General features: G+C 33.6%; 10 protein-coding genes, 1 long non-coding RNA gene and 1 other non-coding gene across 19 annotated transcripts; 7 read left to right on the forward strand and 5 right to left on the reverse strand.

Annotated features, from left to right (window-relative positions):
• Nucleotides 1-6138: 6138 nt before the first annotated feature.
• On the forward strand, nucleotides 6139-97672 carry mmm (missing minor mitochondria). The gene is made up of 16 exons (XM_072525715.1): nucleotides 6139-6303; nucleotides 13860-14014; nucleotides 16959-17109; nucleotides 17220-17409; nucleotides 19844-20050; nucleotides 20514-20759; nucleotides 27938-28099; nucleotides 34819-35005; nucleotides 37657-37868; nucleotides 44012-44261; nucleotides 45211-45470; nucleotides 87406-87577; nucleotides 87675-87974; nucleotides 93173-93344; nucleotides 93409-93635; nucleotides 97251-97672. The coding sequence occupies exons 1-16, from the start codon at nucleotides 6146-6148 to the stop codon at nucleotides 97433-97435; spliced, it is 3234 nt and encodes a 1077-aa protein (XP_072381816.1). The 5' UTR covers nucleotides 6139-6145; the 3' UTR covers nucleotides 97436-97672.
• Nucleotides 97673-97709: 37 nt separating this feature from the next.
• On the reverse strand, nucleotides 97710-140780 carry LOC140436679 (tetratricopeptide repeat protein 28). 3 transcript variants are annotated; one of them, XM_072525713.1, is made up of 36 exons: nucleotides 140229-140779; nucleotides 121747-121806; nucleotides 121001-121209; nucleotides 120718-120937; nucleotides 119997-120148; nucleotides 119634-119793; nucleotides 119271-119516; nucleotides 119081-119199; nucleotides 118848-119020; nucleotides 118512-118793; nucleotides 118176-118352; nucleotides 117907-118119; nucleotides 117604-117792; nucleotides 117336-117543; nucleotides 116630-116868; nucleotides 116375-116575; nucleotides 115964-116122; nucleotides 115491-115901; nucleotides 115094-115342; nucleotides 114585-114890; nucleotides 112803-112937; nucleotides 112177-112373; nucleotides 111772-112017; nucleotides 111548-111712; nucleotides 111193-111383; nucleotides 110783-111053; nucleotides 109854-110007; nucleotides 109645-109795; nucleotides 108077-108228; nucleotides 107022-107202; nucleotides 106763-106946; nucleotides 106050-106226; nucleotides 105386-105818; nucleotides 102481-102672; nucleotides 101682-101892; nucleotides 97710-98370 (listed from the first exon to the last, which is right to left on the reverse strand). In XM_072525713.1, the coding sequence occupies exons 1-36, from the start codon at nucleotides 140250-140252 to the stop codon at nucleotides 98151-98153; spliced, it is 7257 nt and encodes a 2418-aa protein (XP_072381814.1). In that variant the 5' UTR covers nucleotides 140253-140779; the 3' UTR covers nucleotides 97710-98150. The 3 variants fall into 3 exon arrangements, with proteins under 3 accessions (XP_072381814.1, XP_072381813.1, XP_072381815.1); XM_072525712.1 differs by having other exon boundaries at nucleotides 106763-106949; XM_072525714.1 differs by lacking the exon at nucleotides 106050-106226 and having other exon boundaries at nucleotides 106763-106949; nucleotides 140229-140780.
• A 13525-nt stretch (nucleotides 140781-154305) lies between these two features.
• On the reverse strand, nucleotides 154306-155308 carry LOC140436684 (cytochrome b-c1 complex subunit 6, mitochondrial-like). The gene is made up of 2 exons (XM_072525720.1): nucleotides 155132-155308; nucleotides 154306-154559 (listed from the first exon to the last, which is right to left on the reverse strand). Exons 1-2 carry the CDS (start codon nucleotides 155225-155227, stop codon nucleotides 154386-154388), a joined length of 270 nt encoding a protein of 89 aa, XP_072381821.1. The 5' UTR covers nucleotides 155228-155308; the 3' UTR covers nucleotides 154306-154385.
• Nucleotides 155309-155765: 457 nt separating this feature from the next.
• Set1 (SET domain containing 1) lies at nucleotides 155766-205015 on the forward strand. Its single transcript, XM_072525719.1, has 18 exons — nucleotides 155766-156197; nucleotides 156262-156501; nucleotides 165823-166108; nucleotides 166483-166856; nucleotides 166906-167266; nucleotides 169097-169453; nucleotides 169766-169954; nucleotides 175515-175695; nucleotides 180025-180358; nucleotides 180853-181146; nucleotides 186121-186562; nucleotides 186622-186924; nucleotides 187766-188026; nucleotides 191316-191664; nucleotides 193131-193421; nucleotides 197793-197974; nucleotides 198103-198273; nucleotides 202809-205015. Exons 2-18 carry the CDS (start codon nucleotides 156266-156268, stop codon nucleotides 202980-202982), a joined length of 4785 nt encoding a protein of 1594 aa, XP_072381820.1. The 5' UTR covers nucleotides 155766-156197; nucleotides 156262-156265; the 3' UTR covers nucleotides 202983-205015.
• An 11013-nt stretch (nucleotides 205016-216028) lies between these two features.
• Nucleotides 216029-217337, reverse strand: MED21 (mediator complex subunit 21). Its single transcript, XM_072524301.1, has 3 exons — nucleotides 217156-217337; nucleotides 216886-217104; nucleotides 216029-216292 (listed from the first exon to the last, which is right to left on the reverse strand). The coding sequence occupies exons 1-3, from the start codon at nucleotides 217195-217197 to the stop codon at nucleotides 216107-216109; spliced, it is 447 nt and encodes a 148-aa protein (XP_072380402.1). The 5' UTR covers nucleotides 217198-217337; the 3' UTR covers nucleotides 216029-216106.
• Nucleotides 217338-217527: 190 nt separating this feature from the next.
• Nucleotides 217528-217599, forward strand: TRNAT-UGU (transfer RNA threonine (anticodon UGU)). Its single transcript has one exon. It is a non-coding gene; the product is annotated as a tRNA-Thr (tRNA).
• An 8533-nt stretch (nucleotides 217600-226132) lies between these two features.
• Nucleotides 226133-247502, forward strand: LOC140436685 (uncharacterized). Of its 3 annotated transcripts, XM_072525722.1 has the most exons (3): nucleotides 226133-226668; nucleotides 241069-241128; nucleotides 245940-247502. In XM_072525722.1, the coding sequence occupies exons 1-3, from the start codon at nucleotides 226470-226472 to the stop codon at nucleotides 247070-247072; spliced, it is 1392 nt and encodes a 463-aa protein (XP_072381823.1). In that variant the 5' UTR covers nucleotides 226133-226469; the 3' UTR covers nucleotides 247073-247502. The 3 variants fall into 3 exon arrangements, with proteins under 3 accessions (XP_072381823.1, XP_072381822.1, XP_072381824.1); XM_072525721.1 differs by lacking the exon at nucleotides 245940-247502 and having other exon boundaries at nucleotides 241069-243149; XM_072525723.1 differs by lacking the exons at nucleotides 226133-226668; nucleotides 241069-241128 and adding an exon at nucleotides 242987-243281.
• Nucleotides 247503-274881: 27379 nt separating this feature from the next.
• MFS16 (major facilitator superfamily transporter 16) lies at nucleotides 274882-327758 on the forward strand. 3 transcript variants are annotated; one of them, XM_072525724.1, is made up of 12 exons: nucleotides 274882-275107; nucleotides 275864-276013; nucleotides 276945-277108; nucleotides 289328-289548; nucleotides 294343-294475; nucleotides 297497-297660; nucleotides 299595-299693; nucleotides 308883-308927; nucleotides 313855-314047; nucleotides 320286-320434; nucleotides 322126-322327; nucleotides 327436-327758. In XM_072525724.1, the coding sequence occupies exons 2-12, from the start codon at nucleotides 275868-275870 to the stop codon at nucleotides 327606-327608; spliced, it is 1689 nt and encodes a 562-aa protein (XP_072381825.1). In that variant the 5' UTR covers nucleotides 274882-275107; nucleotides 275864-275867; the 3' UTR covers nucleotides 327609-327758. The 3 variants fall into 3 exon arrangements, with proteins under 3 accessions (XP_072381825.1, XP_072381827.1, XP_072381826.1); XM_072525725.1 differs by lacking the exon at nucleotides 274882-275107 and adding an exon at nucleotides 275523-275706; XM_072525726.1 differs by lacking the exon at nucleotides 308883-308927 and having other exon boundaries at nucleotides 274887-275107.
• Nucleotides 327759-334120: 6362 nt separating this feature from the next.
• LOC140435742 (uncharacterized) lies at nucleotides 334121-380657 on the reverse strand. Its single transcript, XM_072524461.1, has 5 exons — nucleotides 379952-380657; nucleotides 367160-368427; nucleotides 365850-366075; nucleotides 349659-351680; nucleotides 334121-336477 (listed from the first exon to the last, which is right to left on the reverse strand). The coding sequence occupies exons 1-5, from the start codon at nucleotides 380160-380162 to the stop codon at nucleotides 334928-334930; spliced, it is 5277 nt and encodes a 1758-aa protein (XP_072380562.1). The 5' UTR covers nucleotides 380163-380657; the 3' UTR covers nucleotides 334121-334927.
• Nucleotides 380658-382025: 1368 nt separating this feature from the next.
• Nucleotides 382026-383868, forward strand: LOC140436689 (uncharacterized). Its single transcript, XR_011950300.1, has 2 exons — nucleotides 382026-382102; nucleotides 383559-383868. It is a non-coding gene; the product is annotated as an uncharacterized lncRNA (long non-coding RNA).
• A 135-nt stretch (nucleotides 383869-384003) lies between these two features.
• On the reverse strand, nucleotides 384004-385745 carry pen-2 (presenilin enhancer, gamma-secretase subunit). Its single transcript, XM_072525727.1, has 3 exons — nucleotides 385589-385745; nucleotides 385428-385532; nucleotides 384004-385071 (listed from the first exon to the last, which is right to left on the reverse strand). Exons 1-3 carry the CDS (start codon nucleotides 385647-385649, stop codon nucleotides 384932-384934), a joined length of 306 nt encoding a protein of 101 aa, XP_072381828.1. The 5' UTR covers nucleotides 385650-385745; the 3' UTR covers nucleotides 384004-384931.
• A 1162-nt stretch (nucleotides 385746-386907) lies between these two features.
• pyd3 (beta-ureidopropionase pyd3) lies at nucleotides 386908-423140 on the forward strand. 2 transcript variants are annotated; one of them, XM_072525730.1, is made up of 8 exons: nucleotides 386908-387055; nucleotides 408828-409087; nucleotides 409145-409239; nucleotides 418595-418801; nucleotides 418898-419008; nucleotides 419067-419273; nucleotides 419513-419599; nucleotides 422904-423140. In XM_072525730.1, exons 1-8 carry the CDS (start codon nucleotides 387039-387041, stop codon nucleotides 422988-422990), a joined length of 1071 nt encoding a protein of 356 aa, XP_072381831.1. In that variant the 5' UTR covers nucleotides 386908-387038; the 3' UTR covers nucleotides 422991-423140. The 2 variants fall into 2 exon arrangements, with proteins under 2 accessions (XP_072381831.1, XP_072381829.1); XM_072525728.1 differs by lacking the exon at nucleotides 386908-387055 and adding an exon at nucleotides 396535-396744 and having other exon boundaries at nucleotides 422904-423138.
• The last annotated feature ends 3708 nt before the right edge of the window (nucleotides 423141-426848 follow it).

The following is a 426848-nucleotide window of genomic DNA, read 5'->3' on the forward strand; positions in this document are numbered from 1 at the left end:
TGCCTTATTTCTGCGTTTTTACTTACCTGCATATATTTTGTTTTGCTAGTATTTGCACACTTTTAATAATTATTGTTCCTCGTGTATTGACTGTTGTGTCCCTCAGTATTTTCTCGAGTACGATGTTGAACAAGATGCTTGATAGAGCGTCTCCCTGGCGTAATCCCTTTTTCACATCTATTGTTTTCGTTAATTCATTTTGTATCTGGATTCTACTTTCTAGTTTTAGAGATTCTCTTATCAGTTCTATTAGTTGTGTTGGTATATTAAATTCTTTCATTGCTTTTATTAAGAATTCTCGGTTTATATTGTCATATGCGCTTTCAAATTCTATGAAGAGATGATGTGTGTCGATGTTATATTCACTTGTTTTTTCGAGGATCTGTCGCAGAACAAATATCTGGTCTATTGTTGACTTCTGTTTACAGAAGCCACTTTGGTATTTGCCAACTATTTTTTCAGCGTGTGGTCTAAGTCTTTCATAAATGACGTTGGACATTATTTTGTATGCTGCATTCAGCAGCGTGATTCCACGGTAGTTTCCACATTCTAACTGATTTCCTTTTTTTATGTAATGGTAAAATAATATACTCATTCCCTAATATACTCATTCTTATTTTATCCGTTTTCGCCATTTCACTAATCTATCTAAGCATTATCATTTATGCCACATGCATTCGTTGTTCCGCTTTCTTTTTATGTGACCAACGTCCAGTTCCTTACATCATAGCTGATCTTATGGCTGTTTTATAGCATTTTCCTTTCAGTTGTATTGGAATTTTTCTGCCACACAATACACCACTCACTTCCTTTTACTTTTTTTTCATTACTCTGTTACACCGATCCTAGGCACTTAAAACTATTACTTTTTAAAAGTTTTAAAAAAGTTTTAAACCTTTTTTCTCAACAGTTGCAGTTTTTTTTCTAAGTCGCTTCCACTATTTCCTACTAACACCATCATCAACATACATTAAGCACAACGAAAGTTTACCCTGTAGGTTCACTGTTATTTGATCTAAAAATAATGAGAATAAATAAGAACTAAGCACCGAGCCTTGGAACAATCTTACTTTCACATGAAATTTATCAGTTTCTCCCATACCTCTGTTAACACCAGCTGTTACTATTTAATATATTTATATAATAATAATAATAATTATATCAGGTTATACCAACCAAAAATTACCTGAAATATATCGTGAAAGACCCTCAGGTCCAAAACGACAAATGCCGATATGAGATACACCGACGTACCAAGTCACCTAGGATTCGATAGCATGGAAAGAGTCCCACTAGAGCTGAATCCTTTTGATACCGTAGGTATCTGGGATGAGTGAATTTTTCCCTTAGAGGGAGTGTGAGCCGTATGGCTAATAATAATAATTTATATAAGGAGGTAACTCCTTTTTTATTGAATGCCCACCACAGAATATCTCGAGGAATTCTATCATATGCTTTCTTAAGATCAATGAATACCATATGCGCGTTTTTGTTTTTTTATTTTTATATTTTTCGACTAACTACCTTATAATGAAAATTGCATCTGTCGTTGGCGGCCCGTGAGGAAATGCCCTAGAGCCATGGCACTACCTTATTTGTTACTTAATTTTTTTGTGTGTATTTCTTTTTATCTACATAAATTATATAAAATATAGCAACTGTATGCGTAATACAATCACCGCAACCCACAGCAGAGGTTATTCGACGGAATAATCTTGTGCCAATATCATACAGGCGCGTATGAAAATAAAAAGATTTTACGAGCATTCTATTTAGGTGACACAAATAAAGATATTGGACTTTTAATAATACTTTAAATAAGACTCTTCATACCAGGCTCAAGAAGGAAGATCTACTAGTATGCTGTATACTGACTTATGCAACAAATTAACAAAAATAACTTTACAAACCAACATCCATTTTAAAAGATGTTCTTTACTTGTTCTTAAAATTGTGTCACTTTTCCATATAATTTACTGGGCTTCTCTTTTAGTATTTAAAATCAAATAGCTATGTCAACACTGCGTGACCTTGAGCATACCTTGTCACCGAAGTGTATGCACTAAGGCATGCCTGTTTATAGTCCTGGATCCGGTTTTTCATAGCGGACAGCGCAGCGCACGTAGGTCCATCACAGTTGTATTTCTTTGCGCTCCAACGTGTCAGCGAACTACAAGTACTCAGACTAACAGAGTACATAACAGCTGGATTCAACGACAACCAGTATACAGGAGTGGCCTTCCTGTGCTTAAGCAAAGCCTTCAAGAGAGTCTGACGTGAAGGACTGACATAAAAAATGAGAAGCTATGGATACAGCGAAGCCATGACAGGACTAATCTCATCGCACTTGAGCGGCTGGAGCTTTAGGGTTTGGATAGGACAAGTCTTGCCCGAGCACTGAGCTCTGGAGGCCGGAGTGCCACGGGGGCAGTCCTGTCACCTCTACTGTATACAATATACACCGCCGATGTTCCAAGAACACCAGGAACACTGCTCAGTTTTATGCAGATGACACAGCAATTGCGGCTCAACATAGAACCATTGATGTAGCTGTAAACAACTTATAGACATCATTGAATAACATAGAAGAATAGAGTATTTAATGGAAAAAGCTATTAACTCAGAAAAACGCAAGTAGTCATGTTCAAAAAGAGAAGAGAAACCCCAGAAGAACAGCTTACAGTGCAAAACAATCCCATCGAATGAAAAAGAAAAGCAAAATACCTAGGAGTCACAATGGATCAAGAACTAACCTTCACGCAATATGTGGACCAAAGCATCCAAAAAACAACCACAGCCAGAGCGGCAATAAGGAAACTCATAGGTAGAAGAAGCAAATTAAGACTAAAAACGAAAATTACACTGATTAACAGCATCATACTTCCAATAATATCATATGCATCTCGCGCATGGAGACGATTCGTTCCATCGATGGGAGCACAAAAGACCAAAACAGCAAATCGTGGCCAATATATAAAGTCTAGAAAATCTTAGCTCTATCAACAAAAGACAACCCAGCACATAGTACTGGCAATTTTAATTACTACTAATATTAATTGTCAGATATCTCCCAAAAAAAATTACAAAAAACTTAAAAAAACGGCTTCGGCAAAAAAAAAATTACAAAACTACTAAGAAAAAGGCGAAAGTCTCAAAACAAATTAACAATAAACCATAAACCCGGACACGACAGGCTCACATTCTCGAGCGCCAAGTCTCCGAACACGGGCTTCGAGACTTAGGGCCCGAGCAAGCAATTTCAGATTCGATGATAACTCACTAGCAGGAAAAGAGCCCCTTACGCTAACCTGCTTTGATCGGGATAGGATATCGTGTTGGAGTTCTTCTACCCAGGATTTCCATACGACAAGCACTTTGCGGAAAGAGAGCTCCTATCGTGCATCAGAGTGTTATAGGGGGGAAAGAGATAGTCTGGTGCATTGGGGCGAAGTGGTGTGACTAATAAATTAAATTAAATTGCTTACTTGCTTGCTCAACGTGCCTTTTATATTTACTATTTTTCTTTTTGTTATAAAATTCATATGTTATATAAGCATGTTATAAAATTCATAAAATATTGTTATTAACTATGAACCTACTTATATTTGGTATTAATATGCTCACAAGGAAGTAGACTACCATTTAAAATGCAACATCAACAGAAATAAAAATTGGCATTCCTATTTTTCCATTGATACTAACCGTCTTAATACCAGTTTTTTTGTAACACGTAATACCATTGATTGTATGTACCATTATTGACCTTGTATGTACGAGTAGAAGCTTCATCTGCACTTGTTTCAGTAGAAACTAACTCTTTTCCTAACTGCTTAAGAAACATTTTTTTTTATTTTCCACTTTTCGTTTAGATGAATCTTGTGATTTATAATATGTCAATCATATTACAAAAAACTGTCACAGGACATCTTTTTATTTTCCTTTTGACTATGTACGTTTGGACCAGCTTGTCCATGGTATCTACACCTGACTTTGTTTTATTGCAATCAAGAATTCTTTGCGGCTTTTGTTTTTCATCTTTAGAAATTTGATTACTATTATGCATAGTTGATACCAAAGTCACAATTTTCGCTTTTTTTGGGCAGTAGGAGGCTAACATAGCTTTACGTTTGTAACCAAATTTTGTTGAAAATTGCTTTCACACTCTAAAAAGGTATATTAACAATAAATAGCTGTCTTTAGTTGCCAAGAACCGCAATTATCGCCAATATTGCATCAGCAGGTATTGCTTTTCCAAAGTTGCTGTCACATTTTTCTCTTAATGGCCTAGCCTAACCATATACAGAAGATTACGAGTTTTAAAATAACTCTTCATTCAAGTTGTTAGGTTCAATATTTTACGTTTTTCAACTTTCTTTAACACGAAATATGGAGTACTAGCAAAATAGCGTTACTTTTATCCATCGTGAATAGACTGAAAGGCACTATGTGGACAGAGGAAATGCATGCGCCTAAGCGCACACGCGAAGGCATGCGTTGACGCATGTTGAATTGAATATTAAAAGGAACGTTGAAACGCATGTTGAAAGTGGAAGCCCACCAGTGTGGACATACCCAATAGCGATCTTACATTGTTTATATATTTTTAATAATTATAAGTCAAACATGTCGTTTAATTTTTGCATATTTTGTTTATTTCATATTGTTATCACCAAATTTATCAAAAGGAATTGTTCTTCTTCTTCAGGTTCCTTCTCCTATCGGAGGTTGGAAATCATCATCGCTATCTTAATTTTATTTTCCGCGCTTCTGAATAATTCTAATGAGCTGCAACCGAACCACTCTCTCAAATTTCTTAGCCAGGATATTTTGCGTCGTCCTGGGTTTCTTTTCCCTTGTATCTTCCCTTGCATAATTAATCTAAGTAATACGTACTTCTCGCCCCTCATTATATGACCCAGATATTGAATCTTTCTTATTTTAACAGTTTTTATGACTTCACATTCTTTCTTCATTCTTTGTAACACCTCTATATTAGTTACTTTTTCTGTCCACGATATTCTGTGGATTCTCCTGTAGCACCACATCTCAAAGGAGTTTAATTTTTTGATTTCAGACTGTTTTATTGTCCACGCTTCCATGCCGTATAGTACAGTAGAAAAAACGTAACAACGTAGCATTCTTGTGCGGATCTCTGGATTAAGGTTACGGTTGCAAAGTAAGTTCTTCAATTTTATGAACGCGTTTCTTGCCATTTCTATTCTAGATCTGATTTCTTTTGTTTGATCTCCATCTCCGGTTAGCCACGTTCCTAAATATTTATATGTTGTTACTCTTTCGATCGTTGTATTATTGATGATCAGGTTATCTATATTTTGTGGTTTTTTTGAGAATATCATTGATCTCGTTTTCTTGAGATTCATTTGCAGTCCGTACCTTTCACATGCATTGTATACATGTTGTATTATGTACTGTAGATCTTCCATATCACTTGCAAATATGACCGCATCGTCCGCATATCTAATATTATTAATGCTATTTCCGTTGACCAAAATACCTTCCACAATATCCAATAAAGCTTCTTGAAATATCACTTCACTGTAGACGTTGAATAAGAGTGGTGAAAGTATGCACCCTTGTCGAACTCCTCTAAGTATACTTACTTCCTCTGTCAGTTCTCCTTCGACCCTTACTCTTGGAGTTGTTAGATACTTGTAAAGAGTGTCACGAAAAAGGATTCTTTTTTGCTAATTTCTCTAGTGTACGGGACGGGGTAATAATATTACTTTTTCTATATCCATATTCTTTGTAAATCAGTCGTACAGCTTTACTTCTTTTTATATGATCGGACCAGCTTTGTCACTCGGTACAATCATTTTGTAAATTTTCTTTAGAGTGTTGATGAATTTTAAAATTCCCTCACTTTCCACATTCTTCGTGATCTAAAGTTACAAAAGATATTTAACTTTTGTACTATTGAGCGGTATAAATGATACGAACATAATATTTTAGGATTCTTCATTTGAAAATCGCCAAAAATATCTTTTGTTTATTATGTCTATTATGTTTATTATTTATTATTTTATGTGTAAAAAAATTTGTCTCTTGTTCAGCAGTGTATATTTAATAAACTATTTATCTTAAAGTCATATTCTGACTTTGACATTGACCAATAACATTTTGAAAAATGTCGAGCAGGAACGTTGCTGCTCAATATGTGTCAACCGAAAACCTCAAATCTAGCCCCAAGAGAAAAAAGAAAAAGAGGAGGAGGCATCGAGATGTCTTCGATATACCAGGAGTGAGAAAAATCGTGCTCAGTGAACTGGCCCAAAAGATTATAGGGTAAGTTGACATATTAATACAATATTTACAAAATCTTTAATCTTTGATTATTTTATAAACCTAATCAAAATATCCAATAATGTATGTTCTAAAAGTTTTGGCACAAAATATTTATCGAATTGTTTTTTACTGAAAAAATTAATTTAAACACTAACTAGTTAACATAAACTGGAGCTAGTAGACACACCTCTATGAAGGAAGTGTGATCGAGAAGATGAAACTGTAGAGCATGTCCTATGTGAATGCCCGGAGTTATCGTTAATACGAGAGTACGCGTTCTGCGAGTCCTGGGCCAAACCTGCCAACATAAGGGAGATGTTCCCTGGTCAGTTGTCCACCTTCCTAGAAATGGCAGGATGGACAATGAGCTAAGCACGACAGCTCCCTGGAAGGACGCACAATAGGTCAATTGTAGCCTAAGTGCTGTGGAACTTAACTCACCCTCCCTACTCTTCAGATACAGATAGTTAACATAAAATTATAACTTAATATTTAACTAAACTATACTATCCAATTATGTGGAGTTGCCCATGCTCTATCAGACGCAAATTTCTTTAAATGTTACTTACATTACTTTTTCGTAAATTTTCCGTCTTAATTGTTCTTCATCTTGGGCTTCCGAGACTCCTTGATAAAGCTTCTAGACAGAAAAACGCAAGAATTCCCTATTAGAGTTTCTTGAGAGGATTATCGTTTGGAAAAGGTATGTGGTGTTGACGAAGCCAGTTTTGGTTATATTTTGAGTAATGGCATTATAGTAGGTCCGACCTGAACATGATGTCGTCATTAGCATAATGTTCGTGGACACACTGAAGCAATTTGGAAATGCAGTTATCAATACAGCTCTGACTATTCAAAGCTTTACTCCTCATCTTCCCACGAAAGGTCGGGATACACCTCTGTTAGAAACTGCGCACCACACAAGGATTTTATCTGCAAATTTCGCTTTATGTTGGTATCTAACATTGTCAGGGCATTCTTTTACGTTATCTGTATAAAATCCATCGTTTCCCTTCATTTCAGAATTACTCAAAGTGAAATACTTTTCGTCATCTAAAATAATATTTTTTTCATTGGCAAAGTGTACTCCTCAGTTGACGACATCATCTTGGTATAGGAAGGATCCACTTGAGAGGATTTGGGACACTAGATCGCTTTCGAACTCTATCTTTAATTCCAACGATATCGTACTCTTAGAAGAACTACATTGATAAGCCAGTCTCCTCGTTGACCTTCCAGCCTAGTTTTTTGCTCTTCTCACCAATCTTAATGTTACGCAGGCAGGACAGTTGCTTTCTTCCTACCCAGCGTTTCCCTTCGATTTTGCCCTGAATGGCTAACCGGAGTAAGTGATATTTTGGTCCTCTCATTATATGGACCTTTCTTATTTTGATGATGTTGATCAATTCTCGCTCTTTGTGCACGTCCGTTAGATACGTGTGCTGCCACGCTATTTTGATCATGCGACGGTGACACCACAACCCGAAAGCTTCTAATTTAATAAGATTTTTTATTTTTGTTGACCAGGTTTCACATCCATATAACAAAACGGACCAGACGTAGCACTTCAATACTCCTAGACGTATGGTCAATGACAGACTTCTACTGCACAATACAGAACGCCAGTTAATAAAGCTTTTTCGTGCAATTTCTATTCTGGTCGAAATTTCCTCGTCACTTTCAACCCTGCAGTTAATACAACTACCCAGGTATCTAAAGTGTTCCACCCTTTCCAGGATTTCGTTATCTAATTTTAGTATTGAGTATTCGATATTAATTTTTCCGACCACCATCCTTTTTGATTTCTTTGCGTTGATTGTTAAGCCTTTTTAGCGCATTCGTTGTTTAACACGTTTAATAGGGTTTGAAGGTCTTTTAGGTTCTCTGTTATTATGGCGGTGTCATCAGCGTATCTGATGTTATTAATAATTTAACAATCAACCGATTTTAACACCTTCGCGACGATTATTTAATAAATCTTAAAAACTGGTTCAGTGTAGGCATTAAACAATATGTGACCTAACACATCCCTGTCTGACATAACCCATAACGTTTCAGAAACCAAACTAATCATTACCAGTTCCCCCTCACAAAGTTTATATATCCGACAATGCAATATTTTTATAAAAAATTTTAATGTGTTACTCATTAAACTGATAAGTCGATAGTCGCTACACTGTCTGGCGTTCCTTTTCTTAGGAATACTTATAAATATTGATTCTAACCATCTTCTTTCTTCTTTAAATGCCATCTTCGGGACGAAGGTTGGCAATCATCATGGCTATTCTGACCTTCGAGGCAGCTGCTCTGAACAATTGCCTTGAGCTGCAACCAAACCACTCTCTCAGGTTCTTCAACCAGGAAACGCATCTTCATCCTACACTTCTCCTACCCTCTACTTTTCCTTTAATTATGAGTCTCAAGATGTTGTATCTTTCGCCTCTCATCACACGTCTGAGATTTTGCAATTTCCTTTCTTTTATTGTATTTTTCATTTCCCTCTCTCTACCTATTCTCCTTAACACTTCTGTATTCGTGACTCTATCTACCTATGCAATCCTTAACAATCTTCTAAGTGTCCACATTTCAAACGCCTTAAGTCGATTTATTGTATTCCAGTTTAATATCTTTGCTATGCTATGTACACTGTGTGTACATAGCTTTGCTGCATAAAATCTTTTTTATTTTCACGAAGTTGGCACGTGCTTTTTCAATTCTGACTCTTATTTTTGCAGTATAATCGTTATTTTCTGTGATTATCGTTTCCAAGTAAGTATATATATTTACTCTCTCAATCTGCTGGCCGCCTATCGTTAATATTTCGTTTATATTGTTGTTCTTGCTTCTATTATTCTTGCTTCTTGCTTCTATTCTTGTTGCTATTCTAACCATGTGTGACTATATTTAGTGGAAAACTACTTTTTTAGTAGACATGTCCAAGTTAAATTTTATGTTTTATGGGATTAAGCTACAATTATTGATTGAGATTTTGATGAGTGGAAATCGAAACGTTAAACTCACATGTATAAAATTTGATGCATCCGGCTATTGTTGTTTTGTGGTACTGATACTTTGTTGCCACACTTAATAAATTATCTGTCATCGCTTTGAAATTTGTATATATATATCTTTAAATATAAAAATCTCGTGGAATGGTGTTTGTCCAAGCTAATATTCAAAAACCACTGTATTAATTGCAATAAAATTTTGAGAAAATGTTTTGTATGACTTCACCCCTACAGGTTTAGTTTATTTGATCCATGTAGTTATAAAATATCATAAAATGACGTTTAACAAACATTATTTATTTTTTTATAACTTTTTTATAATAAATCGAGAACGACTAAATCGATTTGGCCAATTTTGGTTTTGAAATATTTGAAATCTTAGAAAGGTCTAATATGTGAGAAAATCTATGATGAAATTATAAGGAAAATAGTAAAAGCAACGGCTTTATCTTCCCATACAAACAGTTACATTATACCTACTCTTATACAAAATGTTTTATACGATGTACCTCTTCAGTATATATACCTCATACAAACAGTTATATATACTGATTTATACCATATACCATCAAATATCAACTTATATTAGTTGAACATGAAAATATTTAGTGTTTTAAAACATGTGATTTTTACTCGACGTAAAATAGTTTTGTTTATAAGTAATAATTTTAAAATGTTCTTCTTCTTCTTAACGTGCCCCATCCCTAAGGACATTGACGATCATCATGGCCCATTTGACTCTATCTGCAGCCATTCTGAAAAGTTCTATTGACGTTTTCCCACTCCATTGTCTCAGATATTTCAGCCAGGACGTACGTCTTCTCCCCGTTCCTCTTTTGCCTTTCACCTTCCCTTGTATGACCAGCCGCATAAATTCGTATTTCTCGTTTCTTAGTATGTGGCCAAAGTAGCTCATTTTTCTTTTCTTTATAGTGTTGAATATTTCTTTATCTTTTTTCATTCTTCGTGGCGTTTCCGCATTTGTTATGTGTTGTGTCCAAGATATTTTCCACATTCTTCGATAACACCACATTTAAAAGTTAATGCGGTTTTCCTCTTCCTCTCCTCTGTAATTGTCCGGGCCTCAATTCCATACAACAGGACAGAGAACACGTAGCATCTCAATACTTTAGTTCTGATTTCGATGTTGAGTTTTCCATTGCATAATATTGCTTTCATATTATTAAAAGCACTTCTAACTATCTCAATACGCCGTTTTATTTCCGTACTTCTATCCCATTCTTCATTTAGTTCGCAACCTAAGTACTTACTGATATCTGTGCACCCTGCCTAAAAGTTTTCCTTTAGCATAAACACTGGCTTCCTCAATCTTGTTCTTGCTTACCACCATAATTTTTGTTTTATTTGTATTCAGTGCCATTCCATACCTTTCGCAGTATTGGGTAATGCGATCAACCAAGATCTGTAGTCCTTCTCTGCTGTCCGCAAGGAGTATTGTGTCATCTGCGTATCTAAGATTATTCAGAAGAGCTCCGTTAATAAATATGCCTTCATTAAAATGTTCATTATTGTTTATTTACAATAAAAAAACTATTTTTTAACTTTTTCTCTGCAATAAAGTTAAACATTTAGGTTTGTGCATCAATTCAATATTAAAATTGAAAATTAAAAATATCAAAATCTACTGAAATGATCATAATTAGCAGTCGTTGAGTTGTGCCAAATGTGGGCAACTTACAATTTATTGTAAGGAACGCTGAGAAATCATTTCACTTAATATTTCCTTAATGTAACGAATAAAATTCAATATTATTCAATATTAACATCTCAAATTCAAATTAATCATTAGAAATGAATTTCATTGTTTATTTGAAAATATTAAAAATCGACTTTTTTGTGAATTTATTATTTGTTCATTTGATCAATACATTATATGGTGTAAATAAATAAATTTTGATTGGCGATAATTAGTATTACTATATACCAAACAAATGGTGATGTCCCAAAAGCTACTTTGTAAATAGTGATATTTCTATTTGTAAATTCAAATATATAGACGAATATATAATTTTAAAAATGTAAACATTAAACCTTTGATTTATAGTTTCACGCTGTTATAGAAGTACAAACGCATATTTTCCATAGCAAAAGATCGTGAAGCTTTCGCTGGTAAAAGCCACTTTCGGATACCTCCGATATGGCATATAAAGAAGAATCGGAAAAGAGATTCTTTAAAATTTTATCAAAATCTAGTTAATTACCATAAATCTGTTTAAATGTGATCACTAAAGCTCGGATTTATAGGCAACAAAAATTGAAGAAAAAGGCGCCTATATAGGCAAAGATTTTTATTAAAAAAGGCAGGAATATTAACATTTAGGCAAAATATAGGCAATAAAGGAATATAACTTATTATTTATTGTACAAAGTGAATTAACATAATATTAACTTAAGGCAGTTATATTTACACATCATAATCATAACATTAGTATAAATAAACTAGTAACTAAATAACTGTAAATTAATAATTAAACATTGTAACCGCTTAAAATTTTATCATTAATAGAAACAACTAAATGTTTTTCAATATTTTCGGTCTTAAAACTATGTCTTCGATCACTTAAAATTAATTTGTACATTGAAAACGAACGTTCGACATCGACAGATGTAATTGGAGCATATTTCAGAGCGGATAATAAATCTGGCATAATTTGAAATTCCTCGGAAAATGTCCCATTCAAAACTGTAGCAACATTAGATAAAAACGAAAAACCTTCATCCTTGTCGAAAACATATTTCATTTTTTTTTTTTTTTTTTAATTGATCGTTACTTCCAGGTGCCGATTTAATTTTCGTCTTTAAATTATCTATTAATTTTACTGACTCACATAAATTTATCTCTTGTTTTTCTAATAAGGTAATTGTGGTAACTATTAATTTATAATTGTCATGTTCCTGTTTCAATTTGGGATTTTTTAATATTTTTTTTTGCTTCTCGAATGGCTTCGGAAATATCATCATCAAATTCTGACATAACTAATTCTATTTCATTGCAGTGTTCAAAGTAAAAAAAACTGCTTCAAGCCAGGTTCCCCACCTTGTAATTACTGGTTTAGGTGGCAAAGGGACACCAGAAAGTCTTTCTTTATATATTTGCACCCTCAACGGAGCCTTTACAAAAACTTTTTTCATAAAATTTATAAAATTATTTACCAACGGAAACAGATTTCTTATTTCTTCAGCAATTCTATTTACGCCGTGGGCTACACAAGTGCAATGAATTAAATTAGGATAAAAAATCTTTAAATTAACAGCAGCTTTTAACACATATGCCGCAGCATCTGAAAGCATTTTATTCACTGGTATAGCGTTGGGTAAAAAGAGGTTTGTTAAACTATCTTGTATAAATCGACTTATTGTTAAATTGTTTGTTTTTTCCAATTCTTTAACGGCAACTAAATAAGGTTTTCTCGCAAAGTTTTCGTTCAAAATTCCAATCATTAAATTAGCTATATACCTGCCGCATACATCTGTCGTTTCATCCACGATAATATACAAAAAATTGCCCTCTAACTCCCGCTTAATTTTTGAAATACATTCCACATAACATTTTTCCACAGTATGTTTTCTCAATGTACTCTCGTCCGGTTAGGATTTATTAAGATATTTTTCGAAAAAGCATTTAAAACTAGGGTTATTAACTTTATATAGAGGAATGTTGGATGCAATCATCATCTGGCATAAATCAAATTTAAATGCGTTTTCCCTTTTTTTTTAACTGCTTAAACTATCCCGCAGAGATATTTGGGCTAACGTAGAGGAATTTAATTTTTCCAAATTATGTTTATTCAGTGGGGTTCCACAATGCTGGTCAATAAAGTACTTTTTTCTACTTGAAATCTGAGAATTAAAAAAAAATAATTAGAATTCTAAAACCGCTTTAGAATTTAGTTATGTTGTGGGACGAGAAAAAATAAAACTTACCGATTTGCCGCATGGTTTACAAAATGCTCCATCTCCTTCTAGAGAAAAATCCGAATAAGGTGCGATCCATAGCCTTAATTTAGATGTCATCTTTTCACACAAATGTCTAAAACGTTTTAAAACGTGTTCTTTGCTTTTCGGTATACGCAACAAAACTAAACTAGGATATAGCAATTTGTGACTAAACTCTGATACAGTAACCGACTGTACAACTGATAATAAACTAATAAAGCTTAGGGATTTCCAAATAGTTAACCCTCAAGTCTCGATCAGGTACATTTTCCTAGAAATCTGTTATATAACCAAACCATTTATATTTTATTATTGACCCAAAATTTTATTATAGAATGGTTTAGTAATAGAATAATATTATGGGTAGTACCATGAAATTTTAAAAAAGGCACAAATAGGCGGAATTTACGAAAGAAGGCACAAAGTGCAAAAAACAGTTATACTAGGCAAAATAGGCAAAAAAATTTTGCCTATAATCCGAGCTTTAGTGATCACTGATTACAATTTTGGATAAAGGCTTTTTTACCTTTTATGTGCATGTCTTGTTCATTAGTTTAAGATTTAAAATATACAGTTGAGATTTCTTTTAAGATGTGTTGCTGGAGAAGATGTAACAGCTGAAAATCCATGGATATTTGTGCCAAAAGAACCGATAACAGATAATCTAGAATTACACGAAGATAGTTCAGAATTTTTGGCAATGAAACAGGAAATTTTGTTATATCCGGGAAGCAAATTTTTAATTGGTAAGTTCAAGCTCGGCTAATTGTTTTTTTTTTGTTAAACTATGGTTAGTAGTCTACATTTATATTGTACTTTTTTATGAACAACCTTTGTGCAACCTGATTGACTTTTTTATTGCAAAAAAAGTGTCAATAAACTTTATACAAATTTTAGAAGCTGGTGGTCCAAACTCTTATTACTCTCCAATATTGCTAGCAATAAGTCCAGGGCCGAACTAGTAAAAGAACATTTTTTGCAAAAGTTGTTCTTTATTTATTAAAATAATTTTCTTTAGTGGTGATACAATAATTTCAACGTTTTTATAATTTTTCGATGCCGCTCTTGTAAAACGATTTATCTTTGCTGTCAAAATAGTCTTCAGTTTCGGAGATTACTTTCTCATCAGAGCGATATCTCTTGCCATTGAGCATTGTTTTTAGATCGGAAAAAGGTGGTAATCGCTAGGGCTGATCTGGACTAAATGATAAGTTCAGAAGCAATTTAAAGTCCAATTTTTGCATTTTTGCTATCGTTTTCATCGACTTGTGACACTGTGGATTGTCTTGGTGAAACAACAATTTTTGTTTCTTAAATAAATGGGGTCTTTCTTTGCGATTTCGTCTTTAAAACGCTCCAATAAACCAATATGGTAGTTCATATTGGTTTCATTGTTTCTCCATGTTTTAAATCTTCTTCTTCTTATTGCGCCGTGTCCTTTCGAAGGTTGGCGATCCAAATGGTAATTGTGGCTTTAGAAACTACTGCACGAAAGATTTCTGTGGATGAGGTGTCAAACCATCTCCTCAGGTCTTTCAGCCACCCATGTTTCAAATAATCAGTGAGAATAATTCCTTCCGTCGGTCCCAAAATCGGAGGTTTGTTGCGTCTTTGGTCACTTTGAACGGTTTTTTCGGGTGCTGTCCACCCAGCTGATTGCTGATTTGATTCCAGACTGAAGTAATAGATCCATGTTTCATCCATTGTGACATCCCGATGCAAAAGTTTTAACTTATTCCGATTAAACATTTTCAAATAGTGCCAAGATTCATCAATTCGTTGTTGTGATTGCTCTGGTGTGAGAAAACGACAGCAATTTGGAAAACAACTTTCTCATACCCAAATATTCTTGTATGATAGTCAAAATGCTATTCTTTGTTAACCTTATGGTGTCAGCTATCTCTTGTAACTTCAGTTTGTGATTTTTCCCAATAATTCTTAGCATTTTTTGTAAGTTTTCGAGAACAACTGCATCATTTGGCCTTCCGGAGTGCTCAACATCATTCTTGTCAGTACGACCGCGTTTGAATTCAAAAAAACCATCGTTTAATGATTATAACCAATAGAGCAGAATCCTGGTAACACTTTTGAGACATTGCTCAGTTTGGACGGTATTTTTTCCCATTAAATAACAGGAATAAATCAACACACGAAATTGCTTTGAATCCATTGTTTACAGACATCACGAAAGTAGCGACACTTAAAACCCTAGAGAGAAATGGAGGTGTAGGGTACTTCTTTAAAATCTAACCTAGCAATAATGACCTCATGTAGTACAGACATGCGGTCTATCAAGACCTCATTATCTAATACCTCACTATCTAATGAATGTATCAGCTTCACTGGTACATTTATTAGATAAAAAGCCGAACTTACTTTATGATAAAATGTTGTTTTTAATGAGAAATGACATAAGTCGGGCTTTTATAAGACTCTTAATAATTTCGGATAGGACCGGTAGTAAAGCAATAGCTCTATAATTGCAGATATTCGATTTTTCACCACCCTTATAAAGAGAAATAATAATGGATGTCTTTTGGCACTCTTTTTCAAAGGAATCATTAATTAGTGAGACCAAGACCTCCAACACATTTTTTGGGAGATTTAACAAAAAATTTTTATGGATAATCCATCAGTACTACAGGAAGATTTGCTTTTGATACCACTTTTTGTTTAGATCAGTTCAGATTTATCAACTGGTCTTATACAGAATAAATTCGAGACCTTTTTTAAATTGGGGAGATAGGAAATAGGACCTTGTTGTGGCAAAATTGTTGATGTTATATTTTTACTCACATGAACGAAGAATTTTTTTAGATTTTCCAGGTTTGGAAGAGAAAATGTTTGAGCTGTATTAGTTTTATTTAGAAGACCGTTTATTATATACTACATTTTTTTAGCTGTTTTTATAAGTTTGGATAGGTTTCTCTTTACTTGAAGACATATTCAGTAACAAAGACTTTGGTAGTGAATTTCTTTACTACCACTTCTTTACTACTAAAAAATCACTAAAATTATAGTCCACGTCCATAGAGGGAAAGTTCCACCCATAAGTCAAGCACAAATTTTGAAATTTACGAAAGTTCTGAGCCGAAAAATCCTACCTAAACGTTGAGTTTTCGAGGATGGTTTGTTAAGAGTGTTACACTTGGTATATGTTTGTAACTTTTGTTTGTAACGTTGTAACTTTTAATTTGGTATATTTATTTGATGATTATTGGTCAGATGGGTCTCTGATATTAACATTAAATCTACCTTTGGTGCAATTTTATGAAAGATTTCTGTTCCAGAATGTTGATAAAGACCGTTTTCATTTCATATATTGTATAATTAGTTTGTGCTACCATTAAGCTAACTTATTAGTCACTGTAGTTAGGAGACTGACCATAGTGCTGATTTGCTCCGTAAGTTTTCATATGCAACTCTTGTAAAAGGTGTTTATTGTATAAAGGTGTTTATTGTATTGTATATTATACTCGACGTGTTGTCCGACTTGACCTGACAGCCCCGTTAAAAATTTCCTGTCGCGTCCAATAAACACTAAATTGGCACTTGTTTCATAAAGAATTATTAAATTTCGTACTTGAAAGTCCACATTACTGTGAAAACAGATATAAGATACGCAAGAAAAATTGTTAGAAAAATCTTGTTTTACTTGCTTACTAACAACCACCTGTTAAAATGTTTCAGGCTATATTCCCGATGAATCAAAAGATACAGATGAATTTTATATCTGCGTTACGGAAGAAGCCACCCAAACCGTCAAAGATATTATCGAAAGAATGAAAGAACAACAAGAAGAGAGACTGTATAATACACTTAATAAAACGGTTAGGGAGTGGTAAGATCCTTTCAATTGATTTTTAATAATTAATATTTGCCTGTGATACCTTAAAGACACCCTTCTTTAAAAACCTGTGTTTAATGCATTCCTGAACTGATTTTTTTTAGGTTACCAATGGGAACTGAAGAAGAAGTCGATGAAAATTTAATAAAAAATAATCGGCCATTGATCGAAGTCGAGATAGAATCTCAATATCCAATTTTTTCCCAAAAAGCTGAATTCGAACTAGTCAGAGCTGAAAAAAGAAGGGATGGCTACGTAGAATTGCGATGGACATCTGAAGAAAGAATTAACAATGTAAGCAACTCTATTTTAGTTGATAATAGCACATTAATTACTTCATCTTGTATATATATATATATATATATATATATATATATATACATATACAGTGAAGTCCTAAAGTAACGGATAAATTTTCCCAATGACATTATTTAAATGTATCTTGAACTCCCTAGGGGTAATAGTTCCTCTGAAAAAATTTGAAATGAAAAGGGCTAGCGTGTGGTACAGCGTTTAAAAAGGTTTTCAATGCTGTATTCAGCAATGAATATATTTTTCTTTTTTGTACAGGGATAGTTAAGGAAAAAATCATTTCACTTCATTTCATCAAAAAGCCATCGAGTCGAATATCTTTCAAGATTGACTGGTCTATTGATTGTTTTGTTGTCAAAAAAGTAGCATCGGATCTTTTTATGACATTTACATATCACAAAAAGGTAAGACGTATTTAAAATAAATATTAGTTCGCTGGACGAATAATCTATGGCTAGGCCTCCTTAGACTGGGGATTCACGTTCCGACTTGCGGTCCCCCTTAGTAGGACTACTAGTTGGATATTCGTCTCCACTCACGCTCTGACTTGCTATCCAACTAGCGGTCCAACTTCAGTTCTAGTTTGTTTTCAGGATGGTGTAAGTCGCTTAACCAAGAAATGTATCGACTAAACACTACGCAAAATACAATTAGGAGGAGGAAAATTGCAGCATTGCGCATGTTATCCTTATCATTTGAAAAAAAGAAGAAAAAATGTTGGATAAAGAAATTATTTGTTGATCGTGTGAACTATTGTGATACGAAATTGCTCAATGTCATTGATGAGGATGATTACAAAAACTACCTCAGAATGGACAACTTCACTTTTCGCTGTTGCTGGAAAAAGTTGGTCTACTCATTTCCAAAAAAGATACCGTCATGCGTGAATGTGTCAGTACTGAACAACGCCTTGTAGCAACTTTACGCTTTCTTGCCAATGGAAGGTCATTTGAGGATCTGAAGTTCAGCTGTAAAATATCTCCACAACTATTGGGAAAGGTGATACCAGAAACTTGCAGGGCTATTTATCAAGTTCTTCAATCTGAATATATGAAGGTGTATGGGCCTATTACAAATTCTAATATTAATGCAATGGTGGTAATAATAACAGGAATAATATTAATTCAGATGAGTGATAATTTTAATAGCAGTATATTATGTACACGTTTTAACGGTAGTATTGACATAATATTATATACACTTCATTTTTTTTTAAAACTACATACTCGTCCTGTGGGTGTGTTGGTCCACCCACTATATAATAATTTTTCGTGCAATTAAAAAGTATTTTGTATTATTTATTTGCGAACTAAGTATCTTTGCTTAGCGATGTCGGACAGACTGCACCAATTGAGATTTTGTTTGGAGCTGATGTAAGCAAATTGTATACAGGGAGGAAATATCAGTAACAAAGGGATCTTGTAGTAAATTTACTATTTTAATTGGGAATAAGCCAAAAAATGAGTTAGAAATTAAATTTATTTGACGTTTGGACTTTCACTTCGGAAATTGTTATCAAAATATTCTGAAGTTGAAATCGAAACGTCAAATAAATTTACTTTCTAACTAATTTTCAGGCTTATTTCCAATTAAAATAGTAAATTTTGGTCAACTATGATTTAATTTTCGTTGTTTGTTGATAATTCTTCTGTAGCCAATCTGGAGTGTTGGAAATTGTACCTGTGTGGGAGTGTCCGTAATAAATCTACAGAAAGGAAAATGATTTGCTCTAACAAAAAGTAGATGATGACGAAGAATCGTGTATTTTAATAGGGGTAATTTTCGTGCAATTGAAAGTTTATTTTCTATTAAATATTTGCGAACAAGGGATCTTTGCATAAAGTAATTCATAGAAATCTCATACATAGCAGGTGCCGAAGGTCAACTGACTGAAGAAATTTTCAATCCGACCTGTGATATGTGATCCGACTTCCAACTTCACCATTCACGCTCCCACTTCGTCGCCAGTCGGAAGTCGTACTTTCAAGTCGTCCTCTAGACGTTCCGACTCGTACCACTAGGTGTCCAATTAATCCAACCAGCCCACTCACGCCACTTACGGTCCGATTTCAGATCAAACTGTTTAAGTTGGACCACTAGTCCGACTAAAAATCGGAACGTGACATTACTGACGACATTACGTGAACATTATTCTAAATTATTTTAAAATGAGCTTAACTGAATCCTAGAGAATTGATATATTAATATTTAGTGGCTTCAAATATGTAAATCCAGATAGCACTTATGATGGAATAGTTATTCCGAAAACGTTTTGTGATGTAGCCCGATAGGTGATTTTTATTAATATGCCTTGTATAAAGTAAATTTTTTAATTAAAAATTTTTATTATAAACTTCTCCTCTGGTAGTCCACACGAGTTCGACTATTATATTTTTTTAATGATGTCCTTTTGTAGATATATAAGAAGAGGATAAGCCAATACGTCCAAGTTGCTCCCCAGTTTGTGACCACAGAAGTGCAGACCACCTGCACGTATCCTAGAAATTCAGCAACACAGTATTTGTACGAAATTGAGGATACTTCGCATCTACTGGAAGAATATTCCAAGTCTATACAAACCTACGTTGATGACAATATGGAAAACTTATCAGATTTATTAAAGGTACTTTATTTAAATAAAAATTTACCTTGTTTTCATGACAATGACGTAATTTGTCAATATATCTGTATTGAACATGAATATCTCCATTGATCTCCAAAACATACCTATCCTACACTATCCCAATTAAAGATCATGTGAGAGTCATTTTTATAGATCTTTTTCTAGATATCCTACCTGCCACCACTTTGATATCCTAGTTCTCTTAGTGTTGTTAACTTTAAGTTCCCTTAGATCTTGTAGCTCATACGTATTTTACCCTTAATAATTTTCCGATTATTGATCTTTTTATTCTCGTCAATTATCTTTTTAATTGACACATATCTCTTATATACTCTGGTGTATACACAAGGTGACTCTTGTTCTCTTCTATATTCCCCCATGTTTGTTTTCACTACTAATTTTGTATTCTGTTTATCTTCCTTCTGTGTGTTTCATATGCATTGTATTTATTTAACGTTTTCAGGTGAATGCCGTTTTGAACCTCTATTCCGACGACTACGCTGACTTGATAAACAAAGACTGTAGTTTTCTGACAGGAACTACAGTTGAAGAAGTGAAGGAGTACATGTCGTTCATGGACGTCAATCTGTGCAAAGACAAAATGATAGCTGATGTCTCGTGGCATCCTATGTGGTCTGGTACCGTGGCTTTGGCGTACACCGATGAAGCACCTTTCATCTTTCATTACGGGCCCAATACTGAAGACAGTGTATGTATTTTTTCGAATTAGTTTTTATTATTTTTACTATAGCTGGACCGTTGATTTTGCTAAAAATATGCTTTAATTTTTACTAACCCATTTTTAAATAAAGTTTTTATATAAAACGTACTAAATATTGATATATTATATTGCATTCCACGACACAGGAGTTTCATACACGAATTATATAAATTACTGAGTTTAACAATTGTATACAGGGTGAATCACTACGGACAGGACAGTGGTTTATCGCAAAACGGTAAAAGTTTTAACACACTAGGATTATTAGAGAGGTAACATACACAATGATTTATCTACATTAAATACATACTGGCGTTGATAGCCCTTAGACGAGGAGTCTATGAGGACGTGTTGATAGCAACTGAGAGTTGCTATCAACTTCCAAAGCAAATAATCTATAACATACGCTGTGTTATCTGAGTGTTTTATCGGTTTGTGCATTTTCAATAAAAACCTTTATTCTTCACAACAGTAACAAGTTTTTTCAAAAGAAATAAATATTGATTTGAAATACATAGTGATTCCTTATAAGTTTGTGTGTGTAGTTATTATTTGGGACCAAGTTTGAAAATTTTTTAGTTTTGAAAATTTATGCATTAAAAAATAGGTGTTGAATAAATTTGGCAAATTTATTTTTTTATTATCGTGTTCTGCAGATGTGTTTGGAGTTTGCAATGGAAAATTCTAGTTCTTGAAGAGTAATGGCTACATTTTGAACGATTATATTTGTCTAAAACAGTTGGTACCTTTAAGTTTACGAATTTTAGACCAAATAACACGTGAGGGAGTTGATGAATTTATAGATGATACGTATTTCATCCAAGTATCTCCTTTGCTTTTTTTCATAATATATCTTGATATAGCTTATATAAGTTTTTTAAAGTTAAGTAAGTTTTCGTTGATATTATGTTTTTTAAGTTTATTAAAGGCATGTTTACGAGATAATAGTGCAATTTTACTATTTTACCAAGGTACAGGTTGTGTTTTGCAATTTTAGTCTTTTCTTTACTTTTTAACGCTGCTTCTATAATAAAGTTAGAGGTAATGTCGTAGTTTAAATCATTACTTAAATGTTAAAAATTTGGCTAAAGAGTTTTTTAAATATGAACTTTCGATTGCCGAATCCCAAATAAGAATCCAGCCGAGTACAGATTTTACCATCTTATTCCGGTATAGCCTTTACGTTCCACAATAATGGTTTATTAAATAGTGTTAACGGTTGGACAGGAATTATCTTATTTTTCTTTTTGTGTAGACATGACTCTGTCTGTTTGTCAGTGTGCGTCCAGTAAGTTGTGGTTCCATTATTTTCGTCTTCCTACAGATCTATGGTCTTCCTATTGGGGAACCGTCTTTTGCCTTCTTTATTACTCTATTTGTTGTCATTCGGCTTATACGATCGTTCCATTCTACACTTCTATTTCTTAAACAGTCCTTGATGTTCTTTACCTTGCATCTACGTTGTATATCTGTACTTCTAGCTCTGTCCCATAGTATCTTACCATAAATTTTTCGTCTTTGCTGTTTCTAACATACCTTTTGTCCTCTCTGTACCAGGTCGTGTTTTTGCCGCGTATGTCATTATTGGTCTGATGATGGTTTTGTAAATTCTGCCTTTCATTTCTTTCCTGATATTTTTACTTCTCCATATTGTATCAGTCAGACAACCTGTGGCTCTGTTTGCTCTATTCACTTGATCTTCCACTTCTGTTTCGAGCTTTCCATAGTTAGATAACATGATGCCTAGATATTTAAACTCCATCACTTGTTCTATTATCTGACCTTCCAGCTCCAGTTTGTAGTAGAGTAGTATTGTGTCGTCTGCATAGCAGATTATTTTAAGTTGTTTTTCTCCCATTTGGTATCCTTTTGTAGTTCTTACTTTTTTTATTATTTCAATTATAATCAGGTTGAACAATAGAGGACTCAGAGAATCTCCCTCTCTTATCCCATTGCCAGCTTCAATAGGGTCGGTTAGTTCTTCTTCTACTTTTACTTTTATTGTGTTGTTTTGATAGATATTTTTGATCGTTTCGATTATTCCTAGAGGTACTCTCTTGCGTAATGAGAAAGTGCAGAGGAATGGGCATTGACCTGGGAGAAACTTGCCTATATACCTTACAGTTTGCAGACGATCAAGTCCTTATAGCCAACGATAAAGAAGACCTGACATATATGGCCAGAAAACTACAGGAAGAATACAAAAAGTGGGGTTTAGAACTCAATACACAAAAAACAAAATATCTCCCAATAGGCGCAGAACTATCCAAAATTCAGATGGACACAACCGAAATTGCATTCTGCACTGAATATACCTACCTAGGAATTGATTTCGACACCACAGGCACAGACAATAGGGAAATTAGAAAACGAATAACCCAGGCCCGTAGAACAATTGGATACCTTAACGGAGTTCTTTGGAGCTCAGAAATTGGTAAAAGACGCAAATACAATATATATGAATCTCTCATAAAAACCAGCTTAACCTATGGTACAGAGACATGGAGACTAACAGAAAGATAAAAGAAAACTCGAAGCAACAGAAATGGATGTATTTAGACGATCACTTCGAATATCTAGGGCAGACAGAATTAGAAACGATGAAATAAGGAATCGGATGGGGGTAGATGGATCACTGGCAACAGACATAGAAAGGAAACAACTTATATGGTATGGCCATGTTCAAAGAATGCCAGAAACAAGACTACCAAAAATCGCCATGAAATGGTTACCACCAAATCGTAAGAAACGAGGAAGACCAAAAAGAACATGGAAGGAGGGAATAACAAAGGCAATGAGCTCCCGAGACTTGACCGAAGAACAATGGAATGATAGAAATTCGTGGAAATTAGGCATCGGACAACGACGCAAGAAGTTTTGAAACCGATATATATATATATATATATATATATATATATATATATATATATATATATATATATATATATACTCTCTTGCGTACAATAAGTGGTTAACGTTCTTTAATTTATCTGTGGACTGTGGATCTGTGGACCCTTAAGGTCCACAAAACAAAGATATACCGGTTTGTTGTATTCTAATGATTTCTCTTGCACTTATCTCATTATAAATATGGCGTCGGTGCATGATCTTCCTGACCTAAAACCTTGTTGTTCTTGGTAGTGTTATAATCTCATTCAGTTTATTTGTTATCACTTTGGTTGTTAATTTTAGTTTTGTATTTAATAAATTAATTCCTCTGTAATTTTTCGGGTCCGAATTGTCTTCCTGTTTGAAAAGAGGTATTAGGATGCTTGATCTCTATTCTTGAGGAATTCTGTTTTGTTCTATTATTTTTTGGATTAGTTTTAATAGTTGTTTAGTCAGATCTGGTTCTCCGTACTTTAGGAGTTCGTTCGGTATTCTGTCCTCTCCTGGTGATTGTCTATTTTTTAATTTGTTTAATGCTTCCTTTATTTCTTCCTCCTCAATATTTATTTCTTCGTTTGTCGTCACCTCTGGTGTTGGTCGTTCATTATCGTCACCGATTGAAAGTAGTCTACCCATGTTTCCTTCTGAATGTGTTTCGTTTTTATTAGTTCATTCATCTCTTTTCTTTGTCCTCTGATCATTCTCCATATTTCTTTTTGTGTTCCATCTGTTTTGGGAATCTCTGCCATTGTCTAACTAAAATATTCGTTTCATTTCTGATTCGTTTATATGCGTGTTGTGTTTATTGTATTCTGTATTGTAAAAACACTTTCTTCTTTTCTTCACATTTTGTCTTCACTTCCTCTTTAAACCATGGTGTTTTCTTTTTTGATATGTTAGTTTTCGTTACTTTCCTCTTTCCAAGTAATTCTGTTGCTGCGTTAATTATGTTTATATTTTTTCTAATATTTTCTAATATTTTATTCCTAGCGATCTTCTCTGATATTCTTTTTCTATATAAGTATTCCATGGATTCCGTATTTAGTCCTTCGACTTTGATTTTTGTTTGTGTTGGCGCCGCTCTCTTGGGTGTGAATTATTTCAGGGTAATTCTTATTTTACTTAATATAGGTTATGATTGCTACCTACATCTGCTGAGTTGAGGTATCTTACGTCGATTATTTTCGATAGATCTCTGTTGGTTGTAACATAATAGATCTTTGTCCACGGGTGTTATTAAATGTATCTTTGTGTTGGTCTTTGTGGCCAAAAAATGTGTTGTTGATTCTAAGTTCGATATTCGTGCAGAAGTTGATTATCAGTTCTCGATTTCCGTTTTTAACATTCTTGTTATGTTTTGTTTAATTACGGTATTACTTGATTGCCTATTCGAGAGTTAAAATCCCCCAATATTATCATTTTCCCTCTGACTTGATAACTTGCTACTCTGCTACTTGTTGTAATTGGTCGTAAAACGTTTCCCTTGTTATTTGAGGCTTGATATTTTTTGGTGAATATACTCCGATGATGTTCAAGTCTTCCGTCTCCATTCTTATCTTTGTTGTTACAATTCTTTCTGATATGTATTGACACTCTTTGATGTGATTTTGGTATCTTTGGTGTATTAACAAGGCTACACTTTCTTTGGCCCTCTTTTGCTACTCCACTGTATGGATTCACCCAATTTTGATTGTCCTTTCCCATTCTTTTTTGTTTCCTGTAGAGCACAAATGTCTATTTCTTTCTCTTTCAGCACTTGGGTTATTTCTTGGTCCCATGAGTTGAGCGATCTGACACTCCAAGTAGTAATTCTCATCTGGGTTTTGGATATTTTCGCTTGTCCTTATTTCTTGCCGTGGTGGTCTTCATAGTATCAATCCGGTTCCGATACTATACATTGTTTATTTGAGCAGTCAGTATTTGTTTTAACGATTGGTAGGTTGCTAACCTTGCCAATCACCCTCCATATCTAATCAGTACTTGGGACAAGCTGTGGTAATCGCAGAGCTACTCAATCTACCCCGCAATCGCCCCAGGCAGTTATTAATTATCGACTCGCATTTTTGTCGCTTTCGCATTTAATTGGAATGCCAAAAGTGGTAAAAATTGTAACGTTATAAACTTACCGTTTCTTTGAAAACCTCTGACACGTTTTTGGCAGTGATTCACCCCGTATAATGATAATTTTAAAAATATGTATAAATTATAAAAAATGCGAACAATATGCAAGTCGATACAGGTGACAGACCAGAGCATTGTGTGTTAACTAAAGTATGACGTCACGGTTAGTGATTGGCATTTAGGATTACGTGACAATCATAACAATAATTACAACTCCAAATAATTAAATAATTAAAGAACTACCAACACCTACTTATTTTAACTATGTATTTTAATTAACCTAAATATAAACAACTTTTTAATTATTTCAAAACTGATTGAGTTAATTGGCGATTATATTAACGAAGACGATACATAATTAAGGAGAAAAAAGAAAAGGCGCTTATTCATGTACTAAAAGCATCATACCATACATATATAAATAGTTAGTAATCTGTGGACGATGCTGGTTCAAATGCGTTCTCATCCTCATCATCATCAACCAACTTGAGTCGATTGTTGGACATGTCATTCGTCAATAGCTTTTAATTTTCCCTTAGTTGCGTTGTTTATAAGTAGTTTCTTGACTAAATGAGTATTTTGTCTAAAAAGCGGTGATAGTCTGGCAATAATTGACTTCTAACATTTATTGAATAACCCAAATTGCGTTATCCGCCCCTATCCGTTATTAACCGCCCCTATCCGATGGGGCTCTCTCCGTTGGAGGTGTGGATGACCACCCGGAGAACTATATTGTTATTTTTCATCCTGCTTCTTGTATTTTCGCCTTTTGTTGTTTTTGCATGTGCCAGGATGCTAAAGCCTGATGCCAAAACCCCCACTTTGGAGGACCTGCACTTTCAGCCGCCCATTCTGGATCCGACGCTGTTTGCAGCCGCCCACTCTGGATCAGACGCTGCGTGATTCTATACAAACCCTAAAATCCGGGGCCGCCACTTCCGCCATCCTCGCCGTACCGAAGGGACCCTAAGCAGGTACTAATTTCCCGGGTCAGCAAAACACCTGAAATCTGTGGGGGGCAGGAAATGATTCATTTTTTCCTGATAGGCATATCCAAGGAATTCCAAGGAGTTCCTACCCACTACCCACAGTCTAATCTATTTCACGATAACTTAACCTTACATCAGCTAAAGTAATTGCCTGTACGCATTTCACCTCGTTTCAGATTCAAATTTCTTAAAATACGGTCCATGTCAACTAACTTACATTCATACCTAAGCAAAACAGCAAAACAATTTATTGAATCTAAAACAATATTGGCAATCTAAATCTGTCCTGTCAAACTGTTTGATTTTTAATAGCCAACTAACTGCTTCATTAATGAGTATTACAATTCAATAAAATCACGTTATGCTTTGAACGTAATTTTCTTTTTTGATAATAAAGATATCGATGATTTTTTTTACAAAAACGTTGAAAGCAATGAATTTATTTTAAAATATTGATGTAGAGTTTGCTTTTAATAAATTCCACAGGGTGTTGCAAAATAAGATGAAAAAACAACTTTATTTTTATACCCCTTACATGTCCAGAAAACATTAATGCAGTAATTACTAAAAAATAGATCTGCAATGCAAAAAAAAATCATCGAAATCCAATTAAGGATTCAAAAGAAAAATAGCTTACAAATGGTACAGTTGGAGTGGTGAGGTAATTTTGTAGATTAGAAAATCACGTAATGCGTTGAACGTACTTTTATTTTTTGAAAATAGAGATATCGAAATGATTTTTTTACGAAAATGTTGAGAAATTATGAAGCTATCCCGAAATCTTAATAAGATGTAGCGTTTGTATCTAATATATTCCACAGGGTGTTGCAAAATTAGATAAAAAAAAACACAACTTTATTTTTACACCCTTATATAGACAAAACGTTCACATTTCTCAAAAAACATTAATATAGTAATTAATTAAAAATATTCCTACAATTTGAAAAAAAATCATGAAAATCCAATTAAGGGTTCAGAAGAAATATAGTTTTAAAATCATGGTCCATTTAAGAAAGTACGTTAATTTTGGAGAGTAGTATATATACAAACTAACTTAGGAGTTAATGTAGACTTAATATCTACATGGTGACCGAAAGTGTTAAAGATTTTCTGGTTAATCTATTTAATTCAGTTTTAGAGAGTTTGCTTATTATTCTAATTTAACAGGTTCTAAAGGCTGTCCATGGAGACAATCCAACCTTAATATGGAGTTGTTTGGACGTTCTTAAGCCGAAACTTATATTAGAATCACCAAGAGAAGTCACAAAGCTATCTTTCTGCGAATTTGATGAAAACGTCCTAGTGGGTGGCTTGAAAAATGGACAAATTGTAAGTAATATATTTTAAAAAAAATTTACAGTAGGTATGTCTCAGTAAGTGAGGTCAATTTTTTAGTCATTTTCTTATTTGTTTATCCATCTTTCCAACCTGATATCCAGGAAAATTACCTTTTCCTTGAATTCTAAATGTTATTTTCTTAAATTACATATTTCATCTTAGTTAGTGGCAGTCGAAAACTTAAACTTATTGAATGACGGCAGAGCGACTAGAATGGATATCCATACAGGAAAAACTTTAGTCATTGATCTTACCCTATGTGAACCAATCTTATCTTCAACATTTATCTGGGATGTAACTCCTCACTTATTTGGTAGGGATCATTTCCCTATAAAAATATCTTTTCCATCACCCTATAAAAAATTGATAGTATAAATATTCCTAAATGGAACATCAAAAATGCCAACTGGAACAGTTTTCAAATTTCAATAAAACCCAAAATACAATCTATAAGAAAAAAGGAAATTACAGACATAAATGAAACTGTATATATTTTCTGTTCTACATTAATTGACGTAGCCAATAAACATATCGGAGTAATAAAAATAAACAATAAACATATCCCACTCCCATGGTGTAATGAAAAGTGTCAACAAGCTATAAAAGCGTACAAATCTGCCTTCATTAGGTTCAAAAGGAATAAGTCAAACGTCAATCTGATAAATTACAAAAAACTTGGAGCAGAAGCTAGATATATTATGAAAAATAGTAGAAAAGAATCGTGGAAAAAGTTTGTTAGTTCAATAAATAGTTCAACACCAACATCTTTTGTTTTGGAAATATGTCAGACAAGTTACAGGAAGGAAATATACTCCCAAAATTCCATTCTTAACACAAAATGGAAAAATAATAACAAATACAGCAGAAATTACGGAAATATTAGCAAACCAATATGAAAATAATTCAGGTGACAACAATTATAGTGATGCCTTCCTGGAAACAAAATACACCAAAGAAAAAGAATTAATGGATAACGATGATTATACACACAACTCAATAAATAACCTCTTTACAAAAACAGAGTTAGACGACACACTTAAAGAATTTAAGAAATCTGCACCAGGTCCTGACAACATACTCATTTTTTTTTCAGAATTTGCCCGAGAGTGCCAAAGAGTTTACTATACTATACTCCGACAAAAATTTGAAGACGATGACACATATATTTGCAGCTGCTGATAATGGTTAAATTTGAGAAGTGTCAGTAGCGTACTGTAGTGCACAGTGAACGTGAGTGAATTTTGATACATTACAGCGGAAAGTTTTCACTGCAAACTCGTAGATTATTATTGTTATTTTAGACTATTATTATTGTTAGAATATTATTATTGTTAACAACTACCTATATTTCGTTATTTCGAGGTAAATTTAAATCTATTGATTTGCCGTGTTTGTCTTAAATGAAATCATGAAACGACAAGTAAACGCATTGTAAGATTTAAAACAAAACGATTAAGGCTTGGATTTGTAATAAAAAAATCAAGAATTAATTATTATATTGTAATGAAGTAAAACCATTAATACTTAGATTAGTTAAAGTTAAATTGATAGTTGATAGTTAAAATTACAGCAACTTTAAGTGCGCCAAAAACTCGCCAGCGTGGACGAAAACCTCTAGATCTAGATGAAACACAACTGAATTTAATCAGGAGGACTGTACATACATTCTTTTTAGAAAATAAGCCCCCAACGATCAAAACAGTTAGGACCAAGTTACTGGAAAACAATATGATTCCTCAAATGAGCGCCGAAACGCTAAGAAAAGTTCTACACAAGTTAAATTTTCGTTACATGAAACGATCTCGAAAATCAATTTTAATAGATAAAGAGGAAATAGTAGCATGGCGACGAAGATATTTGCGCTCTATTAGAGATTATCGTCTTTCCAAAAGAAAAATTTATTATCTTGATGAAACTTGGATTAATGCCGGTCATACAGTTTCCAAAATTTGGCATAATACGACTGTAACAACTCCTCGTCAAGCATTTATAGAAGGCTTATCAACAGGATTACGAGCACCATCAGGCAAAGGTCAGCGTCTTATTGTAGCTCATATCGGTAGTGATACAGGTTTTCTGCAAAATAGTGCTCTCATTTTTGTATCAAAGAAAACAGGCGACTATCATGAGGACATGGACGCCACATGCTTTGAAAGATGGTTCGAAAACGTTCTTCAGCGTATTGAACCTAATTCAGTGGTAGTATTAGACAATGCATCCTATCATAGCCGACTTGTTGAACGAATTCCTAATATGAGTGACAGAAAAGCAGTTTTACAAAATTGGTTAAAAGAAAAATCCATTCCATACGGCGAGGATATGGTTAAAATGGAGCTAATGAATATTATTAGACAACATCGTAGTACATATCGTCAGTATGCTGTGGATACAATGGCTAGACTTCATGGCATTACCGTCTTAAGACTACCACCTTATCATTGTGAACTAAACCCAATAGAATTAATTTGGGCACAAATGAAAGGATATGTAGCTCGAGAAAATGTCACTTTTAAAATTATTGATGTCCAGAGCCTCTTGCAAGCTAGTTTGGACAATATACATTCAACTGATTGGAGCAATGCGATAAGCCATGTTATTAAAGTAGAAGACGATATGTGGAGATTGGACGGCATGGTGGATACTGTTATTGAGCCTGTGACAATACAATTAGGATCAAATGATTCAGACAGTTCAACAGACAGTTCTGCAGAATCAATGGAGTAAAATAATTTGGAAAATTATGAGGTACATATTTTCTTCTTCTTTTTGTGTTAATATGACTATCTGTTTTTTCAATGTGCCTCCAGTAAGTTGTCATTCCATTGTTCTCGTGATCTTTACACTGATCCTCTTCAAATTGGAGAACCGTCTCTCGCCGTGCTTACTACTCTATTTGTTGTCATTCGGCTTATGTAGCCATTCCATTATACCTGTTTTTTACGCAGTTATTAATGCCGCCCACCTTGTCTTGTCATCTTTTTTTCAAAGGGTTGTCATATCTGCTATTTCTAACATTTTTTTGTCCTTTTTGTATCCGGTCGTGTTTCTGCCGCGCATTTATTGGTCTGATGACTGTTTTGTAAATTCTACGTTTCATTTCTTTTCCGATATTTTTATTTCTCCATATTGTTTCATTCAGGCAACCTGCGGCTCGTTTGCTTTATTCACTTGATCCTCCACTTCCGTTTCGAGTTTTCCATAGCTAGATAGATGAGGTACATATGTGCTTTTAAAATTAATTGAAACAGTCACATTTACCAGTGTTGTGAAAAAATTGATTACTCTTATAATAAAACAATCTCATTTAAATTCATCTCAGTCAGAAACAGACTCTGAATGAATATTGCATTGTGGATTAGGTCTATTGGGGACACCACGTACAAATAAAACGCACCGAAAACTTTACCCCATGGGTGGTGTGGAAACAAGTTAATTGGAGAGGTTATAACTCCACCTCTTAAGATTATTAAAAATTTGGTTCAGTTGTGATTAGTTTATTGTATATTAGCTTATTTATATCACCATAAATTGAATAGTTTATAGAAACACTAAAGATTTTATTGTATAAATTCATGAAACAAAATAAAATACCTGAAAGTTAAAACCTATTTATTTTAAGATTTTATTTCAGTTAATTGATACGCAACAAATCAAAACACGCATTCTGTAATTGACACTACAGTTGGCTAACTTTAGGTACTCAATGTCACTCTTTAATAAGAAGAGCCCTTAGAACATTCTCAAGCGATTAAAATCGGTTTTTAAGTCTTGTAAACCACATAATATAAACTGTACCTAGTACACTAGTTTGACCAAAATAGTTTTTCCAATTCAAAACAATTTTATTTAGAACAATATTATTTAAGATTTACAAATTCTAAAATCTTAATACCTCAGTACAGAGCCTTTACGATTAAAAATCATAACATAAATACGTATAAATACAAACGTTTTTACTAACAATTGTTATATTTGTTATTTGGCAATAAATTATCTAAACATTTTATTAAAAAAAACGTAGTCTAACTGTTTTTATTTTATTCAATAAATTCTCAAATAAATTCAAATTTTAATACAAGACTTTAAACACGCTTTCATGAAACGCCACTGATAAGGAGTGAGTAATTACGAATTCGGATTATTTGTGGTGACCAAATATTATTTGCTAAAACGTATCGTGAATGCATTTGTTGTTACAGCTGGCTCACTGTAAAAGACCGCATATCATCGAGTAAAATGTACGGAGATCAATAAAAATGTTGTGAACTGATATTGTGTTGATTTTCTTATTAGTAAACGGCGTATTTGATTTAGACCTCGTACAATTCGGCTGTTATATTAAATGTATTAGTCACCTTTTTGAATATCTTGGAGGACTATACAAATATATAATCACATATGGTCTAAAAATGTATTTCTTTCAAGTTGTCATAAAGCCATAATTATTCCATTACTAAAAACTGACAATGACCGAACTAACCCAGAATCATATAGACCAATATCGTTGACAAATGTTATGTGCAAAGTGTTAGAAAAAGTAGTAAACAAAATATTAATTTGGTACCTATAAATAGAACATCACAATAAACTTATTAGTGAACGGAGTGGTTTCCGTCAAAATAGGTGTACAGCTCACAACTTGAATGACCTAGAGTCAGAAATTCATGAAGCTTTTGCAAACAAACAGGAATGTATCGCAGTATTTATAGATATAACAAAAGCATATGATACTAGGTATATGGCGACGCAACATTATAGGAAAACTCGACAAGTGGAACCTAAAAGGAAATATTTTATACTTTATTGGTAACTTCTTTAAATTTGGAAACTTTTAAGTTAGAGTTGCTAATGTCTTAGCTTCAAAGAAAATACAAACAAACGGCATCCCGCAGGCTCTACAATAAGCACGACCATTTTTTTAATTGCTATAAATGATATAGATCACTGCTCCCCACTAGTGGGGCTTCCCTCTAGTGAAAGGAAGACTTTATGCTGATTATCTGCATATCTTCAAAAACATATTCAAATTTCACTAAATAGCTCAGGTTGCTCGTCAGGATCCATACGATTGAAGTTTTCTACATCTAAAACAAAATGTGTGTTTTTTTCGAAAAAACATTTGCAAGTAAATCCATCATTATACCTCCAAGGGCAATTGTTAGAATTTAAAAATGGCATTCGCTTCCTAGGTATGACTTTTGATAAAAAACTAACCTGGGAAGATCATATTGTAAACTTAAAGAAAACATGTCAAAACCGAATAAATTTATTAAGAACCATCGCCGCTCATAATTGGGGAGCTGACTTCTCTAGCCTCATGTATTTATACAAATGTCTAATTAGGTCTAAAATTAATTATGGTTCTATTGTTTATTCTTATTTTAAAAAATCTCTATTACAGCAACTAGATACAGTACAAAGCAGTGCATTACGAATTGCCACAGGAGCTTTCCGAACATCGTCTGTCTTAAGCCTTCAATTCCTAACGGGAGAACCACCTTTCGAATATAGGAGAATGTACTTAAGTTTATCGTATGCATCAGCTGCTCTTGCAAATGATAATAACCCAGCCAACTATAATTTCAAAACAAGCAGTTTCCCTAATACATACTTTAATAAGAAACAAGATCAACCTTTTTACGAAAGAATTAGACAATATACAAATAACCTTCCAGATTTGTTTGCATCAAACATCAAAACACCTCCTCCCTGAAAAATTTCCCCATTTCAAATCAATGCTGACCTAAGTAAATACAACAAAACTGAAATAAACCATAATTACATTAAACAAGCTTTTCTTGAGATAATGAACAAGCATAACGATTATCTTCCTATATATACCGACGGACGCATCAAAAACAGACAACATCTTGGAGCATCAGTAATATCTCCTAACGCTGCTAAAACTTTTCAATTATCTTCGTTCAATAGCATCCTTACAGCCGAACTGTACGCCATCTTGTTAGCAGTAAAATGTAAGTAATACTTCTTCACCAATTAGAAATTAAATTATTATAGGTTCCATCACACGTAGGCATCTACGGAAATGAAAGAGCAGATTTGTATGCTAAAGAAGCAATAACCCGCACCGAAGCAACACTAGTGCGCGAAGTAGTAGCGAATGATATGAAAGCGGTTATTAAAAATAAAATAATGTGTATGTGGCAAAACAAGTGGAATACGACTGCAGAGAAACTTAAAACAATAAAACCGAGTGTGAAACCATGGAAAAGACTGGATCATACAAGACTAACTCTAGATCTTAGTAGTTAATACGAATAAATAAAACAAAAAAAAATATTTTATCTCAAATATGTTTTTGACCTTTTTGGATTGCTTTAAGTTCGGTCATAAATTCTACTATATATATATGTATATATATATATATATATATATATATATATATATATATATATATATATATATATATTTAATTCTTGATTGTCACCACACTCTTTCTTAATTGGGGACCTAAATAGTTTTTTATTTCTTATCAAAGTATTATCAGAAAAATAACCTAATTTTTTTTTTCTTTTTTGATGGCCTTGGCCGAGCCAATTAGCCAGACAAATTTAAAGACAAACAAAAATAACCTAAAACTCCTAAAATTAATAATGAAACAGTTTTTGATATGGTTGCAACATACTGAGACGTACCTGCTGTAAAATGGAATCTTACAGATTATTCTACAATACCCCATGTTTTTATAGATTATTTGGGATATACGAAACAAACTTCATAAAGTCGAAGAACTTGAAGTGCTAACTACTGCACAACAAAAATACCGAGCTTATATGCATTCTTTAATGTCATGGATGAAGAATATTTACGATTTGGCCATCGTAAGACCTACGGCGTTATCAGATCATCGGTATTCACATAAAGGACCAGTCACAGGTATTTGTAGCTATTTTATAACTGCTAGAAAATAAATACAGACATTTATTACTGTATTTATTGTCGAGCAGATAAAAAAATGCATAACTTTCCATTATAAAGTAGTAGTAAGTCATGAGGTGATCTATGGGGTAGAAATTATACTATTGATAATAGAAGTGAAAATCAGCGAGATACATGAGAAAGGAAAATTTTAAGAAAGGTCTACAACCATTCAAACTGCTCTAGTCATTTTTTTGGTAGTCCAGTTTCAAGCCGATCCTGGATCATTTTCTCTGCACCTTAAGCTGGTACTGATGATTGCTGCTGCCCTTTCCGATTAAGGGAGAGGAAATAGGTAACTAAATTTTAGGAGAATAAAGGGATGACATATGGTTTCTCTTAGTAAAGAATTGAGAGCAAAACATGGCTCTCGTGGGGAGGGTAGTTTCACTGAAGAAGGTTTATTCTCCACCGGGATTGTAGAAAAGTGTTTACTCGCTACCCCACACAATATATTACCACTATAGTAACTAAAGGTCCACGGACTATATTACAAAATGTATAGTCTGCAACCTAAAATGATTTCTTAGTCATATATACCACTGTCTATACTTTCTTCTATAGATGAAACCAATCTATTCAGTGGAGGTTGGCGATTACTTCTGCAAATTCTTCTTTTTTTGGACTATTCTTATTAATTCTTGAATGTCTAATCATGACCAGTCTTTAATGCTATGTATAATTTGTCTTCTGCCTTTCTTTAAACGTTTGAGGAATATACACTTTTCATTTTTGAATATGTATCAGAGGAAGAATTATGCGTTTTTTTATAATGTGTATAAGTTTACGACCGCTATTCATATGCCTTAAAGGTTTTTAACTTATAACATGGTCGGCTAGGATTTCTAACATAAGACGAAATATCCAGATCTCAAAGTTCTCTAAATAATGTGACATCAACCATATTCTTTTTAAGTGCGATAAACATAGGTATGAAACAGATCAGCTGTATTCAAAACTATCAGAACTTAAAATTCAGACTCCCATAAACATCACCCATTTACTCTCCTTAGATAGTAGAGAAGTATACGAACTAATATGTAACTTTTTATTTAAAGTTGGTTACATTATTTAAAAACTAATATCTTACATTACAATTCTGTGGCTAAAGGACTAGTTTCCAAGCCAACTCACCAAACACACACACACACACATTGTAACATGCTTTCATACGGTACAGCAAAACTCTACATTTCTCTTTATACATTTTTCTACACAGTACCCTAAACTCGTATCAATATTTCGGGAAGTAAATCGTCACATGAAGTAAAAAGGTGAAGAAGAAGGTGGTTAGATCCATAATTAGTCATGCTGCCAGGGTCTGGTGAAATAAAATAACGCAACAAAAGGCAATAAATAACAAAGATACAAAAAATGTAAAGACTCGCTCAGGTAGGAATCATGATTGCAATGAGATCGTGTTCCATTAGAGAGAGATAATGCTAGACTTCCTCCTCTGCATAAATAGATAAGAAAGATGGCTCTAGAAAGGGCATTAAGTCCAATACCAGCTCCGTATTTCGGCAACCCGAGTAGACGTCTGAAAAGTAAGGTATGGAACAACGCAATCCATGAAGTTTTTCACAGATGTTATGTCTCTAAAATGTATTTCGAACTTACGTTAAAGAGCATCTTAAACAAACAAGTTATTATATCATGGGATAAAAACGTAGAAAGGAGTACGAATAGCGGTTGCTGGTTCTAATACCAGACTCTCAATAGCACTCACAAGCACTCCTATAATATGCCATGCAGATCTGCTAGCAAAAGGTTTTTGTGCAAAGGAATGCCTGTGAGTAAAGTTCCTGAATTCACCATTAACACTTACTGTATTAGACACCCAAGTTTCACTGAAGACTCTTAAGTTTACAACTTATGAAACCATAATAGCTTTGAACTATAAGCAGTCCTTAAAGCATTTGTATTATAACAAAAAGCTACATAGTGGAAGATATCGGAAAATGGACAAATAATTTAATACAGCCTACTGAATATATATGTCAGGACAAAGGCAAGTAAGATTATTAAAATATTTTCCTCTCCACGCAAAAATACTTTTAGAACTTTAAAAATCTAACTCAGAGTCATCAAAGGTGTTCTTACTAGATACTACCCACCCATTAATCATCTCTATCAAATTATCAATGGATAAGAAACTACCAAGCATATTTTCTGGAAATGTGGGGTGATTTTCCGCCAACGCCATAAATACCTGTAACGTCATTTTAGAATCTGACCAGGTACCTCCGAAACTGATAATAAGCTTTTTTAGAAGACTGACCATCTTGTTGGAGGACGTCCTCGATTACAATAAGCATCGTGTCTAGGTTACTATTCTAAAATTTTCTTCTTCCATCTTTTATCTCTGACTCTGGAAACATGACCTTTCCAGATTTATTTCAGCATTTTAATTCGTTTGGTTATCTCTTTCTAATTGAATCTCGTGTCCCAGATACTAATAGGTATATACTTGTTCAATTTGCGCTCCATACGTTGAAATGTTTTTGACCAGTACATGGTTGGTCAAAACCTTATTGGGTATACCCTCATAAGCTCAAAGTAAACGAGATAAATTGTATTCTTTTTTAAATATCATTTACCATTTTTAGGCATAACTTGGTTATCTCCTTTCTACGAATATTCAAAGCTAGGAGCTCTCTCTGAAAAACCTGAAGATACCGATCATTCCATGCAGTTTTTAACTTCCAGTGAGGACGGAACCATCATGATTTGGGACCTTCTGAAGAAACCAACTGTACAGCCAGGTGGTTTCAAACCAAGAAAACTCAGGAGACTGAAGCAAAGACCTAGTGCATTGATGGTAAATTTAGTTCTAGAAAATTTATATACAAGAATTCATTGATTTAACGTTCATAGAAAGCAAATCGTTGCAATAAAAAAATCGCAGTTGGTCACTGCGAAAAATTTAAAAGAAAATTTATCTGTTGAAGAATAATCCTAGTAATTTTAGAAATAAATACGAAAAGTATAGTAGCAAAATAGGGAGATGCCTACATTTTCAAACATCCTCTTTCAACCCAAAATAGAGTAGAATAATAAAGTTTAAATAGGTGTAACATTTTTTTAATTAATATATTAAATTAATTTTAATTCCTTTTACCCATGTGGATGATACGCCGATGGTCGTGTTTACGATCAGAAATTTTTATTGGGAAACTACCGAAATATGACTGAAGAATCTACCTACGTATTTATTTAAAGACGCCGGTTTGGCTAATCCTTAGTTAATCCTTTTCCGGGTTCTTTTTCATAAATTCGGTAATTGTCGTCGAACGCCCGTTGTAATGTTTTTCGGGAAAAACCTAATCTAGGAGATTTTATATTTCATCACGTTTGTAGCTAGAAGGGTACCGTTATGTTCGATGTTAGAACTTTTTACCTTCTCAGAAATACATACAACTGGCCTATGATTTTTGAGTGGGAGATATCCCTTCTTCCTTTTTTTGTAGTTGGGTAAATTTTTGCAAGAAAGTTTTACTTTTGGTGGGACAGTCCTTGCGTAAGGACTAGATCTTACTGTATCTCTATTATCGTACCGTTCTCTGTGCATTTTCTTTATAAGTGTGTATACACTTGTTTATTTGAGTTTTTTTATCTTATACTATATTAGATTAAATATAGTTATAAAGTACCTTTAATGTTAATTAAATTCAGTGTTTAATACAAGTATAGTATTAACTTCAGTGACTTAATGCAGCAGTCGTCAGGAATTACCGTAAGTTAGCATAATCTTAGTTCTCCACTTATCTGGGCGAGTAATATGGTATGGTATCATATCATCTTCCATTATCTGGACGTATCTAAAGTTCATACATGTCTTCAAATGTAGTTGAGAGTAACTACTGAATTTTGCATTAAATTTAAAGAACAGTCAGTATTTTGTTACGAACCAAACTCAGTGTATCATTAAATAATAGTGCGAGATAGCTAATCGACTTAACCAAATGCGGTTTGGTTAAATTTTTATGTTTTCACTTCAGTAACCTTTTTGTATTTTTGTAAATTTAGATTTTATTAATTTTTGTTATCTTTTGTGTTTGTTATAATTTGTATTTAATTTTTTTTGCTGTAATATCTCGAGATACGCCAAAACTTTATTTGCGCATGAGTGTATTATATATCTTTGTAAAGGTATTTTCTAATTATATTTCTGCTTATTTTTATATGTATACCACCATTTCATAGTTGTTGGTGTATTTTTATTACTTGTGTTGCATTCAGCAGCGTCATAATCTTGTTGTTGAATATATTGTTATTGTTGTACGTATGTATTTTATTTGTCGACTCCTAACAAAGTTCCCTGATATAACCATAACTCTGAATATTTACTTTTTACCTTTAAATATAACTATACCTTTGACCAGTAGAAAGATCAGGCTGATTAAGTTTCGTAGGTAAGTAAGTGTAATACCTGATATATTTATTTTTTTGTTTATGTAGAGTATCCGACACCCTGTTAGGGTAAAAGGAAGGGGAAAAAGAAAGTTTATGTAGAGTGTTGACCAAATTTATGTAGTAATTAACTGTGATATCTTTTCTTGGGTTTGATCTCTGAACCTAAATATCTTTCCTTATCTCTTTTCTTTTCTAAGGTTTCTTAATTTTCTCCTTAAACCCCAAAAAATTAAGTGGCGCCCTGTTCCCTATCTTATCTTATCTTTGGTAATTTTACCCATCTATCTTTTTGTTTATTTCTATATCTTTTCCAATATCTCTTATCGTATCTTTACTTATTTCGTCCGTTGGACCCATTCCTGGTTCCAAAAGCTAGTTTTGAACCCACGACTCGCTCTATAGGTACTGTTTAAAATGTATCATTAAGGTTAAATATTGCGAAAGTGGAGAATATTAAGGTGTTCCATCTTCTTCTTATCATGTATTAAGCATTTTTGTCCTTTAAGGTACATATCGTTTTCTTGGGCCTCCTACGCACTTCTTGGACAACTTTGTATAAAAGCTTTTAGAAAAAATCTTCCTTAAATAAAATTTTTGAATACATTCCGACTATTTCTATACTTGCTTATTTCCTCATTTAGGTGATTATATATTTGGCTCAGCGCTTATTAATTAACTATCTATCTATTTATCTATCGGATCTTGTAAAACTTTAAACTTAGCAATTTCATGTTTTGTACTTTATTCCGCTTTCTGGTATTTTTATCGTGGTTCAGATCTCGTTTTTGTATGTCAGATTTGATACAAAAATTGCTTTATAAAATTTGATCTGTATCTTTCTTGCTTTATTTCTTAAGCTTCTGTTGATAACTCCTCATACATTAATGAATTTTATTCGACACGGTTACTGTAATCATATGTCAGTAATAAAATATAACTACATCGTTAGCCATTTGTACGCTGAGGACTATAGAAAAACTGCTAGAAACATTAGAGATGACGTATTGGCTGAAAATCCGAGTTGCAAATGCTTGGACAAACCTAAATCTAGTAAGTAAAATAAAGCATCTTGGATTAAATTAATGTACAAAAGGAATGATACCACGATACCACAATTTTAACATCGACATTCATTTGTATGTCTAAAAAAGCAAAAACAAAATATTGTGGAGATGGAATAATGGAGATATTGATGGGCAAACTATTAGAATAGAGTGAGGAGTACGGATTTTAAACAGGAGTAAAAACAAAAATGATAAAGAATCTTTAAGCATTGGAAACAAACTGATAGAAAGATTAAAAGAGTATGTTTATATTAGAACACTAATAACTGTCCAGCTATGAAGACCTAGACAAAAAAGTGGAAGATCATTTATAGAAAGTAAATAGTCTGGCAGGATGTCTTAATAACACTATATAGCGAAACGAAAATGTTAACACTGAGATGAAGTCAAGAATTTATAAAGCCAGTGTAAAAGCAATGACGACGTATGTATCGGAAACAAGACCCGATACAGCCACAATACAAAGACTACCGGAAACAGCAGAGATGAGAGTATAATTACAGGAAATACGGTGAGAGATCGAAAGAGAAGTGAAGACATTGGAAGAAAATGTAAAGTACAGTGTATAACAAATGGATACTAAACAGAAAAAAAAGAATGGAATAACCACATAAGCAGAATGGGGAGACCCTAATAATCAAACTAACAAGAGATAGGTAAAAAAAGTGTCAGAAGACCACGCAAAAGATGGAGTGGCAACCTTCCATAAAAAAATCAATAAACCAATAAACAAGCAGAATATATGCAGAATTGCTTATAAAGAAAAATAGGAAGAAGAAGAAGACTAATAACGGAAAATAACGACTACTCTGCAGAGACCAGAGCAATAGAGAAATTACGAGCAAGCCTTTGTAAGATTGAAGGTACGTAGTAGAAACTTATCACTAAATCTGAATACTCGTTTAATTATATATTAAGTGTTCAGTGTACTTTACACATATAATTAAACATTAAACTCTTTTGAAATGTGGGTGTATAGTCGAAAATATTATGGATATCAACAGCTGTCAAAGAAAAACAACTGCAATACTTGGGGCACAACCTGCATGGTGACAGATACAGCATCGTACTACTTATCATGCAAGGAAAAATAGTGGGCAAAAGAAGTATCACGAGAAGACGTATATCCTGGCTCATGAAGTGGGAATAACGAGAAGAATACACGGCAATAAAAGAGCTAATGAACTTGCTACAATTTTATCGGCTACAAAATAGTTCGGTTCGAAGTCGGTCTTAGAAGTGCCAAAAAGCACCGTCCGCGGCCGGAAAAAGCCTGGATCCGAACACAACATAATTCTCACTGGAAAAGTATACAAGTATACATGGAAAGTATACATGCAAAATATATATTGAACTGACCGCTATAGGGCTGAAGTCTGAAGTACGCAGGAATCAGAGTAATAACAGGCTTCCTTACTTGATATGCGCCAGTCAAGGGACAACTACATACAATAAATCTATTTTATGGAGAATTAAGCAGCAGACTCTATAGCACATAACGTAAAACAGTTAACCATGTCTTGCATGACTGTAAGGCATTAAATCCCAGGCGGTAATCATTTTTTAGAGATTACAAAGTGGCTAAAAACACATGATAGTTATCTACTAGACATCTACAAGCTGGTACAATGTTCAAGTCCTCGAGTGAATAGCATGAAAGAATAAAAAATTTACAATAAGTCAATTGGCTGAAATATCGGTTTATAACAGATGGCTTTCGAACAAAAAATGTTATATCTAATATCCTAATTAATTAAAATTTCTTATTTATTGTCTATTAAACGATAATTAACGAGAATTTTTTATTCCGCTGGGGTTATGCTAATAAAAGTTACTTATTTTATTTTGTTTGCGGACGAATTCACTTCGTACACCCTCTCTGTATTGTTGGCTCATAACCCCCTGACATGCCAAGTTGCACAGCGAGGATCCCAGGATCGACCCATGTAGCACACCATCCGTCACTTCGACCGCCATTTCTTGTGCTTCCGTCATTTTCCTCTATGACAGATAGTCCGGACAGATTCTTTCTCGTAAAGCCGTCAATATTTGTTTGCATGTTCTTTTCTTTTACAGATTTGATTGGTTTTGTTAGCATCATCTCGTACAGTTTATCTATGCACGACAGAAGGCAAATAGATCGATATTTGTCCTACTCATGTAGAAATAGCACGAGCTTCGAGATCTTCCAATTCGCCGGAAATCGCTGTGTACCAAGCATAGGTACATTAACGTGATTCAAAATATACGCAGGCATAAGGTTCCAATGCTCGTAAATACTAGATTTACTAACTTATGTTGTACTGGCATATGTTGAGACTATTTTTAACAGTGGCAAATGATATTGATATATTTTGATGTACAAGGATGAATTGTTATCTATTGGCATAAGGTTCAATATACAGTAAGTTAAGTTTTAAATTAGATATACACGGTATAAATGGCAACACTGCGCGCTGTCGACTTTCCACGAACCTCCGTTGTTAAAAATTTTGAGAGTTATTATTGCCTCAAAAATTGCAGAAAATGTCACGCTCAAAAAATGTCACCAGAAAAATTTGAGGAAAGAGAATACCGAGATACACAAATTTTCCGCTATTCTCAATCTTCCTGATGTAAATCTGGAGAATGATTGATTTCATCAAGATGGCTGTTCAGTTCACAACGCTGAATAATTAAGAAGTACTTAAACAATACTTTCTCGAATAGAGTTATCAGTGGAACAGGCGATATTAAATGGCCTGCGCGATCTCCAGATCTTACACCCATGGACTTCTTTTTTGGGAACATTTAAAAAGCATCATCTACGATCATGCTTAAACTAGAGTCCAAAATTTGAATGAATTAAAAAACCGAATAAGAAAAGTCTGCTATTCTATTATAGCAGAAACTCTTTTATCTGTCCACAGAAGTTTTTATGACAGATTGGGATACTGTTCAGAAGGTCAAATATTTGAATTATTTTTGTAGGGCATAAATAATTATTTCTTATTTGGTTAGGAATTATTTTTTATTTTCAATAAGAGTATATTTTTTGTTTTATCTTTTTATAGAAATGCGCTTTTATTTTTAATTTAACCACAAAAAATTGTTCACATTATTAAAAACCGATACAAGTGCACCGCCTTATAAAAGTCAGTGTATTTTTATCGAGTTTAGATTATAAGAAATGAACCAGGCATATGTAATGAAAACAAAAATCGACGGACGGATGTGTATATCCCATGCATTGTTATGTGTTACTAAATACTCTTCTCGTTTTCTCTCTAGATATCGGACGGAATCGGAGATATACAATTAAGTAGATCGGAGAGGCAAACTTAACGTACTGTATAATAAAATGTATTGAGTAAACGTTGACTGATTTTTCACAACACAGTTATAATACAGTGTTGATTAACTTGTTCAAACTCTTGTAGTTCTTGTAGATTTTGTAGTCTATGAACTTTTTTCAATAAAGCTTTTGAAGGTTTCTGTTTTTTAGGTAGATGTATCTCCATATAGAATCTACCACCTAAATCTCAAACCTATATACAAAATTGTTATACCAAGATTAAGGAAACTTCCTCTGGCTATATCGAGTTGTCATGAAAATTACTGCAAAGTTGACTATGTAGAGATTAATTTATCAAAAAGTAAAAAGTCTATTAATGAACGGATTGTTTATAAGCCAATTTTGGATAGAAGTCGTCAACATGAAGTGGAAGCAAACATTTTTATAGGATCGATGGAAGGTAATATTAATTACTGATTTAAAATTATTTCTATTACAATGTTTCCAATAAATAATTAATAATGACAGCTCTTCCTCCAGTTCCATCATCTCCTATGGGGCGGCAAATGTTGGGAGTCTCTCTGAAAGACCGAATCCCAAACGAAGAAATACGTTGTAGAACAAGAACAACAGACGCCATCGAAAAAATCGCGTCGTTAAAATGGAATTGGGCAGGACACGTCGTCAGATTATCAGACAACCGATGGAAAAAACGTATTGTTGAGTGAAGACCAAGACAAGCTGAGGGAGACCTATGTCCAACAGTGGACGCATACAGGTTGATGATAATGATTAATAAGGACCGTAGCTGCGAAGCATTGGACTAATCTCTCAGAAAAATTGAAAAACTAAGAGAAATCTATTTTTTTACACAGCCATGTGTGTTTTAATTAAAATAAAACCATGTTATATCAGGTTTTCCTTTGTCTTCCTCTGCTACTACTTGCAACTCAGCAACTCAGCAATTCTTAATATTGGGTGATTATCATTTCGATATTAAATAATATGCACAGACTATCTTAATCTCTGTTCTCCCATTTTGGCGTCGATTGATGCCACCCCTAGACTTCTTAAAGTATATTATTCTTAACTTAATTAATGTTCTTTCTTCTCAACTGTCCAACATTCAATTCCATACATCAGAACAGATCTTATGGCAGTTTTATAAAATGTTCCTTTCAGTTTCATTGGAATCATTTTATCAAACAACATACTACTTCCATATTTCCATTTAATCCATCCCTTTCTAACTCTACTACATACTGTATTTCCTAGCTACTCTATAATGCCGATCTTAGATACTTAAAACTAATACTTTTTACACGCGTTTCTCCATACAAACCTTCATATTATTTGTAGTAGTAATTTCATCTTTATTCTCGTATTTACATATTACAATTCCCTTCTAGGTGATTACATACGAGTCAGTTGGGAAGGCCAAGACTTTGATTCGGGAGAAGTGGTTAACAGCGAGAGTGGTGTCATTATGACAAGAGCAAACTACCATGACGGACCCATCAATTCCATCCAGAAAAACCCTGTACACGATATGATTTTGACCGTCGGTGGAAGAGTGTTTGCAATATGGACTCCAGAACTTCCTGAGCAGCCTCTTCTTTGGAGGAAACGGAAGAATCTTTATACATCAGGAGAGTGGAATATATATGAGGTAATAAAACTAAATTTGAATTTGAAACGACAAAGACAAAAATTTTTGCAACTTTGCATGTAAGTACAATGATACATAACGTATATAATGTCATATTTTTTGTTAATACTCTACTCCCAGTTTCACTGGAAATACAGTCAACTTATTTAATTTAAATAGAACACTCTGTATATTCAGATATATCAAGTGTGGTAGAAGAAATTTGTTAATACGAGACACAAATCACTTTCCGTTTAAAGAATAGATACATTTATTTCCAAATAATTTTTTTTATTAAAACAATGTAGTAAAATATAAACAAGTACTATCAATCTAGTAGATAACTGTTGACAAATTTAATAATTCACAGTAATAAGTTGTATTTAAATGACTCATTTAAGTGAAAAGATCGTATCGAAATATATATTAATAATGATTGCTTATGATGATCGTGTTAGAACAGCATCCAAAAAAGTTGAATGTTTGAATGCAAGTTATCCAAAATAGAATTAAATTTACTAAATAGCCAACATTCCTGCACTTCAACAAAATAGCCAGTTACCACAAAATTTTTGGTTTTAACTAGTTGGAGCGCTTCCCCACTGTTTTCGACTGGTTAGAAATTTATTTGAATTCATAGAGTGGCCTGCTCTTTCTCCGGACCTTTTTCCGTGAGATCTTTGGGTATCTAAATTATGAATTTACATCAGGCGATCGATATGTTTGCAAAATGATTTGAAACAAAGAAATATTGAAGAATGTGAACTCATACGTGGAGACGTCTTGGAAAGAGTGACTCACGAATTTAATAATAAGTTTGCACATTGTCAGGAGGTGAACTTTTGCGAGCACTTTGAACATTTCTAAATTATATTTCTCACTGGTCTTAGTAAATAAATTTACCTATTCTCTAACTGTAAAGTGATTTATCTCCTGTTTGAACAATTTTTTTCTACCAAACTTGATATATATATATATATATATATATATATATATATATATATATATATATATATATATATATATATATATATATATATATTATATATATATATATATATATATATATATATATATATATTATATATTGGAACAATGCCTACAAGACCGTGGGAAGACATCGCCCCCAGACAATACGAAGAAGTGATCGAGTTGGTTCAAAGAAGATTGAGACGAAGTGGAGAGAAATATCTCCAAAGACAAGAGAGAACCCGAAGAAGAAGGCCGATCAAATTCCAGAAAGGAGATAAAGTCTTAGTGAAGGCACTGAGGGTGTCGAATTTACAAAATGGTATTTGTGCTAAATTGATGCCGATATTTGAAGGTCCATATAGGGTCAAAACGGAAAATGGGGTAAATAGTTATGAATTAGCGCACATAGAGACAGGAAATATACGGGGTATTTTTAACATTCACGACATCTATCAATATCATGAATAGATTTTAATAACATAGTGAAATAATTTGATCCTAGAAAACTTTTGTCATTTTTAAAATTTAACAAAGAGTTTTCGGCAGATCAAATGGCGGGGATTTGTTATGATATGTAAACTCGAGAAAAATATTGGTTTGTTTAAAAATATTTCAAAATTCAATAACATTAAAATAATTCAGATAAGTAGGATAATATCCAACAAACATTTCGAAGAAGGAGAGTTATTAATTTCTTGAATTACCTGTACCAAACAAAAAGTAAGCTTTGCATAAATTATTTCTTTGTTATACTTGAGTGACCCGCATAATTTTAAGTGAAAACAAAAAGACAATTGAACGGGGTTTTCCAAAATACATTAATGCAGTGATTAGGGACAAATAGAAGAGATTTTAGATAGAGGTTTTTGTTAGTTTTTAAGAATTATAGAAAATATTATTTGTAAATAAGTTTTAGGAAATTTTATAATTATAGGTAAAAATTTGTTTGTTATCGAAATGAAAAAATGGGGGAATTGTGACGAGTTTTGATTGGCGGAGATTGAAAAAGGTGGGATAAGTATGTAGGAAAAAGTTTAGCGAGATTGAGGAGAGAGAAAAGAGAATCAGTCGGTTTTCCAAATTTGTAAGAGGAACGGTGATTGTTCTTTGGCAGTTCCTGAGAAGTAGCAAGCAGTAGTGTTGAATGTTAGTGAGTTTTTGTGGAGTTAGTGTATCTGACAGAAGCTGGAGCAGCAAAATATTGTAAGTCATATTTTCCTACTTATATTCCAAGAGTCACTGTTCAGGCCAACGAGAGATTCAGTTTATCGTAAAGAGAAGATATTCCAAGAGTCATTTTTCACTCGGGCCAACGAGAGATTCAGTTTATCAAGAGGAGAAAGGCTATCATAATTTGAATGATTGTTGCTTTTGAAGGAGATCATTAAGGACGATATACTTGCAACAATCTGTTGTAAGATTGCTGATTACATAGGGAGCGGTTGAGAGGAGATAATATAGTCTACAAGGAACAAGGATTTGGACCACTCATCATCAGAGAGAGATATTTTGTTTTCTGCAGTTTTTTTCTTTTATTGATAACACAATTTTTACACTTAATTTAGAAAGGATATAAATATTTTGATTAGGAGAGTTAGAATAGTTCGGAATTTTGAGATTTCAATTAATATTGTTGGTACCATTAATTTTGATTGTTCACGTACGTAGAACAAAATTTTTGAGAATCATTATATGAGATTTGTTTATTGAAAACTTTTGAGTGTGAATTATTTCATTATTTTTATTTCAATATATAGTGTTAGATCATATGTGTTTTTTATTATTCCGGTATTCTCTGGACCTTTACCTTTCACATGTAATAGCATAGATATTGAAGCACGAATTTAACCCTGAGATAAAAGAATTAAAAATTGTGATAGAGTCATAATCATATCATCTAGATAATTTTAATTAATCAAAAAAATTAATTAGCTAATTATTGCTTGGCGCACCAAGACTTTAAATATCACAATAACTGGCTTCCAAAACGTGGGGCTTGAAAATATCGCAGCTTTACATTTGAAGGAAGGGAAAGAGATCTGGAATAAGTACAGGTGATCCAGAGATAAAAACATTTAACATTGAGGGAATTTGAATTTGAAAGTATTTTGACAATTTTTCCAGGGAATATAAATTTGATTTATTGATTGATCGTAGTTAGTGGATATTTACTGCTATTGAATTATTTGTTTTTATTTGCTTTACCAATCGTACATTTGATATTTATTTTGAATTATTTGAATTTTACTGATTGCATATTTGATATTTGTCGTGAAAATTTAATACATTTGGGGAGAAATATTGTCGTGTTCTGAAACATATAGAGTGTTGTAAAATTTCACATTTGGCGGGGACAAAAACAGTAACGAAAAGAAACAACATGTCGACCACAAGGAGTCAAAGTAAAACGCAAGAAAGGAAAGAGGATAAGATAGAAGAGGAAACAATTATTGATGAAGGATCGGATAATGAAGGAGTAGATAGATAGGGTTCCTTCTGGAGCGGAAGTGACGTCACACGTCGATCGTCAAGCGTACGTATCCTCATGGGTCAAGGCCACGCCCCCCTCGTGACGTAGGAACGAGTCTAGGGTCTCGAGGCCACGCCCCTCGACCAATGGTGACGTAGGAACGTACCTCGTGTCTCTAGACCACGCCCCTCGGCCAATGGTGGCGTAGGAACGTCCCCCCATGTCTTGCTGACCAATGGTGGACGTCCTCGTGACGTCGGAACGTGTCGTCGACCAATGGCAGCATAGCAGCGTCAGTGGTGGGAATAGCAACACCCCCAGCGACCAATGACAGCTCAGAATTTGAATAAACATCATAGAAATGGCGGTATAGCGATGAGGGGAAAATGGTGACATAGTAACGCCCTCCTCGTGACGTCGGAACGTGTCGTCGACCAATGACAGCATAGCAGCGTCAGTGGTGGGAATATCAGGCCAATGGTGGCATAGTAACGCCCTCCTCGTGACGTCGGAACGTGTCGTCGGCCAATGACAGCATAGCAGCGTCAGTGGTGGGAATAGCAGGCCAATGGTGGCATAGGAACGTCCCCCAATGTCTTGCTGACCAATGGAGGACGTCCTCGTGACGTCGGAACGTGTCGTCGACCAATGACAGCATAGCAGCGTCAGTGGTGGGAATAGCAGGCCAATGGTGGCATAGGAACGTCCCCCAATGTCTTGCTGACCAATGGTGGACGTCCTCGTGACGTCGGAACGTGTCGTTGACCAATGACAGCATAGCAGCGTCAGTGGTGGGAATAGCAACACCCCCAGCGACCAATGACAGCTTAGAATTTGAATAAACAACATAGAAATGGCGGTATAGCGATGAGGGACCAATGGTGACATAGTAACACCCTCCTCGTGACGTTAGAACGTTTTCCTCGACCAATGATGCCACAGAAACGTGTCCTCGACCAATGGTGGACATCCTCGTGACGTTGGAGGCCAATGGTGTGCATCAACGGCCATGAGAAAGACGTGCATCGACTAATGGTGGAGTCGTACCACAATATTAACGAAAAGACGCCCCCAGTCCCCCCATTCCCCCGAAAAGACGTTCCCAGTCCCCCCATTCCTCCCGAAAAGACGCCCCCCCAATAATAACGAAGCTACACGTCAACGTAACCAATGAGAACGATGTTCAATCGCTGGTCGGTGACTGCGTTCTATGAATTGACAAAGAGAAGAAGACGAATGACAGACAAAGAGAGCCATTTTTCCTCGTATTTTTTTGTAATTAAAACCTACAACCATTAGCGTAAAACTAAATTTTTTCAATTTATATTTTACGAGTTACCTCGTATATATTTTATCGATTACCATAATAACAAAAATTCGTTTATTTTTCAATTTATACTTTACATGATCAGTTGAAATCTTTATAAAATAGATCTTGCTACTGAGAATAATGACATCATCGGATACGCCGGCTATTAAAAATGTCTCACGCGATCACGATATATAGCCGGAAACACGTGCACATTCCAATTCGATTATTTAATGTAAGATAAAATATATTCTCTCATGGAGGCAGGAAGTTAATAATTAAGCCCGGCATGTGATGCATAAATGAATAGTCTTACGAAATATTGCGCAACATAGTTTTAGCGTGGGAGAGGCAGTTAGATAAAGAGCAGATGCACTACATATCGTCAGTTCAATTCTGATCATCCTTCAGACAAGTTGTGTGTTTTGTGCAGCGTCAGCAATTATACAAAGTACCGTTCGGAGAAGTTCTGTGTTTGTGAAGTGCCGGCAATTATATATACAAAAGTAAGTTTTATAATACTTAACCTTTTTTATATCATTTAGAATTCATCATTATCTTTACTAATTTCCAATTCTTAATAATTTTTCTGATTTAAACATTTTATTCAAATTACTTGGTTATATTCTCCGTTCTAAAAAAAAAAAAAAGTTTGTAAATAGTGCGGTATTTGTAATTTTTTGTTTCTATGAAAGTTTTGTTAGTTAAAACTATTTCATTGTTAAATTAAAAAATATACATATTATAATAGATAGAATTTTTGTAAAATAATATTGCTACTCAAAGATATTTCACTGTTAAATTAAGAAATTGCTAGTCAAAGATATGTTACTGTTAAATTAAGAAAATATATATTGTTGCAGATGGACCTAAAAAAGATTAATGCATCCTCTCTGCTTACAGAGAAGACAATCAAGCCAATTAGAAAGCTAAACAGCCTACCCGTAGGAGTACCCCAGAAGATAATTGCGGCAAGAGAAGTCGATACGAAATTTGGGAAATCCATCCTTATTCAATTAGAAAAGGAGGTGACGTTCTTGCCGCAAAGGGTGGTTGAACTCTACAGGCCGCATTTGGAACATTTCAGCGAGGGAAAGTACAGCTTGGTGTTCCGAGGAAACGTTGCCACTGGAAAGGTGCAGCCAGCCGCCTCGTTTGAAATAATAGAAAATTAGAGGATAAAAAAAAATATTGGTGAGTTTTTCATTTATTGATTTATTGCTTTTTACTTAATCATGAGTAACATTGGTGATCTTAGTAGTGACATTGTACAACATTTAATTCAAGCGCGTGATGTTTTGTTTCGAAATTATACACCGCGAGAAGCGAATATTTGGTTAAATCACATTAAAAGGCATTTGACTTTGTTTACTAAAGCGATTCGGTGTGGGGACTTGGAATTAGCTAAATTACGGCAACTACAGACAAACGCGGGGCATTTAAAGACAATTAAATCGGAAATTCAAAATTTCGGTCTTCGCGTGGGTGGTGGAATTACTAAACATCGTCGGGTTAAATGGGAAGATGTAAATTCCGCATTCAAGAGTAGAATCAGAACAGGTATAATTATTAATCTAGGACACAAAGATTTAATGCAATTTTTCGGGGATTGTTTTAAGTTATTTAGAATTCGAATTAAAAACATTTTAAAAAAATTAAATATGATAAAATGTAATATGACATTATGTGGAGAATTTATTAGAAAATCAAATCAAGGAGGTGATATTAACCAATTTAAATATTTTAATACCAAAAACGAAGCCATAGACGCAGGAACGGACTTGGTTTTATGGTTTCACACAAACATAGTCGATAAATTAATGTCTAAGCTATCGGATTTTGAAGAAACGGGATCAGGGTGGGCTTTGAAAAAAATAGTTTCTTTAGAAGTCAATATAAATAAATATGAAGTGGGAAATGGAGCTTCGTCGTTCATTAGACTACCAGAACAAATCCAAAAGAAGCACGCATGTATTAATATCAAAAACGATGATGAAGCATGCTTTTTTTGGAGCATAGTTTCAGCGATTTATCCAGCTAAATGCAGTTCAGATCGTACATCTTCATATCCACATTATGCGACTGTCTTAAATATCGATGCGCTAGAGACACCTATGACTATAAAGGGTATTTCAAAATTTGAAAAGTTAAATAATATTTCTGTAAACGTGTACGGGTTAGAAATGAATGTTGCTAAAGAGAGAACATTTTATGTAACAACGCCGGTAAGGCTATGCAAAACCAAATTAACTAAACATGTAAATTTATTGATTGTACAAGATAAATATTTTCCAAAATTGAATGACTACGAAGCACCTATGGCTCACGATGAATCTGTAGAAATTAAGTATCATTATTGCATGATTAAAGATATGTCTCGACTTATGTCCAGGCAGTTAAGTAAGAACCGTAATAAAAAATTTTTATGTGATAGGTGTTTGAATTATTTTAGTAGTTTTGACAGATTAAATGATCATGCAAAATACTGTGAGAAAATTAATGAATGTAAAGTTTCTTTTCCATCATATCAGAATGTTGAATTTAAAAATCATATTTATAAACAAACAACTCCTTTTGTAGTCTATGCCGATTTTGAGTCAATGTTGAACAAAGTTAAAAACAGTCCATTAAAATGCAAAACAATTAAGTATCAGCAGCATAAAGCCTTTAGTGCAGGTTATTACGTAAAATGCTCTTACGATGAATCTCTGTCGTTTTACCGAAGTTACGCAGGTGAAGATTGCATGGAGTGGTTTGCCAAGGAAATGACGTTGTTGGCGGCATTTGTGCAAGGAAAAATTAAAGATATTGTACCTATGAATGTCACACCCAGTTTTAATGCATCTAATTGTCACATTTGCGAAAAAACGTTTTCAGATAAGGATGTAATTGTTCGTGATCATGACCATTTTACCGGAGATTTTCGAGGACTCGCACACCAAGTGTGTAACTTAAATTTCAAAAAACTTTTCGTTGTCCCAATTTTTTTTCATAATCTTAGCGGTTACGATTCGCATATGATGATTAGAGATCTTGCGAAAAATGGTAGTATCAGCTTACTACCAATAAATAAGGAAAAGTATATTTCATTTACAATATACGATTCTGAGGTCAGTATTAAGTTGAGGTTCGTTGATTCACTGAGATTTTTAAATTCATCATTGGACAAGTTGGCTGCCACATTGCAACCTGAGGATTTAAGATATTTAGCTAGCGAATTTCCAAATACCACTCCCGAACAAATGGAATTATTGAAACGAAAAGCCATATTCCCATACGAATATATTGAGTCTTTCAATAAATTGAATGAAACGCAACTACCATCAATTGATAAATTTTACAGCTCATTATCGGGTGAACACATCTCCAAAAATATGTATCATCATGCTCAGAATGTTTGGCAGTCATTCGGTATTAAAAATATTTTGGAATATAGTATGTTGTACATGAAAACTGATATTATGTTACTGACTTGCATTTTTGAAAATTTTCGACAAAAATGTCGAAGTACATACAGTCTTGATCCTGCATGGTACTATACCATGCCTGGATTTTCTTGGGATGCAATGCTTAAATATACTGGATGTAAACTTGAACTGCTGAATGATATCGATAAAATCATGTTTATTGAGAAAGCTATCCGAGGTGGTATAAGTCAAGTAAGTAATCGGTATTCTGAGGCAAATAACAAATACATGCATAATTATGATCCATCAAAGCCTAGTAAATATGTGCTATATTTAGATGTCAACAATTTGTATGGTTGGGCAATGTCTCAATTCTTACCATATGGGGGTTTCGAGTGGGTCGATACCAATATTGATGTCTTGTCTATTCCTGACGATGGAGATACAGGATACATACTACAAGTGGATTTGGAATACCCAGAACACTTGCATGACTTACATCGAGATTTACCGTTTTGTTGCGAACATCGTGTGCCACCAAGAAGTAAGCTTCCAAAACTTATGACCACCTTGTACCATAAAAAAGAGTACACTTTGCATTATCGCAATCTAAAACAAGCTCTGAATGCAGGACTCAAACTAACAAAAATCCATAAAGTGTTGAAATTCAAACAGAGCGCTTGGCTTAAGCCATATATCGATCTTAATACAAAATTGCGAACTGCAGCAACTACAGCATTTGAAAAAGACTTGTACAAGTTAGCCAACAACGCCATATTTGGTAAAACGATGGAAAACATTAGGAAACATCGCATTGTAAAACTTGTATCAAAATGGGATGGAAGATATGGAGCGAAAAATTTGATTGCTAGTCCAAGATTTCATAATAGAACTGTGTTTAATGAAAATTTAATGGCAATCGAACTTAACAAAACAGAGCTCATTTTCAACAAACCATTGTACATCGGCATGTCAATTTTAGATATATCCAAAGTGTGTATGTACGATTTTCATTATAACTTTATGCTGCCATATATGGGAGTTGAAAATTGTAAGCTAATGTATGGGGACACTGATAGTTTTATCTATGAATTAAAATGTGATGACGTTTACAGAGATGTTATTAAAGCAAATTTATCCAAATTCGATACATCAGACTATTCTGAGAATAATATTTATGGAATACCTCAAGTCAACAAAAAAGTTCTCGGAATGATGAAAGATGAGGCAAACGGTCGCATTATGACTCATTTTGTCGGACTTAGATCTAAAATGTATTCGTTTAAGATTAGTAGGACGGATGAGGATCGAAATGCATTGTGGGATAAATACAAGAATAATATGGATGATGCAAATATTGAAAGACTTGCAAATAATTTAGGCGTCACAAAAAAATCTAAGGGTGTAAAATATTCAACGGTAAAAAATGACATTACTTTCGATGATTATGTTAAGTGTTTAAACGAATTTACAACTAAAAGTGTTTCCCAATCAACGTTTCGTTCCTACGCCCATGATCTTTTTACAATAACACAAGAAAAAATTGCATTAAGTCCGTATGACGATAAACGTTACTTGCAACAAAATTCTCATGACACTTTACCTTGGGGTCATTATGAAACCACAATGATTGAGTAAAAACAAAAATTAATAAATGAAAACATAACCAATTTTTTTATAGCTTTATCAATCTACACACGAAAATGGATTGGCTATTTGTTAAATGAATATGTAGAATGATAATTGTAATTTAGTGAAAATCAACATTTGTAATTATTATAAGTAGAAAATAAAAACTCTAAAAAATATACATTGTTTTCCTGTAATTTTAAGTCTCAGCTTATCTTTTCCAGCGTTGTGAGACATTCAACGTGAAAATAAAAAAGACATGTTTGCATAAATAGCATTTATTTTGATTATTACATAAAATCATTTACAACTTTAATTTTATAATAATATAAATATTCTCTTAAAGCATTACTTAACAAAGTGTCTGTGGAAATTTCGCAAAACGCAGTTAAAGCTTCAAGTGGTCCATATAAACTGCTTCTGCTGCAAAAGTTTGATTGTATCAAATCGATAACATTTCTATAATAAGCATGAAAGTGTAAATTATCCAATAACGATACACGATGACACACCAGACTGCTGTTTACTTCTAGGATTTGGTTGACATCCCTTTCATCTAGATAGTATTCCAGACCATGCTTTTCAATAACAAGGAACTTGGTTGAATCATACACTATTTGTTTAATTTTACAATAGTCTCCACACTGAAACTCAATAGGATTGTAATCATCTTGAGAGGTGCTGTTAAAGAAATCGCAAATCTTCTGCTTAAAAATTCCGATTATATCATCCCACTCGAACGTGTTTAAACTAATTCTTGCATTCTTGTTGTGCTGACACAAAATAATGGCTGATGAGAAATGACGAGCTGGAGAAAGGCCAACTTTGATTATACACTTGTCAAGCGGAAAGGATGCTTCTAGTAAATAATATGGTTCATTTTTGGCTGCTTCTTCGAATGTCGCCAAAACTCCATCTAATTCAGCATCATAATCGATATCATCTGATGGTGAAGCAGCAGCTACCACCATATCGTCTGATGAACTATAACCACTATCTTGAGAACTCATATTGATGAACTGGCAGGAACAACTGGGCATGAGCTTGCAGCATTTATGAAATTTATACTTTTTGTCACTCCCCACTCGTTTAGTGTATATCGACGCGGTGTATGTAAAAGTAGATCCTAAATGATATCTTTAACGTTAATCCAACTATTATGGCTACTATCGAATCCCAACCATTGAACATACATCTTATTTCCACGTCTGCGCAGTACTTTCTCTACTAAATATATGTCTTTATTTTTTGTTTTCTGTAATTCTTCTTCGTAGAATGCTCCTTTGATAGGCGCTCCAGTCATATCTTCAATCAAGTATGTTGTGGGATTCGTTATTTTAATTTCAGTAATTTTAAACAGTTCTGTTGTCCAATTCGGTTTATATCCCTTATCGAAAATGTGTTTATTTTTACTAATGCGAACCACGTCACCAACTTTCAATTTTCTTGGACCGGCAATTTTCAAGTGAGTATAATATTTTCGTAAAATTTCATTTTCGTTAGATTTATTAACATCAATAGGTCTAAGTCGAATTTTGCTGTGTTTCGTGTTGTTGTACTCTTTTGTAATTTGAGGCAAGATATCAATCCATTTGTAAGTTCCATTAAGACTGAAATACTTGTAAAGTTTTTCCTTCAATGTTCGAATAACTCGTTCACATATGGCTGCTTTTTTAACACTAAAGGTATTATAGTGATTAATACTATGCTGTTTCATGAGATTTTGAAACTTGGAATTAAAAAATTCTGTGCCTTGGTCTGTTTGTAAATTTTTCGGACATCGTCGAGTATGAGCGAGAATATCCGAAAATGTTCGAGTAATTTCCTCACCTGTTTTCGTCTTTAATGGTCGAGTCCACACAAACTTTGAAAAACAATCAATTACAACAAGAATGAGCTTGTAAGATTTATTTTGACTGGCATAAGGCCTCATCTCAGCAAGGTCCATTTGCCACAAATCGTCTAGTCCTTTAATGATTGTTCGTCGACGAGGATAATTTTTTTGTGCAGGCTTGTGTAGCTCGTTAACTAGTTGTATCTTCTCCTCGGTAAATGCCATGTCTAGCTTCCAACGATTCGATTCTTTGAACTAACGCTAATTCGTTGTTCCGTTAGCTTTATAATGTAAGAGGTAATCTTCCATTACATTAAGACGCTCATCTAAATCATGTGATTTAAGATCCGCCGTTTTAATCTTTTTTTCTATTTCCAACGTTTTTATCATAATTTGTGCATTTTGGTTGGCGGCATCTGTAATATTCTTCGTCATTTCTTGTTTAAATATATCAAGATCATTTTTAAATTCATGCATTTGTTTTGATAAATCAGATATTTTCGAAGCAGTCATTTTATTCTCATCAGACAACTCGTTAACTTTTTTACTTAAATTAACTTCTATTTTACTAATGGAGTTTGAGATTTTTTGTTCGAGTTGAGTATCTTTTTGAATTCTATTTTTTTGTATCAAATTAATCTCTTTTCTTAGAAAAGTTTTCGCACGAACAATGCTGTCATCTACATATTTCTTATTGGAAAGATGATTACCTGCTACAGGAGGATCTCGTGTAATGTCTTTATGTACTTCATGTATCTGGTTTTGTAAATCCAAAATGGATTGCTTTAAGCCTTCACGTAGCTTTTTAACAACTTGTTCATTAGAACGGTAATGATGACGACCAAACTTGTCAACACTCATGTTGGAAATGATGTTCCAATAATCCAAACATTAATATATAATATCTGCTTCACGTAATTCGTTGATAATGGCAACAATTTCATTACTGTGAGATGTGTTTCCTGCTTCTTGGGAAGCAACCAGCAATTTGAGTCTGTCGCATAGTTCGTTTGGATCATCCCAATATACATATTCAATAGGATTATCGTTGTAGATCAAATGAGAATTATCGACGAGCCCTGACCCTTTGGAGCTAGATGGTGAAGATAACGATGTTCGAGGAGACGTTGTCATCGATGATGAACGAGTCGTTTTTGCTAAACGAACAAGACCTTCGAAAGGTTGTCTCTTTAATGCAGTAGATCGAGTTTTCGGTGGCGATTTCTTTGTTGTTTCATCGGTAGGTTTAAATAGCGGTTTGATAATATGATGATATTTTTTCCCAGTTGCACCTTTAAGACGACCTTTGGAATCCAGATGAACTTCTGTACTATTTAATAAACTTTTATAGTGCTTTAAATCTGTATCATTATAATCTTCAGGGTTATCATAGAAAATTAGTTGGTATAGACCTGGCGTTCCCGGCACCCATCCTCCTTCCCCACTACCATCACTGATGACTTGTATACTACCTTTGTTTTTGTTAAAGTTTATTCGTCGTTTACCCAACATCCAGCCAATTTCATCATTGTAAATAGGTCCGTAGTTTTTATCAATTTTATTATCTTTCATCCAAAATTCTTTTATATACTTATGGCTCATTGGAGGATATTGCTCGATATATTCATCAATAGCCTCTTTCGAAACATTATTAGGATCAAATATATCATGTTCGTTAACTTGATCGATTGATACTGCATCGGAAAATACATCGTCATCTCTGGCTTCTTTTTTTATCTCTTCCTCCGTTTTTACCTCTTCTTTTTTAACGTGTCTAAGCTTGTTATTAATAGCATGATGCAACGTTTTTGACGATTGCGCAATATCTGTTAGAGGTTTAGCTATGGGCTTAAAGAGTTTATTTAGCGACTCATCTTGTTCTGTTTTACCTAACTTTAATGCCAAATACTTTTTGCGAATGACACGAGCTAGTTCGGCAACTTTACGCGTGCGCGCAGCTACCTCTTTGTCTGACATATTGTTATACAATGCGTGTTTTTCGATCATACCTACAGTTTTATAAACTTGTCGAAACCTTTACGATATCGTCCGTTAGAAATATCGAAATCCTTAACAATGACGAATGTACCGTATTTGTCCTTCCAACATTCGGAACAAAATTGTTTAAATTGCTCAAATGTCATATCAGGTGATACGTGGTCATCAAAGACGTGTTTCAAATTGAGCTCATCTTGCTTAAACAATACAATAAGATTCGCATTATCACGTAAAAGTTGTTTGCCTGCTCGACTGTATGATTGACATAGGTATGCACAATCAATGTCTTTATGTCTACCCATACAGTAATATTCACGTATTGTTTGTTGTGGATCCGTTGATACGTCATCAAATATGAATATTGAGTTTGGTTTAGCTTTACTTGGGCTTATAACATCATCATTATCTTTAAATGGAAAATAACCTACTTCTTTCACAGACTCCAACACTTCCTTCAAAAATTGATACTTGGGCTGAAACAACGACTTTGAATAAACGTAAACATTTTTGAATTTAGCGCCATTCAGGTCAAAAAGTAATGCCAACATAACATTAGTTTTTCCACATCCGCTTGGACCACATATGATAGCACGAAATGAATGTGGTAGCAATGCACCATGTTTGCTGGTTCTTGTCACGTTGTCGACAAAATCCAAGTTTTCCACTGCTAGTGTCTTGTCTTGTTGAATGACCTTCATCTTGTGATTGAGATGTATTTTGTACACATGGTTATATAAAGACATTTTTCAAAAAGCGATTCATTTCAATGTTGATCGTTCAAGGTGAAGGAGTGTTGAATTCTCTGATCAATAGTCTACCGTTTGAATTGCATGCTCCTGGTTACCAATATCTAGGACCTGGAACTAAATTACAGAAACGTCTAGCTCGTGGAGATCCGGGGATAAATCCGTTAGATCGAGCTGCGAGAGATCACGATCTCGCATATTCCCAAAGTAATTCATTGAAAGATCGACATAAAGCAGATTGGGTGTTGGAAAATAAAGCGTGGGAACGAGTTAAAGCAAAAGACGCATCTTTGGGTGAAAAAACCGCTGCCTGGTTAACTACTACAGCAATGAAAGCTAAACGAAAACTGGGTATGGGTATGAAACGTGGTAAAGGTGTTGGTTCATTTAAGCGACATGTGTTACAGCCAATTATCAAAACATTGAAACGTGCTCCTCCGTCACCAAATCTGCGTAAATCCGCTCTACTTGCACTTGCAGCAGCTAGAACAGCCGTTAAGAATGTAGGTGGGAAGAAAAATGTACGTGTTCCAAGAATTATTCCATTTGAACCAAAATCTGGTGGGATTTTACCTTTAATCCCAATCTTTGCAGGCCTATCAGCTCTCGGAAGCCTCGCTGGGGGCGCAAGCGCGATAGCGAAAACTGTTATCGATTCAAAGAATGCTCAAAAGAAACTAGAAGAAGATAAACGTCACAACAATGCAATGGAACATCTAGGCAAAGGATTATACCTGCGAAAAAACGCTAAAGGTGGCTTTGGATTATATTTAAAAAAGACAAAAAACTTCCGCTGAAGCTACCTAATAGGCCTTTAACCAATGTGGATTTAAATAGATTTGTTAAACTACTTAAAATTTCAAATTTCCGCGGCGTGTTCATGCGAGATAATTTACCACGTAGCCCTCGTAAACATGAATGTGCTATTATTAATCTCGACATTTCCACAAACCCCGGTACACATTGGGTAGCTTACAGAAAGATAAACAACGATATAGAGTACTTTGATTCATATGGTTGCTTGAAACCACCGCGAGAACTAGTATCCTACTTGAACGGTGGAAGAATTTTCTACAATAACGACCAATATCAAAGTTATAACCAAATTAACTGTGGACATCTTTGTTTAAAGTTTCTCTACAATGGAACCATCTAACGATATATTGAGAAGTGCCATTTGCATTTTTATGAAAAATATAACGAGCGTTGTTTGGTATGAACTACCTCAAGATATTCGTCGCGCACTAGAAGATTATTTACCCTGCAAGAAAGACTATGATAGACATGAATGGAGTGATGTTTGCGGCATGTATATGGAAAGTAGATGTGTATTTTGTAATGTGTCATATTATGAGAAAAATTTGTAACAGTATAAGAATAAATAAAGGAATTTTTAACATATTTTGCTATTTAATTTCATACACCTATTCAAATGTATCAGTCATGTCTCGATTGTTGACCTTGACAAGTACTTCCAACGAGTTTTCGTTTACTCCTCAAGTACCTCTTGTGCTTGACCCTAACCGACAGTATTATGTAGCAGTGTTGGGATTTCATACATTTAATTCGATTCCAAACATCGATGGCGAAAAGTTTTACTACTACGAGAAAAATGATCGAAAAAAGTTGTGTAGCATCGATATTCCGTCTGGATCTTATGAAATTACCGATATCGAAACGTATATTTATAACGCATTAATCGATAAATATAATTCGATTCGAGATAATGAGTTCATCTTAAGACCCAACAACAATACGCTCAAGTGTGAAATCTTTAGTCAAGATCATGCTGTTACTTTCGAGAAAGATGACAGTCTCGGCAAAATATTGGGTTTCTCATCAAACAGAATATTGGTGCCAGGAAAAATGCATTCTTCGGACCAACCTGTAAACATTATAAAAGTATCGAGCCTACTTTTTGAATGCAACATTACCGAAGGAGCCTTTTACGAGGACAGACCTGCGCACACCGTTCTACATTTTCCGATAAGTGTTGATCCTGGTTTCTCTATTGACGAACGTCCTCATAATCCTATATACATACCAGTAAGCAATAGCATACGTGAAATTGCCAACATTACCGTTAGCGTACTCGATCAAGATTTAAGACCAGTCAACTTTAGAGGAGAGAAAAGTACACTTCATTTGGATTTTAAGGAAACGATATAGATGGGTTTAATTATAAAACAAAGCTCTACGCATCAATATCCATTAGTCTCACGCAAATCTTACAAGCGACGTGACGTGTCTGCTGTCAATAAAGCCTTTCTCGTTTCCATTGGATTACAGCTAAAAGATGTCAAAACGTCAATACATTCGACGACAGGTTCAGGAACCTCAACCACCTATTTTAGATCTGTACCAGAAACCTCAGTTCGACGATACTATTAGAAAAGAAGAATTTCGTACATATACACCTTACATCAAGTCATTCAATAATAGCGACGTTGTCGAGTTTATCATCAATCAATCAGATGCATTTTTTGCCATACACGAAACACTTTTGGAAATTAAAGGAAGTATAAAGAAAGTGGGTACTGGAACTGTTTCTCTTGCACCGAATGCTGGAGCCTTCTTGTTTGATACATGTACATACATCCAAAGTTCACACGACATGGAAATAGTTCGAGATCCTGGTGTAGTTAGCACTATTCGCAGTTTGTTGTGTTACACTCCTGACGATTCCAAGTATCTCAGTACTGCAGGATGGAACTATCCCAATAATCCACATTTATCGGGAGACAGCTTTAGTTTACTGATTCCGATAAAACATATTTTCAACATTTTCAACGATTACAATAAATTAACCTATGGTCGTCAAGTGTTTCGATTTGTTCGAGCACGTAATGATAGAGACAGTATTTTAGTGGAAGAACCTAATGCCACAACAACAACAACAGTGTCTTTAACTGTTACCAGCATGGAACTGAAGGTCAAACATGTCTTTCCGAATGACGATGTGAAAATTGACCTAATGACTCCGATTAAGAATAATACGCCGATAACCATACCTTTCCGTAAATGGGAACTTAATGAACTACCTTCACTTACGGCTGGATCCCGACGTGAGATATGGAGTGTAAAGACAACTTCAGCTGTTGAACGTCCACGCTATGTCATTGTAGCTTTTCAAACTTCTAAACGAGATGACATTCACGCCAATCCAACGTTATTCGATAACATTAAGGTGTCCAGCGTACGAGTGGTTATTAATGGTGAATATTGGCCTAACGAGAGAATGCAATTGGATTTTGCGAAAAATGATTATGCTATAGCTCACTACAACTATACCCAATTCTTTCCCAGTTATACTCATTCGTCAACAAAACATCCAATCTTGGATTATAATGCTTTTAAAAAATATGCTTTGTTTACTTTCGACTGCTCCAAACAGGATGATACGTCATTTAGATCGGGAACCGTTGATATTAAGTTGGAAATCGAAGCAGATGAAGGTTTTCCTACAGGCACTCGAGCGTACTGTTTAATTGTCCACGACAGTCTACTCGAATACTTTCCTCTAACTGAAGTTATCAAAAATATCATTTAACTTGACTTATTCAATCATATCCAATTCAGTATACTATCAGCCATCATGAGGATCGCATTAGTTGACATTCAAGGATTCACCGTAGATGGGTGGTTTGTTCCCAAAGAACTTAGCATTGAAATTGGCTTTAAACATTGCCATTATATATTTAAACCTCCACAACCGTTTGCTACATTAAGTAATCAAGATAAGAAGACTGCTGTGTACTTGGAGAAAAACGTGCATGGTCTTCGGTATTCTAATGGAGATGTTAAATATTCAAAAATAAATAAAATACTGGAATCTAAGTTGTTGTATGCAGCTGACTACATCTACGTTCGCGGAGAACAACAAGCAGAATTTTTAAGATACAAATGTTATATGCTTGACGTCTGTCCCATAATTATTGATGTTTGCAAGTTTGATGATTCTCCATACTCCACTGGAGGCTTTGCTCCACATGAATACAACTGCCACGCTACTGGACTATTTTCCTGCTCCTCGATAAATGTGGATCACCTCCGTCAATGGCTGTGTAACAAAATATTACCTATATAAATTGGATTTTTTTAAATAAAAGATTAAAAGTTTTATTTTAGTTTTATTTTAACAGTTTTACATATTTATTTTAATGCAAGATGATTCGCATTTACGATTTACAAGAAATTTTTTAATGATATTAATCGCTATAAAGGCATTTATTACGAATATAATACTTAAGAGTATAATCGATAAACCATATTGATCGATGTCATCATTATTAGTTTTGTACCATTTTGAATCACTTTCGGTGTTATTTGGGGATATTAGCTTGATCTTATAGAATGCTCCTCCTGATTTTGGTATCGCTTTGAAAAATACTGGAAGCTGTCCATAATTCACCACTTCATGATCCATTAGAGTCCAGTTCGGTCGATTACAATCAGTTTTTTCATCATTAAAACATATCGCCTGGTTCTTAACGTTGTTTGGAACGTTTGTATAAAGGACATTGTTAACAATAGCTGTAAGGATGATGAATGAGGTTGTTAGTGGAGGCATCTTGTCGGTTGAATTCTTTTTAACGGGTATTGTGTTGTTTTTGGTAACTTTCTTTCTGACAAATTAAACTCTGCAAATCGTTTTTCAATTGCAGTTCTATCTTCGTACCACTGTATATCGGCTTTTAACTTTTGTATTTTTTCGTACAACTCTTCTAATCTACACCGTATGGAAGTCATCGATGAAATAAATGTCTTTCGCTCCAAAAGCCAATATAAATAATATTCTTAGTCACCCCCACTACCCTGGTATAATAAATAGAAATAAATGTTTTAATTCTTTATTCAAAAATACTGCTATTTAATTCACTAATTGTATCTTCCTTATAATAATACAAATATTCCCTTAATGCTAAACTTACAATACTAGTATCACAAGAAGCCTCACAAAATGAATATAAAATGTCTATTGGTTGTAAATCGTTTTTGAATGAAGTAGCAATTTTTAACGCATTACAATAGTAATCTAAAAATCTCAGTCCTTCGAGAAAACGAATGCGTGGTAAAATTAACTTTTCATTTCCTTCAATAAGATTTTTAACATCTTTTTCAAATATCTGCAAAGTAACACCAAGTTTCTTAACATTGAGCCATTTAAGTTGATCTGTCGCTTGAGTTTCAATTGCTAACAATTCACAACATTCTGGAGGTTCATCTTCACAATAGCATTGCAGAGGCATCAGGAAAAACTGATTATATTTACGATTAAGTTCATCGATGAATTGGATCCAATCACATATACCGAACGATATCTCATTATTCTCGCTGCTTAATTTAACACCCGGTCCAAATGATCGAGCTGAACTTAATCCAACTAATACTTTTAAATGCTCAAAATTATACAAAGTATTAAGCAGCATCATTTCACTTTTGGCTCTTACTTCCACACTGTTCATGTTGTAATGACTACGTTTTACGAAATAACGCTGTGAACATGAACACGTTTAATTATATCTTCTTACCTCTCCCACGCTAAAACTATGTTGCGCAATATTTCGTAAGACTATTCATTTATGCATCACATGCCGGGCTTAATTATTAACTTCCTGCCTCCATGAGAGAATATATTTTATCTTACATTAAATAATCGAATTGGAATGTGCACGTGTTTCCGGCTATATATCGTGATCGCGTGAGACATTTTTAATAGCCGGCGTATCCGATGATGTCATTATTCTCAGTAGCAAGATCTATTTTATAAAGATTTCAACTGATCATGTAAAGTATAAATTGAAAAATAAACGAATTTTTGTTATTATGGTAATCGATAAAATATATACGAGGTAACTCGTAAAATATAAATTGAAAAAATTTAGTTTTACGCTAATGGTTGTAGGTTTTAATTACAAAAAAATACGAGGAAAAATGGCTCTCTTTGTCTGTCATTCGTCTTCTTCTCTTTGTCAATTCATAGAACGCAGTCACCGACCAGCGATTGAACATCGTTCTCATTGGTTACGTTGACGTGTAGCTTCGTTATTATTGGGGGGGCGTCTTTTCGGGAGGAATGGGGGGACTGGGAACGTCTTTTCGGGGGAATGGGGGGGACTGGGGGCGTCTTTTCGTTAATATTGTGGTACGACTCCACCATTAGTCGATGCACGTCTTTCTCATTGGCCGTTGATGCACACCATTGGCCTCCAACGTCACGAGGATGTCCACCATTGGTCGAGGACACGTTTCTGTGGCATCATTGGTCGAGGAAAACGTTCTAACGTCACGAGGAGGGTGTTACTATGTCACCATTGGTCCCTCATCGCTATACCGCCATTTCTATGTTGTTTATTCAAATTCTAAGCTGTCATTGGTCGCTGGGGGTGTTGCTATTCCCACCACTGACGCTGCTATGCTGTCATTGGTCAACGACACGTTCCGACGTCACGAGGACGTCCACCATTGGTCAGCAAGACATTGGGGGACGTTCCTATGCCACCATTGGCCTGCTATTTCCACCACTGACGCTGCTATGCTGTCATTGGTCGACGACACGTTCCGACGTCACGAGGACGTCCTCCACTGGTCAGCAAGACATTGGGGGACGTTCCTATGCCACCATTGGCCTGCTATTCCCACCACTGACGCTGCTATGCTGTCATTGGCCGACGACACGTTCCGACGTCACGAGGAGGGCGTTACTATGCCACCATTGGCCTGATATTCCCACCACTGACGCTGCTATGCTGTCATTGGTCGACGACACGTTCCGACGTCACGAGGAGGGCGTTACTATGTCACCATTTTCCCCTCATCGCTATACCGCCATTTCTATGATGTTTATTCAAATTCTGAGCTGTCATTGGTCGCTGGGGGTGTTGCTATTCCCACCACTGACGCTGCTATGCTGCCATTGGTCGACGACACGTTCCGACGTCACGAGGACGTCCACCATTGGTCAGCAAGACATGGGGGGACGTTCCTACGCCACCATTGGCCGAGGGGCGTGGTCTAGAGACACGAGGTACGTTCCTACGTCACCATTGGTCGAGGGGCGTGGCCTCGAGACCCTAGACTCGTTCCTACGTCACGAGGGGGGCGTGGCCTTGACCCATGAGGATACGTACGCTTGACGATCGACGTGTGACGTCACTTCCGCTCCAGAAGGAACCCTATCTATCTACTTGAAGGAAATGCCACAATAATGGAGGAAAGAAAAGAAACAGGGATGCTGGAAAAATTATTAGCAATGATGCAAATACAGACACAAACAATAGAGAAAAACCAAATTGAAACATCAAAGAAAATTGATAGAAACCAACAAGAAACATCACTAAAAATGGATAGAAATCAACAAGAAACAAAACAAACAATAGAACTAAATAACAGAAATATAGAGCAGCGTTTGGAAAACTATGAACAAAAATTAGAAGAAAATGATAGAAAAATGGAAAAGCGTTTGGACAAATATGAAAATGAGGTAAAAGTCTGTTTAGAAAAAGTCAGAGAAGAAACAGAGAGGAAACTAGAGATGCAGAGAGAAGAAATAGAAACTAAAATGAAAGATATTAAGACTGTACAGAAAAAGGAATTAGAACAGTTAGAAACAAAATTTGAAATGGCTTTACAAGAAGACAAGAAAGAAATAGAAAAACAAATTGAGGATATCAGAAAACAACGAGATATGGGAGACAGGAGAGAAGTACTCATCCAAAGTCCGGGTGACATAAAAATACAGTTTGACGGGGATATTCGGAAAACACACCCAGTACCGTTTGTTAAAAATTTGAAAACCAAATTACAACATATTAGATATTTTGACGATTGCAAAGAAACAATTAGAAACCATTTGAAAGAAGGAGCAGCGTTATGGTATGAAAGCAAGGAAGATGAGTTTGAAAATTGGACAGATTTTGAAAATAAATTTCTCAACTATTTCTGGGGGAAAAATAAACAGAGAGAAATCAACCAAGAGCTACAGAATGGAAAATATCACGAAAAAATGGGAATATCTGAAGAAAGATATGCTTTGCAGATATATAACAATTCAAAATATCTAGAATACAAATATTCTACCGAACAGCTGGTAGAAATGATCAGCAGACATTTTGAGGAAACGTTGGAAGATCACGTGATTTTGAGAAACTATCAAGATATTGATAGTTTGTGCCAATTCCTTCAATTAAAAGAAGCGAAAAGAAAAGAAATGAGAAATAGAAGACAACATGACCAATATAATGGACCGGAAAGAAGGTATTCATCAAATTATGACCAGAGAAACCGACATCCCAGATCAACAAACGAATATAGGCCGAGAAATTACAATAATTACAATAGACAACAAAATTACGATAACCGGAATGATACACAAAATAGAACAAATGAAAATCACAACAGGAATAGAGATGCACAAAATCCTCCGAATAGGAATACGAACGAACAAAGGGACGATAGAAATAATCAGAGATTCCTACGACAAAACGGAAGAGAGATGAATCATGTGGCAATAGAAAAGGAGGAAGAAGAAGTATTCAATGAATCCAGACAGGATTTTCAATAAGGCATCCACTAAACAAAAGTAAAAAACTCTCCGGTATATTTTGTCACCCGAGAGAGTTTATACAGTTGGCGGGAAACGAAAAACAGAATTCTAATTCCAGTCTAATTTTTTTAGATGCATTTATAAAACATAAAGCGATTAAAATTCTGATTGATTCTGGATCGGAAATTTCGTTAATCAATAAAAAACTAGTAAAAGAATTAAATATGGACAGATTTGTGTATAAGATTCCGAGGGTTGCTTTAGTGGGTGCAAATAATAAAAAATTGACGACAGTAAACGAAGGTTTAGGAGTACGGATCAGAGTGGGAGACCAATTCTATATTATGCAATGTGTGGTGATCGAAGATCTAAATCATGATATGATAGCGGGAATTGATGAATTGAGTGAAAAACATATCACCATCAATTTTTCGGAAAATCAACTGGAAATCAGAGCAGAACCAGACAACATAGAAGAAGAAAAGGAAACAGATAGGAGAAAATTTTCTGAAAGGATAAATGGACAAGAAAAACATAAAGAAATCAATATGACGGTAGAGGATAAATCGAAAGCTCAAGAAAAAAATCAATCCGAAGAGGAAAAGAGAATAAAAAAAAGAAGAAGAGTTCGAAAAGAAAGCAGGAAAAAAAAGAAGTTATAAGCAGAAAAATGGAAGGAGCCGAAACATGGTGCTCGGAATACCAGATAGAAATTAAAGATAAAGAAAAAATAGAAGAAGAAATAACGGAAGAGGACAGAGAAGAAATGGCAATTATGGACGAGCATCCAGAATTTTGTGAAGAAGTAATACGGACAGTGAACACATGTGAACAAACTGAGGATGAAAGAAAAATAATATGTGGAGAAAACATGGAGAAGGAAATAGAGAAGATTTTAGAAAATTATGGAGATCTTATTAATGAAGAAAGCCGAGTGGCTAAAAATTATGAACATTCTTTTAAAGTTAAAAACTTAGAAAATTTTAAATCGAAAACATATCCAATCCCGTATAAATACAGGCAAAGCGTCGGACAGGAAATTGAAAATATGATCAAAGACAAGGTGATCGAAAGATGTGACTCTCCATATGTCAACCCGATAGTATGCGTAAAAAAATCAAATGGTGATTTGCGATTATGTTTAGATGCAAGAAACATTAATTCGCACACAATCGCGCAATACGAAGCGCCTTTGAACATAGAAGCCATTTTTGGACGAATCACAGGATCACACATTTTCTCCAAAATCGATTTGAAACACAGTTTTTGGTTAATACCTTTGGCAGAAAAGTGTCGAAATTATACCGCTTTTTCTATCGACGGAGTGGTGTACCGATTTAGGGTAGTACCATTTGGACTACAAAGTGCATGCGCTGCTTTGGTTCGCGCATTACACACAATTTTAAATAGGCATGGAGAATTTGTTGTACATTACATAGATGATTTATTAATTTTCTCACCGGATATAACAAGCCATCTACGACATATTCATACTGTTCTCGAAGAACTTGATCAAGCCGGATTAAAATTAAATATTCAAAAGTGTCAGTTTTTCCAAAAAGAGGTATTGTATTTAGGATTCAAATTAGACACAAAAGGGATTTGTCTTGCAGAAGATAGAATTGAAGTCATAAACAACTACCCTAGGCCAACCAATTTAAAAACTTTGCGGGGATTTTTAGGAATGGTAAACTATTTCAAAAAGTTAATACCAGACCTCAGTACAAAAGAAATACCGCTAACAGCATTACTTAAGAAAAATGTCAGATGGAAATGGGGAACGGAACAAGAAATCGCTTTCAAAAATTTAAAAGGAGCGTTTTCCACAGCTGTAAGAGTGCACCACCCAAGATATGAGCAACCTTTCATTCTCAGGACCGATGCTTCCATAAAAAAATTTGCAGGGGTGTTATCACAGATACAAGACGATTTAGAGGTGCCAATATGTTTTGTTTCCCGTGTAACCAAAACGTATGAGAGAACATACAGCGTTACTGAATTAGAGTTTGCCAGTGTGTTATTTTGTGTAAACAAATTACGTTTTTACCTACTTGGGGCAAGATTCACCATTGAAACGGACCACGCAGCGTTGATACACATAATGAAAAATAGGTTGGTAAATAATAGAATTCATAGGGGCATTCTTTTACTCCAAGAATATGATTTTGAATTTAAATATATCAAAGGAACGGACAATATTTTGGCTGATGCGTTGACGAGAGATGAACAATTCCGCAAAGAGGATCACAAAACTCTCCACGTAGGCATGAACATAATGAGAGAAGAAGCAGGCTTATTTTCGTTGGCCAAAATCAGGGAAAATCAGGAAGAATTGAATGAAAGAGAAAAGCAAAGGGCTGAACAAGAAAATAACCTATATTTTAAGAGGGTCGATGGTAAAGAACTCTATGTAATCACGGAGCAAATGGCAAAAGAAGTTTTTTTAAAGTTACACTGTGACAACGGACATATTGGAAGTAGAAAGGTGTGGCTTATGTTCAGGGAGAACTACATTTGTCGACAGGATTATACAATAGCCAAAGAGGTGACTCGAAATTGTGTGACATGCCAAAAGTGTAAAAGTAGGAACTTTAAAAATGAAAACGTCACAAAAAACGTCGTAGCTCGGAAGAAACTGGATATTGTTGCTATTGATATGTTGAGCGATTTGATACCAACAAATCAAAGGAATAAACACATATTAGTTATGGTGGATCTTTTCTCAAAATATGTTAAATTGTACGCATGCAGAACCACAAAAGGAATTGAAATACTTAGGAAGATAGACAATTTTATAGAAACGGTGGGAAGACCAGACAATATTTTATTGGACAATGCGACATATTTTAGGAACGAACGTTTTAAAAGGGAATTAAGAGAGAGGGGCATCGATACAAAATTTATAAGCATCCGTCATCCACAGAGCAACCCATCGGAGCGTTTTATACAAGAAGTCACAAAATTTCTACGAATTGCCGCGGAAGAACATCATCGACATTGGGACAGAAAAGTGTTTGAGATCGAGACCTATTTGAATTGTGCTCCAAATACGGTTACCAAAGAGACGCCTTTATATATAATGAAAGGAACAATGCCTACAAGACCGTGGGAAGACACCGCCCCCAGACAATACGAAGAAGTGATCGAGTTGGTTCAAAGAAGATTGAGACGAAGTGGAGAGAAATATCTCCAAAGACAAGAGAGAACCCGAAGAAGAAGGCCGATCAAATTCCAGAAAGGAGATAAAGTCTTAGTGAAGGCACTGAGGGTGTCGAATTTACAAAATGGTATTTGTGCTAAATTGATGCCGATATTTGAAGGTCCATATAGGGTCAAAACGGAAAATGGGGTAAATAGTTATGAATTAGCGCACATAGAGACAGGAAATATACGGGGTATTTTTAACATTCACGACATCTATCAATATCATGAATAGATTTTAATAACATAGTGAAATAATTTGATCCTAGAAAACTTTTGTCATTTTTAAAATTTAACAAAGAGTTTTCGGCAGATCAAATGGCGGGGATTTGTTATGATATGTAAACTCGAGAAAAATATTGGTTTGTTTAAAAATATTTCAAAATTCAATAACATTAAAATAATTCAGATAAGTAGGATAATATCCAACAAACATTTCGAAGAAGGAGAGTTATTAATTTCTTGAATTACCTGTACCAAACAAAAAGTAAGCTTTGCATAAATTATTTCTTTGTTATACTTGAGTGACCCGCATAATTTTAAGTGAAAACAAAAAGACAATTGAACGGGGTTTTCCAAAATACATTAATGCAGTGATTAGGGACAAATAGAAGAGATTTTAGATAGAGGTTTTTGTTAGTTTTTAAGAATTATAGAAAATATTATTTGTAAATAAGTTTTAGGAAATTTTATAATTATAGGTAAAAATTTGTTTGTTATCGAAATGAAAAAATGGGGGAATTGTGACGAGTTTTGATTGGCGGAGATTGAAAAAGGTGGGATAAGTATGTAGGAAAAAGTTTAGCGAGATTGAGGAGAGAGAAAAGAGAATCAGTCGGTTTTCCAAATTTGTAAGAGGAACGGTGATTGTTCTCTGGCAGTTCCTGAGAAGTAGCAAGCAGTAGTGTTGAATGTTAGTGAGTTTTTGTGGAGTTAGTGTATCTGACAGAAGCTGGAGCAGCAAAATATTGTAAGTCATATTTTCCTACTTATATTCCAAGAGTCACTGTTCAGGCCAACGAGAGATTCAGTTTATCGTAAAGAGAAGATATTCCAAGAGTCATTTTTCACTCGGGCCAACGAGAGATTCAGTTTATCAAGAGGAGAAAGGCTATCATAATTTGAATGATTGTTGCTTTTGACGGAGATCATTAAGGACGATATACTTGCAACAATCTGTTGTAAGATTGCTGATTACATAGGGAGCGGTTGAGAGGAGATAATATAGTCTACAAGGAACAAGGATTTGGACCACTCATCATCAGAGAGAGATATTTTTTTTTTCTGCAGTTTTTTTCTTTTATTGATAACACAATTTTTACACTTAATTTAGAAAGGATATAAATATTTTGATTAGGAGAGTTAGAATAGTTCGGAATTTTGAGATTTCAATTAATATTGTTGGTACCATTAATTTTGATTGTTCACGTACGTAGAACAAAATTTTTGAGAATCATTATATGAGATTTGTTTATTGAAAACTTTTGAGTGTGAATTATTTCATTATTTTTATTTCAAAATATAGTGTTAGATCATATGTGTTTTTTATTATTCCGGTATTCTCTGGACCTTTACCTTTCACATGTAATAGCATAGATATTGAAGCACGAATTTAACCCTGAGATAAAAGAATTAAAAATTGTGATAGAGTCATAATCATATCATCTAGATAATTTTAATTAATCAAAAAAATTAATTAGCTAATTATTGCTTGGCGCACCAAGACTTTAAATATCACAATAATATATATATATATATATATATATATATATATATATATATATATATATATATATATATATATATATATATATATATATATATATATATATAAATTAGAAATAACCAGTTTTTTTAAATCTGCAAAACCATATAGGGTGTTCCATTTCCATGATGGTATTTCATTATATAACAAAAAATATGGCGTCATATCCTTTATGTATACATACAACAATGGTATTCTTTCAATATATCATGAATTCAAATGTAATCGATCATCATCATCATCATTCTGGCTTTTCAACCCTGTGTGGGTCCTAGCCTCCTCAAGAATTTCTCTCCAGTCGTCCCTATTGATCGCCTTTCTCCGCCAAGCACGTATTCCCATATTTCTCATGTTTTCATCGATTTATCAAGAAACCTTTTTCTGTGTCTTCCTCTTGTTCTCTGGCTAATGGGTCTATTAAGGAACGTTTTTCTAGATTGGATTTTGTTCCATGCGCATTACATGTCCTATCCACCTCAGACGTCCTATCTTTTTCTTTATTTCGATATATTTTAACCATTGGTTTTAATGTGCCTTAAAAGATATATTGGATTCATTTTTAACAAACAGAATTCTGAATAAAATGGCATAAATAATATTGGTATACATAGGTACATCAATATTCTTATATCTATTATATATACAAAACATTCTATTATATAAAAAATTTCGCAAAAAACCGAATAGAAGATTGACTTGGATAAGCCCGGATGCCAAAAAAAAAAATAACACAGACTTTATCATTGCCCACAAAAAATCGACTGTCAGCGACGTCACAGTACTGAACCAAATATCTATCTGCCATGTAGCGACCATAGGATGGTGAACGCCTTAGTGGGTGTAAACATCAAGAAGAATGATCAAAAACCGACAAGGAAAAGGCGGCAAGGTCCAGAAAACTCACAAAAGTTCGAAAAACTGTAACTGAAGAACTAGACAATGCTGAGACAACAGACATTAACAAATTAAATAAGACAATAACAGAAACACTAATAACTAAAGCTCGGATTATAGGCAAAATGCCTTTTTTGCCTATTTTGCCTATTATAATTGTTTTTTGCACTTTTTACCTTTTTTCGTATATTCCGCCTATTTGTGCCTTTTTTTAAATTTCATGGTACTGCCCATGATATTATTCTATTACTAAACCATTCTATAATCAAATTTTGGGTCAATAATAAAATATCAATGGTTTGTTTATATAAGAGATTTCTAGAAAAATGTACCTGATCGAGACTTGAGGGTTAACTATTTGGAAATCCCTAAGCTTTATTAGTTTATTGTCAGTTGTACAGTCGGTTACTATATCAGAGTTTAGTCACAAATTGCTATATCCTAGTTTAGTTTTGTTGCGTATACCGAAAAGCAAAGAACACGTTTTAAAACGTTTTAGACATTTGTGTGAAAAGATGACATCTAAATGAAGGCTATGGATCGCACCTTATTCGGAACTTTCTCTAGAAAGAGATGGAGCATTTTGTAAACCATGCGGCAAATCGGTAAGTTTTATTTTTTCTCGTCCCACAACTAAATTCTAAAGCGGTTTTAGAATTCTAATTATTTTTTTTTAATTCTCAGATTTCAAGTAGAAAAAAGTGCTTTATTGACCAGCATTGTGGAACCCCACTTCATAAACGTAATTTGGAAAAATTAAATTCCTCTAAGTTAGCCCAAATATCTCTGCCGGATAGTTTAAGCAGTTCAAAAAAAAAGGTGGAAGACGCATTTAAATTTGATTTATGCCAGATGATGATTGCATCCAACATTCCTCTATATAAAGTTAATAGCCCTAGTTTTAAATGCTTTTTCGAAAAATATCTTAATAAATCCTTACCGGACGAGAGTACATTGAGAAAACATACTGTGGAAAAATGATATGTGGAATGTATTTCAAAAATTAAGCGGGAGTTAGAGTGCAATTTTTTGTATATTATCGTGGATGAAACGACAGATGTATGCGGCAGGTATATAGCTAATTTAATGATTGAAATTTTGAACGAAAACTTTGCGAGAAAACCTTATTTAGTTGCCGTTAAAAATTGGAAAAAACAAACAATTTAACAATAAGTCGATTTATACAAGATAGTTTAACAAACCTCTTTTTACCCAACGCTATACCAGTGAATAAAATAGTTTTAATGCTTTCAGATGCTGCGGCATATATGTTAAAAGCTGCTGTTAATTTAAAGATTTTTTATCCTAATTTAATTCATTGCACTTGTGTAGCCCACGGGGTAAATAGAATTGGTAAATAATTTTATAAATTTTATGAAAAAAGTTTTTGTAAAGGCTCCGTTGAGGGTGCAAATATATAAAGAAAGACTTCCCGGTGCCCCTTTGCCACCTAAACCAGTAATTACAAGGTGGGGAACCTGGCTCGAAGCAGTTTTTTTTACTTTGAACACTGCAATGAAATAAATTAATTAGTTATGTCAGAATTTGATGATGATATTTCCGGAGCCATTCGAGAAGCAAAAAAAATTAAAAAATCCCAAATTGAAACAGGAACTTGCTTATATCAATGACAATTATAAATTAATAGTTACCACAATTACCTTATTAGAAAAACCAGAGATAAATTTGTGTGAGTCAGTAAAATTAATAGATAATTTAAAGACGAAAATTAAATCGGCACCTGGAAGTAACAGTCAATTAATTTTAAAACAAATGAAATATGTTTTCGACAAGAATAAAGGTTTTTCGTTTTTATCTAATGTTGCTAAAGTTTTGAATGGGACATTTTTCGAGGAATTTCAAATTATGCCAGATTTATTATCCGCTCATAATTATGAGTAATTTTGTAATTATTTTTCGGTATAATATGAGACATTTCTATCTATATATATATATATATATATATATATATATATATATATATATATATATATATATATATATATATATATATATAGTAAACTCTTAACTAACTCATATATATATATATATATATATATATATATATATATATATATATATATATATATATATATTGATACGATTAGGGTTTATAGAAAATAATTTATAAGTTATATACTACATAATATTAGATATTTGGTTGTTTTAAATAAGTTATGTACTAGAGAATTTAATAAAAATATATTTATGTGAGGGCATTTTTAATAAATTAACATATAATAATTGTAAAAATATAATAGAAAAATATAATAAATTGTAAAATAATAGATTTAAGTGAGCCATGTGCCTAGGCAACCAACTATACATACTCCAAGTGTCAAATTAAGAATCATAATACGAATATAAGTGGGGTTATTATAATAATATATTGTTTGAAATGTGTATTTTATTAAATTAGAGTGTTAGTTACTAATTTAATTATATATTCTGATCTGAAAAGCCTAAATGTAAACAAAATTATTAATAGAAAAGAATGGAATTCTCTGGATCTCCGGAGATGGCCATGTTTGCGAAATGGTTTGTTCCAGAAAATTCAGACAAGTATTTGATAGAACAAATTGGAACATGATATCTTACGAGATGGTTCTAGAATGTCCAAAAGATATAAATACCCGTGATTTGGATTCAAGATGGCAGTTTTTGGCAGTTTATGGCAGTTTTTGAAAGTTTTTAGTCAGAAAAGTTGTAGATAGTGCAGTCAGAAGAGTTTTTGGAAGTTTTTAGTCAGAAGTCAGGCCAGTTTATTATGAAAGTTATTAGACACATTTAGTGAAGTAAATTGTTCAGAATTTTCAAGAAGTCAGTCAGAAAAGTTTAGTAAGAAATATGAAAGATTATTTGGAGTCAGAGAATCAGGTACAAATAGTCAAATTGTTTAATATAGTGAGTTAAATGAAGATTAAAAATTATGCATATAATTAATGCACATTTATAATTATACACAAATAATTATTGAAGATTATAAAAGTATATTGGAAGAAATTAAATTATATTGTGGTGGAGATTAGTATAAATCAACTTATAATAATTGGATATTGGTATATTGAAAAGAAGAATAAATATAAATGCTGTTTGCTGGTTTGGTTGGTGGTGTATAAATGATGGTGAAGAAAACTATATCTTAAATTGGTAGAAGCTGATAATTGGAAAAAGTAATTTCACAAAAAAAACAAGGATAACTGAAGTACGAAGACATTCAGTGGTGATTAGAATCTATATACTTAGTGGAAAATAGTTCATTTAGGCATTCAGTGAAAGAAAGGTACAAAATTTTGTTAATATAATTTAGTTAGTGTCATAACAATTTCAATTTTGAAGATAGTTTGTTTAAATTTTAGATTGTCTATAGAATTTAATTAGTTTTATAAGAATATCAGTTTAAAGATAGTTTATTTTAAATTTACATTGACTAGGTTAGATATATATGTGTGTTTCATAATAGTTATAATAAAGATAATTTAAAAAAGTACTTACAAGCTAATTCTTTGAGAACCGCGATAAAAACCCTATATATTATATTATTAAAAATACTCATTGCTCATCATTCAAACAAAAAACACATCATAACAATTTGGCACCCAACGCGGTGGCTCTCTATTTAAAAGAATTAGTTTGGGAAGATAAGTGCTCTCATATAATTAAATTAATTATCAGTAGAAAGGAAAAATTATAGATTTTATTTTTAATTATATTTGAACAAGTAAAGTCTCAAAATGTCTCAAGGAAAGAAAGGTACAAGAAGCAAAAAGAATGAAGAAGATGTGGAAGTAGAAACACAACCTATACAAGAGGAGAGTTTAGTTCAAGTTCCACAAGATACTGCAGAAATGAATCCAGAAAGAGAGGAAAATGTCAATATGGCAGCTTTGATGTCATTAATGATGCAGATGAACAAGACAATGGAAGAGAATTCAAAAGAAATCAAAGAAGACATGAAAAAAATTGAACAGAAAATGGAAGAGAATTCAAAAGAAATCAAAGAAGACATAAAAAAATTGGAAGAGAATTCAAAAGAAGTCAAAGAAGACATGAAAAAAATGGAACAGAAATTGGAAGAGAATTATAGAAAATTAGAAAAGAAAATAGAAGATAATAATAATAAAATTGTAAAACAAATGGATAAAAAACTTGAAGCTGCAGAGAAAAAAGTTGCAAATGAAATAAAAAGTATACGGAATGACTACAAGAAAAGGATAGACAATGAGAGGACAGAAGTAAAGAGGATTATTCAAGATAATAAAATAGATATAGAACAGAAAATAGAGTTACAGAAATGTAACTTAGAAGTAAAAATTAACGAAGACAGGAGAAACACAGAAGAAAAATTAGACGATATACAACAAAATATCCAAATAAATAGTAATCAAATAAGAAATGTGGAACAGAGAATAGATGATATTTCACAAATGAGAGACATAGGGAGACCTTACTTAAATTTAACAAATGAGACTGGGATTAAATTCTCTGGTAATATAAAAATTTTGCATCCTAGAGTATACATAAATAGTTTAAAACATAAATTAAGATTTGTGAATAATATTAATGATATTAAAGATTATATTAGAGTGACATTAAATGACAATGCAGCAACTTGGTTTGCTAGTATTGAGAATGATTTAGATAATTTTCAAACATTTGAAAATAAATTTTTAAATTATTATTGGGGTGAACTAGAGCAAGCCAAGTTTAGAGAAATTCTATATTTTGGAAAGTATAATCAAAATTTAAAATCAAATATGGTAGATTATGCATTGAAATTGATAACAGTTGCAAAATATTTAGAACCACCACTTAGAGAGGATGAAACAGTCTTAAATGTATCTAGACATTTTGATGCTGATGTTGTGCAAACCGTAACTGTACAAAATATTCAAACAATAGATAGTTTTATTAATTTTATTCAAAGAATACAAAGAGGCAATATGACAAGTAATAATAACAACAGAAAAAACAACAATAACTTTCAATATAATAAAATTGATAATCAACAATATAGACAATCATATAACAATAATAATAGTAATCAAAATAGACAGAATTTTAATAATAATACTAGTTATAATAGACAACATTTTAATAACAGCACTAATAATAATAGACAAGATTTTAATAATAGAAGAAATACAGAGCGACCTAACTATAACAGACAGGTAAATTGTGTTCGAAGGAATAGAAGCTGCGAAGACAGGGAACAAAATAGTACAAGGCAGGAAAATGTGAGTAGAAGTCATAGTAGGGAAAGACATAGTACATCAGATCCAAGTGGTCAGATACAATCTGACAATTCTAATAATCAAAATTTTGTGCAGTAAACTTTCTGAATTACAAGTTAGGCCATTGCTATTATGAAAAACCTTCTGAATTTATTTCTCTAGATGAAGATAAAATTATTGAATCTATTAATTTAATTTATATAAATGCTTTGGCCAAAAATAAAATGATTAAGATTATGATAGATACTGGTTCAGAAAGTACATTAGTCTCGGAGAATTTTATTTTTAATACATTAAAACTATCAGATATAATAAAGATTCCAAAAATTAAAATTATTGGTGCAAATAATAAGAAGTTGGGTGAAATTGATAAACTAGCCAATTTTAAAATTAATATTCTTAATAAAGAAATTAATATGCAAGGATTTATTGTCAAGGATTTATGTGTTGATATATTAATGGGAAATGATGAATTGGAAAAGAAGAAAGTAAAGATAGATTTTGAAGAAAGAATGGTAACTTTGGAAGGGCAAATAATTAAATTTATGCAGAAAAATGAGGTAGAAGAAGGAATAAGAGTTGATAGGATATTATTAAAAGAAAATAATGATGTTTATGAAGAAGAAATGTATTTTGATGATAGGGAAATGTCCCAAAAGAATGTAAAGAATAATTATTGTAGTGAATATTTAAGGAATGGAAATTTTAAGCAGATGGATGCCTACGAGGCGGAGTGCGTAAAATTGGAAGCAAGGAATAATGAGTACATAATGAAGAATAATTTTATTTGTAAAGAAGAAGATATGATAAAAGTTTTAAATTGCCCTGAAGAATATAAATCAATAGTCATTTCCATATTGCAGCAACACAAGGGATTTGTCAATAAAGAAAATAGAATTGCACAAAATTATATCCATAGTATAAAAGTTAAAGAAGAAAAAGATTTTAAAACAAAATCATACCCAATACCATATAAATACAGAGAAGAAGTAAACAAAACAATTAATAATATGTTAGAAGATGGAATCATTGAGAAGGCAGACACACGTTTTATTAACCCCATAGTAGTAGTACGAAAAAGATCAGGTGAAATCAGGTTATGTTTGGATGCAAGGAATATTAACAAGATTACTGAAAAGCAATTTGAAGCACCAATGAGTATAGATGGAATATTAGGAAGAATTACAGGAATGTCATTTTTCACTAAAATCGATTTACAGCATAGTTTCTGGTTAATACCTCTAGAAAGAAAAAGTAGACAGTATACAGGATTTCAGATAGATGGAGTAGTATATCAATTCAAAGTAGTACCATTTGGACTTCAATCATCTTGCAGTGCTCTATGTAGATGTCTTCATGATATTTTGGATCAATATGAACATTTTGTAATTCACTACATTGATGATATATTAATTTTTTCTAAAACGGCTGAAGATCATGAGAAACACCTAAAAATTATAATAAATAGATTAGACAAAGTTGGACTAAAAATAAATCAAGAAAAATGTACATTTTTTCAAAAAGAAGTCATATATCTAGGTTATAAACTTAACACTAAGGGAATCGAAATGGATCCAGAACGGACACAAGTCATTCAGGAATATAAAACACCACACAATTTAAGAACTTTAAGAGGATTTATTGGAATAATTAATTATTATAAAAGGATGATACCAGATCTAAGTATAAAAGAAATTCCATTACTTGAACTACTGAGAAAAGGTGTAAAATGGAGATGGGATCAGAGAAGAGAACTAGCATTCCAAGAAATTAAAAACATTTTTCTGTCAAATTTGAAAATATACTATCCTGACTACACACAGCCATTCATATTAAGAACAGATGCATCAATAGAGAGATTATCAGGGGTATTATTACAAATACATGATGGGGTCGAATACCCAATACAATTCATTTCAAGAATTACAAAGCCACATGAAAAGGGTTACTCAGTTTCAGAATTAGAACTAGCAAGTATAATACACTGTGTCACAAAATTAAGATTTTATTTGTTGGGTAATGAATTTACAATAGAAACAGATCACCAAGCTTTAACGTCTATATTAAATAACAAATATGGAAACAGTAGAATACATCGGTGGAGTCTAATACTTAGTGAATACTGCTTTGAAATCAAATACATTTCTGGAAAATCCAATATAGTGGCAGATGCTTTATCAAGGTTAGAAAATACACCACAAAAAGGGCAGCGAACAATAAAAATTGGATTAAATCAATTAGTAGAAAGTACTGGATTATATTCTAAAGAAGAAATTATAAGAGATCAGATCAATTTGAGTGAAAAACAAAAAGTCCTTAGGAAAGATGGGGTATATTATAAAATAATAAATGGCATAGAAGTATATGTAATAACTAGAACTTTAGCAAAGAAAATATTGAAAAATTTACATAACAATTATATGCATATTGGTTCAAGAAAGCTATGGATGCTATTTAGGGACAATTATTTTGCAAAGAATGACATAAGTATAGCAAAGGAAATTACTACCCAATGCCCAATATGTCAACTAAACAAAGAAAAAAAAAAAAAAAACTTACTGATAGATCCATTTCATAGGTAGATGGTAGATTTCTTTGTTGTGAATAAATTTGACATCATACTTGTTGAATTTTGTATATATGGAAATTAATTTGTACCCTAAAAATCATAATTTGGGGTTAGACACAAAATTGATACTATAATTGCTATAAAAATGTCTTTCTGATATAATAAAGTAAAAAAAAAAACTTACCAATTTATATTGATGAAGTTATTGTGGAATGGAAATAATTCCTAGATTTTGTCTATAAATAAACAGAACACCATATCGATTATATTTTTAATTAAGGTTATATTTTATTCTCTGATATCGCATCCATTGCTCCATTTGACATGACAGTTTGACCATAGAATAGCCGAACTGTGCTCCGTTGTTCTCTGTTTTGACATAGCCAGCGAACAGGGATGTATTTAACACATTTTAAATAATAAAAAAAAAATTGAATTAGTAATTTATTAAATTTAATAAGGTATGAGAAAATTAATATTTAAAAAAATAATAAGTAAATTATTTATTTTAAATATTATTTTGGGGTATTGATACGATTAGGGTTTATAGAAAATAATTTATAAGTTATATACTACATAATATTAGATATTTGGTTGTTTTAAATAAGTTATGTACTAGAGAATTTAATAAAAATATATTTATGTGAGGGCATTTTTAATAAATTAACATATAATAATTGTAAAAATATAATAGAAAAATATAATAAATTGTAAAATAATAGATTTAAGTGAGCCATGTGCCTAGGCAACCAACTATACATACTCCAAGTGTCAAATTAAGAATCATAATACGAATATAAGTGGGGTTATTATAATAATATATTGTTTGAAATGTGTATTTTATTAAATTAGAGTGTTAGTTACTAATTTAATTATATATTCTGATCTGAAAAGCCTAAATGTAAACAAAATTATTAATAGAAAAGAATGGAATTCTCTGGATCTCCGGAGATGGCCATGTTTGCGAAATGGTTTGTTCCAGAAAATTCAGACAAGTATTTGATAGAACAAATTGGAACATGATATCTTACGAGATGGTTCTAGAATGTCCAAAAGATATAAATACCCGTGATTTGGATTCAAGATGGCAGTTTTTGGCAGTTTATGGCAGTTTTTGAAAGTTTTTAGTCAGAAAAGTTGTAGATAGTGCAGTCAGAAGAGTTTTTGGAAGTTTTTAGTCAGAAGTCAGGCCAGTTTATTATGAAAGTTATTAGACACATTTAGTGAAGTAAATTGTTCAGAATTTTCAAGAAGTCAGTCAGAAAAGTTTAGTAAGAAATATGAAAGATTATTTGGAGTCAGAGAATCAGGTACAAATAGTCAAATTGTTTAATATAGTGAGTTAAATGAAGATTAAAAATTATGCATATAATTAATGCACATTTATAATTATACACAAATAATTATTGAAGATTATAAAAGTATATTGGAAGAAATTAAATTATATTGTGGTGGAGATTAGTATAAATCAACTTATAATAATTGGATATTGGTATATTGAAAAGAAGAATAAATATAAATGCTGTTTGCTGGTTTGGTTGGTGGTGTATAAATGATGGTGAAGAAAACTATATCTTAAATTGGTAGAAGCTGATAATTGGAAAAAGTAATTTCACAAAAAAAACAAGGATAACTGAAGTACGAAGACATTCAGTGGTGATTAGAATCTATATACTTAGTGGAAAATAGTTCATTTAGGCATTCAGTGAAAGAAAGGTACAAAATTTTGTTAATATAATTTAGTTAGTGTCATAACAATTTCAATTTTGAAGATAGTTTGTTTAAATTTTAGATTGTCTATAGAATTTAATTAGTTTTATAAGAATATCAGTTTAAAGATAGTTTATTTTAAATTTACATTGACTAGGTTAGATATATATGTGTGTTTCATAATAGTTATAATAAAGATAATTTAAAAAAGTACTTACAAGCTAATTCTTTGAGAACCGCGATAAAAACCCTATATATTATATTATTAAAAATACTCATTGCTCATCATTCAAACAAAAAACACATCATAACAATATATATATATATATATATATATATATATATAAGGATTTCCACAGTTTTCACTGTATTCCTTCACTCAACCGTTTTCTCCAATTTTTCCTGTTTAGCCAGTCCCCTTCCTGTAGGTTTCTTCTACTCATTGCTTCGTCCACTTCATCTCTGAAAGATCTTCGGGGTCTGCCTCTCTTTCTTCTTCCTATCGGGCTCCACTCTGTTATTCTATTTATCCACCGATTTTGGTCTGCTCTTCTGACATGTCCATACCAGGTTAACCTCTTCTGTTCGATGTAGTCTATTATGTCGGAGTTCATTCCCATTCTCCTCTTAATCTCCATGTTATTTATTCTATCTCTTCTTGTTACTCTGCAGCTTCTCCTTAGGAATTCCATCTCTGTTGCTCTTATTTTGTTTTTGGTTTTCATATTTATTGTCCAATTTTCACACCCATAAGTGAGGATACTTCTTGTCATGGTATTATATATTTTTTTCTTTGTTTTCATGCTGATGTTCTTATCCCATAGTACCGGGTTCAATTTTCGTATGCAGTCTCTTGTTTGTTTCTTGTTTGGTATGCATTTCTATCTCCATAGACATATTAAAGTTATCAAAAAAATTATTTAATATTTCTTCATTTACTTAAGCCTTCCTTCTCGAAATATTCGTTTAAAACCGTTAAGTAAGTTCTGTATGCTTTCTCTCCAAGAATAATTGGCACCAATCTCATCCTGGCAAATTTCCCTTAAACTGTGACACTTTTCTACCTTGAGAATTTAAGTAATGCAATGCATCTTACACCAAACAAAGATATTGGAATCCCATTATCACTTAAAGAACTAATATTCTTGGCGATCGATTTTTCTTCTTCTTGAGAAAATACTATAGGTCTTCCTACGTTTTTTGAGTGATTTCGTTTTAATTTCTTTCTAATTGTATTACGCAGGATATCGTATTATTTTGAGGTCTGCCTTTCACTCAGCATTCCACTTTTAACCTGTTCTAGTAGTGTTTGTAGGTGTTGCTCTGTATATCGGCTTTTAGTTCCATACCGACCGACTCCATTATGTAGACTCTGTATCTGTTTTCTCCGCATTTCAGAAAACCCTGTAAATACAAAATTATATTATATTTCCCGCATTTTTAAATCGTCAGGCTAATTTTGAACCAGTTTCAATGTGGTGCATAGTTAGCCTGAAATCATATAAATTCTCAGCCCGGCCAGTTTTTGTTGCAATTCGGAGTTCTTTTAATGAAACTTTGAAGCTCTGATATACCAAAAGTGATCCAAAATTATTAATATAATAATTAAAACCCTCTGCATACTTACTTTTTTGACAGAATCACTATAAGTAATCACTTTAAATTATTGTTTACAATACAGAACTTTACAGACCGTATACAAACTTAAGTTTGACACAATGCAGCGTATCAGAAGCCTCCAAACTCAACGGAAATGTCAATGAAATAGTATTGCAGTTTATCCAAATTAAACAATTTTAATAGCAAGAATATTACTTAAAAGGTACACTAACATTAATAAAACTAAATAGTGCAAAGTTAGACCCTGTGGATTAAAGTTACCCTGATTGACAGTAATGAAACAACGAAGAGATTTAAACCGCACCACGTCAAGAAAAGTTCTATAAACAGAAAGATCTCCAGAAGTATCCGAAATGACATTAGACACTACATCAAAGAGCAGATACAACAAACAACGGAACAAAATATAATCATAAGAGTTCTGAGATGAGAGCTAGATAGCGACAAAAACTAAATTATAAAATTGAAAAACATATTCGTACAGTCGAAGAATTCTATCGAAAACTTAGCATACTATTAAGACTGCGAAAAACCATCAATTAAAATTGATATATATTATGTGTCATCATTTTCATGTATTTCTTTCATGTAAACTATTTTTGGATATATCATCATCAATCAGCCAATCGCGTCCACTGCTGGACATAGGCCTCCCTCAGTTGTTTCCAGTGTTCTCTACACTGGACAGCTTGTAGCCAGTTTCCCGCTACACGTTTTTATCATCGGTCCATCTAGTCGGTGGTCGTCCTCAGCTTATTTTATAGTTTCTTCATTCCATAATACGTCTTGTCCATCATCCATCTTGTGTTCTGGCCAAGTGCCTTGCCCAGTCGTGGTTCTTTAGATGACGTCTTGAACTCCTGATTTTTGCCTGATTTGTTGGTTTGGTATGTGGTCTTGAAGGCTCACGTTCAGCATTGCACGTTCGGCGTGCAATTCGGCGTTCGAGTTTATTCGCATGAGTGTTCATTATTCGCATATTTTTGCGTGAGTGTTAAACTCTCTGCTCCATAAGTTTGTACAAGCAAAACACATCAGTTATAAACCTTTCGCTTGAGACACATTGGAATTGAACTTTTTAGAATATGGCTTAATTATTGGCCAAATGCTGCCCATGTCAGGCCTATTCGCTATGTGTTTGATTGTCTCAAATGTCTCTATGGCTTATTTTGATCTCGTGTCCCAGATATTTGTAAGTATCTGTTTGTTGTATTCTTCTTCTTACTTTTGTTCTATTACGAATGTTTTCAATGGTTTGGAACAAAAGTAAAAGATGCTGTCGAACTGGCAGCTAAACTGAAATGGGCTGGACATAACGAACGTTTTACGGATGACCGATGGAATAAAGAAATCAAGAATTGGCGGCCATATGAAGCCAAAAGACCACGAGGAAGACCACAAATGCGACGAAGCGACGATATTAAAAGAACTGCAGAGCCAATGTCGAAACTACTTACAAACAACAGAGATGAATGGCGAGAATTAGGAGAGGCCTATATTCGGCAATCCGAATAGAGAAGAGGGCTTAAAAAAATTCTTCTTCTTCTTCTTCTAATAGCGCTACAACCCTTTGTGAGTCTTGGTCTGCTTAACAATGTTCTTCCATTCTGCCCTGTCGGATACTTTCCTTCGCCACTGCCTAATGTTCATGGTTTTAAGATCCCTCTCTAGGTCGTCTATCCATCTTTTACGGGGCCTTCCTCTTGTTTTGTTTCCTTGGAGCTTCTATCTCTAGACTATTTTTACAGCTCGATTATCTGGCATTCTTTCTAGAGGACCAAGCCAGTTTAGTCTTTGTAACTTTACAAATCTAACAATATCTGCGCTCTGCATTAGTTTATCTAGCTCGTGGTTGTTGTATGGTATTATTGTCTATAGTTATATTTCCACTTATTACGAGATTTGTCATAAGTTTAGTTTTCTCAAAGTTTATCTTTAATCCTGCTCTTTCAGACAGACTTTTAAGCGAATGTATCATAAGTAACTGTTTTTTTATTTATATTTTTATTTTTGGATATATACATATAACATAATAAGTGTATTGTTATTTTAGCCCCATTTATTCACCATTAAAGTCTCAAATGGAGACGTCGAGAGTTGGGCTGTGGTATACGACACCAAGTTACCTGCCTTTTCTTTGCCATTTTCTAGCGGATTTTTGACAGCTTCAGCTTTTCACCCGCTGAAATTAAAGAAACAGATTTACGGAGCGGGAGATAAGTTAGGTAACGGACATTTTCTTTTCACAATACTTTTCCTTTAAGCTTTCTTTGTATTATAATAAAAGTTTTATATCCAAAAATAATTTAATATTATTTTTAGGTTCCTTTCGTCTCTTTTACATTCCTGAAGACACAGCTCCGGGTTCCGTCGAAACAAAATGTGAAAAGTTTAAATCGTTCATGGAAAGAGAACTTAACAGGAAAAAAAAGTTCATAAGATGGCAAACGCAGTGGCTGGAAAGGAACAGAGAAATTTTAAAGGAGAGGGGAACCGAGGAACAGGATTTAAATGAAAAAGAAGAGGAAGTGAAAAAAATTGAACAAGCTGAGACTTTGGAAAAGAAAAGTGCTGAGGATGCTGCTAAGGCAGCAGAAGCAAGCAAAAAACGGCCACAACCAGGTAAAGGTTTTTTATAACTGTTTTGTATACGAATGCCAATACATAATTATTTATGACATGTGGAAACGGTAGTGTAAATCTCTCAGATCCGTCATCGTAAAGTTTAACGTTCAAAAATGTGTGAATATAGACTGAGTCAACTTTTGAAAATTTTTATGTCGTGCTTTTTTATAAGTTTGGGCTTGATTTGCACCTCAGATCAGCTACACTACTTTTCCATCCATCCAATGGCGCTACAGCCCAAATCGGGCCTTGGCCTCTTTCAACAGGCTTCTCCAATCATCTCGATTTACCGCTGTTCTTTTCCATGAACGCGTTTCCAGGCAGTTTCTGGCATCCTCATCGACTTCGTCTTCCCATCTCTTTTTAGGTCTTCCAACAGGTCTTTTTCCCTGCATTCTTGCATTTAATAATTTTACACTACTTTTACGATGCTGTATTAAAAAAATTTAAACCAGAGCAAGAAAACGCATTCACGTTAAAGATGGCATTAAGACAATTTCGGACAAAATTCCATGCGTTCTTTTTCTGAAATGAAATTCTAATCTAAACGAAAGTCGCAGCCGCAATCTTAGCCGCAATAGGTTACGACAATGGACCACAGGAGTGATGACATAGATTTTATTGACATCTGTCCGTTTCACTTTCCAAACAAACCTTGTTTAGTGTGGATAATTTGTATTTTTCGTTATTTTTTCATTTTTTTACAGAACCTTTCCGCTTTTTGCAATATCTAAGTATTCTGATAGTTACTACAACAATTTTACAAGGTTGTGTAAATAATAAAGCATGTTGTTTTATAAAAATAGCAATAAAATACATGTATCAATAAAGTAAGGTTAGAATGTCTTTAATTTAAACTTTTAAAACTGTATTTCATAGAAATAGAACACTGAATTATGATGGTATTATCGTAAAAAACACTATACTTAAAAGAAAAAGCAGCAGAGGAAGCAAAATGTTAACTTTATAGAAATTAAAAAGTCTTGAGATTGGGAATTTCAACTTTTGTTTGGAAAGTAATAATAACAATATGACAGCTGTGACGTCACACTCCGGCGGTCCATTTGATACCCACAATATCAGAACGTGTTGTATTGTGAACATAATGGTATGAAAAGAGCCGTATTATTATAGAATGAGAAGATATTATTTTGTAGCGAAGATATTACCTGAAAAAAGAGACAAGACTATCTTCATGAAGGAAGAAAAATCTAGTATTTAGATGGAACTTCACTGAATCAAGGTCATACTGTCTCAAATGTGTGGTAAGATTTTGAAGTTAGAAATCGTTGACAAGCCTTTATTGAAGAGTTGTGCTCAGGTAAGAACAATACGTAGGCAGTGATTCGGGTTATTGGATAACCGCTTGTTACTCTTCGAATCCAAGAAAATCAATGATTGTCATGAAGAAATGGACGCCCAAAAATTTGAAAGTTGGTTTTTAAAGATTTATTTTAAAATTTTTTGTCTCAAATTAAACGAAGAGTTTCAAAATTATTCCAAATCTGTGCTACTTGACGAAGTTGATCTTTTTTTATTTCTTTTAGCTGGTTTTGATAGTGTTGATTTTTTACTGTTTTCTTTTAGTCGACTTACTGCCCTTTTGAGGTGAATATTACAGAACCAGGACATATTCATGACTTTTTTGTTGTCTCCGGCTTAGGTGCTTGATAAACTACTGACAATAACAAGTTCTCAAATGATACGTTAACACTAGATTCTTTTGTAGCACTTCCTTCTTTTGATGTAAAAGCCATTGCAGTGTTATCTGCTGATGTAGAAGCCACTGTAGTGTCATCTGCTATCGAATTCCCGTTAATACGGATAGTACTTTGATAATCGTTCCATCTTTTTAGTGCTTCTGGTTTAAAAGCTTCATCTGTTATAACATTTTTGTTAATTGGAAAAATTCAACCTTTTCGGAATCCATCCTTTATAACTTCTGTTGAAATATCTTTTCAGGTTTGCAGAGAAACTGCGAAAACATTTTCTTTGGCAGTTTTTAACCCACATGCCAAAGAATATATGCAAGAATTATTCGAAGATACATCACGAAGTCCGACTGAAATACAGTCCATCTAATTTACAAACCGTTGCACGTCATCGGCGTCATAGCCCGTGACGTCACATGATACCAACACGAAATATTTAGGCGGTAGGTGTGTTCTTTTTTAGAATCACTTTGCCGAGTACACTGGCATTACAGCCACCAGACATATTTTATTATATACGCGTAGAACTAATATTTAAAGATTTCTATTAATGTTAACTTAAAGAAATAGACAACAATATGTTTCATTTAATTTGTGTAAATGCATTATAAAGCGTTTTTATGAAGAACATTTGTTCGGGACACACTGTAACTGTAATCGAACGAAGGTAAAATTTTGGCATAAATTGGTAACACTTATTTGACAATTGCGGTGTTGACACTCTTTGTACTTTATTATTTTAAATTTTAAAGTGAATACCTCTTGTTTTATATTTCTACCTATTTAATAAAATCTGTTCTTTTTAGAACAAAATTAGTGTGTTTTATTTCAAAAATGTCACGAAAGAATTTAAATAGTCGTTGTAAAGAGTATAATAATAATTTGATTTAAAATGGATTCAGGACTTTTTTATACTTTGGCAACTAAGTCAACTTCGATCTCTGACGTAGATAATGACGTGCAACAGTTTGTAAATTAGATGGACTGTAAACAATCCCTACGGCCCATAAATAACAAACGAAGAAGTAACTATGGCCACTAAGCATATTAAAGATGGGAAATCACCAGGACCTGATGAGGTGCATGGTGAAATTTTAAAGCTATTAGAGGCACGCCAAATCACAGCTCTTACGAAGCTATTTAATAACACCTACGAGACTGGTTACTTACCAAAAGACTGGCTACTATCAATATTCATTCCACTTCCTAAAAAGCCAACGCTAGAAAATGTGAAGAACATTGATTAATTAGTTTAATGAACCATGTACTTAAATTACTACTTACTATCATTCACTCGCGCTTATACACCAAATTAAAAGAACACCTGAGTGAAGTTCAATTTGGTATCAGAGAAGGACTCGTGACGAAGCACTTTTTAGTTTGCAAGTTCTAATAGAGAGAGCCAGGGATGTCAACTGCGATGTATATGCATGTTTCATTGATTTTGAGAAGGCATTTGATAAAGTTCCACATGGGATCGATATCCTAAAAACATCAGGACTCGATGGTAAGGATATAAGACTGATCTCAAACTTATATCTCCAACAAAAAGCAACAATACGATTAGAAAATGAACTCTCCGAGATCTTCTCAGTCGAAAAAGGAGTTAGACAGGGTTGCATATTGTCACTGGCATTATTTAACATATACTCTGAAAACATCTTTAGAAAGGCCTTGGACGAATCAGAAGATGGGATTGTTTTAAACGGTCAACAATATTAGATATGCAGACGATACAGTGTTGCTGGCAGATAGTGCGCAAGGGCTTCAAAGGATAAAGGATAACGTTGTAGAAGCATGTAACAAATACGTTATATCATATATACGATTAAATATATCATTAGTAAGAACACCAACATAAACGCCCAAATTACAAGAGGCGATACACCGTTAGAAAGAGTGGAAAAAATCTGCTATTTGGGCTGCAATATTAAGGATACTTGGGATCACAGCTACGAAATTAGTTAGCAGTTAGCAAAGAAGAAGAAAACTGCTTATCAGAAATGGATGTTAACGAGAAAAGAGGAAGATTACAAGATATATAAAATATTAAATCGAGATGTAAAAAGAGAAGTAGTGAAAAGTAAAAATGAGATGTGGAATCGAAGATGTGCCGAGGTGGATAGGTATATGGGTGGAACAAGAGTTGGGCAAGCGTGGAAGGTGATAAAGTCTCTCGGGAGGGAAGGAAAGAAAACTTACAGTTAATAGATCTAAAACAGTGGAAACACCAGTATGATGTTTTACTGACAGAGGATAGATGTAAATTCCAAGAGATCGAAATGGAAGAAATATCCGAACATACACAAATAACTGGAGAGTTAGGCGATGTCCTCAAAAGATCGAAAAACGGTAAAGTAGCAGGACCTGGAGACATCCCAATTGAGTTGGTAAAGTATTGACCAAAAATGTTACATGAGACGTTGGTTCAACTATTTAACAAATGCTTAAAAAGACAAAATATCCCTCATGATTGGAATGATGGATACATCAGCTGAATATTCAAGAAAGGGGATAAACGCAAATGCTCTAATTATAGGGGAATAACTATTGTCAGCTCAGTGGGGAGGTTGTACGGTAGAATAATAAAAGAAAGAATAGAATCAGAATACGAAGACATAGAAGAACAAAATGGATTCCGTGTAGGAAGATCCTGCACTGATGGTATATTAGTTTTGCAGCAGGTAATCGAAAAACGGAAGGCGGGGAATCTATCTACCCACCTATTTTTTGTAGATTTAGAGAAGGCATACGATACGGTACCTTTGAAAAATCTGTTTCAAACATTGACGAAAGTAGTTGTCAGTAGAGAGTATGTGTTTCATTTGTTGCTGTGCTAATTCTGTTAATTTGTAAACTATACCTATAATAGAAAATTTCCTTTTTTCTAATGGTGGGTGGATTTGTACGCAAACTTTAATTGTTGTAATGTAGATGGCAGTACTATATTTTAATTTGTGCTAAATCTGTAAGTCATTGTCACATTTGCCCTATTATCATTATTACTCCTCTTCACCTAATTAGAATTTATTTTTTTACATTTTTTGGAATTTGAGAACTACCTTTTACATACTTAATAAAACATCCTACCACTTTGTTTCCTAGTATTTAATTATTCCTTTACTTTTTTATACATTCCATCGGTAGAAAGGTTATCTCCAGCTCGATTAAAACTTTTATGTTCTTATTATTTTTTCATAACATCAAGCACATTTCTGAAAACTACTTTTACAGACCGAGCACTATTTTTGTTCTTTCTGCTCTTTATTAACATTTTTACAATTTCTACAGGTTCATTAGTCACCTCCCTAATAACTGCCTTCACTTTATTCAAATCATTTTTATAGGTTTTTTTAGTTGACGCGTACTGTAAAAAACTTAAGAATCATAGATCGTAACTTCAGAAACACTTCAACCTTATTTTTTTTTTTTTTTTTTCATTATTCGTACCATTTTACCATAATTCTGTTCACACCTTTGTAGGAAAGTACGTAGAATGGGTGATTGCGCAACGTCAAGCTCAAGAAGAAGCACGAATTAAGGCAACAATAATAAGCAAGAAACAACTCGATACGAAAGAACTCGAGGTACGACGAGGCCCCCTACAGATACTTGAAGAGGAAAATGAACGTAAAAAGAGAAAACAGAAGCAGAGGTAAAAAACTGGTTTATTTATCATTTTGCACCGTCTTTTTATTTTTATCTATGTATATTTTTAGATTGAAAGAAGGAGATACGATTTTTAAAGATACGGTAGCTTCTTTATTTCCTGATATAGTTAAAGAAAAGCCTGTACCACCCTCTGATCCCTATTCAAGCCTTGATCTCGCTATAGAAGATATAGAATATGAGTATAATGAGTTCAATGAATTAGGATCTGATGCTGAAAAGTTCGTATATGATCATCCGTACGATTACAGATTTTACTGGAAACAAGTTATTGCCCGTAAGTATTTTTTTAGTAATAAAAATTGAATTATAATGGGGGAAAATTGTTTTTGCTCTTTTTTCGTTCTGTTATTTATGTTTTTTTATATTTATTTTATCTTGATCAATTACACCTTGTAATTATTACCTTGTACTTGTTACCTGATAGGTAATCAAACTTTGCTCCATCTTTTTAAATGGCGTTCCATAGTTCTTCGTTTCATTTATGACGTATATATGCTGTTTGGCCTTTATACTGTATTATTTTATTTTCTTAGTGATCGAGTAGATATTCAGTTGGTGTCGTATGTCTTCATGTCTCTATCTATTTAGTATTGTAATGACTTTTACTTTTCTGGGAAATGTCATTTCGTTGGCTTGGAGTCTAGAATTGTCTCGTTGCGTCATTTCCCAGCTTTCATATCCGTATAAGAGAGTAATTAAGCCGTTGTTTTATACAGTTGTACCATTGTATTAGCAAATATCCAATCTTAATATGTGCTGATTTTAAGACAAGACTCGACAACACTACACATGATAACAACCTAAAGAATGTACTGGGAAAGTTCGGCATAGATCAGAGAAACGAAAGAGGAGACAGCTTAAACGAGTTTGTTATCACAAATAACTTCAAAAGAAATAGGCGTACCACAACACTTATAACTGAATGAACACGTATAACTGAACTATACGAATACTATCTTATTATTTCTGAACCCAGATTGTTTTTCAAGTAGTTTGTCTTTAATGCCTACTACTGGGCGTCGTAAAATTTTGGAATATAATCTGCCTATTTTTGGTAATACCCGGATCAGTTTTTGTACCTTTCTGGGGTATTGAAGAGATGTAGCACTACCTCTATTCTTCTGGGACTTTTTTGCCGTTTAAATACATTTCAAATATAATCGGCTAACCATTTTAAACAGTTTCTGTGAACTATATTTTATTAGCTCTAAGTGTACTCCACCTGGGCCTGGTAATTTTTTTAATATCATCCCCGTAACTACATATCTCACAGGTGCTATCAAAAGTCTGTATCAAAATAACAAGAGTTATGTACGTAATGATAACTTCTAATCAGAGATGTTTGCAATAAACGAGGGTCTAAGACAAGGAGGTGTTATGAGCCCCACACTGTTCATATTGATTATTGACGACATAATTAAGGAAACAAAAGCAAGTATACACAAAGTACATATCGGATATAGTAAACTACGACCGGTTGGTATAGCTGAGTGTGCATTCGCAGATGATCTCATGTTATGCGCTTCCAACGAAAGGGACCTCCAGAAAAATATAGATAGCTGGAATAATGAGCTAATTAGAAACATGAAGATTAATATTAAGAAAACCAAGGTGATGCTAATAGCGAAAACTAACCGAAATGTTAACATAGAAATTAACCAATAACTCATAGAACAAGTAGATGCATTCAAATACCTTAGGGTTACAATAGACAGAGAAGGTACCATGCAGAATGAACTCACAGAATGGACTCGTGCACAGAATAGAATAAAAAAAATTCTGTATTTTCATTGGATTTGAGATGTAATGTATATCTGTAACCTGTATTTGTATTTACCTCACACCTTAGGGTAGAGAGGTGTTCGATTATATATACTCGTATAACTACATATCTCACCTATTTTATTTTTAGCACTATTTTTCCTTCAGCTTGTACTAACTTTTCTTTTTTTTTTCGTCAGCAGATTCTCAAAGTGCTTTATCCATATTTCGTCAGATGCAATATTTAATGTAACGTTTTTTTATTAGTTGTTCTAATATTTTTTTTATTTTTTAAAACCTCTCTGTTAACATAAAATAATATCTTATTCCTCGTAAAAAGTCTTCCAGAACACCGCGAATACATGGCCTACCCAAAATTCACAAACCCGATATTCACCTACGTCCCATTGTCGGTGCAGACAACTGCCTACCCTACACAACAATTGGCCAAGTACTTGACCAAAACTCTACAAATTCTCGCCGAAAATGCTTCATCCTTCGTCAAAAATTTATATTCATTATTATAAATATCGATATCATTGTACTCTTTACAAACATTTCTATAGAATAGACGAAACTTTAAACATTCTGAAAACTAAATATAGTATCCAGCAAGACCGCTTATTTCTAATTAAACTAAGCGATGATGCAAGTAGACTAGACCGCTGAGCTCTCTAGTTTAAAACAAGCCCTCATCCAAAACGGTTACCGCGAAAATCACATCAATAGGAACAACCACAGACATCAATCTTCAACGTCCCAACCCAAAGACTCAGACCCTCATCATACAAAAGCTTTTCTTCCTTACATCAAAGGTGTCACTGACAAAATCAAAAAAATTCTTAAATCAAGAGGAATAAAGACAATATTAACCCTCCAACAAAAACTTTCATCTCTTGTCCGATCAATCAAATACATTTCAAATGGAATGGAGTTTGGAACAACACGGTTTTTATGAAATTCCTTGTGCAGACTGTCCTTGATCTTATATAGGCCAAACAAATCGTAGAATCCAAAAGGATTTATGAACATCTGTTTCTGTTCGCAATTCCGATTCAATTCAGCCCTAAGTCAACACCATCTTCATATAGGTCACAAAATTGATTTTGACAAAATCCTTCTATAAACCAAGAATTATCCGAGAAGCCCTAGAAATTGAAAAAAGGCCAAATTGTCTCAAGATGTCGGCATCCGGCTACCTTCAACAAGGAGACCTCTCATAAAGAAAATATCGTCGACCCTCCAATCAACATCCCGCACCATCCCCCTCGCCAACTCCCACGCCAATCACCACACAAACCTCTACCCAAACCACGTCACCATCGACGGTATAAATGAACCGTCCGCTGTTCCAACTAGCAGTGATTATGAATGATCAGTGTAGTAGTATCTGGGGCTCAGGAGACTGAGACATCGGAAGCCCTGAAGAAGACATCAAAGAGGATGTCGAAAGCTTAGCCTAGTTATAATCGACGCGGTTCATCCCGGAAGCCTGTTGAGTTTAGTATTAATTCTTGTTATACTGTTAATCTTAGTGAATGATCTAAAACCTAGAATAAAATCATCAGACATTAAATTTTTTTAGTCGTATACGCGGTTTTTCAAAAAATATGAGTAAGAATTAACAATTTCCAGGTTTGACTCCGCGTTAAATAATTTTAGTTTTTAGAAAACCATTACTTTGAGGACTTTTCGTTAAAATCACACTTGACATTATCAAGTCAGATTAGTTCTGCTTCTTCCTGATGTTTGAGGATAACTGATTTCTAGGGAGCTCTGTGCTGTGATTCGCGTCTATCCATCTGTCTGTCTGTATATAAATACTTGACGTGTAAAATTTAAATTCTAAGGATACAGAATATGCCAAATTACGTATCTCATATGGTCGAATTACATCAGATCCAAGTGTAAATTAATAATACTCTGCAGGTCAAAACAAGGTGGTTCGTTCTTGAATGTTGGTTCCATCACTTGCATGTTAGAGAGAAAAACAATTATAAGTCTTGTCTCTTTAAGAAATCGCCGAAGACTGCTAGAATATAATACCAATTTCTTGTTAGAAAACTTTTTAAGACTTTTTCTTTAACTGTATGCGAGATTATTAGAATTAGAATATTTTTACTTTTAGGTGGTAAAAAAAGAAGACAATTTTTAGCAGATCTGACCAGAAAATCAAGTAAAAGAGTCAGAGCAACTTTGGCATCTGATACTACCTTTTTAGGATACGAAACGTCTCCTGAAGAACCTCCATATGCAAGATCTGACGTGGTAATAGGAGAGATGAATAATATTGAAGAACTGCCAGAAGATTAGCTGAAATATTGCTCTCGCGCTCTTTATTTGTTCTTTTAATTAATTTTAATATATTTATTTGAAGTTTTGGTCGACAGGTCAGAAGCCGTTTTCAGAATACAGTACTTTGAAAAGAGTTTATGACTTGGACGTCAAACGTCAAATAATAAACAATATATTTTACATTTTGTAGTATATTTCTAAAAACATATAAAAAACATAGCAGAATAGCAGTCACATAAACCATATATACAATGTATTTTTCTTCTGTTAGGTTATTAAAAATAAAAAAATATTAAATATAAAATGGCTGAATTTATTAAAGCTCTCTTCGTTGTACAGAATATAAAATAATTCTAAATATCCCGTTAAATATGTATAAAAATAAATATATACAAAACACAAATATAGTGTGTACAAAAAATTATTTAACTCGCGAATATTCGGATTATTATATTCGGAAGATTCCTAATTGGCTAGAAATAAGTTTTTTACTAAATTTTTAGAATAAATGAAGTTATCGGTAAAAACTAATGATAAATATACCGCATTCACTATCGCTTTATTATTCTCATTAATTTATACAGCGATTTTGATATATTCAAACTGTTTTGAAATCTTTTTATAGACTTTTAGACACCTACATCTGAATTACTTTACTTTTTGTACACACTGTAAAAAATATTAGACTATTCTGATACTACAGCAATAAATCTTCAGTCTCTTCGATCAAACGTCAACTTGGCAAATTTCTTCTGTGTAAAGAAATCGTCCTTAGCTTCGTCGCTGGTTTGGGGGCTTTCTTGTCAGCGGATTGGTAAGTTAAAAACTGATTTTTATAACTAGAACAATTGGAATCCGCGATGCTACGACCATCACCTTCGTCTCTACGTGACATTTCCGAAAAAGGGGATAGGCGCTTTGGTTCCACGTCGTCCTTTGCTTTGATTTCGGACCTAAACAAATAATTAAATAAAACATATTCTAAGACAATAAAATTGGAGTAATGATAATATGTGATAATGGCGAATTTTTTAATGTGTTCTACATTAGGCCGGGCTAAAAAAAGGCAAAAAATTTTTTTTGGGTTGGTAAAAAAAGTTGTATATCGTCATCCTAATACTGTGTACCAAACATATGCCGAAATAAATTATTTTTGACCAGGCCCCTGGGTTCTAAAACAATTTTTTGCATTATTTTGGGGCAGGCTTGTGACTAAAATATTATTATTGATGCTATGATTTCGTGAAACAATTTTCATCATGATTTAAAAAAATTTAATCGGCGCCCAGGCCTAAAAATGTAAAAGATTGGTAAACAATGCATATTTACTATTTATGTGCTGTAAACTGGGTCTTTGCTTGAATCAATAAAGGTTCTTTACATTGAAATATTACGTAAAAATTTAACAGTATTCGGTATAAACATTTAACCCAGAACTCACCACGAGGAGGTAGCGAGTTCCCTCCCACCCACACTCCTTTGCTCAACATTTTTACTTACTCACTTCTTGAACCATAGTATTGACATATACTTTCAAATATCGGCAAATTCTTTCTGGCAGCAAGTTTAGTTCGTATGTAACCATCTCTAGATTCTTCATCACACACTTTTATTAACGACTCAGTAATTACCTTAACACATCTCTCCACCGCTTGAGTATGCCAAGGATGACTGTCAAAATTTAGAACTTGTTTCACCATATCCCACAATTCCTCTCGCCAAATGTTGTGTTAGAGGAGGCTCTGTTATAGTACTATTCATCCAGTCTGTGAGATTTAAGTAATCTTCTGCATCGAACTTCATTTGGGATACTTAATGCGATTTTTTATGTCAGCTTTCCTAAATTTTAAAATTCTTCTGAGAAGTAACCTCTCTAATATGTTGTCGTGAATCTGTTAAAATAGAAATTAGAATGTTTTCCGAATGCGTAATATAAGCATTGTCTCGAGTAACTTTTGATAATAATTGATGACACATTTTTCGGAAAATCTCTCGAGACCTGGATTAATTTTCATAGATGCCTGGCACCATTTTCCAATATTTTCTGTCTTTTTATTAAAAATTACATCCGAGAATATCTTTTATTACAAACTCAGCTAAGTTTTTTAAGTTTTCACAAGGATCAGTTACATAAACTCCAAGAATGCGGTAGCTGTCGTGAACGTGAGTGTGCCATCTACCCTTAACTTCTCTCTGCCAAACTTTGAAAACATACATATTTCATCTCCAATTGCTTTAGAAAGTTCGTACAAATACTGTTGATTTGTATTAGACCATTTTCATTTGCAAGAGGCAGGACATCTATGTCCTGCCTCTTGCAAATGAGTTTCTAATGGTTCTATGTGTTTAAATTTAATTAAGGGCATTTTTTCGCAATTAGGAAGAGGGGATCCAATCGGCCCAGAATATGAATAGGGACCTTTTGTGTGGCCATCTAGTTTTTGCAGCAAATGTCGTAAGGAAAGTTCATTATCGTGCAACAGGCATACATTCCACTGTAATGGTTTATTTGCTCGCGTTTCTATAATTCGAATGAGTCCACCTTTCCAGCCCGTATTTGTACCGTCACATTTTATAACACGTAATTTGCTTAGATCTATATTATAGCTTTGTAAGTAAATCTAATATTCCTTCGGCAATATCTATGGCACGAGACTGGCTAAGAGTTAAGTGCCCAAAATATAAACTACCTGGTTCTTCAATTAAAGCTATATGCTCTTCAGTTTTCATGATTAGTCTCGCGTATTCGAAGACCATGGTTTGATCTTTTTTTCCATCAAAGTATAGACCTCCTATTGACTTGTTTAATTTTTTGTTCTGATGCTGGAGTTGCTGTCTGTTTTCCTTAACTCCTCTCTGGATTTTATTTTTGTCGATGACCAGCGCTGTATTATCTTTAGAAATTAAGTTTAGATCTTCTAAAACGGCATTTGTAATTTTTGCAGCAGCTCTATTGGACACCTGTCAAATCGTCAGCTTTAGAAGTCTGAGAAAACTTAAGTATTTTTTTCCTGTGGACTGTATTATTTTTCTTTTGCTTAACAATATAATACGACAACAAAAATTCTGCGTCGTTTGAGTCATCTCCTGAACTTTCACTATTTTGCTATTACTGTTTGTCTTTGTTGTTATAATTGACGGTAAGTTTACAACACAACAAAGACCAATTGGACCAGCTATAGGCTCTTCTAAGGATGCAGTTGAATTAATACATTGCCTTTGAGCCTCATACAATTTTCTGTCATTTTTATTTATAGCTACAAAATATTTGTAGCTTGCCTGTCAGTATTACCGCCATTTTTCTTAAATTTCTCTGGTCTTGCACAAAATCCCATTCTAGATTTGGTATTTTTTAGTCTCGTTACACTTACACAATTGTGTTTTTTACACAAACCGACTGGCTTCATTTTTAAATTTTTTAATTTTTTCTGTGAAAAAGGTAGTTTTTCTGCCTTTAAAAAGTTTGATGATGGTCTAATATTTATTGTAATATTGCAGTGATAACGGCACCCGGTCTAAGTTACACACACATATGGACTATTTTTTGCAGAATAATAAGGCAGTTTACTAACAGTTTTTTACTTAGCCCCAAACATTTTTTTTTAACAAAAAAAAAATTTTTAAGGGTCGTCCGGCTAATTATTTTTTAAACACGCCAAAATTTGTAGAAAAGTAAAAAAAAATCACCAAAAAGCTCCCATTTGGTCGTCTATTTAGATGAACAATTGTGCACATCACACGTATTCTATATCACACGTATTCAATATCACACGTGATATTTTGTGGCAGTGAGTGATTTTATCGAATATAGAACCATCTTATTATCAACCAGTTAAAATATTAAAGATGGACCGTTTATGAATAACGAAAAGAGTATTATATTAAATATCTACAATTTTTTTCAGCAACAGAATCTCTCTAATACCGTTGACAGTCAAATCGTAGTTGAAAATTAACTAAGCATATATCAAGTTTTAAAAGATAAAAAAAGGGGGACCGAAATGTATAAATTCCATTTGTAGGACAGTCCATTCGTTTTTTTTTTTTTTTTTTTTAACAAGCAACTACCGACTTTTGATAAAGTTTTACAACCTATTACCGATAATCCTAATTTGCCCACGAGAAGTAGAACCAAACTTTAGAAAGTTAACTTCAAATATGAAAAATTTGGCAGACTCTTAATGTTAATCGAATAGGAAGAAATTGTGGAGATGTGTACGAGTGTACAGATTAATATCCTTTTAATATTCTGATTTAAGTTTACCTTAACATGCTTTTCTTATTCTTGACTTCCCTCTCTAAGATATCAGCAGTTGTAAGATCCGAACTCCGGATTTGTTGGAGAGCACTAGCATTTTCCGAGAGCCACGGTTTATGAGACTTCGATAACTTACAGTGGCATTTTTCTGATTTGCATCTCTGACAAACCACTGATTTTAATTCGTTATTGGGGTCTTCCTCGTCGTCAACTATAGCTGTAAAACATAAATATAAGGAATATATAAAAAATAAGATAAAGACAGTGGTTGATTGAGAAAGCACGTTTCTTATACATAATATGTCCTCAAGACTTTTTAGAATAAGATAAAGACAGTGGTTTTTTCCATTTTTAATCATTATTTAATTCAATCCAGGACGAAGCCCGAACTGCTGTGCAAAAAAAACATTGATGCTGTGATTGTATTAATTAAAACTAAAGAAGACATTTCAAATATTTTTTATTACGCCTTACCCTAACTTACAATTCTTCTTTTCTAAGTGAATTCTACGTCCATTTTGACTGACAAATAACTGTGTCCCGGAGATTATGGCATAAATACAAAATAAAAAATCTTGGCATGTGTATGTAATTGATTTACAATATTATATAAGGTGTATCAGCTATGAGTTGTTTTGTCGGCATATGGTATATTCGAAATATTTATCCTTTTTTGTTAACTTTTAATTATTGCTCTAAAATTTCTTTATTTTATTCTTAATGGCGATTTATTTAGTTCCCCTTATAACATTTTATTCTTATTATTATAAATTCTACTAAAGATAAACATTTACTAGTTACTCACCTAAATTAATTTTCTCCAAGGCTGCTGTTTCTGTCTTAAAGGTAGCTTGTGACGGTTGATTAAGTAACAGTTTTGACAACGGCGGAGCCAAGCCTAAGCCTATATTTCTCTCGTGGTAGACTTCAGAGATTGTGGGGGTCAATTCTCTGTTGATATGCCTCAATTGAGTAGCCAAAATGGTGTCATGGATTGCTAAAAGAATCAAGACAAAAATAATAAAGATTACTATAATTGAAATATTATTTAACTCAAGATTAAGTTAAGTAAGAAGATAAGAAAAACTGTCCAAAAAAACTGCCTCTCAGTCTGTCCCACAGATGACATTCTGTTGCAAAAAATACTGTGTCTCTCATTACATGTCCTAAGTACTCCAGCTTTTTCTTCTTGATGCTTTTTATAATCTCAGTAATCTTGCTGAGACGTTTTAGTGCTGTGGAGTTTCGAACCTTTTCCAGCCAAAGAACTTTTAAAATTCTTTCCTATCCCTCGGCAGAAGGACATACCTTCTGCCGAGGGATAGAATTTTATCCTTAATCGGTGTTAGATGAGCTACCTGATGTATGAGTGTTGACGGATAGTATCAGCTGTTCCTCGTGCAGAATCTAAGAATTTTCCTTTCAGTGGCCATGATGCTGTTAATAATTATCGGTCTTATGAAGATTTTATAGGTGTGCAATAGTGTTTTAGTTGAGGTCTTGCCCATTTTACGGACAGCGCTACCAGGAATTTAGACCTCTTTCTTACCCTGTCTAGGGTGTTTTGTATGTCAGTTTTCCAGTTGAGAGATCCTGCTAAAATGAACTCCCAAATAGGAAACCGAGTTTCTGAGAATAAAGTCCTCTCCTAGCAAGGTTATCCAGCCATGGACATCACGGCAGGGGGAAGATTTAAATAGTATGAGTTGGGTTTTGGAGGAGTTTATAGTCACTTTCCATTTATTGCACCACCTAATAACTCGGTCTAGGTAGTTTTGAGCTCTTTCGAATACAGACATTTATCCACGCACTCTATGTGGTCCTGACGTGAGGAGCGCAGTGTCGTCAGCATACAGAAGTAGGGTTTTCGATCTATACTGAGGGCGGAGGATGTCACTATTGTAGACTGTGTATAATATTTAAAGAATTGAGCCCTGGTGTACTCCAGCTTGTGGAGTGAATGGTGAGGATAAAGAGTTCCCAACTTAGATCTGGATCGTCCGATTAGAGAGATAGGAATTTAATAGTTTAACGAAAGATGTGGGCAGTCCAGCAAGGTAGAGTGTTTCGACCAGGCCTGTGTGCCAAACCTTGCCGTCGAATGCCTTCTGGGTATCTAGGAATATGCCTATGACGTGTTTTTTTTTTTCGTTAATTGATTGTGAAATGAAAGTTGTTGTTTCAACCAATGCATTTTGTGTGGAATTTCCAGCCCTGAATCCGAATTGATAATTTGGAATGGCGAAGTAAGCGTCTCCGAATTCTACGAGTCTCTCCTTGAGGATCCTCTCGTAGACTTTACCTAGGGTGCTCAGTAGTGAAATGGGTCTGTACGATTCAGGGTTGGTTAGGGGTTTCCCTTGTTTGGGAATCATAATTGTGCTGGCCACCTTCCATGAGATTGGAAAGTAGCTCAGCGTAAGACATGCATTGATTATGTTGGTGAGCAATGGGATTATATTCTCTGGAAGATTTTTGGAGCATCTTCTGTGGATGCCATCTGGGCCAGGAGATGTGTTTTTACCAATGTTACACATCTCCATCGGCTTTATGTATTTTCCATTTCGAAGAAAAACGGGTTGTGTGGTTATGTTGATTGTTTTCTATAATTAAAGGACAGTGGTAACTATGACGATCAAATTTATAAGAGATAAATGCGTATAACTGAAAAAGTTATAATATAATATAAGCAGTATATTTCACACAAAGACTGCAGTAGGTTTGCGAGACATTTCAGATTCCAAAACTCTCTTCAAAAATTTCAAGAGACTCTGTGGCACTTTAGTCTGTAATATTTCATAACTTGGAATATTTCAGATGCTTATGGATGACTTAGGGCTCACAAATATTTCGAAACTGTTCTGAAATAATTCAGAGGGTTCTGAAAGCTTTAAGGTAAGACTGTGATTGCTCTAGGTTTTCAGGAGGTTTTTCTGAACAGCTTGGAATGTTAAGTAAGATGAAAGAGTATCCTGAAACTATTTATTCTGACTATATTTTTGAGGCGTCCTGAAGTATTTAAGTACTGTTATGTTAATGAATGTTTTATGGGTCCTTGGAAAACTAAGAGATTAATAAAGGGAACAAAATATTTAAGGAAATCCTGAAATATTCATTCGGAAGATTCAGACAACCTCGAATGTTAAGGAACTGTCGTAGTATGGTTCACTGCACTCTGGGACACGTTAATCCATCCTAGAATGTTTTAGGATGGTCCGGAAAATAATCTAGCATGTTTCAGGGTTGACTTAAATAGGTTATAGAGAAAATTGTTAACAATGTACTAATCTAAAACAGGACTACATGAAGAAATAAAGATATTTTTAAATAAGAAATGCATGTTTGTTTGTGTGCGTGTCGAATAACTTCATTGCTTCTCCGAATGAGCGTTTCTCTCTATGCGACCACAGTATACTTTCGGGGTTAGTCGTTTTTATACACAACTATTTATTATTTTAACATTCTTATTGTTAACATCTCATTATACTTTTTAAATATTTTGCATTGTGAAGTTTTTTCAATAACCATCAATTTCAATATTTTATCTATCGGGATCCCGTGCAGATCACATTTTTTTTACTGCTAAGTACACAACTTTTTTCTTGTCCTCCTAATGTACCAAAAAAGAAATAGAGAAAGATAGCAATGTAAGAAACGTTATAAATTTACAATATATGCTTTAGTTTAGGATTTAGAATGAGTTAACTTACTTAAAGAAGAACTTCCAGACTTTCCCTCGTTTTTATTTACATCCTGATCAGTCTCGTCTTTGTCGCCCTGTGGAATCAGAGCTGCAGTAGTAGTTTCAGTTTCCGTCTCAGTGGGCGAAAAATACAATAGTCTTTCATTAGCAGGAAGAGTTTCCTCACTCGGCAAAGTAATGGGCTTCCTATTGGGATTCTGAGGCGGATGTACTACCTGCGCAGGCGTCACTTCTGACCTCACACTTAACCTATCAAAAGCGCTGGGTAGATTTCTTGGTTTCTTGTAAGAAATCTTATTTTTTAGAGTCGTAGTAAAGAATTTAGCTTCCATTTTTTCTAACTCGCTGTCTGAGCTGTTCTCCAGCATCCCAATCGGAAGATTGTTGTACATAGGAAGCTCTGTTAACGGTTGTATTCGTGGAGGAGGTATGGGTGGGACCTTTAAGAAATACATTACTTACATACTTAATACATACTTAAGGCAAAAAAGATATAGATGCATGCAATATTTCACTGGTAAGAGTTGTTATATATGGGTCACATATTGTGCATATGTGATGAAATTCCATTCTTGCTGTTAGTAAAAATGTTCATTGAAGCTATTACATGCAACAATAACTGTTGTTTCTTATTTCACTTGTATCAACGAAAAATGTGTGTCGAATATTACCTGGTTTTGTGTTTGCCTTCTCAGAATTGTAGCTTGTCCATTATCCCAGTCTGTAGCTGAACTAGCTGAGCTGGAACTATCAGGTCGGAGGTGATCGTTTTTACCTTCGTTCTGGGAATAGAGATGACGTATCCTGGATTGATGGGCCAAAGTTAAGGCCATGTTTTGACTCTCCGACTGAAACATATTGAATATTTACCTAATTCGGTAGAATATTAACAAAAATGTTTTTCATATATAAATATTAGAACATGTTTTGACATGTAAATGTGAGTACCTGATGTTCAAAAGTCTTTTCACTTCTCTATGAAGACTTTTTTTGCTCTCCTTTTACCCAATTAAAGCTTAATTTCAGTCTTTTTGTTTAGTCTGGACATGTCAGTAGCTAGTAGACTCAATATCGATGTTCAAATATTATCAGAGTTACATAGTATGCTCCCTATAATATTATAGAAACTTTTTTTTTCGTGGCAGTCCTGATACCAAAATATCTATACATATATCAGTTGTTTATGTTCCATAATATGTTTGCTGTATCTTAATATCTTATTTTTAATAAACTTAATGCAGTTTCTGTTCAGGAACCAAATAATATTTCTTAAACCTATGTGTTCAGCCGGTAGATTCGTCTAAGATGTCCCATACCAGTGTTATATCAAAAGCGGCACTTAGATTAAATAATTATATGCATTTATATATACGATATACTTTACCTGCAAAACTACTGGTGGACTAGGTGTAAACGCAGCATCTGATTCCCCACCACCAGGACGAGCGAGAGCCATATTTTTTCGAACTTTACTATCTAATGTTGACTTTCCATCCCCGGGATTTGCTGTTCTTCCATCCGGTTCGCCTCTTCGTCTCACGTAAGAAGTAAATGCGCCTCCCAATCGTCTGCTAACGAAAAAAATGGCAATAAAAAGAAGCTCAGGGGAAAAAAGAAACTTTTACTAACTGTTATTAACTTACCTTGGAAGAACTGTTCGAGAAAACGGTGGTGGTACTCGAGGCAATGATTTAACAGTTGGTGTAGATGAAGTACAAACGTCCAACTCATTATCGGAATGAGAAAAATCGTTATCTATTGATGCCAGCGATTCAAGACTACTAGACGAATCTATTGTCAAGCTTTTTGGAGCTTCTTGTGTATCTGAAATATTGTAACATACAAAACAAGTTTTTTACAATCTGGGGATTTGCGTAAATTTATTATATACAATATTAGTAGTATAGTAACAGTAAGTGCCAGTTCTAAGATCCAGAGCAGATCCTTATTTTCGTACCGATTCGAAACACTAATCAAAAAATGGACCTTATCGCTAAATATGATTTTTCGATGAAAATTAGGGTCAGATTCTAATCGCTTCCGAATCCATGCAACGAACACATGCCGTTGTATGTAGTCGTTTACATTTAGCTCCTCGGTAAATTGAATTTTGTAAGGGTGCAGGCCCAAGTTACGACGCAAAATTCGCGAAGTTGTAGTATGTGGAAGGCCGAGTTCTAGTGAGCGACGTGAAATCGACTGCCTCGGATTCTCCTGCACAGTTCACGGATAGCGGCGATATTTTCGGCAGATCTTGCGATTCATCGACGTACGGATATTGGTTGATTATCCACCAGACTGCTAATAGTCCTCTCGGTAGGAAGATTATGGCGACCGTAAAATTGGCTAAGCGTCCGGAACGTTGCCCGAACAGAACACTCAGTTTGATGAGTTTTATTATTTGTACGTATTGTTGTTCGCTATATCCATCCACGGTAATTTAGAAAAATAGACTGAGTAAATGACAGCCAATTTGACAGATGTAGATTCAGCAATATGACCGCTACCAACTGTCAATTTCGGAAGACCCTATTGAAAGACCCATAGAAGGCTTACGTATCGCGTAAATTCCAAGAAAAAAGCAGCTACGCTACTGAATATGCCCCAAAATCAAAGGCATCGGTAGTTTTACGTTATATAGTTAAATTAATTAGAAATACATAATTCTATAGTTAAATTATAAAATGGAATGACTCACCAAATAGAGCTAGAAGTGCTTGCATAGTAAACTGTATATTTCGTCTATTCGCCTGTTTTCCTGTTCTTAAAGTGACTTTATCTTGACCAACATCTATTAAATCGAAGCCTAGAGAAGCGAATAACTCGTGACAACCTGGAACTCTCCATAACCTACAAAATAACAATAAGAAACAATAAAAAATATATACTTTGCTATAAATAATACGGTGGCTTTTGGTAAATTAGAATGTATATTGAAAACACCTCCATTCCTATAAACTTAAAGAAAATGTGTGTAACACATGCCTACTTCTTTTTCCTCTTCTTCTACGGCACTACAGCCCAAATTGAGCCTTGGCCTCCTTTATTTTTTGCCTCCACCCTTGCTTGTCTGCGGGCGATCTTCTCCATACACGGACTCCTAAAAGGGCTTATGCGTCGCTGTTTACTGTGTCTTCCCAGCGCTTTCTTGGCTTTCCAACCGGTCTCTTTTTCTGCAATCTAGCATTCAGTGCTCTTTTTGGTATCCTATCCTCTCCCATTCTTATCACATATCCGGCCCATTGCAATCTTTGTATTCTAATGAAGTCTGACAGTGGTGCTTTCTTATAAAGTTGATAAAGCTCGTTGTTGTATCGACTTCTGAAGATATCGTTTTCCCTCACAGGTCCTAGTATTCTCCTCTGTAGTTTTCTTTCGAATGTGTCAAGTTTGCTTTTGGATGTTTCTTTCAGGGTCCATAGCATGCTATTGGTCGAATTAAGGTTTTAAACCTTAAAACCTTAACACATGCCTACTACCAGTTTGTATCTACGGGTTGGAGAACGTAGCCCTTACCAGGAAATTTGCTAAAAAATTTGAAACAACGCAAAGGCCAATGGAACAAAACAGGCTTCGAATAACATTATGAGATAATATTAGAAATACTGAGATAAAGCGTCCATCGAAGATCAGGGATATCGTAGAAGAAATTACAAGAATAAGTGGCACTGGGCCGGTCAAACAGCCAGATATGATAATAACAGGTGGACATGGAAAATCTTGGCTCAACACACTCGCGATTGGATAGGAATACGCAGTGCTGAACAACTATTTCAATTAGCTGAAGATTTCGAAGATCGCGAACAACTCAAATGTAATTGCTAACGTTAAGGGGACCTAATATGGCACCGAAAGAAGAAGATGGCATAAGAGCAGTGGCAGGTAAACAATTGGTTAGATTGACGCAAAATAGAGAAAGATGGAAGCAATTGTGAGAGATCTACATTCAGGACTGGATGGAAAATGGTTGACGAAGAGAGAGAATACAGAGAGTATACCTCGGCGGTTGAATACTGAGAGAATACCTCCCAAACCCCAGAAAATTTTAAATTTCTAATTTAATTTAGCCGTCACCCTACTTCGGAAGGCATGTAGATCTGTCGATCGGGGCTACTGAAGTAGTCTTTAACACTAAAATACCTGATCCAGTGTAGATTTGCTATCAGTGTGATGGAAACGAACTCTAGATGTACTATGCACTAGTTGACACTTTTTAGTTCTTTGTGGTATTTATTTGACGAAAATACTAGTAAAGAGTATGCTTACCTTACGTGGAGTGCTACATCAATACTATCACTTTCAACTCCTTTAGATGAGAACTGGCTTAAAGCAGCTTGTATTACAGCAATAATATCGTCGGCAACGTCAGCGTTTGATGTTAATTTGGACAAAGCATGAATGGAAGTACTCGTCAAACCTAAAATTATATATAAAAAAAAACTATATATACAGCAAAATCAATTTTTCTAACTTACCTAAAAGAGCCTGAAGACTAGCTGAACACTGTGTGAGTCTTTCGTCGAGATCTGACTGTGGGAAGAACACACTACTAGGAATGCCATTGGAAGCAGGCTCAAATCTAAATCCAACTGACATCAGCAGCTCTTTCCAACCGCCTACTGAACCAACCTTTAAACAAATGCCAAATTATTTGAATGTGTTAATAAAAAATTCAAAATAAAGCACAAGTCTTGAAAAAATAGATTAAAACAAGTAAGCTAACTATCATCAACAAGGTATCAACCTATGAATAGCAGCCGATGAAATGCTACGATCATAATATTAGTTCTCCCAAGGATTGAAAGCTATACTGAGAGATACATGCAGTTTAATTGCCCTTTTAACTTCTTCCTTCGTTGGCGATTTTGTTGTCCTATTCCTCTCATTTTCTGCTTCTCCCAATTGATGTGCTTTTCGTGTTTTGTTTGGGTAGCACCACATTTCAAATACTTCGAGTCTCTTCAGTGATGCTTAAGGTAATTTCCATGACTCAACTCTACAAAAGAACGGAGAATATGTAACATTTTAGTAAAAGCACTTTAGTTTATTTCGTGTTTATAAATGCGGTTCCTGAGGGCTGCTATTCAGGACTGCAGTGCCAAAAGTAGTCATAATGATTATCAGCACCCTTAATGAAACGGTGCTTAAAAACTAGACTATCTATGAGAGTAGGCCACCTTGACATAGCGGACTTACAACTGTAGAATTAAAGTAGCTATATGAAACTTCTTCTTGCGTAGCTTAATAATTCATACAAAATAAACATACAGACTTTATAAATGACAAAATTGAATGTATCATTCAATCAAAATTGCTTAATGAGTGCTTGACTATCAAACCTATCAATTTTTTTATTTTAACACAGTCATTGACTTAGCTAATTATTGATGTCCATAAATCTTACCTTATTTTCTATTGATTTTTGCGTGGTGTACATCGCATTCTTCTGACCTCTGTGAATTCTTTGTAAACTCTTCTCCACCAAATGAAGAGTCACTCGTAATGCATCTCTACACTTTTCAGGATATTGCAGCAGCTCACAAAGAGCTTGACCCATCAAAGCTACTTTACTCGACAGTCTTACATTGGATCCAATTAGGACAAAACCTGCCCAGTTGGCTGGATGAGCGAAGTGTTTGGTGTGTTGGACCGTTTGCATAGCTTCAGCTAAAGCTCTTCAAAAGAAACATTAATAAGCACTATTGTAAAGTCTATACGAAAATAAATACAAGCCAAAAAATATTTAATATTTGAAAAACAAAATTAAGTATTTAACAGCAATAAGGAATGAACGAAATTTTTGTATATATTTACCTTGCAGCTCTGGTACCTTGAAGTAGAGCGGAATAGAAAGCTCTTAGAAGTATTTTGGTTGCTGTATCAGGAACCGGCCACAAAGAAACAAGCACAGACTGAGCTCCAGCTGCTAATAATGATCTCACCAAAGCTACTAAACCATCTGATGTTGCCCAACCTTGCGGTTCTCTTGTATGAGAAGAACTTATCTAAAATAATTTGTAGATATTCTATTTTTTTTCCAAAAATTTTACAAAAACAGTATAGATACAAGGAGAAGGTGTGAAGATTTATAAACTATAGATGAACCATATAGGTATGTGTTAATCGAAGAACTTTTCACCTTGTCCTCATACATTTTAACTGTGCTTACCACTACAAGTCTTGCGGAGAGTTTTAGAGATAAGATATCAGCTGCACTAAGAAGAAACTCAGAAATTGGAGGCAATTCAGCGGACACCGATAGCTCATTATGCTCAGCTTCCTCAATGTTGCTGTCAGACAAATATAATCTCTTCGATTGGGTTTGGTCTAGTACCTGTTAAAAAATAAAAGCGTAAACAATAATGTATTACTCCTATAGTTGTAGCAATTTACCTCCCCAGGACTTAGAACTAAAGACGAAAGCTTCCAAGAAACGTGAGTAGCAAAATGGATGCATTCCGCCTCTTGAATCTGGCTGAGAACCTGTTCTTTAGTAGCCGTAGAACCAACCAGAGCTTGTGTTTGTAGTAATTCTGACACCATTGTCGCCTCTTGCTCTGATTGAGGTATATCTTTCCATCCCCAATGGTCTGTTACTGCTGTTGGAAGTCTCGGATTGCCTATCACCACGCTTCTAACCTATAATTTTAATTAACAATGAGTTTATATTAATTAACTATAAAAAAGCAATCGTCAAGGTTAAGTATAAAAAATATATCTAAAAATACAAGTAAAAAACTTTCTAATTATTAACATTTTTTACCAATTTATTGCCTAACTACATATATTATAGCTTACCGATTCGTCTTGTTTCCTCATTCTTCCCGATCTTAGAGTGCTTAAGTTAGGAACCACAAATAAGGAAAATCGTTCACATAGGTATTCAGATGTTTCACTAGATGAACGAAGTAGGGGAAACGGTACAAGATACAAATCTCCCTCTAACACTAAGATGAGTTCTCTGCGATTGCTGCCATCTTTCGAAGGAGGTGAACCTGAGAATTGTTGTGGATGTTGTAGTTGTTATGGGTATTCAAATACAGTTGCTACTTAAATTTTGAAGCAGGCAAGTAAAAGTAAATGTGCCAACAAATCAGTAAATGTATCCAAATAATCTTGTCTCAATATAACAGTAAATCATTTGGCGACTTTATAATATAAGTCACCTGATTTGTTTTTTTGACGATCTTCACGAAATTTGTCCTGGAGCGAACTGCAATCGAAATTAAATTCGAGAATTTACAAAAACATAGTAGATCAGAATGGTAATTCCATACCAAACATCGTAGCTAATTGACGGATACACTGTTGTTTTGTAAATCCACTTCGAAAATTATGAAAACCACCATTGCTATTGCCATATTTCAAAACCTATGTAGCGACTCTCGTATAGTATGATTTTAAATAAAATTAAATATTCTTACCTTTGGTTGTTAGAAATTCTTCAAAAGGTTGAAGAAGCATTGTGTAAAGCGTGTGCAAACAACTTGGACCCTTCCAGTTCTGTCGAATACCTACTCTAGTAGACCCCTGTGTACTTGCACTAGATCTGGTACTTCCTAAAACATATAGAGTTAATGTATAATAATACATACATGCAATAACTTTGTAGGAGATCTTCATTTTGGCATAGTCGAAAGATGTTTTTGAAAAGAGAGAAAAAATATAAAAAACTATGGAGGTTTGCTAGCAATCTTCGATCGCTAAAAGATTTTTGATGACCTTGTAAGTTCTTATCTAACATAGTCATGTCGCCGGATAATCGTTTATGAGCGGTATGGTCTTCAGCAGAGTCAAATCTTACTAATATGAAGATGTACCAAAGAAAAATTGTAAAGCATTTGAGGGTCGAGGTTAGGTAGATGTAGAGGCTATACCGATTTCTCCGAAAAATTTGATCTACGGTCTTGTGCTTTAATTTCCCATCTTTGTATCCCTATCCTAGACAAATCGTCATCCTTCCTGCATGTTCTACTTGGGCATTATCCTTCCATCTTTTCCTGGAACGGCCTACTGATCTTCTACCAGCTGGTCTCTCAAAAAATACTGTTTTTAATATTTTGGTTTCCTCTGATTTTACCACATGACCTGCACAACTGGGCAAATAGTTGACTTGACAGTGTTAGCAGAGGCGTAGCTACCACCGTATCAGCCGTATCAATTATACGGGCCCCCGATATATAGAGGCCCCCCATATGCAGAGGCCCCCGATATACGGGGGCGCCCAACCTACAGGGTTCCCCGATATACAGGGGCTCCCGACATACAGGGTTCCTCGATATACATGGGCCGCTGAGATACAGTGGCCACCGACATGTTGAAACAAAAATTCAATTTAAAAAAATTATTTTACAATTACTATTAGGTCGTATAGTCAATCTTCTAAAGGTTTTACAACAGCAATAAAATTGTTGGCCGCTTTTGTGAGGCGCTTAATTCCAATTCAAAGACTAATACTTACTGCTGCCATAATATTCTTACTCGATTTGATTTGGACGACTATACCGAGAAATGAGAACGCCTTATACAATATATTTATTACAGAAGATGTCTAAATCCTGGCAATGAACTCTACCTTCTTCTTCTTAGGGTGCCTGTCCGTTCCGAACGTTGGCGATCATCTTGGCTATGATGACTTTGTTGGTTGCTATACGAAATAGCTGTGTTGAGGTCTTTCTATACCATGCTCTCAGGTTAGCAAGCCAGGATATTCTTCTTCGTCCTGGGCCCCTTTTTCCTTCAATTTTACCTTGCAAAATGCATTGAAGTAGCTCGTATCTACCTTGTCTCAATTCTATCTACCTGTACCCTGTATCTACACCAAAAATAATGCCAGTGAGTTACTAACGTTTCAACTTCTTTGGACAAAGCATATTCGGAGGTAGTGAAATTATGTGAGTTAGTACTGACCATTCCAGCTACTAGTGCCTCTGTAGAACGTAGTTTTTCAACACAAAAACGAATAAAGACTTACTTAAGAAACTCGACAGGACAAATTCGACTCTCTAATGTTTCCCTTTTTGCAGTTGAAAATAATCTGCTTAAAGAAATGTCACAATATCCAAGTTTTTACAATGAAGTTATAGATGAGTTTGCGAAAAATAGTAGAATTGAATTACATTATAAATAGGTGAGTTTTTACATTTTTTTTATAAATTGCTTCCCTTGTTTTAAATTTCACCGCACGCCCCTGATCTCTAGCTTACCTTGAAGAGATGCAACGGATCCTCCCACGCTCCCAAGGGAAAACAACGAGCTGAGGGAATAATTACTGGTGTTCAAAAGATGCTGCCGGTTCACCATCCTCAGAAAACCAGTTCTTTCTGAAAGAGTATCCTCTACGTGGTCCTCAGCGATGGTTGGACACGAAGATGCTTCTAATCCAAGACTATCTCTGACTGAGTTGACTAGTTTCTCCAAAAGACCTGTACCAGATGGTACTGGGTCTATATGTTCGCAAACAGCATTGTCTGTTGTTTCTGTTAGGGGAACGAAGTGAAACTTCACAATACCTAAAATGAAGATTCAGTCTTTAACTTTCTAGGGATTAAATAGGACGAAAAATTATCAACAATATATTGTTTAAAAAAAAACGAGCATAAACAAACTGTGAAAACAGATAAAAAATGATAAATAGGGATAAAAAATAAGAAAAATATGAACAATGATGGAAAACTTAAATAATTATAAATTGTAAAATATATTTAATAAATACCCTTTGTTGGCAAGATTAACCACGAATAGAGAAATCCAGCGGCAATACTATAATACAAAACAGATGCTCTTTGTCTGTTAACGATATCTTTAATATGGTCCAAATTGTTCATTCCAAATTCTTCCAGCCTGCTATTTCTCGATTTCATTTTTAGATCTGAATGTCCTTGCCGTTCTAGGAGCAAGTCCACGAACGCTCTGTTTCTACCTCTCTCTGCCATAAGTAAAGCTTCTTCGTGTCGATTTAAACCTAAAAACAAAAAAAAAACAATGTTCGGTTTCCATTTTACAGTACAACTTAAATATATTTGTATAAACATATATATTTTATATTTACAGTATGTTAAGACACTCATGTTTTACTAATTTAGTTATTATTTTTCTTTAAAGATACTCACATACTAACACTCGCTGCAACACCTGATAACTAGAAGACTGTAAGTCAAACAGTGACAATTTGTAGTCTTGCGAATTCTTAGTTTCTCTTCTGATATTTTCTAAGAGATGCGTAGTTATTTCCAACTGCTTTTGAGCTCCTTCCAGATCGCCATTGGTCCATAGTGCTAAACCCAGTCTGTTCCTTATTTTGGCCTCTTCATCTCTACGGCCCAAAGACTCAGCTATAGCTAACCCTTGTGTTAAGTATGTAACAGCTTGTGTGCTATTTCCTAAAAGTTGATGGACTCTTCCTAGAGAGCTGTACGCTATTGTTTTTGCTAACTGATCGTTCGTGGTCGACGCTATAGATAGATGTTGCTGCTGGTATGTTACTGCCTCTTCCAGTTTTCCCAAAGCTTCATAGACAGCACCTGAAAGAAATATTGTTATAGGAATATTTACTAAAGAAGACATGTCTTCTTTAGTAATGTACCTAAGTTTCCACATGCTCTAGATTGTAGATTAGGCATCCCTAGCTGCTCTGTGATCTCTAGTTCATTCATATGGTACCTTAAAGCTGTAGAGTATTCTCCCATTTGGTAGCACACCATTCCTAATCCGCATATGGCATCAGACTCCATTACTTTATCATCTAAAAAGAAAAATTCTATCGAGTTCGAGATACTAGAGAGTTGCTAAATATTTTGGATACTATTCCTTACGTATCCTTAATTCCTATTGTTGCCTATCCTAGCGACAACCCTTCATATCAAGGCTGATAGGACGAGTTGAATAAACTGCAACATAAAAGCACATACTTCGTGCGAACTATCGCGTGATTTCGGTCTTTATGAGAGCTATTTGCAAATTAAGTTAAAAAATAATTAAGAATATTATAAATTACCTAGTTCTAATGCAATATTCCTTTGTTGTTCTTGACAAGAAACAGCTTGTTCTAGATTGCCCAAAGTGGCATGAAGCTGTCCCAGCTCTCCATAAGCAGCTGCCTTTGCTTCCAAATTGCCTAGTTCATGAGAAACAACCAATCTCTTTTCCAGACATACTAAAGCTTGTTGCAAGTGTCCTAACGAACGCTGTGATTGTCCTTAAAATAAAATCTACTGAGTATACAAACATAAAAATCTAAAATATGTGTTACCTAGTCCACGATATGCTCTTTCTTGATCCCTCGAACTTTTCAATTTAAGTGAAATCGCTAGATACTGTTCATGGCACTTAACAGCTTCATCTGGATCGCCTAACGCATCGTAACAGTCTCCTAAACTTCCAAATGCCCTTCCTTTATCTAGCTGAGCTGTAGGACTACTAAGTCGCTCCAAAGTTGCTAACTGTTGCTCAAAATTACCGATCGCATCCTCATAATGCCCCATATTCAATCTAAAAATAAGAAAAAAATATGAGCCTTAATTTATTTTTTTAAAATGTTATTCAAATTTTGTTGCAACAGAAATTTAATTCTATTAAAACTAGTTTCAAATTAATTTTTTACAGCGTCAAAACATTAGGTCCAGCGCCAACGGCGCAACTGTTTAAAAACTACTAAAAGTAATTTTTTAAATTGGTCGTTCTTATACCCACCATTTTGCCATATTTAACATTGTATTATAACCCAACTGATCCAAAACCAGTAGCTTCGTGGGCGGACACAGGTTTTATTTAGGTTGTAAAATGGTTTTAAACCGATTGCAGATGAAACTAGGTTTCAACCGTTTCAAAACAGTTGCGTCATGGCCCCTGACCTTTTACTGTTTAAAAATTTGTTATAGAAAGTAGTTTTTTATAGAAAAGATATAGCGAGATTCAATTGCTATATTGAAATGAGTTGCTATATATAAAACACTCACCTAGCAATTCCTAAATTTCCATAGGCTTGTGCTTCTACAGCACAGTCTTGTAACTCTTGTGCTCTTTCGAGTTGTTCTTGATAACATTTTACAGCATGTGTATAGTTTCCTAACGCCATATGGACTGCACCAAGATGACCATGAGCCCTACATTCTCCAGGCAGATCGGATATTTCTTGTCTGAGTGTAAGCTCTTGTGTGTGATAACCTACGAAGAAAGAATAATATATTACTCATATATTTAAGTCGGTTGGTCAAATGCGCTTACCTAATGCTTTATCAAATTTCTTAATCAATCTATGAGCTATTCCCAGAGCTCCGCAAGCTGCTGCTTCCATGCTGATATCTCTACTACTTCTTGCTAAAGCTAACTGTCTATGGTACATCTTTATGGCCTCTTCAGGCTCTTCTAGCTTAATTAAAACATCCCCAATGTTGCCTAGGGCTCTAAATTTGCCTAAAACAAAATAAAGAACGCATGAACTATTTTCTAAAAAGTTTTCAGGATGAAATCTCATAATTTTACCCGACTTCTAAAATTATATCATAGCCCAAAATATAATGTAGGTACCTGCTAAGTTATTTGTCATGTGAGCTATTGCTAGAAAATATTTCTGGCATTCCAACGACGTATCGAGTTGCCCAAGAGCTAGATGAGCTAATCCTAGATTACAATAAGCTCGACCCATATTCATTTTATCTTGCAAATCTTTGGCTAAGGCTAAATCCTGGTCGTAATACCGGACTGCTTCTTTATAATGGCCTATACAGTAATGGGCATAACCTAAAAAGAAAGAAGTGTGATTAAATATTATTGGATTAAAAAATCAAAGGTGTTACCTAAAAAATGACATGCTTTGGCTTCTCCTTCAACATCTGACAGTTCTTGGGATATCATTAAATACTGTTCGTAATATGGAATGGCTTCAGTAAATTCAGATCTAGAACTTAAGCAATTCGCTAAATTCAGTAAGGCACAAGCCTCACCTGCTGCATCTTTTAAATCTCTTGCAATTCCTAAAATAAAAAATACCTTTGTACAATATAGCATTAGATAATATTAAGTATTTATATCCTAAATAAATATCATAATTTCACATCACAGTAAAAATCGTCAAGTGACTTTGGTATTATCCTAAAATATACATAAATCAAATAAAAGTAATTCGAACATACCTAAATGTGCTCTATAATGGAGTAGTGCCATGTCGTGAGCGCCTAAAGCTTGATAGGCAACAGCCAAATTTCCATGCGTACTAGCTTCCGAACTTCTATCATGTACCTCTTTACTTATAGTCAGTTCTTGTTTGTGGTACTTAATAGCAGACTCATAGAAGCCAGCAGCTGAATAAGCGTTTCCGATATTGCCATATGCCCGACCCATACCAGCCCGATCTTGAAGATTTCTCGCCATGGCCAGATGAGCTTGGTGTAACTTCAAAGCAGCGTCATATTCTCCTAAAAGTTGAATGGAGTTTATAAGAGTGACAGTTATTCTTTTTCTTTATTTACCTAGTAACTGGTACACTATTCCTAAATTTGAGCAAGCTCTTCCTTCGCCGATTTTATCTCTAGTAGCTAATGCCACGTCCAGCTGTCTTTCATGCCATTGTTTTGCTTGGACATAGTCGCCAGCACATCTTGCAGCATGTCCCAAACCCGCATAGGCTCTTGCCTCTACAGATCTAAAAAGTATATATAAAATTATTTAAAATACAAAGTATTAAAGACAAAGTTGCACTTACTTATCTCCTATAGCTTGAGCAAGGTATAAAACTTTTTCGTGATATACTATAGCCTGAGTAAAATTCCTTTTGTAATGGTGACTGGAACCTAAATTGCTATAAGCTCGCGCTTCTTCGACCTATCAATAAACAGAAGAAAAAGTTGATATTTAGATACAAGATCGTAAAACAAGACAAAATTATACTTTACCTGATTTCCTAACCTCCTAGCAATCCTCAAATGCTGCGTGTGACAATCTACAGCAGAATCAAAATCACCCATTGCTAAATACACGGCTCCAACATTTCCTATCTCTCTAGCTTCTTGCAACTTATCACCCATCTGTTTCACTAACTGGACACACTGTTTGTGAGAAGCTAAGGCATTAGGATAGTCTCCAATAGCAGTATAAACGTGACCTAAAGATGTTAAAGCAGCAGCCGCAGCTTGTGTATCCTAGATTGACAGTTTTTTTATGTTAAATTGTCTTTAAGTCAGTTTGAGGTAAGTCTATTAGTCTTTAAATTATAATACAGTATCGTAACAACTATTAGTAAATGAAAAAGTACTTACTTTGCATTTCATGGCTAGTACCAGCTGATATCTATGAGCTGTCAAAGCTTCCTTATAGGATCCTTGACTGAAATACGCCGAACCTAAGTTTCCGTGAGCCCTACACTCGCCAGAAGTATCGCCTAAGCTTTTTGCTATTGCAAGATCTTGCTGCATATACCTAGAAAAAATTCAAATCTTGAACTAATTCAAACATTTTAATTTTATTGAGCACAAAGAGATAACAACGTATAAAACGTATAAGATAATATAAAAAAAATTAAATAAATCAAATACTATCGAAACTAGACCATTTTAAATACCTTCTTGTGGTCAATAGTTTAAATTTTTATTACAAAACTCACAGATTAAAATAAAACATACCCTATTGCCTGATCCAGTTGATTCAAAGCCCAATGTGCCGAGCTTAATGCGCTGAATACAGAACCACGTAGTTTTAGTGAGCACGATCCGATTCTTAGAGCTGACTCCAAAACAGTTACTGCCGAATGGTATAAACCAGCTGCCAAGAGTTCCTAAAATAGCAAAATAAAATTTTAAAGCCATTTGACTACTGTAAAATGTTTTCAGTTGCCTTCCTACAAATATCTGTCAGGCACATTTTAAGTGTACATTTTCGCTCCATCTGTTTAATTGGGTTCTACTTCTTGAGTTCTTCTTTTTAACTGGGACTCTTCTTAGTTTTATTTTCACCTTTTCCTCCTTCCACTTCATAATACAATTTCATTTTTCTGAGGATAATTTCTCCCGTTCACCTCTTTCTGAATATCAATCATATGATATCTTTGTTTGCAACTTAATACTTTTTCGCGTCCTTAGTTAATCTCTTCTCTATTTATTTTCTTAATTCCTTTTTGATCCGTTTTGGTTACAGTATTTGTTTTGCTACAAGTACTATCTGCCATTTTGTTGATAACTTCTTAATATATGTACAACGAACATTATCCAATGCAAATAAATAAAACAAAAATATAATTTCTTCTTAGAAAATCTGCTAATTCTTTGCTGCCTATAGTGTAAATGTTATTGGTGTCTCCAGATTAATATTTGAGATATTGTAATACCAAATTCAAAGTACACTTACCTGTCCAACTACCGAAATGAGTACAAATGGACTTTGATCTAGTTTCATCACCTCCAGCTGCTCCAAGGTGGGCTCCAGATTGTGCCTAAGTGGAGATTTAATAGAAGCCTCTACTAAACCGGAAAGAAGTTGTTGGGACGTAGGATCCTGCGCCAATCCTTGGCTAAAAGCTGCCAAAGCATCGCCATGCCTACCAAGACATTGTAAAGCGACTCCTTGCCTATAATTTGAAGAATTATTAGTACAAAATATTAATATTTCATCAATAAAAAAAGAGTACTACCTGTAGTAGGCTTTTGGCCACGTTGGACATAAATCTCTGGCAGTGATAGCATCTTGCAGAGCTTGTGCAAATAGACCTTGTTTTAATTTTGCTGCTGATCTATTAGAATATAGAATGTGGTTGGTAGGGTCTAGCTGAAGAGCGTCGGTGTAGAGGGCAACGGCTGTTGCAAAATCTCCGTTCTGGCACGCAGCGTTTGACTGGCGAACCTAACACAAATATACGTCAAAATTTAATTTAAATATTTACGTAATTGTATCAGACCTAACATGACTTGAAGATAATAAGTATAAATATAAATTCGACATTCTTTTCAATATTGCAGATACTAGCTGTTTGGGAAAGTATTTAGTATTTATTTTCATATTTTACATTTAATATTTTTCTTTTACTATACTATAATATGATCTTATTTAACGGTCTATTATAGTCTAGTACATTTCTCTTTGTTATTTTTGGAAATTACGTCGCAAACACAGAAACCGCTGTAAAGTATCATATTTCTGTGACCATTTAGTTCAATTATCGCCATTCAAAAACGCCGTACAATAGTCGATTTATGGGTGTGCACTTTTTTCTGACCATCTCAATACTTCCTCTCGAGACAGCGTACTAAGTCTTTTTCTTTGTACAGATAACAGCAATGAGTTAAGCTAGCTAATTATCGTGATTTATTGACAATTAATATTTGCCATTTTCGCTAATTTATTTACTAAAGAAAAAGAAAAAGTGTTACAAATGCTTACCTTTTCAAGAAACAACGATCTATTGGCTGCTGGTAATTCAGTGGTTCCTTCTGGTTCAACCTGAAATCAACAAAGAATTACTAACTATATATAAGGAGATAACATCAAGAGTTCTTAGCCTAGTTATAGAAAGTTCAGTTTTTGATTAAAAAAATACGTTCTCAATGTAAACTCGATATTCAATACACTTGTCCAATGTTGATTCAATGACATTGTATCACAATGTATAGTCAAATTCAAATCGATTGGCGAATAATTTATAAGGTAGACAATCGGATGGCCATAGTAACAGACATTTCAGTGATATACGGAATAATTCTTTGATTTTAATTCAATTTGTTGAAAATAAAGAGACATAAAAAACAATGGTATACAGCGTTTCACGAAAAGCTTCACGGGTTACACTATCTATACATCGGAAACTACTTACACCATATTTATCAAAATTTGTTTCTGGGGATTAAAAGTTATGAAAAACTTACATAAAATATTTTGACAGATACGCCACTTCCGGTTATATCGGAAATGAACAACAACTTTAGTATTTTAAATAGAACACCCTGTATATTATTGCATTTTTAAATTCTACGTAAAATTCTAGATAAAATTTGTATGTTTCATAGGTTAAAATTTTATATTTTTTGAGTTATTCATCTTATTTCAAACATTTTTACAGGTAGAGACAAGTTAATAGCTCATTCATTTACGAACACATCTTGAAAAAAATTGGCAGGCAAAGAGTAGGTAACGATCTTTCAGGAAATTACATAAAAATCTAATTTCTAAATACAGGGTGTTCACAAAAAATTATAATGATAATTTTAAATGAAACACCCTATATTTTATAATTTTAATGAAAAAAGTCAACTGTCATTGAAGATTTCATAATTGTCATAATTTCTGGTTACTAGCACCTTTGCAAAGTGACAGAAATGGCTCGTTTAGAAATTATTATTAATAAATTATACAAATTTTTAATGACACGAATATTCTTGTGTGTGATATTCGTGTCATTAAAAATTTGTACTGGAATCAAACTGCTATCGTAAAAATTGGAAATAACTACACCGATGAAATCTCCATACAACGAGGAGTCAAACAGATTGCATTTTGTCGCCAACATTGTTCAATGTTTACTCGGACGAGTTATTTAAAAAGGTACTTGAGAGACAACCATATGGAATAAAAATCAACGGGGAACTACTTAATGTGATTAGATATGCAGACTATGCAGTAATTCTGTCAGGTAATATTGAAGGTCTCCAAATTCTGCTTGATCGTATTCACGAGGTAGGAGAGGAAATGAACATTAAAATAAACTCAAACAAAACCAAATTTTTAGTGTTTGGTCGTGACCCACATCCCGATGCAAAGATTCAATTAAATGGAGTCATTTGGGAACTGTGATAACGGACCAACTAGATCCAGACATAGAAATAAAACGTAGAATAGCAATGACTAGAACTATTTATACACGATCTTTCGATTTAGGTGCCACGCCCTTCCGGTAGGGATTGGAGGAGTATCACCGAGCCGCAAGCCCTTATCTCTTGCCGTACTGCTCCACCATAGGCCGAGCAGACACCAGCATATTCTAGTCTAAGCCGCAGATTCATATAGAATTTTAAACTGCTGCGTTAGCCTTTTTTATTTTTCTGTACACCGAGCTGGGGCTCGAACCCACATCCACTGAACCATTCGAGAGTGAAGCAAATGAGAATCGGCCGCCTAGCCCGCTTGGCTATCTGACCGACATGAAGTCATTTCTTTGCAATAATCATCTCAGTTTAGATTTAAGACAAAGAATGGTTAAGTGCTATGTTTGGTCCGTACTTATGTACAGTGCAGAAGTGTGGACGCTAAAAGTATCGATCATGAACAAAATTGAAGCATTGGAAATGTGGGTTCATAGACGAATGCTAAAGATACCTTGGACAGCAAGGAAAACTAATGAAGAAGTACTAAGGAGCGTCAACAAAGATAGAGAACTGCTAAAGACTGATAAACATCGAAAAATGTCTTATCTGGGACATATAATAAGGGAAAGTCGATATAAAATATTACAACTGATCCTTAAAGGCAAAATAAAGGGCCGTAGAGGTGAAGGAAGAAAACAAGTTTCTTGGTTAAAATGCAGGACAATTATTCCATATTGCAGAAGATCGAGAAGCCTTCGCAATGGTGATCGCCAACGTCGGATAATTCTGATATGGCACGCGAAGATTTTTACATCTTGAATTATTATTTTCAAAATGGCCTAACATAAAATAGTTTAAAACTTTAACACTATAAATGTTTTTATTAACATATTTTTTTGTTGGCCGTTCACGAGTGAATTGAAAGAAAAAATAATTATTCAGTACTGTCAGAAGATTATTAATTGTTTGATGATCGCTGGGAAAAAGAATCAAATAATGAAAGTATTAGGCAGATATTTGTAAAGGATTATTGTTCTTAACTGTTGTTATGTAAATACAAAAGGAAAATGTATTTATGATAATTCACCGAATGGGCAAAATATGGCAAACCCGCTTGCAATTTACAACCACACTGATTCTAAAGAGTGTTAGTCCGCCCCTGGCTAGAAAGAGTAAATGTTAAACGTTTTGTTTTATGTATAGTATAAATTAAATTTGTATCGACCTAATATACACACAGATACAAGATTTATCTGAAAAAGAGGTTTGTTTTATGCATCATATTGAATATTTATTTTTTTGAAGGATTTTTTCCTAATTAAAAATTGAAAGATTGAAACTTAAACAGAGAACTTGTTTTGACCGAGAGATGTTTTTTTATGAAATAACAATATTTAATTCATTTAGGCTGGCCTAGATATTAACCTCGCGAAAACAGAGTACCTATCTACAAGTAAAGAAGACATAGAAGATCTACAGATTGATGACAACGTAACAATCAAAGGAAAGGATAAATTCAAATACCTGGGGTTTATAATCACGAAAAAGGCAACAACAGAGGAAGAAATTACACAAAGATTAGGACAAACAAGAACAGCAATCAGTATGGTGGGATAGACACCTAAATATGAAGACAAAAACGCAGATTTATAAAACATTAGTGCGAAGTATTATGACATATGGGGCCGAAAATTGGATCATAAACAAGAAAAACAGCAGTAAGATAATAGCAACAGAGATGGAATGCCTGCGAAGATGCTGCAGAGTAACAAGAATGGATAGGAGAAGTAATGACGAAATAAAGCAAAGAACATCAATAGAAACAGACATACTAACATATATAGAACAAAAAAGACTAAAGTGGTATGGACATGTAAGAAGAGCTAGCGACAGCAGATGGATAAAGAGAATAACCGAATGGAGCCCCATAGGAAGGAGGAAAAGAGGACGACCCCGAAAATCCTGGAGGAACGAAGTAGACGACGCCATGAGTAAGAGAGGACTAAACGATGGAGAATGGAACAACAGAGAGAGATGGAAACGGTTGAGCGAGGGAAGGCAGTGAATACTGTAGAATCCCTAAATATATATATATATATATATAATTCATTTACTAGATCAAGATACGATCATAACAATTTCGTTTTTTAATAATTACAAATCATACATTTAAAATATTTAATATCCGTTCATTAAAATAATGTTTCCAAATATGTTTTGCGTGTTTTCTAAACCCACCTGCCGCTTGAGAACACTTTTGTTTTTTAATATAATCATTTCACCAATTTACATAATTGTTTTCCTATGACCGAGGTAGAAATTAGCAACCGGATGTACCCTCAAGGGTATTGAAATTTTGTGCGGGGCTGGTTTAAGTGCACAATTTAACACAAATTAGAAAATACTTAATTCAGAGTTTGAGAATTTGAAGATTAGCTGAAAGGTATAGGCAGGTGCAAATAATCGTGGTCGCCCTAGGTTTAATTTAGACGGGAGGTTTTGATTTTTTGGTTCGTTTAATAAGATTGATTCGTCCATCTTAAGTTCTTGCTATCCATCAATATTTTTTTTATTATTTTAGTTTTCTACGTTCATTTTTGTACTCCTTTTTCTTGTAGTGTAGCATGCAAATCCGCTACTTTAGAAAATTTATTTTCAAAGATCCACTCTGAATTTAGAGGTCCTCTCATAAATCCTCGTTTAGCTGTTTTGGTTTTCATTTTAGTAAATATTTGTTATTCGGTCCATTTATATTTTCTTTGTTCACCCAGTATATCAATTTTCAATTTTATAATTTAAATAGTGATGGCCGATTCAATTTTCAAAAGCTATTTCCATTATCTCGAATATTATTAATTGTGAAAATATTATTTTAGTTTGTTATTTTCATTTTTATTGTTAAATTATTTCCAATAAAATAGTCATTCTTCGTAGATTTTGTATTACGAAACAAATTCATCAAGTTGTTAACTTTAAACATTCAAAGTTAGTTTGTTTCAATTAAAAGTTCTACTTAGTTATCTGATGGTATTGACCTTCTTGTAATTTGTTTTCTCATATAGATATTCTGGCTTTACCGTTCAGATTTTTTTGTATAGACTCTGCCAAGTAGGTGTGATCTGTAAATCCTAGTTGACACCCAGGAGAAGGGTAAGGCCCTAACCTGCAAATGGGCAATCACTGATAGAAAAGCAGTCCCCGGGCACCAAATGGATCCGTTTGTCGTTAACGAGAGAATGTTATCATAAGCAAGGGTTACTTTTGCCTGACCGTAATTTTGTGGAGTCCTCAACCTTTGTTTGCAGACCTGCCGTCTCACGCCTCTTAAAGAAGATCTTGGGGTGTAAATAATCCAGGGCAGCGCCTAAAGAAGCCTTCAGACCACCAGCTAAGTTACTTTATAAAATTTATTACTTTCCTGTAAACAGACAGATTACTTTTATATAAAGTAACTTCCTAAATTCTAAAATGTAGATCTTGAATTGCGACCTTAATAAGATATGAGAATAAAGCAGTTTGTCTCCTTCAGACTTCTATGGTAGGTTTGTTAAAAAAATCATTTAATAAATTTAGTAAACAATATTTTTTGTGTTAAATACACTGCGCTCCAAAATTAACGCATAATTTTAAAAACCCTGGTAAATCAAATGATTTTAATGTTTCGATTTTTGTGCTAATATATTATTGTTACCTCCGGTATATTGTAAAATTTATCGAAAGAACGGTAAAAAATGCTGATTTTTTTACCATTTTTTGCAAAAAAAAATTATTGTAATAGCAAATAAGTTAAGCGCAAATTTATGTCAGATATGTGGCATATGTGGCGCCCTCTATGAGCTATATCCAAATGTGCATCAAATTATAATTTCTCATGCTCAAGACACCCAGTTGTAAATTACCTACGTTAATGTTTACAAACATAAAAGTTATAGAGAAAAATAAAATTTTAAATTTCCACTTTAACACCCTGCATCTGCCTTAATATCCATATTTTATTAAAGCAAATTGGCTTAAATCGTAATATTTTAAAATGTAGAATCTACTGTTTCTTTTTGTACAATTACTTAAGGACCACCCCGTATAGTTAGCTAAAAGAGTGCTGTGTGCTAAATAGAGTAAAACGTAGTAAGCAATAGCTACATATTAATATTAATGGACGTAAATTATGATTAAAAAGGATATCTCCTTAACTTCAAGTATTCCCGTCTCTTACATCTCATAACCATAACTAACTTGTAGTTGAGAATATAAAAAGCCATCGGAAAACTTTAATATACACGCTATTCCTTCCGCACAGGAAGTTGCGGTGAGAATCCGTACTCCAATGCAGGCCAAGGTATCATTATCTACCTACTCTGACCAGTACCTCTCCACAAAAAACTTGAGAAATTAAAATTAGAAAGAGGGATGGGTGCACCAGCGGCTTCCTTTGAACTTTTAGTGAACGTATTATCCAATACAACGTGACTATAGGGCGGAAGTCTTTCGGAGGATGGGTACTGGTTACTAGCTCGTAAAAAATATATTATTGTGGTCTGGTCTATATGGATATTCCGACGAAAGGTTATTAAATTATTGATGAATGCTTATAAGCCGATTAATGTTCTACAAGTATTAAATAGTCGGAGAATTGTCCAAAAATTAAGAACGAGATTGGAGAAAAGAATTGATTATAGTTTTTACAGTCTAAAGTATATAAAGGAATTACGTAGAGCAATAAATCAATCACGTGATAACTGATACAGAAATCAAGTGATAGAAAAGAGAGGTTGCGTAGACGAGCTTACATAAAACACAAAAAAAAAACTTAAGTCGAGAGCTTAGCAAATACAGTACAGAAGCAATTCTTGTCAAATAAATCCACTCAACCCAAATAAATAAATATATGAAAAATATCAAAAGAATATCTCCCCATCCAACCACTGTGCGAAAAAATCTCGATAGTATACGGGATAGTATACAAGACCGAAGAAAAAGCTGAAGCGATGAAAAACTCCCTAAAATTATTTTCAGACTAAATAATCATCGAGACGAAGATATTAGCTTCATAGAAGAAGTAGACTATAGCCACAGACGGTTATCTAGAGACTTACGCAAAAGATTAATAAAACGCAATAAAGCAAAAAAGGCTGAACCAGATAGTATCACAAACAGGACACTAAAGAATCAACAAAAGCGATTTTGTTTATAACATAAATGAGTGGCTCAGAGGCAAAGGTGCCTAACCCCAAAAATTTCATTTAATGGATTAGGCTTATAACAAAGAATATAGACGCTTAAGCGTCTAAAAAAATATATTCTTTGCTTATAATTTCTGTAAAAATCGTGTGCAGAATCAGCCTAAACTAAATTTTTGTTGGTATGGTGTCTCCATCTATAAACTGGTTTCCGCACTAAAATATCGTAGGAATCTTGCGGCAAAACTACCTAACCAACAGAAACATGAGCAGTGACGCATCGGATCCTTTTGGATCCAATTTCAACGATTTAGATAGCGGTTATAGTTCAGGTTATATCCAGGTTCTTCAAATGTCGAGTCTTCATGTAAGACAGTTACAATATTATTAATATAGAAATATGAAGCAAGCAGGATATTCCTTAATATAAATTTATAAAAAAATCACAGAATGACGGTATTAGTCATTCGCTTCGGTTTCGCTAAGTAGAAATCGTTTGATTTCTCTTTTTGTTATAAAAAAATGTGGCTTAGACTGTTCTGCCGCAAACATATTTGTAATATATTTTTTTATTGTTCTAGATGAAAATAATGGTGATTTGAGTGAAAAAAGCTCAAAAAATGAGTTGCCGAACACTAAGAATAAAGAAAATGATGAACCAGAAGGCAAATTGCTCCAAAATTCCAGGGAATAAGAAATCTTGAAAATCGTTTAAGGTATAAAAGGAAGTTGGCCAGGGAGAAAGGAAAAGAATATGTCACGGAAGAAGGAAAGCATTAAAAGTGGTAAAGAACTCGTAATTGGACCATGTTCGTTCATTAGTTTTAGCACGAAAACAAGAACATGGGACTCCTTTTCAAGATGAAAGGGGCAAATATCCACCCCATAATAAAACTAATATTGAAGACGAGCAGTATTTATGTGGCTTCATTGAACTGTTACCAGCATACGGATCACATTACTCCCGACGAGATAACATAAAAAGAAAATATCTTTAACCAACTTTGGACATGTCGATCATGTATCGGGAGTATGAAAAAGAATGCACAGAAGATTTAAGAAAACCCCTCTCGCTGGTTATGTTTCGCAAAATTTTTAACATTAAGTTTCATTTGCATTTCCATGCATTACATAAAGATATGTCAAAACTGTGGCAATCTTAATACTGAAATAAAATCACCTGATATTTCAGAAGATCGTAAACAGGATGCAAAAGTTGAATTGTAATTACACCAATTCAATCACAGCAAAGAATATCAGATTTAGTCTTTGATCTTCACAAAACGCTTCCTACTCCTAAGTTAAGTACAGGTATAGTTTATTTGAAGAGACATCTGTGGACTTATAATTTGGGCATCCTTGATGAATTCACAGAAACAGGACACATGTATGTCTGGCCCGAAAATAAGACATCCTGAGGAGCTCAAGAGATCATGTTTAATAAACCAACTTGAGACGCACTTACCTGACCTAACTGAATATCTCATCTTGTATAGCGATGCTTGCAGGGGCCAGAATCGGAACATACAGGTGGCTTTAATGTTAAGCAATTACGTGATGGATTCGACCGTTTATGGAAATTTATTTTATATAACAACAAAATACTAATAACTTTTGTTTTTAAAACTTCCACAAAATTTATTATAATGGCTTATCACTACAGTTGTTTCGACAAAGTCTTGAGAAATGCTTCAAGCGAACTAACACCTCCCATAGGGAGAAAAAGCAAACTAAGTTTAAAAATAAAAGTAAAAATGGCAAACAGTACAATCTTACGAAAAATTACATGTTTCAGCAGCATGAGACCCAACCATCAATAGCAATATAAAGAAAATACAATTGGCCTAAAATTATATAATAAGACAAGCGGTTAACGTCTCTAACTACATGTAAAAATTTATTTCCTTCTCTATCCTTTATCCTTCGTAAGGATGTGGTGACGTTATGGTATTTGATGAATGGTTGCTATCCAATCTTCTCTCTCCTGGGCGCGGTGTACTGCCTCAGACAGAGAGTAACCGGTAGCGTACTTTATTTGGTCTGACCATCGGAGTGGCGATCTTCCTCGGGTTTTTTCACCATCTACTTTGCCTTCAACCACCAACCTCTCCATGCCTTCCATTCCTCTGGTAATATGTACAAAGTACCTCAATATATTTTGGTTGATGATTCTGGTCAGCCTAGTATTAATGTCGAGTTCTGTCATATTGAGACATTTGTGCGATGTGCTGTCCAGGGTATGCGCATCATTCTACGATATACCCACATTTCAAATGCCATTATACGTCGTGAGTCGGACTTTTTAATGGCGCATAGGTAGCGATAGGAAAGATAAGCGTCCGTACTAGGCGCAGTTTCGTGTTCCTGGTTATGTCCGTATCTTTCCAGATTTTAGTAAGTTTGAGCGTTGCTGATCTGGCCATTGTAAGGCGTCGACGTATCTCTTCTTCGCATCCACCATTGTTTGTGATAACAGAAGTAATTGAAACGGCTTACCACTTCAAACCCCGTTACGTTTAGTATTTCCGGCTGGTTATTTCTAATTCGATCGATTAATTCGTAAATAATATAATAAGTAAATTTCCGCCACGTTAAAGTGGAAGGGAGAACCTTCCGAGCTCCGTTTTTTTTAAATGAAACTTCAAATTTAAAGTGGATGATAAAATTTGGTCTTCGTTTATAATCTGTTTATTTTTATCTGTGCGTCTCCAAGGATGCGTCATCAGCTACCCCTCATATACCTTTTAGAACCTATAAAAACCTGTATACCATTTTTTCAGCTTTTTTTCTTTACTGGCCTCTGGACGACCTGCTGGCTGCTGGCGAGGAAAACAAAATTTAATTTGCCAAATCAAAATCGTTGGCCAGGTATACATACCGAGAGGAAGCAAATCATGCGGTTTAAGGAAAGTAACGACAAATACGAAGAATGGCGCTTAACGCTACCACTAACATTAAGCGGCTTCACAGCAGCAAAGGCCTCTTATTTACTTATTCCGTGGCGTTACAACCCTTCGTGGGTTTTAGCCGATTCAACAACATGGCTCCACTGTTTTCTGTCTTGAGCAACCTCCATCCAATTCTCCACGCCCATAGTGCTTAGGTCTCCTGCTATATTATCTCGCCACCGGAGACGAGGGTGTCCGCGTGGTCTCCTTCCAGTTGGAACTTCCTCCCACACCAGTCTTACTGTTCGTTCGTCAGAATGTCTTCTGAGGTGTCCTGCCCATTGGAGTCTTCTGGACGTTATTTCTTTTGTGATGTTGGCCTCTGGGTAAAGTTCTTCGAGCTCTTTGTTAGTTCTTATCCTATATTGTCCTGATGCTTCATCCAGCACAGGGCCAAAGATCTTCCTTAGGATTTTTCTTTCCCAAACACATAGTCTCTCTTTGTTTGCCTTTGCTCTTTGTACGTCTTGTTAGTTGTTTCGATTTTATAAGGTTTTGGAGGACAAAAAGACATCTGTTGCCGGCCTGGATCCTGTTGTTTATTTCTTGTGATCTGTTATTGTCTTCAGTTATTGTTGTTCCAAGATACTTGAATTCTCTAACGCGCTCAAAGTTAAAGTCATCGATGGTGATGTTCTGACCGATTCTGTCTCTGCTTTGGTTATTGCGGCTCATATACAAAGGCCTCTTGCATACCCCATTTTTCAGAGCATTCAAGATCAAACTAGTAAGTCTCCTCACTATTATGTCATACCACTTCTAATGGGACGTAACCTGTTGGACCTTTGTACATCAGAATTTCTTACTCCAGGGAGTCTCATATTACTAGGAGTTGGGAATTACTAAATTTGTACTCTGATCATTCTTCACATTTCTTTTTGTGTTCCGTAGAAGTCGTGTTCCATCTGTTTTGAGAAGCTCTGCTGCTGTTTCTTTTCACTTGTTTGACTAAAGTATTCGTTTCATTTCGGAGTCGCTTATAGTGGTTGTACGCTTGTTGCGTTTGTTGTGTTCTGTATTGTAGTATAAGTATTCCGTGGATTCCGTATTTAGTCCTTCCACTCTGATTTTTGTTTGTTGGTATCGTATCGTGCTACCCATCTCTTGGGTGTGAAGTATTTTATGATGATTCCTATTTTACATAATACTAGGGTATTGTCGCTACCTACATCTGCTGAGTTAAGGCATCTGACGTCGATTATTTTTGATGGATGCATATCTCTGTTGGTTTTAACAGAATCTATTATAGATCTTTGTCCGCAGATGTTATTGAATATATTTTTTTGTTGGTCTTTGTGGCCAAAAAATGTGTTGTTTATTTTAAGTTCGTTATTCGTGCAGAAATTTATCATCAGTTCTCCATTTTCGTTTTTAACATTCTCGTTATGTTTTTGCTTAATTCCGGGCATTACTTGGTTGCCTACTCAAGCGTTAAAATCCCCCAGTATTATCATCTTCCCTCTGAATTGATCTACTACCTTGTAATTAGTCATAAAACGCTTCCCTTGTTGTTTGAAGCCTGTTATTTCCGGGCCATATACTCCGATGATGTTCAGGTCTTCCTTCTCCATTCTTATCTTTGTTGTTACAATCCTTTCTGTATCGACACTCTTTGCTGTTATTTAATTAAGGAATGAAATTCCAACATTTGATAAAATTATGACTTGATAATGAATCAAAAACAGATTGATAAACATAAATTCTAAAAGACGCGCGAAGTAGATAAAATGGTGCAAAAGATACGCTCATAAATAGAAAAGTAATGAAGTAATTTAAAAAATATATGAAACTGACTATGGTTCGCTAAAATAGATAAAGTGCATCGATTTGAGTATTAAAATTTTATTTTCTTATGAGCACTACGGTGCAATGAATTTACTGGGAAATAAAACACATACCTCGTATCTCTTGAACCAGAAAAATAATAATAAATGTTGATTGTTTTATGTACGAAGTATAATCCATTAATAAAAACAATAAACTGTTCATTCTATACTTGTGGGAACTTAGCAAAAATATTGTTCGTAACCTGTTTTATTGATCTTAATACACACATTTTACATTATTTTAAGATTTTATAGAATCGGTGGTTTCAAGGCAACAACACGAGATTGTAGTTGAGTTGTCATTGTCAAATAAAACAAAGTGCTATTGTGCTATTGCATGACTCACAGATAATGGCTTATAACTGTTGAAATGACAATACTACAAAAAGGATTGTCTTTATCTCTAATAACTGTAATATAATTGTCTGTTCAAAATTACGATTATATCTCACAAAATATCATACTTGATGAATATTTTGCAACTTTTGGAGGTGTTTTTCTTTCTCGTGGAAGGGGTGTTCGGTAGCCTTCCTGACTTATTTCTTGTCAAGTGTATAGATACTTTTCTAGAGGGTTAAAGCTGTTGTACGCCATCAGTGTTAGTAGTAAAATTTTATTAAGTTGGGTAATTTATACAATAATAAAAATTCCAACACAACTTCGTTAGACCACCCCATACTAAAATTACCACGACACTGACCGTACCTCTCCAATACCCGCGTCCGAAGGGTTTGACATGCGGTGTATCAGCTTTCCGTTGTTTTGAACGTCGATTTACCGACAAAGGGATAGCACGCGCCGGCCATAAATAGACAGTTTTGCCCTATCACAGGATCGTAAACCTCAAATATTGAGAAGAAAAATACGGTATTTCACGTTGTGTTGGTTCCTGCCTTTATATTTTGTCTTTTTTTATATATTTTCTATTTCTCTTCGCCTACGAAGAACGTCACTCCACGTTCTGTGAGATTGCTCTTTAGGTCGGTAAATCAACCCGCTTCAAAAAAAATTGGAAACTGATGCACCGCAAGTCCAAGCCTTTTGACGCGGCTAGGACAGGTAAGGTCAGTGTCGTGGTAATTTTACTATGTCTAACGAAGTTGTGTTGGAATTTTTACCTCTAACCCTGATGTCGTACATCAGACTTAAGCCTTAATACTGACCATCAGAATGGTACGACTACATTTTGGGGTAGGTCGAGTGTATTTATCAAAGAGCAAATATTTACTAATTTCATAGTAACGTGGGATGCCAACTGTTGTCTCTTTTCTGATCGTTAATATCGATTTTCTGTTTCTCTTTGTCGACGTGAACTAGCGAAGAGAGCCATTCCACGAGCTGTCTGATTCCGGCTTTAGTTATTTGATACACAAACTTAGATAAAATACAAAACAGTATTTGTTATTAGTTTTAAGTCGAGTTTTAAAGAAACACACATATTTACCAATGTTTATAAATTTCTTGCAAAAACCCTAATTTTCGCGCGTTTTAAGACCTAAATTGTTTTTACATAATTTAAAAACGATATATTTAAGAGAAAAGTTACTAAGAACATTTTTTTGCTCAAAGTGAGCCAATTAACCTAAAAAAACTTGTTAAGTACGGACAAAAAAATTTAATTTTACAATTTGTTGAAAAAAAATATTTAAACATTTTTTTTCTCTTGATAACATGCCCTATTGTTATAAGAACTACCAGGATTATAATAATTATGTGAGGCAAATTCAATTAATTAATGAATTTAAACTTTAAGAATTTTAAGAATTATTTTTTATAATGTTATATCATGTATACGATTTTTGGTTCTAAAAATAATTTTTTAATATTAAAAAATGGATTTGTTTAAATTTAATAAGAGTATAGGGAAAAATTGTATATAAATAACAATTTAATATTTATAAATAACATATATGTAATATAATTATATTTTAAATAAATAAATACAAAATAACAATAAAAAGGCGAGTTTGTAGAAGTAGAAGAAAAGATTTGTACATCCTGTAGTCATTAGCTGCTTGGTTTTATATAATTTTGCAATGAAAATATGATGAATGTTATTATTTTAAAGTTCTTAAAATTATTAAACCCCAGTTTAAAAAACGAAATAGCAAATTTGGTGTGTACACTAGAATAACTTGTGAGTACATTCCGTAATTAAATTTCTAACTTCTTTAAAACTTTTGTTGTCTGCGGCAATATATCTTTTCACTTCGCTCGATACGAACTCTATAGGGTTGCGCTCACAGTGATACGGTGGAAGGCGAAGAATTTTCAAATTGTGTTGTGCAATATCTTCAATTACATATCGATCGTAATTTGCCCTATAACTGTTGACAACTTAAAACAGTTCTGTTTTTAAATAATTGTCTTCAAAAAATATATCTTTCGATAGAAGCCATGTTTTTATTTCTTCCTTATTGGAAGCAGTGTTAGAACCTTTCCCAAATTTCCTGCTATGATAAGGAGCATTATCTATAACCACCCAATGGATTTTTTAAACATAGAGATGTGCACAAGTACACCTGGACCCAAACTACAAGAAATCTAAAATCAATTATAGACTATGTCATCATAAAACAAAATACTAATATGCAAGTACAGGACACAAGAGCATACAGAGGAATAACATGTGGTTCAGATCATTATATCGTAAAATCAAAAGTAACCTGTCCATTTAGATATAAAATAACACATAATCAAAAAAAATTGTCAACCCCAACAAGAAGAAACTTTGGAATAAAGAAGTTATAATTTGGATAGTTTGACCCAAGAGAGTACAAGAGTACTATATCAACAAAGACTGGATGGCAAACTAATGAATATAACTGAAACATCAACAGTAGAGGAGGTATATAAAAACGTAGTCGTTAGTGTTAAAAAAGCTGCAGAAGAAGCACTCAGCTCTAACACTCAAAGACAAAGTGAAAAACTATGGTGGAACAAAGAAATAGAAGCACTCGTAGAAGAGAAAAAGCAAGCGTATATCAGATGGCTGAGCAGAGCAGTAAACAACAAAAAGATAGAGATGAATACCTGGAACTCAAAAGAATAACAAGAAGAACAACAGTAAAAGCAAAAAGAGAAATGTGGGATAAGAAGTGCTAGGAAATTAATACCTATCTGGGAGGCAGAAAATGTACAGAAACATGGAAGTTCCTCAGTAAAATAAGAACTAACGAAAGGAAGAGCACAAACATTCAATTAATATCCACACAAAAATGGGAAAAGTACTATGGGGAACTACTGACAGAAAATAGGGACGAATACTTAACTCAATCACCAACAGAGGTTAATATTGAAGGAGAAGATATAACAATACAAGTGACAGAAATTAGAAAAGCTATAAAAGAACTGAAAACGGTAGGTCTCCAGGACCAGGGGATATCCCAGCCGAACTAATAAAATGTGGATCACAAAAATTGTTTAAAACCGTCACTTGGTGCATAAATCAATTTATATATGGTTCTCCCGTACTCGACGAGTGGAAAATTGCTTATATTTCGTCGATCCATAAGAAAGGAGATAAGCTTAAATGTGAAAACTATAGAGGGATATCAGTCACTAGTACATTCAGCCGTTTGTATGGACGAATAATTAGAGACCGCATTGAGAAGGAATACAAAGACCAAGAGGAAGAAGAACAATCCGGTTTTCGAACAAGAAGAAGCTGTACTGATAATATCTTCTGCCTCAAACAACTAATAGAAAAAAAATTAAGCACAAATCAAGAAACCCACCTCATGTTTATTGACTTGCAGAAGGCGTACGATACAGGTCCTGTAAACAAACTCTGGAACGTGTTACGACAGACGAATATTAGTGTCACCTTAATAAAAGCCTTAAGAAATTTGTATGAAGGGTCAACATCACAAATAAAAAATGGAAACAGACTATCGCAAAGCTTAATAAAGGTCTACGTCAGGGGTGTTGTGTATCACCGACCTTGTTTAAAATATATGTTTCAAAAGCATTGAAAGAGTAGAAACGAAAATGCAGAGGCATGGGCGTAGACCTTGGAGAGATTTGCTTGTATACATTGCAGTTTGCTGATGACCAGGTTGTTATAGCAAACGATAAAGATGATCTGGAGTACATGACAAGGAAATTACAAGAAGAATATAGAAAGTGGGGACTAGAAATTAATACAGAAAAAACAAAATACCTACCAATAGGTACCGAACTATCGAACATCACATTAGAAAATAACGAAATCATCATGCCCTGCGACCATTACACACCTAGAAATCGTTTTTGACACAACGGGGAAAGATGAAGAAATAAAGAAAAGAATAACACAATCCAGAAAAACAATAGGTTGTCTAAACAGCGTACTGTGGAGTCATGAAATAGGAAAAAGAAGAAAACACAATATCTACGAATCTCTTATTAAAAGCAGTCTATTGTACGGAGCGGAAACTTGGCGAATAACCGAAGAAAACTGGAAGCAGTAGAAATGGACGCTTTTAGAAGATCAGTAGGAGTGTCACGCAGAGAGAGAATACGTAATGATGAGATAAGACTGCGAATGGGGGTTGACGGCTCTCTAACAACAGACATAGAAAGAAAACAGCTGATATGGTACGGACACGTCCAGAGGATGGATAACTCAAGACTCCCAAAAATAATTATACAATGGATACCACCAAACCGCAGAAAAAGAGGAAGACCCAAGAAATCTTGGAGAGAGGGAGTAACGAAGGCGATGAACGCAAGAGATCTTAGAGGGGCCAATGGGATGATAGAGTGTCATGGAAATTAGGCATCGTATAACGTCGCAAGACGTTTTAAAACCGATTAATATATATCTATAACCACAACTGTTTTTTTTTTCTGGTAAATTAGGAATTAGATATTGTTTGATTGAACCAATTTTCAAAGAGTGGACCATCCATTTCGTCATGCTAATCTTGGGTGTTTTTCTTTGCCAGAAAAGTCAGTTCTGCTCTATTAACAAAACCATTTTCCCATCCTGCATGTAGGAGGACAAAACGAGGACCACGAGCTGCAGGAGCTTTTAAGCCTGTAGTCAGGAGACGAACAAATGCATCCAGGGCGATTTAATGCACGTTTCTACCTATTATGTTGATTCGCTGTGGTCTAAGTTTACCCATGACTTTATAAATAGAGGATATTGTAGCCTTCTTCGCGGTATCGACGAATGAATCGTAGATAACGACGACGCCATGTCCTGTTTCTCAATTAAAATCGACTTTCTACACCTTTTTTCAATTCTATTCTAGGAATACCGCTTTTTTCTGCCTCAACATATTTATTTTCAGGAAATGATAAAATTTTTCCTGATAACCCGCTATTTCGTGACGCTACCCGTGACGAATTGGCCCCGTGGCGGTAGTTCCGTGACGCTCGTCTCAGCATTTTACTATACAGAAAAAGAAAAAGTAATACAACACCAGTATAGAAACTTCGGTTCAATAATGAAATTTACTTTCAAATGATATTTACTTACATTTTATTATTAATTTAATATTTCTTCTGAATTTGACAACGTCAAAATGTGTGTCAAAAGAAAACAACATATATGCGTCTTTCCGCGTCTTTTCCAACAGCGTTTTCTGAATTTAATTTAAACTTATAGTTACCGAGATATAATATTTGTTTATAAGCCAAAAATTGTTTAAAATTTTAAAAATATCCTGAGACCGCCCAAATAATTGATTTGAATTATATAAAGTGCGTTGGATCAGACATTGGACCTTCTAGTGGAGTGCCCGTTACACAGTGGGGAAAGATGTAAATTCGGAATCCCGGAGAATTTGAGAGGACTATTCTTAAAGTGCGGTGCCAAAGCGATTATCCAATATCTAAAAGCAATAAACTACTTATACAAAATTTAATTGTTATGCTATTCAATTATTGTTAATACTTTTTCTTTTTTCGTTAATAGTCTTACAGGCTGATGCGAGTTTGTAAATAAAAAAAAGTGCGTTAAATAGGCGGAGTGCGCTTTTATAAAATATGTTAAAAAATTGGCAAAATTATATATTTTAGTTTCTGATATACCTACAGGATTTTAAAGAATTTCAATTTGTTTTATTTAAATTGCAAAATTATTATACGAAATCGATTGAATCAATTTTAAAGAAATTTGGTAGACTTTTTTTATTATTATGTTATAAAGATTTTATAGGCGAATTATGAAGGTGCAATCTAAGTGGTTGAAGAACATTGAATATGGAATTGCTTGTTTTCCCCCCTTTTTTTTTAATTTATTACAATTTTGCAGCAAGGGTAATGAATTAAATATCTTACAGTAAATTTAGTTATTGCTGTTTTATTTCATTACGACTTTACTCAAAAATAAATGGATTTAAAGTTATACTATGTTATGCACAAGGAAAGTAGAAAAAAACCGATATTTTTAATCATTTAAATATTTTGCTTTTTCACATTTACCACACAACTTTTTCTGCAAAAATCAGAATGCCGCCTCTCACATCCACATCAAAACCGATCCGCCCTGGTCTAAAATTGTTTGTTACTACTCCAAAGAACTCATCTTTAGTAGAACAGCATAAAGCCCTGTAGCACTAATTTAAATACACCAGAAAAAAATACAAAATTAAACTAAAAGAAGAACAATTCGATAAAAGTGTTAAGGATGAAATCATTAAATTAAAAACCAAAAAGATGTATAAATGCATCCAGAATTTCCATTTTTCTTTTTCTTTCACAAAAAGATTCATTGCATTTTTATAAAAATGAAAACAATTTAATTGCTTTAAAATAATACCTAGATCAACTTAAGAGATAAAAAAATATCAAGATTCCGAAAGTACAGAAAAAGGTACAGATGGTACCGAACTAAGCAGAAAAATATGAAATATCTGTAAATTGCAATGAATCCTACGATTTATTGTAATTTTGTAAATATGAAAACAATTTGATGACTTTAAAAGAATGGACCCGACTAGAAATAGAAAATCTCCAGCATTGGAAATTCCAAAAGTAAAAAAAGAAAGTAGATTGTAACGAAGATGGGAATATGTGATAAAAGAGAATCCGACGGTCCAGAGAAAATCTTGATTTTTTTTAAACTGCTTTACATGTTTTAGCATACCTAATCTAACTCTCTGATATCTATTTCGTACATACCTCTGTAAAATCTCGGTGTGACATGTTCGAAGCTGGAAATTTTTTTCGAAAATCATATTAGCCCACAACAATGTTTTCGAAGATAACTACTTATTCCGCAGAAAAAAGTTCTCACAATGGTCACTTTACTAGACACCGTCCATAACTGCATTATTTAAATAAATGTTCCACGAAAATCACGACTTCATCCCGACTTTAATATAAAAAACGCACATTCCAACAGCGAGAAAAAGAAACAAAACAGTCAACAAAGTTCTTAATTACGTTCCACATAAACACAATTAAAAACCATCCTAGTTAAATCCTCCAAACGTCAAATATGAAGAGTTTCTTGAACTCATGAATTTTTCGCCGATTTATCAAGTCGACAGATCACAAACAAGTGCACATCTCCTGGCTCTAACAGTAATTTCAATGCTCGTTTCGATATTTACTCTTTGCACGCATTCTTTAGCACTTCACGGCCATCTTTGAGATAGGAATGCAGGTAATGCCTTCGCAGGTGATTTGATTTAGTCAGTACGAGATCGGCTTTTGTCTTTTACCTGGGAGAAGAAAGAGACATGATGACGTGGTAAGCGTAAAACAGGTAGAGGTACCGCTACCAGGGGCATACCATCAATAATTGGTTATAGTACCAAATTCTGCTGGTAACGAACAGTACCGGGGTTGTGTGTAAAGTCGGTACTACCTATCATCGATTTAATTGTTTACATAATAGAATTAAATGAACAGGCACACCATTAAAAACAAGTTAAAATTATTTTTTTCTTTTTATTTTAAACAATATTGCATGTTTTTCTTTAATTCTTTGTTAGTTAATTGATATTATCACTCCGTTAGTTTGTCTTGTGTCACGTGTCCTTATATCGTTATTTTCCTGATAAGCGAATATTTCCTATTCATTTATGTTTTCGACTTTACATGTTTTATTACAACGGTATTTCCATCTATATTCAATTACGATTTTCAGCTACTCTACATAGTACCCTCATTTCTCTTTTCTCCAGCATTTAAATATTCAGTTCTAGATATTTTGGGTTATGTTTTTATGTATTTGTTTTACAATTTTGCACTGTTTAGCAAAACAAACGTATATATACACACCGGTATTTAGGCGCCACGCTCTTCCGGTAGGGATCTATGGAGGAGTATCACCAAGCCGCAAGCCCTTATATCTTGCCGTACTGCTCCACCATAGGCCGATCAGACACCAGCATATTCTAGTCTAAGCCGCAGATTCATCTAGAATTTTAAACTGCTGCGTTAGCCTTTTTATTTTTCTGTACACCGAGCTGGGGCTCGATCTCACATCACATCAATGTACCATTCGACAGTGAAGCGAATGAGAATCGGCCGTCTAGCCCGCTTGGCTATCTGACCGACAATCGTGATTTTGAAAAAACTAGTAGAGGAGTTTCTATTTATGTTAATAACTCATTGGAATCTAGACAAATGCCTTTAAAGACCAACCTTGAAGCTGTACCAGTAACCATAAAAACTCCCAAAATTATAAACATATGTAACATTTATTTTTCACCGGATACTGATATAAGTATACAAGAGATAACTCATATTATAGATCAAATTCAATCGCCTAAGATTATAATAGGAGATTTAAATGGATACAATCTACTTTGGGGATATAATAGATATAACAATATAGGACAAATAATAGAAACTGTCATTAATAATACCAATATTAATTTGCTTGACGATGGATCTTTACAAGATTTTATTCTTTCACTGGAAACACTAGTTGTATTGACTTTTCTATTGCAGACCCTTCTTTAGTACAAAACATAACTTGGAAAGTTACTACACAATTGTATGGAAGCGATCATTTTCCCACTGTAATACATTTCGAAGACAAAAAAGAAATTTAACCTTACACTAGATGGAATACAGAAATAGAGGATTGGTCACCGTATACACAATTTGTGGAGAATCAATTGAATTCTTTTTCAGATGCATCTCCGAATGACAACATAAACGACTTAGTAAATAAATTTTCCTCCGCCATACTCAGCAGATCATTTCATCGGAAAAAAGAAAATAGTAATAAATCGTGTAGGAGTACCGTGGTGGAACAATCACTGTCAAGATGCTATAAAGAAGATTTACAGAGCTTTCAATAGATACAAAAAACAAGAAAATCTTCTGGAATATAAGAAGTTAAGAGCTGTTAGTAGAAAAGTGGTAAAAGAAGCAAAAAAGGAATCGTGGAGCAAAAATTGTATAAACAATAAACAGTTCTACCTCAGCAGTAATAGTGTGGAAACAAATTAACACAATTTCGGGTCGCCACACAAACTCTTCGATAAGATATTTAGAATACGTGCAATGAGCAAAGTGCTTGAAAAATTAATCAACCAACGCTTTATTTGGATACTCGAGCAACGATCTGTACTATTTAACAACAAAGTGGATTTCGTAAAGATAGATCAACTCTAGACATTTAGTTGACAAATACATGAAGCGCTAGCAAATAGTCAAAGCTGCATAGCGGTATTTTTTAATATAACCAGAGCATTTGATACAGTTTGGCGCCATGGAATAATTAAAACTTTACAGAAATTAGGTATACAAGGAAATATTCTAAACTCCATCACTAACTTTTTAAAAAACCGAAGTTTCCAAGTAAAAGTAGACGATTTCAGTTCTAAAACAGGAATACAGGGAATTGGTACCCCTTAAGGATCATCGATTAGTGTTACTCTTTTTCTTATAGCTATTAACATTATTATGAAAAATGATACTCAACCAGTAAAGAGTAGGCTATACGCAGATGATCTCATAATTTATTGTAAAGAAAGAAACATGGAACTAATTAAACGAACTTTCTTCTTCTCATGGCGTCGTCTCCTTTCGAAGGTTGGCGATCCAAATGGCAATTGTAGTTTTGGAAACTGCTGCACGAAAGATTTCTGCGGATGAGCGGTCGAATCATCTCCTCAGGTCTTTCAGCCACAAGTTCTAGCGTCTTCCTACTGATCTTTTGCCCTGTACTTTTCGTTCCAGTATAACTTGAAGTAATTCGTATCATTCGCCCCTCAACATATGACCCAAGTATTGCATTTTCCTCTCTTTGATTATTCTTAGTAATTCTTTTTGTTTACACATGCGACGAAGTACCTCAACATTAGTAACTCTTTGTACCCATGGAATTCTCAACATTCGTCTGTATATATACATCTCAAAGGCATCTATTCTTTTTTCTATTTCAGAGTCCATTGTCCAACTTTCACAGCCATAGAGTAAGACAGAAAAAACGTAACATCTGATCATTCGGATTCTAAGCTATAGACTAAGGTCTGATCTTGTAAAAAATGTATTCATGTTCAAGAAATGCTTTCCTTGCTTGTTCGATTCTTGATAGGATTTCTTTTTTTGGATTATAGTGACTATTGATATTTGCTCCCAAATAATTTATGGAATTTACCTGTTCTATTATTTGACCCTTGTCATACACATGTACGTTTATTGGTGTCTTTGAAAATACTAAAGTTTTAGTTTTGGAAACGTTTAGATGTAAACCGAACATTTCGCTGTGGTGAACTACCGCATTTATTATATTTTGTAGTTCTTGTGCGTTGCTTGCTATTAAGACGGTATCATCAGCATATCTGATGTTGTCTATGCTGATTCCGTTAATCTTAATTCCGCCTTGGACCTCGTCTAATGCTACTCTGAATATAGACTCCGAATACAAATTAAACAGTAGCGGTGATAAGACGCAACCCTGTCTCACTCCTCGTCGGATTTGTATGTCTTCGGATGTTGTGTGCTCTATTTCAATTGTTGCCGTTTGGTGCCAGTATAGTTCTGAGATAATTCGCAAGTCTTGTTCGTCAACTCCAGTTGTTGTTCTCAGAATTTCGATCATCTTTTGATGGTTAACGCAGTCAAATGCTTTTCGATAGTCAATAAAACATGCATATATATATATATATATATATATATATATATATATATATATATATAGATTCTGCATCGTTGCGTTAACACATTTAAAGTAAAAACAGCCTCTCGTGTTCCCAATCCGTTTCGAAATCCGAATTGAGTGTCACTCATCTGGAACTCGCACTTCTTGTAAATTCGTGTATGGATAATTCTGAGAAAAGTTTTAAGGACATGAGACATCAAACTTAATATTCGATAATCATCGCATTGTGAGGAATTCGATTTTTTTGGTAATGCTACGAATGTTGATTTTAGCCAGTCTGTTGGTATTTTACCTGTGTCATATATCTTATTGAATAGTGTTGTTATTAAGTCTAGGCTTTTACTTTCGTTATCTGCAATTAGTTTTAGTATTTCGACATTAATATTGTCTGAACAGGTGACTTTTCCATCTTTCTGAGATTTTACTGCGTGAATCACTTCTTCTTTGGTTATTTCTGGGCCTTTTTCATTTATTCGATTATCTGTGGATGGTAGAAAACAAGGTCTATCGTCGTCAAAAAGAGTTTGTTTGTATTCTTTCCATCTCTCTAGTTTGTCTTTTGTACCCATAATTATTTCGTTATTATCATTTTTTAATATTGTTGCTTGTCTCTTTTTGTGTCTACCTGTCATTTCTTTTACTTTTTTATGAATATTAAAGGTGTCGTATTTTTCCTGAAGTTGTTCGATTTCTAGGCATTTTGTTGACATCCAGTTTTCTTTCTCCTCCCTGCACTTTTTTCTAATGATTTTGTTGATTCGCTTGTATTCTATTGGGCTTGTTTTATGTTTTCGTCTTTCGTCCATGAGGTCCATGATCTCTTGAGTTATCCATTCTTGTTTTTTGTTGTGTTTTATGAACCCGATGTCTTCTTCTTGTATCATGGTTATTTTTGTTTTTAGAGCAGTCCATGTTATTTCAATGTCTGTATGTACCAAGTTTTCGATCGTTTTTATTTCTTCCTCAAGCTTGATACTTTTCTGTTCAGGGTTCTTCAGTTGTGAGATGTCTATTTTTCTTGTCACTGTTTTCTTTTTGACTTTGAGAAATCTTTTTAATATAAAATCAATTATAACTGGATTGTGATCGCTATGTATATCAGCTCCAAGGTATGTTTTCGTAGATTGTATGTACTTCTTAAATTGAGCAAAATAAAGTCAATTTGATTTCTAATAATTCTGTCTTTTCTGTCTTCAGGTGATTTCCATGTGTATAGCCTTCTAGGATGTTGTTAGAAGAAGGTATTGGCTATTTACAGATTGTTTTCTACGAAGAATTATACAAGTCTATCTCCTCTCTTATTCCTGGTACCTAGACCGTATGCTCCTATGTGGTCTCCTTCATGTAAACAAACTTTACAAGATACTATTTCTGCATTAGAAAAATGGTCAATGAAATCGGAAATGAAATTTTGTTCCAGCAAAAGTAAATATATCCATTTCACCAGAAAACGTAATGTTAGTAGTCCAGAACTTACAATTTTTAATAAAAAAATATTGTTGATTGTATCAAATTCCTTCGAATTAATTTTGACAAATATATACCCAACTCATCCTTTGTTGCGATTGACAAAGAACCATTTGTACCAACTTCAGCAAAGGAATGCCATTGTAAAATGTATGTGAATTCCGTTACATATAGGTATACATGGTAATGAAAGAGTAGATGCTGCCGCCAAATCTTCAGTAAACAACTAAGAGTTAACAGAAACTACATATAAGAAATTTCAAATAGAGCTCTGAAGTATCTACCAGCAAAAGCAATAGTATTTTTAACCAACATAACGAACGTAATCCTTAGAAACAGGATCTTCCCAAATCGATGGAAGGAAGCCCATGTTATCATGATTCCGAAGCCAGGAAAGAATACTATGTTTCCACAAAACTACAGGCCGATAAGCTTACTGCCAGCAGTCAGCAAGATCATAGAAAGAGTAATACTAAGCAGACTACAAGCTAAAACATACGAAATAGGACTAATCGCAGAAGTTCATTTCGGATTTAAAGCAGAACACTCTAGCGAATTACAAGTACTTAGACTGACATAATACATAACAGCTGGATTTAACGACAAACAGTACACAGGAACAGCGTTCCTGGATGTAAGCAAAGTCTTCAACAGAGTCTGGCATAAAGGCCTAATACACCAAATTAGAGGTTACGGATACAATGAAGCCATAACAAGACGGATCTCTTCATACTTGAGCTACCGAAGCTTCAGGGTACGAATACGATAAGTACTATCCGAGCACGGTGCTCCGGAGGGTGGAGTACCACAGGGAGCAGTCCTGTCACCTCTACTGTACACAATATACACCGCAGATGTTCCAAGAACACGTAGAACACTACTCAGCCTTTATGCAGACGACACATGCGGAACACAGAAACACAGAAACTTAAAAGTATCGGTCAAAAATCTAAGGCAGGATTGGATAACAGTGAATAATGGTGTATCCAATGGAAAAAAGCAATCTATTCAGAGAAGACACAAGCAAATCATATTCAAAAAGAAAAGAGAAACCTCAGAGAATAGGTGTTGGTGCAAGATAATCCCATCGAATGAAAAAGAGAAGCGAAATACCTAGAAGTCATTACAACTATACAACATTACAGCATATACAACATACAACTATCCAGAAAACAGTAGCAGCGAGAGCAGCAATAAGAGAACTCACAGGTAGAAAAAGCAAACTGCGCATAAAGACGAAAATGAGACTGATAAACAGCATCATACTTCCAATAATCAAATATTTATATCTCACATGGTGACATATAAGCAATATCTCACATGGTGACACATAAGCCCACAATAACATCTTCAGAGAAGCGGTAAATGTACCCAGATATGTAGCTGAACGCTTTCTGTTTAGAGAACTGCAACAAGTAAGGGTGATAGATAAAATGACAGAAAAAGCTAGAATTAGGTTTGCACAATCAGAGAATCACCCAAGCCCGATCCTGCGAGAGATAATAAGATATGATGCTTTCTATCGGTGGAAGCACAAAAGACCAAAACAGCAAATCCTGGCAAACACATTAAGTCTAGATAATTCGTAGCACTACCAACACAAGAAGTCCCAGCACGCAGCACTGGAAATTTTAATAAATGATGTTTATTTTCAGGACACCTTCAAAAAATAATAATAATAAATAAATAAAGGCTTTGGCCACCAAAAAAAATCAAAAAAACACTAACATAAAGGCGACAGCCATCCAAAAAAATTAACAAAACCGCAAAACCTGGACACGAAGAACCACATGCTCGGACACCGAGTCGCCGAACTGGGCGCAGCCCGGAGTGGAGATTCGAGGCCCGAGCAAGCAATTTCAGTTCGATGATACGTCACTAGACAAAGCAGGAAAAGAGCGCATCACGCTAGCCTGCATTGATCGGATTAGAATATCGTGTTGGAGATCTTGTACCCAGGACTTCCACACGAAAAGCATTTGGCTGATAGACAGCCCCTATCGCGCATCAGAGAGCTATAGGGGGAAAGGGATGGCCTAGAGCATTGAAGCGCGTTGGAGTGGTTCCTGATACACTTCGCTCCAATGAATTGTAACACCCGACCCGAATGTCATTTTAAGGGGTGTGCAAGTCTCTCAGACTGGGTTGGTCAAATTACTTAAGATTTACATCACTGGATTAACTCGACATTGAAAGAACGGTGGCTTCGAGAATGGAATCAATCTCCACAAAAACTACGAGACATAAATACAACAGTTACAAGATGGAAGAATAAGTGTAGCAACAGGAAAGAGAAAACTATAATAAACAGACTGAGATTAAGATATACACGCCTAACACATGAATACCATATTACTGGAAGTGTTGATCCAATGGACGGTAAGTGTACAACATATCTTAATAGAATGCCCGGCATATTCAAATGAGAGGAAAAATTGTAAACTACCGACAACGCTACGTGAGTGTTTAGAAGAGAACTGTGTCTATTGGTTAGTTTTAATAAGTTTTCGTAAACCAATAGGAACATATAAACATCAGTGCGTGTAAAAATAAATGTAAGTCAATGCTTAACTTAATTGGTAAAAACCAATATAATTAGAAATCTATATATGTAAAAATCTGTCTAGGTAATAATCCATGTATGCCAAATCAGTTTTTGTCATGTATCCAGAAATATAAAAAAATCTTTGTAATACCGAGCAGCGCTAATAAGCACATAGGTTGATGCGCCTTAAATGTAAATAAAAAAACACATCAATGCTACCTTGTTGTTATCAATGGATTTCTTGTCATATTACAAAGAAATGCATTACAAAGACTTTGTCATCAGGAATAGATAGGATACTGTTTATTCTCTTTATGATTACTTGCATGCGATCATCTACAAATTTGTGGTAGTAATTTTCATTTATCTGAGATTACATTTTGTTGAAAAACTTTTTGTTAAATTTAGTTAGATCTTTTCCAATAAGGGTTAAAATGGAGTAGTGATGCGCAATAAAGGAGAGGAGACGATATCCTTCTAGTGTCACTGCCTCTTATACTCTTCCAAGTTTTAACTCCAAGCCGGTGAGTGTTTCGTTCAGGTTCTTGCAAAGAGCACCCTCCTTATTGATAATGGATAACCACCAAACTACCAAATTTATTGAAGCAATAGATCTCTGTAAAGACAATGTGGTTGTAATACTTACTGTTCTACCTCATTACACAAACAGACTACATCCCTTTAATGTGGGCCATCTGAACCCTTCCCAAATATTTTATAGATCCGCTGTGGATTCCTGGATGATGAACCATCCAGGTCAGACATTTGGTAGGAGAAATGTGACTATGATGAACCCCTTAAGAAAATAGTTTCATAACAATTTTAATTATTTACTTAGCAGGCTTTAAATATGACCACATAACATCTTGTTATTTGTACAATATGCAAATGTTTCAAATTTTGCAGAAGTGATGATAAAAATGTATTTTCATAATTTACTAAAATCCTGTTAAGAGTCCATCATTTTGTATAAAATAAGTAAATATTAAATTATTTTATTAAACCAAGACATTATAAACGATAAAAATTATTACAAATAGGTATTTTTAACCCTAGAACCACACGGTGATGATTGGGACATATCTAGTACCGTGACGTCGGATACGACATCATTTTAATTTTACCGCTATTTTATATCGAAAACTTACTTTAATGTACAAAACAGACAATTGTAAACTAAATAACCAAACTCATAATAGATTTAAGTGAAAAATATGTTTATTTGATATATAAAATAATTTATAAAATACATTAGAAGTACATAAACGATTAATCAAAAGTAATACAATTCTTCATATTCCAAGTTATAATATGGAACAAAAAAACAACAAAAACGGTTAAACAAAATAAAAAATTTCAAATTTTTATTAATTAATTATAATACTGGGGGCAAACAATTCGTTTGTGCTCACCACACACACTTTTATTACAATGGCCACAACTGTAATTTCCTCTCCTTCTCTTTCTCCGATCATAGAAGGCACACAATCCTGGTCTTTTTGAGCTTCCTTGTTGAGCGTCAGCAGCTATATTTGTAGCAGAAGGGACATCTTTATCCAGCAATATAGATATTTGCGTCTTTAGGTCAACTGGAATTCTCGAATTTTGAATTCTTCGCTCCATGTGAGTAGTCGATAACGTGAGCGATAAGTTTTTTAAAAATTGAGATCTCGAAACAGGTGTATCTACATTCAGTTTGTAAATTACAAAAGCATTCACAGTGGCAGCGTCAAGAACTCCAAATAAGTACCTCATAGGCCATCGGTTGGATTTTCTTTTGGTGGTCTTTGAATGACAGAGCTGATCAAAGACGTCGACTCCCCCCTTCGTCATATTGTAGAATTCTATTATATCAGGTTTATTGGAAATTTGATTTACGTCTCCAGTAGAATGCATTGACGAGATCAGAACTACATTTTTATTTTTCTTAGGTACATAGGATACCAACATTTTATCTGGACTGTACAAAAATCGTGATGACTCAGTAGAAATCCCTTTTATGTCAATAAAGGATTTAGGAATATCCCTCTTATTTTTTCGAAGGGTGCCTACTAAAGTTAGATTATTCTTCCCAAGTTCCTCAGACAGTTGACAAGACGAAAACCAGTTGTCGGTGGTAACGTTTCTGTTTGAGTTCTTGATGGGTTCTACCAGTTAGAGAACATATTGAGTTGGTAACAGCAGGTCACTTTGTGGTCCGTTCTCTTTGCCAACGTAAGGAATTCCTCCATAGAAATAGAAAGTTCTTGCATCACAAAGAGAAATAATTTTTGAGTCCATACTTATCTGGTTTACTTGGTATATACATTTTAAACGGGCATCTTCCCCTAAAGCTTAACAAAGTCTCATCCACGGTTATATACTCCGATGGAGTGTAATTTTGTCTGCAATTACTTTCGAATAAACTCCAGAGTTCTCTGAATGGAGCAAATTTATCTGTTCTCCTTCGTTGTTCCTTCGTGATCTTAGAATCGAAGCGGAGCACTCTCAACAAAAACTCAAAAAGATTTTTGCTCATGACGCAACGAAATAAATTGGGACCAAAAACTGGAGAAAACACATCCAGTAATGTCAAGCCTGAATTTTTTAGTGCACCAAGCAAATATAGCAAGCCAATAAAGGACTTTATTTCTGTAACATCTGTTGGAAGATATGTAAGACTGTTCTGAATTATATGACGATGATTTTCTCTCAATTTCTTCATTAGTATATTGAAGAATCAGTTCAATCATCTCTTTGGCTTTACCCTTTGCTCCTGGAAGGTGGGTAATAATATTTCTCGAAGGAGTTCGAGAGTGTATACTACTCAAAGGAATGTCAGTCCAAATTGTTTCATTATCTGTACCCAAAAAAGAGTTTCTCTCATCTAGTGGTTCATTTGCTAAAGGCACGTCCATACCTCCGTCATTTTCGTCACAGTCAGAGGGTACATACTCGATATCCTCATAGTTATGATCCGATAAAATGTTGTCCTCAATTTACACTGCCATCTATGGATGAATCGCTTTCTTTATCTTCTATTTTAGAAATTTCTTCCAAAATCTCCTTTTTAGATAAATATCTTCGATTAAATTCAATTTTCTAAAAAAAAAATATTACGTAAACCACACGGTAACGTCGTATCCGACATCAACTGCGTAATAAAATCCGAACGAAAAACGTTTGACTCACCTTACTTCGTGGGCATCAAGAGAACGACTACTTAGGAGGGTACTAGACGGCAGTAGACGCCGAACCCCACCCCACTACCTTATACGCATAAAATGTCAGACTCGATGTCGGATCCGACATAACCGTGTGGTTCTAGGGTTAAGAATAAAAAATTTACGTGCACAACTCACACACAAATTGTTTTTGTCGAGGATTTACGTCTGCACATTCAGTGTGACACCAATTCTTACACACTTGACAACGAATCCATTTTTCTTCGGATCGTGAATGCGAAAATAGTTCATTGCAGTAAACGCAAGCTGCATAGTCCGAGTCGTCTTCTTCAAAAGAGCATACACAACCGTCTTCAGAACTATTTGTAGTTGAAACACGAACTCGCCTTTTAACTTTTCTGGCGTCTTGTTTCCTTTTTTTGCTTCTTTTTCTGCAATTTTTTGTTTTATATCTTCAATTTCTGGAGTTGAATTTAAATATCCTGTTTTACCCCATTTTCTACTCCTTTTCTGCGTTAATTCAGATACTCCAGCTAAAGGAGGAGGAGGACAAATATCTTCTGCCGAAAAGTTTAGGACTGACAATGATGTTGATTTCTGATCAGTGGGTCTTTTTGATAAACTTTTAATAGAAGAAAAATTTTTGTTCCAATGTTCTGGTGATGAGTTCTGGTCAGAACATCCTGGCAGTGGGTTTTGTTCAGAATTGTCTCCATCTGTTGTTATAGACGGCAAAAATTGCCAATCCTCAAAAACATCTGGATTGAACGGTTGTATTCTTGTCTTTTTAAATGCATTAAGTTGATTTCATTTGATGGTAGAGCACTTTTTAAATATGCTCTATTACTTTAAATTGGCCCATTGTTTTACCTGGATTCTGTCACAGCCATAATTGAATTTCTTGGCTATAGTAAGTTTGAAGTTATCTAAAAAATCCTACGTCCAAAGGTTGAACGTGATGAGAACAGTGAGCAGGAAAACAAAACATAATACGGTTTTCCTTTGCAAACTGGAGAGCTTCAAAACTTTTATGACTACCATGGCCATCAAGTAACAACAAAACTTTGTTGGTTTTAGAAGCCTTTGTATACCTTAAAAAATGTTGCAGCCACAGATAGAAAATGCAGGAAGGCATTCATCCTTTTTCTTGAGCGAAGGCTGTACTTCCAGTAGGTACATTGATCATAAGTTCATCTTTCTTTCTCTGTCAAAGAAAAAGCAAAGCAGGAGGAACATGTGTTCCAATTGCATTCATTGCACATACATAGAATATATATGAACCCAGATTCATAAAAGTTCGAATATTTTCTAGGTTTTAGTCTAGTTGAAGATCTGATTAGGGGCTACTACTGTACCTGTCAATCTGGTACTAGAACTGTGAGTACTTGTGTTCAAATAATCAGTGTGTTGTGGTTTTTAAGCCTTGTAAGACATCCACCCAATGTTAAGTATCCTGATAGGTCGTTATTTAATACGACTTATGATGCATCTAACAGAAATCAGCAGAATCTTATCATACAGATAGTTGAAGATAACTTAAACCCGAATTTGCCATAAAGATTGAAATTTAGCATAGCATGATCTCAACTGCTGGCTATTGAATGAATTTTTTTTCTAAAAAAATCTTAAAGATATTCTGTAATAACATGAAATTTTAGGTATTATCTATGTAGTAAGTGGTGTCACTGAGGTGATTTTTTTAATAACGATTTAGCGTTTTTTTTTTAATGAAATGGTGCTGTTGCCATCCTGAGGTCAGGTTTTTTTAATTCTACATGTGTGAAAACGTGAGATGCCTTGTGCCGCTTTAGCAGCACTTGTCCTTTGTTCTTCAGTTTTTTCAAAGCGCTTTAGTAGTTTTCTGAAAATAAAGGCGGAACTGCAGCATGGTGGTATTTGATAAGTGTGCAGCATTAGTGAAAACATGATAATTCTTATGTCGCTCTAGCAGCATGTTTTCTATTAATGTTCCTCAGTTTTTCGAAGACTTTTTGGCAGTTTTCTGAAGACTAAAATACAATGCGTCTATTTTTGAACACTGATTCATATTCACTGTTCAAATATGCATCAAGTAAATATGTCTCTATTCTTTCAAAAATCAATATTTTTGTTCACTTGACTGTGAATAAGCGCGCTTAACATACACTGAGCACCTGAATCCAATAACTTTAGAAGGCTGTGGCTTGGACTTTGAACTTGAACTACTATGGACTTTTTGAATCTATGCACTGAGAACTATCATTGACCAAAGTTTTGTTAAATTTGACAGAGGCCAGTTTTCCATAAGGATAGTTGCGGAGTCCTTTCTTACTTGTGATTATTTAGTTTTTTCTGGTTGCTCTCTATTGTTTTCTTTCCTAATATTTTATTTCTTGAGCTAGTAGGCCATTGTGATTCAACACTCTTTTTTGTTCTGTTATTATTTCTTTCCTGCTTTGAACAATGATGGCTTGTTGCTTTTATTAATACTTCCAAATTTTGATTAAAGTACCAACTGAAACACTAATACTTGAATAGCCCAGGCCCAACAGAAAACCCTGTTGAAATGTTGGTACAAAGTTAACATTTTATCTGCATATTGAAATGTATATAAATCTAACCTGGGTAACATGGAACAATTTTCACTGTTCTAATATAAGTTGTAGTTTGCAGATTGTAAAAATTGGAGAAAACTACTACATCTGTGGTGTTTTATAATGTCTGGAGCACATAAGACAAAACAATAGGAAAGTATAAATTCAAATCAATGTCTATACAGTCCAGAGAAGGCATCATCCGTCTTAGGGTTCAAAGTGTATTTATATGTTCAAAATATGTAGATACTGTGTTTTTAATGTTAGTTTCTTTACAGTGTTACGTTTTAAACACAAAAATTTTTTTGGTAACCATTTTTGAAACCCATTTATAACAAATCGAATACAAATTTACCACAGGTTTGCAAATATTGACAAAAAATCACACTATGTAATAATGTTTATTTCTTCTAAATTATCTACTTACTCCATAACATCAATAATTTACAAAATAATATCAACTTATTTTAATTTACTGAAGAGGTCTTTGGTCACACAATGGTCTACAGCATGCAGTAAATCAAAAAGTTCTTCAACACAGGTTTCTGTTGTACGTGATCTAGAATTAACTCTGTCATTACATGCTTGGTACTTCTCAGCTAGTTTTTGGCAGTGTTCTGTGTCTCTACACTTCTCCTGAAAGGAAAAAATACAACGATTAAATAAATATCAGTATGTAATAAAAAGTACATACAACAAATAAATATATTTTAATTTAAACACTTCGATCTTTAAAAAATATAAGAAAAACCACTAGAATGTTTAACCATATTTGCTATAGTTTCTGAAACCATTTTCGAAATTATATCCTCTTTATAGTCTTCTCTTAAATCAAATTATTTCATTATTTTATATATGTTAATTATAGTTATTTTAAATATTATATTAGTCATTACCCTAGCAATCCAGCACTCACAGAGTTACCAACTTTCTTTATTTTTCTAAGATTACTTTTTCATTTTGTTTATAACTTTGAACAGATTACATACTACTTATCCTATTTCTCTAGCGTTTTCATTGCCTCTTGATGCTCCTCTAGAGGGTATGTGTTGTTCATAATTCAAAATAATATTTTTGTTTTATCTTTTACTGTTATAAACTGTTCTTACCATTGTATAAACATTTTTTTAATGTTCCTACTTTTGGACAAATTCTATAACTTTCATAACCAATTTAAGAGGGTTATTTTTAGGTTATATCATATTTACCCTTAAAGTTTCCTGTGGATCCACTAATTCTTCATCGTCGTCTTGAGCCTTTACTGAAAATATTTTAGGGAATTTCAAGAACCTTTCGAATACCATTTTGGTTAAAGGAATTATAAAATTGATAAAACTTTAGAAAAATTGACTTACGTAATGAAATGTCAACAAGAGGTGACATGTGACATTCGCCAGAGGCCAGAGCAGTTGTAACAATTGTATTTTCGATTTAATAGATTACCATGACTACCAACATTTGTGCATTTGTGGTCATACTTTTTATTTATATGAGAATTTTTAATAGAACGTAATAGTAGCAACGTATAGTTATACAATTTAATTTAAATTAAAGTCTGATCTTATTATCTCCTTTACCTTCATTCATTTGCTGACGCCGACCGGACATTCAGACAGATGCTCTTTAGATCAACAAAACCAGGTTTATATAGTAAAATTATTCCGTATAAAAAGGGAATAATTGTGTATTTACACATAAATAAATTTTATTATATTATTTTGATGTACTTTTTTTGTAGACTTACATTAATATTATAAAAATTTAATAAAACTATTCACCCGTACATGGGCGTATTAGCCATGCCTTACTTTCAATAAAGACCTACTTAACAACGAAAACAAACTGTTATACATACATATTTTTTATGTATTTACAAAAAGTACAAATAATTTATTATATTAGTTAAAGGAAATATTAAAGTTTTACTTATATATTAGTTTTACAATATATTTTTACTTAAGGTTAGCTGTCCAATGTCCCAGTCTCAGTCCTCATTTTATGACTTTTGCTTGCTACAATGATGACATTTAACGAGGTTAGGTAGTACAACATAGTGCTTCTCGCTGGGTTTTTTATTTAAAAATATCGTTGTCTAGTCCGTTCAAAAAATCTTAGATTATTAAACTTATTGCTAGTTATTGTAAATAAAATCAAAGATTAAAATTATTGTGTCAGTAATATGCCCGCGTATTTCATATTCGAACCAAGTTGAGTTGTAATTATTGTTTACTTTTTATTTTGTTATTAAATTGCGAATTAGAAACACTGCGATAGGTAAGATAAAATTATAAAACTGAATATTTTAATTCATAAACAAAATAATTTACTTTTTTCATAGAGGTATGAATGGGACTACCATGGAAAGACATGGACATGGTCAGGCAAACCAGAAGCTTCCTAGAAACTACAAATTAATAGTTGACCCATTAATAAAAAAGGGAGCTACGGCGAAGATATATAGGTACGATGGAGTTATACCAAATGACACTTCTTACCCTCCTGTTATACCAAGAGATCCTAGATCCAACTTGACAAGAATATGGGCTAGATTGGAAACACTAGACCTGCCAGTTCCTAGGTAATATTACTTAAATTATTAATCATTAAAAAATATATAAGGAATACATTGGGAAGGTTCTGAAGTACACACATATGTTTTGACAAATAATATTTTTCACAAAACTTGACATTTGTACTTTTATAGCATTGTAACTTTTTATTTGATTTACAAAGGTTGGAAAACATTACAATGAGAATATTTTTATTCTTTGAGTTGACAAAACTCATCATTTTCAAAAGTTATTATTGTTATATTATTAAGTTATATTAGTGAAGAAAAGGTTCACAATTTAGGTTATATTCTCAAAGAAATTGAGATTAGAAATGTTACATTATTTTTCACAAAAACCAACACTAATTTTGGAAATATAATTACTTTTGAGTTAAGTCTAATAGTAGTAATAAGTTTCTGTTAAGTATAAAAAATATACATTAAAGTCGAATTTAACTTTTTGATCAACTTTACTCATTCAATTAAGCTTACCTCATGAAGATACAGCCTTAATCTAAAACAAAGCTTTTTGATTAGATTTTCTTTCTAAAGAATTATTTATTTAAGAAAAATGTGTAATATTTTAATAAAGATAAATTACAACTAAGGTGGTATAGAAAAGTTTCCTAGTATTAATTTGGTATTACACATACAAAGTTATTACACAGATAATAATAATTAATGTTTTTGCTCAAGTAAACATATACTCAAAAAGTGAGGTTATGATGCCCTATAATTACTATCAAAGAATATAGATATGCCTGTATATTCTTTGTTACTATGATCCAAAATTATATGGTAAATAATCATAATGTTTCAAAGTTTATGTTTAACAAAAACTAGACTTAATGCTATTGCTGATCACCATTTTCTATTTATTCAAAACTAAGTTCTTAATGATTTGTTTCTGCAAATAATTATGTTTTGTTAATCTGTTAACAATCATATTTTAATAAAGAAATAATACGCAGTAGCATTTACAAGTATTTTCTTACATTTAAAACCTATTATATTGAATCAAAATGGTTTTATGAAAATATATTTAAAAAGTGAGGTTATAATATACTTATTTTTAATAGTACATTATTTTAAACTAGTATTATTAGGTAAATAATGATTACATTTTGTATTTTAAGTTTATATTAGTAAAAAGAACACTATTTCTTAACCATTTTATATATATATATTTAAGAAACACTAGTGGTTAATGAAGTAATAGTGTGTACATTGTACACTAGCTAATATGTCAAGGGAATATCGGAAATATTGAGTAATACAATGGCAAAGAATATATATAATAAAATAAATTAGACAACCAAGGGACTATACAATATTTTATCCAAAATTTTACCAAGAGAAATTGATTGTTATTGACAATCATACAATTTTAATAGTCACTGTCATAATGCTATTATGGGATTCAATAAAAAAGCTGTTTTGACGTTAAAACTGTACAGGCTACATGATTATGTTTGTAATAAATACAAAAATATTCATTTTTACATTTTCTGGTATAAAATGTTGAGGTTATGTTTTATGTTAAAGCAAAGAATTTGGTTAAACTATTAAATACTAAACTTTTTTACAAGTAGATAATTACAAAACATTTGTAGATTTTACCATTGATATTTTATGACTCCTATAGAATTATGTACTGATAAAATAGAAGAAAAACTCATTATTAAGAACCATTTTACTTGGAAATAATTCATTGTCATCTGACAAAGAATACTCTAACAAAAATGTAAAGTTAACCATTTGGAAATTGCTTTAGTGCCATCTTCATTTATAAATATGTTCAGAAAATATTTTTGTGTGGCATGTTTAAGTTAAAGTTATATTGATATGGATTATATATGATTTGGAGAAATTAAATGACAATTGATTGTAATGAGAATTACATTTTACATTTGTTTTGATGTTTTGCTTTCCAATCTGGAAATCATTTTCAAAAAAAATATATAAACTGATTTTATACCCAACCCAACAATATTCTTAACTTTTCCTTGAATCGTCCTCTGAGCCTCTTTCATCCTCCATTTCGTCTTTGTTTATAAATGAGTTTTGCTGACTCCAACTTGTTCATTCTCACTCTCATGGGGCCTAGCCACCACAGCCCCTTTATTTTGATAGATCTAAAACAGCAGGTTCATTGTTAAGGCGGTATAGCTAAAAATTATTGCACCTGTGCCTTATTGCATCCTCCTGCACCACTTTATATATAGTCACTGTTACTGGTGTGTAGGTGAGGACAGGTTTAATAAGTGTTCTATTATCGATGGTTTTGTTCATTTTGTGATTATAGTTGTAGTTAAAAGCTTCTCTAATCCAAAATAGCTCTATTTGCTAAATATATTATTCTGTTGATTTCTGCTCTTATTGCATTATTGTGATTGACTTGTGAGCCTAGATATATGAATTTTTTTACGGCTTAGAAATTATATGTTCTAATCTCTAGGGTGCTACAGCCCTTCATGAAGCCTGGCCTGCCTCAAAACATTCTTTCATCTTTTCCTGTTGGGTGTCATCTCATCTCCATCCCCTTACTTCAATCTTCCTTAAATCATCCTGCATAACATCCAGATATCTGAGTTTAGGTTGTCCCCTTCTTCTTCTTCTTCTGACTGGCCTATTCAGCATCGTTATTTTAGTAGTAACTCTTCATCTTGAGTCATCATTGCCCATGTTTCTGATCCATAAGTGAGCACTGGGCACATTATTGTTTTATAAAGTTTGTACTTTGTTGCTCTTAACATATTTCTTGCTCTTAGTTGAGGGCCTAGGCCAAAATAACAGTGGTTAGACACACATATTCTTTTTCTTATTTCTTTGAATGTGTTGTTTTTGCAGTGACACGAAGTAGCAGAGTTCTTTCACCGTTTCTAAAGTTTCATGTTGCTCATTTAAGTTATTTTGTTGCATTCTTGATATAGCATTAATTGCATCTTGATATAGTATTTGTATGCTTCTATTAATAATTGATGCTTATGTTATTATCTCATTGTCGTAATCCTAGCCAGTCTAGTTTTGACATTCTATTCGGCACTCTAACCTTACACTTGAGTCTTGAGTGTTGATTTCACTTTTTTACCATTGCTTTGTAAAACTTATTTATTATTTTGATGATATCATAGGCACATCAAAAATCCACAAAAAGGTGGTGGCTATGAATTCCTTGAACCTTGATTTAGAATGAATATTTGATTGATTATTGATTTTTTTTCTGGAGTCTACGCCCAATATTTTGTATATCATGTTCAGGAGAGTAGGTAATTACTTTGTAGAGATTTCTTTTATTTCTTGTATATAGATACAATTATACCTATGTTCCAATAGTTTTTCGTGCCTCCAAATCAATTCAACCAGCCAAGTAACTCTACCAACTTCAGTATGTGTTAAGTTCTTAGCAGATTCTTCAATGTTACTGATGTCTTTGTATGTTACATCAATAGTTTATTTCACAAACCTAAATCATATAGGTCTGCAATTTAGAGATGTGTAATACTATGTTGAATGGCACTCTCGTATTGACACGTTAGAGTGTGTCAATCGTATTGATACAAATGAAATGACACAGTGACACCTATGACACAGTCCAACACACTAACACAGCGTATTAAAATACATAGTTTGTGATACAGCGTCTCACTGTCGTACGCAGTGTCGACACAGGACACAGTCTCAGTTTCTTTTTCGTTAATCTTCGACACACATACAATAAATTACAGCATACCCACAAGCTCACAAATTTAATTATGTATTATGCGTTGTTGCCGCGAGTATATTTGTAAAAGTACATACTTAAAAAAAACGAAAGTTTATAGTCAGCAATTAAAAGAATGAACATATATAAGGAATCAATTTTTTTAGTAAAGTTCGAACTCCTATGAAATGCCCCAGAATTGTTTTACTATTACTATAAATCTATGAACCATTTAAAATAAACATCAAATATCTACAATTAAACAAAATTTATAACTTTAAGTTTAAGTACTTACAGCAATTAAAAGATTTTGAAGGAAATATTATACATCATAGATTTTTTCTTTCTTTCACTAACTTCGAATCTAATAATACTCAGTCTTGAAGTATCCAATTCAGGGTAATTTCACTTTAAATGTACTGATGTACCTCGAGAGATAAAATGTTTTCTTTTAATTTTACCCACAATTTTTTGAATATTCGGATCACTTCATGCAATAAAAAAGTGACTTAATTATACCAATGTTATTTTGATAGCGTGTGTTTTAAAGAAATTCCATCGTTTGGCAACTATGTGCATAGTTATATTTAGAATTAGTATCAAGGGCATCGTTCCTCGCTCAATGTAACACTGGCGCAGTGTTTCTGAACTATGCAACACCTAATACTGAGACACAGTGTCATGACACTTTATTGTGCTGATAGAGGTAGCTGTGTCAGTGTCATTGTATTAACACTCAAAAATTTACGGTGTTACCCATGACTAATCTAGATGAGGACAGTCTTGGGTTTTATTAAATTACTTTTTTACCTTCTTTGCCATATATTATTCAAAGTGGAAGAATAGAAGCTAGGAATATATGCGCATCTGAGGCAGCAACATCAAATTTCTGTTAATATCTGGCTTGTTGAGTTACCTCACAACCCCATTTATAAATAATTTTCAAAGAATTCCTTTCATTGTCATTTTGAGAACAAAGGATTTCTTGTAAATGCCACTGATAGTGTTAAACCATGTTGTTTATCAAACTTTGCAAACTGCTCTCTGTGGAAGTACTTGTAACCTTTATGCAATCCATGGGCGGGTAAAGCATGGATAGCAAAGCACTGATAGCATAACATGGATAAAATGATTTATTTGCATTCCTAATAATTTCATATTATCGCTTAGCTAAATCGGCTTCAACAAACATTGCTATGGCTTGCAACGGTGTAAGAACAGTAATGCCTTGTTTATCTAATTTTCTGTAAGCACCTCTGTATTTCTCTTCACAAGTTGGAGAGTATGTGATCCCTTTTAGTGTTTTTGAAACATTCCTTTTTCCTCGAGCCTGTAAAAACAAAGAACATGTTTTTTCTGATTTTCTTCTTTTCATCTTTTCACTGGAGTCTTCAAAATTTGTTTGTTTTCTACCGGTTTAAATGTTTTATCTAACCGATCTCTATTTGTTTGTAGAAATACTGTCTCTTTTAGATGGACCTTTAACCATTTCTCTTTCATCACCGTTTTAAAATATTCAAATCTTTGCATTAAACTGCTTAAATTATGAGGTGTGTCATCTATATTAGCCAAATCTTGTAGCTTCATTTGGTCGCAAAGATATTTACGAGTCACTATTTTTATGCCAGAGGCACCAGATTTAGCTAACACAAAGAAAATCGTAACTAATTACAATTAAAACAATTAACTACTTTTCTTTTTGTGACGTCATCAAATATAGCAAAATTAACAAAACCCCTATATTTCAGATATCTGCAGCTATTCACAGCTAAATTGTATGTTATTAATTAGCCAAATATATGCAGTATTCTTTTTACATAAATAAAATAAACAGTATTCCCAGAGAGAAGGCGAGAATATAACTAAATGTCTTATAAGCATAAAAATTAAACAGAAATGTCACTACAAAACATGGCTTACTTTTGATTGTATAAAAATAATAATATAAAATGACAGTAAACATTCTTTAAAAAATATTTCAAGAAATATTGATTCTTATCTTAATTATTCGACTCCATCACAATTACTTTAAAAATAAGGTGAAGGTGAATATCACAAAATATCACAATTTATAAAAAATTGACTACTTAGCAACTTAGCATAGGTGTGTCAGATTTGTGACTAAACGTCACTGACAGCTACCTGCACATGCGCCCGTCCACGGTGAACAGTTCTGGAGTGGGGATAGTAAGTTCTTCTTTTATTTGTTGGCCTATATACTCGTGCATCCGCCAGCACATTTTCTCGTATTGCAGATCGTCTTGCTTTAAGCAATGATGTAACACAAATAAATTCAGATTCAGAGAACAAAAATTTTACAAATATTAAAAGAGAAAAAAGAAAATACAATTTCGATTACATATGTATAAATATGTAAATATAAATATGTAAATATAAAATATTAAGGAAAATAGTTTACACATTTCATTCTATTCATATTTATATTAAAATTCAATGCGCTTTTTGTTCCTGAATATTGTTTTTAAATTCATTAAGTCCGGTAGTGTTTGGGATACTGTGATCCTCAATAAATATTTTAAATTTTCATCTGTCAGCCTAGTTCTATATTTTGATTTTATGAAATTCTTCTTAAATGTTTGTTCGCATAAATAAATGCTGTAAAAAATACAAATCATTGATTTTGCAAAATTTTTCAAATTAGAAAATTTGTCTTCTGGTACATTTGAATAAAATACAATTAAATTATTTTCATTAAAATCATTTTTATGTACAATGTTAGATTGTAAATCAATTAACTCTAGTTGCAAATTGTCTGGTGCTTTTACAATATCAAATTTTAAAGGATTTTCAAATATTAATACATATATCCATTTCTTTTGCATAAGAATCTTGAAACCGATGACGAAAATTATCATCCAGTAATTTTAGTGACTCAATAAAAATATTCGAAGAACACTGTTTCTCGTTTTTTGTTAAAAACGATTGCAAAATAGGAAAATGGCAATAATTATTCTTTCCAAGTAGAGAAATAAACAATTTTATTTTAAGCTGAAAACTTTTTATTTCTGTAGAAAGCTTGTTGATTAACTTTCCTTTGCATTGTAGTGTTATATTTAGTTTATTGAGGTAAGTTGTAATGTCCACAAGAAAAGTAAGCTCGTTTGTTCATTTAAAATTCGATAATTCTAGTATATTATTTCCGTTTTCGACCAAAAACATTTCAATCTCGTCTACTAACTCGAAAAATATTTTTAAAACTTTCCCATGGCTGAGCCATCTTACTTCAGAAAAATAAATGATATCTTCATCTTCTTCTTCTTTACGTGCCATCTCCGCGACGGAGGTTCGCAGTCATCATAGCTATTCTGATCTTAGATGCTGCCGCTATGAATAGTTCGATTGATGTGCATCCGTGCCATTCCCTCAAGTTACGCAAGCATGAGATTCTTCTCCTCTTACACTTCTCTTGCACTGGATTTTTTTCCCTTGTATAATTAATAGAAGTATGTTGTATCTTTCATTACGCATAACATGCCCCAGGTATTGCAGCTTTCGTGTCTTGATGGTTTCCAATATGTCCATTCTTTCGTTGACTCTTCTCATGACTTCGTTGTTTGTTACATGCTCGGTCCATAATATCTTCAGGATTCTTTTATACACCCACAGTTCAAATGCTTCCAACTTTTTAATTGTCGACGCGTTAAGTGTCCATACTTCTATCCCGTAAAGTAGAGTCGAGAACATATAACACCTTGCCAGACTAACTCTCAAATCTAATTTCAGTTCTCTTGTACAAAGTACCTTTTTCATTATATTAAAGTTTGTTCGTGCTTTCTCTATTCGAACTTTGATTTCTTTGGAGTAATCGTTTGTGTGATTAATTATTGTGCCAATATAATTGCAGTTTTCAACTTGTTCTAAAGTTTTACTGTTAATTGTCAGGCTTTCATCATTATTTTGGGTTTTTGATATCCTCATAAATTTAGTTTTCTTTGATGTTTATTGTTAATCCATATTCTTCTCCATACTCAACTATCTTGTTCATTAGCTTTTGGAGGTCTTAGAGGTTCTCTGCATGGAACGAGGAGGCAGTTTTTTAATGTTTCCCATTGTTGGTTTATCTCGTAGGTGTTGGTATCTAATTTATCAAAGTTTTCGTATATTTTCTGTTGGAGTTTGTTTTTAATATCAGCTTCTTTCAGTTTTCTAACATCTAATTTTGGAGTTCTTTTGGGTTTTCTAATACGTTTAAGCTTAAGCGTGACATTAGCGATTAGTGGGTTATGGTCTGATGTGACATCTGCTCCTGTATATGAGCGCCATATATATAACCGTCTCATAGGTAATTTAAAGAACGTGATTGTGATTAGTAGACTTTGTTCTTGGCAGAATTGTATTAGACGATCTCCACTATCGTTACGTTCCCCTAGTCCTTGATCTCCCATTATTTCCTCATTATTGTCCCAGCTCTTCCCTTGCCGACTTTTGCATTGAAATCGCTCATAACTACCGTGATTTTCCTGTTCTTTGTCATTTTCAGTTCATCTTCAATTTGTTGGTAGAATGTTTCTACTTCAGCTTCTGTTGCATCAGGCCTTGGCGCATATACTTGGATCAAATTTAGTTTTGTGTGTGATGTCCTTATTTGTAGTAGCATCACTCTTTCTGAGATTGGGACAAAACCCTCTATTGACTTGTTGACCGCTGTATCGACAATAATTCCTACTCCACGTCTATGTCGGTTGTCAATGTTTCCCGAGTAATATAAGGTTCCGGTTTCGCCGGTTAACGACCTGGGAATTCTTGTCTGTTCCTCCTCTGCCGGATCTTGGGCTCCGATTCCCATGATCAGTTTCTTTTTTTCTTTTAGTACTCATTGCCATGATGATTGTACTAGAGATATCCAATTGTATATTTAACGCAGTGGTTTCTCCTTGCCTTCTGCATCTTTATACCGTTGACCATTTACTTGATTCATTCGCCTTTCGTGCCAATTTCTTAGCGCCAGGACATAAGAGTGCCCTTCCACTTACCAACTCATCCGCTCGAAGCCATTGGTCAGTAAGTGTGGGATTGCCTATACCGGCAATCGCTCGGTGGAATTTTCGCCATATCTGGCTACCCTCACTCAGTTTAGCCTGCAGACCAATGCAGTTGCTCGGGGTGTGGCACGTGGAGCAATAAGTGAGAGTTAGTTGTCTTATGAGGACCAGTTATCAAGAACCATCTCCCGTCTATGACGCTCAATGTGGTCGTTCCGATAAAAGGTGCTACCTTTATAACACAACTCTACGCCCCGATATCTTCATATTCTACGTCAATTTCTACTACAATATTCATAACATTTTTAAATTTACAACTTTCGCACAAAGTGCATGCTGATGGATAATACAATGAAGAGTGGTGATTAAACTTGCGCAGTTAAATAGGTTTCCCACTATTATTCTGTTAGTGCGTAATGTACCGGCCACATTTCGGCACGCTCACGCTCTAAGTTTGTTCATTTTTCCTAAAATTATATGGTTGTTTTGGCGGGCCGCGCAAAAAGTTGCATGGTTGCCGATCGCTGATTTAAATCCACTAAAAACTGCTACTTATCTTAGCATAAATTTCAGTATATTTGTAATTATTTTGTAGTGTTTTAAATATTATTAATTCTGATGCTATCAAACAATATATTTTAGGTTCAAAATCGATCAAAACTATGTTGGAGAACCTCCTACCATCGAAGTCACAATCTTTCATCTCAATGATAATATTGATACGCATTTTCTTAGAGATATGTTACAGAAATTTGGTGCAATTGAGGAACTTTTTATTTATTATCATCCTGTAACCAGTAGGCATCTAGGAATAGGTAGAGCCGTATTCGAATCAGTCAAAAATGCTAAGGCATGCGTGGAAAAACTGAACAATACCAGTGTTATGGGCAAGATATTGGAAGTTTTTCTGGATCCATTTGGAGAAAAGGTATGTTGTTATACCTATATTTATTATGTGTTTCCTATAAACATTCCATATCCTAGTCTACTAAATTTTATGTTGAAACAGCTGTACAGTGCTATTTAATCTTTCAAATAGTGAGAGTGTAGAAACAACTTCAAAATTATGATAACATACAGTTTAAAAATAAAAAAGTTTAACACCCTATTTACTTGATATGTAATTGAAGATGTAGAATGGTTAACCCTCACAAAAAAAAACAAGTAAACCCAAAAAATATTATCTACACACTGTATGCTCCTGTGGAAGATATAGCTGTTATCTTATGCAGGGAATTAGTCCATTTTGGTTTTCATAATCACGTTTTTGTGATTATATTTTGTTATTATTTTATATTTTAGTGCAAAGAAAAATATGAAGTATTTACTACTGAAAAGAAACCACCCCAACCTCCATTGACTACAGAAACTACACCAAAAACCGAAGAAAAAACAAAAGTTGATTTAGATAAACCTTACGACCCAGCAGATGACGATTTTGATGAACCATCAGATAGATATAAAAAGGATAAAGACAAAGACGTAGATAAAAAACTAAGAGAGAGGGATATTGAGAGAAGTAGGGATAGAGAGAGGGAGAAGGATAGGTACAGTGGAGGAAGGAGTTATCGTGGAGGAGATTTCCCTACCCCTAGTAGCACTGATATGGGTTATGCTACCGGTCAAAGTTCAGAGTTTTCTGCAAGTTTCGGATCAGCAGGAACAACTCCGTTAAAGTAAGTTTTTTAATTATTGAAAGCAATTGTTTAACTGTTTGATTTCTAGCTTTGACTATCATGGACACACTATACAGCCACCTCCACTGCCCAATCACTTTCCCTTTGCCCCATCGTACCATCCGATTTCTGCACCTCCACCACCTACAGTTTGGCCAACTCCAGTCCCTACCTCTCAGTGGTCACAGGACAGTTGGGACAGATCTCCGGCCAATCTACCCCCGGGAGCTTCTCTTAACAAATGGTCGAGTTCCAGCGACGAGAAACACCACCACAGCAAGAACAAGGAGAGAGATTATAGAGACAGGGATCGCGATAGAGATAGAGATAAGGAAAAGGACAGGGATAGGGACAGGAAGAGAGATGGGGTAAAGAGGAACCACAAAGAAAACGAAAGGGAGAAAGATAGGGTAAAGTATTTTATATGAAGTCTTCTGTTTCGAGATCAAGTAACAATAAAAATATTTAAAAAACTTTTACATTGAATTGAAAACTTCTGTTGTAATAGGTATGTATATAATTAAAAATTAAATAAAAAAATTCACATGGATTACAATAGTTGATTTTATACAGAACGAACGTCTTCGGTCTTATCAGATCATCTTCAGTGAACTTTGCTTAGTACTTAGTTATGTAGAACCGGCCCTCTGCTTGGTGATGAGCAAGTGATAGCAAGTACTAAGCAAAGTTTACTGAAGATGGTCTGATAAGACCGAAAACGTTCGTTCTGAACAAAAATCAACTATTGTAATCAGTGGCGACTCGTGACTATTAAAAGAGGCGGTGCACAACTAGATAAATTTACCGGGTATCTACTGGATGAATTACCAGAATTTTCATCAAGCAGTAATTTATGGCACTTCCAAAGTTTTTATTAAAATGAAAATTTACACTTTGCACTGTTGAAACATATTTAAAATCTACTCTAGTAAGAGAACATTACTCTTAAACATGACCTTTACCTCCATCGGTAATTATATATATATATATATATATATATATATATATATATATATTTTAATAACCAAAAAAAAAAATTCAAAAATCAACATTTTTTAAATCCCAACATTTGGATTGCTGTTATCATTTTAACATCACTAAAGCTTTTGAATCGTTTGGCTGCACAAATATTATGTATAACCAACGCTGTTCCATGGTGCATTGACATTCTGTTTTCGACACCGTTGATTTAACGCTATCAGTCACACAAAAAGAAATAAGTAATGATACAAATACAAATTTGAAACTCGCCAGCCTGTTTCTATTATTTTTTTGATTTTTAAAACATGCGAGTAGATTTTGACTATAGTTCTTTTGGTTTTTGATTTATTGAATGTCCTTGTACAAGAGCAAAGTTACTTTAGGTAGTCACATACTCACAAGAAAAAGTTAAAAACTGAAATATATTGAATTATCACGAAAGGAAATACACAATTATTATTATTTTTCTTGATACATCTAGAAGCAGTTGTTGTTTCACAGAATGTACAATCTATATATACTAAACAAAAAATATGCTTATTAACTCCCATGTTTTGGTTATACAACAGCCACTGGTTTATTATTAAACCATTAAGTGATGACTATTATTTTTACTTTTTGATATCTCTGACAGCTCCTTAAATTTTTAAAAATAGGCTAATATGAAATTTGCACAGATGATGATGACAAAGAAATAAATCAAAACTAGAATAAACCAAAATCGAAAAATTTTACTCACAATTTGTGGCATGAAGTACGTTTGTCCTTTCTGAAGGACGTCGATGTTTACAAACATATACAAGGACCTATCGTGTATTTAAATAAAAGAGCATAAATTATTAAGCTTCTGGTTAGATTCAAATCAATTATTGTATATATATTTGAGTTTTTAATTCTACGTGTAAATACTTTGCACGTGTATGGAGGTTGGACAGTTCGCGCGAAATTAACGTAATCAACTTTATGTCATTCGTACTGCGTTTGTTCTTAGATAACACCATCATTCATAAATAAGTAAATACACTGTCCTTCTACAGAGAACATATTATTTCGTAAGGTTAAATGCCACTATTCGGCAATATGATGCTTATGGGGACGCTGTGGTTGAAAGGGTTAATTTTTAATTAAATATATTTAATATATTTACCTATTACAACAGAAGCCTTTGTAAATGTAAAAGCTTTTTAACTATTATGGTATACAGCCAATTCCCGGGAATTCTCCCACTTTAGCGAATAAAAATATTAATACTTTTTTAGAATGAACAAGAAGAAAACAAGCCTCTTGATCTCGACACCCGGATAGCCCTTTTACTGAAGGAAAAGGGCTCTGGGGGTATGGCACCTCCATTTTTAAACTTCGGTCCTGACTCTGATGACGAATCAAAACCTACGGATAAGTTATTAAAACAAGTTCCTATCGGCACTTCATTGAACAGCGATGATGAGGATGACCGGTCAAGTGTATCGTTGAGCGATATGGCCATCAATCCACAAGCACCAGACCTGGATTTTGACTATCCCAAAAAGGAGGAAAATGCGCCCTTATCAGAACCACCTTCTCCCTTCTTATCAAGGGAAATTTATTTGAACTGTCATCAGTTGGCTCTAGAGCAGGTAAGTCGTAAGTACATATATGCATATAAAAAAGAAATTTGTCTTAAAATAAAGTTTCATTTCCTTTGTTTTTTATTAAAACTCTTCTAATAAATTTTTAATTAAATTAATAAGAAAGTATTGACAATATCACACAGTTTGTTTCATAAAAAGTTTTACTCGATATTTTTAATTCTTCATTTTTTTGAGAATAAACAAATTTTATGTAAACACAAAGTTTATGTCTCGTATGATACATCAGGGGTGTTATAAACAGAGGATGTCGTAGAAATATTTAAAAAAATTGAATAAAGAAAAATACTTATATTTCAGGCTGTGGTGGCGAAACAACGGGAAGCATTAGAGACCACTGCTTTGTTGAAAAAGGTACACATAGAAATGAATAAAATAGGAAGTGATATATCGTCAAGCGAAGACGAACTGTTGACAGGTGAAAGCATTCAGAATAACTACAGTCCCATTGACAAGTCAGATTTTAGGAATGAATTTAAAATGGAGAAGGTAAGTGTTGTTGTTTATTATTAGAGTGTGGTTGGAATCATGTTTATTTAGTTAAATTCTTTGCTTGTTTATGTTATTGAATCGAAGCTTTTATACTGGCGTTGTTACTTTTCTCTATAGTAAAAGCGAGCGTCACGAAAGTAGCGCCACGAAACGAAATAGCGGTTAGTGGTTCGCAGTCACAGTAAACAATTGGAAGAGTACATTTACGCGACAAGCGGATTTCGTTATACAGCATGTAAACTTTTTTAATTTTATTAAGATCTATAAAAAAATAATGAATAATAAAATTACTTTCTTCCATGTATACAGAAGTTATATCGAATAGAAGTAAAATAAATCGTTCCCAAGGCGAAGAACTCCATGGTTTTGTACAGAAGTGAAGGAAAAATGTAAAGAAAAGAAAAAAGCTTACTTGAAATACATGTCAACCAAAACACAAGAGGCATACCATAAGTACAAGACAATTAGAAACGAAGCGCATGCACTTGTAAGAAAAATAAAAAATGATCACTGGGAATGCTTTTCGAAAGAAATGGAACATGAGTTTCACGGTCTGCAAAAGGAAATATGGCGCTTTATAAGAGGTCAAACAATGGAAGTAAAGGAACTAATAGAACCAAAACACATAGAAAAAGATACGTGGATTGACTACCTACAAAAGCTCTATGCGGAGGAAGAACAAACGACGCTAGAACCGGAAACACCAGAAATTACCATAAATGAAGAAATTAGTATAAATGTACAAGAAGTTCGGAAAATACTTGAAAACCTAAAGAACAGAAAAGCAACAGGTAAAGACGGGATACCAAACTAATTACTGAAATGAAATATTGTGGAGCAGCAACGACAGAACAATTAACAACATTAATTAATAAAATTATAAAATACCGGAAGAATGGAGAACGAGAGAACTAATTCTGCTATTCAAAAAAGTAGATAAAAAACAGCCAGAAATCTACAGAAGTATAAACTTGTTAAATACTACGCTAAAACTTACAACTAAAATGTTAAAAGTGCTAATAAATCAGAGGATAAGTTTAGCAGATGAACAACAGGGCTTTCGTAGTGGAAGATCGTGTACAGATGCAATATTCGTTATAAAGCAAATTGCTGAGAAATCATTAGAGTATAATATACCAGCATTTCTGTGTCTGATTGACCTAAAGAAAGCGTTTGACATAGTAAGACTCAAAAATTAATCCTTCTTGATGTGCCTATCCGTTACGAATGTTGGCGATCGTCATGGCAATCTTTATCTTATCTGCAGCAGCACGGAAAAGCTGCACAGATGTTGTATTGAACCAGATTCTGAAGTTCTTTAACCAAGATGTTCTTCTTCTTTTTGGACCTCGTTTTCCAAATATTTTTCCTTGCAGGATGACTTGAAAGAGAGCGTATCTGATATCAATGTTTGTATTTTGAGAACGATTTCCGAAGTGGAAATTGAAACGTCAATAAACGTACTTTAACCTTTAATTGTGGCTTATTCCCATTTAAATATTAGTTACTTTAAAATGCCACAAGAAAACATCTTCAGAACATTATATCTGGATTCATTTCGCATATGGTGGTCAGTACCTCTGGGTTCTTATTCATTCTTCTCAGGACCTCCTCATTTCTGACTCGGGTCAGTCCACGGGATCTAAAGTATTCTCCGATATCTCAAATGCTTCCAGTTTTCTGCACAAATTTTCGTTCAAGGTCCACGATTCAACACCGTTAAAAAGGACAGAGAAGACGTAGCATCGCAGCATTCTTACTTTTGTATCAAGAGAGAGGTTGTGACTCTTGAAGAAGGCCCCCATCCGATTGAAGGTATCTAGCTTTTCCGATGCGTACTCTAATCTCCTGGTTGTTAGTCCATTCTTCATTTTATTATGGTGCCGAGGCAGTTGTAGTGCTTCACTCTTTCTACAGGGGATTGGTTGACGTAGAGTTGACCTTCTGTTATCCTTTTCTTGCTAATTATCATAAGCTTAATCATAATCATAAAATATCATAAAATAAATCCATCTTCTGTATAATAGAGAAGTTTCCCTAAATATTATAAAAACTATCGAAAACGTCTACCAAAACAACAAAATGGAAGTCAGAATAGATGGAAAACTTACAGAACCTATAGAAATAAGCAACAGAATAAGACAAGGGGATTCATTGAGCCCCATGCTCTTCAATTTGATGATGAATGAAATCATCAAAAGCGTTAACAAAGGTAGAGGATACAGAATGGTAAATAAAGAAATAAAAATACTCTGTTACGCAGACGACGCAATATTGATAGCTCAAGATGAAGATAGTTTGCAAAGACTGGTCCACAGATTTAACATGAGAACAAAAGAATTTAATATGACAATCTCATCTCAGAAAACTAAAACAATAGTAGTTAGCAAAGAACGAACCAGATGTAAAATAGAACTTGATGGCATCAGTATTGAACAAGTAATGGAAAGAAAATACCTGAGAATTATACTGTCTAGCTATGGAGACCTGGACAAAGAAGTGAGAGATCAAGTACAAAAAGTAAATAGACTGGCAGGATGCCTTAATATCACTATATGGCGAAACAGACACATTAACACTGAGATGAAGTCAAGAATTTATAAATCCAGTGTAAGACCAATAATGACATATGCCTCAGAAACAAGACCCGACACAGCCACAACGCAAAGGTTGCTGGAAACGGAAGAGATGAGACTTCTGAGAAGAATTACAGGAAATACGCTGAGAGATCGACTGAGAAGTGAAGACATTAGAAGAAAATGTAACGTGCAGTGTATAAATGGACACAAAATAGAAAAAAAGAATGGAATAACCACATAAGCAGGATGGAGGAAACCCGTGTCGTCAAAATAGCAAGAGATAATCACCAATCGGCAGTAGAAGTATCGGACGACCGCGCAAAAGATGGAGTGACAACCTTCCATAGAGGTATTAATCCGCCAGTGAACAAGCAGAATTGCTTATAAAGAGGAAGAAGAAGAAGCAGAATCTATACAGATAACATAGTATGAAGCTTCGCACTAGTCTAAAGCTTTACCAGCTTTACTCCAAGTGCCGTCAGTGGCTTTTTTACCATTTACTCTTAGATAGTATTCAAAAACGCACTCGAAAGGTGCAGAAGATGGCATAAAAGTGAATGTATTGATACATAATTTAAGAAATGCAGATGAGACAATTATAACTGCAGACAGTTTGAAGCGTTTACGTAAAAATATATTAGCTGAAAAATTACTAAACTACTAAAGGAATACTAAATTCAAGAACCTGAGTAGTTGGATCGATGAGAATTTTAATCCTGACTTATAAATCAAAGGTAAATAGATCTGAAGACTAAAATGAGAAATTTACAATGCCATATTGCTACCTACGATCTCACGTGGTAGCGAATTTTATATATTACAAAAAAACATGAGTGTTAATTAACAGCAATAGAGCTGAAATTCTTAAGAAAGATTACAGGGTGAAACAGACGGAAAAATAAAGATATTACTGAAGAAACTGATGGAATCTAAAACAGTAGTTAAAATAAGGAAAGGCAAACCAAGGGAAAGTGGGAAAATAGAAGAAAAGATTTGGGTACAAAAATTAATAAGACTTGGAGGAAATGAAACGTAAAACGAAAGTAGATAGATCTGATACTGATATACAAGAAAACAATATTTTATAAGTATTGGAAATTTTTTTTAGAAGCCGTCTATTATTAACCGGTCGTACTGACCAGTTAGCTTGTTGTCCATCTTCCATTCATTCATGATTTTGGAGCCCTGTACCAGCTTGTACAGTTCTAGAGGGTGGGTACCGTGTGTTTTTTTGAGTCACTGGATAATCTCCTAAAAGTGTTTGCCGCCAGTGATCTAATTCCTCGCAGTCATGCAAGATATGGTTGACTATTTCAGGTCCTCTGCTACAGAGTCTGGATTTTAAATCTCCATGAAACAGTCCTATTGTATGCAGTTGCGACTTGACTGGCGCATGTTCAGTAAGAAAGCCTGTTGTTACTTTGAGCTGATTCCTTCTTGTTTTCCGCAGTACTTCAGCCCTATTAGGACATGTTCATCCAATATACATTTTGCCGTTTGTTTGGCCGAGTATATTTTCCCAGTGTGAGTTATGTTGTCTTCGGATACAGGCTTTTTTCCATCCAGTTTTGGAGATTATTATCAGCTGTTTACGTTTAGGTACGTCTATGCATACAAAGACTTAATGAAAAGTAATTTACTGAATCATGAGTCTAAGCTTAGAATCTACAAAACAGTAATTAGAATTGATGAAAATCAACTGAATGAAGAATATTTGAGCGCAAAACACTATGGAAGATATTTGGACCAACCCAATGCAGCGATGGTTCGTGGAGAATTAAAATGAGCCACGAGCTGGATGAACTAATGCAGAGCGCAGATATTGTCAGATTTGTAAAGTCACAAAGACTAAACTGGCTTGGTCACTTAGAAAGAATGCCAGATAATCGAGCTGTAAAACTAGTCCAGAGATGGAAGCCCCAAGGAAACAGAACAAGAGGAAGGCCCCGTAAAAGATGGATAGACGACGTAGAGAGGGATCTTAAAACCATGAACATCAGGCAGTGGCGAAGGAAAGTATCCGACAGGGCAGAATGGAAGAACATTGTTAAACAGGCCAAGATTCACAAAGGGTTGTAGCGCCATTAGAAGAAGAAGTTTACGTTTAGAATTACTATATTTCGCTGCTTCAGTTTATACAGAACGTATAGTGCCAAATCACTATAACAGGATGTTAAAACATACTCGTTGCAACGAGATTTCTTTTTAAACCGCGACGATTTATATGTCACGTTTATTTAATCTACTTTTTGTTATTTTGCTATTTTTTAAATCATATAAATGTTGCTCACGTTAGTGTATTTTTTATTTCAAAGTTATTTTTCGTTTGATAGATTCCATTAGTAAAATATTTGTAATACAGTACATAAATTTTTCTGTCTGACATAGTGTAATGTGTATAAAATAATCAATATGGATTTATTTTAATAACCTTTTACAATGAATGTGAAAACGTGATTTTTTTTTCATTAAACAACTACGTACAACTTGTCAAAAATAGCTTGAAATTTGTTTTTTTTTGATATTATGCTCCGCATCTGATGCGCAGTGGACAACAACAAATTTCATCATTGTTATTTCTTGATCGGTGAAAGCGAGCTGCTTGTACAGTTTGAGAGAAAAAATATTGATTTGTCTTTTGCCTGTGTTAGAACAGCTCACACTCTTTAAACTTGTTGTACAGAGTGTACCAACGAGGCGGGGAGAGATAGCGCTTTATGCATCTCTTTTCTTCAGAATACGTTCTCACTTAGCTTTCTACGCAGGTTGCAAAATCGCCAAGTCTCAAGCTCTTTTGACATGACAAGCATTACACAAAAATTTTCAACGTTACAGTATTGTTACGCCATATTCTTTATTGTTTTTGACTGTATTGGACTTTCGCTACACGAAATGTCAAACAGAAAAATTTAATTACTGTATATTTATTCAAAAATACTGATCAGTCTTTGGTTGTACAGTTATTCTGTTTCTTAAAGGACGACGACAGAATGAGCTTATCCTCGCTAAGTAGCAATGAAAAAATCGAGGAGGTTCAACCCGAACCTCCACCCCCACCCTTACCTCCTCAACCTCCTACAACCGCCCCTCCCCCGCCATTGCCACCGGTGCCGGGAATATTTCCTACTCACTATCCACCAGGACTACAGCACTACCCGGGTAAGTTGAGTTGATTAATTTACTTTTTGTTTTTATGTAAAAAGTGTGTATTATGAAATACACTGAATATTCATAGACGTATATATAATATATCAACATATACCGGCCGCGCGTACTGACGGTAAGATCTGTTGCGGTTGTTTGATCTGTCTCTCTCTCTAGCGCATTGAAACTCCTCACTCTCTCTCAGCCCCACCAAAGAGACGCTGCTATACTTACTTGATGTAAGAGAGAGACAGAACAAACAGCAAAAAAAAGATGGTGTCCTCACTTAGCTCTACAGACTGCTGATGTTAATATACAGGGTGGTCCTTAAGTAATTGTACAAAAAGAATCCGTAGATTCTGCACTTTAAAATATTGCGATTTAAGCCAACTTGCTTTAATAAAATGTTGATATTAAGAAAGATACAGGGTGTTAATGTGGAAATTTAAAATTTTATTTTTCGCTGTAACTTTCCCATAAATATTTATGGATAAAAATTTATAATTGGATGTTTTTGAGTAGGAGAAATTATAATTTTATACATACTTTGATGTAGCTGATAGAGGGCGCCACATATGCCATATATGTAGCATAAATTTACCCTCAACTTTTTTGCTGTTTAAGTTAGCGCTATTTGTGTTAAAAAATATTAAATACACATTATTTTTACAAAGAAAACGTATACTTGTTAATAACTTTAAAATTCAACCGTTTTCGAAATAATAGCATTTTATAAGTCAGCTGAGAGGATGTCGAAAGCTCGGCAAAATGGATATCGACGCGGTTCAACCCGGAAGACTGGTGAGTTTAATATTAATTTTTATAATAATATTAATCTTAGCTCTAAGTTTAATATATATATATATATATATATATATATATATATATATATATATATATATATATATATTATGCTGATATATTTATTTTATTTAACATTTCGTTAACTATTACCTTTAGTTAAAGGTATTTTATACCAAAATTCAGAAGTATTGATGTTTTTGTCTATTCCTTCGTTGCCTAGAGTAATTGCGTTAAATCAGAATTATGTAGCTGATTTGTAAAATGCGATTGTCTTGGAAACTGTTGAGTTTTAAAGTTATTAACAGGTATACTTAAAATAATGTATCTTTAATATTTTTTGTCACAAATACTGGTAACTTAAAGAGCAAAAAAGTTAAGTGCAAATTTATGCCAAATATGCGGCATATGTGGCGCCCTCTATCAGCTACATTAAAGTGTGCATTAAATTAAAATTCTCCATATTTAAAAGTACTCAGTTTTAAATTTTTATACATAAATGTTCACAAACATGAGAGTTATAGCGAAAAATAAAATTTTAAATTTTCACTTTAACACCCTATATCTTTCTTAATATCATCATTTTATTAAAGCAATTTGGCTTAAATCGTAATATTTTAAAGTGTAGAGTCTAGTGTTTCTTTTTGTACAATTACTTAAGGACCACCCTGTATACGTTTAAACGTCTATGTGAATATTAAGGCATTTGGCACTTGCAGTCTAGCCAACGTAAATAATGACGTCATTAGTGTTGAATTATAACTGAAACTACTATTTTCATTAAAACGTTCAAGAATAGCTTCAGTATTAAAACTGACTTTAGGAGTTAAAAACATAAATGAGACACTTTTGAGTCTCAACGTAGTTACATTGCTATATTTAAATATCATTTCTGACTTGTATATTAAATATGTATATTTTTATTTTCAAGCAGCATTGAGACACGCATGTATAAGAGGTAAAATTGTTGTTTTAAAATGTTCAGTAGAATTATGACTTATTTATTAATTTATTTTACGATATACTTAGCAATATACAATTATAACCATTGGGTAGGTACGTATCTTTTACAAAATTCAGAAAATTACATTCATAATAGAAGTAATCTCAGTTCGATGTCGAGATTATGGATTAAGAGAACTGCCAAACGAGAATCTGATTTAGTGAACGGACTCTATATGTAGAGCGGTTCATTTTTTGCGGAGTAGTTAGAAGCTAGGCGGAAGTGTTTTAATATCCGGTAGGACCTGCTGCTCGGGGTTCGCCAAGTTCCTTTAATCAGCCAACCATATTTCAGAACCTTTGTAGTTTATGTCTTGGAGAACCTTGGCGGTTTTTACTAGCGGCTTTCTAAACTGTGATCTGCGGAAATCTCTCATATCTTTTTTCTAGGGTGATATTAAATAAAATACAGGATATGGTTTCGGTTTTGCTATCGTGCCAATTCCTAATCTAATTTCTTGGAGAGCTGTCATGTCTATTCTATATTTATCTAATTGGTCAAGCAGGTTTTGGAGAGCTCCTGGTCTGTAGAGAGATCTTGAGTAAGGAACGGTACCATATTTAAGATGATACGTTGCTCCAACTAGGTTGTAGCCATTGATGGGCGGTCGAAGTTATGCGATATTTTTGGTGTATGGTTCTTGTAACTACCTACTTCATTGTCTAGCTGAAGCTCGGGGAGGCATGTACTTTTAGATTTACTAATACCTTTAATATTTAATTCGCAAGTACGGACAACTCAGCCAAGCCCGAGAACGCCTATTTGGTTGTTCTGTGACTCATTGTATGGCAAGTGAATGTTGTTGATCCAAGAGATCGTAGATATTCTGAACAATCTTTATTTCTAGTTCTTTAGCGTTACCCAGGGCGCACCACGAGGAGTCGATAAGCATAAGCAATATAAAGATATTTAATAATGACAATCACACGATTATTGTATTGGTCTAGACAGATTCACATGACTTTGTTCACCTTTAAAAAGAGTTTTGTCCTCTTTATGTTTAAATGGTCTATGGTCATAAGGGATAAAAAAGATGATGAGAGTCTGTTCATCGTAGTATCTTTTTTGTTCCAATATAATGAAAACATGATCAACAACCTTTCTAGTAGAATTTGTTTGTCATTTTGCACTCTTGTTGCATTTACTTCTCTTTTTTAATATATTTGTCTTTGTTTTACTTTATATTAGACTATGTACTAGTATAGCGATACACAAAGGTATCTTTTACATACACTCACCGGCACAAAAAATGGACACCCTTATAAATTCTGACGAAATTGCAATAATTCTTTTGATTTTTTTTTTCGATTCTTTTTACAAATTCGGCACACAATGAACACTTTTTAGTAGAAATCCCTAGAGATAGTTTTTAACGAGAAATATCTTTTGAATTGAAATGTTTCTTTTAAATTGAAATGTTCCAGATATTGTTAAAAAGTCTCAACAATATAAAAGTTATTCATCTTGCCGTTAGTGCAGTGTTATAAGGGGCTGTGCACTTTCAATTGTTTTTACTGTGACATTTCTGTTTACTGATGTCAAAAGTGTTTATTATTATCGTGGTTGTCAATTCTTGGCAATTTCAAGGTATGCAGAACTTCTTGCATCCATTGTTGCTCTTACTCAGGATGGAATAAATCAAGTTTACGTGGCTAACGAATACGGAGTTTCACGCAGTACAGTGTAACGTGTCTTTGCTCGTTTTATCCCTTGGTCCCCAGAGAAGAACTATTGATCGGGACGTCCGTTTTATAGCGTTTTCAGTACTAAGAAATCGTCATTTAACTGCTATAGAGGTTAGAAACAGTCTTCAACAAGTCAGAAACGAAAATGTTAGCGAACGAACCGTTTGAAGACGAATAAATGTGGCTAATTCGAATTACATCATAGCAGCATCGTGTAGCCAGATTACATTACATTTCTCTAGGTAGCATCGCGATTTGAATGCAGACGACTGAAAAAATGTGATGTTTACCGATGAGTCCAGATTTTGTCTACATTCCCCGGATGGTCGCGAAAGAGTCTGGAGAAGAGATGGTCAATGATATGCCGAGTGCACTTTTAGTCCTATTCAAGGGCGTTCAGTTATGGTGTCAGCTGTTATATCATCGGAAACGCTTACAGAATTGTACGTTGTCCCTAGGGGATCTTTGATCGCTGATAGGTACATAAATGAGATATTGCAAAATTATGTTGTCCTTTATGCACTATTTATTGGAGAAAACTTCAAAACTTCGAAAAGTAATTTGTATAGATATCAATTTATTTTATTTAATTTTTTTTTTTTATATTAATTTGTAAGTTTATATAGTTATCTTTAAATGAAATTTTTCTTGGGCATTTCCCGTCTAAAACATACCTTAAAACCCTTTAACAGAGCATGCCAATCGTCGATAAAAGTTACAATAAAAAATAAAGTGTTTTTCGACAATTTTATAAAAAATTCAAGGAGTACCCATTTTTCGTGCCGATAAGTATATCTTTATTGACAAGATTAGTTATATTTTAATTCTTTCTATAAATTTTATTTCCCGTTTAAGGTTATCCAGCAGCCCACTTTGCTCCCTCGTTTCCGCCCCACTTTCCTCCGCCGCCTCCAGCGTACGGACAACTGGACTGGAGAGCTTATCCGTACGGCCCTCACCAGATGTATCTGCCTCCATTGAATTTTTCCCAATTACCTCCACTACATCCGGCTCAGTTCAATCCCTATCAACTGCCTCCCAAGAAGCCAGAAAACACCAAAGATGATCCCCACGCATCTACTATTAATACGGTGATACAACAAGTTACGCAGGAACTGAAAAACATCTTGAAGAGAGATTTCAACAAGAAGATGGTGGAGTCCACTGCTTTCAACAGATTTGAAGTTTGGTAAGTAAACACATAGGTTTAAGTCGTGAAAAAATGTTGCATTTGTACATGAATAGGACTTAAAATTAAAGATAAATTTATAAATTAAACCAGACGCCGGGAGAGCACTTGGCCATTGCTCTGTAGCCTTTATAATGTTGGTCTCAATAGTAAGCAAACAGAAGAAATAGTTGCAGACTTGCAGAAGCACTACCTGCAAGTCCGAAAATAATTTATTAGTATATTATAATTAGCTTAATTTTAAGCTTAAAAAAGGCCTTAAAAGTTTTACACAACTAAAAGAGCTCATTGTCTTATTCACGGCAAGAATACTATCCTATTGTTTACTAAAACTCTGCTTTATGACTCACCCCTATTATTTTCTTTACAAATTTGATTATTTTGCGAATTTAAAGCGTTTGTAAAGGTTATGTAAAGAATTAATTTGAAAAATTTAGAAAATCTGATTTTTGATGTTCGTTTAAACCTTTGGCAACATTATTTTAAACTTTTAGGTGGGAAGAAGAGAGTAGCAAGGAGAATAAAGCTAAAGATAAAGAAGAGCAACTATTAGACAAAGCCCAGCTTAGTAGAGACAACATCAATGTCCTCTTGGAGTCCACACGCGAGAACCTTTACAGCAGTCTCAATCTTGATTCTTCTGTTGGCCTTGGTTTTCTTACCGCGATACCCAAAATGCCCAGTTTCAGAAGAAAGAAAATACCGTCACCAGTTCCTGAAGATGAGGACGAACAGAAAGTATCCGATAATGAAGAAATTGTCCACAATTCGGATTCTGATGTAACCAGGTGAGAACAATTTATAAATCTTTTAACAATTAACACAAAAATTCCATTGTATTCCAAAGCAGTCTTCTTTTCTTACTATAATTACTATTTTCGTTGGGAATAAGTCACAATATAAGTTAAAACTTATTGTATTGTACCTCTCGTACTGACGAGAGGTACTGACCACCATCAAATCTCGAAAGTTACCGTTCTTCGGACATATTATGCGAAATGAATCCAGACATGCTCTCCTTCAAGCCATCCTGTAAGAAAAATATTTGGAAAACGAGGTCCAGGAAGAAGAAGAACATCTTGGTTAAAGAACCTCAGAATCTGTTTCAATACAACATCTGTGCAGCTTTTCCGCGCTGCTGCAGATAAGATAAAGATTGCCATGATGATCGCCAACATTCGTAACGGATAGGTACATCAAGAAGAAGAATAAGTTAAAAATAAGTTTCGATTTCCACTTCGAAAATTGTTCTCAAAATGCAAACATTAATAAATTAAACAAATTTTGTTTTTTGTTACTTAGTGAAAAATTCTTCTAATCATTTAATTTTATCTGACTCATTCATATTGACAATTCAGACATATATTATACATTTTAAAGTAGACGACTTTATAATATTGCTAATATTGTTGAGTTGCGTTCCTGGTACGACTTTATTGTAAGATAGTTCATTCGATTACATGATATCAACTTTAACTTAAGAACACCACCCGTCAGTAAAATAAAATAAAACGTACCAGAAAAATAAAATAAAAAGTTAATCTTCAGACAACTAATGAAATAAATGATTATTTTATTCAAATTTATAAAAAAACATAAAAATCATTAGGATGAATTGGAAGTTTGAGATACCGCTAAAATGTAAATACCGCAATCTTTAATGTACGGGAAATATACACAGTGTTAATTTTAAACAATTTCTAACATTTGGCGTAGAAGTAGACAATAAAATTTTAAAACGTAACTTATACTTAATCTAACATTATAACTTAAAAATGTTTCATGCAATGCAAAAATAATAGAAATATAGTAGAGATGCCTTAAAAAGTAAACAATAAAACCTGGAAGTGGCTTTAACAAATGTGGAGAAATCGGAGTCAAAATACTATTATAAGCTAACTTTAGAGAATGTGGACATTATACACATGTAAATTTAAAATATTCTTTTTTCTACTGACTAAATCCTAACCTAAAGCCAGGTTACATCTAAATAGATTTCAATTAAATGGACAAGTTTCTAGGTGTTATAGTCACTTTTTTACCTTTAACTCAACGTGTAAACTTCATTTTCTCCAAAAGGACTTTCTCAGTAAACAGAAAAAAATCTCAAATGTAGTTCTGTACACATTAAATATTTACAAAAAATTTATTCGCTGTCGGAAGTGGAAGTTTCAGAATCATCATTCAGATTGATCATTGAGATACCGCTAAAATGTAAATACCGCAATCTTTAATGTACGGGAAATATACACAGTGTTAATTTTAAACAATTTCTAACATTTGGCGTAGAAGTAGACAATAAAATTTTAAAACGTAACTTATACTTAATCTAACATTATAACTTAAAAATGTTTCATGCAATGCAAAAATAATAGAAATATAATAGAAATGCCAGAAATGCCTTAAAAAGTAAACAATAAAACCTGGAAGTGGCTTTAACAAATGGGGAGAAATCGGAGTCAAAATACTATTATAAGCTAACTTTAGAGAATGTGGACATTATACACATGTAAATTTAAAATATTCTTTTTTCTACTGACTAAATCCTAACCTAAAGCCAGGTTACATCTAAATAGATTTCAATTAAATGGACAAGTTTCTAGGTGTTATAGTCACTTTTTTACCTTTAACTCAACGTGTAAACTTCATTTTCTCCAAAAGGACTTTCTCAGTAAACAGAAAAAAAATCTCAAATGTAGTTCTGTACACATTAAATATTTACAAAAAAATTATTCGCTGTCGGAAGTGGAAGTTTCAGAATCATCATTCAGATTGATCATTGAGATACCACTAAAATGTAAATACCGCAATCTTTAATGTACGGGAAATATACACAGTGTTAATTTTAATCAATTTCTAACATTTGGCGTAGAAGTAGACAATAAAATTTTAAAACAACTTATACTTAATCTAACATTATAACTTAAAAATAATGTTTCATGCAATGCAAAAATAATAGAAATATAATAGAAATGCCTTAAAAAGTAAACAATAAATCCTGGAAGTGGCTTTAACAAATGTGGAGAAATCGGAGTCAAAATACTATTATAAGCTAACTTTAGAGAATGTGGACATTATACACATGTAAATTTAAAATATTCTTTTTTCTACTGACTAAATCCTAACCTAAAGCCAGGTTACACCTAAATAGATTTCAATTAAATGGACAAGTTTCTAGGTGTTATAGTCACTTTTTTACCTTTAACTCAACGTGTAAACTTCATTTTCTCCAAAAGGACTTTTTCAGTAAACAGAAAAAAAATCTCAAATGAAGTTCTGTACACATTAAATATTTACAAAAAAATTTATTCGCTGTCGGAAGTGGAAGTTTCAGAATCATCATTTAGATTAATGATTAATGTTTCGACGGCGATTTCCATTGTTTAATCAGTTTTCCACATTTTTGATTTCTCCTTTTTAACCTCTTCCTTTTGCCAATTGTGTGCTGTTACATTTTGCACTGCTTCATAAAAACGCTGCTTGGCATTAGCAATTTTGAAAGAGGTATTGTTTCTTGCTACTTCTTCCTTGGTTCGGGACCAAATTAACTCAATTCTGTTACAACTCACAATGGTAAGGTGGCAGACGTAAAACATAGTGTTCTTTGCTTGCAGCCATTTTGTCTGTAACATATCTGTGAGCTGGTTTATTGGCCTTCACTAATGTTAGTAATTCGGCTTTAACCATATCTTCTGTAAAGGCTATGCGTCTCTATTTAACCATGCTTGTATTTTCCCCTTTTTTGCAGCTGATGTGGGGGATTTATCAATAAGTCTACTGTAGTATGAAGCATTGTCCATAACTATTACAGATTTTTTTGCTAATTGTGGCAGAATATTTCGGAAACAATTTTCAAACACATCAGAATTCATATCTGCGTGGTAATCGCCATTCTTTTTTGATTCAAAGACCAACAAACCATTATTTATTACTAATTCATTCTCTGATCCAATATGTATTACAATTAGTCGTTTCCCTTTACCAGAGGGAGCTTTTAATCCTGTTGACAGACCCTCCAATAATGCTGGTGTGGGATTTTTAATATTTTCATCTACCCATATTTTACTGAAAGTGTGACCTGCATTTACCCAGGTTTTGTCTAGGTAATAAATCTTCCGCCCTTTCTCTCTTAACTTTTTTATTTTGCGTAGATATATACGTTTCCACGAGATTATTTCATCCTTTTCTGTCAAAATATTATTCGTTTCTCTAGTTATAAAACTAAAACAAAAACGTTATGTATTTGATATTGTAATTCTTTTGTAACATATTTTTGCTTACTGAAAGTTAATTTCCTTAATCAATTTAGTAAATGTTGCTCGTTTAAAGTAGAAAGTTCATTTCTGAAAACAAATTCATGAATTTTCCTTCGAATTGATGTTTTAGTAGTATCTGAAATATTGTCTAATTTGTTTTTGCCCTATCATATATTTTTGCAGGAGAAAAAACATGAGTGTGTTTGTATTCAGTCAACACTTTCAAAAACCGTATAAACTGCTACCCCTAAAACAAACACACGATATGATATAATATTACGATGAAAATAAATACAATATAGTAGAAAAACTTAACATCTTACCATCTGGATTTAAACAAAATTCACAGATTCTGTCTGATTGAATTGAGCTAGAGATTGAATTGAACGAGTTTTTGTACCACTTTTATAAGTATGAAGAATTTTTATTCTCTGACACCAATAATTGATTTCGTCTTCGTTTTCTGGATCATCGTCGTTCGTCAACCGTTTAGAATCATCTCGATTAGTTTATGTCTATTTATTTTTACGCAGTGTATTCTAGAACACTACGGCCACGCAATATTTCGTTGCAATATTAAAAAAATATTTTTATTACATAAATGTAATCTTGCTTTAGCTCAATACATTTTGTCCAAGGTTTTTGTAATAATATATTGTTGATAATTATCAATAATCCTCGAAATTAATATCTATGTTTCGCTTTCGTCTCTTCATTCGACCCAAAATATTTTCCAGTCATAAAGGTCCCCGGCACTTTTCTTATTTAGAAGTGGTTTCAGTTAAATTAGTTGAAACTAGAGAGTTAGGCTTTGGTCATGCTGATCAAAAGTTATCAGTGTACCAAGACTCAGAAATCACTTGTTTTTGAGTTACAAAGGTTGAATGTGTTGGTTTTTGGTCCTTACATATAATAATACATATAATAATAAGAATAATACGTATTTGTAAAATGCTTTCTTTTTCGAGATACGGGGTGGTAAAATTTTCTTATTTTTATTTAGGAGTTTATTTATTTAGGAAGTTATTGCACATCTTTTAGTGCCCCAAGGCTCAGAAATCAATTGTTTTTGAAACATAGAGTTTCAAAACATCGGTTTTTAGTCCATTTTTCAAAATGCACGAAGCATTTGCAGAAAGCTACATGTCTGCAAAGTTTCAACCAATTTAACTGAAACTACTTTTACACAAGAAAAGTGTCGGGATCCATTCTTAAATTTGTGAATAGATGAAAGTCAGGCAGATTTAAATCGGGCAAAGAGTGACGATATTTCAATCATGTATACCTCAAATCCCTTTTCGTTCCCATTGACAAAACACCAGTCAGCGCAGAGAGGTTATTTTGTTAAAATATGCTTTTCTGTTCTAAAAAATTATGATGATACACTTTGATTTCATTCAACATTTTTTAATATGTAATATGGTTGATTGGCCAGTCCCATTCCAATCTGTGATTTTTAGGCATTATATGTAACAAATTAACTTTTTCGTGTTTTTGTATTATTAGGAGGGAAAGAAAGACTTCAGTGAGTAGCACGAGCAGTTCTTCGAGTTCGTTCGTCTCCTCTAGCGACAGTGATAGCTCAGATGATAGCTCTTCAGACTCCGAAGATGAAGAAGAACCAACTGACAGGCATGTATCTCCGATGAGCACTCCCGGAACGGATACAGCTCCTGAGGTCGAGACTGTCGCCAAAGCAGATACTATTGTCAACGCAGATGCTATTGCCAAAGCAGAAGCTATTGTCAACGCAGATGCTATTGTCAACGCAGATGCTAGAGTTAATGCAGATGCTATCGTCAACGCAGATGCTAGTGTCAACGTAGATACGGTCTTAAAGGATATAAAGGACGAAGAAAATATTACAGATGACCTGATGGACGAGGATAGTATTTCGCCACTCAGAGATGGTATTGAACCAATGAACAAGACACCCGAACCTATGCAAGTAAGTAAATACTCAAAAATTATTTGTTTTAATGGTAATACCAAAAATATTTTTTATAGATTGATTCAGACGATTTGGCAGCTATCCAGCAGCGATCACTAGAAATCAGTCCTAGAAAATCGTTGAGCTATATGGATGACAGTGATAGTGATATTAGCGATACTGAGCGATTAATCTTGGAAAGGCGAAGGTTAAATACCGAGTACATGGAGCAAATAGAGAAAGAAAGGGGAGAACTGGTGGTCAAAGAAGACAAACCTGTTGATTCCAGGATTAGAACTGAAGAAAGTAGAGTTGTTCGTGAAAGAAGAAGATCTGTAGAAACTAGAGTTGTTCATGAAAGAAGAAGATCTGTAGAAAAGGTATGTACTGTAAGATTATATATTTAGGTTTTTAACTCATATTAAATGCATCGATTACTTGAAATTTTAACAGTAAGTAGGGAATATCTACTCTATGCCAAATAGAGGTTGCGGCGGTTGGACTTAAGAAAATTTTTAAGACCGTGGAAGAAAGCGGTATCCTTTGATGTACCACCAGGTGTTACAGGTCTTTTTCTTTTCGTCTTTTTCGTTTCGTGTAAAGTCTTCTTTACTATTTTTCATTTTATGTATGTTTGAACCGTCATACGTCAACTGCCATACATAGTCCATTAACTCTCATACGTCATACGTCAAGTCATTTTTGCTTTATATTCAAACCGGCTAAAGACCGAACGTGATCTCGCGTTAATGTTCAGTACTCCACAAGTGAGCTTTTATCTTGACGATGAAATCCGCCCCAAGGGGATTGTAATGTTTATATTGGAAATCACAAGAATCGATAAAAAATATATTCTAAGCAAAAATTTTTCTATTGTTCGAAAAATCAATACTTTTAGACTTTGTGATTGAAAATTGCAATTTTTCTTGTGTTTTCAATCGATTTTTTACAATTTTTCAAATCTGCATACGATTTGTGCCAACTTTTTTTTTACATACAATTCGCGTAACTTGTATTACGTGTTTCCATATACCCGTGCTGGTGCCACATCTATCTATCAGTTCATCAACTGAAAAAATTTTAGTTAGTATACCTACTGATATTTTTACAGGCAGTGAACACTTGACGGGATTTTTCGTGAAATTTTCAATAATATTACTAATAATAGGCAACCATACTGATTTATTGGTTTCTTTTTATTTATTGGTTTTATTCTGTAAGGATGTCATGGACAAAAGTCTGGAAGAACTGGAAGCCGAGAGGGACGCCCTCCTGCAACAAGTGCGCAACCCCGAACCCCCGCCAAGTAGACACGTCGAAGAGGTCAAAATATTCGATGAAAAACCAAAGGAAAAAATTGAAATCGACCACGAAAGAGAAATTGATCAATCAAAGAAAAAGAAGAGGGATTTGAACGGAGATCTAGTAACGGTGAAAACAAAGTCCGAAAGTCCTACTGGAGAGGATAGTCCGCATAATCATGTGAGTTAATAAGTTAATCCTGATTTAATAATATCATAATAATACTTTATTAATTTTCAATATTTATCCAAATATTTCTAGATATCACCATTGTAATTTTCTGATCCACCATTTTTATTCAGTCGCTGATACAAATCTGATTTTCAATCTTAATTTTTTGGCCATTACAACAGTGTTATCTGCAATCGTAGGCATTTAAAATGATAATCATATGTTTTGATTTCTTTAGCCTGCCAATCTAGTGACTTTCGCATTTTCGCGGATAGTCTTATTAAATTGGATAATATGAAGTATCGATATAAGTATAAATGCAAGAGGAATCCACTTTATTACTTCCGAACATAATTTATTTTGGCGAGTTCTATAATACGAAAGGCTCATCCTCTTTGGCAAACCTTAAGTGATTAAGCCGTCCACGAATTTTCACGAAAAATAAAAGAAAAAAACTTTAAAAAATACGAAGAAAATAATAATGATAAGATAAGAGTAAGAACCTGGAACTCTTTTCAAGCCAGTAAAAGAGCAAAGAGCATTAATTTTCTCCCAGTTAGTGAACTGAGCTCTCCTGGACCAAGACAAAGCAACATTGAAACACAATTTACTATGCTGGCAACGATAACTCTATCACTCTAACGATGTAGCATTCGTAGTCGACACTAAATGTAAGAAATCAGCACATAATTTTGTGCCCTCACCAGACATAGTCGTCGTGCTGCAAATAAAAATTTTAATGTTCGCGTTATTAATCTATTAAAGTACGAAATTGACAAATAATTTCACTGCTGTGAAAATTGAAAATAATGTTCTGAAGCAATTTTCTTGTGGCATTTTAAAGTATATACTATTTTATTGGGAATAAGCCACAATTAAAAGGTTAAAGTAAGTTTATTGACGTTTCAATTTCCACTTCGGAACTTTTTCTTTTGAGAACGGAAATCGTTCCATTCTTCCGTTATTGGATCATACCAAAACTCAGAACAATATCGATAAAACTGAAGAATATCAATCGTAAGAATATGATAAAACCCAATTATGAGAAAAATAGCGATAGATAAGAACAGAGATTAAATATACCCTCAATGATACCCTTAAGGAAAAATTTGATGAAATGATCACTGATACAGTCGAAAGTGTCTGGCCACGTACATACGCGTATATACATATATATATATATATATATATATATATATATATATATATATATATATATATATATATATATATATAGTGTGTCCGTAAAGTATGGAATAAATTCGATATCTCCTAAAGGAAAAGCTTTTTTAAAAAAATCTAAAACACGTCGATTTTTAAATTTAATGTTCTACATTTTACAATAAAATTTCATTATACAAGGTGATACACATTACAGTGATGACGTCATCGGCTCTTTTTTAAATGTAATACCCTGTATTTAAGGTCATTTTTAGATCGATAAAAATGAGCTGATTTCAAAAAAGTATAATACTCGGATCTAATGGATATAATTTGAAAGATATGCGCTTAGGAAATAAATTATTTATTATCTATTATTATATATTATAAATTATTGCAAAAAAGTAGCCTACTTCTAGTTTTTGGTAAACTGTAATTATTTTTAGTAACGTTCAATAACATTTAAGTAGTACAATAATTGTATTAATTCGTGAATGTTCTGTATTATTGCTTAGAATTAATTTTAAGTAGAAATGAATTTGAGTGTAAAGCAAAGAATTGAAATACTCATGATGATTGGGTATGGAGACAAATCGCGAACTCAGATGGAACTGTGTAATTTATTTAATGATAAATATCCAGAAATACCGATCACGCAGTCAACAGTAAGTAAGATTGAAAAGAAATTTAGAGAAACTGGTACGGTTGAAAATGCACGCAAATCAGGTCGTCCCTCTGTAAATTATGTTACAACATTAGGTGTTCTACTTGCTTTTGAAGAAGATGCGCACACTTCTCTTCGTAAGGTTAGTAGTGATCTCGATGTTTGCAAAACAACGGTACACAAAGTACGTAAAAGTAAGTAAAATAAGTCAAATGCACAGTTGTACAGGAATTAAACGAGGATGATCCAGATAAAAGAATACAATTTTGCGAAATAATGATGGATAACAGCCACCGAAACCTCTCTTGGTTCAAAATATTATTTTTTCTGATGAAGCTACATTCAAATTAAATGGCGATGTCAACCGTCAGAATTGTAGATACTGGGCAAAAGAAAACTCCAACTGGATACGGGAACATCATACACAATACCCGCAAAAGGTAAACGTATGGGCTGGCATTGTAAGAAATAAAATCATTGAACCCTACTATTTCGAAGGTAATACGGGCCAGCATACCTTCAGTTTTTAAGTGGGTATCTCGTACCTACTTTAGTTAATTTATTCCCCAGTACAATTAATCTTGGAGGTTTTGATAAAAGTTTATGGTTTCAACAGGATGGTGCGCCTCCGCATTATGCTTTAGATGTTCGAAGGTACCTAAACGAAATTTTTCCGAACAGGTGGATTGGAAGACGTGGACATATTGAATGGCCAGCGAGTTCGCCAGACCTCAATCCTTTGGATTATTTTATGTGGGGTCATTTAAAGAATGTTGTTTATAAAACGAAACCTTCAAATATTCGGAGACTTAAAAACAAGAATTCGTAAAGAAATAAACAATATTTCTCAAGAAAGCATAAACAAGGTTCTACAAGAATTTGTACAACGTTTGGGTTACTGTCAAATACAACAAGGGCTACAATTCGAACATTTAAGATTAAGTCATGTATTAATTACTGGATTACTTTCAAGTTATTTATTATAATTTATTAATATTATTAATCAATAAAAATTAATTTTCTAAGCGCATATCTTTCAAATTATATCCGTTAGACCCCCAGTATTATACTTTTTTAAAATCAGCTCATTTTTATCGACCTAAAAATGTCCTAAAATACAGGGTGTTACATTTAAAAAAGAGCCGATGACGTCATCACTGTAATGTCTATCAACTTTTATAATGAAATTTTATTGTAAAATGTAGAACATTAAATTTAAAAATCGACGTGTTTTAGATTTAAAAAAAAAAGCTTTTCATTTAGGAAATATCGAATTTATTCCATACTTTACGGACACACTGTATATATATATATATATATATATATATATATATATATATATATATATATATAATAAACACCAAAGTTATTGTATTCCATGTAACGTTTTTAACTTCAATAAGTGCTTCTTGGTTTGTTAAAGTGCTAGAAAATTCATCCCAAAAATTTTCAAATTTTTTGTTTATTTTTTAGGTCTTTAACGAGCACTCCTATTGCATACAAAGTACAGAGAAAGAAACCCTGGATCAACCCCAGAAGGAACAGCCTGTACAACAAGTTTCTGCTCAAAATGCTCTTAACGATCACGAATATCTTTCCAAGGAACAGAAAACGGAGAAAATTAAAAAGGAGAAACCTCCCAAGCCAATTAAACCGAGGAAGCACAAGGAACATAAAAAATTACAAGAACTCCAAAATAAACTCGCCTATGAAAGGCAATTCGCTTGGGGCGGAAGTGATCCTTATAGTTTCCATAACGTACAGCATAAACCAAGGGATCAGTTGTCGGAGTTTTCATTAATGTTTGAATTCTTGGCTAAAGGTAAGATACTCATCAAAACTTATAAAATGTATTAATAAATTACTGAAACGCTGAGACTATGTACAAATATGCTATAAAAATGCTCTATAGATTTGTGAGTATAGGGAGTAAAACTTTCAGTATCGTAGGGCTCCGCCGGCAGCCCTAAAGCGATTTCTTGTATTAAAGTGGAACCTACAAAAATAAAGTTACCTATGATAAGAATAAACTACCAAATCGATACCTATACATATAGGGTTAATGGGTACATATACGTTTTACAAATTTAATATATTATTAAGTAAGCACCCGGCCTATTATATCGAAATGTTACACATACGTCACCATTCACCCCCGGACTATAAGTTCGAGTGACCTCGGTTCGACGCGCCGCTCCTCATTGACGCATAGTTCGGATAAAATCGTCTCGATAGGGTATTAGAGATGATTGATGGATGTATACTATAAAAGGTCAATCGCTCAGTGCGTTATGATCGCTTGTGTTGCTCGTAGTGTTTGTAAAGTCTTGCATTTCGTGTGTAAATAGATTATGTTTGTCTTAAAATATGCCAAATTAAATTAGTGTTAAAAAGAAGCTTAAAGGTGTTAACAATAAAAATAAAATCATTCAGGGAGGGTTCATAAGTGGTTCGCTTGACGGCGTCAATTTCTAGTTCTGTTTTCTTCAAGGTCAAGTAGTAACACATCTAATGATTGAACTCAAGGCGACAAAGCGAAAGTATGATGAATCATACATTAATCTCAGATTTGTTGATTCCAACAGCTCACCTCTCTGTATGTTGTGCAGCAAACTCTGTCCTAATAGTTCGATGGTAAGATCCATCCGACATAGAAACTGTGCATCTAATATCCACCGACATAGAAACTGTGCATCTCGATTTCAAAGACAAGATTCAATAATTTTTTGTACTTAAAAAAGAACAATTATTAAGAAGCCAAAAAAACTATGAAGTATGCAACTGTGAATGAAAAGTCCACGGAGGCTTTTTAAAAGGCGTCATATTTATAATATTGGGAACGACAGAAGAACATTTCTAACAACCTACTTGTGTGAAGCGGGAATTTCAGCATATAACTACAAAAACAAAATTACCGCAATAGACTGAATGCTGAACCAGATATGAGAAGTCAACCTTCTTCTATTAAGCCTGGCATTACCCATTTGGTGAAGAATAAAAAACGATTTCATGCCTCCCATTAAATGAACTTAGTGTGATCATTTGCTTACTAACTTACTACTTACTCAGTAAGTCTTCCGGTATCTACATTTTTTGTATGATTATTAATAAACCATACACATATATTTAGTTTTTAAAAAGGTTTCAGCCACTCAAAAAGTTTGAGAACCGCTGCTGTAGACTATTGGATGAGGAATGATGTTATTTCAAAAATAATATTTTTTTATTCGTCACTTTTGTTTTAGTTGTAGATATCTTCATTTAACTAATATGTTCAAAATTTGTTAGGTATCGATAAGGAAGACGTGGAATACATTAAAAGATCTTATGAAGAACTGCTCTCAAATGACGCAATGAGCTACTGGTTGAACGACACCCATTGGGTCGACCACTGTATGACCGATCTCTATTCTAGTCCTCCGAAACGGAGGAAAAAAGACGAAAGAGTCCACGTCACAGGCAACGCAAGAACTGAGGGCTACTACAAACTGTCCGCACACGAAAAGTCAAGGTACAAATATCACCACGCGAAGTCGCATGCTGTCATCAGGTCTAGCACTGCAACGGTTACCAAACAAGGTAAGGTTTTATTTTTTATGCGCTTTTACGTCTTTACTTTCTTAGAAACCACTCTAATTTTTCAAGCATATTATCAAATTACAATTGTCAAAGTGTTAAAACAATCAAAATGCAATTACAACTCAAAATACTGTTGACATATATGCAAATATAGTCGAAATACGAAAATATAAAACAATATCGTTCATTGCATATCTCATTTCTATCGTGGATCATACTACTAGTAATCCTTTTCACAAGCATTTCTTGTCTAACCGTCACCCACCAAATCTTTTTTGACCAAAACTAGGACATTCGCTAATAAATTCAATCTTAATTTTTGTATTTATACAGTTTGTCTTTCAGTTTCATTAGAATTTTTTCGTCATACAACGCAAGGCTCATCTTCATCCATTTCATTGATCCTGCTATAACTCTAGTGCTAAAGAATCTATTTAAGATAATATAATTCTAGTATTTGAGAGTATTGTATTTTTATTCTATGAACCTGTCTAATGTGACTTTCTCTGAAGCTAAACTGATGAACGGAGATGGGTTTGTTTTCTTCAATTATTATTTTTAGTCTTTTTCGTAAAAGCTTTTCAAACAATTTCGACATTACAGATAGTAGAGGTGTGGTTTTGTAAGATAACTTCATTCTGTGGTTTTTCTGGTTTTGCTATCATTATGATCTCGTGCTACTTTCCATTGTATTGGAACATATTTCTCACATCATTTCTAAATGATGTATTTATTAGAATAGGTATTTTCACTATTGCTGTTCTTGGAAGCGCTTTCAATATTTCTCCTGTCAGCAGATCATATCCAGGCGTTTTTTGAATTAATATTTTTGTTTTATTTTCTTTATGATCTCTTTAGGGGTTAAAAATTTAATTTCTCTTTCATTCGGCTGAAATTCGGCAAACGTTCATTTTTTTAGTCTTTACTTCTGATCCACCTACCATCTTTTTTTCTTAATAGAGGATTATGCATGATAGGAATTTTAAGATTCTTAGTTTCTTTCAATATCTAATAGTCAGTGGTTTTGTCACTTGTTAACACATTTAGGTAGACTCGCTATAAGTATTTCTATTACTTCGTCACTGATTACCAGAGGGACACTAACGAAGTTAATCAAATCAGGTAATAAACTCTATAATGGTACATTTTCTTTATGCAACCAATAACACCACATGTAAGGTGGTAACATCCGGTTACAGCTGTTGTCCTGGAAAGCATTGATGCTGTGGGGGCATGATTGAAGTAGATTGACATGTTACCTATCACGAGGTTTGTGCATTATTGGGCAAAGGCAAGACTGTAATACAAACAATTTTAACAATTTTGCCTAACCATTTGACAATGACAAAGATTTGCAGTCGTTGGATTTCTCATTTTTTTTTTTTAGTTTTTTTTTTTGAAAAAAAAAAGGACACTTTACCACGATCTCGTCAGATAATGGTAGTGCCTTTAATGCTGAAGAATATACAATAATTTGTCTGCCAGACGTGATTGATAAACTTCGCAAAAATTACCGAAATCGTCATATCTTCTGGCATCAGAACAATGCCAGCCCTCACCCGTCTCGAATAACATCCAAGTATTTGAAGACGAACATATCTAATGTAATTTCTTTGCGTTCCCGAGAATCAAAAACAAACTACGCGATAAACATTTTAAGATGTCAGATGAGGCGGTCGAAGCATAGAAAACTATCATTTCTAAGATACCTATTTCGCACGGGCATAAAGCTTCAATGATTGGTTTTTTTCGAATGCAAAAGTAAAAAGTACAAACTTTATTTTGACAAAAAACGAGTATAAATAATAAAGAAATAACCAATTCAAAAAAGTAAAGTTCAGGTTCTGCGCACGAAAACAATCTAATCAATTTCCGAACAGATTCGGGTGATACGATAAATTTTATTTTGACATCTATACTTTTACAATGATTTCCAATTTCAAACATAACAAATTACGAAAGTTTATATGCCGCAAGTAAAAAATCGTTCACAACTCTTCTATTATAATTATCATTACTTGGCAGTGCCTGTTTTTCTTATATGAAACCTTTTAATTATTTGTAAATAAATTGAGACGGTCCTGTGTATGTCACTTGTCTGCGTATTGTCACAGCGCAATTCGAAATTATGCATGACTTCCTTTCAAGGTTCCAAGCCTTCAGTTCAGTGGGATAAGCTGTGTTGTAACTGTTTTATGATGAATAAAGTTCATTAAATAAATCAGTTAGTTTTTTTACATATTTCCAAATTAAAATAAGCAACTAAAGTGTCTTTCGGAAAATTTTCCGTGTAATTCTTATATTTGTATAATACTAACAATTAGGTTCTTACCTATAATCTGCTTATTGGTAAGAACGGAAATAGTTCTGTAGTTGTTACAGGTCTTTTTTATTCTGTTTTCCATTTCTTTAGTACCATTCAATCGGATGGTTTCGGTCCGATTTCCAAACTAGTTTTTACTTTCGGGCGTGTTATTTTTAGATGTTTATGTACTGTTTTATTTCTTTTTTTTTTGGGGACTAGGTCCAGTTTTTTTTTAATTATTTTAGTTTTATACTTCCTGTTGGAAGAGAATAAAAAATGATTTATTGTTTATTACGTTCAGTTATACTTTCCAAAAAAATGCAATGCAAAATGCAAAAAATGCTAAAAAATAAAAAATTATGAGCAGATGGAGGGAATATTTCCAAGAGATGCTACAAACAAACTTCTATCAAGAAGAAAACATCCTGTTGAACCAAAGAATAGAAGATGATAGTGTAGATCCAATAACCATAAATGAGCTGCAAGAAGCTATCACAAAAATGAATAACGGGAAGACACCAGGGTATAACAGGTGAAATGATGGAAAAAACAGAACAGATATCAATTGACTGACAGAAGGCTCAGATAGTACCAATTTATAAAATAGGCGATAGAACGAATTGTAAAAACTTGAGAAAATTACTGTTTTAATGGAAATAAGCCACAATTGAAGGTTAAAGTAAGTTTATTGACGTTTCAATTTCCACTTCGGAAATCATTTCGAAAAGGCAGAAGTACCCATGATCATATATTTACCATCAAACAAATAATAGTAAAATATTAGCAACAGGAAAAAAGATGTATGTGACGGCACCAAGACAAAAATTATGGTACAACAGCAATATCAACTATGTCATCAGTCAAAACAGAACATTAAAACCATTTACTACAAACGAGGGTCTGAGACAAGGAGGAGGATTAAGTCCAACAGTATTTATAATATACATGGATGAGATAATAAGGGAATGTAACGTAAAAGTGAAAAAATGAATGTGGGTTATAGAAATTTAAGAAGAGTAGACATTTCAGAAGGAGCATTCGCAGACGACGTCGTCATATTGATCAAAAACAAGAAACAACTACAAAGAAATATAGAAATGTGGAATGAAATAGTAAAAAAATATGGAATTATAATTAATAAAAATAAAACAAAAGTTATGGTGATAGCAAAAAATGAAGAAGAAGAAAAGATAAATATAAAATAGAAGAAATAAATATAGAACAAGCACGAACCTTCCAATACTTAGGAGTAGAATTAGAAGACAGTAAACAGTAAATTCAAAAAACGATATACCTATGCTATATATAACTTAGCAATACTATGCAATGAACAATAAATTCATAAGACTGAAATTGCAAGAAAAGCAAAAATTAATGTGTTCAAGTCAATATATAGGCCTGTATTAACCTTTGGTTGTGGGTGGTGGGTTCTAACAGAACGACAAAAGAGTAAAATACAGGCAGTCGAAATGAAATATCTGAGAAGAGTTCGAGAAGTTACCAAAAGAGATAGATTACGGAATACTCAAATAAGAGAAGATCTGAGAAGTTGTTTGTACAAGAGATATAAAGCAGATCCTCGGAATGTGGGAGAAAGTTGCAGAGTTCGTGGATAAAAATCACCCCGAAAAAGTTACAACTGATCGTGCATCAGAGGTCGCAAAGAGAGGAAGAAACAAACCTCCTTGGACAGTTTTTTTTACAGGATCTGCAGATGAAAATGAGCAAAGTGTGACGAAAAAAGCGAAGATCACTGACGACAATTAAGCGCTTCCGTAAGCACTTTACTTTTTCTTGTGTTTTTACAGAATATGTATGTATTTTTTGTTACTTATAATAAATAAATGTTTCTTCTTTTAAATACATTTTTCTTATTTTAAAACACTTAACAAAAACAACTAACGTGTTTTTTTGGGGACTGGAACGGATTAATGACATTTCAGTTAATTTCAATGGGGAAAATTTCTTTGACATACGAGCAATATTAAGGAACGAATTATACTTGTATGTCGAGGTACCACTGTACTTTCCCATTTATTATACTATTATTAAATTATTGTTAACAGGATTATCCCGAGAGGCTCGATCCAATCAAAGACGCTTGCTTGCTGCATTCGGAGGAGATACAGACTCGGACCTGCTCAAGTTCAACCAACTTAAATTCAGAAAGAAGCAACTTAAGTTTGCCAAATCGGCTATCCACGATTGGGGATTGTTCGCTATGGAACCCATCGCTGCCGATGAAATGGTAATGTTTTAATTTTTATACATTTTTATGTACAGTTAAGAAGTTCATAATACAAGAAGAAAAATATGTAGTAGTAACAGATTAAGTTATTGTTTTTACAATCTCGATAATCGTTTTTCGTATTATAGGTTATTGAATATTGTGGGCAAATGGTACGACCTGTCATGGCTGATATTAGAGAACAACAATATGAAGCTAAAGGAATTGGAAGTTCATATTTGTTCAGGATTGATCTGGAAAATATTATAGATGCTACAAAATGTGGTAATTTAGCTCGGTTCATCAACCACAGTTGCAATGTAAGTATTGAGGTTCTGATATTGGGTAAAATGCCAATGTTTTTATTTTAAAACAAAACTACTATAATATAATTAGTAATACTGTAGAATATACACATTCGGCAATATTTTAACGTATATATGGCAATTAATACTAAGAAATGAAGAAGATAGAACTATAGTATGTATTTTCTGATTGATGAACAAATATAGATTTCCTGTCTCTCTCTCCTTAGCCCGATCGATTTAGCGAAGTGGTATTCTCGAACAAAGGGAACATAGAGTGTAGATAAAATCGTCTGGGTAACTGCAATAGGTTAGATGTCAACACTACCAAAATTTTTAGAAAGGAGAAGGATAAAAACCCCTCCCATGACTTTCTTTTCTTTCCGATTCATTAGTCAAATTATTTTCTTAATTGAATTTACAATGGACTAATAGTTTCTTAAATATTTTAAGTTAATTGTTCAATTACCTCGTCTAAGATGAAATATGATCATTTGAACTACAATGTTGGCCACCTTGTCAACAATCGCCACAGATTTTTTATAAAAAATACACTCATTCTACAAATAATAGTTTACTAATACCTAATTATGTAGGTTTGATATAAAAGTTCTCACTATTCCTGCTGATGTAGATATTTGGATTTTTCAAGATTTGACATTTATTTATTTATCGAATTGAAATGACCAGCAAAAATTTCGGAATGAGTCCTGATATCAATTAATATCAATGAACTTTGAAAAATTAAAGGCAAATATCGAGCACAATTGTAATAATCAAATCTTGCCCAAGTACTTTCGCTTACTACAGCATCATCAGGGGCATTTCGTCAAATTTGGGCTATCCAGCAAGCGCAGAATGTAATAAACATGAAGCCCAAATTTGACGAAATGCCCCTGATGATGCTGTAGTAGGCGAAAGTACTTGGGCAAGATTTGATTATTACAATTGTACATTCAACCCAATATCAATGAAACGAAAACGGTGATAACAGCAAAAACCCTAAAGTAAACTACCATTTCTTTATAAACGATAAACCATTAGAAAAAGTACAAAGCTTCAAATATCTGGGGTACAACTTCAAAGAGGATTGGAATCACTCTAGATAAATTCGTGTTAGAGTTTAGAAAAAAAGAAAAGTATGTAGGCGGTTCGATAAGTACTTAACTTCACCGTGCGATAAGTACTTATCCTCACCGTCCGATGGCGCCACTATCTCAAGAGAAATCTACCATCGTATAATACATTCTCGTAGACGAGTAATGTCAAAATTTCAGCCAAATCGGATTCCTAGTTTTGTTTCGACCGCATGTGAAAGCGGGCGTGTTCGCGGATTTTAGAAAAATGGAAAAAGAGCAATAATCTTTCGGTGATTCGATTCTTGTTTTTGCAAGGTAAATCGCGCAGCGAAATCAAAGAGCACTTAGATGTTGTGTACGGTGACTCTTCTCCTTCGATGGCAACCCTCCAAAATTGGTTTACTTGGTGGTAGTCGCACGTCGGTTTTTGATGAGTCACGTCAAGGTGCCTCGAAATCGGTTTTTTTGGATTTTACAAGGAGTAAATAGTAAGAAAACGACAGCATTCGAAATGTGGTGTTACCGAAGGGTGCTACCTATCTCGTAGATGCATTGAGTTACCAAAGAAATTTTTTACAAAAGATAGGTCAAGACCAAAATCTGATTTGCACAGTAAAACATAGAAATCTCATATTTTGGTAATGTGGTGAGAAACAATAAATCTGACATTCTACAAGTTATCATGCAGGGTAAATTAAAAGGAAGCAGAGGGTCGGGTAGATCTCTTGGCTGAAAAATCTAAGACATGGAACGGGTAAAACATCCTTAAAACTGTTTAGAACCTCTGTAAACAAATTTATGTGGACCAGAATGATCACCAACCTCAAATGAGAATATGGTATGGGAAGAAGAATTGATATTTAAGTAATTACATCGGAGAGAGAAATCCTCAGACAAGAAATTAAAACCAACAAGTAACTCCAAAGTTAATCCCAGTATCATTTAGTGAATCGACTATTGATTGGTAGGCTAAAAAAAAACAAACCTCTTATTTACTCGTATGTTCTTTCCTAGCTTCAAAAAAAGCTTTTCATATGGCATTGAAATAAAAAGGAACTTTCTTAAGAGATAGTCTCAAATAACTTGTACTTTAATGGATTTCACACGTTGGCGTTGGACAGATAATTGATATTTTAAATAAAAACGATAGCTAAATATTAATTAAATTTACTTTTAAATAGAAAGAAAACTGAATATTAATTAGAGTAAAGAATTTTACAGTGAACAAAACTTTTAATAGTGGTATAACGGAATAAAGTCTGAAAAATTCGTTACATGGCGGAACAAAACATCAAATTTAGTAACAAGTATGCTTTCCGAAACTAGGGTCTAAAAAAAGACACAAATTCTTCCAAAACAATTTTAAATAACTTCTGAACTTCTTAAATAAAGGATCTTCTTAAATAAAAATAACACCATAAAAACTGAAATAAAACAAAATTCTAACCATTTTACTAGTTACCCCAATTTCGCCGAACTTATTTAGGTGTTCATTCTACCGCCCCTGGAACGGGATTGCCTTACTCCAGCGTAGAGCAATAGTAAGGTTATGTATTAATATCGATTAGATGTCAAATCATCGACATTTGAATTATTATTTAGTTACTAATCATTCATTTTCGATAAAATATTCTTCTTCTTCTAATGGCGCTACAACCCTTTGTGAATCTTGGCCTGTTTAACTATGTTCTTCCATTCTGCCCTGTCGGATACTTTCCTTCGCCACTGCCTGATGTTCATGGTTTTAAAATTCCTCTCTACGTCGTCTATCCATCTTTTACGGGGCCTTCCTCTTGTTCTGTTTCCTTGGGGCTTCCATGTCTGGACTACTTTTACAGCTCGATTATCTGGCATTCTTTCTAGGTGACCAAGCCAGTTTAATAAAATATTGGAATGTCCAATTTATGGATCATCATACATGTATACAGATATGTTGTGGATTGCCTACAAATATTCCTAGAAACGCAACTCAAAAATATTGACAATATCATTTTAACCCGCCGGTACAGGCGTCTTATATTTTAATGATCGTATGACCGTCACCCTCACCTACATAAATTCCACTTATTTCGAAAAAGAATGAATGTATAAAATAAATGTAAAAAATAAAATAAAAAGCATGTATAAAATTACAATAGTTTATACTTACATATAATAGAAAATCTTACAAACCAAAATAGTTTTATTAATTTAACAAAAGTGATAGAATATTGTAAATTAAAAGTTTAGAAATAACGAATAAATAAATCAGATATAATTAGATAATAGACAAATAAGATAATGAATACACAAATGAAAAGTTTTAAAGATAATAAATAAAGGTATCCCAAGGTATGATTCCGACAACGACTGCAGATGGCCGACAGCAATTTTAGACGGCAGTTGCAGTAGTGGTCGGGCAGCAGTTGCTGTCGTATTTATTCCGAAGTCAGCAGCAGCTAGTTCAGTTACGTGGTGTAACCAAGTAGTAACAGTGTGTAGTGTAACATTAATCAAAAGATTTTATTTACTTTTTGGGCGATCTCCTTTTCTTTGAGATGTAAATTTTTATAATTAGCATTTTTGCAGTCGAATAACAAGGTTTTTATTAAATTTTTAACCTTACACCATTATATCGTGAATAGGTTTTTTATTATAAATCACGAAAGTAGAAATGCGCAGATTTCTATTGACGAAACCAAAATTCAGATTTTTCTTTAACCTGTGCCTTTTATCAATTGCAAGGCAAAACAGACCATGCTAAAGATGTAAGAGAGAGATATGGAGAATCTAAAAGTTGCATTCCACAAAATATCTCCTCATCTAAGCAAAAATCCTTGGCGAATTGGTTTCTTGTACTCATAAAGAGTAAAACGAAACAAAAAATTGAAGAAGAATAAAAGAAATTCACTTATAGTGCCTCTGTATATTCGCTTATACTTATTTCATTTTAACAGGAATCAGCAGAGCGACTTTTACAGAAGCTCTTAACGTAAAAACAAATCTTTTCTGTCAAAAGAAGCAACAATAAAATGGTTTCTTATCTTCTTAGCCATTTTATTGTTGCTTTTTTTGGCGGGAAAGATTTGTTTTCACGTTTAGAGGTTATCGTCTTAGCTAAGACAATGTCATTGCTTATAAATAAATATGGTGAGGGATTCGCTCATAGCGCGTGTATCAGCTGGTTTTAAAGTCATCTACTTTAAAATGTATAATATATGTCTGAATTTTCAATATGAATGAGCCAGATAAAATTAAATTATTAGAAGAATTTTTTACCAAATGACAAAATCAAAATTTGTTTAATTTGTTAATGGTTTTTATTTTGAGAACAATTCCCGTGGAAATCTAAAATTGTGGTTTGTTCTCAATCAAAATAGTAGATTACGATGTATTCTTTTTTGACAGCAAAGCTTTTTTTCAGTTGTAGTAAGTTTTAAACTTTAAATGCATTTACGATTCTCTTTATATTAATAATCAACTATGTTTCAGCCCAACTGCTACGCTAAGATTATAACTATAGAATCACAGAAAAAAATTGTGATATATTCCAAACAGAGTATAGGAGTCAACGAAGAAATAACGTACGACTACAAATTCCCCATAGAAGATGCGAAAATAACGTGTCTATGTGGAGCGCCACAGTGCAGAGGGACACTGAATTAAATCATTTACTAGAGCTTTTATTTATATTTGATTTAGCAGATAGATAAGTATGAGGTTTGTTCATAAAATAAGGTCTCCCTAATATTACTTGTGGTTTCTAGCATTTTTCTACATAATTACTGTTAGGGTTGATGTATTTTTGTAAAATGTGGAGCAGATTTTTATGTCCATATAAAATACCTGTCAGTACTGGACTTCTTATTTCAACTCAAATCACATATGTTCAAATGGGTAAACATTATAGTGGCTATCATGGAGAGGTGTTCGCTGGTGTCACATTAAAATTGGGTAAAATTACTGATTGATCGTGTTGAGGTGAGCTTTGTTGTCATAAGAACCTACTCCCTTAGTCAGCGTTCCTCTTTTTTTTACACTACCAAGTTTCGTCGATATTTCTCAATGATATCCGTTTATTGTTACCACGGTATACACAAATTCTAATAACAATACGCCTTTCTGGTCTAAAACACAGACGTTATTGGGCCTGCTTGAACATTTTCGACTTCGACAAATTTGAGCATCGCCCCTTTTAGAATATAAAACTGCAGTAATGTTGATGTTTTCTCTTCAAACTGTTGATCAAAATGGAATGTAATATAATATATAATATAATGGGTCATAAGTCGTCTACAAATTTCCAATCTGCAATCGCTTACTAATTTTATAAGAATGTGTATCAAATCCAAAATGACAAAAGTTTAGTTTCTCTTTTTCAAATGTAAAAGTTTTGGTTTGTATATAAAAAAAAGTTGACAGGTTTAGTTTTCGCAAGCAGTTTTTGAAGTCTAGCTTGTACTGATATGTGCCTAAACCTACGCTTGTGATTAGTATTATTTAAATTTATAACATAACATATAAATATACGAATAACGTCAAAAGTCCATAATAAAATAGAAAAGATATATTAGAATGCACTAATATTTATTTAAAAATTACAGGCGGTAACCATATAGTAACACATGATAAAAGGTGGTAAATGATCAAAATATACTGTTTTCTTAAATTTATATTTTTTTATTCATAATTCTATTATTAAAAACATATTATAATATAATATAACGGCTTTTATATTATAACGGCTTCTTTTATTGTTCAAGGCAGTCAATTGAAGTTTCACATTAAATTTACCGATATGTGCAATTTCACGTCGAAAATTTAAATTAGATATAGATTTTCTGTCTTCAAGTGAACTTCGATTAGACCCACATTCTGAAACATGTCAATTAGTCATCTAAAAATGGGCCAACTCATTTTTTCCCATTTGGCTATTCGATATTTAGGAGTCTTCATCCATCCTGGCGGTTTTACCCATATATTTGTTGTACATACCAATCAAGTGAGGGCGGTAGAAAGGTGACCCAGAGTAAATTTCCTTTTTCAAAAAGTCATCAAAGATAAAGTTGTAAAGTCAGAAACGATTTATTACCAAAACGTAAAGCGTACTAATGCGGATTTATTTTTTTAAAAATAATGGCGTCCATCTGACAGCCGTCTTGCTCATAGCACACTTTAAACATCTGCGTAAGTATTGGGACACCATCGAATATTGGTGGTTTTATCGCGAATTCGTTGTTTTAGCTGAGCGATAGTAGCAAGGGGATCAACGTAGACTTTTTAAGTATCCCCATAAAAAGGCATCTAGTGGTGTGAGGTCAGGCGATCGTGGAGGCTATTCAATGTCGCCATGGATCAAAGTGTGTAGATTTTAGTTACTGTACAAGCTAAATTTTGTACGAATGAACAGCAAATCCTGCTTTGAAATGCGTTGCACGCTTGGACGACTAATTTGTAATGTATGTGCAATCTTACGAGTCGATCTTTTGAGATGTGGAGTCACTGTGCTCCAGCAATATTCACTGTTGTTCGAATCAACTTTTGGCTAATTGAGTGTTTCTGATTTTGGACTGAACCAGTGTTTCGACACTTTGCTACACACGCTTTTACAACATTTTTAGAGGGTGCACCTGCTACGCGGTGAATGTTGTAGTAGTCAGCACAGTAGTATAGTAGCTTAATACATATATATATATATATATATATATATATATATATATATATATATATATATATATATATATATATATATATATACATATATATATATATATATATATATATATATATATATACATATATATATATATATATATATATATATATATATATATATATATATATATATATATATATATATATATATATATATATATATATATATGCTTTCTGTAGTTTTCCGGATTTGACTCCACGTTGAATAATTTTGGTTTTGATAAAAATCATTATTTTGACGACGTTTTGGCAAGGTCGCAATTGCCATTTACAAGTCAGGTAGTAGCGCTTCTCGCTGATGCTTGAAGTTAACTGTTAGTTAACTTCAAAATTATTCAACGCGGAGTCAAACCCGGAAAACTACAGAAAGCACATATAACTCCCGTGGAAATTTCAAATATAATATATACGACATACATGGCATTAATTATGAGTCATAAATTGAAGAGTTATATGGATACTTCCATTGGACCATTATTTACTCCTTCTTACATTTTAATGTTCAGGCTAAGTATAGTATACCCTGACTAATGAAATTCGTATCCATTTTATGCGTATTGTTCAAGGATTTTATAGACTACCTCAACACGATTGTGATCTTCAGTGAACATTTTCTGGGCTCATTTTGCATACACATTATGATCTTGTATTTGTTCTGTGAACATTTTGTCAATTGCATCCACACTACCGCCTGGGAACATTTGATGTAACTGGAAAAACGTCACCCACTAATATTTAAGCTTGTTTTTTACTAAATTGTATTTTTAGTGTTCCATGCACTTCACGTAACTAACAATTAGTGCCCTTGATACAAAAATAAACGAACTACTGAACGTAATCTACACTGACTGGAGCGATGAGCACGACCTCCATCACAAACGGATTTTGAGTCAGGACTGAGAGTCATAACCGGCTCGAAGTGATTGACTTAGAGAAGAGAAACTAAGTCAGTGTTCTGGACCTCTCTTATCAGGTTTATTCGACTTGGTAACCTTATTTTATGAACAAGTCTCTCATGTTCACCAATCCTAGTCATAATTTTGAGTTCATAAGACAGACATTGATATTGTGATAGATACAAATATCCATCCAGAAAGATTTTTAAAAAATTTGGTTTTTAAAAAAGTACTATGAATTTAGTAAGCCTTTTAACATTTTCATTATGAAACAACTGATAGCCCAAGAACTGAGGATTTGAAAAAAAAATAGTTTCTATGGTTTTATTGCTAAATGTCATCGATGCCTGAGATAGTAAGGAAGGGGTAGTTTGTCAAGAATTTTTTTGTGTATGTTCCATTTTATAGGTGTTTCCAAATATTTTGTAATTTTTATTGAAAACTATTGTTTTAGGAAAAAAAATGTGTATAAACCATGAAATAGAAATTACATTTTTTGTAAAATTTTAAATCTTGTCCGTGGTTAGAATATAATGGCGTGCTAAAGTGAATGGTTTAAAAAAAATAGTTTTTCATAACTTCACCATATAACTAATATTGATATTTTTTTGTAACTTTTTATGATTTAATGTAATCTGTGCAACGCTGTATCTGCATGTTTGCAAAAAATGGTATTTATTTTAAAAAGTTTGTTTACCTGTAAATTTAGCGAGAAATTCGCTAGACACTTCATTAAAATATTTTTTATAGCTAATTTTATCTAGTTTTAACAGAATCGATTTTTTATTCACAAAGGTCGATGCTAGAGAGAGCAGAAATCAATTTATAATTTTTTTCCATATTTTTTTTTTTACAAACTAGTTAGAATTTTGCAAATTAATGTGTTTGTATCCTCTATAAATTTTCATAAAAACATGGGAAATGGGTCGTTTAAAGTTATAAATATTATGCAAAAATAAAAATTACCTAAACAACGTTTCAGATTTTCTAAAATAATTGCCATTTTTGCAAAAAATTTGGTTAGGTCATAAAGATAAATAATTGAGTGATGGATTCCACCGTTACTTGATCGTGTTCAGTTTATCTAAGAATAAACCGCTGAAAACTTTTGTTTTCAACATTACTACAAAATTTATTAACACTTTATTTTCACTTCACCTGTTTCGGCAGAGTCCCTTTCTCAAATAATGTATTTTTACTATGCGCTTACACTTTATAGTCTTTAACTCAATATTCTGAGGAGGGAAGAGCCGTTTGTCTCGAGTTGGTCATTGAGAATTATATCTGGTCAAGCTGGTAGAATCTTTAACAAACGTATAGTAGAACACAAAAGGGCTTTCAATATCAGAGCAACAAATTGTACGTACGCCTTCACCTTCTAGATCATAATCATTCTTTTAACTACCAATTTCAAATTCTTCACATTCAAATTAAAGGCCTTAAACTATCTTTATTAGAATATATGGAAATTAATAAATGAAAAATAAATGATATAATTCTGACAAACGGCTCTCCTCTCCTCAACTTATTTAGTTACCAACATAAAGAATAGGCATAGTAAAAATGCATCATTTGAGAAAGGCACTGTACCGAAACAACTGTAGTGAAAAAAAAATTGTAATACATTTGGTGAAGATGTTGAAAACAAAAGTTTTCAGTGTCTCAATATTTATATCTGGAGTATAGTTATAAACAATTAAAAAAGTCTTGTTTTGATTCCTTTTTTTTGCACGTCATTGTATTCGCATCAGGGTGACATTTGAATTGTTCAGCATATCTATTTTGTTGGAAGTTTTATTTTAGTTCATATTTTACACACAAAATGTTTCTCTAAAATCAATATTTTTCGAGATAAATGGCAGGTTTAATTAAAAAACATCCAAAAATGGCTAATTGGTTTCGCCAAGGTCAATATTCAGGAAAAAAGATCAATGAGAAAGAGTTTCCGTCCCTTTTCATCCCTTTAGTGGAAAGCATTCAAATAAATTTATTGACAAGATTACCAACCTAGTCATGACTTATATGACTTTATTACTTATAGCTATTTTCAAAAACAGCGGCGAGAATTTCTCAGAACAGTAATTCCTAACTAAACAAAGCAATAGCGTTCCAAAAAATACTTTTACCAGAGGTCAAATGGTTGAAGATAGGTACAAAATATATTAAAAAATAATATATAATATTCAAATATACTAAAATATTTATCAATATTTTAGTATATTTGAAACAACACGTATTACAATATTATTATTCATTGATAAAGATTGTTTTAACTTGAAAACAGGTATTATTTATAGTATTATAATTAAAATAACTTATGGATAGTAGATAAAGAAAAGATTTGTGAGTACATCATGTCATAATGTTATATTCTGTTATTCACTTTCATAATCAGGTCCACTTCGTCGCTGGAATCATTTAAATCAATCCTTAACTGTTTAGTAATTAAATCTATGCCACGTTTATTTTTCAACTACTTATTTTGGACCTTGACAACATGTTCACACACTTTCTTTCAGTTATCTACAGTAACATTGGCAAATTCGTGTTCCACCAAGACTTTTACAGCTCCTAACATAAAATTAACCTTTTATGCAATTCAAAACATACAGATTTGACTTTAAATTAGATTAGGTCATAAAACTAAATAATTTTAAATTTACGTTTTGTTTTGCAATTCCATTTTTATATGCGCCCAAATCATTTCAATAGGGTTTGGATGCTATGGTGGATTCTTCTCAAATTGTATTACAACACCACTGCATAGCTGTTTGTAGTTACTCGCCACTGAATTTGAAACAAGCTGTACATAAATAAACAATTATTATAATTATATTTCAATATTTTCTTTTTTGAGTTGTGAGTTCTTGATCTATGATGAAATATATACTTATCTACATGCTAAATATTGTACATTTTGAAGTGAACTCTCTATAAGTTCCACTGGAGCAACAAGAACTGTATTTATTTTATGCCGTAAGAAATTTTGAAGCAAACTCAGTTCATTGTATATTTGAGGTGATTTTTGTCGTACCTTTACGTTTATATATTAAATCATGCTTGTACTTTCTGTACATAATTATAACTGATTCGATATACATGGACATGTCATTTTCTTCAGCTATATATTTTGTTGAAAAAAAAAATGAACATGTAATTTACAGGTTCACAAAACTTACGTTTATTTAATACACAGCTTATGGATCTTTAACATCTTGTCACTATTCAAATCTTTGCTCTAACACGCCTTTAGTATTTTCTACTAACCACACCAATTTAGGTGTACTTGGAAGTACATGTTATCGAGCTCAGAGCCCGGCGCTGCCAGAACTTGGAAGTGAAGAAAAATGTTCTCTTGAGAATGCGAATGCGAATTCTCTTAAGCTTGGATCGTAATCGGGAAATCTGGCGTCTGTTTATCTGAGACGTAAAAATGCTCTACCTTGGATTGTTTCTCATCTTTTCTGGTTGTAAAACTTAGATCATTATTTTAAATTCATATGAGGGAGAAAGAAACTCTTGAGATTGACTTGCGATTGAAAAAGGATGTTACTTAATCTCGATAGCGGCATTTGCCAATGTAAATTGAACAATTTGATTATGTTTATTCTCCTTCGAAAATCTAAAGCGCAATTTCAAAGTGTTAAATAAAAAACCTTATGCAATTTTTATGTTATACTTAAGGGATAAAAAATGTTACAGTAGTAGGAACAGTTTTCGTTAAGGGCAAATAGAATAGGATTGAGAGAGAAAAGTGAAATCAAAAAGGCTAGCGATGTTTTAGTCAGAGGTAATTTGGCAGTGTAAATAAACATTTAGAATATGATTATTCTCGTTTGAAAATAAAGTGCAGTTCTAAAGTGTTTAACAAAAACGCGCTATCTCAGAGTTGCCTGGCTTGCAAATGCTGGTTTTAGTTGAACCAAAGTTTGAAGTTCATGGTTTTTGTCACCTTAATTACTCTCTTTACCGTACTTTCTGAGACACCAGTTGGTTGTAATACTTGCTCTATTAGAGATAAAGGAGTTGTGCAATGTCCCAAATCTTTGTCCCGTGTCATAATTAAATAAATTTTAAAAATAATTTTACTCCCCTTGGCTATATACCACTTTCGTTCGACTCTGTCTTACTGTAAAAACAGACTGCAGACCAATCAAATGTTTTCAGTAATGTCAGATTCAAGTGAGTGAGTCAGGTTCATGAGATTTTGTAAATAGTCTACATGTTTTCTACATGCTCTTGTGTAAATTATTATAGTTGCCGGTGGTCGACATTCCATTGCTTACGTCATATTCGATAGAAGTAAAATCAATAAACATTTCTGTTATTTTTACTGATGATATCTTGATTTCTTTTTTTATATCTTTAATTATTTTGTCCTTTTTTTGGTTTTTAGTTTATATAACGATGATTTGAATCCATCGGTATCGATTTTGTTAGACTGTTGCCATCTTTATGGGCGATATTGTTATGGCAGAGTGTAGTTTTATAACAAAATGTGTACTGTGTACAATATACCACAGTCATGAACGTTTTCCTTGTTTGTAAATGCCCGGTTTTTATCAATAGCAAAGAAATATTTTTATATATAAAAATGTGTGATAGAAATTGTTTGTTGACCTATAGGATAAAACCGAAAGCAACTGATCCAGGTTTATCCAGATAATACAACTTATAAATTGTTTCATTTCCGAGCGAACCAGCGTTGAAAACGTGCTCTTGATGTTTGATTTCTGTCTTGTTGTTCATCATGTTTCTCTTATAATCTAATCAAATCTCTAGTTAGTATGCATTATTTGTAGGGAGTTTTTGCATAAAAATCATAAAAGAACACTTGAATACCAGAATTAATCACTCTGTATGGAAACTTATTAATTATTTAATTTATTTAATAGTCTTAGTACGTCGAACCAAGAAAACACTGACCTGTCATATTTAGTTTAAAATTCATATGTCACTATCCCACCAATTGTAATTCATACTTTGCTGAATAAATATTTCTTTTGACTTCGTCAATAATTATATTTGCTGATATTGTTGTTTGAGATAATTTGTCAAATTCTCCGGAAACACAATTCTTTTTGTAGAAATATTTGACATTATTCTTGAGAAAAAGTCCATATTTCTTTTCTGGGCTCTAAGTGATCCTGCTTTTTCTTACGTGTTTCTGGATTCTCTTCAGAGCTTGACTATTCAGAATCCGAGAAGTCTTTCTCATTCGCAGAAAGCACTTCCTTTCATATTTTTTTTCCTAGTAGCTCTTAGCGATAGAAATAAAAAATGGTCACTTGACAACGGCAAACTTCAATCCTCTAAATGTACAAGCAAACTAAGGGTGATCTCCTTTGCTCCCACTTTATGGCGGCCAGAAGGGTACGCAAGTGCTTTCCGGCTATGGGAATCAACGTGATCCGTCATAGAAATAATCCAAATTAGTAGATGAATTTGGAAAGCGTTTGCGAAAATTTTGACCAAAACCGATCAAATATATTAATAAAATAATTTGGCTCCAAAATACCGCAATAATTTATTTCTATAGTGACATTTTATATATGGAATAAATATTAAGTTAACGGTCCATTAGCTAATTATCAAAATAACCGGGCTTTGTGAAACTGATCAAGATGATGTTTATTGAGAAAAAAATGTTTTCATTATTATGTGAATAATATATAAAGTAGGTAATTTTGAAGTGGAATTTTTAAATTGTTAGAATAATTGTAACGTTAAGAGTGTATGATATATTGAGCGGAGATTTGTGAAACTATTACTATATATTTTTTTATTTGTGTGTAAATATGCATTGTACATAGTAGTATACTTATTGTTAATATTGTTTTTAATTAAAAAAAAAATTGAAAACGGAGATGAAATAAAAAAAGTATGTAAATGTTTTTTTTTATTTATGTACCCTGTGACTAGAGAAACGTACAAGTAAGTTTTGTTGGTGCCTATCCTCTGTAAATCTAGGAAATCACGTTTGCCCGCATGACAACAAGCATCTTTATATCAATGTTCAAATGCATATTATAAAAAATGTTTCTGGAGCAGTTGAAGATCGCTCTCCACCTTTTCTATTAGACATCTAATTTTTGAGTGAACCCATTCCGTATTTAGACTATCCTAAATCAAAGATGTAACTTTGCCTACTTTTTTCAAAGTTTCATTATTTAGGGTCCGTATAACCTTCACACAGGGAGGCAGCAAAAGCGCATGGTATGTGACAGATTATACATATATTTATCTAACGATTATATACAGATATTTCTTGAGAAATAGTGAGAATCCAGAAGATTTAATTAATAAGAAAAATAGAACCTTTTGAGAAGGAGGACATATAACGCAACTGGAAGAACATAAAAAACGCTGTAATGACAAAAATCAGCAAGGAAAACTGGATATATCATTACACTAGTTATACCTGTATGTTATTCGCCACAGCGAACTAGACATACAGGATGAAAGATAGGTAACCCGGATTACAACGAATTTACTGAAGTAGCGGATCAGTTAAAAACAGGGAAAGTAGCAGGGCCACAAATCAATAATAAATTATTTAGAAGTGGAGGAGAGCAATTAATGCGGTGGATGTATGAGCTATAACATATTTGGAAGAAAGATTTTATGCCTATGGATTGGAGAAAAGAACAAATAATAAGTAACTATAAAAAGGAGACCCAAAGAAAACCAACTACCAACAATTACACAGGAATTATGCTACTGAATCTCACATATAAAACCTTGTCGACGATGTTAAAAAACGAGTTTGAGACCTACATAGAAAAAACACTAGGTCAATACCATAGCAGGGCTTTAGAAATTGAAGATCGGTCATAGATGTCATACACCTAATAACTCAGTCAATATGACATATCTCAACACCACTTTTTTTTAGATGTATAACAGGTCTTTGACTCTCTAAATAGGCACAACTGTTAGTAGAAATAAAAGACATGAATATACCGGGAAAAATAATTAGCCCAACAAAAATGGCAGTGGACAACCCTGTAGAGGATGGTAAAACACAGTGGATAGTGGAATAGATAATGGTAAAACTGAAGATAACATCAACATAGAACGGTGTAAGACAAGGAGATGTTTACGACACTTTTCAACGAGTATAATTAAGAATATAGGACTAGACAAATAAATCTCTAGGAGTTCCACACAAATTATAGGTATATGCCGACGAACTGAAATAGCTACAAGAAAACAAAAAAAGTTTAGAACAAGCTTTGATAACTCATAAAGGAGGCCAAATCTAGAGGGCTGGAAATAAAGGAGGTGTATGCTGGTCTCTAGAAATAAGAGTAGCATATATATCAACATAAAACATATGTTCTAGAAAATAGAAAGATTCAAATATTTAGAGATAATAGTTAGGTTTATCACGATACGCGGATGACACGGTGATATTCGCTGACAGTTATGAAGCCCTCCAGGAGTTAATGAATAGAATCACAGAAGTGAGTTAGAGATATGGACTTTCACTGAACATTAAGAAAACAAAATGTATGATGATCTCTAAGAAGGAACAGCAAATTGAAAGAATCAGTGTGAATGGTCGACCAATAGAAAGAGTAAAAACATACACCTACCTTGGTACGAACGTCAATGAAAATTGGGACCATTCCCTAGAAATAAAATGTAGGATTGAGAAAGCAAGATCTGTATTTCCAAAAAATGGCTAACCTATCCAACTGCCTTGTTTTTTCAGTGCCCATAAAAATCAGGTTGCTACGATATATCTTTCCTATAATGTTGTACGAAGTGGAGTCGTGGACTTTCACAGACGCTACCTGCAAAAAAATTGAGGCTGATTCGACAAAGGCGTGCAAAGAAGAAGGGAATGAGAATTAATAAAGAAAATTTGAATATGGAAACCAATGACTTCGAGACCTAGAGGAAGACCAAAGTGCAGATGGGAGGATCAGGTCAGGGATAACATTAAAAGATGAATATACATAACTGGAAAGAAAAAATTAAGCGCACAACGGTTAGGAGTTCAATTACAAAAGTTAGGAGCCAAAACACATGCCAACCTGTGACAGAGAAGAATTGTCATCCTTACGTTGAATCCAAGAAAGAACAGTAGTGGAATCACTTCAAAAATAAGACACAATATACTGAGAAAATTGTCTTTTGACAATTGGCTGCTATAAGAAAAACAGGCATCATCATTGAAAATACTTGGATCTGAAAATGTGTGTAAGCTGTAAACATCAGCTTCCATGGGTCCAGTCCGGAATCTGAATATTCGAAGAGGTCAGAAGATTAGTAACCCATTTAGAAAATTCCTCAGCCATATAATTTTCCACTGGAGCATCCCATCCCTGGCACTTTTTTTAAAGTCTCTGTAGCAACAGTATTGAGAGAGTAGTTTCTGTAGGAAAAAAAACCATTCGAATATCCAACACAACTCCTATCTTTTGTTATCTGAATCGCAATAAAACAGGAGTAAGTTAATAAGATTAGGTAGGCCCTACCTCCAAACACTGTTTCAAAGAAGGACAACTCTGTTTATGAGATGATGCGTCAAACACTGTCCTAATTTTTGTGGTTCCACTATTATTTTTAATAAGGAGTCTGTGAGGGCAAATAATGCACACAATTATTTTTTTCAGAATTATTCGCTATTTCAATCACACCCTTATTCAATCACTTCAATCACTCACTCATTGAATATTAAGTTATACAATTCAAACAAATTGTACTTTTTAACTTATTTAAAAGTATTATCTAACCTTTTTCAAACAACTAAATTATCTGAAATTAAAGGATGCTTGTTCAACCAAGGTAACATATCCTTCATACCTACATAGAAAAAAATTCTTAGCCTCTTTGGCCGCCACATCTTGTAATTGTTCTACGGGGTTCATTATCCCAATAACAAAGTTCCCAGAGTTTCGCTTCAGAAGAATTATAGACAAACAACGAAAATAAAACCACAGTTGTACCTACTGAAATTAGTTCCACCACCTTGCCCATAAGAATCCAACCTAACAAAGTTTCAACTGCTACATAAACCACACTGTAACTGATATTTCCTCCCTGCGTACAATTTGCCTACAACATCAGCTCCAAACAAAATCTCAATTGACCTTGCCCATAAGGATCCAACCTAACAAAGTTTCAACTGCTACAAAACCACACATGTAACTGATATTTCCTCCCTTCATACAATTTGCCTACATCAGCTCCAAAACAAAATCTAAATCGATGTTATCTATCTGACATCGATGAGCGAAATATTCATATCACTGAGTTCCTCAACCTAAGGGTCATCATAAACAGGAGAGACATCTGCACCAATTTTTGGTTGATCTCAGGCATCAAATGAACAAGAGTAGGCTCCTTCACTTGCAGTTATCTCATACAATTTATGTAGTTCAAAAGTGCTTCTACTGCCAAATCATAATGTACAATATTTTCCATCCTCTTAGCAGAAAAATCCATTTCTTGCTCAGTATGCCATAAAATATATATTCTCTGAGATCCCATGTTAATAAGTGTCCTTTCTTGTTTAGTACCATGGGCACTTCTTATGTTTATGTGCGGAGTTTATAAAAAACCTGTACACTGTTCAAATTAGCAAGCGTCTGATCCTCAGTTATATTTTCTTCCAAGTGGCTAATACCTTAATAGGCAAATTAGGATACATCAAAACAGCATGGGATTTACAATACGTGGTTCAAACATCCTCTACATTTTTTAGACTTTTGAATATCAGATATCTAAAACAGGCATTCTTTTCTAACAATGTTCATGTTTCTGTTCTGTAGTAAATTTTTGTGCTGTGAAACAATTTGTACCGTCATTGCTGCCCTTCACAAAAAATACAGCTGCAAACATAGTTATTCCAAAAACATTGTGTGATGTAGCTCGATATGGTTTTTATATTAATATACCTTTTATAAAGGAATTTTTTTGAATAAAAATTTTTGTGATTCACGGTATAGAGCCAACTACAAGAATTCAGTTCCTTATGGATTTCAATTCTAATGCTCAAGCTTTTATAAACAAAACATAGCTAAAAGAAATAGTTCTATAATAGCTGTGTGTTTTGCTCCTCAGCATTGTCAAAAGTAAATAAAAACCAAGCATGGTGAAAAAATGTATTAAAACTTACATTACAATAATATAAAATTATTCATAGCTTAAGTAAAAAATCTTATCCCACTATAATTCCTTATTCTCAATTTGTGCTATTGTTTTTGTCAAATGTTGCATGTCAAGTTGTGCTTGGGCAATATCACTAAGAGCAGCTTGAATTTTTTCTAGTAATTCTTGACCATTTTTAACTACCGCTTCTAATCTTTCAGCAGCCTCTTGGTTTTCCTGTTCTAAAATCCTCAAACTTTGTAACTAAAATTTAAAATAAGGAGGATCAGAAAAAGATATTACATAAGTCAGAAAAGATTTTGCATTTCTCAACATTTACAAAAAAGTTTCAACAGTTAAAAAATGAGGATATTACATTTGATATGTGGCTGTATTGCAGAATGCTCAGAATATCATGGACACAATAAGTTACGAAGCGAACAGTATTAAATACTATAAATAAAGAGTTATAATGTCATGGCTTTGCAATATCAGAACTTGGATGGGCATGAGTGTTCAACAATTACAAAGACTGTCACAGAATAGATAACATTTTGATATAGTGATCGCAAACATCCAGTAATGGAGTGCACCAGAAGAAGAAGAAAGAAGTTTTATCAAGCCCAGCAACTAGTATTTATTTAGAGAGAATATTTTCAGAAATTGATGTCCATTGCTTTTTACTTGACACTTAACATACAAATAAATTGAGTATTTCCTCTTTCTAAATTGTGGCACTTACATCTATATAGAGTGTGTATCACACCATTTAACACAATATATTCTACAGATTGTATACACCAAAGCAACAATATATAAATCTGTCTAGTATATCCTAGTAGGTTTTAGTTAACTACCTGCAATTCTGTGGAACTTTCTTCACTAGGTAAAGATTCTATTAGTGTATCAATGTCTTTTGCACAACGAGCAATTAAAGTAGTAAACAATTGTACATAATCCTCTTGATTCTGTTGCTGTTGAGGAGTCTGGGATCCACTTCTATCAAAGTTTGGAAATTTACTAGGAGAAGCAAACTGTTGCAATATTCCAATACTGTTACAGAAATGTTCAGCTTGCTAAAAAATAACCAAGTTAATTTTGAAATGAGAGTACTTACTTTCTCTTACTTTGTTGATGCAGTCTTGAAGCTGCGTAAGTCTGTCTGCCATTTTAATGTCTAACAACTAACGTATTTATTATTTAGATTGTATCTTAAATTGTTTTTAAATTTATCAATAATCATAAAATATGCATAAAATAAACAAATTTAGATTATAACCTCACTTCTCTTCTCTGCCAAACAAAAAATGAAGAGGAAATGTTGTTTAAAAATAATGTTACAGCAACCAACTAAAGCGGGTAAACTTTATTATTAACTGAAAAGTTTTAATTTTTTATAATATTTATAGATAACTTGTCATATTTGTTTTTTATTTAAAATATCAATTTAATATTTTCATATACCTTCAAATTAACCAACATCAAATAAAATATCTATAGCCTCTTTAGCTCAGTGGCAGAGCACTGGTCTTGTAAACCAGGGGTCGTGAGTTCAATCCTCACAGGAGGCAGAACGCGTGAATCATTTTTTTTTATTAGTTTAATAGTATAATTTTTAATAGTTTTTATTTTTATATTAACTCAAAATAAAAATAAATTAAATCTAAATGAATTAAACTTTTAAATGATTAATTAAATGTCCAGAGCTTGTGTGTACTTAACTTTATGAACTTAACATTCCACAATGTCAGATCGTGAACCAATTTTTTTTAGTAAACCTAAAATAAAAATGAATTAAATCTAAATAAATTAAACTCTTGAATAATCTAATCCAATGTCCAGAGCTTTAATGTAGAACTTAACATTCCACATTGCTCTCTCAGATTTCAGATCCTAGATCAGTTGTAGAAAATTGTCTATAGTTTGTTTAATAAATGAACAATTATATTTTCTCTTGACCAGACAAGACCAGATGGCTGAAAGATGACAGAAGAAACCAATGCAAAAAACGAGATAGGTACCCTCCTAGCTGTTTATCTTAAGGTATGTCATTCAGAATTAAATTATAAATTAAATATTATAGAAATTTGACATCCTAGATTCTAACTTGAGAATTAAAAATAGATAATAAAGAGATAAAAAATTCATACACCGTGTAAAAAACTAAATAACTAATTTGCAATAGTAAAAAACCCAATGTTCATTATACAAAAAGTTTTTTGAACCATAAATTTTTTCAATAGATTTATAAATTAACAGATACCAAATTTAGTAATAGCGAGATACAACTTTTACAGAAGGGATTTAAACACAACTTGCCTCAACATAATAATCAGAAACTTTAGAATATTTAGGTGTAGAATGTAAAGCAGCATTAAACAAAATTGTCAACAATATCGAAAAAAGTATCATTGCAAATCTATTACAGATGTGTGTAGTGAAACTAAAAAGTCCTGTACAAAGAGAATCAAACAGCCATTTCAATTAAAATAATAAATCAATACAAAATAACATACTGTTTACAAAAAGCAGACAAAGGTGACAGTACTATCGCTATATATAAAATAGAGTATAATAACAAAGCAATATAATTTTTAAATAATCAAAATATTGAAACGATAAACAAAGATCCGACAGAAAAGTATCAAAAACAAATTAAGCTAGCGTTAGAAAATTCAAAATCAATAGTAAGTTCTATAGAACTAGAAATACCACAATATCATGAACCCACAGCCTCCTAAATTATAATCTTTTATTAAACTATACAAACCGGATCACCCAGTATAGACCTGTAGTTTCTTTTTATACAGCTCCGTCATATAAACTTTCAAAACCACTGTTAGACGTTATTATAGAACACACTAAATTTTCACCTAAATTTACCGTAAAAAATACAATAAAACTAGTTAATAAAATACATTTTCAATTACCTAACAACTTCAGATTCATTTCATTTTATTGTTACGATAATAAATATCATGACCTATAAAACTGTAAATATATTATGACTAATAGCATTTTTTGTTCTAGTCATTTTGGCAGACTTGTTTACCGACCGATAGAAACCTCTAGTCCCTTCTCCGAAAAAACCAGCCTGAGTTCCCGTTATTCGAGTCAATTCATGTCCTCTAGGGGATTCCGAAACTAACGGAGTTTTATATTTAAAGAAGGAATTCTGTTGTAAGGGAACAGTTAATTCTGAAGATTCGCGACGCGTTTTAAATTGTAACGCACGAATTATAATAAATTGTGTAATTAAGATGAATTAGTAATAAAGACTTTAATAAATTTGGACCCTGTTCTGCAACAATGGTGTAAGCCACCGGCATGTTGTTCTGAGATAATTAGCTTTATGTATTTCGTTATCATAGAAAATTCCCTTGCTGAGATTTTTTTCTTTAAATATGTTTTAGTCTTTTACAATAATACATATAAACGGAAAATATCGAAATAAAACAATAACCTTTAATTTTTGGTAATAAAAAACAATAAAAACTGGGTTACATGATTGTTGCAAAATTGAGTAAGTGATCATAGTTAATTGTGTCAAAATAGTTTATAATACAATTTGATACAAAAGATAATCAGAAAGCATTTTTATTGAGAAAAAGTAGATACAGTTATTTTTATTATTCATATACAACGTCAAATTGCTCTTCATCAATAGTAAAATCTGGCATCTGTCCATGTCCTTCTACATCGTCTATGAAATTTTCACTTCCGACGTTTATCTAAGAAATTATAAAAGACTTTTGCATCTGTAGGTACCAAATCCAAGATGTCTTTCAGGTCTTTTATTTTTTCAGCAGAAAGCTGTCTACCATTTGGCCACAGTGGAGGCAGTTCTATTTTTCCAAGTAAAGGTTTTCTGCCCTTTCCTGCATTTTCGATGTTAACTTGCGATGTTAATTTGTTTAACTGATGAAAATGCTGTAGGTCTAATGCTGTTCGGTCTAGTGAGGTTACGGTAAAGGGCTTTTCGGTCCAATGAGTTTGGTTTACTGCTTTCAGTCTAATGATTTCGGTCTAATTGTCGTTTATTGCATAAAAACGCAATGTATTGTATAACGCAATTAACTTAATTTGTCTTAGTTATTTCCCCCAATGTATAATGCAGCAATAAGCAACAACGGCGTAACCCACTACATTTTATAGCACCAGGGTATCAACCGCTAAGTTTATTTGTGTAAATAGTAAACTACAGCATATTATAAAACAAATGATTACTGACATCTATAGCCAATTGTCCTAATAAAATAATTGATTCATGTTCTGTTTTGAAAAAGAATTATTGTAGTTTATGTTGATACATATACCCATTGAATATTTTTCAACAACAATGTAAACCGCACTGTGGATAACCTGGTTGTTGTAGATTATGCATTATCACTAGTTTGACGAATTGTGGATTAGAACTTTGGTATAAGATGTCGCTAAAGTACCAGATACGGCTTCTACCAATTTTTGCTTTTATGTCAAACCACTCGTAATAAACTTGTTGGCATGTATTTTACATTTGTAAACAAATTGTGGGTTACATCCATTGTTGCAGAACAGGGTCCATTTGTGAGTGTTATAAATAGAACATTTAATAAATAAATAATAAATAAATTAGAATTAATAAAAATATAACATTATGTAAAAATCTATTTCCTAGTAATTCTTCTTACAGAAACTTTTTTTCTAGTAAAAAACCTTTTAGACCATAATATTACAAATCAAATTATTACATAAAAAATTTTACATCTTCTTGAAATTTGCAGAAACCAGGACTACAGTGAATTTAATAATCAAATATATACAAATAACAATGCAGGACTTATAATGGGTAATCCTCTAAGCTCATTGCTATCAGATATTTTTATGGATCATCTAGAGACAAAGATTTCAAAACATCCCGTATTCAAACAGTTTTTATATTGGTGGATATACGTAGACGACGTACTGGTATGTTTTACAGGAACTAACAGGCAACTTGACCAATTTTTATCTTATATAAATTCACTTCATAGTCATATTGAATTTAGAATAAAAACGAACAAAATCAATCCATATTTTTTTAGATTTAAAAATTATCATACTTTAAAACAAACATGGGTTCTCCGCATTTTATAAACCTACCCATACTGACACGACTATACACGATTCATCATCTTATCATATACAACATAAATTGGCAGCCTATCATAGCATATTACATATGTAGATTAACAGAAATTCCGATGTCAAAATACAACTTTAAGACAGAATTACATATCATTAAGCAAATAGCAGTAAACAATGGGTACAACGAAGAAGTAATTAATAAAATTTTAAATTAAAACTACACAAGAAAGTCCTGAAATTAGTATTTCTACCACCAGAGAAAAAACTTAGTACCTTCTGCTCGATTACACATACAGGGAAAATATCAACAAAAATTAGCCAAACACATAAAAAAGAAAGGAATAACACCAGCTTTTAGAACAATCAAAAACTTAGGCTAATATATTAAAAACAACAAGAGCCATAATAAAAAGCACTTACACAGTGGTGTATACAAGCTTAAATGTGGCGACTGTCCAAAAACTTACATCGGTCAAACGGGTAGAACTTTTAACAAATGTATAGCAGAACATAAAAGGGTTTTCAATAGTATAAAAACAGATTCTACATACGCACTTCACCTTCTAGATCATAATCATTTTTTAACGACGGATTTCAAATTCCTCACATCCAAAATAAAGGCCTTAAGCTACCTTTATTAGAATCTAAGATTAATACTTAATAATGCGTGGACAATAAAACAGTCTGAAATCAAAAAATTAAACTCCTTTGAGATGTGGTGTTACAGGAGAATCCACACAATATCGTGGACTGAAAAAGTAACTAATATAGAGGTGTTACAAAGAATGAAGAAATAAATGTGAAGTCATAAAAACTGTTAAAATTAGAAAGATTCAATATCTGGGTCATATAATGAGGGGCGAGAATAATGAGGGGCGAGAAGTACGTATTACTTAGATTAATTATGCAAGGGAAGATACAAGGGAAGAGAAACCCAGGACGACGCAAAATATCCTGGCTAAGAAATTTGAGAGAGTGCTTCGGTTGCAGCTCATTAGAATTATTCAGAAGCGCGGCCAATAATGAAGAAGAAGATTAATACTATTACAAGAATTAATATTAAATTCAATAGTCTTCCAGGTTGAACCGCGTCTATTATCACTGCGCCGAGCTTTCGATATCCTCTCTGATATTTTCTTCAGGGCTTCCGAGGTCTGTCTTTCGAGCTCTCAGATACTACTACACTGATCTGTCGTGGTTTGGGTGGAGGTACATTTCTGACGGCGTATCTCGACGTTATCATAAAGAAAAACCAATTCCAAGGTTTTCATCACTCTGTTTATCAAAAACCCAGCCATACCAATCGTTACATGCATGCTAACTCTCATTATCCACTTTCACAAATTACATCAGTCGTTAATACTCTTATCTCCAGATCAATACACCTTTGTGATGATGAAAGTAGATTCGCTGAGCTTTCTAGTTTATAACAAACCCTCATCCAAAACGGTTACCGCGAAAATCACATCAATAGGAGCATCCACAGACATCAATCTCCCACTCAATCTCAACCCAAATACTCAGACCCTCATCATACGAAAGCTTTTCTTCCTTACATCAAAGATGTCACTGACAAAATCGACAAAATTCTTAAATCAAGAGGAATAAAGAGAATATTTACCCCCCAACAAAAACTTTCATATCTTGTCGAATTAATCAAAGACAACATTCCAAATGAACAACACGGAGTTTATGATATTCCTTGTGCAGACTGTCCGATCTTATATAGGCCAAACAAATCGTAGAATCCAAAAAACTATTTATGAACATTCCATTTCTGTTCGCAATTCCGACTCAATTCAGCTCTAGGTCAACACCATCTTCATACAGGACACAAAATTAATTTTAAAAACTCCAGAACCATAGCCCCCATCCGCTTCTATTAACTAAGAATTGTTCCAGAAGCCACAGAAATTGAAAAGGAGCCAAGTTGTCTCAATAAAAGAGATGACGGCATCCGATTACCTTTAACATAGAGACCTCTCATAAAGAAAATATCGTCCGCTTCGCCCGTCAATCTAAATCTCTTCGACAGAAATGTTCGCACCAACCTCCACCCAATCACCATCGACGATATAAATGAACCGTCCGCTGTTCCCAGTAGCAATAGTGTATTGACTAGAGATCAGTAGTGTCTGAGGGCTCGAGAGACTGAGACCTCGGAAGCCCTAAAGAGGACATCAAAGAGGATTTCGAAAGCTCGGCGCAATGATAATCGACGGGGTTCAACCCGAAAAACTGTTGAGTTTAATATTAATTCTTGTAATACTATTATTCTTAGCTTTAAGTTTAATATATAAATATATCCTCATAACATTGCAAACTCTGCATTAAGGTTTTACCATACACAAGGGACGTGGCAAAAATAGAAATGATATCCTGCCAAAAAGGAGTTACAGAGGAGGTTTGAGATTGAACAAACGTGTAAAGACCAGGCAACAAAAAATATCTATACCGAAATATAAAAGACTATGTAAACCCATATGGGACGTACAGACGTATATTTGCAAAGGCTTCATAGAAAAAATAGAGAAAAAGAGCAAAGATAAGAAGAACTAAAAAACATTCCTCACTTGTGGAACGTAAGAACAAAAAAACAGCCCTCTTCTAATTAAAACTCCGTCCAGTTGAAACATGCCTCGCATTTAAAGGTACCGCCGTTTCCTTGGCACCCAAATCCCTACACAATACAACAATCACCATCCGCAGGTCACAACCTGGACCATTTCAGTTCTGACATTCAACATACCTACACACCACCTGACATTTAAAACACTGATACGACATACAACACACAAATTCCTAACTACAGACCGCAAAGACACACACCACATATCAAAATACACAAAGCATTAATTACAACTTTTTTCAGACACACCACATACGATATGACACACTACATAAACAACAACTGTAGGTATATTGTAATAATTTCACCAATATTTTTTATTCATTGTGAAAATTTTGTTTTAGTACTAGTTGTTATTTTAAAACATGACTAAATAGTATCCATACAGCATAAAAACTTTCACATAGACTGTTCATTAAAAGTTCCTGTTAAAAATAAATCGGGAATGCTTTTTGTTGTTATTAAAATATTATGAATGAAATGGGAGTTTGGAAGTTTCGGCGAAATGGAAAATTTCAAAATTTAGTAAAAAGTTTCATTGAATACTTTTTTGAACAGGACAATTGTTCAATGAAATAATTTGGAAAATTATCTAAGAAGTTTGATGAAAAGTCCTGAGAAAATAAAATTTTTTGGTTGAAAAATTTTGAAATTTTTTTTAAAATGTTTCGTAAATTTTTGGGCAGGAAAACAGTATAATAAAAAGTTATGTGACGGTTTTTCGTAGTGTTGGAACAAACCTATTTTTAATTAAAATTTATAAAATTTTATTTACATGTAATAAACAAATAAATACTCTGAATAGGTGTAAATATCATACCTTTTAAGTTTTAAAATTAAAAATTTAACAATTTAATATATTAAAAATAAAGATTTTATTGTGAAAAAAAAACAAAAAAAGACAGTTTGCAAATCAATGGCATCGAAATTTGATTAGCCGTAGATGCATAAATTAATAAATAGCTCTGTTCGTACTCCTTTCCCACTTCCCCCTAACCGGAATGCCCACTCTCAGATGCCACCTTTGAAGTTTGTCAGCACGCGAACGCCATATTTTAGACGGAAACATAGAACATATAGTATTTTTCATATAAAAATGCGTGCACGTCACAATTTATATAAAGTGACGTCACTTATATTTAAAATTTCCAGAATGTCAACCTTAGAGTTCAAATTTTCCTAACACAGCTAATAATACGAAACCCATACGGAACTGCTCGATCTTTCATAGGCGTCAACATGGTATAATAATCAGAAAAATGTAATTATCATTATATTGGGAATTTTAGAATTATATTGATTAAATAATCAAAAACATTTGTTATTATTAATAATATAAATTTTATGAAATAACTCTTTAAGTGTAATATTCCACAAAATAATAATTTGAATTAAATAGATTAGACAATTGTACGCAACTGATACAGGAATACTTCAAATTTTATTGACAGTTCAGCGTGTGGCAAAAGTGTATAAAGTGTTGCCGCTTTTTTAGAGTAAGAATGTTGTTTGTTTTGATTTCTTGCACAATTTGATCATAATATAATATATATTAATAAATTGTATTTATAAATACATATTAAATTTAGATTAAGAGCTTTAAAAACTAATTATTGTTGTGTATTGTGATGGTGCTATGCCAAAACAACTAAATAGTCTGTAGAAAGCTGATATTTCATATAAGATAGATTATTTTGAACAAGAAATAATGGCGGGACGTTTTTACTATTAATGCTCTAAATAGAGGTAAGTTTAAAATTTAGAATATATAATTTTGTATCAAAATGTTTTCTTATGTATTTTAGTGTATTTACTGTTATATAATAGCTTGACAAATAGTTGACATTTTAAAAATTCCTCACTTACTAACTATTCTGATGTTTTGGCAACGCTGTGGGGTTCTGACGTCGTAAATCTTGAATGACGTGCTGCACTCATTTTTATATGAAAAATACTATAGACTGGAAACTATGACCACAGAATACTAAGAGTATTCTGTGCTATGACGGTCGTGTTCGCGCATGCCGTCATTGGAGACCAGAATTTGAATTCTTGTTAAAGTTAAATGGGATTTTTATGCAGTCTTTGATAAAATTATTCAATTAGCAAAATAATAATATTAAATAAAGGTTTAATAATTACAGTAATCGTACACAAAAGGATATCTCCAAACTATTTATTAAAAATTATTTCTTGACACATACAAAAAATTGACATTACGAACGTGCAAGTCTCCAATTACGTCACGACTTATGCGCAATATCTTATTAATCATAGTATCATGACATGGCTGATTCCGTATTCCGTCTGCGCCAACGAGAAACGCGTGCTTATTTTTTCAAACAGAGAGAGAGAGTGGGCCTGTGGGCATGGGCATACTGATTGTTTATTATTCTTGTGTCCTAACCGGCCTAACCCTAACCTAACCTAACTACATCTTTCATGATATATATGAGTGATGATAGTTTTAAGCCGACGGCCACGGTTTGAGCAAAGAATATAGACTAAAGCGTCTATATTCTTTGGTTTGAGCAAAGTTTGAGTTTATGCAGTCAGTCACCGTTTTAAGGATTGTTTTGAATTTGAAGTATAAACCGTAACCAAATCGCCCATTTGAACTGTCCTTTTATATGCGTCTATATTCTTTGATATAACTGATGAACAATTATTGTATAACCACCGTGACCGTATAACTGAAATATAATCATGTTTAATCAAATTGAGGTAAAACAAGAAGTGGGTGAGACGACTTGCAAGCGAGAAATAGATAATGAAGTAGATGAAATTCTACAGGATACCTTTAAAATTGAAATTAAGGAGGAACCTATCAGGGAAAGTACAAATGATACCTTAGATTATTTAGACCTTAAATCTCCTATAAAAGCTGATACAGAACAGGATAATGGTAAGTAAATAAATAGTAGTTATGTACATTTAAGCTCCCTATTGTGTTACCGACTAATAAAAATATTCCTTTTAGTAGTAAGATTTATACTGTTTTTGTTGGTTTTGAGGATTTTTATCCATTTGATCTGTCATTGGCTTCTCTATACCTTAAGAGTACAAGTCAGTTCATACCATAATTTTTGTTCCTCATACCAAACTCATACAATGAAACATTGAATTCACATTGTTCCTATAATTCAAACCTCTGGTTATAAGGGTATATGTATATTTTCTGGAAAACACAATTATTTGACTTATACTACTACTTAAAAACTACTATGACTAAAAAATATGATATCAAATATTTTGACTAAATATATTTACAAGTAAAAATTATAGGGTAGGGCATTTATTGTAAGTAGCTGGTTTATAACATTAACTTCAAACATGGTTTGAAATGATCATTCTCAGTTACTTTTCTCCAAATTAAAAAGTTGTTCAGGGTAAATATTGTAATCAAATCAAAGGAGCCTCTCTGATATTTCCTATTGAAACATTTGTATTTTCTATGAGACAAGCAATAGACGAAGAATTTTTCTGATTAATCTGCCACCTTTGGAAAGTCGACACAGCTTATGGTACATTGTTGTATCCTCCTCACTCACTAAATGAGACAGCATCACACAGTTTATACCCAAAAAGTAAGTTCCTTAAGTAGGAATTGTTAATAATAGAATATGTCCCTATTTTTTTCATGATAATTTATCAGTGCTGGTACATTTAAATTGTTTTCAAAATTGACTTTGTTCTGCTTTTGCAATAATGTTGATAACCCAGACATACCTGACAGTCATTTCTGGTTCCAACAGGACAAAACAGATCCACATTACGCAATAGAATTGTTTCAATTTTTAAATTAGTTGTTTCCTAATCAGTAGTTCAGACAAAGGGAGTTATAGCATGGCCAGAGAGATCATCTGATCTAAAACTCTTGAATGTTTTCTATTAGGCTTTATTAAAACTAAAGCATATGTTAATAAACTGATTAATGTGGAAGGGCAAACAGAATGCAATTTAATTTATTTAATTGCACAGAGTTCTACACTATGATACAATTAGAAATGTGTTTATTATGTTCCAAAAATAGGCTAGGATACTCTCAGATGGTAGTTAGATATACACTACAAGCTCATGGGACATTTTTAAGGGGTCATTTGACCTAGCATGAATCACATATAAATAAATACTACAATATGTAATAACAACTTTAGAAACTATGCCGTCAATTTTTATCTGTACAGGTAGCTACACAGGTAAGGCAAACTTGTAAAGAAATTGTATAAAACCAAATATGTGTTGATTACTAAATACCTTTAACATGTTGCAACCTTGCAACAGAGAATCCAAATTAACAACTATACCTTTGCGCAATCAAAGAATTCATATATCATTGACTACTAGTAAATACAACAAACATGACAAATACTATGTAAAGAGTCTCATAGCACTAGCCATCGAGTTAGAATCCATGGAGAGGGCATCACTTGACTAAAAACGACCTCACTTCAGCCATATTGTTTTGACACTTTTGACATATCATATATGTTTTTTTACGTTTGTTGTTTTTCGAATATTTTTAGTTTTATAATACTTTTATAGAAACTGTAATAATATATTGTGATAGTGCATAATAATGGTTTCTTGTTCTCAACGTAGTTGCAGTGGCAGAAGCAATGTTAATAAAAAATCTTCAGGAATAACATTCTATAGTTTAGTATACAAATATGCAAACAAAGTAATGGCCCATACTTCAGAGAATAAATTAATAGTATTTGACTGTATTAATTTATCTTTATGTATAATATATCGTGTTTTTAGTGTTTATCGCGGGATAAATAAATCATAGTTTATTAAAAATGTATTGCACTTTGTTGATTATGATTAAATCTTCTGAATAACTAGTCATATTTTTATAGTAGTTTTAATATTATTGAGTCCGGCCGTGGTCCCACCGCCATATTGGTATCACCGTTAGCCACGCCTACCTACTCCGTTTTTAATACACATGTTAATATGCTCATTGCTTCTCCATAGATTCTAACTCGATGGCACTAGCAAACAGAACTCTCAGAAAAAACTTAACTCTCCAGTAAAGATTAACATTTACAAGACCTTAATTAGACTGGTTTTGATATAAGGAACTGAAATAAGGATTGTATACCACAATGATAAGAGATTATTGAGAGGAAACTACTTCGAAATATTTTTGGGGCCATAAATGAAAATGGTCTATGGTCTCGAAGGCATCATCATCATTTGAGCAATCAAAGAATTCATATATCATTGACTACTAGTAAATACAACAAACACGACAAACACTATGTAAAGAGTCTCATAGCAATAGCAAACAGAACTCTGAAAAAACTTAACTCTCCATTAAAGATTAACATTTACAAGACCTTAATTAGACTGGTTTTGATATAAGGAACTGAAATAAGGATTGTATACCACAATGATGAGAGATTATTGAGAGGAAACTACTTCGAAAGATTTTTGGGGCCATAAATGAAAATGGTCTATGGTCTCGAAGGCATCATCATAATCAATGGCATCACAGCTCGTTATGAACCAAAGTCTTTTTCAGAACAATCCTCCATTTACCCCTGTCTTTGGCAACTCTTCTCTTCTTGGTTTTACAATATTTTGTGGACTTTAGCCAATTTGACAACATGCCCCCATTCCTCTAGGTCTTGAGCAATTTCCATTCAATTCTCCTCACTCATAGTTTTAAGGCCTTCTGCTATATTATATCTCCACCGCAGTTAAGGTGGTCCACATGGTCTTCTTCCAATTGGGGCATCTTCCTATACCAGCCTTACTATTCTTTTGTCACAATGTCTTCTGAGGTGTCCTGTCCACTGTCTTCTGGACTTTATTTCTTTTATTATGTTAGTGTGTTCGTGGTAGTGTTTTATTATGTTATGAAGGTCTTTGTAGGTGGTATTTAGGAGCGTCATTCCCCGGTAGTTAATACAGTGCGTTTTGTTTCCTTTTTTGTTGTAACAATTATTTATTTATTTATTTATTTATTTTAACGGTAGAACCATTTACAATAAAATACAGCAAATAGTAAAAAGTAAAGATCATGTACAATAAACATCAAAACAATAACAAAGAAACAAGTAAACAGTTAAAATTTGTACATTAAAACAGTATATCAAATCACAAAAGTTAAAATATATATATATATATATATATATATATATATATATATATATATATATATATATATAAAAATATCGTATATCTAGATTAATAATTAGATTCTTAAGTTGCCCTTTGATCCGACACCCTGTTAGGGTAAAAGGAAGGGGAGAAAGAAAGAAAGAAAGTTGCCCTTTGAAAGCATTAATATTTGGACAGAAAGGATCCTATAGGAGGTCATTTCAAGAGCTGAGCATTCTTGATAAGGGAAAATGACGAGCATAATCAGTCCTACAAAAAGCAATATAAAAGAGTGCAGTGTGTCGAGTGCTATGTATTTTGTGTAAGTGTACATTGGCTAATAACGAGGGACAATAAATTAATAACATTGTTTAGAATTTTAAACAAAAATAACATATCAGCTCTCAACCTGCGGTTCTTCAATGTAGCAATGTTAAATTGAGACATTATTATAGAATGATCTATGAAATAATTTTCAGTATTTTTTATATTAATATGTGCTTTAAAAGCTAAAGATCTTAGAAACTTCCTCTGAACACTCTCCAATCCATCAATGTATACTTGGTGAAATGGGGACCAAACAACAGAGCAGTATTCAAGATCTGAGCATACCAGAGAGCAATACAATAATTTGAATACAATAGGTGAGAGATCATGACTGTTACGATAAATAAAACCAAGATTACGAAATCCTGTTTCATTAATTTTAAGAAAATGTAGTTTTTAAAATCATAGAAAACATCAGTCAGACTAAACTTCAGAATCTGAAAATCCACACTATAGTCCAATTTAAAATTAGGTACATTATACTCACTATCATTATATGTACCTGAAAAATAACTGGCAAATAGATTGACTATTTCATCACCATTCTAAGCTATTACATCCCCACCTTTATTAGACATTACATTAGGATAAGCACTAGACCCACATGTAGTACTAACACATGGTATAATAAACTACAGAGGTAACATATTGCGCACGTCGCATGACCGTCGGCCAGGTAGTGACGTCAGTTGCAGCGTAGCGTAGTCAGTCAGAAACTAGCATCCGAAGAGTGCAGTTATAAATTTCGGAGTTTTCTCACAGTAATAGTTTTAATTTTTACGATATGCGTTGTGCGGTATTTGGCTGTTCCTCTGATAACCAGAGCAAGCGAAATCCTTGTCTTGACACGAGGTTTTTTCGTTTCCCTAAAGAGGACAATCTAATTAAACAGTGGGTGCACGCCACCGGTAGGAAAGATAAATTTAACCCAAAGACGTCTTATATTTGTTCAAAACATTTTACAGAGACTGACTTTTATGTAAATCTTAAGCATCAACTACTGAATTATCGGCCGAAAAATTATAGGGGTTTGAAAAACGATGTCGTACCCAACAGGAATTTGCCTATGATGAAACTTGAGGTTACCACGATAAGCCACGATGGCGCAATAAAAAAAAGGCAAAGAAAACAAGTCGTTGATGAATTATTAAGCAGGTAATTATATGTAATTGTTTTTGTAGATATAAGCTTCTTTAGAACTTCTTAGAAATCTTTTACTTATTGCTTGTTTGTATCTTTATTATTTAATTTCCGTAGCAAACGTGAAGGCTCTGGGGCTAACATTAAACAAGTAGGCACTGAAGATAACTCTCAAAGTTTTATTCAGGGTGATGGTTTTAACAATAATACTGCAGAGAAAAGGTAAATTTTTCTAAAATTTATGCTTTAAAATTTAAACCTATAGAGCCTGTCATAGTGCTCCAAAGTAAAATTATTATTTAATTTATGGTAATTATAAATAAATATTAAAAACAAAATATTTTTAGCACACAAACAGAACCACTAATACACCGGAATCAAGAACTGATTAATGAAATTTCACTTCTAAAGCAACAACTAAATGTGGCAACAGCAAAGGTGTCTGCAATGGAAAATACTATTTCAGCCGTAGAAAATATTTTTTTGAAAAATCAAATTAAAAAAATTAAAAATAACAAACGAATATTGTGGTCTATATCCGAAATTTCAAAAGCCATATCATTATATTCAGCTGGACCTCGAGCTTACAGACTCATGATAAAAAGAAATTTTCCGTATCCCGCAGTATCTACACTGCAATCTTGGTTAAAAAACATTAAAATACAGCCTGGTACATTAAAAAACTCTTTTAAAATTGTGGAATACTCCAGCTTTAGTACGAAAGATAAAGTTTGTACTTTATTATTTGATGAGATGAAAATCAAAAAAGAGTATGTCTACGATAAATCGGAAGACCAAGTATTACAGCCATTTGCGTATGTGCAAGTCGTAATGCTGACAGGTTTATTTAAACAGTGGAAACAACCTGTCTATTACAATTATGACACAAAAATGACTTTTTCTATCCTATCTGAGATTATTACATTTGTAGAAGAAGCAGGTGAGTACCAGCATACCATATTTAGGTACTCATATTTACTTATAAATTTTCTCTAGGTTTCCAAGTATTAGCCATGGTTTGTGATTTGGGAGGTGGAAATAGAGGACTGCACACAGAATTGGAAATTACAGAATCAAAACCTTATTTTAAAAACCCACACAATGGTCAAAATGTTTATGTTTTTGCTGACGTGCCACACCTATTAAAGCTTATCAGAAATCATTTTGTGGATGAAGGTTTTATTTTTAATGGAAGAGAACTGAATAAGGACTGTGTTGAATCTGTTCTTGATGCTACAGCAGGTTCTGATTTAAAAATTACCCACAAAACAGACAAAGAAAAGCTCAATGTCAGAGGAGCTCATAGACAGAGAGTAAAATATGCCGCAAAATTATTCTCCCATACGGTATCGAAGGCTATTAGTAGGTGCGGCATGCTTGGTCTCATTAATCAAGACACAAATTGGACACAACTAGCAGATGTTTTTAAATTAGTAAGTGTTATAATTTGTAAGGTAAACATTAATTACAAATTTGTTTTAACTTGTTATAGGTGAACGACTGGTTTGATGTTTTTAATGTAAGCGTTCCTGTGAGCGACACTCGAACCAGAAACCGGGCTTACGGTTTGGCGCTAGAAGAGCAAAATGATATTTTAAAAAGAATGTCTGACATGATTTCAACAATGCGCGTTAAAGGCAAGAAATCATTGCTTCCGTTCCAAAAAGGTAACACAATATATCAAAGTAAAAACACATTTGTTACATTTTATAAAACATTGTAGGTATTCTTATATCAAACAAGGCTCTGCAGTTGCTGCTTGAAGATGTAGGTAAACGATACAATATGAACTACCTTTTGACGAGACGCTTAAACCAAGATCCCTTGGAGAATTTTTTTGGGGTCATAAGAGCGAAAGGTGGTTTGAACGATCATCCAACTTCTTTAGATTTTAAATACAGACTGCGTTCTTATTTAATGGGAAAAAACGAAGGTGCTTTTTCAGATTACTGTAATGTAGAAGACGATGGTACTCCTACATTAACTATGAGCGGTAGTATGGTGGAAAAGCTTGCTTCAAAAAAAAACAATCATTGACACCAATCCCACGGATGGAGATGATATAGTCCTCTCTGAAGAACTCGATGATTTAAGATATGATGGACTAGAACATTTAGGAGGATATATTTGTAGCAAGCTTAAAGGCAAGTTACCAAATTTAACTAAACAAAGTTCGACGTCTTACACCTGGACCAATCATTTGACAGAAGGTGGACTATGTAAACCTTCTAACGAATTTATGGCTCATTTGGAAAAACTAGAGCAAATTTTTCAAAACTTAAATGGAGATACCATATTTACTGGCAAACAATATATTTTAAGTCTGTTATCCGCAAGTATTAATATTGATTGTCCTGAAGATGCTAAGAAAATATTTTTTCGATCGCGTATGTACTTCCGTATAAAAGATTTTAATAAAAAAATTAGTTTAGCACGTACTAATAAAAGAAAAATACAAAAAACTATCGCATAATGTATATATTTTTAAACTAAATTGTTTAAAAACTGCTTTATATATAGTTATTTATTTTGAAAATTGGCATCTGACTTCTGTAAGTGACGGTTGTTTTAAGTATTTAAATTTAAGTATATATTTACCAATTATGTGCAATATAAAAATTTTGTTCCTTAGAAGTTTATAAAAAGTGCAAGTATGTTAATTTATTTATATTAACATACTTGTTATATTAGTTATATTAGTTTTATACTTGTTATTTTATACTTGTTATATTAGTTTTAATTCGCATAAAAATTAGACATATTTGACTAATAAAACATGATAAACTTTTGTTTTTATTTAAAATGTATGAAGAAAGTAAAATAATATGCAAAATATCCATATTTAGGATGACTAAGTTACGAGTGCTTATGTATACTATTAGGAGCAATGTGAATACTACGCTGCAAGTGACGTAGCTGCGCAAGGACAACGCGATTTTGCACTTCGGAATAGATGGCCCTGGTACTAACATACCTCCAAAAAAGTGGGGATTACTTGAAAGATTTGCTTGAATATTCTCTAAATAGTTCTTATAACATACTGCTTGTAATGATTTACATCTTTCCCTTAACACCGAAAATTCCTCATATGAGTTGCCTGATGCTTTAAAATTTCTATGAGCTATTTTTTTTTTTTGTATGACAAGCTCAATTGTGACAAATTGTGACATATTTTGTCACATACTTGTCATTACTGTGAAAATTGTAGCAAGTACAGATAATATTTGCTGGAAAGTGATGCGGACACTTAACTGTAACACCATTACTAAGATTATCCCAGGATGCTTCAGGTAGGTTGTAGTCACCACAAATACAGAATTCACAATCACTGAATCTATCCGCTAAGTCCAACATACAGGTGGAATGCTCATAATATACTGAACTAGATAACCGTGGAGGAAAGTACACTGCTCCACTGACTAACTTTTTTGTGCAGAGGAATCGATAGGGCGAACCGACATTGAAGTAAGGCGCTTATGGACAGCGATAAGAACACCACCACCACAAGTCTTTGAACTAGTTTGAGGGTCCCTGTCATGTCTATACACATTAAAGTCACTCAATCCTAATTCAGCACCTAAGATTCTAGGTGTAAGCCATGTTTCAATAATAATAATAACATCATAACCAGAGAGACTCACAGTATGTCTGAAATTCTGAAGTTTAGTGCACATACCGCCAACATTCTGAAAATATAAGCTCAATGATCGTTTTTTGAATTATTGGATTTACTGACAATTATTTTGGGTACCGCATTAAAGTACTTGATCTTCAAATCATTCTCACCCTGTGTTTTTCTGAATTCTAACTCCTGAAGAACGGCCTTCACTTTCTCACGCTGTAAAGGGGTAAGATCAGCTCCAATGCGCAAATTAGAACCCATTAAATATCTATGTTGTTTTAAACATGAGGTAACTATTGCTGAATCATTCAATGCGACTTTAAGAGATCTTGGTTTATCTGTTAGTTGACCAAGGGTAAAGTGAAATGTGGATTTTGACCTAAACAATGTACAACAAAGGGTAATTTAAAAGCACATATGACAGGGCATAGTGATGAAAAACTATTTCAATGTGGAATTTGCCCCAAACAATTTTCAGTAAAGGATTATTTGAATGTGAAATTTGCACAAAATAGTTTTCAGCAAAGAATAATTTACAATCATGTATGACAGTACATACTGGTGAAAAACCATTTAAATGTCAGTTTACACCAGAAAATTTTTAACAAAGAGTTATTTAACATTACCTATCAAATGGCATACTGATGAAGAAGTATTTAAATTTGAAATTTCACCAAACAGTTTTCAACAAAGAGTAAGTTAAAAAAACGTGACAGTGCATACTGGTGAAACACCATTTTGATGTTAAATTTGTACCAAACAGTTTTCAACCAAACCACTTTTAAAACCGCATATATGAGAGTGCATACTGGTGAAAAACCTTTCACATGCAAATTATGCTTCAGAAAAGTTCTGCAAGCTCACATTAAGTAGCTATGAAAACCTTGCACTTAAATTCTGTAGCGTAAAGAGAGACCATCCGCCGGATTAGTTGTAGTCCCAAATAGACACACAATAAACTCTAGATATAGTTGAAGTCTGTATGTTTTATAGACCCCTCTAATAAAAGTTTAAATGTAATTGCTTGCGAATACTTTTACTTATACAATTATTATATAGCAAACACGAATGCCTAATTTTTTATTATTGTGATTTTCACGACCTACAAGAACATATTCACCCAGCCTAACTTCGACTTCTTGTGGTGTTATAACTAGTGTGTAGAGGCATCCGAACAGGTGTGGTGTTATAACTCCTTTTAACTTATTCTTCCGAAGACCATTTAATACATTTTAAAGAAAACATTGATTTCTGCTGTAACTACAGTACTCATTATAAGCATTAGGCTAGGTCCGAACAACTGGCATCGATAAAATCTATACCAAACTGGGTCAGGGTTGTAGACACATAGTTTTATTGCGTTATCAGTTTTTGATTAGGTATCAGACGTAATTACAAGATGCCGTACAGTGTAGCCGATTCTTGTTCACAAGTAGCAGTTATGGTCATACAAACCTGAATTATTCGACGCAGCGATTATTACCGACATAAAAATTCCAAAAAATGAGTTTTTTCAATAGTAAAAATTAAGCACAAAATTGTATTGAAATAAATTTTATTTACATGTTCAGTTTTGTTACATATTTAAGATTATAAAATAAAAATTGATATGTTACATTTCATTCCCATTCCGTTTCAAAAACTTGGCAACTTGGGAATTTGCAAAACATCGTAGCGGTAACACCATCGCACCTGCCGAAACAAGAAATGTTCATTTACATAGGCGGTGCTGGCGGGAGTGCTTCTGTTGCCTTTTGTGATTATATTTTTTGCGGTTGAAATTTGTGGTGACAATCCTAGTGTTATTGGAGTTTGTCGTTTTATAGTAAATTTTTAATTATATTCTGTGATTATTAAAATATAATGGACGAACAACCGAGTTGTTAAAAGAGAAGACAGCAAAATGTTGAGAAAAGAGAAGATAGTGATACGATATGAAGGAATTGAATTGCATGATGCAGAGAAATGGTATCAAATATTAGCCAAGCGGTCGATATTTGTAGCAGTTTAACAAAAGTATCCATTAGTTGTATTTATCATGTGCCTAAAAATACATCAGAAAATAAAAAGCAAATAAAACGTAAAACTAGAGGTAGAAAAAACATTGTTTTGGATAACGAAACAAGACATTTTATTTTCGGAGTAAAATTCCAACACTGAAAAAATTTCTCAAGGGCTCGAAAACAATTACTTTTTACCCAAGATATATCGTAGAGTATTAATCAGAACTATGCGCGAAATGAACTTTCGATATGTAAAAGCAGAAAAAGTGTGTTATTAGAAAAAAAAAAGAAATTATTGTGTGGAGAAGAAAATATTTTAAAGAAATACGCACACTTGGCAGCATTGAACGGAAAACATATTATTTGGATGAAACCTGGATTAACGAAGGTCATACAGTTGGAAAAGATTGGCAAGATTTAAATGTCAAAGGTAAACGCGAAGCATTTATAGAAGGCTGCTTTACAGGATTAAAAGCTCCATCAGGAAAAGGACGACGTTTAAGCATTATGAATACAGGAAGTGATACAGGGTTCCTTGATGATGGTTTGCTTCAATATGAGTGAAGAAAAACAGGAGATTATCATGAAGAAATGACTTCCGAAGTATTTGAGCGCCGGTTTAAAAGAATCTTAACAAAATTAGAACCTGGTTAGGTCACGTCAATAGACGTTTTAGCGTAACTTCCGCGACAACCGGGTAGCATCAATAAGGTTTCTGCAAATTTATTTGTTTTTTATAGCTTTTTGTAACAATAAAACACTGAAAACTTTGTTTTCAAAACTTTCACAAAAATTATTATAAAATCTTATCACTACAGCTGTTTCGGCTGAGTACCTTTCTCAAGTGATCTATTTTTGGTATGCATTTACACATTATAGTCTTTAACGAAATAGGTTGAGGAGGGGAGAACTGTTTGTCTCAAGTTGGTTAAAGACTATAAAGTGGTTTCGTTAAAGACTATAAAGTGTAATAAAATTAAAATAAAAGTTAAATTTAGGGAATAAGCCACAAAATATATTCAAATGTTTTATTTACTGACGTTTCGATCCCTATAAAGAGACCGTTTTCAAATATATAAATGATAGATATATTTATTTTTTATAGCTTTTTGCTTGTGGAATTCTGTATTTTTAGGGAGAATTTTGAAAATAAGCCACAATATATCTATTTACATGGTTAATTTACTGACGTTTCGATCTCTATTCCAGAGACCGTTTTGAAAGTTAGAAAAAAAAAGAAAATAAATAATATAAGATTATATAAATAATATTACATATATAAATATATAATAATAAACAAATAAAATAAATATAACTATCGTGCATATCTTTGGTCTTTGGATATAGAGATCGAAACGTCAGTAAAAACCTGTAAATAAATTTATATTGTGGCCTATTTCGAACAAATAATATTTAAAAAATATAATATAATTAACGTTGAAATAAAAGTGAGTGTACGCCACTGGATTTTCATACGTCTTTTCTCACTTCTCTGCCTTCAAACGTTGAAATCCCTCTTCCAAATAGTGGAATTATAGTTTAGTCTCGATAAATTGTAAGAACTGATTAAACATTGCACTTAACGATATGATTATATACCATTTCTTTTCAGCAATTTTTTATATAGTTAAGACTTATATCTTACAATTTGATTAGGTTAAGAGTAATATGTATTTATTCAGTGGTACCTACATATACCACTGGCCATGCAGTAACATGTACCTGCCCTTTTTTAAATTTGGTAACAATTGTTCTTGTTCTGGTTCAATCTTTATAAAATTTAAAACGTTCTAAATGACTTATTGCATTTGATGATTTAGAACTTTCGAAAAGTAACGGACAAATTATATGAAGCTTCCCCCCCCCCTCTTTCGAATTTGAACACTGCGCTCCAGTAAATATTTTTTACAAAATACAAAGCTAAAATTTAGCACAAATCTTTAGGAGAGAAAAATTATAAATGTTATATTCTTAAAAAAAAACAAATTCTACTGGACTTTTTAACCCTAATATTTCTACCTCTGCTTTAATCACTTCCAGACAGACATCTGCGATTCATGCTTAAAATAAGATTTCGAAAGATTTTCTGGTCTAGGTCAGGGGTCGGCAGCCTTTTGAGTCGGAAGAGTCAAAATTACAATTTTCCAAATTTTTTATTTACATTTTCAAATTTTTTTTGCTAACAATAAATATTACTCACACAAATAAAAGTTTTTTGATAAAAAAACTAATCTATTTTATTTTTTTATAAGAAAAAATATTTATTCATATATAAGTACATTTTTACAACAAATAAGATAAGGTAAGAAATATGGCATTATTAAATAATTACTTATTATTTAAGTAAGTAAAAAATTAAACATTTCCAAAGTTTGGATTAATTTGGCACTTAAGTTGTTGTTCTAAGTTTCAAAGACAACTCTAAATTTTCATTTGTTGCTTGGTTTCTAACTTAATTTTTAATTATATTCATCACTTCAAAGATAGTCAGTACTCCAAATGCTAAATTTTTCACTTCACTGTAGCAAATTTGGAAGACTATTGCACTCTTCCAACTTACCTACTTTTCAACTCTGTAAATTTTCCACACTTAAATTCATGTTTAATTTTCTTTTATAAATGTGCTCATATGTATTCATATGTACATGAAGTGATTCGTGTCAACAGTAGTACGTATTTTATCGCGATATTGCCTTAGAAATTGAAAATTAATGTACCGCTCTGAATATCTTCTGCAAAAAGAATTAATTTTTGTTCAAAACAAACCGATTATTCTACTAAAACATGGGCTGAGTTTCCCTTTCCTTGCAGTTTTAGATGCAGCTCATTTAATTTCGCTGTGATATCCACCATAAAGTAAAATATTTGTAACAATTTGTCGATCTCCAATTCATGGTGATTAATGCCTTTTTCATTTAGAAATGTGTTTATTTTATCCACGCCCAAACAGAACGTTTCAACACTTTAACTTTGGAAAACCATCGCACTTTATTGTGGAGGGGGAGGTCGGAATACTGAGTTTCCATTTCGTTTAAGAATTCTTTTAATTGACGATGATATAGTGCTTTTGGCAATATGCTATTAACAATCTGGATGACTAAATTCATTACCTTAACTATTTCGGCCAGAAATTTTTAGGCACAAAGCTCTTCTTGGTGTATTATGCAGTGTAACGTAAGAATTTCGAGGTTTATTTTATTCTAAAGAATCGTTGTTGCCCCTAAGTTTTTCCTGACATGCTTGTGTCTCCATCATTTTCTATTGCAACAATTTTATTTAAATCGATCCCATTATCTTTAAGGCACGGCATTCTCTATATTTTTCCCTCTAGTTTGCCTCGAGAGCGTTAGCAATCCTAGAAATTCTTTTTTGGAACTTAAGAAGACATAAACCTGACAAAAAGGCAGTTTGAGCCTTGTCTTTTATATCACAAGACTCATTTATAGCAAGTGACAAAACAGAGGAAAGTTGAATATCTTCCGCCTCAAAATATGTTGCATTTAAAGACTTTTAGCTATTGTATCTTATACTGTTTTAGCGAATAGTGCTGAATCTTTTTTTCAAGATTTCTGGTTTGCTTTTGAAATCACGAAATGATCACTTTTTTGCAATTTCTAGTGATATCGCAAAGCTTAGCAGATTAACATTACATGTAGATTGCATATTGCGTATAGTTACTTACCATGGTACTTAATTGCTGTTTTTGTTTTTGAAGCCGGTCGACGTCTTTTTTTCGTTCTTCGCCGGCTAGATATTTACTAGCAAACAGTATATTTTTTAGAGAAAAGTTCAAAATTCAACAGAAAAACTTGTCCGTGCCATTTTGTTTTGTCGTTAAAAGAAATATTAGGCAGGGGTCTTTCAAATTATAGTAAAAAATAGTAGTCTATTTAAATTGGCAATAATTTTCTAAAAATAATTAGTGTGTTAATTTCTTGGAGCGGTATATAGAACATGAATACCTAATTCTTTATTATTACAATTTGTACAACCTACATAAGCATATTTCATCAAACCAGCCTAGATATATTTTCAGTTATCATACATTATTAATTTTCATTTAATTACATTATTCTGATTTAACAGGTAATTTTTATTTTAGGTTTCTATTGTAAAGACATGAAAACTGATGCCAGTAGCCTATTAACAAATCATGAAAGAGGTGACAGTAATTTGAACCAACATATAACTTCCACTATTAACGTGAACACCGGAGGACAAAGTTTTATATGTGTCATTTGCAAGAAATTATTGTCAAACAATTATCGTTCAGAATTACATATGACGATACACCCTGGAGAAAAAACTTTTGCATGTGAAATTTGCACCAAACAGTTTTCAACGAAAGAAATTTTAAAATCGCAAGCGAGAGTGCATACTGGTGAAAAACCATTTAAATGTGAAATTTGCCCCAAACAGTTTTTAACAAAAAGTAATTTAAAAACACATATGAGAGTGCATACTGATGAACAACCGTTTAAATGTGAAATTTGCACTAACCGATTTTCAACAAAGAGTTATTTAATAATGCATATGAGATTGCATACTGATGAAGAACTATTTAAATGTGGAATTTGCAACAAACAATTTTCAACAAATGGTAATTTAAAATCACATGTGACGGTGCATAGTGATGCAAAACCATTTGAATGTGAAATTTGCACCAAAGAGTTTTCTACGAAACAGTTTTTAAAATCGCACATGAAAGTGCATACTGGTGAAAAACCATATGGATGTGAAATTTGCACCAAACAGTTTTCAACAAAATATAATTTAAAAGCACATATGACACTGCATACTGGTGAAAAACCATATGGATGTGAAATTTGCCCCAAACAGTTTTTAACAGAAAGTAATTTAAAAAGACATATGGCAGTGCATACTGATGAACAACCATTTAAATGTGGAATTTGCGCAAACCAATTTTCAACAAAGAGTTATTTTAAAATACATATGAGATTGCATACTGATGAAGAACTATTTAAATGTGGAATTTGCAACAAACAATTTTCAACAAAGGGTAATTTAAAATCACATATGACGGTGCATAGTGATGAAAAACCATTTGAATGTGCAATTTGCACCAAACAGTTTTCTATGAAACCACTTTTAAAATCGCATATCAAAGTGCATACTGGTGAAAAACCATTTAAATGTGAAATTTGCCCCAAACGGTTTTTAACAAAAAGTCATTTAAAAACACATATGCCAGTGCATACTGATGAACAACCGTTTAAATGTGAAATTTGCACTAACCAATTTTCAACAAAGAATTATTTAACAATGCATATGAGGTTGCATACTGATGAAGAACTATTTAAATGTGGAATTTGCAATAAACAATTTTCAACAAAAAGTAATTTAAAATCACATATGACGCGACATTGTGATGAAAAACCATTTGAATGTGAAATTTGCACAAACCAATTTTCAACAAAGAGTTATTTAACAATGCATATGCGATTGCATACTGATGAAGAACAATTTAAATGTGGAATTTGCAACAAACAATTTTCAACAAAGGGTCATTTAAAATCACATATGACGGTGCATACTGGTGAAAAACCATTTGAATGTGAAATTTGCACCAAAAAATTTTCTAGGAAAGAACATTTAAAATCGCATATCAAAGTGCATACTGGTGAAAGACCATTTAAATGTGAAATTTGCTCCAAACAGTTTTTAACAAAAAGTAATTTAAAAACACATATGACAGTGCATACTGATGAACAACCGTTTAAATGTGAAATTTGCACTAACAAATTTTCAACAAAGAGTTATTTAACAATGCATATGAGATTGCATACTGATGAAGAACTATTTAAATGTGGAATTTGCAACAAACAATTTTCAACAAAAGGTAATTTAAAATCACATATGACGCTGCATAGTGATGAAAAACCATTTGAATGTGAAATTTGCACCAAACAATTTTTAACAAAGGGTTATTTAAAAAAACATATGACAGTGCATACTGGTGATAATCCATTTGCATCAAAGAGAAACAATTTTCAACTGTGAGATATTTAACAATACATTTGAAATTGCATACTGATGAAGAATCATTTAAATGTGGAATTTAACCCAAACAATTTTCAATAAAGGATTATTTGAATGTGGAATTTGCACACAATAGTTTTCAGCAAAGCATAATTTACAATCACGTATGAAAGTGCGTACTGATGAAATACCATTTAAATGTCAGTTTTACCAGACAATTTTTATCAAAGAGTTATTTAACATTACCTATCAAATGGCATACTGATGAAGAAGTATATAAATTTAAAATTTCCACCAAACAGTTTCAACAAAAGAGTAAGTTAAAAAAACATGTTAGCGTTAATGGTGAAACACCATTTGGATGTTAAATTTGCACCAAACAGTTTTCAAGCAAACCACTTTTAAAACCGCATATGAGAGTCCATAATGGTGAAAAACGTTTCACATGCAAATTGTGCTCCAGAAAATTTTCACATCATTCTGTTTAAAAGCACATATTTATGCAAACTCACACTGAGTAGCTATAAAAACCTTGCACTTAAATTCTGTAGCGTAAAGAGAGACCATCCGCTGGATTAGTCGTAGTTCTAAATAGACACACACAGCGAGTATCAGCTGCAACGTCTGCAGCATCACTTCCAAGAAACTCTAGATATAGTTGAACTCTGTCGAATATGTTTTATAGACCCCTCTAATAAAAGTTTAAATGTAATTGCTTGCGAATACGTTTACTCATACAATTATTATATAGCAAACACGAATACCTAAATTTTTATTATTGTGATTTCCACGACCTAAAAGAACATATTCACCCAGCCTAGCTTCGACTTCTTGTGGTGTTATAACTAGTGTGTGTATACATCCGAACAGACGTGGTGGTATAACTCCTTTTAACTTGTTTTTTCGATGACAAATTCAACACATTTTAAAGAAAACGTTGATTTTTACTGTAACTACAGTACTCATTATAAGCATTAGGGTAGATCCGTACAAACGACACCGATAAAAACTAAATATAGCAGTGATTCCTTTTAATTGAAAAATGTTCAATTTATATCTACCAGACTGGGTCAGGGTTTTAGACACATAGTTTTATTTCATTGTCAGTTGTTGATTACGTAATCTTGAGTTTGTGTCGTAAGTGCGTTGATAAATAAGTTACAAAAACAATAATTTTATAACAAGGGAATTTTTTAAAACGCCTTATCCGCTATAAGAGAGACGTACTTGTATATGTCACAACCTATAATCATACATGTTAAATTTTATTTCGTTACAATGTATCTTGGCGAGAATACTAGCACAACATAGCGAAAAGCCGTGTAGTGCGCAGATGATGGAAAAGAAAGTTCAAGACGAAGATTAACGTCTTTAGCAAATTCACAACATTATTGCCAGGTCTTGTCTAACAGTTTGTTACAATTATTTTAAATATGTTTGTATGGGGTTAAGTCACTTTTTTAAAAACAATTTCTGGAGTGGAAATCGAAATGTCAAACGTTATTTAAAAATGTAATTTTCATTGCAACATATTTGGCTTAACCCCATATAAATATAATATTCTAGCGAGATTAAATAAAACTCTGAATATCTTCTGCAAAAAGTATTAATTTTTGTTCAAAACAAACCGATTATTCTACTAAAACATGGGCTGAGTTTCCCTTTCCTTGCAATTTTAGATGCAGCTCATTTAATTTCGCTGTGATATCCACCATAAAGTAAAATATTTGTAACAATTTGTCGATCTCTAATTCATGGTGGTTAATGCCCTTTTCATTTAGAAATGTGTTTATTTTATCCACGCCCAAACAGAACGTTTCAACACTTTAACTTTGGAAAACCATCGCACTTTATTGTGGAGGGGGAGGTCGGAATACTGAGTTTCCATTTCGTTTAAGAATTCTTTTAATTGACGATGATATAGTGCTTTTGGCAATATGCTATTAACAATCTGGATGACTAAATTCATTACCTTAACTATTTCGGCCAGAAATTTTTAGGCACAAAGTTCTTCTTAGTGTATTATGCAGTGTAACGTAAGAATTTCGAGGTTTATTTTATTCTAAAGAATCGTTGTTCCCCTAAGTTTTTCCTGACATACTTGTGTCTCCATCATTTTCTATTGCAACAATTTTATTTAAATCGATCCCATTATCTTTAAGGCATGGCATTCTCTATATTTTTCCCTCTAGTGTGTCTCGAAAGCGTTAGCAATCCTAGAAATTCTTTTTTTGGAACTTAAGAAGACATAAACCTAGCAAAAAGGGAGTTTGAGCCTTGTCTTTTATGTCGCAAGACTCATTTATAGCAAGTGACAAAACAGAGGAAAGTTGAATATCTTCCGCCTCAAAATATGTTGCATTTAAAGACTTTTAGCTATTGTATCTTATACTGTTTTAGCGAATAGTGGCGAATCTTTGATTTTTTTTCGAGATTTCTGGTTTGCTTTTGAAATCACGAAATGATCACTTTTTTGCAATTTCTAGTGATACCGCAAAGCTTAGCAAATTAACATTACATGTAGATTGCATATTGCGTATAGTTACTTACCATGGTACTTAATTGCTGTTTTTGTTTTTGAAGTCGGTCGACGTCTTTTTTTCGTTCTTCGCCGGCTAGATATTTACTAGCAAACAGTATATTTTTTAGAGAAAAGTTCAAAATTCAACAGAAAAACTTGTCCGTGCCATTTTGTTTTGTCGTTAAAAGAAATATTAGACAGGGGTCTTTCAAATTATAGTAAAAAATAGTAGTTTATTTAAATAGGCAATAACTTTCTAAAAATAATTATTAGTGTGTTAATTTCTTGGAGCGATATATAGAACATGAATTCCTAATTCTTTATTATTACAATTTGTACAACCTACATAAGCATATTTCATCAAACCAGCCTAGATATATTTTCAGTTATCATACATTATTAATTTTCATTTAATTACATTATTCTTATTTAACAGGTAATTTTTATTTTAGGTTTCTATTGTAAAGACATGAAAACTGATGCCAGTAGCCTATTAACAAATCATGAAAGAGGTGACAGTAATTTGAACCAACATATAACTTCCACTATTAATGTGAACACCGGAGGACAAAGTTTTATATGTGTCATTTGCAAGAAATTATTGTCAAATAATTATCGTTCAGAATTACATATGACGATACACCCTGGAGAAAAAACTTTTGCATGTGAAATTTGCACCAAACAGTTTTCAACGAAAGAAATTTTAAAATCGCAAGCGAGAGTGCATACTGGCGAAAAATCATTTAAATGTGAAATTTGCACCAAACAGTTTTCAACAAAGAATAAGTTAAAAACACATATGACAGTGCATACTGATGAAAAACCATTTGAATGTGATATTTGTACCAAGCAGTTTTCTACGAAACAACTTTTAAAATTGCACATCAAAGTGCATACTGGTGAAAAACCATATGGATGTGAAATTTGTCCCAAACAGTTTTTACCAAAAAGTAATTTAAAAATACATAAGACAATGCATACTGATGAACAACCATTTAAATGTGGAATTTGCACAAACCAATTTTCAACAAAGAGTTATTTAACAATACATATGAGATTGCATACTGATGAAGAACTATTTAAATGTGGAATTTGCAACAAACAATTTTCAACAAATGGTAATTTAAAATCACATATGACGGTGCATAGTGATGAAAAACCATTTGAATGTGAAATTTGCACCAAACAATTTTCTAGGAAACAACTTTTAAAATCGCATATCAAAGTGCATACTGGTGAAAAACCATTTAAATGTGGAATTTGCCCCAAACCGTTTTTAACAAAAAGTAATTTAAAAACACATATGGCAGTACATACTGATGAACAACCATTTAAATGTGGAATTTGCACAAACCAATTTTCAACAAAGAGTTATTTAACAACACATATGAGATTGCATACTGATGAAGAACTATTTAAATGTGGAATTTGCAACAAACAATTTTCAACAAAGGGTAATTTAAAATCACATATGACGGTGCATAGTGATGAAAAACCATTTGAATGTGAAATTTGCACCAAACAGTTTTCTATGAAACAGTTTTTAAAATCACACATGAAAGTGCATACTGGTGAAAAACCATAGGGATGTGAAATTTGCACCAAACACTTTTCAACAAAACATTATTTAAAAGCACATATGAAACTGCATATTGGTGAAAAACCATATGGATGTGAAATTTGCCCCAAACAGTTTTTAACAAAAAGTAATTTAAAAACACATATGAGAGTGCATACTGATGAACAACCGTTTAAATGTGGTATTTGCACAAACCAATTTTCAACAAAGAGTTATTTAACAATACATATGAGATTGCATACTGATGAAGAACTATTTAAATGTGTAATTTGCAACAAACAATTTTCAACAAAGGGTTATTTAACAATGCATATGAGATTGCATACTGATGAAGAACTATTTAAATGTGGAATTTGCAACAAACAATTTTCAACAAAAGGTAATTTAAAATCACATATGACGCTGCATAGTGATGAAAAACCATTTGAATGTGAAATTTGCACCAAACAGTTTTCTAGGAAACAGCATTTAAAATCGCATATCAAAATGCATACTGGTGAAAAACCATTTAAATATGAAATTTGCCCCAAACGGTTTTTAACAAAAAGTAATTTAAAAACACATATGACAGTGCATACTGATGAACAACCGTTTAAATGTGAAATTTGCACTAACCAATTTTCCACAAAGAGATATTTAACAATGCATAAGAGATTGCATACTGATGAAGAACTATTTAAATGTGGAATTTGCAACAAACAATTTTCAACAAATGGTAATTTAAAATCACATATGACGGTGCATAGTGATGAAAAACCATTTGAATGTGAAATTTGCACAAACCAATTTTCAACAAAGAGGTATTTAACAATGCATATGAGATTGCATACTGATGAAGAACTATTTAAATGTGGAATTTGCAACAAACAATTTTCAACAAAAGGTAATTTAAAATCACATATGACGCTGCATAGTGATGAAAAACCATTTGAATGTGAAATTTGCACCAAACAGTTTTCTTCGAAACAGCATTTAAAATCGCACATGAAAGTGCATACTGGTGAAAAACCATAATGGATGTGAAATTTGCACCAAACAGTTTTCTACCAAACAGCCTTTAAAATCGCACATCAAACAACTTTTAAAATCGCATATCAAAGTGCATACTGGTGAAAAACCATTTAAATGTGAAATATGCACCCAACAGTTTTTAACAAAGGGTAATTTAAAAAGACATATGACAGTGCATACTGAAAAACCATTTGGATGTGAAATATGCACCAAACAGTTTTTAACAAAGAGTACGTTAAAAAGACATGCGACAGTGAATACTAGCGAAAAACCATTTGTATGTGAAATTTGTAACAAACAATTTTCAACAAAGAGTAATTTAAAATTACATATGACTAGGCATAGTGGTGAAAAATCATTTGAATGTGAAATTTGCACCAAACAATTTTTAACAAAGGGTTATTTAAAAAAACATATGACAGTGCATACTGGTGAAAAACCATTTTCAACAAAGAGAAACAATTTTCAACTGTGAGATATTTAACAATACATTTGAAATTGCATACTGATGAAGAATCATTTAAATGTGAATTTTGCCCCAAACAGTTTTTACCAAAAAGTAATTTAAAAACACATATGAGAGTGCATACTGATGAACAACCGTTTAAATGTGAAATTTGTACTAACCAATTTTCAACAAAGAGTTATTTAACAATGCATATGAGATTGCATACTGATGAAGATTTATTTAAATGTGGAATTTGCAACAAACAATTTTCAAGAAATGGTAATTTAAAATCACATATGACGGTGCATAGTGATGAAAAACCATTTGAATGTGAAATTTGCTCAAACCAATTTTCAACAAAGAGTTATTTAGTAATGCATATGAGATTGCATACTGATGAAGAACTATTTAAATGTGGAATTTGGAACAAACAATTTTCAACAAAGGGTAATTTAAAATCACATATGACGGTGCATAGTGATGAAAAACCATTTGAATGTGAAATTTGCACCAAACAGTTTTCTACGAAACAGTTTTTAAAATCACACATGAAAGTGCATACTGGTGAAAAACGATATGGATGTGAAATTTGCACCAAACACTTTTCAACAAAACATAATTTAAAAGCACATATGAAACTGCATACTGGTGAAAAACCCTATAGATGTGAAATTTGCCCCAAACAGTTTTTAACAAAAAGTAATTGAAAAACACATATGGCAGTGCATACTGATGAACAACCATTTAAATGTGGAATTTGCACAAACCAATTTTCAACAAACAGTTATTTAACAATACATATGAGATTGCATACTGATGAAGAACTATTTAAATGTGGAATTTGCAACAAACAATTTTCAACAAAGGGTAATTTAAAATCACATATGACGGTGCATAGTGATGAAAAACCATTTGAATGTGAAATTTGCTCAAACCAATTTTCAACAAAGAGTTATTTAACAATGCATATGAGATTGCATACTGATGAAGAACTATTTAAATGTGGAATTTGCACCAAACAATTTTCAACAAAGGGTAATTTAAAATCACATATGACGCTGCATAGTGATGAAAAACCATTTGAATGTGAAATTTGCACCAAACAGTTTTCTATGAAACAACTTTTAAAATCGCATATCAAAGTGCATACTGGTGAAAAACCATTTAAATGTGAAATTTGCCCCAAACGGTTTTTAACAAAAAGTAATTTAAAAACACATATGACAGTGCATACTGATGATTTGAACAACAGTTTAAATGTGAAATTTGCACTAACCAATTTTCAACAAAGAGTTATTTAACAATGCATAAGAGATTGCATACGGATGAAGAACTATTTAAATGTGGAATTTGCAACAAACAATTTTCAACAAAGGGTAATTTAAAATCACATATGACGGTGCATAGTGATGAAAAACCATTTGAATGTGAAATTTGCACAAACCAATTTTCAACAAAGAGTTATTTAACAATGCATATGAGATTGCATACTGATGAAGAACTATTTAAATGTGGAATTTGCAACAAACAATTTTCAACAAAAGGTAATTTAAAATCACATATGACGGTACATAGTGATGAAAAACCATTTGAATGTGAAATTTGCACCAAACAGTTTTCTACGAAACAGCATTTAAAATCGCACATGAAAGTGCATACTGGTGAAAAACCATAATGGATGTGAAATTTGCACCAAACAGTTTTCTACCAAACAGCCTTTAAAATCGCACATCAAAGTGCATACGTTTCAACGAAAGAAATTTTAAAATCTCAAGCGAGAGTGCATACTGGCGAAAAATCATTTGTATGTGAAATTTGTAACAAACAATTTTCAACAAAGAGTAATTTAAAATTACATATGACAAGGCATAGTGGTGAAAAATCATTTGAATGTGAAATTTGCACCAAACAATTTTTAACAAAGGGTTATTTAAAAAAACATATGACAATGCATACTGGTGAAAATCCATTTGCAACAAAGAGAAACAATTTTCAACTGTGAGATATTTAACAATACATTTGAAATTGCATACTGATGAAGAATCATTTAAATGTGGAATTTAACCCAAACAATTTTCAATAAAGGATTATTTGAATGTGGAATTTGCACACAATAGTTTTCAGCAAAGCATAATTTACAATCACGTATGAAAGTGCGTACTGATGAAATACCATTTAAATGTCAGGTTTACCAGACAATTTTTATCAAAGAATTATTTAACATTACATATCAAATTACATACTGATGAAGTATATAAATTTAAAATTTCCACCAAACAGTTTCAACAAAAGAGCAAGTTAAAAAAACATGTTAGCGTTAATGGTGAAACACCATTTGGATGTTAAATTTGCACCAAACAGTTTTCAAGCAAACCACTTTTAAAACCGCATATGAGAGTCCATAATGGTGAAAAACGTTTCACATGCAAATTGTGCTCCAGAAAATTTTCACATCATTCTGTTTAAATGCAAACTCACACTGAGTAGCTATAAAAACCTTGCACTTAAAATCTGTAGCGTAAAGAGAGACCATCCGCTGGATTAGTCGTAGTTCTAAATAGACACACACAGCGAGTATCAGCTGCAACGTCTGCAGCATCACTTCCAAGAAACTCTAGATATAGTTGAACTCTGTCGAATATGTTTTATAGACCCCTCTAATAAAAGTTTAAATGTAATTGCTTGCGAATACGTTTACTCATACAATTATTATATAGCAAACACGAATACCTAAATTTTTATTATTGCGATTTCCACGACCTAAAAGAACATATTCACCCAGCCTAGCTTCGACTTCTTGTGGTGTTATAACTAGTGTGTGTATACATCCGAACAGGCGTGGTGGTATAACTCCTTTTAACTTGTTTTTTCGATAACAAATTCAACACATTTTAAAGAAAACGTTGATTTTTACTGTAACTACAGTACTCATTATAAGCATTAGGGTAGATCCGTACAAACGACACCGATAAAAACTAAATATAGCAGTGATTCCTTTTAATTGAAAAATGTCCAATTTATATCTACCAGACTGGGTCAGGGTTTTAGACACATAGTTTTATTTCATTGTCAGTTGTTGATTACGTAATCTTGAGTTTGTGTCGTAAGTGCGTTGATAAATAAGTTACAAAAACAATAATTTTATAACAAGGGAATTTTTTAAAACGCCTTATCCGCTATAAGAGAGACGTACTTGTATATGTCACAACCTATAATCATACATGTTAAATTTTATTTCGTTACAATGTATCTTGGCGAGAATACTAGCACAACATAGCGAAAAGCCGTGTAGTGCGCAGATGATGGAAAAGAAAGTTCAAGACGAAGATTAACGTCTTTAGCAAATTCACAACATTATTGCCAGGTCTTGTCTAACAGTTTGTTACAATTATTTTAAATATGTTTGTATGGGGTTAAGTCACTTTTTTAAAAACAATTTCTGGAGTGGAAATCGAAATGTCAAACGTTATTTAAAAATGTAATTTTCATTGCAACATATTTGGCTTAACCCCATATAAATATAATATTGTAGCGAGATTAAATAAAACGAGCGGTTCGAATTTATATACATATATTTATTTATAACTTTACAGTTCGATAGTATTTTAACAACTAAACTCACTCCTAACAACGTTACATATATATAATAAAGTTACTATTCGAGAACATTCTGGCGTTGTCCCACCTCTAATTGTCTGATCGAGATCACCCGTCCGAAAGACGGGCGCTATTGACATGCCGATTCTTACGTTTTCTAGATTCGTCCTTCTAAGAATTATGACGTATCGGAGATGGGCTATTTCGTTACACTGCTCCCCTCTTAAATCTGATCGTCCCGATCAGCAACTCTATATGTAGGCACAGAATGTCGGAATCTACAGGACTCTCCAGCTCTGCATGAACCCTTTAGAAAGAAATAACAGTCTACTGACTTTGAAGGATACGATCTCATCGGGTTACTGCAACACACAGTAATTCGTACGCGGGGTTTCTCGGAAGATCACTTCAAGCATGCTTCTGACAATCTTCCAGTCCAGATTATCTAGTGCATGGCCTATCTTGGGTAAGGCCAAATTCTTGATGTCGTAATTGCACACAATGTTCTTCAAATTAGTTAGAGCACGCCATATATCCTCGTAGCTTGCCCTGTCTGTATACGACTTCCTGGTCACCATATATAGCAAAGATCGAGAACCATCTTCTAATCTCAGTACTCTTCCAACTTTAGGTTGCTGGTTTTTTAACTCGTCCAAACGACCGAATTTCTTATAAAATACGGATGAGATTCCTTTAGTCATCTCAAGATCTTGGGCAACACAGTGGGCTAGAGAGACGTTATGCGGAACACTAAAAAGATCCTGCTGAACTTCTGTGGTCACGCCGAATCTAGCACTCTTTCTCTCTGCGTAATTTGACATAAATTCATTAAAGCTTGGTCGCCGGTCATCTTTGATCCCATGTTGAAGGGTTCGTGCTTCTTCTGTTTCATTTGAGCCAGCAAATGGTGCAAGACGATTCATTTGAACTACTTTTGGTTTACCTTTCGGCAACTTCTTGATTCGGTATATTACGTCATTTATTTTCTTTTTAATTTCATATGGACCTTCCCATTGTCTTTGCAGTTTGGGAGACAAGCCTCGACGACGTTGTGGATTATAAAGCCAAACAAGATCACCTACTTCATAGCTTTCACTCTTGCATCGAGAATCATATTGATCTTTCATTCTGTCACTGGCTATCTGGATGTGTTGTCGGGCAAGTTCATGAATGTTGTTCATTCTTAACTTCAGGCGGTTGACATAATCTTCGCTTGCAACATGTTCTTCTGAAAGTCTGCAGCCAAACTCTAGGTCGCAGGGTAAACGAACTTCACGACCTAAGATCAGGCAGGTTGGAGTCTGGACTCTAGTTTCATTCACGGCCGAGCGGTAGGCCATTAGGAATAAATGAATATGCTGGTCCCAATCTCTTTGATGTTCTGATACAACCTTGGATAGGTGTTTACCCATTGTTCGGTTTATTCTCTCGACCATTCCATCTGATTGAGGATGCAGGGGTGTCGTTCTGGTCTTATTGACACCCATCAATTTACAAACGTTTTGGAAAAGAGTTGACTCGAAGTTTCGCCCTTGGTCGGAGTGGATCTCCAAGGGACCACCAAATCGGCTAAAGAATTCTTTAACAAGTACCTCTGCAACGGTAGCAGCTTCTTGATTTGGTATCGCATAAGCCTCAGTCCATTTCGTAAAATAATCCATGGCTACCAGGATATATTTATTTCCATCATTTATCTCTGGAAGTGGACCTGCAATGTCGATTGCTACTCTTTCCATAGGACTACCAACATTGTACTGTCTCATGGGTGCCCTCTTTTTACCAGCTGGACCATTACTGGTTGCACACAGTTCAAATTTCCGGCACCATCTTCTTACATCATCTTTACAGTTCACCCAATAGAACCGTTCTCGAACCTTTTGCAGAGTCTTCGTGATACCAAAGTGTCCACCTGATGCACCGTCATGCAACTGACGCAATACTTCTGACACTTTCCTTTTAGGTACAATTAACTGAAGCTTAGTTTCTGTACCATCATCGTTCTCAAAGGTTCTATACAGAAGATCATCTTTGAGCACTAGGCAATTCCATTGGCTCCAGTAACACTTGACTTCTGGACTACATGCACTAATGTCTTGCCAAGAAGGTCTTTCACTTCGACGCATCCAATCCAATACTCTTTTTATACATGGATCATCTGCCGTCTTGTAGCTGTTGAGGCTGCCATTGCTCATTAATGACGGTGGTTCGTCTTACGGGGCAAAGTCGTTCTTCTAATTCAAGACAATGATTACGATTTACACTGCATGGTCGTCTTGACTGATCCTCAGCATTTGAATGCCTTTTTCCAGCCCAGTGTTCGATCTATTCTAGCTTTCTGACTGTTGTATTATTTTCATGCAATTTACGACGAATGTGACCTACGTCGTTACCATTCCAACATCTGGGTTCACGTCTCTTCGGCATCATGTCACGAACTACTTTCCGTACGATTTCCTCTAGACGTTTATTGCTTTGTTCGTCGCTCTCTTCAGAGGTTCGTACTCGATAGCTCCGTGAAACTTGACTAGCTGTTTCATGTTTCAAGGCAATAGCGAGCGCTTCATCTAAAACTTTCGGTCTTGCAAGCCGTAAAGCTTTCTGTAGTTCACTGTCTCTTAGCCCATTGACGAAGGCATCTTCAGCAATTTCTTCCAAAATGTTGTCTGGTGCCTCTGAATATGCCAACAGCGCTATACGAGCAATATCTGCTTCAAATTGTTGCAAACTCTCACTTGCTCGTTGGATTCTACTTCTTATTTGTACTTTGTAGACTTGTTGTAGATGGGCATCTCCGTAAAGTTTGTCTAGTCGGGTGAACAAGGTCTGGTAACATTTTTCTTGACCCTTAGGAATCGATCTTAGGATATCTGCAGCATCACCTCGTAAAGCAGCAGTCAAGGAAACAACTTTTTCTTGTTCTGTCCAATGATTGGCTGTCGAAATAGCTTCAAATTGTCTAAGGTATATGGACCAAGAAGACTTTCCATCAAATAGTGGCAATTTGAATCTCATATTATGTGTCGTTTCGTCTCTAGGTGATTCTTCTTTCACTACCGGATCTAAGGCTATTGTGTTAACTGGTGATAGCACTTTTGTATTAGTTATCATGCTCTCTAACTGTTTGATCTTCTCTTCTACTTTATCGAATGTTCTTGTGACTTCTTCAAATTTGTCATTGTTTTGATTACATACTTCGTCGAATCTTCTAGACATATTTTCGAATTTCTCATCGTTTTGTCTAGCTATTTCTTTAATAGTTTGAGACGTTTCATTGAATCTTTCATCATTCTTTCGAGAAGATTCTTCAATCATTTGAGACGTTTCATTGAATCTTTCATCATTCTTTCGAGAGGATTCTTCAATCATTTGAGACGTTTCATCGAATCTTTTGGAAACAGTTTCGAATTTATCATTTTTTTTTAGAAGATTCTTCAATTTTTTGCGAGACATTCTCAAATTTTCCATCAATTATTTTCGTTAAAACTGGTTCTTCTGTTGATTGAAACTGGAATGTCTCTGGGTCTTCTCCATTCTTGTTAAGCACAGTCTTCAGTCGTTCTTGGAGTATCTTCTTGGACCCACTGCAGTCTTCATCGCGTTCTTCTAGCTGCTCACGCAACTGTTTTACTGAGAGTTCTACTAGCAGCATCTTTGGTCAGGCACACACGTACTTTTTAAATGTTCTTTTATATAAAGATCACTACGCGGATGTTCCCGACGAAAAATACTTTTTTTTCAATTTTTTTTTCAAAAGTCTTTTTCAAAAGTCACTGTTGAATTTATATTTTCTTTACTCACACCGTAACACCAACTGTAGCGAGATTAAATAAAACGAGCGGTTCGAATTTATATACATATATTTATTTATAACTTTACAGTTCGATAGTATCTTAACAACTAAACTCACTCCTAACAACGTTACATATATATAATAAAGTTACTATTCGAGAACATTCTGGCGTTGTCCCACCTCTAATTGTCTGATCGAGATCACCCGTCCGAAAGACGGGCGCTATTGACATGCCGATTCTTACGTTTTCTAGATTCGTCCTAAGAATTATGACGTATCGGAGATGGGCTATTTCGTTACAATATTTAACTTATATGTGTCACAAGAATACAGATTCAGAACTTTTTAAATAACTATTTTTTACAATGAGAATACAATGTCTGATTACTTATTTTTTGTGGGTTTTTAACTTTCAATTAACACGTTGAACGCCGCGCGAATCATATACGATTCACGCTTATTTTACTTACAGGGCCGCGTGAATCACAATTGCTTCGCATGGATTGTTATACTGTGGGCACTGCCACTCGTAGGTGATTCGCGCTGCAATGATAAATATATGGAAGTTTGAAGTTAGTAGCCCCCCCAACTTATATTTTTGATTAGCACGGCCCTGCAAGTAATAAAACGTAACCGATAATGCCTAACATTATGGTTGTTGATTTCTGTCCTTTTACACCAATAAGGATTCTAGATAATATGGTAAATAACAGGTAATAGACACATTAGTTTTACAAAATGCTTTATTTCTTCAACAATATAAGAAACTGCTCACTACGAGAATAATATAAATATAATACCGAAAAAGTGTTTGTATAGGAAGAAGTATCGCATTGTATAAAACGCCTATAGAGTACAATTGTGAAACAACTTACACAATAGAATTTGTCACATTGAACACATTTCAATCTAGTTTGCATTGCTTTGGAAGTCGCATACTTTCTGTTGAATTCTTCGGACAAATTCTTATAGCAAAATACGCATCTGCGACGATTCTTTGTTTCTACTTCTTCCAAAATATGCTTTTCCCCAGACGAAGAACCTTCCTTTGGTTTTATTTGCAGTAAATCTTTTGCTATTTCTTCTCTGAACTGAGTTATGGTAATATTACAGCCCGTTACTTTTTATATAATATGAATGCGTTTACAACTGTTGATCCAAGCAGAATTTCAATGGCCATTCTCCGATACCACTTATAGTTCTTCTAAGACAGGAAGCATAATCCTTTAGTTGGTCGGATAAATCTATGAAACTTTTGTTTTTATTGTAGTCGATGACAACTTTTGGCTTTTCTTTCACAGTTCCATATTATTTCCGTATGTTTTGTTGACAACATCAGAACTTCGCGTTTATCACACCACTTTATTACTACAACTCCTGAGTCACTTTCTGCATCAATTACCTGCCCATTTTTAGCTTTTTTTTTCAATAATATTTTTTGGAAAAATCGGTAAGATAGTTTCGAAACAAATTCAGATTTCTGCTTTAATCTGGAGCCTTCTAAAAATTGCAAGACATGACCAGACGATGATAAAGCTGTTAAAGAAGACATGGGGAATCTAAAATTTGCATTCCACGACATGTCTATTCATCTAGGCAGAAATCCTAACGAATTTGTTTCTCGTACTCATACAGAGTAGATCCGAAGAAAATGAAAAAGACAGAAAAGATTTTATTTCACGTTAAAAGCGTCTATGTATCTATTGATACGTATTTCGCTTTAATAAAGCTCATCAGAATAGTTATTCATAGCCGTTCTTAACGTGAAAAATAAAATTCTCTGTCTTATTAGAAGTAACAATAACATGACTTCGTTATGGACGCAATAGCGACATCTGATAGAAAAATCGGTAAGATAGTTTCGAAACAAATTCAGATTTCTGCTTTAATCTGGAGCCTTCTAAAAATTGCAAGACATGACCAGACGATGATAAAGCTGTTAAAGAAGACATGGGGAATCTAAAATTTGCATTCCACGACATGTCTATTCATCTAGGCAGAAATCCTAACGAATTTGTTTCTCGTACTCATACAGAGTAGATCCGAAGAAAATGAAAAAGACAGAAAAGATTTTATTTCACGTTAAAAGCGTCTATGTATCTATTCTTTCTTTTCTGTCTTTTTAATTTTCTTCATTTTCTTCGGATCTACTCTGTATGAGTACGAGAAACAAATTCGTTAGGATTTCTGCCTAGATGAATAGACATGTCGTGGAATGCAAATTTTAGATTCCCCATGTCTTCTTTAACAGCTTTATCATCGTCTGGTCATGTCTTGCAATTTTTAGAAGGCTCCAGATTAAAGCAGAAATCTGAATTTGTTTCGAAACTATCTTACCGATTTTTCTATCAGATGTCGCTATTGCGTCCATAACGAAGTCATGTTATTGTTACTTCTAATAAGACAGAGAATTTTATTTTTCACGTTAAGAACGGCTATGAATAACTATTCTGATGAGCTTTATTAAAGCGAAATACGTATCAATAGATACATAGACGCTTTTAACGTGAAATAAAATCTTTTCTGTCTTTTTCATTTTCTTCGGATCTACTCTGTATGAGTACGAGAAACAAATTCGTTAGGATTTCTGCCTAGATGAATAGACATGTCGTGGAATGCAAATTTTAGATTCCCCATGTCTTCTTTAACAGCTTTATCATCGTCTGGTCATGTCTTGCAATTTTTAGAAGGCTCCAGATTAAAGCAGAAATCTGAATTTGTTTCGAAACTATCTTACCGATTTTTCTATCAGATGTCGCTATTGCGTCCATAACGAAGTCATGTTATTGTTACTTCTAATAAGACAGAGAATTTTATTTTTCACGTTAAGAACGGCTATGAATAACTATTCTGATGAGCTTTATTAAAGCGAAATACGTATCAATAGATACATAGACGCTTTTAACGTGAAATAAAATCTTTTCTGTCTTTTTCAATATTTTTTGGATTTCCCTTGGCCATTTTCCGATACCACTTTATAGTTCTTCTAAGACAGGAAGCATAATCCTTTATTTGGTCGGATAAATCTATGAAACTTTTGTTTTTATTGTAGTCGATGACAACTTTTGGCTTTTCTTTCACAGTTCCATTTCTTGATGTTACTGGTAGCATTATTTCCGTATGTTTTGTTGACAACATCAGAACCTCGCGTTTATCACACCACTTTATTACTACAACTCCTGAGTCACTTTCTGCACCAATTACCTGCCCCTTTTTAGCTTTTTTTCAATAATATTTTTTGGATTTTCCTTTCGATTTCTTCGCAAGGTTCCAACAACGTGTGTTTGTCGTTCTAATAATTTATGTGCTAGTTCAATACTCGTGTAATAGTTGTTAACAAATACAGTACGACCGCAGTCAAGAAGCCCGTCACATAGTCCTAAAACAACCGAACTGGGAACACTAAGTACACTATTAGTTTTCTCGGTACCACAATAGATTTTAAAGTCATAAGTGTACCCATCTTCTATACACAATTTAAAGAATTTTACACCAAACTTATGCCGTTTATTTTTGATAAATTGTAGGAAAGATAGCCGACCACGAAAGAGAACTAAAGTTTCGTCTATACAAATGTTACCAGACGGCGTTATAGAGTTTTGAAATTTTTGTGGAAATATGTGAATTTTCGTTATCAGTAAAATGCCAATTATTCAGAAGAAGTTCAAATATGTTTCTTGACATGACTTGTTTTATTTCATTGAAGTATAGCACATTAGAAGACCAATAAGAAGATAGTTTTGGCATTTGAACGAGCCCAATCCAAATTTGTAATCCCAAAAATATTTTTATTTTATCTATATTCGTATCTTTCCACTTTCTTATTCGAGAATTAGCTAAAAGTGCTTTCTCAGCTTTTTGGGTGGCATATCTATTTGTCTCGTTGACCATCATAGTAAGAAGACTGTCATCCACAAATAGGTAAAAGAAATGTATTGGTTTTTTCTCTCGCATAGTTTTCGCAATATCAGAGTTTATTTTTAAATTATTAGCAAGAAGCGGAAATGTTTTCAAATTGTTACCTGTGATTGCACTCCACTGTAAATTGTTAGAACTCGTATCTCGAACAAGTATCACGTCTGACGAAGAATCGCTGCCCCATTGTAATTTCTTTATAACACCCTCAATGATTTCATCAACGTGAGAAGAATGACTTGTACTTGGACTTAACTCGTCAACTTACCTGCTGCTTTCATTTCAACCGCTGTTGGTCAGCTACTTTCGAAGCCAAACAAATGTCTTTTTTTTGTATGACGTACTTTTTTTTCTTCCTTAGAGGTGAGCAATGTTCAGAAGAAGAGGTATCACTATCACTATTTACATAACTTTCCGATGAATATCCGAATGTTTCTTCATCTGACAAAATTTCGTTCATAATTTTTTCAAGTTGAATTTGTTATTTTTTTTTCGTATTCGCCCATTTTAGATGCACAATTTATTGCACTTATTTAGACAACGACGCGAAATAGACTGAATGCTTGTAATATAAAGCAGCTATGATAATCGACTACAACCGACAAGTTGATTCCTGTCGGCGTGAATCACGGATGGGTCGCGCGGCCTCGAAGAGAGATTTGGTACTGGGGGCCGCGTGGTGCATACTTGCTTCGCGGTTCAAGGTACGATTTGGAAAAAAATATTGATGTAACATGTTTATGTATGGAATAGGTATTCATGACATAAATATGTTTTGAGTAAAAAATATCCTCGGCCCAGAAAATCATTTATATTATATACATTACGGCGTTCAACGTGTTAACAAAGTACGTTGAAGATGCGGAATTAAAGACAATTGGAAAATGAAAAAATTCGCTCTCAGCCCTAATTGTCTTGTATTCCCATCTTTTTCTTTTTTAACTGCTTTGCTGTAAAGTTTAATATCGTTAAAATTCACATTAAACAAAGTACCAAATCCACCAAATTCCCCAATTTTTCAACCGGTTTTGTCCTAGTCTCGATAAATTGTAAGAACTGATTAAACATTGCACTTAATGATATGCTTATATACTAAGCCTAGATATATTTTCTGCCATCATACATTATTAATTTTCATTTAATTACATTATTTTGATTTAACAGGTAATTCTAATTTTAGGTTTCTCTTGTAAAGATATGAAAACTGATGCCAGTAGCCTATTAACAAATCATGAAAGAAGTGACAGTAGTTTGAACCAATATATAACTTCCACTATTAGTGTGAACACCGGAGGACAAAGTATTATATGTGTCATTTGCAAAAAATCATTGTCAAACAATTATCGTTCAGAATTACATATGACGATACACCCTGGGGAAAAAACTTTTGCATGTGAAATTTGCACCAAACAGTTTTCAATGAAACAAGTTGTAAAATCGCAAATGGGAGTGTGTAGTGGTGAATGTGAAATTTGGAACAAACAATTTTCAACAAAATGTAATTTAAATGCACATACGACAGTGCATACTGGTGAAAAACCATTTGAATGTGAAATTTGCAACAAAAAATTTTCAAAAAAGAGTTATTTAACATTACATATGAAATTGCATAATCATGAAAAACTATTTAAATGTGGAATTTGCACCAAACAATTTTCAAGAAAATGTAATTTAAAAGCCCATATGACAGTGCATACTGGAGAAAAACCATTTGAATGTGACATGTGCGCCAAACAATTTTCAACAAAGTGTAGGTTAAAAATACATATGGCAGTGCATACTGGTGAAAAACTATTTGAATGTGAAATTTGCAACAAACAATTTTCAACTAAACATAATTTAAAAGCACATAGGATAGTTCATACTGATGAAAAGCCACTTGAATGTGAAATTTGCACCAAACAATTTTCAATGAAACAACTTTTAAAATCGCATATGAGGTTGCATACTGGTGAAAAACCATTTGGATGTGAAATTTGTACCAAACAGTTTTTAACAAAGACTAAGTTAAAAATACATATGATAGTGCATACTGGTGAAAAACCATTTGAATGTGAAATTTGCACCAAACAGTTTTCAGCAAAACATAATTTACAATCACATATGACAGTGCATAGTGGTGGAAAACTATTTGAATGTAAAATTTGCTACAAACAAATTTTAACAAAGAGAAATTTAACAACTCATATGAAATTGCACACTGATGAAAAACCATTTAAATGTGGAATTTGCTCCAAACAATTTTCAACAAACGGTACTTTAAAATTACATATGACAGTGCATACTGATGAAAAACCATTTGAATGTGAAATGTGCGCCAAACAGTTTACAAAGAAACAACTTTTAAAATTGCATATGAGAGTACATACTGGTGAAAAACCATTTGGATGTGAAATATGCACCAAACAGTTTTCAACAAAGATTAAGTTAAAAATACATATGACAGTGCATACTGGTGAAAAACCGTTTGAATGTGGAAATTGCAACAAACAATGTTCAACAAAGAGTAACTTAAAAGCACATATGAAATTACATACTGACAAAAAACTACTGCGTAGTGATAAAAAATCATTTGAATGTGAGATTTGTACCAAACAGTTTTCAACAAAGGGTAATTTAAATGCACATATGACAAGGCATACTGATAAAGAACCATTTAAATGTGGAATTTGCACCAAACATTTTTCAACAAAGGGTAATTTAAAAGTACATATTGCAGTGCATACTGGTGAAAAACCATTTGAATGTGAAATTTGCACCAAACGGTTTTCATCGAAACAAGTTTTAAAATCGCATTTGAGAGTGCATACTGGTGAAAAACCATTTTAATGTGAAATTTGTAACAAAGAATAATTTAAAATCACATATGACAGGCTATTGCGATGAAAAATTATTTGAATGTGAAATTTGCACCAAACATGTGAAAAACATTTCACATGCAAAGTATGCTCCAGAAAATTTTCACATCATTGTTAAAAAGAACATGCAAACTCTCACTGGTGAGTAGCTATGGAAACCTTGCATATAAATTCTGTAAATCTGTACATTCTGTTACGAACAGACACACATCGAGTATCAGCTTGGAAGAGTGAATACGCCTGCACCGTCATTGCCAAGAATCTCTAGATATACAATGGCGTTAAAAAGTCCTGCATCACCTAAGCGCCTTAAAATTTTTGGAGGTTTAACACAATTTTATTTTTATTTACAATTTATTTTAATTCATTTTAAGTTTGCTTGTAATTATCATTATCGGTATACTTACTAATGTTTTTTTAATTACTAGCTCAAAATTCTACAGAAAAGATTAAAATAATCTGATTGAAGGGATTTCCCATAATCCGAGAAAATTATGAGGTGATTATTAAGTCATTAAAGTACTATTAAATTGAATCTTAATGACAAATTTACCACATATTTTGACTATATAAACACTCTAGTTACCCTAACACATTTATTAGCTCTTTGATTTTTGATAAAAAGGTCAAAATGTCATCCCAAACCAAACAAACTAAATTATCGGACGAAAAGCGTTTTGGAATTATTTTTCACCATAAAAACGACAAATCCAGTCGCGAAATAGCATCCGCAGTAAACTGTAATTAATCTACAGTAATTAGAGTCATTAAAAAGTATACTGAACAAGGAAAAATCGACGACAGACCGCGTAGTGGCCGACCAAATAAAACTTCTGTTCGTGATGACGCTGCGTTAAGAACAAGTCTGGCAGACAGAAGCCTTAATTCCACGCAATTGACGAAGCTGTGGTCTGAATCTACAGGTGGAAGCGTGTGCACTTCCACTGAGAAATAGACTGCTTAGTTTTGGACTTAGAGGATGTAAGGCACGGAAGAAGTCACTGCTTTCAGAAAAGCAAAGATTGCACCGTTTGAAATGGGCCAAGGAACATCGAATCTGTACAGCAGAGCAGTAGCAGGGTGTACTATTTAGTGATGAATCCCCTTCCAATATTAATAATCATGCTGGAAATGTCTACGACAGAAGATTTCCTGGTAAAGACTTTTTTCTCCAAAATGTGTTCTTACAATTAACCATCCAACCTCCGTTATGATATGAGGTTGCATGTCCGCTCGAGGAGTTGGTCGCCTACACGTTGTCTCTGGGATGTGCTACCAAATACATTGAGGTACTACAGAATAAGATGCTGCGTAGTGAAAAAGACCTGTTTGGCGAAAAAAAAATTATTTTTCCTGATGAAAATGCTCCTTGCCATAGAGCAAAATTGATTAAAGCTTGGATGGAGAGTAATGAAATTGATAGGATGGACTGGCCAGCGCAATCCCCGGACCTCAATCCCATCGAGAATTTGTGGCAAAGGATATCAAACATTTCCAAAAGCAAACCCACAAATAAAACGAAATTAATCGAATCTCTAATCCACGCTTGGCATCACTGTATTTCCATGGAGGAACTGCAAAAATTAATAAAATCCATGCCCAAAAGATGTGACCTAGTTATTAAAAACAAGGGCTGGCCAATTAAATATTAAAATTAGTTTAAATTACTTCAATGTGATGTAGAATATCGTCTTGATATAAATAACTCAATTTTTGTAATATTGAATAAAAATTTTCCGAACTACATTTTTTTTATTAATCAAATTTTTTGCTGTGTTTCCATTTTATAATATTGTGTTTAAGTGCTTGTTTGATGTAGATAGTAAATGGTTAAAAAATATTTAAGGTAAATTCCTTAAACTTCTATTTTCATGTATTTGGTAAGGTGATGCAGGACTTTTTAACACCACTGTAGTTGAACTCTGTCGAATATTTTTCATAGACCCTGCTAATAAAAGCTTAAATTTAATTGCTTTCGAACACGTTTACTTATACAATTAATATATAGCAAACACGAATGCCTAAATTTTTATTATTGTGATTTCCTCGACCTAAAAGAACATATTCACCCAGCCTAGCTTCCACTTCTAACTAGTATGTGGAGACATCCGAACGGGCGTGGTGGTATAACTCCTTTTATCTTATTTTTCCGAAGACAAATTCAACACATTTTAAAGAATACGTTTATTTCTACTGTAACTAAAGTAAGCATTAGGGTATGTCCGTACATCTGAAATCCGATAAAAACTAAACCTAGCAGGGATTCCTATTAAATGAAAAATGTTCAATTTATATCTACCAAACTGGGTCAGGGCTTTAGACACATAGTTTTATTGCGTTTTCAGTTTTCGATTAGGTAAGCTTGTATTTGTGTCGTATGTGGGTTGATAAATTAATTAAGTTAGACAAATAATAATTTTGTACCAAGGGAATTATTGAAAACGTCTTCTTCGCGATACGGGAGGGGCACTTGTATACTTCACCTCCTATAATCATACATTATAGAAAAAGGTACGAGGAGATGCACGTCTTTAGCCAATTCATAACATTATTGCCAAATTTTGTCTAACAGTTTGTTAAGATTATTTTAAATATGTTTATATGAGGTTAAGTCACTTTTTTGAAAACGATTTCTGGAGTGGAAATCGAAACGTTAAAGTTATTTAAAAATGCAATTTTCATTACAACTTATTGTGGCTCAACCCCATATAAACAAATTTAACTTGTCACAAGTTACATTACTTGTGACATTTACATGTCACAAGAAAACAGTTGCAGAACCTTTTAAATAATTATTTTAATTTTAAATTTAGGTAAATATCGTTAAAATTCATATTAAACAAAGTCCTTAATCCAGCAAATTACACAATTTTTCAACCGGTTTTGACTTTGTCTCGATAGATTGAAAGAACTGAATAATAATTGCACTTAATGATATGATTATCCAGATAGCATGCAAACTTGGGACAAGTTTGATTCTAAATTGTTGCGTCAGATATGACGATGCAAGTTTGCGACAATATTAATGCAATATTGTCAAGTTAAAGATGATGTTTCAAGTTTGTGGCAACATTGCTGCAAATCGTGCTCGTCATATGTTACAAGTTACAAAGTATCTAAAACAGAGGGCGAAGCAGCCATTTTGTGTTTACCGTTTTTGAGTATTAGTTAGTATTTTTAGTGGAATATTACTATACTAAGGTGAAGCTTGCCTGTTTGAAGTCTACAAACACGTTGTGAACATCAATGTCATGTTCCCATGATTTACTCAAGATCTGTTTGACTGTAAATATTTGATCCAGTGTCGATCTTCCCCGTCAGAAGCCCGTCTGATACTCTCCAGTAATATTTTCTGCTAGTGGTTGGAGCCGCTGGTTTATAATATACGTGAGGACTTTATATGGTGTACATAGTAGAGAAAGTCCACGATAGATTTTGCACTGGAATTTATCTCCTTGTTTATAGATCGGACATACTATACTTTTCTTCCAGTCGTCGGGTATTTTCTCTTCTTGCCATATATCTTTGATGAGGATGTGGTCACCATTTACCATATACAATTCTGTATTGGTCAACTCCCGGGGCTTTATTGTTTTTCTGGGCCTTAATAGCTTCGAGAACTTCTTCTATGGTTGAAGCTTCTATTCTTATTCTATACTTCATTCTCTTCTACGTAGTTCGTACCCATTTCATCTGACATGTCTACTTGTGTACCAAGTAGGGTCTGAAAATAATGCTTCCAGGTTTCTGTGACTTTCTGTTGGTCACAGATTATTTGCCCACTCTCATCTTTACATAGACTTATTTGAGGTTTATACCGACTTCTTATCTTTTTTAGGTATTCATAAGCCCCTCTAATTTCGTTGTTTTTGAAATTTTCTTCCATTTTTTCTATTTGTCCATTTTCATAGGCCCTTTTTTTATTTTTACATATCTTTTCTGCTTTCCATCTTGCGACTTCACATGATGTTCGTCTTTTCCGTGTTCTTCTTGTTATATACATTTTGTGTGTTTCATTTCTTTCCTCTATTGCGCTTGTCTGCACTCGTCATCGAACCATGCTCCTCTTCTCGCCTTTTTCTTGTTTCCCAGGGTGGACGCTGCCGCTGTCAGTACTGCTATTTTGATATTATTCCATTTGCCCTCTATGGAGTACAGTTCTAGCGTCCTTAACTCATTTACGACTTCTTCTTCTAACTTCTCTTTACATTCCTGAATCTTCAGTTTTTCCAGGTCCAGTTTGTTTGTTCTGTTTGTCTTTCGTTTCTTTGTTAACTCTGCATCTAAATTTGGTTTGGAGTAAAAGTGGATCCGCAGCATGCTCCTCGTCGTGTTCTCACATCTGAAATACTACTGGCTGCCCTTTTGTCTATCAGTACATGGTCGATTTGATTAGTTGTGGTTCCATCTGGTGAAATCCATGTCATTTTGTGTATGTCTTTATATGGGGAACTTATAACCATGTTTTTACTGGTGGCAAAATGTATCAAAAGCTCCCCATTCTCGCTTGTTTCATTGCGCAGTGGGTGTTTTCCTGTTATGGCATAGAACTGCGACTCCTTGCCTATTTTAGCATTCATATCCCCCATTATAATCTTGATGTCATTTTTGGGCGTATTGTCAGCTGTTGGTAGAAGCCTTCCTTTGTATGTTGTTCTTTTTCTTCTGTTGGGCAGTGAATGTTTATCATTGTTAGGTCGAAGAAGTGGGTGCAAATTCTTAACTTGCATATATTTTGACTGACTGCCTGGAAGTCTATGATTTTTGACTTAAAATCATTATCCACCACAAATGCAACTCCACATTCTTTGCTTCCTTGTTCCTTTCCAGTATATAGAATTGTGTGCGTTTTAGTATCCCTGACACCTTTCCCCAGCCATCTTGTCTCCTGAAGAACAGTAATCATGAGCTTATATCTTTTTAGTTCTTGCAGATGTGCGATTTGAGCTCCTGGTTTATTTAGTGTGCTCACATTCCAGTTTCCAAATATATAGTCCATGTTTCGTAGCTTCAGTCGTTTCCGAAAGTTCCGTCCTATATTCTGAGGCAAAGGTTCAGGTTTCGTAACAGTGTGTTTTTTCAGGGAGTGGGTTGTCAGCCTATTGCCCAACCTTCCTCCTTTACCCGGGCTTAGGACCGGCAGTGGTGACTCATGAGCTACTCGATCTACCCATTTTTTGTCACCACAGGCGGAGTTATAAAATCTACAATATATTGGCTGATTGGCAATACCACACAAGCTTATTAGACACATTAAAACCACAATGGATGAAACTCAAGCATGTGTACGAATACAAATCCACCGGACAGACTTTTTCAAAATTTCGTAAGGACTAAAGCAAGGAGATGGGCTGGCCCCAACTTAGTTTAACCTGGCACTAGAGTATCCGGTTAGGCAAACTGGACGAGGAAACCTACTGACCAACCGAACGGTTCAACTGGCCGCTTATGCCGATGATATTAATATTATGAGTAGAACATCAACGGGAGCACAGGAAACATACGCAGAGTTACAAACGCAAACAAAAAGACTAGGTCTGGAAATTAATACAGAAAAAACAAAAATAATAAAAGTAAAGTTCGTGTAACCTTCTGGCTAAGGTCTAGTGTTAGGGTTTTCAGGTCGCGCAAGCGCCCCTAACATGACTTAACGACTACTTTCGCAGCCGGGACCGACGGCTTTACGTGCCCTCCGAAGCACGGTGGCAGCTCAGTTAAATTAGAAATTGAAAATTTTGTCGGTGCCGGGGTTCGAACCCGGGTCCTTCAGCTTGTTAAGCCAGTAACATAGCCACTGAGCTACGGCTGCCACGCAAAAATAATGATATAGGATAGCCCCACAAAACATTATACATGAAGATGACATTGAAACGGTTGGAAAGTTTACATACCTGGAAGTAGAAATATATGCCGACGGATCAGAAGATGGAAAAATACGAAAGAGAATAACACAGGAAAACAGGGCTTATTTTGCCCTATCCCGTATATTTCGGTCTAAAAATATCCACCGAAATACGAAGATGAGAATCTATAAAACCCAGTGAAATATGGGTCCTGAAAGAAACATCCAAAAGCAAACTCGACACAGTCGAAAGGAAAGTACTGAAGAGAATACTAGGACCTGTGAGGGAAAACGAAATCTTCAGAAGTCGATACAACGAGCTTTATCAACTTTATAAGGAAGCACCACTGTCAGACTTCATTAGAATACAAAGATTGAAATGGGCCGGACATGTGATAAGAATGAGAGACAGGCTACCAAAAAGAGCATTAAATGCTAGAATTCAGGGAAAGAGACCGGTTGGAAAGCCAAGAAAGCTCTGGGAAGACACAGTAAACAGCGACGCACAAGCCCTTTTAGGAGTCCGTGTATGGAGAAGATCAGCCACAGATAAGCAAGGGTGGAAGCAAAAAATAAAGGAGGCTAAGGCTCACTTTGGGCTGTAGTACCGTAGAAGAAGAAGGTGAAGCTTACATCACAGATTTACAGACTTACATCGGAACGAAATAAAGAAGCATTAACAAAGTATTTAGTTGTGAAATTGATTACTGTATTTTCTTTGGTGGAATTAAGGTAAGTCTCTTATAATTTTTGTAGTTTCTATCGTATATTTACATACTATTTAAAAGTGGCCTATATATCTATTGTTATTCACTGAGTTTTATGATTCTAGCTGCATAACCTCAAAAATATACATGGGTACACATATAATCATCGAGTTCAGATTCTAACTCGATGCATATAATACAAGATATATAGATCGTTCCAACACCAGACCGTTCACCCAATGCGACAGAGAAAACTGATACACAAAGCCAGCGGCGGCTCGTGGCCTAAAAAAGTAGTGAAGATGAGGAAAGCTTGCCTGAGCCAAAAGGAGTTTTGGTACCTACTTCGCGCCCAAATCTCATAAAAAATTCGTTAAAAAAATGTTTAGAGTTTATGGCCCTAATAACTTGAAAACAGTTTTTCTTGTTCAGTTCTGCTTGCCTGGGGTATTTTAGTTCTGAACCTCGACATTTCATTGAGGGTTTTTGGCGATTAAAACACCACGCCTGGGGTTGGTGAGTTTCGATTCAGCCACCCAATCTAAGTCAGATGCTGATTGCAGCCGACCACTCTGGATCAGACGCAGATGTTTAAAATACTGGTTGGTCGACAATGTAAAAGAACATCCCTTTTATCTTTATTTTTCCAATGCCTAAATGGAGTCTCTAATATATTACACACCAAGTCATTAATTTAGCCACCATTTAATATAGTCTTCTGCAGGTCATCATGCAGGGTAGAGTCGATGGCAAAAAGGGAATAGGTAGAAAGAGGAAATCATGGCTGCGAAATATTTGAGACTGGACAAACATGACTGTAGACGATTTATTCCACGTTGCAAAAGACAGAGAAATTTTTAGAAATGTGGTCGCCAACCTCCGTTAATGGAGACGGCATAGGAAGAAGAAGAAGAAGTCATTAATTGGATTCAAGTCTCTCTAAAATTATTTTGGTCCAAACGAAATCCACGAGAACACTTTATATCCGAAATCCGAAACAAACCACAGAGAAATGTATTAATAAAGTGCACTAAACAAATAAAATTAATATTGTGACTAAACTAAACTAATAAATACTATACTATACACTATACTATATAAAAATATCTATATAATGGACTAAATTTCAAAATATTGTCTCTTAGAGAAATTTCCGAAAAATAGGAATACCAAATACACATCCAACAGTGGGTGAAGACGAATAATATATTTTTAAGCGGAACTGCACTTCCAGTTTTCTCAGCTATCACTAAGGATAGGCTGACGTCACGTTGCCATGGCAACCGTGAACGCTGATGCAGATGGATTTTGCATTTCAAAAATTATATTCACCTCTTCCTGAATCCTATTATACACGGCTAGTGACACAGGTCAGGACTTGACCGTCAAGTTGTCTTTTTTAATTTTTAGATTAATTAAAAGAGAATAAATAATTGATTTCAGAATTTAGATATAATAATGTTGTTTTCATTTTTTATTTATTCGTCTCAATTTAATTATATTTTTGTGGTGAACCTCACCTTCACCTACTTCACCTGGCCGGCCGCCGCTGCACAAAGCAGTACCTGCATCTCTTTCTAATTTTCCAAGTTTATCGACCACGTGACCTAAATGACCAATGCTAAGGTCACGTGGTCGCTAAACTCGGCCCATTAGACAGAGATCCAAGGACGGTTTGCATCAGTTTTCTCTGTCATACTGAGGGAACGTAGTGAATTGTAGTTCATTCAATTACCGACACTATCTTTTTCTTCTTATTTTATTAACACGATTTACGCTAAGTATCGCTAGGTATAAGCCAAAAATTATTTTTTACATTCAAATATATAAAAGTTGTAGATTTTTATTTATGCCTTTGACAGAAAAAAGTGAAAAACGTGTTTTTTCTCTGAAATTTTGAGGTTATGTAAAAAAATATATAAAAGTTGTAGATTTTTTTATTCTCGATAACTTTTGCATTTAACATTCTTCTTTGAAACCACAAGTTACGACGTTATACATAGAAAACTGTTTTTCATCCCTAAACATGATAGGTTTATAATGTCCACGGGACTCTGGTGGTGGAAAATTGAACTCTTATTTAACCTCGTATTTACTAACGTTTTAGAGCTTCCATATCCGAATGGTTCATTTTTTTCATTTTAAAAACAGATCGACACTGGTCTATAAGCCTAGTTGTTTCAGAGCTGAAAGGCAAAGAAGCCCAACTACAATTTTAGATTAAATTAAGTGATATACCTATACAGTGTAGGTAAAAGTTTATGGTCGGTATGGTAAAATTTAACAGGATATCTAACACAGATATAAAATCATATTTTCAGCGAATAGACAAAGATAACAATCATATTTCCCCTTGGTCTCCTCTCCTTATTTTTAATAGACGCCTATTGCCCATTAGTGAGACTATTAGTTCCGATCAGAGATATTTTACATATCTCTAGTTCCGATCCACCTTATAGCTGAGGGGCTAAAGGTGGGTCGTTGACATTTTTATCGGAACCGTTTTTCGTAAACTAGTAACTAGTTGATTGTTTCAAATAAGCATTCATTCAGATTTTTGGGACAGGGTAGAGGATAAGGTAAAAATATGGGCTATCGCAATTAATATGAAATACACACCACCATCTATACGTCAATAGCTTGACTAAACTACATTCGTTTTACATACTCCCATCCGTCAACAAACGCACGTGAAAGTCAAACAGGGTCGTACTGAGATATATTATATGATTTTTAAAAATATTTACTTTTGAAACTATTAGTGTCAGAATTTCTTGAAATTTAATCACTGTGAGCAAAAATTATTGTTCCCTTGCAGGAAAATGTGCTAAAATAAAATATTCATTAATTGACAGATACATAACAAAATAAACATTTTGAATAAAAAAGCAACACGCTACGATTTGAATTTAAACAGACTGGCAAGTTTGGGTCTGTAAAGCTGGGTACACATATGCGAGCAAAACTGTTCGCGAACCGTTTGTGAACGCTATATTCGTTAATGTGTACGGCAGAAAAAAACGCTTGCGTACTGTTTCATCGTGACCCGTCGCGAACCAAATTGTTGCGGTTTATTCCACGACTTCAAAAGAAGCTCGTCTTTCAGTTTGGACGGCGCTACTAGACGCAGCGAACATTCTTATTGTCTCATCAAATCGACATTGTGTGAATGACGTGTTCCTTCCTTGAGAAAACAGTAAACTGATTATTGTACATACAATTTTTATTTTTGTACACAATAAATCAGTACCCAAATTATAAATAAAATGAATCATTTCGCACATGTGTGTTCGTTGTTGGTTTTATCGCTTTCAATGGATCGAGATAAGTATGCGATCAGTACGATGTAAATATATTTTCAAGGATTTGTACGCGTACGGTACGTATACCGTTTGGCTCGTATATCTGTACGCGACTTTACATGAGAATCCAGTGGTCCATAGGTCCAGTGACTGTTGAAACAATCACATGTTAGTGTTGATGCTGTTCAAGACATTTTTCAGGTACCTATGTTTTTACTTCAATTTTTTTTTTTTTTTTCGGCGAAAACTAAGAATTAATTTAATATTTTATCACACATCGTAAGCGAAAGGCTGATATTTTCATAATATTTTCGACTTTTTCTTTTAATTTGTGTTGCATTTTAGTTATTAATATTTGAATATATGTTTGGTTGTGTTGCAATATGGGCTAGCATGGTGCTACAAATATGAGCTAGCCCATATTTGTATCAGTTTAGTCTACAGGGTGTTTTTCTTTTCAGAATGCCTAAAAAAGTGTTGTAAGTCCAAAACAACGAAAGTCTTGGGATCCAGATAGCATGAAATCTGTGAGAGATAAAACGATGGGTACATTAAAAGCAGCTAAAACTTATAATATCCCGAGCAAAAATGACTGAACTGAGTCCAGATGAAGCAGTACTTACGAAACTGGGAAGAAGAACTATTCTTATCACAGATTTAGAAAAATGTTTGGTGGACTATATCCTTCAAATGGAAGCGAAATTCTATGGTTTAACGCGGACTGATATCAAACGAATGGCATTTAATCTGGCTAACTGGAACGTCTTTTGGACGGGCAGCTAGCATTAACAAAGAGAATGTTCAAATATTTTTTGATCATCTGGAAACAGCATATGATAAATACAATTTTTCCAGTAATCAGGTTTACAACGTAGATGAAACAGGCATAACCATTGTGCAAAATAAAATTGCAGCAATAGTGGGGCGCAAAGGAAAGAGACAAATCGCATCGCTGACTTCGGCTGAGAGATGATCATTAATCACTTTAATTGCATATATGAGTGCTGGAGGGAATTTTATCCCACCCATGTTAATCTTCCCAAGAAAGAATATGAATGTGCAACTCATGAAAGGTGCTCCTCCGGGATCGATAGCAGTCGTTCATCATAGTGGTTGGATGCAGTCTAATTTATTTACACACTGGTTTAAACACTTCATAGATACCGTTAAACCCACTAAAGAGTTTCCTGTACTTCTTATATTGGATGGACACTACAGCCATACTCGCAATTTAGATGTGATCAATCTGGTAAGGGAGAATAACATAGTTATAATTTCATTACCTCCACATTCAACACACAAACTGCAACCGCTAGACAAAACTTTCATGGGAACGCTCAAGACATACTATACCGAAGAAATCAGGCAATGGTTACGTCATAATAACCGCGCCCTCTCTCAGTACGATATTGGAGAAAATTTTTTAATAAAATCCTTTATAAAAAGGTATATAAAAACCCAGTCGGGCTATGTTAAATAGACAAAACGTTTTCGGAATAAGTATTCCATCATCAGTGTCAGGTTAATACATGAATGTAGCCACTAAATATGGGGGTAAAAACCCTTTAAAAATTACTAAATGAAATTAAGTTTACATTATGTTTAAAATTAAGATGATAAAGTTACCGTTGGATTGGTAACATGGCGACATATGACTCTACATTAAGTTGCAAGTCCTGAGACGGTGTCTACGAGGACTTTATTAAAGCAACTCTGTTTAATTGCAACTTTTTTAAAGTTTGGTGAATAAGAAACTATTTTCTTATTCTGTGTTGTAATAACCAATTAGTACGTAATATATGTTGCCTACTCTAAAGTGCCAAAAAGTAGATAAACATTTATATGTTCTACTCTTTCTTTTTAAAATTTGAAATCCATATATATGTACTTATATGGTACAGTGTTTGCTTTTAATTTTGGATATTAAAGTACAAAAGTATTAACAGAAAAACACGAAAATGAAATAAACAAATTTTACCTGGGGATACATATCGAGATTTACATTACAACATACAAAACGTATAAAAATTTACAGTTGAGATTGTTTCAAATATTCCATTCTTACCCGATCGTTAATAGTTGAATGAAGTATTTATAATACACTATTATAAAAAATGTTTTTACAGAAAAGTGGAAGAAGACACGACATATAATTTTATAACTTCTCTTCTGCATTATTATCAGTTCATACAAAAACATTATGATCCTTTCTCAGTAAGTTTGTTTATTATATAAATAGCACTTAAATAATAAACAATTACTCAGAATAATGCTGGTTATTTGTAGGGATAGTCTCCCCCCTATAATTTTAAATATCAAATCAACCCGTATATTTTGACAAAAGTGCCAAAGTCACGTGACTGTTATTGGTCTATTTGATTCAATCACCGTACATGTCATCAAAAATTAAATGATTAGTGAAGTAGTGAGTGGTAATAACACAAGTAATGTTCTTTGTTACTATTCGTCGAGTATAATTTTTAAAAAGTTTGATTTACATATTACTACATGGCAATGAAAATCCACAAGAATTTTAAAGGCAGTCTACTTAAATTTGTATAGAAATATCATGTAAGTTTTTATAAATGTTTTTTATTTAGTTTGAGGATACATAATTCTTGTTTTCTTTGTTTATGCGTTTATTATTTGTTTAAAAATAACATATGTTTTAATTGAATTTAAAACTAAATCACTGGCTCATATCAATACTTTAAAATATCAGTGAGTAGGTGTTTGATCCATGCTTGTACAAGATTTAAATACTACCAAGGATATACTTTCTTTCTTCAAAAACAAATTGTTTGTCTTTGTTAATTGTTCTAAATAAACATTTATTTAACATATAACTATTAAATAAGACAAGTAAAATATTTAAGTTAAAATAATCCTGTTGATTAAAATAAGATGTTAATTGAAATGTTAAATGTATGTAATTTGTCAGAAAATCAAAGGTTGTTGGTGGTTGGTTATAAGAAATTATCACTCATTTGACCTCACAAAGTGCTATATGAAGTGTTTAATTTATAAACATTTATCAGTTTCAGTTATGCTTTGTTGTTTTTATACCTATATTGACACTAACATCTCTTTCATTTGTTATTGTCTTTTTCCTTTATTCATCAACTCTAGCTGTTACTTCTGAGATGTATAGCACTAAAAATATTGTTATGGTACCTTTGAATTACTTATAAATGTTATTTAGATAAAATTGAGCATTCAATCATCAACAATATCGAAACTATCATGATCTACTTATAGTAAGAAAACCTGGTGTTTTCTGACAAATATTTCCAATGATATCTAGACTAAGTTAAAGTTTGCTTTCAGATTTATGCCTTCAATTTTGGGATACAGATTTAAACCTAACAAGAAGAAATCTAAAATGAATGTGCACTCGAATGTTCCATTGGGAGTACGATTTTTACAGAAGTTGACTGATACTTGTTGTCCAAGGTTTCATTTTAATAGGGAACTATGGTAAGTGTAAAAAACGTTTTTTCTTCTTAATATAACAGTGTTTTTAAGGATGTTAAACAAATAGGGATGATATTTTATAAAGTGCTTTAATGTTTCAAAAAATACATAGCAAATAATACATAGCATCTTATATGTAACTGGTAAATGAAGTAATACTGACAAGTGACCCTACTTTCAGGTCATCATTATGTAGCCATCTGACTGTCACTTAATATAAAGCAACTAAATTGATTTCATCATACTAAGAAACTCAGAGGATGTTATTGCTTTTAGTTCCCTAGTTTTTAGATATGTCTATACCAAATTATTTTCTTTATCTATTTTCTGTAATAACATAATGCCCCTAAAGTTCATTCGTTTACCAAATTCCCATCATCATCAAACATTAGCATTTGTTGATATTCCATTTTGATATTCGCTGTCTCATTGGTCAAGAGGCTATTAAATATAATTTATTACCTTAAGCGAGACAGATTCTCATGGTACAGATCCCAACTTGCCATAATTTTAAATTAAAATTGTATCCTGTGGATTTTTAAGTTAATATATTGTGTTATATTTATGTTATACTTATTGTTAAGTTACTTACTGGTAGTGTTATTTTTTAGAGTTTAGTTTAATTGTGATATAATGATTAAATTTCAAGAAATTCTTACACAGTTTCAAAAGTAAATATTTTTAAAAATCATATGATACATAGGTTGTACATCTCTACGACCCTGTTTGGCTTACACGTGGTTCTATTGACGATTGGGAATTTGTAAAATGAATATGTTATACCAATGTTTTAATATTGTGTTTAACATATATATTTTGATTTTTATGTGGTTTTAGAATACATATGGTGTTGTTTTGACAAGTTGGACCATTTAATAATTCGTAACTAGATATAAGCATAAGCACTTAAATTGTTTTTTATTTTTAATTTCAGTTATCGTGTGAGCGTGATATTTCTAACATATATATCATATATGTGCTATCATCTATCAAGAAAACCCATTTCAGTAGTGAAAGCAGTGTTACATAGAAATTGCAGCAATCTCGTACCGCCAGATTCGAATGAACCAAGCAATTGGTGTGATTGGGCACCTTTCGGTAAGTTTTCATCATTATTTTTTTTTCAACACTTCAGTCGCCGTTTCGCAAAAACTATTTGGATAGTGTATTTCAGTGTTCTTGAAGCTTATATTGATACTTGTTTAATCATTATGTATATTATATTTTCATAATTACATATACAGTCTGTCTGTTGGATCTTTACATAAGTGTGAAATAATTCACGAATTATTTGTGAAGCGAAGCTTCCATACTGGCGTTGTATTACTTTTTTCTCTATAGTAATGATGGCGCGCATCTGAAATGTGTAATTTTTTATACCTCTGGCTTATAAATCAGGCTGAATAAGACTGATGGCCTGGTTTATATTAGCTTTGAGGGCCGCTGTAGTTGGTAGCTTGTTCGCTTAAACCTTACAACAAGTCGCTCGTTAGAATGTCCATTGTAGCACGTAGCACCATACCTTTGAAACCACATGTCATTTGTGTCGATATTATCCAAGTTAGGCCAAAAGAAGTTTGTAATTATCGACCTGTAGCACTTGCTGTGAACGGTTATGTTCTAGTCAATTCCGTTCTCAAACAAATATGGATCGATTAACCCGCCAACCTAAAATCCACACCAGTGACTTTTTCGTGATCTTCTCATCTATATTGGTTTCGAAAAATGAGCCCATTCGGATTAATTTCGCATAATATGTCCGAAGAACTGTAACTTTCGAGATTTGATGGTGGTCAGTACCTCTCGGCTCTTATTCATTCTTCTGAGGACCTCCTCATTTGTGACTCGGTCAGTCCACGGGATCTTAAGCATTCTCCAATATAGCCACATCTCAAATGCTTCCAGTTTTCTGCACATATCTTCGTTCAAGGTCCACGATTCAACACCATAAAAAAAAGGACAAAGAAGACGTAGCATCGCAGCATTTTTACTTTTGTATCAAGAGAGAGGTTGTGACTCTTGAAGAAGGCTCCCATCCGATTGAAAGTGGATCTAGCTTTTCCGATGCGTGCTCTAATCTCCTAGTTGTTGGTCCATTCTTCATTTATTATGGTGCCGAGGTAGTTGTAGTGCGTCACTCTTTCTACAGGGGATTGGTTGATGTAGAGTTTACCTTCTGTTATCCTTTTCTTGCTAATTATCATAAGATTTGTCTTGTTAACGTTTATATTGTGTCCATATTGTTGACTGTAATACGTGATTTTGTTCATAAGAACTTGTAGATCTTCTAAGTTGTCCGCAAATACTATGGTGTCATCAGCATATCTGATGTTGTTTAGCCGGTAACCATTAAGTAGAATACCTTTTTCAGTTTCGTGCAAAGCTTCGATAAATATTCTTTCAGAGTACAGATTGAAGATTAGAGGAGACAAAATTCAGCCTTGCCTCACTCCACGCATGATTTTCACATAGTCAGTGTGTTCACCTTCAACTCTGAGATTTGCTGTCTGATTCTAGTAAAGATTTCTAGTTATTTTCAGATCTTGGTTGTTAATTCCTATTTCTTTTAGTATTTGCATCATCTTGGCGTGCTGTACTCGATCAAATGTTTTCTCATAATCAACCAGACATGCGTATACGTCGCAGTTGACGTCTCTGCATCTCTGGAATAAAACTTGTACTGAGAACAACAGCATTTGTGAATCTGAACTGGTTGGGGAAAATTTGACTTTCACACAGCTTGTAGATTCTTATATGATTTTTCTTTAGGAACGATTTCAGGAGATGACTCATGCTGCTTGTATATTATCAGGGCCTGCCACTTTGCCATCCTTTAACTGTTTTAATATGTCAAATATGCTACAATAAATGCCATGAGAGTGAATAGAGTGTTTACATTTCTTTTATGTTATAGTTATAGTGTTTAAAAAGTACATACATTCATATTATTACTCAATAATAAAATTTTTAAAGAACCATTAATCGACTAAATTTCATTAATTATTGAATGTACTAATAAAATATAATTAAATGAGAAGAAAATGGCAACTGAGTACAATGCTCATAGGCGAACAATCGCATCATTTCCTGATATGCGAACAATGCGGAACACTTTCTATTGGCGCATGCTTAAAAAACTCAAACAACTGACACTAATCATGTCGATCAAGTGACGTTGCGTGCTAGTTCTTTTTTTATTTTTGATATCTCGCGTTTTTACAACTGGCTTTTAACAACCCTAACTTGCGACCATCAGAAACCTTATATTATCATATTAAAAAAAAATAGGTTTAATTTAATATAAAACATACATACACGTCATGAGCAACTTATTTTATTTAAAAAATAAATGAACGAAATTTTTGTTGAAAAATTAAATACCATTAATTGAATTAAAACTATTTGTGGCCACTTTTTGACTGGCAACCTATTATCAATGTATTCTCCTAATTGTAGGGATCTGTAACAGTGGGATCTCGTACTATTATTTTAAAATTAATAATATTGAAATGGAGCTTTAAAATTAATATTTGGTAATGAGACATTTAGTTTTTATCTCTAATTACAATTTCGCGCAATGTTTACTTAACTTTAAATAAACAGTCAATTATTATTCAATAGAATAAACAAAAGTCCAATATCAAAAATAAACAAATATTTACAAGTTGGATGATAATTGGGGGCCACATTAAGAAGATTCGGTAACAAACAAAAATTTGTCCAAAACGACATGTGATCAAGTTGTTTATTATTGACAAAGATTAACTTTTATTTTGAAGGACTTTAGAAAGTATTGTATTTTGTGTCTATTATAATAAACTTAAAGAGGATCATTAATTCTTTAGAAGATAAATATAAAATTATTTGTTTAGAACAAAAAGCGTGAGGAGCATCTATTTGAAATACCTAGACTATTCCGTTTACAAATGACCCAACTTTGTATTGAAAAAATACAAGTTTGCAACATTTACGACAACCAATACATTCATAATTATTTTATTTGAGCGTAAATGTAGAAGAGATTAAAACGGGACAGACATTTTTTTTAAACAGTTAACTAGGTTAGATCCAGAGCAGGGCTGTCTAAAGCAGTGAAAGCCTTTCTAAACATAATACATATACCATAATCATATACTAATTGTTTGTAAAGCTAATGACCTTATGGATCGTAAGATTAGACACTTAAAAAATGGGTTCCAATAATTATATGGCCATCAAGATCGAGGGAAGTACACAACAGACAATATGTAAACCCAGTAAGCCTGTAGTAAAAAAAGATCAATGAGCTTAAACCTACACAACCAAATAAATCTATCAACTGCAAAAAAACATTAAGCAACAGCCTATAAAATAAACCCAGTAAATTATGGTTAGTAAAATTAGCAGATAATCAAACTCAATATGCCTGTGACTAGGACTAGCAAGATCAAGCGAACTTACAGTACTGTGCGAAATAATGGAATCATAAGCTGTTTTAATGAAAAAACAGTTTATTTAGAAAAAATTATATTTTGACAAAACTATAAAGGAAAACTTACATCATTTAGTAGGAAATATGTCCCCCTTTGGCTGCAATTACTGCTTTTACTCGTTTTGGCATAGATTCTACGAGCTTCTGACAGTTCCCAGATATCCTTTCATCTCGAAACCAAACCTGAATGACTGCTTCTATCATTTTTTATTTTTATAGTACAGTCGATTTTGCGCAGTCTAACTTTGCAAATGGTCCATAAATTCTCAATGGGGTTCAGGTCTGGCGAATTAGTGGACCAATCTCAAACATTAATCTTCTTATTTTAGAAAAAAATCCATCATTTGCTTTGAATTGTGACAGGTAGTAGAGTCCTGTTGAAGAATCGCTCCTCCTTGGGGGTGACATTTTTGGAGTTCTGTGTCCAAACGCTGTTCCAACATGGATTTGTATTTTTGGCTGTTCATCATGCCTTCGATTGGTACCAAAGATCGAATACTCATGTATGAAAAACATCCCCAAAACATTTTGTTTGACTGGATGTTTTACGGTTTGATTAATACGAGATGATGTAAGGTTTTCGTTGTCAGACTTCCTGACGAATTTCGACCGCTGTAGCTGAACTATAAAGTGAGTTTCATTCGTAAATCCAGTCGTCTACAGTCCACTTAGAGTATTTTTTGGCCCACAATAACCTTCGTTTCTTCATTCGTTCAGTTAGATGCTGGTTTTTCTGTTAACGCATTGCCCTTCTATCATTCTCCAAAAGTCTTTTCCGAACAGTTGAGTCATGATTCACTACACCTGATGCTGTACACTCTTTCGAAGTAAAAATCTTTCATCTACTGGTAGATGAAAATAAAGTGAGTTTCATCTATCTTTCTTCCGCATTTTCCTAACCTTTTTGCATCCATTACCCCCCTGATTCACTCCACGCTTCTTGCAATTTCTCTCTGGACATAGAAGTGTGTTTACTTAACGTCATAATCTTTTTGCGCTTCCTAGGCGTAATATCCATATTGGAATTAAAAGAAGCAAACTCACTAATTACCGAAAACAACACAAAATAATACAAAACAACACAAACTTGGTGAAAAAATTTTAATAAAATCCTTTATAAAAAGGTATATAAAAACCCAGTCGGGCTATGTTAAATAGACAAAACGTTTTCGGAATAAATATTCCATCATCAGTGTCCTAAAAAAGTATTTAACCACTTAATTAAAAAGAACATGAAATAATTTAAATTTTGACCAAGGTTAATGTAAAATGTGGTTAATACTTACAGGTTAATACATGAATGTAGCATTGTGAAATGACAATTTTTGTCATTTCCAATCAGTTGCTTTCATAAAGTCCTCGTAGACATACCGTGTCAGGACTTGCAACTTAATGTAGAGTCCATATGTCGCCATGTTACCAATCCAACGGTAACTTTACCATCTTAATTTTATACATGTAAACTAAATTTCAATTGGTAATTTTTAAAGGGCTTTTACCCCCATATTTAGTGGCTACATTCATGTATTAACCTGTAAGTATTAACCACATTTTACATTAACCTTGGTCAAAATTTAAATTATTTCATGTTCTTTTTAATTAAGTGGTTAAATACTTTTTTAGTACACTGATGATGGAATATTTATTCCGAAAACATTGTGTATATTTAACATAGCCCGACTGGGTTTTTATATACCTTTTTATAAAGGATTTTATTAAAAATTTTGTAATATATGGTATACAGCCAACTACAGGAACTTAGTTTCCTTGTCGATTTTGGTGAAAAATATCCTAAAACACCCTCAAATAAAAGACAGAAAAAAGTAAGGTTATGTTTTCAATGCTTGGTCAGTTGTAAATGTGGGACAGTGTTGCCAACTGTGGGATATTGAAAAATGTCAGGAGGAAGCAAGAAAATAAGGTACAGTAACAAGTAGCGAGATTTAACATCAACGGGAAGGAAGAGGGAAAATAAGGATTAAGCAGTCGCAATGAGAAAATGCGAGAATGCGTGAGAATTATGCTTGAATGAGAGACCGACAGACCACAGAATGCTGTGCCGATGTTGTGATATAATCAAGGCGGTCCGGCCGATAACTCATGGTTGAGGAGGGTGTTTTTTTAACAGGTAAATATCTGGCATTGACGGCGGTGTTGTCCGAACAACCCTTGCGTCTAGTCTCGAATACCATCGTTGCCACGTCGCAGGAATCCTGCATAACTGAGGTTGGAAGGCGGTTGTGCTCACCTTCTAGGACCGAGGTATGTTTCTAACATTTTGATTATCCCACCTCCCTCATAAAAGACGAAAAAAAAGATAGTGAAAACCACTTTGTAAGATTATAGAGCTAGGAAATTACTTTTCTTGTAATATAATTTGCAATAGACCATAGCGTCTACCGTTTGGTACAAAGATCCACTCAGGTGATTTTCACTACTCTTATATAGCCAGTCACATCTCAAAAGCCCCCAGTCGTTTAAGTGAGGCTTTGGTTAGTGTCCAAGAATCTATCCCGTAAAGAAGAACTGAAAATACATCGAATTGTTAAAACTCATTGATGAATATGTTATCAATGTAATTTTTGAACCCTTTAATCTAATATATCAGACTGTAAGATCCCTATACAATGGCTGCAATCGACTTTTGTAGCAATCCCCAAAAAGTCAAGTGCAATAACCTGTTCAGATCACAAAACGATAGCTTTAATGAGTCACACACTTAAAATATTCTTGAAAATCATACTCGTGAATATGAAATTAGGTTTAGTAAAAATATGAACTGATGACGCCGCTAGCCCAAAATTCACACCAAACAGTCTCTTTTTCGAGATGCATTGGACGCTATTGGATCTCATCTGGATTGGTATCGTCCCAAATTCGACCATTCTGTTTGTTGACCTACCCATTTATCCAAAAGTGTCAGTTTCCAATTGATCTAGAGCCCATTCAGCGAACACACGTTGTTGTCTACGGTCCCTTTAGTTTCATTTCGATATGTTGTTTTTTCTTGTTTGTAAAATTAATCTACACTGATTTCATTTCGTTTAATTTTATTCGCCAGCATTTAGTTCAGTTGTTAAGTCTGTTAACATAGGTTTGTATTTTTCTTGTTATTTCTTCATGATCCGTATCTACGGTCAACACGGCAGTATCATCAGCAAAGGTAGCTATTGTGTTATGATCTAATTCAGGGATGTCACTAGTGTATAATAGGTACAGGACTGGTCCTATAACACTTCCTTGTGGTACATCTGCAGTGATTTCTTTTAATTCCGAGTAGGCTTCTTCTTGCTTAACCCTAAAAACTCTTTCTGAAATTTATGGTTCCAATAATTCTGTTTATTTACTTGACATAATTCTATTTCGGATATGGAATGACAAGTCCCAAAAGATTGCTACAAAATATTATACAAGGGAAAATAGCAGGCAAATGCAGTCCAGGTCCAAGAAAGACGTCCTTCGTGCCCTACTATATCAAAAGCTTGCGTCACGTCGAAGAAGAAAGCAGAACAAACCTCTATTATATCTGTTATTTTATGGACTTTCTCGAAACCCAAATTGATGTGATGGTATTAGCCTTGGCATCTATGAGAGGTTTCAACCATTTCAGCAATAATCGGCCTGTACGATGATGCTGTATTTGGTTGCTTTCCAAGTTTAAGGATCATTATGACCTCTGGTAGTTTTCATATCTTGGGAATGTATCTTAATCGGAATGAGGCATTTATAAGATATGTTACCATAGCTTTTCTAGGGAGTTGTTTTAAGATTTCCCCATAATTAAATCAAACCCAGGTGCTTTCCTAGGATTGATGTTTTCTTTAATTTCGTTGGACACGTTGTTTCGAGTGACTAGTTTAATTTCACCTTCTTCGTATGTGACGTTTCCCCACTCAATAATCTTCACTTGGTTGAAATGTTTCCTCGAAATATTCAGCAAAATTATTAGCTTTCTCTAAATTGCTGTTTGCTCAGCTTCCATATGTATTTCTTAATGGACGATTTTGCAAGATCGGTCGTTTTAATTTCTCAGTGGCTCTCCAGAGGGAATAATCAGTTGTGCTATCATTTGTTAGTTCTCGTAGATAGTTACTAATAGTAAAATGAATGACAGAACTGCATTCATTTTATCAAATGATAAGTAGCAAATTACGTTCAGAATGAAACGTTATATTCCTTCGTTTCACTTTTTCGTTTACAATCATTGGTAAGCCGATAATCTGTATCAAATTTCGTAATGATTTTTTAGTTGTTTTTTAGATGTCTGGTACGAGGAATAAAAATAAATTAATTGCACTAATTCTGTAGTTATCTGGTGTCAGAACCACAAATATGTGTAAACACGATCAAAACATTATTTTTCATCGGTTAATAAAACAAGTTTATCACACTTTTCATGTATATACGAATATTTAGTATTATTTTAGAAGTAAATATGAAAAATGAGTTTGGATATAAATAAACTAGGATATTAACTAATCATATTTATTGTACATAAATAAATATAAAAATTGAAAATTTTAGTATTAAATTAAAATCAAACAACAAATCTTGCCTATAGCTTTACATAAAAAGATTTTTAAATTATATTTATTGCATCTGATGTTGTCTTCAAGTAGCTGGATAGAATTGCAGCTTTGTAGTGGTTAGTTGCTGATGTAGTTGAATCTAGATACTTTCATGTTTCTATCCTCATTGGGTTCTAAATAGCAGCTGCAGTTATCATTGTATGGTCGACCATGTGCTGTGGATTTCTTCACCCGAAAAGGTGGACAAAAATTAGGCTAAAAAAACTAGATAAATTAACCATGTTTTAGCACTATCATATATAAACATTAGTCTTTATATATGATATTATATATTTATATTACTAATGTTTGTATTTTGAGAACGATTTCCGAAGTGGAAATTGAAACGTCAATAAACGTATTTTAACCCTTAATTGTGGCTTATTCCCAGTTAAATAGTAATTAATTTAAAATGCCACAAGAAAATAGCTTCAGAACAATATTAAGAAACCGTTATGGGCCCAGCGTTATTCAAAATTTTCGGAGATTGGAAATTCTATACAAGAAACTATCATATATGTTTTAAAATATTTCCTTTTCATATGAAGATTGAAAATAATTACAATATTAAATAGCAAATAGGCAAGGATAAAATGAATATAATTATTATTATTAGATGAATTAGTTAAATTATATTAAACATACTAACTGCGTATGGTTTGAAAAGAAGCACGTGAGGTTAGATATGTATGTAAAAAAGAAGTCAAATTTCGAAGCCTTTTTATAGATCAAGAATATGTCCCTTTCCATTGAATTATCCCTACTTCAGCATTGAAGTAAAACTCTCAGAAGTCGAGAGTTGTCAACTGACAAATAACGTTTATCGACTAAAGTGATGCATAGGAATTTATATAATATATTCTGTCATCTGATAGAACATAATAGAGTCTGAATAAAGGAAATATAATATTTAGTGAAAATGAAAATTGGAATTTAGATGACAGAATATTTAGTCAATAGAAAGTTGATCGAAGGATTGAGTTGAGCGCCAACCATTTTTAAAATAAAAAAAGTAAAATGAAATATAAAGTTAATACATGAATAAACTTAAAAGAAATTGAAATAAAATAATTAATAATTAAAGAAGAATAACAAACATGTGATGTTTATAACGTTACAAGTAATGTTTGTGATAAATATTTAACTAAAAAAGTATGTTTACAAGGACCAAAAATAAGTTTCTTTTGTAAAATGTTAGTAGGAGTCAACTTCTTTGTGAAATGCCGCAATAAGTATTAGTTATTTAAATGAAAACACACGAGAAGTAAAAATAAACAGAGAGAAGGCTCAAAGTGCGTTTTACATAAAACAAATACCGTGAGGTCGAAATATAAGCGTAAAAATGAAATTAAAGCATACTGACAAACTATTAACTATTAACTACAAACAACGAGCAGTGATAACATTTTGCGGTTGTTCGATCTGTCTCTCTCTCTCTCTAGCTCATTGAAACTCCCCACACACACTCTCTCTCTCTCTCTCTCTTTCGCCACACCAAAAAGAAACTCTGCTTATACTTGAAGTACGACAGGAACATAACTGACACAACGAAAAAAAGATGGCGTCCTAACTTTGCTGTATGTATTGCTCAGTCCATTTATGAATGTCACTTTATCGGTCTTTTAGTATTGTGTAGAAGCATAGCAAACTCAGTTAAAATAAGAATTGAAAACCAGCAATCTGATACCTTCAAAACCAGCAGAGGTGTACGACAAGGGTGCATACTATCTCCAGACCTGTTCAATTTATATGGAGAATACATAATGAGGAACGCACTCGATGGATGGAGAGGCGGCATCTCCATTGCAGGAAAAAAGATCTCAAACTTAAGATTCGCAGACGATACAACACGAGATGTCGAGACTGATAAAGAGAGTAGAAACCGAAAGCAACAAGTGTGGGCTCAAGATTAATAATCAGAAAACAAAAATCATGATTGTGGACCACGCGAATATCCTCCAAACAACAGGCGCCCTAAATCAATTCGAGAAAGTAGACGAGTTCACGTATCTAGGATCTTCCTTAAGCAATGCAGCCTCCTCCCATACGGAAATTCGCAGAAGAATAGGGATGGCCAAGAACGCGATGAGTCGACTGTCAAAAATATGGAAGGACCGCTCTTTATCCAAAAAACTCAAAATGAGACTGGTACGGACACTCATTTTTTCAATCTTCAGTTACGGTGCCGAAACATGGACAATAAAATCAGAGGATAGGAAAAGGATTGACGCATTCGAAATGTGGTGCTGGAGACGAATGCTACGCGTCTCGTGGACGGAGCACAGATCCAATCAGTCGATTCTCGAAGAGCTAAACATTCAGACCAGACTCTCCTCTCAGTGTCTTGCAAATGTTTTAAAGTTTTTTGGCCACATTGCGAGAAGAGACAATGACAACTTAGAAAGACTAATTGTGTGCGGAAACGTAGAAGGACGTAGAGGCAGAGGACGCTCACCTATCCGATGGTCAGATCAAGTACAGAAAGCCACTGGAGAGATGTTTTCCGAGTCCATGAGAGCAGCCCAAAATCGCAAGAGATGGAGAGAATTGACAGCCCGCATTGTAGGAAATCACGATCCTCAGCAATGAGTAAACGACAAGAGAGAGAGAAGCATAGGCGCTGATCAAACGATGTGTGAACAAACTGGGGGCGTATCGATGGATCTTAAAAATCTCCTGGACGGTTAAAATATCTAACAAGGAGGTTTTCCAAATGATGGAAGAAGCAAAAATAGACAATTAAAGCGAGGCAATAAACTTATTGCGCATATAGAATCAAATAATGAAATGTCAATTTAGAGGTTAGAGAATATTATTTTTCCTTCTCAGTTTATAAATATATTCTTCCCCCAAGAAATCGATCAAGGTAATAGTTGATAATTATAACATGTTTTTGAAAAAAGTTATAACTTGAAAGCACGAAATGGATTTAAAATTTAAATAATATAAAAAACAGTTACACTAACATAAACATAACATAAATACACTATCGCTTATGAAAATATCAAAAGTCGAAATTCACGATGGCCAGTTGGCGAATCAATCACATTTCTTCACCATACTGCTTTCTTTGATTAACATATTCCTTTGCATAAGGACAAACCTCTTAATTTCATGATCGTATAATAATGTCATACCTGTGTTGTCTGTTTTTCCTTGTTGAGAAATTGTAAGTTTCTGATTTTATTATACAACTGCCTCTTATTGTCATGTTTCAAAAAGACTGTGTATGACACTTAGGAGCATTACATGGAAGAAGCTTAATAAATCTAGAGAATAAGAAAAAGACGTGTATAAAAACAATTTGTTGATAAAAAACTACAAACGTTCGAAAACATAGAATCTCAACTGGGAAAAACTGACTTAAAATGTTGCAATTTAATTTTTATTTTAAAATTTCCAAACATATGTATAATTAATTTGACAAAAAACGAAAACGAAAAAATAAACAAAATTCATGGTTCAGTGAAATATTTTATCTACAATTGTCGTTATCAGGAAACTCGTTAAGTCCACAGATTAAAAATGAATTATCGTACGTAAACGAAACGTGATCGAACAATCACAAGGAAGTCCGATAAAAGTAAAATATGAAATAAGTAATCTATTAGAGATATATAAATTTATGCATCATTCCAACTTTTATAACCAGCCATGTGTAACTTATATCCAGTAGAAACCAAAATATATTTTGGAATCTGCTGGTTATACGAGGGATGTCTTTATAGTTTTGGATATAGCCATATATAGATTTAAAGTAATCATGAATGATCTTTTACCTCTTTTTTAGACTTAAAGTACTTTATTGCTTTTCAAAATATGTCCCACCAAGATCGATACACTTTTGCATACGCTCAAACCAATTGGTAAAACAGCTATTCCAGTCTTCAGTTGACTCCTGCAAATTCGCTGTTTTAAAGGCATCGATGGCTTCTTCTGGCGACTGGAATCACTGCCCACGCATTGAATTTCACCTGTTGTTTGACACAGTTCGAGAACGGATCACTTTTGTTGGTTTTTCCTCATCAGAAAACACTCACACAGCAGATTGGCGTTTATTTTCTGATTTGTAGGAGTAAATCCAAGATTCATTGCCACTAACAATCACCACTCGACTCTCACAAACCAACTTAATTAACAATATTATACCTACACGAATTTTTTATTCAGATAGTTCATGCTGAATGGTGAAAAAATGTGTTTATTAAATTTAATAATAAATTTTGAATTTACATTAGATTTTGGTCTGATAATTGTTCTTATATTTTTAATTTCCAGATGGCACAGACGACAGTGCCTCTCAGATGTTGGGTGAGTTGGACTCATCGTTCCTTTTCTGTTATGCCATAGCGATGTTCGTATCCGGGATCATAGCTGAGAGAGTCAACCTTAGGTATTTTCTCAGCTTGGGTATGTTAATGTCAGGCGTTTTTAGCTACCTATTCGGCATTGCTAAAACTTACGACATACATAATCTTTCTTATTACGTAATTGCGCAGGTAAGTGTGTGAAATTACTTATAACTTTGCATGACAAAGTAAAAGATTCATCCGAAGTTTTTCTAAAAGGTGAAAACAAAACCGTCGCTCATATTGCTCGGATCACCTTTCCTTCTCACTTCAGTGAGGCATTTGTACCAAACCGTGACCTTTTATTTAGTCTGCGAAGATTTTTTTTTCATCCAACTATATAAACCTATCACGATGAGTTGGTAAATAAGTTTTCAGTGCAACCTGTTTAATTCTACCTCGGAGTCTTTGAGATTCATATTCAGAATTATTATTAAATTCAGAATTACCCAATGTTTTAGTGGAGTCCTTTATTTTGTTTACCAAAACGGTTAATGTGATCTTCAGATTTTTACTTTTGGTCTCTGGAATGGAAGCCGTCACCAATTTAAATTTAAACCTTAACAACTTTCCACTCAGTTTTTTTTTCAAGAAAGTTGTTTGTTGCGTTAAAAAACTCATATGTAGCTTGATCGGTAAGTTTTATTAGGGCATCTGTTACGAGATCTATTTCATTTTCGCATTACATTTTGTCCGAGTAGTTCTTGAGTATCGCTGATGTCTAGATCTTCATTAGAAAACTTTTATAACTTCCACTACCACAATATTTTGGGGAAGAAGTCTGCTCTTTTTTGTGATTTTCTCGTCGGGAGTACATCTGGTAGATATAGTCTTCCATTTAGCAACTTGTGTTTCATCAGTCCTCGCTAGAGACATTTTTTCATTGCTAGACGTCAATTTTACAACAATCACAACCAATTAGCATATTGTATATCTTCTATTAACTATTATACAGGTCCTCAGGATTTCAGCGTACCTGCTACATATAAGCTCTCCGCCAAACCCAACGTACCTTTTATTTGGCCCTGATATATCCAAGGCTCTTGTTTACTCTTGATTAAATAGACATCGAACCTTCCATAGCAACGGTAAGGTCTGCTGCAGCTGCTTTACTATGCTGAAGGTTCGCATGTAGGACCGTAATCGCGATCATTGAGACCTATTTCGAACAGAGAAACGTTCCCTCTACATTCGTTATGGATTCAGAAAAGTCACTCATTTCTGAGCCCTGTTCTGGGCCATCTATTTTTGTCTCCTGTCCAGTCTATTCTCACGAGTTAGAACGAAATGCTGTTAAGTATGACAGTACTCTCAGTGCCAAAGCTATAATCCACCAGATTGCGCTAGCTATCTGGGGCAATGCTTATGCAACACTTTTCCCCCTGTGCCATACATGCCCTGGATACTGTGGTTTTACCCTCGAGATTGGAGCACAGTAGTCGCAGCATAGATCTCACCATATGATTTTGATATAGTCTGTCGTAGGCGTGTAGTAGTAGTTATCTCAGACTCACAGTCTCAGATCGACACGTTCCTTAAAGAAATTCGCTGCTCTCTATTGTTCGTAAGCTTCCTTCTTTGAATTCCGGGGCCGAGTATTGTATATCTCAATGACTTCTGATTTATTAGTGTTGTTCCACTTGTATTGTCCATTTTGGTACTTGTTAATTATTTTTGGCATTTATCCTTTGCTTTTATTCTTTTGCTCCAGATTCTTACGTCTAGCAAATTTTACGTGTGCGCTGCTACTTGTGTGCTATCTCAATATGTAAACATTCTCATATAAGTCCTGTTTTTTATTTTCCTGTCATACCAAACTGAAAGAACCAAAATATCTCCGAATTGTTTTCTTAATGCTTTACAACCGAATTCAAATCTCTCTTCCTGAGCTTATTTATTTCCAACAAAGTTATAATAAACTGGATAATGTTTAGTACCTTACGGAATGGTAAAACTTATTTTTAAATAGATGTTTTATCGTTATAGCGATAATTTGAATTATATAATTATAACCGTTGGTAACAAAAGTAATTAATAAGTGGCTAGGTAATGGATAAATGCAGACTAACATACTTGTCCTATAATAGTTATTAATTATTATTAGTGATTATTATTACGCTTTTCCATTGTACATAATTATACTTCTATACAATAAATAACAATACGATATGGATACGATAAGATATGGAAAAAAAATCTAATTGCAGTGGTTTGTCATTTTATTTTGACGTTTTGATTTGAAATAATTATTCGAATAGAACAAAACCATACTGCCATCCTGCCTATAGATTTACAAAAATGTGGAAATAATACTTATGACTTCATGTAGTTCATGGAATAACGTGTTGATGGCTTCAGAAGCTGGTTGGATGGCTTGTAGCTGAATGAGTGGATTTTAAGTTGATGGAGACAACTGGGATTGATCCAGTTGTACTTTAAGGAAGCTATTGAGTTTTGCAGGGTAGCTGCTATGCTGATGCAGTTAAGTGAATGTCCCTCCTGAACAAAATGGTCAAGAAAAATATAAATTATGCCAAAAAACTAAAATAATAAATCTTGTGTTAGCAACATCATAACTTTTAAACATTTCTTTGCCTTGTTTTACTACGATTATAAGTAATTACAGGAGCATCACCAGGAACTCATCAAATTTGTAGTCAGCTCTACAAGAATGGTAGCGACGGTGTGCTACAAGCACTGCAAAAACTTTTACTTCTTGTCTGACAAAATGAGACCATGCTTTAAAAGCCAGCGTTAGGATACAGGCAGAAAATTATTGATCCTTCGAGGTAAAAGATGGACTTAGACAAGGGGATGCCCTGGCTTGCCTTCTATTTAACATTGCCTTGGAAAAGGCAGTCCGAGACACACGAATTAGAGACGGCGGTACTATTTACAATAGCTTGCAATACAATAGATGTTGAGCAATATTTCCTAGAATTGGAAACGGCAACGAAACAGGTCGGTCTAGTCATCAACGAAGGCAAAACCATGTACATGTTGGTTACTAAGGAGGGAAACAGTCTTTGGAAGTCATATCTTGGAACGTGTTGACAGCTTCACATAGCTTGGCTCGCTAGTGACTACTACAAATAAAACAAGCGAAAAAATTAAAGACGAATAAACCTTACAAATAGGACACACTATGGATTTAAAAAACAATTCCAATCAAGAAATATGCAAAGGAAAACTAAAATTATTATCTACAAAACACTGCTGAGGTCGGTCTTCATATACGGGGCGGAAACATGGAATCTAACGCAGAAGGATGAAAGACTTTTGGGAATATTCGAGCGTAAGATACTCTGCAAAATATTTGGAGCTATAAACGATCAAGGGCAGTGGCGCAAAAGATATACCAACTCTTTAATGAACCAGATGTCGTAACGTTCATTAAAACACAGCGACTTAAAAAGCTAACGGCAGGAACACCTATAGTAAGAAGAAGCAGAGGCCGACCGCGACTTAGGTGGTTAGATGGAGTTGATACCGACTTAGTGATAATAGAGATCAGAAGATGGCAACACGTTGCCAGAAACCGAAGAGAATGGCGACTAATTTTAGAGCAGGCTAGGATCCACAGAGGATGTGTTTTGGTTCTATTAGTTCCTTTACCTCCGTTCTTTGACCGCTTATGAAGAGCCATATTTCCTTTTGCAGACCATAAAAATTATATTCCATTTCTTTCGCAAAGCATTTATTTTTCTTACAAGTGTATGCCTCTTGTGTTTTGGTGATGTATTTCAGAAAGATTTTTTCTTTTCTTTATATTTTTGCTTCACTTCTCTACAAAACCATGGAGTTCTTTGCCTTGGGAACGATTTATTTTTATTTATATTTCTTTCACCAAGAACTTCCTAAGGCTAGACTTAATTTTGGCCCAGCTTTCTTCGACTCCATCACTTTCTGTGATATATGTATTTCTGCTTTTTTCGGTTATTCTTTTTTGGAATAGGTATCTTGTGGAGTCATCCTGTAAGCTTTCGACTTTTATCTTTGTGGTGTATTCTGGTGTTTTGTTTTCACGTATATATGTTTTCATTCGGATTTTGTACAATACCAATTTATGATCGCTTTCTATTTCTGCTGATATTAGTGCTCTTACATCGAAGATTTGAGAGGGTTGTAACTCTCTATTCGACAGAATATAGTCTATCATAGATCTTTGTGCTTTACTGTTTTCAAAAGTGTATTTGTATTGTTCTTTGTGAGGGAAAAATGTATTATTAATACGTATTTCGTTTATGCTGCAGATGTCCGTCAGAAGACATTTTTCATTTCTGATATTTTCATTATATCGCTGTTTTATTCCTGGAACTATATCATTGCCAACATGGGCGTTAAAATCACCCATAATGGTTAGATATTCATCGTTTCGGGTCTCGTTTATTACAGTCTGAAGATGCTCGTAAAGGTTTTCCCTTGTGGTGGTATCTCTGTTGTTCTCTGGTGCATAGATTGCTACCATATTTAGAGGTTTGACATCCAGTTTAACTTTTACACTTACTATTCTTTCAGAGGTATATTTACATTCTTGTACTTGGTGTAAAAATTTTCTGTGTACCAACAGGGCGACTCCTTTTTTGGCTCTGGTTTCTTTCGCAACACTACAGTAAATCATCAGATAGTCATCTAGCATAATTTGATCCTTTCCTTTTTTCTTCGTCCCTTGTAGTGCAGGTATGTCTATATTTTTTTACAGAAAATATTACTGTAAGCAAAGGAGAAACATTAATAAATATTATCAGAGTTCTTGCTTGTTCATGGACTTCTTCATAATCTATTTTGTTTACGATATTACTATCTTTATTGTAATTTTTTGTATAACTAAATTTAAAAAATCTAAGAAATAATTATTATACGCCAAGTATGTTAATCGGTCCAAACAAAAGTAACTTTTATGTTTTGTTTTTGTATGTTGCAGTAGAATACCTATATTTTTAGGGCATGGCAGGCATTTTCCAGACCACGGGATGGCCAGGTGTGGTTACCGTCATGAGCAACTGGTTTGGAAAAAGTAAAAGAGGACTGATCTTCGGTTTGTGGAACTCTCATACCAGTATAGGAAATATTTTAGGTAAGACGTGTTTTAATTTTTCATCAGAAATAATGAACAATTCACCACTAACTGGAACAAACTGGGCAGAAATTCGCTGAAATATTTCTATGATACTCTCAAAAATGCTGAAGATGGAAATCACAAACTTTCAGTACTCCACGTACAAACTCTTTAAATCAAGGACTAACTAATAATTTTTACTCGTGGGAAATAACGATCCTTTCAATTATCCTGATCAACAGGTCTCGATAACGGGGTCAGCAATTCGGATCTCGGGTCATTCAGATTTTTACTGATGAAACTACTGTCTATAGACTTCTTTGTTAACGAATAAATATATACCAGAAAGTTACTAATCATAGACTTAATGTCTCGAAGAGATATTTAGTTAGGTAAAAATGTGCTTGTTTCGACTGTGAGATGTTAGATAGTGGGGATTAAATTATTCTATTTTAGGCGAATATTACACAGCCATGACATCTTTTTACGTCCTAGACCACCCTTGCCCTATATCTTAAAAATGTAACCGTAATAAAATTATTAAAGGGTGATAAAAGCAAAAAGATTAATAAAAATATTTTTTAGATTTATCAAAAATCAAGATTTATCAAGAATCGCATATTATATAAAATATCGTATGTTCGCATACAAAAATAAATTAGATCCAGTCGACAGAGATGTGATCCCTAAAAATCATACGAACAAGTTTAATTTTGCCGAGAATATCAATTTTGATACTCCAAAAAAGATTAAAAAAAGTTTACCACTTTTACCCCCGGGTTTTCCGCTAAAACCGCCCTCGTAGAGGGGTAAAAACTCAAAAAAATTTATTTATCAAGTACGCCATAGAAAAAATGTTTCGAATAAAAAATGTAGCTGAGATAATTTTGAATACTTTTTGAGCACTTTCTGTAGAATGAACCGTTCTCTCAGAAACAACGCTTGAAGCGACCGGCGTATTTGAATGCAGTTGCGCGCGCGCGAAATCAATGTTAAATAAAATGTGTATCAAGTCGACGGTAAAATTCGATATCTTTTGATCAGAGTATGCTATCTACAAAAATGAAAATGCGTTTTAAAGTTTTGCGTTCTTGTACAATTTTTGTATTTTGCAGCAAATGAAGTGAGTTTCTATAAATCCGTTCAATAAATAAACGTTGGGCGATTTCGCCATATTTTACAATCCCCGTGAGATCAATAAAATTTATTACTTTAATTGACCGGTCGTAGTAAAATTTCGATTTCTAGAAACCAATCTTCAAAACCTATGACATGAAATTTGAATTTTAAGTTGTAGCAGCAAATATGATGCATTTGAAATATGACTAAAAACGCCGAATTTAAACTTTTACATTACAAAAGATCGCACGTCTCGGGAAATACCTCCAAGAAGATGGTTTTGAGTGTAATTTCTAGCAGAAGATGAGTAGTTTTGAAAAACGTGCTACGAAATATTTTAGATAGTTTTTAATGTGAAAGTTTAAATTCAACGTTTTTTAATCATATTTCTAATGACTCAAATTCGTTGCCAAAACTCAAAACTAAAATTTCATGTTATAGGTTTTAAAGATTAGGTTCTAGTTCAGACCAAGAGGAGTTAGACAAGGTTGTATACTATCACCATTATTTTCAACTTATACTCAGAGGACATCTTTGCACATGCTCTAGATGAAGCACAAGAAGGAATAAAAGTCAATGGAAAAATCGTGAACAATATCAGGTATGCCGATGATACAGTACTGATTGCTGGCAGTGAAGAAGAACTACAAATTCTGTTAACCAAAGTAGTGCGAGAAGGAGAACTATACGGCCTTAAGGTGAATGTAAAAAAAAAACCAAAACAATGGTAATTTCAAAAAAACACACCAGTTATAAACATACTAGTCAACAACAATCTAGTTGAACAAGTGAAAAAGTTTAAGTATCTAGACTGTTGGATACATGAAACCTTAGATCAAGAACAAGAGGTTAAATGTAGAATAGAACAGGCAAGAGGCACCTTCTTAAAGATGCGACAGTTACTCATTACCCGTAATCTTCATTTGTCCCTACGATACCGCATGATAAAGTGTTATGTATATAGTGTACTATTACATGGCGTGGAAGCTTGGACGTTAACAGTCAGCTCGTTACGACGTTTAGAGAGCTTTGAGATGTGGGTATTTCGTCGTATGCTGAAAATTCCATGGACCGACCGCGTTAGAAATAAAGAAGTTTTAAGGCGTATGCATAGAGAACGTGAACTCACAGAAATTGTCAAGAAGCGTAAAACGTCTTATCTTGGACATATATTTAGACACGACAGGTATAACTTCCTTCAGCTTATTATAGAAGGGAAAATAGAAGGCAGACGCGGCCCTGGTAGACGACAAATGACCTGGCTGCGCAACATCAAAGATTGGACAGGATTAGACTTTCAAAGTTTAATAAGGAAAGCCCAAAATAGGGAAGACTTTGCAGAGGTCATCGCCAACCTTCGCTAAGAAGACGGCACCTAAAGAAGAAGATAAAAACTGAGTTTATTCGCGGCAAAATACAAAAACAGCGTACAAAGCTGCACTGTTTACCTTTAAAAAGATATTGAATTTTACCGTCGAGCTGATACAAATTTTATTGAACTTTGAACGGTTCATTCTACATAAAAAGTGATAATAAACATTTTTGTTTAAAATGATCTCAGTTACATTTTTTTCTATGACGTACAGATTCTTGGTAAATCGATTTTTTTCCATTTTCCCCCCTATACGAGGGGGTCTTAGGAGAAATCCCGAGGGTATAAGTGGTAAACTTTTTTGGCGTCCTAAAATAGACATTCTCAGCAAAATTCAGCTTGTTCGTTTGATTTTTCGAGGTTCAGTGGCATTTTCGTCTCTGACGACTGGAGTAAATAGGTACTTTAAAACGATTATTCTTCTAAGGAAGGTAATAGGTGTAGTTCTCAGATCACGTTCGAACCTCGTCTTTAGGATGAATGTAAAGATCCGGATTGTTCGTAAATAATCCAACACTAACAATTTATAAAACAGTGAATTCTTTCAGGAACCCTGATTGCTGCGGAATACGTGGAAAAGGATTGGGCATTATCCTTTATTATGCCAGGCTTGTATATAGGAGTAGCTGGTTTTATTATCTTCCTTTTTTTGGTAGTTAATCCCAGTGATGTTGGCTGTGCTACCCCAGATCGTGATACAGATATTCGTCCGGTAAGTTTTTAGAAACAACAATGTGTAAGAAATAATTTTAAACTTTTTGTAAGTATAAGTAGAGTTTTTATACAGTATGATGCAAATGTATGGAATAAATTCATTATTTCCGAAACAGAAGACTTTTAAAAAAAATCTTAAAACACGTCAATTTTAATTTTTGAATGACTATCAACTACTATATATGTGTTGGACATTACGTCATCAGTGTCAGCGTAATGACGTAATCGACGATTTTTTTAAATACAAACCGAGGTCACGCGACAGCTCATTTGAAAGGTCTCCTTATCGTCTTTGCAACGATGTAATCACTTGAATATTTATTTCTACAGGATTCATCAAAATTATGAATTGTTAAGTAACATGGAAGTACAATCAATATTCATTCACTGAACTAAAATACACTATGGAACGCCACTGGCGAATAAAACAAAATAGTGTTTTTTGCTGGTTCCAAAAAAAATACATTGATAATAAACAATGCTACCTTATAATCTGAAAAATTAATTATTGTAGTAAGTATTCCAAGTTATTTTTCAAAAATATTTAAATCAATATTGTCATTGACTCGTCTTGGCTTGTCAATGATCTGTGAATCTGTCAAATAATAGACGTCAAATTTTTACTCTTCGAGTTTTTTCTCGACATAATAACAGCATTTACAAAAATGAAACTAACAAAACCAAAACGAATCGAGATTTTAATCATGATTGGTTGTGGAGATAGAGTGAGGACACACTGAGGATGTGTGAGTGAAAATAAATCTTTTCTGTCTTAGGAAGCAACTCTAACATGGATTCGTATGGACGCAAATAGCGACATCTGATATTAAAATCCGTAAACTAATTTTCGAAACTAAATTCAGATTTTTGCTTTAATCTGTGCCTTCTAAGGATTGCAAGGCAAAAGAGGCGTTGATAAAGATGTTATTAGAGACATGGAGAATCTAAAAATTGCATTCTACAACATATCTCCTCAACTAAGCAAAAATCCTTAGCGAATTGGTTTCTAGTACTCGTACAGAGTATATCGGAATAAAAGGAAAAAGACAGTTAAGATTTGATTTCACGTATAGTGAGATATGTTGTGGAATGCAATTTTTAGATTTCCCATGTCTCAAATAACATCTTTAGGCACAGATTAAAGCAAAAATCTGAATTTGGCTTCGAAAATTAGTTTACTTATTTTAAAGATAAAACTTTATTTTTACAAAAAGTAGAAAGATAAAACATTGGTATTGTTATCATAGGATATTTTAAATATAGTCATTCTGTTGCCAAAAAGTTAAGTTCTTTATAAGTATATATATATATATATATATATATATATATATATATATATATATATATATATATAATGAACCAGAAGTATTTGCTGACAACGTAAGGAAGTAAACGTTAAATATTGGTATTGTTCTGAAGCTATTTTCTTGTGGCATTTTAAATTAATTTATATTTAAATGGGAAATATAATTTGTTCTCAAAATACAAACTAATGTTTGTATTTTGAGAACGATTTCCGAAGTGGAAATTGAAACGTCAATAAACGTATTTTAACCTTTAATTGTGGCTTATTCCCATTTAAATATAAATTAAGTTAAATATTGGGTTTGCAGCAATAAAAAATGAAACGTGTACTCTTTTAAATTTTTATTCCAAGCTTTCGGACATTGGTTATGCCCTTCATAACCAATATCATAATATATATATATATATATATATATATATATATATATATATATATATATATATATATATATATATATATATATATATATATATATAACTGTTTTGGATGGGTTGCAGTCAATAAAAGGGCTATTGGTTAACTATTTTTTTTATATCTCGAGCTTTCAATGTGTAGAAGTTTATGTCATGTATCATATTCTGTAACATTCCGAGAGTTTTATGACAGAAATCTTTTTTTTTTTTTAGAAAAGACCACGACTTTTAGATACTCAAACAGTCAATGATGAAAACTCTTCCGGGATTGACTCAGACGTTGACGATACCAATATTATTGTTGGAGAACAAGTAAGTAAATTTCATTCCAAATAATATTTTCACTTTATTAGTACAATAATAATATAATTTTGGATAATATTTGAGGTAGATTAAATGTTGTTTGTTAAACAAAATGAGCAAATATTTACTGTAATGAATTATTAATGATTCGTCTTCCTGGTTTGGACCGTGTGTTTGTTTGGATGACCCGTGTGTGGATCCATTTATTTTTTAGATAAAAATAGTTACTTAAGTTCGTCAGCTATTGATATGAAACACTAAAAGCTTTACTATAAAACTGGTCAACACATATTTTGGTGCCGAACTTTGCCCAATTGTTTGTAAATAATTTTAGTGCTATTAAACCATTAATGTCATAAAAGTATCAAGTTGTTTTCAAAAGAAATGAGCACAAGTGTATTTAGTTTGTCTTATTCCTACATATAAATGTTGTTAGAATACACACTATAAAAATACACAAATAAAAAGAAACTAAGTTTTATCTATAAAACAAATATAACAAAGGGCATAGCCCATCGAGTTAGAATCTATGGAGAGGGCATCACATGACTAAAAACGATCTCACTTCGGCCATATTGTTAAGATTGTTTTGACACTTTTGACAGATCGTATATGTTTGTTTACGTTTGTTGTTATTCGAATATTTTTAGTTTTATAATACTTTTATAGAAACTGTCATAATATATTGTGATTGTGCATAATAATGGTTTCTTGTTCTCAACGTAGTTGCAGTAGCAGAAGCAATGTTAATAAAAAATATTCAGGAATAACATTCTTCAGGTTAGTATACAAATATGTAAACAAAGTAATGGCCCGTACTTCAGAGAATAAATTAATAGTATTTGACTGTATTAATTTATCTTTATGTATAATATATCGTGTTTTTAGTGTTTACCGCGGGATAAATAAATCATAGTTTATTAAAAATGTATTGCACTTTTTTAGATTATGATTAAATCTTCTGAATAACTAGTCATATTTTTATAGTAGTTTTAATATTATTGAGTCCGGCCATGATCCCACCGCCATATTGGTATCACCGTTAGCCACGCCTACCTACGCCGTTTTTAATACACACGTTAATATGCTCATAGCTTCTCCATAGATTCTAACTCGATGGCATAGCCGGATAATAATGTCCAAATTGCCCCAGGGGAAACTTGACCCCAAATTTTAGGGTCTTGTACAATACCACAAAAGATGAAGATTCACCAAATTTTAGCAAAAAATATTGACACAACCTCAAAATTCCGTAAAACGTTTAACTTTAATTTTTAGCCATAACTTGTTTAGTTTTTTACCAAATTAGATTTCTTTTTTTTTAAACTAAAGTTTTTTTGTGCCCTATAAAAATATTTGAACAAAAATTGGAGTTGGCCGGAAATTCAAACTGAATTGAGCGTTTGAAATTTTTAAACGCCTATAAAAAAATAACAAAAAATATGGAGAGCTCGAAAAAAATATGTATCATGTATGAGCACTAAAACTATGTTCCAGAAATTTTTTCACAGTTAAAGTGGTACAAGGCAGTTAAAAATCAAAAAACCGGATTTTTGCCGTTTTTTAGCCGTTTATTGAGTTACATTTTTAGTTAGAGAAGCGCTACTCTTTTAAAAGTTATTTTAGTAAAGGTTTAGGGCAAGATTAAATTAAACTGTGCTCGATATATGCCTTTTATTTGATCAAAGTTCATTTTAGTAAATAGCTGACTTTGAACCCCAGATGAACCATTTTGGTCTCTTAGAACCAGAGTTATGTTGATTTAAAAGACGAAAATCTGATTAGAACCATCGCGTAGGTTCTACGTCGTTTTCACTGTTTTTTTTTCTTCGCTATTTTGGAGTTTTAACTTCAATTCCTGAGACGCTACTTTCGTGAAAATCATTTGAGCCATCAGTTGACATCAATACCTTTAATTTAGACTTCCGAATGAACCTTTTTTAACTCATAGAATAGAAGTTATGATTTAAAAGACGAAAATCTGGTTAGAATCTTCGGTTTTCCGGATATTTCGCCAATTATTATTCAACTAACTTTTTTCAAAAACTGAAATCAAGACTTTAAGTTGAATCCCAAATTTGGCTCTGTGAACCGCTTAACCCTTAACCTTTTGAATTAAATTTAAAAAAACAGGATTTTTGTGAAATTTGTTTATTTTAGTATATTCATAAAACAAATTTAGTCAAAATAAACAATGCTGATCCTGAAGTATATCCTGTAGGATGTGGTATTCTCAAGATACCAGCAGCAACATAGCGTAACAGAAAATTAAATGAGAAATAAAAACCAGGTAGCACTTCTTTCTTCCGATTATTCGTATTGTTTTGCATGGAACGTTGCAAAACAATTTTTGTCGTGTTTGAGACAAAGTCCGACATTGCAAGATGAACATTTCCACTGTGTTCTATAGAGCGTTTCACGTTAAGAAAATAACATTAGGCTTATGGAGATCAGTGTTGCCAAAACTCTCAGGAATGCGGTTTACTAGATTGTCGATATATTTTTCGAATTTCCATTTTCAATTAGGTAACATTTAACTGTAAAGTCAGAATAACAACTGAAGAACCACAAAGCCTTATTATCATTATGTAGTCTCAGAGAACGACATAAAATCGCTGACATACGCACACCGTATTATTTTACGTTGCAATTAGTAATTATATATATGCATTCTAAGCGGTCCGTTTATTTGCTTTTAAAACTTTAATAGCCGGCAAAGTGCATGATTTAACTAAGCAATATTTTCTACTGATTTCTATGATTCATGGTATATGATATTCTTACCGAAAAACAAATAAACTGTCGTTACTATAATTAAAATAAGATAAAATAAAATTATCTTTTGTAAATACTATTTATTTAATTAAAATCATTTTCCCTACTTTTCATTGTTTTCATCTCTTGTTTCGAATGGGCACTTTTGGTCCATTACGTTAAAAAACGTTAATTTAATTCATGTCAGTGAAAACGAAAATACAAATTATACAAAACTGAATCGTGCTTGCGTTCATCGTGGCATCGCTGCGCTTCTATCGTCCATAAGAAATACATGGCCCTATCTTCGAAATTTTTTTTCTTAACGTGGAACGCTGTATACTAACATTTGCTGTCGTGCTGCAGTTGACACATCTCAAAGAGGTAGTTCTTTGGGACATATGAGAAGACTTTGAATGGCGCAGTTCCAGGGTAATATGCCTTTTGAATTTACTCACTAGTTTTTCTACTGATAGTATTCCTGTGGGAGGTGTAAATCCATTTTCTACTCCGTGTTTTTGAACGTAATATAGATTGATTTGAAATACAATTAAGTGAATTAGATCCTCAGGAAATAGTTCCAAAAACACATCTGTGGGGTTCTTTGCAAAATTTGGAATGTTTGTGCCTGTAGTTTCAATAAATTGATTTATTTGTGTTATATAACTTTCACAGTAGAAGAATTATTTCGCGCAGCAGCCGACAGAGAAAGGTTTCGGGAAATTGTAAAAATGATGACGGCCAACGTCTGAATACGGACACGGCACCCAAAGAAGAAGATATAACTTTCATTTTGGTTCACAAATATAGAGTTATCTCGCTTTGCTAGCTGTACTGTTAGCGGTACATCGTCTTCACTGTCCGATTCCGATTCTGGATTATTTGGAGTATTGTTTTTTTTCATCTTGATTGTTAATTTGGTCTTCAAATATGATGTTCATATTTGCAATATCAAGGACATCCTCATTATTTGGTCGCCGAAATTCATCAGCATCCAATTCATCTCTCAAGGCGCTTTCAATATCAGAGACAATTGACTCCTGGTCACTTCAAATTTCATCCAATAAGGCGTCAACCTCGTTTTGAGACATATTTCTAATTGCCTGAAGCTCCACTTTTGATTTTACATATTGGCAGAATTTATATTAGAAGTCTCCTGTGGCCAGAATACCACATAAATACAGTGATCTACAAAAAAAATTGGAATGCATTCAGACATATATTCATAGTGTGAAACTGACTTCAAAAATATCACTTACCCGTAATTTTTGTGATTAAAAATAATTGAATAAACAAGAAAACAATTAAAATATGTCGCTTTGTCAACACCGAACGTTCACTTCAAATGTGTGCTTGACTAATTATGTTATCCAGTCAATGTGATTCAATCAAATAGGTTCTAAACTGGTTAGATACTTAGAATATAATATAGGCAACCAATTTTACATATTGGTAGGACTGTAAACCGCTGGGAAGTTTAAAGGAAATGTTTGTAAAGGTGGTTATCTCATCATACCGACAGTCGTCAAAATGTTAAGCTAAGCAATATAAATCAAAAATTGATAATTTAATAAATAAAAAGGTTTTCCATTTTTTGCTTTTTTAATGGCATTTAAAGTGTGAAATATATGTTATCGTATGGAGATTATCGTTTCCACATATGATGAATATCAGAAATCAATTTGAGAAAATTTTAAATTTTTCGCTAAAGTCTTTTAGTTCCGAGGCAGCAGTATTCAGTACTCAAAATACCTCAAAAATTAAGTTATATTTTTTTAGCGTTAATGAAGTGTCTGATTATGTTATTCAAACTGATATGAATTGAAAAGTGCAGTTGAGTTTATCCTAACTAACAAAATAATAAACATGTTCAATAACAATATAGTTGTTTGTAAGATTTAATATATTTATTACTTTTAATTGTTCTACTTTTCATGTCAGTGCGTTATCGATAGCAATGTTTTACTCTTATTTCATTATACAAACAACTTTTCCTTTGCCTTATACCAGATTAAAAATTCTGAAAAAATTCTAGAACATAGTTTTAATGATCTAATATCTTACATATTTTTTGAAACGATCCGTATTTTTTGTTATTTTTTTTATAGGCGTTTAAAATTTCCAAACGCTCTCAAATCAATTTAAATTTTCCGCCAACTCTCATTTTCGTTAAAATAGTTTTATAGAGCACAAAAAACCTTTAATTTAAAATAAACAAAATCCATTTTGGTAAAAAATTGGGCGAGTTATGACCAAACAACGATTTTTGACGTTTTATGGAATTTTGAGGTTATGTGTCAACGTTTTAGGCTAAAATTTGGTGAATCTTCATTTTTTATAATGCCAAACATTACTCCAAAATTTGGGGTCAAGTTTCTGCTGGGGCAATTTTGACATTCTTTCTATCTAATCTAAAAACTTTCTTTTGATTTATTTTCTTACACATCGTGTGTGTTTACCATGTGTCCTAGTATCTTTCTTCCATAAACTTCATATCTTGGTGAAATAGTTCATCCTGCTTATCACCAAAGTGGCCAATATTGCCTAAACGACTTTAGAAGTAATAGATATTAATTTAAAGGAGAATTTAAAAGTTATTAAGCGTATCTTTCAGTATTTTTTGGTAATTTTCAGACTTATAATTATGAAGAAAATTTTATATAACTTTAACAAACCAAGGCCATGTATTGGACTCAATCTCAATCACTGATTCTGTAAAGTTGGATCTCTTATAAGTTGTATTATCTGATTTTAACCAGGATTGCCCCGGTTTAACAGGGATTGTCCCGGTTTTAGACATCGATTCCGGCGTCCTGTCCGGTTTGGTATTTTGTCCCGGTTGTACAAACCAGAAACCAAAAACAAACTCAGTAGTGGTCACTATTACTGTTAGATACTTTTTATCATTGGAAGATGTACATGTGAAACTACTGAATTTTGTGTCTGTAGTGAAAAGTGAATCTGTAGATTTGAAATGGAATTCGCGAGTTAAAGAAGTCGACCAATGGATGAATATTACAATGACAAATATTGCTCGATCATCCTCAATCATTGATCCGCATCCAACAATTAACACTCTAGAAAACCGGAACATACATACATATTTGTGATTACTTGATTTACTTTTTAAGAAACATATTAGCAATTTACGTTATTTTTAGTATACACATGTACGGCTAAAGGCATTTAGCGTATGATTTGAATATATTGGTCGCATTGCTCCTGTAGTGATCTTTTCCCAAGTTAACATGCTCCTTTCCTAACTTGGCTGTACCGTACTAAAGACGACCAATAGTCAGAAATACGTATATACCGTTGCCTTCCATTGATATACTATTTTGTTTTTCCTGTTTTGCGAGACATGCCATTACGTATTACTTTTATTATCCACTTCCATTAACCTTCTTTCTATTTTCTATACAGTATGATGCAAATGTATGGAATAAATTCATTATTTCAGAAACAGACGACTTTTGAAAAAAATCTTAAAATACGTCAATTTTAATTTTTGAATGGCCATCAACTGACATATATGTGTTGGACTTTACGTCATCAGTGTCGGCGTGATGACCTAATCGACGATTTTTTTAAATACAAATCGAGGTCACGCGACAGCTCATTTTAAAGGTCTCCTTATCGTCTTTACAAAGATGTAATTACTTAAATATTTATTTCTACAGGGTTCACCAAAATTATGAACTTTGTTAAGTAACATAGAATTACAATAAATATTCATTCACTGAACTAAAATACACTAAGGAACGCTACTGGGATTAAAACAAAATAGTGTTTTTTTGCAGGTTCCGAAAAAACAATACATTGATAATAAACAATGCTACATTATAATCTGAAATTAATTATTGTAGTAAGTATTCAAGTAATTTTACAAAAATATTTAAATTAATATTGTCATTGACTCGTCTTTGTTTGTCAATGATCTGTAAATCTGTCAAATAATAGACGTCAAATTTTTACTCTTCGAGGTTTTTACCGACATTAATAACAGCATTTACAAAAATGAAACTAACAGAAACAGAACGAATCGAGATTTTAATCATGATTGGTTATGGAGATAGAGCGAGGATTCGAGCAGAAGTTCGTAATTTATTTAATGCTAAATACCCCAATCGCGAACCAATTACTCAATCAATAGTAAGTAACATTTAAAAAAAAAATAGAAAAACGGGCCATGTTAAAGATCTTCCCAGAAGTGGTAGAAAATCAATATCCGAAGCCAAGCAACTGGACGTTGTACTGGCGTTTCAAGAAAATCACCATACCAGTTCTAGGCAGGTCGCACTAGATAAGGATGTCTACCAATCAACTGTTGTAAAAGTCCTAAAAAAGGAGAAGTGGCATCCATACAAAGGACATCTGGTCTAGGAGCTATTAAAAGATGACTTATATAGAAGAATCGAATTCTATGAAACCGTTATGGAAAAATGTAACAGAGATCAGGGTTTCATACAAAAGGTACTTTTTTCTGATAAAACGTCTTTTATGCCGAACAGTCACGTAAATCGCCAGACATATCGATACTAGGCAAGTGAAAATCCACATTGAATGAAAGAGTATAGGACACAATATTCCGAGAAGGTGAATGTTTTGGGCCGGCATTATAAACAATCAAATTGTAGGGCCATATTTTTTTGAGGAAAACTTAACTGCTTCTCGTTATCTAGAATTTCTTCAGGATTATCTGTTGCCACAGCTGAATCAGCTATTACCAAATAAAAATGATTTGTGGTACCAACATGATGGGGCTCCTCCACACTACGGCGTTGAGGTAAAGTGCAACAAATTTAAGTTTGGGAATGTGACGTAGTGTTTAGCGCAGGTGGGCGGACTGTTTGTACCAGTGGCTGGCGGAAACAGGTAGATTTAAAATAATTTTTCATAAGTATATTCAATTAAGTTAAGAATGGATTTGTTATTTTTTATTTTCATAGTTTTTAATCATTATGAAGTTTATAGTCCGTTGCACTCGAAAAATAATGAGTAAAATAGTACTTTAATAAATAACAAAATTCCTCAATACTTACAATTTATTAACATTACCACGAAGGAAGAGTTTCAATAAACTGTTATTGTTATAACAATTGACTTTTAATTATAAACATGTACCTGATTGAAAAATTCACACGCACATTAACGCACACATCGTTAGGTACAAATCCAGTCTCTCCTCCAGCATAAACAATAATCAGCCTTTTGCACTTAGAAATCGTTAACCGAAAACCTTAGATCTGTATGGCTGCTGGGCACCTATATATCTTTCATCGGTATAAATTATGGTTCTACCCTCAGATCGAAATTGAATTAGCTGCTTTAAATATTATATTCGTTTTAAACCAATAACATAACTTTTCATTAGGACACTCCAGTTGTCTTCTGATTTTCGCCAACTGTAATTTGTTTGAGACGATTTGAAGAGTATCTGTTCAAAAGTATGATGGTGTTTTTTGTTCCTATCTTTTTAGGAGCCATATTGTTAAGTAACTATTATTAATAACTAAACTAAACACACTATAGATACACTAAATGACTTAATAATACACTAATTACTACTACCAATGTACTAAGCACTAATCTAAAAAAACTAATAAAATATCCAACACGATCAAATCAATAAGTCAAACACTCTCTGCGATATATACTTCTCAAACTACGACACTGGCAAGCAGTACACTGGTCGTTTCCATGGTAATACAAGTAAACACGATTCACTGCGCATCGTCGAGGAATCAGTCATATTCCCAAACTTAAGTTTGTTGCAGTATACGAAATTGCCTTAATAACGTTTTCACAGGTAAGTGGATAGGTAGAAGCGAGCCCATCGAATGGCCACCAAAGTCTCCAGATTTGTCTCCGTTAGACTTTTTTTATGAGGATATTTAAGCAGAGTGTATCAAAATCGACCGAATAATGTAGAAGGGTTAAAGGAGCGAATCAGAACGGAAATTGCACAAATAGCACCTGAAGTCATCGAAAACGTTAGGAAAGAATTTATTGCCCATCTTTCACATTATATTATTGCTGAAGGTCGTCAATGTGAACATTTGTTGTAATTTAATTGTATTTAAGTAAACATTTATTGTAAGTTAATTGTATTAATAAACCAACAGTTTTGGTTAACCCTGTAGAAATAAATATTCAAATTATTATATCGTTGCAAAGGCGATAAGGAGACCTTTCAAATGAGCTGTCGCGTGACCTCGGTTTGTATTTAAAAAAATCGTCGATTCCGTCATTACGCCGACACTGATGACTTAATGTCCAACACATATATAGCAGTTGATGGTCATTCAAAAATTAAAATTGACGTGTTTTAAGATTTTTTTAAAAGTCGTCTGTTTCTGAAATAATGAATTTATTCCATACATTTGCATCATACTGTATTATATAACCTAACAAAGTCTTATAAAAGCTTGTTACATTTTGTAGGATAGTACGTATACTCGGTCGCGCCGTTTGAGCCACGAACACGTAGTAAGTGCATGAACACATTTTTTTTAATTATGTAGCGCACCATTTTATTTCCCGCTTAATTTTTTCGCTTCGCCTATTTCTTTCGCTTTTGTTTTGTTTTTGGTTGTAGAAAGCGTAGTTAGATGTGATTAAACACATTTTATTAAAACACCAAAGTTAAAATTGAAAAGATTTTATTAATAAAATATTAAAGAAAATAAGGTAATATAGGTACATAATATACAGTAAAAAAAATAAAAGTTAAAATGTTTTCAGCTTTATTTTAAGAAAGAAAGTGTCTGCTATGCAAAAGAAAACAAGTAAAAAACAGAGGCTTAAAACTAGAAAAAGATACTTAACCGTGTATACGGCCAAGACTCTAACCAATTTGTGTGACTATAGTTTCATTGGCAGAATGATTGTAGTGATATGATTGAAAAGAGCTATTAAAAATTTGTATCGCTAAAAGCGGAGTTTGGTGCCACGTTAATTGGTTGATTGAAACGTTACAGTTGAATGACGTTATCATCAAAAGTAGGGAAATAAATTTTGGTTTGGGAATAAAGAATATTGAAATTAGATTGGAAGAAATTAGTTTCAGCTGGCATTTCTAAATAGAAAAAACCATTACGAAATGCTATAGCTAAAGTTGGAGAATTTTTGTTATGCCACCATTTGTCAACTAAGTTAGACACAGATATGTTGGATATTTTTGGAATAGGTAGATTTGGTTATTATCTTGACATTTAAGGATAAACTTTTCAGCTAAAAAAAAGACGTATTAAATGTAATGGAGGTTCCATACATTCGGCTAATAGATTTTCAGCAGGTGTAGATTTAAGTGCACCTAAAACCAAATGCAGAGCTTTTTACTGGATTCGGTCTAATTTTTTAAGTCTAGTATTTGCATCGTACCCATATAAAAAGCAACCATAGTCAAGAATCGACCTGTTATATGTCCCATAAAACATTAGATTAACCTTAGGATCAGCGCCCCATTGGTGACGGTTAACTACCTTTAAAACATTTAGGCTTTTTTCGAATTTAATTAAACAGTTATTAATATTTTCTTACCATGTTAATTTAGTATCAAGTGTGACGCCGAGATAAGTATAGTGTTTTTGGACAGGTATACTTAGATTATCAATTCTAATACTGGATATATTCGGTAAGCGATGACGAGTAAACAACACCATAGCGGATTATTCGAAGTAAGATCCAACCCTTGGTTAAGATAGTATTCTCTTGCACTGTACATATCCGTTTTATTGAATCAATACATTCCTTAAGACAGAAATCATCGGTGTGTTGTAAAATATTACAATTAATACCCATACCGTGTAGATCCAGAGTATATATATATATATATATATATATATATATATATATATATATATATTAAACAACAGAGGTCTAAGTACAGATCCCTGCGGCAAACCTTGATAAACTAACCTTGGACCAATCAATTTATTATTGCACCGAATGAATACTATTATTAGCAAATAGATTAACCAATACCTGTGCACATCTAGTTGGGACTCCTATATGTGTTAGTTTCTCGAAAATTAAGTGATAAAATATCGTTATCATATGCACCCGAAATATCAAGAAATAGTGCTGCTAAATACAACACAATGAGATAGACCAACGCGGCGCATCTTTGCTCTTTCCAAATGTTGTTGTGATCTCTATCTATACCGTTCGGGTTGGGCTGGTATGAAAATCTGCCAAATTTAATAAAACATTGTATTGAAGTAAGTGGTGGTCATCTAAAACATATTTTCTGGAAAACGCATTTAGATTTGAATGTTCATTTGTGTCTACTTCATCATAATGTATATCATGTGGAGCTCGCAGGAAAGTAAAAAACACTTTAGGGTGTTCCAATTGTACAAGGTATATATGGCGAGGCTGCTGATCTCAGAGAAAACCTCTTGAGTACCGCCGAAATTATTTATTAGAGTTTTTCATGTTCTCTGTTTCTTGCAAATAATATACTTCTTCTTCTTCAGCTTTTTCCCATTATGAGTTCGCCGTTTTCGTTCTCCACAACAATCTATTTTCCCAGTCACCTTCTTTGAGGTCTCTATCTCTCATAGCATTTCGTAATGTTTTCCATCTTGTAGCAGGTCTTTCTTTCCGTCTTCTTCCCGGCGGGTAGGATCCCTCATTAGTAGTGATACTCTTAAAAACTTGACCATAGCTCTGAAGATGGCTTTGTAAGCCGAAAGCGCACAACTAGAAAATAAATGTTCACACACTTCAAAAATACTTTTCTTCTTCATTCTTTGATTTTTCATAAGTATGTACAACAACATATTAGTATTTTCATCTATTCTTTATTATCTTGCAAAAAACGTCTACTAAGAGTGCTGTTAACTGCAAACCTGTGTATTGCAGAGAATCGCATATTTTTCCTTTCTTCTATATATTTTCTAATATAAAAAAGTTGTATATGATATTTTGCATTAATCTATTGTTCAAATGTTCTATTAACTGGCCATCTCCATATTTTTTCATTTCTGTCATTATGCCACCTGGTCCTGGAGCCCCACTCTGTGGATATTTCACAGTCAGCATAATGTTCTAATACATTCTGCGATGCTGGACATATTCCTACTTGGCAATAATTCTCTGTTCTGTAAGATTGGTTTTCATCTATTAATGATCTCCATACTTCAGTCGAGTGGATTTTAAATTAATTAAGATATGAAAAGACCTAACAATAACGCGGAATACTAAGCTCAGGTTGGTCAATGTCCTATTTTTCCCCTTACTACATACTCAGCTGAAACATGGACTCTGACAAAAAAATCGATAGGAATAAAATCGAAGCCTTCGAAACGTGGATCTATAGAAGAATTCTACGCGTGTCCTGGACAGAACATAGAACCAACCTGTCAATTCTGAAAGAGCTTCATATAAAAGACAGACTATTAAAAAAAAGTAAACCGAGCATACCTAAATTACTTCGGCTACACAGCTAGAACAGGGACCATGGAACTATTGGTAGTAGAAGGTACCAAGAGAAAGGTCTCCAACACGATGAGCAGACCAAATGAAGACTCTGGTGAGAAAATCCCTACATGAAACCAGCAATATTTGGAGCGTCACCACTCCCTGACAAGGGCTCAAGGAATAAGGAGGAGGATATTTCAGTGGACTGCGAACCTCCTATTCTGTTCTCCTTATTAATGCATTGCTCTTCACATACTAAATGTTTATCTTCTCTGACCTTCTGTTTTACTCTTATTTGTAATTCTTTATGTTCATTGCTTCTGTTTTTAGATTTAACCATCTTTTTGTATTTTTCGTTCTTTTCTGTAATAATTTGTTGTTTCTTCTGTCATTCACAATGGATTGCTTTTTTACCCTAATCTTCCATGCTTATTGCTTCCTTAGCATTTTGATGTATAGCTTTTATTATTCTTTTAATCGATTACCATAAAGAAAGCATACACTCTGTTCTTTTAGCAAGTATACTTTATAACGAAGGTACTTCCCCATTTTGTTGCTTATTTTGTCTTCCCTGATTTTCCTGCAACACTGGGTAACTGATTTCACGAAATAATAATTTATGATCTGATCTACAATTTACTTCTCTTTTAACTATAACAGCTCTTACCACGTCTGCCATTGTTGTGTTATAAAGTCGATGATTGATCTTTGATTAAGAGTAGGTCTTTCCTATGTATACTGGTTAAATCTTTTATGTTGGAAGAATGTATTTTGTATTATGTACCTGTGCCAGTAACTGTCCGTTTCCTTTTTAATGCATCCAATTGTTGCTCTTATAATTAAGTAGTCATATTCTGCACCATGTATGTGCACCAATACCTTTTGTTGATAATATTTTTTGAGTAGTATGTAATACGATTCGACAAAGAAGTTTAAATGTGATTTTATTAATTCTTGGGAACGTACATATACGGGGTGTTTCACGACGTGCTTACACAATCTATATATCGGAAACTACTTCCACGATATTTATGAATTTTTTTTATGGGGATTACAAGTTATAACGAATTTAAAGAAAATATTTTGACAGCCATGTCACTTCCGGTTATACTGGAAGTGAACAGCAACTTAGTTATTTTAAATGGAACACTCTGTATATTGTTGAATTTTTAGATTCTGTATAAAATTCTAGACAAAATTTCTAAAAAGTACCATAGTTCAAAATTTAATATTTATTGAGATGGCAAACTTAAAGTTAATAGCTCATTCATTAACAAACGTACATTTTCAATAATACGTCGTTTTCCTAATTTCTTAATATTTTTGTACCAAAATTTTAGATAATACTTTTGAAATGTTGTTCTATAAATTACTGTTATATAAATAAATTTCTATTAAACAATGTTTCAAAAAAATATATTTAAAATATACCTACCCCCCCTTAGTTCATAAATATGGTGTAAGTAGTTTCCGACATATAGATAGTGTAAGTTCATTGTAAAACATCCTGTATGTCGGTTACTTCGTCGTTCTTTAGATATTTCACTTTTTATTTTATCTTTCCTAGTTTTTGCTTCGGCGACATTCATCGTTCCATCAACCTCTGTTGTTTGTCTAAAAAACTTAAATTCAATATTTTCATAAATAAAATAAAATTCGCTGAAAATGAAAAACTGTTCTCATCTATGTACAATTTCTCTTTGTATTATAAGCATACCCCTATATTGACAGTAACGAAAAACAAAACTGACAGCACCGCTCAAAAGAGTCGAAGTAAAATAACCACGCCTAGTTCTTAATGGTTTAAGGTTATTGTTCAACTGAGCTTTTTTGTATACTATTATTAAAAAATATATTTCTTCCTGTTTGCAAGTGAAAGCTGTACCCACATTTTATGAACAATTCTATTATATACATATATATATATATATATATATATATATATATATATATATATATATATATATATATATATATTTCTGTGTTTTAGGAGGTCCAAAGAAGAATAACAGAGCGAACGCAACTATTGGCTCGTTCACACACCGAGCCTCGAGAGCGGGCAATTGGATTCGTCGATGCTCTCCGCATACCGGGTGTTATTGAATTTTCTTTGGCACTGTTCTTTTCGAAGCTAGTCAGTTATACTTTCCTTTATTGGCTTCCATTATATTTAAACGCATCAAGTAAGTCATTTAAATTATTTAAGAAATGTAAAAAAGTATCTTATCTATAACTATAGTTCAATTAATATGAAATATCAATTACGTGATTATTTTCTGCAGTAATTAAATGAAAAAGAAATAAATTTATGCATTTTGAAAAACAAAAACATTAAGGAATAGTGAAATAAGTTAAAAGAAATATTTACTATTTTTAATGGGAATTAACCACATTGTAGTTCATTCCCATTAAAAATAATAATAGAATTAGCGCGTCGAGCCTGTTAGACCCATGTCTTTATTGACCATTCTCCTCCATCCCTTCTTGTCCATTTCTTTCATTCTCCAATTTGTGACGTTGAGATTTTTTAAATCATCTTCTACATTCATTTTTGACCTTATTCTAGGTCGACCTCTGACGTCCTCTTATTGTACTTGACAGTAGTATTTTCGCTGTAGTAGTATAGTCTAACTCTGGCATCATCTACAGTCCATCTAATTTACAAACCGTTGCACGTCATTATCTACGTCAGAGATCGAAGTTGACATAGTTGCCACAATATAAAAAAATATTGAATCCATTTTAAATCAAATAGGTCACATAATTATTATTATACTCTTTACAACGACTATTTAAATTCTTACGTGACATTTTTGAAATAAAACACACTAATTTTGTTCTAAAAAGAACAGATTTTATTAAATAGGTAAAAATATAAAACAAGAGGTACTCACTTTAAAATTTAAAATAATAAAGTACAAAAAGTGTCAACACCGTAACTGTCAAATAAGTGTTACCAATTTATGCCAAAATTTCACCTTCGTTCGATTACAGTTACAGTGTGTTCCGAACAAATGTTCTTAATAAAAACGCTTTATAATGCATTTATACAAATTAAATGAAACATATTGTTGTCTATTTCTTTAAGTTAACATTAATAGAAATCTTTAAATATTAGTTCTACGCGTATATAATAAAATATTTCTAGTGGCTGTAATGCCAGTGTACTCGGCAAATTGATTCTAAAAAAGAACACACCTACCGCCTAAATATTTCTTGTTGGTATCATGTGACATCACGGGCTATGAAGCCGATGACGTGCAACGGTTTGTAAATTAGATGGACTGTATATCCATCTCGCTATATAACTCTGTCACAGAGTAATAAGTAAATAATCTGTAAGTAAATTAACGTGAGTTAGGAACCATCCAGTGACGGTTCTCACCCCAAAGTATTATTGCGGTAGGTCTTCTGGCCATACTTTCTTCAATCTTCTTTCGGCAAGTGGTTGGGTGAACAAATTATTTATCAGTTCGATGTTGTGATCAGTGGTGCGATTTTTATATTTTGTTTAGTGATTCTTTATTATGTCCTTAAGTAATGGGATGTCCAGATCATTGTAGAGTGTTTGGTTAGATACATACCATGAAGCTTTACTTATCATACGGAGTACTTTGTATTGGAATATTTGAAGTATCTTCATATTTGAAGGTTTACTACAACAGCCCCATAGTTCTATTCCATATGCCCAAACTGATATTATAGGAGTACAGCTTTGTACAGAATTAGTTTATTTTAAAGGGATAACTGAGACCTTTTGTTAAATAGCAAGTTCATATTTTTTAGTTGAAGATCTAGTTGTTTCCTTTTAGTTTTAATGTGCATTTTCAATGTAAGTTTTTCATACAGATGTAAAAGTATTTGACAACTGGTTTTATAGGAATTCTTCTTCTCATGGCGCCGTCTCCTTTCGAAGGTTGGCCATCCAAATGGCAATTGTAGTTTTGGAAACTGCTGCGCGAAAGATCTCTGCGGATGAGCGGTCGAACTATCTTCTCAGGTCTTTCAGCCACGAGTTCTGGCGTCTTCCTACTGATCTTTTGCCCTGTACTTTTCCTTCCAGTATAACTTGAAGTAATTCATATCTTTCGCCTCTCAACACATGACTCAAGTATTGCATTTTCCTCTCTTTGATTATTCTTAGTAATTCTTTTTGTTTACACATGCGACGAAGTACCTCAACATTAGTAACTCTTTGTACCCATGGAATTCTCAACATTCGTCTGTATATATACATCTCAAAGGCATCTATTCTTTTTTTCTATTTCAGAGTCCATTGTCCAACTTTCACAGCCATACAGTAAGACAGAAAAAACGTAACATCTGATCATTCGGATTCTAAGCTGTAGACTAAGGTCTGATCTTATAAAAAATGTTTTCATGCTCATGAATGTTTTCCTTGCTTGTTCGATTCTTGATAGGATTTCTTTTTTTGGATTACACTGACTATTGATATTTGCTCCCAAATATTTTATGGAATTTACCTGTTCTATTATTTGGCCCTTGGCATACACCTGTACGTTTATTGGTGTCTTTGAAAATACTAAAGTTTTAGTTTTGGAAACGTTTAGATGTAAACCGAACATTTCGCTGTAGTGAACTACCGCATTTATTATATTTTGTAGTTCTTGTGCGTTGCTTGCTATTAAGACGGTATCATCAGCGTATCTGATGTTGTCTATGCTGATTCCGTTAATCTTAATTCCGCTTTGGACATCGTCTAATGCTTCTCTGAATATAGACTCCGAATACAAATTAAACAGTAGCGGTGATAAGACGCAGCCCTGTCTCACTCCTCGTCGGATTTGTATGTCTTCGGATGTTGTGTGCTCTATTTCAATTGTTGCCGTTTGGTGCCAGTATAGTTCTGAGATAATTCGCAAGTCTTGTTCGTCAACTCCAGTTGTTCTCAGAATTTCGATCATCTTTTGATGGTTAACGCAGTCAAATGCTTTTCGATAGTCAATAAAACATGCATATACATCTACATTCATGTCTCTGCATCGTTGCGTTAACACATTTAAAGCAAAAAGAGCCTCTCGTGTTCCCAATCCGTTTCGAAATCCGAATTGAGTGTCACTCATCTGGAACTCGCACTTCTTGTAAATTCGTGTATGGATAATTCTGAGAAAAGTTTTAAGGACATGAGACATCAAGCTTAATATTCGATAATCATCTCATTGTGATTTATAGGAATGGGATGGGATTATTATTAATATAAACTTGTGGGCATGCAGATTTTCTTGTTGTAAAGGTAATTTATACTGATTTGCTAGCATTAGGATTAGCATCGGCAAAAGTAGCTAAGAAGGTATCATTGCTGGTTGGAAGGTCTGCTGTAAATATCAGATACAGATATGGACGGTACCCTGAGGTACGCCAGATTGTATGATGTAGTAATTTGAGTAGTTGTCTTCAATTCTGACTGGGAAGTAACGGTCAGTAAGATATGATTTTAGTATAAAGTATAGTTGGTCTGTTAGGTGTAATTTCAGTTTGTAGAGGAGACCTTTATTCCATACTCTATCAAATACCTGTTGTATATCTAGAAACACTCCAGTGCAAAACTTTTTCTCTGTGTGCAAAACTGTGGCATTGTTGGATGGTTGAGTGTTCACATCTAAATCAGAATTGATGTTGTGGTATAATTTCGTTTATGGAAATAACTTGCTCGATTTTATGTAATAGTAGCCTTTCTAATACTGGAAACTTATGAATTTGCTTGCGTTGCGGTCTTACCATGTTTCGGAATCATAGTAACTTGAGCAAGTTTCCATTGTATTGGAAAGTACCGAAGCCTTAGTATGCTGTTATATATTATTGTTAATAACACCCGTGCTTTTCTCGGTAGCTTCTGAAGTAATTCTCTTGTTATCAAATCATAGCCAGGAGGTTTCTTTAGGATTTAGCATTTTTATTTGTTGTCGGAGTAAATGTTGTTAGAGGAAAAGATAGTTGGCATAGAGTTTCGAGATACATTCTTATATCATCACCTTCATCGTTATTAGTATCTGGTGCTGCGAATACAGTTGCAAAATGCATATCTGTTTTTCTGAAAGGTGAATTTGTTATTGTCGATCGTTTAAATTTTTTTGTAGCTTCCATGTAGAGTGGTCTTCATGTGAGAGGTTTGAAAGATAAAACTAGAAATAGTCGTTTTTTTCTTTATGTAATGCTCTATTTAGTCTATGACTTATCATGTTAAAATGCGTTTTATTTAGTGGATTTTTCGTTTGTTGCCATATGCGTCGAGCTCTTCTTCTTTCTGCTACAAGTTCTCATATATGGAGGAAGATATTATGGTTTTCTTGCACACTTCTTTGGCGCTGTGGTGTTGCTTCCCATCCTGTTGTTTGTAAAACTGTTGTTAAATAATCTTCTGCTTTTTCTACATGTTAGTTTTCTTTTATCCTAATATATAGCCTAATCTTTGTATTTACAGAATTTTGTAAAACATCCCAGTTTGCTTCTTTAGTCGTGAATTTGGGTGGTGGTGTTCTCCATATTATGTATGTACTTAAAGTTATTATTATTGTGCTGTGATCTGATGTTAAATCGAAATTTGACTCTATTGCTCTCTGTATGTTAGCTATCTCTTTTGTTATAGCAAAATCTACCAAATCTGGGATTTTGTTGGGGTCCGTAGGCCAGTATGTGGGTTATCCCGTTGATAAGTATCTTAAGTTATTTTGTTGGATGATATTCATTAATGCTCAACCTTTAGGCGCGATTAATCTGGAACCCCATATGGTGTATTTGGCATTCCAGTCTCTATGAATTTGGATCCAAGAGTTTGTATGAAATCATGATATTCTTCGCTTGAAATGAGATGTCTAGGTAGGCTGTAGACTGATGATACACTGAGAGAGGTGTTTGTTTCGATTTTAATGATTGCTGCTTGGATTTTTTTCCGTAATATAAGGTTGGACTGCGTAGTGTTTAATTTTTGATTTAATAATAACGGCAGAGCATAAGCCTTTAATATTTGAACACCTCGTTTCCTGGACTTTTGATATTTTTAAGCCTATCTATAATATTTTTAACTTCTTTCCTAGTGGGAGGTATCTTGTCGATATGATTTGGATTTGACTGTGTACTTGGATATTCTTCCTTGTTTGCTTCCAGATTTTCTTGTCCATTTAGCAAATGTTCGAAATATTCCTTCCATCTTTTTAAAATGCCCTTTTCATTCATTAGACTTTTTCAGTTTTGGTTTCTCATATCATAAATAGAGGTTTACCATGATATCATTTCTTTTCATTTTTAGCCTCCCCATACAGCTTTCTTATATCTTTATTTTTGTTATTTTTCTCAATTTCTTCCAAGAGTTTTTTATTATATGTATCTTCTTTTCTTTTTGCTTAATATTTTTTTTAATTCTTTTTTGTTGTTCAATTTACTCACTTTGAGTATCTTGATCCTATATTCAGCATTCTTAGTCTTAATTTACTTCGCTAATCTAATTATTTTCTACATACGTCATTAAACCATGTTTTTTTCCTTTTTTTTTAAATTTTTTCTCTACCGTTGTTTTGTGTAAAACTTAAGAGGTCGCTGGTTAAATGAATTTAGAATAATAATGAAGAAAAAATGCAATATTTTGACGTAAATAAAAGTAGCGAAAATAGCAACTATAATTGTGAATAAATTACGAGAATTAACGGGCTGTAACTCATACTGTTATCTGTACAAAGAACGTAGACTTACCTTTTGAAATGTTGATGTATTCGTAGCCAGTGGAATATCGTTGGTTCCATGTCGCGACGCCCGGGAACGCCGAGGCTCGATAGGACGAGAACCGATAAAACTGGGTGCGTTTCTTTCGCTGCCTCGTGATGAAGTGTCTGAGATGGTCAGAAAGAACCCTCTGACCGTTAGGTTTTTCACGGAACAAGTGCATCCCATAAATCAACCCTATTGTAGGGCGCTTCTGAATAACGACAATCCAATTCAATGGTCACAGTAATATGATAATTTACACGTTTTCTGTGTATTGGAGACAAAAATAATAAAAGAGAAAGTCAAATTCTCTGAACTTAAAACAGAATAAATGAGCTAGGCAGTTTAACAATGCGATTTTACTGAATAACAGGAAACAATATATTTTAAAGCAAATAAGTTAGGATATATCATTAAATTAGATCATATTATAGTATCTCTCTCTCTCTCTCTCTCTCTATATATATATATATATATATATATATATATATACTATTTTTTATATATTTACCACTTTTTAATAATTTACAAATGAGATCAGATATTTATTATTTATGTACCTACAGAATAGAAAATAGTATCTACAGTGTAGAAAATAATACTGACCTAGTTTCTTGTTTACATTATTAATTGAACGTATGGAAATAAAACTATTTTAGCTATAGTAGTAATTTTCATCATGACGTCTGTTTTGTTTTTTAGCTTCCATGAGTGCTTCACTGAGTGCAGATGTATCAGTGCTTTTTGACGTTGGTGGAATTGTTGGAGCCATAGTTGCCGGGTATTTAACTGATAAAACCGATATGCCAGCTTGTACTTGTTCCATAATGCTGCTACTAGCAGCTCCAATGGTATGTAAAATAAAAATGACTACTTTGTACTATTATTACTTAATGCTCCAAAAAAATCACAATCAGAAATTGATCGAGCCTACATTGAAACTAGAACTTTTCTAAAATACCATCATGAACTATTGGTACTTTTAAGTGATAAAGGTAATACCACTGTACTTATGTATAAAGAGCAATACATGAATCTCAGCCAATTACTTTTGAATGATGAACAATATTATCGACCGTTACCCAGAAATCCCGTTTACTTCCAGAATCTATAACCACATCTTCAAGTTAAAAAGATCCAATCTTATCACGGATGTTGTAGCCAAATCCCTTAACAATTACAATGGCATCTCTCCGAGATTTTATTGTTTGCCTAAAATCCACAAACCTCAATTGTGTATGCGTCCCATAGTATCATCCATTAATTCTCCTAATTGGATGGGAAACTTTCGTGGAACTCGTCAAGTTGGTGTTTGACACCAACTATCTGGTGTTTGACACCAACTATCTGGTGTTCACTGATAGATTTTACGTACAGATTTTTGGTACCCCTATGGGATCTTTTATTTCTCCCCTTTTGGTTGGTTTCGTCTTGGATGACCTTATCGTAGATAGACCCAGACACTTGAATTACAACATTCCTTTTGTTAAGAGGTATGTTGACGACTTGATCCTGGCCGTACCCACTGATCAAATTACTCACACCCTTTCTGTCTTCAATACAATTCCCACTTGCAGTTCACATGCGAGATGGAGGTGAATAACACCATTCCGTTCCTTGACATGTTAATTGTACGAGGTGTTGACAACATCCTAAGAACCAAATGGTTTAGAAAGAGCGTTGCTGGCAATCGCTTCCTTAATTATTATTCCTTTCATCCTAAAAGATTCAAACACAACCTCGTACAGGGATTAGTCTTAAGGACTCACAAGTTGTCACATCCTTTATACAGAAGTGAAGCTACTCAGTTATTCAAAACTATATTAGTTGAGAATTCTTATCCAACTTTTCTTATTAACAGATATCTTTTTTCTATTGCAAGGTCCTTACTTGACCCGACTTATACCAATGTGAGAGATTTTCATAATAACATACTTGACAACAATGAACACCTTGAGAGGAATCCATATCTGAGTCCTCTCCTAGGTATTGCTCATTACCCTATTTTCCACAGGTTATAGAGAAACTTACTAAATTGTTTAAACCCCTATCTACTAAAATAGGCATCAAAAATTGCAAAACAGTTGGAAATCTCTATTCACGTATTAAAACACCTTTAGATATTTGGGAGAAATCGAATGTAGTATACAACATTCCATGCAAAGACTGTCATTTGAAGTATATTGGCCAAAAAAAAAAGAACCCTCAAAGGGCGTGTTATATCTCATAAAAGTGACATCAGAATGGAAAGACGAATTGTACATGAAATCATGTATATGGCTGGTAGATTGGAGAAGATGCAATAGGCTCGGGATACTTAGGTGGGGGGGATTCGTCGGGTAAGATCATTAAGGTTCAAGTATGCCTCTTTAATCTGTAAAGATGGTGCCCCAGAAGATATTATGAGCGTTCAAGTGCTTTTTGTCCTGGGGGTATTATTTTTGTTGAATCTAACTACTACTCCAGGAAATAAATTAAATTTCGAAGCGAAACCGGAAATCACAATTAAATGAAACTCAATTAACTTTAAATCATTTTTTAGATGCTGTTCTATGAAGGGATAAGTATAGACCACATAGGATTAAATATGATCGTTCTGGTGATAGTAGGTTTATTGGTAAACGGACCATACGCCCTAATAACCACGGCGGTATCCGCCGAATTGGGCACTCATCACAGTTTAGAAGGAAATTCGAAAGCCTTGGCCACTGTAACGGCTATTATCGACGGTACTGGTTCGATTGGTAAGTAAATTTATTATACGTTGGTATTTTTATTGATCATAATCATTATTTAACTTGTTTTTTGTTCGTTTTACATCAGCATTAATTATTAACTTACACTATCTTGGTAAACTCAAAATAAACTGTCGAATTAGTTTTGAAATAATAAGTTTTAGCTTTTGTAAAAATATCTTGACGACCTTAGTGAATGTAGCCACTATGAAGATGATTGATTGATTGATCTCTGGAACATATCTTACATATGTTCGATATGATTAGCGCCTTCTGACTAAGGTGGTCATGGCAGAAGTTGTAATGTCATCATTGTTGGAATACTTCCAACACAAATTCATTATTTATTCCCTTTTCACAAATCGTGCCCAAACGTTAGCAAATAACTTCACATACTCCGTAGAATGTGCAAATGTGCAGTTCTACGCACATTTCGGTGAGCTAATCCGATAGTAGTGGGTTTATACACTTAACGATCCCAGTAAAGTTAGGTTAGCGACCCTACTTACAAGAACCGTGGTTCACTTTCACTCATTTTAACCGAGGAAGTACCACGAACCAACCTATCATCCTTGTCTAAGACGCCAAATTTCCTAACCCATCCTAACAACCTTCTACCAACCCCTACAGGCCAGCCTGGTAGAGAAATGGCCAGATACCGGTAAAATGAGAAACAAAGAAAATGCAAACCCCTTAGTCTCCGGTAGTCTAGAAAACCAGGCAATGGTAGCGGTCTCGGAGGTAGAGGGACAGAGGGTGCTAATAATCCTCGGAGTCGACCAGGCTACAATCACAAACGACAACGGCAAAAAATATGGTTTATAGCAACATATAAAACCAGAACATTGATGGAGGATGAAAAACTTGTGCTGAACTTCCACAAAGAAAAAGGTGAAGAATACGTGATAGAATTGTATATCTTATCTACAAAGTAAACGAGCAAATTCGATTAAAGATCATCCAAATATACGCACCTACCAGTGCCCATACAGAAGAATAATTTAAATGATTGTACGACAACGTTAACACTGCGACACAAGGGGTAACGACCAACTATAATATAGCGATGAAAGACATAAACGCCAAAATAGGCCACAAGCAGAATGGTTCGGAGTTTGTAGTTGAACCTCACGGATATGGCGATAGAAACGAAAGGGTCAAAGTCTTATAGAATTTCTTCTGCAAAACAGGCTATACGTCATAATCACCAAATGGCTTAAACAAGAACGAAGTTGCTTTATAATTACTAACGTAAAAGACGCCGTTAAAGACGTAATTGTATTAAATCAATTTTCAACCGGAAGTGATTATAGAATGGTTAGAGCGAAGGTAATCTTAAACGTAAAGAAGGAAAGAAGAAATATGGTAACAAGGACTAAAAATGTCAAGGTAACAAGGGCATACCAGGAAAAATAGAAAGTAATCTATAGAGAGATGTGCAAGATGAAACCAGTATTGAACAGCTTAACGAAACATTGATGGACGTTCTAAAGAAGACACAGAAGAAGTGCCAAGACATACACACAAGGAAAAATGAAAAACTCACAGAAGACACAAAAAAGTAATGTAAAACAAGGAAAATGAAAGATAAGCACACAACGAACATAGCATAACTAAGGAATTTAAACAAAACCATTTCAAAAGCCGTTACGAAAGACACAAGGAACTTTAACGCTAAAGAAACAACTAATACCATAGAACAAAATAAAAGCCTAAAAGTTTTAAAACAAAAGTTGAAGAACGGAACGGGGAATATTTGTAAGTTAAAAAAAAATAAGGGTATATATATATATATATATATATATATATATATATATATATATATATATATATATATATATATATATATATATATATATATATATAAATGTGCACTCGTAAGTGAAAGAGATATTTTCGGTCAATTTGGAGATTAAAAAAGAAAAGAGTTGTGCTACTTTATCTTTTTATTGAATACGTTTCGCCCACTGTTCAATGGGCATCGTCAGTTCATCTAAAAGAATGGTATTAGCGATACATCTAATATAAAAAACAATAAGTAAACGATCTTACCTTTAAAAGATCTGTAGCATTAAGATATTAGTATGGTGAAGACACATCAAAAATTAATTTACTAAATAAAACAGCAAAAAACACAGAATGCCGGAAGATTCCCAATTTAAGTAATTTTATATTAATTAGTTTTATAATTTAACTTTTAAAAACATTGATGGATTCTAAAATCTATCAAAAAAAATTTAATTGTCAATTTTGGAATGTTATATTAACAACGGCAAGGCTAGGGATCTTGACTGTCATGATCATATCATGCAAAATAAAGTATTTGAAAGTTCGAATGTCAGAACTGACAATCAGATGGTGAGATTGAAGGAAAAGTTTTTTAGATGCCAACATAAATGTTATGATATAATAAAAGAAGTTGAAGAAGAAACCAATAATTTAAAAGTAGAATATATAATAAAAAACCAATAATAAATTATTGGTTTCTTCTTCAACTTCTTTTATTATATCATAACATTTATGTTGGCATCTAAAAAACTTTTCCTTCAATCTCACCATCTGATTGTCAGTTCTGACATTCGAACTTTCAAATACTTTATTTTGCATGATATGATCATGACAGTCAAGATCCCTAGCCTTGCCGTTGTTAATATAACATTCCAAAATTGACAATTAAATTTTTTTTGATAGATTTTAGAATCCATCAATGTTTTTAAAAGTTAAATTATAAAACTAATTAATATAAAATTACTTAAATTGGGAATCTTCCGACATTCTGTGTTTTTTGCTGTTTTATTTAGTAAATTAATTTTTGATGTGTCTTCACCATACTAATATCTTAATGCTACAGATCTTTTAAAGGTAAGATCGTTTACTTATTGTTTTTTATATTAGATGTATCGCTAATACCATTTTTTTAGATGAACTGACGATGCCCATTGAACAGTGGGCGAAACGTATTCAATAAAAAGATAAAGTAGCACAACTCTTTTCTTTTTTAATCTCCAAATTGACCGAAAATATCCCTTTCACTTACGAGTGCACATTTTTTATATTAAATTAAACGGTCATATTCCTTAAAGATGTCTATATATATATATATATATATATATATATATATATATATATATATATATATATATATATACATATATATATATATATATATATAAAGCCTTAACAACTCTTTATAATGTCTGCCTCTTTGAAGGAATTACATCAGAAAAATGGAATAGTGCTGTTATCATGTAACAGAAATTGGAAACTACAGTCCTATCAGCTTGTTATCTCATTTATATAAGCACTTTCTGAGAATAATTACCAATAGATTGGGATCTAAGCTAGATTTTCAACAACCACTAGAGCAAACCGGATTTAGGAATTGCTTTGGAACGAATGATCACCTACAAGTAGTAACTCTTGTACATGAATTAGCCTTAAAATTAATTTTTTCAAAACACAATACATGACCAACCTTGTACTGGCCAAAAACATTTCAGCTATTGGAACGCAAATTGAACAAGTCTATACCTATAAGTATCGGGGCCACGAGATTAAATTAGGAAGTGACAATCAAACAACAGAGTTAAAATGGGGAATAGGACTAAAATGAGCAGCTTATGGTAATTTGTGGGAAGTCTTTAGATGAGATATTCCTAGTGCTTGAAAAGAAAAGTCCTTGATCAATGTGTACTTCCAGTTCTAATGTATGGAGCAGAAACATTGACCTTTGCCAGAAAAGTAATCAATTCAATAAGATACAAGTGACACAGGGAGCAATGGAGAGATCGATGTTGAATATATGCCTTAGAGAGAGAGTTTTAAATCAAATAGTTAGCAGGCACGGGTCAATATTGGTCAATATTAAAATCCACAAACACCCTTCCCGGCAAACACGAAGAAAGAAAAGCTACTACAAACGACGACATGCCCCCTCAAGCCGAAACCAGTGGAGGGGAGGTGAGTGGGAAATATAAATATTGCCTCCGTAGTACAACGCACCATCATTTTCAGGTTACAAGCGAAGCAGTAACATCTTCAGAAGATGCCAACCCCTAGTGTTGGCGAAACGTCGAGAACTAATCTCATAAGATAACGGCCTAACAGCCCGAACAAACAGTTTAACAAGAATTCAATATGGTTCCATTGGTTCACTATCGAGTTGCGTCTGCCCCTCTTATCTACGATCACGCTCTTGTGGTTCGCGAGATGCATTCCTCGAGCGGTACTTTAGGGATCGATACAGGGAGGATAAATGTATCGATTAATTTACACAACCATATTTGAATTTAGACAATACCGGATTTTAATAACGTACAAAAATCGTCCGGGATTTCGGTATTCGGGAAGCCCTAGTCTTAACAAAGAAAATAAATAAGCTCTGGACTATTGATATCCGTTCAGTTAAATTATCTAGACAAGCCTTAGAAATTGGCTCATTTTTCAAAAAAATCTTATAAATAAATTAAAATTTGGCAAAAACTATTCAACCGATCTGGTCCATCTTTTGCACTTTGCACACTATTTAAACACGATAAGACCCTCAAGTTCAGGTACATTTAAACAAATTTTAATAAACAAAAGTTGTTAAAATATTCAAAAACAGCGATTTTGTTGTTCATTTTACAATACTTTTTTTATATTAACCGATTTTAATTTAGCTTATCTCATTTTGTGTATCTTTTTTACTGAAAAAAGTGACTGTTGACGTCAAATCTCTAAATAAACAACTATTTGAAGTTATGAGCAAAATAATGAGTTTGACGTTTTGATTGTTTATTTAAAAATTTGTCCACTAAAAAATTGATGAATCCCTAGATGAGAGTCTTTTTCTACTATCTCATACTATACATTTCAACTGTCAAACGTGTCTACAGTTGTGACGAAAAAAAGGCTTATTTTTACTAACTTGATTGGTCTATAAAGTTGCCAGTTTTCAAAATACTGAATTTATTCCTTTCATATACCATACTGTATAATTAGAACCACTGTTGCTAAAAAAGTTCGTGTTTTTGGCAAATGACTGTTTTGAGCTGAGTGTATTGAAATTTTGTACTGTTTATAAATTTATTTAATAATGTCTTTTTAAATTCAACTAATACAAAAAGTGATTTCAGGTGCAGCAGTGGGTCCTCTTTTAGCCGGTTTCGTGAAGGGTTACGGCTGGAAGAATGTCTTCGTGATGTTAATGATCTCTGACATTTGTGCATTATTTTTGCTAGTGAAGTTAGTCAAACAGGAAATTATTAAATTTAGGAATGCTCGACGTGCAGGAATCCGAATAGAATAAGCCACTATTTTGTACAGAATTTATATAAGTATAAATAATATGTTATATAATTATGTATATACAGAATGGTCCATAAAAAGATGTATAAAGTACTGAATCTTTAATACTGCCCGTAATAATATTATATAAATATATTTATATTTACAAAAAGTGTTATTTTTTTTTCATACATCACCTTATGTGATTGAGTCATTCATAAAATTATACGATGTTCATTTTTCATACTTTCGGCACCATCATCGCTCAAATCATATCAAAAAACCGGAATTAAACTATAATATACATACGTCAAATTGTAAATGCGACCTTAAAAGTTCTCTGCATTTTAAAGTTTAATTTCAGATAGTTTTACATATAAACTCAAGTTAAATTACACATTTTAAAGTTCTCTGCGAATTTTTATGATTTAGGAAGTCCTAAACACAGTTACATTCTATTACTATAGTTTAATATATATATATATATATATATATATATATATATATATATATATATATATATATATATATACATTAGTACTAGTTTAGTCGTCGAAGCGATCGTCGAAGGCTCCATTTATGGAGTCTTCTAACGGGAGCGAGCCCCCATATAAAATGCCAAGGGATCAGGATGCGATGAATGATTGCAGTTATGCAAATGGTTCCCATGGATTTCCATCCCATCAGCTAGAAAACTCGATAAGTAGTCTTAATAATATTAATAGTTTAAAAACAGGTAAACAAATAAACTCACCAAATTCTAATGAGCCAGAAAAAAGCAGACCTGTATATTTATATGATAAAACTAATTTGGGGTCATTTCACACTTTTATTGAAAACAATGATAAAAATTTTACAGGCAAGTTAAATGCACTTAAGATAGGTGAAATATTATTTACCTTATACCCAGAAATTGATAATTATATTAAAAAGTTGATTCAATTGGACGTAACCGCATTAGGATAACATTCAAAAAAATTTAATTGCATGTATTCAGAAATTTCAATTATTTAAATTAGGTGTAGATAGGGATATAGAAATAGATATATCGGAAGAATATCTTAAAGATAAAATAAAAGAATTTAATCACCATTGCAAATTCTCGGTGGATTATATAAAAATAATAAAGGGAAAAATAGTAACAGATGATTAAGTAGTTTTTACCTACAAAATCGGTAATTGTATCATTCAAATCGCAAGCAACCCTCGATGTCTTAAATGTCATGAGGTGTCTGTGAAGGTGAACATTTCACTAATGAATGGGAGATATGTCCAGAACTCGATCGTCAAAAAAAAATAAATAAAACATTATATGTCTGAAAACAGCTTGTCTTTCAAAGAAACACTTAAATTATTTCCTAAAGTAACATATGCATCGATAATAGCTAAGAATTCCTCAATAAATTCACATCAAATCCCAATTATGAACGCTCCATCCTTTCCATCATCTGATCACTTGGAAAATACTTCAAGACCTATTAATTTAAAGAAAGCCTACTGGAAATTATATGAAAAATTTTTGCAATATATAAATACATTTGCATCCCCAAATTTACTGGTTGGATTTAGAATGTGAGGAAGCAGTCAGAAAAAGACGGGAAAGTTTTTGTATATTCAAAGATAATCCAAACCAAGAAAACCTACTTAAGTATAAAGAATATGATGTCCATGTCAAGATCACTAAACAAGCTTAAAGAAATAACTGGAGAGATTATGTCAGGTCCTTAAATAGGTCGGTCCCTATTAAAGATGTATGGTCAAAAAGAAAAACTAAGAACAAAGTCCCTATAATGCTGTTGGAAGCTTCATGGATAGAAGAATTTCACCAAAACATCACACACTGTCTGCAGAATTAGTAATTCCTGATCTACAAATAAATGTTCAATACGACTATTCAGAACAAATCCGTTTCTTAATCAAACCATTTTCTGACACCGAACTTTACTTTTCGTTAAAGAAAAATTCAAATTTAGCACCAGGTGCTGATGAAATCCATTACTCGATGCTATCAAATCTTTCAAAAATTGGTAAGACTGTGCTTCTGAATATATGCAATGAAATTTGGTGACGCCGCATAAAGATTCCTGATGATTGGCACGTTTATACTATTCTACCGATCTTAAAACCAGGAAAATCGTTAAATAATTGGGATTCTTACCGTCTAAAAGGACTGGCTTCATGTATACCTGAAACATATGAAAGTCTTATTAAAAACCATCTGGAATTTTGGTTAGAAAAGAACGACCTATTACCAAAAACTCAGTTTGGTTTTAGAAAAGGTAAATCCACACAAGAAAGCTTCAGTCACTTATTGATAGACATTTATAGTTCCTTTACTTATAAGAAAGCAGTTAGTGCTTTGTTTTTAGATATAAAAGGGGCTTATGACAATGTTAATCTCCACATTCTATATGCGAAAATGTTGGAAATAGGAATACCTGAAACTGTAACATGGAATATCATTAATTTGTATATTAATCGATCAGTACACATTATATTAAATGGAGATAAATCTAACAAACGGTACACATCTTTCGGACTACTACAAGGTAGCATCTTGAGTCCTCTATTATATATTCTGTATACTGCTGACTTAGAAAATAAACTTCCTCAATAAATAAAAATCTTACAGGATGCTGATGATGTGCAATCTATGTAGAAAATAAGTCAATAGATAAATGTAATGAGTACCTTAAATCGATAACCAGACAACGATATTCTCCTCCAAACCACCTACAATTTAATAATTATAAAACTCGTTATGAAACTTCAATAAAATTTCTTGGCGTATTCTTAGACTTAAAATTAAATTGGAAAGAACACAAAAATTATATATTACGAAGAACGAAAAACGCAATGAATACCATCAAGACTGTAAGTGTCAGTAACTGGGGAGCTGATCCAAACATCTCAATATTATTATACAGAAATTTAATGAGATCGATCCTAGATTACGGATCTATATTTTATGGCTCAGCTGTACGCTGTACTCAAAAAAATCGAAAGTATAAAAAATAAAGCACTTAGGTTAAGCACTGCTTATCTTCATAGTACTCCAATATTGGCCATGGAATGTGAGCTTAATAAACCTCCACTTTTATTACGCAGAGAATTCTTAAGTGAGAAATTTATAGTTAAAGTGGCAGTTAACGATAAATTGTTGTTAAATAAAATTGTACAACTAACCACTACATACCTAACTAATCATTACTGGGAAAAAAGAAGCAGCTTTTAGTTGTGGAAAGTTTTCTCAACGTTTCTAGTTACATTGACGACATATAGCAATATTTATTATATTCCATAGTATTCCATTATAGTGCCACATCAACTATAAAGTAAGCACTATTGACGGCGTCCCCTGGAAACGTCTACTAGTAGACGGCTAATCCTTCCAACACCGGACCAAACCAAATCAGATGGCAAACATCAAGCCACAACGGTTCTTCTCAGAACCAACACTGACAGTAGCGAGCATAAATATCGAGGGTATCACTACAGCCAAACAAGACATCTTATCAGAATTCTGCAAGAAACGTGAGGTCTTGTGCATCCAGGAAACACACAGAGACCTAACTGCAGCGAGACCGAAAGTCTCCGGTATGAAACTGATTGCGGAGATACCACACAATAAGCATGGAAGCGCGGTATTTGTGAGAACTGAAACCATAGTCTCATCTGTGGGAACAACAAATGTACGCGGTATAGAGATAATAACCACTGAGATAGGAAAATGCACAATAACGTCGGTATACAAGCCACCAAACCAGCCTTTTATATTTTCACCCCCAACTAACTTCCAATCACAACCCAATCAGCTTATACTGGGAGAATTTAACAGTCACTGTTTACTCTGGGGCTATGCAGATTCGGACGCAAATGGAGACGCAGTAGAAGCATGGGCCGAAACGAGTGGCCACACGTTAATCCATGATCCTAAGCTTCCACCATCTTTTCAGAGTAAAGTCTGGAAAAGAGGATATAACCCGGATATCTGTTTTTCAAGTAACAACCTCGAAGACCGATGTACCAAAGTAGTATATGGCCCCATACCAAAAACTCAGCATAGACCAATTGGTATAAATATCTTTCCAATTGTCAGACCACAAACTATTCCATTCAGAAGAAGATTTAACTTCAAAAAGGCAAACTGGCAAAAGTATGCAGACATGCTAGATTCTGAGCTGTTACGTCTTGAACCAAAAGTAAAGAACTATGAAAAATTTGTAGAGGTACTCAAAAATGTGTCTAGAAAAGCTATCCCCAGAGGATGTAGACAACAATATGTTCCCGGGATGTCCAGCGAGTCCAAAGAACTAATGAGAACATACGAAACCCTCTATTCCACTGACCCTTTTAGCCAAGAAACGGTTGACTGCGGAGCAGTACTACTCCAACAGCTAAGTCAAGCCAGACAGGAAAAGTGGATTGAGACCCTGGAAAAAATGGACATGACACATAGTAGCAAAATAGCATGGAACCTTGTAAAAAAACTTAGCGGTGATCCAAAAGAACATAAACCACCTTGCAAGGTTACAGCAAACCAAGTCGCTGCTCAACTCCTTATGAATGGAAGAACTACGAACCGATATAAGAGCCCAAACACTAGAAGAAGATTGGACTGGGAGACAAACCACCTAGGTACTCCTTTTACACTAAAAGAACTCCACGACGGTATGAACAGGTTAAAAAACGGGAAAGCTGCAGGTGTGGATGATATATGCAGTGAACAAATAAAACATTTAGGCCAAGGAGCAAAAAACTGGATCTTGCAGTTTTATAACACGTGCTGCAAAACCTGCGAAATTCCAAAATCATGGAGGAAATCTAAAGTAATACCCTTGTTAAAACCAGGAAAGGATCCAGAAAACCCCTGTAGCTACAGATCTATCTCGCTGTTGTGTCACTTTTTTAAACCATACGAGAGACTCATACTCGCCAGAATAGAAAAAAATGTCGACAAGCACCTCATCCCACAACAAGGAGGATTCAGACCCGGCAAATCTTGCACCGGCCAAGTCCTCGCACTAACAGAACACATTGAAGAGGGCTTTGAAGAAAAACTTAAGAAGAAGAATAACAGGGGCTGCTTTCGTAGATTTGACAGCAGCCTATGACACAGTAAGGCACAAAACATTGCTCCACAAATTATACGACACTCTAAATGACCACCATCTGGGTAAGATCGTATATTCCTTACTGCAAAACAGACGTTTTTTCGTTATGCTGGAGGGTAAAGTAAGTAGGTGGAGAGTTCAAAAAAATGGCCTTCCACAGGGAAGTGTTTTAGCACCGATGCTCTTCAATATATATACAAACGACCAACATACGCCGACCGAAACCAAGCACTTCCTCTATGCTGACGATCTTGCAATATGTGCTCAAGGAAATAGTTTTGAAGAAGTGGAGAAGAAACTCGAAACTGCATTAAAAACAATGACAGCGTACTACCTGCAGAATTCCCTGAGACCCAATCCCTCTAAAACCCAAGTTTGCGCTTTCCACCTTCACGCAAAGGAAGCCAAGCGAAAACTCCAAATTGTGTGGAATGGTAATACATTAGAACACACAAGTCAACCTATATATCTTGGAGTAACTCTGGACCGGTCCCTCACCTACAGACAACATTGCATAAAAACGAAAGGGACAGCATAACAACTAGGAACAGCATACTCAGAAAGCTAACGGGAAGTAAATGGGGCGCACGTCCTGGCGTTTTAAGAACAACAGCACAGGCACTGTGTTTCTCAACTGCTGAATATGCGTGCCCCGTTTGGGGAAGATCTGCCCACACCAAACAAGTTGATACTGCGCTAAATGAGACATGCAGGATAGTAACAGGGTGCATGAAACCGACGCAACTCTCAAATCTATATAAAGCAGCGGGTTTTGCAGAACCCTCAACACGCAGAGGCGTTGCAGAGCACATAGAGAAAATTAAACAGATCGCGGACGAGCGGCATGCCCTATACAAAGCTCGAACACCACGAAAGCGACTAAAATCTAGGAAAAGCTTCCTTGGAACAGTGCAGGATGAACCGCCTGAGTATTTTCCTCTTCCCCAGGTTCAATGGACCGGCCAGTCCCTAGACTTTAAAACGTGGAAAACTATGAATCGGATAAGAACGGGGGTCGCTCCAGTAAAATCAAACATGGCAAAATGGGGAAAAATCAACCAAGATGATGTGAACTGTGACTGTGGAGAAACACAGAATATGGAACATCTTCTTACATGCAGAAACTATACTCATCGATGTACCCTCGAAGATTTGTGGCTTGCCAACAAAGATGGAACCGACGTAGCCCGATACTGGGCCGAAATTTTATGAATGACATGTCCGGACACGATAAAGTAAAGTAAGTATTACATATAGAAATATAAATTATTCTTGCAAATATTGTAAAATAGAAATCAGAAATCAAATAAAAAAAAATCAGATTCGCTATTAATGTTTCCTAAATTATTTTTCATTTTTATTATGTAAAACATTATAATAGATACATACTATTGAAGGTCCAAACATTATTATTTACAAACACAAAACAATCAAATATTTTATTAGATGTTATACAGTAAGATACAAATAAAACTTAAATAGTAGTGAAAATAAACATTTTCTACATTTATCAAAAATACCATTCAATCCTAATAATGTTTGAAATGGTTTTGATATAAATATTAGATAAAATCATAAAAATAATATGGAATAAATTATAGAATGATAGTGCATTTACAACTAAACTAAGATTAAATGCATTAGCTATAATGGAATCAGTAACTGTAAAGATAACGCTCATTTTCATATAAACAATATTAATAAAAATAAATTGGTCTTGTAATAAGCATTTCCTTTTAATACTTATATACCTAACTATTTTTACACAAAATTTCAAACCCAGTGTATGGCGATATTAATATACCCATTATGGACCTGATGGAATACTTGTGGAGGTTTGGAAGGATCTAGGAGAGGAAGAGATTGATATTTTGTGACAAATGGTGAGTAGAATATGATGAGATGAGAAAGAAATGATGACCAATGCATGGAGATAGAGTGTGATGGTAACATCGTATAAAGATAAAGGGGACATTCAGGACTGTATGGGGATAAAGTTACCGATGCACACAATGAAAAGTTGAAAGAGAACCGTAGAGCGAAGGTTAAGGAAAGAGACATCGATAGAACAGTTTGGGTTCATGCCAGGGAGGAGGACAACTAGAGAAATACGGCGAGAAGAGAGCTACATTTGGTATTTATAGATCTTGAGAAGGCATACGACACAGTCCTTAGACAGGAGCTATGAAGATATATGAGAAAGAAATGGGTTCCTGACAAGTAGTCCCTACCTGTTTTGGTACTTTTTCTTTGATACTTTTTCACCACTATGTACTGTCATATGTCGTTTTAAACTATTGTTGAATGAAAATTGTTTGGGGCATATTTCACATCCAAATGGTTTTTCACCAGTATGCAATCTCATATGTGCTTTTAAAACACTCTTTTTTGAAAACTGTTTGATGCAAATTTCACATCCAAATGGTTTTTCACCAGCATGCCCTCTTATATGTTCGTTTAAAGTACACTTTATTGCAAACTGTTTGGTGCAAATTTCACATTTAAATGGTTTTTCACCAGTATGCACTGTCATATGTTTTTTTAACGCACTCTTTGTTAAATACTGTTTGGTGCATATTTCACATCCAAATGGTTTTTCACCAGTATGCACTGACATATTATGTCTTTTTAAATAACTTTTTTTAAAAAACTTTTTAGGGCATATTTCACATACAAATGGTTTTTCACCAGTATGCAATGTCATATGTTCTTTTAAAACACTCTTTTTTGAAAACTCTTTGGTGCAAATTTCACATCCAAATGGTTTTTCACCAGTATGGTCTCTCATATGTTCGTTTAAAGTACACTTTGCTGTAAACTGTTTCGTGCAGATTGCACATTTAAATGGTTTTTCACCAGTATGCACTGTCATATGTTTTGTTAATGCACTCTTTGTTAAATACTGTTTGGTGCATATTTCACATCCAAATGGTTTTTCACCAGTATGCAATGTCATATGTGCTTTTAAAACACGCTTAGTTGAAAAGGGTTTGGTGCAAATTTCACATTTAAATGGTTTTTCACCAGTATGCACTGTCATGTGTCTTTTTAACTTACTCTTTATTAAGAACTGTTTGGGGCATATTTCACATCCAAATGGTTTTTCACCAGTATGCACTGTCATATGATTTTTTAAATAATCCGTTCTTGAAAATGTTTTGTCGCAAATTCCACATTTAAATGATTTTTCATCACTACGCACTGTCATATGTCTTTTTAACTTTATTAAAAACTGTTTGGGGCATATTTCACATCCAAATGGTATTTCACCAGTATGCACTGTCATATGATTTTTTAAATTATCCTTTCTTGAAAATGTTTTGTCGCAAATTCCACATTTAAATGCTTTTTCATCACTATGCACTGTCATATGTTTTTTTAAATTAGACTTTCTTGAAAATGTTTTGTTGCAAATTCCACATTTAAATGATTTTTCATCACTATGAACTATCATATGTACTTTTAAATTAGATTTTGTTGACAATTGTTTGTTGCAAAGTTCACATTCAAATAATTTTTTACCAGTATACACTCTCACTTGAGATTTTAAAACTTGTTCCGTTGAAAACTGTTTGGTGCAAATTTCCCCAGGGTGTATCCCCATATGTTCATCTGAACTGTTTGACAATAGTTTCTTGCAAATGATACATACACAATGTTGCCCTCCGGGGTTCATATTGGTAGTGGAAGATACATATTGGTTCAAATTACTGTACCTTCTTTGATCATTTGTTAATAGGCTACTGGCATCAGTTTTCAGCTCTCTACAAGAAAAACCTAAAATTATAATTACTTGTTAAATCAGAATAATGTAATTACCTGAAAATTAAGAATATATAATTGCAGAAAATATATCTAGTCTGTAATGTAATTGTAATAATAAAGAATTAGGTATTCGTGTTCTATACACCGCTCCAAGAAATAAACACACAAATTATTATTTTTAGAAAATTATTGCCAATTTAAATAAACTACAGTATTTTATTTTGTGAGCGAATTGTTGCTAATATCAATGAAATCAAAAAAGTTTTTCCTGCACCACTAGGTGCATCTAAGAAGTAAATCCCTCCTGTTACTTTCATAAGTGTATCAAAGACATACTTCTGTTGTTCATTCAATAGTGGAAGATTTGTTTGAATTAATTCTTTTAAAGTGTTGAGATCATATAGTTTTTCTCGGTGCAACTCTTGGATGGACGCCCCAAACGACGTCATTTGAAAGCATTTGTTATATTGTTGGATATTTGACAAAAAGTGTATGGAATCTGGTCCTATTCCTGAAACCAATGAGTATGGCTCCAATGAAACCAATGGCTCTGGTGGTGGATCCAATGGTATCCATTTCAATTTCCCATTTGCGCAACACAAGCCATTGGCTTCATTTTTGTATTTCAATGCCTTACAATGAGAGCAAACCAAGTTCATAGATCCAATAGTAAACTTGCGCGATTATTAGTTGAATCTCTCGCTCTCGCTTCCCGCGTTCGTGATATACGAATTCTTCATTTCGTTCATTTCGGTCGTCACGTTCTTAGCAGTATGATTAGATCGGTAAGTAGTTTGGTTTGTAGCATTTCGGGTTCTTTTACATAAATTACTTCGTCTTATAGGAGGCATATCGAATATACTTAATAATTATTAATCACAGGTATTAAAACACTTTACACAAAACAGGATATAAAACAATCAATCAAAAATAAATCGAAGAAAACTGGAGAATTTGTTTCGTTTATCAAGTTGATAAAAGAAAACTGAGTAGATAAGTTAACAGAAAATCCAAGAAAAACAACACGTGTGTGTACACCAATTTACACTGGCAATGAGACAGATTGTTGTTGTCTGTGAAATCTCTACTTTGTCTGTGAAAGAGAACTACGTTTTAGTTTTTTATTTTTGAAATGACTTTGAGTCAAGTTCTTTAAGCCAAAACAATGTTGTATGTGTATGGAGTATATTAAATTAATAATAAATTAATCATTAAAGATAATAAACGCTTTTTAACGTGATTTGTTGGACAGATGAAACGACGTGAAAACTGATGCAATTTATGTCGCGTTCCGAAACTAAATCAAAAGAAAGAATATTGCTAGGCCAATAAAATCTATAACTCTTACATTTTTTGATTTTTCAATTTGGTCGGGTTCACGATATTATCACTTTTGTGTAAACGCATTAGATCCTCCAACGCGAACACGCACACACATACATTTGATTGAATTTTAACTTTGTGCAGCGACAATAAAGCGCAAATTGACTCTTCGACGTTAGGAACACACCTACATTGTTTAGACAACAGTGAGTGCTTGTAATTTAATATAAACTTATTGAATAGCAATAAAGTTCAAGTTGACTCTACATTTAGTTAGAAAATATTTGTATGGGGAAAAAAAAGGCTGTTTTAGGGTTTTCCCGAAAATTATTCGAATTTTTCTCGCCGTAAAAACCATCCTTAGACTTCAAGGAACATTAAAAAAAAAGAATTACTAAGATTGGTCCATGCGTTGTTGAGTTATGCGCGTACCAACACATTATATATCCACGCGCTTATCAAAGAAATATGGCAAGAAGAGAAAATACCCGACGAATGGAAGAAAAGTATAGTATGCCCAATCTATAAAAAAGGAGACAAACTCCAGTGCAAAAACTACCGTGGAATTTCTCTACTATGTACAGCGTATAAAGTCCTCACGTATATTATAAACCAGCGACTCCAACCACTAGCAGAAAATATTATTGGAGAATATCAGACGGGCTTCAGACGGAGAAGATCGACAATGGATCAAATATTTACAGTCAAGCAGGTCTTGAGCAAATCGTGGGAACACGACATTGATGTTCACAACGTGTTTGTAGACTTCAAACAGGCATACGATTCAGTCAAAAGGGACAGACTATACTATATATTGGCAGAATTAGCAATACCACATAAGCTGATTAGACTCATTAAAGCCACAATGGATGAAACTCAGGCATGTGTACGAATACAAAACAACCGGACAGACTTTTTCAAAATCTCGCAGGGACTAAAGCAGGGAGATGGGCTGGCACCAACATTGTTTAACCTGGCACTGGAGTATGCGGTTAGGCAAATGCAAACTGGACGAGAAAACCTACTGACCAATAAAACGGTTCAACTGGCTGCCTACGCCGATGATATTAATATTATGAGTAGAACATCAACAGGAGCACAGGAAGCATACGCAGAGTTAAAAACACAAACGAAAAGGCTAGGTCTGGAAATTAACACAGAAAAAACAAAAATAATGGTACAGACGAGAAGAAATATAATCCCACAAAACATTATGCATGAAGATGACATTGAAACGGTTGGAAAGTTTACATACCTGGGAGTAGAAATATATGCCGATGGAGCAGAGGATGGAGAAATACGAAAAAGGATAACGCAGGCAAACAAAGCTTATTTTGCCCTCTCCCATATATTTCGGTCTAAAAGTGTCCACCGAAATACAAAGATGAGAATCTATAAAACTTTAATTCGGCCAATAGCATGTTATGGCAGCGAAGCATGGGTCCTGAAAGAAACATCCAAAAACAAACTCGACACATTCGAAAGAAAAGTACTGAGGAGAATACTAGGACCTGTGAGGGAAAACGGAATCTTCAGAATTCGATATAACAACGAGCTCTATCAACTGTATAAGGAAACACCCCTGTCAGACTTCATTAGAATACAAAGATTGCAATGGGCCGGACATGTGATACGAATGGGAGAGGATAGGCTACCAAAACGAGCACTGAACGCCAGAATGCAGGGAAAGAGACCAGTTGGAAAGCCAAGAAAGCGCTGGGAAGACACAGTAAGCAGCGACGCACAAGCACTTTTAGGAGTCCGTGTATGGAGAAGAGCAGCCACAGACAGACAAGGGTGGAGGCAAAAAATAAAGGAGGCCAAGGCTCATTTTGGGCTGTAGTGCCGTAGAAGAAGAAAAACCATCCTTAGACTTCAAGGAACATTAAAAAAAAAAGAATTACTAAGATTGGTCCATGCGTTGTTGAGTTATGCGCGTACCAACACATTTTGCGATTCATTGTTATATTATAGCTATGCCACAAATCATTCAAAGCAGTGTAAAGTAGACTTTACACTACATGATTTTATCATATGACAATATCATATGAGAGTTGTTATGATTCCTCGTTTCTATGATGTTTTAAAAAATCGTGTTTACACTGCATGATAAGTTATGACTTATGATATGAGTGAAAATGAGTGAGGTTTTATTGATTTTTCTTTTTGTTTATGGTTATAGAGATATTAGACACAGTATAGGTATCAACTATTAGATTTTTAAACTATTATAATGGAAAATAAATCTTTGATTGCATTGACTTCCCGACTTTTAATAATAATACGCCGGCAATAACTGCGTACAGCAGTAAGAAGAAAAAGGTCAGACGCCTTTAGGCTTGCAGGTGGCTCTTACGAAGAAATCGTGGACAGGGTATACCAAATTTAGTGTTGATATTATACCAAATTAAAAATAATTAATAAAGAAACTAAACTAAAATTATGACTAAGAAGAAAAAAAATATAAAACACTAAACTAAGAATAAAATAAACTAAATAAATAATAAAAGAAAAATACGACACAATAGCACAATAATAGGTTAAATATCAATGCAACAAACAAAAAATAAATAAATAAAGAATGTTGTCTCTCGGTAAGGGGATGTTGATAAATTGACATAACCCGTATTAGGCGGGTGTTACCCGTATTATTACCGAAAATCATATGATTTTATCATGCGGAATAGGTACCGTCCTATTCTCCTGTGACAAGCTATGACGAGCCGCATGACAAAATCATATGACAAATCACACAGTGTAAACATGTATATTTCACTTCATGACCAAATCATTTGTCAAATCACATGATAAATCATGTAGCGTAAAGTCGACTTGACTTAAAAATGCATGTGAAAAAATTCCACCCAGGTAAATAGTTAAGACGTCTATCACTAACATAACATATTTAAATAATGCTGTAACATTTTAGATCGCTCTGATGAGATTGCTCCAATTAAAAAACATGCAATTGCTGCTTTTTGTAATGTATGCCACAAGTCATTTTCAAAGTATTCTAACTTAACACAACATGATGAACTGTGTTAGACTTTCACGGCCATCGTCTACCTTGTTAAACTGTTTGTTCGGGCTGTTAGGCCGTTGTCTTATGAAATTAGTTCTCGACGTTTCGCCAACACTAGGGGTTAGCATCTTCTGGAGATGTTGCTGCTTCGCTTGTAACCTGAAAATGACGGTGCGTTGTACTACGGAGGCAATATTTATGTTTCCAACTCAACTCCCCTCCACTGGTTTCGGCTTGAGGGGGCGTGTCGTCGTTTGTAGTAGCTTTTCTTTCTTCGTGTTTGGCGGGAAGGGTGTTTGTGGATTTTAATATTGGTATCCATGTCTTGTTAATTTTCAGTCCCTCTTCTATCCGATTAAAATTATTTGGGTGCTTATATATTTCCACCGCTTCCCGATACAACCGTGGGTAGTACTGTGAAGTTTTGTCCAGCATCTGCGTTTCTTTAAACTGTATTCGATGTTCTCCGCTTCCCACAGCGTGTTCGGCAACGGCAGATTTGTCGATATGTCCTAAACGACAATGGCTTTTATGTTCATTTATTCTTGTGTTTGTGTGCCTTTTCGTGGTTCCCACATATACCATTCCACATGTGCATGGTATTCGATATACTCCGGCCGTTGCTAATGGGTCGCGTTTGTCTTTCACCAAACAAAGAATGGATGAGCAGCAACTATGAGGAACTCGGAAATTTACTAAAAAAGCATGACTACTTTAGTGCATACAAAAATATTAAGGAAGTCACAAATATGAAGAAAAAAATTACTACAACTTTAGTAGATGTAGTATCTAGTCCAGAAAATGTAGAAGATATCTGGGAAAAATACATCAAAGATCTGTTTGATGACGAGAGGACAGAACCACAAATCAATGTAGTACAAGAAACAATACTTGATATATTAACATCGGAAGTTACAAAATAAATCAATACGGCAAAGCCACGTAAAGCCTCAGGTCCAGATAAAATATACGTAGAAATGATAAAGCTTATCAATGAAGAAAATCTTCAGACGTTAACACTATTATTTAACAAAATATATACTACTGGAATCTTCCCAGAAGACTGGCTTAGATCGACATTTATACCTATACCCAAGAAAAATAAAGCAAATAGATGCTCGCAGTTCAGATTAATTAGCCTGATGAGCCATTTTCTGAAAATTTTACTCAAAATTGTACATCAACGAATATACAGAGAATGCGAAAGAAACCTGAGCGACAATCAATTTGGATTTCCTTTGGGGCTTGGTACAAGGGAGGCATTATTTGGCCTCCAGATATTACTACAAAAATGCCGATATCAGCGAAAAGACATGTTTCTCTGTTTTATCGACTACAAAAAAGCGTTTGATCGAGTAAAACACACAGAATTCATAGAAACCCTAACACAACATGGTATAGATAGACCATAACACTGTAGCACTTATTAAAAAACTATATTGGGATCAAATGGCGTCGATCAAAATAGACAATCGTCTGACATCAGAATTGCCAATAAAAAGAGGAGTTCGTCAGGGCTGTGTACTTTCTCCACTGTTATTCAATATATATTCCGAAAAGATCTTTCAAAATGCACTCGAAAATATTGAAGAAGGAATAAAAATCAACGGAGAATACGTAAACAACTTAAGATACGCAGACGACACCGTCATTATTGCGGACAGTGCTAAGGGTTTACAACGACTTTTGAATGTCATAACCAGAGAGAGAGATGGCTTGGGACTAAATATAAACACAAATAAAACAAAAGTAATGGCTGTTACACGTGCACCAAATGTCGACATTAATATTTGTATCTATAACAAACATACAGAACCAGTACAAAGATTCCAGTATCTTGGTTACTGGATAACAAACGATCTTGACCACGAGATCGAAATACGTGCTCGTATAGAATATGCTAGGTCCGCATTTCAACGAATCAAAAAATTCCTAATAAACTCTACGTTATCGTAGGATATCCGATACCAATTTGTAAAAACGTTTATTTATTTCATATAGCTATACGGAGTGGAAACATGGACTCTGGGAATTACAAGTATGAGACGTATAGAAGCCTTTGAGATGTGGGTTTTTCGAAGGATGCTGAAGATCTCTTGAACAGAGCACGTGACCAACAACGAGGTGCTAAGAAGAATGGGTACTGAGAGAGAACTCCTAAATATTGTAAAAAACAGAAAAACGAGTTATCTAGGACATATTTACAGAGGAGAAAAATACAACTTCCTTCGACTAATAATGGAAGGAAAAGTGGAAGAAAGAAGAGGTCCAGGAAGAAGAAAATGCTCATGGTTAAAGAATGTAAGAGAATGGCCAGGCATGGATACACATTCGATACTAAGAACTTACTAAGATAGAGAGCAATTTGCTGTAGTTATAGCCAACCTTCAGTAATGGAGAAGGCACCTTAAGAAGAAGATAATTTTGTGTCTTTGAGAGACTCTGGTTAAGTGCCAGTAGCGTTTGTTTATAATCTTGTGTTTATGATATTGATATCGTATAAGTGGAGGTAAAAGTAACTTGCTGTTGCCGATCGTGACACTTTGTTTTATGCTGAGGTGAAAGGACCTGCCGGCGCTTATTATGAATTTGTTTGGTATGTCGACTTTGAGACCACGTTCGTTAAATAGCTAGTTCTGGTACTACCGTTAAGTGACCCACTAAAAATTAAATGGTTCCTTCTTATTTCCTTTCCAAACTGTGTCGTTGACCTTATAAGTTGTCACGAGAGGAACGGCTAGGGCGATGAGTTTTGGATTTGTCCGCCAGGTGACCAGTTGAGCTTCTAAGCAAGATAAGCATTAGTTTTCTTCTTATATATACATTATATGGTTAGGTGTTTCTTCTTCTTCTTCAGGTGCCATCTCCGCTGCGGAGGTTGGCAATCATCATAGCTATTTTAATTTTTGAGGCAGTAGCTCTAAATAGTTGTTTTGAGCTGCATCCAGACCATTTTCTCAGGTTCTTAAGCCATGAAATTCGTCTTCTTCTGCCATCTATCTTTCCTTGCATTATGATTCGCAGGATGCCATACTTCTCGCCCCGCATCACATCATGTCCGAGATACTGTAGCTTTCTTTCTTTAATTGTAAGTTCAACACCAATAGGTTAGGTTAGGTGTTGTATTGACTTTACTGAATGTGACACTGGAGTTGCTACTGGTGCACTGCACAAACATACTATCCACAGAAATAAGAAAAAGAATATACGTGGCTAACCGCTGTTATTTTGGCCTAGGCCCTGAACTAAGAGCGAGACGTATGTCAGAGCAACAAAGTGCAAACTTTATAAAACAATACACCCAGTGCTCACTTACGGATCGGAGACATGGGCAATAACGATTCAAGAGGAAGAGTTACTACGAATCTTTGAAAGAAAAGTATTGAGGACCATATACGACGGAGTTAACGAATAGGGTCTGTGGAGATGGCGATATAATTTTGAACTCTTGGCGATGCACATATCGTGAAAACCATCAAAATAAACTGCCTAAGATGGGTGGACCACGTTATGCGGACGGATGAAAGTGATCCTGCTAAATAGGCTGGTGGGAAGAAGAAGGAGCCGACCTAAACTTAGATAGTTTCATTCCAGGGAAGAATGGAAGAATGTTTTCAGGTAGGCCAAGGCTCACGAAGGGCTGTAGCGCCAACTGATGATGATGATGAAGTGAAGACTTTGGTTTAAAAATAATAACAACAACTAAAAGTTGTTTACATACGGATTTGTATTGGATGAAATGAACTTAATTAATTATATAATTAATTTAGTTTTTAAAGTTATAAAAATCATTTTATACATTAATACTTATGTTCCTAGCAATATTTATTATATTCATTACATATAGATATATAAATTATTCTTGCAAATATTGTAAAATAGAAATCAGAAAATCAGAAATCAAATAAAAAAAATCAGATTCGCTATTAATGTTTCCTAAATTATTTTTCATTTTTATTATGTAAAACACTATAATAGATACATACTGCTGAAGGTCCAAACATTATTATTTACAAACACAAAAAAATCAAATATTTTATTAGGTGTTATACAGTAAGGTACAAACAAAACTTAAATAGTAGTGAAAATAAACATTTTCTACATTTATCAAAAATACCATTCACTCCTAATAATGTTTGAAATGGTTTTGATATAAATATTAGATAAAATCATAAAAATAATATGGAATAAATTATTATAGAATGATAGTGCATTTACAACTAAACTAAGATTAAATGCATTAGCTATAATGGAATCAGTAACTGTAAAGATAACGCTCATTTTCATATAAACAATATTAATAAAAATAAATTGGTCTTGTAATAAGCATTTCCTTTTAATACTTATATAACTATTTTTACACAAAATTTCAAACCCAGTGTATGGCGATATTAATATACCCATTATGGACCTGATGGAATACTTGTGGAGGTTTGGAAGGATCTAGAAAAGGAAGAAATTGATATTTTGTGACAAATGGTGAGTAGGATATATGAGGAAGAAATGATGACCAATGCATGGAGAGAGAGTGTGATGGTAACATTGTATAAAGATAAAGGGGACATTCAGGACTGTATGGGGATATGTCTAATAAAGGTATAAAGTTAACGTTGCACACAATGAAAAATTGAAAGAGAACCGTAGAGCGAAGGTTAAGGAAAGAGACATCGATAGAACAGTTTGGGTTTATGCAAGGGAGGAGGACAACTAGAGAAATACGGCGAGAAGAGAGCTACATTTGGTATTTATAGATCTATAGAAGGCGTACGACACAGTCCTTAGATAAGAGCTATGAAGATGTATGAGAAAGAAATGGGTTACTGAGTAGTCCCTACCTGTTTAATCTTGTTATGAATGTACTGACGGAGAAAGTAAGGGGGGGGATCCTTCTGATGATATCGTGTTAGTAGAGGAGAGTAAATATAAGTTAGAGAGTTGGAGAAGGACTATTGAACAGGGAGGACTTAGGATTAGCAGGTCGAAAACTGAGTATATGTGGTTAGGAGGCAGAGGAGTGGTTGGGGCCATAAAATTGCTTAAAGAAAAACTAGGAAGAGTAGGAGAATTTAAACACCTTGGCTCAGGAACGACTTAGGGATTAGAGAAAGGGCCGGGGTAACTTCTTCTTTATGTGCCGTCTTCTACCGAAGGTTGGCGACCATCAAACGATAGGTTTCTCTGTTTTGTGCCGCATGTATTATGTTCGCAGCTTCTGGTATTTGAAACCATTCTCTCGAGTTTCTCAGCCAGGATTTTTTACCTGCCCAAACCTCTTCTACCTTCAATCTTGCCTTCCACGATAAGCTGTAGCAGACTGTACTTATCATTACGGAACACATACCCCAGGTATGACGCTTTCCTCCTTTTAACAGTTGTTAACAATTCCACTTCTTTACCCATTCGTCTTAATACCCCTGTATTGGTCACTCTGTCTGTCCAAGATATTCTCAGTATGCGTCGATACAGCCACATTTCTAGAGCGACTAACTTATTTATAGTTTCTGCTGTTAAGGTCCACCCTTCAACTCCGTAAAGTAGCATAGAGAGTACGTAGCATTTCGGCGTAGCATTCTCCACGGAGTTGGCGTCGGAGTAACTACAGACTCAAAAAAGATACAAGAACAAAGACTGCAAAGGTTTGGTCATGTCAGACGTAGAAATGAAAACTATGTGGGACGAAGAATAGAGCTCTTAGAAGTTAATGGAAGAAGAGCAAGAGGAAAACCGAGGAGAAGATGGAAGGAGTGTGTACTAGAAGACTTAAGAGAGAAAAGTTTAGGTGAAGGAGATCCGATGGACAGAAATGAGTAGCGACGAAAAGTAAAGAACAGCGACCCTTGAAAAGGGAAAAGGTTAGATAGAAGAAGACACTAGTACAAGATAGTGAAGAGTCGCGAGCTCTAGAGCGTAGTGTTAAAATTCGAGGAAGTGGGGAAAGCTTCATAGAATTTGACGGTTATTTGTCGATAAGTATTAAATCATCAAATGCAATAAGTAATTTATAACGTTTTAAATTTTATAAAGAATGGACCAGAGCCAGATCAACCGTTAACAAATTTAAAGTGAAGAAACATGTTGCTGCATGAACTCTTAACCAAAGTACATTGTGCGGTGTAGTTTCCACTACAAAAAAATGCTACAAAGAATCGGTCAATAATCATATCATGAAGTGCGATTAATGAGTTCTTACAATTTATCGGGACAACACAAAACCACTTGAAAAATTGTGGAATTTGGCGGGTACTATATTTAATGTGAATTTTAACGATCAGAAAGGCAGTAAGTTAAAGAAAAGATTGTAATAAAACAAAACGATCACAAAGGTAGTAAGTTAAAAAGAAAGATTGTAATAAAACACAATTCGGTCCTAGACCAAGCTGTACAAATGTAACGAGATAAAACTTAATATGTATGATTATAGGATGACATATGCAAGAGCCTCTCCCTTATCGCAAATAAGGCGTTTTCAATAATTTCCTTGTTATTAAATTATTGTTTGTGTAAATTATTTATCATCCCACTTATGACACAAACGCAAGCTTACCCAATCGAAAACTGATGACGCAGCAAAACTATGTGTCTAAAACCCTGACCCAGTGATATAAACTGGACATTTTGCGTTTAAACAGAATCACTACTATATTTAGTTTTTATCGGTGTCAGATGTACCGACCTACCCGAATGTTTGTAATGTAGTTACAGTAGAACTTAACGTATTCTTTAAAATGTGTTGAATTTATCTTCGAGAGAATAAGCTAAAAAGAGTTCTACCACCACGACCGTTGGTCAGTAAATGTCAATAAATTAAGTTCAGTGGAGCAGCTAGAGAGCAATCCAAATTACTGGTCGATAAAACAGCCTTTTAAAGTTGCTGACAAATAGTCACAGACAAGGCTCTCTATAACTTTGGGAATACAACTTAGAATGCTAATAGACCGATAATTGTTCACTTGAGAATTATCTTCAAATTATAGTATTGGGGTAATAAAGCTAGTTTTCCTGTAGAGCCGGAACATCCCTTTCTTTAATGACAGGTTAGAAATGTGAAAAGTGGTCTAGAAAGTAAAAAGCTAAAGTGTTTAAGAGAAGAAGGTGGAAGCTTGTTGTTATCCAAAATGGAAAGTTTTTCATATATAGACGAAACAGAAATGCTAAATTGTGATAGGTTGATGCCTCCTGTTAACACGTTGAACGCCGCGTGGCACCGCCACTAGTAGGTGATTCGCGCTGCAATGTTAAGTATATGGAAGTTTGAAGTTCGTAGCCCCCTCAACAAATATTTTTGATTAGCACGGCCCTGCAAGTAATAAAACGTACTCGATATTGCCTAACATTATGGTTGTTCATTTCTGCTCTTTGACACCAATATGGACTCTAGATAATATGGTAAATAAAAGGTAATAGACACATTAGTTTTACAAAATGCTTTATTTCTTCAACAATATAAGAAGCTGCTCACTAGGAGAATAATATAAATATAATACCGAAAAAGTGTTTGTATAGGAAGAAGTATCGCATTGTATAAAACGCCTATAGAGTACAATTGTGGACATTTGTGAAACAACTTACACAATAGAATTTGTCACATTGAACACATTTCCATCTAGTTTGCGTTGCTTTAGAGGTCGCGTACTTTCTGTTGAACTCTTCGGACAAATTCTTATAGCAAAATACGCATCTGCGACCATTCTTTGTTTCTACTTCTTCCAAAATATGCTTTTCCCCAGACGAAGATCTTTCCTTTGGTTTTATTTGCAGTAAATCTTTTGCTATTTCTTCTCTGAACTGAGATATGGTAATATCGTAATATTACAGCCCGTTACTTTTTTATATAATATGAATGCGTTTACAACTGCTGATCCAAGGAGAATTTCAATGGCCATTTTCCGATACCACTTTATAGTTCTTCTAAGACAGGAAGCATAATCCTTTATTTGGTCGGATAAATCTATGAAACTTTTGTTTTTATTGTAGTCGATGACAACTTTCGGCTTTTCTTTCGCAGTTCCATTTCTTGATGTTACTGGTAGCATTATTTCCGTATATTTTGTTGACAACATCAGAACCTCGCGTTTATCACACCACTTTATTACTACAACTCCTGAGTCACTTTCTGCACCAATTACCTGCCCCTTTTTTACCTTTTTTTTAAATATTATTTTTTGGATTTCCCTTTCGATTTCTTCGCAAGAATCCAACAAGGTGTGTTTGTCGTTTTAATAACTTATGTGCTAGTTCAATACTCGTGTAATAGTTGTCAACAAATACAGTACGACCGCAGTCAAGAAGCGTGTCACATAGTCCTAAAACAACCGAACTGGGAACACTAAGTACACTATTAGTTTTCTCGGTACCACCGATTTTACCACATAGATTTTAAAGTCATAAGTGTACCCATCTTCTATACACAATTTAAAGAATTTTACACCAAATTTATGCCGGTTCAAAGTAAGATTTGGAAAAAAAATATTGATGTAACATGTTTATGTATGGAATATTCATAACATATAAATATGTTTTAAGTAAAAAATATCCTCGGCCCCGAAAATCATTCATGCCACAAGAGACAGAAATATTATTATAGTGCATAGCAGAAGGAATATTATTCCTATTTTTTACTGTTAACAAATTTACAGTTAGCTAGTAATAAAGAAAACTCATTATAGTCAGCAAGTAATTAAGATTTTAGATATTTTTTATGCATTTTTTTTTATTATTGTTTTTACAGAATTTAAGTATACTGTTTCCATAGCTACTCACCAGTGTGAGTTTTCATATGTGCTTTTAAACCAGAAGGATGTGAAAATGCACTGTCATATGTCTTTCTAACATACTCTTTCTTAAAAACTATTTGGAGCAAATTTTACATTCTTCAAAAATACTTTTTCGCCACTATGCACTGTCATATGTCTTTTTAAACTAGTGTTGAATGAAAATTGTTTGGAGCATATTTCACATCCAAATGGTTTTTCACCAGTATGCAATCTCATATGTGCTTTTAAAACACTCTTGTTTGAAAACTGTTTGATGCAAATTTCACATCCAAATGGTTTTTCACCAGTATGCCGTCTTATATGTTCGTTTAAAGCACACTTTGTTGCAAACTGTTTGGTGCAAACTTCACATTTAAATGGTTTTTCACCAGTATGCACTGTGATATGTTTTTTTAATGCACTCTTTGTTAAATACTGTTTGGTGCATATTTCACATCCAAATGGTTTTTCACCAGTATGCACTGACATATTATGTCTTTTTAAATAACTTTTTTTTAAAAACTTTTTGGGGCATATTTCACATCCAAATGGTTTTTCACCAGTATGCAATCTCATATGTGCTTTTAAAGCACTCTTTTTTGAAAACTGTTTGATGCAAATTTCACATCCAAATGGTTTTTCACCAGTATGATCTCTTATATGTTCGTTTAAAGTACACTTTGCTGTAAACTGTTTGGTGCAAATTTCACATTTAAATGGTTTTTCACCAGTATGCACTGTCATATGTTTTTTTAAATTAGCCTTTCTTGACAATGTTATGTCGCAAATTCCACATTTAACTGATTTTTCATTACAATGCACTGTCATATGTCCTTTTAAAAGACTTTTTTTTGAAAACTGTTTGGTGCAAATTTCACATCCAAATGGTTTTTCATCAGTATGCCCTCTTATATGTTCGTTTAAAGTATACTTTGCTGTAAACTGTTTGGGGCAAATTTCACATTTAAATGGTTTTTCACCAGTATGCACTGTCATATGTTTTTTTAAATTAGCCTTTCTTGAAAATGTTTTGTCGCAAATTCCACATTTAAATGACTTTTCATCACTATGCACTGTCATATGTGCTTTTAAAACACTCTTTATTGAAAACGGTTTGGTGCAAATTTCACATTTAAATGGTTTTTCACCAGTATGCACTCTCATATGTCTTTTTAACTTGCTCTTTATTAAAAACTGTTTGGGACATATTTCACATCCAAATGGTTTTTTACCAGTATGCACTGTCATATGTGCTTTTAAAACATCCTTTGTTGAAAATGGTTTGGTGCAAATTTCACATTTAAATGGTTTTTCACCAGTATGTACTGTAATGTGTCTTTTTAACTTACTCTTTATTAAAAACTTTTTGGGACATATTTCACATCCAAATGGTTTTTTACCAGAATGCAATGTCATATGTGCTTTTAAAACACCCTTTGTTGAAAACGGTTTGGTGCAAATTTCACATTTAAATGGTTTTTCACCAGTATGCACTGTCATATGTATTTTTAACTTACTCTTTACTAAAAACTGTTTGGGACATATTTCACATCCAAATGGTTTTTTACCAGTATGCACTGTCATATGTGCTTTTAAAACACCCTTTGTTGAAAACGGTTTGGTGCAAATTTCACATTTAAATGGTTTTTCACCAGTATGCACTGTCATATGTCTTTTTAACTTACTCTTTATTAAAAACTGTTTGGGACATATTTCACATCCAAATGGTTTTTTACCAGTATGCACTGTCATATGTGCTTTTAAAACACCCTTTGTTGAAAACGGTTTGGTGCAAATTTCACATTTAAATGGTTTTTCATCACTATGCACTGTCATATGTTTATCAGTATACACTCTCACTTGAGATTTTAAAACTTGTTCCGTTGAAAACTGTTTGGTACAAATTTCACATGCAAAAGTTTTTTCCTCAGGGTGTATCCTCATATGTACATCTGAACTGTTTGACAATAGTTTCTTGCAAATGATACATATACAATGTTGTCCTCCGGGGTTCATATTGGTAGTGGAAGATATATATTGGTTCAAATGACTGTACCTTCTTTTATCATTTGTTAATAGGCTACTGGCATAAGTTTTCAGCTCTCTACAAGAGAAACCTAAAATTATAATTACTTTTTAAATCAGAATAATGTAATTAGATGAAAATTAAGAATATATAATTGCAGAAAATATATCTAGGCTGTAATGTAATTGTAATAATAAATAATTAGGTATTCGTGTTTTATACACCGCTCTAAGAAATAAACACACAAATTATTATTTTGTTAAATTCAAATTTGCCTATGTGCTTATATTTGATGTATAGTTGACTTTCTGGCAGTGAATTGGCATTGGTAATGTCCAATAATATCTTTGTAAAGAATTTAAGTCTCTCAAAAAGTATGTTTCCGAATATTTTATATTCACATACTGTCTTTATAGAGGGGGGTCTGGAATCTTCAAAAGACATCTCTGTCTAGGACGCCGCCTGACTGTCCTTAGTGCGGGATTCGTTCTTCCTACTCCCGGCGATCCCACTGCCTTCATTCATCCACAAACTGTCAACAAGGAGGCTCCCTGTCTCGTTCAAGGTAGCGCGTGGAAAACCCTCATCGCTCCTAGTACGGCATCACTCCCAGACGGGCATTTCGCCCTTCCCCAAAGTCTGACTCACACTGTCTCACTCACACTGTCTAACTCATACAGTCTGGCTCACTTTTCTACCTTCAACTTCCAGCATCTTTCCCTCTTACCTTTGCCGTTGGATCAGCTACCTTTCTTCCTTTTCTTTTTTTTTGATTACTGCACGGATATAGTTGTGTACACTAGTCCAATCTGCTTTATTTTCTGTTCTCTTTCTATTCTGTTCCTTTCTACTATCCATCTGTTGCACTCTAACATCGTATGTGTCACAGTGTCTGAGTGTCCACAGCATTCATCTGTGTCAGTTTTTCCGTACCCAGAGAGGTAGGTCTTAAAACATCCATGTCCTGTGAGCACCTGCATTAGGAAATAATCGCAGGCACAGGCCTGTAGGCGCATGCCACTCTCAACAGACTTGTTCTGTCCACTCGTGCCATGAGCTTTGTAACGGGATTTAATTAAGCATCCAGAAATCAGGTCTAAGTAACCCAATTCAGTTTAAAAATTTAAAATCCTTTTAAGAATATTAATCATTGCTTATTGCTCAACGCGATTGTTTGTTTATGACATTGAAAATATCTGTATAACTAGAACACGCTTACCGAGACGCTGACCTAGTGAAATTTGCAATGTAATCAAAAGCTGATTTAATATTGTTTACAAATTATATTGGTAAAACATGAATGCATAAACAAACGCACGTGAGTTAAATACCTGGAAAATAACGGAAGCAGATCATTAAGTTAACAGTTGAAGCTAGTGTTGTCATCCGTCAACTGGGTACCCTCTCTATTATTGTACTTAGAGAACCAATAAAATAATTATGAGTATTCAGTGACTTCGAGTTAATCAACCCCATGCACGGGGTAAACTACCCCTAGAGTTCCACTGTATGGAACTCCTGATGGAAGCAGTCTAATAAACATTATATGATCCAACATTATCCGAGTTGTAAACAGTAATTTCATCGTAAAGAAAAAAGATGTCAAACCAGATATGGAGCTGAAAGTACTGCTATACATAATCTCGGCAGTTCTAATATTGAAGTTGGTATTGTCAGTATGGAAGGTGCACAGGAAGAATTTGAAAAGGGATATCCATCGAGGCATAGTAGCTTTATCAACGACAAATCTAGACGTTTAAAGTGGTAAGTCTGCATTATCTGTTTTTATGATACTTCCTTGCACGATTTATTGCACGTTTTTATGAAGGAATAAATAATATAATACATATTTTTTTATTGAATACGATTGGGTCACTACCGTATATATGGAAAATATAAACAAGATCCTACAAGAAATAATTTAGTTGAATTTAAGAGACTTGACGCTGTCGCAAAAAAATTCTTCAAACAAAATAAAAAACAGAATTGGGTAGAATACTGCGAAGGCCTAAATTCAAAAACACAAATTAGTGAAGTATGGAAGAAAGTAAACGCTTTTAAAAACCGCAAACAGTCCAACAAGATTCCAATAGATCCAGAATCCAGCTGGCTAGATGAATTTCATAAGAAAATATCTCCACAGTGGGTACCTCCACAACATTTTCCAGAATACAGCGAAACAGTGTCAAGAGATAGGTTTGGCTTAGAAGAAACATTTAAAATGTGATAGTGCGAGTACTTTGTCAACAAAATAGCAGTGCCCCAGGTAAAGAAAATATTTTATATTCCATGATATACCATATTCCTCACCATTATAAAATATCATTATTAAATATTTTTAATGTCGTTTGGAATGATATTTGAATTCTACACCCGTTAATATAATGGAAGTTGAGGCGATAGAACCACCTCTGAAATTTCGACGGGAGTTTTTAAGTGATAAATTCATTACTAGAGCCATAGGGAAAAATACTAACTATCTACAGGATATTCATATTTTATCAATTTTAGATCTAACTGATTATTATTGGGCAAAGAAAAAATGTTCTCTTCTGGTAAATAGTTACTTGAGGATATCTCAATACCGACATACTTTCTATACGTATGAAAATCAAGTTTCAACTATGTATTCCCATGTATTGGAAGAGCTTTTCTCAAAACATATTAATACCTTTTTTTATGGACAGTAATTTACATTCAGCCGCTTTTCAATCATTTATACGGCATAAATGGCCACATTATCAGTTTTACTATACAGACGGATCTAAAGTACAAAACAAAGTAGGATGTGCATTAATTAGTATTCAAAGTGGATTTAAAAAATTATTGAAATTGCCAGCTGAATTATCGATATACACTGCTGAAATGACAGCGATTCTTCTTGCATTAAGGCATATACATGGTAATGAACCCAATAGCTGCATATTTACAGACGGTAAGAGTGTCGTCGACAGACTAACAAACGTACATAGGTCCAAACAACTAAATCATATAGAACTAGAAATTATGACTATTTACAATAAAATCACAAATTTAGGAAAAAACATTATTATATCATGGTTAAAGGGACACGCGGGCATTAAGAGCAATGAAATAACAGATAGTTTGCCCAAGTCTGCCCTAGAGATAGGCGGAGAAGCTCCCTTGAACTTACTCCCATTTTCAGACATTGATATAATTAGTAAACGGCATCAAAAAGAAAAATGGCAAATATTATCGAAACACGAGAACTGGAAATAATTACAAACAAATGCAGCCTGAAATACCCATAAAAAGATGGTTTCATACTCTATCAAATCACCATTTCATAAGGGTTATAAACAGATTAAGATCTAATCATGCTCTTACCATGTTCACACGAATTAGTAAACATAAACAAATTATATGATAATCTTATTATATTAAAAATTCCACTTCCCGTCTACCTGAACAATTTGACTTTCTCTAGAGATATCAATATATTATTTAAAACGATTTACGAACATATCAAAAACTGTAAATATAAATTGTAGATTTAAAACTAACCCTTATATTTAAGTAAAGATTGTATTATATTATAGCAGAAAAAAAATTTAAAAAAAAATAAAAAGTATATATATAAATAAAAATAATATATATATATATATATATATATATATATATATATATATATATATATATATGTATGTGTATATATAAAAATAAAAAAAATAAAAATTAAAGATATAAAAAATAAAAAGGAAGATGTAAACCTCCGAGATGTTGAATCGGGTTATGTCTTAGCGCAGGGAAAAAAATTGTAATTTATTAAAAATTGTATGTTAAATTGTACGGATGATTGTATGTTTATTCCACTGACTGTAAAAAAATTCCTCTGATTGTAAAAATTGTTTGTCTTTCAATTTGTCTGGCTAATTGGCTCGGCCAAGGCCATCAAACTAAAATAAAAAAAAAACAAAAGGCAAAAGTATATAGAAAGTGCCGGTGAAGTTAACTACAAATGTACCGTCAACTTTGCGTTATTGCCATGTCCTTATTATGTATATGTTTTATGCCTCAAATATGCTTTGAAATAGTACATTTTTGAAGTTATACTTCTATACGCGCGTTCGACGTTGGAAATTTGTACGGGAGTGAATTGGCAAAACCATTACATATGTAAGATATAGGTAAGAGAGAGACAGAAGATATATTTTCTCTCTTTCTCTCTCGAGAATAAAAATGTTCCTTTTGTAAATATATTTAATATTTATTAATATTATTATTTTATATTAATTCGGTAGATATATACATTTGGCCAAAGTCTTTTGCAAATAAATATTCTTCCTGGAACTTCTATGATTCGTAATACCCTTTCCATTTTTGGAATACAGTAAATAAATAAACACAAACACAAAATACAACCAAAAAACTGACATAATGTTCTTGACAAATAATGACATTGATTAGCCACCTTATTTCTTAAGGTTTTTGGTCGAATGAGTTGAGGCGCGGTATTTAGAACCAGAAGTATCGAGTTCGATCCCAATGAGGGAATATATTTTTTTAATTATTATGTTCTGATTTTTGTCACTTTGATTTTAAAAATCAAAGAATGGAGAAATCGTAATATATTTTTGAAGTTATACTTCTATACGCGCGCTCCACGTTGGAAATTTGTATGGGAGTGAATCTGTGAAATCATTAAACTCCATTGGCTTAGCTCGGGCATATTTTGACGGATTCATTGTCGGAAACCTACAACACAACAATTCCTAATTCTCAGTATTAATAGCTAAAGTATCCTACTATTGCATACAACTTTGTTTAAAAAAAGAAGAATTATTGTAAATAGTGGAAATGTATACTAAACACATCAAATTTTGGGTAGTATATATTTAAAAAATATATTTTAGTTGTTATAATTTAACATAAATATTTATTATATGGTGCAGATAAATAAATATTTATTAATTCGCAAAGTTCTATTTTATTTACCATTTAGTTTGTTTACTATTAATATTGGCTATGAGTACGTGTGCTTAGTTGTATAGTAATTTCCAGCCACTTTTAGTCTGTCAAAAAGTAACTAACTTCGCAAAAAAATAATTACTAAATTCACTAGAATGTTCGGACTGGGATAAAGCGAACTGAGTTTACATATGTAAGATAATGAGTAAGAGAGAGACAGAAGATATATTTTCTCTCTCTTCCTCTCTAGAATCTAAAAATGTTCCTTTTGTATATATAATTTAATATTATATATATATATATATATATATATATATATATATATATTATATAAAGATATATATATATATATATAATATTATATATATAATAAAATATTTATTAATATTATTATTTATGTGATATGTTTTGTATTATTTATTAAATGTTCATAATTATATTAGTCTTTTGTGTTTCAAAATAATAATCTCAATAAATCACTGTATGATCCAGAACTGTCAATTTTGAAATACCTTTGTGTCATGTCCTCGGTAGTGTTGTGAATTTATTAAAAGGTTCAATATTTATAACACTTACGGATTTAATTTATTTCTTTATTTATATTAACTTATCTGACAATAATTTATTATATCCGTACGTAACAAATTCGCGAGCGCGGGTCTTGAGAATCAACTGTCCCTCCATATAAAAATGTTGTATTTATATACGAAATCCTGATATACTAGAACAGCATCGAAAGATCGCATTGTCTTGCATCGAAAAATCGAGAAGCATCTAGTTGGATGATTCACCATAATTTTAATCTAGATCCTTCGGCAAAATTTCTACAATAAAACAGAATTATTAGTGAATAAAAACATGTTTTAAAGGTTACAACTATGACTCATATTTTTACGTAACATTGCCCCCCTCTCAAAAGATGGTTCCTCCTGGAACCTTGTTGGGACTAGAACTGGAACGGTATGCTGGTATCGGCAACTGGACCCTCTTTTACAACTTCCAGTTGTATAAAAATGACAAGGGACGGTTTTCTCTCCGCACCAGTAACTATGCGGATTGCAACAGACTAACACCTGGACTTCGGTGTCTTTAAAGATCTCCTCCACCATATTTCGGATAACCCTCCAATCTAATTGGCGGCACTCCAACTTTGGCATGGCTAACTTTTGCACGTCGGACTCTAGTACGTGCCCTCTCAATTGAAGTAAGGCTTCCCATACATCTCGGTAGGTAGGTTGGTCACGGGCAGTGTCTTTTGTTACCAGGTAGAAAAGGTAACGTGATGCATCTTGGAGTTTCAAGGTTTTACCGGGAGCTGGCACCTGGCATTGAAGTTCTGCAATTCGACCAAACTTCCTTCGAAAGACGGATGCCAACCCTGGTGCGTCTTTGATACTGGCCGGGATGGTAAGGGCCAGCGAGTAGTCATCGGGGAGCGCGAGTAGATCTTGCTTTTCTTCAGTGGTAACACCATGTCTCGCTTTACCGGTACCTCCATAGGCACCCATGAATTCCTCAAACGTGAGGTCAGACACATCTTGGACTTGGTTTACTTCCACTTCTTCATCTACGTCGTGGTCACCTTCGAAAGACGCCAGCCGGTTATGGTGTACTATCATCGGCTTTCCCCTCGGAATCTTGCTTATTCGGTAGATGACATCGTTGATCTTCTCCATGATGAGGTATGGACCTTCCCAAAACTGCTGCAATTTGGGAGAACAACCTTTTCGCTTCTTGGGATTATAGAGCCGGACCTTGTCGTTCTTTTTAAAGCAACCCTTTTCGGCTTGTGTATCGTACCGTTTCTTCATTCGGTCGCTAGCGATCTGAAGGTGGGAACGGACCAATTCATGTACATCGTCCATTCTTCTTCGTAATTCGATCACATAATCTTCACCTGCTACATCTTCTCCAGGTCGACATCCAAACTCGAGATCACAAGGTAGTCGCATTTCGCGTCCGAATAGGACTTTGGCTGGTGTCTGACCTGTTGATTCGTTAACAGCAGATCTGTAGGCCATCATGAAGAACGGAAGGTATTGGTCCCAGTCTCGCTGATGATCGGACACCATCTTTGTCAAATACTTGCCAACTGTCCTATTCATTCGTTCTACCATACCATCCGATTGCGGATGATACGCGGTAGTTCTTGTTTTCTTCATGCCTAGTCTATCACATATTCCTTGGAATAGATCGCTTTCGAAGTTCCTGCCTTGGTCACTATGGATCTCCAAAGGCACTCCAAATCGGCTGATATATTCTTGGATCAACTTATCTGCAACGGTGGCGGCCTTCTGGTCTGGAAGTGCGTAAATCTCGACCCACTTAGTGAAGTAATCCATTACTACCAGCATGTACTTGCCTCCATTTTCACTTTCTGGAAATGGCCCAGCGATGTCCAAAGCTATTCTTTCAAACGGGCTTCCAACATTATATTGTCTCATAGGAGCTCTCCTTTTTCGGTAAGGCCCGTTACTCGTGGCACAAATAGTACATTTCTTACACCAGTCTTTTACATCGTCGGAACTGTTCATCCAATAAAACCGTTCCCGAATTCGCTGAAGGGTTTTCCTTACACCAAAATGCCCTCCCGATGGACTGTCGTGTAACTGACGAAGTACTTCGGCTATTCTGCTCTTTGGGATCAGCAACTGTCTTCTCTTCTCTGAACCGTCATCATTTTCCAGGACTCGTTTAAGCAAGCCATCTTCGATGATAAATGAGTCCCACTGGGCCCAATACGTCTTAACTACTGAGCATAGGTTTGATATTTCCTGCCAAGGTGGTCGACGGCTTTCCTCTTTCCATTTTCGGATTTTCTGTATGACCGGATCTCTCTCTTGTTCTTCCCTTATCTTAGTAGGCGTCCAGTCGTCGTTGACAATCGTCGTTCTTAGCACTGCTGCTTCCTTGGATTTCGTTTTGTTGCAGTGGGAACACTCTGCTGGGCATGGCCTTCTGGAAAGAGAATCAGCGTTTCTGTGGCTAACTCCGGCCCGGTGCTCAATCTTAAAATCGTATTCTTGGAGTCGTTCGATCCACCTGGCTATCTGACCCTCTGGATTCTTAAACTGCATCAACCACTTAAGGGCGGCATGGTCGGTTCGGATTAGAAACTTTCTGCCATAGAGGTATTGATAGAAGTGCTCTACTGATTTAACTACTGCTAGAAGTTCTCTTCTCGTGACGCAATAATTCCGCTCAGGTTTTGAAAGAACTTTACTAAAATATCCGAGGACTCGTTCCTGTCCTTCTTGAATCTGAGACAGCACTCCTCCAATTCCCACATTACTTGCATCTGTATCTAAGATGAACTCTCCTTCTGGCAGTGGATACCCTAAAATTGGTGCTGTTATTAAATGCTTTTTCAAGGTCTCAAAGGCATTTTGGCAGTCTGTATCCCAGCGGTAATCTCTTGCTTCCTCCGTAAGTCGCGTTAATGGCTTAGCGATATCTGCAAACTTCTTAATAAACCTCCGGTAGTAAGTACATAGTCCAAGAAAACTTCTCACTTGATGTTTGTCAGTTGGTTTTGGCCATTCCTTAATGGAATCGATTTTTCCCTTATCCACGGCCACTCCTTCTTTACTGACTATATGACCCAGATAATTGACTTTACCTTGAAATAGCTGGCACTTCTTGGCGTTTAGCATCAATTGGGCAGCTTTAAGTCGATTAAAAACGTTTTCTAAATTCCTCAAATGATCTTCGAATGTCTCCCCCAAGACGATTATGTCATCTAAATAAACCAGGCATGTTTTCCAAGATAACCCTCTCAACACATTTTCCATAAGCCTCTCAAATGTCGCAGGAGCATTACAAAGTCCAAATGGCATAACGTTGAATTGCCACAATCCAGATCCTGTGGTGAAGGCTGTCTTTTCTTTATCGACTGGGTCCATTTCTACCTGCCAGTATCCAGACTTCAAATCCAAAGTAGAAAACAATTTACTTCCAGCCAATGTGTCCAATGTGTCATCGATCCGAGGCAGAGGATAACTATCTTTCTTGGTAACGTTGTTCAGCAAACGGTAATCCACACAGAACCTCGTCGTTCCGTCTTTCTTCTTAACCAGGACCACCGGAGAGACCCATGGGCTCGTAGAAGGTTCTATCACCCCGTCTTTCTTCATTTCCTGAACAATCGTTTCAGCTTCCTCTCTCTTCGCCTGTGGTAATCGTCGAGCTGTTTGACGAATTGGCTTAGCATTACCAGTATCAATTTTATGCTTAACAACGGTAGTTCTTCCCGTCTTTCCTCCTTTCGGTACGAAAATATCACGATACTGCCGCAGAAATTCCCTTAATTTCCTTTTCTCCATCTGATTTAGAGACTGTCCTGCAACTGCAACCATTTGGTCGAATTTGTCGTTGGAATTATCAGATGTTGTCGCCTGACGGATTATGGATGTCACAGGTACACAAGTTCCTACTTTTGTCTCTTTCTTAATGGTCACTGGGTAGTCATTGACATTGATAAGCCTCACAGGAATTTCCTTAGCCAAAGTCACCAATTCCTTTCCAATTATGATTCCACGGCCAACCTCATCGTCGTGGTTCCAAGGCTCCATCATAACAGGTCTCCCTTCGTCCACAATTCCCTGTAGCCGCGCTACTATGATCGTTTCACTTCTCGCAGGCACGACTGTATCTTCTTTAATGGCTGCTTGCACAGTGTTGTCATTATGTGGATGGAGAAATACTTCCTCGTTGCCAACTTTGATTACCTTATTCTTAAAATCCAATTGGAATCCATGCATATTCATTACGTCCATTCCTAATATAACATCCTCTTCGATGTCAGTAACTATAACAGTATGGACAAACTTTTCTGCTCCAATTCCCAATTGTACCTGGATTTCTCCATGAATGTTGGCATTTTCACCTGTAGCGGTCCGAAGTCGCAACCTCGTTGGTAATAGTTTCTTACGGCTGTTTATAACTGTTGGGCGTATAATGGTTCTGGTCGCTCCGGTATCCACCAACAACGTATGTCTTTTACCATTTATTTCTCCATCTACATATACACTATCTTCACGACATTTCAAAGAAGCTATTAGTATGAGAGGGTCTTTGGAAAAGTTCTGGGTCGAAGCTGCCCCCCTAAGGCTGACCCGTTCTAGTTTTCCTGATGGTGAGTTTCTTGACTTGCGTCGTACCTAGGGTGCTTACAGGAGCTTCGTACGTGTCCTATTTCGCCACAATTCCAGCATCTGATGGTCTTCGTTTTCTTGTATGTCATGCTTTTTATCATATTAACGAGCTGGTCAAGTTTATCTTCATCTCCTTCCTCTTTTACAGTTCTAACTTTACTGTACCCGCCAGAGGCCTGCGTAGCTGACTCGTATTCGAGTGCGGCGGATAAGACATCAACCAGCGTTTTGTGACGAGCTAATCGCAGTGTTCTCTGCATTTCATGATCACGAAGACCATCAATAAACGTTTTAACGGCCAATTTTTCCATCATGTATTCGGGAGCTGTTGGATAAGCATATCGTACTAATCTGGCAATATCTACGTCATATTCTTGAAGAGCCTCATCTTTCTTCTGTCTACGATTTTTAAGCTGCGACTGATATACATGCTCCAAATGTTCGTGGCCATATCGCATATTTAACCTCTTCTTCAGTTGTTCGAAATCATCGGTCTCCTCTACGGCTATGGTCTGAAGCACATCTAAGGCATCTCCTCGAAGAGCGATAGTCAGGTTCACAGCCTTTTCTTTTTCAGACCATCCATTTGCTCTTGCGGCTGATTCGAACTGTTTCATGTAGTTGTTCCATGATGATTTTCCGTCGAAAGTTGGGACTTTAACATGAATAGAACCTCCACTTCCTTCAAATTTCGGCCGTGTCTCCAACTTACATTTCGTCTCGTCTTCTTTTGTCTCCACTGTAATTGGATTGTTTCCTCTCTCTGCTGTCCCGGTTTCCTCCATCTTCCTTTCTATCTCTTTAATCTTTTCTTCGAAGGCCGACATATCGGCAGCAACTTGGTTTTTTAGCGAAGACATTCTATTGTCGAGGGCAGACATCTCAGAAGTTACTTTAGAGATTTCCAAAGAGATATTAGCAGAGACTTTGCTTTCCAGCGAAGAAATCTCGTTAGAAACTTTGTCTTCCAAAGAAGCGATGTCGCCGGAAACTTTGTTCTCTAATGATGCGATGTCACCAGAAACTTTGTTCTCTAATTTCGAAATCGACGAGATCACAGCATCTTCAAATATATAAGTCTCTGGATCTAGTCCTTCTTCTAGCAAAGCGTTCTTTAGTCGTTGGACTAACTCAGCCTTTTTTCCGGTAGAAGCTAATTCTCTGTCTTCTAGATGTCTTCTTAAATTAGTCACTGTCAGCTCATAAATCGTCGTCATTTTCACAATTTATTTTATATTCACTTGTATTATTATTATAAGTCTAATTTATGTTCGATCTCACTTCTGGCACCATTTGTTGTGAATTTATTAAAAGGTTCAATATTTATAACACTTACGGATTTAATTTATTTCTTTATTTATATTAACTTATCTGACAATAATTTATTATATCCGTACGTAACAAATTCGCGAGCGCGGGTCTTGAGAATCAACTGTCCCTCCATATAAAAATGTTGTATTTATATACGAAATCCTGATATACTAGAACAGCATCGAAAGATCGCATTGTCTTGCATCGAAAAATCGAGAAGCATCTAGTTGGATGATTCACCATAATTTGAATCTAGATCCTTCGGCAAAATTTCTACAATAAAACAGAATTATTAGTGAATAAAAACATGTTTTAAAGGTTACAACTATGACTCATATTTTTACGTAACAGTAGTATAGTAGTCAGTATCCCCGCCTGTCACGCGGGAGACCGGGGTTCGATTCCCAGTCGGGGAGGACTTTTTTATTAATATTACTACATTATTGTCATTTTAAATACTTATGAATATTGCAGTTTAATTTGTATTGTATTATTATATTAATAACAACATAAACAATGAATTTTACTGCAGAGTATGTGTAAAAAAATTTTTGCATTCAACTCCTTTCATACATATATGAAAATAAAAATATACATTTTCATCAAAATATTGATTTAATCCTTCATCGTTAGTAAGTTGTTATTAATTATGTTTCTCTTTCTGCTATGTCTTATCTATAGAATTATAATACATATGTAATGATTGTGCAGATTGACTCCCAAATAAATTTGTAACGGCGAATGCGTGTATAGAAGTGTAACTTCCACCGGCAGTCCCACTGGACTGCCACACCCGTTTTTTAATATTGTTTCGCTAATGTTATACATTTAATTTTCCAAACTATTTTATTTATCATTGAATATTTAGTACATACAGTAGTCATGGGCATAGAGATGAAAAGGACAAATTTAATGCTAGTTATTTTAAATTTCTTTTATGTATGTTTATATGCATGACATAAATTTCAAAAATGGTTGATTTTATTTTTAAATTAAGATTTTTTGGCATATATATGATACTAGTGACGTTCTCCATCTGGGAAGAAAGAGTTATTCTTTCACCGAGAGTTAATTTAATAAGATTTTCACAATTTAGTGGGGATTTTGAAACGGTGCCACAAAGAATCAAAAAATCCGGGGACCTAATGATTTAAATAAATGCTTTCAAATAATATACTAATTACTATTTAAATGGGAATAAGCCACAATTAAAGGTTAAAATACATTTATTGACGTTTCAATTTCCACTTCGGAAATCGTTCTCAAAATACAAACATTAGTATATATATATATATATATATATATATATATATATATATATATATATATATATATATATATATATATATATATATATATATATATATACTAATGTTTGTATTTTGAGAACGATTTCCGAAGTGGAAATTGAAACTTCAATAAATGTATTTTAACCTTTAATTGTGGCTTATTCCCATTTAAATAGTAATTGATTTAAAATGCCACAAGAAAATAGCTTCAGAACAATAATAATATACTAATTTCTCCAGGGTCCCGTTTAAAAGTATCTTACAAAATGGCGCAAAGGCGCTATTAATAAAACTGAGGTTTGGTTCAGTTACCTAAAAATTTAGTAATTCTAGTTTTAAGGTTCAGAAAAGAGTTGTTTGGGTGGGACTTATTTCGTTTTTGAACTTATACTTCTATGCGCGCGTTCGACGTTAGAAATTTGAATGGGAGAAAATCGACAAAATCATTACATATTATGTAAGATTATGTAAGATATAGGTAAGAGAGAGACAGAAGATATATTTTCTCTCTCTTTCTCTCTCGAGAATAAAAATGTTCTTTTTGTAAATATATTTAATATTTATTAATATTAGTGTTATTTTTTTATTAATATTATTATCATGGTAAATTAAACTTAAGCGTAAGTAAATTATGCATATTGTCATTTTTAAATACTTATGAATGTTGCATTTTAATTTGTATTGTATTGTTATATTTAATTATGTTGCAGTGTATTGTACTGTATTTTTACATTAATAACAAAATAAACAATGAATTTTACTGCAGAGTATGGGTAAAAAAATTTTTTGCATTCAACTTTTTTTATACATATATGAAAATAAAAATATACATTTTCATCAAAATATTGATTCAATCCTTCGTTTACTATACTCCTATTACAGGTCAAATGTTGTTTATATACAGCAAACGATGTACCATATACCTAATTTTGTGTCTCTTTCTGCTCTCTCTTAACTATAGCATTACATATGTAATGATTGTGCAGATTGACTCCCATATAAATTTGTAACAGCGAACGTGTGTATAGAAGTATAACTTCTACCGGCAGTCCCACTGGACTGCCACACCAGTTTTTTTATTATATTATTTTATGGAAATGGGTATTTTTTTCAATTTTTTAACTTTATATAAAACATGAACGAATAAATATTTGTTTTTTTTATATTAGTTGCAGTTAGTTATTAGAAAAAAAAATTATAATTGGCCTTTGTTAGATTAACAAATAAACTTGGCAATACTGTCAAAACTTTGAAAACACTAGTTGCCAGAATGCAACAGATGCTCAGCAGATTTCAATTTTGTGACTATATTCTTATAAGTAAGAAATATTTTATGAATGCTTTTTAATATGAATTCAAAAATTGTGGCTTCTCATATCATTATAATTTCGTCAGTATCTTTATATGTATTATAAAAACTATACTTTATAAAAAAATATACCTACGGCAACGATGGCAACACTGTGACTCCCACACATATAATTGATATAATCATATAATTCATATGCCAAGGTTATGTTCATTAATGTGTTGATTGCATGAAAAATCAATTTAACCATTTCTCTTTATTTTACTTACCATTATCTTGTTCTATTTCAGCTTTTATAGTAGACTTAATGTCTAAATAATCTAATGTATCATTTGAAGTTTCCCTGATGGGTTCCTCCTCAATTTTAATTCTAAAGGTATGGGTATCCTGTACAACTTCATCATCTACTTCATTATCTATTTCTTTCTTGCAAGTTGTCTCTCCAACTTCAACTTCTTGTTTTATCTCAGTTTGATTAAACATGATGTAATGTTTTAGTTACTGGTTATATTTAAGTTTATCTTGTAAAACATTAAACATACTCTAAACTAAACTAAAACTTGCTAAAACCATCGAGCAAAAGACAAAAGAGGGAATATAAATGTAGAGGAGCAAAAATACCATAAGAAGACAGTGCCATGTTGAGAGGCCACAAGTCGTCTCTTTCCTTTTTCCTTGTTTAATAAATAATAAATCAAATTTAGTTGGGTGTAGTTGGGTTATGTTATTGCTGATGTTATTGTTTGTCCCTCATCTCATCAGATCAGAGAACTTGTGTTCGTAGTTCTCTGGTCCTAACTGTCACATGAAATCTTATTTATATTTTCTATTGATTTCCAATCAATCAAGAATCCAACAAGGTGTGTTTGTCATTTTAATAACTTATGTGCTAGTTCAATACTCGTGTAATAGTTGTCAACAAATACAGTACGACCGCAGTCAAGAAGCGTGTCACATAGTCCTAAAACAACCGAACTGGGAACACTAAGTACACAATTAGTTTTCTCGGTACCACAATAGATTTTAAAAACATAAGTGTACCCATCTTCTATACACAATTTAAAGAATTTTACACCAAATTTATGGCGGTTCAAAGTACGATTTGGAAAAAAATATTTATGTAAGGAATATTCATAACATATAAATATGTTTTAAATAAAAAATATCCTCGGCCCCGAAAATTATTTATATTATATACATTACGGCGTTCACCGTGTTAAAATCCTGCACATCAAAATCTTTATCACTATAAGTTTTGGAAAAGTATTCAGCAAATAAATTGACAATCTTCATGCCAGAAGAGACAGAAATATTATTATAGTGCATAGCAGAAGGAATATTATTCCTATTGTTTACTGTTAACAAATTTACAGTTAGCTAGTAATAAAGAAAACTCATTATAGTCAGCAAGTAATTAAGATTTTAGATATTTTTTATGCATTTTTTTTATTATTGTTTTTACAGAATTTAAGTATACTGTTTCCATAGCTACACACCAGTGTGAGTTTTCATATATGCTTTTAAACCAGAAGGATGTGAAAATGCACTGTTATATGTCTTTCTAACATACTCTTTCTTAAAAACTGTTTGGAGCAAATTTCACATTCTTCAAAAATACTTTTTCGCCACTATGCACTGTCATATGTCTTTTTAAACTAGTGATGAATGAAAATTGTTTGGAGCATATTTTACATCCAAATGGTTTTTCACCAGTATGCAATCTCATATGTGCTTTTAAAACACTCTTGTTTGAAAACTGTTTGATGCAAATTTCACATCCAAATGGTTTTTCACCAGTATGCCGTCTTATATGTCTGATTAAAGCACACTTTGTTGTAAACTGTTTGGTGCAAACTTCACATTTAAATGGTTTTTCACCAGTATGCACTGTCATATGTTTTTTTAACGCACTCTTTGTTAAATACTGTTTGGTGCATATTTCACATCCAAATGGTTTTTCACCAGTATGCCCTCTTATATGTTCGATTAAAGTATACTTTGCTGTAAACTGTTTGGGGCAAATTTCACATTTAAATGGTTTTTCACCAGTATGCACTGTCATATGTTTTTTTAACACACTCTTTGTTAAATACTGTTTGGTGCATATTTCACATCCAAATGGTTTTTCACCAGTATGCCGTCTTATATGTTCGTTTAAAGCACACTTTGTTGTAAACTGTTTGGTGCAAACTTCACATTTAAATGGTTTTTCACCAGTATGCACTGTCATATGTTTTTTTAACGCACTCTTTGTTATATACTGTTTGGTGCATATTTCACATCCAAATGGTTTTTCACCAGTATGCCGTCTTATATGTTCGTTTAAAGCACACTTTGTTGTAAACTGTTTGGTGCAAAATTCACATTTAAATGGTTTTTCACCAGTATGCACTGTCATATGTTTTTTTAACGCACTCTTTGTTAAATACTGTTTGGTGCATATTTCACATCCAAATGGTTTTTCACCAGAATGCAATGGCATATGTGCTTTTAAAACACCCTTTGTTGAAAACGGTTTGGTGCAAATTTCACATTTAAATGGTTTTTCATCACTATGCACTGTCATATGTTTATCAGTATACACTCTCACTTGTGATTTTAAAAGTTGTTCCGTTGAAAACTGTTTGGTGCAAATTTCACATGCAAAAGTTTTTTCCTCAGGGTGTATCCTCATATGTACATCTGAACTGTTTGACAATAGTTTCTTGCAAATGATACATATACAATGTTGTCCTCCGGAGTTCATACTGGTAGTGGAAGATATATATTGGTTCAAATTACTGTACCTTCTTTTATCATTTGTTAATAGGCTACTGGCATCAGTTTTCAGCTCTCTACAAGAGAAACCTAAAATTATAATTACTTTTTAAATCAGAATAATGTAATTACATGAAAATATTAAGAATATATAATTGCAGAAAATATATCTAGGCTGTAATGTAATTGTAATAATAAATAATTAGGTATTCGTGTTTTATACACCGCTCTAAGAAATAAACACACAAATTATTATTTTGTTAAAATAAAATTTGCCTATGTGCTTATATTTGATGTATAGTTGACTTTCTGGCAGTGAATTGGCATTGGTAATGTCCAATAATATCTTTGTAAAGAATTTAAGTCTCTCAAAAAGTATGTTTCCGAATATTTTATATTCACATACTGTCTTTATAGAGGGGGTCTGAAATCTTCAAAAGACATCTCTGTCTACGACGCCGCCTGACTGTCCTTAGTGCAGGATTCGTTCTTCCTACTCCCGGCGACCCCACTACCTTCATTCATCCACAAACTGTCAACAAGGAGGCTCCCTGTCTCGTTCAAGGTAGCGCGTGGAAGACCCTCATCGCTCCTAGTACGGCATCACTCCCAGATGGGCATTTCGCCCTTCCCCAAAGTCTGACTCACACTGTCTCACTCACACTGTCTAACTCATACAGTCTGGCTCACTTTTCTACCTTCAACTTCCAGCATCTTTCCCTCTTACTTTTGCCGTTGGATCAGCTACCTTTCTTCCTTTTCTTTTTTCTTGATTACTGCACGGATATAGTTGTGTTCACTAGTCCAATCTGCTTTACTTTCTGTTCTCTTTCTATTCTGTTCCTTTCTACTATCCATCTGTTGCACTCTAACATCGTATGTGTCACAGTGTCTGAGTGTCCACAGTATAGGCATTCATCTGTGTCAGTTTTTCCGTACCCAGAGAGGTAGGTCTTAAAACATCCGTGTCCTGTGAGCACCTGCATTAGGAAATAATCGCAAACACAGGCCTGTAGGCGCATGCCACTCGCAACAGACTTGTTCTGTCCACTCGTGCCATGAGCTTTGTAACGGGATTTAATTAAGCATCCAGAAATCAGGTCTAAGTAACCCAATTCAGTTTAAAAATTTAAAATCCTTTTAATAATATTAATCATTGCTTATTGCTCAACGCGATTGTTTGTTTATGACATTGAAAATATCGGTGTAACTAGAACACGCTTACCGAGACGCTGACCTAGTGAAATTTGCAATGTAATCAAAAGCTGATTTAATATTGTTTACAAATTATATTAGTAAAACATGAATGCATAAACAAACGCACGTGAGTTAAATACCTGGAAAGTAACGGAAGCAGATCATTAAGTTAACAGTTGAAGCTAGTGTTGTCATCCGTCAACTGAGTACTCTGTCTATTATTGTACTTAGAGAACCAATAAAATAATTATGAGTATTCAGTGACTTCGAGTTAATCAACCCCATGCACGGGGTAAAATATCCCTAGAGTTCCACTGTATGGAACTCCTGATGGAAGCAATCTAATAAACATTATATGATCCAACATTATCCGAGTTGTAAACAGTAATTTCATCGTAAAGAAAAAAGATGTCAAACCAGATATGGAGCTGAAAGTACTGCTATACATAATCTCGGCAGTTCTAATATTGAAGTTGGTATTGTCAGTATGGAAGGCGCACAGGAAGAATTTGAAAAGGGATATCCATCGAGGCATAGTAGCTTTATCAACGACAAATCTATACGTTTAAAGTGGTAAGTCTGTATTATCTGTTTTTATGATACTTCCTTGCACGATTTATTGCACGTTTTTATGAATGAATAAATAATATAATACATATTTTTTTATTGAATACGATTAGATCACTACCGTATATATGGAAAATATAAACAAGATCCTACAAGAAATAATTTAGTTGAATTTAAGAGACTTGACGCTGTCGCAAAAAAATTCTTCATACAAAAGAAAAAACAGAATTGGGTAGAATACTGCGAAAGCCTAAATTCAAAAACACAAATTAGTGAAGTATGGAAGAAAGTAAACGCTTTTAAAAACCGCAAACAGTCCAACAAGATTCCAATAGATCCAGAATCCAGCTGGCTAGATGAATTTCATAAGAAAATATCTCCACAGTGAGTACCTCCACAACATTTTCCAGAATACAGCGAAACAGTGTCAAGAGATAGGTTTGGCTTAGAAGAACCATTTAAAATGTGAGAGTTAGAGCGAGTACTTAGTCAACAAAATAGCAGTGCCCCAGGTAAAGAAAATATTTTATATTCCATGATATACCATATTCCTCACCATTATAAAATATCATTATTAAATATTTTTAATGCCGTTTGGAATGATACGTCACAAATTCCAAACAGCTGGAAGGAATATATTCTAATACCTATTAAAAAACCTGGGAAACCAGAAAATTTCAGTAGATCATATAGACCAATATCCTTAGCCTCTTGCTTCCTAAAGACGTTGGAAAGATTAATAAAAAATAGAATTCAACATTGGTTAAAGCAAGAACATATTCTGCCAAAATCTCAGTATGGATTTCGAAAATCAAAATCAACTCAAGATGCCATAACTGCCTTAGTCTCATCCATACTAATAAACTTTACTGATAATATGTATACTATGGCTGCTTTTCTTGATGTCTCCTCTGCATTCGATACTGTTAACTTGGACATTATGCATAAAAAGCTATTAGACATCGGGTTCCCCATCACCATAGCTAGCTTTCTGAGGGCACTGTACATTAATAGATCAACTTTTTTTAAAATCAACCATTCCATCTCTCGACCACGTCTTACAAATATAGGACTTCCAAAGGGTATTATATTAAGCCCAATACTATTCATTTTATATAATATGGATTTAGAAAATTGTATTAATAGCACAACAAAAATTATTCAATATGCTGATGGTGTAGTAGTTTACACAGCCCACAAATCATTGGATATATGTAAAAATAATTTTGGTCTCTCAATTAAAGCTGTTCTAATCAGCTGTCTAGAAATATCAGAATCTAAAACAGAAATTTGTATTTTCTCTGGAAAACATCAAATTCCACAAGGTCATTTGGAAATAGGTCAAATTCAATTACCTATTAAAAATTGTATAAAATATCTCGGTACTTATTTAGACAGAAAACTTCTATGGAGGGATCAAATCCATCAAGTCATAAAAAAGTCTGAAAATGCAATGAATATTTTAAGAGCCTTTTGTAGAACTAACTGGGGCGCTGGTCCAAATGTAGCACTTTTATTTTTTCTGTACTATGATTCATCCCATTTTAGATTACAGTTGTCATTTGTATGGAACTGCCGCAAACACACATTTAAATAAATTAGAAATATAAAAAGTAAATGCCTTCGGCTTTGTCTTGGATATTTGAATTCTACACCCGTTAATATAATGGAAGTTGAGGCGATAGAACCACCTCTGAAATTTCGACGGGATTTTTAAGTGATAAATTCATTACTAGAGCCATAGGGAAAAATACTAACTATCTACAGGATATTCATATTTTATCAATTTTAAATCTAACTGATTATTATTGGGCAAAGAAAAAATGTTTTCTTCTGGTAAATAGTTACTTGAGGATATCTCAATACCGACATACTTTCTATACGTATGAAAATCAAGTTTCACCTATGTATTCCCATATATTAGAAAAGCTTTTCTCAAAACATATTAATACCTTTTTTATGGACAGTAATTTACATCCAGCCGCTTTTCAATCATTTATACGGCATAAATGGCCACATTATCAGTTTTACTATACAGACGGATCTAAAGTACAAAACAAAGTAGGATGTGCATTAATTAGTATTCAAAGTGGATTTAAAAAATTATTGAAATTGCCAGCTGAATTATCGATATACACTGCTGAAATGACAGCGATTCTTCTTGCATTAAGGCATATACATGGTAATGAACCCAATAGCTGCATAATATTTACAGACGGTAAGAGTGTCGTCGACAGACTAACAAACGTACATAGGTCCAAACAACTAAATCATATAGAACTAGAAATTATGACTATTTACAATAAAATCACAAATTTAGGAAAAAACATTATTATATCATGGATAAAGGGACACGCGGGCATTAAGGGCAATGAAATAACAGATAGTTTGCCCAAGTCTGCCCTAGAGATAGGCGGAGAAGCTCCCTTGAACTTACTCCCCTTTTCAGACATTGATATAATTAGTAAACGGCATCAAAAAGAAAAATTTCAAACATATTATCGAAACACGAGAACTGGAAATAATTACAAACAAATGCAGCCTGAAATACCCATAAAAAGATGGTTTCATACTCTATCAAATCACCATTTCATAAGGGTTATAAACAGATTAAGACCTAATCATGCTCTTACCATGTTCCCACGAATTAGTAAACATAAACAAATTATATGATAATCTTATTATATTAAAAATTCCACTTCCCGTCTACCTGAACAATTTGACTTTCTCTAGAGATATCAATATATTATTAAAAACGATTTACGAACATATCAAAAACTGTAAATATAAATTGTAGAATTAAAACTAACCCTTATATTTAAGTAAATATTGTATTATATTATAGCAGAAAAAAAAAGAAAAAATTCGCAAAGTTCTATTTTATTTACCATTTAATTTGTTTACTATTAATATTGGCTATGAGTATGTGTGCTTGGTTGTATAGTAATTTCCAGCCACTTTTAGTCTGTTAAAAAGTAACTAACTTCGCAAAAAAATAATTACTAAATTCACTAGACAGTTCGGACTGGGAATAGCGAACTGAGTTTACATATGCAAGATAATGAGTAAGAGAGAGACAGAAGATATATTTTCTCTCTCTTCCTCTCTCGAATATAAAAATGTTCCTTTTGTATATATAATTTAATATTATATATATTATATAAAGATTATATATATATATATATATATATATATATATATATATATATATATATATTATATATATATATATATATATATATATTAATATATATATATATATATATATATATATATATATGTATATATTTATATATATATATATATATATATATATATATATGTATATATTTATATATATATATATATATATATATATATACATATATATATATATATATATATATATATACATATATATATATATATATATATATATATATACAGTATACTCCCTCTATAACGAACACGGTAATTACGAGGTTTCGCTTATAACAAGATACATTAGATGTCCCGTGAAATTTCTATTGAACTATAACCGTCTATAGCGAGGCAAATTTGGTTATAACGAGACAAAATAAGATCCAAAAACGTGTTTTTTACGTTTTTGGTCGGGTCGTGGCTATAAATAAATACCTTTTCAAACAGACCCTCAATAAACTTAACTGCAGCCCGCAATAAACTTCTTTACAATGAATAAATACAACTGTTTCACATCTTTAGAAAATATGAGGGAATGATACTAGACCATTTAAAGCAGTTAAAAATAACAGAGTTCTTAAAATTGCAGAAGCAATAGTTTATGATATCCTTGAAAATACACTTTATACATTATGTAGTTGGAAAAAATATAAGTACAGATTGTTTATTTTAACGTATATCATTGATAATAAAAATAAACAACTCTTTTATGTTTTAATATATTTCATTGACAATAAAAGTAAATAACTTTTTTTCAAAAACGCCATTCAAACTATATTTATTAGCATCTTATATTGCTCCCAATTGCTTCACTATAGGAAGTTAATGGCTTAGAAAACTACAGATTCATATGTATGCACAGTATTGTTATTGTCTGATATAACGAGATCGGCTTATAACGAGGTAATTAGTCTGTCATTTCACTTCTCGTTATAGAGGGAGTCTACTGTATATATATATATATATATATATATATATATATATATATATATATATATATATATATTTTATTATTAAAACATCCAAAAACGGTAGCTGTTGGTCTTTCTCTAGTTCCATAGTAAACTGAATTTTGGGGTGGATGGTATTAATGTGATTTAGGAATGTATTTAGTTTTTCTTCCCCATGTGTCCAGATAATGAAGGTGTCGTCCACGTATCTCAACCATAGTTTCGGTTTTACTCTGCCGTTGTTATTGCTCGTATTTCTATTTCTTGCATAAACAGATTTGCTATCACCGGTGACAGTGGTGAACCCATGGGTGCTCCCTCGACTTGTTTGTACCTTTGGTCTTTGTATATGAAATATGTGTTGTTCAGGCAGTGTCTCGTTAGGTTTACTGTATCCGGTGGTATTGGGTATTTTTTTCCTATAATCTCTAACGATTCTTCTACTGGGACGTTAGTAAAAAGTGACACCACGTCAAAACTCACTAGCAAATGTCCCGGGTCAAGAGTCACGTCCTTTATACGCTCGATGAAGTGGCCTGCGTTCTTGACGTAAGAATCCGCTTCCTCTGCATACGGTTGTAACTGATTGGCTAAGAACTTTGCGAGCGGCTGTGTGGGTGATCCGATTGAACTAACTATTGGTCGTAGTGGCATCCCAACTTTATGAACTTTTGGTAAACCGTAGAGCTTAGGGCACCTAGATGATTTTTCGCGTGGAATCAGCTTGGGCTGATCCTCCTTTTTTATGTTTGAAACTTTGATCTTGGCCTTCGTTGTTTTTTCTAGATACGTTGTTGGATCTGTGGCAATTTTTTCGTATGCTGTGTCGTTTAGAAGATCTGTTAATTTTTTGTCGTAGTCATCTATATTCATTACTACCGTGGCGTTACCTTTGTCCGCTGGAAGGACGATTATTTCTTTGTTTTTCTGCAAATCTCGCAACGCCTCTTTTTCCTCACGTGTTAAATTTCTTTTCGGTGGTTTGGCTGTCCGTAATGTCTGCGATACGTCTTGGCGTATGATCTCAGCTGTTTCCGGAGGTATATTGGTAATGGAACTTTCTACTTCGCTGATAATGTTTTCAACAGGGATTCGTGCGGGTGCTACGGCGAAATTAAATCCTTTTGACAGAACACTCGTTGTGGCCTCATTTAATTCGAGATTCGAAAAATTGTAAACCAATTTGTGTGTTTCCGTCGGTGGTGTTTCCTTTTTTCTCGGTCTTTGTTCGGCTGTTAGACTATTGAACTTTTTCAGTTGTTTTATTGTTGTTAAGTCGGCGTTTGTCTCTGCTCGGAAGTTGGATAGTGTTTCCAGTGTATTCCATAGTATTGGATGTAAACTATTACTTAGAACTAGGTGTAGCTCTAGTAATTCTGAATTGACTTTGTCGATATCCCGCCTCGTGTCATGGATAGCTTCCCTAATAAGTGCAAAACTGGCCCTTCTTAAGATGTTTTTAGTTTTATAAGTCTTTTTATGAAACGTAAGCTTCATGCTTTTAGGAATTATGTCCTCGTCGCGGCAGCGTTCTAAAAAAGTGAGATTACACAAAAGTGTGCTTCGTTTGGATCGTAGTTTTTCGTATCGTCTGATGTCTGGTAGAAATTCCTTCCCGTAAAGGTTAATTATGTTTGTTTTGAGGTTTCCGCGGGAGCTATATGTGCTGTCACTATTTTTCCGGGTTTGACTCCGCGTTGTAAAATGCTGGTTTTCTTGAAAACCATTGTTTTGGCGACGTTTCGGCAAGGTCTCACTTGCCATTCTCAAGCCTAGTGGATCTACTTCTCGTCGTTACTCGATTAGTACTGGTCGACTGGGCATTTCGGCGCTCGTTTAAATACTCTCTCAGCGGCGCGCGGGCTCTTGTAATTGGTCCTGCCTGTGTGCGAGTGGGCGGGGCCTTGTCTGGCGGTCTCGCTGTTTGTTTTTTCTGTGCGTTAACTGAAGTTGAATTTTTTTGGACGGTTCTTTGCAGAGCTGGTTTCCATGTTGTTGGAAGTCTTTGGGCATCATCTCGAGTGTTTAGGTTATTTGGATATTTTTCTATTTCTATGGCTTCCCTGATTATTCGCTTGGTTTTGTGTTCGATGTTCGCTAGCATTGTTGTCTGTTCTAGATCGATTGTGTGTCCTGTTGTTAGGGCATGTTGTGCAAGGGAAGATGTCTTTTCTTGCTTTGCAATAGCGTTTCGATGTTCTTCTCGTCTTACTTGAATTCTTCGATTAGTCTGTCCGATGTAGGATTTGTCGCAGTCCCCACAGGGAATCTTGTACACTCCTTGGTTTTCTAGTGGGATTTTGGTTTTTGCGGAGTTAAGCATATTAGAAATTTTCTTATCCGTGTTGAATATTGTCTCTATTTTATGTTTTTTTAGGACTCTACTGATTTTTTCCGTATATATATATATATATATATATATATATATATATATATATATATATATATATATATATATATATAATAAAATATTTATTAATATTATTATTTATGTGATATGTTTTGTATTATTTATTAAATGTTCATAATTATATTAGTCTTTTGTATTTCAAAATAATAATCTCAATAAATCACTGTATGATCCAGAACTGTCAATTTTGAAATACCTTTGTGTCATGTCCTCGGTAGTATAGTAGTCAGTATCCCCGCCTGTCACGCGGGAGACCGGGGTTCGATTCCCAGTCGGGGAGGACTTTTTTATTAATATTATTACATTATTGTCATTTTAAATACTTATGAATATTGCAGTTTAATTTGTATTGTATTATTATATTAATAACAACATAAACAATGAATTTTACTGCAGAGTATGTGTAAAAAAATTTTTGCATTCAACTCCTTTCATACATATATGAAAATAAAAATATACATTTTCATCAAAATATTGATTTAATCCTTCATCGTTAGTAAGTTGTTATTAATTCTGTTTCTTTTTCTGCTATGTCTTATCTATAGAATTATAATACATATGTAATGATTGTGCAGATTGACTCCCAAATAAATTTGTAACAGCGAATGCGTGTATAGAAGTGTTACTTCCACCGGCAGTCCCACTGGACTGCCACGCCCGTTTTTTAATATTGTTTCGCTAATGTTATACATTTAATTTTCCAAACTATTTTATTTATCATTGAATATTTAGTACATATAGTAGTCATGGGCATAGAGATGAAAGGGACAAATTTAATGCTAGTTATTTTAAATTTCTTTTATGTATGTTTATATGCATGACATAAATTTCAAAAATGGTCGATTTTATTTTTAAATTAAGATTTTTTGGCATATATATGATACTAGTGACGTTATCCATCTGGGAAGAAAGAGTTTTTCTTTCACCAAGAGTTAATTTAATAAGATTTTCACAATTTAGTGGGGATTTTGAAAGGGTGCCACAAAGAATCAAAAAATCCAGGGACCTAATGATTTAAATAAATGCTTTCAAATAATATACTAATTTCTCCAGGGTCCCATTTAAAAGTATCTTACAAAATGGCGCAAAGGCGCTATTAATAAAACTGAGGCTTGGTTCAGTTACCTAAAAATTTAGTAATTCAAGTTTTAAGGTTCAGAAAAGAGTTGTTTGGGTGGGAATTATTTCGTTTTTGAACTTATACTTCTATACGCGCGTTCGACGTTAGAAATTTGAATGGGAGAAAATCGACAAAATCATTACATATTATGTAAGATATAGGTAAGAGAGAGACAGAAGATATATTTTCTCTCTCTTTCTCTCTCGAGAATAAAAATGTTCTTTTTGTAAATATATTTAATATTTATTAATATTATTATTTTTTTATTAATATTATTATCATGGTAAATTAAACTTAAGCGTAAGTAAATTATGCATATTGTCATTTTTAAATACTTATGAATGTTGCATTTTAATTTGTATTGTATTGTTATATTGAATTATGTTGCAGTGTATTGTACCGTATTTTTACATTAATAACAAAATAAACAATGAATTTTACTGCAGAGTATGTGTAAAAAAAATTTTTGCATTCAACTTTTTTTATACATATATGAAAATAAAAATATACATTTTCATCAAAATATTGATTCAATCCTTCGTTTACTATACTCCTATTACAGGTCAAATGTTGTTTATATACAGCAAACGATGTACCATATACCTAATTTTGTGTCTCTTTCTGCTCTCTCTTAACTATAGCATTACATATGTAATGATTGTGCAGATTGACTCCCATATAAATTTGTAACGGCGAACGTGTGTATAGAAGTATAACTTCTACCGGCAGTCCCACTGGACTGCCACACCAGTTTTTTTATTATATTATTTTATGGAAATGGGTATTTTTTAAAATTTTTTAACTTTATATAAAACATGAACGAATAAATATTTGTTTTTTTTTTATATTAGTTGTAGTTAGTTATTAGAAAAAAAAATTTATAATTGGCCTTTGTTAGATTAACAAATAAACTTGGCAATACTGTCAAAACTTTGAAAACACTAGTTGCCAGATTGCAACAGATGCTCAGCAGGGCCCTGATTCTATTTCATTTCGAAGTCGAAATTTAAAAGCGACTACGCCATGACAGTCGCAATCGCTAGCGATTCTCATTCATTTCGATTGTAGTTAAAACTGGGGATATTTACTTTATCATTTTGACACTGCTGAAAATTTGGGTTGGCTCTGTTGTTTATTGGCTGCACTACGCTTGTTGAATGTTTGTTTTGTTTACGTTACGTGAACGTCTTTTTTTCTTGTTTGAGTTGTTAAATCATAAATAGTGGCCATTCTCAATTATATTTTGAATTGAAAGAAAGAATGACAAGAAAAAAAAAGGCGATGTGGGAGATCCTCAAGTTATAACCACTAAAATTTGACTTAGTGGTTATATTCTAATATATTTTTAAATTTACTGCAGCTTAGTAATACTAACCCTAAACAATTTGGGTATCCTAGAGGCATAAACACCTTCTTCCAAATATGGTTCTAATACCCTTATTAAATAATTTGCAGCTTTTTTATTAAGCCGGAATTGCTGCCTAAATTAAGCATCACTTAGTGAAAAAGAATTTTGAGTATCCAGTAACATTCTTCTTATCCTCGGTTGTGAATGGCGGATATCTATCCTCTCTAATTCCTCCAAAACTAGCAAATGTCCGTAAAGCACAGCCATATTAATACTTTTTGCCTCAGTTTTCCTTGCAAGGATCAAAACACAACACCGCTACCTAAACTGAACCTAAGTTCACTTCGCCAGTCCAGCCAGTCAAGTCATGTCAGATTAATTTCGACTCAAAATGAAATTTCAACCACTTTCTTGAAGTTGAAATTAATTTCGATAAATCGAAAATTAGTGACGTCGTTTGGTTAGTTCAGCTGAAATCCACAAGGTTCGCAAAGTCGCATTTCGACTTCGCCATATTAATTTCGACATGTTTTGAGTCGAAATCTCAATTAGAATCAGGACCCAGATTTCAATTTTATGACTATATTCTTATAAGTAAGAAATATTTTATGAATGCTTTTTAATATGAATTCAAAAATTGTGGCTTCTCATATCATTATAATTTCGTCAGTATCTTTATATTATAAAAACTATACTTTATAAAAAAATATACCACGGCAACGATGGCAACACTGTGACTCCCACACATATAATAATCATATAATTCATATGCCAAGGTTATGTTCATTAATGTGTTGATTGCATGAAAAATCAATTTAACCATTGCTCTTTATTTTACTTACCATTATCTTGTTCTATTTCAGCTTTTATAGTAGACTTAATGTCTAAATAATCTAATGTATCATTTGAAGTTTCCCTGATGGGTTCCTCCTCAATTTTAATTCTAAAGGTATTCTCCTGTACAACTTCATCATCTACTTCATTACCTATTTCTTTCTTGCAAGTTGTCTCTCCAACTTCAACTTCTTGTTTTACCTCAGTTTGATTAAACATGATGTAATGTTTTAGTTACTGGTTACATTTAAGTTTATCTTGTAAAACGTTAAACATACACTAAACTAAACTAAAACTTGCTAAAACCATCGAGCAAAAGACAAAAGAGGGAATGTAAATGTAGAGGAGCAAAAATACCATAAGAAGACAGTGCCACCTTGAGAGGCCACAAGTCGTCTCTTTCCTTTTTCCTTGTTTAATAAATAATAAATCAAATTTAGTTGGGTAGTAGTTGGGTTTTATGTTATTGCTGATGTTATTGTTTGTCGTCACTCATCTCATCAGATCAGAGAACTTGTGTTCGTAGTTCTCTGGTCCTAACTGTCACATGAAATCTTATTTATATTTTCTATTGATTTATTAACAATTGTTTCACATTTTAAACTATTATCGTTATTATTTAAATACATCTTTGTTGTGTTCTAGTGTTAAAAAAGTATTTTAAGCGTTTGTTTTTAGAATAATATGGACGTCTTTCACATTTAGTCCCAGTGAAGTTAGCTATAATTGAGCTGTCAATTAAAGTTCATAGAACGAAATGTTGGCGTTTGGCTGTGTTGCCATGTCTTTTTATTAAATCGGGAAAGAGCATGTAATATATAAATTATTAATAAATATAATTAATAATAATTATATAAATAATTTATTTATTATTAAATAATTTATATATTATAATATATATAAATATAAATATATATATTATAATAATTTATTTATTATTATTAATAATAAATTATTAATAATAATAAATAAATAATTAATAAAAATCCAATAGAACAAACAGTAAAAAAGAAATTCTTTCAAAAAATAATAAGAATACTATTTAGGTACTTTCCACAGACATCTTGTGACCATCTGTAACAATCTGGCAACTGGTGGTTTGAGGATTGCCAAATCTATCAGCTTATTATCAAAGGCAAATGCAAAAAAAAATTTGTAATAATTAAGTGCAATTAATATTAGAAGAAATGAGTATGTATCAATCATATAATCATATATATCATGTATAAATCATTTTGTCATTTGATCTCGAAGATATAAAACGTTTAATATAAATCATTTACACGTGTGTTTTCCCAAAGTAAAAGTTGGAGAACGTTCTTCAAAGTTTATTTGTTTGTGATTCGAGTTTATACATGGGGTAATTAACTCCCAAACCTGAATAAAAATAAAATTAAATGTTTGTTTTTTTACAGTATGTCTGAAACACGAAAAGTAAAATTAACATTATCTCAATTATTTTTGTGGTTGCAAGGTCGGCAGAAATCTTTAGTTGAAGGTGAGGCAGTTTTTGTAGCTGGCCAAATTATATTTTGTAAATTACGACTTACGTTTTCGACTAATAACTTCATGAGACCTTTGGGGCAATTTAGCTGATGGAACAGCATTTTTCAGTCTTCTCAATTTAGTTTCAGGTGTTATAACAAAGTAAATTAGATATAAATATATTAAAATATAAATAATATTTTAACCAACACTTATTTGGAAAGTACTCGTTCTTAGTAAAATGTAAACTGCACAGTCATGTACTTGGTTATAGGTCTGCCAAATTGCAAAATGCATTGCCAAATTTTTCTCATATTCTCGTCCAGCGGAAACTTATGTATGGAATTTTCTTTGTGAATTAGAATTGGATAACATTGATGGTTTTTTGAAGTCGAAGTCATTGTTAATTACAATATAAACCGCTCGATAATATGTATACAAATTATTGACAATTTCAAGGTTTTCCCGAAGTGGTTGCTTTTGAAATCTACCACCAGGCGTCGCCCACTTTGCGGTTTCTTGCGAATACATTATAAAGATATGACAACACAGCCAAACGTCAACAATTTGTTCTGTGAATTTAATTGACAGTGACAGCTCAATTATAGCTAACTTCATTGGGACTAAATGAGAAGGAAGAAGGACATCCAAAATATTATAAAAACCAGGGATATGTAAGTAAATTAAAGTTAGAGTGCCATCGGTTAGGAAACCATGTTGGGGTTCTATTACCCAGGACCTCCACATGAAGAGCATTTGGCTGATAGTTGTGCCCCTATCGCGCATCAGAGTGCTATAGGGGGAAAGGGATGGTCTAGAGCATTGGAGCGCGGTGGGGTGACTCCTGTATATACTCGAGTTAACACACCTCGCTCCAATGAATTGTTACACCCGAACGTAATTCTTAGGGGTGAACATGTCTCATAGGCTGGGTTTAATCAAATTGCTTGCTTGCTTGGTTAGAGTGCCCTAAAATGCGAAATGCCCAAAATTTGTTTAATTTACTAATGTTTGTATTTTGAGAACGATTTCCGAAGTGGAAATTGAACCGTCAATAAACGTACTTTAACCTTTAATTGTGGCTTATTCCCATTTAAATAGTAATTAATTTAAACAATTTAGGAGGTTTAAGATCAAAGAATATAGACGCTTAATCGTCTATATTCTTTGGTATTGGCAAAGAATATAAACGCATAATCGAGCAGGTACTTGTTTAACTGTTATGGAATGCAAAAGGAGGATTTATTTATGATAATTCGCAGAATGAGCGAAATATAGCAAACCCGCGCTGATTCTAACGTTTGAAACACAGTATAGTACCTAGTTCGGGGACCACTTATTTCTCTAGAATGGAAATATCCTCATTTTCATTGAAACATGGTTGATTAATTGTACTGCCACAATATATCTGCTTTTTATCACTACCATAGGAACAATACTTATCGTAATCTTTTTTTTAATCACCATACGTTTTTAAAACATTCCTGTAGTTATACTTTTATTTTGAGAATCTTTAAAATTTTGTAGTGATAAAACAATATGTACAAGGGTACATGGAAGAAGCCGTATGTTGGCCATTCACAATAGTTTTAAATCTGAAGCAAATTTAAATAAAATATTATTGCTGTGAGTCTGCTCCCTCATAATATTAATTTTGAAGAAATGACACATTATTTGCTTCCATGAAATGACACAATACAGGGATGGCAAGAACGCGTTTTACCAGAATATTGGAATTATATGCCCTATACACAAAAAAGGAAAAGTTCTTGACTATTTTAATTTAGGAATTTTCCTTCTTAATACTGCATACAAAATTTTGTCAATGATACTTAACGAACGACTGGCGCAGTATATCCTACCTAGGCTTTTTGAAAACAGATCCACCATTAATCACATATCCATCACAAAAATATTAACGACAGAGTAGGTACGACATAGACTGCAGACCTCAATTATGTTCGGCTATGATTTCAGATTGTATGATGTATTTTACAAGTCTGTGGTGTTCTTTTGTTTTACAGGTGGAGAATAATAATGATACGACTTAGTTTCTCTCTGGTGTTGACTATATAAAGCTAAAATATTATGTTTCTTCTGTCTGTTAATTTTGTGTCTTTGTGCGGTCAGATGTAGTAGATGGTGGGCCACGTTATGCAGATGGATGAAAGTAATCCTGCTAAATAGGCCAGTAGGAAGAAGGAGTCGACCTAAACTCAGATATGTGGATGATGCAGGATTTAAGGGAGATTGGAGTAACGAGATGGAGACAACAGACACTAGACAGGGAAGGATGTTTTCAGCTAGACCAAGGCTCATAAAGGGCTTTAGCGCCAACTGATGATGATGATCAAGTGACAACTTTTGTTTTAAAGTAATAACAATTAAAATTTGTTTATTGGATGAAAAGAACTTAATAAAAAAACTGTTTTGCGATTTATTTTATTAAATTAATTTAGTTTTTTAAGTTATAAAATCATTTTATACATTAATACTTATGTTCCTAGCAATATTTATTATATTCATTAAATATAGAAATATAAATTATTCTTGCAAATATTGTAACAAGAAAAATCGGACTCTTTATTAATGTTTCCTAAATTGTTTTTCATTTTTATTATGTAAAACATTATAGTAGATACATACTACTGAAATTCCAAAAATTATTATTTACAAACAAAACAATCAAATATTTTATTAGATGTTATACAGTAAGGTACAAATAAAACTTAAACAGTAGTGAAAATAAACACTTTCAATTATTAAAAATACCATTCAATCCTAATATTTGAAATTTGAAAATAGATTTTGATATACCTAAATATTAAATAAAATCTTAAAAATAATAGAGAATCCCTTAGAAGGATTTAATTTATGTAGAAGAATCTATACAATTTACAACCAAATGTTAAAAAGGTAATAATCAAATCAGTATATAAAAAGGTCACAATAAACTATTCTATCACAAATAAATTTTTGGATGAAAAAGCTTAGTTATATCCTGTTTTGGTAAATAACTATCATTTGTCATTTATATATCAGTAAAAAAAAAGTAGCAAAAAAGAGTATCGGAAAAAGAAGACCTGAGAGTTTCAAGATAAAACTTTATTTAGTTTAATCTTCTGTTAGACTTTAAAATAAATCTCATATACTTACAAAGACAAATGAAATAAGACAGTAAAAAAATATAAAAATTAATCACCATAAAGAATTTAACAATTAACATAAACTGAATGCTAGTTTGGAAACATACCAGCCAGTAAATGTGTCCTCTGGGTTTGTAAAAAGAAACAGGCTATATGAATAATATACTGCATACGATAATTTATAATTTTGGATTCTATATACTCTAATAAAAATCTCTTATTAGAATCCCAATGTTTATCGAAAAATATCACAGCAACTTAATGTATTTAAATTGGTTCAAATTCTCCTAATAATTTTTGAAGTACAATATTTGCAAGTGTTAACACAGGTAATAAAAATACTATTTTTGTTTAATTTTAAGGTGAACCAACAGGTATAATAAAGGATATATAATCAGCATACTCTCCCCAATTGAATCTATTCAACTGGAAGGTTATTACCCACGCAATGAGTATTAGAAACCAAACTGTAGATCCAATTGCTGAATACATGACATCTACAAAACAAAAACCTTCAGTAAAATAAAGTAGAATCTATAGGTGTCTGTTAATTAACAAAACAAATATTTTTGTGCATAGTGGCAAAAGTAATTTGTGTAAGGTTTCTCATATCATGGGTATACTGTGAAAAGTGAATAAGTCAGGTTTTTAACAATTCAACTATGTTTCAATGGTTACATATACTTCAAGTCTACCAGGCTATTTTAATATTAAAATAACACCAAATTTGATTCATAGACGCGTACATATTAGGTACACTACACATTTAGATTTATTGAATCATATGTGATTTATGAGACAGTGAAGTTGAATTATTAAACACCTGACTTGAGTCACAGTATATGTTACTTACATTTCTTAATATGCTTTTGTTCTTGGTATTCTGGTTTTTGGAAGGCTTCTCGGAAGAACCAAATTGCATTTACAAACCAAACAAAGGGCAAGAAAAAAAATCCAACTGGAAAAAAAAGTTTTAAAGAAAACCTGTTTAAATATATTAATTTATTAACATACTTCGATAATATGATTTACATAAATATAATTTTTGATCATTAGGTACTTTGGCTAAATCCATTGTGTTAATAAATGAGTTATTGTTTAGAAATATTTGGAAATATCTTGGCAAATCTTGGGTTGAGTTTACCACTTTACCGAAAGTACAAGCTGATTATAGCCGCAAATGTCAAACATGGAACAAATAATTTCGGTATAGCAGTGTTGCCATGTTTTTGTAATGTAGATGCTGTATGATTTAAATATAAAAAGACAAAGTTTTAGCTTCAGAAAAGTACATTTTGTTTATATTATGTTATGAATTCTGCAATTTTTGATTTATATAAAACAACAATAAGTAAATATTTGTTTGTATGTAGATTAATTGCAGTTAATTATTAGAATTTTTTTTAGTAATTACCCTTTGATAGATTTGGGGATAGATTTGGCAATCGTCAAATCAGCAGTTGCCAAATTACACCAGATGTTTACAAATAATCTCGAAAGAGACAAATATTTACTCGTTACTGCTTCATATAAATTAAAAATTGCAGAATTCATAAAATAGTATAATCAAAATGTACTTTTTAAAAGCTTTATCTCCGTATATTTGAAGCATACAACATATTATGCATTATAAAAACATACCAACACTGCCAAACCAAAATATTTTGACATTTGCGGCTATATTCAGCTTATTCTTTCAGTAAACTCAACCATATCTTGGCTTTGGATCAGAATAATGAATAATTTAGTATTTAGTTGTTTTGATCAGAGTATATATCATCCATTAATCAATTTTATCTTTTATCTATGATTTGATATGATACAGAGTATACCCCCCTAGTAAGGTAACTCCCATAGAAAGTGGTGGCCCGTCCCGTACGGACGGGCCCAAACTAATTTCATTTGGCGGTAAATTCAAAACTTATTTTCCAAATTTTAAGTGGCAAATTCAAAAAATATGATCTAAATTTTAGGCTTCAAAATTCAAAAGGTATGCTTTTAATGGAAAGTAAATAACTTTTATTCTGTATAAAATGTTATATGTTCGTTGGAGAATTAAGTAACTAAACTCTGAATGAAATGCACAAATTTATTTAGTTGTTTACAGTTTAGGGTATAAAACTATACTGACTTAATAAATACAAACTATATCTTAAAAACCTCTCATAGTTCTTGATCATATCGCTGACCTGACACCTCGAGATTATCAGCTTGGGTGTTTATCTTCGATGTAGTCTGAATATTGAGATAAAACACACACACAGTGGCGTGCTCGCCATAACACCTCCCTCCTGAAGACCGAAGCTGGGTGTCCAAGAAGGGCTTCTTTGCAGCGTCGAAGTTTTGACTTGTAGTGAAGAGCCTCTCTGGACATACTCCGCACAGGGCTGGTATGGCCACATGAAACAAAGAAACCAAGCGGCAATAACTCATTCTACTTTTTGTTGTTATGAGAAGACCGTAGATGAAGTGTACCACAAGGTAATCGAATTATATGTTGCAGTTATTATTGATTAAAATCCCTTTATAATATGGACAATGAAAGCTCATATCTACTACTTGCCGTGTTATACTTCAACTTCATTTATTATACAGTGTGACCCATTTAGATTGGAAACACCTCTATAAAATTTGAAGTTGTTAACCGATTTTAACCAAATTTTTTTTTTAATGTCATGTAATAAAAGGTCTATTGCGGGACAAAATATGAAATATTTAGTTAAATTTTCAGGGCAGTCTACGATACTTTTTCTTCGTCGAAAATGGAGAATTTGTATTAGCGATATTTTTATTAAAAAAATTTCTACGCCACTAAATTTAGAGTGGCTTCAAATAGCTATGACAAAAATTTCATTAAAATATATTTATTAATAACCAAGTTATGACAACTTAAAATTTTAAAACTCATTAAGCTACGAGTCAAAAAAGAACACCCTGTATCAACAGATAACCATAAAACTAATTATTTTTCAAATAATTTTAATAATAAACCACTACTAGACAAAAAAATGTTTAAAATAGCATAAAAATTTAAGGCAAGTAACGCACTTACATTATTATTAAACTCCATTCGCTTAGCTCGGGCATATTTTGACAGATTCATTGTCGGAAACCTACAACACAACAATTCCTACTTCTCAGTATTAATAGCTCAAGTATCCTGCTATTACAGACTTCTTTCTTTAAAAAAAGAAGAATTATTCTAAATAGTCGAAGTGTATACTAAACCCATCAAATTTTGGGTAGTATATATTTAAAAAATATATATTTAGTTTTTATAATTTAACATAACTATTTATTATATGGTGCAGATAAATAAATATTGATTGTCGGTAATTCGCAAAGTTCTGTTTTATTTACTATTTAGTTTGTTTACTGTTAATATTGGCTATGAGTACGGGTGCTTGGTTGTATAGTAATTTCCAGCCACTTTTAGTCTGTCAAAAAGTAACTAACTTCGCAAAAAAATAATTACTAAATTCACTAGACAGTTCGGACTGGGATTAGCGAACCGAGTTTAACTTTACATGCTACAACTTAAATCTCAGTTGCCATGACAACGATATTACTGTTTGACATTATTTGTGCATACAAATTTCAGTGCTAGCATAAATTTATGCATAATATCTGCAACAATATTTACTTCAAATTCTTTTAATAATATTTTGTGTCATGGTTGTGCCAAGATTAAGTTTGAGAAAAAAAATTGAAATTATACGTCTTTTGGGAGATAACGATAGAAGTGCCAGGGAAGTTTGTACAATATTTAATGACAGACATGTGGATCGTCCTAATATTAGCTGCAGTACGGTAAACAAAATTAATAGAATATTTAATGAATATGGTGCAGTATCAAAACTAATTTTAAAAAATAACCCGTTACAAAGAAGAAGAGGAAATGATCAAATCATTTTAGATCATTTCAGAAATAACCCTAATGCCAGTTTAAGGAATGCCAGTTTAAGGAATGCCAGTTTATATTTGAATGTGCCTCGAGAGAGTATTCGGCGATGTCTTAAAAACGTGTTGTTTACCGACGAAGCCACTTTCACTACAAATGGAGTAGTATCATCACAGAATTGTCGCCATTGGACAGCAGATAATCCCCATTGGGTAATAAACTGTAAAAGCCAGTATTCTCAAAAAATCAATGTCTGGTGTGGTATACTGAACGAGCGAGTTATTAGTCCTTTCTTTTTTGAAGAAAACTTGAACTCACAGAACTTTTTAGAATTTTTATACACCGACTTGTGGAATGCTATTCATGAGCTCCCAATTAATGAACGATTCAATTTGTATATCCAGTTAGATGGGTGTTAAGTTCATTACGCCAGAACCGTGAAGCAATGGCTAAATGAAAATTTTCCGAACCGTTGGATAGGCTGGGGTAGTCCGTTGATAGATTGGCCACCCAGATCTCCAGATATCACAATTTTAGACTTCTTTCTCTAGGGAGTTATCAAACAAAAAGTTTACCAAACCCGTGCAAGAGACGTAAACGAACTTCGTGCAAGAATTCGACAGGCATGTGCAGTAATTACTCCCCAACAACTAAGAAATGTAATTAGGAATATTCATAAACGGTACGACAAATGTATCCAATTAGATGATGGATTGGTAGAGGCAACTAGGATTTAAACTAAAATTATATTTCCATGTTTCTGTTAATACAGAGTGTTTTTTTAACGTTAATACAGAGTGTTTTTTTCTTAGTGAGTTTTAAAATTTTAAGTTGTCATAACTTCGTTATTAATAAATATATTTTAATGAAATTTTTGTCATAGCTATTTGAAGCCACTCTAAATCCAGTGGTGTAGAAATTTTTTTAATAAAAAAATCGCTAATACAAATTCTCCATTTTCGACGAAGAAAAAGTATCGTAGACTGCCTTGAAAATTTAACTAAATATTTCATATTTTGTCCCGCAATAGACCTTTTATTACATGACATTAAAAAAAAATTTGGTTAAAATCGGTTAACAACTTCAAATTTTATAGAGGTGTTTCCAATCTAAATGGGTCACACTGTATATTCGAAATTTTCGAATAACCTCGTTATCTAAGTTAATTTTTAGAGTTTTATTGTTTTCACTGACTTCAAGAACGTCATATTATGGTCCTGTATTTAATACCGATTTTGGTATATTTGGATTTCTTGGTCTTTTTAAGAGAATTTTATCTCCAACTTTATACTTTACTTCCAAGTTGCTCGTTCTTAAGTTATCAAAACGGTTCTTTTGCTTTTTCCTTTGATCGCATTGTTTTCCCTTATATTTTCTAACTGATTATTATACGAAATTTCATCAAATTCTCTATCATTTTTATATGGAAATACTAAACTATAGGGGGTAGTGGATATTGAATGATGTTTACTAGAATTATATCAGTGTATAGCGACTAAAAGTGCATCTTCTAAGTCGCACTGGTTATGTTCTAAAAGATAGCTTCGCAAAGTATCTGTTATGGTAGCATGGAAACGCTCAATTATACCGTTAGAGGCATGGTACTCAGGCGAAGTAAGGTGCCATTCGATACTCAACGAATTAATAAAACTTTGCACCTTTTTATTAAATTCACCCCCGTGATCTGACATAATCATCTTAGGAAGGCCAAAAAGAGAAAAATAATTTTTTAATTTACTAATTATCGTTTCTTGGTTTTTATCAGTTAAAATATACGCTTGCGCTAATTTTGTTAGATTATCTATAACGGTGAGCATTTTTTGTTTATCAAAAAAGAACAGGTCTACAGATAAAGTCTCAAATGGTTTCTCCGGAGAATGCCTTACATTTAAACCTTGAGTACGATTCCTACGATCAAATTTTGAGAGTTGACAAGTAGGACATAAAGTAATAAATTCGGTTATTTCTCTATACATATTTTTCCATTTATAAAGTTGTCGAATTTTGTCTGCAGTTTCATTAATTCCTTTGTGATAATTACTCGTGTCGTTGTGATATTCGAAAATTATCCTTTGCCTATCTTCTACAGGCGGCATAGTAACGATATTTTTACAAATTATAAAGTAACGTCTGGATAAAGGAAACTGAGCATTTTATAATAAATATATATATATATATATATATATATATATATATATATATATATATATATATATATATATATATATATATATATATATATATATATATATATATATATATACCCGGTATTTAGGCGACACACGCCCTTCCGGTAGGGATCTATGGAGGAGTATCACCGAGCCGCAAGCCCTTATCTCTTGCCGTACTGCTCCACCATAGGCCGATCAGATAATAAATCATAAATCATATAATAAATATTACTTTCAAAATAAGGTATGCAATAAGTTTTATTTCTAACTAATACCAGTTTTTTCAAAGTATTAAAATTCTGAAGTCAATGTTGTGGCTTAATTTTAACTATAGTAATCTCTCTACAACGATTTTCGTTATATAACTTTAATATTTTTTCAAAATCCGAGTCACCAACAGTGGGAAAATTATCGTTGATAATTTCGAAATGATTTACATTTCTGTCATTCTCAACATATTGATATAAAATATTCTTATTGTTAACGCAGGGCCGCCGCTAAGGTGTGCAACTTAATATATGCCGCCTCCCTTCCAACACTTTAGACATACATACTATTATTTAAAGAAATGTGCAGAATATGCACAATATAACAATAATAATTTGTAAATAGATAAATACTTACTTGAACATTTAGACTAGTCTCCATGATCCAACGTCCATATATTATCCTAATATATATCCTAATATCCTAATTTAAACGTCCATTTAATTAAAATAAACCGTGAATAGAAACATAAAAACATAAAAAAACTAAAAACGCACTTTTCGGGCTTTCGTCTCGGAAAACTTTTTGACAATATCTTTAATGTCCAATGTCGCACACACTTCATGTTCTATAGATAACATTGCAGAAAACAGAAACACATCTTACTACAATTGTTATTTGTTCTACGTGCGCCCCAATGTTTTTTCTTCATTTCATATAATTTTTGATGAGCAAAGTCAACTGTTAATCCTTTTTTTAATGTTGTAGATAGTTTAAACAGTTTTTGAGAATATTTTAAATGAGCTGCACCGGATTCATGTCTTTTTAAAATAATAGCTAAATATTGCCAGTCACTTACCCCATTAATAAGTAATTGTCGGCTGCTTTCATCACAACAAAACAGTTTACAAGGTGCACAAAAAACACTATTTAGTGATAATGAGTAAAGTAACCACGGGCGATGAATTTGGTCTTGATTAGGTAATGTGCGATAATAATAAGTTTCTGAAAATTTCCTATTATTTGTATCTCTGGGGAAGTTAATTTTTGTAATTTGCTGAGGAAAATTTTAAACAACAAATTGAACTTCACTTGGATTCATATTTGCAGGCCATTTTCCGGGATCATCTGAAACCAAGTATATGCTGAAGCTTCCTACACTGCAATCCAGATTAACTGGAACATTAATTGTTCTATCTTGGTTTCAGGATCAGGCGTTTCAGCATCAGCACTCGCACTATCGCTATTATTGTCATCAAATCATCCGTCTCTATCCGCAGGAATATTCAATTGTTTGATACTTTTTTCTATGGTTTGGACTTCGCTTGAAGTTGAAGGTCCTAAATTTATATCCGAGTCTTCTATATTTTCATGTATGTTTTTCATCAAAAATGATTCCAGTGCACCGCTTTTTTTTTTCTCCTCAGTTTTTGCCTATTTTTTTTTCTACATTAAAAACCTGAAAGTCGTTTTCTTTTTCTTTCGGACATTTTGAAATTATCACTTAAGAACGAAGCCGGGCGAATTTAACAAAATAAATCCAAAAACACTGCAAATAAGTTGTTCAAATAATGTCTCTCCAAGTAATATGTAGCCGTAACGCGTACACGAATAAAATTGCTCTGATCTCGACGTTACTTTGATGTACAGTACCTACTGTGCAAAAGAAACGGGTACACTACTGTATTTTAGAAACAAAATCGTTTATCAAAAGCGTGTCTAAATTCATCAAATTCTCAACTAAGACTGAACATAAGATATAATAACTCATCTATAATATTATAACAGAAACTTTACAACCACTTGCCTAAATTCTTGTAAAGTATCTACGTGTGAAATCTCAAATAACTGAAGTCCGAAAGCCGCCAGCCGCTTTGAATTAAAAAGTATTCCCGTAACTGCTTTATGCCTGTACCTGTAAAAGGGCGGCAGTTCATACAATAAATAATATTTTCTGACATTTTTTTAGATTAGGATGAAAAAAAGTACACATGATAAATGAAACGCATTTAAGTATTATCACGTACTGAATAATTATTATTGTTTGGAATATTAGAGTTCACAGAATTATCTGAATCATTACTATTTAATTATTTGAATTTATTTTCGTTTTAAAAAAGTATTATCATCAGTGGACTGCTTTGGCCGCCCCTATTGTTGGCCGCCCGTGTGCGATGCACACTTGGCACACATGGTAGCGGCGGCCCTGCTCTAAGATTTGCTCATTAGAGTAGGAAAAATTATTTAAATCTAAGGTAGTTTTAATATTCTCAAATTCGGTATATTCATTTTGTGTTTGATAGACATGGTTTAATCGAATTCTTGACAGAGCGTCTAATTTTAGTTTACTTACAATAGTATCGATTTTTTCAGTTAAGTCGATAACATTATTACTTCGGACTTGATGTTCGTGTATATTATTTACACTAACTATATTATGTTCCTGATCAGATGGAAACAATGGGATTTACTCACGATTAGCAAATAAACTATTCAAACCAAAGTCAATAACACATTTATTCTTTTCTAAAAAATCATAACCAAGTATTCCATCAAAAGGAGAATTTATGTCTACTATATAGAATTTTTGAACACTCGAAAATAACTTAAAGTTTACGCTCTTTGTAACTTGAATTGGTTCGTTATTAACACCAAATATTTTAAAATTTTCATGATTAAAGTGATAAGAATCTAAAATTTTACCTGGTTTCAATATTGATATAGCTGCCCCTGAATCAGTTAATAACTTGATATTCAAATTTTTAATATGCGCGTAAAGAAGCGATTTATTTGCTACTTGGTAAACTGTAAAGTTGTCAGCGGCACTTGCTCTAAGAAAATCCTGATCAACTTCGATTTCTATTTCTTTTTCTGGGCTATCGTTGTCGCAATAGGTATTATGAACAACATTGTGAGATTGTGGTTTACGATAACATTTTTCTGCTTTATGTCCATATTTATGGCCAACAGTGCACTTTGGAATGGTTAATTTAATTGGATCATTTATCGATTGATTTGTTGAACCGGGATCAGAAAATGTTTCTTGCGTACCTGCAGTACTTGAAGAAATTTTGTTGTCATTATTTATATTTATAGTTTATTTTTATGAACGAGAGAGTAATTAGCATAATTTTAACTGGTAGCTCCGACCACTCCATGGGCGTGCTCAAGATTAATTGAAAAATTACTTTGAATAATTGTAAAAAATAAATGAATTATTTCAGTGTTATAAAGTGTTATGTGTATGTAAACAAAAGTGACCTCTTTTATCACACACTATATTAGAACTGACTGGCCTACATTAAAAAGGGTTTTAAAAAATTCACATTTTTTTTTAATTTTTAAAAATTACAAAAGAGAAAAAGAGTTTTTAAAACCGTCTAAGGTATGTTAAATAGATGAATAAAAATATTAATATAAAACTTACAGCTACTTGTTACAAATCCAAATCAGATTCAGAAGATGAACTTTCAGAACCAAGATTTATAATAACTGGCTCGATCATTTTATCAGTAATATTGTCCAGCTTCCACATTTTTTCCTCTTCTTTAATAGTGTGATTTACTGCCTTTTCCCAGTTTTCAGGTTTTACATTATTTACGGCCTCCAAAAACAACTGTTTAACATCATGAATTTTAAAAGTGGTATTTTTTCTTGAAACTTCACTCTTTATCTGTGCCCATACCAGTTCAATCGGGTTTAATTCACAATGATATGGTGGGGATCTAAGTACTGTCATTCCACGATTTTTGGCAATTTCATCAATTTCGTATTTTTTAAATTTTTCTTTATGAAGGGCACACAACGAATAAAGTTCCTTTCTTATAGATCCGGGATAGTACGTAATATTTTTTGAACTCAGCCAATTCTGCAAGTCTTTTTTTAACCACTTGGTTGTGGGCAGTCCTTCTATAAGTCTGGAGTGATAACTTGCATTATCCATTACTATTACACAGTTCTTAGGAAGAAGATCTATCATTTGTTCAAACCATTCTTGAAAGACATCAGCGTTCATGTCTTCATGGTAGTCACCGGTACGAGTTGATTCAAAAGTTAATAAACCACCTTCAACAAAACCGTTTGAACTGCCAATGTGTACTATTATCAGCCTGCGTCCCTGTCCTGATGGTGGATTTAAACCAGTAGATAAGTTATTTACAAAAGCGTGCCTTTGACTTGTAACAGTTTCATCCTGCCAAAATTTATTTGGTGTATGACCCTCGTTGATCCATGTTTCATCAAGATAAAATATTTTTTCTTTTTGGTTTCTCATTTCCTTTATGGTTCTTAGAAAATGTCTTCTCCATATGACAATATCGCTTCTTTCTAATAAAATAGACTTTCTGGGATTCTTTTTCCAGCGGAAGCCTATTTCTTTTAAAAGTTTCCATAACGTACTTCGACTCATTTCTGGGTAATCCTTATCATCTCGAACTGAGACAAGAACTTTATCCAATGTTGGAAATTCTTGTCTAAAGAAGAATTCATGCACTTTCCGTCGAAGTCCTTCTTTAAAATGATATTCTATTTGAAATTTTGGTTTCCCTGGAGCATTACGTGGCATTTGAAAACTACCACATTTCTCTTCTTTAATAACTCTGTAAATCGTAGATTTCCCAACACCAAGTGTACTGCTAACTAACTCAACGGTCTCATCATCACTTTTACATAAACGTTTGTCTGTAAATGATTTAAAACAATTAAATATTAATGTTTTTTCATTAACTGTTAGAGGACCAATTTTTCGGCGTTTACACGGCACTTCCAAATTTTCCATAACACTAGTATACACAATAAACTGCACCTTGCAACTGAAGTACCTACTTTTAGTGAACTGTTAAGAATTTTGAATACGCCACTTGGACCTTCCTATATACAAAATGGACTGTAAGAATTTTGAATACGCCACTTGGACCTTCCTATATACAAAATGGAAAAACCCACTATCACATTTTCTGTGGAATAAGTTTAGAAGGTAATTATCTAGTCAATTACTGTCGTAGATTCCTGGAATTAAAGAATTAAATGTTTGATTGGTGAAACCCTTACTTCGTGGAATGCACTCATTTCAGATAAAATAAAACGTTTTATTTTATCTAAAGAATTAAACTTTATTTTGCAAATAGGCAAAGAATTAAACTTTATTTTGCAAATAGATAAAATAAAACGTTTTGTTTTATCTAAAGAATTAAACTTTATTTTGCAAATAGGTAGGTACTTATTAAACTTTTATTGGTTATATATAACCAATAAAATAAACATCTTACATTTCTTGCAAATTCATTAGTACCTGTTAACCTCCATCACTCCGACACTGGCAACCTTATTTAGGGATTAGTAACTCTCACAACTATTGTATTCTATTCTGCTCCAACCTTTATACCTGGTGGTCATACTCAATTTAAAATTGTTTTCCTATATACTTCTGTAAATTTGTTGACAAATATCTGTTTTTCATTGAGTCACCCGTATCAACAGTTTAGGGATTTGCATACATAATTTATTGTTTTATTACTCTCTCATACATAAAAATACACTATAAATGGTTATTATATTTAAAAAGGTTATCTAAATGAGATTGTCCTGTTCAATGCATTATTATAAAAGAATGTTAATAAACTATTTAAATAACATATTTACCAAATGATAACAATTGTCTAATGAATTAAATTAACATTTTATTATCATTTAAAGCTGAACGCAAACAAGGTGAAGTTATTTATATACTATCTACTGGAACTCGTAGAGAGTTATTGTAAACGTATATGTTCCATTTATTATTAAAAAAACATGTCGGCAATCGAGTTAGATAGTGTAGAGAGTGTATTAAAAACGCTTTCCATTGAAGATTATGAAAAACTGTCTGGTTTATTATATGGAAAAGGAGTAAGGTAACTGTTTTAATCAATAATTCAATTAAAATAATACATAAATCAATGATAACTATATAAGGCGTCACAGAAAAAAGTGTATTTGTTTTGGATATCAAAATTAAGTTGGTATAGCTGCAGTTTACCTATTTTGCATTACTCTACATGGTGTTTCACGTAGCCGTTTCAGGCCCTTAGACTTATCTCTTAAAATAATCGGATTTTTAATCTGAAAATTTGCTTTTCTACATAACTCCAGCTGATCTACATGTCTAAATGATTTACAACTCGCTATAACTAAGTACCGGTAAAACTGGAAGTCGTCATTAGCTCAGATTTTTAAACACTCTGTATATTATTATATTTGTAGATTCTGCTTAAAGTTTTTGACAAATTTCATATAAGATAATTATTATTAATCAAAAAATTTATTTTTGAAGTGTTCATCTGACATTTGGACAGGATTTTGAACATTGTTATCTTATCTATTCACAATCTCTTGAAAGTGTATACACTTACAATAGTATACTTATACTTAGTAATTTTTAAAGAATTTACATCGGAATCGGATTTCTAAACAGATTAGTTTTTAAAAATGTTAGGGGAAAGCGGGGCAATAGTATGCACGTAGTTGATCAAGGGTTGTATCACATCAAGTTTAAAATAATATAGAAACTCAAAACTACTTAATAACATTCTTCATTTATCTGAAATATGACAAACGAACTTTGGTAAACTAACATCAAAGTATTTTACTTTTATACTCAAGTTAAAAACAATGGTAGTTGCGTACTTTTGAGTTCCACGGTGGTTAAGAGTAACCACCAGAAAGAATCTAGTAGTGAAATGGTTGTGAAACTGGTTGTAGCATGTCGAAGTTAAATATTATGTTTATATGGGATTAAGCCACAATTGACTGTAATGAAAATTACATTTTTGTTTCAAATAGCAGTTAAAAATCTAATGAAAATGATAAATCTCGTGATGAGCAGAAATATAAACAGATACCTACTTACAACTGGGACACGAAATCAAAATAAGCAGAGATAATTAAACAAGGTAAATGAGCCAAAAATAGTGTGGAATCTTAACATTTCATATAAATAAAACCTACTCTTTTATTAATAAATGAAAACAAATTTGGGTAGTAGTAAGGAAATATATTGTCTTAAACAATATATTTTAATTATATAAAAAAACTAAACAGAAACTAAATAGAGAATACTTTTTTTTTATTTAATTTAACGTGCTTGTGACAGCTTCGGCCATTAGCACGAGGCACCGTGGATACAATATTATACATAAGGTACAATTACATATTATAATATACTATAGTTATATATTATTTAGTAAGTTTTCTAGCTTCAGGAACTGGATAGCTGTGATGACTTGGCTCTGGTTCGATAATATATCTGTGGTGTCGCCCTTCATGCCCAGTTCTTGGCGTCGTTTATTGTAATGAGGGCAGTCCACAAGGATGTGTAGAACGCTTAGTGGAGATTGGCAATAGTGGCAGATTAGCTTAGGTGTAGAATTCATTAGGTGACCATGTGTAAATCTAGTGTTACCGATACGCAATCTTCTAGCAACAACCATCTCATTTCTAGTTATACCAGGGATAACGAACCGCTCAATCGTCTGATCTATTTGGTGTAAAAATGTAGTGGATTGGTTCCAATGATTCTGCCAGTAATTTCGTACGAGTTTCTTTATACTAGTTTTTAGGTCACTGGCAATTTGTATATTACGTGGTGTACAATTGGATACAGCAGCTTCTTTGGCAAAGCGATCGGCGTTGTCGTTACCCATAATCCCGATGTGGGAGGGAATCCATATGATAGTGATATGGATGTCGTGGATGATAAGATTTTGGTAAGTGTCATGGATTTTTTCTACAAGAGGATGATTAGTAAATAGATTATTGATGGACTGGATAGAGGCAAGGTAGTCTGTACAGATGGCAATATGTTGATTCGGTGCTGTACAGAGTTTGAAGGCTTGGTAAATAGCATACAGTTCACCAGTGTGAACGCTGCATGTGGCAGGTATTTGACATGAACTAACGACTGTTTCCGTAGTAGTAACCGCACAACCAACCCCCGTTTCACTCTTTGATGCGTCAGTGTAGAGGACCCGATCGAATTTCTTAAAATTAAGAATTTCTAGTAAGGATTTCCTAATCAAATCATTGTTGGTTTCTGCCTTACTAAACTTTGTAAGTGACACATTAAATTTAGGTAAAGTTTTGGTCCAAGGAGAATTCTGCGGGATCGGGGGAGGGATAGTTAGGGATAAATTTATATGTGGTATTAAAGTTGGAAGTAGGAGGGCGATAGTGTGTATGCGTGGAGCAGGAGGGTGAGTACTAGTATAGTTGGGTAATGTCAGCAGTGTGTGTACTGGATTAGAAAGGTTAGCTGAAGTAGAGGCAGCATAAGAAAGGAGGAGATATTGGCGCCTAAGCCAAAGAGGGGGTTCGTTGGCTTCGCGGTAGAGGCTCTCAGCTGGACTGCTACGAAAAGCTCCTAAACAGAGGCGGATAGCAGTATTATGTACTGAATTAAGGGTTTGTAAGGATGTTTTGGATGCTGACATATATATAAAGCTGCCGTAATCGAGTTTAGAGCGAATAAGAGACCTATATACTTTTAATAGTGTACATTCGCTAGAGCCCCATTGGTAGTGGGAAAGTGTTTTGATAATATTTAAACGTTTTAGGCACTCTGCTCTAGTTTCCTGAATATGTTGTTTCCAAGAAAGTCGGGAGTCGAATATTAGTCCTAGAATTTTGCAGTGATCGATGACTGGGAGAGGGTGGTTATTCACTAAGATTTTAGGGACAGTGGAGAGTGTTTTTCTGGTGAATTTAATGAGTTGTGATTTTGTAGATGAGAGGGACAGGCCGATGGCAGTCAATCTCTTTTGTAATAAGTCCACTGATGTTTGAAGAAGTTTGCAAGTAGTAGTGGTCGCAACACCATGACAATAAATTACAAGGTCATCAGCATATGTAGTAAATTTGACTGGGGAGGGAAGACTGTGGCATATATGGTTAATCGATAAAATAAACAATGTGGGACTTAATACAGAGCCCTGAGGGACTCCGTCTTGTTGGATGTGGGGTGATGATAGGCAACCATTTGCAGAGACTCTGAAGGATCTAGAGCTAGAAAGTGCTTGATGAATTTAAAAATATTACCATTGAGGCCGTATAATAATAGTTTATCGAGAATAATCTGTCTAGGTATTTTATCGAAGGCAGCTTCAATATCAAAAATGCAGGCAATCACTTCTTGACTGTTATTAATAGCTTCGGCAATGTGGGTATGAAGGAGGACGAGGTTATCGCTAGTGGAACGATGTCGGCGAAAACCAGATTGTTCTTTAGGTAAAAGTTGGTGTTTGCCAATAAACCATAAAAGACGTCTGTTTATCATCTTCTCCATTAATTTGCACATGGTGCAAGTGAGAGAAATCGGTCTATAGGACTGAGGAAAGATTGGTGTTTGGCCATGTTTTAGGACAGGTATAATTACGGATGTGTTCCATTGAGTAGGAAATATTTGAGAACGCCAGATAGAATTATATATGTCTAACAGGAAAGTGAGGCAGCGGTTGGGTAGGTTTTTAAGAAAAATATAAGGGATATCATCAAGGCCGGCGGAAGTATTTTTTCATGAGCATAAAGCAGATGTAAGTTCAGAAAGTGAGAAAGGAGAATTAATATTGTCGATATCTTGTAAGTGCTGTGAAGTGAGGTTGTAGGAAAGCGGTTTTTGTGTAGAGGATGAAATTAGGGGTTTGAGTTTGTTGTGAAATTGTTCCTCAAATGTATTAGCCAGGGTATTGCAAATAATTTGGCTGTTGCTAGAAGAAGTGCTGTTAGAGATTAAATGGGTAATTTTTGTGTTAATTTTTGTCCCTGAACTTGTTGAATTTTTTTCCACATTTAGGAGGGATTTGTGTTATCATTCAAAGACGATACATAGTTATGCCAGGATATTTTCTTGCTCTGCTTGACAACGTATTTGGCTTTGGCTTTCAGCTTTTTATACTTAATTAGATTTTCAGGACTTTTAAGTTTGCGGTATTGATTGAGCGCAGTCTTTGATTGCCGAATTGCGAGTTCACATTGAGAGTTCCACCAAGGTACAACTTTATGTCGGGAGCTAATTGTGGTTTTGCCAATATGAGTTAATGTTGCTTTAATTATGGCATCTGAGAATAGTTTTATGGAATCATCGATATTATTAGAGTTAGGTAATTCGCATATAAGGGATTCAGATTTTTTGGAGAACTCTGGCCAATTAGCCTTGTTGAAGCGCCAATAACTTCTCACTGAAACTTGGTCATAGGTGTTGTCACGTATAATTATAGGGAAATGATTGCGGTCGTGAAGGTCGTCCGCTGTTTGCCAGGATAAGTTGGGGGCCGATTTCGGATCACATATGCTTAGATCGATGGCAGAAAAAGCACCTGAAGCAATGTTAAAGTGGGTGTATGATCCCGTATTCAGGACACATGAGCTAGTGCAATCAAGAATATTGTCAACAACTGTACCACGTCCAAATGTACGCGAGGAGCCCCACATAGTGTTGTGGGCGTTGAAGTCTCCTACAATTATATAGGATTGGGGGAGTTGGTATACTAAATCAAGGAGTTCTTCTTCCTTTAGAATGTAGTCAGGAGGGATGTATATAGAGCATATTGTAAGTTTGTTAGGGCAGTAAGTAGTGATGGCGACAGCTTCGAGGTTGGTAGTCAGAGGAAGAAAAGTGGAGTAATGGTCTTTAGAAGCAAATATAGATGCACCTCCACTAGCTCTGGAGCAGACAGATCTGATGTAATGATACCCTTCAAAATCTTTGAGTGTATGGAGATTAGTTGACGTGAAGTTAGTTTCCTGTAAGCAAATGAAGGTGGGGCGGTGGAGAGATATCAGTAGCTGCAGACGTTCTAAGCGCGGATAATATCCGTCGCAATTCCATTAAATTATAGTGAATATGAAAGTTATAAATTAAGGCAGGTCGGTTTTGTCTATGGATGGGTCACTGTCGTTAGAGCTAACAGATGCAAGACTAACAGTGTCAATAGCATCATTTAGATTCATCATTGCCTTAATTTCGTTTGTAGGCGAGTTATACGATTTTTGAGTGATATTATGGTAGATTTGTTTGAGGTCATCAAGAAGGGCGTTAATGTTCGTAGTAAATTGGTATGCTTCAGCTAAGGGGTCATGACAGTCGAAAGAATTTTCCAAGAAAGCAATTAGTTGTAGCGAGTTAATTGAAAAGGATGATGGGTTTGCTGCTATAAGATTTTCTATGATTGAGCGGGCAGACGGGCTGATAGTGGCTGATGGTTTTGTATCCTTGGTTTTAGATTTTTTTTAGGAGCTGATTTGGGGGCCCGGAAGGAGTTGTCATCGAGGGAATGTGGATTCGATTGGACTGTGAGTAGTGGGATCTGAAATGGCAATTACAGGGGGAGAATCGAGGCTTGAGTCAATTGAATGGGCTCTTTTGAGGAGGGCAATAGTAGGAGGTGTAGGTTGAGGTTGATCTAAAGGTAGAGGTGTAATGTTAGATAAATTGTCGGAGGGAGAATTTGGGGCAGAAGTGTGAGAGGTGCCGGAAGGTGCGGTGGGGCTATTGTTGGTGGATTCATTAGGTACTTGGGCGAAACGGAGGTGGGTAGTAGTATCCGGTGGGTTTTGGCAGGTTTCAGCCGTATGTCCGGCTTTTTGGCAAAGGAAACATTCTAGTTTGTCTGATGTAACAAAGATTCGGAAGGAAGTGTTTTCAAAATGTATTAATACGAAGGTTTGTATTTCGAAATTTTCTTTATCTGGTATTACGTAGATAGACCGTCGAAAACTTAATATATGGGAATAATCTTCATCGGGTGAGCCTGTACGAATCTGAGATACAGGTGAGGCTAGTTGCAGACCAAGTTCGTTTTTTAATGCCTGACCGATAAGTTGATTTGGAATCGATGGACATACATTAGATATTAACAATCTTTTAGTTGGGGAAATGAGTCTGCGGATGTGGACGATTTCATTTTTAACGGAAACGGTGGGATTGTTTTTGAGAAGAATATCGACGTCAGAAATAGAAGCAAGAAAGATGCAAATGCGTTGGTTGGATATGCGGGAAGCGTGGGCAATACGCTTTGGTGTTACGATTTCACCGATCGCCTTAATGTAATCGAAGAGAGCTGTATCCGGAAGAGCATTTAATACTATCGCTTGCTTTCTGCTAGGATATGATGTGGTAGCCGGTGTAGGTTTTGTTGTATTTGATGTGGTAACAGCTGCGTAGCTTGGAGCGGTGGGTTGAAGAAGCATTTTTAAATATTCTGGATGCCAAAATATTTAATAAAAATCAGGTGCAATGCCTGGCCTATTAGTGTATTTGTATCAATTATAAAGTTTACATACCAAGTTGTTTCACAAAAAACTTTTCACTTTCAATAATTAATTGATAACAAATCACATTAACTGACAAATTTTTTATTAGAAATACTATTAGAAGAAGCCGAGGTGTTGACTCGTTGGCTTTTCGAATAGGAATGAATACTTTTTTATTACAGTGAAGCATTTTTTATTTGGAGTGGTGTAACTCAGAAAAGAATATGCATATATGTCTGAAATTTGGATGATAAATGCTATATTGTACGAACTTCTACCGTCTGATGTGAAACAGGATCTAACCAGATGTTTGATACTAGTTAAAATATATTTTTTCAAAGCGTCATTGGTTGTATGGGCCGGGCACATAATACGATTGCCTTACAACATGATTGTTAAAAAGCTGTTAAGGTGTGGATTTGGAAAATAAACAGTCGTACTTTACTACTAATATAAGGCTTTATTTCCTATAATATACATACTATACAACTAAACTAACTTAAGCCTAGAGCGATGCTTCTCATCACTACAACCTAGAAGAGCAGTTCAAATGGGCGATTTGGTTACGGTTTATACTTCAAAACACTCCTCCTGAGGGTGGCTGCATAAACCCAAAGCGTGGCGCCGTGCCGAAAATTTCATAATGAAATATGTAGTTAGGGGGAAGTGGGAAAGGAGTACGAACGGGTAACTGCATCTACGCCTAAACAAATTTCGATGTCATTGATTTGCAAACTGCCTTTTTTTTTGTTGTTTCACAATAAAATATTTATTTTTAATATATTAAATTGTTAAATTTTTAATTTTAAAACTTAAAAATGTATGATATTTACAATATTCAAAGTATTTATATTTTTAATTGTATAACTTTGAATTAAAACTAGGTTTGTTCCAACACAACGAAAAACCGTCACATAAGTTTTTATTATACTGAACGAAACATTTTTAAAAAATTTCAATTACAAAAAAAATATTCAATGAAACTTTTTACTAAATTATGAAATTTTCCATTTCGCCGAAACTTCCATTTCATCCATAATTTTTTAATAACAACAAAAAGCATTCCTGATTTATTTTTGAAATATTTAACAGTACCTTTTAATGAATAGTATATGTGAAAGTTTTTACGCTATATGGGTACTATTTAATCTTGTTTTAAAATAACAACTAGTAGTATCTAAAACATCATTTTCACAATGAATGAATATTGGTGAAATTATTACAATATAGTCTTAAACTGATTTATACTTAAGATTTGTACATATTTCAATTAAAAATTTGAATTATAATAATTTTTCTAAAAAGATTAATTTATTAAAAGTTAAAATAATATTATTTTCTCTAAAAAATTTTATAAAACGCAAAAATTTAATCCTATTCTACGACCACGCAGCATCTACATATAAAAATATCTAAAGTTTCATTTATTGCCCCACTCTTTCATATTTTAGAAGCAATAATAGAGCTGACATGACCGCTCCTTAGTGGTACTGTTACCTCGGGGGAACAAATAAGGGTCTAACCACCTTCTGAAATCCCCGGGTGCTCTGTAGAGGGCTTCGGAGTTAACGTCGAGAGCTCCTCTACTTTAAGTGCATTTTCGGGTTATGGACTTTAAATAAAATATTTCGGTGTCTTGCCTTGAAAAAGGCAAGATATTTCTTACACAACAAATTCCTCGTCGAAAATGGTACATTAGGTTGTGGTCTTCCGATGGCTTGTCTTGAGAAAGACAAGATATTTTCTTACATGACAAAGGATTGTCGAAATAAAAACACCACGTTAAAGTTGAAACTAACTCTCAGCCACAGAGTATGGAAAATAGAACAGGAGCAGAGCCCCGAGAGCACTAAGCTCTCGGAGAGCCCGTGAGGGACTGACTGGCTGACCTGAAAATCGCCAATATTTATATGCGCTGTTCGAGCGATAAATAGGGATTTCCAGGTCAAGAGCCAATGGGAAATTTCGAGGCGGGGCGATGCGCATCGAAATGCGTACTAGGCTATCGCATTCGATGACAGTACGTGATACCACGTGCGTTCCATCCTACTCACTTTTTGCCGACTTTCAAAAATAACAGTGAACAATTCTTCTATAAGCGTCTATATTCTTTGCTACAACTACGACACGATATTCGTTGACATTACTGTGTGTCATGCCAACCCATGATACTATGGGTGCGTTCCACTTACAAAACACCAATATATATATATATATATATATATATATATATATATATATATATATATATATATATATATATATATATATATATATATATATATATATATATATATATACTGCGTATACAATATAAATGTATTACATTCTCAATTACATTAATTTACATTAATTCAAATTTAACATATTTCGAAATTTTTCAAATTTATCTTGGCCCAAGGACTTCGTAAAAATATCTGCAATATTATCATCAGAATCTACTTTAACCACATTTATAATATTTTCTTTAACATATTCATTTACATAACGATAATCAATTTCAACATGCTTAGAATTTTTTGTAAAATTTCCATATTTAGCTATACTAATCGTACCAGTATTATCTTATTAAACATCAATTGGCTTTATTTTTTCAATATCAAATATTTTCAACAATTATTTTACAAATATTAATTCACTTACTGCTTCCGACAATCCTGCATACTCTGCAAAAGTTGAAGCTTTTGTAACACTTTTTTGTTTTCTAGATTTCCAATAAATTACATTATCAAACAATCTTATTACAAAACCAGTTGTAGATTTTCTATCTAAATGATCACCTGTGCAATCGGCATCCATATTACAATCAATAATACCTACTTTTTCATTTTTGTTATAAAACAATTTTAAATCTTTAGTTAAGTATAAATTTTTAAAAATTCGTAGCATATTTAAAGTGCGTTTCATCTTGGCAATTTTGAAATCTACTCAGATAATTTACGCTGAAACTTATATCAGGCCTTGTTGCCGAACTTATGTATAATAGTGCACCAATTAAATTTCTATATTTAATATTTATTTCACAATTTATCAATTTTTAACTTTACTTCCATAGGTGTATTATACAGTTTACTTTTTTTTTAATTATATTTTTTACTTAATGATTCAATATATTTGTTTTAATCAAATCTGATTTCATGTTTACTAGAATCATAATCAACAGTAATACCAAGATATTCTTTAATTTCACCAATATCTTTCATTTTAAATTTTTCTGATAATAAAATTTTAATCTTTTTAATTTCATTTAAATTTCTACCACAGATCAATAAATCATCAACATAAATTAATAAGTAAATAATATCATTTCCATTTTTATAAACATACCAACAAGGATCAATATCACTTCTTTCAAAACCTAAATTTATCAAAAATTTATCAAGGCACTACCATGCTCTTGGACTTTCTTTTAAACCATATAAAGCTTTAACTAATTTACAAACTTTACTTGATCCATCATCATAACCCTTAGGTTTAATTTTATCAGTTTGTTGAAAACCTCTTACAACCAATCTAGGTTCTTACAAGTATGTTCTAAAAGCGTCGTGAATAGCTTTGGAGAGACGGTGTCTTCTTGCCGTACTCCTCGCTGTATACAGAATATATTTGTTTCTTGTTCAGATAGTCTTACGACAGATGGTCTATTCGGCTATCTGTCAATGCTTTTAACATTTTTTGATGGCTTATTATGGTATCGAATGCTTTCTTGTAGTCGACAAATATCAGTGCTAATGGTTTGTTGCATTCTGCAGACTTCTCTATCAGGTTCTTTATCACTAGTAAGTGGTCGTTAGTGTTGTATCCCGATTTAAATCCAGCTTGTTCTGTCTTATTTTAGTTTAGCGTCCTTTTTTTTTAGATATGTTTTGTCTCCTTGCTTGTGTAATAAAATAATGACTGCATTGTTCCATTGAAAAGGAGTTTTTCCTTGGTAGATGCATTCGGTGAAAAGCTTGGTCAAAGCCTGGATAATTTTATTTCCACCTAGTTTGATAACTACTCTGATATCGTCAGGAGATTTGTTATTTTTCATTTCTTATTTTAAACTTTTGTTTTCTTGAATTATTTTAGTTATTTCTCTTGTATTGTTTTCTCTCACGTCTTTTCGAATTGACCGGTAGATATCTTTATTTAATTTCTTCATTGTTGTGTAGTTGAAGTCGTATTTTTCCGTCAGCTATCTTCCTTTACCTATTAGCTCTTTGGTATTTGACTTAGTTTTTCTTTATGTGTCAGAACGGTCGGTCAGCACTCCCTTTCCGTTTCTTTTAGAGCCTTCGGTATGCCATCATTTGCTTGATTTACATCTTCTATTTCATCTTGCAAGTCTTGTATAGGTCTGGTTAGTGTGTCTTCATACAGGTCATTGTATTCTGGGAGAATCCACTTCTTTTTAGGATCATCTTGCTTCTTTTCAATTTTACATTTAATAGTATCTTATCTCGGATTAATCTGTGGTCGCTTTCCATTGAAAATTTGTTGACTACTTCGACGTCGTTTATTATTTCTTTTCTGTTTGTTATGATATAATCTATTTCATTTTTGACACTGCCATCTGGGCTGATCCATGTCCATTTACGCTGAGGCTTTTTATCAAAAAAAGAGTTTTTTTCCAAAAGAGAATTTATTCATTATGGATAAAGTTTTCTGGCGTAAGAAGTTCAGTAATCTTTGCCCTCATACATTTCTTTCTCCATATCCATACTTACCCATTTCTACTTCTGCGTCATCTTGTTTACATCCCATTTTCGTATTAAAGTCGTCCATGATTATTGTGTAATATGCTGGTGTGGAATGTAACGCTGTTTCTAGATCTTCATAAAATTATTCAATTTCTATATCCGAGTGGGTAGTTGTTGGAGCATATGTCTGGATTACCTTAAGGTTATATCTTGTATTTAGATTGAAGATAAGATATACAATCCTGGGACTTATGCTGATAATTTCAACTATATTCTGTGTGTACTTTCTATGTATAATAAATCCTACTCCACCATTTGAAGTGTCTTCTTCACCTCTAAAATAAAATACTTACGTGTCCTGATTTAAGAGTAATTTGGACTTCTCCTGATATAAGAGTTCTAACACTGTATGAAGTAATCTGCATTTGTCGCTCTTTATAGTAGCCTGCTTTTTCCGGGGATTCTTAGCACCCTCTGCTTCAAACTTGTTCCAACCGCTACCTTGGTTGAGGGTGTTGAAGCCGCCGGAGACTAAGGGCAGTTCATTAGTTTCGTCTTTCATGGAAAATAACTTTTGGGGTTATTTGATAAGCCATTAAAACGACACGCTTGGCTAGTGCGTGTTGGCGAGTTGGTTCTAAAAATATGTCTTGGTTAATTTAAGGTCATTCAAATTTTTCACTTCCGGGAACATTGTTGTTGACTTCGGGTTTATGTTTGATCTTTTAAGATGTAGATTTGGTCGTGGAACATGCAAAAGTTCTTAAAAAATAGAAATTCTCATTATTTAAAAGATTCCTTATTGAATCGAAATAATTTCGAATAACAAATTTGCTTGCAAAATAAAAATTCGCACAGAAAAATTGTTATGGTATAGCCCCTTTAATGAATCTTGTATAATACCCAATTATAGAATACACACAAAAATAAATCATGTAGAAAATATTTGTTAATAATATCAAAGTGTTGGTAATAGTCAAAATACAAATTAATATTTATTTTTTTTTTAGCCAAATTAGTTTAAAAGAGGAGATAGTTCTTCTTTCTCATAAGTACAAAATAGACGTTGCAATTGAAAAGTTCAGTTCCCAAGAAGAACAACTCCGTTCTCCTAGAAAGACCCGCGTTGGTCTTTTCCAGCACAAAACGCCTCTTCCAACATGGAGGCGTATCAAAGAAATGAGGGACGCTATGTTTAAACTAGCTGGAGAAGCTTTGGAGATTGCATACAAAGGAGGCGTTAACGTATTTTGTTTCCAGGAAGCATGGAGTAAGAAGAAATATTTTATTGTTGAATAGAATATGTTAGTAGTAACCTATGTTTTAGATATGCCGTTTGCCTTTTGTACAAGGGAGAAATCACCATGGTGTGAATATGCGGAGGAAGCAGAACATGGACCAACTACAGAATTTTTGAAAGGGGTATATATTTTTTGATGCGCTAGGTATATTTATACATACACCAGTTTAAAACATTATTTATCTTTCGATATGCTATCTCCACCGATCTCTATCATTTCAGAAATCTTGTTCTATGTCCTGATCTCTCATTAAATCTTCGTCGATTAAACTTCTCTTCGTTGGGGTCTTCCACGTTTTCTTCTTCCACCTGGTTCCTTCCATTCTATTATTTGTTTGGAAAGTCTTGTATTCTTTTTACATGACCAAATCAGAATAACGGTTTGTCTTTTATTTCATCTGTTATCAACGATGTCAGAAGGTTATAATAGCCATGATGATTGCCAACCTCCGTCGCTTAAAGAAGAAGATTAACGATGTAATGTACTAAGGATGGAACATGTTGATATTTTTACATGCAAGTGATCAACGACGGAACTAACGTCACATTATCGGCTACAATGTCCGACGTCAATTTGACAGGTGATTATTGTGAATATTGTAGCGTTTTACCAATAAAACGAGCGATTCTAATTTATGTAAATATATTTATTTATAAGCTTACTTGATAATATCTTATCGACTAACTAAACTAACAACAGCGCAGCTTTTATATATAAGTTATTATGTACTAGAATAATCTGGAATAGTCCACCTCTATTCTCGCTTTTATCAAGTCGGTCGATACATCATGAACATTCTCGAAATATCATCGTTTCGAGATGCAACCGTTATATGGGTACGTCGAAATAAGGTCGTTCGTTACACTGCTCCCCTCTTAGATCTGAGCGTCCCGATCAGCAACTTTACACGAAGGCTCAGGATGACGGAATCTACAGGACTCTTCAGCTCTGCATGAGCCTCTCAAGAAGAAATAACAGTCTACTTGTTGTAACTTACAACAGTTAAAAATATTTTAATGAAATGTACATTGTTGTTCAACTGCCCGTATGTTATCTGCTATGTCTATATATCTTTTTGACCTGTTAAAAACGCAGATACTTACCCCGCTACGCCTCGAGGAGAACACATTTTTTCATTTTTAGTCAGTCACCAAGTAGCAGCGGTCGAGTGCGTACCGTATGGGGTTTTACCTTCGTTTACGCAATGACGCTCTAAAAATTGTATTACCAGCCTCCGTAGATAAGGAATTTTGTTTAATGCTACTGTACTGTGTGTAATAGAATTTTGTAGTATACCAACGTTGTAGTTATTTATCATAATTAGTGAACCAGCCCTGGAAAAACAGTAAAGTCTAAAATAAGTTTAGCTACGAACATAATACCTGTTCGTACTCTAATTGTATATTAGCAAGGTTCATTGGCTAAGCTTTATACATTTTGGTCCTACTCGAGCACGGATATATTATAATGTTTGGTTACATCAGTGAAGAAAAAAGTATGATAAAACGTGGTCTTAAAGTGGAAAATTCCTGTGTAATTAGTGCCGGCTGGTAAATACATAAGGTTTACACATAGCTAGTTCTCTCTCACTCGCTCTCTCTATAGAAAGTGGTATTGTTCGCTCACTCTTCTGCAAGATATTTGGTGTCTCGGTTAGACGAAGATAACGCTGTCTCACTCATGCAAAAGTTCCGCCCTGTGGTAGTGTCGTAACAGTAGGAGTCGCCTGCGCAAACGAAAATTTGGTTCATGACAATTGGTGAGTTCGTTCTGATTTATTGATAATTATTGACATTTAATTGAGTAATAAAATCACGGTATCAACTACTTGATTATATTTGATGATTTGCTTGAATCATAATCTGTATTTTGATTAAAGTTTGAATTTGTTTAAATAAGTTTACACTTAATTATTCTCTTAGTATGGAGGAGTTGAAAAAATCTCGTAAATCTCTAAAGGCTAGACTTACTAGAATTTCTAATTGGTTTAGTATAAATAAAGATTGTGAAAGTATTGATTTGTTACTGGAAAAACAAAGTCAATTAGCGTTACATTTCTCTGAATATGAAAAAATACAACAACAAATTGAAGGTCTCGATGACTCTGAATTAGATTCACAGGAGTCAATTGAATGCGAAGAAAAATATACGAATACTCTAGTAAATATTAAAATACAGATAAAAGCTTTAAGTAATAACATTTTAGATTATAGTAAAAATACTCCAATAAAACATATCTCAAAAGGCACAGTTAAATTGCCCGAAATCTCTATGCAAACCTTTGAAGGTAATTTTGAGGATTGGAATTCGTTTTTTCAACTATTCTGTACTTTAGTGATTGATAACTCACAGTTAAATGATTTGCAGAGATTTATTTATCTCAAATCTTTTCTGAGGCGTGAACCATTAGAATTAATCAAAAATATTGAAGTGGTAAATGACAATTTTCAAATTGCTTTGGACACGCTTAAGGAAAGGTATGATAATAAACCTCGAATTGTATCATTACTCATAAAAAGGTTATTAAAGGTTTCATCTCTAGCAAAATGTACCTCACAAACTCTGAGAAACTTTATTACTCAAGCAAACCAAAACATTATGGCTCTAAATAATCTGGAGGTTCCAACTCAATATTGGGATCTCATTTTAATTGAGATATGTTTAGAAAAACTAGACTTTAACACACATAAGGCTTTTGAATACGAGGTAGGTACAAAAAGTTTACCTACGCTAAAACAATTCTTTGAGTTTTTAGAAAATAGATACAATATTTTAGAAAAACTTAACTGTTCTGAAACCCAACAGAAAGGTTTCAAATATTCACAAAAGGTGACACATTTTTCAAGCTCAGATAACAAGGTTAATTCTAATAAATTGAATTGTAGTTTTTGTAATCATTCGATGCACAACATTTATCAATGTGAAAAATTTGAAGCCAGTTCTCTTTCAGATAGGAATAATTTCGTTAAGTTAAAACATTTGTGTAAGAATTGTCTTGGAAGTAAACATTTTGTAGCAAACTGTACTTCTCAAAGAACATGTAATATATGCAATAAGAAGCATCACTCCCTCTTGCACAGTGCCAACACTTCTATGGTTGCAAGCATCTCTCGTTCTCAAGTTCCTTCATCTAATTCTTATGCTCAAAACTCTCAACCTTCTCAAGGTACAAGTAGTGATAATCACATGCCTAGTGGATCACAAAGGAGTGCTCATAGTTTACAGCCTCAAACCTCTTGTATGTCAGATACAACCCAAACGTTTACTGCCCTCTCTATAAAAAATGAAGTTCTCTTAGCAACAGCTTTAGTCACATTATATACAAAAGAACAGCAACCCATAAGAGCCCGTTGTCTACTAGACAACGCTAGTCAGACCTCGTTTATTACACAAGAGCTTGTTAATAAACTTAAACTCTCTCCTTATACTAGAACATTAGAAATTTCAACGCTCTCCCAAAATTGTTCAGTGTCTAATAAAATGGTAGATTTAAAAATCTTCTCTCTTTATGACAGTAAAAAGGGGTTCATGACCTCGTGTGCTGTTCTCAAGAATATAACATGCAGACTCCCTCAAGTGCCGATTGATAGAACTAAAATCAAGCTTCCGGAGTGGGTACAATTGGCTGATCCATCATACTCAGTTCCCGGAAAAATTGACATGTTGTTAGGTTCAGATGTTTATGGAAAACTCTTATTAAATGATCTTATACAACTTGGAGATGGTCTTCCCACACTACAAAATACACATTTTGGTTATGTTATGTTTGGACAGGTTCCAGTTCGCCCTCACTCTAAAAATAATCTAAATTTATGTACTTTGCATGATAAGTCGCAAATCCTCTCAACCTCTAACTCGCAGCACGTTTCTCTCTTTACCCAATCCTTGTCAGATGACTCTCTTGATAATAAACTTCAAAAATTCTGGGAAATTGAAGAGATTCCAGATAAAACCATTTTAACTCCTCAAGAAAATCTAGCAGAGCAAATATTTAAAAATACAACTCAAATTCTTCCGGACGGTAGATTTCAAGTGGACATTCCTTTAATTTTTAAGGATGCACCTACACAATTAGGGGATTCCTTTTATATGGCAAAGAAAAGATTTTTATCCTTAGAAAACAAACTTGTCAAGAACAATGAACTCTACACGCAATACAAAAATTTCATAAGTGAATATATATCTCTTTCTCATGCAAGGGTAGTTCCTCTCTCTCTTTTAAATTCAGACTCAGGTAAAAAATATTTTCTTCCTCATCATTGTGTACTTAAGGAAGATAGTTTAACCACTAAGTTACGAGTAGTTTTTGATGGGTCAATGAAAACTACTACACAGATATCATTAAATGATTTAATGTTAAAGGGTTACCGGACACAGCCAGAATTATTTGATATTCTTATTCGTTTTAGGACTTATAAATTTGCCCTTACAGCTGACATTCAAAAAATGTTCAGGCAAATTAAAATTAATCCCGATCAAACTTTTCTACTAAATATTTTATGGCGTGATTCACCGCAAGAGGAATTGCAATGTTTAGAATTGCAAACAGTAACTTATGGAACGAAATCGGCCCCCTTTCTAAGTACCCGTTGCTTAATGGAATTAGCCCTTGATCACAAGAATTCATATCCTCTCGCTAGTGATGCTTTGTTAAATTCATGTTATGTAGATGACATTCTCTTTGGCTCCGTAACTCTGGATGGGCTCTTTAAGGCTCATATTGAAATATCTGAACTTCTTAAAAGGGCATGTATCTCACTACACAAATGGTGCTCTAACTCTAAGGAATTTTTAACAAATATCACTAACAAATCTCAAATTGCTAGTTATACAATTTCTCCAGAAAAGATTGCATCCAACAAGGTCTTAGGTTTACGTTGGGATGCCCAAACAGACAGTTTCTCAATTTCTATACCTAAAATTATGGTTAAAACTTCTTTCACAAAACGTGAAGTACTCTCCACAATAGCGCAAATATTTGATCCTCAGGGTCTCATAGCTCCTGTTACTATTATCGCAAAGATAATAATGCAAAAGATTTGGTTGTCAAAGGTAAATTGGGATGATGCTCTTACTTCTGAGTTACTGTCAGAATGGATTGTATTTGTTTCTAATATCCCGTTCCTCAAAAATATTAATATTCCTAGACCACTATTCAGAACTGATCCAGATAAAATTATAAAAATTGAAATTCACGCTTTCTCGGATGCTAGTATAAGAGCCTATGCTACATGTGTATATATACGAGTTATGGATCAATCTAAAAAGGTTAGTTGTACTCTTGTAGCTTCCAAAAGTCGTGTAGCTCCTCTCAAAACCCTAACTCTTCCACGATTGGAACTTATGGGCGCAGTTTTATGCTCCAAGCTCACCCAACGTTTAATTACTACCCTAAACTCAACTAGTATGTACATCAACTCTATTAACTTATGGTCCGATTCAGAAATTGTGATGGCATGGCTTAAATCCCATCCTTCTCGATGGTCACAATTTGTAGCAAACCGTGTAGCACAAATTCAAGAAATATCCTCTGGTTTTCATTGGCGATATGTCAAATCAAAGGAAAATGCAGCAGATATTCTCTCTCGTGGAATCATACCATCCGAACTTGTAAATTCTCATTTATGGTGGCATGGACCACAATGGCTTGGTAAATATGATCTAACTCTAGATAGTTGTGACAAGGGGATGACATGTTCTAATCCACCCGAGGAAAGAAGATTATCTCATATGCAAACTCAACAATACCCTATAGAAAATTTTTGTTGTTCCATGTCAAATAAGTTTTCAAACTGCTCAACCTTTCAAAGAACCCTGGCTTATTGTTTTAGATTCATACACAATGCTACTATCTCTTCTGTCAGAAGGTACGGCCCCCTTTCAGTATCAGAGTTGCATTCCTCTGAGCAAAAAATAATTACATTTTTGCAACTTGTTTACTTTTCTCAAGAAATTTCAGAGCTTAAGTCGGAAAAAACTCTTTCCAACAAATCTCTTCTTTCACTAAATGTTTTTCTTGATGATAAGGAGATGTTAAGAGTTGGTGGTAGACTCAAGCATGCTCACGTTCCCTTTGATCAGAAATATCCACTTCTGTTGCCCTCCAAACATCACATCGTCCAACTTATGTTGAAAAGAGAACATATTAGATTATGTCATTCAGGTGCCCAGACCACCCTTTCCAATTTTCGTCTCAAGTATTGGCCCTTAAATGGATTAAGAACAATAAAGAAAATTATCCACTCTTGTATCACTTGCTTTCGATTTAGGGCTCAACCTGCCTCTCAACTAATGGCAGACTTACCCAAAGAACGCCTAGTTGTCTCACACCCATTTACCAATGTAGGTACAGACTTTGGTGGACCTTTTTTTATAAAGAGTTCAAGACTTCGTAAGGCTCCAGTAACAAAATGTTATATTGCCATATTCGTATGTATGGTTACCCGTGCGGTCCATATAGAACTTGTGTCAGTACTCTCCACAGAGGCATTCATACTCACACTCAAACGTTTCATTAGTAGGCGTGGCAATCCAAAAATAATTTACAGTGATAATGCTTCAAACTTCTTTGGTGCTAAGAACCAACTCAAGGAGTTCTACACATTTTTAAAAAATAAGGAAACGTCTAACTCAATCCAAAAATTTCTTGCTGCTTCTGAAATAAGTTGGAAATTTATCCCCCCTCGCTCTCCTCATCATGGCGGATTATGAGAAGCCGCCATTAAAAGCACAAAATATCATATTTTTAGACTGATAGGAAATTCTCAACTGACATTTGAAGAGTTCAGTACCGTACTCGCTCAAATTGAAGCTGTTCTGAACTCACGTCCTCTATGTTCTTTATCTAACGATCCTTCAGATCTCCCTTGTTTAACTCCAGGACACTTTTTAATCGGTAAGCCTCTCACTTCTTTTCCTGAAAGGGATGTTTCTGATATATCCGAAAATAGATTGTCAATTTGGCAAAGGAGTACAAAAATTCAACAGCTGTTTTGGAAACGCTGGACTGTTGACTATTTAAATAGACTGCAGAATAGGCCCAAATGGACCTCAACTAAGGAAAATTTGCAATTGAACGATTTGGTTCTCTTAAAGGATGAGAATAATCCTCCTTTGAAGTGGCCCCTGGCAAGAGTGATTGAAGTTTTTCCAGGAAACAATAAGAGAGTTAGAGTTGTCAAGGTACAAACTAAGGATGGAATCTTTACTCGCTCAATTGCAAAACTATGTCCCTTACCAGATTATAAACGTTAATGTTAATTAGTATAAGAATAGTTTTTTTTAAGGTAGTGTTTGTTCGCGAGTGCGGTTAGTGTTTGTAGTGTCGTCTTACTTTTCGAACTTATGATGGAACAACTCTCTTTCTTAGTTTATTATTACGTATATATTATTTTCTTTCTGTAATTTTTTGTTAAATCCTCTTAATTTTGAAGGGAACCCTTCAACGTGTGGGCAGGATGTTGTAACTTACAACAGTTAAAAATATTTTAATGAAATGTACATTGTTGTTCAACTGCCCGTATGTTATCTGCTATGTCTATATCTCTTTTTGACCTGTTAAAAACGCAGATACTTACCCCGCTACGCCTCGAGGAGAACACATTTTTTCATTTTTAGTCAGTCACCAAGTAGCAGCGGTCGAGTGCGTACCGTATGGGGTTTTACCTTCGTTTACGCAATGACGCTCTAAAAATTGTATTACCAGCCTCCGTAGATAAGGAATTTTGTTTAATGCTACTGTACTGTGTGTAATAGAATTTTGTAGTATACCAACGTTGTAGTTATTTATCATAATTAGTGAACCAGCCCTGGAAAAACAGTAAAGTCTAAAATAAGTTTAGCTACGAACATAATACCTGTTCGTACTCTAATTGTATATTAGCAAGGTTCATTGGCTAAGCTTTATACACTACTGACTTTAAAAGACACGATCTCTTCGAGTTAATGCAACACACGGTAATTCGTACGCCGGTTTCTCGAAAGATTACTTCAAGCATGCTTCTGACAATCTTCCAATCCAGATTTTCTAGTGCATGACCTATCTTGGGTAAGGCCAAATTCTTGACGTCATAATTGCACACGATTTTCTTCAAATTAGTTAGAGCACGCCATATATCCTCGTAGCTTGCCTTGTCTGCATACGACTTCCTGGTCACCATATACAGCAAAGATCGAGGACCATCTTCTAATCTCAATACTCTTCCAACTTTAGGCTGCTGATTTTTTAACTCGTTCAAACGACCGAACTTCTTATAGAATACGGACGAGATTCCTTTATTCATCTCAAAGTCTTTGGCAACACAGTGTGCTAGAGAGACGTTATGCGGAACACTAAAAATATCCTGCTGAACTTCCGTGGTCACGTCGAATCTAGCACTCTTTCTATCTGCGTAATTTGACATAAATTCGATAAAGCTTGGTCGCCGGTCATCTTTGATCTCATGTTGAAGGGTTCGTGCTTGTTCTGTTTCATTTGAGCCAGCATAAGGTGCAAGACGATTTATGTGAACCACTTTTGGTTTATCTTTCGGCAACTTCTTAATTCGGTATATTACGTCATTTATTCTCTTTTCAATTTCATACGGACCTTCCCATTGTCTTTGCTGTTTAAGAGACAAGTTCCGACGACGTTGTGCATTATAAAGCCAAACAAAATCACCTACTTCAAAGTTTTCATTCTTGCTTCGAGAATAATATTGATCTTTCATTCTGTCACTGGCTAACTGGATGTGTTGTCGGGCAAGTTCATGAATGTTGTTCATTGTTAACTTCAGGCGGTCGACATAATCTTCGCTTGCAACATGTTCTTCGGAAGGTCTGCAGCCAAACTCTAGGTCGCAGGACAAACGGACTTCACGACCTAACATCAGACAGTTTAAGTCTGGCCTGTAGTTTCATTCACGGCCGAGCGGTAGGCCATTAGGAATAAATGAACGTGCTGGTCCCAATCTCTTTAACGTTCTGATACAACTTTGGACAGATGTTTACCCATCGTTCGGTTCATCCTCTCTACCATTCCATCTGATTGAGGATACAGGGATGTCGTTCTAGTCTTATTGACGTCGCCTAGAATATATAAATCGTCTGTATTAAGCTTCCGTTAGATGTATAGAATTTAAATGGAATTTAATCATAGAGCTTTTTGACTTCATCGCCATATTTCATATCTGCAGTCGGTGCATATATTTGAAGTCTACCATAAAATGTATTATATCTATTTCTTGAAGAATTATTATATATTTTTTCTATTTGCCGACTCAATAGACTCAATAATTAAAATGTACACTCTAAATTCGGTGTAGTTATTTAATCTCTAACTCAGCCATAATTTATTTTATTAGACATCTAAGTACTTTTTCGTGGTCTACTATTATTTTTAATAACATTGATCATTCACCACATAGGTATATTTCTGTTTTATTATGACTTCTTTATTTTCATGATATCCATATTTGAGGTTAAATATTTGTTTTTAGCTTGCTAAGCGATACAATATGGTGATCCTTTCATCCATCTTAGAAAGGGATTCCATACATGGGGACACAATTTGGAATACCTGTGTTGTGATTGATAATCATGGTGAGTATCTTGGGAAACACAGGAAGAACCATATCCCAAGGGTAGGAGATTTTAACGAGTCTACATATTACTTTGAAGGAAATACAGGCCATCCTGTGTTCAAGGTAGGTAATATCTACACCAGTTTTTGATGTGCATGTCATCACTTTATTAGATTTTTTGATCATTATATTTCTTATAGTCACATTTATCGTTTTTAGACTGAGTTTGGAAAAATTGCCATTAACATTTGTTATGGAAGACATCATCCATTGAATTGGCTAGGGTTTGCATTAAACGGTGCTGAAATTGTGTTCAATCCTTCAGCTACTGTAAGTATATAAATAAAATAATATGTACGACTTATCTACAAGGGCGAACATGTTTCAGACTGGTGGTTTAAGTGAACCTTTGTGGGGAGTGGAAGCCAGAAATGCAGCAATAGCAAATTCTTATTATACTTGTGCTATAAACAGAGTTGGTAAGGAAGTTTTTCAAAATGAGTTTACGTCCGGCAATGGTCAACCAGCTCATAAGGATTTTGGACATTTTTATGGGTCCAGTTATGTAACAGCTCCAAATGGTTCTAGAACACATGTAAGTAATTGTTACCTATATTAGAATCAACTTTTAATTCTCCTTCTCTATTTAATACCTTCCGATAGTTTTATTTTAAAAAACGTTCTAAAGATAACGAAATCTAGCGTATTGTGCTTTTTTTCATATTTCTCCTTCCAAAAATTTTTATATTGCCTGTTCTCACATATTCTTTTGTATAATATTATGAATCTCGTTTTACTTTTTAAAACATTAAATTTAAGTTTGTATTTTTGTAGGGTTTATCACGAACAAGAAACGGTTTACTCATTGCTGAACTAGACCTTAACCTTTGTCGCCAAGTGAGAGATGTATGGGGATTTCAAGTAAGTAACGCTCAAATGTATTATAATAACTTCTTTACTAGATATAGATAGCCAGAATATTAAACATAATACGTGGAGTGCATGGAATGTCTAATATATGAATGTATATTTTACCCAAAAGGATTACTATTATCTTCAAAACATTTTCGGTCCGGTCGGACCATCATCAGTGAATCCTAGAAGTATTTCTAGGAATCACTAGATTCACATAAATATGTGGAAAAACTTACATTTTAAAAGTAGTTGAAATGAGCTACCAATATAGGTGCAAAAACCTTTAGATTACATGAAAATGATATTGTAAAATTGTAATGATACAAGGTAGATTTTATAGAATATCACTTTAAAGGAACATACATTTTCCCTGTCTCGAAAGAATTACAGCTTTTGTATAATGGTTAGAACCAGTTAACTGACTAGTTCAGAAAGGAAGTATTTATTAAAATTGACAGGTCTTCAAGACAGTCGAAAGTAGATTTTTGGTAACCAGTCAAGCAATAGCCCAATATGGGTATTAGGTGAAATAAAATTTATTTATGAATTATATTGTATAAGTCTAAAACTGTGAGTCTGTGTTCGCCTCTACTCAATACAGGACAGACAAGGTGGGGAATTTCTTGTCCCTAACACGGAATGTCCCAATGGCTAACAGAAAACGCTCTGAGGATATACAGAACCCTAAGACAGGTGTGAATAAGATATAACCAAATAAAAACCATCGAACCAACTGAGAATAGGGACAGCAGCTATGTCATTAATTGTAGATTTATTAGGCGTAACATCTTCTTCTTCTTGATGTGCCTATCCGTTACGAATGTTGGCGATCGTCACGGCAATCTTTATCTTATCTGCAGCAGCGCGGTAAAGGTGCACAGACGTTGTATTGAACCAGTTTCTGAGGTTCTTTAACCAAGATGTTCTTCTTCTCCCTTGACCTCGTTTTCCAAATATTTTTCCTTGCAGGATGGCTTGAAGGAGAGCATATCTGGATTCATTTCGCATAATATGTCCGAAGAACTCTAACTTTCGAGATTTGATGGTGGTCAGTACCTCTCGGTTTTTATTCATTATTCTGAGAACCTCCTCATTTGTGACTCGGTCAGTCAAAGGGATCTTAAGCATTCTCCGATATAGCCACATCTCAAATGCTTCCAGTTTTCTGCACATATCTTCGTTCAAGGTCCACGATTTAACACCATAAAAAAGCATTCTTACTTTTGTATCAAGAGAGAGGTTGTGACTCTTGAAGAAGGCCCCCATCCGATTGAAGGTGGATCTAGTTTTTCCGATGCGTGCTCTAATCTCCTGGTTGTTGGTCCATTCTTCATTTATTATGGTGCCAAGGTAGTTGTAGTGCGTCACTCTTTCTACAAGGGATTAGTTGACATAGAGTTGACCTTATGTTATCCTTTTCTTGCTAACTAAGCTTTGTCTTCTTAACGTTTATATTTAGTCCATATTGTTGACTGTAATACGTGATTTTGTTCATAAGAACTTGTAGATCTTCTAAGTTGTCCGCAAATACTATGGTGTGATCTGCATATCTGATGTTGTTTAGCCGGTAACCATTTAGTAGAATACCTTTTTCAGTTTCGTGCAAAGTTTCGATAAATATTCTTTCAGAGTACAGATTGAAGATTGGAGGAGACAAAATACAGCCTTGCCTTTTTAAACAAATAAATTACTTTTTAAACAAACGTGTTGTCACAACACCTCAAAACTCTAAATTCCTAGAGGCCAGCATGTGAATAAATCACCCTCCTTTGTCGTATTGTTGTCTTTGTTTGATATATTCTATTATGGACAGACAAGCTACTTAATTTTACAATTTTATATTCTGTGGATAGAAAAGGAAGGAAATAAACAACATTCGGAAATAATGTCTAGACATGTGCAAAGAGTCAGTAAATAGACTATAAATTAGACCAACTACTTACTATGTAGAGATATTATTACAAAAAAAATTTTCTATGCAAATCGTGAAATCGTGGTTTTCTGTCTGCTTTACGATGGAATTCATAACAAGACAGTTTTGCTGACATTATTTGATATAATGGAATGTGAGTATTAATGAACATCGATATCATGCTAAGATTATTTATCCTATGCATACTTTTATGACGACTAATATTTGAATTTCGGATTTACCTGCATTACTAAAGGGGATGTAGAACTCCCTAATGTGTTGTTTATCACAAAGTGTTGGCAGCTGAAAGATGCTTCCTACTAAACTAAAACGATATTGGGAATCAACTCACAATCATTTACAAGGTAAGCCAAGAGACTTTTTTGTAAGAAAATTGCGAACTGAAACATCAGTACACAGCTTTGGTTTCAAGAGCATTGCTGGCCTTTTACCTGGTAGCTCACCATGTTCTAAATGTAAGAAACTACACACGATTACTGAAGAATTGTTATTACCTGTACCTGTTTTTTTGGCATTCAACTGGAAGAGACAACCGATAGTAATGACGATGCTAAATTAATATGTTATGTACAGTACATACAAGAAACAAATGTTTGTAAGGATTTTTAAGTTGAACTACATTAAAACACGACCCGTGAAATCAAGTCTTTCCCTTAGCTTTGTGAAGAATTGGGTGCCGAGCATACCGCTTTAATTTATTATTGCAACTTTCGACGGTTGTCCAAAGGTAATGTACTCACACGTACATACGAATTTTACACGTATCTACAGATAGAATCACATAATGATGCGCAAAGCTTTATATACAGAGTTTATCAAAATAATGGCATATCTCTGTGACATATTAAGCAAATTAAATGATCCTTTGCAGGGAAACAATACTAATATTCTGCAATCGGCATATCAAATATCTGGTTTTCAGAACAAAGTGATCTTATGGAAGAGAAAATTAGAAGATCAAGTAATTTATTGTTTCCCTGCTTCACAAAGTATTATACAGAAAAAATCGGTAGAAATTCTCGACCCTTCTTTAAAAATAATGTTTATACAGCAGTTGCTACCATTAAGCGAACACTTTTAAAAATATTTTCCGGATAATCCGGATTAATATGACTGGGTTAAAAACCCTTTACAGTCACCCACACCATCGACACTTTCAACAGAGGAAGAAGAACAATTTATAGAATTCTCCTGTGATTCCAGTCTAAAGCTTCAATACGATAAGGACAAACTGTTTGAATTTTGGAACTTAATTTCTCATTAATATAGTGCCATCAGCACTGCAGCATTAATTACTAATAGTTTTATTACTTAAAACTTTGCAATTTAAGGTATATTTCCATGATATTTAAATCAAAATAATGTATTTTATTTTAGATGACTCAAAGGCTGGATATGTATGCAGATCTGCTAAAAGAAGCTATTAAGCCCGACTTTAAACCACAAATCATAGAGAAATCATAACTGCTATAAAACTAAATTTTTTACGTAAAATCTTTTTTGTTTATTGGATTGTTTATTTAATTTGATATTAAAAATGGGTGGTTTATTTGTGATATTATTGTCCTTAATAAGTAAATATATATAGCAAATATTGTCAGTAAAAGCATTATATTGTTATATTATATTTTGTTAATTAATAAAATAAAAGATAAACTTATGATATATTTAATTTGATTAAAACACCTTACCCGTATTTCCGCGATTCTTGGAAAGTCGTTTACAATACCTGGAGTAGGGCGGTGATGAAAAATAAAGAGCATCAAGATCGTCGCCTCTAAAGCTCTGGTTTCCTCGAATGCGGTATCGGCAAATTGCTATCGCAATATTGCGGCGAATGACGTCATAGAAAACTGTACCATGCACAATGATAGTAGTGGTTTTCAAGGAAGTGTTGGAAGCCACCGCAACGCAATATGACGGTGCCGGCATATTGAATGCGGTAGCCAATGAGGCGAGAAACATTCTGTTTTAGTTTATTGCGGTGGTGAAGTGTGGTGATTCGCTTGTGTTTTTATATTGTAATTCCTTTTAACTGATAAAATAGGTATACCTATTTGTTCTTGTATCTTATAAAGTTAAGTTATTTAAAAGTGTATTTACCGTAATATGTTCTGGACTAAAACACACTAAATGGACAAAGTGAGCAAGACGAAATATTGATAGATTTTGTTAGAAATCATGAATGTTTGTATAATGTTCAATGGAAAGATTACAAGAAAACCCAACTAAAACAGAGTTTATGGAAAGAACTAGCGCAGATACTTCAAATAACAGGTAATACAATAACACAAATTCTAACTAATATCAAAAATATTTAATTATAATATTTTACATTGCTGTAATCCACTCATTTTCTCGATAATGTTGTTCCTGCCATACTACAGCACAGGGTCCATTAAAATACGTTTTAAATGTCTCACGAATTTGGACTGCTACTTGGACTTGTTTTGAATTAGTGGAAGTAAATTTTCTGTAGGTAGTAGATATTTCTCTGTACTATTAGTTGATGTCGAAAGTATGTTTGATTCTCGCAGAAGATTATATAAGATACAGGCACACATTATTAGTTTATCCGTGGTTTTAGGTGCGTAGCAATTGGCTGAAAAAATATTCGAAAAAATGCACAAAGAATGCCAAAGGCGTTTTCAGATGTCCTGCGAGCTCGAGAAAGTCGGTAGTTATACATTGCTTTAGTTTTATCGGTCACTGATTGATTTCCTGGGTATGGTTTCATGAGATGTTCATGAAGAGCAAATGCCTCATCCCCGAGAATAACATAAGATAGCAGGATATTCATACCAGGCAGTGGTTGTGGCGATGGAATATTAAATTCTTTTTGCAGAATCTTTTGTTCAAATCTGCTTTTTGAATATATGCCTAAAATGAAATATGTTTTATTAGAAAAATTAAAATTACGTTAATTGTAATGAATTTACCTGCATCTCCTTCTCTCCCGTACTATCCTATGTTTACTGCAACAAATTTATTGTCTGCGTCTAAAATTGCCAACATAACCACTGAATAAAACTTTATTTTTTGAAGCCTTTATTAGAATGTGTTTACCATCAATTGCTCCAACACAATTCGGAAAATCCCAAAGAGATCTATATTTCCTAGATATTGTTTTGAACATTTCCTCTGTTGGTTGTGGCATTACCAAAGTGAACATTCTTGTAACAATGGATTCAGCAACTTGCCTTATTATTATACTAATCCATGAATGACATATTCTAAACTGAAACGCCAACGATCTAAAAGATTCTCCTGTAGCTGAAAACCTAAAAAAATAACATCTAGTAATTCATGACATATATTTATAGACAATGATTTCAGCAAGAGATGGGGATATGTAAGAGATTATTACATAAAATGACGAGGCAAGCCTAGCACGGGTTCATCTGGGAAAGCAGCGAAGAAAAGATCGGTCCAGATATCATTCTTAGATAGTATCTCTTCGGCCAAGAGAAGGTAAATTTATATTTCCTTATTTTACTGATAATAAAATATTTTTATTTTACTTTTAGTACTCTCAGCAATATAGTCTGAACTACTTATTACCGCGGATGAAACTAGCAACAATATTTTAAATATCCAAGAAGCCGAAGCTGAAATTGTAAAAACTCCAAGAGTTAATAAACGCAAATATCCATCGCAAGCTACATCCACATCTGCAGATGAACGTTTGAAAATATTAAAACAAATAGCCGAAAGAGAAGATCTACAAAATATGGAAAAGCAAGATGAAAATAATTTATTCTTTGCATCAATGGCAAAAATAACTAAACAGTTGCCAAAAGTAGTTCAGGCTAGGCTTCGAATGAAAATTGGAAATTTAGTAGGAAATGCAAAGATTAAACAATTGTCATCATTTACAAGTTCTAACTGTGAGTATAGACCATCATCAGCAGGTAGCCTGTATGTACAAGCTTACTTGTATGTAAATTTATCAAATAAATGTACATTTCTTCAAAATAAAAGTATATGTAAGACTATGTGTTACTTTTGTATTTGATGTAGTCAATAGTAATGGAAATACATACCTTAAAAACAGGCATAATTTCTGCTCAGGAGTCAATGGATTTGGAACACAGTTTGTTGGTATTGCACAAAGATCGTCTTTTATATATCCTAGGACGTAATCAAATAAGACCGGCGTCAACCGAAACTATTCTCTGAACTTATTTTCGTTAGTATGTAAATGGCGACAAATCAAAATTTGGTATGCACCCTCTACAGTTTCATTTTTAAAAAGGTCAGATTCACTTCTTCTATTATTCTCTTTCTCTGATTCCTCACCATCTAGAACTACTAAAAGAGCTTTCTGAGTTTACACATTTCATGGCCGCAAGAAAGGAACTTGATTTTTCCATCGCAATATTACGGTCGCAATTTGCCGATACCGCTTTCGAGGAAACCAAAGCTTAAGAGACTGCTTATCCACTACAAGATATTCGCTCCGTGCAGCTGAATAAGTATCGCTCTCTATTAGTTATTATACAGGGTGTCCAGAAACTCTCCTGGCAAACGTAGACCGTAGATTCCTTATATAATTTTAAGACCATTTTACCCAATTCACCTAGTCCGAAAATGCTTCCTAAGGGAGCTAGAGCTCTTTGAATATGAAGGTGGCTGCTTGCAATTGGTTTTTTTGTAAATACATCCAGAACGCTTCTATTTATAAAAACGAAAACTGGTAAGATTATTTATTCACCAGAGTTGAATCGATTCCGCTAATTGCTAATTAGCGGACAAGATGCTTAAGTGTTACGTGTGGCCTGTTCTCCTGTACGGAATGGAAGCATGGACGTTAAAGGCCAGTTCCATTAACAAACTTGAAGTGTTCGAAATGTGTTGCCTGCGTCGAATGCTCAGAATATCATGGACGGACAGGGTCAGAAACGAGGAAGTACTCAGAAGAGCGGGCTTACAGGATAGGGAACTTTTTAATTATGTAAAAAGTAAGAAGACTGCATACTTGGGGCACATTATACGAGGAGAACGATACACTTTTCAGCAACTGATACTCGAAGGGAAAATAGAGGGTAGGAGAGGTCTCGGACGTAAAAAAATGTCATGGCTGCGCAATATTCGACAATGGACAGGAATCCACAGCTATGAAATGCTTCGCAATGCTGCTAAAAACAGAATTATTTAACATCTCACCTGACAAGACGATGTACGGTGGACGCCTACGCAGAAATGCATGGCACCTTAAGAAGAAGAAGAATTGCTAATTTCCAGTACAGGTCATAGGCGTCCGTTTTGGGTAGGTCAATGGTTATTTTACCGCATAACTTTTTTGTTTTTAACTTTTGTTAA

Source organism: Diabrotica undecimpunctata, chromosome 3 (assembly GCF_040954645.1).
Source record: "Diabrotica undecimpunctata isolate CICGRU chromosome 3, icDiaUnde3, whole genome shotgun sequence".
Classification (NCBI taxonomy): Eukaryota; Metazoa; Arthropoda; class Insecta; order Coleoptera; family Chrysomelidae; genus Diabrotica; species Diabrotica undecimpunctata.

Excerpts from the sequence above, each read along its gene's own strand:
- pen-2 (XM_072525727.1), bottom strand. The coding sequence starts at position 385,649 with ATGGATTTAGCCAAAGTACCTAATGATCAAAAATTATATTTATGTAAA. Across the intron at positions 385,533-385,588 it reads ATGTAAATCATATTATCGAA|TTGGATTTTTTTTCTTGCCC; the intron begins GTATGTTAATAA and ends TTTTTTTTCCAG. Across the intron at positions 385,072-385,427 it reads ACAAAAGCATATTAAGAAAT|ATGTCATGTATTCAGCAATT; the intron begins GTAAGTAACATA and ends TTTGTTTTGTAG.
- LOC140436684 (XM_072525720.1), bottom strand. The coding sequence starts at position 155,227 with ATGGTATTCGAAAGGTTCTTGAAATTCCCTAAAATATTTTCAGTAAAG. Across the intron at positions 154,560-155,131 it reads ATCCACAGGAAACTTTAAGG|GAGAAGTGTAGAGACACAGA; the intron begins GTAAATATGATA and ends TTTTCCTTTCAG.
- pyd3 (XM_072525728.1), top strand. The coding sequence starts at position 396,644 with ATGTCGGCAATCGAGTTAGATAGTGTAGAGAGTGTATTAAAAACGCTT. Across the intron at positions 396,745-408,827 it reads TTATATGGAAAAGGAGTAAG|CCAAATTAGTTTAAAAGAGG; the intron begins GTAACTGTTTTA and ends TTTTTTTTTTAG. Across the intron at positions 409,240-418,594 it reads CTACAGAATTTTTGAAAGGG|CTTGCTAAGCGATACAATAT; the intron begins GTATATATTTTT and ends ATTTGTTTTTAG.
- LOC140436679 (XM_072525712.1), bottom strand. The coding sequence starts at position 140,252 with ATGTCACACCGAGATTTTACAGAG. Across the intron at positions 107,203-108,076 it reads AGCACTTCTAGCTCTATTTG|ATACACAAGAAGCTCCAAAA; the intron begins GTGAGTCATTCC and ends ACAATATTTCAG. Across the intron at positions 102,673-105,385 it reads GTCTGGAAGTTCTTCTTTAA|CAATCCATGACACCATTTTG; the intron begins GTAAGTTAACTC and ends TGATTCTTTTAG.
- mmm (XM_072525715.1), top strand. The coding sequence starts at position 6,146 with ATGTCGAGCAGGAACGTTGCTGCTCAATATGTGTCAACCGAAAACCTC. Across the intron at positions 17,110-17,219 it reads AATAAAACGGTTAGGGAGTG|GTTACCAATGGGAACTGAAG; the intron begins GTAAGATCCTTT and ends GATTTTTTTTAG. Across the intron at positions 44,262-45,210 it reads TTTTATAGGATCGATGGAAG|GTGATTACATACGAGTCAGT; the intron begins GTAATATTAATT and ends ATTCCCTTCTAG.
- MED21 (XM_072524301.1), bottom strand. The coding sequence starts at position 217,197 with ATGGCAGACAGACTTACGCAGCTTCAAGACTGCATCAACAAA. Across the intron at positions 217,105-217,155 it reads TTCAAGACTGCATCAACAAA|CAAGCTGAACATTTCTGTAA; the intron begins GTAAGAGAAAGT and ends GTTATTTTTTAG. Across the intron at positions 216,293-216,885 it reads AAAGTTCCACAGAATTGCAG|TTACAAAGTTTGAGGATTTT; the intron begins GTAGTTAACTAA and ends TTTAAATTTTAG.
- LOC140435742 (XM_072524461.1), bottom strand. The coding sequence starts at position 380,162 with ATGTTTAATCAAACTGAGGTAAAACAAGAAGTTGAAGTTGGAGAGACA. Across the intron at positions 366,076-367,159 it reads AATTTGCTCCAAACAGTTTT|AAACATTACATCATGTTTAA; the intron begins TAAGAAAGAGTA and ends AACCAGTAACTA. Across the intron at positions 351,681-365,849 it reads TGAAATAGAACAAGATAATG|GTTTCTCTTGTAGAGAGCTG; the intron begins GTAAGTAAAATA and ends TTATAATTTTAG.
- LOC140436685 (XM_072525721.1), top strand. The coding sequence starts at position 226,470 with ATGTTTAATCAAATTGAGGTAAAACAAGAAGTGGGTGAGACGACTTGC. Across the intron at positions 226,669-241,068 it reads TGATACAGAACAGGATAATG|GTTTCTATTGTAAAGACATG; the intron begins GTAAGTAAATAA and ends TTTTTATTTTAG.
- Set1 (XM_072525719.1), top strand. The coding sequence starts at position 156,266 with ATGAATGGGACTACCATGGAAAGACATGGACATGGTCAGGCAAACCAG. Across the intron at positions 167,267-169,096 it reads ACGAAAGGGAGAAAGATAGG|AATGAACAAGAAGAAAACAA; the intron begins GTAAAGTATTTT and ends ATACTTTTTTAG. Across the intron at positions 197,975-198,102 it reads CCATCGCTGCCGATGAAATG|GTTATTGAATATTGTGGGCA; the intron begins GTAATGTTTTAA and ends TTCGTATTATAG.
- MFS16 (XM_072525724.1), top strand. The coding sequence starts at position 275,868 with ATGCCTTCAATTTTGGGATACAGATTTAAACCTAACAAGAAGAAATCT. Across the intron at positions 277,109-289,327 it reads GTGTGATTGGGCACCTTTCG|ATGGCACAGACGACAGTGCC; the intron begins GTAAGTTTTCAT and ends TTTAATTTCCAG. Across the intron at positions 320,435-322,125 it reads TGCTACTAGCAGCTCCAATG|ATGCTGTTCTATGAAGGGAT; the intron begins GTATGTAAAATA and ends ATCATTTTTTAG.